Source organism: Stenella coeruleoalba, assembly GCF_951394435.1.
Source record: "Stenella coeruleoalba genome assembly, chromosome: 2".
NCBI classification, from domain to species: Eukaryota; Metazoa; Chordata; class Mammalia; order Artiodactyla; family Delphinidae; genus Stenella; species Stenella coeruleoalba.
The window spans coordinates 48,143,978-48,631,564 of record NC_137147.1 but is presented as its reverse complement, the minus strand read 5'-3'; the positions used below and the strand labels follow the sequence as shown (position 1 = coordinate 48,631,564).

The window sequence follows — 487,587 nt, the reverse complement described above, 5'->3', positions numbered from 1 at the left end:
TCCTATCTTGCTAGTTGTTTGGCATAGGATGTCCAGCACTGTAGCTTGCTGGTCGTTGAGTGAAGCTGGGTGCTGGTGTTGAGACGGAGATCTCTGGGAGATTTTTGCCATTTGATATTATGTGGAGTTGGGAGGTCTCTTGTGGACCAGTTTCCTGAAGTTGGCTCTCCCACCTCAGAGGCACAGCACTGACTCCTGGCTGGAGCACCAAGAGCCTTTCATCCACAGGGCTCAGAATAAAAGGGAGAAAAAGTAGAAAGAAAGAATTAGTAGAAGTAGAAAGAAAGAAGGGAGGGAGGGCGGGAGGGAGCAAGGAAGGAAGGAGGGAAGGAAGGAAGAAAAGAAAGAAGATAAAGTAAAATAAAAGAAAGTAAGATAAAATATAATAAAGTTATTAAAATAAAAAAATAATTTTTAAGAGAGAAAAAAGAAACAAACAAAAAAAACGGCCGTATAGAACCCTAGGACAAATGGTGGAAGCAAAGCTATAGAGACAAAATCTCACACAGAAGCATACACAGACACACTCACAAAAAGAGGAAAAGGGGAAAAAATAAATCTTGCTCCCAAAGTCCACCTCCTTAATTTGGGATGATTCGTTATCTATTCATGTATTCCACAGATGCAGGGTACATCAAGTTGATTGTGGAGCTTTAATCCGCTGCTTCTGAGGCTGCTGGGAGAGATTTCCTTTTCTCTTCTTTGTTCTCACAGCTCCCAGGGCCTCAGGTTTGGATTTGGCCTCGCTCAGACAGGATGGGGTTAAAGGAGCCGCTGATTCGCGAGCTCTGGCTCACTCAGGCGGGGGCGGGGGGGAGGGGCTTGGAGTGCGGGGCGGGCCTGCGGCGGCCGAGGCCAGCATGACGTTGCACCAGCCTGAGGCGCGCCGTGCGTTCTCCCGGGGAAGTTGTCCCTGGATCCCGGGACCCTGGCAGTGGCGGGCTGCACAGGCTCCCGGGAGGGAGGTGTGGAGAGTGACCTGTGCTCGCACACAGGCTTCTTGGTGGCGGCAGCAGCAGCATTAGCGTCTCATGCCCGTCTCTGGGGTCCGCGCTTTTAGCCGCGGCTCGCGCCCATCTCTGGAGCGCCTTTAAGCAGCGCTCTTAATCCCCTCTCCTCGCGCACCAGGCAACAAAGAGGTAAGAAAACGTCTCTTGCCTCTTCGGCAGGTCCAGACTTTTCCCCGGACTCCCTCCTCGCTAGCCGTGGCGCACTAACCCTCTGCAGGCTGTGTTCAGGCCGACAACCCCAGTCCTCTCCCGGCGCTCCGACCGAAGCCCGAGCCTCAACTCCCAGCCCCGCCCGCCCTGGCGGGCGAGCAGACAAGCCTCTCGGGCTGGTGAGTGCCGGTCGGCCTTGATCTTCTGTGCGGGAATCTCTTCGCTTTGCCCTCCGCACCCCTGTTGCTGTGCTCTCCCCCGCGGCTCCGAAGCTTTCCCCCTCCGCCACCCGCAGTCTCCGCCTGCGAAGGGGCTTCTAGTGTGTGGAAATCTTACTTCCTTCACAGCTCCCGCCCACTGGTGCGGGTCCCGTCCCTATTCTTTTGTCTCTGTTTTTTCTTTTTTTTTTGCCCTACCCAGGTACGTGGGGGGGGGGGGGGGTTTCTTGCCTTTTGGGAGGTTTGAAGTCTTCTGCCAGCGTTCAGTAGGTGTTCTGTAGGAGTTGTTCCACGTGTAGACGTTTTCCTGGTGTATCTGTGGGGAGGAAGATGATCTCCGCGTCTCACTCTTCCGCCATCTTCCCGGAAGCCCTGATTACTTTTTTTGATATGATTTTTTTTCTTTTTTTTTTTTTTTGCGGTACGCGGGCCTCTCACTGTTGTGGCCTCTCCCATTGCGGAGCACAGGCTCCGGACGCGCAGGCTCAGCGGCCATGGCTCACGGGCCTAGCCGCTCCGCGGCATGTAGGATCCTCCCGGACCGGGGCACGAACCCGCGTCCCCTGCATCGGCAGGCGGACTGTCAACCACTGCGCCACCAGGGAAGCCCTTGATATGGTTTTTGAGCTCCTTGTCAATGGATGCTTTGACACATCATTGCTGGAGAAGCCAAACGACTCGATAACTTGCAATTAGATACAGCATGTAAAAATTCTTTTGTTATGTTCGGTGTTTATTTATGAGTTCAGATTGTGCAATGGCCGCAAGCTTTAATCCAAGGATACACAAATTGTACAGAACGATGTTACTTATTCTCCCCTTTGCATATGAGCTTATAGAGAAATTATAGTACACAAGGACAGGACAATGTGGTGAGTATGTTTTTTCATTAAATTAAAGGACCATCTTTTATTCTGATATATTCTTCTACTTCTTAATGTTTTTAAAATTAAAAATGCTAAATTAAAAAAAGCCCGAAGTTTAGAGTTGACAATCTCTTGTGAGTATCCTAAATTTGGAGAATTTTATTGGGACACAAAATTTTGAACTCTGAGAACAACTCATCTAGTCTGAGATGAGTAAACTGAAGTTTCTTCACTAGACAGCTCATAAAAGGCAGTAGAAAGTGAGGATTCAGGTGTCCTTACATTAACTCATTTCTTTCTACTTCACGAAGTTTTCTCTGAGTGGGGTTAGTGGAAACCATGCCATGTTATACCACTGCAAACTTAAATGCGCTGTTCGTGTTGTTAAATGGAACCCAAGTCTTTTATCAAAAAGGGCTGTTGGCTTATAGATCTATCAGGTGACTATTACTGTACCATTTAGGCCTGTAGTCTCATTTCTCTCTGTGTCTGTGTTGGAAAGACAGAATCAGCAAGATGAATGATTATCTTTCAAATTTAGTTGCATTAATAACATTTCTGCCTCTTCATATAGGGAGGTGAGATTGAATCTGATGCTTGGTACTAAGGAATAGAAAGACCAGTTAGGTACACTGAGGTTCTGTAACCCTTTTTTTTTTTTTTTAACGTGAAGCATCATTATAAAACTTATAGTAAGAAGAGAAGTGCCCAAGTTAAGTTCATGTGGATCACATTCATGTCTTGGCACTGTGACAGCTTACTGTTTGCTGAATGTATTCATTCTGCAGTGTTTACCACTGACCTTGAGGCAGACCACCAAAGAAAGCTCCAATGGTGCCAGTTATCAGACTTTGTGCAATACAAATTTTATTACAATATTTTCTATACTCTATCTCATGATCCCCATTGATTTACTTTATCTCTAATGTGAGGTATTGTTAAAAACACTTTACTTGTGTGTATTGCTTTAGAGTTTACCAAGAGCTTTCACAAGCTTTATTTCATTTGGCTCTCATAGAAACCTTGATTTTGGGGTAGGTATTATTATTATTATTATTATTTTTACAGATAAGAAAATTGAAACTCTGAGAGGCCAAGAGACCTGCTTGAGATTACACAACTAGTAAGTGCTGCAATTAAGACTCGAACCTAGGATTGCTGACTTTAGTATAGAGTTAAATGCTTCTCAGATTATCTTCTGTAGAACATTAGTCTCACAAAATGTTTCATGAAGAAGATCTTCATGGTGAAATGAGTTTGGGAAAGCCTGTGTATGTTGTTCCTTCTGGATGCTCACAATACATCAGTCCCTGTACCAACAAGAGCTTTGTTCAACCTGATATTTCCCAGATTTATCTGAATATAGAAGCCCTTTTAAAACTAACACACTCTAAGCACCCCAAGGCATTAGTATTCCTTAAAATACACTTTTGGGGGAATATTAGTGTAGTAACTTTTCCTATACCGTACTACCCTAATCTTGTATGGAACTTTTTGTATGGTACCTTATAATTTAAGCTTTCTGCTCTTGTCGAATGCTAGCTTCTATTGATAGCTTCCTATTGATAAACAATAGAATGCTAGCTTCTATTGCTAGCTTCCTATTGATAAACTAAAGCTGAGTTTATTGCTTACTATATATGGTAAGGACAGTCACTACATTGACAGTCTTAGTGGTGTCTTGGATAGAGGCAGGTTATTGAGTTCTTTTGGGATCTGGTTTAAGATGATTGTTTGATTTGAGGGCTTGTTTATGATGGGACATATTAAGGACTAGGGTTTTAAAGCAAATTTTGAAAAGTAAACAGTCATTCAATGCCATCTATTATTCTGAGAAGGGAGTATAAACTTGGCTGAGGGTCAATTGAATAGTCTAGCGTTCAGATAAATGACATTGAAGAAGTTCTTGAACAATGAAGCTATTTGCAACTTCAGCTTCCTGGGCAAGTTTCCTAGAATATAAATGCCATGTGAATGAAGACAGTCGAATAATAAAGTTGTTAATAGTAAGCTGTGTGGGTGCAGATGGGTTCAGTTATCAGTATGGCCCCCTTATTGCCATTCTTTGGCCTGAGCTGAAGGATTCACAACTGGGGATGTGATCTCACGATCTTGACTGCAGAGCTTCACTGCTCTTTGTAGCATCATTATCATGTATCCGGTTTCCTAGATGGTTGTTTCAGCATCCATAAGTGTTAGATTTTTCTGTTCTTTTACTGGATCATTTTTTTAATCATGTGGTGGGATGACAGTTGCATGGTGGCTATAAAACTTGTAGTCACCCATCTGAGCCCCTGTATAACAAATAGCAAGGGAAGGGTTATGACCAAAGTTTATAGAGTTCTAATGCCTGAGCCAAGAGTGCCCAAATTAAACTGGATGAATAGATTTTATTTCCAGTGTAATGAGCCTGCAGTACCAAATATGGGATTATTAGCCAAATTATCCAATTTTGTAATTCCTTTGTTAGTTTACCAGATCTCTTTAGTAGTAATAAAGATGTCATAGAAGTTTGGAAGGATATAAGCTCACCATTTCCCCCTACCTGCCTAGAACAGCACGTGATCCCCCTCAAGACACCAATATTATATCTAATGGGCTCTTATTCCATTTAATTTCCTGAACCTCTCGGATGAGGAGTTCCTTGGTGAAACTTTATAGCCTTGGTGGCTTTGTCTAGCTCCCCTTTGTCTGCGTTTCTCTGAATCATAGCGTGTCAGACTATCCTGAGGGCAGGTATCCCTCTATCAAGGTAACTACCCCCTGTCCATTTTGCAGGTAGTAGATGGTGGGCTTTTGTGTTTAAGATATAGGGGACTTCCCTGGCAGTCCAGTGGTGAAGAGTCCGTGCTTCCACTGCCGGGGGCACAGGTTCGATCCCTGGTCAGGGAACTAAGATCCTGCATGCCGCGAGGGGCAGTCAAACAAACAAACAAAAAAGATGTAATTGTGTTACATATTCAATTTTGTGTTACAAATCTGGTCATTGGTGCCACTCAGTCATCTATTTTTGGTCAAAATACCCCTATGGGTTGTCAAATAGTTTTTTATGATTTGGGGGCCACTTAAGAGTAGTCTGGCTCCAGGTGATGAAGTGTCAAGACCATTAATTAGGCAGATCTAAAGTGAAAGAAATAGTGTGTTTTACCTCTAAAACTGGATAAAGTGAGACAGCTTCCAAATATGCACCATCTATTCCCTAGTTCTCTCCCAAGCTCTGTATCTGTGAAAGCTAGCTCCCACAGAAGGTCCCAAGTATTAGTTTTGGTGGAAAGAAGAGTATTTGTTTTTCACCTAGATGATCATCATCTAGATCTATGATGACAGGGGATTTTAGATTTCTGGCTATACTTGTGTTTGCCATCCAAAAAGTCACCTAATAAAACAGTTGTCAGTTACCCAGAAAATCATCTGATATCATTATAAGGAAGTAGAACCAAGGAAAGCCGGGTGCTCCTCCCAAAGGAAAATGTGTACAATTCCAGCAGTTAGTTCGATTGCATGCTTTAACCAGTTCATGAGTAAATTGTCTGTCCCTGAAGACTAAATCTTTGGTTTTAGGTTGTGCGAGGTTTAGCAGGATTTTGAGGAAAGGCTGCTCATACCTGTTGATGACAAGGCTGGGTGTATTGCATGAGCTCCTTGCAATATTTAGTCATGTCTACTTGCTAGTAGTGTGTGGAGTCTAGGATCCGATGAAATATTCCTAGATGTCTGGACAGGCGTGTTACTTAATCATAAGCCAAGAGCTGATGAAGCCCAGAGGAGTCATTAAAGCCAATGAGAAGATCTTAGACCATAGAACTTTGAGAGACTGAGAGCTTTGCTAAACTGAGTTTCAGAATTCCATTTGCTCTTTCTACTTTTCCTAGAAATTGGAGGCAATATGGATACAGGCATACCCCATTTTATGGTGCTTTGTTTTATTGCTCTTTGCAAATACCATATTTTTTACAAATTGAAGATTTGTGGCAGCCCTGTGTCGAGCAGGTAAATCGGCACCATTTTTCCAACAACATTTGCTCACTTTGTGTCTGAGTCACATTTTGGTAATTCTTGCAATGTTTCAAAGTTTTTCATTATTATATTTGTTATGGTGATCAGTGATCTTTGATATTACTATTGTAATCGTTTTGGGGTGCCACAAACTGTGCCCCGATAAGATTGCAACCTTAATTGATAAATTGTGTGTGTTCTGACTGCTCCATTGACCAGCTGTTCACCCCCATCTCCTTCTCCTTGGGCCTCCCTATCTCCTTAGAAACAGCAATATTGAAATTAGGCCAATTAATAACCCTGCAATGGCTTCTAAGTGTTTCAGTGAGAGAAAGAGTTGCATGTCTCTCACTTCAAATCAAAAGCTAGAAATGAGTAAGCTTAGTGAGGAAGACATGTCGAAGGCCAAGACAGGCTGAAAGCTAAGCCTCTTGTGTCAGTTAGCCAAGTTGTGAAGGAAAAGGAAAAGTTCTTAAAGGAAATTAAAAGTGCTACATGAATGTTAAGAAAGCAAAACAGCCTTATTTGCTGATATGGAGAAAGTTTGAGTGGTCTGGATTGAAAATCAAAACAGCCACAACATTCCCTTAAGCCAAAGCCTAATCCAGAGCAAGGCCCTAACTCTCTTCCATTCTGTGAAGGCTGAGAGAGGTGAGGAAGCTGCAGAAGAAAGTTTGAAGCTAACAGAGGTTGGTCCATAAGGTTTAAGGAAAGAAGCCGTCTCCATAACATAAAAGTTCAAGGAGAAGCAGCAAGTGCTAATGTAGAAGCTGCAGCAAGTTTATCCAGAAGATCTAGCTAAGACCATTAATACAGATGGCTACACTAAACAACAGATTTTCAATGTAAACTAAACAGGCTTATATTAGAAGATGCCATCTAGGATTTTCATAGCTAGAGAGGAAAAGTCATGCCTGGTTTCAAAGCTTCAAAGGACAGGCTGATTCTTGTTAGGGGCTAATGCACCTGGGGACTTTAAGTTGAAGCCAGTGCTCATTTGCCATTCCAAAAACCTGAGGCCCCTTAAGAATTATGCTAAGTTGACTCTGCTTGTGCTCTGTAAGTGCAACAACAAAGCCTGGATGACAGCACATCTGTTTACAACGTGGCTTACTGAATATTTTAAGCCTACTGTTGAGAATGACTATTAGGAAAAAAATTCCTTTCAAAATATCACTGCTTATTGACAATGCATCTGGTCACCCAGGAGCTCTGATGGAATTATACAATGAGATTTATGTTGTTTTCATGCCTGGTAACATCCATTCTGTAGCCCATGGATAAAAGAGTCATTTCGACTTTCAAGGCTCACTATTTAAGAAATACATTTCTTAAGGCTAAAGCTACCATGGATAGTAATTTCTCTCATGGATCTGGACAAAGTAAATTGAAAATCTTCTGGAAAGGATTCATCATTCTAGATGCCATTAAGTGCATATGTGATTCACAGGAAGAGGTCAAAATATCAACCCTCATGGATGAATTTGAGGGGTTCAAGACTTCAGTGGAGGAAGTGACTGCAGATGTGGTGGAAATTGCAAGAGGACTAGAATTAGAAGTGGAGCCTGAAGGTGTGACTGAATTGCTGCAATCTCATGATAAAACTTGAATGGATAAGGAGTTGCTTATGGATGAGCAAAGAAAGTGGTTCCCTGAGAGGGAGTTACTTCTCTTGAAGATGCTGTGAAGATTGTTGAAATGACAACAAAGGATTTAGAAGAGTATATGAACTTAATTGATAAAGCAGTGGCAGGGTTTGAGAGGATTAACTCCAATTTTGAAAAAAGTTCTACTGTGGGTAAAATGCTTATATCAACAGCTTTACATGCTATAGAGAACTCGTTGGTGAAAGGAAGAGTCAGTCGATGTGGCAAACTTCATCTCTGTCTTATTTTAAGAAAAAGCACAGCCACCCCAGTCTTCAGTAACCACCACCCTGATCAGTCAGCAGCCGTCTACATGGAGGCCAGACCCTTCACCAGCAGAAAGATTATGACTCACTGAAGGCTCAGATGATGGTTATCATTTTTTAGCAATAAAACATATTTTTTAAAATAAATATATTTATTTATTTATTGGCTGCGTTGGGTCTTTGTTGCTGCGCGCGGGCTTTCCTTAGTTGCAGACAGCAGGGGCTACTCTTCATTGCGGTGCGCAGGCTTGTCATTGTGGTGGCTTCTCTTGTTGTGGAGCGTGGGCTCTAGAGCGAAGGCTCGGTAGTTGTGGCGCATGGGCTTAGTTGCTCTGCAGCACGTGGGATCTTCCCAGACCAGGGCTCGAACCGTGTCCCCTGCATTGGCAGGCGGACTCTTAACCACTGCACCACTAGGGAAGTCCCCAATATTTTTAAATTAAGGAATGTCCACGGTTTTTCTTTAGATATAATACTGTTGCATATTTACTAGACTAAAATATAATGTAAATATAACTTTTGTATGCACTGGGAAACTGAAAATTTTGTGTGACTCGCTTTATTGCAATATTCATTATTGCAGTGGTCTGGAACTGAACCTGATGTATCTCCAAGGTTTGCCTGTACAAACTTTCTGATTAAGTGGTAGGGCTTTACCTACCACTTATTAAAGCTCTTTAATAACAGTTCCAGAAAAATTGCTGCCCCTGACACTAGAGAGCTAGATTTGAATTCCCCAGGTTGGGGCATGAAATATGGTAGTTTCTCTCCTACTGTAGAGCCAGAGCTTTCTGGCAAGGAAAGACGAGTCTATCCTGAGAATAAGCAGATAATGACCAGGGCATATTTAAAACCCATAGCAGTGTGTACTTGTATGAAATCCATTCGGACATGTTCAAAGAGGACCTGAATGGGGAGCTTCTGTCCATGTTCAACTTTACAGCTTTTCCAGGGTAATGCTGGTGAAATGAAACATGCACCAGCAAATTTAGCAAACTTTCCCTGCTGTGATGAGTAATTTTGTGTCAACCTGACTGAGCTAAGGGCTGCCCAGATCCTGGTAAACATTATTTTTGGGTGCATCTGTGAGGATATTTCTGGAAGAGATTAGCATTTGAATCAGTAGACTGAATGAAGAAGATCCACCCTCACCAATGTGGATGGACAACATCAGATAAGTTGAGGGCCCACATAGAACAGAAAGGCTGAGAAAGGGTAGATTCACTCTCCTCTTACCCTTGGACACCAGAGCTTCTGGTTTTTGGGGCTTTGGACTCGGACTGAATTTTATCACTGGCTTTCCTGTTTGGCCAGCCTGCAGATAGCAGATTGCCGGCCTCTGTGGCCTTCATAACCATGTGAGCCAATTTCTGTAATAAATCTCTTCATATATATATATGTGTGTATACACACACACACACACACACACACACACACATACATATTCTTTCTTTATGTGTATGCTTGATGTTGTCACAGAGGTCCCTTAAACTGTACTCTTTTTTTTTTTGCGGTACGCAGGCCTCTCACTGTTGTGGCCTCTCCCGTTGCGGAGCACAGGCTCCAGACGCGTAGGCTCAGCGGCCATGGCTCACGGGCCCAGCCGCTCCGTGGCATGTGGGATCTTCCTGGACCGGGGCACGAACCCGTGTCCCCTGCATCAGCAGGCAGACTCTCAACCACTGCGCCACCAGGGAAGCCCAACTGTACTCATTTTTAAAATTTGGTTTTCTTTTTGCTGTTCTGACTAGGTGATTTCCATTATTCTATCTTCCAGATCGCTTATGCATTCTGTATCACCTAATCTGTTTATTCTCGCTAGTGTATTTTTCGTTTCAGTTATTGTGTTCTTTAGCTCTGTCTGGTTCTTTTTATATTTTCTAGTTCTTTGTTAAAATTCTCACTGTGTTCATCTATTCTTTCCTCAAGGTCAGTTATCATTCTTATTATGATTGCTTTGAACTCTTTATTAGGGAAATTATGTCTGTTTCATTAGCATTTTCTTCCTTGTTCTTTTGCTTAAAACATGTTCCTCTGCCTTCTCATTTTGCCTAACTTTCTCTGTCTCTATAAAATTAGGTAGAACATTTACATATCCCAGTCTTGATAGCGTGTCCTTGTGTGGGAGCCTCCCTGTGTGGTTGGCATGTCCCCAGCAGCTTTGGTGGGAGAGCTGGATCTGAAGTGAACATGGGCTGCATCTCCCCCCAGGGTGTGCCGGCAACCACAGTCTTCGTGAGGGGGTAGGGCTAGAGCCAGAGCCAGGTGCAAGCTGGGGTTTCTCCTAGGCTCCATGGCCATCACCACCCAATGGGGGAAGGGGGGTGGATCAGAGCCTGAGGGTCTGGAGCCGGAACTCTGAGGGAGTTGTGTTTCTCCCAGGTGTGATATCGGTTTCTGCCTTGGTTAGGGGCATGACTGGTGTCTGAGGGCTTGGGAGTATAGTTCTCTGCTGGTTTCACATTTTCCCCCAGTGTGTGTGCCTTGGTTAGAGGCTGGATTGGGACTGTAGAGGTTGGTACTACACTGCTTAGCTGGTTTCACTCCCTCCCAAGCGTGTGCACTGATGCACATGCTGGCAATGGCTGCCTCTGGTCAGGAGGGTCCCAGGCAGCTTCATTTCATTCAAGTGTACACACTCTCCTTAGCAGCCTCCACCTTAGTGGGAAGCAGCACGGGAGCAAGAAGGGCTGGAACAGGAGCTTGGTGTGGGCTGGAGGATACACCAGGGCAGTCCTGGGAAGCAGGCCAGAGCCCCAGGCAGTTTTTAGTCTGTTGCATCCAGTGTGACTATGAGTAAGCAAGTCTGTGCAGGTGTTCTTCAAAAGTGGAGTCTTGGTTTCTTACAGCCCTCCAGTAAGCCCCAGTCATTTTCAAACTAAATAAGGGGGCTTGTCTTCCTGGTGTCGGACTCCACGGCTGGGGTACCTAATATGTGGCTTGAATCTCTCACCCCCCAGAGAGGATCCCTGAGCCTGTGATCCCTCTTCTTCTGTGTCTCCTACTAGGAGTGTAGGTCCCAACCTGACCACTTCTCCCTTCCTACCAGATGCCATGTAGATCTTTCTTTACAGCCTTGGTTGTAGAAACTGTAGCTAGTCCCCAGGTTGATTTCAGCAAGAGTCACTCTATATGTAGTTGTAGTTTGGAGGTGTTCATGAGGGGAGGTGAGCCCAGCGTCCTCCTACTCTGCCTTCTTGATCTCTCTCCTATAACCATACGTCTTCTATTGATTGTTTCCCTGGAGAACGCTAATATGTGAACCAATGTTGATTCAGTACAGTGGCCAATTTTTCCTTACTGTGGTTAGTAATTTCATGTAAACTTTACAACATTCCATGCTGAGAATGCCAGAAGTGATCTTTATATGATTTGCATCTAGATTTCTCCCAGCACCTCTTTTTGACTCTGGATCTAATTGCTGGCATTCTGTAATAGCCTTTTTGAGTCTCTTTAAAAATTTGGTCTTTTGGGATTTCATGGATGCTAGGATCTTAGCAAGAGATGCCTGTCTCACACACTGATCAGCCAGGATATTTTGTTGAGGGTTAGCCCTTTTGGGGGTGAGTTCTGACCTTTTTAATAACTAGCACCTTAGGAAGTATTAGAGCACTTAAAAAATTCTTTATTTTGCTAACTGATCTTAATTGGATTTCCTGCTGAAACTAAGAATTCTTATTGTATCCAAAGCATTCTAAAATCATGGTCTACCCCCAAAGCATATCTGCTATCAGTTTATATATCAATGCTCTTATCTTTAAGTAACCAGCAAGCCTTGGTGAGTGTAATGAGTTCTGCCATCTAGGCAAATTTTGCCTCTTCCAAGGGGTCATATTCTAGAGGTGAAGTGAGACCTGTTATGGTGTATCTCTCCTAATATTTTTCTGTGTAGGTCTTAAGATATGATCCATCAACAGAGAAGTTTAAGTCTGGATTTTCTAATGAATTAATTTGGAGTATAGGTCGTACACACATAGAGGTTAAACAGTCGGGGGTTTCTCGTTCTCCAGGTAATAGAAGAGTAGCAGCATTTAAAATTTTGTATCAACGAACGAAATATGTGGAAGAGAAAATAATATGATTTCGATTTCATAGGGGGTAAGCCCACTTGCTCAGGAATGTGTATTTTCAGCAAGCAACAAAGATTGTACAGCATAAGATGCATCAAGTTTAAAGGGGACCCTAAAACAAAATCTGCAGAAGCCTTCACTAAGTTAGATGCTGTAGCTCTTGCCCTTACCAGGGCAGTAGGTTTTGCCACTAGGTCAAGAAGAAGATTGTAGTAAGCCTTTGGCCCCCAGTGATGCCCATGAAATTAAGTCAGAACATTAAAAGCTTGTACAGATTACTCCCATACAAATAGGCAAAGAGATATATAGTAACTAGGAATACCTAGAGTGAGACTTTGTTGAAGAGCTCAACTTTGCTGTTGTAGCACAAAGACAGCTTTGGACACTCTGTAAATCAACAAATGGAACTACGTTCCAATAACATAATATTTACAAAACAGGTGGTGATATATGGATCTTTTCTTTTATTGAAGAATATAGTCCCTTAATATTTATTGTGGTTACTGATATATTTGGAGTTCTTTCTACCATCTTATTTTGTGCCTTGATTTTTATATACATATTGTCTCCTTTCTTTTGGATTGACAGAGATTTAACAATTTTTTAAAGAAATTCCATCTTTCTCCTTCATTGAAAATGATACTCTTTTAATTTTTTTGTGGTTCTAACAAGCATGTTTAACTTAACAAATTCAAAATGTAATCACTATTTTTGCCCATCCCTCAATATATATGCTATAATTTAAAATTTTAGTTCTCCATATTTAACCCCACAATTTAGATAGTACTATTTTGTTGCTGTCTTATACAATGTTAATTTCTATTTTCCCATATAGTTTCCATTTATTTTGCTCACCATTGGGTTTTGTGTCATGTACCATGATTTGGGGCCCATTTTACTTCTTGCTGGAGTAGGTCTTCTGAATTTTAGAAGCCAGTTATTAGAATAATTTTTTAAAGGTGATGTCTTTTTTCCTCTGACTGCATATATGATCTGCCTTTTGTTGTTCTGTTGTGTCTAGGTGTGTATCTCTTTATTTAAGATTTTTAGGATTTATCTGAATTCTTGAATCTGAGGATTTGTGCATTTTATCATTTTTGGAAATTTTTCAGCTGTTATGTCTTTAAATATTGACTCATCCCTATATTATCTATTAGCTCCTTCTGACAGTCTTATTAGAGCTATGTTAAACATCCCTCTGTTCTCAATATCTATCAAATTCCCTTTTAAATTTTTTATCTCTTTATTATTCTTTCTTCCATTCTGAATAATTTTTTCAGAACAATCTCCAATAGTAATTCTTCCCTTATTCATGTCTAATCTTCTATTTCATCTCTTCATTGAGTTTCTAAATTCAATTATTATATATTTTAAATTCCTAGGCACTCTGCTTATGAAATCTGCTTGTTATTTTAAATACTATCTTTTAAATATATTCAATATAGTTATTTTCAGTCATTGTGAGTGTGATGTAGTTGTTTGTATTCTGTTGAGTGTCAGTCATGTATGCTAATTTGTTTCCTTCTGTGCCTAAGAATTTTTGATCTTAAGGTCATATTTACTTTATCTGTAAATCCTTGGAGGCCTGGCTTTAAGGTATTTTCCTCTAGGGTTTTCATTTATTTCTGCGAGTCACTTGTGGTGTCTTAAAGTAAATTCTCACCGTGGAGTTTTTCACACGTGAGGGTAGTACAGATTTTGTCTTTGTATGCAGGGCCACCTTGTGGATAGAGACTCCCGGAGAAGACTTTTCCTTTCTCCCAGAGCTAAGGTAAAATAGGCACATTTTCTTACGATGTCTGTGTTTATCTTATGTCTGAAAGAATTACTGGCACATTTCACCTCATCTGACCTGTCATCCTAGGCTTCTTCTCCGGTGCCCCTGTTTTTATAAAGACCAAAAAGCTGGAAATCAAATCTACCAATGGTGGGCAGAAGCTTCAGTGGTAGCTGTTGGGTCTTGCACTTAGCTGTCTCACTGGATTCAAGTTTTTGCTTCATGTTTGGCCTGTGGAGAGTTTCTCCTTAAATGCCCAGCCATATATTTAAAGAGACTTAAAAAACATTTATCTAGACCTTTTAGGTGTCTGTCTTAGGAGTTTTTCTCGAGTTTTCTACTTCACTAAATTGCCTAAGACAGAAGTACTCTCCTATTCTTTTTTGTATTGTGGATTTACACTTAAAACAAAATCTCCTTGCCATCACTTTAGCACTGTTTTGAGAAAATTAAAGATTAACAAAAATGTTTTATTGTGGAAGATCATTTGACTGCTACATTTGGGACCTTATTTATGCTGAAGCATAGGGGTGACTTCACAAACACAGAATTGAGTTTAAATTTATAGGTGAGTCCTGAAATTAAGTGTGATGCTTTTGTTCCTCCCTTTTATCATCAAATATTGTTATTAAATCAGTTGGGTTTGACAGATGAATGTATGTATCTAAGGGTATGTTCCTGCATCATTTCACTCAGTTAGGCTGTGCTAACTGATAGCTTCAAATGATAAATTCTACTCATTTTAGTGAAACTTCAAAATGATACAAAGTAGATATCACAAAGTTATAAATATGACTTTTACTTCTGGATATACTTTCCATTATGTTAGTTCTTTATTAAATTTATAAAGGCCAGAGAATGATGTTTCATGAGGCAGAAGAGAAATTGTAGAGAAAATACTTGAGAGTTATTGTGTTAAGATCTTATTTAGATAAAAATCTGTGTTTTGTAGCAGAGGACAAAATAGTTAATTAACTTGGTAAAGATAAATTTTCTTTTTCCTTGAAGAAAGCTCATTTGTAGTTAGCTTTGTGCCTGAGGTTGGATTGAGTCAGGAACAAATTGTCAATCATTATTGTAAAATGCAAATCTCATTTATTTGGATAGAAATTAATAGAGCAGGGGGTTCTGAACTTGTGATCTGGGCTTCAGAAGGTTTGAGATCCCCTGAAATTATGTAGTTTTGCACATACATTTATATTCATGTATTTTCTTTCGGCCAACCAACCCCCTCCTTGACCCTCACATCCCCTTGGTACATTTGTGCAGTGCAAGCTGTATAACTGTGTGGGGTGGTTAGATTTCCTAAAAGCTTGCATCCCATAGTTTGAGAAATGGAAAAAGATGAATGAAAGCAACATGATTTGATATACTGAGGAAAACTTGTTTCATGGGGATGGGATTTAGAAACTTAAAAGTCATCCTCATCAGGTGTGTTAAATATGGAGCTAACAAGAGTGAACTCTCAGAGTCAAAGGTTATCATTTATTTTTAAAATTAAGGTATAGTTAATTTACAGTGTTGTGTTAGTTTCAAGTCTACAGCAAACTTCCCTGTGTTATACAGTGTGGGTCCTTGTTGTTTACCTATTTTATATATAGTAATGTATATATAAAATAGGTAAACTCCTAATTTTTTTTATTAGGATGCATAACTAATGTATAATACACATGATTTTTTATTCGTTTGTGTGTGTGTTTACCACACCTGGGAGAAGCCATTCATGCCAGGAGAAGTAGCTCTCTTGCAAATCTTCCAAAACCTTGCTGGATTGCTTGACCAGGTTTAAAATATACTATATTTAGTAGCTGACCATTTTCCAGCTGAAATTTCAGACTGGCAAGGAACATGGGTACTGGCTAACCAGAGTCTTAGTTCACAATTCCTATTTTTTCTTCTTAAAGGTAGCTAATACATCTTTTAAAGAAAACAAACTCATGTATTACCATTAATAAAGGAAACACAAGGAGAAAAGAGCAACAAAAGTTTTGTATGCCAAACATAAAATAATGTGATTGTGGTTACCATAAATTGATACGTAGCTGTTTTGTTAAAAATTGTTTCAAGTATCGATAGCCCTGAATTTATTTTTTATTAAAAAGCTGAATGTAAATTTTGCTAAGTTACATTTCTTTTAGTCTCCTCTACCTTTTTTGTTCCTTGTATAAATAAACCAAATATTTCCTATCTGGTATTTCACAAAAGAAATCTCTCCCTTAAAAAAAAATGTAGGGGCTTCCCTGGTGGCGCAGTGGTTAAGAATTCACCTGCCAATGCAGGGGACACGGGTTCCATCCCTGGTCTGGGAAGATCCCACATGCCGCAGAGCAACTAAGCCCGTGCGCCACAACTACTGAAGCCTGTGTGCCACAACTACTGAAGCCCGGGCACCTAGAGCCCGTGCTCCACAACTAGAGAAGCCACTGCAATGAGAAGCCTGCGCACCACAATGAAGAGTAAGCCCTGCTCGCCGCAACTAGAGAAAGCCCACGTGCAGCAATGAAGACCCAACGCAGCCAAAAAAAAAAAAAAAAAAAGTCGCTCTTACATTTCATGTAAACAAGCCAGAAATACATCTTTTTCCTTCCCAGGTCAAAATGTTCTCATTTTTCATATTTGCTGGCTAATAATGGACTTCTTTAAGAGCTCATGTACATAAGAAGTCGTTGAGCAGTGCTGATGAAGTCTTTTGACAGTCTTGTTTTCCATGTGGCAAGAAGAAAACCCATCTTGAGCTGGTTCCTCAGTTGTCTCTCCATAGATGAGGAATGCCCTCTGCTTATTCTGTCACTCTCTCAAAGAGTTATTACTCCTTCAGGGATTACTTCACAATCTACCTCCATCTGGAACAGGTTGTTCATTGCGCAGAATTCTCATTTGCGGACATCTTTATGGCTCTTTTATGTACTTGGTAATATACTCCCACTGATGGATATCTATTTCATATTTGTGTCTGCAACTTACACTTAAAGGCAAGCCTATATCTTTTTCTTAGCTTGTGTCTCCGCCATCCCTTCCTTCACACTCCCTTCCCACCCTGCTCTCCCTGCCCCCCAAAAGCAGAGCCTAGGACAGAGACTGGTGAGCAAGTAATTTGTTTGGACGTGATCCCATTGAGCAAGGGTAAGGAATCAGGGGAATTGAACAGGGAGGGAGGGAAAACTAATACAGTGATACATTATTAAGTTGTCCGTTCCTATGGGTGACTGGTGCTCAGTATTGATGGGATAGTCTTTTAAATGTGTCTCAGAACTGTTTGCCTGGGGAACAAAAGGAGAGAGCATTTATCCATTGGTTTCTGCCTCCTGTTGGCTAAGGCTGGCCATGCAAGTGTAAACTCCAAAAGGTGGGCCCAAAGGATGTACATCGGTGCCTAAGAGGTGTCCGTTAAAATTTCACGAAACTAATAGGCCCCAGCTCAGTTCTGAGCACACGGTATGCGTCTAGTGACTACTTGGTTATATTTCTAAAAATATGGAAATAGCACACATAGCTCATTATTATTCTTATTTCCCCAAATCTGCTAAATGGCAAATAGGCTCTATTTTATTTTATGATGTTTTAAACAAAGTATGGTTCTGCTGATGTTTTCTCTAGTGTCCAACATTCTTCCTACAGAATTTACACACCAATAACTGCAGAGGGATTTAAGCTCAGTAATTATAAAAAGGTATTACACATTTAAAACCCTCAGAAATGTGTCACATTGACATGTTTTCACTTCACAGAAACACTTCTTAATCCTTTAAAAAGCTTTCTAATTTGAAGTAAGTGTAGACTTACAGAAGAGACGTGCAAAAATAATACAGAGAGTTCCCATATGCCCTTCATCAGCTTTCTCCCACGTGTATACTTATTCAACAGAAAAATCAGGAAATTAACATTGACACTCTACTATCAACCAATCTATAAACCTTATTCACATTCAACAGTGTTCCCACTAACGTTGAAAAAATCCTTCTTGTCCCAGATTTAATCCAGGATCACGTATTGCATTTAGTTGTCATGTCTCTGTTATCTCTCTAATATTCTTTGTCTTTCATGACCTTGACACTTTTGGGGAGTACTGATCAGTTATTTTGTAGAATATCCCTTGTTTGGGTTTGTCTGATGATTTCTCATGATTAGACTGAGATGATGCGTTTTTTGGTAAGAATACTGGAGAAGTTATGCTGTGCCCTTCTCAGTGCATCCCATCAGGGGTACGTGATGTCACCATGTCTTATTACTGGTGATGTTCACTTTGATCAGTTGATTAGGATGCTGTATGCCAGGTTTCTCTGCTGTAAGGTGACTATTTTTTCCCTTTGTAATCATTAAGTGTCTTGTAGGGAGATACTTTGAGACTATGCAAAAATCCTGTTTCTCATAATACTTTTGCCTGCTAATTTTACCATCCATGGATGGTTCTTCTATGCAACAGTTATTAGGTATGGTGTTTGCCTAACCCTGATTTTCTATTTCCATCATTCCTTCCACATTTATTAATTGGAATGCTGATTTATTTTATCAGTTTTGTACTCATGGGTATAACCCATCACTATCATTATGTATATTGTTGCTCATATATCAAAATGTGTGTTGTTCCTGCCTTAGCTCCTTCCACTTGGCTCCTGTGTCCTTTCAGCATGCCCCTATCAGTTTTTGAGCATTTGCTTATTTTCTGGCACCAGAAGATGCCAGGTGCATCTTCTGTTTTTCCTGTCCCAGGCTTGGAACCTACCATTTCTCCAAGGAGCTTTGGTTCCATTTATTGGAGAATGGTATTTGGAAACCAAGATCTTGGAGCGAGGTGTGCTCATTGCTTCTAGGCTCTCTCAGAGGATAGAGCTAGGAAATATATGTATGTATATTAACCCATGCACACACACACGTTTAAATATATTTTTATAGCTGTCCATCTGTACAAATATTAAAAACTGAATTCATATCGACACCTCCAATTCCAGTCCAGTACTATAGGATGCATTCCAGCCCCTCACCCCCTCTTCCTTATTTGTAATATCTTTCTTGGATAATGAGAAACCTGGCTCCCATAATCCATAATATATTTACTTGTTTGTTCACAACCAGTATTCACAAATTTACTAAGTAGAGTACAATATTTGTGCACATTTCTTTTTGTCTTTGCTTCTTTTTGTAGTAGATCGTCAAAATACTGCTTCTAAGGATAGCTCTTCCTTTTCCCACCTCTTTCATATGGGTACATTATTAATCTGTAATCCAGTTAAGTTCATTTGCTACTGTTTATTCCATTTTGGGTTCCCCCACCTCCTAGTTTATTGTAATTGTTTATTTATTTTTTGGGTATGTGAAACATTACATTGTTTTAAGTATCAGAGTTATTTAAAACAAAGTACACTCAGAATATTTCCACTCCCTCCCATCACTAGCGTGTTTCTCTTTCCCCATTTTTTTCTGCCCTGTTCCCACTCACTGTAGGTAACCAATCTCATTAATTTAGGGTTTACCCTTTTGGCATTTCATTTGTACAAATGAATATTTGTACAATCATTTGTATACAAATGAATATATATAGAATATTATATATGTGAATATTCAATATATATATTCATATCCCCTTCTGCCTTATATGAAAGGTAGCATACTATAAATACTCTTTCATTTTGCTTTTTAAATTTAATGTGTCCTGGAAAAAAAATCATTCGATATAATTTCACAGAGATCTTTATTCTTTCTTACAGCTGCTTAATACTCCATTGTGTGGATGTATCATAGTTTATCCATAGGAGAATTTAGCCACTCTCCAATGTATGTCACTGAGATAAGTTGCTTCTAATATTTTGCAGTTACACTATTGCAGTGAATAACCTTGTAAATATTCATTTTGTATTGGAGATTTATCTTCAGAGTAGATTCCTAAAAGTGGAATTGCTGGGGCAAAAGTTAAATATATCTGTAGTTTCTGTTAAGTATTGTCCAATTTCCTTCTAGAAGAGTTATACCAATCTTCATTCCCACCAGCAGCGAGTCTTGTCAACAGAATGTATTACCATACTTTATAATTTTTACCAGTCTGATAGATAAAAAATGGTATTTCAGTGTTGTTTTAATTTAATTTCTCTAACTTTTTTTCATACATTTAAGAGTTGTTTTATATTTTTTGGGTGAATTGTCCTTTTTTCCTTGATTTTTAAGAGTTCTTTACATATTAGGGGTATGTCTGTTGCAAATATTTTCTCCCATTTTGTCAGTTGTCTTTCACTTGTGCATATGTTTTGTATTTATTTTTATGTGGTCAGATTATCTTTTCTTTTATTGTCTCTATATTTTAGGTCTTTGTCTCTACACTGAGACTGAAGAGGAATTTACTCATTTTTTTCTAGTACTTGTATAGTTTTATGTTTTGCACTTAGATATCTGACACATTTAGAGTTTATAATTTTGTATGGGATGAAATACAGAGCTAACTTTACCGTTGTTTTTTTTTCTAAATGGCTACCATTTTTCCTGACACCATTAATTAAAAAGCCCATCTTTGCCACAGTGCATTGAGATGTCACATTTATCGTATAATAAATTGCATGGAATCACCTTTAAATGTTCATTTTTGTTCTTTTTGTCCTTTGTCATGGTGTGGCTTGTCTTATGCTGTCTATTCATTGCCTGTGGCCACAAATAGTATTCCAGATTGGTGTTTGTACTTCTGAAAGTATAGTTAATTATTGCAACAATAATCATGAAAGCTAGAGAAATGTACCCTCTGGCTTTGTATTTATAAAACACTGTTACCCAAATTGAACCCAAAGCTATGAGACATTGCTCCTTCTGTCCAAATGTTATCAGTGTCTGTTATATTGTAAAATCATTAGGCTGAAATGAAGCTTTCTCAGATTACTCTCAGTGCTACTCTGGAGCCACTGTCTTGAACCTTGAAGAATGGCCTAATGAGCACTGGCTTTATTAAGATTCGTTGTCTTTGGCTCCTTGACTTGTTTTCTTAATTCAGCTGCTGGTTCTAGGTAGACAAATTGTAATACTGCAATTACTGCCAGAGTACAGTCATTAGAATTACAAGGTCATTTAATTTTTGGGTGCACCTGCATCTGGAGTCCAGAGTTGCCTGGCAACAATGATATCCTTGTTCAAATACAGAAAACCTGGAACAAAGTCCAGACATTGTTCTTCCAGAATGACTTTAACACTGATGTGAGGAATAATGCCATCCTACAGATTCCTCCTGTTTTCAAAATAAACAATGAGCAGTTTGGAGAAATATATTAGTGAAGGCTGATGTAAAATTATATCTTTTCCCCATCTTCTAAGGCCCATCTTGTGTATTTGATTGGTACTGTAGGTCTGGCTTTGCTTACAAAGCACCCCAAATTCTAGGGCTTCAGAGTATGTGGAAAGTGCCAGAAAGCCAGTGGAATTTTCTTGCATTTCTTTGTTTTGTCCTTTTATTTTTTTCTTTTTGCGGCACGCGGGCCTCTCACTGTTGCGGCCTCTCCCGTTGCGGAGCACAGGCTCCGGACGCGCAGGCTCAGCGGCCATGACTCACGGGCCCAGCCGCTCCACGGCATGTGGGATCCTCCCCGGCCAGGGCACGAAGCCGCGTCGCCTGCATCGGCAGGCGGACTCTCAACCACTGCGTCACCAGGGAAGCCCTGTCCTTTTATTTTAATACTGACTTATTTTAAAGTGAAGAAGAAAGGTGCAGTGAAAAATGAAGCCACAGCTTCTAGCAATACAATGATTTTCTTTTTACAGACATGTTATTCAGGACCTTGACCTCCAGAGGGAGCAAGAGGGTTATAGTTAAGTAGTAGTAATTCCTGAAAAAGAGCTCTTCTGTCTCCTTCCCTCCTCTCCCTCCCCTCTCTTCCTCTCTTCTCTTCTGTCTTTCTCTTCCACCCTACATTTTGAAGAATCATGTCCTCTTCACCATTTTCTATTTTCCTGGTTCCTTTTTTGACATTCACCTATGTTTCCCTAAACCCTTGTTAAGCGTATCTGTCTTCTAGTTGTCAGACTTCCATTCCCTGATGGTGGAGGAGATAGATCTCTTACTGTTTCAGAAGAGTGATTCTATGGGAATCCAGATGGAAATGTGTTTCAGCAGGTGGGGCTATTTCTTTGGAAATAGTATTAGTCCTTTCACCGCCATCCTTCCACTCTGCCTCTTCTTATTTAGTTAGAAGGGCCTATGCATTCTTTCCCCCTCGTTCCTATCCAACGGATCCTCCCGGACCGGGGCACGAACCCGTGTCCCCCACATCGGCAGGCGGACTCTGAACCACTGCGCCACCAGGGAAGCCCCATAGGTCCTTTTGAATAGAGAGCTCAGCCTCTGGGTGGCTTCTGCATGAAAAGTTGTCCACCACCAGCTCCTTTTTGAGAAAAAAGTCCGGAAGGAGCGCTTCGTTTCTTGTTCATCTCCTGCTTGCCTAGGGCATTTGCTCCGTGATGATAGGCCCCAAATAAGTATTTGTTTCTTTCTCTGGGATATGAATCTGTACAAAATGGATGACCTAGTTCCAGTGTATACATGCTCGCTCTCCTCTGTGGTTATCGCTAAAATCGAATGGGTTTGTGGTGCCTGCATCTGCACCTTAAATGTTATGCTGCATCTGAGAGCTTGCCTTGAGGTAGGTTTGGACTGGGTCAGGATTTCTGCTTGTCCTGACATGGCATGGCCTACAGAAGCTTCCAGCCCTGGTATAGTCGTGCCTGGACCGAACCGTTCTTTATCCGAGTGTTGAGCTTTAGGTGCCATCTGTATGTTGCTGACACTCAAATTTTTATCATCATCTCTGACCTCCCTTCTGAGTGGCCTGTTCCACATTATCACTTGGATGTCTAATTGGAATTTCAAATTTACTGGGTGCAAAACAGCATCCTTGACTTATCCCACCCCAAACGTGTTTCTTCCCCAGCATTCTCCATTCCAGAGAAATTGACCACCATCTGTCTGTTACTCACGTAGGAGTCATTCTGGGTTTCCCATTTTCTTCACCCCTACCATCTAATCCATCAGCCAATTCTATTAGTTCTCCTGCTGAAATATTTTCTATACCTGCCTACTTTTCTCTCCCTTTCCTGCTCTCTACTCCACTTCCACCAGGTAGCAAGCTATACTTATCTCTCAGCTAGACCATTAAGATAGTGTGCTTCCTAACAATGTAAGGTGTAATGATGGCGACAGTTTTGAAAAATTTAATGTGCTTTTCTCTTTTTCCTGATGATACCCGCTCAGAGAGGAGATAAAAGAATGCAAACTGAAAGAAAGAGTTAAGATTTGGCTTCTGACATTTAAAAGTCGGGTTCTACGGAAAGACAATGGGCTTGAAAGCTAGGCTTTGCAGGGAGAGAAAGGATTTTATAAATGTTTCTAGTTCTCATTTACATAGCAGGGGTCAGGACTGCAAGATGAGATTATAAATTTCTCCCATAACATACAGAATGTTTACACTCTTCACCGTTAATGCTGAGTGATAAGGCTGGAGTTCAGAAGATGGGGCTATGATGATGAAGCTTGCGCTTCTACCCCAAAAAAAAATTTTGGAGAAGGAAGACAGAAGGGAGACAGACAGAGGAAGCAGTTGGTCATTTAGGGATTCTGTTCTTCCCTCAAGGCTGTAGCTCAGAGAGAGGAGGTCTGTTCAGTAGCTGGGGGATACAGAGGACAGAGGGGCTCCTTCCTGGCTTCCAGTCTGGGACCCTGGGAAGAGTCACCTGGAGGGTCCGGGAGGGGACTCCTTGACCAACCTGGAGAGTGACCACATGAAAATAAATCCAGAGATGTGGACAGGGAAGTGAGGGTGTAACTGGTTTCCCCAGTCCTTCCTCTGTTCTCCCAAGGCATGAATGCAGAGTTGAGAGTCAGCAGGGCCAACATGCGGACCTTGAGTCACTCAGAGGGGCCTGTAATGCCAGTGAGAGCTGAGGTGACATGAGTCAGTCAGACACTGAGCTGAGAGGGAGGTCAGACCAAGATGTACAGCGGCTGCAGCCTCAGCCATAGGCCCTAATGACCCCATTGCAGGCCATTGACAAGGGGGGACAAGGGACGTTGCTGGGGAGCCAGAGGACCTTACATGCTTTTGAGGACTCTTCCCCCCAAATCCACAAGGTCATGGATTCTGGAGGGATTCTGTCCCACCATGCGCGGTCCTGAGGACAGGGGTGGTGCCTAAATCTAGAGACTAAGCGTGTCCAACCAAAGAAGCTGAGTCCTATCTAAAAGGAAGTTTATTTATTGTTTTTTTCCTTTTTTAAAAATTGAAGTGTAGTTGATTTACAATGTCGTGGCAGTCTCTGCTGTACAGCAAAGTGACTCAGTTATACACATGTAGACATTCTTTTTTAATATTCTTTTCCATTATGGTTTATCCCAGGAGATTGGATGTAGTTCCCTGTGCTATACAGTAGGACCTTGTTGTTTATCCATTCTAAGTGTAATCGTTTGCGTCCAAACTCCCAATCCATCCCTCTCCCTCCCCTAAAAAGGGGCTTCAAATGATTGTGTTGGTCTAAAGGTTATCCCCCGGCTCCTTTTGCTTTCCTGTCATGGGTAGGAACTGGTGAGCAAGACGAAATCAGCTCAAGACCAAGTGGAAGTCCAATTTCTGTGCACATTTGCGTTCTGGGGTTAGTTGGTTGCAGCCCTGCTATGCTGGTTGCTTCCTATTCCTCTCCTCCCCCCACCACACACACACTGCTCCTGCAGTTCCTACCCCACACAGCAGGTAGAGCAGGCCTTCCAAGTGTGAGAATCGGATCCTAGCTCCCATCCAGACCATCCCAAGGCCTCCTGTTGGGCACAGAATGAAGTACCAGCACCTCAACATGGCGTACAAGGCCCCGCACGATCTGGCCTGGCTTCCTCCCTGCCCTCCTCCTCTACCTTGTCCACTACGCTCCAGCCCCATGGCCCTTCTGTTCCTTGAACAAGCTATGCTCTTCCCTGTCTCAAGCCTTTGCCCTTGCTTTTTGTGCTGATGCCTTCCACTTACCCTTCCACACCCAATTTCCACGCTTCCCAACCGTGTTCTGTGCCCCAGCAGGCTGACTGTGTGAACTGCATCAATGGACATTCTCACCTTCTGGTTTCCTATTGGAATTAGCCAATGGGAAGTACTAGCAGAATATCAGAGAGAGAGAGGAAGGAGATTTTTTTTTTAGGGTATTTATTCCCCCTGCTTCTTCCTGGCTCGGTCCCTGGGGATTGGCTGTATATCTTTACCAAGGGCCATGACTCCTACGGGACCTTCTCTATCCTTTGGCAACCCCTCCTCCCTTTGCCCCTGCAGGCCTCGAGTACTCCTATCTGCCCCCACATTTTTTTTTTTTTTTTTTTGGTGTACGCGGGCCTCTCACTGTTGTGGCCTCCCCCGTTGTGGAGCACAGGCTCCGAATGCGCAGGCTCAGCGGCCATGGCTCACGGGCCCAGCCGCTCCGCGGCATGTGGGATCTTCCCGGACCGGGGCACGAACCCGTGTCCCTTGCATCGGCAGGCAGACTCTCAACCACTGCGCCAGCAGGGAAGCCCCTCTCCCCACTTTTGGTAGCCCTGGGGTATTCCCTCTCTCTTGCTAGTTTCGTTAACGTTCGTTGTCTTCACTTTTGTACAGAGTCACTTTTGGGTGTCTTCTGCTTCCTGACAGACCCCCGGCTGTCACACTGTTCCTTCTGCAGGCTCCCCTCTGGGCTCTCTGCATGCTGGTTTCTTCCTTCCCTTAAATCTCAGCTCAGATCTCACCACCTCAGGGAGGCCTTCCCTGACTACCCACTATCTCATTGCCCACCCCTGCATCCTGCCTCCTGCCTTTCACTCTCTATCACAACATATTTTTAATTTCTTGCATTACAGTGACTATAATCTGATGCTATCTTTTGTTTTATTGTCTCATATTTGTCTCTTCTAACTAGTTTGTAAGCCAGGAACAGAAGGAACATTGTCTGTTTCATGCCCCACTGCGTCCCCAGTGCCTAGAACAGAGCTTGTATGAAGTAGGCAGACAATAAACATTTTTTGAAGAAATGAATGAAAAGCTGATTTTTCTGGTTCCTGAAAAGCCTGGATCTCAGGATGGCATGTATGTCAGGGTGTCATAAGCAGGTCAGGAAGTTGTCTCATTTCCTTAAAATTTTATTGCATAAGGTGCCAGCGGTGCTTCTCAGGTATTATTTGTTAACTAGCTCAACCACCAATAGAAGAAGTAGAAAGGAAGATACATAATAATTACATTTCAAATTTAGCCCTTTTAATGGAAACATGGAAGGGGATCCCTACCATCCTATCTCTCTGTCTCCTTTACCCTAGTTCAGATGTATCTAGTCTCAGCTGGGTAAGGAAGCTGCCTTGTAGTTCTTTCAAATCTTGAGGCCATGGAGTTGGGGGTAGTGCTAAATGAATATCAAAAACTTCTTTCATGCCAGAAAATGGAGAGTGTGCTCTGAGAGGGCTATGTTGGAATGTTCAGGCTGCATAAAAATACCAAGACAAGTGCCAGGCGGTGTAGTTCTTACCATTAGCTGATGGTGCCGAGTCACCGTAGAACTTACACAGCTCTCTGGGCTGCATCCCAGGCCCACTGAGTCATACATTCCAAGAGATGTGTTCAGGAATCTGTACTTTTTAAGTTTTGTAGATGCTTGTGGGACGTAGCCAGGGTAAAAGCCACTTGACTGGCGTAAGAGGATGGGTTCTACTTCGTTCCATAAATTCAAGGAGCTAGTTGTGTGGGTTTTTTTCTAGCCTCTAAGTTTTTTTTTTTTTTATTGGAGTATAGTTTATTTATAATGTTGTGTTAGTTTCAGGTGTACAGCAAAGTGAATCAGTTATACATATACATATATCCATTCTTTGTTAGATTCTTTTCCCATATAGGCCATTACAGAGTACTGAGTAGAGTTCCCTGTGCTATACAGTAGATCCTTATTAGTTATCTATTTTATATATAGTAGTGTGTATATGTCAATCCCAATCTCCCAATTTATCCCTCCCCGCCCCCATAACCGTAAGTTTGTTTTTACATCTGACTCTATTTCTGTTTTGTAAATAAGTTCATTTGTACCATATTTTTTAGATCCCACATATAAGTGATATATGATATTTGTCTTTCTCTGACTTACTTCACTCAGTATGATAATCTCTAGGTCCACCCATGTTGCTGCAAATGGCATTATTTCGTTCTTTTTATGGCTGAGTAATATTCCATTGTATATATGTACCACATCTTCTTTATCCATTCCTCTGTTGATGGACAGTTAGGTTGCTTCCATGTCCTGGCTATTGTAAATAGTGCTGCAAAGAACATTGAGGTGCATGTATCAAAACTACAATGAGGTACCACCTCACACCGGTCAGAATGTCCATCATCAAAAAATCTACAAACAATAAATGCTTGAGATGGTGTGGGGAAAAGGGAACCCTCCTACACTGTTGGTGGGCATGTAAACTGGTAGAGCCACCATAGAGAACAGTATGGAGGTTCCTTAAAAAACTAAAATTAGAGCTACCATATGATCCAGCTAATTGTGTTTTAAATTTCCTGAACAATTAACACAAGGCTGATGGGCCAAACACATTTTGTGTTTGAGTCAATAGATGTTTCCTTTCATGTCTTTGGAATTATTTCTCATAGCAATTGGGGTCTTGAGAACTTGGCGTTTGAAGGCTAATGTTATTTTTAGTTTATAAAGTAAGCAACTGAAAATTGGAGAGGTTAGCAAACTTATTTGATCACAGTGGCATTGAGACCATGTTCCTTCTATCTGTAAGCCTCATTATAACTCAATAGTCCATTGCGTAAAACTATTTTAAAATGAGACACCCATCAGGACCCTATAGAGTCTTCTTTGTTTCCTCTTGACCCTTCCACTATGCCTATACATATTTCCTTAAAAGGCAGGCTCATCAATGAGTTTGGCGTTGCTGGGTGGGCCCTGTCTTCAGATGTCCTCTTCAGTGCTGTCTTTTCTGTTTGTTGCTTATAAAGTAGCAGGCATCTGTGAACCAAACTGCTGTGTTCACTGGTCCATGTCAGCTTCTAGTCCTTATGTGTGCATTCATGTTGTACAAATTTATAGTAATATCACATCTAGAATTCTATGATATATATCTTCTACTTATATCATGAATATTTAAAAAATCAACTTTATTCAGGTATAATTTACACATAATAAACTGTACCCATTTAAGTATAGGTAGTTGAGTTTTGACAGTATGCACCTTGTAACCACTACCACAATCAAGATACCAGATATTTCCTTTACTCCTAAAAAACTCCCTCATACCCTACTACGGTCAATCTCTCCCTCCACTTTTGGCCACAGGCAACCGCTGATCTGCTTTCTGTCACAATAGATTAGTTTTCATTTTCTAGAGTTTCACACAAATGTTATAATACATAGGTATGATTTTGTGTTTCATTTCTTTTACTGAGCATAATGTTTTTAGATGTAATTTATTTCATTTTGCCCTAGTTTTTTTTTCACCTAAGTAAAATTTCTTTTTCACCTAACATCTCTGGTACCACCACCAAAATCCCTGCTCACTTAAACCAGATAACTTAAGCTTGGCATCTGTATTTTCTATCCCTTCTGTCAATATTCATACAACCATATAGACATACAGGGGAGCCTACGTAGTTCAGTCTGTAAAGGTCATCCTCCATGGACACAGAAAAGAACAGCAAAGGGTAGAGAATGGATTTGGAGGGGCAAAGGGAGAATAATCAGCAGAGGTAGGTAGGTATTCTCACTTCACAGATGAGAAAACTGGGAAACTCAGAAGGAACCTACAAATGGTCAATGACAGAGGCCCTCCTGACTCCAAGTCCCACATCTCATTTCCTTCCAAGAGCGTTTTTTTGCTCAATAAAATTATGAAGGTCCCAAGGGCAAGGATATTTAGCACCAGGAGAAAAGATAATGTTAGTGATGATTATGGTGATGACAATGATGATGTTAGTCATGGTGGAGACGATGTTGATGATGGCAATTATGATGATGATGGTGGTAGTAGTGGTGATGATGATATGATGATGATGGTAGTGGTGATGGTGGTGATGATGAAGGTGATGGTGGTGGTGGTGGTGATATGATGATAGTGGTGATGGTGATGGTGGTGTTGTTAATGGTGATGAGGAAGGTGATGGTGGTGGTGGTGATGATGGCGATAATGATAATGGTGATGATGATGATGGTAGTGGTGATGGTGGTGATGATGAAGGTGATGGTGATGGTGGTGATAAGGGTGGTGAGGGAGGTGATGGTGGGTGTGGTCATGATGATGGTGATAATGATAATGGTGATGATGATGATGGTGGTAGTGGTGATGACGGTGATGAGAAAAGTGATGGTGGTGGTGATGACGCTGATAGTGATAATGGTAACAGTGGTACTCTAAACACTGAGATCCAGGGAGGACTAAAGAGAATAGAAAACAACCCAACCTTTCCACAGTGCTTTCACCTATTTTTTCCTCATTTCATCTTATAACAATCCTGTGAGATGTGTATTATTGTCATTCCTATTTTAGATGGGGAACCTGAAGCCAAACTGATTTCTGAACCACTGTCAAGAGAAGCAGGTATTAAGCATTTAGTCCACTCTTTACATTCAGGTGTTTGTGAAAATCAATAAGCAAGTGTTTTAGTGGCATATATTAGGCATTCAACAGATTTAAAAAATACTGCCAATTTTTCCTGCTTAAACCAAATTTCCTTCATGCCGAGTTATTAAGCCTGTTAGAAAGAATGAGTTGATCTATTTAAACTAGGAGAGATTCCTCTTTTGTTGCTGTTGTTGTTATTGTTGTCCTTAGGTGGGGAGATGAAGATGCAGATAAATGTATATGGTAAGTTCCGTTTTCATTAAACGACCATTAAACATACTGCCCTCCGACTTCCAGTTTGGTCTGGACAAGCTGCAGCAGTTTCAGGAAATCAGCAGGTGGGAGGAGCGAGATGTCAGGGGGTTATCCCCCAACCCCTGCCCATCCCCTCCTTGCTTAGCCCTGGTTTGGGCAGCTGGCCACAGTTCCCACTGGGCAGCCCCTCTTCCACAGCCATGAGCCTGACAAGGTCCCTATGTGTCATGATCCTTCATCTGAACCCTTAGGCTTCAGGGTGGTAACCTGCCATCGGCTGTTTCCAGTTGCTGGTTCTTTTATCATTGCCTTAACCCTGCCTGCACTTTTTGTGAAACCACACCATTATTAACTTAATAATGCTCAGCCCCTAACCACCCTGTGACCTGCTTTTTGGTGCTGGGCTGGGAGTTTGCAAATTACACCCTTCTTTGTGGCAACTCCCCGCCCCCCCCATTTCTGCACATGCGCGGTGCGACAGGTATCCTGCAGGGGCCGAGAGACGTGGTCTTCCCCTGGCTTGTTCTTCCTGTTCCAGTCGTCTCACAAAGGCAAGTCCCTCAGGCACCGGGGTCCAGCCTCCTGCTTTTTTCTGACACTCCCAGGAGCGTCCTCATTGTGCCCGCTCTCAGGTGCTGGGTTATAACTACTCCGAGCTCTTTCCCTTGGTTCCCTCGCCCCAGGAGTGCTAGCTGCTATTTTCCAGTTACTTTTCTGTGTTATCTCAGTGAACCCTTTCACGTATTCAGATCTCCAACCTGTTTTTCGTTTTATTGTGGTAAAAAACACATAACATAAAATTTATCGTCTTAAACATTTTTTTTTTTTTTTTTGCGGCACGCGGGCCTCTCACTGCTGTGGCCTCTCCCGTCCGTACGCGCAGGCTCAGCGGCCATGGCTCACGGGCCCAGCCGCTCCGCGGCGTGTGGGACCCTCCCGGACAGGGGCACGAACCCGTGTCCCCTGCATCAGCAGGCAGACTCCCAACCACTGCGCCACCAGGGAAGTCCTCGTTTTAAACATTTTTAAGTGTCCAGTTCATTTGCACTAAGTGTATTCACATTGTTGGGAAACAGATTTACAGACCGTCTTGATCTTTTATTTATTTATTTATTGGAGTAAAATGGCTTTACACTGTTGTGTTAGTTTCCACTGTACAATGAAATGAATCAGCTATATGTATACCTATAGCGCCTCCCTCTTGGACCTCCCTCCCACCCTCCCATCCCACCCATCTAGGTCGTCACAGAGGACCCAGCCGAGCTCCCTGTGCTATACAGCAGGTTCCCACTTGCTATCTGTTTTATACATGGTAATGTATTTATGTCTAACCTTGATCTTTTAAAACTGAAACTCTATCCATTAAACAATAACTCTTCCCTGCTCCCCAAGCCTGCAACTACCATTCCGCCTTCTGTCTGTATGAATCATGTAAAGATCTCTGACTCTTTTAAACATTCTCTTTATCAAAATAATTGGCATGGTTTCTGTTTTGCTGATTGGACTCTGATGTATCTCTGTAAATAGTTCCTTCTTTAAATAATTTTCAATTAAACTCCTTAAATGTGCCCCCTGACTCCTGCTGAGATCCCGACTGATACATTATCTTGGGAGAATAACAATTGTTAAAATAACAGTAAAGATGAAAGCCCTTTTTAAACCAAAAAACACTGTATATTATTACCATTAGTACTAATACTCGTAGTGGTAGTATTTCAAAAGAGGCCTCCCCTGCAGTGTCCCTTGAAGCACCAGCATCCAGAGAAGAAGGATGACAAACACTAGAAAATGACAGTGGCTTCAGAGTTTCGACAGATCCTTTGTGGCTCTAGGCCTGAAGGTCACAATGAAAAACCAAGACAGGAACTCTGTCCCCTTTTGTGAGAGAGGGTGTGGGGAACATAATAGAAGTCTCATATTTATATTCACAAGTTAATGTGGGGAGGAAGCCAAAGTGTCTGTGTCCTTAAGTGATACTGAGGCTCTGGCTCCAATCAAGACAAGGCTCTGATCCCAGATGTCCGTCCCCAGCGATTAAGTGACACTTCAACATCCTGACTTAAAATGAACAATCTGGTTGCTTTTCCAGAGTAGTAAATGACTGGAAAATCCCCAAACACCAGGCAACTCACAAATGCCAGAAAGTCCTTGCAGCCATAGCCCTGGCCAGAGATTTCCCTGCAGGGCAGGGTCTCCCGACCTCTTTAAGAGGAGCCCTCCTTTCTGCATGGGTCATCTGGTAAAATGAGGCTTCAGTGTCTCCCAGGGGCTGGAAAGGGACGAGGAGGCCGGGGTATTGTGGGCAAGTCCAGCGAGGAGAGCCTTGGCTTCCCTGACTAGGGCACCCTGGCTGGCTGTGCATTCTGGTGGATACAGTCATCCCCTGTCAGGAAAGAAGGCCTCAAAACACCAAGTCTGAGGGAGAAGAGTAAGATGTTTCTGCAGCAGCTGTTGATCAAGAAAACCTGGGCAAAAAGGGCAGGCTCTTGCTTTCTTCTGGAACTATTTGACTGGCTTACTCTCTTTGTACTTGGATGGGGTAACTGTGAGGAAAAGCTCATCTATGTGAGGTTTGTGGCTGGATGTTATGGGACACACACATGAGCTACTCCTCCAGTGTCCAGGAGCTCTATAAACCCCAAGAAGTTATTTGTAAAATCGTGTGTGTGTGCATGGGGATCTGGAACAATTTTCTGGGGCCTGTAAATGTCATCTGATTCACAAAAGGGTCAGTGTCACCTCCCTGCCTCTTTCCCCATCCCCAAGTTGAGAACAGCCCTAGATTTTGAATCACTGGAGGGCAGGACCATGACTTTCATCCTTGAATCTCCAACAGCATCCTTCCTGGTATGAGTTGTGCATAGTCTTTTCTTTTGTTTTTTAAAATAAAATACAGGTTTTGTTTGCCTCTGGAAATGTTAGTATTTTGTTTTTCTCTTTTTCCTGTAGTTGTTGTCTATATATAAAATTGGAAAATGTTATTTTTATGAAAAATCTTATAGGCTATTGCAAGCACGCTTTTTTGTTTATTCTTTTTTTAAATTTTTACTTATTTTTTAAATTGAAGTATAGTTGTTAGTTTCAGATGCAGAGCAAAGTGATTCCATTTTTTTTCAGATACGTTTCCCAATTTGTGCATAGTCTTTTAATGAGCATTTACTAAATTGAGCATAGATTAACAGACTTCAACTTATAAGGAATCCACAATAAATCCTTTCCATCCTGAGGTGGGCTTGTGATGGGATATCCTTTCCAGGATCTCAGTAACAGTTTCTTCTGTTTGTGGACTGGCTCTTCCCACAGGAGTCAGCATCAGAGAAGATAAACACTAATGTAGGAGGTTGAGCGCTAGTACTTGTTTCCCCACCAACACTCCATGCTTCCCCCGACCCCCCACTTCATCATCTCAAAAATCATAGTCTCTTCCTGTCTCTACTACTCAATGAAATTTTTATGGGGAATCATGATACAAATGAGAGGAAGGAATTTTATTATAAACTCGATGTCAAGGTACTAGCATTAACAGATGTCATAGGAGTTGGGTAGTTACTTATACTTCCAGGTTATTAGAGAGGAAAAAAAGAGACAAGTTGAGGGAAGAAAAAGAGATGTAGTGAGATACTGTCTTTAAGATCATTGTAAAGTAATGTGACATAGTGTAGGGGAGTAGGGAAGAAAGATAGCTTTGAGGCCCTCGCTATAAGATAGAGCAATGGAAATGAGTCAGAACAGTGAAATGAGTCAGAATAGTGAAAAGACTATATTATTTTTTTAACCATTATCTTCTTCTTGGTTGGAATTATTTTCCTCCTAATTTTAGTTATGACTTCTGGTCTAAGTGAGATGTTAAGAGGATGGGATGGGGTAGGGAGAGGGCACCATATTTCATTATTCTAGAAGGCACATTTCCCACCTTCCAGCATCTCTGGGGATCAGTGGATGGTGTCAGCTGAGCTCAGTGGAGATGCAGTTGTAAATGGTGCTCCAACTTGGACATAGTTGCTCATATTGCCATCAGCTCAGTCGAATTAAGTGCACTCTTCTTACTGCAGGTGTTGAGTTGCCTTTTAAAAGGCCCTCAGGAAGATTACACTATGACTTGGCATTGAAATGAAAAATTATCACGTGTGCAAAAAGGTGTAGAAACAGAGCAACAGGGCTTTGATATTGGTGAAGCAGATATACGTGGTTGGAGGAATGAACACAAGTTCATAGTTTTTGCAAAGCAACATCTAAGTGCTTTCTGGAAGCAAAGAGAGGAAGAACCATCCCTGAAGTAGAAGAAGCTGTTACTGAGATCCACGATAGGGTTGCCATCACAAGCCCAGCTGAGTGACCGGAGAAAATGCCAACACTTCTTGAATTAAAAAAAGTCAAAACAAGGAGAGGTTTGCATAGCTGTGGAGTCTATTGTTAAGGCATTGTGTCCTAGTTGAATGGACAGTGTTTTTTCCTTCACGGTACATAAGGAAAGGTGTGTCTTAGAATCAATGGAAAATGGTATAAGTGCAGGCTTATGATGTTCAGGGAGCCACTATCATTTTACAGAAAAGGAAGACAGACCCAGTGCCTTCTCTGCTGGTGGGCTCACTCTTAGGAGATTGGGCACAGAGTTGGCAGACAGTTGGCCAGGCCTGTGAGAGTAGGAACATGAGTATGCAACCCAAATGACTAACAAACAGGAGATAGAACAATCTCAAGTATAGAGGGGGAAAGAACCAGTCCTCCTCTTAGACACATGAACTTGAGATAGACAAAGGATTAAAAAAAAAAAAAAAGCATAGTTTTTTATTTAAAGAAAATGTTTACAGTTCTGGGATACTTCTTATAAAATAGTGAAAATTAAACCTAAATTCTTGAACAGTATAGTAGTTTCATACCCCACCACAAATATAAAATATTTTAAAGTCAGCTCACCTAGTAAATATTTAATTGTCTTGAAGATTATTATACTTTTAAATTTGCCAAGCGTGATTATTTATAAGCAGATTAAATTTTATATAGTCAATTATTAATGTCCCTAAAATAACAAAATCACTTCAGTTTAATTAAAGGACCAGAAAATTAATGATTGCATATATCTACATTTCTGCCAAATTTCTGTTAACAAACAGAACAGGAATAAAAAGAATACAGACAACTTTTCTCCTTATCCATCCCAACCCATCCCCACCTTGACTTTCCTCACGTGTAGATGAAAAAGCCTAGACATTTCAGGTTCTTAATCCTCCATCATGTTTATGATAGTTCTTAATCTGGGGCTCAAGGATTATAGGATGGGTTCCAGTTAGCCTGTGCACCTCTGAAATTATATGAAAAATCCTGGGTATTATGTGCGTTTTGTTGGTGTTGAGGAGAGGGGTACCGGTTGTCATCAGTTTCTCAAGTGTCCATTTTTTAAAGAACAAAAGAGTCCGTGAACCCCTGGTCAGCATTGTGGGTCAGTTGTGACCTGGCCCTGGGCCCCTCCTGACTATGGGCACTTTGGTGGGAGTTTTGCCTCAGCAGGAGCCTGGGCGAGACCCAGCAGCATCTGAGGGTGACTCCTTAGACAAAAGATACCTGGGAGATGGGCTTTGTGATTCTGTCTTGATTTGGGGATTTGGCTGCCCAGATGTCCCTGCTCTTCCTCAAAATAAACAAAGACAAACTACTGCATTCCTGTGCCATCCAGGTTTAATCTGGCACTTTGAACTGTGTTTTTAAGTGACATAAACCAGGTCCTAATCCTTTCGTTTTCCTCTCCCTCTGGCAGGTCAGAGATACTCTGACTGTGATAAGGATAAGCTTATGGGGACGCTGAAGGGGCAGAGATCCAGGCCACTTGCCAGGAGTGGTGACTTTTATGCTCTAATTTGAAAATGTAAGAAGGCTAGTTTGGATGGATTCTCATTGAGGTCCATGGAATTCCTCTGTCTCCCAGGCCTGGCCTGGATTAAACTGATGCTCAGACTCTGAAAATCCTAGGTTAAGAGGGGACTTGAGAGCTAAGACTGTCCCACACTTAACATCAGGATTTGTTGGAGAGCTTGTTAAAACCACAGATTTCTTGGATTACCCCCAGAGATTCTGATTTAGTAGGTCTAGGGTGGTGTCCTGGAATTGTTATATTTGTTTGTTTTTTAAATAAATATCTCCAAGGGATTTTGAGAAAGGGGCCCTAAAGAGTTTTATTCTTCCAAATGTTGAGAGCTGGGATGAAGATAATGACCTCTGGGCCCTCATACATTCTGTCCTTCTTGAGTTGATTTTGTTGGGTCTTTTGGGTCAGCACTTCTCCCCACCAAGAGAAGGTACCCCTGGAAGGGGACTGAGTGTGGTGTGAAACATCGAGGCTAAATCCATAACCAAGATTTGTCTGTCAGGGGCTGCACTTTTCCCAGCCCTGGATCCCACCAAGGCTGTGCATTGAAGACCGAAGAAGAGAATGTCCCAGGCAGCAGTTTCTGTAGCCTTCTACCTGGGAGGAGGCAGGGGGTATCGTGGAAAAACTCCCATCCCAGAGTACTAAGTCATTCATTCATCTGCTCATTCATTCACTCAACAAACACTTGACTGCTTGCCACATGTGCTAAGCACTGTGTCAGGTGCTGGGATTCAAGGGTGAACAAGACACAGTCTGTGCCTCGGTGGAGTGCTTACTCTAATAGAGTGAAAAACACTAAAAAACGGTTCTGAAGTTTCTATAGGGAAAGGGACAGGGGCTTCAATATGATTTTAAGAGAGAAAGGGAGTGGCATAGAGATTTATGCTGAAGGCGATTTTGTGTTGCAAAATGACTGGTCTCTCATGTTATCGTTTATTTGGGGTAGATGGTAAGGAAAAGCTGATGGGGACTGTCAGGTGGCCCTCTCCCCCAACATAACACTGAGCCACCCCTTGGTGCCAACATCAGAGAGTAAATAAGATGTTATCTGATTTATTTAATCAATCATTCAATCAATCAATTGGTTAGTTAATGACAGTTGCAAGTGCTAAGAAGTATGCAGCATTCTGGGAGTTCTTAAAAGAATGCTTAGTCTGGGATAGGGCTTGAGGGAAAGATTTCTTAAACAGGTAACTTTTAACCTGAGACCAGAAATAAGAGGTAAGGAATGGAATGGAATGGGTGGTGTGTTGGGGCCCGGCCAGAAGGGCTGAAGCTGACGAAACGTGAGGGAAAATATCACAATGAGGTTAGAGGGAAACAGGGTAAGATGCTGCAGGGGCTTATGGAGTTTCTCCTTTCTACCTGTTGGTATGTGATCTTGAGAAAGTTTCCTAATTACTCATCTGTAAAACAGGGGACAGACCCAACCCGGCAAGGCTTCAATAAGGATGAAAACCTGCTTTGTAAAAAGTAGCTTTACAAAAACAAAACGATTATGAGGGTTCGGTATCTGAGAACTCAATTTACTCACTTGAACGTGATAGACTGATTGGGCAGGAGCCCAGATGGGCGCCTCCTTCACTCCAAAAGCCTTTCTGTGTTGGGGCAGGAGGCAAGTGTGCCCTGTCCCCTCAACCCTGGCCCTGACGGTCATGCCTGTTCAGAATCTTCCCTGGGCTCAACCAGAGGTGGCATTTCCTCCAACAGACTGTCTAGCTTCTGGAAGTTGTCCTTATTTCTGGGTGTGCTGTCGCTTCCATTTACTCTTGTGATTTCTCTGACTTAATAAATTCTAGCTCATTCATTTTGTTGATTTTTTAAAAGTAAGTTTGGGTAAAAAACAAGGACCTGCTGTATAGCACAGGGAACTATATTCAATATCTTATAATAAACTATAATGGAAAAGAATCTGAAAAAAGAATGTACATATATATTCTATATATTCAGACATATATATATATCTGAATCACTTTGCTGTACACCTGGAACTAACACAACATTGTAAATTAACTATACTTTAATAAAAAAAATGGTTAAAAACAGTAAGTTTGGGAACAGCACCCTGCGGTTAGACAAGCATGCATTTTTTATAACCCAGTAAATCCATATTAATGGAATCTTTGGACACTGAGGAATCAACATGACATTTGGTGGTGGCATCATGGAACAGGAATGTAGAATTTATTTAAATTGTGTATATCAAGTACCACATGGTACACAAATGGTCAGTGGAAATTTTTTGATGAAATGGGGATCTGTCTGCTCATCACTCTCTCCTCTCTTCATTGTCTGTCTTTTTAAAGGTTGGGTAAATACACACATGCAGAATTTCTAGATTGAACCTGATTAGCTACCCTGAAGATCTTGTCAACTTTAAGAGAGTTTATATAACACCTCTCTTCTCATGAACAGGTGCATCCTCACATAAGTGCTTCTCCTTCTTGATTCCATATGTGTTTATTAAAATTTAGCCAGGAAGGAGATTTCTCTGCCTTAATGATGAAAGAAGCATAGGAAAAAAATCTTTGGGCTAAGCGTCAGGGGCCCTGAGTCCTAATGTTGCCTTAGCCATTTGCTAGCTGTGTGACACTGCATGGGATGGATTTGACAGCAAGTAGCAGAAAACTCTACATGTGGCACCTTACGCAAAGAGAGACTTTTTTTTTTTTACATAACAAGAAGGCTAAAAGGAGGAAGTTACTGGATTGATTCAGCTGCCAGCTGAATGCTGTCTTCCAGGTACCCTGTGTCTTTCCCTTCCACAGTCCTTAGCATGTGGGCCTTTTACCCTCATGCTTGTGGCTTTATTGTCACAAGATGCCCACCCCAGCTCCAGACTATGCAGAATAAACAGGGAAGGATGATACATCCATAGCTGGCTAACATTCCCAAGAAAGCAGATTTCCAAGAAACCCTCCCATTAGATGCCACTGGTTGGAACTGTCAGATAGCTACTCACAGCTGCAAGGGAGACTGGGAAAATATTTAGATGTTTCACCTCGTAAAGTGGAAAGTAGCAAGGGATGAGGGGGCTGGAAATGCCTATAGGATTAGTCAAGGGGCAGCATCTGCCCTGGTGTCCTTGGACAATTTATATTATTTTGGAATCAGTTTCCTCAGCTATAAAATGAGGTGGTTTAACCAGGATCTAGATGGCCTCTGGAGCTCCTTGTAGTTCAAAAGTAGGAATTCTCAAACTTTAATGTGCATACAAATCACCTGGAGATCTTGTTAAAATTCAGGTTCCAGGGGTGGGGCTGCGATGGGGGTAGGGTGCCTGAGAGTCTGCATTTCTAACAGGCTCTCTCTCAGGTGATGGTGATGCTGCTGGACCACACTTTGATTTGCAGGGTTCTATGAGTCCTTAGATATCTATCTCTCTGCTTTCCTCAGTAGACAAGCCAGCTTAAGGCAAAGACCATACAAATTCCTTAAGTTGCCTAGAATGACTTTGAATTCTCAGAACTGTGTATGCACATTCCTCCTGTTTTTTCGGCATTTCTAGGCACAGAAGAAGTATAAGAGCTAGAGTCTCAGTCTTAAGGGAATGTAACTAGTTCGAACAGAGACTAGGACAGAGGAAAGAACTTTTCTAATTGAACTCTCACAACCCTGTGAGGCCAGCCTCATCGCTCTCATCTCACATATGAGGAATCCGAGAATCAGAGACTCAGGGTAAATAACTTTCTTAAGGCTGTGCAGCTGGATTAGATTCTAACCCAGGTCTCTGACTGCGAGGTCCATGTTTTCCATTTCACCATGCTGATTGCTGCAGAGGCCCACGTGTGAGAGACAACAAGGGCAAATACAAGAGAGCCCCCGGCCTAGTGATGATTAGCTTGGTACAAACCTGTCTATGCTGATTAGTCTCCATTTGTCCTTCCAGATCCAATCTCCACCCTCTGCATTCCCTGGGAGACTGACCTCTGCCTGGCCACTGGCCTCCAGTTGGGACTGGCCAGTGGAATCACCCCCAAGAGACTGGAGTGTGGGAGAGATGGAGGTTGAGACATTTATTCATCCCCTTTCCCCATGCTTTGGCAGTTGCTCTTTCTCAACTTTAAAGCCACGACTGGGGTGCCCACTTCTATGCCTCTCACTGGTTCACAGTAAGTACTCTCCTCCCCGTGCCCTCAGGCCTGGGGGAGAACTGCTTCCCCTCTTGATGGTGCTTGAGTGCCTCACTGTCCGTTTGTGTTTCCCTTCACCCTGTGCACCTCCCTGTAAACAGTCCCTTGATTGCCTTTGTGAGGTGCTGCCTGTTTTCTGATGACACCGTGATTCACTGACTCATTTCTCCAAAATTTCCAGATAGTGGTAGATACGGTCACATACTACAGATGGTAACAGGAGATTTGGGAGGCTGCAAAAGGCAGACCTTGGGGAGAAGGTAGGGCTTCACCTGGGTTCTGACAGGTGGGGAGGATTTGCAGAGACAATGGAGACAGAATATTGGAGAAGAGCATCAGGCAAAGGCAAGGATTAAAGGGGCACAGGATCTGCCTGCGTTGGAGGATCAATAGTAAAGTGAGCTGCCTGGGGTGAAACCAGATAAGGGTGGGTTATAGCAATAATGCCAAGCTATGTGTCACTGTGTTCAAAGTGCTTTACTTGAACTCACTCATCTTCAGTGGCCCTGGGGTTAGCCTTGTTTTTAGAGGGGAGGAGGAAATGAGGCACAGAGAGGTTAAGAACTAGTCCCAGGTCACCCAGCTCCAGGATTTGACCCTTGGTGGTCTGGCTGCCAGCCTGCCCTTGGAAGCACCGTGCTGCTGGGGCACAGATACCATTGAGTGTGTTGCAGCAGGGATGAAATCTGAAGGAAGCAGTGTCTAGGAGAGGGGAGCAGGGCGTGCAGGGCAGAAGGTGTTCGGGGAGGGCAGAGGGATCTGCTGGGCTGTCCCCTCCCTGCTCCCGGCAGAGCCTTCAGTTTGGTGTCCTCCCCTCTCTCTTGATGTGTCCGGGAAACTGGCTCTGCGTCACGTGTCGTAGTCAATGGTTTATAGTTTTCATCCTGCCTTTTTCTGGATGTGATGACAGAAGTCGGCTTCTCCTTTTCATGTGCCCCAGGTCAAAATTCCTGTTCCTTTACCTCTGCGGCAGGGAAATGGGAAGGGCCTGGAGGAGGAGGATGCCCCAGGCCTGGCAGAGCCCATGTGGCTGCTTTGTGGGGACTTAGAGGCAGCCCATTAGGTATTAGCATAATTGCTTTTGTTTTTAATCCGCTCGGAAATGAATTTCTTTAGCAGCCAAAATAGCTCCAATTGGCCAGTTTGTTCTCTTTCTAGTTTCCATGTGGAAAAGTAGATTTAACCCGAGTCTAGTTTTCTTTGTCTGTAAAATGGTGGCAATTAATACCCACCTGCCCCGCCTGCTGCATCACGCAAGTGCACGGAAGGGCACATCGCAGAGGCTGCCCCAAGGGTGCAGTTCACAGATATTAGTGGTAAGTTCTCTCTTCTCCTAACCCACCTCCCTCCCTTCCATTTCAATTCATTATGAAACGATAATAAGGGTGTTGGAGTGTAGTCTTTCTCCCTTCCTTCCATCGCCTCCTTCCTTGACACTTCTTATTGGTGAAAACTTTCAAACATACCTAAAAATAAGGAGATAGTGAAATGTACCTTCCTCATCATCTAAATTTAACAATGTTCAATGGCTTGCCACATATGCTTATCTAGTTCATCTTTGCTAAAGTATTTTAAAAACAATCTCAAATGGCATAAACTTCACTTCAAGTATGTCTAAAAATATGCATTTCTAAAAAAAAGAATATTTTCTTGACACAATGCCATTAATACACCTAACAAAATGAACAATAATCCTTTAATAGCAAGTCATATCCAGACTGTATTCAGATATCTCCAATTGTTTTTCTTTTTTTAATTTTTAAAAAAAATTGTTATCTATTTATTTTTGGCTGCGTTGGGTCTTCACTGCTGCACATGGGCTTTCTCTAGTTGCGGCGAGCAGGGACTACTCTTTGTTGCGGTGCGTGGGTTTCTCTGCGGTGGCTTCTCTTGTTGCGGAGCACGGGCTCTAGGCGCGCAGTCTTCAGTAGTTGCAGCACACAGGCTCAGTAGTTGTGGCTCGAAGGCTCTAGAGTACAGGCTCAGTAGTTGTGGCTCGAAGGCTCTAGAGTACAGGCTCAGTAGTTGTGGCACACGGGCTTAGTTGCTCCTCAGCATGTGGGATCTTCCCGGACCAGGGATTGAACCCATGTCCCCTGCATTGGTAGGTGGATTCTTAACCACTGCGCCACCAGGGGAGTCCCTCTCCAATTGTCTTGTTGTAGTTGAATTGATTGAATCAAGGTCCCAACAGGGTGGGGCATATAGGAAAGAGCAACCAGCGACACAGGGCCCTGTTTACAGTTCTGAGAGTTTAGGGATTTCTTCGCCTTTTGCAAAGCATGACTCAGCATTGCCAATAAAGTGCACCCTAATATTTGTGGTTTTGACTGTCTGGAAGCAACTGCAGATGTCCATGGCATTTAGCAATGTCTGTCCAGGCACAAAGGTGAATCCTAGACACTTGCAGGGCTGTCCCTGGAAGGAATGGTCCAGCAAGAGAGTGTGCCCAGCTGGGCGCTGGCACTGGAATTTTTCAGTGATGCTTTTTTGTTCTCTTTTCTGATTCTTTCTTGATTTGGGATTTCACAGATTAGTACAATTGAAAAAAGACTGGAGTCATACATAGAATTATTGATTTTTTTTTTTTTTTTTTTTTTTTGCGGTATATGGGCCTCTCACTGTTGTGGCCTCTCCCATTGCAGAGCACAGGCTCCGGACGCACAGGCTCAGCGGCCATGGCTCATGGGCCCAGCCGCTCCGCGGCATGTGGGATCTTCCCGGACCGGGGCACGAATCCGTGTCCCCTGCATCGGCAGGCGGACTGTCAACCACTGCGCCACCAGGGAAGCCCTGATTTTTTTATTTTGCCAAGTAAGGACATTAAAAATGATCTCCTATCACCATTATTTCATAAAAGGAAGGGCATTTTAGTACTAAAATGGCAGGACTGATATTATCTCAGGATAAAGGGGCATCTTCTCTGGGAAATGATAGCTGGCCACCTGATGTTGAGGTATATATACATATATATGTATATATATATTCCATGGTTCTGGTTTCCTCATTTTGCCATGAACTGGTAAGCATTTTGTCATAGTTTGGTATTTGGGAAACATTCTTCTACTCAAAATTGCTTGGGTAGTAAAAACTTGTGAAGTGATAAAAATGTCATTCTTTTTTGAAAAATAGTCATTGAGTGGGAGACAAAACTTCAGTAAATGTTGAATACAAACTTAGCTTGCTATGTGGGGTAGCACAGGAGAGATGCCACTTTTTTTTTTTTTTTTTTGCGGTACGCAGGCCTCTCACTGTTGTGGCCTCTCCCGTTGCGGAGCACAGGCTCCGGACGCGCAGGCTCAGCGGCCATGGCTCACGGGCCCAGCCGCTCCGCGGCATGTGGGATCTTCCCGGACCGGGGCACGAACCCGTGTCCCCTGCATCGGCAGGTGGACTCTCAACCACTGCGCCACCAGGGAAGCGCCCACACACATTTTGATTGGTACATGCTGGACTTTGATTGCCTTGAACACTCAAGGCCTTTTCCTGCTTCAGGGTAGGGAACACATGGTGTTTCTTTTACTTGGAAAGTCCCCCACAACTTCCCCACTCCCTGCTGTTCCCCCTCTGCACCTGTGCCTCCTGAGGACAGACCCTTGACTCTTCCTCTCAGTAATGAAGAGCCACCATCTAGCATAGTCCCAGGCAGGGAGTGCTTGGTAAAACCTCCGCTGACTGAGTGAATGACTGTTCCAAGTAATATCAAAATTCTTCCCTCCCTATAAAAGTACAGAAAGGAGATGCTGAAAATATTTTAAAAAGTAAAAGAAGGCCGTATTTTTGCTATATCAGCCAAATTGGTATTTGGCCTTGAGGATTCAAGCCAGTATTTATTTTTATAGTTATAATAATGGACCTTTCTGTAAAATAAAGTAAACCACATTTTAAGTGTGTGCTAAGATCAGCTCCATTTCATTGGCATTTCCCAAATTGCCAAGGTTCCTGTAAAACTCCTGTAAATGATGACCCCTCTGTCTTTAATAGGGTGCTAAATCTGTCCATTTCTGAGGGACAGAGACCTATAATATGTACATTTAAAAAAACAAAGTGCCTTACTAGTGTTGCTTATTAAAAAGGCTAAAATCAAATATAGTTAAAATGGCCCATAACTTAGGTTCACACTTTTATTGCAGTTTTAAAAGAGAATACAAAACAGAAGTAGAGTCATGGATGTAGAAAACAAACTTATAGTTACCAGGGAATGAGGAGGGGAAGGGATAAATTGGGAGGCTGGGATTGACATATGCACACTACTGTATATAAAGTAGATAACTAATAAGAACCTGCTGTATAGCACAGGGGACTCTACTCAATACTCTGTAATGGTCTATATGGGAAAAGAATCTAAAAAAAAAGAGTGATATATGTATATGTATAACTGATTCACTTTATTATTCACCTGAAAATAACACAACATTGTAAATCAACTATACTCCAATAAAAATAAAGAGTAGACAACATATTTGTAGAATCATTTTCTAGAATATTTTTCAGTAAATTATATAATTTTCTTTTGTTAATCAGAAATGAGATGTCTTCTGAGAACTGTCATTCCACGTTGGACTTCTCCTTTTCTAATTCCGTTTTAATGCTTTGTCTGAGTGACTCACCTTTAGCACCATATCTTGTTTGCTGATTATTTCTACTTTCCAATTCAGATTTTTACTCTATGCTACTTCAGTCCCTACTTTTATTTTGTGGGTATGGTTTGTCTCTTCAACTATACTATGAGCTTATTGTGCCCCAAATCTCAGGGGCTTTATTTCCTACTCCACCTGCACGTCGAGTGTGGGCCAGCAGGGGGCTTCGGATCATGTGGGTCATGTGTCTCTCAGGGGCCCAGGCTCATGAAAGGCTTCATCTTGACACCTGCTTCCCAGATGAAAACGGCAGTGGGCAGAAAACAGGACGAACCACACTGCTGGCTTTTAAAGCTTCTGCCAGGATACAGGGCATATCACTCCATAAGCGTGTCAGTGGCTAAAGCAAGTCACATGACCATGCCTAACTTCAAAAGGCGTGGGCAAGTGGAACCCTGCTGTGTACCTTGGAAGAGGAGAGTCAGGGACACCAGAGGAATTGCACTAATAAGTCACACTCGCTGCCTGCAGGTTCCTGCTCAGTTCCAGGCTCATGGTGGGAATTCCATCATACATGCTTGACTGAAATTTGGAAACACCTGAAGGAATATATGTGGGTACAGGTAAAGGAGAAGGCAGTTGCTGGTTGAAAATGAAGAAAGTATTGCTTCAGTGTATTTGCTCTCTCCTAGTTTCAACTTCCCTCCTAAAACCTGGAAATAGGAAAAGCCCTGGAGAATATCTCAAAATAAAGGACCCAAGTGAATACCTGTCTTTATGCAGCCAATAGCTGTGCACTGGCGGATGATCTGGTCTTCCTCCTGACCTCGTACATATTTCTGCCAGTGATTTGAAGGACTGCAGATGCTGATGCACAGAAAACACTTGCTGACAAGATGAAGCTGGGAGGGGAGTGAGTGATTTGGGTGAGAGAATTATGATTATGGGCTGCAATAATGGGTTCATTCTAAGGGATCCTTGTGTGATGTTTGGGTCTAAAGACCAATTACATAACTACAGGATGGCAGAGCTTTGAACAACAGTACGTGTGAAAAATCTCCAAGGCGTTTTGTTGACGTGAATCCTACTCTTTTTCAGGAGTGAGATGTGGTGGCCAAATGAGCCAAGAGAATGTCAGTTTGTTGGCATGGAATCCCAATGCCCAGGACAGGGGAGGGGCTCAGGGACTCTGCTCAGGCAGAGTGTGGAGGCTTGAGCTCAGTTTGGAACGTCAGCATCTGAGGGACCTGGACAGATGAACTTGCCCAGAGGAGAGGAATGGGGTCACCAGTGGAGGAGGAACACTCAAGGAGTGGATGGAGGAACTGGGTCAATTTAACCTAGAGAATAGAAGGACTGGACTGGGGAAGTATGGGATGGGAAGTGGCAGTCTTCGAATACTCGGAGGGCTACCAGATAGAAGAGGGAACAAACTTTGTTTTGCTGCAGAAGGCAGAGTAAAGATAGGTTATAGGGCCACTGGTTTGACTCGTGATTGGGAATAGAACCCTGTGAAAGTTAAGTCTCTTGTAGGTTCCGTCCTCGAGGGGATCTTTGGATCCAAAGAGGTGAGTGAACAACTATCCCAGTTTGCCTAAGACTGAGGTTTTCAGTGTTAAAATCAGAAAAATCCCAGGCAACCTGGTTAAAGGGGTCACCCTACCAAAGAGGATCACCCTTAATGTCATCTCAGGTCTCTTTCAACTTAGAGATTTTGTGATTTCTGAGATAGATACTATGTTGATTTTCCCAGAAGAATTTCAGGGAAAGCAATGATTCTTTTTTTTTTTTTTTCTGTATGCGGGCCTCTCACTGTTGTGGCCTCTCCCGTTGCGGAGCACAGGCTCCGGACGCACAGGCTCAGCGGCCATGGCTCACAGGCCCAGCCGCTCCGCGGTATGTGGGATCCTCCCAGACCGTGGCAGGAACCCATGTCCCCTGCATCGGCAGGCGGACTCTCAACCACTGCGCCACCAGGGAAGCCCAAAGCCATGATTCTTATACAGTATTTTTGGTTTCTAATCCCTGCTTAACTTAATCATGTAGGACTTTTGCATGCTCGCTGAACAATTGTCCCACACTTGTGTTTAAGATTTAATCATTGCTGCTAGATTCATGCCCTAAAATTGTATCACATAATCAGGTGAATATTTCCCTGCAAGTTCAAGGTCATTCACTACATAAATGAGCATTTTAGAAACAAAGAGCTGCACCTTTCTTAAGAAATCACAATGGATAATTTCTTGATTGTTTGAATTGCTGTTATTCTTAGAAAAAGCACGAAGGAGGTGAATAGCAGTACAGGAAGTTAAATAGTTGCATCATAATGAAATTTTACTTATATTATGCACAATGAAAGAGCTGTGTGTGTTCAACACATCCATGTAGAAGCTTTATTCTTTTCTTTCAATCAGTTATTGTGTTTGTGATTCTAGAATATAAGCTTGTGAAATCAAATTGCAAGCTTGCAGGTGTATTTATTCTTGGGATTCAATGTTTGTCCCTTCAGGACCAAGACCTCTACCAAGAGGTTTTGTAGTTTTCTCGTGGCAATGCTTCTTGATGATGTACTCCCGGCCCATTCTGTTTAACTTCAATGAAACCATAAGAGATAGTTACCGAGGTCAGCCAACTTTCCTAAGCCTTTTCCCTTTTAACTCACTCGGTAGAGCTCTGTAAATAGAACCCTTTGAGAGGAGAAGAGTAACTGGTGAATGGGCTCTATTTTTGTCTGTTTGGTGATTTATGGAGAAGAGAAGGAGTCCTTTCAAGTTCCTGGCTTTGCACCCAATCCCAAGAATAGAAATCCATGGAGGTGAGAGAATCATGGAAAGACTCTTCGTGTGGCTTAAGGGAAGTGGCAACTGAAAAAAGTTCTGAGTGAGAGGAGAGTAGTGGGAGACCAGCTGCTCAGTGAAACCCCTCCACCACATGCTCCCTCCTGCTTTGGTTTGGCATCCAGTCTTCTGGGAGTTTCCCTTGAGTATGCACCTGACTCTTCTCACTGTCTCTTTAATAGACATCACCCTCTGTTCTTAGACCTGTGCTGTTCATTGTAGGTTTTGGTGGTAGACTTACTACAGGGCCAGGAAAAAAATCTCTCTTGGTACTCAGTTTTTCCTGGATTCACATCCTTGTTTCACACTATTTATGTTGAGGGAAGGTGAATTTCTTCTCACCATTTCCCTGGATTGGGGTGGAGACGACACCTGGTTGTAGAATGGAAACCAACTCCCAAGACTGGTAACCGGGAGTGCGAGAAGTTGAGAAAGAGGATCGAGAAATAATCTGTGGCATAAAAGAATATGAGGGAGAATTCTGAGTGTTCGGTCTGAAAACACAAGATGGTGAGGGTGATGTGGATGAAGTAACTCAGTATCAATGGGTAAGAGAAGTCGAGAAGGATGGTGGTGTGTCTCCTGCGGCGGACCCTTCCGTAGACCCCTTGTGGTGGGCTGTCACTAGCCACCTATTTGTGATCCTAATGTCTCTTGCTGTACTGGATATAGCGGGATCTCAGACTTACTGTGATTGCACTTTTCAAAGAACAGTGTTTTAAATTTACAAAATTATTATGAAACGTAATGGATTGAATTTATACCACCCATTAAGAAATTCTCCTTCACAAATATGCAGCGCATCACGGAGCACAGTTCTCTCCATGCCCAACTGCTTTCCATAGCTGCGGTGTTTTCCTATAGGCTGCCGAGTCAGCATGATGCTTACACGCCACCTGTCCTGTCACCTTTAATCCATCCCATGCCTGAATTGCACTGTCATATTATAAATCCACCCAAGGGTTCTTGTATTATTCAAACTGGTATCAAAGCAGAATTATCCATAGACAGCCAAGCTGTTTTTCCTTTACTCCACTTGCTTTCAAAAAGCTTTATAAAATAATAACATGCATAGTTTACATTTATAAATTTAATTATTCTAGGAGAAACAGTCTCCAGGTTATTGTTTGGCCTGTAACTTTTTCCCTCACAACATCATCAGATGCCTGAAATAAACAGCTAACAGCAGCATGCCCTTTTATTTCCTGTGTGGTTTTGTCTGTGTTTCCTATGTGATTCTCAAGCACTTAAAACAAGTTCATGCTCCATCTGACCTTTTCATTAAACCCACAAAATCACTGCAGGTGGTGTTTTCTCTTGTACACCAAAATTTCAAATGAGATATTAGGTCCAATATCTGAGGTAGTCAACACAACCATGATGCTTCCTTTTTTAAAAAATGCCTGCAGACTGCACAAAGATAGGCCTCTCATCTCATTTGTATTTATCATTACATACAAAGGTTTTACTAGAGACAATAAGGTTTGCTTAACCCTATCTCTTTGGTTCAGAGAATGAATGTGTGTGTGTGTATTTTAACAGAAAGAGAAAAAGTAGCATCGAGAAAAGAAATTTTTCACCAAAATCATTTGGAAGGTAATAAGCTGGTATCATTCCTTAACATAAAGCCAAACTACTCTGATGTGCTATGTTCCTACCACATCCTAGGTTGGCTGTGTTGTAAACCGGGGTTATGGTGTACTGATTCCTCATCACTGTTTGGCCCTTATAGCAAAATCATTCTCCTGATAATTAGCATTCTCTCTATATGTTTGTGGATTACAACTTTAACCCTGAACATATTTCTCTTCAGATGAATTACCTTTTGGTTCACAGAAGAATTTCTTTGGTTATGTATATTAAAATCTGTCCTGCCTTCACTTTTCTTTTTCAGCAGCAAATACTTATTGAGCTTCCTAGTACACATACGAGGCAGTGGGAGGGAGGGGACCCCTGTCTCCAAGGAACTTATCATGTAGTGGGAGAATGCAAAACACATGATTTGTGGTGTGCTCATTAAATTTCCACGTGAGTTCATATATGAATTAGAAGCATGAATATGAGATAATTATTGGATAAAAAGAGGCATTTTTAAACCTCTCAGTGAAATGTTTCTGCTTCCTGTGAACAAGGACAAAAACATATGTTGCTGATTAATAGGCTAAAGGGATGCATGTATTTAGTTAGGCTGAGGTCATATGAAAAGTTAGGTGGTGCATATCCCTTGTACAAACACACGCGTGTGCATGTGTGTGTGCACACACACACTTATTTAGACCAGTGGCTTTCAAACATATTTTATCTCCTAAGTAGTAAAGACTGGCTGAAGGGGGTAGGAGGCAGGAGTCTTACCCATTTACCTCTTTATGCTACTTCCTGTCTACATGCAGTAGCCTCAGAGCTTAAACTAAAAAGCCCTGGTTCGGATTGTTAGATATCCAAATATTTATCTTAAATCATTAAATTACTACAACTGTGATTGATTTACAGAAAGATGGTTCAATACACAGCCTTGAAATAGTCCTACGGGTTGATTGCCATGTTGCTTAAGTAATCTTGTTTCTAATGTATTTGCTTTTCCTCCCTAATTCATACCTTCCACTTCATTCAGCCTATTTGGTCTTTGAATTCTGCTGTCTCTGACGATCGATGTTTTGGGAGACAGCAGTGATGATGCTTTAATCCCTGGATATCTTTCAACATCTATTGTAAACTACTTTAATCTCTTTGATTTTTGGCCCTTTCCCCACCCATCTCTTAAGCTTTTTAAACTTTCACATGGAGTCAAAAATATTTACTGTCAGACATAGGATTCTTTTGTTATTCTTTTCAAATTGCTAGCTGTTCTACAATTTATGAGAAAACTCTAGCAGAGAACTTGGCACAATGGCTAATACTTCAGCCAAATCTGATTGTAAATGGAAAGTTATAGCTACAAGATAAGTAGCTTCAGTGGGACTTGGAAGTGGAGAAGAAAGAGTGGTCCAAATCTGTGAAGGGAGTGAAGGTAGAATTGTCGTATTTTAAATGTATTTCATTGTAAAATACTATTGTGGAAAAGTTGGAATATACAAAGAAGTAGATAAATAAAAAGAGATATAAAAATCATATGTAGTCCTACCACATAAACAACTACTTTCACATTTTGGTTAGTCTTGATGGGGGAGTAGAGGGCATGTGACAGACTAACGTTGTCCAATAAATGTTGACCCTGGTGGAGAAAAGGGTGAGGTGTCTGTGTTAGAAGTTTGAGACTCTGGCCAAATAGATGATCGGGCAATGTGAGGCGAAGCGGGGAAGGACGTTGACCATTGACATTTTAGTTTAGAGGATTCATGGGCTCAAGATGATACAATGAAGGGCAGTGTTAGTGGTGAAGTGGCTGGGGTTTTGAAGGCCAGGGCACTCAACCTGTGCTGAAGGGAGAAGGAGGAATCTGAGCAGAAGAAGCTGATTTGGGAACAGGCTTGGATCCAGGACAGAAGTGTCTCCTCCATGGAACTTCTGTGGCCAAAAATGGGGAGATTCAGATAACTGTAAGGTAAACAATCTTATAAAAAGGCTGATCTTGTTTTTCAGACAGAACAGGCAGCTTTCTTCTCTGGTGACCCAAAGTATGGCCTAGAAGGTGGCAAGATGGTAAACTCATCTGGGGAAAAAAAGAGGACTCCAAGGAATAGTGTCTAAAGTAGGACGTTCAGACTAAAAATTCAGGGAGTTGGAAGAGGGGAGTAACTATAGGGTCCCCATAATTTATCACCCAAATTGGGACACTCTTGAAGACAAATGGGTGCTGCTGTTAATAATTGTACCAGGACAACCAGTGAAATTCAGGGCTGTCACCTTAGGTACCTATTTTGTCAGTTAAGTACCCCAACCATGTACAGTTTATAGCTTTGTTGTAGAAATTGTCTATAACCAAATTGGCTGTTGGACAATACATACCTGATTTATTTTCCTGATAAATAACTGTGCTTAGTTTAGGATCTCATCATTTTTCTTCTGAACTATTAGGAGAACCTCTAAACTGGCTTTCCATTCTCCAAACTGCTATGTAAGCCATTACCAGAGGGATATTTCTAAATCATTAGTCATGTCTTGTTCCACTCTGCTTAAAATTCTATGCTTTGCATGGTCCTTGAGATAAAGTTCAAACTTAGCATGGCATACAGTTCAGTTCATTCAGTCTCTGGTGACGTCCGGAATTCAGGAACCATGTTAGAGACTGGAGCCCTTCCTCTGACCTCTTCTCCCGCCTCATCCCCTCCTGTGTGGGGAGCGATGTTTTCCAGCCTCCGTGCCTTGGTATGAACTGTTCCCTCTGCCTGGCACAGCCTTCCACATGCTTGACCTGTTGTACTTTTTTTTTCCTTTCAAAACTCAGCTTAAGTTTCACTTCTTTGTAGAATTACCTCCTGATTGTTCCCAGACTAGGAGCACTTCCTCTCTGTTCTCCCTCTCCACTCAAATACTTGCCAGCATATATTTTTGTTAGAATTCTGTGGCATTGATTAGTAATAATTTTCTGTCTTCTTTCCCAGGGCTGTATCCTGTTTATGTTTCTTTTTTCCCCCTCTGTATTATATCATCTAGCAAGATAACTCTTCTATATATTTTATTATTTTTTTTAAATGTGAACTTGAACCTATCTCAATATTAATCTCTGAAGGATTCCCTTTGTTATTGACTGAATGTTTGTGACCCTCCAAAATTCATATGTTGAAGCCCCAACCCTCATGTGATGGTGTTTGGAGATGGGGCCTTTGGGAGGTAATCACGATTAGATGAAGCCATAAGGGTTGGGCCTCCATGATGGATTAGTGATTTTATAAGAAGAGATACCGGAGGACTGGTGTCCTCCATGAGCACTCACCAAGGAAAGGCCATGTGAGCATCAGGGAGAAGGTGACTGTCTGCAAGCTGGGGAGAGTCCTCAGCAGAACTCAACCATGCTGGCACCCTGATCTCACTCCTCAGCCTCCAGAACTGTGACAAAATTAATTTCTATTGTTTAAACCACCTGGTCTATGGTATTTTGTTATGGCAACTGAGCAGACTAATACACCTTCAGAGGGAGAATTGCTTGTTTATCATTTTGTTTACCGTCTCGCTGTAGGAAACATTTCTTTTAGATCCATGATAACTCAACATTTAAAAACAATTTTTTTCCTTGATTAAAAAAGTAATATATGCTCAATATGCAAGATTTAGAGCATACACACGTACACACACACATACACACACACAAACACACACCCCACAAAGGAAAAATCACCTAGAATCCAGCACATAGAGAGAATAACTTAATATTTTGGGGTTTCATGAAACTCCTAGAGGAAAGCATAGGAACAAAGTCCCTGACGTGGGTCTTGGTAATGATTTTTAGGGTGTGATACCTAAAGAACAAGCAACAAAAATAAAAAATAAACAGGGGCAACTACCTCAAACTAAAAAGCTTCTGCACAGCAAAAGAAACCATTGACAAAGTGAAAAGACAACCTACAGAATGGAAAATAATATGCAAACCATATATCTGATAAGGGATTTATATCCAAAACATATCAAGAAATCATAAAACTCAATAGCAGAAACCCAAATAATCCAATTAAAAATGGGCAAAGGACCTGAATAGACATTTTTCCAAAAAAGGTACATGAAAGGCCAACAGGTACATGAAAAGATGCTCAATATCACTAGGCATTAGGAAAATGCAAAGTGATACCACACTGAGATATATCTCACATCTGTTAGAATCACCATCATCAAAAAGACGAGAGATAAATGCTGACAAGGATGTGGAGAAAAAGGAAGACTTGTGCACTGCTGGTGGTATTGTAAATTTTTGCAGCCACTATGGAAAACAGTATGGAAGATCCTCAAAAGCTTAAAACTAGAACTACCATATAATTCAGCAATTCCTTCTGAGACTATATCCAAAGGTAACAAAAAGACTAATGTGAAGCGATATCTGCACCCCAATGTTCATTCCATCATTATTTACAATAGCCGAGACATGGAAACAACCTAAGTGTCCATCAATGGATGAAAAAAGAAGTTGTGATACATCTATATCTATATATCTATAATGGAATATTATTAACCAATGAGAAATGAGGAAATCCTACCATTTGCAACAACATGGGTAGAACTTGAAGGCGTTATGCTCAGTAAATTAGGTCAAACACAAATACTGTATGATCTCACATGTGGAATCTAAAACAACAATAGGAATCAAACTCATAGAAAAAAAGGTCAGACTATGGTTACTGGAGGTGAGGGGGTAGGGTTGGGGAGGGGGAATTGGAAGAAGGTGGTCAAAAAGTACAAACTTCCAGTTATAAAATAGATAATAGGGGTGTAATGTACAGCGTGATGCTACAGCTAACACTGCTGTATGATAACGTAGGAAAGCTTTTAAGAGAGTAAATCCCAAGATTCTCATCACAAGGAGAAGTCTTTTCCTTTATTCTTGTTTTCTTTACTTTTTATTGTAGCTAGATGAGAAGATGGGTGTTAGCTGAAGCTACTGTGGTAATCCTTTCACAATATAAGTAAACCAAACCATTGTGCTGCCTGCTTTAAACTTATACAGTGCAGTATATCAATTATTTCTCAGTAAAACTGGAAAAAATGTTGGCATTTGGTTTTCTAACATTACACACAACATATAATATATTATATATGTATACACTCATATGCATATTCCACAAAAATGGGATCATACTCTGTATGATTTTAGAGACCGCTTTTGATACATAGTACACAATTTCCTATAACTAATTATTCTTCTGCAACATTACTTTGGCTACATAATTTTCAGATAAATATGTAACTCAACTTTAGAAATAATTCTTGGTGTATATTCTTCTCAGAAGTGGTTAGAATTTTATTAGTTTACTAGTTTCCCCAATCCAATGGTTATTTTACTCCCACAAAGTTGAGTTTCCTCTGGTTTAAGCCTGGCAATTTCTAGCAAGAGTATTAGGGAGAATCTTAAAAATAATTTGTTCATTCATTGAGTTATACACCACATAGTAGTACTATGTTTGTATTTCTGGAGAAAAATTCAGCAATATTTAGCAAGAATCCTAAAAATACACATGACCTTTGTTCCAGGTATTGTACTTTTAGAAATTTATTGTAAGGTAATAATCGTAGATGTACAGACAAATTTATAATCATTACAGCATAGAGAGTGAAAGAATGGATGTGACATAAACCACCACCAGTGGAGCAATAGTTGAAATAATTGTGGTCCATCCATACAATGGAATAGTTTCCAGCCATTAAAAGCACTGTTTTCAAAGAGTATTTAAGGATATGGCAACTGTTTAGAATAAGTAAAAAAAAAAGTTACCAAATTATGTGTACGATATGTGATCCCAGTTTTGCACAAAACCAAAAGTCTATTCTTAGAAAATAAGACAAAACACCAAAATAGTGATAGAGTTTTCTCTAATACCTGGATTCCTGCTAATTTTTAAGTTTTTCCTTTATCCCTCTCTGAATTATCCAGAGTACCTATGGAAAACATGTATTCCTTTCATAATTAAAAATGTTTTATGTGATTAAAAAACGTTCAGGGTATTTTATTGATTTCTAAGAAGTGGAGCACCTTGTATTAGAATCATTGTTTCATTTTGGTCAAATGAAATGCTTCAAAAACAAATTGAGGACTCACCTTTGTGGGGATACCACAAAGCTTCTGGAGTGCTTTTGATGAAGGGAAGAACACTGAGGAACCAGGGGAGCACTATATATACTAAATATATTACTATATATATTTATATACTATACACTTGTTCTTCAAGATCCAGCTTAAATGTCACTCTCCTGGGAAGTTTTCTCCACACCCTACCCCAGCACCACAAACACAAATCCAGTCTAGCCACTGATCATGCTGTGTTGCAATGATCTTTCTTTTCCTTCCTAGATTGTTCAGGGTACCTGGTCTATAGCACTCAGTAAAACGTTGAATGCATAAATGAATGACTCATCGAATGCCAGTATTACTCAGTCTCTCTCTGAAACCCCAATACCTGAGCAAACCAATAGTCTCTCTCTGAAACCCCAATACCTGAGCAAAGTTGGTATGTTGGACTTGGTGGAGTGATATCAGCTCTGCCCGGGAGAGAAGCAACTCAAGTTAGGATATGGGACGGATGGTGTCATTACAACCTTGATGAATATTTTTCATTCGTTCCCTTTATCGTTGCTCTCCCTAGCTCTTGCATTACCTGTATTAGCCTTCACCTTTCTGAAGTGAGAACTGTTAAGCAGAAAGGAGCCTGCCTGCTCTGTAGGTCAGCTTCCTACATTATCTGGTCCTGAGCCCTGTAGGAGAGCTGATCTGTGTTCACACACTGAACTGTCATTTCCAAATGGGTTGGGGGAGGTTGCTGGGGTCCCTTAAAAGTCTGAGAAAAGAACAGTCATATAGTAAAGACATTGGGGAGAGGGGCTATTGACCAAGGTTTTTTATGTAGCAGCACAAAAAGATGGGAGTAGGGGCTAGGAGTAGGGGCCTTGCTAACAAACAAGGAGCCCTCTAGGGCTCTGGTTGCTCTTCTCATGTGAACAGACAGGAGTCGATGAGCAGAGGGCTGGAGCACAGGACTCTTTCTGTTAACTTCAAATTCCATTCCTATGTTGTAGGACTGATTAATTAATAGGACATGGGTCACATTCTGGCTCCCAATGCCATGCCCACAACTCCTGCTGGAATCAGTGGGAATGTGGGTTTATAGCTGAGGGCAGTTTGGTTTTCTTGGATGACGTGTGTGTGTGTGTGTGCGTGCACGTGTGTATGTGAGAGAGAGAGAGAGAGAGAGAGAGACTGAATATTAGTCTTCAAGAGAAAGGACTAAAAACATCCCTGTGTGTTTGGGGATGGCCCTTTCTTTGCTGTTATGAATGGTTCTACTAATAGAAAGAATTAACAAGTATTCCATCTGTCATAAATTTCATTTAATATATTCATGTCTGAAATAAACTGAGTTCTTGTCCTAATTTGGCTTGCTGACTGTTACTTCTCAGCCCCAGGGAAAGGATCATCCCAAAGGGATCTCTTCCAAATTGGAGAGAAGAGGGTGGAGGTAGAGAAAAATGAAAAGACTGATTCTGCCTTCCAAGGAGTTTAGTTTTTAATGCCACTGCCCTCTAGCCCTGAATTGCTTTGTGGCAAATGGCTCATCTTGGTTTTCTGAAGCATACCACCTCCTGTTAACAAAGGCCATTCAAGGTCACCATGATTGGCCTTCATTTCTCAGAAGTCTTTCCCTCCCCAGCCAGGGCAATTCTCAACCTCTACTTTTGTTTCCTGATAAGGCTGCCTTTCTGCATGGGATTCTGGAAGACTCTTATATTTGATACTCAGTTTACAGATTATTGCCAAGAAGCTATTTACATTGTCCAGACACAGAACTGAATGCTTTTTCTATTTTGTTTAGGAGCTCTTCATGAAGGGTAGCAGGGAATTCAATGTTATGATTTTGCAAAACCAAGCTGACAGTAGATTTGTTATCAGTAAACTTGGGCAATGCAGGGCCTATAAAAGTGGTCCAGGTGAGTTGCCCCATCCCCTCTCAAGGTGAACCTTAGTGCCAAGAACTCACTCTCTTAATTAGTATAACTTGAAAATAAATTTTGTCATTTTATAGGACAAATGTCTACACCTTGTTTTTCTTCTTTAAAATTGTTTTCGATATTTTTGTTTCTTTGCTTTTTCACATTAATTTTAAAATCATATTGTCAAATTCCAATTAAAATTATTTTGGGTTTTGATTGCACTTTTATTGAGTTTATAAATTAATTCGAGAAGAGTTATCCTTTGTAGGATATTAAGTTCTCCTATCATATGATATATTGCTCCATTTATTTGGTCTTCTTTCCTATCGTTCAGGAAAGGTTAATAATTTTCTCCATGAAAGTCTTGTACCTATTATTCCAGTGCATAATTCAGTGCCTGGTACACTGCAGATACTCAATAAATTTTTATTGAATGTATATATTTTTGTTACTATTGTGACTAGAATGAGTTCAACAAATGTTTTTTATATTAATCTCTTATCTAGGAATCTTTCTGAAGCAACTTTTTCAATTCTAATATGGTACATTTTCTTGGATTTTCTATATATATAATATTGATAATATAGTCTGAAAGTCAGAAGTTTGTTTTTTCTTTCCAAGTCTTATGCATTTAGTTTTCTTCATTGACTTATTTTACTTGATATGATCTCCAGGTCAATGTTGACTAGAAATGGTGATGGGGGAATCCGTTTCTTTTGCTGAACTTAATGGGAAATCAATCACCATAATATGTATGATTTTTATAGATGCCCTTTGTCAAATTAGGGAAGTTCCCCTTCTCTTCCTAGTTTTCTAAGTGTTTTTCCTTAATATTGAAATCATGGATGGTTTTCCAATTTTATTAAATGCTTTAAAAATTGCTTGATTAGAAGTGCTGATATTTATAGATAGATAGTATCTATGTTGATTTGTTTTTCATTCTTTAGTATTTGCATATTGGCCACAGATGCAAAATTGGGAGGGAATATAGCATAATGGTTAAGGACGCAGGCTCTGAGGTGAGACTTCTATTTTGAATCCTTGTTTTATCACTTCCTGACTCTCAACTTGGGGAAGTTACTTAAACTGTCTATGTTACCTTATCTCCAAATGGAGTTAACAACAGCACCTACCAAATAGTCTATTTTTTTTGAGGTATTAAATGAAATCATGAGTAAAGCTCTTAGAATAGTTCCCAGTGCTTTATGAACATTCAGTGTATCTCAACTACTATTCTTTTTCCTATTGCTATCATTTCTTAGACTCTACTTGTGCAGTTTTGGTATCAAGATTATAATAGCCCCTACAGGGAGACCAAGAAATTGCTCTTTTATTTTATTTTCCAATATAACTTGCATAAGATTAGAATTTTATGTTTGCTGAAGCTTTCGCAATACTCATTAATAAAAATAGTCATGCCCTGGAAGTTTATATGAATATGTATTTTTGCTATTTAAAAAGTTATAGATATATGCAAACTTTTAATTTCTTTTTGAGTGAATGTTGACAAGTTTGTCTCAAAATTATAAATTTAGCTCTCAAAATTTGGGTTCATAGCATTCACTTCAGTCATTTCTTCAGTCTCTATTTCACTTGAAATGATGATCTCATTTCTACTCCTATCATTGTTTAATTTGTGCCGTCACTTTTTCTTGATCAGTCTTACCAGAAAATCATCTATTTGATTTGCCATTTCAGAAAAAACTTGGTTTTATTATTCTTTTATATTGTTTCTTCCTTTTATTATTATTATAACCATTCATCTACTATCTTTGAGTTTTATCCTTTTTCTAACTTCTTGAATTGAATGCTTAGCTCATCTTAGTTTTAGTATATATAGATATATATATTCAAGGCTATAATTTTTCCTTTTACTGCTGCTTTAGCCACATCCTCAGATGTTGGCATGCTGTGCTGATGATTTCTATTATGAGTTCTTTGTTAACTCACACATTATTTGGAAAAATGTTTTCTTGTCATGTGTAATTGTTCCATTGTTACAAAATTATGTCTTTCTGCTGCATTTTGGGAATTCATGATTCTACATTTCCTTTAGTCAATGTTGATAGTTATAATTATTTGAATCTTCTATGTCTTACCAAAATTTTGATCAAGATAATTTATCACTTTCTGAGAAGGCATACTGAAATCTCCCTCTATGATTTGTCCATTTTTTTTCCTTGTAATTTTGTAGTTTTTTGATGTGTATATTGAGACCATGTTGTTCAGCACAACAGAATCAGGCTCATTCTATCTTCCTGAAAAAACTGTCCTTTTCACTTAGTATGTTTAATATGAGTAAATTCTATTTGCCTTAAATTCTAATTTGTCTGATATTAATAAGGCTCTATAGCTTTCTGGCAGTTACTATTTGCCTGGCATGTCTTTTTTTCATTTGTCCATTATAAATATCATATAGTTGGAATTTTTAAAGTTCCAGTCTGATACTATATTATAAGCAGTAGTTTTAATGGTTTTTACATTTATTACTGATATATTTGGACTTATTTCTTCTATCTAATTTTCTGTTTTTGTGTTACCTTCCATTCTCGTTGCTAGTCTTTTTGTCCTTACATTTGATTTTTCTTTATTTTCCCTCTTCCTTTCCTAGTCTGGAAGTTACACATTTTTTAAAAGACTTTTATTTATTATTATTTTTCAAAGATTTTTTTAGATGTGAACCATTTCTAAAGTCTTTATTGAATTTGTTACAATATTGCTTCTGTTTTATGTTTTGGTGTTTTGGCTGTGAGGCATGTGGGATTCTAGCTTCCCAACTGAGGGTCAAACCTTCACCCCCTGCATTGGAAGGCAAAGTTTTAACCACTGGACCACCAGGGAAGTCCCCTGGAAGTTATACATTTTATTTCTGTTGGTCGTAATCTTTAATTTTTTGTCATCAATACTTGACTAAGCTTAAGGTGAACATTTCCCAAACAATGTGAGAACTTCTACTTTTTTTCCCAATTTTTTTATTGTGGTAAAATACACAGAACATAAATTTGTTATATCAACTATTTTTAAGCCTACAATTAAGTAATATTAAATAGATTCTTAATATTGTGCCATCATCCGTCTCCAGAACTCTTTCATCTTGTAAAACTGAAAATCTGTATCCATTAAACAATAATTCCCCCTTCCCCCTCCCCCCAGCCCCTGGCAACAACCATTCTACTTTCTGCCTCTATGATTTTGACTACTCTAGGTACTCATGTAAGTGGAATCATGCAATGTTTGTCCTTAAGTGGCTGGCTTATTTCACTTAGCATCATGGAAAACTTCCACTTTTTAATTCAGCTCTTCTCCCATATCCATGTTGTTGGCACCTACTATTTTCTTCTACCTTGTTTTTAATTCCTTGTTAGTTATTCATATTATTATTAAGCTTTGTTTATAATCAAGCTTGTTTAGAATTAATACTATATATACTGATATTTCTGTTCATCATTACATCTTGCATCGTATTCCTTTGTTTAGCATTTAGAGAATGGAGACCCAGAGAAGGTGAGGACAGATTCAGCAGGAATGAGAGAGAGCTGTAGGATGAAAAGGAAAGGAGATTTAGGTCAGGAAGAGGACTTTTTCAGCTTGAGACCTTGGCGATGGAGCAGATCTCAGTGCTCAGCACACCAATAATTATTTGTGGATCCTTCATTTCCTAAATACTTGCTATCTGGAGGAAAAGTTAGTCGCTCTGAGCTGCAGCGTAGGAGACTCAGTTCCATTTTTTTCTTCTGAAAAAAGTGGGAACAACCAGGCTTGCAGAACTATTATCCTACATAAAAAAAAAAAAAAGGTACCTATTAGGTGCTCATCAATTTACAAAAATCTCCAAGGGTTGTGTCTAAAATCTTCATAGCCTTTGAACTTTGTCTCTTCAAGTCCTTGCCTCCATTCTCTAGATGCTTCTCGTGTCCTCATTCATCAGTATCCTTTTGGCTTCATTTGCCCCCTGCCCAACCTGGACTCCATCAGAAATTATTTAAACAGGATTTTTGCCAGAACCTTAGAAATGCTCTCTCCCAAGCTATGGCTGGATTGTCAGTCATCAGATCTGGGAAACCCTTACCTTTTCTTCTACCTGTTCCGTAGTAGTGTGGTATCTCTGCTTTTGGGCTGAGGTCTTGGTTTAGGATGCGGAGCAGATATTACAGCCACTCCCTGAGAGCAGCCCAACCTCCCCTCCCCTCAGCCGTGACTTACTTTTTCCTCAGTGAGCCAGCTGCCTTTGGAGAATTCCTCCAGAGTGGTGAGTGTCAGCAGCAGCGCTGTGGCTTGGCTATTGTCAGTGCCAACTGGGGTCACATCTGCTCTCCTTTTCCATAAGACATATTGGCTGACTGGGTGCTTTACCAAACTGCAACAGGCTCTGTGGGTTTCTGTCAGCATTTCTTCTTGCCTCTTGGTCTCAGTTGTTTCTAGGAGGGAGTAGAACTTTGTCACTGAGTCATTGCTGGCTGTGATGCGAGAAGTCAGAACAGCTTTTAACATTTTCCTGTTAATGTGTGACCCCTACTTTACCTGCTGGAGCTCTGAGGGTGTGTTGAGGGAGAAGATTCATAGGAAGGAATTGATTTAATGGGGATGATAGCCTGGGATGGGACATAATTCCTCCCAGCCCAGGCTTTGTGCCCACCTCACAGTAGGGAGGGGTTGGTTCGTGCCACTTTATTGGGACTTGCTTTGGTGTCAACATAAATGAGATAAATGCAGGAAATGCAAAGATGGGATTGCATTCATTCTCGAAAAAGTGCTTATTTGTGACTGGCCTACTTAGAAAAATGGAGTAGAAAAAGAAGGAAAGTTTTGAGGCAGAAAAAAATAAGATAATGGAAGGTAGAAATAGAGGACCACAGTGAAAGGCCAAGCAGATGGGCTGTATCAGCTCTAAAATGTCCCTGGACAGGATTCCTCCTGGCTCTACCCTGGGTTTTCCATTCCTGCTGACATTTCCAAGTCATAAGTCAAGGGAACATACTCGAAGAGCCGTATGACAGTGTTAGAGTGTGCATGTCCGGGAAAGCCTCTAGGTAGAGTAGACTCAAAGGTGCTGGAGGTGGGAGGGCAAGGGTGGAACAGCAGGGCGGGGCATTGGACAGGGTGGCCACTGCCTGTGTAGTCCAAGATCTCTCCTTTTTAAAAGAAATTTTGGGGTTTTGACCTGTGAAGGACAGCCAGGTCAGACAATTCTGCTGAGCCGGGGTGGGAAATTGCAACTTTGTGTTCTCTTAGATTCTAAAAGTCTGTTAGCAGATCTGCAAGGGTAGATTTTTTTTATTCCCATCTTATTGTGCTTTTTAAAAACTTCACAATTAACAAAACCTTCCCCATTCTTCCCCTGGGGGATCAAATCCTTTTTCTCTCATTTGACCCACAATAATCCTGAGTACCATCTAGGTACTTTTCAGGTGAGGAAGCTGTGTATTGCCCCCAATCCTGTCCCAAATGTCAGTTTTTTCCTCAGTTTAGGACCAATCCCTGATCAACTGCTTCACATTTTCAGAGCAGTCGTGGCTTCACTTTTTGCATGTCCTGACATTTGACATGGACATTTATCTAAAGGGCTTTCTCTCTGGAGCCCTTTAAGGGCTATTCTTAATTACTTGATACCCTAGTGTTTGGGTTGTGACTATGTGGCATGCTAATCTCTAGATAGCCATAGTTTTATTTAATTTTTACATCACTATGAAGTAGGTATTATTATTATTATTCTCATTTTATAGAGGACTGAAATAAAATTCAGAACAGTCATGGAAGGGAACCCCAAAGTCATGCAGTTGCAAATGCCCGAGGCAGGATTTGAACCCAAATCTGTCCTACCCCAAACCTAAGTTCCTAACCTGTCTGCTGGGAGCTCTCAATCTGGAGTCAGTGATGCTGTCCTCCCTAAATTCTGTGTAAACTTTGTGTATGTGTTTTTTTTTCTGGGAACAGAGATCATGGCCTATATCAGATTTTCAAAGGGCTGTAGTCCCACAAGTCACTGAACTATTAGAGCTGGTGGATCAGTTAGGATGCTCTTGGCTGCAAACAAAAGAAAACCCACCTCAAACTGGCCATGTGTCAGTTTTCATGCACGGTTTCATTAGGATTCCTGCTCCATTTCTCTGTCACGCTCTTGGCTTTGCCCTCCTTCGTGTGTTGGCTTGGTCCTCTGGCTTCCCTTCCTGGTAGCAAAATGCCTGCAGCAGTTCCGGGTGCAATGCTGTTCACCAGAGGTCCAAAAGGGGAGCGTTTCTCTCCTCTCCACCATCCAACAAAACTTGTGAACTTCACTCTGATTGGACCAACTAAGGTCATGTGCTCCTGTCCCGCCTGATCCCTGGGGCTGGGGGATGTCATGTACTGATTGGCTGAGGCCTGTGTTCCTTTGCATCAGTCCCAGTTGTAAAGAGGATAAGATTACACTGAGTGCCTGAGGCTACTGGGGACACACTCCTGGGGCTGGGGGAAGGGTCATTGTTACCCAGACAACATGGCTGTTTCATAATGGTCCAGGGAGGGGTGAAATGGATAATGAGTTGGCATCCAACAATACCCGATATAGGTAGTATTCTTCTCTTGTTATCTCACAGAAGACCTTAGAACAAACTTCCTAATCCAGTGGGACAAAATGAAAGCAAATTCAGCTTCTAGTAGGAAGCGTTTTGGCATTTCATTGTTCTCTTTGATTTGAGGAGTTTAATATCCTGCCTTTCTCCCATCCCCAATCAGAGTCTATTTAGTGAGACAGGATGCCGCTACCAACTCAGAGATACTTCCTTTTGGTGCACTTCTCATTGCTGCTTCTGAGAAATGCTTCCATACCCTGAGTTACAGATGCCTTTGGCATATTTTCCACTTGTTTAAGAGCATATAGTCTCAGACTCCAAAGGTGGGTGGGAAAGAGGAAGAGTATTTGAAAATGAGAATGTGAAGGAAGACAGCAGTCTTTCTATGAGAAACCAGAGTGATGACAGCATGCGTCTGAAAATATAATTATCCTCTTTTGTTTGCTTGATAGAGTTTTGATAGATAGAATCTTGACAGCTCTGTTATGAAATGTTAAAATGTAATTTAGGTTAAAAATTGTGATTATCTTAAATTATAGTCTGAAGTCATTTTCCAGGCTTTGATCCTTTTATCGTGTGCGACACAGCAGGGGCTACAGGTGCAGCAAATCCAGCTGCTGTGTTTGCATAAAAGAATGAAAGAAATGGTTGATTGGCTCACTGGACACCCCTGGGGTGGGGGGATAGAGGGAGGCACAGAGGGAAACCAGTGGGATTTGACTCCTGCAAGGAAACCCCTGGATGATGCGCATAAATTTAGAGATGAGGGGGCCTTGTGGGTACTTCCATCTATTAGCTAGTAAAGCCCAAGCTTCTTAGAGCAACATTCAGGCTCTTGAGGACATGGCCTTCAGTCACTTTCTCAGCCTCCATGAGATGCATGGTGCAGTGGGGAGAGTGTGGGCTGCAGAGTCAGAGAGTAGACTCTTACCTCTCTCTCTGACTTGCTGAGCAATGCAGGATTTACTATTTAAGATCTCTGAGCTTGTTTCCTCTGTTTACTATGAAAGAGAAAAAGACACACTAACTTTCCCTGTGGCACCAAATTATCCCAACAGCCCTCTGTCCTTACCCAGATATCCCCTCCCTCCCTTATATTCCCCTACTTTTGTTTCCTGAGGTCTCTCCCTCACTTGCCCTCCCATCAAGGAGACTGAACGTTCACTGGGGCAGGGGCCACATGTCTGACCCTCCCTTCTTCACCTCTAGTCCCAGTACAGTGGTTTGTACCTTGGTTCATGGTTAAGTGCTCGGTACAATTTTGGTAAAATGGATGTTCACTAACATTTTTCATTATCCACTTGTCCTTCTTAGAACATGTCAATAAAAATAAATAAAATACTTAAGTGAGTCAGAAGGAGAGTGGGTTGGTTAAGGTGAGGCATGGCTTTGTAGTGTGGGCACTTGAGTCAGGAAGTCCTGGTTAAACTGCTGCCTTTGGGCAAGTGACCATTCTGGACCTCAGTTTTCCTCTGTAAAATGTGCTGATAACAGGACTCACATCATTGGGTTGTTGTGAGAAAAAGCTAAGATAATAAATATAAAATAGACTGGGGAAAGTACATACTTAACATGAAATAATTATTGTTCCCCAGCAAATCAGTTCTGCCAGCTAAGAACTCTACTGTACACTCATGAAATTCAATGAAGTTCTTAAATTCTTTCATGAAACGAAAACAAAAGCAAGGGTGGAGAAAGGCTTCCTCTTCTCTTTGCTCGAGGTGGAGGTCAAGATATGTCTCCATCGGATGTCTCCCTTAGACCATCTGAGCATTACTGGGGTGAGCGGTTGCGGTGACAGCTGTGCCCCATCACACTGCCGCCTGTGTCACCATGTCAGGCAGCCTCTGAAGCATTGTCTCTTTTAACATCCTCAGAAGATACCCATCACGAGGTGTCTTCTAAATCCTGCATCCATGTTCTTTAAATAGAGTCAATAACTGATATTGATTCCACGCTTATTATGTGTCTATTGAATATTTTTACATAGATGAGCTCATTTAATTCTCACAGCAGTCCCCTGAAGTTGTTCCTGTAGTTATCCCAACCTCACAGACCAGGAAACCAAAGCACAGGGCAGTCAGGTAAATTGCCCAAAGTGAGATGATTAGAGGTGATGGAGACAGGATTTGCCCCTAAGCAGTCTCATTGTGGCCCCTGTGCTCTTCACCACTGGCCCTGCTGCCCCTCCACTCATGATATCTGAACCCCAGAAGGCAGGTCCCTCAGGATGGTACCCAGGCCATTGATACCCACCAGGCTGCCCTTCACCCCAGCCTGTGGGTGCTCTTCACCCCAGCTGACTGACTCAGTCTCTGACCCTCTATTGAATGGTGAGCAAAGTTACTGCACCTTTGGACTTTAATGCCAGCAGCTATCATTTCAAAGGGAGAACTGTAATTTAAAAGAGGCTTGGTGAAGTTTAATGAAAGGTGACTCTCCTCATGCTTGAGGTGAGTTGAAAGAGAATTCAACATAAGCCAATCAGCTGCATGCTATGGCCTTGCTTAGGGCCTGCACGAGTCCAGTGTGAAGGTAGATGAAAAGGGCCAAGTGCAAAAATGGGTAGGCACACATTTGTTTCCCTTCCTCCATCAGATGGGGCATCCTTACTCTCAGTCTTCCCAGACACTTTTCCTACTCTACCACCTGCCCCACAGCTCAGAAACCCCGCACACCTGCAGGAAAGCAATAACCAGTTTTTCCAAAACATTGCACATGCGTATGCAAACCCCAGAGTGGAATCAAGCTTTGGAGGAAGAGAGAACAGTTGTGTACCCTACAGAGTTCTCTGTTGGTTTTGCCAACAGAATGAGTGCTAATAATCCCGCAAAAGTTGTGGAAAACCACTTGGCCTCAGGCCTCTGTAAACAACATGCTAAGACACACAGAAGTGTTACTCAGCCAGGGTGCCAGCAGGATCTAGGGGAGCTGAGATGCCTATTACCTGACTTTGCCCTGCCTGCTCAGAAAGTTTCTCTGTTTCCTTGCTTTTGACATGTGGGGCTCTAAATTTGAGAGCTTACTGAGATGTCCACTATGAGAAGCCGGATTCTGTGTAATGCTGCATATGTGATATTCCAGACTTGAAGCCTTTAAAATAAACGGAGGTATAAGTACTGGAAAGGCCAAACGAGGAAAACTATGTGCTGAAGAAAGGCTGCAACAAGAGGTGACAAGTCTTATACAAATTATTCATAAATCCATTCTGATTCATAGCAGGAGCTAGAACCGCCTGTGAGCCCAGAATGGCTGCTGGTTGAGTGAGAGCACTGGTGTGATGATTTGTTTCCTCCAACGAGGGCAGGGCCAATGGACGCCTTCAGGAGGGAGATTGCCGAAGATAAAAATGATCCTCCGGGCTTCCCTGGTGGCGCAGTGGTTGAGAGTCCACCTGCCGATGCAGGGGACACGGGTTCGTGCCCCGGTCCGGGAAGCTCCCACATGCCGCGGAGCGGCTGGTCCCGTGAGCCATGGCCGCTGAGCCTGCGCGTCCGGAGTCTGTGCTCTGCAACGGGAGAGGCCACAGCAGGGAGAGGCCCGCGTACTGCAAAAAAAAAAAAAAAAAAAAAAAAAAAGATCCTTCAAGGCCAAATGCTCTTTTGGCTGAAGGGCTCCGAGATTTGGTGACCAGAGTTGGACTGAAAGCAGGGAGGAGGCTGAGGAAATTCTCAGCCAGAGGCCACCTGCATAGACTTGGGAGGGGTGGTGGGCCCTCGCCCACCTTCGTCCATATGCTGCAGTGTCTCTGGAGAATGAGGTTCCCAGAGTCCAGTTTTCCTCAGAGTAGGGGAAACTGTCTACTTCACAATCACCTAGGCCACTTATTCAAATGCACATTTTAGGTCTCACCCCAGACTCCCTGATTCAGAATCTGTGTCAATGCAGCTGGGGAATTTGCTTTTCTAGAAAATACTCAAGATGACTCTTTGTACTTAAAAGTGTGAAAACCTCTGCTGAAGTCTAATAGGCAAATACTTTCTTGGGCTCTGGCATAATCTAACCTTTTTTTTAATTCAGGGAGGGAAGTGTCTGTTATGGTCCAGGTCGGACATAAATGGGTGAGAATTTGATGCATCTGAGTAGACTTACTGGGTAGTTAGAAAAATGAATTAGTGAACTTGCTTTACCGAGCACTTAGACTAGGTGCTTAACCGTGTGTTTATTGATTTGTTATGTCACCAGTGAGAGACATCCAGGTCCTGTGGCAGTTTCTTGTCCTCAAAAAATTTTCACTCTAGTTGCGAAGTGAAGGTCAGCACTGACAAAACATTTATGAATCCTGTGAAAAAATATATAATTAAGTACTAGATTTCCTGATGTAAAAGTTAAATGTTAGGTGAAAACTGAGGCCTGGTATAGTCAGGGGAAGCTTCGTAGAGGAGATGGGATATAAGCTGGATTGTGAAGAATTGGTAGATTTGGGGTCTGAGAAAGGACAGGAAGTGCCTGGCAAAAGGAACGTAATGTCTGATGGCCAGAAGCAGAAGGGGGTTTGGGAGCGGATCGCACAGTAAGAAGACCTGAGTGAGTTGAGTTGAGGGTTGAGAGGTGTTCTGGAAAGTGTGTAGGATGGGCTGGGTCACCAAGGGCCTTAGAAGCAAGTAGAGGAATACAGATGAGAAAAGGGAAGTACTGAAACCATTGAAGGCTGTTGAGTAGCAGAGATAACACTGTTTTATGGACCCAGCAGGGCCAGGAGATTCCCAAAGCTGGATGCCACTTTCATGCTCATGGGCAAAGTGGTGAGAAGTCAGATACATCAGGGGAGAGTCAGTTTAGAATCTGCATTTGAGTTGGATGCCTAGCGGAGAGGGGGCAACAGAGAGCAGTTCCGGGGCTGCTAGGCCCTGCCTGGTTGGTGAGGGAGAGAGGCACCAAATCAGCCCAAGATGGCTGGAGCCAGATATGGAGTTGAGTCAAGGTCATGTACTGTGGAATCTACAGTGGAGCAGGCCAGGGCTTCACAGGCAGGGCAGGAGGCCAAAGCAGACACTGAAGCTAGCAAGTAAGGAAGGACTTGGCACAGTAGAATCTGTGGAATTAGTCTGATTATCCATGGTGAAATGAGGCTCATGGGATATGTTCTTTGGAAATTCCAACAAAATGTCAGTGTTGTCTTAAAGGGCCAGACCCCGATGCACGGGTGTGGTTGGGGAAAACTCCACCCAACTGTGAGTTATAGTTAGGATTGGTTTTCCTTCGCATGACACACTGGCAGGACCCATCCCTAGTCTGCCCAGAGCTGCAGTGTTAAAGGGCATTGGACTGTAGGTGTGCATGGCTGATTTCTAGGAAAGTCATGACGCCTACTTCTTGGTGATGCTCATCAGCGAGCAAACCTGTACTTGGAGGCAATCCGTGTCATAGAGGCAGAGACTGGTTGAAGAATAAGGGAGATTTCTGATCGTAGCTCAGGGATTGCAAAGATGTTTTTGTCTCCTGTGCCAATAGCACTGGTTTGATGGTGGCTGCGTGGAGTGCTTGGGCTAGTCTGGGTTCCACAGGAAAGACTGTACTGAATGATCAGGGATGTTTGCCATGGGCGTGGGGGGAGGGAGGGAGTGAATGACGGCAGCACTGCTACCTATTGCAGTGTCTGATTTGGTCCCGACCTCCTGATCTCATATGTGAGGATACTGAAGCCATAGATAGGAAGTGTGTGACCCACAGTCACAGAACTCAAGGGTAGAGCTAAAACTGGACGTTAAGTCTCCTGACTCCTGGTCCAGTGTTTTTCCTGTGGATCACACAGCCTTCTTTCCCTCCCCCTTGCCACGGGCTGTCACACTCACTTCTTTCTCCCAGTCCCACCCTTGGCTTCTGTTAGACTTTGCATTAGGAACTTGGCCCACAGAATTGATTTGCACAATGGCTAAACTTGTTTCACATGTGATCAGAACCCTTGGGGAAGAATTCTAGGAAGAGGAATTGCAGATTGATTCAGAATTCCCAAGTGCTGGAAAAGCTAGGGGCTTGGCAAGGGTTGGCTGAGCGGAGGAGCAGGACTAATGAGGAAAGATTTTCTAGGGCAGCAGCAGTGGATTGCCGTCACCATTACACAGCCGAAGATAGAAAACTGAAGTTGGAGGCTGCGAGCTGCTCAAAGTTGGGGGTGGGCACGTGTGGGGAGGAGAGAACCTGATGTTTATGGAACAGCAGCTGCGAGAGGCAACCTGGGGTCTTGAAAAGCACAAGGGCAATGGCTCTGCTGATGTAACGTAGGCACATGGGAGATGTGAGCCAAAAAAGCCAGCTGTGCTTACAGCATTTCAGCCTCACAGCCACCCTGGGCGCGGATATGATTAGCCCAAGTTTTACAGGAATAGGAAGTGAGCTGGGTCTCCCGATGGTTGACTAACTCATGCAGGTCTGCAAGTGGCTGACTGTTATAGATCCCAAATCTCATCTCCTTCTCCTGGAACTGAGAAAGCCTTTCCAGGCACCCCACTCCGCAAGAGAAAGAAAAGGCTTGTCTCCTGCTAATTGCCCTGCTCTTGGCAGGGGAAAACTGTCAGCTTCGAGTCTATGGGACACATAAATCCAATCTTATTCCTAATTCGTAGAGTGGAGGCCAGGTCTGTGTTGTGTTTGTTCTTGAGTTGTGTGTATGTTTTATTGAGGAATTAACGTCAGAGGAAAAGGGTATGTTTGGAACTTTCATACCTGCATCTGTCATTTCTGTTAGTGTCACTCCTCACCTCCCCTACACTGGGTGTTTTTTTTTTTTTTTTTGCTAAAAGAATTAGCGATAAACTATTTGTTTAAAGAGATGTGCATAAACAACAAGGTCCTGCTGTACAGCGCAGAGAACCATATTCAATATCCTATGATAAACCATAATGGAAAAGAATATAAAAGAAAAGAATGTATATATATGTATAACAGAATCACTTTGCTGCACAGCAGAAATTAATACAACATTGTAAATCAACTATACTTCAATAAAAAGTATAATAAAATAAAACAAAGAGACATGCAGCCTGCTAAGTCCAGACTACCCTCAATTGCTTGTGGCATTTTGAGACATAAAATGTTATTATTTGAAGCTGTTCAAAGAGGCTTCCAGCACATGCCCAGGCAAGGCCTCAGGGTGGGCAGAGCTTAGCTCCACCACTGGCTTCACCAGGCTAATAACAGGGTAAATGGCTCCCGTCTCACTACCAGCATCAGAAATTAAACCTGCACTTTTGGAGCCTGGCTGGAAACCACCCTCTCCTTCGCCTGATGGGCAAGAGCTGTGCCCTCAAGGCCCATCTGCAGAGGTAGTGTGGCCACTTATGGGTGTTAAAAGTGAGCTGACTGGTCTAAGCCGTCTGTTGTTGCTGGTGCTGGCAGTGAAGCTGGAACCTAGATGGGGACTTACCCCTATCTCTCATCAGTCTCACAACCACGCTGTGTCAAATTGAACTTAGTCTAATGGTCTTAACAACCACACTATTGGGTGGGGAGGGTCCATCAGTCTCATTTCACAGGCGAGAAAACCAGGGCACAGACCTATTAAGTGTCCTATTCAAGGCTACATGGAAATCCTAACATTTGTTTTTTGCTTTTAAATTTTCTTTTCTTTTCCAGTTTTATTGAGATATAATTGACATATAACATTGCATAAGTTTAAAGTGTACAACGTGATGATTCAATATATGTATACATTGCAAAGCGATCACTACACTGTCTAGTTAACATCCATCCCCTCACATAATTACATTATTTTCCTTGTGATGAGAACTTTTAAGATCTCCTCTCTTAGCAACTTGCAAACATGCAGTACGGTATTGTTAACTATAGTTACCATGCTGTACATTACACCCCCAGGACTTGTTTAGTTTACAGCTGGAATTTTGTACCTTTTGCCCACCTTCCCCCATTTTGCCCACTTCTACCCCTCGCAGCCACCAATCTGTTCTCTGTACCTATGAGTTTGGTTTTTTAGATTCCATATGTAAGTGAGATCAAACAGTATTTGTCTTTGTCTGTCTGACTTATTTCCCTCAAACCCTAACATTTAAAAATAGAAGGTCAGCTTCTCCATATCTATAGAAGTGATTCTTTAAATGAATATAAATGATCAGATATTATTTTAATTACACTGCTCTTTTCTGGGAGGAGATAATTGCCATGCAAGTGAAAACAAAAGAAAAAAATTAAATACTTTTCTGCTTTTTTCTTTTTTTGAGTAGAGAACTAAGTAAAGTCTACCAAATTAACTCAACCAAACGCTATGTCAACAGTTTCTACTGTCTTGCTTTAAAGACTTTGCGAGTGTTACATATTTTCACTTTTAAAAGGCTGAATCCAAAAGTCTTTGCTATTATGATTTTTTGAAGTTTTATATATAATTTTATTAAAAAATAAGTTCACAGTAGAAAACTTGGAAATTGCTATAAAGGCAGAAAACAAACGCTATCCTAAAGTAAAAATTCAGAAATCACTGTTTACATTGCTATATTTTCTTTCAGGCTATTTTTCTAGGCCTAAACATGTTTTGATCTTTGAACAAAATTAAGATTTTGCTCTATACAGTTCAGAGCCCTAGATTCTTCTCACTTCATATTACATCATCCTATTTTGTAACATTAAGATTAAAATACATTATTTTTAATGGCTGCATCATATTTTAACAGTCGTTTTTTGAAACATTTTCTTCACTTGGCTGGGACATCTCTCTCTCTCGGTTATCCTGAGAATCTTCTAAATCTCTTTTGTGGAAGATCTTCATCTCTCCAATTCCTAGCAGTGGGAGGTGCCCCAGAACTCAGTCCTAAGGCCTCAGGCCGCCTCCCTTCCCCAGGTGCATTCACTTGCCAGGTGATCCCATCAAGTACCATGGCCTCAAATATAATCAATCCACTGCCAGCTCCCAAATTCTAGCCTCAAAACTAGACACACGTACAGCTGCCTACTTGCCACCTCCACTTAGATGACTAATGGACACAGTCAACTTAATATGCCTAAAGCTAAACTCCTAATGAACCTGCACCCCAGGTTCCCCATCTCGGCAAATGGCAACCCCATCCCTGAGCTGCTCACGCCATGTCTGAGGTTTTCTCTGACTCTTATATCACACATCCAACCCTTCAGCCAATCCTGCCATCACTAAACTTATCATGGGAATCATTTCACAATGCGTGTAAGTCCAATCATTATGCTGTACACCTTATACAACGCTGTATGTCAATTACATCTCAATGAAACGGGAGGAAAAAAGAAGACCAAAGCTAGAGAAGGGGATAATGTCATACCAAGATGAGGACCAGGCACTAATAAATCACCTAAGGAAAAGCAGTCCTTGTGATGTGGAAAGCTTTAAGAATTCAATCAGATTGCTGTTTTCTTAAAAGTAACCTCGCTCTTTTTTTTTTTTTTTTGCGGTACGCGGGCCTCTCACTGCTGTGGCCTCTCCCGTTGCGGAGCACAGGCTCCGGACGCTCAGGCTCAGCGGCCATGGCTCACGGGCCCAGCCGCTCCGCGGCATGTGGGATCCTCCCGGACCAGGGCACGAACCCGTGTCCCCTGCATCAGCAGGCGGACTCTCAACCACTGCGCCACTAGGGAAGCCCTATCATTATTTCTTGATAATAATAATATTATTTCTTGATACTGGGATTAGTTTTCACACGTATTAGATTTTCCACGTTACACAAGCTCAAACTTGTGGTTTGACTTAATGTGACATAAGTGATTGAGGTAGGCATCTTCTCTTTTAAGTGTAAACCTTTTAGTCTATGTGCATAAAAACAAACAGCAATAGTAAACAGAGTTACTGCTAACATTTTATTTTATTTAAAAAAATTTTTATTGAAATATAGTTGATTTACAATGTTGTGTTAGTTTCAGGTGTACAGTAAAGTGATTCAGTTAGACACATATATAAATATATATATTCTTTTTTTATATTCTCTTCCATTATAGGTTATTACAAGATATTGAGTATATTTCCCTGTGCTATACAGTAGGTCCTTGTTGGTTATCTATTTTATATATAGTAGTGTTTATGTTTTAATCCCAAACTCCTAATTTATCTCTCGTCCCCCTCCCCTTTGGTAACCATAAGTTTATTTTCTATGTCTGTGAGTCTATTTCTGTTTTGTAAATAAGCTCATTTGTATCCTTTTTTTATATTCCACATATAAGTGATATCATATGATATTTGTCTTTCTCTACCTGGCTTACTTCATTTAGTATGGTAATCTCTAGGTCCTTCCATGTTGCTGCAAAAGGCATTATTTCATTCTTTTTTATGGCTAACATTCCATTGTATATATGTACCACATCTTCTTTATCCATTCATCTGTCGATGGACACTTAGGTTGCTTCCATGTTTTGGCTATTGTAAATAGTGCTGCAATGAACATTGGGGTGCCTGTATCTTTTCGAATTATATTTTTCTCCGGATATATACCCAGGAGTATTTTAAACAGTCACAAAAGAAACCATCTGAAAGTAATGCTGAAAGCATTTCAGAAGGTTTGTTTATTTTTTAAAATTTCTGTATCCTCATATATAATCTGGTGAATGCATTTTATTATGAAACCGTGTTATTTTAAAAAATGATTTCTGGATTTCCATAAACACTCTCTTGATTAAAAAAAAAATCCTACCAGTTCTCTAGTCTGCTTTTCAAGTATGTCCAGAATCTGATGAAGGTCACCTCTCATTTCACCTTTGCTGCAGACACCCTGGCCCACACCATCATTCAACCTCTTGGTTGAATGATTTCAATAGCCACCTAATGGGTCTTATCCTGATTCTATCCTGGCCCCATGACAGTTAATACTCGAAAGGATTCTAATCTCACTGCTATTTAAAAGCCGCCATGTTCCATCACTGCCTCTAACCCCACCTCTCTGGCCCTCATCCGCTCTGCTCCAGCTGCACATGCATCTAGCTTGCTCTCCCCTTGGAGCTTTGCTTGGCTGTGTCCTCACCTGCTATGTTTCCCCACAGATAGCTGCCTGTCCTCCCTTGCTTCAAGTATATGTTCAAATACCATTTTATCTGTGAGGCTCTCCCTGGGTAATCTTTATAAAGAGCATTCTCTCTACCCAATACTCTCTCCCCACGCTCTTATTTGTTTTTATTTTTCTCCATATTGCTTTTTCTATGTATTTTGCATATGTATTAGTTTCCTAAGGCTGCTCTAACAAAGTACCACAAACTGGGTGGCTTGAAGAACATACATTTATTCTCTCCCAGTTCTAGAGTCTAGAAGTCTGGCATCAAGGTGTGGGCAGAGTTGGTTCCTTCCGTGGGTCTGAGAAAATATCTGTTCATTGCCTCTGTCCTAGCTTCTGGTGAGGGCTGGCAATCCTTTTGTATTCCATGGTTTATACTCTGGTTTATATTTCCATGGTTTATATTCATGGTTTCAAACTCTGCCTTCATCTTCACATGGCTGTATTCCCTCTGTGTCTCTCACTTCTTCATGTAAAGATGCCATCCTATTGGATTAAGGGCCCACCCTACTGTAGTATGACCTCAATTTAATGTAACTAATTCCATCTGCAATGATCCTGTTTCCAAATAAGGTCACATTCTGAGTTAGGATTTCAACACATCTTTTTTTGGGAACACAATTCAGCCCATAATAACATACAGTGTATTTACTTGTTTATTTGATTGGCACCTGTCTTTACTCACCAAAATGCAAGCTACTTCTGTTCACTAATATGTCCTTCATGCATCAGATGGTATGTGGGACAGAGTAAGAACTCAATAAATATTTTTTAAATGAATGAATGACCATAAATATGACATTTTCTAATCTTTTCTCAACTTGCTAATTAAATAATGTTGTGATGAAAGTTTTTTTTTTTTTTTGTGGTATGCGGGCCTCTCACTCTTGTGGCCTCTCTCTTTGCGGAGCACAGTCTCCGGACGCGCAGGCTCAGCGGCCATGGCTCACAGACCCAGCCACTCCGCGGCATGTGGGATCTTCCTGGACCGGGGCACGAAGCCGCGTCCCCTGCATCGGCAGGCGGACTCTCAACCACTGCGCCACCAGGGAAGCCTGTGATGAAAGTTTTTATGAATAATTTTCATCTGCTTCTTGAATTGTTTCCTTGGGTGTATTTCCAGAGATGGATAAAATCCAATCTGCCATCCCTTATTCCAGTGCTGGTCCATACTGAATTAACGGGAACCCTTATTCATTCAGATATTACTATTATTTTTTAATTTGTGAAGGAAGTTTGAAGGAAAGAATGCCCTGGTTCATTGTGTTAAATGTTTGATAAATAAATTAAGGGTTGAGTCAGAGTTTTAGTGAACAGTAACACCCCCCCCCCCCCCCCCCCCGCCCCTTGCTCTGACAAACTGCTGAGTTTCCCACCCTGGGCCAATCATAAGATCTGCTGATTCTGTGCCTGTGTCTGGGCTGCTGAAGAAAAATCACTAACCACAGAAATTAGTGCCATTACTCATTTACTTTATGTACTCTAATCTCATTCAGGCCCCATGTTGCCTGGTCGTTTTTCTTCATGCCCCTGGTTGTCTCTCTCTCTGATTCTTCACAGTGCTCAGTTCAATTTTCTTCTACCCTCTTCTATATCTTTCTACCCTCTTGAGGACTCTCTTCTTGGCTTGTAGACAGCCATCATCTCCCTGTCCTCACATGGTGGAGAGAGAGAGAGAGCAAGCTCTCTGGTATCTCTCCATATAAGGGCACTAATTTCATCATGAGAGCCCCACCCTCATGACCTCATCTAAGCCTAATTACCTCCCAAGGGCTCCATCCCAAATACAATAACACTGGGGATATGGGCTTCAACATATGAATTTTGTAGAGGACACAATTCAGTCCATAGCACTGACTATCCCTTAATTGATTCTATTTCCCAAGAGTCTATCCTTGGTTCTCCCCTCTTCTCATGCTGTATGTTCTCATGACTTCAGAAAATCTAATGCTGGTTCTCAACTCTGTATCACCATGTTTTTGCTACGTTTTAAGTTATTTATATATCTATATCAATATCTGTATCTATGTATATGTAAATATTTTTCCCCCCACCTAGGAGCTGGTTTACCTTTTCTTTCAAGTTTTTACATTGTTTCATAGTTACAGTTAATGGCTAATGATAAAAATGTTCACTAAACACCTATTACTGGGAATTTAGATTGTTTCTGATTTGGGGGTATTATAAACAATACTATAACATATTTTCAAACATATATTTTTTTCTCTCATGTTATTTTTCCATAGGGTAAATTCTCAAGAGTCAAAGACTTTCAAAAAGTCAGAGAGATTAAATATTTTTATAGTGTTTGATACACATGTCCCTCATTTGAATCACATGGCCCGAAGGAGATATTCATACATTTTTTTTTTTTTTTTTTTTTTTTTGTGGTACGGGGGCCTCTCACTGTTGTGGCCTCTCCCGTTGCGGAGCACAGGCTCCGGACGTGCAGGCTCAGCGGCCATGGCTCAGGGGCCCAGCCGCTCCGCGGCATGTGGGATCTTCCCGGACCAGGGCACGAACCCGTGTCCCCTGCATCGGCAGGCGGACTCTCAACCACTGCGCCACCAGGGAAGCCCCATACATTTTTAAAGACCATTCACCTACACATCCATCTTTTAAGAAAAATGGCCTCCCAACTTTTTGCTATTGTTATAATCATTAACTAGTTCTTGTTCTCTTAGAGAGTGGAGCCTCGTATTAACTGGCTACCACCTACTGGGCCAGATTCAGAAACTGAAAGCCATGCTATATGGGCTTTGTGTGAGGGAACCAATCACCTTTGGGAGATTGGGAGAGATTGTACCCATTAAGTCCCTCCATACCATGCAATGCTATATGGCCCAATCAAATCCCTATTCTAAAAAATATTTATAAATATGAGATGATCAAAGAGAACGTTGAAGGTTGTTGCTTTGTCTAGAGTAATAGTAAGCAAATGGCACTAATTATTAATGAAGCTGCACATTGCAGTTGGCCCTGAGTATCTAGGCTGCTGGTGGATAATGCCCCCCTCTTCCATTTTGCTGAACCTTCCCATGTTTCTCTGCAATAAACTTTTTTGTTTGTTAATAATTGGTGCACAGATCCTCCTTATAACCCTGAAGGACTTGACTAGCAAAGCCAGTACACTACCACTTTACAGAAGGGATGTGCCCCTTGACAATCTCACCAGTGGTAGTGTCTGTGGGTCACCTGGGTCACCACAACTTATCCATTCTGGAGGTTGTCATGAAAACATTTTCTGGGGGGTTCAGTTCAATAATTGTAAAATGGTAGCTTAGGGTTGATTTATTTGATGACTAGTTTGAAAAACTCAGTGTTTAAATGGTCTTAGTTATTGTAAATCAAGTTCACTAATAAAGAATCTGGCCTATGGAAAGTTAATCATTAGCGTCTGTTCTAAACAGTATTCTTCATTTGCTGGGAGTTCATCTAATATTGATCTCAGATTGTTTTAATAATGAAATCACAGAATGGCCATGGACACAAAAGTCCTCAGACTTACAGAATTTGAGGCTCCGCGTTGTCTCCTTGAATCTCTCATTTGATTTCTGTTGTGGCTGGTTGTGTGAGCTGTGGCCAACTGGAATGCTTTCATGTTCCTGTGTAGTATTGACCCCTATGCAGAAGATAGCCTGATGGTGGCTGATGTGAGAACCAAGAAAATAAAGGCCAAGTTGCAACCGGAAGAGAGAGCGGGAAGCCAGAAGTTGAGGCGGCAGGGACAGTAGAAAGCTGAGGATAGGCTGGAATTGAATTCTAACTCCAGTCTGAGAAGACAGCGTGATGAAGCCCAGAGACATTTATGCTGATGCTTCCTCAGAGAGCAAGGGCTCGTCTGAGGTGACAGGAAGACCCCCATTCTCTGGGGATTAAAGAGTCTGATTGTGCTGCAGCCAGGACATGGGAGCTCTTCATACCGTCAGTGATGTTCCTGATAGCACATTTATGTTCTTTTGTATAGAAGGAATTTGGTTGTTCCTGGAGCATTGAATTGAACTGATGAGAAAGAGAGAGAGAGAGAGAGAGGAGGCTGTAACCTCTCTCTGAAATGCATATTTAAAAATTGAGGCATTTGTTTATCTGATTGTCTCCAGTCATAACATTCCATTTAGGAAAGGAAGGGGATCTGTTTTTTGAGTCAGAAATTTTAGTTTAACCATCTCATTTGTTATTCCTCTCACAGTAGAGGAAAGCAAAGTAAGTTGTAAAAATGGAATAATTATATTTCCTATTCTTGGGCAGCACATTTGTTCTTTCTTAATAACATTAGAACAAATTCAGTGAAAACTCTTCGTATGAGTGCAAAAGTTAGCAGCTGTTTATAAAATAAAGACTAGAAGTCTTCATAGTGGGAAAGAGGCTGTACCTATCCACAGATCAGAGAGATACAAACCTAGAGAAAATGATTTTTGAAACTTCTTTAAAGATATTCCTCCAACTTAATCCATAATTATAACATTCCCCACTTATTTTGCTGGTGCTTCATCATTCTGTCCCCTCTAGAGAAGAATCATCTCTTTGATAAAATAACTCTCATTTACCTCCAGTGTTGCTGGGATTCCCACACATAAACCTGCGTAATTAGGGGCCCACAGGACATCTACATTCCTTCCCTGTTTGTCTCTCAAAAACTCTCATTCATTTTCAGTTTCCCTGAAACATCACACATGTTCTTGCCTTCCCTTCATTCTGCTCAGGCCCCAGTGCCCTGCCTCAGGGCAGCACACTTTCTAGAACTTTCCTGAGACATGGCACCTCTGTCAAAATGCCTGTGGCCCGAGTTCTGGTAAACAATGAAAGGCATGTGAGGACTTGTGGGCATAAGAAGAGTTTTGCCTTTGTGCTTTTTGTCAGTGGGAAGCCAAGGAGGCTGGCTCCATTTCAACCTCGAGACTTTCTTTTTATGAAGATAATGATGATCCCAGAGTCATATTATTGGCCTCCCTGCAGGCACTGAGAGGCAGCCAGCCTCATGTGCTCATGTTCCTTTGCCTTTCATTTGAAAATGACATGTCGGGGCACACAGACTTGGTCAAGAAATTTTAAGAGAAGAATTTCTAAATTTAATTAAATAATATTTAATAATAGTACCGTTAGCTCATTGGTACAGTGTATTGCAATGCGCAAAGGCCTTTCACATGTATTATGCCATGTCATACTTGACACATTGGACCTGTCTTCAAGACCACACAACTATTACAGCAAATGTTTTCCTCTCTTTCCATTGGGAAGTGTGACAGAAACTGAATATCTGCCCTTGACTCTTCTGCATTTGCCATCCTATTCTCATGCTTTTCGGTATAGACTAAATCCTTCCTTAATCCAGTGCCCCTTGTACTTCTCCTTTTATAGCCTAGCATTTAAGCTAAAATTAGGATTCAGGGCCATATTCTTGTTAATATCCCTTATAAGAAGGTGTGTTTCTTTTGTGTTAGCAACCTGTGTAGCTCATTCTTAGTCTGGACTTGCAACTAGCAAACTCACAGAATGAAAGCAAAGCACAGGTGGGCTGGCCTACAGGCCATTCTTTCCTCTTCTTTTCTGCAACAGCTTGCATCTCAAACAGTCCCCCAAGAGGATTATTTGATGAAATTTTGGCATATGGAAAATATAAATAGACTTTGTAAAATGGTATGGATGAGCAGAGATTTTTTTGAACTAATATATGAGAGAGAAAATGAACAACATTGAAATGGGAGTTGGATCTATAAACTCAAACTGAAGAACTGCTTTCTTTCTCCACAAAGACTTCAAAATACTAAATGGGCTTTGTGCCAATAGGTCCTCAGTGGGCTATGCTATTGGGAGTCTAGGAAGCAAAATGAAGGACAGAATGTTCAACAAAAAAACCTTCTTATTGACTATAACATACATACAAAAAAGTATGTTGTGTATGTGCATTGCGTATGTGTGTGTGTGCATATTTCCTAGCTCTGCTCATGGAAAAGGCTTAGAAACAATGATCAAACCAGTGGCAATAAGCGTGCTTGAAACTGAGCAGGACCCTGTAGGGCCCTCCTGGGTACAAAAGTCTTTCCCTGCCTCCCATTTCATGTTTTTAGGAAAAAGGCTTTGGCCTCCTAGACCTTACCTGAGTTCTAAAGGGCAGATTCAAACAGTTACTAATTGGGGAAGGGAGGGAATGCAGAAACAAAGGAGGAGCAGACAAGAAACAAAAGTGCAGATGAAGCAGGGTCCTGGTTCCTCCTCGAAGGATATACATAACAATATATCTCTGAGTTCTTCTACAGGAACTAAGATCCCCACCCAGGTGGAGGATGGTAACTTCAGGCTGAGCACAAGATTCCTGGAGCACCGCCCTGTTACCTCACCACCAACCAATCAGAGAAATGTCATGCACCCTGCAGCCCTCCCTCAAAATTTTGCCTATAAAAACTCTTCACTGAAAACCATCAGGGAGTTCAGGCTTTTTGAGCGTGAGCTGCCTGTTCTCCTTGCTTGGCCCTTCAATAAAACTATTTCTGTTCCAACTCTGACATTTCAGTTTGTTTGTCTTCACTGTGCTTTGGGCACATGAACTTGGATTCTATGACTTCCTTAGTGCCCAGATTATAGTCTTGAAATGCCATTTCCCACTAAAGGAATCTAGACAAATTCCAGGTTTGAGGTGGAAAATGTAGGCTATGCACCTGGAACGTCTTGTTATAATCGATAGCAAGGAAGCTATCAAACACCACCAGGGCTATGTCAGAAACACCCTGGAGCCAACTTGAAAAGGCTTCTATTGGCCAAAGGGTGACAATTTAAGCTTTAAAAAGGATAATAATTATAATTACTTGAAGCCCATCAAATAAGTTGAAATCCATGACTTCATAATGATATTTTAAAAAATTGATCTCCTTCAGAGGATGGTAGGGAACCAGTTATTTTTGTGAACATTGGTAGATGAAGGAAAAGAATCATTTATTCTGTTTTTCCTATATGAATGGTATCATGGGGTAACCAAGTAGTAGATGAGGGAAAATGTATATTTATAAAAGTGTTCCAATGGATGGATTAATAAGTAGAAAAGAAATGATAGAATATCACCCTTTTGCAACACCCTTTGGATGAATAGGTCTTGGCATCAAGCACCAACAGCTGCTATCATTGCAAAAAGAGAGACAAGCAGACATACCACATGGCTCTTGGTGAAAGGACAAATCAGCACCTAGAGTCATGCCAAGAGATCAAACCTGAGGTTGACCAAGACTCTGGATTCACCTGCCCATTTGCAGAAAACATAGAAGACAGAGGAGCATGGTGAACTGCCCCGTGAGTATACAATCAGTAAAGTGCCGATGGTGGGAGTTCTACAGGTCAGATACCCAGAGAAGTTGTAAGAAGAAAGAAAGGGATGGAGGAGAGAACCTGTAGAATATAATAGACTGAAAAGACATGTCAAATTTACAAATGGGTGATGCTGTACTGTAGTATACCAGGATGCATACTTAGGTGATAAAACTACAAAGAAACTCAAGTATGATATGATTAGCTTAAAAGAGTAGTGGTTAACCTTGTGAGGAGGAAGACACATTGACCAGGATGGGACACGTGGATGGGCTTTGGGGGTGGCTGGCAAAGTTCTGTTTCTTGACCTGGATGGTGGTTGCTAAGGTGTTCACCTCGTACCAATTCATTAAACTATACATTCACTTTGTGTTGTTTTCTGAATCAGTTTTATTTTATAATGAAAAGGTTGAAAGAAGAAAATAGAGTAGCAATTTTAAAAGTTACATTTCATGAATGCCATAAAGAACATTGACAGTCAAGAGCAGTTTGTGTCAAGAAGCAGTATGATGGAATGATAGAGAGCATGGGCATGGGAGCCACCCCAATAGGGTCCGAATCCCAGCTTGGCCACTTAGAAGCTGGGTAACCCGGGGCAAATTACTCAGCCTCTTTGTGTCTCAGTTTTCTCATCTGTAAAATGGATGTCATTATAGTTTGTAAATCATGAGGTTTAAGTGAGATGATACATGTGAATGTTTAGAATATTGCCAGGCACAGAGTAAGAGCTGCATACGTTAGCTATGCTATTTCTTTTTCTTTTTTTTTTTTTTTTTGCGGTATGCGGGCCTCTCACTGTTGTGGCCTCTCCCGTTGCGCTCCGCACGCGCAGGCTCAGTGGCCATGGCTCACGGGCCCAGCCGCTCCGTGGCACGTGGGATCTTCCCGGACCGGGGCATGAACCCGTGTTCCCTGCATCGGCAGGCAGACTCTCAACCACTGCACCACCAGGGAAGCCCAGCTATGCTATTTCTTAAAACTTTCCTTTCTTTCTTCTTAGTTTTCCTCACATACTGCAACACTATCTCCTTCTCAAAAACCCCTGGTGGCATGGGAGCGGGGACATTGTCCCCTAGCCCTAGTCTGTGCCTCTTTGTCCTTCTATCTTCTGCTCCCCATTCTGTATTTAAAGACCCCCAAGGAGGAACCTAGCAAGGCAGGGAAGGAAAGATCCCACCTGGGCAGAGTCAGAATCTGTTTAATGGTGAGAGAGGAGGGAAAGAGACTTTTCTCATTTGCCCCGGCTCCTCAGTGCCTAGAACAGTATATGACACCACGTAGGCATGTAATAGACATTTGTTGAAAGGATGAGTGAAAGACCTTGCAGAACATGATTTAGAAAGTGCTGTTCAAGTATTTTTTTTTTTCACAAAGAGTCTGAAGTGGTCCATGGCTTTACTTCTGCCTCCCTCCTGCCTTGCTTCTTCCCTGCTGCCCCATTTCGGTATTCACGGCTTTGTATGAGTCTGTTAGTCTAAATGTATCTCTTGGCAAAATGTATATATTGCACTCGTTCTCCCTTTAGAAAGGCACACATTGACCCCAGCCCTATACCTGCTGATCATCTTGCTGCTGCCCCTCAGAGCGCCTTCCTGCCCAGCAGACCTGTTCATCCTGTCCCCTCTCCCTCTGATGTCCTTCCTGTCATTGTTCCCATACTTGGCACCTTCCCATCCTATGGGTACAGTGTAGACGAGTTCATTACGGCAAAGCCTTTCTTGGCTAGCCTCTTACAGGTCAAGGTCTCTGTCCCCTGCCTGTTGAATCTTCCTGTTCTCTTTCAAAGCACTTACCATGTGTTCTATTTGTTGAATACACGGAGGAGCAAATGGCCATTACGACAAATGACTAGATCCAGGTACAGGAATGGAGGTGGGAATGTGAGTTGACCCTCACATTGTCTCTGCCATAACTTTCGTGAAGGTACTAGGACTGTTGAGCTGACTAGTTTCTGGTTCTCAGTGAGTGCTCAGTAAAAACTTTGTGAATGAATGGATACAGTGGATAATAGGTGTAGCCTCAGGCTTGGAGTTGGGCAGGTGGTTCTGCCCGGTGAAGGATCAGAGTCTCATGAGGAGGTAGAGCAAGGAGATGGGGAATCCAGGGCAGGGCTGTTCACAGCCTTAAGGAAACATGCAATTTTACTATAGGGAGGGGGACCACCCCATAACTTTATCAGAGATGGACCGGGAGGCAGGGCTTAGGAACTGGGGCTGAGGCCACAGCCAAGGACTAGGGCCTGGGGTTGGTGAGCAGGAATGCTGGACCTAATGGGTGCCCAGGGGGCAGTCCCTGAGACCTGACTCTGGTAGGCATTTCTGATATTCCTGAGAGTGACTGATGACCAGATTCCATCAGGGGTGTCAGCACGGCCTGCACCTGTCAGGGTGCTGTAGGACTTGGGGTGGCCTGTATTTGCAGACAGAGTAGAGCTTAGAAAGGCTTGATTTTGAACTTCATGTCACTTCATGACTGTGTGACCTTGGGCAAGTTCTTAACTCCTCTGAGACTTGGCTTCATTGTCTATAAAATGAAGATCAAAATACCTACCTTCTGTGGCTGTTTTGAAGATGAAATGGGATAACGTGAAATACCTTGTCCAGTATTGCTCACACCTAGCTGTGGAGAGTTTTAACAAGGCTCGCACACGTGGGCCTGGCTGTTGGAGATTATGACTTAGTAACTCTGGGGTGGGTTCCAAGCGTCTATGGTTTTAGAAGGTTTACAGATGATCACAAAACTCAGGCTGACTTGAGCAGCATTGGATTGCCATAGTAGTAAGGCAACGAGAAATGGTAGCTTCTCTACACACCTCCTCCTTCACTGCCATCACCTCCAATTCTTTTCTATCCTTTTCTCCTTTTTTTTTCTTTGGTATTAGGTGTGGACATGAGTGGACTCAGTCATGGGGTGAGTGCAGAAGCAGAGACATGAAAAACAAGTAAAGGCCGACAGTGTTCCTGTTGGACATTGATTCTAGCAAATGCTGGATGAAAGCTACAAGACTGAGGTCCTGCTGCTAATTAGTCGGCTTTAAATGTCTGGAACAGCGAAGGTGAAGGTATGAAAAATGGTGCTTTCAGTACTTTGTCTGAAGGAAATAAGTCTTATACATGCTTTTCCAGCTTTTCTAGATTTTAAAAAATAACTTTCTGCTAGAGAGCTTTTGTCAAACAAAGCACACCCATTTTAAAATAAAGGTTGTAGAGTGGTTTAATTTACTCGTTCAATGAAAATTTACCGAGTGCCTACTGGGTACGTGACACTGGGCTAAGAATCATGGAGATATGATTTCATTCAATAAATATTTAATGAGCATGGCTCTAGGGTGTTGGGATGTATCAGTGAAAAAAGTAAAAACCAGATAAAAATCCCTACCCTCTTGGAGCTTACATTCTGAGAGGGAGAGAGCGGCAATAAAAAAGTAAACATAGTAAGTAAATTATAAAATGTTAGAATGTAATAAAATGTTAAAGAGTATTTTATATAAGATAGTTAAGGAGATTCATTGAGCAAGTACTTGAAGAAGGAGAAGAAGTTTTACTATGTGGGTATCTGGAGTAAGAACATTTGAAGCAGAAGGACCAGCCAGTGCAAAGGCCCTGAGGCTCCCAGGGGATGTCTGAGGAAGAACAACGAGGCCAGGGTGGTCTCAGTGAAGTGAGAGACGTTAGGTAAAGGGGGATGAGGTCAAAGAGAAAATGGCCAGATTATGTCAGGTCTTGTAGGGCATTTTAGGACTTTGGCATTTATACTGAGTGAGATAGAATGCCACTGGGGGGTCAGGAGCAGAGGGGGCTTGGACTTGTATTAGAACAGGATCACTCTGGCTGCAGCATTGAGAAGAGATTGTAGGAGGGCAGGGCTACAAAAGAGGAGACAGTAAGGAGGCTCCCAGAGGCTTGGACTAAGATGGTGGCAATGGAAATGGTGAGAAGTGGACATATTTTGGAGAAAAATTCAGCAGGATTTCCTGACAGGTTGAAGTGGGTGTAAGAGAAGGAGTGGAACTATTGACTCTACAGTTTTTTGTTTTGTTTTGGTTTAGTTTTTTTGTTTGTTTCTTTGGTTTTGCCTGAGCAGCCAACTGAAAGGATGGAGTTGCTTTCAAGATGGGGCATGGTGGGTAAAGATATTTGGGGAAGGAATACTAAAGTTTTCTTTTGGTCATTGTAGTCTGACTCTCAAGTGGAGATGTCCGGGAGGCACTGATTGACTAAGGGTCTAGATTTAGGAGAAGCACCTGGGATGAAAGGCACATGTGGGTACCCATCAGGGTAGAGATGGTGTGTAAGGCCAGGGACTGCATGAGATCACTGGGTAGTGCAGATGGAGAGCAGGACAAGGGCAAGGCCTAAGCCCCAGGCTCCCCAAGAGGTCTGGAGGAACCCACAAAGGAGTCTGATGAGGAATGTCCGGTGAAGTGAAAGGGAAATCAGGAGAGTGTGGTGCCCTGGAAGCCGCGGGAAGCAAGCATGGAGGGAAGAGGGTGAGAGGATCTGCGCCAGCCTTGCCGGAGGGTCAGGTTAGAGGAGGGCTGAGAAGTGACTGGTGGGTTCAGTAAGGGGGAGGCTCTTGTCACTCTGACAAGAGCAGAGTCTGTGGTGTAGAGGCTGAAAGCCAGTGTGGATGGGTTTAGGAGAGAAGGTGAGGGGAGGAATTGGAGACAGAGTAGAGGGAATGGAAGTAGTCAGTAGCGGAATTGGGGGCAAAAGAATTTTCTCAGTTTGTTTTCGTTTTTTAAATGGGAGTGACTATAGCATTTTTGTGTGACAATGAGAATAACTGAATAAGAAGAGGAGGGATTCTTGGTGCTGGAGAGAGAGGAGTTGGTGGACCCATGTTCTTGAATAGGTGGGAATGGTTGGATCTAGAGTACGGGGGTGGGGGGGTATTAAGTGGATGACTATAATCTGGGCGGGGGAGAAGGCAGGACACACAGGTCCTGATGCCAGAGGGTGGGTAGTGGGGTGAGTCTGTGGATTTCTTTTCCGCTGGCTTCAACTTTCTCAGTGAAATAGGAAGCAAGGCCATATCTGAAAGTGAGGATGGTGGAGAAGCTGTCAGAGGCCCGAGGAGAGTGGATAAGGCATTATTACGTGGTTGTCTAGGAGAGTGGAAAACAGACACGGTTGCCTGACAGCGGCAAGAGCTCACTGATGTTCCTCATCATGAAGCTGAAGTGGGATCACTGAGTTTGGCTGTGAGTTCTCCCCCAGCTGTGTTTAGCTGTTCAGGTGTAGGCAGTTTGCTGGATTTAACCAGGGTTGAGGTTTTGCCAAGTGCAAAAGCTAGAGTGGCCAGGGAGTCATGACCTTGATTGACCAGGTGATTTCAGTGGGCAAAAAAGAGAAGAGGGTGAGGGACAGCAAAAGGTGGCGGGATCAGTGGATCCGTGCTCCCAGTGGCTGAAGGCTTGTTGTCGTTGGGGCATGAGGTGAAGTGAACTGGAGAGCTAGGAGGTAAGGGGTCAGACACCGGGATGGAAGAAAAATGAGAATGTGGATGGTGTGGTCATTGTTCACCACCAAACCTGACTGGACTACACTTTTTATTCTTCCTTAGAGTTAGATATGGCCAGTGACTAGTTCTGGCAAATGAAATGTGAGTGGAAAGGACGTACCCTGTTTCTAGGGCTGGCCCATAAGAAATTCTCTCCTGCTATCCCATATCCTCCCTCTCTTCTGTCTGCCAGCTGGATGCAGAGAATCCAGCAAAAGAACTGTTAGACCTGGGAAAAGGCGACACCTTAAGTCAGAAGGATCCTGGATCCCTGAATCACCATGTGGAAGGCTCTCCACCCAACCCCAGTACAGTGATGTGCCACGAGCCAGGAATAAGCTCAGGCTGTGCTTATTTGATTAGATTTTGTGATATTTATAAAGCATCGATCCCACCCTGGCTACATCAGAGATGCTGAAATTATTGTTCTGGGAGGGTTTGTTCGTCGGAGTGAGTAGCCGAGGGGAGATATCAAACACAATTGTCGGAGGAGAAGCGTTCAAGTGACTAAGAGGACAGGTTGGATGTTCCATCTATGTGTGTGTTGAAATCACCAAGAGAAGGGAGAGAAACAGTGCGGGAGAGAGTGACAGTGAGCCAGAAGCTAAAGTAATCAAATGACGAGAAGGGTCATAGCAACCGGGAGAGGTAGCGAGCGATAGAAGGTGACAGCTTGAGAGAAAGGCTGAGGGTTTTAGCAAGGAAGGAGGGAGAGTGGTATGGAGGCAGTGTTGCGGGGCAAGGAGGACACCCACTCCGCCTCCAGGCCCAGAGATGTCAGAAGAAGGAGGGGAAACATCACCGCTGCCTGCGAGGGGAGCAGTGCCCTCACGAGGGGCCCCAGCTGGAAGGAACATTCAGAGAAGAGGCTGAGGATATAATAGATGTTGCTGAAGAAGGATTGTGAATCCAGAGGGCGCCCTGCACACTGCGGGGTTTGGGGGTGTCTTGTGAGCATCTTGTGATTGGAAGGTGGATACAGCATGAGGGATGTGAGGAGCCTGATGGGAAGTAAAGAATGAGAGAAGTGGGGCGACCTGGGAGCCTGGGCTTCTCGTGGCCAGTGATACAGACAAGGATAGCAAACATGGTACAATTAGTCCTGGGGGACCCAAGGCAGATAGTGGTGGCTCCCTGGGACTCAGTTTTGAGTCCTGTCAGCAGATGCAAGTATGTCTGGAGAAATATGGAATTAGTCCCACTCAAAGTCTGTTCTCCAGCTCACAGGCTCCTTCCTCAGCCCTGAGGATGGGAAGAAACTAGGTCCAGGGGAGTCAGGTCTAATAGATGTGATGAAGATACCACCCCACTTTCAGGACCCTCACATTTATAGAAATAGGTGCCCATGTAATGATGCTTCAGTGGACAAACCAGAGCAGAAAGTTTGTCCATTGAAGCATCATTGAAAAGTTTGCTCTGTGCATATTCAGAAAACAGAGTTAGCGTGCTGTTGACTTTCCCGTGTGTGACTGGGCAGCTGTGCACGAGCCCCACCTGCCCAGGTGAGTCATAACTAATTCCCTAAGCCCTGTTGCTCACTTGGACATTTGAAAGAAATGCAGGACTTGGCCGCCCCCCGGACCAACTGAATCATCATCTGTGTTTGAACCAGAGGCTCAGGTGATTCGTAGGCACAGTCAAATCTAGAAGCACTGTGAACGCATTTCTTGTTATTAGCAGGGACAAAGCAGGTGATTCCAAGAAGAAAAGGCAAGTGTCAGAAGCAGCCCCAGGAAAGATTACATGTTATTCATCAACCTTAAAATCCCAAATTCAGTGCTTTTTTTTCTAGCCCTGGCAGTGTGTTGGATTCATGTGAACTTCATTAAAAAATAAAACAAACAACTTCTAACTTGCATGACTCGGAAAAACATTTCATTGTTTCTTTAGGGAGAAATAGATCAGAACAGACAAAGTTGATTATACAGAATAAGGAAAAAAACAACTCTGAACTTTTAACCTGCTCGCTTGTTGTGCAGAATCTTAGAATCACAGAATTCCAGAATGTAGAGCAGTAGTTCTCCATTGGCTGTATATTAGCATCTCCTTTCAAAAAGCAAAAACCAAACAAACAAAAAACCCCAGTGCTGAGCCCCAACCCCAGGTATTCTGATTTAACTGTTGGGGGTGAGAGCCTGGAGTCTGGGAGTATTTAAGAGCTCTGAGTGATTTAATGGAGCAAGAGTTGAGCCTCACTGGTAGAAATAAAATGCAAGGCATAAATGTAATCTTAAATGATCCAGTAGCCAAATTTAAAAGGTATAAACAAAGTATAGTTAATTTTAGTAATATATCTTACTTAACCCAATGTATCCAAAATAGTACCATTTTAACATGTAATTGATATAAAAAACTAATAATGAGATTTTTTTCGTAGTAAAGCTTCGGAGTCTGGTGTGTATTTTACACTTGGAGCACATCTCAATTCAGATTAGCTGCATTTTAAGAATTTAGTAGACGCCTGTGGCTAATGGCTTTCATGTTGGACAGTGCAGCTTCAAGGAAAGCCAGTAGTGCCCGACTATGAAAGTTAGATTGCCACCTGTGGGAAACAAAATGAGTGCCCATTTAACATAGAAGTGATGGTTCAGGAGACAATGAGGTGTAATTCAATATTATTTCCTGTTTGCCAACAGCTTCTTAAAGATCATTGCAGAAGTGTCTGAGGAGGTAGAATTCAGAAACTTTGCAAAGTTTCTTCCAAAAAGGGAAATGTTGTCTGAGATTTAAGTGATACGGGCTAATCCTCCCGTGATACTATATTAAGGTCCACAAATGAATACTGTGTTGAGTTTCTCAGCACCCTATGATACTGGGAAATACTGAGCTTCCACTGACTTTGATATAGGAAAAAATAAGGATGTAGTCATTGGCTACGTTTTCTTTTTCTCTCCTGGAATCAACCGGTAGTAAGCACAAGCATCTTTTGAGATTTTCATATCTGCATAGCTGAGTCAGTGCTGGAATCCGGGAGGTGGAAGGATAAAATTCTGAGGTTTGGCATTCCTGTCCCAATCTTCCTTCTCTTCTTAGAAAAGAAGCCTCATTCACTGATCTCCCAAACCAGCTGATGAATATAATAAAGATCTTCCTAGATTGGATTCCTAGGATCTGATTTTTACCATGGGTTTTTTGGGGGTTTTTTCCCTAAAGAATTGAGAGAAATCACTTAGCCATCGGCATGTGTTTAACTGTAACCAGGTCATGTAGCTCTTCTGAGCCTGAGGCAAGTAAGAAGAAAGTGTTAGTGACGTGTGCTGAGAACTAGGTTAAACACATTTCTCAGGACAGATCACAGAATAGTTTCCTAATGCTGACAGGGAAGGGTAGAGGCACTCAGGAAGGATGGTCATCCCCCAACCCTCACCTGTCCAAGTACCTCTCTTCATGTTAAGGCTCCTTTACACCAAAACGTCTTTGCTTCCATCAAAGATACTTCCTTCCCAAAGCTGACTAGGGTTTTAAAAAAGAAAACATCAAGATGGACAAAATTGATCTTTGGCCCATCTAGCCCCTCTGTTTTGTGCCCTTCCCTCACCTTTGCCAGTAATACCCCCTTCTCTTCTGAAGACCCTGGAGTGTGTCTCTGCTGTCAAAACCTTCTCAGCAAAGAGTTGTGAACTTATTCACACCATGGAGTAGCCTGTTGACATCAGGTGTACACAATACATAGCTTCTGTCTCTCCCAGTGCTTTATTCCCCGAGTAATAAAGGGACTACCTGAAGAACATCAGGCATTGGCTAGGTGGTTGAGCTTTTTGACAGATGGGTGGAAGATAGAACTAATGGCCCCTGAAGTAGCACTGTGTAGGCAAGAGTGTCTATCTAGAACTCGGGAAAGGGTGAAACTGGAGAGCCCTCAAGGAAGTATGAACCTGCAATAATGATAGGTTGCCACCAGGGGGCACTTCAGGTCCTTGATTGAGTGGCCAAACTATCAGGCTTACCAGAGAGACTAAGGTAATTTTTACTTCTTTAAAAATGTAGAATTTAAATAATATTACCAAAATTAGGTTTAAAAATGATTCATATGAGTAAGTTCTTAAATCATAAGCTAAGAAGAAATTTGCTACCCACCTCACTACCCTTAGGCTGCTTTCATCATTCAGGGAAACTCTGTTTATAGCACCGGATGTCATGACTACAATCCTTCTGACTCACAATGATTTCTTATTCGGGAACCATACTCTTTTATTAGGACAGGGAGAACATTTAAAGGGATTTTCACAATTTCAAAAGCTCAACAGTATTCTGTACCTTTCTCTTTTCCTGTTCTGCTGCTACATGGAATGGAAGGAGCAGCTTTCTGTGTTAAAGTGTGGGGATTATTTTGTAAATGTAACTGTGGAGAACAGTCACATGATTTACTTTTTTAAAGGATGAAGTCATCTTAGCTGATAGCTGCAAGATGTTATAGGAAATTTTCAGGCCAAATTAAAGTCACCCATTGAGAAGAGTCTGACAATTGTTAAGACAAAATGCATGTGACTTAATCTGTTTGAAACCCTCCAGTGGTCCCCTTTGCTTAAAGATGAGGCATAAATGTTGTCTGATGTGAATGAGTGTGGAACACACATAGTGAATTAACTTAAGTGAATGCTGAAAGATAAGGTGAAGACATAAAGAAATCTTAATGTTTGATTCAGGAGGTTGCACTTAATTTGGTAGGTAGTAGGGAGCCATTGAAGGTTTTTGAGGGAGGAGGATGATATTCGTGGAGTATGCTTTAGCTGCAAGGAAAATGGAAAGGGGAAAAAAGCTCAAAAGCTTGGTGAAAGTGGATCCTATAGGACAAGGCAACAGATCAAATGTGGAGACTAAGGAAGAAGGAGGAATTAAAGATGACTCAGATTTTGAGCACAGGAGGATGGTAGCACCCTGAAAGAAGAGAGGCCAAAAGTTGTTGGAGAGAAATGTAATTAACTTGACCTTGAACATGTAGAGTTTGAGGATTAAATTTTAAAAAATGGGTTGAAGCATATGCTCATGTACAGCACTATTCTCATATAATAATAATAATACCATTAATGACACATGGGGCAAGTATTTTAAATGGACTCTCCCAGATAAAGTCTGAGCCCTCATTGTCATGAAATGATCTTTAAGTCCAGGAGAAAGAACCTCTGGGCCGAGGGGGCATAGGTCCTGGGCTTATTCATCAGTTGGGGCCAAGGAGAGAAAGCATGAGAATGTAGCAAAGGACACAGAAGAAGTGATTCAACAGGAGGTCACTCCAAGCAGCACAGCAGCTTGGAGATGATTACTTCGATGTGGTGGACAAAAGCATGGATTTTCAAGTAGGACTGGCTGAGTTCAAGTTTAGCTTCCATAACATAACTAGCAGGGTTATTTTGGCAACTTAACCTCTGGGTGTCTCCATTTCCCCATGTGTATAAACGATGCTGTTAAAATTACCTGCTCATAGGGTTGTTGGGAGGATTGAGATCATGCTTGAAAGCACTAAGAACAATGCCTGGAATACAGCAGTAATTCAAAAGCTGTTAACGGTGCCAAAGGCTATAGAGGACTCCATGCAAATGGGGAGAAGACAAAGACCATTCATTGCCTTTGGCAAAGGGAGGTAAGGAATGACTTTTTTTTAAATTAATTTTTATTGGAGTATAGTTGATTTACAATGTTATGTTAGCTTCTGTACAGCAAAGTGAATCAGTTATACGTATATATATATATATATATATATATATATATATATATATATATATATATATATATATATATCTCCATTCTTTTTTAGATTCTTTTCCCATATAGGTCATTACAGAGGATTGAGTAGAGTTCCCTGTGCTATAGTGTAGGTTCTTATTAGTTATCTATTTTATATACAGTAGTACATTTTGGAGGAAAGTTTTCGTAGAGTGGTGGTGAGGGAGGGCAAAGTTTGTCTTTAGAATGTTAAATTTCAGTTCCAATGTAGAGTAATAGTAATAGCAACAACAATGGGAACAATAACATTCATTTCTTTCAAAGCGGCCTTCTGATGGAATTTGTTATACGTTGAAGAATTGTTTTCAGAATTTCTCATGCACGTGAATTGAGTCTGATAAAAAAGTAACAATATGTAAAAGAGTAGATGTTTAATATTTATAACACTATGTAGTATGTTTGCTTTCCCTCAGAAAAAAATTTAACACTATAATTTACCAAAAGAAAACAATCTAATTATCTTGTCCATTGCTGAATAGCGTATTATCACACCTGGGAACTGCACTGGTGAACATTTTAAAATATTTTCTCAGTGCACAACTTCTAAAACACTGTGTACTCTGATATTATATTTCCTACGATAGTACTTTCCCTAGGACTTAAACTAGGTATAGGGCTTCCCTGGTGGCGCAGTGGTTGAGAGTCCGCCTGCCGATGGCAGGGGACACGGGTTCGTGCCCCGGTCCGGGAAGATCCCACATGCCGCAGAGCGGCTGGGCCCGTGAGCCATGGCCGCTGAGCCTGTGCGTCCGGAGCCTGTGTTCCGCAACGGGAGAGGCCACAACAGTGAGAGGCCCGCGTACCACAAAAAACAAACAAACAAACAAACAAAAATACAAAACAAGGTATAGATCAGTGATCTAATTGCATTTTTTAACAGATGCTTTCTTTTTTGGGAATTCTCCTGAGTCTTTAAATTCTAGTTGACTGTATGTTAGTATCAGAATTTGGTTTCTTGGAGTATGAACATTCACTATTATAGTTTTCGAGACTTGCTTCATTTAGAAAAGGTAAAATTAGAAAAATAATACAATCACATTTAAAAAAATACCAAAAAGTAGTTATACTACAATTCAATAAACCACTGTAAATAATTTGGACTATTTCTTTCAGACTTTTTTTCATATATTTCTTTTTACATAGTTGTGAGTATCCCATATATGCAATGTTGGCCCTGCTCTTTAATATAAAATTATGAATAAGTTTTAGTTGCCTGTATAGTCTCCAGAATCATTGCTTTAATTATTGTATATGAATTTATCAAGTGGGTATACTATAATTTACTTCATTATTCTCCCCTAGCTGGACGTTAGTTTTTTTGTTTCCATTTTTTACTATTAAAAATCATACTATTTAACATATTTAAGGATGTAACTTTTTCATATTTAATATTTTTTTTCCTTTTTCTTGGAAGTTGAACTGTGGATCAAAGGGCATGTGCATTTATATAGCATTTGGTATATACTGCCAAATTATCCCCCAAAGGATACACACATACGTGTGTGTGTGTATGTGTGTGTGTGTGTGTGTAGGTGGGTACATATAACTTTACTGATAGTAAAAGATGCCTTGTTTTAGTTTGTAATTCTGATTGCTTGTAAGTTTGAATGCTTTCCTAACTGTATGCCTTTAATATTATTTACTTGTTCAGTTCTTTTTGTGTTGGCCTAATTTTGGGGGAAGTGATTCCTTTGTTTAAAGTTGAGTTAAGGCAAACGATCACAATAAAATTAGGTTGTTCATTGCTTTCTGATACTCCTTACCCCCAGCCACCAAAATATGGATTGCAATCTAGAGCTGTGCTTTTTATGTAACCACAATATCAATGAGCTTTAACAGGGCTAAATAACGTTTGTACTGAAACAGAATTAGCCACCTGAAATGCTTCCCCACCTCCCCCCCCCCCCAAAAAATGCTTCAGCGGTCCTTAGAAAGAAAGAGATCTTTAAGAAGAAAAGTGTGATATAATATATGAGCAGCTCAACCAACTTACAGAAAACAGTGGGACAATTTAAACACTTTTATGAAAAGTAATCAGGTTTTGACAGACTGATGAAAATCTAAATGCAAGATTCCTTGGCATCTCATTCTACAAAATTGGTTTCTCTTCCTTCCATGAACTGTACTTTTTTTCCATTGAAAAGACAGAGAGGGAGAAAATGGAGGGCATGGGGGATGGAAAATGACAAATGAGTGGGTTCTATGATCTAGTGTTTGCTCCCTGCTACCTTTGACTCATTCATTACGTCCCTCTTGCCCTGGTGTATTAGTCTGTCTGCAAAGAGCAGGAACCAATTCTAGCAAAAAAGCAGGACAGAGGGAGAAGGGAGATTTACTGGCGGTTTAGTGGGGTATCTCATAGACTCCAAGGGGAGGATGCAGCTGGGCCTCAGCAGGAGACTCGGGGGCAGGGGATCTCCAGGAAGGCCTCCTTTCTCCCAATCTCGTCTTAGCTTCTCTCTCAGTGCCATTTTTATTCTTTTACTTATGGTCTTTCAATCATAGATCCAAAATGCCTAGGGAAGGAACTAGTTGGCCAGTCTTAGTAGAGAATGCTAATCATGTCCCAGTCGACTACGGCTCTGAGGGCAGGGACTCCAGAGACATGGCCTTTCCTACTATGACTATTTGGGTGGTGAGTGAGTGGGATGAAGCAGTTCCTAGAAAAGAGGTGCTGGGCAAAAAATTAAATAGCATGTCTGCTATCCCTGCTCCCCTATTTTCCTTTCTGCCAGCAAACTGCAATTTGAGCTTTGCGACTCTAACTTTATTAAAGGGGCTAGCTGGTGGCACTATTTCCAACAGTATATATGTGTACATATGATGTGTAATCTTCTTTCTGTACATTTCTCTCCACATACAAGCAGTGTCTTATAAATGATTTATCTTGTGTGTGTATAGAGAGAGAGAAAGGAATATTTATTTCCTCAATTGTGTCTGTGGGAAATTCCTCGGAAAAAAAGTAATATTGTTTGGTCAAATAAGTTCTAGAAGTACTGAGCTAAACAAAGATAGACTATTTCTCTATTGCATGACTTTTCAGGGTCTTTTATGCACTACATACCTATAGGAGAAAGAGAGAGAGAACATTAGTTTCCTAAACTTATTGAAATATACATATCTGTGTTTGTGTATATATATATATATATATAGATATATAGATATATAGATATATAGATATGTATACAAATAAATTTTTTTTTATTGTGGTACAAGTCGCATAATATAAAACACAGTTTTAACCATATTTAATTGAACAGTTCAGTGGTACTAAGTACATTGACATTGTTGAGCAACTCTCACCATCATCCATCTCCCAAATTGTATATATATATTTTAATTTGAGGAATTCTGTAAATACTTTGCATATTATCTAGAATGCAGTTTGGGAAATGGTGACCTGGGTTCTAAAATAAGCATGAATTTTCCTTTGGAAGAGGGAGAGAACACAGAGTTTTGTGCCAAAGGGATGATAATTTGTTAATATAAAAGCCCAAGGGAAGAGGCAACCGGAGGAAATGAGTACCTTTGGGAGAAAATCAACCAGAGGGGACACCTGGGTTCCAGCCGTTAACATTTTCTGTTGACTTATAAAGACCTCTGGTGAGTTATGAGCTCTGCTTCCCCTAACATAAAACATTAGATTAAAATGTGTCTTTTCTGGGCTTCCCTGGTGGCGCAGTGGTTGAGAGTCCGCCTGCCGATGCACGGGACACGGGTTCGTGCCCCGGTCCGGGAAGATCCCACATGCCGTGGAGCGGCTGGGCCGGTGAGCCATAGCCGCTGAGCCTGCGCGTCCGGAGCCCGTGCTCTGCAAAGGGAGAGGGCACAACAGTGAGAGGCCCACATAAAAAAAAAAGTCTCTTTTCTGGACCACCAACCGTATTTTGCATGGTGTTTGCAATGACTTATGAAATACTCTGCCATGAAATTTAAGCACTCTTTGGAATATGTTTCTGTATAAGCTTAAGATCCCAACAGTGTTCAGAATTAACAATAGGTTTATCTACTCTCTTCAGTTAGAATTGTTGTATCATCATAATTGGTAACTAGATCTTTCAACCTCCTTCTTTCTCTTTCCTTGTTTTTCTTACCTGTGTCAAATTCTTTCCTTCCACATCAAGAGAAGGATCATTTTTCTAGGGGCTACTCTTTTCACAATAAATTCCTGATACAAAAATTGAAACTGTTGTTTCTAACATCCTGTGAGGCCAGCTGACAATGGAGATATAGAACTTTTAGGAATCTTTATCACACCTTAAAAGTTAGTCTAACCACACATACAATCTTTTATCCAACCACTATTTGTCCTGCACTCATTATAGGCCTGGCTTTGTCCTAGAACCTGGGGCTGTAGAAGTGAATAAGACAGATAAAACCCTGCCCTCATGGAGCTTCTGTGTGTGTGTGTGTGTGTGTGTGTGTGTGAAGACAGTACAAAGTAACAAGCAGATAGACAACATGATGTCAAATAGCTGAGTGCTAAGAAGGAAAATAAAACAGGATAAAGGATAAAGAGTGACTGAAGGTGCTATTTGGGATAGGATGGCAGGGAAGGTCTCTTTATTCAGTTAACATCTGAGCGGAGACCTGGACTAAGTGAGGGAGTCAGTCACAAGGCTACATAAGGGAAGAGAGTTCCAGGTATCTGGGAAAGAAGTGCAAAGGTCCTGAGGTGGACACTGCTAAGTGTCTTCCAGGAGCAACAAAGGAGCTACACTGCCTGGAGCCAGGTGACCAAGGGGGAGTTGGTGTGTGTGGGGTGGGGTGGGAGGGGAGGGGGTCTGATCATGAAGAGCCTTGTAGGCCATAGGAATAATTTTTTATTTTATTCTAAGTGTGAGAGGACATAATAACCATTAAACATCAGGAAAAATATCATGTACATTCTTTTATTACTCTTTCTTCCCTCAATCACCGTAGCCAAAAATTTCTTACATGAAAGGGAGAGAAACACATATACTCTCTGGCAAGTACGCTGGGATTAGGGCCACCAGGAAATAGCAGCACTGCAAGTATGAGAGCCACAGTGAATAGGCCCTTTCTAAATGGATGGGCATAGCTGCTGCTTTGGGGTTCAATTTGTTGTCTATAAATATCACTGTTAATACAACCCATTAACTTGGTGACGGGGTGAAGAAAGGCAAATAGCGCCAGGTTGGAACTGCCTAATGATGAGTCAGAACTGCTCTGTTCCTACCTGTATGGCTGAAATGAATGGAGAGCTATTTGTAGGCACAGAGAGGCTCGCTGGCACAAGAGATAAAGAGCATAAGTCAAGTGACACTCAAGACTTACTGGTGTCAGGAGCAGAGAGTTTCTTCTGTACTCTGAGAAATCCAATTAAGATGTAAAGAGATTAGGCCTGAGGAAGTAAACAATTCTCCATCTTCCTTGTAACACACCCATTACCCTGGGTTTCAAGCAGGTTGCTCAGGCCGAACTCCTGGAAACATCTTTTTAATGGCACCTAGACGTGGTGACAGATTCCAGGTGCCACAACCTGATGGTTGGTGCTCGTCAGTTGTTCTGAACTTGGTAGCTTTTAGTTCTAACTCTAGCTTTGCCCCCGAGTCCTATTATTTCTGCCTTCCCCTTGGCCATTTCAGGTGGGGGAAAGAACCTTGTTCCAATTCCAGTTCCACAGCTTGGCCGCCATGTGTCTTGATTAGCAAGTACATAATCTTCCAGGGCCTCAGTTTCCTCAATTATAAAGGAGGGCCAATAACATGTTGTATTAGGATGTAAAGGGCCCGGCAAAGAACTTGGCAATCAGAAAGCACTTGAGAAATGCAGTAGACCTTGGAATGCAGTAAATAGGAATCTGAGCCTCCTAGAACTATTACTTGAAGATTGGTTGACCTTGTGGGTAGTTTTTACGTATTGCTGGTATTTGAAAAATTGAAATTTAGCTATAAAATGTGTACCATCCCTATTCATGCTCCAACTAAATACTCCTTCCCCCCCCCCCATTCTTACAGTCCTGCCCCGTCACAGAAAGGGAGAGGAACCAAGAGCTGTTAAGCCCCTGCTCTGCATGAGGAATTTTACTTATGTTGTCTCATTTGACCCTCACAACAGTGTAGAGTAAGCCTTATTACCCTCATCCAAGAGTGGAGAAAACAAAGCTCTGAAAAACTAAGAATTAAGAAGTTACCAACTGATAAAATACCAGAGATGGAGTTTCAACCTAGATCTGCTTCAATCCCAAACCTGAATTCCTTCCAGGACCCTAGATGGACTCCTGAGAGCACATTACCATTGGCAAATACTCAGTGTTGCACTAGAAGAATCCCCTGTAAACAAAACATGGGGGTATGGAGCCAGGGGTTTTGCCCTTCTGGCCTGGTCTCTGAATCTCATTGGATTCTGTGAATAATTAATGTCCTAGAATTGAGGCCAGTTCTGTTGTTGATGATTGAGTATAAATCTGTTCTTGGGCAACACTGGAGAAAGAGGCTTCTAGCCTGTTTTTTAAATCAACTCCCCTTTCTGTCAATCTGGTCTAGAATCTTGCAGTCCTTATAGATGTACTCATTTTCTGCCTCAGTCCCCTTCATGGGGGAGCCACCACCACTCCTCTAATAGCCAAACCCAGACATCAAGATGATCTTAAATCCCACTCTAGGCGTCTCTTTCATAGAATAAATAGCTTAGTTCTTTTAGATTTCTCATAAGACCTCTTTTCTTGGCCTTTTAATAATTTTCACAACTCTTTTCTGGACACTTTCCAAAATTTCCTCTACTGGCTTAAGTTACTGAGTCCAAAATTGGATATTTAATTCTAATAGAACTGAGAAAAATGAACTAGAGGACCCATCCCATAGTCCTATATGCTCTCCTCCTGCATATATGGTCCATGCTTATGCTGGAGCACTACTGCGTCGTTTTCCTCACTGTGAAGAAATGTCAAGTTTGGAAAAAACAGTAACTCAGGAAGCCAGCGATTTTTAATAGTATCTCATAGAGCTACTTTTATTGCTACAGTAATGGTCAATCCCTATACATACCCTTTTTAATTCTAAGAAGGAACATAAAAATGAGTGATTTTTTTTTTCCACTGGCATCAAGAACTTACAAAGGGTGTCAAACAAATGAACCAATTAAACAAACCTTATTACTATTCCTGGCCCAAGCAGAGCAAAATCCTTAGCTAATAAAAAATTGGGGAGGGACCCATAGGAAATAAGCAAATAAGCTAAGATAAAGACTCTATGACTCTATAGCACAAGTTGTTTTAAAGTTTTTTTTAAAAAGTACCTAGATTTGGGTTTTTAAATTTTTAACTTTTGGGGAATTTAAAAGAGAATTCTTGGAATAAAGAAAGAAGCTGCTTATTACTTTTGAAATATTCTCTCATTTATTTATTTATTTAGGCTGCACTGGGTCTTAGTTGCAGCACCCGGGATCTTTGTTGTGGCATGCAGGATATATATATATTTTTTAATTGTGACATGCGGACCCTTAGTTGTGGCATGCATGTGGGATCTAGTTCCCCAACCAGGGATCAAAGCTGGGCCCCCTGCATTGGGAGTGTGGAGTCTTACCCACTGGACCACCAGGGAAGTTCCTGTCATATATATTTAGCCACAGGGAAACATGCTCATAATTTGATATTTGGAGGTTCAGTATTTGATTTGGTTAATTACTTTGAGAGTTAGTATCATCATTTCATTAACATTTTCTTTCAGTTTGAGGATTAGAAGATCTTTCAAAATTCTTATATGTGATGTTTTTATTGCGTCTTTGATCAGTATTTTTTTTTCCTTTGGAAAGATATTTTCTAGTTTCATGGAGCCAGTGAAAAAACAAATGCTTCCATTTACAGAGATTCGTTATCGACCAAACTGATCAAAATAAGCAGACAGATCTGGCTACAGATCCTGTCTTCTCCACTGACCAGCACTATGACCTTGAGAAGATGACTAAAACTCTCTGTGGCTTAAGGTTTTTTGTGAACATAAATGTACATGGAGTTCTTAATATAGGCCTGGAACGTGTAACAGCTCAAAAAATAATAATGTTCTTCTATTTGTTCAGTTAATTTGAAATCTAATCCAATCCTTCAAGATATTAGTCATCTCACTATTTTAACAATCTTGATAAGAACATAAAATGTCAAATTAACAACCCTTTGAAATCCAGTTGAAATGTTGCGTCTTACAAAATTGAACTATTTTCTTGCTGTTTTCTGACTATACCTGAAAAGTCTTTATTATTTCTTCATGAACCTTTATTGACTTGTGACATTTCCATCTCTTATGACATTTATGTGTGCTTTATGTCTGTATGTGTTTTTTGCTAACCAGCATGCCATGATTTTCACCTATAACATATTCATTCCCCAGTCACATGTGCACCCCTTCCTTCCCTGTGGTTCCAGGATAGTTTTTGTTTGTTTGTTAGTTTGTTAAATAAGAACTTCTATTCTGATTTTATATACCCATAACATTTTTTTTTTCCTCTCAGAGAATTTTTTCCCTGAGAATTTTCCTAAGCCAATTGAAAACTTAGGAAACATTGGTATTACGTTTCTGGCTAATAAAAAATGTAGAAGTGGGCAGCTAACACCAATTTCCCGTTTTTCTCTCCTATGGAAACAAAAATGATCATACTCTGTGGTAAACTGTTTCTTTGGTGGCCAACAATGGACCAGGACTCCTGGTTCTGGACTTGGTCATGGAACTGATCACACTGACTCTGGACTTTGTCATGGAACTGTCCTTGGACAAGGGGACATTAGCAAGTATAATGCAAGTGGAAGCTTGATAGGTGCTTTCATACTGGTCTTGTTTTCTGGAAATACTTGCTCTTGGAACCTAGCTGCCATGTTGTGAAAGAGCCTAAGAAGCCACATGGACAGGCTTCGGGAGGAGAAGAATGAGGCTTCTGGTCATCAGCCCTAGTTAAGGTCCCAGCTGATGGCCAGCACTAACTTGACAGCCTTGTGGGTGAGTCATCTCGGAAGTGGACCATCCAGCCCCAGTTGAGCTGCCCCAGCTGACGCTATATGGAGCAGAGACAAACTGTCCCCACTGGATCCTGACCAAATTACAGAGTTATGGGCAAATAAGTGATTGCTGTTGTTTTAAGCTGCTATGTTTCTGGACGGCTTATATGTGGCAGTAGAAAACCGAATCATACAATCACTCTCATTCCTGACCTTAAATACATAATCAAAAGAAGCTGGCAGCAAATTGACTCAGTGCTGTATTGATGCTTGACAAATGTAAATCTCTCCCACCGAAAGCGTAACTAGAGCTTGAGAACAAGCAGGAGCCCGAGGCTCAGGTGAGCATCAAATGGCACTTTTCCAGTGGGAGCAATAGTTTCATCTCTCCTCTTCCTCCTCCTCATATTTCCGTTTTTCTTTCTTTTTTTTTTTTTTTTTTTTTTTTGCGGTACGTGGGCCTCTCACTGTTGTGGCCTCTCCTGTTGCGGAGCACAGGCTCCGGACGCGCAGGCTCAGCGGCCATGGCTCACGGGCCCAGCCACTCCACGGCATGTGGGATCTTCCCGGACCGGGGCACGAACCCGTGTCCCCTGCACCGGCAGGTGGACTCTCAACCACTGCGCCACCAGGGAAGCCCTCTTTTTTCCTTTTTTGACGCATATTCATGGAACACTGACAGTCAACAAGACACACAAAGCTCCTGCTCTGACAGGGCATGTTTATCCTCCTACCACTTCAGTTCTTTCTCAGGATGTCATCACCTTTGATGGATTGAAGTCTGACTTACTTTCTCACCCCTTACACAGTACTAAATTGTTGACAAATGACCGAGAGATGGCTGGCCAGCAAGTCATTAGCCCATGTTCAAAGACAACGACTGACATGAGTGACAGAAGAATTGAGATCTTACATGTGCTACATTCGTAATTAACAGAGGATTCTCCATACGTAGATCAAGTGAGAATGGAAAAGCTCTGCACTTCCCTTTCCTCAGTGGGTGGTGTCTCTCTCAAGGGTCCCGTGACTCCAGACTTGCCTGTGGAATGCTTCCTGGCACCTCCTCGTTGGAGGGCACGTTTCTCTTCGGTACTCAAGTGTGTGATGCCTCTCCAGAGACTGCCCACGCCTTGCTGTGTGAGAGAGTAGGTGGATTTTCGTAGCTGGGGCAGGCCTGAGGGGTGAAGCAGCTTTTGGCTCCAGCTGGAGAGAAAATAGAATAGGTGGAGGTTCTAGGTTCCTTGTATGCTGAGCCACTGACAAGAGGGCAAGCACTGGAAAACCCTGGAGAGGAAGGAAAGAGTGGAAGAGAGTCTGTTGCACTATACATACTTTATTGACCCCAAAGCAGAGGAATCACCTGTCATTTCCTCAGACAACTGAAGATTAAGATGTTTCCCTTTTTAATCTGTAGGGAGACAGTGCAATGTAATACTTGGAAGAATAGGTAGGCGCTGGGGTCAGACTCCAGGTTCTTAGTTATCCTCCGCTACCGACAAATCCCATGACCTTGGTCAAGTTGTTTAATCTCACTAAACTTCAACTGCCTTAATCTATGAAACAGGGAAAATAATAATACCCATCACATGAGTTGTTGGGAAGAGCAAATGTGCATAGTAAATGTTCAATAAACATTACCTGCTGGTGTTAGCTCCTAGGGCTTTCCTCAAAAACTTAGCATTTTCCTTCCACTGATTGAATATATTCTTAACTCCACAAAGCAGAGAGAATCATTTTAACTATTGTACAGACAAACTTTTTTGGCATCCTGTTTTCTCCTAAGAAACCTTCTAGCTGCAAGTTTAAAATCTTCCAGCTTCAGAAAATTTTTATTTCATCCAAAAATACATACTTTCAAGCCATATCTCATGAATCTTTTTATTTGTAAGCATTTAGATGACCTGTGTAGTCAAGAATCTAAGGGAAAGCATATTCTTCATAACTCATTACAGTATAGAAGCGAGGTTTGTGTGGCAGCTTTGAGTTGTCTCTGGCTGTGGGAAGTTTTTGATCATGCATCCGTTTTGGAAAAGTCCACTCTCCAGGGACCACAAGGATCAATACTATATGGGGAATCTTCAAAGAAGTTCTATGTTAGAATCTTTATTATCAAGCCAGCCAAGGTCATCTATATGCACGCAGGCCAGATTATTGACAGAGCTTGACAATTACTTCCCTTCCCTTCCCTTCCCTTCCCTTCCTTTCCATTCCCTTCCCTTCCCTATTCTCTCTCTCCCCCCTCCCTCCATCATCCTCTCCCTCCCCTCCTTTCTCCCCTCCCCCTGCCTCTTCTCTTCTTCTGCCATCTTCTCCTTCTTCCTTCTCCCCACCTCCTTTCCTCACCCCCTCTCTCGTCATGTTAAGCCTTGCATTATTTTCCTTCTTACATACTTGGGGTTGCTGGCTGTTTGTTTGTTTTTTTAACCTATAGAACAAGTGGCAATGAAAATCATCCATGTAATCTTTAAACTTTATCCTATAAAATGGGAACTTGCCCCCTTCTACACTCCATTCAAACTGTGTTGTAAAGCCTAGGGTGGAACTTTCTGAGTGTGTTCAATCCCCCTTTTCCTTTGGTAATTGAGGCATGGGAAGCTTGCCCTACAAGTCCACACACATGCATTTGAGACCCAGGGACTCAGTAATTAGAAAACTGTGTTTCCATTTTATAACCCCTCTTCATCAGTTACTTCCATGCCCAGTATCCATGCAGTGGGGATTTGCTTGTTAATTTCCTGATCTTGATGTTTTCCAGTTCTCTTACTTCTAGGCATAGGCCTAGCTTGGGTGCCAGATACAGGCAGAGTCAGAATTTCAAGTACTTGTTTTGACCAGAGCTACTTAAAGGGCCCAGACCTTCCTGTTTATTCATCGGTCTGCCGAGCAGTCAACAAGGCACCAGAATCTTTCTGGCTTCCCAGACTTGAGAAGTGTCCTGTTATTAGCAGTGTATCTGAGTCCTGGAATCTGGAAAAGTGCTGTATGCCTTTACTGAACTGGTGAGAAATGGCCAATTAATGGCTCTGGAAGATGAGGAAGTTTATTTTCACAATGGCTTATAACAGTATTTAACAGCAAAATGCCATGGCTCATTTGATGTAAGAAGCATGGTAAAATGGTGGAATTTTCTTTTTACTGTCTAATATTCTATGAATTCCACCCTTGCCTCCCAAGAAAGAACTGTGTCTTATTCCTCCCCATGTGCAGCTCCAGCGCTTAGCACAGTGTCTGCTCAGCAAGAAGGCACAGAGCGAGTGCCGACTGCCTGAATGAATGCATGCTCTGTTCAAAGCTTCATCAATTGTCATCTAATAGATGTAATCATTTTTGTGATTAAGGCTCTTAAGGTGGATGTTGACAGAGAATTTATTGCCAGGGCATATCTCTGGGTAACAGAAGGTCTAACTCATCCAAGCTCTTTCACTCTCCTAGGACCCAGGGTAATGTTGCCCTGGGATGTGGGAATCTGTTTCTTGGATTACAGAAAGTCTGGAGGGGAGGCTCAAATGAAGATTGTTGGAGAGGGGTTGAGGGGTCCACGCCAGAGTCCTAAGATCACTGCTAAAGGTGGCCTAGGAAAATGCTCTTCTTATCAATCATGGTAGCTACTACAAGGATGGGAATTCGGTGGAATAGGAAAAAAAAAAAGTAGAAACTTATGCTAAAGTCCCCAGTGTGACTCTGAAGTTGATCCATAATTGACATCTGTGGAAAGGAAAAGCAAAGAACCAGGAACACCTGGAGAAAAAATGAAGGTGGTTTTCAGCTCCCTGTCCCCCTACTTCCTTTTGTATATTGTCCAGCCAGACCTCTCATCATATAGATGAGGAAACTGAGGATTAGAGTGGCTAAGTGATGTCTCAAAGTTATCTAATCAGCTACAGAGCTGGAACTAAAGTCTGGCTCTCAACTCTCCAGACTGCCCTTGTTTCTGTTAACTTCCCACTCTCTCTCTCCCCCAGTCCCATTCTCAGAGGCCTCCTCTCCTGGTCCCCTCACCATTATCATAACTACAATCTATGGAGAAGTCACCACATCCCAGGCACTGTGCACTTTCCATGTATTTTATTTAGTGCTAAAAACTTTATAAGGTTGGCACAATTATAATCCCCACATCATGGGTGAGCCTGCTGAAGTTGAGAGAGGTTAAGTAGCTTACCTGGGGTTCCATAGCTAGTGCTGATTCCAAAGCTCATGCCCTTAAACACTGTGCCCCAGCATCCCTGCAAGGGGCTTGGCTGAACACAGTCTCCGTTCCTGTGGAATCAACAGGGCTTACTTTTTTTCTGCTATCAATAATTCATGTTTGAGAGTAAATAGCCTGTGTTTTCTAATGCTGCCATAACAAAGTACCACAAAGTAGGTGGCTTAAATCACAGAAATTTATTCTCTCACAATTCTGAAGGCTGGAAATTTGAGATCAGGGTTGGTCAGCAGGGTTGGTTTCTTCTGAGGTCTCTTTTCTTGGCTTGTAGACGGCTATCTTATTCCAGTGTCTTTGCATGGTCTTCCCTCTGTACATGTCTGTGTCCTAATGTCCTCTTGTAAGGACACCAGTCATATTGGATTAGGGCCCACCCTAATGACCTTGTTTTAGCTGAATTACCTCTTTAAAGACCCAGTCTCCAAGTACAGTCCCATTCTGAAGTACTGGGGGTTAGGACTTCAACATATGAATTTTGAGGGGACTTAATTCAGCCCATGACAGCCTGATATGTTGTGTGTCCCTTCCCAGGATATTTTCATCTTGAAGAAAGTCTCTTGGATACAAGAGTGCTTAAGCCCAAAGCAATAACCTGTGGTGGGTATTTCCAGCACCAGACAAATGCAGTTTGCATGTTTAAGGGGAGGTGGTAAGAATACAAGTTTTAACTTCACTTCCCATAATATTGGCCAATCCTGACTCAGAGGTAACTTGAATGTATGAATTCTCAGATCACTTTAAGGGACTTGGGTTATAAGAAAAACAATTTAAACTGGTAGTGCCTGTTCATCAGACCCTCAATTGATACCTTGCATTTCTAATGGTCATTCCTTCTGGAAGAATCTGTAACCCTCAGAATTTAATGTGATTAACAGCAATTTTCAAATTCCAGAGGTGTCTGGAGTGAATTCCCAGGGTCAATGAGCGACACGTCCCCAGAGCCGTTTACTGTCAGCTTGAGCGCTGTCTGCCTGGAGTGCAAATAATCCCCGGCTCCCGGCTGAAGAGGGACCAATGCCCCCTTTTCAGGAAGGCCCTCAATTTCTGTTTATAAGTCCTCTTTTGTCAGAATATCCAGTCTCAGAGAGCCTCCAGTTTCCCTCTGCCTTCTTCCTGTAACGAAGTAAAATCGAGGACAGGATGGGTGGACGGTTCGTGTGACTGGACTTCAATCGCTGCCCACTGGGAGCCCCTGGAATCAGGGGTCAACAGGAAGGAAGTGGTGTGGCTTACAAAGCAGGGACCTCCAGGCTTCTCCTCCTGGGTGATGTAGGGCACATAGTGGCTCTATTGTCCCCAGAAGAACAAGGTGCCAGGCTGCTGTCCTGAGAAGGAGCAGAAGCCTCTCCCCCTCTCTTCTCTTCCTGCACCCTCCCCTCCTCCAGCCACCTTGGCACCTGAACTAGTTGTTCCTGTCAGGCGGGTTGGTGCGTATGGCGTGGTATTTTATTGGACACGTCACACCTGTGTCCAGAAGGCGTCTGTTCAGTGACACCAACGCTGACTGACGTTCCTCTTCCCCTCACTCCCATTTCCTACCACCCCCAAAGTCCTGGCTTTATTTCCTCTTGAAGAGTACCTGGGTTAAGGCTGTTACCTTTAATTTGAACCAATCCATGTGATGGCAAGACATTAAAAATAAAATCCCCATCCTTGGTATCTGATCCCAACCTTTCTGTAACTCAAGTGTGTGACCAGCACGAGTTGCTTGGCCTTGCTGACCCTCATGCGTCTTCCTTCTGTAAAATCATCTCGAAGTTTCCTTATAGCTCTGTCTCTAACAAGAAATGAACCAAAAGCTGTGTGGTTTATCTCCACGCTGAAGGCTCTGGGGACACTGCGGTCCCTTGTCCCCGTTGTTAGGGGCTGCCGGCTGATTCATCCTGCCTCTGGGCACAGTGAACGGGCAGAGGTGCCACTGGCCGTGTGCTCGGATCTGCGTCCCAGACCACCCGCCTGGGACAAGTCTGGGCTTCACCCCAAGTGCTTGTGAGAGCAGGTCAGAGCCTGAGAGATCGGGTGGGTGCAGGACAGGCGAGTCTCCCACATTTGTTTTTGACCCTCAGAACACAACAGATGGACTTAGAATAACTTGGGATGTGTAAGCGAACATTCTTGTCAGGAGGCCAAAGAGGACAGCGCCAAAATCGCTCTGTGCCAAATTGTGCCGAAGGCTGGCGCTTCCCCCTTGGGGGCTGGGAGCTTGAGGGCCTGTGCTCTGCCCCAGGGAGAGGCAGATGAGAAAGCTCCAGCACTTCCTAGTTTTGTTCACAGCTCATAGGCACCTTGGCTGGCAAAGGACCATCCAGTCCTTCCCTCCTCTCTCCCTTTTCTTTTCTCTTTCAAAAAAGCATTCATTTTCTCTTTCCAAAGCCATAACCAAAAATGTTTATTGTTAAATAAGAGGGTGAAACCACAGTGAAAAAGTTTAGTTACTGCTTCACGGAAAATCCTTTTTCCAGAATAGTGATGTGTCTAGCATTTGAACACCCAAGAATCTTTGTTGGATCATCGATAACTTTAATATTCATTATTCAGAAAACCCAGGAAGATAAAGATTTGAATGTTATATATTTTTCCATATACTTGAGAAAGATATTCCCTGGCCTAGATGTTTCTTCTGCATTTATGCTGACACCAATGTACTCCTAGTTTTAAATAACACGAAATATTTGTTCATGGGGTGGAAGGGATTTTTACGTGATTCATAACCACCTGGGTATATAGCAGGAAATGAGATGTTTGGCAGATTTTTTCTTTTTCTTTTTGCCAGTGGCTTCTTTTTTTTCCTGAAGAAATTGAACATGTGTTCTATGGCCTACGACCTGCAAGAGGCCTCATGCTATTTCTCCGTACAGTCTGTGGGCTTGCAGTACACGTTGCCAGGGAGCTCGGCGGCCGCCGAACACAGCTGCCTGCAGTTAATGATCAGGAGCCGCCATCTGTGCTGAGTTCTGTCTCCATGTTTGCCACGCAGACACGGCCAGAGGCCGCGGCGGTGCTCAGGCTCACAAACTAACGTGCTGCTCGTCAGAAAGCTTTCCAGATAGAAGGTCCAGCCTTCAGACTGTTAAAAGTTCAGGTGAGTCATTAGAGTCTCACCTATGGGGAGTCTGTCGGCGAAGTTAGTCAGCCAGATGGCGTAACTCGTTAGCCACTAATGTGGAAGGTGGCAAGCCACAGTTAGCCCCAACAACCTTCTTTCTTATATGTAAATCTAAATTTCTCTTTATAGTTGTGCTGAAGAGGCTATGATGTATTCTTGTAGTTAAGGATAAGCAGTAAAGGCCTATCATGTGTAGAGCTAGAAGGATTTATCCTTCGCTGTGACTGCTTTTAATTTACCCTGGGTGAATTCCCTTCTAGAAGGGGCCCATCTTGGACTGGGAAGGTCTGGCCCTTGGGTTGATGGGTGAGAAGCAGAGAAGGATCTGAGAGATGGCATCTTATCTGCAAGAGAGGCTGGAACATAGATCCAGGCAGGCTGCCCAGTGAGTCGTCCACCCAAAAGACTTGGGCAGATTCTAGGTGGATGACATCAGGACGGAAGCTAAGGCAAAAAAAAAGGGTTTCAAGCAAAGGATGAGGTGCACACATCCTGGGTAGATTTCCTCCATCACAGGGCACAGCTGCAGACCCCTTCTTATACGGTGTCTGTGGCTTATGCTGTAGGCAGGAAGGGAAGTGTTAAGATCAACCAATTCGCTCAGATGCCTCCCCCTCTGACCCCACAAAATCATACGCAGGTTCAGACCTAGGGCTTGAGACAAGGGATGTGAAGTTTTCAGAAATTTTGAAATACAGTCCAAGTATATGTTGTGTGCTAGAAGCCATGATGATGTGTGAGCAAGAAAAACATTTTTTAAAATTAATTAATTAATTATTTGGCTGTGTTGGGTCTTCGTTTCTGTGCGAGGGCTTTCTCTAGTTGCGGCAAGTGGGGGCCACTCTTCATCGCGGTGCACGGGCCTCTCACTATCGCGGCCTCTCTTGTTGCGGAGCACAGGCTCCAGATGCGCAGGCTCAGTAGTTGTGGCTCACGGGCCTAGTTGCTCCGTAGCATGTGGGATCTTCCCAGACCAGGGCTCGAACCCGTGTCCCCTGCCTTGGCAGGCAGATTCTCAACCACTGCGCCACCAGGAAAGCCCAACATCTTCTACATAGTAACCTTTTTTGCCTTTCTTCAAAAGTAGGGGCATAAATATGTTGTACTTTGTAACTTGCTTTGCTAGTAAATTGGTTATATTTGATATATTTAAACGTGGGAAGTTCTGGGAGAAAGTTTGGAAACATTTGGGCATGGTATTTTTTCTAGGATAAAAGAGGGGGAAATGTCTTTAGGAGAAAGTTGTTGTATTTACATTTAGGTATACAACAAGAATTCTGAAGATGAGGATTTTCTCTCAGCTTTAGAACTCATTAGGCACTTATCTTGAAACCAGTCAGTTAAAGCTTTGGTCTCTGTGCTTGCTTATGACATGGAGGTACTGGCACTCATGTTTAAATTATTGGGGATGTCCTGAGATAAGAACATCTAACTGAACCCCTCCACCCATGATGCCCTCCCATGCACACTGAGCTGATGTTCATTTCAGTGCACATGACCCCAAGGTAGAAGTCACCATTTGTAGACAAAGCAGAACTAATTTTCTTTAGTTCTGTTCTTGGTGGTGGAATGCCCTTAGCAACTTATTCAAGAATGATAGATATGCATTAATAGGCAATTTTTCACAGAACATTCTCTCATCATCTGTATATCAAAAACACATTAATGCCATATAATACATAGATGCATAGAAAGAAAAGGACTAACGTTAAAGAATAAAAAATTTAGTAATAGTTGCAAAACAGCAAACAAAAAACCCCCAAAAACAGATTAAAAAATTAATCTCACATTGTCAATTAACATGGCCAATATTTATAAACTGAGCAAGTTGTAAATATATATATTTTCGCATATTTAGCTCACTAGAGGCTCTTAGATTATGAAAAGGGCACTAAAAAAATCTCTCATCACCAGTCTTTTGGAACAAAGAAATAATGATAAACCTAATTTATAAATTTTCTAGATTCAGAAACTTGCATCTTGATATACTAATCATCCTCTTTGAAGACGGCAGGAAACTGGCAGACAGGGAATAAAAGTCTCAACCAGGAACAATGGACCCCATAACCTTCTCACTGGTCTCCAGGTTTTCCTAACTCTAAACCATCCTCCCCATGGCTGCCTAAGAGAGTGCCCCAAACCTAGATCTGCCCACTCCTAGGCTCAAAACACATCAGTGGATTCCCCCGTTACAGAATAAAGCCCAAGCTCCCTGGAATGGTCTCCAAGCCTCTCCCTGGTCTGGGCACAGCCTGATTCTCCAGTTTTGTTTCCCACACATTTGCTCATCCCCAAGCAAAGTGGGCACACCCTCGACTCACAGGAAGCTGCTCACTGCTCCCAGGGCAAGCCCTTTTCCTACACATCGACTATTGCTCATGTGCTTTTGTCCACTGGTGCCCTGGCCCAGCTCTGCTCCTGGAAACCTTACCCTTTCCTCATTCCCTGAGTCAGAATTAACTGCTCCCTCATCTACTTTCCTCAAACATTATAGTAGGGCTTCCCTCTGCTTTGTATTAAAATCCATCTATCCGTGTGCATTTCCCACACTAGTCTGTTGGGCTACTGCTTTGAGGAACTATTTTTTGTTAATCTTTCATTCCTCACAGATACTTGAAAATAATAAGTGCTCAATAAACGTTAAATCTACTACTTTACTGTGGTAGAAGTTAGCCACCATGTGAATGTACTAAATCTTTCCTTACAGGCGTGCAGGTATGCCTGTTATTATTGATCACTAATCTAGATTAAAGTAGAGCTACTAGTCTGATTTAGAAAAGTTATCTGATTATTAGAATCGTATTTCTAAAAAATAACTTCATTACTTTTGAGTACCTGCAGTTATCAGACTTAGGTTGTAAAGTTTCTCCTTGAATGGATCCCGATGAACAGCTAAAAATTATGATGTTATAATAGCCTTAACAGTGTCCACCCGTGCTTCAAATTCAGTCAAATTATTATTATTTTTCATAAGGACAACTGTGGGGTTTTTTTGAAGTATAAGTAATTTACAGTGTTGTGTTAGTTTCTGGTGTACAGCAAAGGGATTCATATATATATATTCTTTTTTAGATTCTTTTCAATTGTAGTTTATTACAAGATATTGAATATAGTTCCCTGTGCTATGAAGTAGGACCTTGTTGGTTATCTGTTTTATAGATAGTAGTTTATATCTGCTAATCCCAAACTCCTAATTTATCCCTCCCCCCCACCTTTCTTCTTTGGTAACTATAAGTTTGTTTTCTATGTCTGTGAGTTTGTTTCTGTTTTGTATATAAGTTCATTTGTATTGTTGTTTTAGATTCCACATATAAGCGATATATGATATTTGTCTTTCTCTGTCTTACTTCACTTAGTATGATAATTTCTAGGTCCATCCATGTTGCTGCAAATGGCAATATTCCACTCTTTTTTATGTCAGTAATATTCCATTATATGTATGTATGTATGTGTGTGTGTGTGTGTGTGTGTATATATATATATATATATATATCACATCTTCTTTATCCATTCATCTGTCAATGGACGTTTAGGTTGCTTCCATGTCTTGGCTATTGTGAATAGTGCTTCTATGAACATTGGGGTGCATGTATCTTTTCAAATTAGAGTTTTCTCTGGATATATGCCCAGTAGTGGAATTGCTGGATCATATGGTAGCTCTATTTTTAGTTTTTTAAGGAACCTCCATACTGTTTTCCATAGCGGCTGTATCAATTTACATTCCCACCAATAGTGTAGGAGGGTTCCTTTTTCTCCACACCCTCTCCAGCATTTATTCTTTGTAGAAATTCAGTCAAATTATTGATACCTAGATGGATGCCTCCAAAGTGTTTATCTATCTAAGAGAACTGTTTTCTTAGAATTTTTATTCCAATCTATTTATATTATTGTTTTGATTCTCACAGAATAAACTTTGGCCTAGCTCTTGTCAAAATTAGTGAAATTGTTGAATTAATTCAGGTAGAAATGAGAGGTTTTATTGTATAATGCAAAATACAGGGGAATAAGAAAGCGAAAACTTTGAATTTGTTATTTTTATGCTTCAAATGTTCAGGGAATAGTGGTTCACTGAGTTAGCAATTATTCCTTGATTACAGATCATTAGTAATTTGAACAGATTTTATCAAGGCTTGCAGTTTTATGCTAGTTTTGGATAATATTGATATATCTGATAAGTAAAATAAAAAATGTGATACTTTGGAGTTATAGTATAAATGACTAGCTATTTTTTTTTAACTTTTTTTTTTGATGTGGACCATTTTTTGTGGGGGGAAGGGTGCTGCATTGGGTCTTCATTGCCGTGCGTGGCTTTCTCTAGTTGTGGCGAGCGGCGGCTACTCTTTGTTGTGGTGCGCAGGCTTCTCATCGCAGTGGCTTCTCCTGTTGTGGAGCACGGGCTTTAGGGTGTGCGGGCTCCGTAGTTGTGGCTCACGGGCTCCAGAGAGCAGGCTCGGTAGTTGTGGCGCACAGGCTTAGTTGCTCCGCGGCATGTGGAATTTTCCGGGATCAGGGCTTGAACCCGTGTCCCCTGCTACTTTTTTGTTTTTTGATGTGGACCATTTTTAAAGTCTTTATTGAACTTGTTACAATATTGCTTCTGTTTTATATTTTGGTTTTTTGGCTGCGAGACTTGTGGGATCTTAGCTCCCTGACCAGGCATGGAACCCTCAACCCCTGCCTTGGAAGGCGAAGTCTTAACCACTGGACAGCCAGGGAAATCCTTAGTTATTTTATTATTTATCTTTTTTCCTTTTAAATTAGTAACCAGAGTTTAGTCATTTGCAGAAGCCAGCTTATATGAAACACATAAAACATATGTCTGTATTTTATAAGTGCTGGCACATATATAACTAATAATAACTAACATTTAATGAATGCTTACTATGTGCCAGGCACTATTCTAAGTATTTCACATTTATTAACTCACTTAATTCTATGGAGTAATTTAATTTCTGTAGAATTTAGGGGACATGATAAAATTATTTTATTTTAGAGATGAAGTAACAGGCACAGAAAAGTTGAGCAATCTGCCTGAAGTCACACAGCTGGTAGGTGGTAGAGCCAGGATACAAAGGTGATGCTGCCTACGGGTAGGGACTGAGTGAAGCACCATGGGAGATAAAACAGAAAACTCAGTCTTTGCTTCAGCCATGCCATGGTCTAATAGAGAAATTAGACATATACCCAAAATTCCAAGGGGTGAACCATACAAAGGACATTAGAGGGATTCAAATAAAGACTGATGGAGGTCAGCAGAGGGATCAGTCGCTGCTGGCTGGGGAGCTGAGGAAGACTGCCTGGAGGAGGTGGCATGTTAGCCATGTTGTCCAGAAGGAAAGGACTTTCACGTGGAGATGATGGTGTGGGGAAGGGAACAAAGAAAGCTGGCCCCATGTCAGAAGAGTCTGATGCAAACCCTGAGACTTCAAAGTGAAACCCTGGGTACATGAGAGTCAGATTTGAAAGGCATGTGGGTCCACACTGTGGAAAGCCTTTATTGCCCACATAAGAAATATGTATGTTTCTAGGGAGGAAATGGGGAGCTATGGGGGATGTCGGAGCAGGGAAGCAACATGCTTAAGTAGTTCTTTAAAAAGAGAACTCTGGCTGCTACTTTCAGGGTGGTTTGAAACACAGAAAGGCCGAAAGCTGGGACAGGTACTGGGAAGCATCACAGCGCTCTGGGAGGAGGTAATGGTGGACCGTGGTGGGTTGGGCATGTAACGGAGGAGTAGGGAGGCACTGCTGCAGAGTAGGGACCCAGGGATCTTGAGACCAAGCTGGGTTTGGTACCGGCATCCTCACTGTCTAGCTGTGTGTCCTTCAGTGACTTCCTCACCTTCTCTGAGATAAACACGGGGATAGTCATCCCCACCTCATGGTGTGGTTATGAGGTCATGTGTGTAGGGCCCCCAGTACTGTGTGTGCACACGGCAGACCCTCATCACGGCACCAAGGAGGGTTGTTGTCATTGCTGTCATTCTTGTTGTTGCTGATACTTGAGGGAAGACAGACCCTCAAAGCTGTCTCTGAGGTCTCAAATGTCTCTGAAAAGAAGGATGGGGTGGCTTCAATAGGAATAAGAAACACGGAAGCTGCAACAAGCTTCAGGAGGGAAAGGAGAGCTCAGCTGAGCAAAGATTGTCCTTTGCTTTAGCTGGAGCTCTGGAAGGTAACTGGACAGACGTTTGGGATCAGGGAGTTACCTATAAAGGGGCAACGCTAACCCTAGTAGGAGGACAAGCTGGGGGTAGATCCCAGCCAGAAGCACAGCTCTGCAGGCCACATGCATGGTCTGTGATCCCAGGTGGGCCACACTTTTTTTTTTTTCAGCCTGAATTGGCATTTTGCTGCAGAGTTAAGAGTCCCATCTCGTTCTGCATAAATCAGTGTGTGTGGAGAGAGAGAATGGGATGGGGTGAACATAACAAGCCTTTTCCCTACGCAGTTGCCTCAAGAGGCTTGGAAGGATGACCTAGGCTGGGGAATGTTGCAAATTCTTCTCTACATCCCCAGAAAGGAAAATGTTAACCAGCCCCTTCCTTGGACATTGTCTACCCCAGGGAACAGCAGAGGGTTAAAGTGAAACCTCTGATGCTGGGAGGCCCCAGGTCCCTGGGAAAAGTCTGGTGGCCCTGGAACTAGGCCTTTGGTGGTGTGACAAGAAGGGCCCTGGACAAGAAGTCAGGAGGACAGAGTTCTGATATTTCTGCTCTGCTCCAAATGGAGGGGTGACCTTGGCCCAGTCATTTACTTCTCTGGGTATCAATTATTTTCCTCTTATAATTTCTAGGTTGGACTAGAATCTTAATAACTAAATCATATAATTCCTTTCAATAATAAAAAGAAAATCATACAATTCCTTCCCATCCCCAACCCTAGTCAATGGTGGCTTACTTAGGAAGTGGTTTCTAAACCAGGGTGAAAAGCCCTAATGTCATTCTTGTATCTCTCTTCATATACTCTGGTAGAAAATTGCCAAATCTGTTCTTGTCCTAATGATTTAATGGTTGATGATGAATTAGAAGGAACTTGCCATTTTAGTACGGAGTACAGAAACTCTGAAATTCTGCAATTATATAGTTAACTCTTTGTTGTTTTCAAATTCTGCTATGCACTACATACATTGGTACATGTTTTTTAGCAATCAGTCAATGGTTATTTAAAGCCCACTATAAGCCTGAAATGACTTTGGGCCCATTTCAAATAAAAAAGAATCAGTCACGGGCTTCCCTGGTGGCGCAGTGGTTGAGAGTCCGCCTGCCGATGCAGGGGACGTGGGTTCATGCCCCAGTCCGGGAAGATCCCACATGCCACGGAGCGGCTGGGCCCGTGAGCCATGGCTGTTGAGCCTATGCGTCCGGAGCCTGTGCTCTGCAACGGGAGAGGCCACAACAGTGAGAGGCCTGCGTACCGAAAAAAATAAATAAATAAATAAAAAATAAAAAAGAATCAGTCACAACACAAAAACTGAAATTTCTAATGCTGCAGGGGATTTTAGAGATGATCTCTTCTCCAACCCCATTCAGGTTACAAATGAGGGAAATGAAGTCCAGGGAAGTTAAATGTCCTGCCTAAGATCACAGAGCAAATTGAAGTCAGGTCCAGGAGCAGAACTCAGTTCAATGAAGTATGACTTAGAGTCATAACTCAGAGGAGGTAAGGCAGAATTCACGCAATGCTTACACAATGGTTGGACAGTGGTTCTCAGACATTAGTGATGCCAGAATCACTGCACTTTCCATGCTTGGAAAGTGCAGCTTCTCAAGCCTCCAACCCAGAGTGTTGATTCAGTAGGACTCAGGTGAGGTCCAAGAAAGGGCATTTAACAAGCTCCCCAGTTCATTTGATAGAGGATCCTCAAGGGCAAGTTTCAAGAAAAATATTGACTTTGGTTGGCATATTATGTCCTTAGTGAAGTTCAAATGGGTCAGTTAGGTCCAACTGATGCCGACCACAGTGGGCCCCAACCACAGACATGGGGCAACATGCCTGTCCCCTGTAACAAGGATGAACTCCGGTGCCAATCAAGGACCCTTGGCATTGGTCAGTACCCTTGTCCTATGGCTTTACAAGCCATAGGTCCAGATCTCAGGCTGATGGGGACATACTTGCTGGCTCTTCCAGACTCTGAGATGGGCTCTCACATTTTCTTAGGTTTATGCCTTGTCAGATTCAAGATGAACACCCAGAAGAGAATGGACCTTTCCACTTATTTATAATGCAGCTTCAGTGGCACTTGGAGTGCCACTGAAGGTAATTAATGGACCCTCAGACTCACTTCTTTGCACATGTGCATCAAGATTACCTGAGTTTTAGGTGAGTGTGTGCACTTTTTTGTTCTTAAAAGTGAGTCTATTTATTAACTGTTTATATTACTTAAATTCTTTGTTGCTGTAACAGAAACCAAGCTTAGGAGACCTAGCTTGAGCAAAAATGAGGAATTAATAATATGGGTGTCTTGGAGAACCACAGCTAGGAATGTTCCTAGGCCTCAGAAAAATACTGGAACCAGTTACCAGGCAATGAAAATGGAAGCAGAAAGCTGATAGTAATCCCTTGCATCTCTTGCCTTGTCAGACTTCTCGGTTTTGTTCACCTCCCTCCATAGCCTGCTAAATATGGTCCACGTGATATTCCATAGCCAAGCCACAGCTTCCCATAATGCTCACCCAGAGAGAACCACTGCGAGCATTTTTTTTTTTTTTGGTGGTACGCGGGCCTCTCACTGTTGTGGCCTCTACCGTTGCGGAGCACAGGCTCCGGACGCGCAGGCTCAGCGGCCATGGCTCACGGGCCCAGCCGCTCCGCGGCATGTGGGATCTTCCCGGACCAGGGCACGAACGCGTGTCCCCTGCATCGGCAGGCGGACTGTCAACCACTGCGCCACCAGGGAAGCCCTGCAGAGTTTTTTTTTTTTTGCGCACTGCGAGCATTTTAGAATACGTCCCTTTAGGGTTTTCTCATGCACAAATGTACACTTTCAAACAAAATTAGGATTGTACATTATATATTCTTCCATAACTGATGTGCTGTACCTATCAATAAATGTACCACAAACATATTTCCATTTCATCATCTATTTTTCTGCATGCTCATTTTTAATAGCTGACTAGTTTTCTACCATATGGGTGTTCAGTAGAGTCTCTCATATCCAACTTGATCAGAGTAACTTAAACCTTTTAACTTACAACATACCCCAGGCCATTTATTTTAGATTAAGAAATATTTACCAATATAGAGAAAAGACTTGGCATCATTAAAGTTTTCTCCCTTCATATTTTACAGTTGTTCACTATCACCTAACTCAACAGCATTATTATTATTTTTTTAGAAATATAAATCTCTCTTTTGTCATTGCATTGATGTACATCTTATTGAATTAAATTACATAATTACAATAAAAGCTATAGCAGTAAAAACAGGTTTGGGGACAAACACAACTGATTCCTGACGAGCATACAGCTCACCTAGTGGGAGTGTAAGTGTGTGGGTTAGCTAACGAGAGCTACCAGCTGTGAACACTCAGCATGCTGGGGCATTAGACAATACGTATATATAAAGAATAGAGAGTGATGGTTAATCCAGGGTGCTTTGTAGATCTTAAAGAATACTACTATACAGGGATTTATTTAACCAATTTCCTATGCTGGGTATCTAAAGGTTCTTTTCTTTCTCACTGTTAAAATATCCACGAAGATAATTCTTTTGGGCACTTTCATAATGATTCCTGGAATTGGAACCACTGGGTAAAATTACATACATTTTAAAGAATTTAAATACACATTTTCAACTTGTTCCCCAAAAGGTTTCCCTGGACTTGATATTTTAAAACACAATTTAAAATAATAAGAGACCTTCCAGCAGGGAGTCTAATGAAGCAACCACCTTCGTTTTTCTGCATGTGGCAGGAATTTAAGTCTGATCCTTTATCCTCAAACAATGACTTCACCTCTTCCAAGATATGGCAGAAAAAAGACCTTCCCTTTGTTTTCTGTGACAATAGCAACAGTTCCCACGAATGAAATTTATTTTTCACCTAGTAATTCAACCCATTTGGTTTTAGGATGTGGCCAGGCAAAATGAGCCAAAAATGCAAGATTAAGGCAACTTGATTTTTAGGCTGTGTATAAAGTTGAGCTTTGGGTTTGGCCGACACAAACGGTTTCCATGGTTTGGGAGTTTTTGTTGTAGCAACAAGTTCCTTGGGCAGCAGTCTGTAAAATGCAATGTGAGGAACATTTTGAACTCGGAGAGTAAAAGGACCAGATCAGGTGGTGTCTTGGACGGGTTCTCTGGAATTCCCATCCTACCCAAGGCCAAAAGGCCAAAAGTAAAACAGTCATCAATTTCTCTGAAGAGTTTTTCCATTGTTTGGAACTTCCCAGTGGGAGCATTCAACTTGCTAATGTCAGCAGGGCTTGAATGGGGGACACTGGCCAAGGTGCATGACTCAGATGATATGAAATCACTATATTACGGCGAATTTGAAGCAACTGCTCTCCTCTGTATTTGGCCTGGCGAGGTGGGTGTCTGAGGGGGCCTGACTTGTTCCTCCCAAGGCTGTTTGTCAGTGGAGATCATGGGTGCGTGAGGCTTGGGGACGGATGATGGAGGGCAGGCTGAAAGGAGGGAGGTTAGAGAAAGTGCTGAAGATGAGGCAGAAACACATGGCCCAGCCAGGTCACCCATCACAAGAGCTGAGCAATGTCAAGAACCAAGGAACTAGGTCAAAATGAGGGCTTTTGAGTAACCAGGAAAGTCGGTGGGCCAGTGGGATGAGGTCTGGGCAAATTCTGCTGAGAGGAGATGGCACTGCCCGTTCAGGGCTTTTCTATAGGTTTGACAGAACCTGGGTGGGTAAATGTGCTCATTTACAAAGGGGGGTTGTGAAAGGGGCCTTGATGGCCTTGAAAAGAATACCTTCAAATGGCATAGGAGAGTTAGGGAATTTTTTAAACTCCAAGTTTCGAAAGAGACGACAGAACAGGAGAGTCAGAGGGACCTATTTCTGGGAAGGCAATCATTCCTCATACCCACAGTTCAGAGGGATGAGAAGGTTCTCTGAATCCCTTTTCAATCTCTTTCCGAATTGCTTGTAAAAGCTTGAAATACCCTAATAGAAGTTCAGTGTTTTGAGGAACATGTAATATCTGAAAGCAGTTTTAAAGTGAAAGATACAAAATAGATAAATAAAACATGTATAAGATAAAATGAATAATGAAAAGTAGTTTATCATTGTCTTTAAAGTCCTTTGCAGGCTCTTCCTTCTCAGAGAAAACTGTTATCCTGATCTTCACGTTGATCATCACCTTGCTTTTGCTTAAGATTTTACCTTTTTATATATATATATATATATATATATATATATATATATAAATTATTTATTTATTTATTTTTTGACTGCATTGGGTCTTAGTTGCAGCATGCGGGCTCCTCGTTGCAGTGTGTGGGCTTCCTTCTAGTTATGGCATGCAGGCTCATTAGTTGTGGCACTTGGGCCCAGCCGCCCCGTGGCATGTGGGATCTTAGTTCCCTGACCAGGGATTGAACCGATGTCCCCTGCATTGCAAGACAGATTCTTAACCACTGGACCACCAGGGAAGTCCCAGATTTTACCTTTTATATTTAAACATATTGTTTGGTTTTACCTATATTTGAACTTTATATACGTGGAATCATACTATGTTCTGCAACTTAAAAAAAAAATCAGTGGTATATCTTGGGATTCATCCATGTTCTTGGTGCGTCTGTAGTTCATTTGTCTCATTGCTATATGTAATTGAATGAGTATGCCACAATTTAAATTTTATTCTGCAATTGATGGAGATCTATATTGTTTCTAGATTTTTGCTATCACTAAACAGTGCTGCTATGAATATTCTTGCATGGGTCTTCTGGTGCATATGTGCAGGAGTTTCTCTAGGTTTATTCCTAGGAGAGAAGATGTAGAATTGTAGGGCTCGTGCATCTTCAAATTTATTAGAAAATATCAAATTATTTTCCAAAGTGGTTGCCCCAATTTAAATTTCCATCAGTGCTGTATTAGTGTGAAAATCGTAACCAATACTTGCTATTTTTCAGAATTTTTAATTTCTTGCTTTTCTGGTAGGCATGAAATGCTATTATAATTGTACCATTCATTTGCAGCTTTCTTACTGCTACTAAGTTGATATTTTCACGTTTATTGATATATTTTCTCTTTTGTAATGTCTGTTCAAGCTTTGGCTATTTTCTTTTTTTATTTGTAGAATCTCTTTATATATTCTGAATATTAAACATTGGTCTGTTGTGTATGGTGCAAATGTCTTCTCCTAGTTGGTGGTTTATCTTTTTACTCTCTTTATTATGTCCTTCAATGTACAAAAGTACTTAATTATCATATGGTTGTTGTTTGCCATGTCTTTCCTTTACGGTTTGTGCTTTTAAGCCTTATTTTAGAAAATGTTTCCTTATCTCATGGTCATAAAGATATTCTATTTTTTTTCCTTCAAATGTTAAAGTGTTGCCATTTTCTCTCTTAAGTCTCTAATTCACCTGGGATTGATTATCACATAAGCTGTGAGGAAGAGATCCAATTTGATCAGTTTTCCTTATGGATAACCAGTTGTTCCAGTACCATTTTAAAAAGAGTTCATCCTTCCTTTACTGTTCTGTCATCTCTCTCTGCCATAAACCACATGTGTGTTCTGTTCCATTTCATCCCTTACTAATACTCTATTGTTTGCGCTGAGGTAGCTGTATAATAATTCTTGACATGCGATTAGGCAAATTTTTCCACTCCCAGCCAATTTTTTACCAAGATACTCCTCACTGCTTTTAGTTCTTTGTACTTCCATATGTATTTTACTCATAGCTTGTATGGTTATATATCTACCCACATACATACAAAAGGGAAAATTAAAAATATATCTCTTGGGATTTTGATTTGCTTTGCATTGTATTTATAGATTTTAGGAGAACTGGCAACTTTACAATACTGAGTTAACCAAGTCATAACATGATCTAATGCTATATTTATTTTTTATCCTTGAAATAACATTTTGTAACTTTCTCTATGAAGGCCTTGCATATTTTTTGCTAGATATATAGCTCTATATACTTTTATCAATATTTTTATTGAAGTATAGTTGATTTACAGTGTTGTGTTAATTTCTGCTATACAGAAAAGTGATTCAGTTGTACATATATATATATATATGTAATTTTTAAAATTTTCTTTTCATTATGGTTTATCATAGGATATTGAATATAATTCTCTGGGCTATATAGTAGGACCTTGTTGTTTATCCATTCTATGTATAAAAGCTTACATCTGCTAACCCTAACCTCCCACTCCATCCCTCCTTCAACCTCCTCCTCTTTGGCAATCACCAGTCTGTTCTCTATGTCCGTGATTCTGTTTCTGTTTCATAGATAGGTTCATTTGTGTCATATTTTAGATTCCACATGTAAGTGATATCATATGGTATTTGTCTTTCTCTTTCTGACTTACATCACTTAGTATGATAATCTCTAGTTTTAAATGGCATTATTTTGTTCTTTTTTATGGCTGAGTAGTATTCCATTGTATATATATGTACCACCTCTTCTTTATCCATTCATTTGTTGATGGACATTTAGGTTATTTCCATGTCTTGGCTATTGTGAATAGTGCTGCTATGAACATAAGGGTGCTTGTATCTTTCTGAATTATAGTTTTGTCTGGATATATGGCCAGGAGTGGGATGGCTGCATCATATGGTAATTCTATTTTTAGTTTTCTGAGGAACCTCCATACTGTTTTCCACAGTGGCTGTATCAACTTACATTCCCAACAGTTTAGGGGGGTTCCCTTTGCGCCACACCTTCTGCAACATTTGTTATTTGTAGACTTTTTAATGGTGGCCATTCTGACTGGTGTGAGGGGTACCTCACTGTAGTTTTGATTTGCATTTCTCTAATAATTTGTGATGTTGAGCGTCTTTTCATGTGCCTATTGGCCATCTATATGTCTTCTTTGGAGAAATGTCTGTTTAGGTCTTCTGTCCTTTTTTTGTTTGGGTTGTTTGTTTTTTTGTTGTTGAGTTGTATGAGCTGTTTGTATATTTTGGAATTAAGCCCTTGTTGGTTGCATCATTTGCAAATATTTTCTCCCATTCTGTAGGCTGTCTTTTCATTTTGTTTATGGTTTCCTTTGCTGTGCAAAAGCTTGTAAGTTTGATTAGGTCCCATTTGTTTATTTTTGTTTTTATTTCTATTGCCTTGGGAGATTGACTTAAGAAAACATTGGTATGATTTATGTCTGAGAATGTTTTGCCTATGATCTCTTCTGGCAGTTTTATGGTGTCATGTCTTCTGTTTAAGTCTTTAAGCCACTTTGAATTTATTTTTGTGTATGTTGAGAGGGTGTGTTCTAACTTCATTGATTTACATGCAGCTGTCCAACTTTCCCAACACCATTTGCTGAAGAGACTGTCTTTTTCCCATTGCATATTCTTGCCTCCTTTGTTGAAGATTGATTGACTTAAGTAGGTGTGTGGGTTTGTTTCTGGGCTCTCTGTTCTTTTCCATTGATCCATATGTCTGTTTTTGTGCCAGTACAACACTGTTTTAATTACTGTAGCTTTGTAGTATTGTCTGAAGTCTGGGAGGGTTACGCCTCCTGCTTTGTTCTTTTTCTTCAGGATTGCTTTGGCAATTCTGAGTCTTTTATGGTTCCATATGAATTTTAGAATTATTTGGTCTACTTCTGTGAAAAATATCATGGGTAGTTTGATAGGGATCACATTAAATCTGTAGATTGCTTTGGGTACTATGGCTATTTTCACAATATTAATTCTTCCAATCCAAGATACAGCTCTGTATTTTTAATGTTATTGTAAAAACAGCATTTTTAAGATCATGCTTCAGAATTCTTTGTTCATATATTATATATCTAAAATTGTGAGCCTGAACATATAGTACATGTGAGAGATGATGTTGATTTGAACTAAGGTGGGAGAGGTGAAGATGGAGGTGGTGAAATTGTGCACATATATTAAATATCAAGTCATCAGGGTTTGTTGATATAGTAATACAGTGTGATATTGATAGCTTCTATATATTTGTGTATACATGGAGAATTTTTTCTAAGAGCTTATATTTTGAAAACTTTATCTTTGGCAATATTTTGTACTTGGGTCAAAAATGATTTCCATCAGAGAAAAATTTCTCTTGCTTTGGCCAAGCTTCTGGGCAGCTACTGACCCCAAAACACTTTAAACCAAGTATTCATGTTGAGGAGTTTTGGATGGCCTAGGTAGCATGAAACCACATGAAATCTGGCTTGTGGTTAAGAATACTTAAGGGCGACTTTTTCTCCTTTCTACCCTCCCCACAGTTTGAGAGAGGTACTTTTCCTTACATTACCCAGGGATGGGGGCTGGATTATTTCTAGTCCACCTCTTAAGTGAATATGTAGCCCTGTGAACCCCAGGTTCAATGGACATGTCTTATTAGGCTCCCCACTGTCTGTGTACTATCTTTCTCCCTGAACCCTTTGCAGCATGAAAACTGAAACTCAGTTTTACTGGGGTTTGGCAAATCCCTGAGAGCAAAAGCCAACCTAACTGCTCTGCTTACACTTGTGGCTTCTTGCTTTAAATTTAGGTTTTTTGGCCTCAGAGGATGCCTTCCTTTCTGGACAGCTCATCAACAAATTTAAAAGATGCTAAAAGACATTTTATCCAGGATTTCTAGTTGTTTCCAAGTGATAGAATTGACTAGGGTCTCTAGCCCACCATGCTGTCAGAAATGATACTGACTTCGCTCCTTTAACTTGAGGCTTTGGTTCTTGTTAAAATGCAAATATCCATGTTTGAGATAGCAAGTTAAAGCAGTGTTTCTCACAGAGTCATCTTAAAACTAATTCCTTAAAAATCATCTGGCATGCTTGTTAAAATGCTGATCATGGGTCACGTTGCAAACTTCCTGATACAAACCTTGGGATAGAAAGAGGAAAATTTTTTATTAAGCGTTTCAGTGGAGAATAACGTGGTTATCTGTTATGCCTTTGTAAAAATTAGTTTCAGGATCCTTTTCTGAAACAAGTTTTCACAATAAAAATGCTTAGGAATATTTGATATCTGTAGGAAAAACCTCTTCCTGATATTGAAATGAAAGAAATTGCTTTTCTCTGTAAGGAGTCCAGCATTCACTGATTCCATTTCCCTGACTGCTCTAGTGGGAGTGCTGCCAGCCATTCTCACCTATACCTATAGGTTATATACTCTCAAAGCCAGTGGTTGACTTGTTTTACTGTATTTTCTTGAGACCATCCAAAGAAATGTGAAAGAGTCTCATTTTTCAGTCACATTTAGAGAGAAACCATGGAGCCTCAGAAAGGTAAAATACCTCCTCCTTCTAGAAAAAGGAAAAAAAAAACCTTTACACTTTCTTATAAAAATATGTTTGAGCATAACTCCAATTATTCTCTTAGGAGAAATTCTTTGTAATGGATTTACTAGGTTGCAAGGTATACCTATTTTAAGACTCCCCATCCCCTAATAAAGATAGCTTTATTATCCTGATTATAAAAAAAAATACTGGAATAAGCTCAATGTTAGATATCTACAGGCACTTCAGAAAGATTTAAGAAGAAATTAAAATTACCTCAACCTGCCACCCAGAGAAAACCATGGCTAAACATATTCATATATTATATATCTTGTTAGATTTTTTTCTTATGCATACAAATATTTTATTTTCAAAAACAGAATAATCCTGTTTATAATCTGATATTTTAAATCAATGTTATATTGTGAATCTCTTCCCATGTCTGTAAATGTGAGTTTTGGAAAATTGCATCATATTTTGTAGGTGTCCTTCACAACATGCTTAGCATCTAGCAGAACACCTGATACTAGCAACAAATACGTACCATGCTTGTAACTCCTCCTGGGCAGTTGACTCCCATCTTTGCAGAAAGGGCAGCCATTAGGCATCCACATTTTATACCATTTGTTCCCTCCTCTCCTCAGTCTTTACCGGTTGGATGGGAGGTCCGTAGAGGCCCCAGAGAATCCACAGGCTGGCCAGGAGGCCTCAGGTGTAGTCTCATAAGCAAAGGATGAGCTAGCTAATGAGATTCCTTTTCTTAAGAATTTAAATTCAGAAATGCTCAGAAGAAGAGACAGCACAGCAGGAGCAGAATGGAAGAGTCATCTTATAGTGCAAGAATGGAGAGGTCATAAAGGACCAAGTTTAGGGCACATTCACCAAAAAGCAGAAACTGTGAGGTGAAGATAAGATATGGAGAGAGAGGAAGCCGGTTGGAAGAGTTCAGGAAGAAGTCAGTGGAGGGTAGCTGAGGCAGTTCACGGTGGAGCACTAGAGCAAAATCTGCATCCTCAGTCTGCGGGTCCCTCCGTTGGGTCACCTCCCACTTAGACTGGGTGTGGCCCACTCCTATAGTGGCTCCTATTGTTTGATTTCTGTTAGATCCCATCTCCCTAGGACTCCAGGTATTCTTACAATCCCATCCACTAATTCATCTACCGGTAGACTGAAGTTTCAGTGAGTTTCTGCTCCCTGAAGGCTAAAGAATATAAATAACAGTTATTTTGATCGTTTAGACACAACAGTTACTTAAGGGAGTGGATTTTTGGTTTTAGGTTTATAGTTTTTTCTATGTGTGCCTGTATGTGTGAATTTTTTGTTTAATTTCTAATTTCATCACTGCATATGCTAAAAGAATGTGCATCCTCAATTTGAAGGTACAATATTTTATTTTATTCATTTATTAAAAAATTTTTTTCCATTAAAAAATTATATTAGAGTATAGCTGATTAACAATGTTCTGTTAGTTTCAGGTGTACAGCAGAGTGATTCAGTTATACATATGCATGTATCTATTCTTTTTCAAATTCTTTTCCCATTTAGGTTATTACAGGGTATTGAGCAGAGTTCCTTGTGCTATACAGTAGGCCCTTGTTGGTTATCTATTTTAAATATAGAGGTATATAGATGTCAGTTCCAAACTTCCAATCTATCCCTCCCCCATCCCCCATTAACCATAAGTTTGTTCTCTAAGTCTGTGAGTCTGTTTCTGTTTTGTAAATAAGTTCGTTTGTATCATTCTTTTTTTAGATTCTGCACATAAGTGATCTCATATGATATTTGTCTTTCTCTGTCTGACTTACTTCACTTAGTATGATAATCTCCAGGTCCATCCATTTTGCTGCAAATGACATTATTTTATTATTTTTTATGGCTGAATAGTATGCCATTGTTTGTATATGTGTGTGTGTGTGTGTGTATGTGTATGTATATATATATATATATATATATATATATATATATATATATACCACATCTTCTCTATCCATTCATCCATCGATGGATATTTAGGTTGCTTCCATGTCTTGGCTATTGTAAACACTGCTTCAATGAACATTGGGGTGCATGTATCTTTCCAAATTATGGTTTTCTCCAGATATATGCCCAGGAGTGGGATTGCTGGATGATATGGTAGCTCTATTTTTAGTTTTTTAAGGAACCCCCGTACTGTTTTCCATAGTGGCTGTACCAATTTACATTCCCACCAACAGTGTAGAAGGGTTCCCTTTCCTCCACACTTTCTTCAGCATTTATTGTTTGTAGACTTTTTGATGATGGCCATTCTGACTGCTGTGAGGTGATATCTCATTGTAGTTTTGATTTGCATTTCTTTAATAATTAGCAATGTTGAGCATCTTTTCATCTGCCTCTTGGCCATCTGTATGTCTTCTTTGGAGAAATGTCTATTTAGGTCTTCTACCTATTTTTTGATTGGGTTGTTTGTGTTTTTGATATTGAGCTGCATGATCTATTTGTAAATTTTGGAGATTAATCCCTTGTCAGTTGCATCGTTTGCAAATATTTTCTCCCATGCTGTGGGTTGTCTTTTCATTTTGTTTATGGTTTCCTTTGCTGTGTAAAAGCTTTTGAGTTTAATTAGGTCCCATTTGTTTATTTTGGTTTTTGTTTCCATTACTCCAGGAGATGGATCCAAAAAGTATTGCTGCAATTTATGTCAAAGAGCATCCTGCCTATATTTTTCTCTGTGGGTTTTATAGTATCTGGTCTTACATTTAGGTCTTTAATCCATTTTGAGTTTATTTTTGTATATGGTGTTAAAGAATGTTCTATTTTCATTTTTTTACATGTAGCTGTCCAGTTTTCCCAGCACCATTTATTGAAGAGACTGTCTTTTCTCCATTGTATATTATTGCCTCCTTTGTCATAGATTAATTGACCATAGGTGTGTGGGTTTATTTCTGGGGTTTCTATCCTGTTCCATTGATCTTTATTTCTGTTTTTGTGCCAGAAAACTATAGTTTTGTGCCAAAACTATACTGTTTTGATTACTGTAGCTTTGTAGTATAGTCTGAAGTCAGGGATCCTGATTCCTCCAGCTCTGCTTTTCTTTCTCAAGATTGCTTTGGCTATTTGGGGTCTTCTGTGTCTCCATACAAATTTTAAGATTTTTTTGTTCTAGTTCTGTGAAAAATGCTATTGGTAATTTGATAGGGATTGCATTGAATCTGTAGATTGCCTTGGGTAGTATAGTCATTTTGACAATACTGATTCTTCTGATCCAAGAACATGGTATCCCTTTCCATCTGTTTGTGTCATCTTTGATTTCTTTCATCAGCATCTTATAGTTTTCTGAGTACAGGCCTTTTGCCCTCTTAGGGAGGTTTATTCCTAGGTATTTTATTCTTTTTGATGTGATGATAAATGGGATTGTTACTTTAATTTCTCTTTCTGATCTTTTATTTTTAGTTTATAGAAATGCAACAGATTTCTTTGTATTTATTTTATATCCTGCAACTTTAAAGGTACAATATTTTAAATTAAGTTCATGAGATGTATTTTTAAAGTACTCTGTCTTTATTTTGGTTTTCTAATCAGTACCTAAAAAGTAGTCTTCACTACTATACTGTTTCTGCCCATCTTTTCTTCTTATATTTCCAGTTGTCACTTTATATAATTTGATGTAGTGTTTCATTTCCTTAAGTGCTTTTTCTATTTAATGTCAGTTGCCTTGATACCTTTTGTCTGATGTTAATATGACCACCTTGCTTTCTTTTTCTGTGTATTTTTTGGTATGTCTTTAGTCATCCTTGTATTTTAACTTTTCCATATCACATTTTTGCATTATTTCTCTTATCAAAAGTATAGAGACCCTGTTGATATTTTTGTTTGGACCTATGTGAATGTCTCTGGAATTAATAGGATGAGTTCAGACACTGTGTAGCCATCCCCAAGCCCATTTGATCTTATTCCTGGGTCCAGAGTTTCCCTTGGTTCTGAGTATGGGTATGGGACTGAGTTCTGGCTAACAGAATATGGTAAAGGTGAAATGCATGATCCCTTTGCTCCTTCTGGAATGCATGGCAATGCCCAAGTCCACCTTGTAAACCACAGGTGAAATGGCAGAGTCTCTATTAATCTGAGTCCCTGAATATCTGCGTGGGGCAGAGCCCCTCTACTGCCAACTGGACTATATGTAAGAGAGAAATAAACTTCTATTATGTAAAGCCACTCAGCTTTTAATATCATAGAAGCTAGTGTGAACTAATGCAAGAAATGGTAAAGAAAGTGGGTGCTACCACAACAACAAAACTAAAACACAGAATACTGTCTTAACAGTTGAGGAGTGGACAATAAGGAAACTGATATTGAAAGCTAGAGGATGGAGACTCACTCGCAATGGCAAAATATTTGGGAAACTTTTTGGCAGTGATACCTTGTAAAGTAGATAAAATGCCTAATGAGCCCATAGTTCTATGGGAAGAAATTGAATAAAAGAATGTTAGTGCTGTATTCTAGCTGAGAGTGGCTACATTTTGCAAGGTTTTAAGAGCAAGAGCTCAAGAAAGAACTGCCTGGCTCAAAAGCAGAAAAGAAAGAAACTAGAGAGAGTCCAGAAATTTGGGGGCTTTTCGAGTAGGAAAAGTTGATGGTCTTTAGAGCCCAAAGGGCAGGAAACTAGTTTGAAAGAAGATTTTGAGGAGTTAAAGCCCTTCAAGACTCAGTCCCAAGGCAAAGAATTCATTAAGGGTGTGGTATTCCCTCCCCAAATAGCCACCATTAAATTGAGAAAAAGTGGAAAGGAGTTGAGTGAGAAAAAAAAATAGATTTGAGAGTTATGTCTAGGAAAGAAATTTGGGTGTGGTTACTGACACACAGAACTTGCTGGAAGCAAGTAAATTAGAATCTATTAAGGGTTTGGAGAGAATTAGATAGCCAAAGAACCATTAGAAACCTCTCTGACTAGAGTGGATGTTGGATGGAAGTGACACGTGCGATCACGATACAGCAGCCAAAGACTGCTTTATAGTGGCCAAAGTGGCCAGTTCCAGTTGAGACTCTCCAGGCAGTTTCTGCTCTGTTTCATAAAGCTGAGGTACAAGAAGCCAAGCTCTGAAGATCGTTTGCCTTTCTGCCCCACCTCCTGCCCACATATCAGAGAGTCCCACAGCACTAGGAAGCAGCCCAGGCCTGCAGGCTTTCTCTTTGCTCTGGCTGCACTCAGCCCCAGGCCTTCTGTGTAGGTCCTATAGAATGCTGCTGATCTGCAACAAGAAAGAGGTTTCAAGGGAGCCAGCCTCATCCATCCTACAGCTATCTTTCACCCCCAGCCAACCTTAGGAGTGTTACTAAGGTTCCCTGAGGCTCCCTTCACTTCTTTCTTTTTCTTTTTAATTTTTAACAGCTTTCTTGAGATCTAATTCACACACTATACAATTCACCCAAAGTATGCAATTCAATGATTTTTAGTATATTCACAGAAAAGTGCAACCATCCCCACTGCAGATTTTAGAACATTTTCATCACCTCAAAAAGAAACATGTACCCTTTGGCTATCACCCCCTATTTCCCTGTCCCTGCTCCGCAGTGTCTAAGCAACCACTAATCTACTTTCTCTCTCTATGGACTTCCTGATTCTGGACTTTCATATGAATGGAATCATTCATGTGAAAGCCAGTATGTGGCTTCTTTCACTTAGCATAATGTTTAAGGTTCATCCATGCTTACTTTAGCATGTATCAATACTTCATTTCTTTTATGGACAAATAATATTCCATCATATGAATATATCACATTTTGTTCATCCATTTGTCTGCTGGTGGGCACTTGGGTTGTTTCCACCTTTTGGCTATTATGAATAATGCTGCCATGAACATTTGGGTACAAGTTCCCTTTGCTTATTTCTGGAAAATTCCTGTTCTTTTCAAGGAGGAAATTTCCACATTACCACTTATGGCTTTCCTTTAATTTGCTTCCCTCTTCAATCCATGAGGAATTCCTGGGGACTCCAGTCAAGATGGTGGAATAGAAGGAGGTGGAGCTCACCTCCTCCCACAAATATATTAGGAATTCCTCGAAGTCCTGGCATATTGATGGTACTCTTTCCTGTTTCCAGGACTGATGTGGGTTTTCCCCTATTTTAATATTCTTTTGATAATTTTAGTCATGATCTGGAAGGAAGGATTTTGCTCACTTTGCTTTTATTTTTGATAAATTTATTTTATTTATTTATTTTTGGCTGCATTGGGTCTTTGTTGCTGAACGTGGACTTTAGTTGCGGCGAGCGGGGGCTACTCTTTGTTGCGGTGTGCGGCCTTCTCATTGCAGTGGCTTCTTGTTGCGGAGTATGGGCTCTAGGCGCCCCGGCTTCAGTAGTTGTGACATGTGGCTCAGTAGTTGTGGCTCACGGGCTCTAGAGTACAGGCTCAGTAGTTGTGGCACACGGGCTTAGTTGCTCTGTGGCATGTGGGATCTTCCCAGACGAGGGCTCGAGCCTGTGTCCCCTGCATTGGCAGGCAGATTCTTAACCACTGCACCACCAGGGAAATCTGCTAGCTTTGCTTTAAGTACCTCTGTTACTGAAGTCTATTCTTGTACCCTTAACAAGAGGATATTGAATATAAGTTAACTGTTTTTTTAATGACTCAGATTCATCACCATAAACCTGAATTATTCACTGAATTAATTAAGGGTCCACTGATATACATAATTCTGTTTATTTCATGAAATGGCCTTAGTTATGGCCATTTATGGCCTTAGTTATGGCCATTTATGGCCTTAGTTATGGCCTTAGTTATTTCATGAAATGGCCATACTTATTATCATCTTGAGAGCAGCAGTGCTAATAATTTATTGAGCACTCAGTATATAGTGAGCCAAGGATGGCAAATGGTAGGTAGAGAATGATATTTATATATTTTAAATCTTATATGCTATAATTAGGACAAAAATTACACCAATATCTATTGAAACTTTTAAAATAAACAAGTACATAGAAAAATGAATAATTACAAATAACGGTAAATTCTCTGAAGGGAATTAACAGGGTGAGGTGAGAGAGGACAAGAGGGAGGAACCTACTCTTTTAGAGTGTTCTGGGAAGAATTAGCCAAGGAGAATTTACCATTTAACCAAGTATTGCAATAAAATTGATTAGTAAGATTTAAAAAAATGTTTTAAAACTGAATCTTTTCATTTAATATCTGGGCAATACTTCGATGATGAAGTGAAGTTAAGCAGGCTGTTTTGCACTTCTGGAGAATAGGTTTTCTCAATGCTGAATTTGGTAGATCCTGACCTCTGGGTAAGCAGGTCTTCCTGCGGTGCAGGTGGTGGTCATTAGCACTGTTCACAAATCTTCCCCTCCACGAACTTGGTGGGATTGTGCTTCCCTGCCGTTTTGAAGTTGGGCGTGGCCACATGATTTGCCTTGACCAATGAAATTTGAGTAGAAGTGATGTGCGTCACTTCTGGGAGGAAGCATTACGAGCACCCAATTCCCGTGGTTCTTTTCCCAGCCCTGGGTGAAGAGGGAAACTTCCTCAGCTTTGCTATCTGAGTGAGGATGGCAAGCAGAGCCCTCTGCCAGCCTGCTTCTGACCTGCCGTGTGAGCAACCTAGAAACCCTTGCTGTGCTAGGCCACTGAGATTCTGGAGTTGTTTAGCTTATTCCAGTTCAGTGCATGAGGTTCAGGATATGGTCACTTTATAAAATCAAGATAAGTCTGCCCTTCCTAGGAGTTGCCTCCTCCCCCATATCCTCAAAAGTTTCCAAGTTCCGGTATTTGTGGGAGCTTCACTGGCTCTTTCCTTACCTGGGTGCACCACGTGGCCGTCACCCTGTGAAGCAGCCTTGCACTGTAGCCCTTCTGGCCTGGAAGTCCACCTGCCATGGAGGGGCTTCTCATCTCTGCGGTAGCTCTTCTTGCATGTGGACCTTGAGTCTCGGCCTCTTTTGATTGGTTGTTTACTAGGACCAGAAGCATTTGCCCTGGAACAGAAACTGAGCTCCTGAGATGGCCTACCCTCCTCTCTTTTCCCTTCAGAGCAACTTACCATCTTCTCCTTTTCACCCTTTAGTGGATACCCCTCCTGGGTGGTTACACTCCGTGTTCCAGACCCTTAGAGGAGACCTCATCCTACTCCATCCTTTCTGAAGATTGTATATAGTTTGTCCCCACCATCTCAGTGAATCAGAGAATGATTCTGGGAATAACCTTTTTTTCTTCTGAATCAGCAGTGAGAGATGGGTGGGTAGGGACGCCTGCCTCACCAGTTTCACCTGTTTATCTAACTTTGTCTTCCCTTTTTGTTCTTACTAACCACTTCTTAGAGTTTAGTAATAAGCTTACTCACATCTGGAGGACCAGGCTGTTACTCTGTGAAAAAATATATCTCACACTCTCCTGTGGCTTGATACAGGAAAATTTAAAAAGTGAAATGCATAATCCTTGAATACAAAATGCTTACAACTTTGTTGGAGAAAGAACTTGTATGTGTGATAATGTGTAAATGAAAGAGTATTACATTTTAGCATTGAGTCTATATCAGTAAATTCTATGTCATATTGTTTAGACAGTTGAACAGTTGGGCAGTAGTAGTTGGTTAGGTGCAAACTGCATAGTGTCAGTTTTATTAATAAGGTAAATAAGCCTTGCTGAGGTGTTGAAGGAAGAAATTGCTGCATTCTCTTTCTCATCCTCTGGGATGTAAAAGAACAATAAAACTACTGATCTCAAAAGAAATAGAGAAATAGAGCATTTTGCTTCACTGGGTGACAGGATCTGTACTGAGACAAACCGCCCTAGTCCACATGTGGGTACAGAGAGACCAAGCACTTTAGTGAAATTGTTTTCTCCAATTTCTGTAAGAACTACTAAGAGCATAGTGAAAGTGAAAAACTAAGAACATAGTGGAAGTTCAGATCCTTGACCTTCATTGTATGGAAATTACAGCCTGTGCATCAGTGGAAAGGCAAAGGCAGCCATTTTTCTTAGCCTCCTAAGAAAATATATTCCAGAAAACATTCTCTCTTCTAAGGATATGTGACTTGCACACCCTCCTCTTCAGGGAGTCGCACAGCATCATGCTGTTGAACTCCTGCTCGTGGCTTTGTTGTTACCAGAAACAGTGTTCCAAAGAGGAATTTCTCTTTCTCATTCTTGCGGATTTAAAAGTTTGCATGTGTTGTGTTGCTCTTTAGCAACAATCAGCAAAGCTTATGGGAAAAGAAAGTGTCTCCAAGAACAGGACAGAAAAGTGTGAGAAAAATAGCTGTCATCACAACTCCTAGCCTTTCGGAGCCATTACTTTGGTTGTAGATTTCTCCAGAGCAACTCCCATCTCTATCCCTGTTCTAGTCACTCATGGGAGAACAAAAGGTCAGCATTTGCTCCGAACACATCATGCATTTTGACTTGGGCAGGACTAGCTTTCATACAAAACAGCTGAAATAGGGAATTCCAGTCCATGTTCTTCTCCGCCAGGGCCATCTGTATCCACTTCAGTCTGGGCAGCATCTGCCCCAGCCCCTTCCTCCTTGTGTTTCCCGAGGCTCCATTTTTGGCTCCGGCTTGTGCCAAGCAGCACCGCCCATGCTTTTGTGCAATGGACATGATTTTGGGTGCACTGGAGGCTGCTACTCGGTCTCATTACCTGTCCCAGCCTTGCTCCCTCTCTGATTATCTTTGCTTTTGAAATCCCTGCGTGAACTCCTGTTATTAGCTCTCTCTCCTCCACCACCTTGATTCTACTTCTCAGTTCACAGGTAGACTTGTGACCTCTGAGGATTCCTAGGACTGGCCTTACACACCCCAAGATCTTTTTGGTCCAGTTTCCATATCTTATGTGCCCAAGTAACTTCAATCCCTCCCCTTAGCCATCCCCTCCAAAGCACTGCTTCCCCTATCACCGCCATGCAGGTGATCTTCTCTTCTGAGCTCGTCCTATGGTTCCAGCGACTGCTTTGATATCTTCTTCCGCGTGCCCATTGGATGCTTATCTACAGTATTTCCCAAACTCACCTTCCCTTTTCTAACTCCCGTGTTCCACCTCAGCATCACCCCTCTTTCAGCCACATAGCTCCTTCTTCCTAGAGGGCATCTCCTCCCCCTGCCCCAGCCCCATTCTAGGAATGGCTCCTCGTCCTCTAGGCTCAGCGTCATGTCACCTGCACAGAGAATGTGCCCCAGACCACCCTGAGCAGAGCTCTCCTCTGGTCATCTCTCTCGTCACCCTGTTAACTTCCATCGTAGCACTTATTACCACTTGTGATTATTTTTTCTTTTATTGTCTGTGATTTGATTTCCTGACTAGATTATAAGCTTCATAGGCAGGACCTAAGTCTGTTCTGTTCAGCACTAAATACTCCGAGAGCAATGCCTGGCACATAGCAAGAGCATAATGATTATGTGGTGGCTGGATGGATGTATCTTCCTGCCCGCCCAGACCCTGAACTTCAGAGGCACATTGACTTTCTCCTCTCCCTTGCTCTCCACATTGAATCTCAAGCTTGTTAACTCTCTTACCAGGCCCTCCTTTCTGGGTTATTATAATAGTCTTATAACTAGTGGTCCATTTTATCTGTTCCCTCTGCTGTCTTTGTTGCTCATTACTACCTGGTGATATTTCTTGAAATATTTGTCATAACCATTACTTTTCATTTTCAAAAATCTTCACTTCTCTTGTACCTTAGCTGACGTTGATGATGTCCCAATTTTCCTTTCCATCACATCTCCTCCCATGCCCTCTATCTAGTCAAGCTGCATCTGAGTTGCACTGTTCACACCTTGTCAACCTGCCTGTGTGCACGTTTCAGTCATCTGTACCCTCCTCCACCTCCCCTTGTCCGTCTATAAGCCCCCACCCCCAGCCAGAGTTAGATCCTGCTCTCTCAGAATTCTCTGAAGATTTTTATCTATGTTCTTTAGATCACTTTCTGCCTTCTACTGTGGTTATTTATGTATACACTGTTTTCCTAAGTGGGTTGCAAACACCTCAACAAAAAGGACTATATATATTTTTTACACTGTATTTACTCGGTGCCTAGAAATTTTGATTTCAACAAATATTTGATGAATAAGTGCACAAGTGATATATAATCTCTAAGGGAGATAAACTACACAAGTAGGTTAAGAGATGCCAGGCACTGTCACATGTGAGAGTGGAACAAACACGATTCCGTAGTTTAGGGCCATCGTAGCTCTCCCCTCAAAGAGGATTCATCTACTGTGGAGACCTTTCTCTTGAGGTCCAAGGCTGCTTCTTCCCTTCCTCTTTGGATCTTGAACTGGCATTGAGGACCCTAGCTCAGAGGCCAGTGTCAGGGATGGAGTCTGAAGGCTGGCTTCATGTCTTCATGTTTCACCCCACTGTCTTGGCTTAGAGCTGACAGAGCAACATTTGGCTGAGATCAAAATTATCACAAGAAAATTAGATCTGCACTAGAATTAGCCTGATGGGAAATGGAACAGGTACCACTTTTTCTTTATCTTCCTTTTCATCTCTCCTTCTCAGAAATTAGGGTCTAATTTCTAAATGATAAAACAGAATTTTATTTCTAATTAGAAAAGTTAAATTGTTGGATTCTGAGACCTGGTTGGTCTTTTTTTTCCTTGAGGTTCAGGATCCTTTATTAGCAGAGCTTATAACAGGGTGGAAAACAAGTATATCTCATGTGCTAGTTCCAGCTGGTTGGTAGAGGCTTCCTGGAGTGCCATTTTTCTCAAACAATTTATCCTCTAGTATCCAAGTGTCATGATTTATTATTAATGTTTGTCATGGGTGCAGTAGGAGGGAGCAGAGCACATATGTTCTCCTATTTGGTCAACATGTGATCACTGAGCCCTTGCTATATGCCAGGCACTTTGCTGATCACTGGAGATAAGGGTACAAAGAGAAAGGACTGATTTAGCTCACAGGCTTGTGAGGAAGGCAGACAAGTAAATTATGCAAGAGTGAAGAGTCTTGAGATAGGAGAAGTACATCGTGCTTTGGGAGGACATGAAGAAGCTTAACCTTATAAAGTGGTATTATTATTATCTCCATTTTATTATGAAAACTAATGTGTCCAGGGTCACACAGCCAATAAGTTGCAGAATTAGAATTTTTACCCAAAACGGTCTTGCTTCAAAGCTCCTGTTCCTGCGTCGTTATTGTGATTTTTCACTCCATATGAGATGTGAGAAGTGGTATATTAGAGTCAGCCTGTGCTCTCTCATGAGAGGTGATTGTATATTTTCAGAAATTTTGCACATTAAAAAATTTTTTTTATTGGAGTACAGTTGATTTACAATGTTGTGTTAGTTTCAGGTATACAGTAAAGAGAAATATTGCATTTTTTTTTTTGGCATGTTTATCTTGAAATCAGTCAGTGTGGGAGCATTTACACTGTAGAAATTGGCCTCCACTACAAATCAAGCTTTTTTCTTCCCCAAAGAGCTGGTGGTTAAACATTTATCAGTGCACCACTGGATGTGCAATACTACCACATTCTTTAAAAATTAACAAAATATAGTTGGATTTTTTATAAAGATCCAGTGGATCTGAACTTTTAGTGGCATAGGAATCATTTGGGAATGTTTGTTAAAAGGGACTTGGGTTCAGTAGGTCTGGACTGAGAGCAGAAATGTACATTTAAAATAAAATCCAAGGTGCTCTGATGCTGTCAGCAATGAGAACACACTCTAGGAAATGCTTAACTTTTCAAGTAAGTATTTCCCTTTTTTTTTAATATATATTAAAGGTGCCAGATGAACTCCCTAGGTCAGTGTTTCCAACTCTGGCTACACATAAGAATCACCTGGGAAGCCAATATAAAATACCAATGCCAGGGTTCCACCCTAGACCCAATTAAATCAGGACCCTAATTGAGGAAATTATGATATGTGCCAAGTTGCATTTCAGAATTGCTATGGACAAGTTCTCTGTGATTCCTGTTGCCCCCCTCCCAACTTTTGAACTTGAGTATCTACCAATAATCATCTATCGCAACGTGATCATTGTATGTTGGATATAATGTGTAGACAACTTGGCTCTTTAGCCAAGAGAGAATCACATCTGATTAGGCTAATCTGTACCTGGACATAATTTAGAAGATGAAATCCTGGATGTCCAATCTGAACCTGTTGCTGTAATAAGATGAAGCTCTTGGAGGTCATGGGAGGGAAGGAGTATATTTAGTATATTCTAGGAGGAATAGAAATAATTAGTGGTTGGAGGATGGACTGTTGTAGATTAAAGATGGCCATGAAGGCTTTGGTACTCCTCCTACTAAGAGGTGGGATCTATTTCCCCTCTCTGTGGGTCTTGCCTGTGACTGCTTTACCAATAGAGAATGGCAGCAGCAACACTAGGCCAGTTATGGGCCTAATCTTGAAAAGGAATGGCAGTTTCCAGCAGTTTCATGAGCCCTGAGCTACCATGGAAGAATTCTGCCATGTAAGAAGACTGTGAGAGACTCCCTGAGGTTACATGGGGAGAGAGACCAGGTGGGCCCAGACTCCCATTTGTTCCCATCAAGGCACCAAGCAATGAGTTAAGCCATCTTGCATCCTCTGAACCAATCCAGCTGCCAGCTAGAAACCAGCCAGTAATCCCACTTAACACCCCATGAAGCAGAAGAATTGGCTGGTTGAGGCTTACTCACATTTCTGTCCTTCAAAATTGTGAGATCTAATAAAATGGCTGTGGTTTTCAGCCACTAAGTTTTGTGGTAGTTTGCTACATAGCACTAGATAACTGGCACTTTCCCCCAGGTGATTCTAACGTGTAGCCTGTCCATTCAGAAATAGTTCCACCTGGGTGACTACAATGATTTATCCCCCTAGCCCCTTATCCACATATTGTCCAACATTTACTTCATTTTCCACCTAAGTAAGTTAGTTTTATGTGGCAAAAAGACATCTCATGCATTTGGGGGAAATAATCCGTAACATTCAATAAAGTGTCATGGATTTATAAAGAGGCCAAACACTGGAATATGAGCCAGGAAACCTTGACTTTATTCCCAGCTTGACATCACTAGCTCTTATGACCTTAGGCAAGTCATATATCTTTTCCTAGTCTTATTTTTGCTGTTTATAAAATGAGGAAGGTAGACTACATTGTCTCGAAGATCCCTTTCACTCGCAGGATTTTTTGACAGTGTAATGACGTGTGGAATAGTAACTGTCAGTGGGGAGAGATTATTTTCACAAGAAACATGCAACTCATCAATCTACTCTTGATCACCACGGACTCAGTCTAGATTTATGCCCACTATCCAGGGGTGAAAAGCTTTGTGTCTACATCCCTAGTACTTCTTCAGGCACTCGTACATACTCGGGCACACCTGAGTAAGTGTGCCCATTTTAAATGCAGAAAGTTCAAGAAGAAAGAAAAAAAATAAAGCACAACATCCATTCTGTCATCCCATGAAATTCTGTAGATGCTTTGTGCTCCATGTGATTATGCCAGGCCAAAGACGCTCTGTACCATGGGCTCTTCCGGTGGAATGAGAGATACAGTAATGAAATTCATGTAAGTCTGGATTTACAATTCGGCAACAAATTCCTCTGAGTCTTCAGAACTTATCTACCTCGCCTTAGTGACATGTTAGAAGCAGAAAGAAAGCATTCTTTGTGTGGAAAGCTGAAATATGCTCTGTCCTAAAACTATAAATATAGTCACTCACTCCTCCAGCTCCAATTAAGCCCTGCTGACCTTTTCCAAAGTGTTCTTTTTTTGGACTCCATTAATGGCAGAGGATCTAACCCATTGCTGCTAACAATACACATTACAGTTGTCTGGAAAGCTGAAAAGTGGTAGCTCCATGCAAATTGGAATCGTTTCTTCAGTTCCTTTACTTTTAAAATTCAGACGTAACCTCATGTGGAAGTTCATGTATTCCTGGTAGTTAAAAGTAAAGTCAAACTTTTTATATACCACAGGGAATCATCAAAAGAACCTGCCCTCCCACCCCCACCTGCCCCAGTAAATCAAACCAAAGGGACTCCCCCGTAAGAATATTTCTCTCATCTATTCCCCTGGACAGAAAGCAGCAGTACAAAACATGAACTGCATGGGTGGCAGTTGCTAGAATGCAACATTGCCATTTGTATTCAAGGGACCTTTTATTCCCAGCTGCATGAGCCAAGCCACAGGACTTGCAAGAATGCTTGGGATGCTTCCTGTGAACTTAGAACATAAAGACTCTGTGGTGTGGCTGTGAAATAGGAACCACTAAAGAGAGAAGAGCTGAAAGGGACTTTTATTATGCTTGTAAGGCCATTGCTGTTCATGTATGGAGTATGTTGTATACGCAGAAGACAGCTCATGTGTGTGTTTATGAGAAGATATATATACATATATATGTACACATATATATGTTATATATAAAATGTCTTTTTTGAGACAGTTGTTTTCAACATCTAACCCAGAGTGTCAGAATGACACTCTGAGTGTCAGAATGCCCACAAGTGGGCACCGAGCCATCATACCTGTGATTGACCAAGTTCAACAGAGGAATTGCAGAATTAAAGGAGCCTGTGTTTTTCTTATTAATGATTAAGCCATGGCCCTTGATAAGAGATTTTCAAAGTTTACAAATAGGAAAATAGTCACTCAAGCTAGAGATTATTCCAAAATATATTCCCTGTTTCACTCAGTATTGAGCAATTTTGGTATGCCAGGGACTCTAATAGAAGTTGTTTTCTATGAAACATTCAAGTTGTTATGCTTCCAGCTCATTCTGTCTCTTTTCAAAGGGCTATGAAAAGGTCACCAGTAATACCACCTGGTACAGAAAGTGACAGGGTTGAAACATGTTCATTTACATCAAAGTCAGATAAACCATCATGCACCGCAAAGGTCTTTGAAATGATTAATGCCAGCATTTATAGCCTCTCTTTCTCAACCAAGGTTGTAGTGAAAAGTGAACTTGGGTTTATAGTTCATGGTCCTTAACTGAAGCATCATAGATTTAGGTGTTTAGAAATATAACTGTAATACAAACAAGACCTTGAATTTCACCTGAAGTCAGGGGTAGACTCTGTTAGCTATTTTCCCCCTTATCTATTTTTTTCCAAATTATAGCTGGATTTATGAGCAGTTTAGGGTAAAGGGGACCTTGAGGATAGATTAATTTTCCTCAGTGTCATCTAACTAAAAAGTAGAGGTCATATGCAAGTAGAAAGTTTTTAGGTGTCAAGCTAGAGTTCTTGGTGAGATTGCTTACGTGGAGAGGAAACCCACTTTGTGAGGGTGCCTGTACGCTATGTGATCTGAATAAGGCTCGTACTGGGTTACTCCCCTCCAGCCCTGGAGACTCTCAGCAAAGTAAGGTATTTCCTTGTTTATTTCGATAAAAGTGCTAAATGAGAACAAAAGCAACAATAACAACAATCTCTTTTGATTTAGAGAATCAAAAGTAGACAAGAAAGGAGCAGAAAGTGTTGAAATTGAAATACAGTAATGGCACTGTTACTTGAATTGCTCAGTTCTTACTGATGCGGCATTGAAAAGAGAGTGGCAGAAATGCTACCTTTGGTGCAGGTTTAGCTTCAATGGCTGAAACTCAGCTTCCTTTCCATCCTGACCACATGCACAGAGACGGTGCCTCAGGTGTGGATTCCCAGACAGTTAAAGGAAACCTGTGATTTATGAGATTTTCTTTTTTTTTCCGAAAAGATTTTAAATGTGATTTATTCAAATGAAACTCAGGAAAATTCCCTTTTCCTTTTGCAAACAGAAAGGTTGAGGAATTCACAGTGATCTGGAACATAAACTCATCAGTCATGAGGTCATTCCCCTGCTTAGACCTTTGCAAATGATGAGTTAAATGATCTTTCCCAGCATGAAACATGAGAACTAAAGCCTGGAACTCAAACTGAAAGACATCCAGTTAACGTTAATTGTTAACTTCATGATTTCCACACCAAACACAGGGCTTACTCTTAAGCATCTCTAAAACCAGTTTTTATTGACACAAGAGATGTAAAAATAACCATAGCCTTGAATACCGATCGTTGAGCCTAGTCAGGGCACCAACTGAACTGCAGAATCAAGGACTCTGGCGGTCTCTAGGAGGACTTGTGTTCTGTCTGTCCAGCGTTCTGGGAGTATGGAGAGTGCCAAGGAATCAGGTAACTCAAAGGTCTCCATGTCTGGTGCTCAACCCAGAGGGCAGGGCCCAGCCCAGCAGCTAGATCTAAAAGTCTTGTGGCCGTTCCTGCTGCTGGCTTTTGCATTCATGAACGGACAAGTCACAAGAAAAAGATATAAAATAGTCTTTATACACATGAAAATGTTCACATTCACTCATAATTAGAGGAATACAATGAAATTAACACTGAGATACCATTTCTCACCTATTTGGTTAGTAAAATTAATAAATTTGACAACATAGTCTATTGATGAAGCTGTGGGGAAATAGGCATTCACATACATTGCTTGTCTGAAATAAAACTGATACAGCCTTTCTAGAGTGAAATTTGGCAATACTTTGCAAAACTACATATGCACTTACTGTTTGACCTGGAAATTCCACTTTTAGAAATCTAACCCCAACTACACCTCCAATGATATGAAAATACATGTGTACAGGGTTGTTCAATGAAGCATCATGTGTAATTGAATAGTATTAGAAACAATCTAAATGCCCATGCATAGGAAAATGATTGAATAAACTACGTCACCCACACATGGAGTACTATGTATCTATAAAAAGGAATCAGTAAAATATCTATGAAATAATAGGAAGTAATTCCAGGATATATTGTTAAGTGAAAAAAGCAAAGTGCAAAGAGTATCTATAGTACTATTCTTAATTTAAGAAAAAAAGGGATATCAAGGATATGTACATATATCTGCTCATTTGTGCGTAAATAATACAGCAACAATAAACCAGAAGGAAATGAGGTTACCTGCAGGAGGTGGATGAAAACAGGGTGGAAAGAATGGGGAATGGGAACATAGTAGTGGAGACAAGGCATGAGCTGCACTTCTCTAAATATACCTTCCTGTACAGCTGTGACTTTTGGACTATAGGACTGTTTCACTTATCCCTCTCCCCCCAGTAATTAATTAAATTCAACCAGGATGTTGGGGGAACCCCAAATAGAACACAATAATAAGAAAAGAACTAACCTATAAAAAAAGAATATATACTATAAAGACAAAAAAACTCACAACTGTTCACAGATATTGTAATCTAGTTGGTAAATTTATTTCTCATGGGGAGTGGTTTAGCAATTCTGAAATGACCTTATGTGTCTACTGGGATTGAACAAATATATAAATACATTGTGAATAATGAGAGCTACGTTTCTCATAGTAGTAGAAAAAAGTTACAAATAAGGAAGGTGGGGAAGCTAGAATGAACCCTGTGGTGTTAGAACAGGAGGTATCAGCATAAACTGATGATTACATGTATATATATATGTACACACAGACATATATACTATATATATATATATATATGGATTATACATGTTTAATATATATACACAGATGAGATAAAGAAGTAAATAGATTGTATATGCACGTGTAATATAGATGCACATGTTTCTAGCTCATATTTCCTACACATGATATCCCAGTAGCAGTGAGCACACTTAGCACCTGAATCTTGGTTTCTAAATACCATTCTTCAAAAAAGGAGTCGGTGTTCCTTGTAGAATTAGTGGACTCCAGGATTAAGTCAGGGAAAATATAAGATGGTGTGGGACATCTTGTGGGAGCAGAAAGTAAGGAAGTACTCAGAAACTGATGGGGACATGTTGAGAGGATACAGAAACCAACTTGAAAGAGTGCTACATGGTAAAGTTTGGATAATTTGAGCAATAAAATAGTGATAGTAATGGATTATACGCCATAGAATAAAATATCTGAGTCCAAATTGATATAAATAAAGGAATGAATAAATGTGGGTGAGAAAAGACCACTGTTCCTCACAACAGGATTCCAATTAAGAAATGTAGAAGAAGTGATGGAAATAAAAATTACTATTAGGCAAACAGTAATAACTGTTGCAGGCAAGAACCATCACTGTGTGCTAAAATTATTGGGTAAAAGTATGATAAGAAATATGGATTATTTGCATAGCTTCAAAGTTTCTTTCCTAAAGATTCCAAAGGGAAAAATAATGTCTTTACAGTGGAAAACCTGACAGACGTCATCATAACCAAATCACCAAGGTTAACATCACCAGTAATGGGACATATGGATATTGTGGACGGACCCCTTGATATGGTACACTGAGATGGGTACAGCATAACCTTTACGGTATGCTTGCAATTATATATTAAAATTATAAGAAATCATCAGACAAACCAAAATTGAGGGACATTCCACAAAAAAGTGGCTAGTACACTTCAAAAGTGTCAAGATGATGGAAAACAAAAAAAGACTTAGGAACTGTCGCAAATTAGAGGAGACTTGGAGGTGACAACCAAATGCAATACATGTGGAATTCTGGATTGGATTCTGAACCAGATCTTCCTTGGATTTTTCCAGTTTTCCCACTGGTCTATAGATTAGTTAGTAGTATTGTATGAATGTTAATTTCCTGGTTTTGATAGTTGTAGTATGGTTATATAAGATGTTAATGTTAGGGAAGTTGGGTAAAAGATCAGGAAACGGAAATATTTTTGCATTTTTTCTTTAAGTCTAAAATTATTTCAAAATAAAAATTTAAAAAGAAATTGCTGGTAAGGAAGAACAAAGGGAGACACAACCATTTTTTGCCTTTTGTTAAACCTTAAGAGGTCAAGTCTTGAATTTTCACAACTGAAAAGAGTACTAACCACCATATAGTCACTCTTACCTTAACATAAATCATATTCAAAAGTATTCATCCTAAGAGAATGCTCTTAAAAAATGACTCTAACAGATCAACTAGTTTTTCCTCACCTGGTGAAACATAGAAATAAGAGATAAACCAGAGACATTTTATACTCGTGTCTCAAAATTTGTGCACGGAAGTCCTATGCTTTACTCCAGGGAGATGCCCTTAGGCTTTATTGAGAGTCCATTCATTCTCGTGTCATATAAAGCTCTATCAAGGCTGTCTCTCTGGTGTTCTAGCTCATAATAGGTGAGTAGGGAGTAGTCCTGTATCAGATCACTACAGAGGCAGATCCATAATAAGAAACCCCAGTAATGTTTTCACCAGATCCTGAGGTGCCTAAAATTTGCAGAGGTGAGATGTGTTAGCCACAGTTGGTTAGGACTGCCTCTTGCCACTCTGATTTCCTGCAGCACACTTCACCTCCTGTCAGACAGCATTGGAGTGGCTGTAGGCATCTTTGAGCTCCAGCTAAGTGAAGTTGATTAGGGTTTACTGGGATATATTTGTATATTTTACAGTCACTTCTGTGTCTTGTTAAATCACTGCTAGCTGACCCAGAGTGGGAGTGTCTTCCAGGAATACTCCCACTGTCCAATTTGGTATCTAATTTTGTATTTGTCATTTTGTATTCTTTTTCTCAGAAAGCTTCTCCTTTCGCCCTGCTCAATAGTATGGGTCTCACGCCCCGAAACATTTGAATCTACCCTTGGCAATGACACTAGTGTTTGAGGGAAGAGCTAGTTAGAGATGTTATAACAAGGAATTAAGTAGAGGAAAACAAAAACCCTATTAATTTAATGTAAACAAAAGATAAAAAAACGTACTGCTCTGGGACTGTTTACTGTGTGGATTAACATCCAACAAACTTAAAAAGATACTAAGGCCATAATTCTGTTGAAGCATATGTGATAATTGATGTTGTAATGATATGGAGTCTTGAAGTAAAACTTAAACTATTGATTATACTATGTTTAAAAAGATGAGAAATATATAATTCATTTAAGGAGTATTTCCTTTTTAAATGTTTAAAATTAAAATGTTAATACTTATGCCTCTAAATTGTTGATAATTCAGAAGACATACCTAAAAACAATTGTTTTTCCAAGGATTTAGATGGCCTGGGCTTCACTGTAATTTTGTTAGGTAAATCTGAAATGGTGGGTTATGATCCTTATTCTAAAAATAAAACAGTGTGTTAGACCAATCAGTTGGATCAGAAATCCCCTAATCATGACCTGAATCTTTCTTGCATGCATTTTTAGCACTTTTCCTGTAGAAGAGTTGCGAGTGAGGTAGGCCATTCTTAGAAAACCCTGGAGAATGAAGACTTTTGCTAAAGATGCTTTGTGGAGACAGATTGGCGTCAAAGAGAGGCTATAGGCCATACAGCCAAACAGACGCAGTCCTGTTAAAAAACAGACAAACAAACAAAATAGGACAAGTACTATAATGATTTCACTTGTATGAAGTACCTAAAATAGCCAAATTCTAAGAGACAGAAAGTAGACCAGTAGTTGCCAGGGTCTGGGGGAAAGAGGGAATGGGAGATACTGGTTAATGGGTACAGAGTTTGAAAAAGTTCTGGAGGTAGATGGTGGTGATGGTTGTGCATCAGTGTGAATATACTTAATGTCTCAGGACTATACACATAAGAAACGTTGACACGGTAAATTTTATGTTGTGTATATTTTACCACAAAAAAAATGTAAAAAAAAAAAGCAGCACAAATTGACTACATACAGTGTTTCAAGCACTGTGCCAAATATTTCTTCACATATTACATATGTTGGATCGAGCCAGTGCAATAGTTCAATAAAGTAGGTATTAATTAGTCCCATTCTCCAGGTGAGAAAACTAAGGCCCAGAAAGGTTAAGTAACTTGGTCAAGGTCAGAGAACAAGTAAGTGATAAGACCAGGACTCAACCCCAGGTAGTAGAGTGCCATATTCTAGAACTTTAAAATTAGATGGACCTAGGTTTGACCACCAGCTCTATACTTGGCATGTAGTAGATATCTAAGAAGTGTTTTAAAGACTACTATCATCATTATTATGTAAACTGTGCATGGGAATTTGGTTTTTTTCTTTGCTAACTTCTACCTGAAACTCCAGTGATGTTTCCCTCCAGTGTAAGTGAGGTGCAAAAGCCACGATAAAGAATCAACGTGGAATCATGCCTGCAATTTAGGCAACATAGTCAAGAGCTGGGTTTTGGTGATAACTCAGATGAAAAGGCAACTTCTCTTCCGTCACTCTTCACCCCTCCATCCCCCCAACTGCCGCAGTGAGTTTATGACTGGAGTCACCTGGATTGGCTCTCTTAGGGCCTTTTGAGCTGGGGCTCAGCCAGGCCTCCGTACATATTTGAGCTGCATTTTGATGACTCAGGTTTACTGTAAAATTCTTTGGGGCCATTTAAAAGGGACCCTCTTGAACCAGAGTTGATTTAAAGCATTCCAGAACAGAAAAGCACAGCAGTAAAGTCAGCTACAGAGTCCCGCCCTATTCTGCTGTCGCCATAGTTGGGGAGACAGCCCCCTCGGATCCCTGAACTGGAGAAAGAGGCTCAACCTGACAAACTGTAGAGTCAGCCAACCTCACCACAGCCAGGAGCTCATCAAACGGCTACCCTTCCTGAAAATTTGCTTCCCTTGGCCAACCCATGAGGATTGCCTCTCATGAGACTAAACCTTAAACTAAAAGCCAGCCATTTTCTCAAATGGCTGCCAGGAAGACTTTTTTTTTTTTCCTGCGGTACGCGGGCCTCTCACTGTTGTGGCCTCTCCCGCTGCGGAGCACAGGCTCCGGACGCACAGGCTCAGCGGCCATGGCTCACGGGCCCAGCCGCTTCGCGGCATGTAGGATCTTCCCGGACTGGGGCACGAACCCGCGTCCCCTGCATCGGCAGGCGGACTCTCAACCACTGCGCCTCCAGGGAAGCCCTGCCAGGAAGACTTTTTAACCCAGTTCTTTCACATTCTAAACCTCATGCTGTAAACCAGTAACCCTCAACTTTTTTTTTTTTTTTTTTCCCCGGTACACGGGCCTCTCACCGCTGTGGCCTCTCCCGTTGCGGAGCGCAGGCTCAGCGGCCATGGCTCACGGGCCCAGCTGCTCCGCGGCATGTGGGATCTTCCCGGACCGGGGCACGAACCCATGTCCCGTGCATCGGCAGGCGGACTCTCAACCACTGCGCCACCAGGGAAGCCCAACCCTCAACTTTTTTTGCATGTTGATTTCCTTCTGATTATTACTTAATCCTGAATGGAGGCTTTTCTAACCAAGCCAGTCATGTAATGAAGAACTATTAAGTTATGGTGGTGGGGAGTAGGCAAGCAACAGCTTCCTTTTAAATGAGTGTTTCAAAAGACTTTCCCATCTAATTCACTGAATCATGAGAACATCCCCAGGGGCAGGTGTCTGCTCAGGGATCCAAATCGCGGGCCACTTCCTTTTTGGAGAACTCTGTATCCTGTCCGAGATCTGTGCAGGTCTGTGTCTGTCCTTCCGTCTTCCCTCACTTAGGTCCCGGTTTCACTCTACTTCACACTCTCTTTCCTCAGAGACTGAGGTTTGGAGTTGTAGCTATCTCCTAGTTTTATTAAAGATGGTGGAGTTTTCCATTTTTCTATTTCCTATTCTTTTAAATTTGTATTTGGCTTTAGTGAAGGGAGTTGATGTGAAATATCTTTAGTATGTGATCTTCACCTGGAGGCTTTGATCTAGTTTTACGTCCTGTGCCATAATACTATGAAAGGTTGAGAGACAGAAAGAGAGAGAGAGAGAGAGAGAGAGAGAGAGAGAGAGAGAGAGAGAGAGGATGAATGTCTAAATATAAGCACTTAGAGCTTTGATACTATCTGCCCCTCCTCCTATATTGAGAATAGAATTAAACTAAAGAGGGAGTATTGAGGTCCTTGCAGAAATACTGAATTTCAGAAAAACATAAAAATCTTAGTTGTGGGAATAATATAATGGTGTAAAATTGCTTTAGAAAATTGCCGTAAATATACAGTGCATTAAATGTGCCCGATAATTATATACTACTTAATGACATAATTAATCTTTTCTATCTCTATGCAGAAACAAGCTCTGTGCTCCATCTGAGCACCTGAAAAATCAAGGTTCCCAAGGCCCTGCCCTGCGGCAGGCTGGCTGTCCTCTGTGTGTGTGTGTGCTCAAAACTTCCCACCATCAGACAGCCCATGAGGTGTCCCGTGGCTCCAGGTGCAAGGGTCATTTTAATCTAGCTTGTTCTGTGAAGCACAGTAAATGCTTCTCATACATTTAGAGAACTTGAAAGCATTTGTGGATGACAGTGACTATAATAATTCTGATATTGGTAGAAAGTGCTTAGTGGCTTCTGCGGGAGGTGACCTAAGTTGGGGATCCCTTTTTCCCTTCAGTGTCTCTCTTGTCCTTTCTTTCCCTCCCCAGTCTCCCCTTCCTCTCCTCTCCCCTCCCCTTCCAGCCTCTTCTTTCTCTTCTCTCCCCTTCCCTCTCCTCTCCTTCCTTTCTTCCCCCTTCTCCGTCTCTCTCTCTCTGATGCACACGTGCTGATACCCCTCTTTTTTCTAAGCCCTATCAAGCGTTTCCATACCTTGAGAGATAATAATTTTACTAACTGTCCATTATAGTGCTAATTAAATTAGACATCCAGAAAGAAGACCAATCTTGAGACTTACACCTAATAGACTAAATGGCCTTGTGAGTTGCTTCTCTCTCTGACGTCACTCCGGCAAACTCCCAGAGAGTCTCTCGCTTTGCTTGCCTCAAGTTTTACTATGTTCTAATTGCTAAATATTTATCTCTTGCCTTCCCCTCCCATCCCAACAAATATTATAAGCTCCCCAGAGCAGGAACTATGCCTTTTAAATTTATACTGTTCTAGTGACTGCTTAAGAAATATTTGTTTACATACTCGATATGTTGACGCTCCCAGGTCACCTAATGTCTATGGCTTGGAACTAAACATTTCTGGTTGGTTCTCCATCCTCTGGGGCAGCCTCCTTCAGGGTAACTATGTGCCAGGCTTCTTGAGTGTAATCATTTTGGCATAAAGCGCATTGAAACTCTATGCTAGAAAGAACAGCAAGAAAACAAACAGAGTAACGCATCAGACAGAGTGCAAAAGAGAAGAATTCAACAGTGCCTGGCCTTACGCCCTGATGTTTCCTGAGCTCTGATTCCTGCTGCAGGAGTCACTGGATGACCCTGGCTTCCCCGTGCTTGATAAGGTCACAAAGGCACCAGAGTGGGATTAGCCCTGTAGGACTTCAGTCTGATGCCCATTGCCCATAAGCTCCTCTCCCTTCTCCCCACCCTTGGCCTAGGAAACACACATTCTACGTACTTCTCTATCTTTCAACCCAGCTCTCCCAATCCCATGTTTCAAAGATATTCAAAAGTCCGAGCAAAGGCTCTTCTTCCTCTGACTTTGTTTTCTCACAGCCAAGATGGCTAAGGAAAACAGCATATCCCAGCAAGAAGTTGAAAAAGTCCAAGACACAGATTTCATATTTCTTCTCCTCAAATCTTTCTATTTATGTTCTCTGGGTGTCAGAATGGATGTGACTCAGCTGTGATACACACCAAAAGATTGGGCAGCATGTAATTCAACCCTCACTCTCTCTCGGCATATGGCAAGGTTTGTGGCTGCCAAAAATGACGCAGACTCTTGCCTCCAAAAACATACGAACAAAAAACCCTGTGTTTCATGAAATCAAAGGCTGCACCTTCACCAGCTTGCACTGCATAGGTAGTCCTTCTGGACCTGATCAGGCCAAAGTTCCAGATGACTTACAGGACCAGTACTTGGTTTTCCTATGTGGGCTTCATACCATACCCTTCTCTCCAAAAGCCTGACCCTCTACAGCCTCTGTCTCCAGCTTTCAAGAGAAAGGGTCCAAAAGATCTGCCCCCGCAAGTCCCTTCGAAGCAGCCTCCCCCTTACAAAATAAACAGGGAAGTGTTTCCTCCGCATCTGCCAGAATCCTAGAGCCTAGCTTATGTCCCACTAGCAGAGAAGTAGCAAAGATGATTGCTTTTGTGGAGCAAACTTCGTGGGTGAATGTTTGGGGTACAGGGGGAGGGAATCCCCTTCAAGTTGTGAGGTCTTTTATTTCTTTCAGGTGTGAGGTTTTGTCTGACAGAATGTTTTGTTTTTTTAAAAAATTTTATTTACATTTAATTTTGGCTGCGTTGGGTCTTCATTGCTGCGCGTGGGCTTTCTCTAGATGAGGAGAGCAGGGGCTACTCCTTGTTGCGGTGCACGGGCTTCTCATTGCAGTGGCTTCTCTCGTTGCTGAGCACGGGCTCTAGGCACGTGGGCTCAGTAGTTGTGGCTCACGGACTCTAGAGTGCAAGCTCCATAGTTGTGGCACACGGGCTTAGTTGCTCCGCGGCATATGGGATCCTCCCGGACCAGGGCTCGAACCCGTGTCCCCTGCATTGGCAGGCGGATTCTTAACCACTGTGCCACCAGGGAAGTCCCTGACAGAATGTTTTTCCTGGTCAGTGCCGGCCCCACCGTCAAGAGATCTAATGATAATTTTGTGAACATCAGACCGTCTTGAGAGTCCCCTTGAGGGCTGCCTGCACCTGGGAGGGCGGAGGCACATGCCCACATTGGCACACCAAGAGTTTGTTTGTGCAGGTTGCCATGAAATGGAATGGGGATTATGCTTCAATTCAGTTTCCCCTCTCCTGTTTTCCCTGGACAGTCTGTCGCAATTCAGTTGTTAGCAATGTATGTGGTCAGTCATTTCGTCCAATGCCAGCCCACGCTTGTGGGGCTGGTGACAAATGGGAGAGAGCAAGGGAACTGGGACTCATGGCCCATCTCTCTTAAGCACTCCAAAGGCCCTTTCTGCCTTGGGTGGTGATGGCGCAGGTCAGGAGGAGAGCCAGCTTCTTCTTGGTCCTGGCAAGGCATTGCTGAGCCCTATTCCCCTTCAGGGTTTCACTCTCCAGATTTCTAAATGGCCTTCTAAAGTGCTGCAGCGAACAGTGCCTGTGCAGCTGCCAGGCTGTGGGGCATCTGTGTGCCTAAGGGCTCTTGGTTGTCAATGTCAGCTTTCAGGGAACCCACAGCCGGGTCCATTCCCACCTAGCCAGGGGTGAAGCAGCTCCTCAGAGATGTTCCTTTTAAGTGGTTTTTTTAAATCCCCCTCCTAATGCAATGTGCTTGAAAACTTCAGAGATGGTATAAGGACCACTGAAATGCCTCAGGAACCTGGAACTGGCTCAACTTTGATTGACTTCTATTTGTTTAATGGACCCAGGAAGAAAGTAAGGATCTGTGGCCACCCAACTGACCATCGAAGCCTCAGAGAATCTCTGCATGGCTTTTGTTCCCCACTGTGAGAAGCTGGACTGTTCTATAAGACAGCAAACGGTCCTTCCTTAGGTCCCAGCCTGAAAGCATCTCTTTGCTTCTGATCTGATCTGTGTATCCCCACAGCAGCCTGATTTGGCTGGGGGATGCAGCTGGGCCCCCATAGAGACCTCAGGCCCACCAGCCTCCTGGATAGTCATGTGCCCACTTCCCAGGTCTGCAGAGAACTCTCCTCCCTCTGCTCTGTTGTCATCAAAGCCAGTAGTTGGGTCTGGGTTGAGGGGTCTGGGTTCTTCCTCTTTTGTGACCTCAAAAATGAGTTTCCCGTGGGCTTTCCTGGTCCATGAGAAGGAGAGTGGGGAAAAAAAGCTGCTGAAACAGAAGTGAGAGTTTTTACAAACAACCAAATCCCCATGATTCTAAAACCATACACTGTTGGTGCTAGAAGGAGCCTTAAAGATCAACTAGCCAAACCATCTGGCTTTGAAGTGGAGGAAAGTGAGACCCGAAAGGATTAAGGGACTTAATAAAATTTTTGATACCTGCTGACTAACACGTTATTAGAGACACTGTCTTGCAGCAACAAATATAACATGGGAAAGGTGAAAAAAGAATATTTTCCCAAAAAACATCATCTCAGGTGCTTTTCGTCTTTGTACTCTCATCAGCCTGCACAGAGAAGGCTCTGGAAATGCTCTGTATTGATATGAAAAAGTACGTACCTGTCAAAGGATTGTCCAGTACTGTGATTTTGCATTTGCCCATAATTAATTTAATCTATATTTATAATGTAGTGATTATTATGCTAGCTAACAATTCTTACATTTACTACATACCAGGTATTTTTAATGTATTGTTTCATTTAATCCACACACCAGCCCTATGTGGTAGGTAACCTCACTACCTCCATTTTAGAGGTATGGGGGCAAATGCATTGAGAGCGTTTGACATTGCCCACCACCACAGAACTGAGAGTAGCGGAGTTCAGATCCAAACTCAGGGTGACCGGTTGCAGAGCCCATCCTGAACTGTGTTGTATCGCAGAAATCAGTTGTGAGTCTAGCACTGTGCTGGGAGCTGTGGAAGACTTTCAGAGATTTGAGTTGAGGCAATAGTAGAGGAAGTGACAATAGAAATGACTGGGATGGTTTTCACAGAGCTCTTGCCTCTAGTTTCCATCTCTGGGGAAATTCACTCTATGAGTGAGGAGGAAGTAGAGACAGGCTTGAAGATTGATAAGAGGCTGCTGCTGCCCAAAGCGAGAATATGAGGGAGCAAAGACTGGAAGTACTATAGCCACAGAGTGTGGCATTGCTTCTCTCTTGTGTGCACAGGTACGTGGAAGTTGGAGCTGCCGGTATGGCTTCTGGGTTTCATATTTCTCTGAGTCTGTAGCACATCCAAAGAAGGATGAGTTGGATGGTCTGGAAATCATGCAGTATGGTTATCACATTACTTATTCTTTCAGAAATAATTTAGTGAGTCTCTACAAGATATCCACTAGTACCCCAGACCCTGAGGGTATTGTCAGTGATCAATAAGCCGTGGTCTTCACCCTCAAGGGAAGGCCCTAAGGAAGGGGATTACATCCCTTGAATGGGATGAGTGGAGGCATCAAATCCTCACAATATTGAGATGGTTATGGAGCATCCTTTTCCTTAAGGAAAAGACTGAGGCTCTTTGCCTGGGAGAAGACAGACATAGGGAGGAAACTATAGTTGATATCTTGGAGAGAAGGGCCGTCACGGGGAAGTAAGCCATGAGCCTGTGGTTCCTGGGAGAGCTTGCACAGAGGGGAGGTGGGCACTGGTCATCGATGTTTTACAGGAAATTCCACACTGGCTGTGAGGAAGTACTGAAAAAGGTTATTGGTTCCTCCAATATTTGATAATAGTCTGTCCTCATACAAGTAGGGAAATGCGATCAGAGATCCAGGACTTACAAGGAAGGTGGGAAGGAATCCTTTGAAGCTTCTAACTCCTTGCATTTCCCATGGTGTGGAGTGGAGAAGTATAAATGAACAGAGGGCCCACAGGAGCTGTAGGGAGCAACAGCAAGGCCACACTGGGGCACGGGGGCGAGGGAGTGGGGGAATTTGTATAACCGTGGGTGACCTCATTAGGTTCAGAATTTTAATAGGTCCCCGGTGTCCCTTGGAAATCACATAGATTGTATTCTAGAAAGGCCTCATCCACCTTGAAGTTCCTGATTAGCTTCCTCATTTTGCTGCCTCTCCTGCTCACAGAAATGACTGTTCTTCTACATAGTCCAATGCCCAAGAATTGGAACACCAGGAAGAAGACATACGGATACCAGAGACTGGATGCAGATACCAGAGACTTTCTATTGTTTTCTATTGCCTGAACATACCAGAACTTCCACATGTACCTCTAGGCCTTTGCTCAGACTTCTCTGTCTGGAGCGCCTCTGTGCAGAGCAGCAAGATACCTATGTGCAGATAGTGCCCTGTGTAAGGGCACCGAGCTGAAGAAACAAGGGGGGGCTGGCATCTCGCTTAGAGCCTACACTCTGGACACCTTGGGTGGAACTGCATTGCCTTAGAAATAGGGCCTTTTCCTCATCGAACAAAGGATGCTATAGCTAGCTGCCCTGCATCCCCACTCCCCCAGCCCTCTAAATCCTGCCCATCTGTCAAGACCCAAATCTAGTTCTCTGCCACTTGCCCCATTCACCATCCCTCAACACAACCATCGTGCAGAATCAATTGTTCCTTCCTTAGCTTTCTCACTGCTCCTTATTTACAACTCAGTTGCAATTCTTATCACTAAATTGTTTTATATGTTTTGAGGGCATATAATGCTAGGTTGACTGTTACATACTACTTGAAGATATTATTCCCCTGTCTTTTCTGGCTTCCAGTATTGTGGAGAGGCTAGCCTCATTCTAATTGCTGTTTCTTCACAGCTAATGTATCTTTTCTCTCTAGATGCTTTTAAGATTATCTGTCCATTTTGGTGTTCATAGTTTCGTTTCGATGGGATTATTTGCAGATTTCCTTTTATTCATTCTTTTTTTAAATTAATTCCTGATGTTTGGAAAATTCTTAGGTATTATCTCTTCGAATATTGCTCCTTCATCATTCCCTCTATAATCTCATTCTAGATTTCCAAATGTATATATGTTAGACATTCTTTTTTTTAATTAATTTTTATTAGAGTATGGTTGCTTTACAATGTTGTGTTAGCCTACATAGCACAACAAAATGAATCAGCCATACAATACAGATATCCCCTCCCTTTTGGACTTCCCCTTTGGACTTTAGGTTACCACAGCACATTAGGTAGAGTTCCCTGTGCTATACAGTATGTTTCCATCAATTGTCTATTTTATATATAGTATCAGTAATGTATATGTTTCAGTCCCAATCTCCCAATTTCTCCCACCCCACCCCTTTCCTCCTTGTTATCCATACATTTGTTCTCTATGTCTGTGTCTCTATTTCTGCTTTGCAGATAAGATCATCTATACCATTTTTCTAGATTCCACATATATGCGTTATTATATGATACTTGCTTTTCTCTTTCTGACTTACTTCACTCTGTATGATACTCTCTAGGTCCATCCATGTCTCTACAAATGACCCAATTTCGTTCCTTTTTGTGGCTGAATAATTAGACATTCTTTCTTTACTCCCCATATGTCTTTAACCATTTAAAAAATATTTCCATTGCTTCATATCCCTGGATTGCATTTGGAATATTTACCTCTGTATTCTAATTCATTAATCTGTACTTAGGTGTTTCCATGCCTAATTCTACACATTAAATCTATAAACTCTTTGAGGTGAGGGGCTACACATATTTCATCTTAGTTGAGTGTCTGGGACATAGCTAGTACTCAATAAGTGTTTGCTGACATGAATTAGTTAGCATATCTGAGGAGTAATTGTTGGCCTGATCTTCCTGTTCAATCCAAGTTATAAACACATGCGAAATACAAATTGGTTATCTGTTGACAAAGCAAGAGGGATGATGGGGGCTCGCTGCTAGTGATAATGGCAGATAGAACTGGTTGGACTGTACTGTTCCATCTGTACAGTCAGAAAGGCAGGTTCGGCCAGGCAGGAGCACGCGGCAGGCTTGCCTACCCACCGTGGCTAAGCCAGGCTCTCTTTTTCAAATAAAACTCCCAGATATCAATCATCCTGCTGACACAGTAAGGTTGGGGCAGGAAATGAGACGTAATGCCAAGTTCCAAACGTAGGGAAAAGCCACTTTTGAATCAGGTTACCTCACCCAGTTTGATGTTGGTTTCATCTTGACATTCTCTCTCACTTAGAAATATATGAAGGAAGGTTACCATCAAGAAAAAGGAGTTCAGGGCTTCCCTGGTGGCGCAGTGGTTGAGAGTCCGCCTGCCAATGCAGGGGACACGGGTTCGTGCCCCGGTCTGGGAAGATCCCACATGCCGTGGAGCGGCTGGACCCGTGAGCCATGGCTGCTGAGCCTGCGTGTCTGGAGCCCCTGCTCCGCAACGGGGGAGGCCACAGCAGTGAGACGCCTGCATACTGCAAAAAAAAAAAAAAAAGAAAAGAAAAGAAAAAGGAGTTCAGTAAGTCTCAGAAGGCTTGTTCAGACTAGTTGTGGTACCTCATCCTAGGCACCAGGTAAATGGGGCAAGGTAGGCAAACAGTGGATATAGTCTACCCTTAGAAATACCTGCTGCTGGTATTAATCAGAGCAGTCCATCTTTTAAGCCTCATTAAAATGAAGATTTGTCCCTGCTGTCTTTACGGAGAAGACGTCTGCCCGTCAATTGCTGTGCCCAGCTGTGTGGCCATGGTCATGGCAGGGTCACAGTCCAGAAAAGATATGCATGACTTCAGAGGGAGTTTCCCGGAGTGTTTTTGGCAAAGGGGGCAGGGTTGGTGGGAAGGGTGAGTCTCTCCCTGTGGCATTCAGTGTCTGGCAGTTGGCCATCCTTCGGTGGGATGTTCTTGGGGAGAAACACGAAAATCAGCATTCAGGGCAGTTCTGCAAAAGGACATGTGGTGTCTGCTGCTGATTTTGGAATTCCACCCAACGAAAAAGGAATCTCAGAATACAGTGAGTTTTCCCTCATGGCGTATGTGGTTATCAGGCTAAGCCACGTCTTCTGTTTGTTAGTGCTGCTATAAAACAGTTTCAAATCCACAAAGAAAGAGCTGGCCCACTGTTTCAGAGCAGGCCATCTGTAATAGAAGGAGGCCCTGTAGTCCCTGATCTGAAATCCTGACTTGGACGTGCTTGGTGGTATCCACAGTGATCCCAAAGAATGTCATCAAATGATCATAATTAGGCTCAGTTGAATTAACTTTATGATTGTTAATAAATATGTACTAAAAAGCAGATAGCAGAGGTGTCTGATAGAGGTGACCATCATAGGATGACGGTCAAAGCCTGGAAACTCAGGACATTGATGGAATTCAATCCCAGTAAAACATAAACCCACAGCTGGATGATTCCCCAGGCCCCACGGGAGCCACCAGTTCTCAGGTCAGTGCAGAGTAACAGATGGCAACACCAGTGGGTCCAATTCTGACTTCCTCCACCTGGAAATCTTCTGCTTTATCTCAGCTGGGGATTTCAGCTCTTCCTGATGGCAGCGATTTCCATCTGGGCCTGTGGTGAAAAATAAACCTCTGAAACATTAAAATTCATAAAGCTATTAGCGGTTAAGATGTATAAAGCTCTAGAGATGTCTTTGTGCACGTGATTGTTGTCTGTTTTGTGTGAAAACGATCACACCTATGGAGAAAATTCAATATACATATAAAATTGAATCTCTCATGCCAAGACCCTGTGACTTATTGTCCCAGAGAGGAGGTAAGAATGAAATGACATAGCGATGGTGAAAGTGCTAGTTGGAAGATGATAATGTCACTAGCATCTTCTTATATAGCTCTCTAGGGAAAGATATGGAAGGAAATTTGAGATAAGGTTCTTTGAGCTTCAAAAATTAAACTAGGAATTATAGTATAATAGGTTTAATATTAGATAGAAATCTAGAAAGACAGAAAACCAGAGCAGAAGTTGTCGGCCAGGGTGGACTTCTTGCTTATCCTAAATGTTCTAGGACCACCAAGGTGGTCTCTGACCATTTCTTTACTCTCTAAGGAAAAGCAACCACCCACCTGCTTTGCACAGCATCTGACAGCTACCTGAAATGAAGCCCAACCAAAAACTTGCTGCAAACGTCTCTTTGAGAACAGAGCAGAGCAGACACGAGGAGCCTGTCCCTGGGGGTAACTGCTCCTTCCAGGGTCCAGGAATGATATAGGCTGAGAGTGAACTGGGAAGATGGTGAGCAAGAGCCCTGTCTACTGAGGTCAGTACCACAGAAAAATCTGAACCTCGTATTTTCAGATACTTAGACTTTCAAGGGATTCCAAAATTTTAGATGAGGTCTCCTGACTTTTAAACATTGGTGTTTAAAAAAAAATCATGTGAGCCAAATAAACCATGACTATGGGCTGGATCTGACCTGCTGGCCATCAGTTTGCGTTCCAAATAGATAAGCTCCACGAATGTCTATTGAGGTCTACCAGTGCCAAGTGTTATCCTAGGTGCCATCTAGGAGTCACCTGTATCTGATCCTGGGAAGTTCACAATCCAGAGGAGAAGAAAGAATGACTGGCAAATCTGAGTGCACTGTAGACAGTGGTCCACAGGGAGTGTGCAGAGGACGGGCAACTAGCGCACCTGTAGAGTGCGCATGTCAGGGAAGGCCACCTGGAGTGATGCCAGAGGAGTTGAGTCTTGAACCTGAGTTGAATGTTGAGTGTTAACCAGGTGAAGAAGGCAGGTGGGGTAAAGAGATAAGGGCATGGCAGGGAAAAGTCACAGCAGGAACTGAGGATGAGCACAGTCTGGACTGTGGAGGCACACAGCTCAGTGAGTGAAGCCAGGTGAGGCTGGGGCTGGAGGGACCAAGGAGGACTTTTCCATATTAACTCGTTTGGGCTTTATCCCAAGGGCAATGGGGAGCCTGTGGAATGTTTTAAGCAGGGCAGAGAAATGGTGAGATTTCCGCGTGAAAAATCTCTCTTCAGCAGCTGCGTGGAGTGTGAATCCAAAGGGGAAGAGACTGGCATCAGAGATATACCTAGGAAGCAAGGGTGGTAAAGCAGGCAAGAGGTAGTAAGGGCATGAACTAGGGGTGGAGAGGAGAGCAGGAATTTGATAACTGCTTAGAAAATTAAGTAGGAAGGACATGGAGATTGAAGAAGGGAAAAAAGGGGACAGAGGCAAAGATGACTCCCAGATTCTAGACGTGATGATGGGTGGGTGGTGGTTAGGGTGACATCCCCGTTTGCCTGGGACTGTCCTATTCAGACTGAGAGTCCCACATGATTGGGAAGCCCCTTAGTCTAGGGAAAATAGGGATGGTTGGTTACTCTAGTGATGGTTCTCCAACTAACAAGAGGAATAGTAGAAGATATTAGTTGGGGAGGTTGGGGAGATAATGAGTTGATTTGGCGCATATTGAATTTGAAGTGCCGCTGGACATTCAGATGAGGATATCCATCAGGCACTTGGAATATGAGTCTGTAGGTCAAGAATGGGAGAATTTTGACTTAGAGAGAGTGGATTTAGGGGCCATTAGCAAAAATAGGGGTTGTTTAGGACCATGAAAATGGGTTAAATCATCCAGGGAGTCTCTGTAGAGTACAAAGGGAAATAGATCTAGAATGACACTCTGGAGAGTAAAACATGGAAACTCCTATGTTTAAGGGGCGTATAGAGAAAGAAGATCCTACAAAGAGACCGAAAAGGAACAGTCAGAGGGGTGTAATGCAACAGACCAAAGATGGAGTCTTGGAAGCAAAGTGAGTAGAGTGTGTCTCAAGGCATGAGCAATCATCAGGGTGAAAGGCAAGATACCCAGTACCATGAGGAGAGAAGACTGTGCCTCAACATTGGTGATCTAAGCTGATACCCTCTTAGTGGTTTGCTGGGTAGAAGCCAGGTTGCTCCTAGGGAGGAATGAATGTGAGTTAAGAAAATGGAGACAGTGACTACAGTCTAACCACTTGAGAAACTTGAGGAAATGGGAACAAGAGAGGTAAAGCAGTAGGCAGAAGACCACGTATAGTCAAGGTGGATTTAGTTTCTTTAAGATGCATTAGAACCGAACAAGCTTATAAACTAAGAGGGGAAAATTGGTAAAAAGAAGAAAATTTAAAATACAATGGCCAAGAGAGATAATTAATGGATCAGGGCCCATGGGGAGATAAAGTGATATGGGATGGACTCAAAGGCACAGAGGAAGTTATTGACCTTAAACAGGGGAGAGTAGAATATGACACACCCCGGGACTATGGGAGAGAGAGCAGGCTAGGGTGATGCTAAAGGAAAGGAGGAATGTCTGCCTGGAACAGGGAAGGCACAAAACAAAGGGTTGTGGTTAATGTGAGTAAGAAGAGTAAAAAGTGAAGAAGTATTGAAGGAAGTAGGGACATGTTGAAGATGTACGTTAGCCACTACTTTTAAGAAGAATGTGTATAAAGATTCAGAATATTTTCAGATAACAGTGGACAAACAATTTTTGGAAAACTTCAGTAAAGAGCTATCCCAGAACTGACTAAATGTACACTATTTGATTGAGAGGATTATCCAATTATTCTCTTTAGAATTAAATCTCTTTCAAAATTATATTTTGAAACCTAATGCCCAGTGTGATCGTATTAGGAGGTGGGGCCTTTGGGAGGTGTTTAGATCATGAGGGTGGACTCCCCATGAATGGGATTAGTGCCTTTGTAGGAAAAGACACCAGAGACCTCCCTTGCCCCTATTGCCATGTGAGGTCACAGCAAAAAGATAGTCGTCTAGGAAGTGGGCCCTCACCAGACACCAAATCTGCTTGAGTTTCCCAGTTTCCAGGACTGCGAGAAATAAATTTCTGTTGTTTACAGGCCACCCAATCTGTGGTATTTTTATTAGAGTAGCAGACAAAGACATACACACACACACAAACACATACTCATGCACACAGACACACACGCACACAAATGCACCTTGTGCAATGTATAAACAATTTACTACTTGGACCCCAAAATAGGGATTAAGTCTCTAAAAGTATTGTTTTCAGACACAGTCAGGCTGAAGAGAAGTTCAGCCTAGGTGGGAGGCCAGTGCATAGGTACAGAAAGGCAAAGTAAAACATAATTTTCCATTTAAACTTGTGTATTTAGTTAGGTTCAGTTTAGAAATCATTGAGGAGCCATTCAAAGCCAGTCTTGGGACACATGCTTTAAGAGGAAATTACCGAAGTCAATGAAGCAGGGCTCTGCTCCTCTCCAGTCTGTGGGTGAAGCCACAGCAGCATGAAGCCAGTCAGTGGGAGCCAGTGCCCCGCCAGCAGCCAGCAGGGTGGTCTCCACGCTGCCCCAGTGACTCATCGTTGCTCACAGCTGGATGCCCCCCCGGCACAGGGTGCCATGGCATTTCATTAGTTCTGCTTATTCTGATCAACGACTAGGAGCCACGTGGATGATGCTTTCCAGGGTATGGGTTTACCTTCTGCTGCTACTTTTGTTTTTCATTTTTAAAATAGGTGTGTTTTTTTTTTTTTTTTTTGCCATAAAAGCAATATATACCCTTCGTAGACCTTGTGGTCAATGCAGAAAAATAGAACTAAGACCAAAATATCCTGTCCGTGTCAAGTACTGTTCACATTTTGGCATATTTCCTTCTCGTCTTTCCATTGTGGTTTTCAGGATGAAGAGGGCTGGGCTCTTTCTTTCTGAGAAAAGCAGCTAATTCCAGGGCAGGAAAATCTTCCTGGCAAAGGCACCAAAGGATCCTGGTTCTAATCGCAGCTTCACCATCATGGGGGTTGTGGTCTTGGCAGCTGCCAACCCTCCTGAGCTGCTCACCAGAGTCGTGAGATGGTGGCGTCGGTTGGCCAACCTCTAGAGCCTGTTCCAGGACACAGATGTCGTGGGCCTGTGATATTCTGACTCCCCAGAAAGGTGTGCGTTTGGACATGAATTCTTCTTGAGCAGCTATAGCCTCCCCCCTGAAATCCGGAGTTTGCTGAAGCTGTGCCTGATTTCAAAGGAAGGCATTGTGAAGTGATGTGACTGCTCTCCTATCCTTTTGTTAAATCCTGGAAATTAAAGAAAAAAACCCAGAACACTGAATGAGGATGCATTTCAATGCAGGGCTTGTATCAGAGAATCTCTAATGACACAAGGTTTATGATCATCCAGTGAACCATGTAAAGCCAGTGGCCTGCCTCATTCTAGCTAACAATTGAACTAAAAAATCAGGCGTTAAATAACTAAATCTGGCCCAGAAGTTCCCAAACTGTATTCTCAGAACAAAGAGGTATTCTCTAGAAAGAGAGAGTGGTTGTCAGGTGAGTTTAGGAAAGATTAGTATAAATCAAACGTAATGGGCTTCTTTATGATTTCTTAGAACTTGAAATATGCTTAAATGCATTGGGACTACCAGGGGGGAGATGGAGTGTGCCCCCTAGCTAACCTGATCATGGAAGTGCTTTGTCAAGGCTCACTAATTCACATCCCAAGAATATTAGTATCCTATAGAACACAGCTTGAGTAATACTGTTCTAGCTCTTTCAACAAGTTCCCAAAGAAGCGCCTTTTTTTTTTTTTTTTATGAGGTATGCAGGCTTCTCACTGTTGTGGCCTCTCCCATTGTGGAGCACAGGCTCCGACGCGCAGGCTCAGCGGCCATGGCTCACGGGCCCAGCCGCTCCGCGGCATGTGGGATCTTCCCGAACCCGTGTCCCCTGCATCGGCAGGCGGACTCTCAACCACTGCGCCACCAGGGAAGCCCAAGAAGTGCCTTTTTAAGGCACCATTATTGATCTTGCAATAATTATATGTGACTGCTCTGGTCATTGTGGTAATATCCTGAGCTGAGTTTTTAAAACCCATAACCTCCTTGATCTTTTATACTATATTTTCTAAACTTTATAAGTTCTTGTGTTTGTAGGACAATTTTTAATTTTCTCAAATGTATATTTATCAACTGAGTGCTAACCTGTGCCTGACACTGTACCAACATTCTTAGGACTGAGTGTTGCCTCTATCCATCTGTATGATCTTGGGCGAGTCATTTAAGGTCTTTAAATAGGGTCAGATGACTTAAGCTGGGGTCCAGGAGCCATGAACAGTGGGCAGGGAATTGCTTCAAGACCTGACAAGATCAGCATTAAGATTCTCAGGATTTGGGGGTGTTAAAGGAAAAGCAAAGGTCTGGGAATCCTGGTTTGCAGGGAGGACGTAAGGCAGAGGTAGAGGAATCTGAGCTCTCCATCAGCTAGTCGGGCCTCTTTCTCAGAGCCACGTCAGTGCAAAGATGTGAAAGGTAAAGTTCAGGATCCGCAATGGCCTTGTCTTCAGGGAGGAGATTAGGGCTCAAAATTCAGGAGAGGTTTTGGGCTTGGGCCTGATCTACCTGTCACTTTCTAGAACAGCAGGAAACAGACTGGTGCAATGGTCAGGCTGTACCTACAGACATGTGAGCTAAGGATTCAAGTAAGGAAGGAGTTCCTTGATTAAAAAAGTCTTTGGAAGCCCTGGATTTGAGGGGGCTCTGAGTGGGTGTTTATTTCAGCATAGCTCATCATCCTATGGGAATATTTATAGAATGCATAAGCCATAAGCTTTTTCTAGATAAGGCCTAGCCTGAAGTAGAATAATGCTGTCATTATCACTATCAATGTGATGCACTTAACAGCAACATCTATATATATTTAAATCAAAAGTGTCTTTGTCAAGTGTTTTGGGATATGGATGGCAGAAAAAGGAGGCTTCCGCGGATAATTAGTAAAAATAAAAATTATTCTTGACTCTCCCTCCACCTCCTCCAGCCACTCTTGCTGTCCTGTTGTCTCCTTCCTGCCCTTGGCCGTGAACTCACCTCCCACTCCTCTAACTCTGGGGAGAAGTGTGTGCTGTTTCCCAGGGACCTTGACTCACTTTCATGGCATTTTTTGCTATTATCCAGACTTTTTGATTGATCATAGCCCCTAATAATCAGACTCTCTGGCTTCGGTTCCTGAATGGCCTCCATCCCTTTCATCCTTCCACCAACGTCGGAAGACCTGTCGTGAGCTAGGCACCGGGTACAAGACGAGCAGGGCAGACACCGTCCCTGCTGCAGGCACGGATCATCTGCCTTCTGTGTCCCCAGGCTCCTTGAGTCATTGGATGTGTCCCAGGTGGGCTGACGCCCTGAACGCTGGCCTCTGCCCTGCCTTGATTCAGCCGGTCTGTCCTGTCTTTCCGTCTTTATTTCACTCCTGACTCTGCCTTGGGCGCCTGCTCCTTCTGTCTCTCCCCACCAGGGTCCTTCCTTTCTCCTCCACTCCTCTTCTCCTCCCTCTGCCTCCCAGCTGCTCTCATCTTAGCCTGTCCTCAGGCTGACTGAATTCTGGAATTCTAGCTCATGCTACTCTCCTGGGTCCCCGCTGGGCCTCTGCTAATCTCACCTGTCCTGCTGCTGTGGACTTGTGGCTGGACCTCATTCCTGGCAGGGAGGGGCTCTGTCTGCTGAAGAGGACGTGCATTATGCTTTCTGTTCCACTCCAGGGAGCAGCACAGTTGCTGACTGGCTTTATCAAAGGAGTCCATTTCCAGAGGGCCCACGACTTCAGATACAAATGCACAGAAAGCTTCACTAATTCCAATTGGTGGGGAAAAAAACCTGAACTGAGGCATTAAAATGCCTCAATTATAAGATATTTGAGATAAACTTTATATATATGTACACATATGTAATTCAAACTTAATAAATGAGACAGTACAAAACACTAGAAATATGGTAGAAATAGAAAACAATCTGGACGTGGGATCTGGGGTTCTGACTTCCTAGGCTCCACTCTGCCTCTAACAAGCTGTGGGATCTGAGGCAAGTCACTTCATTTCTCGGGACTCAAACTCTCCAGTCTCCTCTCCCTGCAATGAAGAGATGCATTCAGACTATGAATAATGTTCCTCCGTTTCATAATAGCAGTTGCTTGTCAAAACTGTAAAAATGAACCAGCTAAATCCCTTTGGAACCCTCTCAAATAGACAAGCGATGGTGCCATGTTTAAGAGTTTTTACTATAATAATAATTGAAAACCTACAGAGGCAATTAAAAAAAAGGCTATAAATCTTCGAGTGTATAATGACTAGGAAGAAACATGACAGAAGGGTGGGTGCTGTGGTTGGCAAACCACGCTGATTTGACAAGCTACAAGTCCCTGTGACGTCAGGTCCTTATATATTCTACTACATTTATTAAAGCACTTTGGGAACCTCCTGTTTTCCATTTGAAGCTAATGACGTGGCAAAGAGTAAAAAAAAAATGTTCTCCACTTTCCACCCTGCAGATAGGCTTCTTGAACATCTATCATTCTTAAATATCACAACTTGATTGTGCTTTATAAGATGCCCTGGTCATACAGTAGGGTCCAGGTGTTAGGAATTGGGCAGGTTATACCGTAGCCCCTCACTATAATTGGACGAAGGCCCTAGTCGGTCGGTAAAACAATATCCCTCATGGGAGCTCTCGATAGGGCAAAATGGCTGATTTATAAAAAGCATGGGGACTTCCCTGGTGGCTCAGTGGTTAAGAATCTGCCTGCCAATGCAGTGGACACAGGTTCAAGCCCTGGTCCGGGAAGATCCCTACATGTCGCGGAGCAACTAAGCCCGTGCGCCACAGCTACTGAGCCTGTGCTCTAGAGCCCACGAGCCACAACTACTGAGCCCATATGCTACAACTACTGAAGCCTGTGCATCTAGAGCCCGTGCTCTGCAACAAGAGAAGCCACTGCAATGAGAAGCCCATGCTCTGGAACAAAGAGTAGCCCCCGCTCGCCACAACTAGAGAAAGCCCACATGCAGCAGCGAAGACCCAACGCAGCCAAAAATAAAAAAAAAAATTTTAATTAAAATAAATAAATAAATTAAAAAGCATGAATGTTTTAACATAGAACAGATGTTTATTAATGTGGAACAAATGGATGAAATCATGAATATTTAGTAAATCATGGACTCGTGTAGCCGAAGAGGACCTTGAGTGTTCGGTCTGGGCTTGCTCTGAGATCTGTTTGGGTTCTGACATGATTGTTTGTTTACTAACCTTTCTAAGGTGCCTTGGAATGAGGGCCAGATAAAGTACATAAAAAGGAGCCTTGCACTTGATGTGAATAACTTGATTCCTTTGTTTCCAAAATTCAGCTGTTCACTCACTCTTTGACCTAAATTGCTTCCTATGTTGTAATTTTCGATAATTTTTGAAGAGTGGAAGAGAGTTGTGTTGATAATATATGAAAGATCAATACCAGTAAGTCACTGTCCTTCTTTGTTGCATGGCCCCTTTCCCATCCCCTCACCCCGACTCTAATCTCTTATCTGTCCAGGGAAATGTTTGCCAAATGACTGATTAGACTTTCCCAGTAAATTGCATTTTCTGGAGATGATCCTGATAGCATTTTCACAGCTTCCATGGAAGGTTCTGAGGTGTATCTTATCTTCAAGCTTTTGGTGTCTTTAGTCTAAACTGCCTGGTATCTCTAGGGTTTTTTACATTCTTTTTAGTGTGTTTTAAATGGACAAGTCCTTTGAAGTTAGGGAGACAGTTCTTCCTTGGTCTTTCTAAACCCAGTCAATACCACAATACTATCTTTCCAAACCATTAGTGATGCAATTCCCGAACCAATTGGATGATTGATTATTTATAATTAGGAAAACTAGAAGATAAAGAATGTGAAAACAAAAGAGAATTGAAGGGAACCTGGACTGTGTTCTAGTCTGCATCCTGATTATTTTGCTTGGACTGGGGTTGGGGTGAGCAAAGGGTGAGTTACATAGGTTCCAGCTGTACGCAGAGTAACCACCTGCCAGTATGGACTTTGAGTCACAAGCCATGATGTACTCTTGGTCTTTTTCTTGAGATGTCTGCAGCTGTTTTAAGCTGCACAGAGGGCTGGTGATGGAAATGAAGAGGTGTGTTACTGAAACACTCAGGATCCCTGGTTCTGAGACCGTGGCTGTGACTTTGTAGCTTGGGCTGCCAGGGAGAATGAGAGCGCTCCCTTGAATTAGCAGGGATGGCAGAGGTCTTCTGGATAAACACCTCATGCCCAGTCCTCCTCCATCATCTTTGCAGGTCACAGAGCATCTGAGGTGCACAAGGCAATGTAGGGAAGTATTGAATGGTGCTAGTTTAAATACTTCCCCCCCTTACAACTTTTTCTTTCCTTTTTTTTTTGTTTTTTCAACTTTTTCTTTTCTAATTTTATTTTTTATTTTTTCAAATTTTTATTGGAATATAGTTGATTTACAATGTTGTGTTAATTTCTGCTGTACAGCAAAGTGAATCAGTTATACATATACATACATCCACTCTTTTTTAGATTCTTTTCCCATGTAGGTTATTACAGAATATTGAGTAAAGTTCCCCGTGCTATACAGTAGGTCCTTATTAATTATCTATTTGATATATAGTAGTGTGTATATGTCAATCCCAATCTCCAAATTTATCCCTCCCCCTCTTTCCCCCCTGATAATCAGAAGGTTGTTTTCTATATCTGTAACTCTTTTCCTGTTTTATAAATAAGTTCATTTGTACCATTTTTTTAGATTCCACATATAGTTTCCCCTCTTACATTGGCACTAATATCTATTTATAACCGAAATCCGTTGGTTTTGCTTTGGTTTTCATTAGCAACAAAGAGCAAACATTACTTTCTCTGATAATCCCTTATCCTCCTCAGTCTTCTGTTATTATTTTTCTGCTTCTCATAATCTCTGAAAGATGACTGTCAGTGATTCTAAAATTCCTTGAGGCCCTGGAATCCAATTCATACAGGCCTGGATTCTTGAGGCCACTTGAAGTGACTAGGCTCTCTCTCACTAGCTCACTAGGCAAGGGCCTGTTTGGAACTGAAATTCCCTCTTTGCACTGTTTGTTTTACCCTCTGCAGGCTGAACGCTGGGCTACCTTGTTGAATAGCACAGAAGTAAAAAAGTCACTGGGCACTTCTGCTTCCTCTCTTCCCTCCATTATCACTATACCAACTTTCCCAAGCAAAGTTCTTTGCTTTTCTCCTTGTTTCAAACATACCTTAAAAAAGCAATTGCTGACTCTAATGTTTGTTACAAGTCTCAGACAGATAATGCTGATCGTTAGCTTTTCTGACACTATTCTAACAAGTTCTTGCTAACAGCATAAAATGGTATCTAGGAATACCTTAGGTAGCTTAAGTACTCTTGTCTTTCTGTTAATACAATTTGACATCCTAACTTTTTCACTCAATGTTATAGCATGAGGATCTCTCCAAGTCATAAGAATTTATTCATATATACAATGTTCACTCATTCCATAAACATTTATTGAGCAGCTACTACGTGCCAGAAACTATCATAAGTGTTGGGGATGCATTGGAGAAAACAACAGAGCCAGGGCTTAGTGTTAGAAGTCGCTAAATAATTACACAGATATTTAATTAATCATAATAGTGCCACAAAGGAAATAAATACATGTGGATCATGAAAGGGAATAGACAGGGGAAATTGACCTAGTCTGGCATGTAGGAGAAGCTTCTCTGGGCAGCATGGAACATAATTTGCTCCACAATTCTCCCATTTGGGGACTTGATGCTGTTTCCAATCTTGGCTATTTTCAATAAACCTGCAATTAACACCTCTCTGCATAAGTGATATTATTTCCTTAGTGTAAATTCATAGACATGTAATTACTGGGTCAAGAATGGGAATATTTTGTGGCTCTTGATACATATGATCAAAAAGCTTTCTAGAAAAAGCAGTGCAGAGTTTTAAAGCTGGTGAAGGATCTTGGACCACCACACATCCAACTAGCTTCATGGAAACAAGGGGTTGATTTCAAGAAATCGGTAAAATTAGTAGTAAGAGAAATGTCCTGAACATGTTCTAAACCAGGACTATTCAAAGTATAGTCCTCCAACTGATGCAGGTCCTGGAGATGTCGATCAGCAGTCTGTGATAAGTACAGAAATTGAGAATTAAACATTTGAAAGCCTTTATGGCAATATGATCAAGTAACTTTATGTTTAAAAATTGGGGTATGTATATCGTCTGTTACTTTTTCATTTAATTTTTTTCTAGTAATTCATTAATTCTTTTAAACGGTAAAATATCTGTTCATGATACATTGGGAGGAAAAAACAAGTCCCTTCCCAAACATAGTTTGCATGAAAGCTAGTGGAATCCCCTTGGTCAAATTTTCTTTAATGGACCCAAAGTCCCCTAATGCTATATAATGATTTTTTTCCCATGGGAAACCAATGGGATCAGCAAATTTGAACAACAAACATGTATACTTAGCCACACAAGATTTGTGTATTCCTTTCCCAGAAAGATAAAGCATACCTTTTGCAACAATTGGGGCATGTATTGTTTAAAGAGTTTCTGTGAGAAATTTCTCTGTCTAGGAATTGCAGTTGCTTGCTGTTTTATTTTTGCTCTTAGAATATAGCAAGGTACTTAACCATTGAACTTGTGTGCATTGAGACAGTGGAGTTATGATTAGATGAATCATGATTAGATGCTGCTACTGCCCGTTATTTCTTCCCAGAGGAAGTAATAAAAGATGTCAAAAAACTTCCCACCTCTGAAACCTTCTGCCAGTTGTGTCCATAGAGTTCAGCTGTGGGTCAAAGGCTGCTTCCTTTGTGTTCACATCACCAATAACAGAGACCAGAACTGTTCAGACGTTTGATATAATGAAGTAATCTCACCAGTCAAGCCCTGAAACCACTGTGGATAATATCTGCATGGCATTTAGCACTGTACTAGATGGAAAAATAAAAGGAACTACAGAATGATTTTTTTTGTTGATTTGTCTTTAAAAATGAAAACTAGACCTAGCTCAGAGAAAGGGCTCATTCATAATATTGGTGACATCTCCAACAGATGAGAAATGTGTTTTCCTAAAAGCTCTGCCTGCCACCAATTTTCTGGTCAGTATAAAAATCAAGTTTTTTGTTTTGTTTGTTTTTTTGCTCATTTTGCATTAAAGGAAATCAAGGTAGTGATGTGTTGAAGACTGTCCACTCTGCTGTCAGACTGCCTGGGTTTACATCCTAGACTCTACATCTTACTAGCTGGTGACCTAGTTTGAATTACTTCCCTCTCAGTGCCTCAGTTTTTTCATTGACATATTGGAGATAATAACAGTAAAGAGCAAATCCATGTAAGGTACCTAACACACAGAGTTCCTGAACACAGTAGACACTCAGCAAATGTTAGCTCTTCTCGTTTTCATGATAAAACTCATCAGAAGAAATTCTGTTAAGACTGGGAGGAAGGAAGGCAGTGAGGGAGGTGAGGAGGGAGGGAGGAGGCAGGAAGGAAAGAAGGAAAGAAAGATCACAAAACAATGGAACTGTCATGGACTTCTTCCCACGGGGTATTGGAGAAGAGCATGGAATTTGGATCCATATGACTTGGGCTTTGGGTCTGGCCCTGCCAATCACCTAGTGTGTAATCCAAACAGTCATGTGACATTACTGAACCTCGGGGTCCTCTTCTCTTCTGTAAATGGAACGGTGTCAGTAATACCTACCTCGTGGGGTTGTTGTGAGTGCAAATGAGCTAATGTATGAGTAGGACCCTTGTGGGAGATAAGAATGATAAGGGTGTGGTTATCTCGCTCAGCGACTCTTCTTTTGGTGGGGATTTTCTTAGGCATGTTCCTGCTTGAACTGGATTATTCCTGAGTTTGGGGCTTTGGGTTGGGGCTTTCCCCTTCTTCTGGGCTTCTGTGCAGCAGTTGTTCATTGAGATCAAATGGGTAGACCCCACCTACCTGGTTCCTGGTAATTGAGAGGTATGGGTTACTTCTGGCTATCAGGGTGTGTGTTTTCTGAATTGCTTCATCAGAACAATATGCCTATAGATGAGGAAAAGCTTAATCTTGGGCCATTCTGCATTTGTTTTATCAGTGTAAACTTCTTTGAAAATGGAATTGGAAATTGACCCATAATTCAAGTCTCTTTACAAAAAATAGAAAGGGTGACTCACAGATGAAGAAACAAGCTGAAAACCCAGAGGCCAAGAGTTCCAATCCCATTTGTGCCATGACTTGTCGAGTGACATTGGGCAAGGAGCTTAATTACTTGGTGGCTTCATTTCCTTGTTCATAATATGTGCCATGACAGTACTAACCTACCTTGCTAGATCGTTATAAAAATACAATTTAATATTTGCCATGTCTGTATATTTCAGCTACACACTGCTTCCAGGACTACCTGGTTCGGGGCAAGTTGGAAACATGAAAACGGCTGCTTTTCCTACTGCATTTCAACCAGATTCACAAGAATATTTTGCTCTTTTCACCATGAATTTTCTTAGTTCCATTCTGTTAGCTGTTTACTAAATAACACTACCCTACTGACTGAAAGCCATGCTGTTTCCACATTAAAAATAAATGCCCCCCACCTCCCAAATAATAAAAATAAATGCTCAGAATGAATCCACAGGAAAGATCCTGGGAAGCTCTAGGGAAACACTGAAACAGGACGTTTCGTTTCGTTGTATTGACAATGCCAGGAACTCTTAAGAATGGCCTTAAATAGGTATTGGGGAGGAGTCCCACTGAGCACGCTGCACATGGACAGGCGTCTGGGCTTCTAACACCTAGCTCTCCACCGGACACGTGGGTGGCCTTCAGGGAGGATGTATTTATTCATTGCCCACAATAACCTTTTGTACTTCAATATTAAAATCATTTTTTCCTTGAGGTTTTAATAGAGAACAATTATACTACTCATATTTATCTCTACTCCAACCAAAACCTCAACTTTAATGACAGTGAAGGAATAAAATATTTGTAAACCCAGCACACTGAGAGAGTAGGAGAAGAGACAACAGCAGACAAGATACATTTTTGGAAGATGGGAAACAGAGGAAGTGGTATCTAGCTTGGAACAGAGAAAGCAGAACATGTGCTGAAAGCCAGCGCATTTGTGCTGGAGAAAGGCTGGAGAATAAGTCAGGTTTTTCTGAAGGCAGGATGGGGGTAGAGCTGCGAGTGGGTTAGCAAAACCTACCCCCCTCCCTTAGCCTGTGCAACTGGCCCTCCCCATCATAGCCAAAGGTAGGGATCCTACCTCAAGAGGTGTAGTCTGAGGGGCTCAGAACTTGGGGGCTTCAGACAGAACCTGGGGTGGTAGTGAGATGTGGAGGGTTCTGTAAACCAGAAGGAAGAGCTGCAGAAGGATCTTACCATCTTATCAAACTTGACCCCAGAATGCTGACAGCCAGGCTCACAAACCCGCGAAGGAAGAGGCTGGGGGATTCCTCTTGGGAAACAGACAAGCCCAAGAGAATTGGTCTGCAGAAAGTGAAATTTAGGAATCCACCAACAAAAAGGCTGGATCCCTGCTAGACCATTCCATGATGAAATCTACCTGTGATGAATCTCATCCCCTGCCACACACACAAAGCTTCCAGTCAACCAAGAACCACTAGAAATTAAAAGAATGACTCAGTATTAAAAAAGAAACCAAAATAAACAGAAAGGAAAAAAAGAAACCTGAAGGAAAGGAAACATATAAGGAACAGATGGAAAATAGGATGGAAAATGTAATTAACGTTCTTAGAAAATTAACACATATTGTCATTTGGTGAAAAAGAAAAAAAATGCTGTTTTAATTTGTTGATCCATCAGAATGGTTGTTTCTGGTTTTGCTTTATGATGTTATAAATTTATTGAACTATGACTGATGAACAATAAGCTGTGCATATTTAAAATGTACAATTTGATTCGTTTGAAATTCATATGCACACATGAAACCGTTGTGACAATCAAGAAAATGTATATTTCTATCAGACCTAAAAGTTTCCTCACACTCCTTTGTAATTCCATTCCTTTCTCTACCCCTATCTCCAGGTAACCATGAGTTTTTTTTCTTTTTTACTGAAACTGTAAGCTGCACTTTCTAGAATTCTAAGTAAATGGAGTCACACAAATACTCTTTTTTGCTCTGTTTTCTTTCACTGTATGTTGCATGTTTCATGTATCAATAGTTTCTTCCTTTTGATTGCTGGGTAATTGTCCATTATATGGATATCCACAACTTGTTTACCCATTCACATGTTGATGGACATTTGGATTGTTTCTAGTTTTGGTCAATTACCAAAAAAAAGTTGCAATGAACACCTTTAAGCCTTTGTGTAGACACTTGTTTTCATTTCTCTTTGGTAAATATCTAAAAATGGAATGGCTGGTTGTTTGTTTGGTATATTTAACTTTCCAAGAAATGATCAAACTGTTTTCCAAAGAGGTTATACCATTTTATGTTCTATCAACAGTGTAGGAGAGTTCCAGTTTTTCTACATCCCCTCCAGCACTAGATATAGTCAGTCTTTTAAATTTTAGTCATTCTAATGGGTATATAAAACTACACTGCAGTTTTAATTTTCTTTTCCTGTTGAATAATGATGTTGAGCATCTTTCCATGTGCTTACTGAGTATTCGAATATCATATTTAGTAGTGTTTGTTCAAATCTTTTATCTGCTTTTAAAAGTAGGCTGTCTTTTGATTTATGACAATTCTTTATATATTTTGGATATGTCTTTTATATGGGTTGTAAATATTTTCTTACATTTGCATATTTTAACTGTTTCTTTTGAAGAGCAGAAACTTTTAATTTTGAAAAAGTTCAGTCTATCAGTTTCTTTCGTGATTTATGCTTTTTGAGTACTAAGAAGACTTTGCCTATTACAAGATCACAAAGGTTTTCTCCTATGTATTTTTGATAATATTTTTACTTTTAGGTCTTACATTTAGGTCTATGATCCAATATTTTGAGTTAGCATTTGTGTATGGTGTGAGATTAGGACTGATACTCATTTTCTTCTATGTCCATATGCAGTTGATCTGGCAGTATTTGTTGAAAAGATTTTTCTTTCCCTATGACTCATCTTGACACTTTTGTCATAAATTAATTGATCATATATGTATAGGTTTATTTCTGGACTCTCTATTCTGTTCATTGATCTATGTGTCTATCTTTTTGCCAGTACAAAACTGTTATTATTACTGTAGCTTTGTAGTACTTCTTAAAATTAAGGAATCTAAATGTTCCAACTTCATTCTTCTTTTTTAAAAATTGCTTTGGTTATTCTAGGTTCTTTGCAAGTCCATGTAAATTTTATAATAGGTTTGTCAATTTCTGCAAAATAGCTTGCTGGGATTTTGATAGGGATTTCATTGAATCTAAAAGTCAATTTGGGGATAATTACTATCATAATAACCATGTTCAATCTTCCAATCCATGAATATCATATAGCTTTCTATTTTAGTTATCTTTAATTGTTGTCAGCAATGATTTATAGTTTTCAGTATCTAGGTCTTAGAAATATTTTGGTAGATTTACTATTTTCTGTTTTGATGCTACTAAAAATTCAATTTTTTGAAAGTTTATTTTTAAATCATTAGCTATCAGTATATAAAAATACAGATGTTTGTATATCAACATTGTATCTGGTGACTTTGCCAAATTCACTTATTGATTCTAATAGGCATTTTGTAGATTTTTCTGGGATTTTCTATGTAAACCATCTTATCAGCTGAAAAGAGGGACAGTTTTACTTCTTTTACAGTTTTTTTTCCTTTTTTTTTTTTTTCTTTTCCTTATTTGGTTTTGGCCTTATTTCTAGAACCTCCAGTACAATGTTGAATAGAAATGGTATATTCTTGCTTTGTTCCCAAATCTTAAGGGGGAACAATTCAGTCTTTTACCATTAACTATGATGTTAGCTGTAGGGTTTTTTTTAGATGATCTTTATCAGTTTGAGGAAATTCCCTACCTCCCAGGTTGTAGTGAGTTTTCTTTGTTCTTTCTTTTGTCATGAATAGGTGTTGAATTTTGCGTATACTTTTTCTGTATCTATTGAAATGGTTTTTCTCCTTTATTCTGCTAATATCATAATAGTGGTGAATTACATTCATTGTTTTTTTTTAATGTTAAACCAACCTTGATTTCTGGGATAAAATCTGCTTGGTCATGATGTAGTATACTTTTTATATACTTCTGGGCTTAATTTGCTAATATTTTGTTGAGAATTTTTTGTCTGTGCATATGAGGGACAGTGGTCTTTAATTCTTTTTCTGTGATTTTTTGGTCAGATTTTGGTATTAGGGTTATTCTGGCTTCATAAAATGAGTTGGGCAATGTTCTCTCTTCCTCTAATTCTGAAAATATTTGTGTAAGATTGGTATTATTTCTTCCATGAATGGTTTGTTGAATTCACCACTAAAATAATCTGCACCTGGAGTTTTATTTTGGGGAAGATTTTTATAACAAATTCAACTTTTATATAGATAAAGGACTATTCAGATGTTCTGTTTCTTTCTCTATCGATTTTGGTAAATTGTATTTTTCAAGAATTTTCATTTAACCTAAGTAGTTGAATTTGTTGGCATTAAGTTTTTCATAGTATTCTTTTTATCCTTAAATGTCTATAGGATCTGTGGTGATAAGCCCCTTTTTTATTCTCATTTTGGTGATTTGCGTTTTCTCTCTCAGTCTAGCTTGGGGTTTATCAATTTTGTTGCTGTATTTAAAAAATGACTTTTTGCTTTAATAATTTTCTGTTTTATTTGTCTATTTTCTAGTCCACTAATTTCTGTCCTTATCTTTATCATTCTCTGGTTTTAAAATTTTTTCTCCTTTTATAATATATGCATTTTAAAGCTATTTTAGCTGAATTCATTTTCATCCAGCTCTAAATATCTCCTAATTTCCCTTGTGATTTTGTCTTTGACTCATGAAATATTTAGGAAGGTGTTTAACTTCTAGATATTTGGGGTTTTCCTAGATATTATATTGTTATTCATTTCTTATTTAATTCCACTGTGGCTAGAAAATACACTCTGCGTATTTCAATCCTTTAAAATGTATTGACCTGTTTTATTGTCCAGTGTATGGCCTATCTTTGTGAAGTTGCTCTGTGCACTTGAAGAGAACACATAGTCTGCAATCGTTGGATGTTGTGTTTCATAAATGTCAATTAGGTGGTGACTGATGGTGTTGTTCACATCTTCTGTGTCTGTGCAGATGTTTTATCTCGTTTTTCTCTGAATTGCATACTGATAGATGCTAAAGTCTCTTCATATAATTGTGGAACCATTTCTTTCCTTAATTCTGTCAATTTTTTTCACGTTTCTCGAGGCTCTGTTATTAAATGCATATACATTTGTGATTGTTGTGTCTTCCTAACGACTCAGTCTTATTATCATTATAAAGTGCTCATTCATTTTTAAAAAACATTCAGAGCTCTTGGAAAATGAATATATGATTACTGAAAATTTAAAATATATATGTTAAAAGAAGATTTGGAAGATAAAGTTGTAGAAACCTTCCAGTAAGTGAAACAACAACAAAGAACACAGCAGTGATGGAAAATGGCAGATAAATAATAAGAACCTGAAAGAATTGCTCTAGAAGATCCAGCATTCAAATAACGAGTTAAAAAAAAAAAAAAAAGTAGAAGTGGAAATTACCCAGGAACCAATATAAGAATGTTCCCCATAAGTGAAGGACACAGTTTACCAGATTCAAAGGGCCCACCTAGGATCCAGCATAGTGTAGGTTGAAGAGCTACACCAAGGCACTTGTGAAGTTTCAGAGTATCTGCGTGTTCTGTGGATCCCTTTCCTTTGCTCAACTGCTGAAGGAATGGTTTTAGCCCTGAGAGAAATACCTGTTCAAGGGGAACAAACAGGAGCTCTCCTTTTCAGTTCCTGGATCTTGTCCTCAGCTCACCTAAGTTAGACTCACAGCTGAAGCAGCCCTGCCAAGAATTCGGTGCAGCCCGGTTCCCCTCACCCAGGTTTTTGGTTTGACTTGAGTCATGTGTATCTTTGAAATGTTCTTAGTACTCAAGCGCTCAGGCGCCAAAACTCTTTGTTCAACCACTTTAGCAAGTTAATCCCCAGATTGTGCTTTAAGTCTGTTACCAAATTCAATTAAGAATAATGTACTGTATGCTTCTGTAGAATATTTGCCCCTACATGTGATAAGACCTAATGGCCACCCCTAGAACACTTATTAGTTGATACCCTTGAGCAATTGGGAAATAATTTTCAAATTAAGTATAATGAGTTAAATCATTTTGGAGGCCATCCAGATGAGAGCACCTAGGCCAACAGTGGAAGTACTGGGAAGAAGCGAGGGCCTGGGATTATGCCCCTGCCAGTCCCAACTCTAGGGTAATTATTCACAACCACAATTTTCTGGAGCCATACCTTTAGGGACAATCAGGACTTGGCCCTGAATGACACTTCTATGTGGCTCTCAGCCACCTACCTCCCAGTTTTACTTTGGTTTGACTTCATACCCTATCTCATTTTAAAAGGCTTCCAGTAAAGGGCAGTCTTTACCCAGCCAGTGGTCAGTTTCTGCTGCAGTTTCCAACTCCAGCCCCATGTGGCCACCATCACTGCTGCTCCTCTACTGCCCCAGCTGACTCTGAACCTCACGGGTCACCTCCAGTGATCACAGCTTCTGACCACCTAGAGTGGTGAGGCCAGTTAGTGAGCACAGCACTTCACACTTCAGAGGGAGTCTGGTTTTTCCTGTTTTACACACCCTCAGTTGAGGAAACTAGAACAGGTTGGAACTAGTACTCACTTCATTTGAAGATGCTATCTGGAGTCACGCCAGCCACCTCCTTGGCTGGTTTTGGACTGATGGCACAGGCTTTTGGCTTCATCTCAGGGAATTTTCTGCTTTCCCAGAGCAATATTCTCTTCCCTTATTCTTTCTCTTGCTCCCAGCCACGCACATCTGAAGTGGAAGCATCTTTGTCTCCCACTCATTACTAAGGACTGATAGTCCTGGTTTGGGGGCTAATTTTAATGCTTTCATTACTTTTTTTTATCCCAGTAAGCCTTAAGATCTTATGCAGTAAAATTTCTCTCATCCTAGAGCTATGCCAGAGTTCTCAAGGGAGTGACACAGGTGAAGGTGTCCCTTGGAACTCTTGTTATTCATTGTAAGTTAACATTTATTCAGCACCTACCATGTGTGAGGCACTGTGCTAAACCTGTCACATGGTCTCATTGAATCTTAACCAAAGCCCTGTGAACTCCCCATTTTACAGATGAGAAAACCCTGGTTTAGAGAATCTAAGAAACTTGCACTCAAGATGCAGAGAAAAAAAGCAGAGATTTGAATACAGGACTCTCTGAATCCAGAACCCATGCTCTTAGTCACTGTACCATTTGTTCTCACTAAGGAAAGACCTAGAATACCACCCACCTCACTGCAAAGAGACACACAGAAGACCACATCCAGGTCTCGATTTTAACAGTGTGGACTGATTTAAATTTCATTTCATTCAAGAAAATGCTTGGGTGCTTATCTGTCAGCATCACTGTGATTAGCACAGTGAGGATAGAGAGAGGAGTTGAGAAATTTCTCTGCCCTTAGAAATTTGAGAGACTAGACATATACACAAGCAGTTAAATACTATGTAATGAAATTTCATTCAGCTTAGATAACAGAGAAGAGGATGGAGTAGTGACAAAGTCAGTAGGAATCTACAATGATAATTTAAGACTGGCAAGGAAGAGTTAAGCCTCAGAATGCTAGGCAGTACATCTGAAATGCAGAAATTCGTGGGTCTAGTGTAGCTGGGGAAGTTTTCATGGAGATGGGTGGGCTTAAACTTACCCTGGAGCCAATGAGATTTTGGTTGGTGGAGAGGAAGAGAGAGGGCATTCCAAGGAAGAGAAAGTATGATCAAAGGCAGGGAAGAGGGAATGAGTGTGGGGGTTTGGGACGGCATCAAGATGGGCCAGACTGGAAAGTATGGAGGATAAATTTGAGAAGCATCTTGAGAGTAATTCTCAAAAGTTTGGAATTAAGTTTGAAGGCAATGGGAGATCACAGAAGGCATTTGGATATAGGAAAGACAGGCCCCCCAAAAAATTCATGCAGAATGTTTTTCTCACAGCATGGGTCATTTCCCCATATCAAATGACTGTGGCTGGAGTCAAGATGTTAACACTGAACTCCAGAATTAGGGTCTGTTTTCCATTCAGCATTAGAGCCACATTCTTCCTGCCCAGATTTTTTCCCTAAACTGAGGGAAAGCCTCATAGGGAAAGTGACAGCTTGCTCACTGACTCAGAATAAAGGATCTAGATGATTTTATTAACAGAGTCATCAGTTATGATCATCTCCATTTCCAGTATGGGGATGTACCTGCCAAGAGAATGACAGTGCTTGTTCAGCTAGCCAGCACAATTCTGGCTTGCTCAGATCCAGAACATGCTCTCCGTCTTAGGCAGGACTAGAGACTCACTGACAGATTCTTATTCTCTGCTTCCCCTTTTCCTAGATTCCAAGCAGACTAGCTATTTTTCATTATTTCCTCCATGAGGAGACTGTACACTTTACTTGGTTATAAATCGATTGACGTTGACAACTTTCAAATCCTAAGAACGTATATGGGTCAACCTGGCTGTTTCTTGGGTATGAGAAATACTTTAATTTTCTTGGTTCTATTGGATGAACAAGCTGTTCTCTGTACTGTAGAGTTGGGAAACCTTGTAATCTCAGAAGTAACTTTTGCTGGGGGCTTTCACCCATTCTAAATCGATAATATTGTCAACTTCAGAGAATGTTCTTACCCCCAGGGTCCGTGAAGGTTGTGACCACTTTGCATCTTGTAGCTTTCTTTGTGTAAATTATGAGCCATTACAGTGCTATTAGCATAAGTAACGATTTCTCTGTCCTTTGTTGTTGTTTTTTGTGATTTATTTTTATTTATTTAAAAATTTTTATTGGAGTATAGTTGATTTACAATGTTGTGTTAGTTTCTGCTGTACAACAAAGTGAATCAGTTGTACATATATGTATATCCACTCTTTTTTAGATTCTTTTCCCATATACGTCATTACAGAGTATTGAGTAGAGTTCCTTGTGCTATACAGCAGGTCCTTATCTCTGTCCTTTGAATCTGTTAAGTGGTCTGAGAAAATCTCTCTGCTTTTCCCTGTGTTGCATTCAAAACCTAATATAGATATGCTATTATGGATTACCTGTGCCATTCTAGCTAGCAATATTAAACATTTTTATTTACAAACTTCTCTGGTCATCATAGGAGGAGACAGGTAATATTTGAGATGTTTCATCCTAAAATACCCATGAAACTGCACAAAAGGATGGATAATAAATGTAAATTTAAGGTGGAGGAAGGCCATATGCTGAAGTCCATAGGGAATGTCTACTAATGCAGTTGTCAGGGGGATGGATTGAGAAGCATATTCTCAAGATTACAAGCTACATGGCTCACAAACTGAACCAGAGAAGCCTAGCTGGTGATGAAAGAGAATAAATAGAAAGCAAATGTTACCTTGCCCCCATCATTTGCTCCCAGCTATTTCAGGGCATTGAAGATACACTGGCCAGAAGAGCAAACAGTCCAACTGGGAAGAAACTGTCTTCTGAACCAGTCAGAGTCATGTCCAGAGTCAAACCTCCCACCTAACCCATCATTTTCTCTCTTTCCACATCCATTCAAAGACTGTGGCTCCCAGACCACAGCCAGGTAGGAGGTAGACGGAGACAAGTAGAGGTGTGTTATGTCCTGGAAGGGCTAGTTGTGTAATAAACAGTACTGCAAGAAGGCAGGGGCAATGCATGCTCAGAGGGCATATGATTTTATGTGTTACCCTCTAAAACAGGACGGCAGTTTCTGTTACCTCTCAGTTTCTCCTACTACTTGGAAATTACAGCAGTTAGAGCAGGAGGGGCCCCAATCTAATGCCCAGAGACCTACCATAGCTAAATATCTGGGAGATCCTGAAAACAGAGGTAGGCACTATGTGAGTCTGTGTGCCCTTCAGCTCTGCTTTGCTTGTGCCCAAGGGGAAAGTGAGGGAATAGGAAGATTCTTCGCTTAATCCTGTCTGCTAGCAAGTGCCAGGCTGGAACATACTTTTCTCTTTTTCAGTATGAAGAGACAGAAAAATGCCCAAAGGGGCCTAAGGAAAGAACACTGCAAGATAAGAGAAAGGAAGCTTTTCTGTTAAAACTTGAGGTGAGGTTATATAGCTGAAAATAAATTTCTGCAGAAAAGCGAAAAGCATTTTAGCAGACATATTTTTGGTAGTCTCAAAAAGATGTGAGAAGGCCTAACCACTATGAGATCGGACGGAGCCAGGGGCCATCTGGAGAAAACAGATTGGGATGAAGGAAGATTTGCCAAGGCTGAAATGAGAAATGAGGGCAAATATGCCAAAAGTTTAATAGAATTAAACACCTGTAGTAAAGAGAGTCAATACAGAGAAGACATAGCAGAAATGAAATCAGTAAAGTGGAAGACAAAATAAAGAAAAGGACCAAGATGAAAATGTTAGAGAGAAGATAGCAAACACAGATCTAATCTGAGAATTACATTTCTTCCCAATGAAGAAATGGATCAAAATGCTGGAAGCAACGGTCAAGCCCATGTCAGAAGAAAACTTTCCTGAGCTGGAGAAGATCTGAGATAAAATTAAAATGGCCAGACCCATACAGAGACTTATCTTTTAAAAGACTTGAGTTTCCAGGTTAAATAAAGACTCTTTCAGGCATTTAGATAGAAATGAACAGGTTACTAATGAAACAAATATCAAGGTGGGCTCAGACTTCTCAACCCTGAAGACTGTTCTAGAAGACAGAATTCTTGTGTCTCAAGAATTCCACATTCACCCAACAGGATGTTTATGTGCAGAGGCTGTGGGAATTCACTTTCAGATTTACAAGGAGGCTGAAAATATACCCCACATGGCCTCCTCTTAAAAAAAAAGTATTTGAATTTGCCATCCGATTGAATTGGTAAATTGATATGAGGACACATACACACAAACGTACAAAATGACTTGCAGAGAGCGTTGGAGACTATTCAAAATAGAAAAGAAATTATAGTTTTGAATATGATTATAAAGCGGTATGCAAAACCTAATACCTACTGTTGACCAACAATTTACTTAGGTCTGATAAAAGAGGAGGAAGGAATATATTCCAAGTCATCCACAGTGAACTGGTGGGTGTTTTTTTTTTGTAATTAGTGAGAAAGATACAAAATGTCATTTTATGAGAAACAATGTTTTCTCTGAGTAGTTTTAGTTTGAAAACTGACTTCTTCAAGAGAATGCTTTTTGCCTGCTTATCTCTAAAACTGCAACTATTATAAGATCAGATGGGCCATGTATCTAGCTTCAGCTGGCAATGAAGGAAATCCTGATAAGCTGAGGCTTTAAGAAATTACATAAAGAGACAAGATATATAAATGATCTTCTTTCTTCTCATCTAACTTTTTTTTTCAAGTGAAGAAAAGTGCTGGCATGAGGAAAAGTGAGTAGTCAGTGGAAACTCAACCAGGATGACTTCGGTAAGATAAGTTTTCTTATTTGATGCATTGGTAAAAAAAAAAAAAAAAAAAAGTCAGTTCATTTGTTGCTTATGAGAGTTTGCTCAGGAATTCATGAATTGCACTTGAGCCAATGTAAGAATTTTGAAATAAAATTTTTTCTCTATGGTTTTGGCTTTCGTTGAAGCTTCGATTTTGAAGTGAGAGGGAAGAGGAATCTCAGGAATCCTTACATGTGGTGCACCCCATAGAGTGGGTGTGGAAATGAGATACTGGAAATTATGCCTACGCTGAATATCAGAAATAATTGTGACTTTTAAAAAATATTGAAGCTTTAGTCTAAGTCATAATCTTTTCCCATCTTTGCTATGCTGTTTATCTTTGCTGAAGTTATGTCTATACCAGTCATAGTTGTTAAAGGAAAAAAAAAGTATTGGAAGAGATTTGGAGAAAATCCATCATACTGTGGTGCAAGTATTTGGGTACTTGGGGAAATCTTGCTGCCACCTTATTTTTAATAAAAACAGGGGATCCAATTCTTGGCCAGGATAGGATTAACAACCTCCCCTTCCCTGTAACCCTCCAAACATTCTAATTAATTTTGTCGTTGATTTCTGACAGCTCACCTATGGTTTCCCATCTTTAATATGTTTTCAAGCGTGTAAAGGATGGATGCAGTAAGCGTAAATTAGAGAGAATCACTTAGGGCCATTTGTAGATTATGAATTGTCCAAAACCATTCATCGCTGTGCTCAAAAGGGTTTGTTTAGCATTTATTTGCACCTTGTGCAAACATGGTGCCACTCTTACAGGGTAGGAGTTTTAGAAGATGTATAACATCAGTATGTACAACCAACCAACCAACAGTACTGATAACTTACAGTGCACGTAGACTCCACTAACTGTGGAAGGCACAGGATAAATATGAATCTTAGTCTCTTCTCTCAACAAAGTGGAAAGCTAGTTAGGGAGATTAGTGTGACACAAATGAAATGATTAGCAAACAATCAGGTGTTAAGCTGAGTTGTACTGTGCTTCTGTTTCTTCATCTGTAAAATTAGAAAAGCTACTTACAATAAAACTACTTATCCCAGTAGGGCCTGGTGCTCAGTAGGGTTAGCCAGTCATTACTGTTATTTAAATTACTATTAATAGCTGGGATGAAGTGAGAGAGAGGCATGGACATATATACACTACCAAACATAAAATAGCTAGCTAGTGGGAAGCAGCCGCATAGCACAGGGAGATCAGCTCGGTGCTTTGTGACCACCTAGAGGGGTGGGATAGGGATGGTGGGAGGGAGACGCAAGAGGGAGGAGATATGGGGATGTATGTATACGTATAGCTGATTCACTTTGTTATACAGCAGAAACTAACACACCATTGTAAAGCAATTATACTCCAATAAAGATGTTAAAAATAATAAATAAATTACTATTAATTTGTAAATGTAATAGGATGTAAGAGAAGAAAGTGATCAGTGTGTGCTGCAGCAGTGGAGAACGTTTAATTCATAACTGAGATTTGAGTTGGGCCTTTGAATGATGTATCAGATTTAGCTAGCTGGTGACCTGAAGCATTGTGGCGGTCATACGCGGTGGGAAAAATAGTTGTAGAGGCATGTGGGTTGCTGCCTCTGCAGTTAGGGTAACAGCCTGACCGGTTCAGTGGGTGTGTATTGGACTTTGCCAGAAAGAAAATTGAATAGATAGGGTGGGGCGAGATTAACAAGTCAGGCAAAGGAGTTCAGGTTTTGATAGGATCAGCAACAGATTGTCTATACTTGAGTGGAAGGAGTATGTTAACAGAGTCTGGTTAGCGGGAGGCAGGGTGGTCAGAGGGAGTGGGTCGCTGAAGTCGGGAAGCCAGGGAGAAGGCTGTTACAACTCCCAGTGAGCTGTAGTCAGGGCTTGGCTGGTGGAATGGACAGAAGTAACAACTGGGGGAAAAACAGCAGAGCAGTGAAAGGACAGTTATGCTTTGAAATCTAGTGCCACATTTTCTGAGACCAATACCAGGATACAAGGTTGACAAATAAATACATGTGTATTCATGGAACAATTGAGGTTGAATAATTGAAGGTGTTGCTGAAAATGAGACTTATGAGGACCAAAGTATATGTCCAGGCAGAGAACAAAGACTAATAATAAATTGGGAAAGAAAATGAAGAGGGAGGTATCTACTCCAATATTCTTTTAGTTTATATCTATTGCGTATCTGTATTTCTGCTGTGTAGAAAACGTTGGCTAGGAAGCAAACATTGGTTTAAAAATCCAGGACTGTAATGATCTATTTCCAAGTGTGTATCTTCCAGGGACCTATTGGAAGACCCCTGCATCATATTTATAAACAGTGACTGTGTCGATTGGGGGTAGTCTGGTGTCCTACCTAGATTCAAATCCTGATTCCACCATGTGTAGCCATATACCTCTGAGTGAGCTATTGGCCCTTTCTATGCTTTAGTTTCCTCATGGGTAAAATGGAATAATAACAGTATCTACCGCATAGTGATACTGTGGGACTTAGGTGAGATGATGCATGCTAAGTGCTCAGAACAGTGCTTGGTGGGTGCCAGATGTCATCTAGGAGGAATTGTAAGAGTTGTGGTGGTCTTGGTGGTGGGTCACGGTGCAGGCAAGGGGAAGTATTTCACTTTACCCCGCTGAATATAAACATCGTAACCATTGTTCAGGCAATGGGTCTCCAACCAATATGCTGAAAGCACAGTTGTCAGACTGTGCTTTCAGACTTTCATTACAGACTGTAATGCCTGTGAAACTACATGTATAAGACTAAAAGTAAAGAGCAAATATTTGGGGGTGGGGGTGATGCATTAAGGCCCAAATCTCAGGGAGTGTCACCTTGGTTCATCATTCATGCAAAGACCATTTAAATAAAACAATACTCTGCAGGCTACATTCTTATAAGTACAGCACTTGAAAGGTAAGAGGGAAAACACTAGGTGCCTACTGTTTGCAAAAGCATAAGGTGTAAAGGACATAGACACTTCCCATGTGTTAATACCATCTGGATTCCAGGTTGAGCTCCCTTAGACCATGTTTCCTCTGATCACTCAAGTTGGCTTTTTTAATAGCTTTTACACCGCAGACAAGTTAAATCCTAGGTCCTGACAAGTGGCCAGCTTACAGTAAGTGTGTACTGTCAAAGGAAGACGACCAGTCACTTGACTGAACACTGGAAAGCGTTGGAGTGTTTTCTGGCACGTGGGCTCCTCCAGACGCTTTCTGGAGTGGGCCATTCAGCCAGTAAGTCAGTAACAGAGATCAGGGCATGTGCAGAACAGGCCCTTTTGTTTTTCCAGGAACTGGCCCCAATTTGTATTATGTTTTCATTTGTTTGTTCAAATCATGCTTATAATCGTGTTTTCCCCTGGGTATACCAGAAGGCAAGCAGTATGGTGATGAGAACCTCCACTCTTGCCATTTTTCGGAAGAGTTGGAAGTTTCAGGGACTGTAGAATGGGGATCATTTCAGTATAGAGAAGAAAAACATGTCTAGCCAAGGATGACCATCTGAATTTGATTAGTGCTTTCCATGTCATAAAGTAGATGCTGCCTCCAATAGAATTATCTGGCTTTACCTACTTTGGGCTCAAATCCACTTGTTCCCTAGAGCTGTTTGCTGACCACCTGAAATGCTGATTGAGGCTTATGTCCTGGCCCGTGGACGGGATGTAGGTCCTCTTTCTGGAGCCAGCCGGAGCACCCAGTGTCACGGAGACTGCAGAAGCCCACACCCATGTCTGGCTGAAGGCCGCATACTACCTCCAGGGCCCATGGAGAGGCTCTTCAATTCATGTTTCTAGAACAAATCTTGAACTGCCACAGAGCAGGCTGAAAGAAGGGCTCTGCCGGTGTTCCCGTGCCCTGTCTTTACCAGGGAGTCAGAACTGTGTCTTTTACTCCATCTCTGCTCATTGCGAATCACTGGAAACCGTCAACTTCAGGAATGCCACAAAAATTCTTACCAAGAGGGAGAATCTGTCTGAAGAACAGAAATAGGCATAATAAGACTATAACTAGGAATGCACTAGGGGCTTGTTACGACCTTGCAGGCTTGCAAGGAGTTTGAATTTTTTTCTACGTACCATGAGAAACCATTAGAGGATTTTAATCAGGGAGGTGACAAAATTTGATTTGAAAATGACAAGCAAATGCTGTTGAAGATTACTCAAAATTTATTTTTTAATCATTTCATTTTTACATGTTTTAGGAAAAAGGAAGGGAATTAAGATTTAATGAGCATCTTTTATGTACTACGTATGGTTTTGGACACTTCCATGTTTTGTGTAATTTTTAGAACAATCCTAGAGATAATTGTTAGTATCTCTATTCATCCTGATGATAAAACTGAGGCTTGGCCAGATTAAGTAATTTGCCCAAGGCCACATGGATAGGGCAAAGCCAAAAATCAATTCCTCATGAAGCGTGTATGCTATTTCCATTATGCCATGTTGTCTTAGCACTGGGATGTTTAGCATGGTGCCTTGAACATAGAAGACGTTCAATAAATCTTTGTTAAAAGCAAATGTTTCCATTTAAAATTTACATCTTTATTTTTAACACCAAATGCCAAAACGATAGCCTAGCATAAAAGGTAAATAAAAACAATAGCATTAGCCCTACTTTAATGAGGATCTGGAAAGTTTTAGGAACTATCTAGAGAAACTCAGGACTTGTGTTTAAATTAGGATCTGCGTCAGGGTTCAGTCATGGGAAACACTATCTCCTTTCTGAAGCAGAAAGAAATTTAACCCAGGAATTTGGTACATTCAGAATTTTTGGTGAGTGAAATCTGACTTCATCAGGACTGTGATTGAAGTTTGAGGAGTCCAGGCACCTGAGTTATCTGAGAAATTTATGGAGAGTGACGTCAGCAAGATGGCGCACTAGGTGGTTTCCCACTTCAGTCCTCCTCACAGAAACAGCAACTAGCAACCATCCATAGACAAGGCACCTTTGTGAAGATCTCAAAATTGTTGGGAAGGCTGGAAGTGGGGGTGCGAGGCTGGGACTCCAGGATGACTCCCAGAACAAATGACTGTCTGACCTGCCAGGGGAAGCTCCCTGTGCCTCCTGTTGCTACAGTCAGGAGGAGCAGGGTGTGACCAGGAGTTCACTGACTGAACTGAACACATCACCTTAGCTGCAGTGAAACAACTGGGAAAGCTCCGCTGCCACCACCAGAACAGCCCCTCAGCAGTCACTCAGCCGGAGCCTGATCCCTGGACCCTGGGACACTGCTAAAGAATAGCTCCTGTCTGCCAATAGCAGCAGTAGAAGCAGCAGGAAAACAGTCCCACCCTCACGTCCATCTTCCAGATCTCCCGCACGTGCATCTATTGGCAGGATTGATTTGCAAACCAAACCCTGGCTCCAGGGAGCCTGGGAAACATAGCTTTTAGCTTTCCAACCTCTGCGTAATAGGAGGCAAGTGGGATGGATAATGGGTACCGAGTTCTCACATTGACGTAGTCTTCCCCTTCCTGCCCAAATGCAGTGTCTGCCACTTGGCAAAGTAGTTGTGAAACTCTTTAGAAATGTAGCCAAGGAGGTAGGATTTGGGTTGACGTTACTCAGAGGTAGCTACCCTCTGAGCGATGAAGGGCTGCCTTCGCAGCTTCCTCTGTGAGAAGCTTCTTGGGCCTGTGTTTGTCCTGTGATACTTCTGTCCTCAAAGAGAAATGAACAGAGGACTTAGATTATGCCCTGAAAGGTCCCCAGAAGAACACAGTGTGATTACAGCTCACGTGATGTCTCCATAGTCTTGCCAAGTATTTAACCAAGCTCACGGCATCTGTGGATGGTAGGGTTTTAAGAAGCCTGAGACGGCAGCTCCTAGAGGGCCCCTCACCAACCAACAGCTTGAGAAGATGGAGGATGCCTTTCCTATGCATCACAGCTCTCTTACATGAGAAGTTTATTTTCAGAGTTGACTGGACATGAGACTTAGATTTGCCAAGGCGGTATGAAAGTCATACCTTACTCCTCAAAAGTCTGAGCTGAGGGTATATGCCCAGTAGTGGGATTGCTGGGTTGTATGGTAGTTCTGTTTTTAGTTTTTTAAGAAACCTCCATACTGTTCTCCATAGCAGCTCTATTTACAATAGCCAGGACATGGAAGCAACCTAAGTGTCTATCGACAGATGAATGGATAAAGAAGATGTGGCACATATATACAATGGAATATTACTCAGCCATAAAAAGAAAAGAAATTGAGTTATTTGTAGTGAGGTGGATAGACCTAGAGTCTGTCATACAGAGTGAAGTAAGTCAGAAAGAGAAAAACAAATACTGTAATACATATATATGAAATCTTAAAAAAAAAAAGGTTCTGAAGAACCTAGGGGCAGGGCAGGAATAAAGACACAGACATAGGGAATGGACTTGAGGACACAGGGAGGGGGAAGGGTAAGCTGGGACGAAGTGAGAGAGTAGCATGGACATATATACACTACCAAATGGAAAATAGATGGCTAGTGGGAAGCAGCCACATAGCACAGGGAGATCAGCTCGGTGCTTTGTGACCACCTAGGGGGGGGGCCTAGGGAGGGTGGGAGGGAGGGAGACACAAGAGGGAGGAGATATGGGGATATATGTATATGTATAGCTGATTCACTTTGTTATACAGCAGAAACTAACACACCATTGTCAAGCAATTATACTCCAATAAAGATGTTAAAAAAAAAAGAAGTTTGAGCTGAGAAATTTGAGAGCATTCCATGCCAGTTGAGGACATAACCCTTCTCCCCGAGTCCTCACACAAAGACCTTGGCTTGACTCTTGGCTTTTAATGTGGAAGTTTTTTAATTACATTCTCGTTGTGTCTTCGGTGGCACTTGCACGATGCTGATCACTTTCCTGGTCTGTCCAGACCTTTGCTTATCTGTAGCCTCAAACATACGATGCTTATTTAATATCGCAAGTGATGATTCCAGTCGTGGGGATGCTAGTCCTTACGTTGAAGATGCCAGTGATTCCCTTCTGTGTTGTTCAACATATACTCAACATATGTTCAACATATCAGCTGAAAATCTCTGACCTTGCAGCCCGAGGAATGATGTAATGCTACATGGTTGACATGGAAAGATGTCAGATGCGGTATTAAGTGAAAACAACAAGGTTCAGAATAGTATGTGTATATACGTATAGTATAAAACCAGATTTGTTTTTGAAACACTGGTGAAACGTTGGTCTGGGACCTGCAGCATCAGCATTACCCAGGAACTTGCTAGAAATGCAGATTCCTAGGCATTGTCCCCTCCACCCCCGGCACCCTGCCATCCTACTGAACTGGAAACTCTGAATGTGGGGCTGGCAGTATGACCTCCAGCTGGTGGAGAACCACAGCTGTAGTGTGTCCTGTCCTGGGATAGTTTGCTACTATGTGTGTCCTAGGGTCTGTATGGGTTTGTAACACTTTTATAATTTGCATATGGTCCCAGTAAATGAATTACTTAAGTTTGTAAAGGATTTTGATTTCACTGTTTCCAGTTCATTGTATTCATATATGTCTTTTCTTTACAAAATTAGTAAAATAAAAAGCCAACAAATTAAATGTGCCAAAAAGTGTTGGCAACTAGAAGAAAAAAATGTTTACACATTAGGCCAAGGCTTTTTAGACTTTGATGTGCACACAGATTGCTTGGGGGCCTTGTTAAAATCCAAGACTGGATTGAGGCCTGAGGTTCTGCATTTGTAACCAGATCCAGCCCAAGGCTGCTGGTCTGTGGATCACATTTTGAATAGCAAACCACTAAAACATTATCCATGGTTATTTCTGGAAGGTAAAATCATGGGAGCTTTTCACTTGGTGCATTTCACCTTTGTGCATTTTTTGAATTTGACTTTTTACAAAGAGCTGTATTCAGAGAGAAGAATAAAGAATTTTAAAATCTTTCACCAGAATTTGCCTTACTTCTACATCTCTCTGCTGTGCAGGCTTAGCCTTTAAAAAACAAAAATTTCCAAGAGTGCTTCAAAAGGAAACCGATTTATCAGCCTTATGCCTCCCCACGCCACCCAGATCATTGTGGCTATAAATGTTAAAAAGCAGTAGTGGTAGATGGTAGAGGGCACTTACAAGAGATTCATATTAGCTGGAGTTTTTCAGTGGCAAGCATCAGAAACCTAACAGAAACAGGCTTAAGGAACTAAAGGAAAAATTTTTTAAGGAGTTCAAAGAAAAATGGTTTCAGTCATGGCTGAATCTAAGTCTTCAAATGACATCCTTAGGAATTGGTCTCTTGCCATCTCTAAGCTCTGCTTTCCTCTGCAGTGGCTTTACCTTCACGCATTCCCTCTTTCCCTAGGATGGCCACCAGAAGCACAAGGCTCTGTTTCATCAGATTAGTGGCCACAGCAAGACAACTCCTCTTCCCAGCAAGTCCCAGAAATGACTCCTGTTGGCACGAACCTATCTCTGAATCTATCAGTGACTCCGATTGGCTGGACTTGGCCATATGAATGTTTCTGAAGAAGGCTGTGGGTGTTACCAACCCCATGCAAATAAGCTGAGAGGAAGGCGTGATTCCCCAGAGGAGAACTGAAGTGTCGATAAAAGAGCAAGGTGGATAGGTGTAAAAGTGAGAGATGATGTTCTATTATTGTGCAGATCTTGCCGCCCAGTCTTCTCATTTTATTTATTTGGAAACCAGGCTAAGTCACACTAGTAAATAGCAGACCCAAGATTTTCCAATTTCTACCTCTTTGCCTTGTCCTCTTTACTGTGTTACCTCCCGTTCTTGGAAACTAGAAATGAATCAAACCTGAAGCCTCTGTAACACTTGCTTATCACTGAAATGTCTTCTTAAACCCTGTATTTCAGATATTAAACTTAAAGGAGCTGTAATTGTACATCGATCGTCTTTGACTCTCCTACATCGACTGCTCAGATTAAGTAAGAAAACCACATTCCTTTTGTTATAGTAATCCTCGCTCCTCCTCTTTTCTTTGGGGAAACAAGTTGAAGCTTGATACAGTGTAGGGGCTGGTCTACTTGGAAAAAGTTTGAGCCCTAACCAGGTGATTCCATGAGTGAGGTGGATGCCCGATGGATGGAGGGGCTCACACCAGCCTCTGATCTTTTTGATCACATTTTATCCCAAGAACTTGATTAATAGTCTAGACTGTGTCCTCCCTTTGGGCGGGCTTGTTGCCCTCCCAATTTTCCCAGCCACAGTGCTATCCCTGTGGACAGGTACAGGCATGAATCAGAAATCTGGAGGCTCGCCCAAAAAGTATGTCTGCTGTTTGTAAAGGGGCAATGTAGTAATTACCTGTGAGTAACGCAGTGGCAGATCTTCCATGAGAAATTAAAGCTGAAAAAGAGGGCTTTCCTTTGCTTGAAGGAAGGGTACTGGGTGAGCGAATCCTTCCCTTGGGAACTGTCTCTTCTCTTTCTCCCAAACTCTACCCCTTTCTCCCCAGACATCCTTTCTTAACCACCCTACTCTGGCACTCAGCAAGCCATGGGAATGAGAAAGAATTGGCTGGAAGTAAACAGTCTGCTTGCTCATAGCAACTGAAAGTTTTCTTCCGATGGTTCTGGTTCCAGGGGAGGTTGCTGAAGATTAAATCCTGAAGTCTGTCCCATTCAGAGAGCAACAGCCTGACTTCTGGTGGCTACAGCATCAGGTAGGAAAAGAATGGTTTTTCTTACCTTTCGTTTTTTGTAAAATATGATTTGAAGGCAAATTTAATGTTAAATGTCAGTATATTGGGCACAGAATCAACAAAGGATTTAAATAATATGATTTCTGTCCATCAACCATCCCAGACTAATGAGAGGATTGGTTCTACTGTCGGAGAACCTGTCCCATGATTTGTGTTTTGGGGAGGGGCTTTCTTGGGTGGTCCAATGTAATAGCTGTTGCAGTCAGTACCAGGAAGAAATTCATGTCTTGATGAATTAGACAGTGTCTGCGTTCTCTGGATTTTCACTTGTGGTGTGCATGTTTACATATGTATGTGTCCCATACTCCAGACACACAATCACCTTTGTTAAGAACACTCACAAAAACACAGATGATGAACTGACCAGAAGACAGGCCCCCTTTGATATATTGTTTTATTCTGAGCTTTTCAAGAGCCCATCAACTGACTTCTTGTAAGATACCACCATGCATTTTTTCAAAAAAGAAGTTATTAGGGGACATAGTGTTAAGTAAGTGTGAGTTACATTCGTATCAGTTACATGCTCACTCTGTGGGTTGCAAAAATGACTTTTATGTATTTTGGGGTCATGCACTTCTGTATGAGGGATATAACTTAGTAAAACTAGATAAGCCACCATAGAGTGAGTATGATGGGCCGTTACAGAGTTTGTCATAACCGGATCCCTAGTGTGGTACAGGTGAAATATGATGCGCACATGATAGAAGGAAGTAATAAAGGGAGTATGGAAAGGAACAAAATGGAGTTCTATGAGAATTTTTAGGTCTGCCTTTTAAAAGGAAACGAAGTTGGAGAGTCAGCAACCAGAGAATCAATTCTCAGAGAAAATATTTGTGAATTGTGTTATTACATCATTTTTAAAATGCCCATATATTGAGGTTTCCTATTGTTTGCCATTGTGTGTGTGTGTGTATGTTTGTGTGTGTGTGTGTGTGTGTGTGTGTGTGTGTGTGTTTGTGAGAGAGAGGAGACACTCTCCTGATACACTGGGTTACTGATCACTGCTGGGCTATTTTTAAATGAACTTCAGTAAACACTGATTCTGCAAACATTAATCAGCTCCTCTGTGTTCTGGGCACTGTCCTAGGCCCTGGACTATATATATATCGTGTTGAATTTCCTATTCAGTAACCTTTACTTACCTCTTATTTGTGTTACCAACGAAAAGACAACCCCAGAGATTTAGTGCAATTACCGTAACGGGGCTCCTAAGGTGGCCTGGTTATCGGAACTACTTGTGTACCGACCTGCTAGAAAAGTATATCTTGTGTTCCAGTCGGAAATGACACCCTGTTGAAAGTAAACAGTACCTTCCTTAAAATCCAGTGCTCTGAGGCTGAGCAGTAGCAGAGCTCTGCTGTATGTTTTGGGTCCTGTTGTGAGTCTCGAGTTCCCAGGGTGAGAATGAGACGCTGGTCCTTGATGGGATGCTTGGCCCCGAGGCACGGGTGGTGCCTTCTCTGCCCTGCTTTCTTCCCCAAACCCTGTGTGAGTGAGGGTGGGGGAGGTAGGTGGGCAGAACCCCTGCCCCTATGGAGGAGTCTTCTCCAGGTGTCTCCCAGGGGACCTTCTTCTTCATTTCACATCACTTGTAAATGGCCCCTGAGCCCTCAGCAAACATGATTGAACCTCCTTGCAGACCAGCCCTGGTCCCTTTGCTGCCCTGAGAATCTGGCTCCTCAGCTGGCCTGTAGCAGACCCAGGAGCAAGGCTGATAGATGCGCACGTTGCCTCATGAGCAGCACACGCCCTTCCTCTTCACTTCTTCCCTACAGCTGCTGCTTCTCGTGGTTGCCGTCAATACTACCCTTCCCCACTCTGGAAAATGTCTGAGTTGGTCACTGATGGTCCCTCAGCTCTGCATGTCTCCCAGTTCTGGTGAGAAATGCTACCCTGGATGACGTGACAAAGCAGAAGGCAAAATCAACAACAACAACAGAATAAAAATAATAATAGCGCCTACTATTTGTGAGTACTGGCTATGTGCCAGGCACTGTGCTGAAAGCTTTGCACACATGATCTCATTTACAACCACCTACGAGGTGGGGGACTACTGGTAATCCCATTATACAGACAAGGAAATTGAGGCTTAGCCATTTACCTGTTGTTGGGAGATTCACATCTAAATGCCTGACTCCAAAGCATTCAGCCACAGCTGTGATGAGAGTGATGATCAAGTTTATAAATGCTTGAACGTTGGCCAAAGAAGACAGCACAGACCTGTGGGGAGGGTGCTGGGGTCGGTGCCCCCTTCTGGCCCCCTTAGCTTCTCTGCTCTTTGGGGATGCCTGTGAAAAGATCTGCCAGAGACCACCAGGGAGACCAAAGGGCTCCTTCTGCCGCCTGTGGCTTCCCCCTGCAAGTGGCCTGTCATACCTCCCTTTGAGGTCTGGCAGCCGACATTTATCTTGGTCTTTGTTTACAAACAAGGGCCATGCATCCTGTTCTTTCTTTGCTATTTGGGGCTGACTTTAATTCTAAAGGAGCATATGTTTTACTTCCACTGTGCTGGTAATTCTGGAGACAGACTCCAGTCTTAAGAGGAGTCTGGGAGTATCCATAACCTGTTCTTTCCCTTTCCTTGACTTTCAGCTAATTTATTCCCCAGACCCTACCTAGAAGATGGAGTTCTCCTTTAGGGGTGGTTTCTGTTTCATCAAGTGCCACTCTTGGTACTGTTGGAAACTCCTCTGAGGAAGAGTTTGTGGTCTCCAGGCTGTTTACCCTTGGGCTCCACAGTTCACAAATCATGCCCTAGGCTTATTTCTGGTGGATACTCTCACATCTTGAACCCCTTTATGTTTTCAACCTATAGGCAAACTGTTCTGCGATATGGATCTTATCTCCCAAGACTAGGGATGTCAGGAAAGGGCTCAGATCAGCCCCTGTACCCAGACCATTGGATGGCCCTTTGGTTAACTTGAGTAGTGTGTCAAGACCCTATCCCCTTTGACTTCTTACAAACTATTTTTATTGTGTGACTTGGCAATGAACTAGTGAAATATCACTTTTTGGAAATTTGACGTTAACTTGCTTGTTTCCAGTTTCAAAGGGTTTTCCTTATTTTTCATTTTATTTGAAGAGAATGAAAGAGTTGGAGATATAAGTTAACAAAAAAGAAGGGGACTAATATTAATTGAGCACCTAATATGTGCTGAGTACTCTACTAGCCTTTGTACATACGATGCAACATTTAACCCCGACAGAACTTTGCAAGGTAGAAAGGACCATTTACAGTTGAAGAAGCTGAGGGTAAGAAAGAGCTAAGGTACTAAGTGTGGTGGGAGCAGAATGCAAAGCCCAGGTTGCTTCCCTCATTCCACACTTCCTCCACCTGGATTATAAACCCCTTCCCAGTGGGCAGGATGGACGCAGACAGTTCATCTCATTTAATCTTTACAGTCCTGGGATTTAGGTATGTGACACTTATTTGGTGACCAAGACTCAGAGAGTGTTGTTTGGGTTACTGCAAAGCAGCTCCTATCAATGCTTAGTAGTTTCCTAGTCAGATGACTTCCGAGGAAATGGTCTTCTCATGAAAAAAATTTAACCCCCAAGATCCTAATCAACAATAATCTATTTGTATCTATTCTGATTTTCTAAACCTTGATCTTAGCAGTGTGTGTTTACTTACATATGCCCTACTTTGTGTTTCTCACATAGTTGTATTTCATAGACACAGGTCAGTGTCAGTGAAATGACATGCTTGTCACTTATGCTGATATAGTTTTCTGTCCTGTTACTCAGACCAATTCCTTGTTATTGAGCATTTGAGATGGTCCAAAGAATACAACTTCACTTTTTCTATTTGTTGATGTTGTTGTTTTTGGAGGGTATGTTCTCCAAAGAAGATATCAGTGAATCAAAAAGTATGACGAATATTTATAACACATAGCTGGATTTGTTATAACAGATTGCTTTCTCACATGTCACCAGCAACAAACACAGGGACTTGTTTCCTTAAAATCCCAGGCTGCCTGCTTTTTATTGAGCTGAATTCATTTATTGTTCTCCTCTGCAAAGATTTGGGGAGTTCTGATCTTTGAGGGTCTATCTTCCCATCACGGAGGCTTCTAACGGAGGACCCTGCTGAGCCAGTTGACTGCTGCAGTTGCCTTCAGTCAGTCATGAAGACCTGAGATGCCATGTTCCATGGCCTGATGAAGTGGGAGAGGGGGATAAACAGGTAAGGGATAAGCTGGAAAGTAAAGAGAAATGGGTAAAACCCATGATAAATGAGTAGGTCAGAGGAGAAATAGAGGATATGTGAAAATTAGCCTCTTTGAGATTCTTGAAATGAAGACTAGGATGTGAAATAGATTTATTCATTCCCTGGTTTATGTTGTAGCCGCCTGAAGGATGGCCCCCTAATGATTCCTGTCTCCTGATATTAGCACCCTGGTGGTCCCTTCCCACATTCCATCAGGTTTGGTCAGTGTGCCCAGTAGCATACAGGAGAAGTAATGATATGTCACTTCTGATATTAAGTTATAAAAGACGTTGTGGCTTCCATTTTATTTTTTATTTTTTTTAGCTGCATTGGGTCTTCGTTGCTGCGCGTGGGCTTTCTCTAGTTGTGGTGAACAGGGGCTACTCTTCGTTGTGGTGCATGGGCTTCTCATTGCGGTGGCTTCTCTTGTTGCAGAGCACAGGCTCTAGGCATGCGGGCTTCAGTAGTTGCAGCACGTGGGCTCAGTAGTTGTGGCTTGCGAGCCCTAGAGCGCAGGCTCAGTAGTTGTGGCACATGGGCTTCATTCCTCCATGGCATGTGGGATCTTCCCAGACCAGGGCTTGAACCCATGTCCCCTGAATTGGCAGGCGGATTCTTAACCGCTGTGCCACCAGGGAAGCCCTGTGGCTTCCATTTTGGCCACTTTCTCCCTCTCCCAGTTCGCTTACTCTGGGGGAAGCCAGCTGCCATGTTATGAGTAGCACTTTGGAGAGGTCCACGTGATGAAAAACATGGTGGTAACAGCATCCCAACCACAGTAGAATCCAAGTCACACCTCTGCCAGAAAACCTGTCCCATCTGTTCACCTCTATTCCCTGTTAGACCATGGATAGATACTAATTATATGTTGCTGTTGAACAAACCACCTCACAATAGTTTATTAATAACAATGGTTTATTATTTCTCACAGTTCTTTGTCTGAGTTGTTCTTACTCTGGGTTTTCCTGGACCTATTCATGTGATTGCAGTAAGCTGCAGATTTAAGATGGTGACACTCTCACGTCTGGGGCCTCAGATAGCACTGGATGGAGCAGCTGGAATGGCCTTTCATTGTGGGCTTTATCACAGTGTGGTGTCCTCAGAGTACCAGGAGGACAAAAATAGAAACCGTAAGGCCTCTCAGGGTCTGGGCTTGGATGTTGCACAATACCACTTCCGCCTCGTTTAACTGGACAAAGAAAGTAAAAAGGCCAGATTCAAAGTGTAGGAGGAATAAGCTCTACCTCTTAATTAAAAGATTTGTAAATAATATGTGGTCATTTTTAATTCATCAACTTCACCCTCTGGCCACAATTATTTCAATTCATCGCCTAGGAGAAATATACACTGCTCTCCCAAGACCCTTGAGGTCTCATCCAGTGACCACATTGGGCTTAAAGTCCATGATCTTGTGATCTGAATCTGGTACAGATATAGATAGGATTTCTCATGTATAGTTCTCGTCAGTTAGAGATTAAGGTTTGCCTTAACAAGTCCTGTTTATTTCCTCTAAATTCTGCTTGTAAACTAAACCATACACCCAACATAAAATGTTGAAACAGGGACGTGGTAACCCCAATAGACATTCCCATTCAAAAATAGAATAATAGAAGGCAAAAGCAGTAATTGGTTCAAAGCAATTCTGAAATCTATCTTTCAGATACAAATCTATCTATTTTTATCTGAAATCTCTTTCAGATAGAAATCTGTTTCTATCTGAAATCTATCTTTCAGATAGATATCTATCTATCTATTTCTATCTGAATCTGAAATCTATCAGATCTATCTATCTATATTATTGGGTTTTCCTACTCAAGCAGGCAAGGTTCCTTGATTAGGGCCTAAGTCTGCTCTAGATTCAACCGTCTGGATTCTTGGCTCCATCCTCTGAGATGTCTTTTCTCTTTTAATATAAATGGCCTATGTTTGCAGCAAAGTAACTTTCTCAACCTGCATACTGACTGTAGAAATCTGGGGCTCTAGAGGTCTCCTATCATTTTAGATGCTTACTCCAATATGATAGAATTCCTTTAAAAATTTATGGATTTTCTGTTCATCTCATTATTGTTCATTTCATAAGACAAAATCTTTTATTTTATTTTATTTTTTAACACCTTAATTGGAGTATAATTGCTTTAAAATGGTGTGTTAGTTTCTGCTGTATAACAAAGTGAATCAGCTATACAAATACATATATCCCCATATCTCCTCCCTCTTGTGTCTCCCTCCCACCCTCCCTATCCCACCCCTCTAGGTGGTCACAAAGCACCGAGCTGATCTCCCTGTGCTATGCAGCTGCTTCCCACTAGCTATTTTACATTTGGTAGTGTATATATGTCCATGCTACTCTCTCACTTAGTCCCAGCTTACCCTTCTCCCTCCCCGGGTCCTCAAGTCCATTCTCTATGTGGTGTCTTTATTCCTGTCTGGCCCCTAGGTTCTTCAGAACCTTTTTTTTTTTTTTTTAGATACCATATATATGTGTTAGCATATGATATTTGTTTTTCTCTTTCTGATTTACTTCACTCTGTATGACAGACTCTAGGTCTATCCACCTCACTACAAAATAACTCAATTTTGTTTCTTTTTATGGCTGAGTAATATTCCATTGTATATATGTGCCACATTTTCCTTATCCATTCATCTGTCGATGGATAGTTAGGTTGCTTCCATGTCCTGGCTGTTGTAAATAGAGCTGCAATGAACATTGTGGTACATGACTCTTTTTGAATTATGGTTTTCTCAGGGTATATGCCCAGCAGTGGGATTGCTGGGTCATACGGTAGTTTTATTTTTAGTTTCTTAAGGAACCTGCATACTGTTCTCCATAGTGGCTGTATCTATTTACATTCCCACCAACAGTGCAAGAGAGTTCCCTTTTCTCCACACCCTCTCGAGCATTTATTGTTTGTAGATTTTTTGAATGATGGCCATTCTGACTGGTGCGAGGTGATACCTCATTGTAGTTTTGATTTGCATTTCTCTAATGATTACTGATGTTTAGCATCCTTTCATGTGTTTCTTGGCCATCTGTATATAGTCTTTGGAGAAATGTCTATTTAGGTCTTCTGCCCATTTTTGGATTGGGTTGTTGTTTTGATATTGAGCTGCATGAGCTGCTTGTAAATTCTCATTTACAAAAATTTTCTCCCATTCTGAGGGTTGTCTTTTCGTCTTGTTTATGGTTTCCTTTGCTGTGCAAAAGCTTTTAAGTTTCATTAGGTCCCATTTGTTTATTTTTGTTTTTATTTCCATTTCTCTAGGAGGTGGGTCAAAAAGGATCCTGCTGTGATTTATGTCATAGAATGTTCTGCCTAGGTTTTCCCCTAAGAGTTTTATAGTATCTGGCCTTACATTTAGGTATTTAATCCATTTTGAGTTTATTTTTGTGTACGGTGTTAGGGAGTGTTGTAATTTCATTCTTTTACATGTAGCTGTCCAGTTTTCCCAGCACCACTTATTGAAGAGGCTGTCTTCTCTCCATTGTATATTCTTGCCTCCTTTATCAAAAATAAGGTGACCATATGTGTGTGGGTTTATCTCTGGGCTTTCTATCCTGTTCTATTGATCTATATTTCTGTTCTTGTGCCAGTACCGTACTGTCTTTACTACTGTAGTTTTGTAGTATACACTGAAGTCAGGGAGCCTGATTCCTCCAGCTCCATTTATCTTTCTCAAGATTGCTTTGGCTATTTGGGGTCTTTGGTGTTTACATGCAGGTTGTGCAATTTTCTTTTTTTTTTTTTTTTTTGCGGTACGTGGGCCTCTCACTGTTGTGGTCTCTCCCATTTTGGAGCACAGGCTCCGGATGCGCAGGCTCAGCGGCCATGGCTCACGGGCCCAGCCGCTCGGCGGCATGTGGGATCTTCCCGGACCAGGACACGAACCTGTGTCCCCTGCATCGGCAGGTGGACTCTCAGCCACTGCACCACCACGGAAGCCCCAGATTGTGCAATTTTTTATTCTAGTTCTGTGGAAAATGCCATGGGTAGTTTGATAGGGATTGCACTGAATCTGTAGATTGCTTTGAGTAGTGTAGTCATTTTCACAATGTTGATTCTTACAATCCAAGAATATGGTGTATCTCTCCATCTCTTTGTATCATCATTAATTTCTTTCAACACTATCTTATAGTTTTCTGCATACAGGTCTTTTGTCTCCTTAGGTAGGTTTATTCCTAGGTGTTTTATTCTTTTTTTGATATGGTAAATGGGTGTGTTTCCTTAATTTCTCTTTCAGATTTTTCATCATTAGTGTATAGGAATGCAAGAGATTTCTGTGCATTAATTTTGTATCCTGCTACTTTACCAAATTCATTGATTAGCTCTAGTAGGTTTCTGGCAGCATCTTTTGGATTCTCTATGTATAGTATCATGTCATCTGCAAACAGTGACAGCTTTACTTCTTCTTTTCCAATTGGATTCCTTTTATTTCTTTTTCTTCTCTGATTGCTGTGGCTAAAACTTCCAGACCTATGTTGAATAATATTGGTGAGAGTGGGCAAACCTGTCTTGTTCCTGATCTTAGAGGAAATGGTTTTTTGTTTTTCACCATTGAGAACGATGTTGGCTAAGAGTTTCTCACATATGGCCTTTATCATGCTGAGGTAAGTTCTCTCTATGCCTACTTTCTGGACGGTTTTTATCATAAATGTTGGTTGAATTTTGTTAAAAGCTTTTTCTCCATCTATTGAGATGATCATATGGTTTATCTCTTTCAATTTGTTAATATGGTGTATTACATTGATTGATTTGCATATATTGAAGAATCCTTGCATTCCTGGGATAAACCCCACTTGGTCATGGTGTATGATACTTTTAATGTGCTGTTGGATTCTGTTTGCTAGTATTTTGTTGAGGATTTTTGCATCTATGTTCATCAGAGATATTGGCCTGTAGTTTTCTTTCTTTGTGACATCTTTGTCTGGTTTTGGTATCAGGGTGATGGTGGCCTTGTAGAATGAGTTTGGGAGTGTTCCTCCCTCTGCTATATTTTGGAAGAGTTTCAGAAGAACAGGTGTTAGCTCTTCTCTAAATGTTTGGTAGAATTCGACTGTGAAGCCATCTGGTCCAGGGCTTTTGTTTTTTGGAAGATTTTTAATTACAGTCTCAATTTCAGGGCTACAATTGGTCTGTTTATATTTTCTATTTCTTCCTGGTTCAGTCTCGGAATGTTATGCTTTTCTAAGAATTTGTCCATTTCTTCCAGGTTGTCCATTTTATTGGCATATTTTCTTGTAGTAGTCTCTCATGATCCTCTGTATTTCTGCAGTGTCAATTGTTACTTCTCCTTTTTCATTTCTAATTCTATTGATTTGCATCTTCTCCCTTTTTTTCTTGATGAGTCTGGTTTATCAATTTTATCTTCTCAAAGAACCAGCTTTTAATTTTATTGATCTTTTCCTTCATTTCTTTTTCATTTATTTCTGATCTGATATTTATGATTTCTTTCCTTCTGCTAACTTTGGGTTGTTTTTGTTCTTCTTTCTCTAGTTGCTTTAGGTGTAAGGTTCGGTTGTTTATTTGAGATGTTTCTTGTTTCTTCAGGTAGGATCGTATTGCTATAAACTTCCCGCTTAGAAGTGCTTTTGCTGCATACCATAGGTTGTGGGTTGTCGTGTTTTCATTGTCATTTGTTTCTAGGTATTTTTTGATTTCCTCCTTGATTTCTTCAGTGATCTCTTGGGTATTTAGTAGTGTATTGTTTAGCCTCCATGTGTTTGTATGTTTTACAGATTTTTTCCTGTAATTGGTATCTAGTCTCATAGCACTGTGGTTGGAAAAGATACTTGATACAATTTCAATTTTCTTAAATTTACCAAGCCTTGATTTGTGACCCAAGATATGATCTATCCTGGAGAATGTTCCATTAGCACTTGAAAAGAAAGTGTATTCTGTTGTTTTTGGATGAAATGTCCTATATATATCAATTAAGCTCATCTTCTCTAATATGTCATTTAAAACTTGTGTTTCCTTATTTATTTTCATTTTGGATGATCTGTCCATTGGTGAAAGTGGGGTGTTAAAGTCAGCTACAATGATTGTGTTACTGTTGATTTCCCCTTTTATGGCTGTTAGCATTTGCCTTATGTACTGAGGTGCTCCTATGTTGGGTGCATAAATATTTACAATTGTTATATCTTCTTCTTGGGTTTAGCCCTTGATCATTATGTAATGTCCTTCTTTGTCTCTTGTAATAGTCTTTATTTTAAAGTCTATTTTGTCTGATATGAGAATTGCTACTCCAGCTTTCTTTTGATTTCCATTTGCGTGGAATATCTTTTTCCGTCACCTCACTTTCAGTCTGTATGTGTCCCTAGGTCTGCAGTGGTTCTCTTGTAGACATCATATATACAGGTCTTGCTTTTGTATCCATTTAGCCACTCTGTGTCTTTTGGTTGGAGAATTTAATCCATTTACATTTAAGGTAGTTATCGATATGTATGTTCCTATTACCATTTTCTTAATTGTTTTGGGTTTGTTACTGTAGGTCTTTTCCTTCTCTTGTGTTTCCTGCCTAGAGAAATTCCTGTAGCATTTGTTGTAAAGCTGGTTTGGTGGTGCTGAATTCTCTTAGCTTTTGCTTGTCTGTAAAGGTGTTAATTTCTCTGTCGAATCTGAATGAGATCATTGCTGGGTAGGGTAATCTTGGTTGTAGGTTTTTCCCTTTCATCATATAAAATATGTCCTGCCAGTCCCTTCTGGCTTGCAGTTTCTGCTGAAAGATCAGCTGTTAACCTTATGGGGATTCCCTTGTATGTTATTTGTTGTTTTTCCCTTGCTGCTTTTAATATTTTTTCTTTGTGTTTAACTTTTGAGAGCTTGATTAATATGTGTCTGGGCATGTTTTTCCTTGGGTTTATCCTCTATGGGTCTCTCTGTGCTTCCTGGACTTGATTGACTATTTCCATTCGCATATTAGGGAAGTTTCCAACTGTAATCTCTTCAAATATTTTCTCTTTCCCTTTCTTTTTCTCTTCTTCTTCTGGGACCTGTATAATTTGAATTTAGTGTGTTTAATGTTGTCCCAAAATTTCTGAGACTGTCCTCAGTTCTTTTCATTCTTCTTCGTTATTCTGCTCTGCAGTGGTTATTTCCACTATTTTATCTTCCACGTCACCTATCCATTCTTCTTCCTCAGTTATTCTGCTATTGATTCCTTCTAGAGAATTTTTAATTTCATTTATGGTGTGGTTCATCATTGTTTTTTTGCTCTTTAGTTATTCTAGGTCCTTGTTAAATGTTTCTTGTATTTTCTGTATTCAATTTCCAAGATTTTGGATCATCTTTACTATCATTACTCTGAATTCTTTTTCAGGTAGACTGCATATTTCCTCTTCATTTGTTTGGTCTGGTGGCTTCTTACCTTGCTTCTTTGTCTGCTGTGTGTTTCTCTGTCTTCTTATTTTGCTTAACTTACTGTGTTTCGGGTCTTTTTTTCGCAGGCTGAAGGTTTGTAGTTCCTGTTGTTTTTGGTGTCTGCTCCCAGTGGCTAAGTTTGGTTCAGTGGGTTGTGTAGGCTTCCTGGTGGAGGGGACTGGTGCCTGTTTTCTGGTGGATGAGGCTGGATCTTGTCTTTCTGGTGGGAAGGACCACATCTGGTGGTGTGTTTTTGGGGGTGTCTGTGACCTTATTATGATTTTAGGCAACCTCTCTGCTAATGGGTGGGGTTGTGTTCCTGTCTTTCTAGTTGTTTGGCATAGAGTATCCAGCATTGTAGCTTGCTCGTTGTTGAGTGGAACTGGGTCTTAGCATTGAGATGGAGATCTCTGGGAGAGCTTTTGCTGTTTGATACTACGTGGAACCAGGAGGTTTCTGGTGGACCAATGTCCTGAACTCAGCTCTCCCACCTCAGAGGCACAGGCCTGACACCCAGCTGGAGCACCAAGACCCTGTCAGCCACACAGCTCAGCAGAAAAGGGAGAAAGAAAGAAAGAAAGAAAAAGGAAGGAAGGAAGGAAGGAAGGGAAAGAAAGGAAAGAAAGGAAAGAAAGAAAGAAAGAAACGGAAAAGAAAGTTATTAAAATAAAAAAAAATTGGAAGTAATATAAAAAAAGAAAGAAAGAAAGAAGAGAGCAGCCAAACCAAAAAACAAATCCACCTATGATAACAACTGCTAAAAACTACACTTAAAAAAAAAAAAAAAAAAGGAAAGACAGAACCCTAGGACAAATAGTAAAAGCAAAGCTATGCAGACAAAATTACACAAAGAAGCATACACAGAGGTTTTCCAGTGCGTCCTGGTGAGATATGATTTCTGAAGGTGCTCCCTCTTGCGTGAGCATCGGAATCACAACTAACTGCTGAACAATCATCAACAGGAAGTCATTGGAACTCACCACAAAAGATACCACACATCCAGAGACAAAGGAGAAGCCTTTGAGATGGTAGGAGGGGTGAAATCACAATAAAATCAAATCCCATAACTCCTGGGTGGGTGACTCACAAATTGGAGAACACTTATACCACAGAAGTTCACCCACTGGAGTGAAGGTTCTGAGCCCCACGTCAGGCTTTCACCTCGGGGTCCAGCTACAGGAGGAGGAATTCCTAGAGAATCAGACTTTGAAGGCTAGCAGGATTTTATTACAGGAGTTTGACAGGACTGGGGGAAACAGAGACTCCACTCTTGGAGGGCACATGCAAAGTAGTGTGCACATCAGGACCCAGGGGAAGGAGCAGTGACCCCATAGGAGACTGAACCAGACCTACCTGCTAGTGTTAGAGGGCCTCCTGCAGAAGTGGGGTGAAGCTGTGTCCCACCGCGAGGACAAGGACAATGGCAGCAGAAGTTCTGAGAAGTACTCCTTGGTGTGAGCCCTCCCAGAGTCCACCATTAGCTCCAACAAAGAGCCGGGTAGGCTCCAGTGTTGGGTCGCCTCAGGGCAAATAACCAACAGAGAGGGAACCCAGCCCTACCCATCAGCAGACAAGCGGATTAAAGTTTTACTGAGTGCTGCTCAACAGAGTAACAGCCAGCGGTACCCACCACCAGTCCCTCCCATCAGGAAACTTGCACAAGCCTCTTAGATAGCCTCAGCCACCAGAGGGCAGACAGCAGAAGCAGGAGGAAATACAGTCCTGCAGCCTGTGGAACAAAAACCACATTCACAGAAAGATAGACAAGATGAAAAGGCAGAGGGCTATGTACCAGATGAAGGAACAAGATAAAACCCCAGAAAAACAACTAAATGAAGTGGAGGTAGGCAACCTTCCAGAAAAAGAATTCAGAATAATGATAGTGAAGATGATCCAGGACCTCGGAAAAAGAATGGAGGCAAAGATCGAGAAGATGCAAGAAATGTTTAACAAAGACCTAGAAGAATTAAAGAACAAACAAACAGAGGTGAACAATACAATAACTGAAATGAAAAATACACTAGAAGGAATCAATAGCAGAATAACTGAGGCAGAAGAACGGATAAGTGACTTGGAAGACAGAACGGTGAATTCACTGCTGTAGAACTGAATAAAGAAAAAGAATGAAAAGAAATGAAGACAGCCTGAGACCTATGGGACAACATTAAACGCACCAACAGTCGCATTATAGGGGTCCCAGTAGGAGAAGAGAAAGAGAAAGGACCCAAGAAAATATTTGAAGAGATTACAGTTGAAAACTTCCCTAACATGGGAAAGGAAATAGCCACCCAAGTCCAGGAAGCACAGAGAGTCCCATACAGGATAAACCCAAGGAGAAACATGCTGAGACACATAGTAATGAAACTGTCAAAAATTAAAGACAAAGAAAAATTATTGAAAGCAGCAAGGGAAAAATGACAAATAACGTACAAGGGAACTCCCATAAGGTTAACAGCTGATTTCTCAGCAGAAACTCTACAAGCCAGAAGGGAGTGGCATGACATATTTAAAGTGATGAAAGGGAAAAACCTGCAGCCAAGATTACTCCAGCCAGCAAGGATCTCATTCAGATTTGACAGAGAAATCAAAAGTTTTACAGAAAAGCAAAAGCTAAGAGAATTCAGCACCACCAACCAGCTCTACAACAAATGCTAAAGGAACTTATCTAAATGGGAAACACAAGAGAAGAAAAAGACCTACAAAAACAAACCCATAACAATTAAGAAAATGGTAATAGGAACATACATATCGATAATTACCTTAAACGTGAATGGATTAAATGCTCCAACTAAAAGACACAGGCTCGCTGAATGGATACAAAAACAAGACCCGTATATATTGCTGTCTACAGCAGAACCACTTCAGATCTAGGACACATACAGACTGAAAGTGAGGGGATGGAAAAAGATATTCCATGCAAATGGAAATCAAAAGAAAGCTGGAGTGGCAATACTCATATCAGACAAAATAGACTTTAAAATAATGTTACAAGAGACAAGGAAGGACACTACATAATGATCAAGGAATCAATCCAACAAGAAGATATAACAATTATAAATATATATGCACCCAACATAGGAGCATCTGAATACATAAGGCAACTGCTAACAGCTATAAAAGAGGATATCGACAGTAAATAATAGTGGGGGACTTTAATAGCTCACTTACACCAATGGACAGATCATCCAAACAGAATACTAATAAGGAAAAATAAGTTTTAAATGACATATTAAACAAGATGGCCTTAATTGATATTTATAGGACATTTCATCCAAAAACAACAGATTACACTTTCTTCTCAAGAGTGCACAGAACATTCTCCAGGATAGATCACATGTTGGGTCACAAATCAAGCCTCAGTAAATGTGAGAAAATAGAAATCATATCAAGCATCTTTTCTGACCACAATGCTATGAGATTAGAAATCAATTACAGGGAAAAAAAACATAACAAACACATGGAGGATAAACAATGCATTACTAAATTACCAACAGATCACTGAAGAAATCAAAGAGGAAAACAAAAAATATCTAGAGACAAATGACAATGAAAACATGATTATACAAAACCTATGGGATGCAGCAAAAGCAGTTCTAAGAGGGAAGTTTATAGGATTCAATCCTACCTCAAGAAACAACAAACATCTCAAACAATCTAACCTTACACCTAAAAGAATTAGAGAAAGAAGAACAAACAAAACCCGAAGTTAGTAGAAGGAAAGAAATCATATAGATCAGAGCAGAAATAAGTGAAATAGAAACAAAGAAAACAATAGCAAAGATCAATAAAACTAAAAGCTGGTTCTTTGAAAAGATAAACAAAATTGATAAACAATTAGCCAGACTCATCAAGAAGAAGAGGGAAAGGACTCAAATCATTAAAATTAGAAATGACAAAGGAGAAGTTACAAGAAACGCCGCAAAAATAGAAAGCATCCTAAAAGACTACTACAAGCAACTCTATGCCATAAAATGGACAACCTGGAGAAAATGGACAAATTCTTAGAAAGGTATAACCTTCCAAGACTGAACCAGGAATAAAGAGAAAATATAAACAGACCAATCACAAGTAATGAACTTGAAACTGTGATTAAAAATCTTCCAACAAGCAAAAGTCCAGGCCAGATGGCTTTACAGGTGAATTCAGTCAAACGTTTAGAGAAGAGCTAACACTCATCCTTTTCAAACTCTTCCAAATAATTGCAGAGGAAGGAACACTCCCAAACTCATTCTATGAGGCCACCATCACCCTGGTACTAAAAGCAGACAAAGATACTACAAAAAAAGAAAATTACAGACCAATATCACTGATGAATATAGATGTAAAAATCATCAACAAAATACTCACAAACAGAATCCAACAACACATTAAAAGGATCATACACCATGATCAAGTGGGATTTATCCCAGAGATGCAAGGATTCTTCAATATACTCAAATCAATCAATGTGACACACCATATTAACTAACTGAAGAATAAAAACCGTATGATCATCTCAATAGATGGAGAAAATGCTTTTGACAAAATTCAACACCGATTTATGATAAAAGTTCTCCAGAAAGTGGGCATAGAGGGAACCTACCTCAACATAATAAAGGCCATATACAAGAAACACACAGCAAACATCATTCTCAGTGGTGAAAAAGTGAAAGCATTTCCTTTAAGATCAGGAGCAAGACAAGGATGTCCACTCTCACCACTATTATTCAACATAGTTTTGGAAGTCCTACCCATGGCAATCAGAGAAGAAGAAGAAATAAAAGGAATACAAATTGGAAAAGAAGAAGTAAAACTGTCACTGTTTGCAGATGACATGATACTATACATAGAGAATCCTAAAGATGCCACCAGAAAACTGCTAGAGCTAATCAATGAATTTGGTAAAGTAGCAGGATACAAAATCAATGCACAGAAATCTTTTTCATTCCTGTACACTAATGAAAAATCTGAAAGAGAAATTAAGGAAACACTCCCATTTACCATTGCAAGAAAAAGAATAAAATACCTAGGAATAAAACTACCTAGGGAGACAAAAGACCTGTATGCAGAAAACTATAAGACACTGATGAAAGAAATTAAAGATGATACCAACAGATGGAGAGGTATACCATGTTCTTGGATTGCAAGAATCAATATTGTGAAAATGACTATACTACCCAAAGCAATCTACAGATTCAATGCAATCCCTGTCAAATTACCAATGGCATTTTTTACAGAACTAGAATAAGAAGTATCAAAATTTGTATGGAGATACAAAAGACCCCGAATAGCCAAAGCAGTCTTGAGGGATAAAAATGGAGCTGGAGGAATCAGACTCCCTGACTTCAGAGTATACTACAAAGGTACACTAATCGAGACAATATGGCACTGGCACAAAAACAGAAATATAGATCAATGGAACAGGATAGAAAGCCCAGAGATAAACCCACATACCTATGGGCAACTAATCTATGACAAAGGAGGCAAGGATATACAATGGAGAAAGACAGTCTCTTCATTAAGTGGTGCTGGGGAAACTGGACAGCTACATGTAAAAGAATGAAATTAGAACACTCCCTAACACCATACATAAAAATAAACTCAAAGTGGATTAGAGACCTAAAGGTAAGACCGTTCACGGTAAAACTCTTAGAGGAAAACATAGGAAGAACACTGTTTGACATCAATCACAGCAAGATCTTTTTTGATCCACCTCCTAGAGTAATGGAAATAAAAACAAACAAATGGGACCTAATGAAACTTAAAAGCTTTTGCACAGCGAAGGAAACCATAAACAAGGTGAAAAGACAACCCTCAGAATGCGAGAAAATATTTGCAAATGAATCATCAGAAAAAGGATTAATCTCCAATATATATAAACAGCTCATGCAGCTCAATATTAAAAAAACAAACAGCCCAATGCAAAAATGGGCAGAAGACCTAAGTAGACATTTCTCCAAAGAAGACATACAAATGGCTAAGAAGCACATGAAAAGCCTCTCAACATCAGTAATCATTAGAGAAATGCAAATCAAAACTACAATGAGGTATCACTTCGCACCAGTCAGAATGGCCATCATTCAAAAAATCTACAAACAATAAATGTTCGAGAGGGTGTGGAGAAAAGGGAACCCTCTTGCACTGTTGGTGGGAATGTAAATTGATACAGCCACTACGGAGAACAGTATGGAGGTTCCTTAAAGAACTAAAAATAGAATTACCATATGACCTAACAATCCCACTACTGGGCATATACCCAGAAAAAAACATAATTCAAAAAGACACATGCACCCCAATGTTCATTGCAGCACTATTTACAATAGCCAGGACATGGAAGTGACCTAAATGCCCATCGACAGATGAATGGAAAAAGAAGATGTGGTACATATATAGAATGGAATATTACTCAGGTATAAAAGGAATGAAATTGGGTCATTTTTAGAGACATGGGTGGACCTAGAGACTGTCATACAGAGTGAAGTAAGTCAGAAAGAGACAAACAAATATCGTGTATTAACACATATATGTGGAACCTAGAAAAATGGTATAGATGAACCGGTTTGCAGGGAAGAAATTGAGACACAGATGCAGAGAACAAATGTATGGACACCAAGGGGGGAAAGTGCCAGGGCGGGGGGTGGTGGTGGTATGATGAATTGGGAGATTGAGATTGACATATATACACTAATATGTATAAAATGGATAATTAATAAGAACCTGCTGTATAAAAAAATAAAGAAAATAAAATTCAAAAGAAAAGAAGCACACACATACGCACTCTCAAAAAGAGAAAAAGGAAAAAATATATTTCTATATATAAAAAAAGGAAGAAAACAACCAAATCAATAAACAAATCTACCAGTGATAGTAAACTCTAAATATAAACCAAGATAACATAAAACCAGAAGGAAGTTAGATGCAGAAAGCATACCCCAAGTCTACAGTTGCTCCCGAAGTCCACCGCCTCAATTTTGGGATGATTCATTGTCTATTCAGGTATTCCACCTATGCAGGGTACATCACGTTGATTGTGGAGATTTAATCCGCTGCTCCTGAGGCTGCTGGGAGAGATTTCTCTTTCTCTCTTTGTTCACACAGCTCCTGGGGTTCAGCTTTGGATTTGGCCCTGCCTCTGCATGTAGGTCATCTGAAGGCGTCTTTGGGGGAGCCTGAGGTCTTCTGCCAGCGTTCAGTAGCTGTTCTGTAGGAGTTGTTCCACATGTAGATGTATTTCTGATGTATTTGTAGGGAGGAAGGTGATCTCCACATCTTACCTCCTCCATCTTGAAGGTCTCTCTATTTATTTTTTATACAGCAGGTTCTTATTAGTCATCGATTTTATACATATTAGTGTATATATGTCAATCGCAATCTCCCATTTCATCCCACCAACAACAACAACCCCCCTCCCACTTTCCCCCCTTGGGGTCCATACATTAGTTCTCTACATCTGTGTCTCTATTTCTGTCTTGCAAACCAGTTCATCCATACCATTTTTCTAGATTCCACATATATGCGTTAATATATGATATTTGTGTTTCTCTTTCTGACTTACTTCACTCTGTATGACAGTCTCTAGATCCATTCAAGTCTCTACAAATTACCCAATTTCGTTCTATTTTATGGCTGAGTAATATTCCATTGTATATATTTACCACATCTTCTTTATCCATTCATCTGTTGATGGGCATTTAGGTTGCTTCCATTATCTGCCTATTGTAAATAGTGCTGCAGTGAACATTGGGGTGCAGGTGTCTTTTTTTTTTTTTTTTAGCAGTATGTGGGCCTCTCACTGTTGTGGCCTCTCCTGTTGCGGAGCACAGGCTCCGGACGCACAGGCTCAGCGGCCATGGCTCACGGGCCTAGCCTCTCTGCAGCATGTGGGATCCTCCCAGACCGGGGCACGAACCCATGTCCCCTGCATCGGCAGGCAGACTCTCAACCACTGTGCCACCATGGAAGCCCACAGGTGTCTTTTTGAATTATGGTTTTCTCTGGGTATATGCCTAGCAGTGGGATTGCTAGGTCATATGGTAATTCTATTTTTAGTTTTTAAGGAACCTCCATACTGTTCTCCATAGTGGTTGTATCAATTTACATTCCCACCAACAGTGCAAGAGGGTTCCCTTTTCTCCCACCCTCTGCAGAATTTGTTGTTCGTAGATTTTCTGATGATGCCCATTCTAACTGGTGTGAGGTGATACCTCATTGTAGTTTTGATTTGCATTTCTCTAATAATTAGTGGTGTTGAGCAGCTTTTCATGTGCCTCTTGGCCATCTGTATGTCTTCTTTGGAAAAATGTCTATTTAGGTCTTCTGCCCATTTTTTGATTGGGTTTTTTTTTTTTTTTTCCCCAGGGTGCAGAAAGTTCTAATCTCATCTAATCACGAGACAAAGAACAAGAAGTAGGAGGGTCTGTTGGGCCTTCTCAGCAGGTTCATACAAAAAAGGAAAGGTATATGTTTGGCCGTGTCACAGGTAGATAGTGGAGTTATCCTTACGTCTTATAGGAGTCGTGGGAAAGAGTCAACAGGAGAGTGTGAACTCTAGAATGCAAGCTCATACCTCTCCAATTCTTTGATCAAAGAATAAAGCTTTCCTTTGCTTATGAACTGAAAAAAACAAACAAAAAAAAAGTGAACAGTGAGTTTTATCTAAGTCGTATGGGGAAGGATGGTTCTTTGGTTCTTTGCAGGAAGCCCTTTCCTGGAACACAAAATGTTGATGGGGGGGTGGGGGATTTCTTAACTGCTGCTCTTTTCCAAGAACATAGGGCTTAGGTGAAGTTCAACACTGTCTCTTTTGTTGAAGATGAATGAATATCCTTTTTTGCTGAACAATTCAGAGGTGAGAATAAACCTCTTGAGGAGGATCAAGCAGGGTCCAAGAAATAATCTCTTAAAATCTCTTTTTGGTACTGTTTCTTCAAAATCAGTTGAACCATTTATGGAGAAGTGATAGAAATGTTCAGTTGTTTTAGAGTCCTGGACATCAGATATCTTAAAAACGGAATGTCTGAAATGAAGATAAGAAGTATTAATGTGAAAGTTTGTACTAAAGTAAATAACCTTAAGAGCTGCACCTGAGAGTAACCTGTCCAATGGATTCTAAGAAGTTGGTGGAACACCACTCACTGAGTTCCTTGAAGTTAAGATGTTGATGCTCTTGTTGATGTGGTCCACAGCCTTGGTTACCTTTCATGTAAGGGCATATGTGACCCAGTATCTTGCCAAGCTTCCTTACTGGCCCAGACAATGGCTTGTCCAGGGAAAAATCCAACCCATGCATGGTCTGCTATGGTGATGAGTCCTTGAGTCCTTCAAGTTTTATATGAAGTGATTGGGCTTTAGCTCATAGGGCTTCTTCTGATCCTGGGATTAAAGGCCAGTGCAGCACACAAAAGGAATCTGGATGGTCAGATTTTAGTTTCTGAACACGGGAAGCACAGAGTTTGGAAAGCTTAGTTTAGAGGGTTGTAGCCAGATATTGAAGGAATCCTGTAAACCAGAGAACAGTCCAGTTTTTCTAAGCATGCTTTGTAAGAATTAGTGCTATAAAGTTAACTGTAGTTCCTTAAAAATGTCTGGTCATGGGCTTCCCTGGTGGCGCAGTGGGTGAGAGTCCGCCTATACATGCAGGGGACACGGGATCGTGCCCAGGTCCGGGAAGATCCCACATGCCGTGGAGCGGCTGGGCCCGTGAGCCACGGCTGCCGAGCCCGCGCGTCCGGAGCCTGTACTCCGCAACGGGAGAGGCCACAACAGTGAGAGGCCCGCGTATGTGCTGCTGATGGAAAGGAGTCTGGAACACAGGTCCACATGTGGGACTTGCTGTTGAATATCTGTGTAAGGTCGGATCTTAACAAAGGGCACCGCAAAACAGAGGAAAGCTTCAAGTGAGCTTTATTAGGGAGCGCTCCCAGGCGAGGTTCCGGTTTTTTTTTTTTTAATATTGAGCTACATGAGCTGTTTATATATTTTGGAGATTAATCCTTTGTTTGTTGATTCGTTTGCAAATATTTTCTCCCATTCTGAGGATTTTCTTTTCATCTTGTTTATAGTTTCCTTCATTGTGCAAAAGCTTTTAAGTTTCATTAGGTCCCATTTTTTTATTTTTGGTTTTATTTCCATTACTCTGGGAGGGGGGTCAAAAAAGATCTTGCTGTGATTTATGTCAAAGAATGTTCTTCCTATGTTTTCTTCTAAGAGTTTTATAGTCTCGCATTACATTTAGATCTTTAATCCATTTTGAGTTTATTTATGTGTATGGTGTTAGGGAGTGTTGTAATTTCATTCTTTTACATGTAGCTGTCCAGTTTTCCCAGCACCACTTATTGAAGAGGCTGTCTTTTCTCCATTGTATATTCTTGCCTCCTTAGCAAAAATAAGGTGACCATATGTGCGTGGATTTATCTCTGGGTTTTCTATCCTGTTCTATTGATCTATATTTCTGTTTTTGTGCCAGTACCATATTGTCTTGATTACTGTAGCTTTGTAGTATAGTCTGAAGTCAGCGCTTATCAGGCGTCTACTAATCTCATTTCTTTGGTGCCATTGGCCAGAGTAAGCACATGACCAAGCGCAGAGTCTATATGGGAGGGAACTACACAAGGGCCTGGGTCCTGGGAGGAATGACTAGTTGAGGAATAACTAGTGTAAATCTCTTATAAGTATCTTATGGATTACATGAGTTGATTTATATATACATAAAGCACTTTTTAGCATAGTACTACTGCTCTGAATCTGCCCGAAGTCCCACAGGTAGATACTGGAATTCGGTTCTGAAGTTGCCTTTACCTTATGTTTGGAAAGATACATCCATGCTTGCTCTAGTCACAGCCTAACAAGGAAGAGGGGTTGAGCAGAGGGGACAGGTTATGTCATGTGTCAGTCATTGTGCAAAAGGCGTCAACTGTGTTATCTCATTTAATCCTCAAAGCAGCCCATTTTACAGACGAAGAAATGAGGCACAGAGAAACTAGTTAATGGCCCAAGGGCCTGGGTCCAGGCAGCCTGGCTCTGAGGGCTGTGCTTGTCATCACCTGTAATCACTGTCCCACAGCTGTGTACACACAGGGACAGCAGGGGAGACAATGAAAGTGAGGGAAAACAAGGACTGGGGTGCAGAAGAAATCAGGGCAGCATTCCAGAGTCTGTGTATATTTTTTTCCAGTGCTTGGCCCTTTGGGTTTTCTGTAGAAACTGTTCTTCTAGAACCCTGACTTTTCTTTGGCAATCAGCTTTCCCATTCGGGGCAGATGTATGGGGAGGGATTTTTTTTTTTCCTAGGTGATCTCACTTGATTCTCATATCTGAACCAAGCTTGTTAAGTTGAAAATCTTCCGATGTGTTGTGAAAATGATGGCTTGGTGGCCCTGAACGCTTGCCAGAGAGCGTGCTGTGTCTCAGAAGACCGTGGCAGGACTCCTGCCATCCCGGGTGGAGAACACACAGGTCCCAACAGAAAATAGTCACTCTGGTTCTCCTGCTTCCATATCAAGATTTATGACACATGAAGGTGCCAAGTTGGCAGGGTGAGAAGAACAGCAGCTCACATTCACAACTGTGTCTCTTAAGATCTGCCCAAATGTGGCTAGAGTTGCACTTTAAAGGGTTTTGGTAGTTACACATTTGGCGGGAAAATTGGGAAATGTTAAAGAAATAAAGTAAGGTGGAGTCACTGTTTTTAGATTAGTTTTTGTTTATGTGAACACAGAAAGGCCTGGGTAATTAATGTGTCTTCAGTTAAAAGAGGAAGAAGATTTATGAAGATAAAGCAACATGGAGGCCATAGAAGATGCTACAGTTACATAGATGGGTGTGAGTCATGCACCTTCAGTGCCCTGAACTTGGAAGCCCATACGTGAGTGATGAAGTGAGCTGTTTTGAGGTTAATTTCTATTGCAGTTATCAACAGACTTAAAAGTGTTGGCTTAAATTAGGAAGCCATTTTGATCTTTGATACTGCAGGGATTTTTGCCATAAATATTTAAAGGAAACTTGCCAGCTTCTCAGGGTGGCCTGTCATTAAGGAAATTGGTGCTCTGGGAGCTTCCCTCTTCCTCCTTCATAGTAGAAATCGTTTCCTCTGCCCAGAAACTCTAACAATTTGGGCTTAGAATCGTGCTATGGACTGAATAAGAGTTTGGAATCTCTCTGTGCCCTGTTCCCTCCTGCCTTGCCTCCTCGCTTGAGGTGTTTATATCATTTTAAATGAACGTCTTCTGGATATTTCCAGCAGGAAACATTCTAGAGCATTAATTATGATTTATCTTGTGTAGTTTCAGAACTTGATAAGAGCTGTTTATTCCCACGTTCTGCATTGTTGGTTCCCTGTGCGAGCACGTGGGATATGTTCTCTGTGCATCACTCTACACCTCAGATGTCTAGTTTATCTAAGAAACCTTTAGTTTTTTGACTTGTAGTTAATTACATGCATATTTGTAACAGGGAAAGCCATGAAGTGATACTTATCGTGGAGCAAAATATTGTTTTTGAGATACATCCTTTCTAGTTAAGTCCTTATTCTTGAAATAATAGAGGCTTTGTTCATTCATTGGTTTTGGTGAGTGAGGTGCGTCCAGTGCAGACTCCTTCCTGATGTGCGTGAAATGATGTACACTGAAGCAGCCGGTGTGGTTGGCGGTTTCTGTCTGATTCCCTGGGCCCAGCCAGAGCTGTGTCACCAGATGCAGTAGGCATCCCTGATTTGATGCAATGGAGAAAGAGGGTTCGAAGGGAGCCAGTGAGAAAAGTAGACAGGATTAAAGGAAAAGAGAGCAATTTCTGGTTGGGTCTGAGTAAGGTTTTCTGGGTCTGGAGACAAGCCGGAATGTCAGCTGCTGAAAAATGAAGCTGAGAGTTGACATTCACTCTCATCTCCATCCCAGCATGCTCTCAAAAGCCCTTTTTGTTTTCCTAGATCAACATTTATTAAGATGCTGAAGAGAACAAAGTAGGCTAAAATGACCCAGATTTGTTTTTACTGTGTTTCTACTTAGACAGCCGCTGCCTGTCCTTTTAATTGAGTTGTTCAAACCATAGCTGGGAAGCCACTCAGCTGATGGCGTGAGACCACACCCCCTGTTCCTTTTCAGGTCCCGGGGCTTAAACCTGGCTCCTGGGAGTAGGTCTCTGGTTGCAAAGCTCTGTCTTAAGGCAAACTGGAGTTATGAACGCTTCCTTCAGAGGCCAACAGTGCCTTTGCATTTCGCATCCTTAGCAGCAGAGCAGAGCCCCCAGCCCAGGGCAGGATTAGATGGGGTGGCTTATTGACATGACAGAGCTCAGAAAGGCTTCTTGTCCCCCAGATCTCTCCCACACCATGAAGGACTCAGTTCTTTGTGTTAAGAAACACCTTTTAAACAAATGCTTACTGTTTGCACCATAAGAGAAATAGCTTATTTTTCCAATTTTTATGTGAATTGGCTACATTTGATCCATTCTTTCTCATAAAAGCTGGGCACCTCTGAGGGGCTCACAAGTTGGGGACCAGGACAAAGGAGTCATATGGATGTCAGGCCTGGATGGGGGTGGAGGGATGTAGGGAAGGGCTCCTGGCTATCACTGTGTGGATGCTGAATGCTGATGATGCCCACATCTGTATCCATAGCCACAGCCCCTCTCCAGGGTCCCAAATCCATATTTACAGTTTCCCTTTGGCTGCATGTATCTAAAGGCCAATGGGCACTTTAAGTGTAGCACGTTCAAAACTGAATCCATCTTTTCTTCCTTTTTGCCCAAACTCATACCTTGTCTTCTGCTCCAATTCTTCCTGAACTTCTCCCCCATTTCCCCTACCCAGTCACTTGTCCTGGAAATTGTATGTCAGCCATTCCCCTGCTCCCTCCCTGGCTGCCCCATCTTCTCTCCAGCTCTCAGCATCTTCACACAGACCACTGCAGCGGCCTTTTTATTGGTTTTCCTGCTTCCGTCACTCTCTCCCACTTTGTTTCCTCCTTCACACCGCTGTCAAAATTAACTTTGTAAGCACAAATTTGATCACTACTCTCCTCTCTAAAACCCTTCCTTTAACTCTGTCATTGCTATAGAATAGTCTAAACTCCACTGTACAGCACACAGAGCCCGTCTCAGCCTGGCCCACCTCCCGGCTACCCTGGAACACAGGCCTTAGTGACTTTGCTTGTGCTCTTTTCTCTGCATGAAATGACCTTTTTCTATCCATCCTGCTGTCACCATTCCATCAAATCTAGCATAATTATCCCCTCCTCCATGAAACTCTGCAGCTCCCCGAGGTCACCCCTCCACCCTGGAGCACTTGAGACGGTGCCACTCCAGTAGCGCTGATGTTCAGCATGGTTGGTGCCCACACACAGGAAGTGCTCTGCTAATGCTTATCATTGAATGAGGGGGATACTGGTGGAGAAAGAGCTCCAAGAGATGACAGAGGGAGGAGAGGAAACACTGAACAGCGAATTAAAACAGCAAATGAGATCTATTATTTACAACCATCAAAATGGAAAAGATGAAAAAGACTCATAATGCTGAGTGTCCAGGGTGAGGGAGGAAAATGGGCAGTTTCATTTGTTCTTGGAAGGATGGAATATTAGTAGAGCTTTGCTTGCTATAGGAAAATTTTGAAAGGATGCATCAATGCCTTTAGAAAGGTGAGAGGATTTGACCCAGCAATTCCACATTGCAGAATTCATCTTAAGAGAATGACCTGACAAGGAATCAGTGATGTTTATGTAAAGACCCTTGTTTCCATCAGCAATAATCTAGTGACAACTGAAATCATCTAACTACAGACAATTGATTAAATATTTAGATCACAGCACGTTTTTATCCTGGGTTATTAGACAGCCATTAAAAATGATAATATATCTCTATACATATGAACGTGGAAGGATAATATTTGTGATATATTGTAGAGTGAAAAAGTTGGTTATAAAAATATATGCACCCTTTAATCTCTCTTCAAAATATTAGCATAAAAATCATGAAGAATGTGTGCTATCATGTCAGCCATGCTTATTCCCAGCTCATGACATTCTTTCCATTTTTCTGTATTTTCTGATATATTTTTTTTTTTTTTTGCGGTACGTGGGCCTCTCACTGTTGTGGCCTCTCCCGTTGCGGAGCACAGGCTCCAGACGCACAGGCTCAGCGGCCATGGCTCACGGGCCCAGCCGCTCCGCGGCACGTGGGATCTTCCCGGACCGGGGCACGAAGCCGTGTCCCCTGCATCGGCAGGCAGACTCTCAACCACTGCGCCACCAGGGAAGCCCTTTTCTGAATTTTTTGAAATGATCAGGAATGAGTTGTACACACACACACACACACACACACAGGCTATTCCATTAGGGGAAAGAGCAGAGAAAGCAGAAAGCAGCAGGCCAGCCCACTTACCTTGACCACCAGTTCCCAGCTTCATCAATAGACTCAGGGCAGCCTGGCTGGTAGACATTTAAGGCAGCAGAGAGGCAAATGTGTCCCATACCTTTTCTGTTAATGTGCAAGCTAGCCAAGAATCCATGTGAGGGTATCTGGAAGATACTGGGGGCGAAATCAGATAGTGGCCATGAATAGTTCATGGCCATAGACCTTTTCCAAATACTACTATAGGGGAAAACAGTTTTTTAAAGTTTCCCCATCAGGAATCCTAGTCTGGCTGAGCTAAAACCTAGCAGGGAATCTGGCCGTAGCCTCAGAAGCTGAGGACCTTGGTCCCCGTCCCCCTCTCCTTTCCCCATCAACTCATATCACAATTCATAGAGTGCCTGCTGACTTGCAGTTCAATTAGAAGTACTCCAGAGTGCGTGTTTGTTGAAAACGCTACACAGGGGAAACTGAAAGGGGTAGGCTGGGCATTGCTGCGGTGACAATGCTGAATGCAGGATCCAGGGAGGGTAGCAGCAACCTTTGCCTCTGGATCATTCCCCAAACCCACATGGCGGCTTGCTCAGACCCCTGGGCCAGGCAGGAAGTCAGGGGACACTATTTGCTTGGTGCCGGAAGACAGGATTGCTCTGCCCTCCGAGCTGCTCTGTGCAGCTTGAAACGGCCTGTGCCCTGGGCCAGCCCATGGGGGCCACCTCATCCTTCACTGCTCCTTCCCTACATTGTGACCACTCAGCCTCCTCCAACTTGGACCCTGGAGCCAGCTTCTCCCATCTCCAGCCCCTCAGCCCATCCATAGCTGTGTCAGTGGCCAGAAGGGCTGGCCAGTGATGGTGTGGGGCGAGCACCCAGCCTGCTCTGTGCATGACCTGTGCTGGCCCTGCCCGGTGCTGTGCTGAGTCCCCCCGCTTCTCCTGCCTCTGTGGTGCTCCTTCCGTGTGGTTGCCCAAACCCATCAATCTGGAGGCACCTGAGGCTGACGCTGGCAGCACTTTAGCCAGATTCTGTCCCCAGAGCAAATTGGGAGCTCTGCCAGCTTCTGAAGAAAATCTGCTTTAGGAACAGGGGAAGAAGCCTCTTTCGTATTTTCTGCTAATCACGTTATTCACATAAGAGAGCTCTGCGTGTTTCCTTCCTTTCCCACAAGTCCTCATCCTCAAGCCGCTGCTTGTCCAGGAGCCTTGAGGAGATGAGCAAAGAAATGAACAGGTGGTGAACGATCATCCAAAATACGAAGGAAAAAGCAAAATAAGTGTTTTTAGAAAAGGTTAGATTTCTCGAAAGGCTAAGGTATTTTACTCAACACATCCTCCCAGAGCAGAATTAAAAAATGATCTAGCCTTGACTGGGAAGTTTATTGCAGCCCATTATAAGCCCTGTCTCCCCCTTCCACAAAACAAATAGGAGTAGTATGAGTTATGTCTTAAAAAGCAAACTGTAATTAAGGTCTCTTGTCTACAAGGTTGATTTCTCTGTGATGTTTCCAAGCTGGTTTGATTTTCTGTGCCTTGTCTTGCCCTTTCACTTTTGGCTTTTCTCTCTCTTCCCATCCTTTTATTTCTACCTTTGGTCTTGCCTGCTTCCTTTCCTTCCCAGTGTTTTCTATTTCAAAAGTGAATAGAGGCCAACAGTGCAAGTATGACTATGAAAGAATGAGACTTTTATGTTTAAAAAAATATTTAAAAAGTCAAACTTAGATGAGGGAACGTCCTTCAGGTAATGAGTTCGGGAAGTTGTGTACTTAATGTCACTGTGTACATTGTTTGAGATGCTTATACAGGTCCTCATCTGGAATTGCCTTTGGGGATGTTTGCAAGGTGCACACACAAAAAAACAATTTCAATACTTTAATTTTGTCCCCTCTTGATTATGTTTCTTCTTCATCAGATTTGACTCTAAATAACAAATTCTAAATTAAAAAAATGAAAAAATAAATTGTTATTCGTGGCCAAGATTTGCTACCAATGACAATACACATACATATGTATATTTTAAATAAGCCCCGAGGACATTCCCAACAGAGATGGTCCAAAATTATTTTGTGAAAATAGAGCAACCTTGGAGTCAGGCATAGCACCCAGAGAGGACATTTTGGAAGAGAGTGTTTCACTCTCTTCCAAATATCAGTTCAGAGACGTTGAGCGTTGTTTAGTTTTCGTCAGCCTTTTTGCTGTGTAGGGAGACTGTTGTGACCTGTGATGTGCGCTCGTATTTATTGCGTGCATTCTGTGATGTACCAGGCTCTGCGCTGAGCATGTTCTGTGCAGCGTCCCATTTAGTTCTTCCAGCAGCCCCATGAGAAAGCTGAGGCTCTCAGAGGCAGGGGACTGACCAAGGTCACACAGCTAGGGAGTAGCAGACCCAGGACTTGGACTTGTTTTGCTGACTCCAGGGCCCAGTTTACCTACTCACCAACCTGAGACAGGTCACTTGTTTCCTTTGTGCTCTCAACACTTCTGGTTGTTTAGAGCCTTAAATAAGACCCTACATGAAAGCACATCATATATTGCTTGGTGTTACATGAGTGTTCATGCCTTTCTTATGTGGCTGTTTCTCCTTAACTCTCAGTATTTCCATTATTTATGTATGTATTTTTCCAGGAACTTATTTCTCTATTTTTTTCCTAGAATGTTATCAGTGACTTCTAAAAGAAATCCCAAGAATATTTTATTTCTACAGATTTTCGCTCTAGACATTTGTAGATGTTTCTCACTTGCCTCATAAAAGAGATCTCTATAGAAATATTTATCACTGACATACTACAAGCAGCATACATTATTTTCTTTGTAAACCTTATAAGAAATCTCAATACATAAACATATTATATCATGTGTTCACTAGCTCCATCAAATATACCTGGTAATTGGTCTCTTCATTCAGAATTTGCAAATCTGCCTTTCCCTCAGGAAGTAAACCCCCATGGCTAACACCTGAAGGGCCCACCTCGGATGCCTTCTTTAGGTTCCTCATTTTCCCGTAGACCTTTATGGTGGCAACATTCTCTCTGACCTTTCCGTATATGTGCCCCTCTCTGTTTGGCTCTTCTTGAGGTTGTGTCTGGATCTTCTCTTTCTTTTGACCTCATGCCTGGCCCACAGCTCAGAATGAACCTGGAGGGCTGCTTGACAAAGACTGTTAACTTAGCTGCTTTATTCACCTGCAACTCTGTCTCAAGTCCCTCTAAGTAGCCCTTCTACTTTCTAACCTGCCCCCGAGTTGGCTACTTCCGGTTACACATATTAAATAAGAACAGAATAGAGGCTGAGATCCATTTTTAGAATCACCAACAATTTTTGGTCTGAACTACAGTTTCTTACTTATAACCTTGGTGGTGGTTTTAGAACCAGCTTTCCAAAAAAGAGGGATTGTGGCTGACTCAGATAAGATAGTATCATACAAGCCAGTGGCCATGAACTAACATGAAGAGGAAGGAACTTCTGATAATATGAATAACAGCTTGATCATAAAAATTCTTCAGTGTTAGATCCTGTATTGGGATAATCCGTTTCAAATTGTGAGGGGATGCTCTCTCACAGGGAAGCATGAATCCTTTTCATAGATTGTAGAACACTACACTTGACCAAACATCAATGCTTATGACAGAGTAAGGTAAGAGATTAGGGAACCCCGTTATATCACTATTTTATTGATAGAAAAACTGAAACAGAAAGAAGCTAAGTTTCTAGGATTAATACAGTAGCTTATTTAATTAAATGATAAATTCAATATACATATTTTATTCTTTTCTTCTACTAATAGTAGAAGAGAGTATAGAAAAGTATATATATACTTTATATATATATATACTTTATATATACAGAGTATACATATATACTCTGTGAAGTATATATGCATAGGTATTGTGTGATCATCTCCACCACCTTAGTGCTCTTCAGTACGAGACTAGAAATGAAGGGCATTGAATATGGGGTTTGCCTCTATGATAAGCTCAGCCATTGAAGTCTAGCCAGGCTGTCCTTCAAGTTTCTCATTTTTAAGGGGTTGACATGGAGCTAGGGGTCGTGGATGGATAATAATTATGCATACGAAGGTGTTGTGGCAATTTAATTAATATTTTTAAGCACTTGGAGATCCTCAGATGAAAGGTGCTAATCCAAAGAAAAATTATCTTATGATCCCACCCATGTTCCTGCTGCAGATTTCTGGTCCAAAGTGAAAGGGGTTAACCTAGAATCTGGGAAGCTCTGCTACCAGAATTATGATGAAAAGCATAGACATGAAGCTTGTCAGCCCTTGTGCAGAGTGATGGTTTATTTTGGTTTGCTGCAATGCTGCAGCAAATCACTGTGTCCTCAGGAGACAGTGTCGTATCATCCATCAAGCCTGCCACTGGGGAATTTTCTGCCTCAGCAGCTCCTTGTCCTTAAAGCTGGCCCGCGCAAGGAAATCACAACCTCCTTCTGATGGTGGGTCTCATGTTTCCTTTTTTTTTCGAGATGGATAAAAACAACTATAGTCTTCAGGATACAGCACAAATTGGTGGGTTCTAGTAGCCATGAAGGAGAGCAACTGAGAGAAAGGACGGGCTTTAAGTCCCCTCTTTTGTCCCGCATTTCTGGAACCCAACTTAGCTCTGATCACGTGATTAGAATGGAAGAAAAGCAAGGCTTAGAGCTCAGCAGTGGGGCAATGGTAGCTGGCCCTGAGGGAGTTCCTCTCCTGCTGCTTCAGCGTCTCCTGGGGTTGACCACATGGCCCTGGCCACTGAGCACCTGGGGGGCCTCCTCCTTCCCAGCACTGGGTGTTGGTGTGCGTAGGAAAAGCGGCTACTCGAAGTTAGATGGGGTGGCTTTCTACCTGCATGCTCTCAAAATGAGGAGTGTCCAATATCAATTCTGCCCAGACAGGCACAGTAAGGTTGGTGGTGCGGTGGAGGTAGGGAGTGGAGCTCTATGCTAGACTTTCCCAAAGTGTCCCTACGGGACCATCTACCTCAGAACCACCTGAAGAGCACCCTCAATCTGGGGGCTTGGGGCTCTGCACTTTCACAGGGTCCCCAGATGTCTTGTACCTGGTACATGGAAGGGGCTCCATATGGGCTATAAGGGCTCTTGGATTGCCTCCCCCATGTGTCTTTCCCTGCTTGTTGAACCCTGGATGCAGCCAATACTGGGCATCAGACTCCCGAACACAGTGTAGCTGGGCAGAGAGAAGGGAATAATTCTCAAAGCTTTCCCCTACTGCAGCACGTTCTTCAAAAGTAATCCCTCTCAACAATCTTTAAGATATTAATAAGAGCAGTTATTAAGACTGTGATGACAAGAAGAGAGAGGAAGCAATAGAGGATGCAAGATAGCTAAAGAAGGTAGTTGTGGGTATTGCTTTTTTTTTTTAACCTGTTTTCTCTCCCATCCACGAACAGCAGAATTTTCACACATCTGAGTTCCTGACCCTCTGGTTCAACCATGGTGGTGTCTCCACCCTCATTCTAGAACCTTGTTGTGACTCTTTTCCTAGAGTGTGCTATAAGATAGAACTAGACCCATACCACACACTCCCCTTCATCCAGCCCCTTCCATCAATGGTCCAGTTCTGATAATGAAGCTCTGCCCCTTGTTCCCAAATTCCCAGGCACTTCACCCCACCCATGTTCCCCAAACCCAGATATTGGCTCTGCCTTCCCTGTATCTGAGTGCTGGTTCTGGAACATTCCTCAGCTCCCCTTCTATCGCTCAGACCTGCCTATCTCTTACTAGTCCCTCCGCCTAGTGGTAGAGACCCATCCTTCACCTTGTGATGCACCACTGCCTAACTGCCTGAACTTCAACATATATGCTGTCAAATTTCTCATGGCTGAGCTCCACCTACCTGTTGGGCCCCCAGTTTTAGAACAATGGGTGCCCCCCTTTGTTGGAACCTTGTACAGAGCTACCCACTCTCCCTGGACAGTATCTTCGTCTGGCAAAACCTCCACTGTCACCCCAGCCTACCTCCCACCCCTTGTCTTGCCCCTTGATCACAAATTTGCTCCTCTTCACTCATGGTCCTCAGTGTCCTGCTCTAGTCAGGGCACCAGCTGCTGGGAATAAGCAGCCAATGGTACAGAGAGATTGCCATCAGGAGACAGAGTAACTGAGCCACTGCTGTTTCCAAGGAGACCCATCCACTGGCTACGTGAATAGCTGTGTTGAGGAAAACCATCAGGGAGGCTGAATTTTTACCATTAAAAAGCATAAAATCTCTTTACCTAGAGCCTAGCCAGCAAAGTTTGAATCCGAAAAAAAAAAAAAAGCCAGTGCTAATACACATAGAATGTGAGAAGCTTTAGAAAAGCAGAGCTTTACGCTCTAGGAGGCTGAGATGCTGCAAAGTAGTTACTATAGTAATTCAGAGGGATTGCAGGCTGGAAGGGGGTGCTTTCTAACCATCTGGCAGGTTGCTGTGCTGATCGCCACTCCCAAACATCAAGACAGGTTGGCTGTAGTCCTTCTTAACTTCATCTCCTAGCCCTGTGCAGCCCTGGGGACAGCAGAGAGTGCCTATACATGGTATATGGGAGAACATGGAATTTTTCCCTCCTGCCAAAGATCTGGCTAAACTTAGCTATTATGTATCTCAAGGCACCCTCTTAAAAAGCAAAATATGTTCCATTTGAGTTGAATAATAGATCCTCCATGTGCAGGGACTGGCTTTTAAGTTAGCTCTTTGCCATCCAGGCAGTTAGACATAGGTCAGGTCCATCTGCCCTGGGGACCAGGGGGAAGGAAGAGTGCAGGTGTGGACTGATAAATGTCCACTGAGGAATACTGCTCCAGAGTAGAAGACATCAGAGACAGGGAGGGGAGCTGGGGCAGTCAGAAGCCAACACACATACAAAATAGCACCTCCAGATGCCTTCGGAAAGGAGCAGAGGGAGGGTGTGTGTGTGTGTGTGTGTGTGCGTGTGTCTTGTTGAGAGTGGGGTAAATGAAGTGAAACACTAACTTCCATTTGTCTATATTTACAACCCTTTAGAGCTTTAGAGCCAGATCATCTTGGGTGTGTAAACAAATTAGAAAGTGCTTGTCCTTCCCTAACTACAGGCAAAATACAGGCAAAATAGACTGAATTTTAGTCTCAGATACTTACGAAAAGCTGTGGGCTTAGAACTCGGTATGTTTATTTTTATGATGGCACTTGGAATAAAATATTCCAAATTTAACATTTAAAAGGGAACAAACAAAGTAACCCATTATGCAAATGGTATTATGGGATGGAGAGTCCCTGGGCAAAGGAAGATGAATGTATTCATAATTGTGTTTTAATCTTCTCCACTGGAAACAGTTCCTTGTCTATTCTAACCTGATTTTGCCAATCTTTGAGTCAAGAGATGGTGACTTTAATCTAGAACTTGGTCTAGATGACTATCAATTGCTTAACTATGAGGGATCTTGTAATTTTACCTCCAAATTGTAATGTCATATATAATTCCCTTTGTCATTACAGAAAGATATCGTTTTAAAAGACTGAATGATGAGCTTTGTAGCATACTTTTAATTATTATTTTTGTTATGAAAAATTTGAAACTGGGAAATAACAGGGAAATTAAGGAAACAATCTGCGATTGATATACTCCTCCCTCTAAGTTATATTTTCCAATGGTTTATTTATAAAAGTTGACCAATCTGGTTTGAGTGTTTCTATACATACAAGGCCATATTTCTCCCCTGAGGAGTTTTCTGGCAGTCAGGCTAAGAGCAGTAATGAGTTTTCCAATCCAGACCAGCTGGAATCAAGGCTCCCAGTACTTTATTCTGTGCAAAGAATGCACCACTTGTCACATAGATATAAAAATTCTTAATGAAGCATTAATAAAGAGAGCTGTTTATCCTTCATAAGCTATTATAGAGGCCAGTAAGAATGTAGAAGTATAGCTGTTTGACAAAGAGGGATGAATTGAATTTTTCTCAGTCATAGCTCTCAACTGTTGGTGGTAATAATAGAATCTCAAATGTTGTTCAATTACCCAGGCCTGATCCTGAACAAAGTTGAGTTTTCCTTCCTTAGGACCCAATTGCAAAGCATACAATTACCCCATTGTCCCTGAGGCAGAGGCAGACACACTGCATCTGCTGTAGAACAATGGTCTGAAATGTAATCCTGCCACAAGATTAACGTCAAGCTACAGTTATTTCAGTGGTGGCCATGTTTGCAAGTGAAGACTGTTCTCCAAGTGTGAGCAGTTCTCCAGTAAGTCCTGGTGTGGTAGCTCACACATAGTACTGCCTCACTTTGTTCCTTGGAGGGTTGAACAGGGGTGATTAGTAGCTCTACAGTCCTTCCTCCCAAGCTCCTGTCTACAGCTATGAAGCCAAAGCAATGAAATTCCTGAATAGATGTGTCTAAGCTAAGAAGTTCCTCCTGGACAAGTATACCATAAAAACAATTAAGGAAATTTCATCTGGCTAAGAGAAAACAATCATCTCAGCATGTTCCAGTTAACTCCTTATGAAGTAGGGTTTGCATAGAAAAAGAATTTGAGGGTTCACAGAGTTATGGCTTCCATGGGGGCTCATCCCCATGGAATTAGGTGAAGCATTCAGTGAAAGCTTTGTTTGACAATTGAGTTTTCTTTAGTACCATGTAGAGTGTAAAGATACACTGAGTGTATCTGGTTATTTAGTTATTTAGTATCATGGTTATTTAGTACCATGTAGAGTGTAAAGATACACTACCATAAAGATACACTGTAGTAAGGATAATTTATCTCATTTCATGGCACAGCAAAGGAATATTATTTTAAAATCAAGGGGAAGAGAGACTGCCATACATGGCACCCCGTCAGTGTGGGGCATGTCCTCCAAAGGCAGCAAAAAAGAGTACTAGAGTTCAGCTACTCCATTTTGCTGCTGCGTAGCTGTGAAATCTTGGGCAGAACACTTACCTTCTCTGAACTTCATTTGTAGCAGTATATAGTCAGGATGAGTGTACTAATGCTACTTGTGGCTATCTCCCAGGGGTGTTAGAAGGATCCAGTGGGAAAATGTATTTGAAACTTTTTTATAAAGTGTACTAAATACTGTTTGTTACAGTGGTAGTAAATCTTTTTATTATTGATCTTACTTCTGATATAATCTAAGAAGAAAATAATTTTCTTGTGACCCTCATCATGTCTGAGGTCTGGTGCATTATCTCCCACTTTGGGAAATCTTAGCCATTAGGAATCAAAACGATACAAGCCTTATTCTGAGTATTAATCGGCTTCCTGACTGGGATGTTGCTGGAGGTTTGGATTATCATATTGCTACCATAGTATCATTTTCCTTTGAGTGGCTATGGCTATTTGGTTATAGCACTCCCATCTTAGAAAATATAGAATACTCAAGCAAGGCAACTCTCTTTGACACTTTGTTGATGCATGCATGCATACAGTCATTCATACATTAACTACATTTGGTAAGTACTATGTGCCAACACCAAGCTCAGGAGAGTGAAAAAGATTTTTGTTCTCAAGATGCTCACTGTTTCATTAACAATAAATTAAAATATTTGATACATGGTACGCTAGACATCTCTTGCTTTTCTAATACCAATGCTGGGGATATGGTACATTGTAACAAATATTTGCTGAAAGAAATGAATAAAACACAGGCTACCAGTTTTCTTAGATGAAAGGACAAACTCACTGAGTTCCAATTTTGAGAGCCAACAGGAGTCTTGAGTTTTCTGAGTCCATATATCAGAGATTTCTCTTCCTGAAATCTAGAACCAAACCCAACTTTTAAGTTACTTTTCCAGTGCAAAAGGAGGTCATTGTGACCCTCTCACTGCAATGAAATGGTGTTTGTACTCACTGCCAACTCATCCTGTGTTGTGAAGAAGATTTTCCTTGGAGACGTATCGGAGAGAGAAAAAAGGAATGAAGGGGTCATTGAGACAGGAACTTCTGGTAGCACAAAATCTGGGGTGAGTCTGGGCTTGATAAACCCAGACTGGTGAGTCTGGGCTTGATAAACCCTGGGGTTCTTGGCCACAGATACATTATCAATAACTGTGAAATAGGCAACATGAATTGCCTTGGCACAGTATTTTAAGAGATATCCCTGCACTCATTAGCAAAGCTTATTTGTAAACAGATGTGCCTACTCTGTCCTAAGGAATGGTATTGTCAAACACTTCTGCTCTTTCAAAGACAGCATTAAGAAAATGAAAAGGCAAACCACAGGATGGGAAAAAATATTCACAATGCGTGTATCTGTCAAAAAATTTTTCTCCAGATACATAAAGAACTTCTATAACTAAATAACAAAAGGACAAACAACCTAATTTAAAAATGGGCAAGAGATTTGAGCAAACTTATCACTGAAGAGATATGTGAATGGCCAAAAAACACATGAAAAAATGTTCAAACTCATTAGTCATCAGAGAAATAAAATTATATGCCACAATGAAATACCACTCTACACCGACTGGAATGGCTAAAATTGGAAAAGATGTGGAGTAACTAGTGCTCTTATACATGACTAATGGGAAGGTAAATTGGTGCGACCACTTTGGAAAAGTTAGGCCGTTTCTAATAAAGTTAATCACATAGTACTCTATTACCCACCAATTCCACTGTTGGGTATGATACTCGATATAATTTAAAATATGTGTCTACACAAATATTTGTACGTGGGTATTCACAGCAGCTTTTTCCTTAACAGGCAAGAACTCGAAACAAGCCAAATACCCACTAAGAGGTAAATGAATATACAAAGTGTGATACAGCCATACAATGGACTTAAACTCAGCGTTTAAAAGGAGTGAACTATTCACCTATGCAACAACATGGATGAATCGCAAAAACATTATGCTGATCAAAAAAATAGATGCAAAACAATATGCATTTCATGATGCCAAAAAATACATATATAATCTACGGTAATGGAAAGCAGGTCAATGGTCATCTGGGGCCGGGGGTGAGGAGGATGGTATTGCAGAGGGATTTGAGGAACTTTTTGAGGTGATGGAAGTGTTCTGTATCTTGACTGTGGAGGTGGTTACACAAATTTACATTTGGTGAAACTGTACAGTAATGTAGGTGCATTTTGTTATACGTAAGTTAGGGTTCCATAAGGTTGTTTTTTAAAACTGACATAATGAAAGGACATACGTAAATGTACTAAAGTAGAACTAACGTTCAAAGTATTTGTATTACATATAATTTGTAGTATTTTTTAACATCTTTATTGGAATATAACTGCTTTACAATGTTGTGTTAGTTTCTGCTGTATAACAAAGTGAATCAGCTATATGTATACATATATCCCCAGATCTCCTCCCTCTTGCGTCTCCCTCCCACCCTCCCTATCCCACCCCTCTAGGTGGTCACAAAGCACCAAGCTGATCTCCTTGTGCTATGTGGCTGCTTCCCACTAGCTATCTATTTTACATTTGGTGGTGTATATAAGTCCATGCCACTCTCTCACTTTGTCCCAGCTTCCCCTCCCCCCACCCCCCATGTCCTCAAGTCCATTCTCTACAACTGCGTCTTTATTCCTGTCTTGCCCCAAGGTTCATCAGAACCTTTTTTTCTTTTTTTTATAGTTTGCATATGTATGCGTTAGCATACGGTACTTTTTTTCTCTTTCTGACTTACTTCACCCTGTATGACAGACTCTGTGTCCATCCACCTCATGACAAATAACTTAATTTCGTTGCTGAGTGATATTCCATTGTATATATGTGCCACATCTTCTTTTTTTTTTAAATAAATAAATAAATTTATTTACTTATTTATTAGCTGCGTTGGGCCTTCGTTGCTGTGCGCGGGCTTTCTCTAGTTGCCGCGAGCGGGGGCTACTCTTCGTGGCGGTGTGCGGGCTTCTCATTGCCGTGGCTTCTCTTTGTTGCGGGGCACAGGCTCTAGGCATGCGGGCTTCAGTAGTTGTGGCACAGAGGCTTAGTTGCTCCACAGCATGTGGGATCTTTCTGGACCAGGGCTCGAACCCGTGTCCCCTGCACTGGCAGGCGGAATCTTAACCACTGCGCCACCAGGGAAGTCCCTGTGCCACATCTTCTTTATCCATTCATCAGGTGATGAACACTTAGGTTGCTTACATGTCCTGGCTATTGTAAATAGTGCTGCAATGAACATTGGGGTGCATGTGTCTTTTTGAATTATGGTTTTCTCTGGGTATATGCCCAGTAGTGGGATTGTTAGGTCATATGGTAATTCTATTTTTAGTTCTTTAAGGAACCTCCATACTGTTCTCCATAGTGGCTATATCAATTTACATTCCCACCAACAGTGCAAGAGGGTTCCGTTTTCTCCACACCCTCTCCAGCATTTATTGTTTGTAGATTTTTTGAATGATGGCCATTCTGACTGGTGCAAGGTGATACCTCATTGTAGTTTTGATTTGCATTTCTCTAATAATTAGTGATGTTGAGCAGGTTTTCATGTGCTTCTTGGCCATCTGTATGTCTTCTTTGGAGAAATGTCTACTTAGGTCTTCTGCCCATTTTTTGATTGGCTTGTTTGTTCTTTTGATATTGAGCGGCATGAGCTGCTTGTAAATTTTGGAAATTAATCCTTTGTCAGTTGCTTCACTAGCAAATATTTTCTCCCATTCTGAGGGTTGTCTTTTCGTCTTGTTTATGGTTTCCTTTACTGTGCAAAAGCTTTGAAGTTTCATTAGGACCCATTTGTTTATTTTGGTTTTTATTTCCATTACTCTAGGAGGTGGATCGAAAAGATCTTGCTGTGATTTATGTAACAGTCCGTTCTGCCTGTGTTTTCCCCTACGAGTTTTATAGTGTCCAATCTTACATTTAGGTCTCTAATCCATTTTGAGTTTATTTTTATGTATGGTGTTAGGGAGTGTTCTAATTTCATTCTTTTACATGTAGCTGTCCAGTTTTCCCAGCACCACTTATTGAAAAGACTGTCTTTCTCCATTGAATATTCTTGCTTCCTTTGTCAAAGATAAGGTGACCATTTGTGCGTGGTTTTATCTCTGGGCTTTCTATCCTGTTCCATTGATCTATATTTCTGTTTTTGTGCCAGTACCATCCTGTCTTGATTACTGTAGCTTTGTAGTATAGTCTGAAGTCCAGGAACCTGATTCCTCCAGCTCCATTTTCCTTTCTCAAGATTGCTTTGGCTATTCAGGGTCTTTTGTGTTTTCATATAAATTTTAAGATTTTTTGTTTTAGTTCTGTAAAAAATACCATTGGAAATTTGATAGGGATTGCATTGAATCTGTAGATTGCTTTGGGTAGTATAGCCATTTTCACAATATTAATTCTTCCAATCCAAGAACATGGTATATCTCTCCATCTGTTTGTATCGTCTTTGATTTCTTTCATCAGTGTCTTATAGTTTTCTGCATAGAGGTCTTTTGTCCCCTTAGGTAGGTTTATTCCTAGGTATTTCATTCTCTTTGTTGCAGTAGTAAATGGGAGAGTTTCCTTAATTTCTCTTTCAGATTTTTCATTGTTAGTCTATAGAAACGCAAGAGACTTCTGTGCATTAACTTTGTATCCTGCTACTTTACCAAATTCATTGATTAGCTCTAGTAGTTTTCTGGTAGCATCTTTAGGATTCTCTATGTATAGTATCATGTCATCTACAGACAGTGAGAGCTTTACTTCTTGTTTTCAGATTTGGATTCCTTTTATTTCTTTTTCTTCTCTGATTGCCGTGGCTAAAACTTCCAAAACCATGTTGAATAATCGTGGTGAGAGTGGGCACCCTTGTCTTGTGCTGATCTTAGAGGAAATGGTTTCAGTTTTCCACCATTGAGAATGATGTTTGCTGTGGGCTTGCCATATATGGCCTTTATTATGTTGAAGTAGGTTCCCTCTATGCCCACTTTCTGGAGAGTATTTATCATAAATTGGTGTTGAATTTTGTCAGAAGCTTTTTCTGCATCTACTGAGATTATCATATGGTTTTATCCTTCAGTTTGTTAATATGGTGTATCACATTGATTGATTTGTGTATACTGAAGAATCCTTGCATTCCTGGGATAAATCCCACTTGATCACGGTATATGATCATTTTAATGTGCTGTTGAATTCTGTTTGCTAGTATTTTATTGACGATTTTTGCATCTATGTTCATCAGTGATATTGACCTGTGGTTTTCTTTTTTTTTCACATCTTTGTCTGGTTTTGGTATAAGGTGATGGTGGCCTCATAGAATGAGTTTGGGAGTGTTCCTCCCTCTGCTATATTTTGGAAGAGTTTGAGAAAGATAGGTGTTAGCTCTTCTCTAAGTGTTTGATAGAATTCACCTGTGAAGCCATCTGGTTCTGGGCTTTTGTTTGTTGGAAAATTTTTAAGCACAGTTTCAGTTTCAGTGCTTGTGATTGGTCTGTTCATATTTTCTATTTCTTCCTGGTTCAGTCTCGGAAGGTTGTACTTTTCTAAGAATTTGTCCATTTCTTCCAGGTTGTCCATTTTGTTGTCATATAGTTTCTTGTAGTAGTCTCTCATGATCCTTTGTATTTCTGTAGTCTCAGTTGTTACTTCTCCTTTTTCATTTCTAATTCTGTTGATTTGAGTCTTCTCCCTTTTTTTCCTGATGATTCTGGCTAATTGTTTATCAATTTTGTTTATCTTTTCAAAGAACCAGCTTTTAGTTTTATTGATCTTTGCTATTGTTTCCTTCATTTCTTTTTCATTTATTTCTGATCTGATCTTTATGTTTTCTTTCCTTCTGCTAACTTTGGTTTTTTTTTGTTTTTGTTTTTCTTTCTCTAATTGCTTTAGGTGTAAGGTTAGGTTGCTTATTTGAGATTTTTCTTGTTTTTTGAAGTAGGACTGTATTGCCATAAACTTGCCTCTTAGAACTGCTTTTGCTGCATCCCATAGGTTTTGGGTCATTGTGTTTTCATTGTCATTTGTTTCTAGGTATTTTCTGATTTCCTCTTTGATTTCTTCAGTGATCTATTGGTTATTTAGTAGCATATTGTTTAGCCTCCATGTGTTTGTATTTTTTAGTTTTTTTCCTCTATTCTCATAGCATTGTGGTCAGAAAAGATACTTGATACGATTTCAATTTTCTTAAATTTACCGAGGTTTGATTTGTGACCCAGGATATGATCTATCCCAAAACAAATGGTAAAAGCAAAACTATGTAGAGAAAATCACACAAAGAAACATACACACAGACACTTACAAAAAGAGAAGAAAAAAGAAAAGTGAGAGAGCAACCAAACCAATAAAGAAACCCACAACTGAAAACAATCACTAAAAACTAAACTAAGATAACCTTAAAACAAAAACCAAGTCAAACACAGATTGCAAACCCGAAGTCCACAGTTGCCCCTGAAGTCCACTGCCTCAATTTTTGGAACATTCATTGTCTATTGAGATATTCCACTGATTCAGGGTTCACCAAGCTGATTGCGGGGATTTAATCCACTACTCCTGAGGCTGCACAGAGAGATTTCCCTTTCTCTTCTTTGTTCGCACAGCTCCTGGGGCTCACCTTTGGTTTTGGCCCCGCCTCTGCATGTAGACCACCCTCGGGTGTCTCTTCCCCGCCCAGACAGGAAGGGGTTAAAGCAGCAGCTGATTAGGGCTCACTTGCTCACTCAGTCCGGGGAGCGGGAGGGATACGGCAGTCACAGTTGGGATGTGCGCGGTGAGCCTGCAGTGGCAGAGGCCAGTGTGAAGTTGCAACAGCCTGAGGCATGCTGTGTATTCTCCTGGGAAAGTTGGCCCTGAATCACAGGACCCTGGCAGTGGCGGGCTGCACAGGCTCCTGGGAGGGTGTGGGAGTGACCTGTGTTTGCACACAGGACCCTTGGTGACAGTGGCAGCAGCGGTCTGTGCCCACCTCCGGGGTTCAATCCTTGCACACCCTGAAACAATGGTCTTTTGCCTCTTTGGCAGGTTCCGACTTTTTCCCGGACTCCCTCCCAGCTGGCTGTGGCGCACTAGCCCCCTTTCAAGCTGTGTTCAGGCAGCCAACCCCAGTCCTCTCCCTGGGATCCGACCTCTGAAGCCCAAGCCTCAGCTCCCAGCCCCCACCTGCCCCAACGAGTGAACAGACTAGCGTCTCAGGCTAGTGAGTGCTGGTTAGCCCTGATTCTCTGTGCGGGAATCTCTCTGCTTTGCACTCTGCACCCCTGTTGCTGTGCTCTCCTCTGTGGCTCCGAAGCTCCCCGCCGTCCCTGCCAGTGAGGGGGCTTCCTAGTGTGTGGAAACTTTTCCTCCTTCACACCTCCCTCCCAGAGGCACTGGTCCCATCCCTATTCCTTTGTCTGTTTTTTTTTTTTCGTTTTTCTTTTGCCCTACCCAGGTTCATGGGGATTTTCTTGCCTTGTTTTCTTGTTCTGAGGTCTTCTGCCAGTGTTCAGTAGAGGTTCTGTAGGAGTTGTTCCACATGTAGATGTATTTTTGATGTATAGTGGGGAGGAAGGTGATCTTCACGTCTTACTTCTCCACCATCTTGAAAGTCCAGTAGTAAGTATTTTTGGTATGGTAGAATGTAAAGAGCTAAAACAAGATTGGAGTACATAATGTAAAAGAAATATTACCATCATATTCTTCCAACAATCATACTGTGATATGTCTCAGGGAATATGAAACACAAGGTACTTGAATCTTCAGGAAACATTTACATATTTATGTCTTTTGTCTTCCAGTAGAGAATGTATAGCCTTAAAAACAAGGACTGACATCATTTTTATTTAAATTCATGGCAGAGAAGCATTGATTTGTTGATACAGGTGGGCAGGTTAAGAAACTTAAGTGCAAAAACCCTAGCTAAGAGGTAGGTCTTAACCTCAACCAAAAGAAGAAGAAGAAGAAGAAATAAAAGAGACTTGCAGGGGCCAAGTGTTTTGAAATAATAAATTTCCAATAAAGAGATGCTGTGATATGACAGATTAGTCTCCCAGGGTCTCCAATTTCAGGGAATTGCTCTGTGTACTTTGTAGACACAGATTTCAGTCTTGACCCCATCTATTCCTTCTCCCTGGAGTACATCTTGGGTCCAAGTCTCACATCTGTTCTGTAGAAGACGCTGAGATTCTGCTCAGACACGAGCCAGTACAAGATAGAGACCCGCGGCCTACCCACCTTTCTCACTGGAATCTTGGCATTGGAAGTGGCATGTGGGGAGCTTAATACGTATTCTGAAATGATCAGGTCTTATTTCATCCCTAAAATTCTGTTTCCCTACTTTTCTTTAACTCACCAAGACAAATTTTTAAAGAGTAGAAGTGATGCTTGTGTACCATAAATGTTTATCTCTGAACAAATCATATTTTTGGTCACAGTTGGTTTAAACCTACTTATTTATGTAGACGTTTTTCTGAGCAGTGTTGAGAACTCACTTAATGTGCAATTGAAAATGTGGTGTATGGAATGAATACCTTTGATTGTAGTAATCATTTTAAATGTACCAGGATTAAAGGTCATTTAAATAACTCATCTGTGGAAATATAAAGTGAAAAGATGACATTCTTAATTTAGTTGTTTCTTAGATTTGTTCTTTAGCAGAATTTTGCAAGTGGCTTAAATATACCTCATACTGATTTATCCAAGACCATTCATCAAATCAAAAATGGGTTCTTATATAAAATGTCTTATTTCTAAATGCCAGAAAATAATCTGGTGTTAACCTAGAAAATTTTAGGTTATGAATGACATGCAAACAATATCATTTTAGTTGCATATTTTATGTGTGGTTATTTCTATGTGAAGACATAAATCTAGAAAGCAGGGACAAGAGTAATATAACAAATGATGGGCAATTTAAACTTAGCCTTTGCAGAACAGACAGGCTTTACATGTTTCAGTTAGCTTTGTTGTTTAGGTGTCTGTCCATCATATTGCTGTTATAAAAGCCTTCAGTACCATGTTTCAGGAGTAGTAGCACCATAATGAGAATGCCTGTTTTTCCCTTCTACTTTTTTAGAAAGGGCTCTAGGAAACGGAACATGAATTTAAAATTCAGTCACAAGTATCTGCATCTTAGCATCATCATAAAATCATGGATTTGACAAATTTGCACAAGTGTACCCCTTTAGGGATTTGGAAGGAGAGTGTTGCATGTCCCTCTGGACTGAAAATACTTCCTATGCCAGAAATTTCCCCAGCAACTAGAACAAATTAGATTTGGCCTGGAGGACTCAGACCAAAAATAAATCCTGCTGTGGGCAAAGTTAAAATATAATAGAAATTGAAAATGCAATACATAATATAAAATTAAGGTACACTATTTCAGCAGCACGTGTACTCAGATTGGAACAAAAAAGGGACGTTAGCATGACACCTGTGCAAAGATGGCATGCAAATTCTTGTATGCTTCTCATTTTATAAAAATGTAAGCTAAAGATGTGATTTGCATAGGATAAAAACCACACAGAAATACAACACAATGTAAACAAGTAATTGTCTCAGGGAATTAGGACTACAGTTTTGAAACCTCTCTGTATTTTAAACATTTTGAAGAGTAGGGGTATATAAATACATAATCAGAAAAAAATAAAATAAGCATTTAGATATAAAATGATGTGTTCATTCAAACTATATGACTACCTGAAGATAAAAGCAGAATTGACCAAAAGTGAATTAATTTTTTTTTTTTTTTTTACTTTAAGCAAACCTAATACCTTAGGGAAATGACTTTCAAGTTATTTTGAGTACTGAAAGCTTTTGTAAATATAAAATGTTATGCTGACGCCCAGCAGATGAAACAGGCAGGAGAGGAACCTCTGGTGGGGTAGGGTAAGAATGGAGGACCAGATGAGCCATCCCTTCAGCATTCCATGGCCCTGGAAAGCACCTGCACAGAACCTGGGGCACTCAGACCTGGAAAACCACTGGCTGTGGCCATGGCTTGTGAACTAGGCGATCAACTCTCAATATAGAACCCACATACTTGATGTCTTTGGCACCTAACACAATGCTCTTGATATGGTTGGTCTTCACTAAATGTTTATTGCGTGGCTGCCCAGCCAGCTTATTTTCATTGGCCATCTGGCCTTTGTGATGTAGAATAGGATGGTGACAACTTCAAGGTCCTACCCAAATTGTTTGCCTTGGAACTGCCCTAGCACCTGATGACTCCTGCATTTAGAGCCTCAAGTCCTGGTCACGAAGTGAACTGCTGAACACATGCACACCTGCAATTTAGGTTCCACCTAAGTGTAAAAGCAGACTTACTAAAGTTGCCTGTATTCAATGTTCGTAGTCTGGAAGTGTGTTACGTGACAATGCTGTTGACGGAATTGTGCACAATAAAATGCATATGGTGGGAGGCAGATGGTTATTACAAAGATGATGTAAATGTGCTTTGCAGATTATTTTGTGCCGGCAAGGTCATGGGTAAAGCCTCCAGAAAGATGCGGAGTTGAGGAAAGAGCTCAGCTGCTTAGACCATGCATGCTTCTTGCCGTTTTAGAGTTGCCTGTTTTTGTATACACACGCGTGCACACAAATTAGCATTTTATGTACTAAAATATACAAATTAACACATGTAGTTTGCCAGCACAGTGTAGTGGTTAAGAGCCTGGATTCTGAATTCAGACTTCTTGAGTTCAAATCTTGCCTCCGCCTCTGACTAAGCATGTCACTTTGGGTAAGTGAGTTTACTTCTCTGTGCCTCAGTTTTTTCTTATATAAATTGTGGATGAAAATATAACTATGTTGTAGACTTAAAATTTAATATATAGCAAGGTCTTAGAATAGTTCCAGACACATAGTAGTCACCCAATAAATGTTACCTATTATCATTTTATCATTATATCATGCTTATATAATGATAAAACTTTGATAAGTGTTTCTTGGCGGAGAAGGTCTGCTGTGGTCCTGGAGAGGTCCTTTACACCCTGTATTGTTCTCTATCATTGGATTTGATGGTCTTCTGTATGGATTACTTTTATTTTTAATTACAGCAGGGGTTATGGTACAGGAAGATTTTTACTTTTTCTTCTTTTATATCCCTCTATTAAAGAACACAAAATCTAGGATGGATAGATCAATAAATACATAGCTAGATAGATAATAGATAAATACAGATTCTTAAAAATACAAATGGAAGAGGAAATGAGCCTTAGGCTTGATTTTAAGAACCTGTCTTTCTTCACATGATGTTACACTTTTCACTGCTTGATTTTTCTTTTCTTTTGTTCTTTTTAATTTTTATTGGAGTATAGTTGCTTTACAATGTTGTGTTAGTTTCTGCTGTATATATGTACCACATCTTCTTTATCCATTCCTCTGTCGATGGACACTTAGGTTGCTTCCATGTCCTGGCTATTGTAATAGTACTTCATTGAACATTGGGGTACATGACTCTTTGAATTATGGTTTTCCCCCGTTATATACCCAGGAGTGGGATTGGTAGGTCATATGGTAGTTCCACATTTAGTTTTCTGAGGAACCTTCATACTGTTCTCTGTAGTGGCTGTACCAATCTACATTCCCACCAACAGTGTAGGAGGGTTCACTTTTCTCCACATCCTCTCCAGCATTTATTTTTTATAGATTTTTTGATGATGGCCATTATGACCAGTGTGAGGTGATACCTCACTGTAGTTTTGACTTGCATTTCTCTAATAATCAGTGATGTTGAACATCTTTTCATGTGTTTGTTGGCCATCTGTATGCCTTCTTTGGAGAAATGTCTATTTAGGTCTTCCACCCATTTATTCACTAGGTTGTTTGTTTTTTCAGTGCAATCCCTATCAAATTGCCAATGGCATTTTTCACAGAATTAGAACAAAAAGTTTTCACAATTTGTATGGAAACAGAAAAGACCCTGAATAGCCAAAGCAATCTTGAGAAAGAAAAACGGACCGGGAGGAATCAGGCTCCCTGACTTCAGACTATACTACAAAGCTACAGTAATCAAGACAGTATGGTACTGGCACAAAAATAGAAATATAGATCAATGGAACAGGATAGAAAGCCAAGAGATAAACCCACGCACCTATGGTCACCTAATCTATGACAAAGGAAGCAAGAAAATACAGTGGGGAAGAAACAGCCTCTTCAATAAGTGATGCAGGGAAAACTGGACAGCTACATGTAAAAGAATGAAATTAGAACACTCCCTAACACTATCCACAAAAATATACTCAAAATGGATTAAAGACCTAAATGTAAGGCCAGACACTATAAAGCTCTTAGAGGAAAACATAGGCAGAACACTCTTTGACATAAATTGCAGCAAGATCTTCTTTGAACCACCTCCTAGAGTAATGAAAATAAAAACAAAAATAAACAAATGGGACCTAATGAAACTTAAAAGCTTTTGCACCGCAAAGGAATCCATAAACAAGACGAAAAGATAACCCTCAGAATGGGAGAAAATATTTGCAAATGAAGCAACCAACAAGGGATTAATCTCCAAAATACACAAAGAGCTCATGCAGCTCAGTATTAAAAGATCACTGCTTGGGCTTCCCTGGTGGCGCAGTGGTTGAGAATCTGCCGGCCAATGCAGGGGACACAGGTTTGATCCCTGGTCTGGGAAGATCCCACATGCCGCGGAGCAACTAGGCCCGTGAGCCACAACTACTGAGCCTGTGCGTCTGGAGCCTGTGCTCCGCAACAAAAGAGGCTGGGATAGTGAGAGGCCCGCGCACCGTGATGAAGAGTTGCCGCAACTAGAGAAAGCCCTCATACAGAAACGAAGACCCAACACAGCCAAAAATAAAAATAAATAAATAAAATAAATTTTTAAAAAAATCACTGCTTCATTTTTAACCCCTAGTACATATCATTCCAGTAGATCTCCCTTCCTTCTGTCTCCTTTTGTGCTCATTGTATCACGATGGCTGACCTATGAGTTTCATTTCATCTTACATTTCTTCTGGAGCAGGGCACACTCTCCCATACCCTTGTTCTAAAGGGAAAGTTGTAAAATAGGAAAGATTTATTATTTTTGTTCCTTTAAAAAGTCACATGCATCACTTGAAAGATTCTCTGTTAGGCTCAGACTCTGCCTTCAGGAAGTTGAGTCTTTTGAAGGAGAAGGATGAGTAAATACAAAAGTGCAAGTAGATGTTATAACCACCATGAAAGGAGTGAGCTCTGCATCCCCCGGGGGACCGAGGAGGGTCAACAAGAAGGCTGAGGAGGAGATGCCTATTCTGAGATGTGAAGGACAGGAGGAGAGAGCTGGGTCTTTTGTCCAAGTATGAGCAGTAAGTCATAACTTGGTCTTTCCTTCTTAACCAGTCCTCCCCCAGGGCTGGCCCTGCTCTTAATAGCAACTGTGCTCTACCGACTGAAATGGACAGTTAAATGATTATCTCTAAACCAGAGAGTCAAGGCCATGTGCCAGAGAATATAGTACTTTGCATTCCAGTGGTGGTTTTCTTTAAAAGGTGGAGCAGTCACTATGCCCCGCTGGTACCCGTCACCCTTATCCCTAAGTGCACAGGACTCCCAATAGCTACCGCTTCTTTATCCAGAGACTTTCTCTGGTGTCTGCAGCCCACTTTGCTACACACTCCAGGCAAGAATTCCTGACCCCCAGGAGCAGTCCCCCTTCAGTAGCTGATAGGAGTTGGGGTATAAACACTCCAGCAACCTTGCCCCTTCCAGGGATGGCTCTGAGGTGTGTGTTTCCCCAGAAACCATCCTGGTTGCCAGCAATGATAGCTGCCTTCCCGTACCTGTCTCGCTTTCCCGTCACCCAGTGATGCTTTCTTCACCTTCCTTCCAAATAAACCGGCGGATAAACCTCAAATCCTTGCCCCAGCATCTGCTTCTGAGGGAACCTGAATGAAGACTCATGAACAAAGCACACTTGCAAACAAACAAAACATCACTTTCAATATTGTCCCTACACTCCTTTACTGTCCATTGGACCCTCTCTTCTCTGTTTGCACGTGTGGCTCTAAATGTCTGATCGTGCGTGCTTGCTCCTCTATCTCTCTCTGTATCGTAAGGGCTTTGAGAATGTACATTAAATCCCTCATCTTTGTATCTCCAGGACTCAATACATGCTTGCTAAGTGGATTTCCTGTGGGCGCTTCCATCCTCCTCCAGGGAGAATGCATCAGCTCAGGATATTTTACAAAACTCCCGAGTCTGGTGCACAGTGTCCTGAAAGAGAAGCAACACTGATAATTTTTCACAGTTAAATTTAACCCCTGCCCGTGAGGAAAGCACATGCATTATGGTGCTTCAACTTCTTGGTCTCTGAAGTGAGGATTAAATAACACTTGCCGTGATTTATTGTCGGGAAAGTGCTTTGAAACTTTAGTGAGAGTCTATAGATTAAAATAGTAGCCACTGTTCCATCATTTAAATAATCTCATTGGCAAAGACCATGCATTAATCATCATAGCTGAGTATTTTTATGTTCACTGAACATCTTTCATCTGAGAACATCACCATGGTTTATAAACATTAACTGAATGTCATCCTCATGACAACACCCAGACTTGTCCTTTACATGAATTGATAAACTGAGACCCGAGATAGTCAAACAGCTTGTTCCAAAACACCCAGAATCCGGGGCAAGAAAGAGGTTACCGCTAGGCGAGTTAGCAATCAAGAGAGAATCCTGTGTACATATTTGGTTGGATGAGACAAATAGATCAGATAGGCGGACCCATAAGGAAAGTAGCACTGTCTTCTTTCTCTGCTCTTCATAGAAGCAATCTGGGATTATTGGTGGAGTCTCAAGAAAAACCTCCACGAATAACAGTTTTCATGAATTATGAAAACTTTACAGAATAGTTGAGTTGCTTTGTGCTGAGCAGCTACTCTCTCTGCATTCCAAAGAAGCCCATTCAAGTGGCTCTATATGTTTTATGCGCCTAACAGTAAAAATAACTGTACCTTCCAGCCAGATAAAGAGGGAAGGCTGTTGTACCTTTATGGAAGACAGATGGGCGAGGCATACATTATAACAGCTTCCATTACAATAAGATATGATCCCTCTGTCTCAGCAGCTGTTCTGCAAACAGAGCAGGGACCTTTCATCAAGGCTGGCACTTGCTGACCAGGAATTGCCAGTTCCTCCTGCTTGTGCCCTGGGATTGGCGGGTGAATTCCCACTTTGGCCAGTGGCTCACCAGCTGAGAGGTGTGAGGGACTCCCTGGCTCACAGACACCATGTTTTCTCTCCCCAGCCAGTCCTCAGTGAGCACCAAAGTCGATAACACCAGGATGTGAGGCACAAAGCAGATTTGCAGCCTGGTTGTACCTGCTGTGTGGTTTTGGGAAAATCACTTCACCTTTCTGTTTTTCAGGTCCTCAGCTATATGATGAGGCATTTAAAATGGAACTGTAATTTTCCATCTGTACCATGAAACCCCTGCATTTTAGGAGATTTTTCGGGAGCCACTGAAAAAGTCCCCAAAGGCAGAGCACCACCGAAAGAACAAAAAAAGTCTTCTTGCTCCCCCTCAGAAAGTTTGAAAACTACCGGTTCTGATATCTGCTTTTCCTAATTTTGAAAACATAAAGGAAGTCATCTGATCTGATATCCTATGGTTCCTTTATATCATAGTAGAATGGAATTGAATCATGTCAGGGCAGAGAGACCTGCCAGCAAAACTGGTCAGTCAGTGGAGGAGCAACCAGGAAGCTTCATCGAGTCAACCCTCCACAGCCACCAGTCCCCAGTTGCCAGGGCTCAACAGAGCTTTCCCAGCAAAGGGTGCTGCTTCCTCCTCTGTCAGCTTCATCGTAAGGGCTCTCTCGTTCCATAGTCCCCACACCTCCTGTTCAGAAACTCACTGTAACCATCACACGCCGGTCTTTCAATAGTCTGCTTTGTGGGATGTGCTGGCAGAAGAGCCGTAGGCCTAGAAACACGGTGTTTTGTGTTTCTTTTTCATGCCTCTTCTCTAAATGAGGAAGAAAAGTAACACTTTATAGTGTCTGAAAACACGTATTAATTATGGTGGTAGACAACTTGGGGTTAATCCTGGCTACTATACTTCCTAGTAGCTTTTTGGCCTTGGGCAAGTTACATAACTTCCCTATGTTTTAGTCTACACGTCTGTAACAAAACAAGGATAATAGTAACAACAATAATAACAGTAACATCTACCTACCATTCAGGATTGTTACGACAGTTAAATGAATTAATATGTATTAATGCATGTAAAGTACTGCCATTTAGTAAGCATTCCAGAAGTGTCTGCTAATTTAAAAAATACAAATGCACATATACATACATAGATCTGTGTTATATCTATCTATCTATATCGCTCGATCGATCGATAGACAAATATAAAAAGGTACCTACTACTCTGTCCAGATACTAGGCCAGGCATTTTATCAACATTGCTCATGTCTGCGTATTTATTATATACCTACTAGCAATCATCTCACCCTTATGGATGAGGATAAAGAACTGAAACTTCTCACTGTTCCTCAAAAAGTTAAACAGTATTACCATAAGATCCAGCAATTCTACTCTTAGGTATATAATCCAAAAGAATTGAAAGCGTGAACTTGAATAGATCTCTGTACATCAGCGTTCATAGAAGCAATATCTATTCACATATTCACAACAGCCAAAAGGTGGGGAAAAACTCAAGTGTCCCTCAACAGTTGACTAGATAAACAAAATGTGGTGGAATCATATTGAGTTATAAAAGGTAATAACTTTTTTTATATGCTACAACATAGATGGGACTTGAAAACATTGCGAATGTATTCAATGTCACAGAATTGTATGCTTACAAATGGTTAAAATGATAAATATTGTATTATGTCTATTTTACCACAGTAAAAAATAGTTAAAAAGAAAGAACTGAAATTTCTCCCCAAGCAAGTAGTAGATATAAAACTGGGGTTTTGTTTCCTATTTCCTAGTCCCAACATCTCACCGCAGATCCTTCCACACTGAGAGACATATGTCTTAAACACCTCATCTGGCAAAGGTACCTGGCAGCCATATCTTAGAATGAAGAACCAACACAACCACTTCTACTCTTCTTTCTAGCTAAAGCACACATTTCCTGTGGTTGGAACAAATGCCCGACCACAAGGATCTAAGAGAGATTTTGCTGCTCACTTTCAACTTTGCGACAAGATGCCCTGGGAGGGCCACCTGGGTACAGGTAACAGTGCCTGCAGTGGTGTCTGGAGTCGCTCCTACTAGGTCATGAAAGCCAACTGTGACATTTTCAGGAATTTTGTGAGGCAGTTGTTAAACACAGCCACTACTAAAAATTAAATTCTATAAACTCACAAATAAATTTTCTTCTAAACAAAGGTCATATATACTCATCACTTCCTACTTATTGTGCTACGTGTCCCTATTATCTACGCTCTGGAGGTTACGTACATCTATTGCATCTGAATGATGGGCGTACTACATAATGATGTGCACTGTGTGTCCCTTCCCAGCTCCCCTTTCAGTAGTGTCACATTGGAAGCTCATGACCAGCCGTGGTGGGGGTATTTACACCACAGAAACTGGCAAATGCTACAAATCAGGATCTGACTTCTTGTTTTGTTGATTAGGTAGAGTTAATAATGGGAAAATATTAATAATACAGATTAAACTTAAAATTGTGTTGTACCTACCACAAAATACCTATTAATTTTTGTAACTTTACAATGTAGAGACCAGGAAGACACCACCCTAACAAAGGGATCAAGGTTAACATCACCAGCAATAAGATATATGTATATTATGTACCCCTTGATGTCCTCAGTCTGACCCAACCTACTTTTCCAGGCATAAGAGCCACCATTTGCATCCTCACCCCCTTTGCCATGGCTAGTCCGCTGGCTCACTGTTGACTGGATCCACTTTTTACTTTCCTGCCTTTTATGCCTGGCCATCACTCCACTCCTGCCTGGAATAACTTCTCCCTTCATCTCTGCTCAGATGAATCCTGCCCCTTTGGCAGGTACAGTGTCCATTCTTTCTTTCTCTTACATGGAACTCTCCATGAAGGTCTCTGCAATCTTCCCTCTTGCAACTCCTGTATTACTTCCTGTATTATTATTTCCTACAGTGCCATTCATTTGGAGATTACATGATATTTTGGATTGTTGGATTGTGTTTGTGTGTGTTTATGTGAAATCCTCCCACATGACTTTAAGCCCCTAATATCAGAGACTAACTGCTTCATATGCTTCTATAAATCATTCCAGAAACTTAGTATGTATTCAGTAAATATTTGTTGGCTGCTTTTAAAAACAAATGGCAGACACCACCACTAAAGTTCTAGATTTTGTTGCTTTCTTCAATGTTAAACTTTAATCTTTAAGCAAATTACTTGCCTCTAGGAACTTTTTACTTCTGAGTCTTTCAGATAGAAGGATCAACATCATTATGCCTTATTTGTATAGAACCTGTCATCCATTGGTTTCAGTACTGAAAACCACTGTCCACCTTCTAACAGTGACAGCAATAAGAAGACAGAGCTCAGCCTTAGGTTATCCCAAAGCCCACTCAACCTCATTTTGTAAATCTTTTGTCACACTGGCCGGCTCTTAGTAGGCCCTCAGTAAATGTTGTAAACATTTAGCCCTTTGAAGTCACTGAAGAATGTTCCCCTAGAACAGCTTGGAAAGTGGTATGTCCTACAAACACTGACTGTGTTGCCTCTTCCATGTTTGCCAGTGCTTGGGTTGCACACCTTTTGCAGCTCTCTTGAGTTTTCCTCGGTGTAACCCAGTGCTGAAGAGAGTGCCATTCAGAGGAATCACAATGCCACACGACCAAAGGCAAGACGCACTTAGGTTTTCGTTGTGCTTCAGGAAGAGTGTGAAGCTGTTCTGGGAAAGGGCAGGTTGGTGGTGTGGGGAACTGCTCTGCTTAAGAGCTTTTGGCAATTACTTAGCAGTGTTTACAGGATTTATTTCTCAAGGTAGTTTGATTTACAGAAAAGTTGCCTTAAAAAAAAAAAAAGCTGGCTAAAACAGGTTCCACATTTCATCTGTATGAGTTGTCCTGAATGGCATAAATTATTTTTCCTGAGGCTATTAGCTCAGAGTCTGAGTAAGACACTGGTATTTTATGGGAGCCGAATGCAGGGAGCTCATGCCTGCCTCTGCCCAGTTTGTCATACCTGCTAATCCCGTCTTTTAAAAAAAGAGCATCCTCTTGAACTCTATCAGTAAAATGTCATGGTCTCAAAATGAGGACATTGCAAGGTCCTTGGGCCCAGGTTTCCTGCTCTTTGCTAGGATGCCATTCATCTCCTCTACACCACGTGCAGAGAGCGTCTCTGGGTCCTGGCTGAGGCCACACCTTGTGTCACGGTACACTGGTCAACTCCCTTCATTTTCAGTGTTCATTGCAGATGTCTTTCTTCAGCGCTGATCCCTTTATCTCTGTCAGTTGCAGTGAGGCCAATAGGAGGAGAACATTATGAGGACCAGCAGATTGCCGCTCCCGGGAGGGCGGGGAGAGAGCTAAATTTGCAGCCTTGGGTTGACTGGTGCTGTGCTGAGGTGAGGCAAATCTGCCAGCTCCTTGCACAACCAAGGAGGCAAGTCAGTGGAGGGTGAGGGCGCACAGAGACCTCACCCCATTCCTGTCTGCCTGCACAGACTTGTTCACACAGTTCAAACGGCTGCAGATCCGTTCATTCCAAAGGCTACTAACTGTTTCTTTTTTCCCTGAACCACTTGCTGAAACCAACTTCCTCCACATAAGCAGCCATTACACATTCAATATCACTGCTAAAGAAAGGGGAGATTTTTCTCCTTCTACCCGCGGCAGTGTGTGATTTAGTCACCAGTACTTCAAGGTCGGTCACCACAGTGCCAGATGATTGGACAATGAGTTGTTTCTTGTGGTGGTTGGATTTTTATTGGAAAAGTACCTAGAGCCTGGCTACAGGGAATTCCTTCCCTGGAGGACCATCTGAGATGCTTGCTTTTTAAAAACCTTCTTTCTACTTTTTCTATTTTGGATACCTGTCAGGTCTATGTAAATATCACCATCTTTCTCTCTCTCTCTCCTCTGCCCAGACAGCAGTCACTTTATTTAGTTTTTCCTTCTATAACATTTTACTTAAAGGGGTTGTCAGTATCACAGTACTTCCCCGGAAACAGGGGATTAAAAATTCTCAGCCTTCCAGAACGGGTGAATACTTGCTTTGTCATGAGAAAAATCAGTATCTGCCACCACAGGAAGCCAGGCAGGGAGCAGCTGGGCAGAGACCTGCACTTCAGCTGAGTAGCAGGGTCACGCGTGTGACCCAAAAGGTTATGCTTTCCTGCTTGTTTTACGAAAAATCGATGAGCCGGGCAGAGGAACAAGAGCCCAGATAAGACAAGAAGCGTGTGCCAGGTACTCTCCGACGGAGAACCCGGCCCTGGGAGCAGCCGGCTGCCGGATGCAGTCCTGCTGACCCGGGGTGAGCCTCACACGGAAGTGAAGATCCTACTTCCGTGAAGAGAAGAGCAGTGGACGGTCCATCCACAGGCAACGGAAACCCAGCCTTTCCCCACCATATGTGAACTGCACCATTTAGATATTCTGGACAGTTCTCTCTTCCAAGGCTCAGGTTGCTGCAAGGACGTTTTGAGCCTGCTCAGTCATCTTTCGGTTGAGGCAGGGAAACTCAGTGCCTCCGCACTTAATATGACCTGAAAAGGTCTAGTATCTCCCCACCTTTCTAACCCCACTTAAAAAATTGAGATATAATTTATAGACATAAAATTCATCCCTTTAAAGTAGAGTGGTTTTTTAGTATATTTGCAGATAGGTGTGACCATTACCACAGTCAATTTTAGAACATTTTCATCACCTCAGAAAGAGAAATAATAATACCTGTGTAATCTGGGTTATACAGATGTGTGACTCTGTCATTGAACTGTATGCTTAAGATCCATGCATTTACCTGTATGTATCTCAATTTTAAAAAGGGGGAAAAGAAAAGATGAAAACCAAAGTTGTAGACTTAGCACTCCTGTTCTTGAATACACCCTCATTTTATTCTAAACAGCCTTTCTTTTTTAAGGTTTCCCATATTTAATCAAATATTTTTTAAGAGTATAAAGAATATGTATGTGTGTGAGTGTGAGTTTTAAGAGTTCTTTGTATATTTTAGAGAACAGACCTTTATCAGGCACATCATTTGCAAATATTTTCTCCCAATCTGTGGTTTGTCCTCTCATTTTCTAGACACTGCCTTTTGCAGAGCAGAAGTTTTTAATTTTAATGAAGTTCAGCTTATCAATTATTTCTTTCATGGAGTATACCTTTGTTGTTATATCTAAAAAGTCATTGCTATACCTAGGAATTTCTCCTATGTTATTTTCCAGGAGTTTTATACTTTTGCATTTACATTTAGCTCTATGATCCATTTTGAGTTAATTTTTGTAAAGAGTGTAAAATCTGTGTCTAGATTCTTTTTTTTTTTTTTTTAGTGTAGACTGTGCCTATTTTTAAATTAGATTGTAGGTATTTTTTATTGTTGAGTTCTAAGAGCATATTTAGATATAAGTCCCTCATCTGATACATGACATGAGAATATTTTCTCCCATTCTGTGAGTTGCCTTTTTACTTTCCTTTGTACTTTGGAACACAAAAGTTTGTAATTTTGATGAAGTCCAATTTATCTATTTTTTCTTTTGTCACTTGTGAATTTGGTGTCATATCTGAGAAACCATTGCCTAATCTAAGGTTAAAAACGTTTACTTCCATGTTTTCTTCTCATAGTTTTACAGTTTTAGCTCTTTGTTTAGGTTGATGATAAGTTTTGAGTTAATTTTTGTATATGGTGTGAGGTAGAGGTCCAACTTCATTCTTTTTCATATGGATATCCAGTTGCTATGGCACAATTTATTGAAAAGACTATCCTTTCATATTAATTGTCCTGGTACCCTTGTCAAAAATCAATTAACCATAAAGGTAAAAGGATTTATTTCTGGATTCACAACTCTGTTTCATTGATCTATGTCTATCTTCATATCAGTATCACACTGCCTTGATTACTGTAGCTTTGTAGTAAGTTTTGAAATTCGAAAGTATGTGTCTCTCAACTTGTTTTCCTTTTCCATTATTTTGGTTATTCTGAGTTCCTTGATTTTCCATATGAATCTTAGGATCAGCTTGTCAATTTCTGCAAACAAATCATCTAGGATATTGGTAGGGATTGTGTTGAATCTGTGGATCAGTTTGGAGAATATTTCCATCTTGATATTAAATCTTCCAATTCATGAACGTGGGATGCCTTTCCATTTACTTGGGTTTTCTTTAATTTTTCAACAATGTTTCCTAGTTTTCAATGTGCAAGTCTTACACTTCTTTTGTTAAATTTAATCTTAAGTATCTTATTCTTTCTGATGTTATTGTAAATGAAATTTTCTTAATTTCATTTTCAGATTGTTCATTGCTAGTGTGTAGAAATTCAACTGACTCTTATACATGGATCTTATATCCTGAAACCTGGCTGAACTCACCTATTAGTTCTAATAGGTCTCTGTTTTGGTAGATCTAGCTCCATTTTGCATTACTCTCCCCCTTATCCTCTGAATTCTACCCTCTCTGATTTTCTTTCTGTTTCTCTAACATGCCAATCTCCCTCATGTCACAGGGCCTTAGCATGTGCTGTTTCCTCTGCCTAGATCTCACCCTTCTCCTGCATACTTCCACATGGTTGACTCATCCTTCAGCTCTGTCTCCTTGAGCTACACCCATCTCCGTCCATATCTGGTCCTTTTATGTAAGTTGTCATAACACTGTATTTTTCCTTGACCAACACAGCTTATGTTCTCATTTGTGTTACACACTAACCAATGTCATTCTTCTCCAACAGACTATAAGCCCCTGTCTGAGTTTTCTCAGTATCTAATTCTCATCACTATGCCTGGCATATAGTGTATGTTAACAACTAAACTACTGTTGAATGAAAAAAATTAATGAGTGGTTAGCATTGGAGAAATATGGCCATCATTAATAACTTTGAGCAGGGTGAAGCGGGGGTGGAGGAACAAATTGAAGGTAGGGCACATGCCATCTGTATAACCAATCTGGCCTCCTTTTGGGGAGTTAAGTCCTGGAATGGAATTTCATTGTCTTTGGAGAGCAGAAGCATTTGAGTATGTAGCTGGTAACATGGATTTTTTTTTTTTTTTTCCTGTTTAACCTCCTTACATGGTGGTGGGAAACCCAGAAAGGGAGACCCAGTCATCTGAGTCATTTGTAGATGAATAACCACAGTCTGACTTCTTATTTGCTTTTTACCTTCCCTGAGGTACAGCTGACTTGTGGGGGGAAGGAGGGGAAGAGGGTTTAAAAGATTCGTCTATTTTTCTTGCCAAGTTAATTCAGTCTAACAAAATAGGGAAATCCCCAACCAGCTGTTCCAGTGACTAGCAAGAAAAATATTTCCTTGGAACACTGCAACAGAAAACACACTTTGTGTGCTGGCGTCCTGAGACAGTGCTCTGGAGCCTTCCAATCACTGCCCACTCTGAGTTTTTCAAGATATCACTGACAATAGTTAGAACATGGTTTTGTTCCTTAGTTGGAATTCTCTTCAAAGTCTGGGTTCAACTGTGGTACTTCAGGTGGAAGCATTAAGGTTAAGGGTAATAGAGAACAGAGGGAAGAGTAGCTAAGTGTCTGAAAAATGAAGCAAAGATGAGGAGGGCTTGCAGCTCTGTCAGTGTGGGATAACCTTCCTGTCCTATTCTTGAAATCCATGTTCCAGTTGTCGGGTGACATGGGAGGAAAATATTTGCATGTAGTGAAAGAAGGTTGGGAAGTAGAGATTTTTCACTTTAGCCTGTATTTTCGATAATCCTTACACATCTGAAATTGGATTTTGTTCTAGGGGTTTTGAGATCTTTTAGCTATAGTGAAACATTACCTCATGAAGCTGCAAGACCATCATGGTAGGGAACACTCTGCTTTGTGTTTTCATCTATGTCATCTGGCACAATGCCTGGCTCAGAGTGTAGGGCTCAGTGAAAATTAGACCATCTTAAATAAGACAATGCAAGCCAAATCAGTTTTGCAAATTAGATAGATTTTACAGTCCAATGAACTAAGCTCCTTTCCTATGTTTTTTATTTCATCCTGATGCTCATACCTCCATTCTGTCTCCTATACCACAGGGTGCAAATATTTAGAATATTTAATTTTAGTTGTTTAGAATAGGTAATTAATTAATTATGGATAAATTCCATAGGTAAATAAATCAGATCATTGTTTTACTGTCAATAAAATAATATTTAAAGGAAAATAATTCAAAAGTGAAAAATACATCTTACTAGCTGTGGTTTTTCAAAGACTTATCAAAGGAAATTTTAAAATCCTAGGCATTTACATTGAAACAAGAATGAAAAAGGTAGTTTGTAAAAGCACAACCTTCAAATGCGTTTATATACTTTCTTAGACGGATACGTTAAGATAAATACCATGTAGAAGCTACCCTCTCTTATCTTCCTTCCTATTTCAGATTACGTCTTTAATAAAAAGAACTAAGTCACAATTTAGAGTCCTTTCTTCTGAACTTTTCCCGTCTCTGTCGCTAATGTAGATGCAAGTGTCTCAGACCAGAGGTTTTTGAATGTTCATGGGCAAGTTTCCAGTTGCTACCCAACAAAATTCCCTGGGACGAAAATGGTGGCAGACTTCCAAATCAGGATGACTTTACTTGAGTTTAACCATTTGCAAACTGTTACATCTCTAAATGGATCAAGCCCTATTGAACTTGGATTTTCTTCCTTAATATCCTCCACTCTCAAAGCTTTACCTATCATTGATATGCTGTTTTGAGTCCATAAGTATTCACTGAGCATCGATTAAGGTACTCTTATAGATTCAAGGGAAAGAATAGTATTCTTTTAGGGCACAAAGCTCCTGTTCTCATGGAGCTTATATCCCGGTAGAGCTTATTATATCCCTGATCTGTTTAAGAGTTTGGGATATAGAGATTGCATTTGATTTTTTTTTCTTTAACATTTGCTGGTTATATGAACTTGAATAGTTACTTAATCATTCTAGGACTCATTTTCTTCATAGTAGAATGGAATAAAGATAGTACAAGTCTCCTAGGGCTGCTCTGAGGATTAAATCAGGATACGGGTTGGGAGGTGGAAGGCAGAGGGAAGTAGAGAGAGAAGACACCCAGTGGTTTTTCAAGGATCTTGGCTCTGTATGGATTTGAGCAGAGATCAAGGAAGGTCCCTTATTAAGACGCAGAAACCTCTGCATGGTTTTAGGCTGTGAGGAAGGAAACAGTAGAAAAAAGTATTGAAGCATGAGAGAGAGGAAAAGGATATCAGGGGCATAGGAGAGATGAGCCTCGATCATGTAACAGGACTGTGATTCCAGATGTCATGGGACATTTTGAGTGCGGAGTCCAAATGCTTATGTAATCAGGCCCTGGAGAAATATCATTTAAAGTTGTTAACTGTTTTCCATCTTAAGAAGTAAGAACTTTGGAAGAGTAGTGTGTGATGTCTCAGGCATTTTCCATGCTAAATTATGTAGTATGAGGCTTTTTATCATGGAAATAATTAAATAACTGGAGAAACAGTATATCAGTGTTTCTCAAAGTATGTTCCCAAGGCCACCTACACCAGATTGCCTGGGTATGTATGAAAACTACCTACACCTAGGCCCCATACCGGGTGCCCCCAAATATAATATCTGGAAGTGGACTTGGAAAACATCATTTTTTATCTTGGTAAAATACACATAACATAAACTTTACCATTGTTACCATTTAAATGTGTAAATTCAGTAACATTTAGTACATTCACTATGTCATGCAACCAGCATCACTATCTATTTCTAAAAGATTTTTATCACCCCAAAAGGAAACCCCACACCCACTAAGCACATCCCCCCAGCTTCTGTCAACCACCGATCTGCTTTCTGTTTTTATGGATTTGACTGTTCTAGATCTTTCCGATAAATGGAATCATACAACATGTGACCTTTTGTGTCTGGCTCCTTTCACTTAGCATGCTTTCGAGTTTCACCCATGTTGTAGAATGTATCAGTGCTTCATTCCTTTTCATGGCTGAATAATGCTCCTTTGTATTATACCACATTTTTTTTTTTATCCAGTCATTAGTTAATAGACATTTGGGTGTTTCCTCCTTTGGCCGTTGTGAGCAGTGTCTCTATGAACATTTGTGTACAAGTTTTTGTTTGAACACTTTTTACAATTCTTTTGGGTATACTCCTAGAAATGGAATTACTGGGTCATGTGGTAACTCTGTGTTAACTTATTAAGGAACTGCCAAGTTATTGCACGCAGTGGTCGCACCATTTTACATTCCTGTTGGCAACATATGCATGTTCTAATTGCTCCACATCCTCAACAGCCCTTGTTATCATTGTTGTTGTTTTTCTTATAGCCATGCTACAGGGTGTGAAGTGGTATTTCCTTGTAGTTTTGACTTGCAGTTCCCTAATGACTAATGATGTTGAGCATCTTTTCATGTATTTGCTGGCCATTCGTATATCTTCTTTTTAGAAAAGTCTATTCAGGTCCTACGCTCATTTTTTTAATTGTGTTGTGTTGTTTGCCTTTTTGTTGTTGAGTTGTAGAAGTTATTTATATTTTCTTTATTTTATTTTATCTTATTTTTTTTGCGGTACGCGGGCCTCTCACTGTTGTGGCCTCTCCCGTTGCTGAGCACAGGCTCCGGACGTGCAGGCTCAGCGGCCATGGCTCACAGGCCCAGCTGCTCCGTGGCATGTGGGATCTTCCCGGACCGGGGCACAAACCCGCATCCCCTGCATCAGCAGGCGGACTCTCAACCACTGCGCCACCAGGGAAGCCCATAAATTTAAGTTTTAGAAATATAATTCTGGCAGCAATGTGAGAGTAGGGACTAGAATGGACAAAAGTCGGTCAGTAAGGTCAGTAAAAGTGGGTATTTTGGCAATGAATCCTTCCCATATCCTTTTATTCAGCCCTTAGAAACGTTCTACAGTGTTTGAAATATTGGTACAAGTTGGGTTTCTTAAACTGTTATTATGGAAAGCTTCAAACATATAAAAACTCTTTCACTAGTAAACAGACTCCATGTGTCCATCAGCACAGATTCAACTTTTATCAACATATGGCCAATTTCTTTTATCTATGCCCTCCACTCACATCTCCCTCCCCAGATATTTTGAGGCAAATTCCAGACACCATATTATTTCATCTATAAATATTTTATTATGTAATTCCAACAGAGAAGAAATGTTTTAAAAATATAATCTCAATGTGATTATCCTACCTAAATAAAGTTAACAATAAATTCTTAATGGTATGAGGTCTTTAAAACTCAACAATTGACCTAAATATTCACATATAAAATTCTATCTTAGTTCCTATAGAGAAATAATACCTTTATTAAGGGATGGAGGTATGATCAAGGTTCCTAAAAACTAGTGCCAGCTAAAAATTGGCACTTGCCATCTGCCGCTACAAGGATTAAATCACAAGCTGCTGCGATCACTGACCCTCAGCACACCCTGAAAGGAGTTCAGCGTGGAGACCAGGAATGTGGCACTCTGTGCTCTGGGAAAAACTGGCAGAACAGACCTTCAGATAGTTAGACGTTTTCAGGAGAAGACTTTATGAGCCCAATTCTTGCATCTCCTCATATCTAGAAAAACACTAAAATCCTTCATGGTGAAAATTGCTCCTTGAGAGTAGCAGTAACCTTCACGAGACTAGCAGCAACCTTCTGTAAAAATATGTGCTTGATTGCCTGTATCCCCTTCACCACAATCACATATATACTGACCTTCCCGCCTGCCTCTCTGAAGCAGTTTGTCAGAGCTCTCTGAAATACTGTCTCCCGGGCTATAGCCCTCATTTTGCCCCAAATAAAACTTAACTCACAGCTCTCACATTGTGCAGTTTTTCAGTCGACACTAAAATGATGCTTCTTAAAATATACACAAAATATATAGCTCCTAGAGCCACATTTAGTTATTAGTTCTTCTATTATGTGTATTTAGTAGGGAAGTTTCTACTTTGTTATAAATTTGCAGTTTGAAAATAAGGTGTATAAATTGAGCTGTGGAGAAATTATCTTTGAGTTTTTTTTTTTACTCAATACTAATTCGTCACATTTGTACAGTGCCTTGAATTTCCAAATTTGGAAATTTCCAAATTTCCAAAGTGCTTTCATGCCTGTTATCTAGTGAACCCTAATAGCTCTGCTGTGCTAAGATGTCAATTTTCTAATATTTATAATTGTTATCAATTTTACTTTGTTGTGGTTTTCAGACTTAGATTGAAATAATAAACAATATATGCAAAATCCTTTACTTGTGAGTCAAGAAAGACTCTGTAGTCAGGCCTGCATGGGTGATGAAAGGGAAGTACTGTGGGTTATATCTTATCAGTTATAATTTACTTAATTTTCCATAGTATGGGAATATTTGGTAGTGATGTACACACATAGACGTACACATACACACACACACAATTACAATGATTTTATATCCATGGTTTTAACTCAGTAGTTTTCATGGGCTCAAAACCCACACATAAATTTCCTGGAAACCTCTTGGAAAGGCTTGTAGTAAGATTAAGAAACATGGCAACACTTGAATTAGGATAGGGTTCAGAGCTGAAACATGCTGATAAATCATCCTTAAGTGGTGCTCCATTCTTTTTTAATCATTTCTTCAATTTTCGTTAACATTCCCAGACATACTAGACGTAGAAAAATTATCTTCAAAACATTCTGTAGCAGAAGAGCTTGGTGACTGTTACTCATAGTGGTTAATACAAATGCCATATTTAATATAAAGTCTTTCCCTTTATCCATAAAATACAGATAACTCAAATGCTCTTTAAATGGTCCCACTAAATATAATTTATCTAAATGCAAAGGATATTTGAAATACTTTCCCATATGCTTTTCTCAGATAGACAGTGAAAACCTGCCCCATGATGAGAAAGGGTTGTAGAGATTGAGTGTGGGCTCTGGAGTAGCACAAACCAGGGTTTACAAACTGCTGGGTTTGGGTAAGTTGCATGGTCTCTGGGATTCTGGTTCCTCCAGTGTTGGACTGGAGTCTGTTATACTAGCTACCAAGGCCTAATTGTTAAGTATGCAAGAATTTTTTAAGCCAATGTTTAAACCATTGGCTGCTTGAAATCAGCCTTGGTGAGAGTATTTATACCACAGAATTGTGGTATAAATTGGCAAACTCTGTAAACCAGGGTTCCCTCCCTAAATTAGGTTCCTGGACCCAATTCTATTGTGTATGTGTTTGTGGGGGGAGGTGGTTTCCCTCATACCAATAAGCAATGCTTGGGACACCAGTTGGGTGTCCTACAATTCAACTTGATTCTGATACTATTTACCGGAGATAGCATCAGATTCCACAGGTTAAGGGTTTAGTCCAAGACTGCCTTCCTTCCTGCCCCACCTACTTCTGACCGACTGACTTAGGGGTTCCCAAGACCCCTTCCTCAGTTTTGATTAATTTGCTAGAGTGGTTCACAGAACCCAGAGAAACACTGTACTTACTGGATTACTGGTTTATTACAAAAGGATATAACTCGGGAACAGCAGGATAGAATTGATGCACAGGGCAAGGTATGTGGGAAGGGGCGCCGAGCTTCCCTGCCCTCTTGGAGTGGGCCATTCTCCCCAGATCCCTTTGTGTTCACCAACTTGGAAGCTCTTTGAACCCAGTCCATTTAGGTGTTTGTGGAGGCTTCATTATATAGCCATGGTTGATTAACTCATTGGCACTGACGTGATTGACTCAACTTCTGGGCTCTCCCCCATCCCCAGAGGTCAGGGGGATGGGACTGAAAGTTCCGACTCTCCAATCAAGTGGCTGGTTCCTCTGCTGACCAGTACTCATCCTTAAGTGATCAAGGAGCATTCCAAAAGTCACCTCATTAACATAACAAAAGACACCTTCATCACTCTCCGCACTTTAGAAATTCCAAGGGTTTTGGGAGCTCTGTGCTAGAAACAAGGACAAAGACCAAATATATATTTCATATCATAAATCAAAATATCACACTCCCCCTCCGCCAGCATTGGTTTGTCAGCACACCACTGCCGCCTAAGTAGGTTTAAGGATAAAAGTAGTTAATGTCAAGCACTTTGCATTGTGTTCCCCATACAGAAAGCACTCAAGAAAGGCTAGCTATTATTATCATCATCATCATCATTCTATTAAAAACAAATGCAACCAACTCTCACTTGTTTACTTATCAAATCGATAAATCATCTATGTTCTTTTTCTCTTGCCCCAATTTGACAATTTCACTAACAGCACACCAGGGACTATGCTGAGACACATTAAAAAAAAAAAAAAGTAGTGAAAACCTAATCAACTCACTGAAGTGCTTATTAGCATCTTAATCCTGACAAAATATTTGATGAGAGAGAAAAAGAAAACGATGAAAGCTGTGAAAAAGTGAAAACAGGGGAATATATCTAAATTCAAAATGTTTGCCCCCCGCTTCTGTCTCCCTTGAGACAGCTCATTGAAATTTCATTATAAGTGACAAGTGACAAAATAATGAACAATTCTTAACACTTGGTAGAAAAATCTGACAATTCTGGATATCTGTAACAAACTATGGAATTCCTGGTCCAGAGCATCTTAAGCCAAAAAGTGAATTATTGGTTCCAGAAGTAAGAATCTGGGGATGGGTCTGTTTTCAAACACAGCTTACTGCAGGGCTCTTACCAACTCATGATGCTGAATTTCTCTGCCTCCTACTGTGTTAGCCCCATTCGCAGTCTCCGTGGGGCATCCCCCGCAGGTCCAGACTCCACCTTTAAAGTAGAAAGATCTTTCCAAAATCATGCCCACCGGGAAAGAGAATACCATTTTTCTTATAGTTCCTGCAAAACTCCTGACATTCACTCTGATTGAACTGTCACATGCCTGATCCAGTTTGAGAGCCCTAACAGACAGTACATAATAGGATGGAGATAATTCACCCTCCAAAAAATTGCAGTGGTATTACACTAGAAACATGAGATGGAGGCAACAAAAAAATGCTAGGCAAGAAAAAACCGATTGTCCACTATAAATCATCTTCACTATAATTGAACAGATATTGACAATAACTCATGTCTACATGTAGAGCCTGAGTACACTTCTTGACAATAACCTTCTCAGGCTGGGTTTCAGCCTTGAGTACTTCTGATGCCATTAAAGACTTTAGTTGTAAAGAAGCATAAATAGAGGTAGTATATCCATAGGGAACTGATTTTGAAAAACCCAGGTGAAAGAGTGTTCAAAAGCAAATGCTAGTAAAAATTTTTATAACACCGCCTGTCAGGCAGATTTCAAATTGACAGTTCAGATAATAGGTGACTCTTCCTAGTATGCTCTTGGTGCCTTCCTTGTTAACTAAGAACTAGAGCCCCTCTGTTCTTAGAGGTCTGGGAAACAGTAACATAGCAAAAACTGAGAGACGTAAAAACTTTGGGTGTTCCGTAATGGAAACAAACCTGTTGGCTTGTAGAAATCCCACAGAGTGTTTGGCTGTCAATTAGTTTTAGAATTTCATTCCAGGAAAGTAAGTTGTAACTCTAATGTTATGGAGAAGTTTAAATATTTACACCAGAAAAAAAAAAGAGGGAGAGAGAGAAAAAAAAAAAACACAAAACCCTCTACCCTCAGAGAGTATCCATAGTTACATAGAGTTGTAACTCCAGAGACTTACATAGTTCTAGTATTTAAGGTAATGTATGGGGCTCTGCATCATGGTCTCTCCTGGGAAGCTGATGCTTCTGTTTCTCTTGGCTGAAAGTTTGTTCAGCCTGCACCCGGTGGCATCCTGATTCCTAACCTTTTCTTGAAACCACAGTCCATAATGCATGAGTCACAGAGGTTAAAATGCAGCCTTTTCTGGTTTATATCATATGCACATTCTGTAATAGTCTTGAAGTGACATTCCATGAGTCATATCCCAGCCTGATGTGCCCTAACAAATTGCATCTTCTGGCAATGGACATTGAGAACCCCCCAGTGCTTATTAGTATGGAGTGATTTAAGTAAACCATTTTTCTATCCTCTGAGAACTTTCTTTCGTATGGTGTCATGCTCGTATGAGATTTGTTTTTAATCACTGTGGTGCTCACCTTTATCCTCACCATTAAATTAGAAAAAATTTTTAATTGAAGTATAGTTGATTTATAATGTGTTAGTTTCAGGTATATAGCAAAGTGATTCAGTTTTATACATATACATATATATATATTCTTTTTCAGATTCTTTTCCCTTGTAGGTTATTACAAAATATCGAGTATACTTCTCTGTGTCCCCTGTGCTATATAGTAGGTCCTTGTTGGTTATCTATTTTATATATGTATATAAAAATCCCAAACTCCTAAGTGATCCCTCTCCCCCTTTCCCCTTTGGTAACCATAAGTTTGTTTCCTGTTTCTGTGGGTCTATTTCTGTTTTGTATATAAGTTCATTTTTATCATTTTTTTTAGATCTACATATAGGCGGTATCAATATGATATTTGTCTTTCTCTGTCTGGCTTACTTCACTGCGTGTGATAATCTCTAGGTCCATCCATGTTGCTGCAGATGGCATTATTTCATTCCTTTTTATGGCTGAGTATATTCCATATATATATATACACACACAGATACGTATACGTGTATGCATTCACCATTAAATATGATGTAATCATCTTGTGACAGTGCCAAGGAAACACCAAACCTAAGAAGAGTTTATTTTACCAAAAAGAGGCACATCTGTAAGCATTTTGGAGTGTGGGCATATTTCCCAAAGATTTTGAGTTTAGATTGCACTCTGTGTGGCCCTGAAAAAATATATCTTGGGTCTTTTGTAATTAAACTAGAAACTGTGTACCGATCCAGCTTTGTAAACAGTATCATGTAGTATTCATTTGGAAATACACAGAATGTTAATGAGGTGTTGCTGTGAAATCATCTTTTACTAAAAAATAAAATGTGTGCCCAACATCAAATGGTGAAGATCATTACCAATTTCTTTTCTCCTAGGAAAGAATGACACCCAAAGATTTCTGGATCTTAGAAAGAAAGGAATTCTCATTATTTGCAAAAGTAGCATTAAGGCAGTGCAACTGTGGCACCAAAGGACAAGTGCCACTTAAAAACATGGGAAAATTAAAAAGTGGCGTTGCCAGAAAATAAATGGGAGTCTTCATGATTGCTAAGCCCTATAAGTAATGTAAACATATCTGGCATCTGTCCCCATTTTTTTCCTGGGACCTTTTAAATGGAAGATCCCTAATTCATTCTTAACCCCCCAGAAGCTGTTAGGTACCCTGTGGCTTGTAGCCATCAGAATTAATTGCAGGTGCCTCTGTGGGTCTGCACTACAAGGCAAACGTGATCGTGATGGATTCCTAACACAACCTGCAGGCTTAGTGTAATTAGCTCCGGATCCCCTCCCCCTTGTTCTGAAGTGCTTCTAATTCTCAGTGGATTTCTGAAGCCACAGTTTGCCTTTCTTGAGAGAAAATTGAAGAAGCTCTATGAAATAGAAAAAAAAATCAACTGAACTCTTAATTTTTGGAAGGGAAATTGTGTGGGAAAGATAGGGGTTATATAATAAGTCAAAGCCTAAACCGTTTCTGTAAAGATGTTTCCCTGAAGCAGGATAAGAAAAGTGAACTTGGTGGCGGGGTATTTACCCCTGAATTTATGAAGATTGACTCTTTCTGGTGTTCAAAAGTCCAGACTTCAATGTCATCTCGATGTACTATAAAACCTTGGCTTTCAAAGTGTGGTCCAAGGACTGGCAACATCAGCATTACCTGGGAGGTAATTAGAAATGGGGAATCTCGCTGCCCAGCTCTGAATCAGAATCTGCAGTTTAACAAGAACCCCAGGTGATTTGTATTGACATTAATATCTGAGAACCACTGATGTATTTATGCTTGTGATATTTAATCATTTAAAGAGCTGTGTGTAGGAGGTGCTTATATTCCAGGTATGGTTGCCAAGTAAACCCAGATGAAAGTGGGTGCTCTGAAGGCAGGGGCCATGTCCTCATGGTCTTTGGATTCCCAGCACATAGTTCAGTGTATGACATGTTGAGGTGGATGGTTGGTTGAATGGATGGGCTAGTGGATGGATGGAAGGATGGATGAATGGATAGAGAATGGATGAACGGACGGATAGATGGAAAGATGGATGGATGAAAACCATAATACCCATCCTCAGTCTTGAGTATAAAATCAAGTCAAAGCAGAATTTGGCTTTTGTTATTACTTAATAATGGCTTGCTTAATATTATGATCATAGTATAGTATAACATGTCTGGCCAAAAAAGTCTTCTTTTAGGGACTAGACAGTTCTAGGCCTCTATTAACCTAGGGAGCCAGGTTTGGAAGGGTGTCTTCCAGAAAAGAAGAACATTGTCTCTTCCCTGAACTCATCTGACACTCTGCATCTGTGCCCTCTTTTGCTATGTTCCTTTTCACTGGCTATGCCCTATCTCCACAGCTAGAGTATAAACCTTTTAGAGACAAGGACCATGCCCTCAACGTTGACCCCCTGCACCCAGCACATGCCCGCTGACCTGAACCTGGTGCTGCTAATGAGGGGAGCCATATGATAACACGAAGGCATTCACTCAAAGAGGAACAATCTGTGTCTGCTCTTTCTTTCCTGAAATTCACCTGTTCACTGGTACCATTTCCTTTGGAAGTAGGAATAATGTTCTGTTAAATTGGTTCATTTTTTTTCTTGCAAAACATTGTTGGAAATTAGAGCCAGCAAAATGATAGAAGTAGTGAGTGGCTCCTGCTTCCCTGACATCGGAGGAAAATGGCATTTGTGCCTGTGTGTCGACGCTGCCCTCAGGACAGTGTCTGAGCAGCATTGCCAGTGCTGGCCTCAGCAAAGAGCAGCTGAGGAGGGGGCAATCCCATGACTCCAGCTCAGATGGATTCCTGAGACAGTGCTTCATGATGAGGAGGGTGCAGCAGGGCAGTAGAGTGAATGGAAAAAGCACTGGTCATGAAATCAGAAAGCCTGGGTTTGAATTTCAACTCTCCCACTTACTACTGGTATGACTTTGGGCAGTTTTCATAATGTTTATGAAAGTGCACGGTAAAATGGCCTGGCAGGCAGGCTGTGTTCACCAAATGCTAGTTCCCTCCACTGCTCTGAGCCTCAGTTTCCTCACTGTGATGCATATTGCAATCTTTAGTACTGAGCACATTGAACGTGCATAATGGATGCTTTGAATTCCTTCCCAGTTGGCTGGTTTCACCCTCACTATCTGGCACCCCTGTGCTGGACCTCCTTGGAGTCACGTGTTTTATTGGATGACTTCCATTTGTCCCTCACTGAAATGGTCTGAAATCATGGTCTATCTATCAAGCAGACTTTCTTTTAACACCTACAGTAGTTTCTGCCCACCCTTGACCACTGTTACATCTCTGGTGTACCCTGGCAACTGTATCTAGATCCAGAACTTGCCTTCTCCCAAGTAAGAAACTTGTCCCATTGGCCAGTGCTAACTGACCTGTAGACAGATATCAGCACCAGAAGGCTTTATTCTTGGGATACTTCTTCTCCAAACTTCAATACTTTTGGCACTCTTGAAACACATATAATTTTTATAAATAATTTTCTTTAAAAATAACTCAAAGCCGTATATAAGTTCATTATAGAAGAAAAATTTTTAAAAATACAGATCATCAAAAGGAAGCAAAAGACCAATCGCAATTCTATCACACACAGAGGATCATTACTGGCACCTTGGTGATACTGAATAGACTTTGAAATATTTATATAAATGAACATATACTGTAATATACAAATAAACCTACTTTATATAAATAAATTCATAAATAAATTCATATAATATAAAATATATTAACATATATCATGTAAATATATGTTAATGTACTTTGAGTATATATGTATATACTTGCTCCATTTGCCACTAACCATTCTATAAAAACTATCAGAAACCACTCACACACATATATGATCTTTTTTCATTACTATTTACTTAAAATATTTTTTTAATTTTATAAAATTTTTAAAGTTTGCTTTTAATTTACAGTTATTACAAAATATTGGCTATATTTCCCATGTTGTACACTAATACATCCTTGAGCCTATCTAAACCCAGTAGTTTGTACCTCCCACTCCCCGACCTCTGTATTTACCCTTCCTGCCTCTCCCTACTGGTAACCATTAGTTTGTTCTCTATTGTCTGTGAATCTGCTTCTTGTCATATTCACTAGTTTGTTATATTTTTCAGATTCCACATATAAGTGATATCATACAGTATTTCTTTCTCTGTATAAGTGATATCATACAGTATTTCTGTCTGACTTATTTCACTTAGCATAGTGCCTTCCAAGTCCGTCCATGGTGCTGCAAATGGCAAAATTTCATTCATTTTTGTGGCTGAGTAGTATTCCATTGTGTATGTGGACACCACATCTTCTTTATCCATTCATCTGTTGATGGACACTTAGGTTGCTTCCATATCTTGGCAATAGTAAATAATGCTACTACGAACATTGGGGTACATGTATCTCTTCCAGTTAGTGTTTTTGTTTTTTTCAGATATATACCCAGGAATGGAATTGCTGGGTCATATGGTAGATCTATTTTTAGTTTTTTGAGGAACCTCCATACTGTTTTCCACAGTGGCTGCACAGATTTACATTTCCACCAACAGTGTACAAAGATTCCCTTTTCTCCACACCCTCGCCAGCACATTTATTTGTGTTCTTTTTGATGATTGCCATTCTGATAGATGTGAGGTGCTATCTCATTGTGGTTTTGATTTGCATTTCCCTAATGATTAGCGATGTTGAGCATGGTTTCATGTGCCTATTGGCCTTATGCATTTCCTCTTTGGAAAAATTTCTATTCAATTCTTCTGCCCATTTTTCAATGAGTTGTTTGGGGGTTTTTTTGAAGTTGAATTGTATGAGCTGTATATATATGTTGGATATTAACCCCGTTATCAGTCATATCATTTGCAAATATTTTCTCCCATTCAGTAGGCTGTCTTTTCATTTTGATTTCCTTTGCTGTACAAAACTTTTAAGTTTCCTTAGGTCCCATTTGTTTATTTTTGCTTTTATTTCCTTTACTTTAGAAGACAGATACAAGAAAACATTGCTGCGATTTATCTCAAAGAGTACACACACATGCTCTTAATGTACTTGGGATTTCATGACCTGCTCTTTTTTCACTTGATTATCACTCATGGTGCTATTGAATATAAATTATAGCTTAAACAAGTCAGTGCCTAGACCATTGCTTAGCCCACAGAACTGCACGATAAATATATATGGGATAAATGAGCAAACATATCCTAGTGTATTTTTAGTGTAAATTTTGAGTTTTCTATGTTGGAGTTCCTTTAAGTGGGGTAAATTTGTTGATAAGTTGTCAAGAAAAGTTTTACATGAAAGAAAAATCCTCATTCACTAAGGTGGACCACCAATAAAGGTGGGTCTTTACTAGCATGAATTGGTAGACCCCTGTCTATTGTAACGGTTCATCCCAGAACTGAACACAGATTTAGAATGGGTATCCTATTTGGACTAGCTCTGCACCATAAATCTAAGGACTATTTTGTCGAAATTTGGAGGTTTTAAGTGCAGTGTTTTCAGGGATTGGGCAGTTACAAGGGTGACGAATGTTACTTGGATCCCCTGCCGATAGGCACAAACCCTGATGCCCCTAGGGATCAGGCAGGGATTTTACACAAGGATTGGACTGGACATGATGCAGATGTAAACCCATAATAGACCCTCTGCCGAAATGGAGTGTCCACTCACTTCCAGAGGGCAGCCACTGCTGAACCCCACTCAGGTACTGATGGGGGACCCAGGGGTGCCAGAGCTTCTGATTTTTTCAAAAGGAGCCAAAAATTTGAATATTTATGTGAAGTTCCTAATTCTGAAATAATGGCAACTCATTTAGTTTACATTTATTTTTTAAACTACTTTATTGAGATATGACTGACATACAAAAAGCTGTACAAAATATATACAGCTTGATGAGTTTGGAAATAATACGTTTCCATGAAATGATCACTATGACCTGTGCCATAAACATATCCAAACCTCCTAAATTTTCCTCCCATCCTTTTAATTTATTGTTGTTGTTGTTATTATTATTATTTATAGTAAACCACTTAACATACACAAGTCAAACAATATCTACCTGGGAACTTTAAGCCTTAGAATTAGGCTAGGGAGCTGTTTAAATTATCAGAAAGACCTCAGATATTTGAATGCCAGGTGTAAGACTGCTTTAAAAGACTGGCTGTACCTGCCAACAGCAAGGGGTGCATCATGTCATTCTTGTAAACCAGACCTAGATTCTCAGTGGCTCTTGCAGGAAGTCATAGCAGATGGAAGGAATCCATAGACACCAGTTCTGCTAGACAATTACTGTTGGTAGTGAGAGTCCAAGTAGAGGAGACTGCCAACATTTTTTACCTGGCTCAGTGAATTGGCAAGTAGATCAGAGAGAGGTCTTAATATATTGTGAAAAAGCTCTTCTCATTTCAGAAAAGGTCCCTGGCACTACATCATAAAGACCCTCTGATTTACCTTCTCTAGGAGGTCTCCTAGAGTTAAAAGTCTATATACAGCATTTCGAAAAGGAAGCAAATGTCAAAAACAGATAAATTGCAGCCAAGTGATGGGAAATGCCATTTCGGGTAATAGCCTTAATAGCGTTTGCACAATGGTCATTCAAATATATTCTTTCCTATAAATGCCCTTAACTCCACAGGATGGAGACATGGCTTTAATCAGACTGGTTCTTAGATCAGGTTATGTCAAGATACAAGCAGGGTATTATGTGCTGCCTTATCAACATGGGAAAGGAATCCAGAACACTTTCTTTCACAGCTAAAATGTTTTACGAAGGAAATGGATAGTTAGTTATCTTTATTATCAGCATCTGCAAGTATTGGAGTTGATTGAAGAATGGAGGTTGACACAGTCACTGTCCTGGAAACTTTGAATTTAATTTCAAGGGACAAAGGGTCACCAATCCACAACTACAAGAAAACAGGCACAAGAAAGGTGCACCCCAAGTAAAGTGATACTCAATGGAGTGGCCACTTTGGGGGCAGTGAGTACACCTGACTCCTCTCCCAGTCCTGAAGTGGCAGGGTTACTGTCTAGCCTATTGCGGTTCAAGCCTGATCAGGTGGCCACTTCATGCACCATAGTCCTTGGCTCGTTGGTGAGGCCAGGTCAGAATTAGGCTGATCCCACCAGACTGGGGAAACCTCAGGAACTGACCTTTCCGACATGCAAGAGATGCTAGGAGTTACTCCATAGGAAATGTGCCTGAATGAGCACTCCTGTGGATCTTCCAGAACCACACCAAATACATGCTGAATGAGGCAGGAAGGGTTGCCTTCCCTTAGGTATTCTCTAAACTGAGCCCTAGTTAGGGTCTGTAGTGTATTCCTTCTGACCTAGACCATTCCTAAACCAACCCCTTGAAGACCTCAGGAACTTAGGGAGTCCCAGATAATTTTGTCCTGTACTGGGGGAGGTGGGGCTGATTTTTAGTTTACTATTGGACACTTTGTTTTAGAAATGATGGATCTGATGATTGAATTTCGTTTTCCTTCATTTTGTGACATCCCTCCATCTGTCTGTTCTTTCAGTATACTTTTAGCAATTGACTACAATGTTCCAGGCACTGTGCTAGGTGACAGGGATAGAAAAAGTAACCCAGGCACATGCAATTCCTGTCCTTTTCGTGCTTACAGTCTAGTGGAGGAGACATGTTAAATACTCCCACAGGTGGTGAATAATTATAATCAGGATAAATGCTATGCATCCAACACTTCTTTTTCATCTCTCTTTCATATCCTCTCAGTCCCACATCTTATTCAACCATTGTTGTGGCAACACATTCCAGACAGCCTTTGACTAACTTCACAGAGGTATAATTTGACAGTGTGTGTCCTCAGCCAATGGCCACTTCTTGCTTCTTGCCCTACAGCTTCTCTAATGCTAAAGTGTGAGAACCTGCTCAGAGCTCACAATTATCCAGCCTAGGGTGGGGGTAAGTTAATACCCATGGGGACACCTTTAATCAGTGGGAGACTAAGGCTAATAAATTAATGCCTTCCCTTTTTATTCCATGGATGGGCAGTTCTGAGATGTTTTTCATAAATCTCCTGAAAATGTTCCAGCAGTGTCAAGTATCAGTTGCCCAGAGCAGTGGCTGAATCAGTAGTAATTTATGCTTGTACTGGCTTTTCTCCCTCCCTAGTTCATTCCCCTAGTCCCTCATTTCTGCTTTCTAAGATCAGTCTCCAATTAAACTACCTTCATATAAGCCTTTCTCAGGCTCTGCTTGCAAGGTTAAGACATGCTATGAAGAAGAATGACTCTGAGAGTATGTCTGTGTGTGTGTGTGTGTGTGTGTGTGTGTGTGTGTTTGTGTGTGTGAACCTAACTTAATCTGGATTATAAGGGAATATAATAATGCTTTCCCTGCTCTATTACTACACATTTTTGGTTACCTACCCAATAGTCATCTTCTTCCCTGCTAATAGAATGTTGATTTTATTCAGATATCTCCCGTCCCCACCACCACCACCCAGGGAAGCTCAGAGATATACTCTATTTGGTCTAAACCAATTATGATAATCCCATTTAAATTACCAATGATTGATCTAGAGGTAAACATGTGACCCATTTTGTGCTTTTGAGACATAAGAAGGCTGCTGGGCATTCTAGAAGATTTTTTCTCATACTCCAAAGGTAAGAAGTAGACTCTCTCTGTATCTAGATATGATACCTAGACCAGTGTCATGAGGGTATCTAGCTTAAGGACAAGGACCAAGATAGCATGGCAGAAAGTTCAGAAGATCTTGGATCTTTGATGACATTATTGGATCACTGAATTTGCTAACAATTTCCTTATTGTTTTAGCCATATATTTTAAACTGAGTTTTCTGTTAGTGAAAAGATTACCTTACCTAGGGGTTGGATGCCTGATGCTGCTGCCAAAAGCATCAGAACTGGAACACCTACCTAATGGTAGAAGAATGGATCATATTTTCTCTAGGGATACCTACTGACCACTTCTAAGAGATACAAAAATTTCTGGAGGACACCATTTTCCTGGTGGCTCTTTCTAATGCCACTTTGGCCCTTGAAGGAGCTGCTATTAATGAATAGCTAAGAGAAGAAAAGGAGTGAGGTTTTCCAGGAGGAAAAGGGGCAGGCTGTGAACTTAGAGAGTAGGAAAGGAGAGGTAGGACTACAAGAAGATCGAATGGCACCCGTTAATAACCCATTAGCAGCAAGCACACCTAGTGGCCAGATGTTGGTTTCTAAGACCATTCTCCAATAAAAGGAACCAGGGATCCTTAGAGAAATTAGTAGTTCTAGAATGGGGATAAAAATATACAAGATGAACCTAGGTATCTTAAGAAAGTGCTAAAATAAATAAAATAAAACAAAATAAAAAACTTACAATGGTTAGAGTAGGTCAAAAGAACAAAGGAGCCAATTAAAAGAGTTCCCAATGACCAAGGCTGGGACAATTTGACAACAAAATAAATAAAGTAGTATTTAAATTATAACGCAAAATATAAAATTAATATCCATGAATACATACTGATACAAATATATGATTGAATAAATAAATAAGTAGGAGAGGAGAAACAATTTCCCATGCTGAAAAATTCTATGCATTTTATGTAAATACTCCAGCCTCAAGGAGGTGCATAATTCCCCACTCCTTAAGTGGGAGCTCTGCATAGTGACTTCTTTCCAAAGAGTACAGTATGAAAAGAGGGGAAAAGAATAACTTTACCATGGAGAAGCCTTACAAACACTGCCTCAGCCAAGTGATCAAGATCAACATCAACAGTGTTGTCTTGATACTATGTATCCTTGATATGATGCGATGAAAATGGCGCTACGTTTATGGTGTTCTTCCCCAAAACCCATGACCACAGTCTAATCATGAGAAAAACATCAGACAAAGCCCAAAAAAGGGGCATTCTAAAAAATGACTGTCAAGGTCATTAGAAACCAGGAAAGTCTAAGAAACTGCCACAGCTAAGAGGAGCCTAAAGAGACAGGACAACTAAATGTAATGTGACCTCTAGGACGAGATCCTGGAACAGATTAAGTAAAAAATTAAGGAAATCTGAATAAAGTATGGACTTCAGTTAATAATAATGTATCAATATTGGTTCTTTAATTATGATCAATATACCATACTAATGGAAGAGATTAACAATAGGGGAAACTGGGCATAGCACATATGGGAATATTATTTTCACAAATTTTCTGTAAATCTAAAACTATCCTAAAAAATAAAATTTACTTAAAAAATAGCTCCCTGGACTGCACTAGCAAATACTGGTGCTTAATAGTCCACGTACTGTGGGCTCTTCTTTCCAGTGCAAGATTTCTCAAGTAACTTTCTTGGTTAAAAGGGCAGTAATGTGAAAACTTAGGCATAATTTTACTTAAGGGCTACCAGATGGCTGTCATCTGGCAAAGGCATATCCTCTTGACTTTCTAGTTGAATACATGACCTTTAGATGCATGTAGGGGAGCATTTAACCTCCAAGGAAGAGTGCTACTTATTATGCCTATTTAAATAATGTGATAAGTTTAACAGTTTCAAGTGATAAGTTAGTGCACGTCATAAATATACAACTCAGATAGTTTATAGCAAATTTAAAGCAAATTTTATGTTCTATTATTCATTCACCAAACAATGATTGCCTACTATATGCCAGGCAATATGAATTTATATAAATATATAATTATAAGTATATAGTATATTTATATATATAGTATATTTATATATATTGTATCTAATATATTATGTATATATAAGTATATACATATATATATATTTATATATATATAGTATATAATATATTTATATATATTGGGTTGGCCCAAAAGTTCATTCGATTTTTTCTGTAAGATGGCTCTAGTAGCACTTAGTTGTCTTTAACTTAATTCAAAACAGTTCTTTTAGATTGTATTGTGAGAGCTGTCATATTAGTGTGCATTTAAAAACAAACTTATCAAAGTTGGTGAATTTTTGTGTAGCCATTTTAATACTGAAGATGGAAGAAAAACAATATTTTTAGCTTATTATGCTTTATCATTTCAAGAGAGGTAAAAACGCAACTGAAATGCAAAAAAAGATTTGTGCAGTGTATGGAGAAGGTGCTGTGACTGATTGAACATGTCACAAGTGGTTTGCGAAGTTTTGTGCTGGAGGTTTCTCGCTAGATGATGCTCCACGGTTGGGTAGACCAGTTGAAGTTGATAGCGATCAAATCGAGACATTAATTGAGAACAATCAGTGTTATACCACGCGGGAGATAGCTGACATACTCAAAATACCCAAATCAAGTGTTGAAAGTCATTTGCACCAGCTTGGTTATGTTCATCGCTTTGATGTTTGGGTTCCACAGAAATTAAGCGAAAAAACCTTCTTGACTGTATTTCTGCATGTGATTCTCTACTTAAAGGTAACAAAAGTGTTCTGTTTTTAAAACAAATTGTGACGGCTGATGAAAAGTGGATACTGTACAACAAGGTGGAATGGGAAGAGATCGTGGGGCAAGCAAAATGAACAACGATCAACCATACAGAAGGCCGGTCTTCAGCAAAAGAAGGTGATGTTGTGAGTATGGTGGGATTGGAAGGGAGTCCTCTGTTATGAGTTCCTTCCAGAAAACCAAACGATTAATTCCAACGAGTACCACTCCCAATTAGACCAACTGAAAGCAGCACTCAACGAAAAGCATCCAGAATTAGTCAACAGAAAACACATGATCTTCCATCAGGATAACACAAGACCACATGTCTCTTTGATGACCAGGCAAAAACCGTCACAGCTTGGCTGGGAAGTTCTGATTCATCCGCCGCATTCACCAGACATTGCACTTTCGGATTTCCATTTATTTCAGTCTTTACAAAATTCTCTTAATGGAAAAAATTTCCATTCCCTGGAAGACTGTAAAAGGAACCTGGAACAGTTCTTTGCTCAAAAAGATAAAAAGTTTTGGGAAGATGGAATTATGAAGTTGCCTGAAAAATGGCAGAAGGTAGTGGAACAAAAGGGTGAATACGTAGTTCAATGAAGTTCTTGGTGAGAATGAAAAATGTGTCTTTTATTTTTATGTAAAAACCAAAGGAACTTTTTGGCCAACCCAATACATACATAAACAAATATTTATTTAATTATTATAGTGTATAATTATATATTATTATATTTATTTTATTATATGTAAATATATAAACATATAAATATGTATATAAATCATATGACTGATTCTTACAACTAGGTCATGTAGAAATTGCCTCTGGAACTGATTAATTCCAAGCTCTTATAAATTTGGAGCTTTACTTAGATACTGATATGGTCTGCCCCTGGTTAGAAAGGCAGTTGATAAATAATAGCGATATATTAAAGAAGAGATAATACTGTTGAAGTTGCTGATTACTTAACCACATGCTGAGTTCGGTTTACTTCCTATGGAAGGTCCAAAATTCTTTGGATGACTTGTTGGAAGGTTGGAACAAGACATATGCAAAGACACTTTATAATCATCCCCTGCCTTCTGATATAGACGTTTGTACCTGCCTCAGCTACTCATAAGCTCCTTCCAAGCTGGGACTAAACATTATCCGCTTTTGTATCTCCCATGTAACTACCAAAGGGTCTTGCATATGGTAGATGTTTCATTCATTTTGGTGAATGAATTAAACAGTGTTTACCTCTGCTGCTCCTGTAACTTAGCAGGAGACATGATGGGAAATCACAGCAAACTCGGAATATACCACTTCTCACTCACAAACATCAATGGTAAAATTTAGAAAGCGTTTGTTTGCTTGGCGTAACAGATTGATGTATCTTAAAGCACTGTACATTATGTCTTTTAATGTCCTTTGTTCATTTTTCATATCAATCACTGAATACTTAGAAGGTATTTCTTTTTCTTAACAAGTGTCAAAACATTTCATAGCAGCAGTTTACTTTGCAGAATTTTACGTCATGAATAGGTGACCTTAATGATCGGAGTCAAACCTGAAGTGCTGAAATTTGCTCTGTGGTGATATTTGCTTAATTGCTTTACCAGATGGAGGCTCAGTCAAGCTTGTCTTTCTCAGCAACTCTAATTTTTGATTCTATTATGCAATTAGACCAAGTCCTTGGTGGGCAAGACTTCTGTTCCAAAGGAGAGTTAGTTCCTAAGTAACACAAGGAACTAAGTTTTCCCAGGTCATAATTCATCCTAGTTGTTATGAGAATTAATGTGCATCTTGTATGTAGCATAGTAATGCCTTATTTATAATTGGAGAATGAGGTCGCTCCCTAGTTCCATCCTCAGTTGCCCTTTCTCCTTCTCTACGCGCTTCACTGTACTCACATGGCTTCAAATGAAACTTCTACACAAGTGGTTCCCGAATCCAAATCTAGATCTCTGACCTTTATTCTAAACTCCAAATGCTTACATTTCCAGATTCTCACATGTTGCTTTTAGAGAGACCGTATTATTGTCTCTTGGAACCTAGTGTGATGCCTTACATGCTGTAAGGAAAGTAATAAATAAGCAAATGAATAAATGAATATATAATAGGGAGAACCAAAGCTGACTTTCTCATCCACTAAAAAGTTCAGCCATTTAAAATTGGAAACCTTCAATAATTCCACGCCCTTTTCAGCAAAATATACTAAAAATAATTTAACCTTTTTTTTAAACTTAGAGATCACCATTATGAATATCAGTTGCTGTAACATACAGGAACACTTAGCCCTTAGGCGTTATTAATCATTTGAGAGAATTTGCTCCTTCTCTAAGTGAATCCTTCTGTCTGCTAATCATATTCTTCACTGTTAGGATGTCAGCCATCATCTCTTGCTGCTGCCTGTATCTGTGCCCCCAGCATCCATCCCCCACTCCTTGACCCCCTACTGCACCTCTCCTTGCCAAATTTTATGATTTAAACTGCTATAAGAAACCCAATAGCTAAGTTTTTAGACATTTCTAAAACAAAACTAAACAAGCTCGAAGTAAGGCCCCAAGGAGTTATTTTATTAGAACAGTGTGTGGATTTGTTTAAGTCAGTTTTGTGCACTCTGCAGCCTTTTTTCCCTCCCCATGTCTTAGCTTAGCTGTGTTCCAGATAAACGAGGTTGATAGATAAGAAGCAGTTGCATATAAATATGGCACAGCAAGTAGTATTTGATTTGGTTTGGGACCTACTCTCTGATCCTAGAGCAGATGCCAACCCTCACTCAGAAGAGAAATAAGATCAGTAAATTCCCCAAGAAAATATGATTTATTCCTTCCTTTCCTGTTTAAAGGTTATGATTTTTGCCTTCTTCTGTAAGACTTCAACAGTAATTTTTTTCAGCGTGTCTCCAAGTGTGGTCCTTGGACCAACTGCATCAGAAACACTCAGATTGCATGTTATTGTGCCGATTCTTAGTCCCAGCCAATCCATTCAGAATCATTTGGTAGTGGGTTCCAAGTTTTGTTTTCTTAAAAAAACCAAATACAGAGAACAAAACAAATTCCCCTGGTGATTGATTCTCAGGCATACTAGAGTTTACATGCCAAGCTCTCATCTCCTCTGCAGGCTTCACAGTTCTCCCCCGCCAACCTTCCTCCTACCTCTGAGCTTTCTTTTCCTGTTTCATACATTTTGCTTGTCCATTTTATCTTGAATTTTCTGCTCTCCACTTTCAGTACCCTCAAGTATCTTCCTTTGAACATCCTCTATCTTCTTAATTAATCTCTCTCTAATCAAGAATAAACGAGGTAACCATTTTCTTTTTTTTTAAATTTATTTATTTAATTTATTTATTTTTGGCTGTGTTGGGTCTTCGTTGCTGCGTGCGGGCTTTCTCTAGTTGCGCTGAGCGGGGGCTACTCTTCGTTGTGGTGCACGGGCTTCTCATTGCGGTGGCTTCTCTTGTTGCGGAGCACGGGCTCTAGGAGCGCTGGGAGCACTGGGCTCAGTAGTTGTGGGTCATGGGCTCTAGAGCACAGGCTCAGTAGCTGTGGTGCATGGGCTTAGTTGTTCTGCAGCATGTGGGATCTTCCCGGACCCATGTCCCCTGCATTGGTAGGTGGATTCTTAACCACTGTGACACCAGGGAAGCCTGAGGTAACCATTTTCTTTCTGCACGTGGAATTCCTGCCATCTGCTTGACCACTTTCCTGAGCCTGCATGTGTAAATGGGTTACACGAAGTGTTGGAAACACCTTTTCTGGAAGTTTTTAATAAGTGAGTTGAAGCACATTCTTGTTCAAAGGTAGAAAGAACCAGGCTTATCTATAGTCTTTTCATTGTAAATAATAATTTATTGTATTTCTGTCCTCTCCCCTTTATGACATTTCTGCTAATCTTTTGTCTTTATGTTTTGAAGTTCTTTTTGTCTTAGGACTATGTTTTATAATTCTTTTGTATCTCACATTATAGTGGACACTAGCAATCTGCAATACACTTATTGGGGTAAATATGTGTTGATCTGTATTTTGCATCATGGTTTTCTATACCCTAATCTAAGTCTGAGAAAGCAGACTCACCTATTACAATGAAATGGGCATAACCCAACACAAAACCAAGTGTAATTCTGTACTTATTTAAATAGTCTCTGATAAGAAACTCTTAAAACTTTCATATCAATGTCCTACATATTTGTATGGTAAACTACATACTGAATGGAATGGTAATAGAGATGTAGTAATATCCATAGAGGCAGGGAGCAGTGTGTTAGAAGCAGCATGGGAGAGAGTTTCAACCCTGATGGGCTTGGTATAATGGCCAAGTGGGCAGGTGATCTCTGATGAGTCCTACTGCTTCACCTTGATCCCTCTTTTGTTTAAGTATCTGGAGTCCTCCAAAAGGGGTCCTTACAATATCGTACCCTGACCTGTCCTCCTGTGAACTTCTTCAAACTCCAAATACTCTTGGTCCCTCCATAATAAAACCTTCCAATCCATCAGGTTGGTATTAGGGAGAAAGCAATCTGATGTTTGCACTTTAAAAAACAAAGTTTACTGAATAGAATTTTGCCTTGTTGGCATCTGTGAAGGTCATATTCTTAAGCCCCTTTCTCTACCATCAGAAGACTACAGGTCGGCAACTTGCCATTCCACTTAGAAATGTCACAGTTTGGGGGAAGATTGAGCTAAATTCTGGGTACAGAATATTTTCCCTCTGAATCTAGATAATTCTTTTCAGATGAAGTCCTTCTGTAAGAGCCGTTTATACCAGCTGCCTTCCAAGAGTGAGTCAGGAGGACGCAGATGAATCTAGCTAGCCATGCATGTCTATAGAGGAAAGAAATTAATGTGACTGTAATTCCTTTATATAAATGACAGCATCAATTTCTCAGGCTATCAATATGGCCTTTCTGTTTTAGCCTCTAACCCTAACCCTGTTACAAAGAAGGCATGTTTAATCATTGAGGGCTAGACTATGAAATTAAGTGAAAACAAACAATTCAATTTGAAGGTCCCTTCAACATTGGAAGGGACCTCCTTTGTACTAGAGCCTGCTGTGGCCCAGAGCTAGGAATGTGTTGTAAACCACCAGTGCTTAGAGAGCAGGAAAAAAAAATTACCTTCTGTAGACACAGAGTCAGAAGCTATGAATCATGCATTTAAGTAACAGAGCTGTAGGAAAATAGCAGCAGACTTGTAAGGAAAGATAATGTTGAATTTGACAATAGGCTTAGGTGGTTTTTGAATGACTTCAACCTAACATTGACCTGATGAGCTTCAGAAAAATAGTCTTGAACCAAAGAGCACTAACTTCCCAGGAGGGAAGGTTTCCGTGTTAATGGATATGCCAACGTCATTTAGTGAAAATGCAGGTCAAAGGCTTCTGAATGATGCCTATAGTCCTTTGAGGCTGTTTTAATTGAGCTTTTCAGTATCATGATTCATTGAAGTAAGAAGAAACCAGCATAGACTCATTTTTAACCTTATCCCACTTGAAAAAAAATTAATAATATATTCAGTTCATCTTTCCTGGGAAATCTGATCTTGTAGAAAGATCCTGGTGTTAAACCATTTTATAAAACTATGTTTCAAGCATTGCCAATTCACTTTACTTTCCTATTCTGTAGAATTTGACCACAATCAAAGATTTCCACTTTGGTCTATTTTATTGGCTGGGCTCCAAGTTTGGTACCAATTGCTCCTTCAATTTCAAGATGAGCTGACAATTTGAGAAGCATAGACCACTGCAAAGTAAATATCCATCACTCACCTCCACCTCTCTATCCTGCCCCATCCTGACATCCGTAGGCTCCATGATCTAAAAATGAATATCTTGCTTTCTTGATCAGAATGTAGGTATTAACCAGGGATTGCCTAGATCTGGGAACTAATGGAAATAGGTCAGGAGATTGGATCTAGATCTCAGCCAGGTGGACAGACACATCTGTGTCCAGGAGTCATGCATAATGCCATTTATCAAAGAGTGGAAGATGGCAGGAGCATTCAGGCCACATGGCACCCTGGAATCTTCAAGCTGGTCCAGGTATATATACTCTGGGACATAATTTCATGAAACCTCTGGTGCCAAAGTAGTTCAGAATAAGAAGGAGTGTAAGTTAATTGTGCACGGTGACTGCGTGAGACACCTGAAGTGTTAGCCTAGATGAAGCTTATCCATTTTACTTTTCAGAAAAGATCATCCAAATCATTCTCTCTCTTTCTGTCTCTCTCCAAACTAAGTGCAATTTCTGTGCAGTGGCTAAATCATACTGGGTTGGGAAAATATACTACAAAGAAGATTGGAGTCAGTACAGACTTTCTTCCAGCATAAGATTTTATAACCTGAATTGGATTAAACATGGCGGATTAATTAAGAAACACAATTTGCATTATAGTGACTATGGATTGTTCTACTTACTATTGCTGCATCACAAACAACCCCAGAACTTGGTGGCATACAACCATTTATTGCACTCTTGGATTCTGTGGGTTAGGAATTCATATAAGACATAGTAAAGATAGTGTGTCTCTTTGCACAATGTCTGAGACCTCAGCTAGGGAGACTCAAGAGCTGGGAGGGATTCAATGACTGTGGGCTGAAATGATCCTGAGGCTTCTTTCTGACATGTCTGGTGGTTGATGTTGACTGTGGACTGGGAGCTCAGTAGGGCTGCTGACCAAAGTGCCAACAAATAGCCCCTCCAGCATGACAGTCTCACAATAGCCAGACTTCTGACATGGTGGCGAGCTCCTACCAGAGTGACAGGAGGAAGCTGCATGGCCTTTTCTGATGTAGCATTATACAGCATCTATTCCACAGTCATGGGATGATTGCTTACAGCCTAGACTCAAGGGGTAGAGTCAAAGACCTCACCTCTCAATGTGTCAAAGAAATTTAGATATGTTTTAAAGTTACTTAATTCCTATAAATCATAACTATCAAGAACTAGAGTCATAGTAGGAAAAAAAGCTATAGTGGTTGCAATACAACTTTGATCAAAAATGTATCTCAGTAACGATAGGTGATAAGGAAGATTAAGGTGAGGAAAGTTTATGAAATGGTCTATGATAATACTGATGGCCACTGGAAATGCTTGATAAATCAAGCTTGCGAAAGTCCAGGCTTGTTCACCGATATTAAGATTTTATAACTATACACTTAGAGATATAGTATTTTAAAGCAGCTCTATTTTCAGAATTCCCACAAGATAAAATAACTTACAATTGCAAGTTATAAACTTTCTAGGTTCTAATCACCTTTATCTCTTGAAAACCATTGTTTTATAACCGATTTTTAAACTTTTTTTTTTGTTTTTTCTTTTGCGGTACGCGGGCCTCTCACTGTTGTGGCCTCTGCCGTTGCGGAGCACAGGCTCCGGACACGCAGGCTCAGCGGCCATGGCTCACCGGCCCAGTCGCTCCGCGGCATGTGGGATCTTCCCTGTCCGGGGCATGAACCCGTGTTCCCTGCATCAGCAGGCGGACTCTCAACCACTGTGCCACCAGGGAAGCCCCCGATTTTTAAACTTTTGATTGCGGAAAATTTCTTCTTGGAATGCACCTGTGTACTGATTGCATTATTATAGCTCTGTTGACTATTTGTACTACATACTCCATATTACCTCACACTCTACAGAAAGGCCCTCGTTTCTCTACAAGTCTTATTTGGTCATGTTCAAGGTTTACACTCTATTTTATTAAGTATCTCTCTATACCATACTCATATCTGCCATCACTTTTAAACATTTAAATTCCTAAGCCGGGATAGTCTTCTCATCAGAGCAAGAGAAAATGCATTTGTATTGGTGTCTTTGATCTTTGAGGCAATACATGAGTCCAGTTTGTCTCAGGTCCTCAGTTTCCTCTCTACAATAATGAATTTGGGAAGAAACTGGCATAACCTTGTTTTAGACAAAAATCTCTTTCTTATGGTTTTCAAATGATGAGATGAAAAAGAAATTGGCCCCTTGGTGAAGAGAGGAGGTAAAACGGGGTGACCTGCAGGGACCCCTGTAGATGAAGTGGGGTCTCAGGAGAGCTGATGGAGGACAAGTCTGACAGAGAGATTATGGACTGCAGCAGCTCAGAATAATAGGCGGTTTAAAGGATATAATTAACAACCTTCCTCTGAAGGGCAGAACAACAGCCTTAGAAAGAGAGGTCAAGGGCCCTTTTTGAGGGGCAGGACAGGAATAAAGACACAGATGTAGAGAATGGACTTGAGGACACAGGCCGGGGGGGGAAGGGTAAGCTGGGATGAAGTGAGAGAGTGGCATGGACATATATACACTACCAAATGTAAAATCGATAGCTAGTGGGAAGCAGCCACATAGCACAGGGAGATAGATCAGCTCGGTGCTTTGTGACCACCTAGAGGGGTGAGACAGGGAGGATGGGAGGGAGACACAAGAGGGAGGAATATGGGGATATATGTATAAGTATAGCTGATTCACTTTGTTGTAAAGCAGAAACTAACACACCATTGTAAAGCAATTATACTCCAATAAAGATGTTAAAAAAAAAAAGGCCCCAGGGCACCAACCTTCTTCCAAGCATAAGGGAAAGCAAATGTTTAAGTAAGCAGTTCACCTCCTAGTTACAGAGTGACTTCACTTACATGTAGGAGTTTGCTAAAATCAGGTACCGAGGCACTTACAGAAACAAGTTTTTCAACAGCTGTGATATTTTCCAAAGTAAGAATATAGGAAAAAATATGTGTGTATGTCCCCTCTCTGTGTGTTTGTAGAGAATAAGAAGCACAGGGAAATTATCTTTCGTAGGAAGAATAATCGCAGACCTGTTCTTGTCACTGAACTTCCAGTGGTATACTCCCCAGCTTGGATTCATTCCTTTTGTAAAGTCAGTAAAAGTTTTGAGTGAAAGCTTCCATGGAAAGGCATTTATAATTCAAAAGTCATCATTCATTCAAAACCCAGACCTTGCTCTGGCTCCTTGGACAGCACTGCCTTGGGACCTCCTCCCTTTGTTCTGCTCTGCATGCAGAGAGGAGAGGTGCAGCCAAGGAAGATGAAAATTTCTGACACTAATGCCTGGCAGGACAAGTCTGGCAACTTCCAGAACAATGCAAATTAAATGGCCAAATTACTCACTTTTCCCAAACTGAAATGACTTCTTCACCAGAGGTGTTTATACTTGAGGTAAACTTGCCAAACACCACTGTAACCCAGTGGGGGGCAGCTGTAGTTGAGCTATATTAAGTTTCCAGGTGCCGCTGGAACAGTATTAGAATTAGCCCACCAGGTTCAGTAATGGATGGTGTGAGGTGAGGGATACTCTTGTAGGCTTCCTGCTCAAGGGAATTTTGAGGTTTATTTTGAAATACTTAGAAAGAAACAGCACTTACTGTTTTTTGTCTTCAGAAATGGACAGTTTTTCTTGATGGTGGTTAAGGATCATGGTGGGATGGTTGTCCTTGTTTTGTTTGGGTGAATCACCAAGAACCAGAGAATGTCATGGTGGGAAGGCACCCTGAGGACTTAGGCCAACCCCATGTGTTAACAGTGAAGGGAGAGAAGCCTTGGGGAGCAGTAGCAGCTCTGGAATTAACAAGACCTTAGATGGAAGTCATGAGTAAGGCACATGTTAGTATTATGTCTTACATGACTAATTTTTCTGTGTCATATTCTCTTTTATGATAGACTTTTTTTAAATAAGCAAAATCTTAGCTTATATTTAAACAATAGCTAGGAAAAATCAACTTTTCAGTTGACCTCAGTTACTGCTAAAGTTTAGTTTCTGAGTTTTAGTCCCATGTATGAACAATTACATGTGATCATCAAATGATGGAAGCATTGTTGAGTTCTAGTTGGTTGAATTTACTTGTCTTCTAGTTGGTCTGAAAATCACTCATTCCTGAGTTATAACAGCTGTTGCTGTGAGGCAAGCATATGTGGATTTTATATTTTTCACTGGTTCTGAGTTTTAATTTATTCTAAATTATTATTTGGAGTCTACAATTGAAATGCTCCCAAATACACTGTATTCTTTTAAAATGTAGCTGAAAATATATGACATTTATACAATGATTGATAAAGCTTATTTACATGAATTACAAGGAAATAATGTATGATGCTTACGTACATTTGTGTGTCAGGGAAGGTGAATGTTCATTTTTCTTTAGCCTATATTCTTCAAACTAAGGGTCAAAGCGTTGACTAATTTGTTTAGTGTGGTTTGTTTTGTTTGTTTTTGAAGGAATAAACATTTTATTTAAGATACTTTTTATACAAAAACAAATATAATTTTGAAGATGGACTATTTTAAACTTTATCATACATTAAAAACTACCAAAAATATTAATAGCAAAAACTTTAAGCACTTTTCTAAAACTACTGCAATTACATGGTTATACACACGTACACCTTTTTCTCTATTTACAATAAACGACTGTCTAATAGACAAGTCAGATTCCATCAGATTTTCTTATAAAACCAGTCTTATAGCAAGAGCAAGTAACTTGTCTGGAGCATGTGTAGTTTAAGAAGACAGAGTAAGAGGAAGCATGTCTATTGCTGAGTTACTCTTCCTTTCACCACAGTCACCAAGTTTGTTTTCTGGATACCAACATTAGTTAATTGAAGCAACAATGTTTAGTGTGTTTTGATCAATAGTTTTAAAAAGAAAAACAGAGGGCTTCCTTGGTGGCGCAGTGGTTGAGAGTCCGCCTACCGATGCAGGGGACGTGGGTTCGTGCCCCGGTCCGGGAGGATCCCACATGCCGCGGAGCGGCTGGGCCCATGAGCCATGGCCGCTGAGCCTGCACATCCGGAGCCTGTGCTCCACAATGGGAGAGGCCACAACAGTGAGAGGCAAAAAAAAAAAGAGAAACAGAATAGGTTGGGATGACATGAAACATAACAAAACAGAAAATACCAGAATGCATGTAGTAGAGGTGAATACTGTTACATGTAACTAATTTTAGTCTCATGTGTAGATATGAAAGTGTTATTATGGATCACAGTGTAAAATTTATGTCTTTCTGAGGGTCACAATAAAAATTTTTTAAATTCTCTTTGACAGCGGTTTGTTCCTGGTCTGGACAGTGTGGTATTTGCCAAATCGGCTTTATCATCAAGTCTATGCTTATTGGATAAGCAATAGAGCTTGAAGAATATGCCCAGAAATCCAGATATTTTATTCTCACATTTTAAACCAACAGCTGTGGATACTTCTGGGAAGAACTGCTTGGAGACTCCTGGCACTATCCCATTCCTAGTCTCAGTTTCCTCCAACCTCCATGTCCCACATCACCTTTCAAACCAAACTCGGAGCAACTAGTTCTCTACTTGGGCCTCTCAAGGAGAAAGAAGCCTGCCAGATAGGGAAGGGCTTTGCCCAGCCTGTTACAACTCCTTGGTGATTTGCCTAAGGTTTAAAAAAGGAGAGGGGAAATGGAGGAGGAGCAGAAGAGTACACCAGAATAATTCCAGATGGATCCAAAGATTTCAACATAAAAGATGAAACCATAAATGTGCTGGAAGAAAATATGAATAGTGTCTTTATGTAAAAATTATTGAAGTGTAAAAAGAATGGTGCTCCACCCAAAACCAAAACAATAAAAAGAAAGCATAAAAGAAAAAGTCAGTAATTTCAACTACTCAAAAATAAAATTTTCTATTTTATTAAGTGAACGTTAAAACAATGTTAAAATTAAAAAACAAACTATGAAAAATGTTTACTACACATTATGAAGTAAAGGGGCTAATTTCTGCAATACGTAAGGAACTCCTGTAAATAGAAAGGAAAGAAACAATAATCTGATATAAAAATGAACAAATACATGTGAATTAAAGGTCTTTTAAATATGCCATATTCACTTATAGGAAAATGCAAGTTAAAATGGGATAGACATTATCATGTTTATCAGTTATCAGGTTGACTGGCAAAGATTAAAAACTCAGTAACACTATCTTGATTAAGGTGTAAGGAAAGGGATACTCATTTGTAGTGGGTGTACAAACTGACACAACCCCTATGGAAGGTAATTTAACAGTATCTATAAAGATTAAAAATATACATATAATGTGACCCAGAAATTCCATTTTTAGGAATTTGTCAGATAGATATGCTCACACACAATCAAAAGACATATATCCAATACTATTGTAGAATTGTTTGTTGCCAAAAACAGAAAAAAAAGGAAACAACCTTAATTCCCATCAGAAAGAAACTGGCTGAATAAATTATTGTATATATCCATTTACACTGGATTACAAATACAGTCATCAGACAGCTCTAGAGTACTAATGTATTAGAACAGTCACCGAGGTATGCTAAATGAGAAAAGTAAGCTATAAACTCTTTGTATAGTGTGCTAGAGTATGCTACCATTTGTAGAAGCAAAAGGGAGGGGCTCTTTATTCATACATGCTGTGTATGCTTAGAACATCTGGAAGAGCATACAACTAGGGAATATTCATTGGCTCTAATGAAAAGTAAGTGGTCACTGGTAGGCTTAAGTAGCCATAATTTACTGTGCACTCCATATCCTTTTGTAACTTTTGAATTTCGTACAATGTGAATGGATCACCTAATGAAAAGTTATTTGATTTTAGTTAAGAGAAAATGGCCAAAAGAAAAGAGTATGAGGGAGAAGCATATAGAAAAGTACATGAGTTGTACCTCTAGTTTGTACTTCTAGTTTGGAATTTTCCAAACTAGAATTTGTAGTTTGGAAATTCTAGTTTGCAAATTCAAAATTCACTTCCAAATTGGAATTTAGTCACTAAACATGCAAAGATTTTCATTTTGGTGTTGTGTTAGCTGCCTGGGTGGCAGGTTCATGAAGCCATTTTAACAACTCAAGTCCTCCTCCCATTGTAGAGGGAAGCTCAGCTTCCCCACATCCAAGGATTTGGGGGGGGGGGGGAAACATTTCTACTATGCACTTCTTGCTCTATTTCCCCGTTTCACTTGCATAGTTTATCCTATAATTTTGTGTCTTCCTGCCCTTTGCCAACTCAAATGTGTAACACAGCCTGTTATTTATTTTTATTTCTCCCTCAGAGTCTCACACAAAAAGTAATTGGTTGCAGGAGAAAGTTACCTCCTAGCATGTCACAATAGATGGCCAACATTAGATATCAAATTGCCCTGGTTTTGAAAGTTTGGGGGAATTTCTTAGAAACCTATTTTCCTCTAATATGCAGATTCCTACCTTGTCTCAGACCCTTTGTAACTCAGAGCCTTCCTGGCACCCTTTCTTTACTGACACTCCCTAGAACCTTAGGATGGCTGCTCCTCTATCATAGAGGGCAATCCATTTTTGTTTCTCCTGCCTTGTGGAATTCTGCCAGCAGCTTAAAAAAAATATCTTTCCCCAACCACATTACACTAGAAATAGGGGGAAAAAGTCTAAATGTCCAATTATAGTGAATTGGTTAAGTAAATTATTGTATGCAAATACAATGGAGAATTCTACAGTCATTACAAATTATCTGAAGTTCCATATTTACTGAAGTAGACAAATGTTTATAACATATTAAGTGAAATAAGGAGTTTACAGACAAGCACATATATGCATATGTGTGTGTATACCTATACAGTACATATATATGTATGATACAATATGTATATATGTGTGTGTACAGTATATATGTGTATATAGTATGCATATGATATGCATATGTAATATGTATATTCATGTATGTGTATGAATATTTACAATCCCATTTTTTAAATTATTATATTTTATTGAAGTATAGTTGATGTACAATATTATATGTTACAGGTGTACAATATAGTGGTTTATAATTTTTAAAGATTATACCTCATTTACAGTTATTATAAACTATTGGGTATATTCCCTGTGTTGTACAATATAACCTTGTAGCTTATTTTATACATAATAGTTTGTACCTCTTAATTTCCTACCCCTATAGTGCCTCTCCCCCTTCCCATTTTTTACAATCTCATTTTTTAAACTGTACATAATATACATTTTTATATTTGCTGGAAGTATATATATCAAAATGTTAACTGAATAACTCTGGTTGGTAGACATTTGGAGGATTTATTTACATTTATATTATAACTGAATATATTTATGTTTTGAAATATTATAATCCATTACTTTTGGGAAAAAGAGAGTAAAAGGAAAGGTCTATGGGGCCAGGTAGGGTAGCACTGCCAAAAGTTGCCCAGGACCTGTAAGGGACTGACTGCTGCTCTAAGTAATAGGCTGATACAGCTACAAGTAGCTGCCCTTGCCTCTGGGCTTTTATTTAACAATAATAATAAAAAAACCGCTCCCCTTTCATTCTCTCTTCCCCCAACACAATTTTACAATAGAATCTCCCTCTGTGCTCTAAGACAAGGTAAACTTTGAATAGAAAAAAAAGTACAGAATGCAGAATTTCCTTTCCTTTTTCTTACAACAGTGAGCAACTCAAATACTTTGTGCAATGTTTTCTACAACTTTTCCATTTTAAGGGGTGTTACAAATTGGCCCCTCTTCTCTTCCAATGTCCACAAAGATGGTGAAATCTCATCCTCTAGGCCAGCAAGAAGAGATCAGAACTAAAAAGAGAATGAAGACTTCTTAGGGGATTATGAACAGAGATGATAAGGTATTTAATGACCAGAAAGCCCTGGGAATCTACCAGTGGCCTATAGGACCAAACAGAAGGGAAACCGGATGTGGAAAACCAGAGTAGTCTTCCTGGTGGCTGCAAGCTGAATAGCAGCCTGGCCCTGGCCTGCACACTGACCAGGCTGGACAGAAATGTCCAGAGTCAAAGTGCTGCAGGTCAATCCTGAAGTCAGAACCAATTGGTCTCCCTTTATTCCAGGCACCTCATGTGAAAACTTGGCATGTTTCATCTTTAGGGAACTTAGAGATGATTTAATATGGTTTCCTCATTTGAAGAACCAAAACTAGCAGAGGTTAATGGATCTGCCTGAGTTCACAGAGCTGATTAATAGAAGGGCCTAGGCAAAGCCCATTGGGCTAAATAAATACATTTGGGATGGCCGAATGAACAAATGAATGACTATTCCAATACTAGCATGAAACTCATTCCAAATCTAACATGCTGGGCATTCAGATGATCCATACATTTTCTCAGTCATACAATAAGGAATTGATTGCTCACGATAAATATTCATAGAGGTGTGCCTCATTTTATAGGACGTACAGGGCTACTTTACAGGTAGATTTGACTAGATTTCAAATATATAAGAACAGCTCTTTTAAAATAAAATAGGTTAATTTTCTGAAAGATAGAATACTCCAATTTATCTGCTATATTAAATTTTCATACCTAAAATTGGCTTCGCATGGGTCTTCCTACACTAAGTGAACTGAAAGAGTTAATGGAGTACCCGTCCTTCCTGTGCAAACACAGCCTGGCTGCCCCACTGTAGAATGTGAATTCTGAGTGGTGATTACCAATGCACTTGCAGAAGCAAAGCTCAACTCTTTGCCTGTGTTGTCCATGATATCTTCCTCTGTAGACTGAGCATAATATTTTATAAGGTACCCTTCTGTGTGTAAGTTGCTTTCCCCTGCAAGGCTGAGAGGGCAGGATCACTTGCTGTTTTGATGGAATTAGTTGGAGTGAAGCATCTGGCACAGTCTCCCCCACTTACCACGCAGGAGGCCCTGTCGATGTGCAGCAGGGTTCTCAAGCTCAGATGCCAACAGGGGCCAAGTAGGTGATACACATGAGCAAAGCAGGTTCAGTGGGAGAAGCAATAGGGATCGGTACGGGCAGTGGAGACTTGGACAGCTAGTGCCCCATGTAATGGGGGTGGGTTTTACTCAGCTCTAGTTCACTGTTACCATGTAGAAATGTAGGCTGGGTTTTGGTAGACTCTCCAATTTTTTTAAGGGGAAATAGAAATTACACATTTTAATGTAAAACCTTCCAACTTGTTAATGTTGGCAGCTAGTTCAAATTTGTATTAAAACACTGCAAATGTTGGTAGAACAAAAAAGTCCTTTGGCCCATTGGTTACCAGTTTGAGACTTCCAGACTCCTACAGTGATATTTAGTGAGTGGTATTAAATTGTGTAAACTTGTACATTTATTTTATAAATAAAACACAGAGAAAGACCACCCATGTTTTTATAGAAATCATATGCATCCTTTAATCTTTACCTTATTCACTTCTTTCCTAAAGCTCTCCCCAGCTCTCTGACATCATACATCTGTGCTGTCTGCACTGCACAGTTCATGCTTAACTCTGTGCATTCTTTCATCGTTTCTGATTTCACATGTGCAGACTTCATTCTTGCATTTAGACTTCATTGTAAACACTTCCAGGGCAAGAATCATATCTAATACTTCTTTTATGCCAACGTCAAAGCTCAATAAATGTTTGTAGTTGATACTTTTTTCAATAAGGGAAAAAGAGAATAGTCTTTGTTGACACACAAGTACATAGTTATACTAGAAACGAGCTTAGTGTCTTGAAGTTCCTGAATTTCTAGCCTAGGCAGACTAACAAGTTCAAGTCTGTGGGCACCTTGCCCTGCTGAGCTGAGAAGCAGTGGCTTGCCCTAAATTTTTAAGAAGAAAGCACTTGGCAAAATAGCTATGAGTTCATCATTTCTCTTCTAGAATAACAATATTGTAGGATGTGTTTAGTTCCATGGAGGTGACATGGTCCTTTAAAAGTATGACTCTGAGTGTGAAATTTTCTGAGCCAAATCTTATCTGTAGGAAACCTTCTCTCAATTTAGGCATTCAGAGAATGGTAGGCTCAGTTAAAGAAGGTCAGACTTACGTTTTGCATTCACAAGTCAGAGCTCTCTGGGCCGTTTTAGAGCGATTTGGAGGAGCAGAGGCACGATCTATAATCAGCCTTAATCCAGAAATGGGTGCGGCAGGGGAAGAAGTGGAGCTAGCATTGAAGCTCTAGAAATGACTGGCAGCTACCTTGGTACCCACATGGAAGTGAGGCTGTGGTGGCTGAGAAATGGCATAAACCTCAAGTAACTTTTTTTTTTTTTTTTTGCGGTGCACGGGCCTCTCACTGTTGTGGCCTCTCCCGTTGCGGAGCACGGGCTCCGGACGCGCAGGCTCAGTGGCCGTGGCTCACGGGCCCAGCCGCTCCGCGGCATGTGGGATCTTCCCGGACCGGGGCACGAACCCGCGTCCCCTGCATCGGCAGGCGGACTCTCAACCACTGCGCCACCAGGGAAGTCCTCAAGTAACTTTTTGAAGTGTCCTGGACATTAAAGTTATCTCTACATTACCAAGAGCAGGCTACAAAGCCACAACACCTGGACATGTGCGCCAGGGGGCCGATAAATGTGTCTGGGAATGGGCCTAGCATTTGGGTTGAATTGGCCAACACTGCTTGAAAGGGAAGAAACTGGAAGAGGTCTGGATCCTCTATGGATCCCTAAGTCCCCTGAGCTTGTTATGATGGGCAATACAAAGGTGGAGGTGAAGAGACCAGCTCTGATGGGAACTGACTCCCTGGCCAAAGAAAAACATTATATTCGCTCCCTTACTTGTAAATACTGATAAAATACTGAGAAGTACTGATAAAAGTGCTTTTACTGGAAAAGCCCTGTCTGCACACTCCTTATGCTCACAAACACCACACACCTGTGCCTCTCAGACACTTCTTTACAGTTCTTATTATTTCTCCCTATTATTTGGTAATCTAAAAAAAGAAAGAAATCATCAAATAAATAGATCACATTATTACATTAGGAAGCAGACTTTGGAGTGCAAAAAAAAATGTAATGCTTTGGTTACTAAAATGAGTGCCTTCACTTAGACAAACGATACTTGGGCCAAAATAAACATTAATTAACGTTGTTCAGAATGTTTAGTTGTAACTCTGATATTGTCACCTTCTGTTCGATAAAATTTATTGCTAAATCATGAAATCTCCTTTTGTACTAGTCACTATGTCGATCCAGTTGCATCTTCTTCATCTGCAAATTTGAGTTGCTAATAAAAAGTGAGGTAGAAAATACAAGTCATATATCCTTGGGATAATTGTGTTTACTCTGTCCAAAGTGAATATTAATTATAACGATAGAGTAATTTACATTTCCTCTCTTGATTGCCTCTTTCTCTCAACAGCCTTTCCATCCATTTCTTTTCTCATGAAGCTTCTTCTGGTTGGAAATTTACCAAATTTCACCAGGTAAGAAGTACTAAGTGTGAACCTGTAAACCTTGTTTCAAAAGAACCCAAGTTTAGGAAATCCAAAGATGGTGTCAGCTTTGGACAAATATCTAGAAAACAAAGTGGGAAAGATCCATCAGGATTCCCAATCATTTTGGAGCAGTGGTTCTGAAAGTGTGGTCTCCAGACCAACAACATCACCGTCTCCTGGGGAACTTGTTAGAAGTGCAGACTCTCAGGCCCTTTCTTATGCTTTAACAAACCTTCTAGGTGATTCTGATGCACCTATAAGTTTGAGAACCACTGTCTGAGATAGGTGTCATGGACCAAAGGTACAGAAAATGTCTCCTCTGGATTGATGGGATTTGATGGATTTGATATCTCTTCTTCCTTCCTTTTCTCCATTGCCTTTTCCTCCTTTCTGCAGGTTTATCCATTCCTCATTTAGCAAGCCAAAGTTGGCTCTGCAAAATCATACTTTCATTACAAACACACTGTTTTTATGACAACTTAAATGCTAGTATGAGACTCCATCAAACTAAGTATTCAGTAGAAGTTATCAACTAATTAACTGATTTAAATCCTTGTTTAGCTTTGAGAAGGAAAGCTTCTGAAAGTCACAGAAGACAGAGTTATAAAAGGGTGCCCATTTTCTAAGGTGGTTGCCTTTTATACCTGGTATCCATAGGACATTCTTTTTACAAGGAAAGTTAATATTTTTATGTGGGCTGAAGGTGTTGAATTGTTACAGCTGGAGTCGTTTGCAAAGGATTGTGTTGTCCAGAAGGAGCTCATGTTCTCGTGCAGTGTTCAGAATATGTTTGAGGTCTGTACATTATCCATTATCTCCAATTCCAGTAGCCAGTCTAGATAGCTGCCCAGCAGCTATTTCATGTCCAACCTTACTATAATTTGGTGTAACCCTGGGGATATTTATGAATTATCTGCTAAATCTAAAAAAATGTGAAGGAGGATGCTGTCATTCTGAAATCATTGCTAAAGGCTGCCCGCATAATGCCTTTGCTTAAGATACCCTTCATTTGCAAAGATACACATGGTTTCTTCTCTATAGCATGTAATTTCTTCGGCAATTCAGCAGAGTCTCTAAGACTCAGTTTCCTTATTTGTAAAGTGGAGATAATAATCCAATTACTTGTTAGTATTGTTGTAAGAAATAATGAAGATAATTCAGGAGCACTTAGCACACAGCGCCTGACAATAAATCTCAGCCATGATTAAGGATAATTTTATTCATAGAATTGTAAGTTCAAAAATGTCACATCAGACCTCATCCCATTAAAAACAAGCACATAGGGAAGAGATCAACTGTCTCTCCCTTGCATGACTCTACCACAACTACATTGCATTTTACGTGGAGATTTGTTGCTGTTGTTTTCAGCTCCCTGTTTTCTGTTCTCCTAGTTCCTTGGCCAGTGCTGGGACTCTAGCATGGGGGCAGGGAGAATTAGGAACACGATTAAGTGTAGAAATCCATCGTCCATACCCCACCTGTAGGACTAGGAGAGCACAGAATAGTGGCTGCTATTAGCTCTTCTAATACCCACCAGCCCTTTGGAGCAAAATCCAAAAGTCTAGCTGGATGACCCATGTATATGCATCAGAAAATCAAAGGACCTGAAGAGGACCTTGAAAAGTGATTTACCTCCCTAACCTCCGTTTAACATACAAAGCAAAGGATGCATCCAATTTTTATAGATTTCAGGAGAAGGGAATTTCCCTAACCTTTCATTAAATGCTAATATAGATAGATAAAAGTTATATATAATTATGAAATCTCATTTTGGCATAAGTTTAAATATTTCTTAGAATATGCTAGAAAGACCCAGTTCCATCTATGACAAATTACCCCTTAGATGGCTTTGGCGAGAGAAGGGATGCAGAGATAGGAGAGGAGATTCTCGGAAGCGAGGTATGTTAAACATTAGTATTACGTGAACGTCCAGTAAACAAGAGATTTCTGAGATTGAATTAGTGACCTTTGGCGAGAGAAAGGATGCAGAGATAGGAGAGGAGATTCTCGGAAGTGAGGTATGTTAAACATTAGTATTACGTGAACGTCCAGTAAACAAGAGATTTCTGAGTTTGAATTAGTGACCTTTGGCGAGAGAAGGGATGCAGAGATAGGAGAGGAGATTCTCGGAAGAGAGGTATCTAAAACATTAGTATTACGTGAACGTCCAGTAAACAAGAGATTTGTGAATTTGAATTAGTGACATGGAGAAATGAGAAACATCTGGAATCTGTACTTATTTTGCTGGTCAGAAACACAGTTTTGAGGTCCTTTGTTGAATTGTTGACTTTGTAAAGACTTATTAAAAACAAATGTCTAAGGTGACTGCGAAGAGAACGTAGTTGAATTCGGAACACAAAGTCCTTAAAGGGAACGCCTCCATTTCGAAGAGTTTTTACTTGCCATCAACTAAAGCTTAATGCTGTCTCCTCAAATGAATCCTTTTGTTCCATTTCAACACACACTTGAAGAGTCAAAGGCTTACAGACACATTTGAAATTTAATAGTACATTTTTGGAGAGAGAAAGGGGACTCGTTTTCTTCATATTCTTCAGTTATTTTATATGATTCTTCCATAGCCACCCCCTTCCTCCCCCATACAAATAAATATCTAAGAAAAGGGGATTACCTAGATGCTGGCCCTTACTTTTATTATGGACACAGCTGAGGTTTACAAATGAGGTTGTCTCCCTCTTTGGTTTCTGAGGAAGATTAGTTCTAGCCAAGGCAGACCGGGGAGTACAGCAAGGGCTTATTGGTTAAACCCCACTATGTTCTCAGATGATGCTCTCATGTGCCCTTGTTGGGGCCATAACTAGTCACTCACTAGAAGGAAAGCAGGTGTTCCAGGCCAATGAGGTGATCTCGTGTTGGAATTCTGAGGGGACCACCTCTCCGAATTATTTCCTGCCGATGCCCTGCCATGGCTTTTATCACCCCTTCTGCCTGTACGAGGCAAGGGAGAAGGAGGGAGGGAGGAATGGTGAAAAGGGACAGAGGAAATGTCTTGAGGTGTATATTCCAGGAATACTCACCTCCCTCATCAATTTGCTACTCTCCTCATGTACTTTTCAAAAAAGGAGATGTTGTGAAGAACCAGATCTCAGGGAGGCCGCAGAACGGAATTGTACACTTGGCATAACAAGCTGTGCTAATGAAATTCTGGTGTCGTACTGAATTCCCAGGATGGTGCTACTAAGCCAGCCTTGCGCTGGTCGTTGTATTCAAGTTACGGTAATAAAGGCGGTCCCCATGTCTCCTATTTTTTTATACTCAAGGTATTAAATTCAGGAGTGTGGATGCCCTTACTTTACAGGAGGCAAGGTGGAGGGCAGATGACCACTTGCCAAGACCATCATCCTCATAAAAGAAGCAGAGGGACACCATTTGAGGATCAGACCACAGGTCTGGCCGTTTCTCTAGCCAAGTAGCCTGACCCTAAAATGACAACTAGGGACAGTTGTTGGGGGGGGGGGAGGGAGAGGGGAGATAAGGTTGCTTTCTATGAGGCATTCCCAGAATCCCACAATATTTAGCTATCGTTAACTTCATATCCTCGTCAACCTTTTTTTTTTTCTAATCGGAACATCTCTTTGGATAACAAGTTTCCATAGAATTACTAGCCACTGTGTGACTTCATGATTTTTTTCACTTATGCAGAACTACCTTTACTAATCTTTGGGGAAGGTCCGTGCTGTGCTCACCCTGCCTTACTCTTTATGGTTTTGTAAACATCAGTCCTTTCTGCTTTCAGCCTTCATTTTTTCAGACTGAAAGGTGTCATAAGTCCTCCCTCACCACAGGTCCTATCTAGTTCCCTCTTCTGGACATGCCCTGGAGTTTATTGCCCGAAGTATTCCAAGCATAGAACAGAGTATATGCGAAAATAGAATATAAATATTCACAGAGCCTTTAAAATACCCCAGAAAAAGAGATCTAAAAATCTCTCTTTTTAGATTTATATGCATTTTTTATTACTAAAATAAAATGTAAACCTGTTGCTTTTATGTAAGGCCAATTGGATTTTTTTCATCATGGTCCAGAGCATATAAAAATAACTCTTTTATGGAGAGGTGATACCCCATTGGTCACCCTGAATGGCTACCAGGAACAGGCTTATTAGTTCTACTTTATTGCTGAGAATGGCTTACATTTTAATTTTAAGATTCAATTTATTATTTACATTTTAAAATACAGCTTACATTTTAATTTTAGGATCCAGAGACAGTCTAAAGTAAAAATTTGGAGGAAAAGAATTAAGGTGGATTAGTGATTCTACCTTATCTAACGGGATGATTTTTTAAAAGACAGGCTGTACTATAAAGGTGACCTTGTCTGCACTCCTAGGGCATCAGAGTTTTTGCATCAGCTCGCGGTGGTGGTGGAGGCACGTGGCTTTCACTTTCTCCCAAGGTGCTCCCCTGTGGAGGGCAGTGGGATTTCCCTTCTGGGGCCTCCAGGAGTGAGGGCTGTAGGAAAGTGTCCTCCATGGACTTGTGGGATGCCTACCAAACTGTTTCCTTGTTCACCAGATTTACAGAACTTAGAGATTTTACAGAACTTTCGGTCATAAAATATTTTCTTTGTGAAACCCTCAGAGATTTGCTTTCCCTCTTCACCACAATGGCAGGAATGCAGAGCTTTCCCATGATTTTTTAATGGGATTCAGCTGCCCAAACTGCAGTGCCTTCAGCTATGTCTCTGCCTCATTTTTCATTTGCAGATGCCAGGAACTAACACTCCCTCTCTCTCTGTCTCTCTCTGTCTCTCTCTCTCTCTGTGTCACACCCAGCAAAAGCTCATGGACATGAGCTGCATCTTTATGAACATGGACCAATCAGTAGGTATTCCCAAATGGAGCAAATGTCACCTTATTTCAGGCAGCTTCTGGTCTGGTCCCACATTCTATAAGAAAGTAGATGTCCCTCGGAGACACCTGTCAGCACCAGGCAGCTGGCAGCGAGTGGGTGTGGCCATGAGCCAGAGCAAGTCCAGCTTGAGCCCTGTGGTCAGCAGTGAGGAGAAGAGCGGCCCACAGACTGGAGACCAAGGGGAGTCAGAACAAGCCAAGGGTCTGAGCAAGCCTGGCATCCAAGACTGAGGAGAATGGTCCATAGGAAGAGTATCAGGGTCTGCAGGAACCAGAGGGACAAGGCATAAGGAAGCACAAAGCAAGCTTATGTGCCAACATTGATGACAGCATTCTAATCACTTCCTGCTTCAGGATTTCTCCTCCTTCTTGTAGTGCAGACAGCAAACCCAGTATAGGTGGGAACAGGAACTGGGATGGGGAGAACAGGCACAAGGTGTTGAATGTATCTCTTAGTGACATCATGACAACACAGAGAAAGAAGACGTCTTTAAAAGCACAATATGGGGCTTCCCTGGTGGCGCAGTGGTTGAGAGTCCGCCTGCCGATGTGGGGGACGCGGGTTCGTGCCCCGGTCCGGGAAGATCCCACATGCCGCGGAGCGGCTGGGCCCGTGAGCCATGGCCGCTGAGCCTGCGCGTCCGGAGCCTGTGCTCCACGACGGGAGAGGCCACAACAGTGAGAGGCCCGCGTACCGCAAAAAAAAAAAAAAAAAAAAAGTTCAATGTGATCTTTGCTATAGGGGAGGTATATTCAAAGTGCTGTTGGGGTATAGAAGAGGGAGCAACTCAACTAATTGTATGGAAAGTTGCAGAAGAGGTAACGTGAGTTGGTACTTCAAGGATGAATCGAAGTTTGTTGAAGTGAGTACGATGCAGTAGTTCAGTACAGGAGCTGTGGGTCTACCCTGACTGGTTCAGATCCTGACTCTGCCACTTCCCAGCTACATAACTTGGCTTATGGACTTACCTTTTGATGCCTCAGTTTCCTCACCTCTACAATAGGTATGATACTAATAGAGCCTACCTCAAGGGTTATCATGAGCAGAAATGAGGTAAGGCACGGGGAGCCCTCCGAGCAAATTCTGTCATATGATTAGTCACTCAAAGAGTAATAGCCATTATTGTTGTTATTATTGTTCTTTACTAAGTGAACAAGCAGGAGAGAGATTCCTGGAGCTCTTAGAATTTACAAGATTCATTATCATTCATGATCATTATTATTATTAATAAGAATAAAGCTAAAATTTAAATGCCATGCCCTAGACACTTTATATATGTAGCTTGACTTAATTCTTGTGATAATCCTGAGAATCAAAAAGTTTACACTGAAATATCAATAGCACCATAAAGAATATGAAATGAAAAATAAGTTCATAAAGGGTGGGTGAAAGAGAATTACATAAGGAGGGATATTAATAACCTAACATAAGGAGGCAAAAGTCAAAGGGATTTCAGAATGGTGGCTTTAAGCCAAGTGAGGTCCCTGGTATGAGTTTGTTTTCATTTTTGCTTTGTAATTTTCATTGTTTCTTTGTATGTTCATTGCCTCTAAGCAAGGAGTACCCTTTACAATTTGCTTCACTTCTCACCACTCATCTCATGCCCAGCCCTGAGAACATTTGTGACATGCTAACAAGAATCTAGAACTTGAGTTGGGCAGTTGCTCACATTCGTTGAACGATGTTTTCATGCCAGGCTCTGTGCTAGGTGCTTACAGACACATGATCTATATAACATCCTAAATGAGGTATTATTGTCCCCAGTCTTTGGGTGAAGAAACGCGTCAAAGAGAGATTAAGCCTTTAAAGAAGGACAGGATCAGAGGCAATAAAGCAGGAAAGTGCATGACTTGCTCTGAGACCTGTTCTGCTGGAAAGGAGGGTCCATATAGGGGAGTAGTATGAGTTTAGGTGGAAGTGGTTGGATGACCTTGAATACCACGCTTAGGAATTTGAATGTGACTACAGGAAGCTAATAAATGATAGGTTTCCTTTTCTTCTCTACTGCTTTATGAAAACTCACCTACAACAAATATATAGGCTACCACAGGGTTCACTCTGAAGTGGGAGGGGTGCCAAGAAGTCCTGAAGATGTTCGTTTCTCTTTGCAAAATGCCCCACTATACGCAGGGACAGTACTTCACCTCTCATGCCAACAGAAGGGAGGAGGGACCTTCCAGTAGATATTCTCAGTTGAGTTTTCTTCATATATTTATATCATTTTAAAAAAATGACGACCCAGCTTCCCTCCCTGGGTTCCAATCCTTGAGATCTGATGTTTAAGCCGTACACTGCAGAGTGCCCTCAAAATCAAGAACACATTCCTTAACCTTTGGTTCCAAGAAGTTCTTCATGAGGTTGCTCCTGATTACCTCTCCACCCTCAACTCCCTCCACTCCCATGATGTATCCCAACCATACTGATCCTACTAAGACAGATTTTCTGCAAAAAAAAAAAAATCTTCATCATGCCACACACCACCCCCTGATCTCCATAATGCTTTGCACTTTGGGGTATGACTTCTCACCAGAAATGTGTTTTTTGTCTACTTTAGACCGTAAGCTCCCTGACGGTAGAGGTCCTTGTTCTCTACTGATTCCTGCATCTGACATCCAAGCACATAGTCAATGCTCAACAGCAGTTTGTCAATGAATGAGTAAATGATTAAATGAAGAAGTGTTCTAATCCCCTGGTCCTTACTCACTGTGGGACTCTGGTCTTCAGCTTGTTAGTGGGTTTTCCTTCTCTAATTGTCTACCTGTCCCTAGACCGCACCACCAGCTTGGTCACTGATTTCCACGTCACTCTCTCAGTCTAATGTATTCCCCACTCCATTCACAATCTGACACATGCACACACTCACCACCACCAAAAACAACAACAAAACTTGTCTTCTGTCTCCTTTCTGGTCGTCTCCCTTTGCCAAAACCCATTGTTACCTGTCAGAGTTCTGTTACCCATGAACTGTTCCTTGGTCTCACAGATCCCATTTCCCTCTTAAATCCAATGATTACGTTTCAGTGGACTCGACTAGAAAAAAGATACAGGGAAGGGAACCCTAACAATATCTTTTTTTGTTTTTAATTTTATATTTTATTTTTGACTGTGTTGGGTCTTCGTTGCTGTTCACAGGCCTTCTCTAGTTGCGGCAAGCTAATAGGGTGCTCTTCCTTGCGGTGCATGGGCTTCTCATCGCGGTGGCTTCTGTTGTTGCAGAGTATGGGCTCTAGGTGCATGGGCTTCCGTAGTTGTGGCATGCGGGCTCAGTAGTTGTGGCGCACAGGCTTAGTTGCTCCGTGGCATGTGGGATCTTCCCAGACCAGGGATGGAACCCATGTCTGCTGCACTGGCAGGCGGATTCTTAACCACTGCACCACCAGGAAGTCCCCCTAACAGCATCCTGATGTTTTGGCATAGTTGTTGGCAGCTCCTGGAGTAAAGGGGATGTGTGTGCTTATTATTATTATTATTTTAATGCATAGTTAATTTGAGTTCTGTTTTATTTATTTATTCATTTATTTTTGGCTGCGTTGGGTCTGTTGTTGCTGCGCACGGGCTTTCTCTAGTTGCGGTGAGCGGGGGCTACTCTTTGTTGTGGTTCGCGGCCTTCTCGTTGCGGTGGCTTCTCTTGTTGCGGAGCACGGGCTCTAGGCACTCGGGCTTCAGTAGTTGTGGCTCACAGGCTCTAGAGCACAGGTTCAGTAGTTGTGGCACAGGGGCTTAGTTGCTCCGTGGCATGTGGGATCTTCCCGGACCAGGGATCGAACCGTGTCCCCTACATTGGCAGGTGGATTCTTAACCACTGCGCCACCAGGAAAGTCCGGGATGTGTGTGCTTATAGTATGTGTGCGTGTTTGTGATATAAGGACCCACAGCTGGGAATGGTCTGGCTAAGTCTTATGGAATGAATAGCCTGGGAAAAATGTGGATACATCTGCCTGCCCATTGGAAAGCGGCAGGCCCTAGATGGGCAGTCCCAGCTGTCGGGGCTCAGGAGTTCTGCCCAGCAGACCAAACCTGATAGTCTAGTGCTAGTAATAATAATGTTAACAGCCTCATTGCTATCACCTATGTGCGTTCCCTGTGTTCCAATCACTGTGCTAAGTTCTTTACATAGGTTTGATCAACTATTTCTCACATCAACCTAATAAGTTGGGAGCTCTTATTACTCCTATTTTGTAGGTAACGAAGCTGAGGTACAGAGAAGCTAAGTAGCCTGCAAAGGATCACACAGTAAATGATAGAGCCAGGATTTGAGCCCAAACATTCCAACATCGGAACTCCACTCAGTATGGAATCGTTCAAAGCAGGTGCCCCATGATCACTGAGAGTTAGTATGTGGAAGCAACACACGCATACACACAGACACAATTTGTTTTTACAATATAACTCTCACAGCTGGGGAAAACGGAAGGCTCGTTAGGTCTTAAAGAATATGAATGAGTAAAGAGAAAGGATAGTTAAAAGTATCTCTCAACAGGCTGTACTTCTCAGCATGTTTATAAATTTGTAAATGCATTCCATTATACATATAGGGAGAACCATGGAGCACAGGGCTGCCACACATGGTCCTGCATGCGGAAGGTGTTCCCTGGAATTGTTCAGTGCACACACTGATCAGCTTTACATGGTGAGCCCCCAGTGCCCATAAATTAATATAGGGGCCAAATGGAAGCCTATTATGGGGCTTGAGCTAGTGTGGACTTAAAAAACGAAATAAAAGAAAATGTGGAAATGATAAACCGACTGTCACAGGACCATGAAAAGCAGATGTCTATCCCAGTGTGGCTGCAGAGTCTCTCTGCCACCACGCCTTCCCATTCAGCTGCTATACCAGTGTACCACTTAACCTGCCACTGTGTCCCACACACATCCTTCCGTACTGCCCAGGCCGCATAAATGTTTCTCCTTCCTCCTCAACCTCTCCCCCATCTTTACTTACTACCCTCTTCTTCAAGACCTAGACATGCACCCATCCATCATTCACGTATTCATTCAACAAACATTTTTGGAGCACCTACCATATACCCTAGGTCCTCAAGTAGATGCAGAGTGACAAAGATGAGTATGGCATCCTCACTGTCAAGCTGCTCCCAGTTTAGAGGGGGAATTAAACAAATAAAGCAAATTCTCTCCAGGAAGTTTTATAATCATTCTCTCTCTTTTTTTTTCCCCCAGCTAGAGGAATTCTCATGTTTTGGAAGCATTTATTGTGCATATCCTTATGGATTAAGTAACAATTTGAAACACTTAAAGCAAAACAAATACATTGTAGAGAAACAGAGAAAATATTGTGAAAGCTGTAAATAAGTAGTTTATATGTCTGCATCTCTTCTGGGTTCATTTTGTAAGGAGGCAATAAAATGCTAAGTTAAAGCTCAATTTGGTTTTCTCCAGATACTTGCCAAATTTTTGACATCACATGCTACTGTGTTTCCAGGCTTCAGGAAGTCAGTTGAGCAAAAGAAAATTATGCTCCATTCTAGCCTGCAAATGATTCCTATTTTTTCATGAAATGTGTGAGGCTTGAACTAGACAGCTATACATAGTGTGAAAATAATTTCATCCCCAAAGACATAAAGTAACAAATTATCTATGGAACCACAGCAAGCAAAAGACTTTTTAAAAAAATCCTCTGCTATGAATATGAAATCCCAGCTGGCCATGCATGTTCCATTTGAGACGAGAAGGCTTATCTAATAGACTGTAAGCTCCTTTAGAGGAGCTGTGTCTTATTTATTTGTCTAGCCCAAGCATTCAGCTTAGGGCTAAGTAAGTGTCTGCGAATATGTTATACTACTGATCAAAGTGGAAGTCTGTGTCAAAGTGGAAGTCTCTGATGTCTTGTCAGACTCCCTAATATTCTGGAGAAAGTGGCATTAGAGTTTTTTCTGTTTGGGTTTTTTTTTTTTGCAGGGGTGGGGTTGGTGAGCAAAAAGGGAATTGTTTTGGTTTATTTTTTTCAATTGAAGTATAGTTGATTTACAATGTTGTGTTAGTTTCAGGTGTATAGTAGAATGATTCTTTTTCTGATTCTTTTCTATTATTGGTTATTACAAGATATTGAATATAGTTCCCTGTGCTATATAGTAGGACCTTGTTGTTTATTTTATATATAGTAATATGTATCTGTTAATCCCAAACTCCTAATTTTCCTGCCTACTGCTTTCCCCTTTATAAGTTTTCTATGACTGTGAGTCTATTTCTGTTTTGTAAATAAGTTCATTTGTATCATTTTTTTAGATTCCACATATAAGTGATATCATATGATATTTGTCTTTCTCTGTCTGACTTACTTCACTTAGTATGATAATCTCTAGGTCCATCCATGTTGCTGCAAATGGCATTATCTCATTCTTTTTATGGCTGAGTAGTATTCCATTATGTGTGTGTGTGTGTGTGTGTGTGTGTGTGTGTGTGTATACACGCACACATACCACATCTTCATTCAATGTCAATGTCAATGTTTTATTTTTGAGCTATGTCATATTCCAGTGGAGACCAGGATGAAATCAATGACCTTGTCTATCAGGATAGTTTAGATATTGACCCACTGATCATCCCATTTGATGAGTAGGGCCATTGAATGATCTTATCTTCCCTGTGATCAGCACTCAAAATAATTGCATTCCCAACTGTAGTACACGTATTACCTTAAAGTTTTGCTGTACTTTCAACTCAGGAATTGTAACCAACCCCTTCTGTGGCTCTGGACCTCACATCTCTTCTAAAGGCTGTGCAAAAGCTACAAGCCTTCTCACCACCCTGTACTACTGCAGCGCTATGCCCTGGTCTGGATTCCCTGTGAGATCCATGTAAAAACAGGAAGTGGCTTCTGAAGCCGTGCTTGGTCGGAATAACACAATATATATGTCATCTCACCTTCAACAGAATGTAATCTGTAATGTCACAACCCTCTTCCTGTCCAACTTGGCATTGGCATTTTGTTTGACTTGGTGGCGAGAAATATAAAAACACTTTGGGAAATTTTCCTTGCAGAGCGCTTGTTAAGGGAGCTTGGTTGCTTACGGGAAATTCATCCTGCTTAGCATGTGTGAAATGCCCTTCAGTCCATTAGTGAGAAGGTTCAAGGCAAAATAAACACATTTCATTTTGACCATATTTAGAACTCACAATAAAAAGGAGTAAAAAGATAAGCTGATGGAATAAGGAAATTTTTATCTCTATATTCCACACATATTTTTCACTTTCTCCCCTTTCCTGTAATAACTTTTTAACATAATGGCACTCATATACATTTTTAGAGGATTTTCATTTTATTATGTATTGAATTACGTAGTACCAGTAAATCCATAGAAATTCTCATCCCCAGCTCTTACAATCTGGCTATAAAGATTCAGAAAGAAACCGAGACATTAAGGAGAAGCCAGGGGCTACAGCTGCAAGGTCTTATATTTGTTTATGTCATAAACGTCTTCATTTGCCAAACCAAAATTGTTTAAAATTGTGGTATATCATGTTGGTCCTCGCTGACTGCCTTCAAGTGTGTGTTTGGAAGAGCATCGTATGGTGGCCATGCTCTGAGTTCCTTTCTCCACACAGGCACCAAATCCTCTGAATTCTACCCTGTCCTCCACCAGGGCAGGTGGGGACTGCCGCATCATCTCTATGCCAATGTTCTTCTAATGACGTAGTGACAAAGGGGCCCTTATTCATCTGAAACAGACTCCTCAATTTTAAACGTAGGCATTCGGTGGTAAAAGGAAGGCATTTTTTTTAAAAAAAAGAAATGTTTTGTTAAAGATGTATATCACATACTCAAGAGTTGTCGTTTTCTAGTTCCTGCTTATACATTATTTCTGTTTTCCTATTTTTTGGTCCATCACATGGAATAAATGTGGTTTTTCTTCCTGAAGAGTTGAAGAAATACACTGTCCATTCTGAGAGTCATGGTTAGATGCCTCCTACAAGCCAACTCTTCCTAAAAGTAAAAAATATAGGGCTTCCCTGGTGGCGCAGTGGTTGAGAGTCCGCCTGCCGATGCAGGGGACACGGGTTCGTGCCCCGGTCCGGGAAGATCCCACATGCTGCGGAGCGTCTGGGCCCGTGAGCCATGGCCGCTGAGCCTGTGCGTCCGGAGCCTGTGCTCCACAATGGGAGAGACCACAACAGTGAGAGGCCCGCGTGCCGCAAAAATAAAAAAAAAAAAACCATAAATATAGGGCTAATATTGGATTGATTTTTGTTCTCCTCTTGTTTTTCCTGATCCTCCTGCAAAACAGTTACAGTAAGATAGAAACTAAGGAAACTGGCACGCGGTACATGAAAGACGTCAGGTGTATTTGGGCTTATTCCTCCAGAATTATATAAAACTGACCTTCATACCTGCTTCTCCTTCCTGTTAAGGCTGGATGGTAACTCATGCATTTTTTCAGTCATTTACTTAATTTATACATTCATTCAAAGTTCTAAATGAGAACCAATTGTTAGAACATGAAAAAAATAGAAAATAGTGATGATCCTTGCTATTTCCTTGGGGAGACGATATCTACATGCATGAAACAATTTAATTCTAAGATTTATTTAAAGTGTGTGAAATTTACTTGTAAAAATAATAATAGATGACATTTATATAGTGTTTACTATGTGCCTGAAACTCTTTGTGTTTTTTATATATTAATATGTATATTAATCCTCACAACAATCTTGCCAAGTTGCTTCTATAATGATCCCATTTTACATGTGGTGAAACTGAGGCATAGAGATGTTGACTAACTAGCAGCTAGTAAGTAGCAGAGCCAGGATCTGAATCCAGGTAATCTGGCTCCAGAGTCCGGGCTCTTTGGCCACTGCCTATCATTGCACATACATTTTTTTTTTTTTGAAATAGGAACGACTCATTATTTAATCATTTTTCTGAATCATCCGCAGAGAGGCGTTGATTATATTTAAAAATTCAACCTAAAGGATGTATAAATATACATCATGTTAGTCATGAATTTTTAGTTTTTAAGCTTCTAGATAACACTTTTCACATTTTATTGTGATTAACATTTGTGGAAAAAGAAGTAAGGTACAAGATGCTAGGCTCTATATAAAACTTATATAAATCAAGCCATCAGAATTTTACTTATTTCTTTTTGCCTCTGTTTTTATAGTCTGTGACTGTTAAGAGTACATATAAATCACGTTTTTATTTAGGGGGAACCGTGCACATACATTTTATGTAGAATGAAAATGTTGTAGCCAGAGGTCACTCAGGGAAACTCTCAGTGGAAGAAGATATGGTGCTTGAGCAGAACCTTAGTGACGGTGTAAGGTTTAGGCTATGAAGAAGGTAGAATTGGACTTTCTGGGAAGCAAGAACAGCAGGAAGAAAAGCTGGGATTTGGAAATGATTATAGCCTGATAGGAGGAATGACTGTCTTGCACAATGGTGTGAGAAAACTTTTATAGGGAGCCTTGAGCACCAGGCTGAAAAGTTCAAACAAAAATCCACAAACAAGTATAAAAGCAAAGAATTGACTCATTCGTGCATTCATATGATTACAGCACTGGAAGGGACCTTGGTGAGCATCCATTCCAACTCCTCCTTTTATCATTGTAGAATCTGAAGATCCAGAGGTCACTCGCAGTGTCACTTACCTAGTGGTAGAGCTAGAACAGAGCACAGCTGTCCCGACTCCTCGTTTAACGTCATTTCCAATGTTTCAGGCCACTGTGGGAAGTTCACGGGGCAGAGGCATTTGGTTCAACTCAGAAGGAAGAGAAAGAGGCAGGGTGACCTGTGAGGCAGTATTGCAAAATTCAGGTGAAGCACAAGAGGCTCAGTGGAGATGGGAAACTTTTTGAGAAAGGATTGAGGGAATTTGATTGGGTATCACTAATAAAGGGATGGAAAGTGCCAAGGTGCCTCCACATTGGCATAACTTTGAAAGAAATAAAGAAATTGGACAGAGATGTCTCTTGGGCATAGAGATCATCAGTTTAGATTTAGCACGTGTGAGAGCAAGGGGACCTATTATACCCAGTCCATGTGGGATCTTCTGTAACGTGATGATCAGATTCCAAGGCCGTCTGCAATTTCTCCATTAAGCACTTGCCACCGTCATTACCATGTGAGCAAGTCCTTGCCAAGACTGTGAGATGACATTGAACTCAGTCTTGCTCCTATTTGGTGGTTTCTTCTACTGCCAATCAGCCTCCTGTGTGTTCACTTGCCCCAGAGGCTGAACAGCAGAGTGGTAAATAGGGTCAGCTCTAAATACAGATGGCCTGTGTTTGAATTCTACTCTACAACTCTTTCCTTGTGTGATTTGGGCAAATTGCTTCACTTCTTGGTGACTCAGTTTCCTCATCCCTAAAATGACACTGTAATCAGTACTTGCCTCCTAGCAATGTGAATTATTAAATGAATTAATACATGTAAAGCACTTAGAATAGAACTCAACATGTGGCAAACACTCAGTAAACAGTAGCTCTGATAGTGGCTATTCCGTGATTCATCTCTGCTCCATTACAGTCTCGGAGGGTTTTTTTTCTCTACAATAGCCTGGAGGGCTGGAGTTCTGCCTTCCCACCTGGTACCTCATTCTCTGTGGCTGCTGTTGTAACCTTAGCATGTTTCATTCATCCCAGGCATCGCCCTCTGCTTCTCCAACAAAGGTCACCCTAGGCCCCCTGCATTCTTACCACATCTAAGTCCCCCATCCAATAAACCATGTTTTCCCCTCACACAGATACAACTCAAGTTTGTTCCCAGAAGGGGGCGAGGGGTGACAAGGACCCCTTTCTCCATTTTCATGCAATCTCACAACATAAAATTGTGATTAGGCCCATCCAGCTTTTACCAAAGATCTCTCAGATTAAGCAGATCACGCTGTTCTGGAGTTCATCTAGCTAAAGGTTCAAAAGTAAATTCTCTGTTTCTGAAGCAGGACTGAGAAGGAACTAACCTAGGGGCAGGAAGGGAATAAAGACGCAGACCTAGTAGAGAATGGACTTCAGGACACGGGAAGGGGGAAGGGGAAGCTGGGACGAAGTGAGAGAGTGGCATGGACGTATATACACTACCACATGGAAAACCGATAGCTAGTGGGAAACAGCCATATAGCACAGGGAGATCAGCTCGGTGCTTTGTGTCCACCTAGAGGTGTGGGATAGGGAGGGTGGGAGGGAGACGCAAGAGGGAGGAGATATGGAGATATATGTATATGTATAGCTGATTCACTTTGTTATAAAGCAGAAACTAACACACCATTGTAAAGCAATTATATGCCAATAAAGATGTTTAATAAATAAATACATAAAAAATAAAGCAATTTTTTTGTTGAAAAGAAAAAAGCAAAGAGAGAGGCTGCTGGACTGAGATTCAAATCCAGGCTTACTAGCTGTGTGACTTTGGATCATATAGTACCTCTGACTCTTGGTTTCCTCACTTATGAAAATAGGACTATTAATACCTATTTTGCTTCTTCTAAGGATTAAAAGTTATAAACTTTTGGAAAGTGCAGTACCTGGCACATAGTAAATGCTCAATCAACTCTGGCTCTTGATACTATTATTATTATTATTATTACTGCCATGACTTCATCATCCCCCAATTATGAGTATACCCAATGTTTGAAAATATAAAGATTTTTCAACAAAGTGAGATCTTGTTTTTGACTTTCATAACTCAACCAAGTTGTTCCTGGTGATGACAGGCAATGTCCAACATTAGAAGGCGTCAGAGTAAAGTGGCAGCAGAACCAGAATCTCTTTGCTTTGATTTCATCTTGAATGTTGGCTCTTTAGGCTGGAGGTGCCAATGGCAGGGCCACCAGCCAAGAATTTCAGGCTTCTCTGTGAGGCCAGAGAATTTCAATGCCATGGGGTGCTGAGCTAGTACAGAAAGAGCTGTTTGAGGAGACTCATCGCTACTATGAGGTCTCAAGTCAATATGGTGATACTACAGCCTACCTTATTTTTCCATGGTCTTTATAAAGATATCATAGGCCACATAGTAGTTGTAGGCATTTCTGAGAGCTCCCTGAGGTACATGAATAAGCTAGACATGAAAATTTAAAGCCTTTTGGTTTCCTCTGCCACTGAATTTTAAAAGTAGAGTGAGATGACCTCTCTAGAAATACAGATGATGTGACAGTGACACCCCCAAATCCCTCGGGGGCCCTGTGCAAATGATACCTGTCCCTGTTCATGAAGATAAACTTGAGGGTCCTTCTAACCAATTTGAACTGCAGTGGCATTCTTATCCCTCCTCTGTGCAGTCAACAGAAAAAGGCAAAGTTCAGGTTTGCAGCAAAATGGAAATTAACTCCCCTGGTCCCCGCTAGTCAGGGGCTGTTTGGGTTAGAATTCTAGTGCTCTATTTTTCATGCAGGGTATCTTTCTTTTTTACTATGTTCTCTGGCATTTTTACTGTCTATATTACTCTGTTCTCATCTAATTTGATCTTAAACATTTTAAAAGATGAAGTTGCATTAGATCCTCACAAAACTAAGCACAGGGAGAAGTTTAAAATAAAGATGTTCTACAGGTCTCTACTTGGTTATGTAACAAAAATTATAAATTATAAATACAGGGGGCAGAAAAGCTGCCCTCTGATGAAATCTTTTCTAAGATCTGCAGGAATAGGACCCAAACAGGGATTCTAGTTCTCGCATTCCCTTTTAAGTCAAATTTTAGTGGAGAGCCTTAGATCTTCTAAAGCTACTACTGCCCCAGCCTGCCCCCCATCCCCACGCTCTGATTTGCCATGTCTGTGCCTGTCACAGCTCTCACTTGAAAGGGTTCTGACCAAGCTAAGCTGTAAGGAACTAAGTGGAAGGGTGTAGAGAAGCTCACAGACTCTACCGAAAAGCCAGAGAACCAGACTCAGAACCCAGGTAGGGAACAAAGGAAGCTCACAGCCCAACTCTCATGTCACATAAACAGCTTGGCTCAGTCACCACCATCACCACTAGGGACTACACACCGTGGCTGGTACTATTCACTGAACAGAAGGAACCCTAAACTTCCCAGGCTTCTCTGTGCCATTCACTCCAGTATCGAAGCGCCCAGTGGGAACACCCAGTTGGCTTCCCACCAGATACACAGTGGTGATGTCCCCAAACACAGGAAAGGGATTCAGATGATGGGCAGCCGAAAAATGATGTTCACTTTCCCTTCCATCTTCCTCTGCCTGCTCCCATTCTACCTTAACTTTAGTAAGGTAAACTTTTTTTTCAAAAAATCTTTTTTTCATCTTTATAGCATTATGATTCCCATTTCACAGACGGGAAAACCAAGCATCTTAATTAGAACTGCCATAACAAAATGCCATAAACTGGGTGGCTTAAACAAGGAGCACTTATTTCTCACAGTTTTGGAGGCTGGCAAGTCCAAGATCAAGGTGCCAGAAGATCCAGTGTCTAGTGAGAACCCACTTCCTGGTTTATAGATGACCCCCTTCTTGCTGTATCCTCACAAGGCAGAGAGAGCTCTGGCCTCTTTATCTTCTTAAAAGGGGCTCCATTCTCAGGACCTCATCTAAACCTAATTACCTCCCAAGGGACTCACCTCCAAATACCATCACATTGGTGATTAGTGCTTCATGTATGTTTTTTTGTTTGTTTGGGCTTTTAGGGGGACACAAACATTCAGTTCCCAGTACCAAGCCTCAGAGAGGTTAAGTGACTGTAGAAGTTCATAGAACAGTATTTATCACTTCTAGATTTTTGTTCCATGTTTGGGTTTTAAAACACTACTACCCATTTTGTTTTGTCTTTTGTATTTTTGTCTTGTTGGTTTAAAAACTGTTTTTTGTTTTTGTTTTGCCAGTGGAACCTCTTTAAATTTTTCTAGCGAAACTTACAAGAAATCTCAATTTCTAAGGCAGAGAAAAGCAGAGCTGCTTGGGTTGAAGTATAAAGGAGAACAGAAGACCATCTGCTGAGACTCACAATCCTAGTTTCAAACACACAAAGCACCACAGAGGTTGGAAAACTGCTGTTGCTTCTCTCAGTGAGAGAGGTCAGTCATTCCTAGTCCATTTCCTGTCACTGCCCCTCTAGCCCCGGACTCAGGGACAGGAAATAGCTCTGAGTTTAAATAGAGAAGTAACTGTTCATACCCAAATTTGTCCATGGCTGCGGTCCAGCATTTCTCAAAACATGTTCCATAGAACTCTTGTTCGTCGGGATATTAATAAATAATAACTGAGAAAAATAAAAACGTTTTGTCAATGTTGAATCTCTCACCTTAGCTAAAATGTATTGAAAACAATAAAAAATTTAAAATGTTTCTTACCTATGAGGAAGGACTCTCAGACAGTATTGTGACACTCCAAAGAAGAGGTACAGTGTCTAGAATTTTCCAAATATTTGACCAGAAACCTATTTTTTTGAATTGCATTTCTTAGGGCCAGTCTCTGGAAATTTTTTGACTCAGTTTTATCTTTTAATGCCTACTAAACATTTGGCTATTTTTGGAAGCAGGATGAGTTGGTTCTTACCCAGCCATTTGTCTTATAAGAATTCTTGTAATGTTTGTAAATCCCAGAGGAATTGCTAAATTCACTCAGGAAAGGTAGACACCTATTTGATCCCTTATGTCTGAAGGAACGGGTTTAGGTATCAGCATTTCTCTGTCAGGTAAGGGTATAGACAGTAGCTCAGAAACACTCAGAAAAATCTTAGACCTGGATACTCTCAAGACAGTAACAACCGTTATTACAATTTGCTAATTAACAGAGGTCTGTAAAGTGCAATTATGAAAGGCAGTGAGGTGAAGGGAAATTTGCTTTCAGGTTCAGTGTTTTTAAATCCTGGTGATTATTTATCCCTCAGAGGAAATGGAGGTGTCTCCAAAGGTCTGATTCAAATGCAAGAAGGAACCAAAATTCTGGAAAAGCAATGATTTAGCCCGGTGGAAGGCATTGAGCTGCCCAGGGCAATCTATTCCAGGTGGATGTCTGTGACTTATCTTTTTACTTCCTTGAAGTCAAATGTGTAACCTGATTTGTAAATGTCTACAGTCCCCTATGCCTTTTGCTTCAGATGAAGCTTGCTCAGCCCGGAATCTTATCCCTTCCTCAACCACATCTTTATCTCACCAATTCATTTCTTACCTTAGATAAATTGCCTACCTAATGTGAGCCTCAGGGTTTTGTTTTTAGTATAAAATTGGAATAAACCTAACTGCTCTGTCAGCTGTCAATTCTGAGGTTGTGTTGAGAATCAGTCATGTTGATCAGGACCAAGACTAGCCTATACTACACCTCTGTGCTAATTAGAAGGCATCCCCTCTGGAAGTAAGGCAGCCTGCTGGCTCAGGCTTGGCTAGTGGCGTAGGCTAGATTTCAGCCCCATGCTGTACAACCTGCCCAATTGTACATCTTTTATCCATAAATGCCAAAGAATTATGTAAACTGAAAAGTGCTTTCATTGGACAGTGTTATAGAGCAGTCAGGGGCAAGACCACAAGGATCTGGGTTCATTGCTGGCTCTGCCACAAAAGCTGTGTGACCTGGGCAAACTCAGTGACCTCTCTGAGCTCCAGTGTCCTCATGTATAAGAATGGGGATGACAGCATCTCAGATTTGAAGATTAAGTGAGATCATGCTTGAAAATTACCCAGAATATAGTAAGCACTCAATAAATGCTATTACTATTATTATTATTTAAAGCATAGAAAAATGGACTTTTAGACATTACTGTCATTTTTATTCTAACATAGATCCTACATTCTAGACAAATTAATCTTCTTCTCTATGTAACAATGTACATTGACCAATCTGCACCTCTCCCTACGCTGATTCTTACTGGAAGCAAGTCACTCTGTGAATCCATGGCTCTCCTTTCACCATTCCCTTGGTATTTTCCCAATCACATATATTATTCTACAGTATTGTTAGAGACTAGTTAATATCTCATGATATAATGCTAAATTTTAAAAAGCAAGGTACAAAGTTGTATATTCATGACCTCAATTTTATTTTAAAAAATTTAAAAAATATGTACCCAGGCAGTCCATTCTTTACACAAGCTTAATATACATGAATTTCAGTTACCGTGGGTTGGTTAAATAACAACAGTCTCTCAGCAACCCAGTTCAGATTTCAGTTACTTCAGCATATTATCTGTGAGGAATTGCATAAAGTGTAACTTCACGGCTAGCAATTTAGTCCACAAATCACTGTGTAAATGATGCATATATTTCAAGATCAGAAACCAATCATATCAATTCTTTCCAAGTCTGTCCATCACTGGCCACTGCACATCTGTTACTCAGTTCACGTACAGACAGCAAAGTGTGTGGTTGTGTTGCTTCCTTATCTCCCAATGATAGACTTACATGGCATTTTTTAAAAGTGAAAAATTGAAGAGGAAACTGGTTAAAAATGATGCAAGTGCAGCACAGAAATGAAAAGTGGTAACAGTGGATAAAACTTCTATCAGTGTAACTGGAGTTATAGAAGAAATGTTTAACCACGGGATGTTGACACTGATGCTGTTTAAGAGACTGTAGATATGGCCCCAGCCAGAGGAACTTAGGGAAGGTGAAACTGACAGAAGTGTACAAGAGGGAGAAAAGGATGGAAATGTCCCAGAGGAAGTGATGCTGGCAAAAAAAACCCCCAAAAACCCGATAACAAAACTTTACACTAAAGGAATTCTAAGAGATATTTCACATTATTGACAGTGCAAAGGATAAAATGTTGGAAGCTGATCTAAACTAGAAAAGAGTATGACCATTTGCCAAGGTATAGAAAAAATGACAGCTCTATATCATAACTTACACAATGAAAGATAGACAGCCACTACTCAAACTGCTTTTGCAAAGAAATAAAACACTTTAATTCTGTGTTTCTAATATTTTAAATTACAGAGTACTAAATACAGATTTTACTATTTCTATTTCCCTGTACATTTATAACCAACAGTAAGAGAGTTTTAATGTTTTGACAAAAAATGCTAAAGGTCAGAGAACACTTGAGTTTTCTCCATTGATTATGAAAATGACCTTGCATGGTTTCAATTTGCATGGTCACTGTTACAGTCATATACTATCATGCAAAGTGACAATTGCCTGTACTTATATCTCCATAGAAAATAATGACTAGATGAAAGTGCACCAAAAAGTAAACGTTGGTATTAGAACTATAACTGATTTTAACTTTCTTCTCTGAAATTTTCAGTATTTTCCAATTGTTCTAAAATTAGCACAGATTACTTTTATAATCAGAGAAGAAATTATTAACAAAAAAATTGGTTTAAAATTCAGCTCCATTGGGAGTATAAGGCACCCTTGATTGGCCCTCTCTGCCCTTGGCTCAGGGCCGTTTGATCAAAATATAAGGTGCCTTGCTGCTGATTAATTCTATAAAGGCATTTGGGTTATTGTCTATGATATTTTTAATGATCTCAATAAAATAGACATTTCCTGTGTATATAGGTGTTACCTTCCTATTCCCTGGAGCCCTGAACAGTGTTCTGAATACCTAATAGGTGCTCAATAATATTTCTAACCCATCTCTCAAAAACCTGCCAGCAATTGCTGGGGGAAAATTACCCCAAAAGCAGCAAGGAACACATTAGATGATATTTAAATACATGTTAAGAAATTTCATATAAAAGTCTCTAGGGGGGCTTCCCTGGTGGCGCAGTGGTTGAGAGTCTGCCTGCCAATGCAGGGGACACGGGTTCGTGCCCTGGTCTGGGAAGATCCTACATGCCGCGGAGCGGCTGGGCCTGTGAGCCATGGCCGCTGAGCCTGCGCGTCCAGAGCTTGTGCTCCGCAACGGGAGAGGCCACAACAGTTGGAGGCCCGCGTACCAAAAAAAAAAAAAAAAGTCTCAAGGTGTTCTGCTCATATAATTAAAAATTAAATTTTTCTTCAAGCAACATAATAGTTGAGAATCTAGAGGACTCTAAGTCATGATGGTTCCAGTTTTGGTTTCCATAGTAACTTTAATTCAGCCTGAGTCTTGACACATTTCTTCGGATTACAGCAAATGGGGTTAAGTTTTTAATCTATGTATGCATAGAAAAGCAAAGTTATGATTGTTGTGGAAACCAGAATTTCTATTTCTTAAATATTGTTCATTAAAAACTCACAAACTATCACACAAATAATTTTTTTAAACGTATGTCCTTTGTTTATATATGAAGTGCAATGGAAGACAAAATTTGTGTCTTCCTGGTCACAGTACCTGACTTTTTTTTTTTTTTTTTGAGATTTCACTCTCCAAGTTAGTTCAGGCTCAGGCATAAGAGCTGAGGGATGTAGACAGAGGTGGCAGGTATATAATGCCATTTCTGTCACTCAGGTTACACAGTGCATATTGTAGTTTCTACCTAAAACACCTTTTCGTCTCCCATAGATAAACTGTATTTCACCGCATTGCCCTCAACTTAGTGGGACATCACTGAGGCCTGTGTCACTACACCGCCCCCTCCAGAAGGAGGTGAATTGGGCAGAGGAGAGCAGCCAGAGGGGCTCTAACGTGTTGCCAGCAAATCACTCCAGATTTTCCCTTTTGACAAAGAGGTTTTTGTAGTATAACCTCTAACCCCAGGCAAAGAAACTCCGTCTTCCGTATGAGACTGTATCATTCACCTTTTCCTAAAGAATGTGAACAAGTGAAAGCACAGACAAATTCTAATTTCAAACTATATCTAGAATTTTTAGCTTTCCTCACCCCCAGCCTTTTTAATAAACACCCGTCTCCTCCCAGGTTTACTGAATTTTACCTGTCACAATTTGGAAATAAATGACTGTTTGTAGAGTTGTGTCTGTACCAGCTGACAGTTGGCTGCTGCACATAAATTCCAGTGCCTCTCAAGGCTCTTTCTTCAGGTCCCTGCCCTCAGTCTTGGGTGGCAGCACACAAATGTACCAGACAGGGGGAACTCCTGCTTTCCAATGGCAAATCCAGTTGATTCTGTCTGCCCTGCCAGAGCTTGTGGGTTTCATTCCCAAAGACAATAATCTAGGTTAACCAGGACTCCCACTGCTGGATACCAGGACACTTGTTTGATATTTTAAGTACAAAACTGAAGATGGCAATTTGAAATGTGTTGAACATACATTTATGAAGCCCACCTCTCCACCTCTGCGAAATTTCCATTCCTTCTTCCCAGGAATAGAATCCCCATACTCTCTGAACTGAAGAGACGGCCAAAGAGCTTGGCATTCACAGGTGTACTTTTGGGGACAGAAAAACAGGGTGTGTGAAGTGGAAATAACAGACTACATGATTGATGGAGCCTAGATGAACTCAGGGCATTTCTTGTACCTCTTCCAGAGACTTAATAAGAACAGGAAGTGAGCACACACTGTAACCCTCTTCCTCAGCAGGAACCCAACTCCCCATTACAGCTGGATATGGGAACTAGGGTGGGGAAGGTCCCTGCTATTTAGAGGTGGCAGGACTTGGGTCAGAGCTGGTAAGCAAAAGCAAAGTTAACGGCTTTGAATTTTCATTCCTTCCATTGGAGAAGTTGCCGTCAGATTAACTGCTAGAACTTGTATGGAAGAGATAGGTGAGTGATACCCCATTGGGTTAACTCTGGATACTCCAGCCTCAACAGAAGAGGGAGTCTGGAACTGTGCCAGAAATGGAAAGAGGGAGTATGCGGGTGTTCTTGCAGTCTTAGTATCCCCATCCCCATTATATCCCTGGAGCCTATGTGGACCAGTGAACCAAGCTTCTTTGAATAGATGGACTAGATAGACGCTTATAAAATATGATTTTGAGAGTTTCTGAAAGACCTAAATTGCCAAAGCTATATCAGTCCCCTCACTCTGAGGGCCTGAAATTTTACCTTTTAGAGTTCCAGTTTTAGGCTCAGGAATTATTGCCAGAAGATCCTTTTGAACTCAGATTTGTTCCCTAGGAACATAATGTATATTATTAGCCCCCATTTCTCCAGAGTAGTTTATAAAACACCTGCACTTTCCCTTAACAGAGACTGGAGAAAAAGGGACTCTGGAATAATGGAACAGGAGACTGGTAAATTTTGATTGTATCAGAAAGAATGAGAAGAAAACCTGCTTCCAGAGTGAACATAAGTATGGAAGTATATTTAACAGTGTGAAGATTTGCCCCTGGAGTGAAGTGTCAGAAAGAAAAATAATGTTTAGAGAGGAGAGCAAAGGTTGAACCCTGACAACATCAAATCCAGTTCTATCTGCCAAATCAAAGAAGGCTGTTGTTTGATCCTGCTGTTTTATGGAAAAGGCAACTGATCAGAATGAATTGAAGATAATACTTGTTACCTGTTGTCTTTTTTATAATAGCCTTTCTGACAAGTGTGAGGTGATATCTCATTGTGGTTTTGATTTGCATTTCCCTGATGATTAGTGCTGTTGAGCATCCTTTCATGTACGTTTTGGCCATCTCTGTGTCCTCTTGGGGAAAATGTCTGTTCAGATCTTCTGCCCATTTTTTAATTGGGTTGTTTGTTTTTCTGATGTTGAGTTGTATTAGTTTTTTGTATTATTTTGGATATTAACCCCTTATCGGATATATCCTTTGCAAATATCTTCTCCCATTCTGTATGTGGCCTTTTCATTTTCTGATAGTTTCCTTCCCTGTGCAAAAGCTTTTTGGTTTAATGTAGTCCCATTTGTTTACTTTTGCTTTCGTTTTCCTTGCCTGAGGAGACACATCCAAAAAAAATATTACTAAGACTGATGTCAAAGAGTGTACTGCCTATGTTTTCTTCTAGAATTTTTGAGGTCACAGTTCTTACATATAAGTCTTTAATCCATTTTGAATTTATTTTTGTGCATGGTGTGAGAGAGTAGTCCAGTTTTATTCTTTTGCATATAGCTGTCCAGTTTTCCCAGCACCATTTATTGAAGAGACTGTCTTTTCCCCATTCTGTATTTTTAACTCCTTTGTCATAGATTAATTGCCCACATAAATATGGGTTCATTTCTGGGCTCTCTATTCTGTTCCATTGATCTATGTGCCTGTTTTTGTGCCAGTACCATACAGTTTTGATGACTGTAGCTTTGTAGTATAGTTTGAAATCAGGGTGTGTGGTATCTCCAGCTTTGTTCTTCTTTCTCAATATTGTTTTAGCTATCTGGGGTCTTTTGTGTTTCCATACAGATTTTCGAATTATTTGTTCTAGTTCTATTAAAAAATCCCATCAGTATTTTGATAGAGATTGCACTGAATCTGTAGATTGCCTTGGGTAGTATGGCTATTTTAACAATATTAATTCTTCTAGTCCATGAACATGGTATATCTTTCCATCTATGTTGTCTTTAATTTCTTTCATCAGCGTCTTGTAATTTTCCAAGTACAGGTCTTTACCTCCTTCAATTTATCCCGAGTTATTTTATTCTTTTTTATGTGAATTATAAGTGGGGTTACTTTCTTTTTTCTCTTTCTAACAGTTCATTGTTAATGTATAGAAATGCAGCAGATTTCTGTATATTAATTTTGTGTCCTGCAACTTTACTGAATTCACTGATGAGTTTTAGCAGTTTTTTGATGGTGTCTTTAGGATTTTCTATGTGTAGTATCATGTCACCCACAAACAGTGACAGTTTTACTTCTTTCTTTCCAATTAGGATTCCTTTTATTTATTTTTCTTATTTGATGTGGCTAGGACTTCCAATATTATGTTGACTAAAAGTGGCAAGAGTGAACATCCTTGTCTTGTTCCTGATCTTAGAGGAAATGCTTTTAGCTTTTCACCATTGAGTATGATGTTAGCTGTGAGCGTGTCATATATGACTTTTATTATGTTGAGGTATGTTCCCTCTACACCCACTTTATTGAGAGTTTTTATCATGAATGGATGTTGAATTTTGTCAAAAGCTTTTTCAGCAACTTTTGAGATGATGATGTGATTTTTATTCTTCAGTTTGTTAATATGGTATAACACATTGATTAATTTTGAGACATTGAACCATCTTGCATCCCTGGGATAAATTCCACTTGATCATGGTGTATGATTCTTTTAATGTATTGTTGGATTCAGTTTGCAGTTATTTTGTTGGGGATTTTTGTATCTATGTTTATCAATAATTTTCTTTTTTGTGTGGTATCTTTGTTTGGTTTTAGTTCCAGAGTGATGCTGGCCTCAAATAAGGAGTTCAGAAACATTCCTTCCTCTGTAATTTTTGGAATAGTTTGATAAGAGTAGGTGTTAACTCTTCTCTAAATTTTTGGTAGAATTCACCTGTGAAGCCATCTGGTCCTGGACTTTTGTTTATTGGGAGTTTTTACGTTACTGATTCAATTTCATTACAGGTAATTTGTCTATTCGTATTTTCTGGCTTTTCCTGGTTCAGTCTCAGGAGATTGTACATTTCTAGGAACATTATATTAATTAATGGTATTTGGATGTGAATGAAATACAAGTTCCCAATCTTGAGTTTACAGGGTTTTTTAGACTTTGCAGGGTTTTGTTTATATTTTGGTTTGATTCATACTTGTGAAAAATGTTTTACTTCTACTAGTGTTGAAATCATAGCCACCTACTGTTTTCTGTAACTATGAAATATTATGTCTTGTTGCTTGCAGAACTAATGTTCTTACTGATTTTCCCTCCTCACCCTTTTGATTAAAAAGCAGCAACAGCAGGAGACAAGGCATTGGACTGAGAGTTGCCCATTATTTTTATGTCTTCTCTTGTCACAGTAATTCTCAACCCAGACTTCACATCAGACTGAACTATGCAGCTTTTTCAAATTGTGGTATTTCCAGGGGGAGAGCCTGACTGGTGTGTGTGTGTCTGTGTGTGAGAGAGAGAGAGTGTGTGTGTGTGTGTGTGTGTGTATGTGTGCACGTATGTTTTAAATTCCACAGGGAATCTGATGCACAGCCAGAGTCAAGAACTCTCACTTTATTGACGTCAGTGAATATTTGCAAACTGTTTAAGTCTGGGGTTGGGAGTTGATTTAAACCTCTATTTTAAACTGATACTTACAATGTTAAGATCCTGCCAAATGATCAGATCAAAATATTTTGTGTGTGCTCCTCTCTCTGCCTGGTTGTTTCTCCTGCTGCTTACACGAAAGTTGGAAATCTAAACTCCTTTATAGGTTACCCCTGTGGCTGAAGGTATAAAGTGTCAAGAATGACTTTTTAAATGTACTACTTTATACAAGGGAGGAATTGTTTTGCACCCTGAGGGTGGTGGCCTGAGCTGTGGCTGAGCCCCAAGCCTCACGGTTAAGCAGTGATGCTTCTGTGGCCTGTGAACGTAGCTCGCTGTGTGGACACATTGGTAGATGAGAGAGTCGCCTGGAGCGGAGCCCCACTGCCCTGGTTCAAAAGTTCATGGGCCCAGAAAGGGCGGTGGTGGAGTAGAGGCCAGACAGAAACGCTTTCTTTCACACAAGGGAATGCAGAGAAGCAATGTGACTCCTGGTTCGTCTGGGCAGACAGTGCCCTGCATGTATACACGGGGGTCCTCAGATTTCTTGCTCTGTCGGTTCAGGTTTATACACTATACAAATGCTTTCCCCTTCAGGAAAAATTGCATAGCATTTGACAGACGTTGTAAATATTCCTCTTGTGAGTATGCATTTAATATATCCAGTGAGACTAATTGCAATATGTAAAAGAGGGCATTGTTTCATGAAGTAACATAATGTATAGTGTACATATTCATTCAGCCATTTTCTCTGATATGTGATAAATACTGCAACAGGAATGAGCTCAAGACATAAGCTACGAAATGTGCGAGCACAGAGATAAGTCAGATATGCATCAGATCTTAGAGTGCTTACCTTATGATTTTAAAGATAAAGGGTGCTTATAAAGGGCAGAACATGGCACATGGCACACAGCACAGTTACAGTTCTTTGCTGTTTCAGAATAAGGAGACTGACCCTAGCTGAAGGCAGTCAGGAGAGGCTGTTTGGAGGAGATAGCCCTGGACCATGAGGGTTAGGTGGGATTTAGACAATACCTGGCTTGGGGGAGTGGCAGCTGGGCAGATTTCCAGGCAGGAGACAGAAGATCTAGGGCACATACAGCAAATTTGGCCAGAATGTGTAAAGAGGCACCTCTGACACCTTCTAGAAGGCCTTCTTGGGTAAGTTACTGAACCTCTCTGTGCCCAGTTTCTTCATCTGTAAGATGGGGATGATAATAGCACCTCCTTCATGAGGCTAGGTGAGAAACAAATGAGTTAATATATGGAAAATACTTGGAACATTCCTTGGTACACAGTGTTCTATAAATGTTATAGAGTTAAAATGTTAGATCTGAGTTATTATTAACGAGAGGGGTAAAGAGATTTCAAGACCTTGTAATGTAAGGCCTTGTAAATGTAAGGTCTTCTAATTCTAAGGACCCAGCACACAAACCCGCTAAGAGTTTTGAGTGGCCTCCTGAGGGAGGAGGCCAGCTTCCCAAGGCTACTGCACCACTAAACCTGGTGACAATTTGGGAGAACAGTGTGGGAAGAGACAGAGACCTGGGAACAGGGAAGGCTCTGAAAACAGAGGGCTGCTGCACCTAACTTTTGCTGTTAATATTAATATGGAGTTGAAAGAAAAGGAAAGAAGCCCTGTTAGGTCATAGCCTTCCCTCTCAGTGGAAAATTCCCTATTTTAATTTCCTTTGGCTCTTCTTTTGTGTCTTCTTTGGCAAATAAAGGATTTTTTTAAAAAGGAGAGTGAGAGGAAAACAGCTTTGCTGCAGAGAGAAGAAAAAATACAAGAAAAACAACCAAACCAAAACGAAAAAACAAAACAAACAGAAATCATCATTATAATCTGTACTCACGGACACAGAAAGTGGCCCCAAGAGCCAAACATCTATCCACCCCCTTCACATCCATGGCAGAAGCCCACGAAGAGTAACTGAGGCAGGTTGCTGGGTGCAGGGTGGGAGGCTCTCTCCCCTCCCTCACTTGCTGTCCCTTGTTGTTGTAGCTCATTGCCTTTCCAAGGCAAGCATGGGCTTCCTCAGTCACTCTTTGGCCTTTTTACTCCAAGCTTGGGAGTCAGGTTTTAAATGATATATGATCTCCCAGGTAAAATTCTCTATGTTAAATGCTGAAAGAAACGCCCCTGAGACCCTCCTACTTCACTGGGCATGGTTCCCTTTGGAGTCTGGCCTCCACTCTGCATGACTGCCAGGTCCTCAGGCTTCAGGGAGGGAGTTGGGAGTTCTGGTCTCCATTTCAGCTCCCGTGGCCAACCTGATCTCCGTCACACAGATTCCCGACTATTCTCACCTGAAAAATAAAGCTGTCAGAAGACTTGAAAGCCCCAATCTGAAACCCCCTACATTTTATAAATACAAGGTGACATTGTTACCGTTCTAATTTTCATTACAGCACTCTCATTTTTTTTCCAGAAAAGGTATAAACAAGAAGACAATTTGTTTTGTATTTTTTTCACTTTCTTACCTCAAGCTCTCCTTTAAATTGCCAAAGGGAATGAGTTACTTGAACAGAGACAGAGTTATTATGGTGGATAGCAAAATAAGATATGCTAAGGCTCAGGGGCTTAATTTTTTGCTTCATTCAGTAACATATTTCAAAAGAGCACCAGTGATTGGAACATAATTTATTTATCAACAGGGTTCTAGATTACTCCCTTGTAGTTGACTCTGAAATCCATCTGACTCTTGCCGAGTGCTATAACCAAGGTGAGAAAGGCTAGAAACAGACCTGGCATTACGATTACCAAAGGGAGAAGAGTTCACCATGGGTATTTATCCACACTGGAATTTGGCAACCAAACTCTGAGTCTTTCTTCCCAGCTCCTGACACATCCATTTGTAAAGCAGGTTAATAATAGCATCATACCTACATCTCCACAGTTACAGCTAAATAACAGTTTCCATGATAAGCCTTTATTTTCCTGCAATTTAGAATTTAAGACAGCAATTTTATCTACAATATCTAAGCCCAGAATTTATTTTTGGCTTTCTCAAAGAAAGTTGTACCCATTTAACTCTGCCTGGCATGAGGGAAAAATTTTTTTAAAAGTACAGAGTTTAGGGCTTCCCTGGTGGCGCAGTGGTTGAGAGTCCGCCTGCCAATGAGGGGACATGGGTTTGTGCCCCGGTCCAGGAAGATCCCACATGCCGCGGAGCGGCCGGGCCCGTGAGCCATGGCCACTGAGCCTGCACGTCCGAGCCTGTGCCCCACAGCGGGAGAGGCCACAACAATGAGAGGCCCACGTACAGCAAAAAAAAAAAAAAAAAAAAAAGTACAGAGTTTAATTAGCTAGGCAATTTGCATGTCTCTAAACCTTCAAACCCTGGCCATTGCCAGAGGCAGGGAGCCAGATGAAGTGGAACCACGGTCAGATACAGGAAGGCAATGTCAAGGGTTTGCAGTGACCCCAGTTGCTAATAGCCTGTGTTAGTAATACGCCTATCATTTTAATGACCTATTAGCACTTGTCATTGAAGTGAAAATTGGGTGATTTTTTTAAAAAAGGGTATTTGGGCAATTTTTAGAACATAGAGGGAAGGTGTATTTTTTTGCCCTTTGCTTTCAGAAGCAGTCTGACACCCAGATGTTGACCTTCAAGCTGCCTCTCCTAGCCCTGGGGCTTCTCCTGGCATTTCCTGGGCGGACCCCGCCTCAGCCTTCCCGGAACTGGGGTAGAGCTGAATTCCAGCTTGTGGCCGGCGTTGAAGTTGGGCAGATGGCAGGCAAACATCGCTGCAAAGGGAAACCGCTGGTGTAGAGCACCTCGGTCCAAGCTTGGTTTTGTTCCTCAAGGCCACCTTTTTGCTCCCCCTTTCTGTGATACCTCTGAGGAGGCTTTCACTGCCTTGGAGTTTAGAATGTGTCTTTCAGGAAGGAAGGTTCTTGTGACTACCTTCCTCCGCCTCTTTGGTAAGAGGAGACCTTTGCAGGAGTTGTTTTCACATCAACACCTGTTGCCCTGTTTCCCGTTGCTTGTCCAATGGTTGCCTTAGAGTTAGTGGTGAAACTCCCTGGCCCAGTCACTAAAGCACTTGTGAAGGCATTTTGTTCAGCCCTTCACACATCTCTGGCTGTTTAAGAAAAGGCTCAAGAACTGCCTCCAGCCTTGTTTTGCTGCCTAATACAATAGCACAGGTAAAACCATAAAGCAGGGACTCTAACTGGATAAAAGCCTTGGGCCCCTGAGGATGTCGTGAAGCCATTAGCCACAAAAGGCAAAGGGTAAGGCCCTATATCTGCCAGTATACAGAGCATACAGAGAAATGTCCCCAAATGCCTGGGCTTGATACCACTGGGCAGTTTTTAATAGTCTCCATCAGAGCTTAGCCATTGAATTTATTCATCAGCTCTTGACAGTTAATAGCCTCTGATTTGACTTTTTAATTTTCTTTGTCCGGCTTCCCCAATAACAGTTGACCCTTGAACAATGGGGAGGGGTGGTACAGGGGTGCCAACCCTTAGAGTCAGCCCTCCACATCCACGTGCCACATTCACGGTTTCTCCATATTCACAGTTCCATCCTCGGATTCAACCAACTGTGGGTTGTGTAGGACTGTACTATTTACTATGGAAAATAATCTGCGTGTAAGTGGACCCTCGCAGTTCAAACCTGTGCTCCTCAAGGGTCCTCTGTAGATACTAAGTACCCAGTAGACTCATCATCTTAGCCTTCTTGGTCAGCCTCATAACACCAAAATCAACTTCCTGAATAAAGAACTGGATATCCTGCTACTCAAAAATGTCTTCCCTGACATCCAGTTACCTACATCTGTATGTTTTCTTTCAAATGAAAATTCCCAGGGGGAGGATTGGTCCCTGCCAATCACTTCTTAATGTGAACTACTTCGGTCAGATAATCAGATGCTCCCAGAAAGAGAATCGAGGAAAATGGAAGTAATTTTTAAACCTGTGGGACTCAGGGAGAAGGTGGCCAGCCTATAAAGGAAGGACTTTGGGGCAACCAGATGTGTGTGTGTGTGTGTGTGTGTGTGTGTGTGTGTGTGTGTGTGTGAGAGAGAGAGAGAGAGAGAGAGAGAGAGAGAGAGAGAGACAGAGAGAGGGAGGGATTGAGAGAGAGAATGGATACCCAGGAGAAGGAAGGGTTGGAAAGAGAATTCTCATTGATTCTGTAACTTGGTCTGTGGCTCTGGTGATGTGCGCCAAGCCTGAATGGGTGATTTGGAGCAAGGGTGGGCAAACTTCTACCTGTCACCTGTTTTTGTATGGCTCACAGATCAAGGGTTGTTTTTACATTTTTAAATAATTTTTTAAAATCAAAAGAAGAATACTATTTTATGACGCATGCAAATCATACAAAGTTCCAATTTCAGTGTCTATACATAATTTGGTTGACACACAGCCACACTGATTCATTTATGTGTGGTCTGTGACTGCTTTTGTGCAGTAACGCAGAGCTGACCAGTTACAACAGACAGACTGTATGGCCTACAAAGCTAAGCTAGTTACTACCCGCCCCTTTACACGCAAAGGCTGCCAGCTCTTGATTTAGATAAAGTTTTCTGCTTGGTTCCTTTTTAGCATTAACGTTTTTGGGTGGCAGCCTTTTATCGCTCGTAAAGTGAGCAAACAATATTTCTTCCTTTTCATGGCTAACCATTTGGTATTGGTTTAAGTATGGTACATCTACGCAATTGAAAGTTCTAGAATCATTTATTGGCATAGAACTATGTGTCCAACCTTAACTCTTTGTACAGCATAATCCATAAAAAAGGTTCCAATCAAAAATACCTTCAAACATCCATACCAAAATTTAGACATGTTATATCCAAGTGGTGGGATTACAAGTGATTTGTTTCCTTCTTTTTGCTTCTCTGTATTTCCTACACGATTTTCAGTGAACAAATATTACTTTTATAAAGAAGAAAAATATGTAATGAAAAACTCTTTGCCCTCTGATGGATAGAAAAATAGAATAGGATATTAATACATTAGGTATTTTTCATCCTTCCCTAAGGGAAAAAAATTGAGTTTTCCTGGGAGATATTGAAGCAAGGGCCTTGGCATCAAACGCCCACTGGGGTTCAGAAACCAAGTCTGTGTGTCACTAGTTCTGTAATCTGGAGTGAACTGCTCACTCTCTCTGAGCCTCGGTTTTTCTCTAGTGTAGAAAAAAAATCCTCTTGGGGCTTTTTCAAGCATTAAATAAGACAATGCTTTCAAAGCAAGTAACAACTCGTGTAGTGACAGGCACATCAGCATTAAAAAGCTGCCAGTTTTGGGGCTTCCCTGGTGGCGCCGTGGTTGAGAGTCCGCCTGCCAATGCAGGGGACACGGGTTCACGCCCTGGTCTGGGAGGATCCCACATGCCGCGGAGCGGCTGGACCCGTGAGCCATGGCCGCTGAGCCTGCGCGACCGGAGCCTGTGCAAGCTGCCAGTTTCCAGCATACTTTATGGAGAATATTTGCTATAAAGATGTCCTGCCTTTTGCAGCAGTGTCTTTGTGACAAGTCCCTAAAGTGAGATGTGTGGATCAAGTAGCAGGGGAAGGGGAGGCGTGGGCAGGAGGGCAGCAAGGGCACAAGAATGCCAGCTCTCCTGAGGACGAGGGAAATGGAGTGTTCAGAAGAACCGTTGGTTGTTTTTTTCCTTTGGTTAGGAAGCTTCCATTACAACCTGCAGCAGTCGGGAACAGCTAGATTGCTGCAGGGAGGGAGAGTGGGCGTGGGCAGAATGTGTGCATGTGTGTGACGGAGTGGGTCTTGGAGGAAAATTGTTCCAACGGTTCACAGTTGAGCTCGACGGTTTGGAGTGTCTGTTAGGAGGAAAGTGCCAGGCATTCCGAGATGCAAAAAACACAACTCCAGAGGAAGCTACAGTCCGTCATGGTGGGTTGAGAGAGGGGACTCTGGGGAGAGATTTTGGGCACTTGATCACTTGTGCGTCTACCACATTTTCTAGTTCAAGTAAATAGCATTCCAAGGAGTGCTTGCACACTCAAGGCTTAGCAAGAATGAAGATTATGACAACAGTATTCTTACAATTACCTTGTTTTGAGGAAATGATTGGGCCAGGAATAAAAAAAAGTCACTAAAAACATCTAAAGATAAGTTAGGGGTCTAGATGCCAAGAGCTTAAGAGAATGGGAAAAGGTGAAGAGAAGATTCTAGGTAGGGCCCATTGTACTTCAGCAAACATCAAGGAGCAACCCTTGGGTGGGATAACACCAAATGTGAACTCTTCAGTGTGCCATGTTCTTCTCATCCTCTTTGTCCTTCTTGTTTTCCAGGGAATACTGAACTTTTCCCAGGAAAAGCTCACTTTCCACCTTACTCTCTCCCAGGCCCTCTCCATAGCCATACATTCCCAGCCTCCTAGACTGGCGCTTACTGTTAACACTGGCATGTGAATCTCGGTCCTTGACATTCTGTCCTCGAAGCGTCAATGGCCTACGTGAGCTGCAATCTCAAGATACCTGGGGGTAAAACAAAGCAAAACCTGTCAAAAACACAACCATTTTTTCATAAAGTTCACTCTGTCTCTCCCTGTCCTGCCTTGCCACTCATATAGTGCATTGCGCAGTCATTATTTTTTCTATGCTGTATACTTCTCTGCAGGTTTTTTTTTAACATATAAATGCGTTATGTTATTTATTCTAATTTTAGGATGGGTCAGGCAGGCCTTTGCTACATCAAAGAGACATAAATCATTCTCTCTTAATGTGTTCATGCCTGAAGTATTTAGAGCTTGTATAATTATATTGCTCATGTCTTACTCCAAAAGATGTACGTTCTTCTTAAATATATATTCTCTCTCTGCATCTCTTGAGGATGCAGAGAGAGAATATATATATCATGTTGTAAAAGGCACCCCAGTGAGGTGTCGTACCCCCATCTGCAGGAAAGGCACCCAGTAGACCAAGCCTATGTAGGATTTATTTATGTTATACAGGATCTGGGAGAAGGCTCTTTCTATCAGCTGGGCCCCCTCTGTGATTGGAGGTGGTATGTGGACCTTGCAAGCATTGGTAATGTAATGTAAGTTATATTATATATCCGGAAACCTGTTGAAAAGGAAGGTACCTAGAGTCACAAAATAGTTTGTTCATCTGTAAAGGGGATTAAGGTGGGCCTGTCAGAAGGAGCTAGACCCTCTGAGTCCCGGAACTTGTGTCCTTCCCACTGCTGAAGCTGGATAATCTGAACCACTCCATGGTGACTATAAATTACCCAGTTTCCACACCTTTGTCTCCAGAGGGTCAGAGAAAGTGGTGTCTTCATTGAATATTGACAATATAGCCTGAAGCGTGATGGGTCAGTTTCCAGAGGCTAGGGCAAGTGTGTTCCCTCCAGGGTAAGGTAAAGACTCTCCTGGGCCACATCCTTGAATCACAGCGGGATACCTGGAAGTCCTCTGCAGAGGAATCAAGACTGTGTTATGAGGTCTGCAATACCTTGCAACATCTCCTTGGGCTTCTGGCTCCAGGAAAGAAAGATCCTCGATTCCACACACATACTCACGCTCACACATACACACACGGACTCACACACATTCAGTAATACACACACATAAACATTCACAAATACGCAATGCACCCACACACACTCACACATATACACAGTCACCCATACAAACACACACATAAACACTCAGATGCACACGTATGCAGACACCAGCTGGGTACTGTGCAGACCCTCTCCATAGAACTCTCTCTAACCCACAGCCCTCACCCACCACCTCTGCCCTCGTGACACACTGACCTTGAGCTAGTGTCCAAGTGACCCTGGCTCTCCTGGGCTCACTCCGTGAATTATCCCTATCCCGGTAGCTCTAGGGTTGAGTCTCTGAAACCAATGCTGAAGGCTGAAGACAGGGAAACCCAGGAGAGCAGAGGAAGGCAGTGCCTTTCCTTCCTTCATCTATAAAAATGTTGGCCCTGATGATCTCTTCCATCTCTCTGGCTCAGGACACACTCTACAACTATCAATGTCCAGTAGGCACCTTGTGGTAGGAGGTGTATTATGCATCCGGTTTAAAATTGAGTGGGGCAACTGAGGCACTTCTCATGACGATCAAAGAAGGAATTGGCAGTGTCACTGAAGCACCGGTTCTAATCCTGACTGACAAAGAGACAACAGGGGTCATCTCTCACTTTCTTTTTCTCTTTTGTAAACCTACCTATCTTTACTTATTTTTCTATTTTTCATTACTCGATAATACATGATTATCATAGTATTGTGAAAACTTCCAGAAATACGAGTTAAGCCAACATCTGTCTGGCATCTGGCCCCCTCCTGTAAGACAGCCTGTGTTAGCGGGCAGCGTATGGTCATCCAGACCGTAGAATGTCTGGTGGAGTTTTTTCCTGACACAAATGGTACCCACTGCATAAATTGTCTTATAACTTGCCTTTCCCCCCCTTTAATTATATGTCTTAAAGGTCTTTTTATTAAGTGATTTTTTTTTATCAAACAAGTCAATAAACTTCAAGGGGTGGGAGCTTTCCCCATGTCTGCCAAGTGCCACGCTGTGCTTGCGGTTCTGTCTGAAATTCCCGATCCTGGGCTACTGCCTTTTCCCATCTGATGGTTACAACACTCGCTTTGCAGTGTCTCTGGGCTCCTGCCTGTCTGCTGTGGCCACGTGAAGGAAGCAGAGTCGTCTTACTGTAATTATTTGAGGTTCTGGGCAGTTTTCTGTGCATCAAATCCAGTAACACAAAACAGAAGAAAACCATTATGCCCCAAACCCAGCTATTTACTCCCTCCCACACATTGTTTTCTGGGAAAGGGAGACTGCAGTCATCTGGGAAAAGGATCGGCCGCCATCCTCAGCGAGGTCGGAGAGCCGTGATACACAGCGAGCACTCTGGGCTCCCAGGAGGGCCAACCCCTGGCAGATGGGACCTTTTTCCAGGAACACTAGCCCAGTATTAGAGCCACGCAGATGTGATCAGACTTCCCCCCCCCCTCCCCGCCCAGATCCTGTTTCCATCACTTACTAGCTCTAGAACCTTGGGTTAGATACTTATCTGTACATCTCATCCTTATCATCTAGAAAATGGATGTAGTAAAAATTACAGGGGGTTTCGTGAAGTGTAAGTGAGGGAATGCATGAAAAGTCCTTAACACAGGGTATGGCATGTAGTAATTCCTCACAAAATATCGCCTGCTGGCTGAGCTCTCCCCTCCCCTTCCTTCTCTTCCAGATCTTCTCAGTGGTTCCATCCACTTGCGTCTGCCCAGCTCAACACCCTTTCCCGGTTCAGGTAAGCTCACAATAGCTAGAAACCTGCCTGCTGCCCCAGCCTGGCCCTTCCCCTGGGGGGGGGGGTGCCGCCTGGGATCTGCGTCACTCAGCTTTTCCAAAACCCACAGAGCTAGTTACTACAGAGCCTCGCTCAACCCTGAGCCCAGCTACAGCTTGTCTTCACTCCCTCACGCGTTCATCGTTCATTCTTTCAGTACACGTGTGCATTAGCACCTACTCTGTGCCAGGCACTGTGAGAGGTGACAGAGGTAGAAAAAGACACAGTCCCAGCTCTGAAGGAAGCCCAGTCTATTGGGGGTTAGAGGCCAATCAACTGGCCATTACAGTGTGGGGTGACAAATCCGTGCTCTGGTGGGAAGGTGTGTCCAGGCTGCTTCAAGGAGGGACATGCACACCAGGCTTGGGTGCCTTCTCCAATTTTTGACAGTTTCTCTAACTCTCCCTTCCAAATCTCCTACTGAAGTTTTTTATATCATCAATTACATTTTAAATTTCCAAGTCTCCTTCCTTGTCCTGATTATTCTTTTTTCATAGTAGTTCTTAAAAAGTGAGTAGGAGTCAGCCAGAAATGTGTATTTGGACCAGGACAGATTCTAACAACCTGAGCAGGAAACCTGGTTATGAATATCCCAATCTCCCAAGGTCAGGGTCTCTGTAAGATCCAGGGAGACAAGGAACCAAGCTGATAAATGCAGTCATTCATTCCTTCATGCATTCAATCCAGTGAATTCGTTGCATCGATGTTATTGTTGTCTGGCGTTGCAGGTTATGGTTTGGGTGGTGCGGGTGTGGTCTGTGCTTTCAAGAGTTCACTGTTGAGTGGAAGAAACTAGCATGTGAAGAGTTATAACACCAAGGGGGTAAGCAACCACGTTCATCAGTATATGGATTGATTAGGAAGCCATTGAGGAAGAGACTGGGCTGGGGCAGCTGGCGGGGTGCCCACAGCAGAAGAGACGATTTTATTGTTGGGTCTTAAAGGATAAGAAGTAATTCACCAGGCAGAGAAGGGACCGAGGAAGTAGCAAAGGGGGAATGGCATTCCTGGCAGAGAGAAAGGCATGTATTAAATCAAGAGGTATTAAAGGGCTTATGGCCCTTGAGACTGGTGAGAAGTTCTCTGACCAGAACCCGGTGTTCACTGAGTCGGGGAGGATGGATGGGGAGAGGACACGGTGAGTCTGAACTGTGCAAAGTCTCGCCTGTCATGTTCAGGGGCTTTTTTTTCTTTCTTTTTTTTTTTTTTGTGGTTCTTAAACACTTATCATGGACCCTTTTGAAAATATGATGAAAATTACAGGCCTTCTCACCCCCCAAAATGCACATACACATAAAGTTTCAGGGCTTAAAGGATCTGAAACCCATTCCCATTCCTCAACTAAGGCAGCGGGGAAGCCCCTGACAATTTTAAGCAGGAATGTCCTGTTCAGATATAGGATTGAGTTCTGGCTCTTCCATTTCCAGCTGTGTGTAGTGGCAGCAGCCTTGCAGCTCACCACGGGTTGCAGTGGCAATTGAGGTGGGCGGTTCTGTGCAAGCTTGGACATGTCCTCACGTTGGCAGTTGCGGCTCTGGGGACCCATACAAAGCCTCAGTCCCAGGGCAGCTCCCGACCTAGAGGCCTAGGGGAGAGGGGTATCCATGCATAAATGCCCCAACTTCCTTTTTTCCAGGTCACCGTCCTTCCAATCACTTTCTTTCTTCCAGAAAATTCCAAACTATCTCATAAGCTGATGATTTGATAAACCTATCCCATTCTCTTTTTATACCTTTTTTTTTTTAAACAAAGTCTTTAACGTATTGTGATTATCAGGAGGAAAAAGAAGTGCTTGTACTCAGTTGACAATGACTAATGAGACATCTGTTTAAAAATTTTTGTACTAAGAGTAAAAAGTTTAAAATTTAAGCCTTTAAAATACATGTTTAAATTTAAAACAAATATCAAATAGGGATTAAACATTGAAATAAATTAGAACCAGAATGGCTAAAATCCCTAAAACTGGGATTAAAGATGAAAACATTTAAAAATCACTTTTCATTGACCAAGTATAATGCCATGTGCTCAGAGTTCCACTACAACATTCTGTACAAAAGGCAAAATATTCGGAGTATGTGCTATGGTCCTAGGTTATGTAAAAAGGGAAATAGTGCTGAGTCCTAGTTTTGAAAAAGTGCATCCTCCTCCTGGTCCCAGTGTTCGAGATGGTTCAACACTGCAGGACTAGGAGGCCAAGGGCTTACAAGTTAACACAGGTGTTTGTTTTTTAAGTGGTCAAGTCATTGAAAAGAAAACTGAGGAAAATGATTCATGGCTGTGACCTTGACTTCTATCAACCTTTGGTTGTGGCATTGTGTAGAGAGAATTGGAGTCCCCGAATCCTCTGCTTGCCTAAATACAGACATATAGGAGAAACTGGATTTGGGGCGTGAAGGTAGGAGAAGGTGCCGGGACAAATAAGATTATTAAGAAGAAATCGAGTAGTCTTTCTACTGCTTCTTGTCTCTGTGGTATAGGAAACTCACTTTTTGTGGTCTCTGAGCAGGATATCCAGAGTCTGTCATGGCCAGGAATCTCTTGGGAGAGGGGCAAAAAGCGAGAAGGAGGATAGGGAGGGGCGGAAAGGAAAACACAAATGGGAAATTTTAAGAACTTTTAAAATTTAAATTTTCTTAAAAGCTTTGTGAGGTCTTATTTTGTTTCCATTGTTGTTGTTCTCTTTTGTTTTGTTTTGTCTAGTTTTACCAGAATTTCCCATAGAAATGGATAGAATGACCTGTAAAAAGAACTCCAGCACTAGGGAGAGAGGACTGCTTAAACATCTCATCAATTTATGGTCGGTTTCAGTGCCTTCTTCTGTGGCTTTCCAGGATATTGGAATCACCAGGGAGGCATTAAAAAAGATGGATGCTTGGGTCTGTCTCCTAGCAATTCTGATTTAGTCATGAGTGTGACCTGGACCTCAGGATTTTGAAGATCTTTCCAAGTGATTCTAAAGTGCAACCAAGGTTGCGAACTACTGTTTTTAGTTACTATCTCTCATATATTACGTGAACACAAATCACCTGGGTTTCTAGTTAAAATGCAGATTTGAATTCAGTAGGTCTGGAGTAGGGCTCAAGAGTCTGCTTTGCTAACAAGCTCCCAGGTGATGCAGATGCTGCTGGTCTGAGGCCAAGACTTTGAGAAACAATGGACTAGAGATCTCTGAGGTCCTTTTGAGGTATTATTCTACCAAGATGTGGATTTCATGCTTTTATATATCACTCAGTTAGGACTCAAACAAGTCTGAGCATTATGGTATAAGTAGTTGATGGACTACTATGCAGCCATGGAAAGTTATGCTTATGAAGATTATATACTAATAATGGAGGAATGTTTATGTCATAATGGAAAATGAAAACATGATGGCAGATTAAAATGTTATATGCTCACAAATATGTCAGACAGAAAAAGTGCATCATTGTCATAATGTGGTTCTTCCCACTAAAACATTCTATTTCTCTGTGTAAAATACCATCTTCATGTCTGTTGAATAACTCAGGGAGCACCTCAAATTGTAAGTAGTCATATGAGACAGGGGAAAGATGGCAAGTACCAGGACAAATTCTTGAGTAATCTCACCAGGTAACTAGCTAGCTATGTGACCTTAGACACATTGCTTAAATGCAGTGGGGCCTCATTTTTCCCTTTTGTAAAATGGGTATTAATAGAAATGCCTACTTCATGGAACATCATAAAGATGAAATGAGATAGCAGGCACTCAGTAAGTGATGACTCATATCTAAGCATCTTGATTTGCTCATCAGGGAATGAGAGAGTAGACTAGAAGATTTCTAAGGTTCCTCAAACTCTAACTTGTGGGGCTGGAGAGCTTTACTTTTGGAAGATTTATAGAAACAAGATTACTTGGAATTGCTCTGGATGTCAAATAAGTTCTTACAGTTCTTAGCACTGTACTAGGCAGCAAGGACAAAAAGTGAATAACTAAGAGGAGCTCACAGTCAAACAATTCAATACAGTATGATATGTGCCGTAATGGAGACATATACAAAGTGCTTTGAGCGTCTCAAAGTGGATGTAGTAGAGATGGTGATAACGTGGGTCTTGAAAGGCAAGGGGAGGAAAAGGCATTCAGGCAGAGGAAAGCACATGTTCAAAGGCTTGGAGACATGAAAGAAGATTGTGTGTCTGGCGTGGCTGGAGCGTATATGGGTGGGGTGGGGGGTTGGGAAATAAGGATGAAATCTGGATTGAGACAGTTTATGGAGCACCTTTTTGGCTACAGTGAGGACTTTATGACATACTCTTTGAACTAGGGAGTAATATAATCAGATTTGTGATTTTAAAATAAACTCTAACAGTGGTGAGGAAGATGATCTTGAAAAAGGGAGGCAGGTGGGAGGTTATGACAATAATCCAGGCAGGGGTAACAGAGAAACACAAAAGGGTGTATTAGAAAGATTGATAGGCCTTAATGATTGTTTGCATGTGCTGGCTTGGGCAGGAAATGAGAAGAGGAATTCAAAGATGCCTGTGACCCATATAGAAAATCAGGAGGGCAAGGTTGGTGTGAGAAGTGCTACTATGGATACATTAGATGGAGAATCCACGAAGACAGTGCAGATTCGTGGATATGTGTGCCTCTAAGACTGGAAGCAGAGGGGTTACAGGATCTGTGTGCCAGTGGTGAAGTGATGGGTGCGTCAATGTTTGTCTCTGGAAACACCAGCAGTGTTAGGGGTTTCCAAGGCAACCTGTCTCTAATGTGGACCAAGGACAGCCTTACCAGCATCACAGCCCCCTGGTGCTCTGTCAAGGCTCTGTCAAGGCCCACTGAGACAGAATCTGCAGGATGAGAGATGAGCATTTACATCTCAGCAAGTCTCTCTTTGCTCTAAGAAAAATAGCCCTTTAAATACTGATGAAAGCTATGGACACAGTACCATCCAACAGAAATATAATGTGAGCTAAGTAGGTAGTCTTGGTTTTTCTAGTAACCAGGTTTAAAAAAATAAAAAGAATCAGGTAAGATTAAGTTTAATAATATTTTTATTTAGTCAAATACATGCAAATATTATCATTTCAACATTAATCAGTAAAATAATTATTAATGAGATAGTTTGCATTTTTTTTATCACTCTAAGTCTTCAAGATCCAGTAGGGGTTTTAACACAGTACACTACAATTGAGGCTATAATATATCAGGCACTCAGTAGCCATGTAGTAATGGCTACTGCACTAGACTGTGTATTTACAAATACCTCCCACTCCCCTGCTTTGGAAAAAAATACATACACACAGAATTTTTCTAGAATTTCTAAGAATGCTCCTAGCTCCTGAAGCATATCCATGTTTGGTTAAGAACTCTTGTTTTTCAGGTCTTTGGGTTTTTTGAGACTGATTCTGAAAATAGATGGCTTTCTTCGATATTGTGAGGTTAATTTTAAATGTTCTAGTCATGTAGAATATAAAGTACAGTACAGTGCAGAGTGATAAGAATTCATTCTTGCACATAAAAGAAAGGATTAAACAAAGCTTATTATTTTAAAATTCTGCAGTGGACTGTCTACTCTAAAAGTTGGATTTTTACATTCTCACAGGACATACTATGGGTTGCAGACTTGATTTATTAATTCTGTGGATATTGTTTCTAGGCTGGACAGAAACAAAGAGTTAAATGCAACACTTTCTAGGTGAATCATTTTAAACACACTTTTTAATTCAGTGAATTTAAAAAATTGGTTTAGGTGGTTTCCTTTCCCCTCACCGTGGTTATAGACATATTGCAGAGAAATGGCCTGAGACGTCACTCCTTTTCCAAACTCCCATGTGTAGTCGCTTTAAAGCAGCACCATTATAATGGAGACTTCTTTCTGAGTCTCAGGCAGAAGTATTTTTAGAGAAAGCATCATGCTGTATTTGAAAGAATGACCCTTCCTGTAATTGGCCTGTTGGGATGTTTGGGTTGTGGTCTCACATAATTACAGACCCGTGCCAGGGGTCTGAGGGCCATCAGCATATTTCCAAGGCCTCTAAATCAAGGTTATTTGGTTAATTGCTCACAGGTGTTTTCCTGTGCTCATGAATACACACAGTCTATGAATTTTACAAAACTTGGCAGAAGGAAGGGCCGTGTGGCCAAGGAGTTTCTTAGATTTACTCAGCTAATTAATCAGGCAGGGTAGGGATTTGGCTATTCTCTTGAGGGAGCTAAGCGTTTGGAGTATGACTGAGAAGTAACCTGTATTTTTGAAGGAGAGTTTAAGAGGAAAACAAAAGGAAGCAGAAACACTTCAGTAAGCTGCTGCCGGTGAGAGCTCAGAGTGGTGGCGTAGCCTATTCCGGCTGCTTTGCAGAGCTGCATCAGCTCTGCCTCTGCAAAGAAATGGTGCTGGATTCTAAAATAAAGTGACTGTGTCAGGGTATGAATTTTAATTTCTAAAACTGTGTCTAAAGTACAAGCCACACTGTTTATTCTTCTTTCTTCTGATTTCTCATGATCATTATTGTTTGGGCAATGGCCTTGGAAAGTGTGGAAATTCTGAGGAGAGGATTCCTATACTGGATTTGTTTAGAAATTCATCCTAAACAAGTGAATATGACATTATTCTGTAGCATGCTGTGAAGTCCAGAAGAATGTCTCAATAATTGCCCTAGGTCATTTCTATGATAGTTATTCATGGGAAAAAAGCATGGGGGCCTGGTTAAATGAAATTCACCTACAGTCAGTTAGACCACATCATTCTGCCCAAGAAGCTAGATAGCAAATTGTTTTGCAATTCATTTCAACAAGCGTAGGTGAATCCCTACAAAAAGACAGGAGGAAGAGTCCAGCTAAGAAACCTTGGTATTCAGGAAGAATATTACCAGCATACAAAGAACTACGTGGAGAGTAGATAGGCATGAGGCTGGAAACAGAGAGATGACAAGCTCCATGGATACCTTTTCAAAGATGAGGGGGACTTAATCTTGCTTATAATCTAAAAGAAAAGATCCAGTAGAGGGGAAGAGATTAGAGATACAAGCAGGTCCTGGAAGATCTTGGAAGATATGGGTATAAAGGACATAGTTTTTCCTGAAATAGAGGGATGACTCAACCAGTAAGACCAGAGGGCAGGACAACAGGGTTGTGGCACATGTAGAAAAGCTTGTGAGCAGATAGGAATTTGAGATGTTGGTGTTTACTGCCTCACATTTTCTGATGAAGTTGGAAAGTTCTCTGCTTTAAGGCAATGGTTCTAATCCTTAGCGGTACACTGGAATCATCTGGGGAGCTTTAAAAATAAACCAAAACTGATGCTTGGATCCACTGCCAGAGAATCTGATATAATTGGCCTGAGATGCAGCCTAGGCCCTGGGATTTTTAAAAAGTCCTGGGGTGATTTTAATGGGTTGCCACAGTTGAGAACTCCCAGCTCAGACTAGAGTAAGGGGGCTGAGGAAAGTAGTGAAGAGGTCTAGAACAGCTGCTGAGGTCTGGAAAAGGGAGCTGAGGAGAAGCAAAATAATTGTGAGGCAATCTTAAAGCCAGGTGAGTCTTAAGATCATACCTGTATAAGAGCCCCAGTCCACACACGGGCTGATTTCTTCCCCCAGCGGCAGTGTTATGTCAGCCAAGGAGGCTATCTGCGGGACTGGTCCCGAGGTGGGCTTTACACAGGCTCCAGGGAACAGAGGCATGAGAAAGGGGTCAGGTCATTTCCTGCAGTTTAGGCTGGGCTTCGAAGAAATCGAGGCAGGAAGCAGCCCAGCCCAATGCCACCATAATCCTATATTTCTACTAGTGGGAGTTCTTCTCAGCAGGAATTTAGACCAAAAAAACCAACAAGTAAACAACCCCACTGGGAAAAGCCAGGGAACCGGACACTCCAGCACTTACATAACTAATTGCTGAATAATCTAGAGGTGAGTGTACACGCTTACTATAAATACGTGTGCCACTGCATGTCAGGAACTCATTTCATGCCCATCCCTATTTGAAAATCACCTCTCATGCCCATGAAATAAAAAACCAGGATGTGGGTGATGGTGCGTATGGCTCTGCCATTTGTCATAGAAGGCTTGTCCCAGATCACAGGAGGGCTGTCTACTAGCCCCCATTTTCCCCCTGGGGACGGGCAGCATTGCTCTCGCTAAGGCAGTGACCTATTATTGAACCATTTTGCATGTGCACAGTGAGTCATTGTTCTGGCAGAATTCCCCGCTCTCCACACACATTTTTACCCACCTTTGGAATGTGGGAACACTGACTATGTATATAATAGCCTGGCAGAAAAGTGGCTCTGTCAGAGATTTTCCTACTGAACAGCAGGAGGGGAAGCCAGGAACAGGAGAAGGGAAGGGAAGAGGGAGTGTAGGGAGAGCAGTGGCAGGGGACATAGAGAGAAAGAGAAATTTCAAGATGAACCAGAAATCATGCTATCATGTAGAAGAGTGAAATTAGAACACTTCCTAACACCATACACAAAAATAAACTCAAAATGGATTAAAGACCTAATGGATTAAGACTGGACACTATAAAACTCTTAGATGAAAACATAGGCAGAACAGTCTATGACATAAATCACAGCAAGACCTTTTTTGATCCACCTCCTAGAGTAATGGAAATAAAAACAAAAATAAACAAATGGGACCTAATGAAACTTAAAAGCTTTTACACAGAAAAGGAAACCATAAACAAGACAAAAAGACAACCCTCAGAATGGGAGAAGATATTTGCAAATGAAGCAACTGACAAAGGATTAATCTTCAAAATATACAAGCAGCTCATGCAGCTCAATATCAAAAAAACAAACAACCCAATCCAAAAATGGGCAGAAAACCTAAATAGACATTTCTCCAAAGAAGATATACAGATTGCCAACAACACATGAAAAGATGCTCAACATCACTAATCATTAGAGAAATCCAAATCAAAACCACAGTGAGGTATCACCTCACACCAGTCCGAATGGCCATCATCAAAAAATCTACAAACACTAAATGCTGGAGAGGGTGTGGAGAAAAGGGAGCCCTCTTGCACTGTTGGTGGGAATGTAAATTGATACAGCCACTATGGAGAACAGTATTTAAGTATTTAAGGAACAGAGATTCCTTAAAAAACTAAAATTAGAACTACCATATGACCCAGCAACCCCACTACTGGGCATATACCCTGAGAAAACCATAATTCAAAAAGAGACATGTACCACAATATTCATTGCAGCACTATTTACAATAGCCAGGACATGGAAGCAACCTATGTCCATCGACAGATGAACGGATAAAGAAGATGTGGCACATATATATACAATGGAATATTACTCAGCCATAAAAAGAAATTGAGTTGTTTGTGGTGAGGTGGATGGACCTAGGGTCTGTCATACAGAGTGAAGTAAGTCAGAAAGAGAAAAAGAATACCGTATGCTAACGCATATATGTGGAATCTTAAAAAAAAAAACAACAACATGGTTCTGATGAACCTAGGGGCAGGACAGGAATAAAGATGCAGACATAGAGAATGGACTTGAGGACACAGGGAGGGGGAAGGGTAAGCTGGGGCAAAGTGAGATAGTAGCAATAACATATATACACTACCACATGCAAAATCAATAGCTAGTGGGAAGCAGCCACATAGCACAGGGAGATCAGCTCAGTGCTTTGTGACCACCTAGAGGGGTGGGATAGGGAGGGTGGGAGGGAGACACAAGAGGGAGGGGATATGGGGATATATGTATACATATAGCTGATTCACTTTGTTATACAGCAGAAGCTAGCACAACATTGTAAAGCAATTGTACTCCAATAAAGATGTTGAAAAAAAAAGAAAAGAAAAGAAATCATGCTACCTGCAGTATTCCTCACTAATGAGAACCCTGACTGAGTAGAGCTCAATGTCAGTGAGAAAACCAACATGAATACGTATGTAAAAAACATTTAACATGATGAACATATATATATGTTTAAGACCCTGAGCAAGTTACCTAACCTCCATTTTCTCAAATAAAAGAGATATTACCTACCTCACAGGGTTGTTATAGGGATTAAATGAGTTAATATTATTGGAGCACTCCTGGAACATCATAAGACAACAATAAATGGTAATCATTGCTGTTGTTAATATGTTTTTTCTATGTATTAGGCAGCTCTGAACTTGAGGACGTTAAGTCACCTTTCCTAACTTATTTTTCTTTTTGAAACCTGTTTTTTACTATCTGTAAAAGGGGGATAAAATCATCTGGTCAATAGGTCATAAATGTAAGGGAATTAGAATACTCATGCACCTTAAAGTAAAATAAAACATGCAGTGTACAAATGCATTATAATGACGATCTGTTTATTCACAAATAGTTATTGAACATTTATTATATGCCTGCACTGAGCCAGGACATGCATGGTGTCTGCCCACATAGGGCTTAAAGTCTGCAGGAGAAGCTAGACATTATATATGATAGAATAATATAATATAGTATATGTTATATTATAATATGTATTATATCATAAAAATTTACAATTGTGGTGAGGGTTCTGAAAGAGAAGAACCAGTTGTTATGTTTGAGCATTACAATGGGAACTATGTTGGTCTGGGTACAAACCTTTGCTGAGGATTGATGTTGAGTTAAGACCTGCCTGATAAAGAAAGTAGAGATGGGGGTGGCGGTGGAGGGGAGGAGGAGGAAATGTTCCAGATCAGTTTACACACCAAAAGAAGAGTAAAGGCAGTTAGGGTTTTGGGAGCCAAGGGAAAAGTGGCAAGAGATCTAGACCTGCATTAAGGAATCTGGAACAAAAGCACAACTTGCTCCTGTTTACTTCTCTAAAAGGTCACCCTGGTTGTTGTGAGCAGAACAGATTGGAGAGATGCAAAGGTGGAAGAAGAGAGACCAGGTGGAAGGCAAAGAAATGATGGTGGCCTGGGAAGACTGGAGTAGATGGAGATGAGAAGCAAATTAGGCAGAGTTGAAATATATTGTGGAAGTGAAATTGGCAGGACTTGGTGATGGATTGAATGTGAAGGGTGAGAGGGCTGAGAGGTGCCGAGAATGGCTCCCAGGTTTCTAGCCTGAGGTGTTGGGTAGATGGTGCAGCCACCCATGGAAATGAGGAAGTCTGTCTGGAGGAACAGATTCGGTGGGGAAGATGATTAGTACTTGTGATTTGTTTTCAAAATCATTTCATTGAAATGCAAATTATTGTAATCCATTGCGATCAGTAAAGAATTATAATACAATTATGATGTATATTTTATGAAAAACTGACAAAGTTTCATCTGCTATATATATATAGTTATAATAGTAAGGAAATCTGGATGATTCTTGGACTCCCTATGTTTAAGGAACCTCAAGTAATTGGTTGTGAGGCAAAAAATATGATCAGTCATCTGGTGGTTTAGTACCCCCTTGACCATTATTCTGGCATCATTTAAACTTAAAGATTACAGCTCTGTGCACAAAACAGAAATTTCTCATGACAGGAAGTTCTGTACTAAAACTTCCTGGTCTTGATTATCTATACAATGAAGAGTCTTCTCGTATTTATATTAGAAGATGAATATTCATAGTATCTATACGAAAGCTGGGCAACATAAAGGAGCCCTTATCTTTCATATGTACACAGGAGGCCAGGGCTCAACAAGTGACCGACTGATACAGTATCCCTTCCACAAGCTGTGACTGTGAGTGACTGTTTATTAAATCGCACAGTTGAGCTTTGAGGTACAAGGAGGAAAAGGAGGAGAAAGAAGAGAAAAGAAAGAGAAGAATAAGGAGGACAAGGAGGGAAGGGGGAGGGAGAGAAAGGAGAAAGAAAAAATAAGAGAAAATCTTGACTTTCACTTGAATCTGTTGCCAATACATAAAGAAAAAATACCATTTGGAAGAGTTATCATAAACATAACAAGAAAGATTTCTTTCCAAATACGCCATAAAACAAACCTCCCTACCATCACTACCTTCCCTAACTACTCTTAAAGCACCAGAGACAGATGGGGAGTCAGAGAATATTCCAGACTCAGAGCATAAAGGTTTATAGCTAATGCACAGTTTATGACTGGAGCCTAGGACACAGATCAGTCCAGATGTCTGGAGAGTTCATACTTTCCAACAGCTGGTCCCCGTACCTACCAAAATTACATCAGCAACTTGGTATACTTTTCAGAAAGTCTGAAATATCTCATCAGCTGGATTCCACATGCTTTCTTTAGGGATATAACATTACTCCATGAAAACAAGTGAAAAGAAAGATGAACTTGAGAAAAATAGTCAAGGCCTTTGCTTGTGACAACTGTATTTAATTTGCCCCAGAAGACAAACAGATATTTCCCCTGTAGTCAATAGTGTCACCCATGCCCTTTGCACTTTCGGTGGTGACTGGTAAATAGCGACGTGATTGGGCAGGTTAATTCACCTTTATGAGCCCCACGTCGCTCATTGTAAAGCAAAGTGCCTGAACTAAATGGTCTCCATGAGGTTTCTTCCAGGTCTTCCTTCGACTTTGACTTGCCTCCCTGGGAACACTGTGTTTAAACCCCATGGGAATTGGCTTAACTTGCTCTGTGGAGGTCATCCAAACCTGATTTCCACTCAGCTTGTCCTGTGACTTCTACTTTTAAGTTGGCCTGGGAACTTCTCCTCTAAAATTTACAACTGGATGAAATAAATCCATCAAGGGCGGCTAATTAGCATGAATATAGTTGCCAGCACTAACTTATGAAGGAAGTTCTGTGAGGATAAAGGGAAATGATTCACCCCAGACACAAGAAAAGTTCCACTGATTTGGCACACGGTTGGGGATTGGGTGCCAGGACATAGGGTAGAGGGGTAATTACTAGGTCTTTTTCCCTGAGAAAGGCAGGATTCCAAAGTGGAAAGGGATAAAAGAGGCCCTGTGTCCCTGTATTTAGGATGAAGTTAGACTTCACCAGTCAGACATTGGCCTGTGCCCATGAAGGCAGGGCTTCTGCAGCCAGCAGCTGAGAGACATCATCTTCGCTTCTAGGGAAATCACCTTCCCAGGAAGCCTTGCCCACACCACCAGCCTTTCTCTAGCTGGATTTCTCCAGCTTGCTGAGCAGTAACTGTCCAGCCCCAGCAAGATCTGGCAAGACACGGTGAGACACAGACCCAGGCCATGGCCACTGTCACTCCCATCGGCCTCAGCAATTTTCCAAGGGCTCCCACTGAACATGAGTGACCACAGCTGCTATGGGCCAACGTCTGCAAGCCGTGCCCCAGACATATTGTTGGTTGCAAGCTGGCACCAGCCTTAGAGAGCTGGGCCGTGCACCCACACTTGTCCTCAAGTTCTGACTTTCCCAGAGAGAGTTCCCAAGCAGGAAGTAGTAAATTCAGGGAGAAGCAGGATCCGGGCCAGCTGACTTGCCAGTTTGCTGAATAGAATCAACTTTGCTGCAGTGGGGCTTTCACATCGCCACATTCCAGCACTGTAGTATAATTACTTTAAACACAAAGTGGCATCTAACCATGCCACTGTTTATGTGTCCAAATCATCACTCAGAGGAAACGTTTTGATGTTACCTCGACATTGCATGTGACTTTGGCAGGGAAAATAAGCCTGGTTATTTGCGCTTGACGTCTGACTCCAAGGCTCTGAAGTGGTGTGTTGGATCTGGTAGCCTGCCCACAACGGAGCTGTGTTGTCGTTCTCACTGGTCCAGCCTGCAAACCAGCTTCACATGGGGGCAGAGATTTGCTGCCTTGCTTGTCTTTCTCTAATAGTGATGAACTGACACAGTGTGACCCACCAAGGCCAAGCTATTGCCGGGATAACGCTTCCTTAACTCCACCAGCACATTCAGATGCAGTGTTTCACCCAAAGGATAGGCACCGACCTATGTTTTTAACTAGGCCTGAATGTCCTGCTGCTCCACCCTGTAGGCTGTTCAAGAAGGTGGGTGGATCTTCATGAAAGCGTAACAGAGAGAACTAAAGCTACTGGATTAGATGGTGTTACTTACAGATTCTTGGATGTCTAAAATAAAAGAGGCCTTACACACCTCTGACAAATTTTTTAAAGTGTGAATTTATATAATATCAAAACGATGACTCTTAAGAAGATAGAAAAACACAAAACAGGAACCTTCCTTGCAACGCACAATAAGTAGGTCCATGTGATTAAGACCTTAAGACTGGGAAACTGGGATTCTACCAGACCTACTTGGGGCAGAAAGGCAATGAAGATGCTAAAGTCAGAACTGAAAGCTCCTACCTGGGACCAGCTTGTGTGGTCACAGAGGTGCCCAACATAAATAGGGTGACCATACACTTTACAAGGCAAACCAGGACTGTTTTTTCAGAATGAAAAGGAAATTATTAAAATTTAAACCTGGACCCATATCTTACGTCACTCACAAAAATTAACTTAAAGGCTTAAATGTAAGATCTGAAACCATGGAACTCCTGGAAGAAAACACTGGAACGAAGCTCTTGGACATGGGTCTTGGCAAGGATTTTTTGGATTTGACACCTGAAGCCCAAGCAACAAAATAAAAAATAAACAAGGGGGCTACATCAAACTAAACAGCTTCTGCATAGCCATCAACAAAATGAAAAGACAACCTAAAAATGCAAAAAAAATATTTGCAAACCATATATCTGATAAGGGGTTAATATCCAAAGCATACAAAGAACTCAAAACCCCAAATAACCCAATTTAAAAATAGGGAAAGGACCTGAATAAACATTTCTCCAAAGAAGATCTATGAAAAGTCAACAGGTGCATGAAAAGGTGCTCAACACCACTAGTCATCAGGGAAATGCAAATTAAAGCCACAATGAGATATTACCTCACATCTGTTAGAACGGCCATCATCAAACAGACAAGATATACAAGTGCTGGTGTGGATGTGGAGAAAAGGAAACCCTTGTGCACTGTTGTAAATTGTGCACAATTTACATTGTACAAGGTGCACAATGTAAATTGGTGTAGCCACTATGGAAAACAGCATGGAGGATCCTCAAAAAATTAAAAACAGAACTACCATATATGATTCAGTAATTCTCCTTCTGGGGATATATCTAAAGGTAACAAAAACACTAACTCAAAAAGATATCTGCACCCCTATGTTCATAGTAGCATTATTTACAATAGCCAAGACATAGAAACAACCTAGATGTTCATCGATGTATGAATGGATAAAGAAGTTGTGGTGTATATATATATACAATGGAATGTTATTCGGCTACAAAAATTGAAGAAATCCTAATATTTGCGACAACGTGGAAGGACCTCGAAGGCATTATGTTAAGTGAAATAAGTTAGAGAAAGACAAATACTGTATGATCTCACTTATATGTGGAACCTGAAAACAACAACAACAAATCAAACTCAGAGAAAAAGAGATCAGCCTTGTGGTCATGGGGAGGGGGAATTGGAGGCAGGTGGTCAAAAGATACAAAGTTCCAGTTATAAGATGAACAAGTTCTAAGAACTGTAATGTGCAACATGATGACTACAGCTAACACTGCTGCCTGTTATATAGAAAAGTTGTTATAAGAAGATACTAAGAGTTCTCATCACAAGGAGACGTATTTTTTTTTCCTTGATGGTTTTCTTCCTCCTTTTCTCTTTATTGTAGCTAGAAGAGAAGATGGATGTTAGCTGAACCTATTGTGGTAATTATTTCACAATTTATGTAAATCAAACCATCACGCTGTAAGCCTTAAACTTATACAGCCATGTATGCCAATTATTTCTCAATAAAACTGGAAAAAAATGTAAACAAGAATAACAGGCATAACCTGGGACTTTCTGGCAAACCAGGACGTACATCCAAGTCATTCTCCAGCAGCCTTTTTCAGTGGTACTGCATCTGGGTGAACCATGAGACCAATGAAGCATAAGCTTTGAGTCCCTCACTTGCATTGGTCCCTGTGAGTGCTGGGAGTGGACCGAGCCTGTAGTGTTGCAGGTGTGAAGGGAAAGCCAGAAACAATCTGGAAGCATCTCTATGGAAGCAATGCTGGTAACTCCCCTAAAGATACTTTAGGAAACGTCCCAGATCTCCAAGGCTTTGGTTACCTGTTATGATTTCTTTCCTAAGTCATTATTCACTTCTGTACTTAATTTTGCATAATACATAATTTTTTTCTTCAAGAGTATCCCCCTTTCCACCCCTTCACCTCCACCCAAGTTATTTAAGCCTCAGGTTTCATACTTTGTGCTTCGGTGGGGCAGTCTGGGGAGAGAAGTAGGGATCAACATCATCCCACAGGGTGCAAACAGGCTATTTCTTACCCTCACCATGTTTATACTAATGAAATTAGGATAAAATGATCATTAAGGGCAGCTCAAGAGAAGAAAATCAACCTCCCAGCTGGAGCTGAGGGCCATAGCTGATAGCAAAGGGGTAGCAGTAGTCTTGACTCCTAATCCTTAGTTATAGGAAGAAATACAGAAGAAAATGATTTATCGTATATTTGTGAGCTTCAAGTCTTTTTTATAGTCCCCATTAGTAGAGTTATTTCCCGCCCTAGAGCTTCACTCAGAGTCAGTCCCTGACCCAGCTTCTGCTGCTGCCCAACCCCCAGCTCACATAAGCTCTGTTCCTGTTCCAGGGTATTTGCTCCTATTCACAGTACCCTAAAGATTCATCCCAAACCGAGCTTTGGGAGTCCTTCAATCTAATTCTTTCTCTGCACTGACTTATTTTGTGGCTCTGCCATTTTTCATAAGATTCTCAGTTTTCTTGGATGTGCAATGAAAGTAAATAATGCCAGCATCTCCTTGAAAAAAATAGATCAAAATTTAAAATCAGCTGACCTCTATGTGTTAAAGCAACACCTTACGTGCATGGAGTATGAGAAAAGAATAGGTGATTGTTAAAACAACACAAAAATGATCTTGATGGACTTCCTGATCATACTTCAGGAAATGAAGTGAGATACTCTTGTTTTATCACCAGCTGGATACATTGCAGAATCTTTGCCCCAAGGAGTTCAGCATTTTGAACCAGTCTGCCCTCATGTTTCCTGACTGCCAATCAAGGAAACGTCCTTTTGGGCTCCTGAATTCCACAGATCCAAACACTCAAATTGATTAGATTGTGAAAACTAGAGGCTGGCTGGTGACTCTGAAAGCTATAATTCTGCAAACCTCTTAGCCCTCTTCCAGCTCTGTCATCTTTCATATTTTTGCAAAGGTCATGCACATTTTCTCATGCCTCTGGACATGCTGTTTTTCCAGTTAGAACGCCTCTTTACAACTTCTCCATCTGGGCCACTCCTCCTTCCTTCAGAGTTTCCCTAGCTATCACAGTTTCCAGGAAGATTTCCTGAGCACTGCTGCCCTCCGCCCATCACCATTAGCACCTAGCTCCTGATCACATCATAGGGCTCTACACTGCATTTATTATCTGTCTACTCCACTGCACTAGGAGCAATCTGGGTGCAAGGACTGTGTTTACTATAGTTGTAGTAGACAGTCAGTAAATGTTGAATAGATGAGCAAATGAATGAAAGCAAGAAGGTATTGTAGATCATTAATAAGGCATGAGCTGTGACTTAGTGGCTCTGGAAATAGATTCAAAGAATTGCCTATGAACCTTATTTTGATGTTTCCCAACTTAAGAGACTGTAGCCCTTTTGGGGAACACCGTATGGGCAAAATATTCACAGATTAGGATAAAAGAAAATTTCAATGGTCTGGGAGAATTTGAGTGATATATAAAAGGGTAACTTGGACTCTCTTTCCTGGCTTTGAATATTGTTGGCCTCCTAAAAGCAAGATGGATTTGTAGGGTGAGTGTGTATGGTGTATTATCCCACGATGGAATATATGTCTCTCCCATTGCTCTGTATTTTTAAAACAGCCTCTGCTAGGCACAGCTTAGCCAGTGAATGCGAGCAGAGTCCGAAGCTGCTTCTGTCCAGCCTCAAGAGCCCCGAGGGATGTTTTTCACTTGCCCTTCTAAACTGCAGCACTGAGATAGCTAAACATCAGCACCAAATATTTTATGCTCAGCAAGTTAGTAAAATGAATTTTTAAGGTCCAGATTAGAGCCAAGGGAGCTTGGGAAAATTTGTCTGGAAGCCTAACTTGCTTTGTTAAAACTCACTCACAGAATTGCTCACCCCAATCTTGCACAAATTAAAAACTGTGTAATTATACACATTGGAAAGTGTTCAAGTTGTCCAGGTAGTAGGAAAATCGTAATGACAATAATTACATTGTATCTAGAAACTATGCTTGAAGACTATAAAGACAGTTAAAGCTGTTTCTCCTGTTTCACTAAAAGATTCCAACATTGTTTGTAATTTTACAACCACGTCATTTACTGCCCACCATGTCTCCAGCATAGTATGAGCTGTGAAATAGGTATAGGGATACGGAAGTGAAGCAGGGCAGTTTGGGGGCACTTTCATTACCAAAATCAGTACTTGAAACACTTGGTATCATACCTCCAACAATCTGCATAATTAGAATGGGATGAATTTGTCTGTGTTGGGAGAGGTGGTGATATATTTTTCCCCATTCAGCAGAAACTAATTCAGAAGAAGTTCAGTAATTTCTACTGTTGCATTTTCAGAGAAGAAATGACTGAAACTGAAAACAGAACCCAGAAATTCTGATTTCTAAACCCATATTTGTCCCATGACCTTTCTGGGATTCCCCATACTTTTTTTTTTTTTTCCCCTGAATGATGGCAAAAAATAGACAAAGCTCTACCCATGACAGGAAGCAGTACCTGGATAACTATTCCCTGGACCTGGACTGGAACGTAACTTCTTTAGTGTCATAATGAACTGCCGTAGGATAAATCACTATAGCGTTTGAGTCTTTTTGCTCCCTAGCACAAGCCCCATCACACCAACCAGGTAGGTGTCCTCACTGTTCTGGGATTCGGCATGCTCATTCCTGGTTCCAAGGATGCTCTTCCCTCTCTTCTCTGCTCATCCAAACTGTGTCTTCTATCAGGTTCAGCGAGGCCTCACGTCATTTGAGGAGGCTCCCCACTATTCTCATCAGCTCATAACTGGGCCCCTGTCTAAACTCCGCTAGCACTTACTGTCTGAATCATTCTTCATAGAACTTCATTCTCTTCTCCTCTCTTTACTGAATTGTGAGCTTCTGGAGAACAAAGTCCATGTCTTACTTTGGAGGATTCTCATTTCCTACACTTGTTAGGCATTAAATAGGCAACTTATAAATGGTTGTTCAAGCAGCCCCCAAAATCATCTAATCCTTAGTGGTACTCCAAGGCTTGAGGAAGAATGAGAAAGCATGATGGAAAGCACATGAATTTCGAGTCAGACAGAATTTTTTAATCTCCCTCGGTTCTGTTTTTTTCTTTTTTTCCCCTGTAAACAGGAATAAGAAGACCTAACTTGCCAAGTTGTCAGGATTAGAAATACTGTGAAATGCCAAGTACAGTGCCTTCTATATAGTAGGCTGTCAATAAATGGAAGCTGTTATTGGTTATATACCAAGACCTGGAAAATAATGATTCTATTTTATATTCGTTTGCCAAACAGATGGAAGAGTTTTGAGATTTCTCTTGTCGAGGGAAAATAAAAATTATTGAGTAATATTGTTTGAACTCATGATCAGAGAAATCTGTAGGGAAAATGGAAAAGGTTGCAGCATGTTACAGGCTGTGTGAATATTTTTTTTACTTATCAGCATCAGGTTCAGAACTGGGGTTTTCTGCAGTGAATATAGCAGGAGTCACATCTTCACAATGAAAGGTTTTAAAGCCTATTCCTCTGCAAATCATTCACTCTGTTCTCAGGATTTGTCAGTCTTCTCTGCTACTCTTGCCTGATGTCAGATTAAGAAGATAAACAATTCTGAAACACACCAAAGGGAGATTTTCAAGGAATTTGAGATGCAATGATTTACCTTTAGTCAAGTGACTAGTTTTAATTACTTAAAATATGTGCATATAGCCACCGTGTGATAATGTTCTTGACCCATAATCTCCTGTCTTCTCCTCAGTGGAACGGATGCCAAAATGTTTGCATTGAATGTAAACCAAAGTTGCTACTTAATTAGTCCTAATGACCTGGTAACCTGAACACAAATGGTCCTTTTTAGGTGAGTACCCTAAAAGAAGAGAGTCCTGTTCAGGAGAGTCTTACAACCTGGTGAACAATTTATAAAACACTGAAGAGGAGGCCCACGTGGCTCAAGGACAGAAATCTATAGAAACCGACTAGATGCCTATTCTTGAGGGAGTCATATGTCCTTGGCCCCTTGTGGCGTCTCCATTTGTAAAAATGAGGGTGACAATTTTTACAAGATATTATCATGAGGTCTACTTAGATGTATAATGTAGTGACTGAGGACTCTGGCTTTGGGGTCGGAAAGACCTGGACTTGAATCCTGGTTGTACTACCTCTCAACGGCCACTTAGAGCAGAGAACCTCTTTATGTCTTACTTTCCTCATTTGTAAACTTGGGGTAATTATTGTTCCTATCTCATAGGGTCATTATGAAGATTAAATAAGATGCGTAGAACATCACAATAACTCAATAATTATTAGCTGTTATTTGCAGAGTACTCTAAGCTTCTTATGGAAAAAAAAAGCCATATAATTCAAAATCCAGACTCTTCAATCGGCAGATAGGTTTGGGAGGGCATTTTTAATTTTAAGTAGATTTAAATAGGCTTCCACTTTAAATAAGTACTGTATGCCAAATTATCTCATATTTTCTGTGTGAAATTCACACAATTTCTGATTTCTTTTATATACCTGTAGAGGTTTTTTATATGCCTGATTATTTTTCATAGGCCTGTAGAATTACAACCATCAAGACTAGGAGTGCATCACTTTCATCTGCGTAACACTGCTCCCTCGTGATCATTTTCCTGTGAAATACTGGAACTGGATGAAGTAAAAGGGAGAATTATTAAATTATCAAGTCCTGAACTAGTCAAACTTCACTATTTTTTGAGATTCTCACCCACATTCACTTCTTCAGTAATGTAAATTGCAAATTAATAATCTTAGCTTCTTAGGTATATGTTTGTGGATGAGACCTAGAAAGGAGTTTGATAAGTAACTGAAAAATAATAATTGGAAGATAGGGTTTTCCTTGGTTTGGACTGTTACATACAGGGGTTAAGACAGTTCAGAGGATCTAGCCAGATAGGACACCCTGGTGCACAGATGACCGAGGGACTAATAGATGAAGAAGCACAGCTCAGAGGAAGTTGGAAATCGAAAAGCAGGAGTGGGATAGGGTGGGGCAAAGAGAGACTGCTGGCCAAGATAGGAAGTGGCAGGATGCGCGTATTGGGTGCTGGTTTGCAAAAGGTCAGGCCATGCAGGTGTGTGCCGCCACCTCCGTTCCTGACATCAATGTACAGAAGTAATTCCAGGCTGCTTATCTGCCCTCTGCACCTTCTCTTCTGCGGCTGACATCACCCAATCCTGCTTCCCTCCTCTGCTCACAGCTTACCCAGTTGGGAAGTTGGAGCACTGGGGTTGTTTACTGTTAGAATCAGAGAATAATGAATATGTGAGCTGAAAGACAGATGTGTCCCTATTTCTAAGAATACACCCTGATTATCATATTCGCCACAACCTCTGAATGTTACTTTTGATAAGGAGATCATTTCATGAATTGCATAACAATAAGCATTCTTTTTAAACAGCTTTATTGAAGTATAATTGATATATCATCTATTTTAAATGTACAATGTAATGACTTTTTAATAAATTCAGAGAGTTGTGTAATCATCACCACAATCCAGTTTGAGAACATTTCCAACATCCCCAAAAGATCTCTTATGCTTGTTTTCAATTAATCCTTATTTCCACCCCAACACTAGGTGACCACCAAATATGTCCCTATATATTTCCCTTTTCTAGACATGTGCACGAAAGCATCCAGTATGTCCTTTGCACCTGGTTTCTTTCACTTAGTGTAATGTTTTTGAGTGTTATCCTTGTTTGTAGCAAGCTTCAGTAGTTTGTTTCTTTTTAGTGCTGAATAGTATTCCATTGTCCATGCACAATTGATAGACATTTGAATTGTTTCCAATCTTTTGCTATTATAAATAATGCTGCTATGAACATTCATATATATGTCTTCGTGTAAATATATGTTTTCATTTCTCTTGGGTTGATTCCTAAGAGCAAAATTACTGGTGAGGTTTAACTTCTTAAGAAACTGCCAAATGATTTTTCAAAGTGAAAAATACATTTTACATTCCCACCAGCAATGTAAGAGGGTTCCAGTTTCTCCACATCCTTGTCAACACTTACTATTTTCTGTCTTTTTAATTATACCCATTCAATAGGATCATAAGCATCCTAAAATGACCAGAGGTCATTTACCAACTTGAAACAGGCCCTCTGATGTCTGTACAAACATAAAAGGAATGCTTATTTGCTATTTCTTGTTTTGGCCAAACAAGTAGAATAAGTTCAGACGCATACACACACACCTAGCACTTTATGTGGGCAGGGGTGGAGGCTCAGCACTGACTATCTTCTCCCCCGGGCCAGTGGGCCAGCTGCTGCTCCAACTCCTCCTCTGCTCCAGCAAATTGAAGCAGGTCCCTTTAGGATAATCCTCTCATAGCCCATGGTGTTATTTCAAAGAAAACAAGCAAACAAACAAATTCAGGGAAGTAATTTATTCTTTATTTTCTTCCCCAAATGGTGAGATTGGGTGATAAATAATGCAAGCAGAGGAGAAGAAGAGAAAGCAGAGAACCCAACATTTGTCAACTGCCCCAACACTGGAAATGAGATAAGCATTTTCATATTTTTCACATCATGAAATTTTCATAATCTTTGATATAATTTTATGATCACTATTTCATGGGTGAAGAAGTGAAAGCTCAGAGAGGTGAGGTAGATTGTGTAAGGTCACACAGCGAGTAAAGCTGGGATTCAAGCCCAGGTCAAGTAGTTTCGAGCCAATTTTATTTCAGTATGCCAACTGAGAAGAAATAAATAAGGGAGGAAAATTCTCAGAAACAGGGAGAAAAAAGGTCATGTAAATGTTAACTAGTGAGGAAACATAACAGTGAGATTTACAATGGTCTAAATTATACAGCCAACAATTAGCTTGTGGTGCAGGGCTTCTATTATTTCCACACTTTGGTGCCTATGCATATACAAAGTTCAAACCCTGGGGACTAGGAATCAAACTCGAAGCTTCAGGGAGGAGTGGTATTCCTGCTTATTCGATTTTCTCCCAGCTGAAAAAAGATTGTTCATTCTGAGCACTTGCCCAGGTAGTGCAGAGAAAAACCACAGAGACATTTTTACCACCCAGGGTGAGAAACTGAGAAGTCCCAGAATTAACCTGGTACATTTTTTGACTAACAGTTCTGCTTCCCTCGGGTAAGCGGAACCTTTGCTGATGTCATCACCACCCACCATCACCTGGCATCCCTGAGAGGTGGCGGTCATAGCAGTAGAGAAATAGGGTGGAGCATTTAGAAGAGGTTACTTGGAGGAGCTGTCTCAAAGAAACACATTTACAGATTCCACAGTGGAGGCCTCCTTAATCTCTGTCTTTAGGAATATTTGATTTACGTGTCTCTTACTCCATTTTTTTCCATAAATGTTTATATGGTCATCATGAAAGAAAAAGTGGTAACTCATCTTTAGGATGCCTAGTTTCAGGGGAAATAGCACTGCCTTCTTTAGTTCTTCTAGTCCTTAGAGCATCAAGTTAGGGGTTGTTCATGCTTAGGTTGGGAATGTGGTAAGAGGGACAGGGGACGAGAGATGAGAATATGAGTAATATTCTGTGAAATTACGTTTGCTCTAACAACCAACACAAACTCTAGTATTCGGGGACAATTTGGATTTTTGCCAATTAAGTCTTCAAATTTTAGGGCTTTAAATTAAATCCTGACTCTGGCAGCAAACTTGTTACTCAGCTCATATTACATACTTAATAGCTCTTATTTTTGAATGGGAATAAAAATACCAGTTTACACCACAGGATCTCAGAGTGAGGGGAAAAACTAGCAAAAGTGATTACAAGGTACTTTGCCAGAACCAATGTTTATTGGTGTACCTAATAAAAGTGGTAATAATAGTACAATAGATCAATGCACTTTCCGAACTACGTTCTAAAACATGTTAACAGGTGATCTGTGGTGGGGAAAAAAACCCCAACTCCATAATCAAATATATTTGGGAAACACGGAGTGAAATTTGTGTAACACCAAAAAGACTTTAATATATTAAATGTGCATTACCAGCTTTCAAGAGGAGGATGCTACAGGGGGATTTTCTGAGCTGCTTGAAAAGAGAAACTTTTAATCACAGAAACATTTCGTGAAACATTTTGGGGAAAGATGACACAGAAAATTTGCAATTGCTTTAGGAGTATATTTTCTTGTCCTACCCAAAGGTCACATATCCAGGCAACTCTCCGTTTCACCCATCTTCTGTCTGATATCTCCAACCAGGACCCAGATTGGTAAACCCATAGAGCATAGAAAGATGTTGAAAGAGGAATGATATCTATGACCCTTTCTAAATCTGAATTATCTTCTAAAAGCCTAGAGAGCCAGCCTGATTGAGACACTGATTAATGGTGGTCTCATGTGAAAAGGGAATTCTTCATTAAAAACAAAAACTAACAAACAAACAAACAACACTAACTTGTGTAATAATAACTACATGCAGTGCATGGAACTTGTTTGGACCTGGATTCTAACAAACAAACTATAAGAAGATGTTTTGGGGATAAGTGGAAAGTTTGGAGGCTAAGGAATTATTATTAGCTGTGTAACCAGATAACTGTATCTGGTTTTCTAAGGACATACACTCAAGTGTTTAGTGTGAAATATCATGATGTTTAGGATTTGCTTTAAAATAATTCAGGGAATTCCCTGGCAGTCCAGTGGCTAGGACTCTGCGCGTTCACTGCCGAGGGGCTTGGTTTCAATCCCTGGCAGGGAACAAAGATCCTGCAAGCTATGTGGGGCAGCCAAAAAACAAACAAAATTTCAAAACATAGAGGAAGCAAATATGGCAAAATATTAATAACTGTTCAATCTAAATAATGGGATATATGGGGATTTTTTTTGACAATAGTTTTCTGTCAGTTTGAATTTTTTGATGACAGTGTTTTTTTAAATGAAGATTTATCAGTTCCAGATCTACTAAATCAAACTCTCTGAAGATTGGGCCTGAAAGTCTGCTGTTGTTTCCCTCCTCCTCTCTCTCACTCTCTTTTTTTAAATCATATGTAGTATCAGGGTTTTTTAGGAAAGCTGAGTTGCTAGCTTCCTCCAGACTGTTATAGCCTTTGCACGTTGCCCCATCCTTCACAGCCCAGTACTTGGCAGTGATGTAGGTGTGTAAGGTAGTTGGAATATAGGAGAAAGCCTATCACCCAGATATATAGGGTGAGGCTACAGATGCTAACTGAAACCTCAACCATCTCATTAAACAAGTTTAACATGACTTGTTTTTACTGATTAGTTTTGGTGTTTACTGTTTGTAATATGAACACAGTGGCACATCTTTGAATTAAAAATAAAAAAGTGAATAATTATTTGCCATAATTAGAAGGTAACCATAAAGTTATAATAAAAAAGTATTGTATTTTACAAATACAACATTTTAAAGCAAACAGTATAAATAATAACCCTAATCAATTTCTAACACGTTTACCTAAAAATAATTTCCTTAGAGAGAATGGCCACTATGAGTGGTCAGCATAATAAAGTTATATATTATACTTCACGTGCTAAATGACTGTCAACCTTCAGAGGTGACATTTTGATGTATCTTTTAAAAGAACACAGCGATGAACACAGAAATTCAGTACCTGCAGAATCCATGCTATTAAACCATATCAGCTGTACTTTCAAAAAGCCATATTGTCGTACTTTCTAAATGTTATGGTAGAAGGTTTACATAACGGGCCTGAGTGTCATGCTGTGGTGCATACGGTCTGCAGAAAGTAGTCACCAGCATAATTAGCCATGTTCTAAGCCATCACATCCATTGAATATGGGTTTGTGAGCTGTGTTCATTTTTCTAAAATATTACATTGAAATGGACTCATAACTGTTCTTTTTAAATGCTTTCTGTTACCATCTAAAATCATGTGGCATACCACAAGGAGTACCCTTAATACACCTTGGGAAACATCAACCTAATTTAAGAGCAGCAAGATTATATCAGATCCTTTGCTAATAGGAAAGAAAGGGGAGAATGATTCCTAAAGGGGAAGAAGTTACGTCGTAATTATATTTGTATGACCTGTAGCTAGCACAGTGCCTAAAACATAACAGGCATGCAATACATGTCTGAGTAAATTAATGAGTGCTCATCATGTCTCCGAATTATCTCTAGCCCCTACTCTCAAAACCAATTATTTGTCAAGGTAAAGGCTTTTAATCAGAGCTCTTAGCCCATGAAAATTAAATTGCTGAGCCTGGCCCCTTTGTAGGAAATGTAAAACTCATGAAATTCAAGTACTCTTGGGAAATTCAAACAGATTTTCATTTACCAATGTATATAATCGAGGCAAAAATAAATTTAGATAAATTTATTTAAATAATGGATATTAGCTTTTGACATTTCCTAAAACACTGGAAAAGGAAATGGAAAATCCTATCTCACGGATTTGGAGGCAGTTTAGTGTAACTGAAAGAATGCAGACAAAAAGCCCAGGCTCAAATCCTGGCTCTGCTACTAGTTAGCAATGTATAACCTGGTAAAGTCACGTAATCTCTCTGAGCTTCAGTATTCTCATTTATAACATGAAAAGGTGAGATTAAACTATCTATAAGTTTCCTTCCAGCTCTAAAATTCTATTTTCCGATTCTTCTCCCAGAGACTCCTGAGCAGTGCTTGGTATGAAGCTTCAGGTCTTTTCCAGTACTAAGTAGGCAGAGCATGGCATGGTCCAGTGTATGGACCCAGAGCCATTCTGAATTACTTGAGCCCAGGTACTGGCAAACAAAATCATTGGCATATAAGTAAAGGCTCTCAGGTTTTCAATTTTCAAACAAATAAATTCAGAAAACAATTTAAAATGCTCTCATTTCCTTTAATATTTTAAATTTTATCACAAGGCAGTACATTTAGCTGTTAAGGACTACTCTCGGCAATCAGATTGTTTAGGACTGAATCCTAACTTTAGAACTTAGACAAGGATAGATGTGCTACCTAACCTTACCTAATCTTATTTTGGTAGTCATTTCGCAATATATACGTGTATCAAATCATCACACTGTACACCTTAAACTTACACAATGTTATATGTCCATTATATCTCAAAGCTGGGGAGAAAAGATCTTAGGACAAGGGTCTTCTCCCATGACTCAATTACCTCATCTTTTTTAAGTGATTACAAAGAGAAAAACAATGCTATCTACTTCACAGGTTTGTGGGAGGCATAAGAATTAAATGAAAAACAATACTTGCAAAGCACTTAGGAGAATGCCTGACATGTAGTAATCACTCAGTAAAGCAGCTACCATTGGTCTTTTCCAAATATCCTTTATCTAGGAAACAACTGTTTTTTCCTACTAAAGAACACAATAAAAGAGTTCATTTGGTGTGTACCTACCCCTTTGCTCTGAGCTACTTACATTTACATCTGCAGAATAAGTGAGGAAGGCAGGCAGGGATCATAGCCTGTCTGCTCCTGGTCACTCCTACCCTAGAGTTCTGTTCCACTCTGCAACCAACTAAATCACTTTAGTCAAGTCATCAAATTTGCCTAAAGTTAACCATCTGTCTAGCTGTGTGCTATTGGCCCATTCTGGGCAGCTCTACAGAAGTTGCCATGTGAAATGCTGACTTGCGTTGAAAATGATGGTTCAGGAAGTCCCTGTCCTGTTTTGCAAGGCCCATGAGATAATGCCTGTGGTTTAAATGCTGCAAAATGCTGTTCAAAATGCTGTCACTTATTATACGTAAGGTCTAATTTGAAGATAAAATCTAAAGGGAAAAGGCCAGAATGTGGGATGTGACCTCTGGAAGGTCTCTCATTATTACAGGGGACTGTGCTCATGTCCCATGGGTCCTGGAGTGGTTGTTTCTCTGTCCTGATTTGGCACAATGAGAGGGATGGCCTGAGGGGGAAGAGGAGAGACCCTGTTCCCCAAGAGGGCTGGGGATGAAAAGATGGAGACACCATAGGGAAGAAAAGGCCATATTCATTTTGAACTATTTCCTCACATTCATAAACATTTTAAGTAAACAGTAATTGTATTTTACAATTAAAAAAATAAATGTTTGTTTTTCTTTAAAATTACTGACAGGAAATTTATATGAATATGTCTCCTATTTAAGGGAAAGAATGAACATTTGAATTCACAACCATTAAATCAAAATCCTTTGAAATCTGGTTTTACTCTACAACTGACGTGCCCCCATTTCGTATGTTAATGAATGATGTTAAATGTATGTGTCATTTCTTTATTTTAGAAACATATTTTTGCAATTTTTTTTTTTGGAAGCATAATGCATAAGAGTGATACCACTGGCTGGAAATAGTTGCTGGGGGAAAAAACTGACATCAAGCAAATGGCATGTAATCAGCCAGAACAGTACAATTAGCAATAACATTTTGCCCAACCGCACACACTTGCAGTGCCCGGTATCTAAAAACAAGCTTCAAGGGAATGGAGAACAGGGAAAACATTCTTTCCTTGTTAATTAGCATAAGTCACAAAGCTAGAGGGATTTTAGTTTGAAGTAGGAATTACAAGTAATGGGGGCAATATCAAAAACTGAGGCTAAAGATTAAATTCACAAGACAAGTTGATATCTTTATATCTTTGGGAAGGTAATCCATAAATCCATCTAAAACCATTTAAAAAAATCATTCCAATTTAACTCATCTCTCCCCAAATCTCTCAAAAGGTTTTAATGCCTGGCTTTTCCTGAAACTCAAGGACTTTTAGTTCTCCAAGTTGGCGAAGAGTAATGGGGAAATCTCTGATTTAAGAAATGGAACGTTTGCCAAATTCTTTCCGTGGGTTTGGAGTGAGATAGGATAGCATGGTGCCCGATCCTTATCCTCCACATCAGTGGGGACAGTAATTCGGTCCCTACCACCCCATTCAGACTGGGAGCCTCCAGCTGTGGGTGGTTCTGCATTGTTCGCATTCCTCCTAGAGACTGTCGGGGCAGGGCTGACGGTCACTCTGGGAGCCACAGCTGACAGAGGAGGCTCCTGTCGCGCGTGCTACATTTTACAGCTCGGCTCTAGCAATGATAAACAAAACCATAGGAACGAAAGGCAAAGGTGATTCCAGGGACTGCCATCAGTTCCCTACATGGACCCTGCACTGTCCAACTCTCTCCTTTATGTTGTGTGTGTGGCTCAGATGAAGTAACTGGAAACCCGAAGGGGAAAAGCCAGGCTGCAGATAGAATGCAGAGACAATGGCAACTTACCTGAGAGCTTTGTCATTCTTCCTTCAGTTTATCAGTTTAAAACCCGGACAAACTTAAGCTGTTAGGGTGGAAGGGGTGCCATCAGGCACTGCCCTATTGACACCTTCTTGTCAAATGATATATAATTCTTTATAAATTCATTTAGTTCTTTATAATTATTTAAAAATAGATCTGTCCACTGGCAACAGGGCTGAGAATTTTGTCCCCAGCCCTTCCTGTCTCAAATCTGGGTTTGCACACCTTTGAGTGGGCACAGATCTTGGGTATTTCTCAAAGTTTTCTGATACCATAGCTTGCTGTCTGAAAAATCAAACACTTTGCTAAAAAGTGGACACTCTAGTGTCAGGTTTTAAAAATTGTATTGAATGCAGATGCAAAATGTGACTTTTCCATTTTGCTTTAAAAAAATTATTTACAAACTCTAATACTAAGGGGCATTTTGTATTTGGGTATGTTGTCTGTGCCCTGGTTTCCTTATTTGTGAAGTAGGAATTGTGATGGTACCTATCTCAGGGGGTGACTGCTATGATTAAATGAGATAATAAATTTAAAACCCTTGCCACAGTACCTGCAACACAGTAAATAATAAACCATCAACTGTCATTTTATTTTATTCCTGGAAACCACTCTTTTGAAGTCACTCGTCATTCATAGAACAAAACAGTATCTATCCATGCAGGCTTGCACTTATCCATGAGGTGTCGGTCACCTTCCAAAGCCCTGGGGCTTCCCTGGTGGCGCAGTGGTTGAGAGTCCGCCTGCCGATGCAGGGGATACGGGTTCGTGCCCCGGTCCGGGAAGATCCCACATGCAGCGGAGCGGCTGGGCCCGTGAGCCATGGCCGCTGAGCCTGCGCGTCCGGAGCCTGTTCTCTGCCACGGGAGAGGCCACAACAGTGAGAGGCCCGCGTACTGCAAAAAAAAAAAACAACAAAAAAAAACAAAGCCCTGAGTGGGCCAGTGCAGTGGGCATGAAATATATAGATGTTTATCAGGCAGCATTAAAAGAGCAAAGCTATGAAATGGGAAGAAATAAAAACTGGGATGCTTATATATTCTGTTCAGTCTATATTCTCAGAGCTGCCCTGCAGCATATTTACAGAAATGTTAGTTAAGACTCTGATTCATTTACATGCTATTAGATTCATGTGGAAGTTTCTGGGGACTTAATGTTATTGTGATGTTTCCGGAGATGCGTTATTTATGTTATTCACATTATTCACTAAGACTGGTAGTCTCTATTGCTTTATCTTTAGTTGAATGACTTTGTAAAAATTAATAAACAGAAACCTCAGTTGAACTAGAGTTGGGTTAAAATGCCCTACAACGATAGCAGAGCCCAAAAGGAAGAAGAAAGACTTCCTCTTCTTGCCTGGCGAGAGCTCAGCCAATGAGAGACTCAGCCAATGAAAAGCCACTATACTTTGAACTCTCACTTGCTCCAATGGACTCTGTTTACTATAAACCTCCCAACTTCCTTTTCCCCTTTATGAAAGAGATCTCCTCTCCCTGTTGTGTGGGACTTGCAAGTGACTCACCATGGGTGCAGACCCCGAATGGCAATGTTTTGCTGGTCCTGAGTAAGCCCATTTTTGCTGGAGAAATAATTGGCAGTCTATTTGTTTAAGGTCAGCAGCTTCCTATTGACCAAACTAATGATCACAGTTTTAGTTACTCCAGTCACATCACAGAAAATTAAAAATAGGCAACGCTTTGTGAATTTGAATTGGATGCACTGACATCAATGTCCTTATTGTGATAAAAAGATTACTAACACATCTTAACACATTACCTCCCCACCAACACACATTTTTATTCATTGGATAAAATGAATTGGTGGAGTAACAGGACCTAAAGTATTTTGGGGCTTTCAAATGAAACATTTCAAAAGTATCTTTAATCTGGCCTCTTCATTTAAATCTTACTTTAGCATCGGTATTAACAGAGCAACTGGTCACAAATGAGTGTCAGAACCATCTGGAGAGTTTGTTACTTTTTTTTGAGATTCCCAGCCCTGTCACTAGTTCTTAAATGGTTCTGATACACTTATGGGTTTGGAAACCACTATTTAAAATAAATCAGCTAATAAGTCTAAGTGGAAATTGGGCGATATTTGTAAAAGGTACTTACTGATGTCTTTTTAAAGCTATTTTTCTTGGGTTTTGCTTTCATGAGAATTTGAATATACTTGAGTACATACATATATATTCTTTATTTTAAAATGCTAGTGATATGAAGAATAATGTAAGGAAACATAGAGATAAGGAAGTGGCTGTAGTCAATATGATTTATGCAATTTTTTTTTGTTTTGTTTTTGTTTTTTTTTTGCGGTACGCAGGCCTCTCACTGTTGTGGCCTCTCCCGTTACGGAGCACAGGCTCCGGACGCGCAGGCTCAGCGGCCATGGCTCACGGGCCCAGCTGCTCCACGGCATGTGGGATCTTCCCAGACCGGGGCACGAACCCGTATCCCCTGCATCGGCAGGCGGACTCTCAACCACTGCACCACCAGGGAAGCCCCTATGCAAATAATTTTTGATAGCCCTAATAATCCTTTCAAAGTTCATTTCTATGTAGTATTTGTCAATAGCTATTTGTTCAAAACAATTTTTAATATTTAATCTATTAAGTGCATTTCTATCACACTATTTTAAAATAAAATTTAGCAAATTATTTAAGTAATTACAATTATTCATTGTGAGAACTAATAACTAGTCAGGTCTGGTTAAATTATAAAGTTTATACTTTATTAATATAACTTTTCCTTAAGACTAATTTTAGTTCAGTAAGTTGATTCTTCACTGAAGTGAAAAGCTTTAGTGTTTCCAACTTTTTTCTTCTCTGACATCACTATCATTTAATATGAATTGAGATAAATCTTGCCATAACTCGGCTGACAAAGAGGATGTGTTCTACCACCTTAGAAATTTTATAGCCAGAGATAGAAATTATGCTAATGCAAACAATGCTTTCGTCAGATAAAAAGATTATCCTATTTTCTTTCCCTCTCAAAAATCACTGTATACTTAATAAAGGTGATACAGGAAGACATAAAATGTGTATCAAGTCTTGGGGCTGAGAAAGAGATCCAGGTAAAGTTAGAAGAGTAGATGGAGAAACCGAGCCTAAATACCTCACTCTGTTGGTCCCAAATGATCCCTCACCTCCACTCTTTTCAACAGACCTTCAGTAGGCTCAGCCAGCATCCCTAGATGGGAACCTCCCCTCATCCCAACTCACAGGGCACCTAAATGTACCAGTCAAGTTCACCCTTTAGATCAGCGGTTCTCAACTAGGGGCAATAATGCTTTATCATGAGGTACCCTACACTGTAGGATGTTTAGCAGCATCCCTAGCCTCTACCCACTAGATACCAGTAGTATCACCCATCTCACCATGCATCCCCCACCGCACTGTGACAACTAAACATGTCTCCAGACACTGCCAAATATTTCTGGAGGGGCAAAAGTCACATACTGATTGAGAACCACCAGATTAGAAGTGGCAAAATAGGGGGTTGAAAAGTGCCTTATATCAAAAATATATATCTCCCCCCTTAAAAATGCTGAACTTCCTGTAATAAGACCTTGTATCTTTCTTCCCACAATCGCAGAATACAAGGCTTAAACTTGTACCTATTCTTGTATAGGTATCAGTCTGAGGTTAACTTTGTGGGAATACTTTCAGCTAAAATGCAACTAGTCAGTCAATAATGACAAAAGGTTGGACTTCCCTGGCAGTCCAGTAGTTAAGACTCTGCATTTTCCACCGCAGGGGGCACAGGTTCCATCCCTGGTCAGGGAACTAAGATCCCACATGCCATGCGGTACAGCCACAGAAATACATACATACATACATAACGTACATACATACATACAAAAGGTTGGTTTTCAGAACCTTCCCAGGTCTGCTCAGATCACCTCAAGTGGATCACTTTTCAGAAGGAGGACTAAGAACAAACTTCTAAACCTTGATGACTTTACCTGGAATTGTTCATCTGCCTGTCTAACACATACGTGCTGCCTTGTCAGGATTGGTGCCAGATGTAGTGTGAAATATACAGCGACTTCAACATTCTGTAGGTGGAAAGAAGGGTCTAGAAGAGGGTCAGATATTGGATATTTAAGAGGGAGAGTGGATAATTGAAATTTAACTACAGGATGGGAGACTAGGTGTCGTTTACCTCTGTGTCCCCAACACCTGGTACGCAATAGGTACTTAATAAGAATTTGCTAAGTGAATAAACGAATGATGGAGAAGGCCCTCAAGCAGCTGGGGGGACTTGAGATACAGAGCTTTGGTAGGAGGAAATTGACTGAGAAGAGTCAGGAGAGAATGGCCTAAGAGGAAGATAATGGAAGCTTGGAAGTGGAGAGGACTAAAGCCCAAGTGAGAAGATGCCTGATCAACTCTGCACCAGAAGTAAGGCAATTTAGGGAGAAAGCATGAGCTTGGAGTCAGATTTCCTGAGTTCAGATCCTGGCACAACCACTTGTTTTCTTTAAGATCTTGGGCATCTGTAAACCAGGGATAATGACAGTTCCTCCGTCAAAAGGCTGTCATGAGGATTCAATGAGGTAATACTTATAAACCTCTTAGACCAATGACCAGCCAAGGGTCAAGCTAGATCGACTCTTGAGAGAAGGATGAGGGACTTAAGAGCCATAAAAATCTGAATGATCACTCTGATGAAAGGAAAAGGAAGCCAACCAGGAATGAGTAAAAAGTTGACCAAACATCTGTGAGCACTCCACTGACACAACTGTTGTCTTGGTGATGTGACTGACATTTATTTGATTTTCCTTAATCTCCTCAGTGACTTTAAAGCAAAACGCAAGAACACTGATGATTGAGTTGACCTGAATTTGGGGATTGTTAAGAAAGCTGCATTAGAAGGTCAAAGAGATATGGGACGTTGAGACTAAGGGGAGGATATATTCAAAATGGTAAGCCCAGGCATTAAACTCAAAGGTTAAGAAGGGAAGCCCCAAACAGCTAATAAACTGAAGGAACTGGGAGGTGGGTGCGGGTTGGTGACTGAAAGTCTCAAGGTCAAACAACGGCTCTGGTGGGAGAGGTGGAAGGGCAGGATGTGGTGGACAAAGCAGTTTCCAGTGTTCAGAGATGGAGCAGCTCCAGATGACCCAAGGTCCAGTTAAACTTCACATGGAGGTGGGGGAATCCAGAAAGGAATGGAAGCAAGGCCACTTCGTTTCCTCTTGATCAACTCAAACCACTGTGTTCCCAAGGGTATCTCATCAAAATGTTTTGTTGGCAAGGAATTCAATAATTGATTAACTGCTCTAGTAAAATCCCTCTAACGTTCTTCTTGCTATCTCAAAAGGCTGTAGGTGAGTAGTTAAAGGCAGGGGGAAGGCTCACACAGAAATAAAGTACACATCCAGGAATATCAGTAGAGACAGAACATTGATAATTATACCATATGTTTATACTTTAAATATAAACATTAGGTAAACTGGCTGATGTATGATGTCCCATTCAAATCAACCAAAAGTCTTCTTAAGGGATTGATTCTTTCTCATCATTACCTGGGATATCTGTCCAAGAACCATCTCAGCAAATGTTAATCCTCTCCCATTCTCATCTCAGTGCCTTCTCTCTTTTCTCCACCTCACTCTCAAAGCAGCCGTGTGCGCTTGTGTGTGTGCGCGTGCACGCACACACGCACACACACACACACACACACACACACACATAAATACATACCCTCCCTATGCATAGTTTATGGGATTCAGTCATTTAACAAATATGTACCAGACACTGTTCTAGATGCTGGGGCCACAGCAGTCAGAGAGGTTAGATCTGTGCTTACATGAAGCTTATATGCTAAATGGAGAGATAGTTGACAAACAAGTGAACATATTCATAAATAAGTTCAGATTGTGAAAATGCTACCAAAAAAATAAGTGATGTGATAATAAAATATTTTATATTCATTTGTATATTAAGTCTGTACATATATAAAATTATCATGTAGTAGGTATATATCCCCATTATTTAAGAAATTGGGGTGAAAGTGACAAAAATTATGATCCAATGTAGAACTATAGGCAGAAGAGAAAGTCATTAATTTGCTGATTCTGTTTTTCTGCTCAAGAAATCACATAGAATATTTGGCTTAATGCCATATGAATCACAAATACTTTATTAAAAGTTTTTAACAGAAAGCAAGTTTAAGAAAGCCTCTTCCCCCCCAACCCCAAATGGTTTTACCTTCAAAGCAAGATCTAGTGCAGAGTGCTACCAACCAGCACTTATTCTCCTGGCCTGTCAAAACTAAACTTCAGGGTCTGAGGTCCTTTGAGAACAATCTCAAATCCGTGATTCCCAATTCCAACTCCATAGTCTAATTACCAGTGTCCCTTCTTCAAAGAACTAGAGCATAAGAATTCTGTTTAGGCTAACAGAATGATATATTAGACTCCCCTTGAAAAAGAAAAATGGAACCACTGCTTTGCCTGCAGAAGAATTTCTTAAGATTTTTTTGGCATTAGATTCCACAGGCAAGCCAAAAAAGAGTGAATGTAGGTTTTGTTTCTAAACTAGGATCAGGTGAAAGGGAAACATCAATCTAATGTGCGTGTTCACAAATACTTTTTCCCTTTTATCCTACCAGTTAATAATAACCAGCACGCCAGGACCTTGTGTTATAACCAAAATCCCAACCACTGCAGATGGGTAGGGCTGTCTCTTGGAGGCCCCACCAACAGAGTCCTTTAGCCTCAGTGGATCTCCTGTGAAATGCCAGAGCAAGCACATCTTATTTGCACTTTTATCCATCATTCTTTTTTAAGCAACTAAAATCAAGTTTAAGAGCATGTTTGTTATGCCTACAGTCTACTCAAGGTAACCAAATTAAAACAGACTGAACAGATTTTAAACCTTCTTCATAAATGGACTTTCCCTCAAGAAAGCCAGAAGCCAGGCTGTAAGTCTGTATTCGTTTGGGAAGATGGACGTCCATACCTCCCCCGTTCTAGTTCAGTGTGTTTCATGTGTCTCAGGCACAAATCGATAAGATGGCATTTAAATATGGAAGAGAATTTCAGTGACATCTGTACTGTTATCATTTGTGTTTCAAAGTGACACCACCTAGAATACTACCCCAGATAAAGATCATCAGAGTGTGCCCGAGGCATAACTCAAGAGTAACCAGTCTGTCACCAGAGTCCTACTTCTTATCCTTTCTCATCTGTCTCCCCCAATGGGGAGTCGAGGGCGTTGCCTTCCATCTCTGGGGGGTAGGAATGTTTTCTTTCAGCTTTTCGGAGAGTAATCAAGGAATCGGAACTGAAAAACTGCTCTGGGACCTTAAAGGCCCATTATAGAAACACACAGGCGGCATACATCAGCAGGTTTTATACTGTAGGCAGTCTACCCCATGTCTTGTCCCTTCTACTAGACAGTTTTTGGTATGAGGGCCCTTCTACCTGTCCTCAGTCTTCTCTAGAATGTGAAGCCCATGCATAAGGCAGCAGTGCTCTTTTCACACTTAATTCCAAGATCTCAGTGCAGTTCTCTGTGCTGGGCTCTCCTACCTTGTGTAGCTAATACCTCCGCTGTACCACTTCGAACGGCCTCTCCTCAGGAGTAAAGGGCCTGGCCTGCCCGTCCCCGGTCTTCTGGAAACTTTTGTCTGGAGTATTTAAGAATTCAAGTCCTCAAGGAATTGGAATGTGGTGTCTGTGGTGAAACTAAAACCATAACAGAATAGAAAGAAGTTCTTCAAATATACCTCCTGTAAACTTTTACATACTGTATTAAAACCAGACTTTGTCCCAGGATAATCAAGTGAACCTATTTAAAAATAGTGTCTCAAAATTTGATGTCCAAGAGAACAGAATTTAATGAATGCAGATGTTTTTCAAGTTTGTATCTCTAAATTGGGTAAAGGTAAATCTTCCTGAATTAGAGGTACATAATATTAATCCCAATGCTGTGCTGTCTCTGCAAGATACAATTGACCCTTGAACAACCGAGGGGTGTGGGGTGGGATTTAGGAGAACCAGCCCTCTGTGCAAAGATCCAAGTATATAGTTGGCCCTCCACGTATACACATATACCCTCAGTTCCTCCATGTGTGTGGTTTCTCTGTATCTGCAGTTCCATATCTGCAGATTCAACCAATAGCGGATCCTGTAGTACTGTAGTATTAACTATTGAAAACAAATCCACATTTAAGTGGATCTGTGCAGTTCGAACTTGTGCTCTTCAGGGGTCAAATGTAATTTTTTCTAGTCCTGGTTAGGGATTCCTGGTACATAATAATGAGACAGCTGGATTAAATGACTGTTAATCAATTCTCCTGCCTTTCCTTGAGAATTAAAATATCTTTTGGTGTTTTTATTTTACAGAACACAATTTATATACTAGCTGAGAATAATAAAAAGGGCACTTTGAGTTTTAGTCAGTGAAAACCAGGACTATATCACTGCACTATTTGTTTCCACAAGTGATTCTTTTTTTCTTTCAAAGTGATATACATTAGCTAAAGGGACATTTAAGACCTTAGAGTAGGACTTACTTAAATTTATTTTGCTTTAAAATGCATTTTGTTTTGCTTTTTCAATGAACTTCAGTAATTACCAAAAAGAAAAAGGAACCTAATTTCTTTATTATGACCTTCAGCCAGAATGATGAACAGTATTTAATTTAGGGAAAGTATTCTTTAAAAGCTAATATGTCAAATTACTGGCTTCTCCCTTTGACTAGAATTTATATTTCAGCATTAAAACATACGGTAAGTCCCAAATTCCCTTGAATTATGTATAAAAGATGAAAAATAACTAAGCTTTTTTCTTCTAACATACTGAACTCATCTTAATTCTTAACGTACTATTCTGCTGTTTGGAAAATATCAATACTTACAAAGGAATGTAAATTATAGCAGTTCACATCTCTTAGTTTTCTATATAACTGTGTTTCTTCCATGAAAGTGTGTAACTATCACCCACCAAAGCTTAAGCCTCTTCAATTCCAAAATGAGGCTATGGCCACTGTCCTTTAAAACCATGTCTCCGTGCACCTGCTCATTCTGTGCTCTCTTCCTAAGATACCCTAACCCATGGTTCCCACATGTGTCTCCACTTAGAATAATCTGGGAATTTTGAAAACACTCCCAAGCCCAGGTCACATCCCAGGCCAATTAAATCACATGCCTGGTACACAGGCATCAGGAGTGCTTTTTAAAGTCCCCAGGTGGTTGCAATATGCTGCCAAGTTTCAGAACCGCCCCCTCAGCCAACTTGTTCCCAAACTGTCCTTCATCCTTCCCATCTCAGTTGACAGGGTATGTCTGAAGCCCTCCCTGAAGGTTCTAGGCCTTCCCATTACTCCTCCTGCATATCTCTACCACAGCAAGTAGTAAAAAGTATATTGTATCTGTTTACCTGCTCACCTGTTCCCTCAAACTACTCCAAGAGTCTATGTTTAGGTCTGAATCCCAGAGTCTCACCCTGTGCTTAGTGTAAGGGCGTACTCAATAAATAAATTCATGGAACGAATAACTTCTTCCTAATAAAAGTAAAGCAAAAACATACAGTTATGTTAATATTTATATGCTATGGAGAAAGTATTAGTTTAAGATGTGTTTTAGGATAATGTTTCACTTGATGGGCAATGTCTCATATTTAGGAAAACATCTCATCATACCAATGAAAATAAATCTATAACTCAACATCAAAAAGAATCATAAAATATAACTTTGATTACCTACAAAACTTCATTCTTTATTGTAATAAGCACAGAAAAATGTTTCCTGTGATAAGAAACATCTAAAACAACCCATCCTTTCTTAGTTCCATTTCCATCTTGAGTGGATTATGCGTTGTTTTCCAAAGCAATCCTTTCCGAATTTTATGATGTTTCAGGGGTTTATAAAACTGATTTTTAAGAGTTTTAAAGTACTTAGTTGGGACTTCCCTGGAGGTCCAGTGGTTAAGACTCCGTGCTTCCAACGCAGCGGGCAGGGGTTCAATCCCTAGTCCAGGAACTGAGATCCCACATGCCATGTGGCGCGGTCAAAATAAATAAATAAATAAATAAAGTACTTAGTTTACAAAGTGTATCATGTTAAGAGTCTATGTTTATCATGGTATTCATGCTGTTAACATGATCATTATGATTAAAAAACTTCATACAGTAAGTTTTGCTATAATCAAGTTCTAGACAATAAACCCAAGCTTAAACGCATGTTTTAAAAAAGGGGTTTATATTTTTTATTTTTTTGCCTTATATATCCTGAGAGGTTTATTGATTTCTTTCTGTTTTCAATGTAATTGTAGCTTCTTTTTATTAGTAGGAGTGATAATATGATTTTTTTATTGTGGTAAAAGATATATAACATAAAAGTTACCATTTTTCCAGGTTTGTTGAGATATAATTGACATATAACATTTTATTTGTTTCAGGTATACAGCATGAAGGTTTGATATACTTATAGATGGTGAAATGATTACCACAATATAAGTTAACATCTATCACCTCATATAGTTACAAATTCTGTGTGTGCATGCGTGTTAACTTTCAAGATCTACCCTCTAAGCAACTTTCAAATATACAATACGTTGTTTTAAACTTTAGTCACCATGCTGTATGTTACATCCCCGGTACTTATTTACCTTATAGCTGAAAGTCTGTACCTTTTGAACACCTTCATCCATTTTGACCACTCCCACTTACCCCTTCCTCTGGCAACTGACCAATCTGTCCTCTATATCTATGAGTTTGGGATTTTTTTAGAGTCCACATATAAGTGATATCATATTTAAAATATTTTGCTCCTTGGGTTACCTATTCATTTCATATTGCAGCAATGTTTTACAATCTTACAATAACAATATGTTATTCTTTATCTGCTAGATTTTTATGCATGAAGCCTGAAAAAAAATCTGATTTAGGAACTGTTTTCCAAGACAGTATTAAATTCCTCACTTGTCTCACATCAAATTAATTTAAGACCTTAACAACTACTGTTCAATATGCACTTATTCTGAATGCATATTAAAGACAAAAATGAGAGAAAAAGTATAATCCTCCACTTTTTAAATGCCAACATTGTAATCAACTACTAAACAAAAATTTAAATTTAGTCTGTTAATTAAATACACATAATTTAAAAGGCAGTCATTGGAACATGGTTCTTGTCCTCCTTCCCGTAATGGGAGTCATGACTTTAAATCATGAGTGCAATAGGCTTAGAAACTGTTCTGCTTTATCTGAAATGAGCTCCGAATGTATTTTCAATTGTGGAAAGACAAAAAGATTACCGTTCCTAATATTCAGTTCTAATGTCATGGTTCCCAAGATGTAAAAGCTGTGAATAAGATAACTATTCCAAGGAACCTTCAGCTGTGAACACAAAACGGAATTTCTTTTGCCATGCAAACAAGGCACACAGGCATACTTTCAACCAATAACAGCTAGCTTTATACATTTATGTTTGGATCAAAAGAGCAGGGCAATTTTAAAGCTGGCTTCTGTTAGCATCAGTCTGATCTGGGGTGGTGTCCTTTCTTAGGTCCTCTGCTTCCTTGTCTCCTTGTCACATCCAGACCCACCCCATTGCTCCTTTAGTGAGGGGCCCTGTGGGGCGTTACTGCCGCCCCTGGCCAGGGCTCACCGGATCAGCAGGCAACAGAACACCTAGGAGGGTATAAGCCCGGGGGGCTAGGGGTGGGAGGGTTGGAGCTCTGTGGGTCGCGGGCCTGGGGGCCAGGTGGAGGCTGGTTCTCTCTTCGTCTCCAGTCCCCAGAAGCTGGTCCAGTTGGCGCAGGCTGACTGGAGAAGCGTAACTCACCCTTCCCTAGAACCAACAACTAAAAGTGGCAAAGAAATCTCCATCTCCTGTCCTGAGTCTTAGTGCCATAAAAAATATCTTCCACTGGCCCTTCGCATCACGCGCTGACCCTCGGCTACCATCGAGAGCGGGCAAATATAATTTCTGAGAGGTCACTGGCACTAAAACCACAGCGGATAGAGAGGCCTTGTCTACCTGAAGACGTGGAGAGGCAGAGTTAGCGGGGGAGGCTTGGCTTCCTCGGCGGCGCCCCCTCCATCCAACATAAAACCCGCGAAAGAGCGGCGTCCTGAGTAGTGGGTGGGCAGGTGGGTTCGAGACAGGAGGACGGGAGGGAGCAAGGAATCACAAAGCCTCCTCCGCTGGGGCCGCCTCCTCTCTCAGTGGCCTCCCCACAATCGCTCCGAATTAATAAGACGAAGATCAGACCAAATTGCCGCCCCCGGCCAGCCCAACTGGGATCCGGAGGGAGCGATCCCGGGAGCGGGGGTCCGCGCGTCGGAAGGGGCCATTAGGCCAGAAGGGGGGTAGATGACAGTGTCCCCTCGCGCCTCCGTCTCCGTCACGCGGGAAAAGGCCTAGATCGCCGCGGTCCTAACACAGAATCCGTCTGCGGCTCGCCTCCCTCCCTAACCCCGGAAGCGTGGCGCCCTCGGCTTTCTCCCGCCCCTGACTCGCGGCACCCCTCCGCAGGACGCTTGGTTGGGCCCGGGGCGGGGCCTGCAGGCGCTCCACGTGCTCCTGCAAGCTCCGCTCCCGCGGCTCTGCCACCGCCCCCACCACCTCTGGGTCGACGGGGGTGGAGTTTCAGGGGGGCGGGGCGGGAGGCGTGGGCGAGGGGCGGGGCGGACGCGGAGCGCTCGTCCGGCTGCCCAGGCCAAGGGGCTGAGAGCAGTGGGGCAGGCGTGGCGGCCGCAGGAAGGCACTGAGAGCTGACGGGAGTCCGACGCCTGGTGCTGCGAGCTTTCTCTGAGGTAAGACCAGGAACCCGGCTCCCCAGGACGGCCCCCGAGCCCGGCCACCGCGCCCCGGCCGCTCACTGTGCCCCTTGCCGGCCGGGTGGCGGTGGCTGGACGGGACTTCAGGAGGGCTTCTGGAAGTCGCGAGCCCCAGCCCAGGCGGTGTCCCCTTCTCTGCGTCTTTCTTCGCCTTCCCGTCGCTGCCTCGGCTCTGGGCGTCGGGCACCGGGCTGGAAGGTCGCTTTTCCGCGAGTCGGAGCTCGCCCACGCCGGGAAGGGAGGACGGGGCCCCGGGGCAGCTGAGCCGGGCGGCGGGGGAGGAGCGGAGCTCCGGGGCCGCGTCTGCGGCGAGGGCGGGAGGCCGGCCGGGGCTGCGGGCTGCGCCCCCGGGCACGGTGCGCGCGCTCGGCTTCCCGGTGGTCGCCGGCGCCCTGGGCTGGGGGCGCCTGCCCTTCGCGCCCTGTCTCTGTGACCCGGCGGCGGCGCCAGCCCCCGAGCCCCGAATTCCTGGGTGCCGCCTGTTGTGCGCGCGCCGGCCCGGGCAGCCCGACTGCGGGAGGGGACCTGAGGCGCGAGGTCTGCCTCATCGTCCCTTAGCCGGGGGAGCCGGAGACTGAGCTCGGGCTCGGCGACGCCGGAAGGGGGCCTTGGTGGGATGCGAGTGGGGGGCGCGGCCTGCAGAATTTGGGTTCCTGGAGGAGCTGTCGGAGCGCAGGCCCGGCCCGGGGCAGAGGAGACCCCCAGCTGCTGATCGGGGAGGGCCAGGACCTGTCAGGGATGGACAGCTGGGAGCCACCGGGTGAGGTCTACAGGGATTATAGCAGCACCTCCAGTCCCGGGACAGCATAACCTAATGGTGAGGGCGTTTTCTTGAAGGCAGGAAAAAATGGAAAGCTGTCAAAATAAAGCCCATTTTAAAGTTGAAATGAAAGTTGGAGGATTTTCAGGCCGTGCAGTTGTGTAGCTAGTGTCCAAAGAAATATTAGCTCCTTGACACCCTTTTCGTTTGGATTTCTTAGCAAAAATATGTTTTGCCAGTATTTCCCTTAGGAGTTGTGCATTGCCCGCAGTGGGGAAGGAAAACTTAAGCAAGCGTTCTCGGGTTGCTTTTAACTTGCCTGTGCTCTCCAGCCTTTTTGAGTGTGCAGAAAAAGTATCTCGCTGGATTTCTCATGTAGGATTCCGGCTCTTCTTCTCTGGGGCCCGTCGATGTTTGTTTATTGGTTTTATAAGCATCTATTTAAATTTAGTCCTTGAACGAAATACTCCCCGTTGCCACAGGGTGTAGTTTAGGGATTAGAGAATACTGTTGGATAAAACTGCTAGTGGCTTCATTTTGCAAGAATGTAAGTCATTTCCTTTCTGTGATTTCAGGGAGTTGATATTTCACAGCATCACAACTTTGTGGGGAAAATTTTCCGTAATACATCTGTCATTAAAAAGGCTTTTGACTTTTGGATTTCTCTTCTTAGAGCAGAGCATAAATTTAGGCTCAGCAGTGTTAAAGTATCAGAAGTTTTTCAGAATCTACAGCATTCTGAAACTATTGTAGAAGGTAATTTTGACAAGCACCAAGACCTGCAAACTGCCTGCAGGATAGAGAGTGGGGGAGGGGAGAAGACCAGAAGAGAGAGGCAGGAAAACAGATGCCTGGGCTGTTGTCCTTTGTCGTATAAAACTTCTAGCACTTAATCATTTTTCCTTGGGTGTGGTTTTGAGAAATAAAAGTATTATGTTAAAAATGAAAATACTCCACAGTATGAGACAGCTGACATTTGAATGCTCTTTCAGTGTGTTTGTAAACATATTGGATTTACATTTCATATTAAAATGGACTTCTGGGATTATTAGATGAGAAGGGTCCCCCAGGGGATATCTAGTATCAAGTTATCTGCAGGATATCTTTTCCAGAAAGCAGACTGCCTGTAATATGAACTAATTCCCCCCCCATCCCCCTTTGAATTGCTTGTAAGAGTGCCTGAGATCTGACACTGATGGACCACAGTAATCAGCAGTTCTTGCAGGGCCCCAAACATTTTAAGGGACAGGAAATCTTTCTCTGTTTCTACCCCCTCCTTTTTGGTGGGGCAACAGGGGTAAGCTACCAGCTTCAAACACATAATTTGAACTTGCAGATTTAAGATGCTCCTGGCTCTACAGGAAAACTGAATGGGCCAGGATGAAGACGGCTGCTTTTGAAAGGGAAATGTCAATGTGCTAGGTAATAATTTTTAGCTACAAGTTCTTTAGAAACTCATTCAGCTGGTCTAGTTGAATTGAGCCGGGGGGGGGGATGGGTTGTAGAGCTTTTCTGATTTCTGAACTTTGTTTCCACTTTTAACTACACTTAACAAAGCTTTTGGCTTTCAGAACTTATGACATAATAGACCATGTAGCCTTTTACTGTAGATGCTTGAAATGAAAGTTTCAAACAGAATTGTTTTTGACTGAGCTGTCAAGTTCAGAGTTTAGTGTAAATGAGTCCTGTCTCACAACTAACTTTTTTGATAAAGGAATTCTTTGTAGTTTTCAACTTGAATGTTGCAGATTTTGATTTCTGAGTCTGTGGGTTTTTTTTTAAAAAAAACTAAAACCTGCAAACAATTATTTTAATACATGAAAGCCGGTACCAAGAAAAGATTAATTCAGTCCAGATGTAAAAATGTATGTGAATTTTAGATTTGGATGATCTCAACCAGTTTTCCCTTTTGTTGATGAGGCTGCCTGGATCCCAGATGGCATTCACAAATTATCCCTTAGGTGGTTTTCTGAGTTCAGAACTAAATTTCACCAGCCTTCTCTGAAGTCATTTTAATATTTTTTCAAGTTTTCTGAAGGATAGAAAGCTTTCTGCATTTATAGAGAGATGGATTTTTCATACTACTCATTAATACTAACCTTTTAAATGCCCTGGTTTGGTAGGTGAAGCCTATGGGGAAACTGGAGGTATTCAGTATTGTGTATTCTTCTTCTTCTTTTTTTTTAATTAAGAGGTACAAAACTCCAGTTATAAGAATTGTGTATCCTTATGGGCAAAGCATAGAAGATTTGGTTTTTGTTTATGCAATTCCAACTTTCTTCTTTTAAAGAAAAAAGTTTTAAATGTGTTTACAGTCTTCAGTAGAATCCTGTTGTAACAGTTTGTGGTCTCTGATATAGCAATTGTATGATGAGCCTCTACCATTCATTCTCAACAAGAAACAGCAAACACAACTAATAAGAAGACTCCAGTATTTTTTTAGCTTGTACTCCCAACACCAGAGTTATAAAGGATGTGTGTTATATATTTAAAATTATAATTTTTTAGGAAGTCTTTGTATGATTATATAATTATACATTTTGGGTGTTTGAGTACATTGTGATTGTATATAAAACAATCCAGTGTAGGAGGGGGGGAAGGAAAGATTTAGTGAAGGAATTTATGAGTGGTGAAATTTTAGTTAAAATGTATCTTTCCTGAAACCCAAACAGGAAAAATGGTATTGTTGGTCTCTGTAGTTAAACTTTGATATAGGGAGTAGTTGCAAGGGCTATTTGAATTGCACATTCCTCTGAGGAAGAGGCTTTGGGGGCCTATAAAAATAAGTAGAAACAAGTTAAAGGGATAATTTGAGAGGAAGGAAGAAGTAGAATACTGGGCATTGAACTGCAAGGAGAATCTAAACTTAGAAGGATGAGTATTGAGAACAAGGCTGAAGTAGGGAAAGCTTTCTATTTAAAAGTAAATTAAAGAAGAAGATCTTTTTAGCTGAGAAAAAGGATTAGAATTAAGGTGCCCTATAAGGTCTGTATACAACATGAAATAGTGCTACGGAGTGATATTTATGCTGGAAACCTTGCCTGCATTTGTGTTGAATCACTAGTTTGGTGTTAAATATTGCATTCAGGGGCTGGATGCTTATTACCGTCCTCTGCTCCCCCTTGCCCCCTTATACCCCCACCCCACTTCCCATTTCATAGGCTGGAAACATTTTTTGTCTAAGTTCTAATGATACGAGAAATATTAAATTAGTCCTCCAGCATTTGGGAGAACTGCTGATGCCCATCCGCCATGCTGTGGGACCAGAGGGACTCTACAGCAGTATTGGCTGAAGTTATCATAAAGTTTTGAGTGAAAACATGCAATCTGTGTTTCCAGTTACCTTATATGATTTAGTGGTGTAATTACTTCTGATGCAACTTTGTGTATATCACTTTTCATATGTATCAAATGGAGCAGTCATGCAGTATACCGTATTGATCAAAGAGGGATCCTAGAACATTGGGGAGGGGAAAGAAATCACTGATCTGACAGCTGGTATAACGTAAGGAGGAAAGTGTGGTGCCGAAACATTCACAGATGAACCAGACACAGAGCAAAGGAGAAGGCAGTGTTTCCTGGAGCTTCCTTGGAGTTGTCTGTAGCACAGCGTTTTCTGGAATGCCTTTCCCCACCTATGTGGCCTTACCTAGCAGAGTTTAATCTATACAGCAAGAATCTAGGTAGAGATTTGGTCATTAACCAAGTCATTTCATTAATGTGGTAATTGGGATAATTCTGATCAAAAGTATCTATTTTGAGCCTCCATATTCCAATTAGATTATCCTGGGATATTTTCAGATGTTTTCTAACAACTGCCTTTGTACATATATGTTATAGAACTTTGAGCAGAAATGTTTTACTGGTATATGAAGATAGAGGGAAAAGCAATATGTTATACTACCTTATAGCCACAGTTTCATGTGAGGGAGGAAATCATTATAAAAATCAAGGAGATTCTGGATGAAGATTTTAGGAAATTAACGTCATTTCTCACTTAGCTTCTCAGGTGGTTCTTTGTCTGATTCACATTAAACGAAATGTAATTAATTTTCTCCCTACAGGTAGCAGTACTTATGCTGTCCAGTTTTAGTAGATGGCTTTTGTTTGGAGGGAGTGGGTGTCCCTGTGGCTTTATTTCTTTGAACTTGTTCCTGAATAATTACATACAACCAGAAAAATGCAGAGATCAGAAGTATACAGCACAAAGTGATCATATCTAGGCACTCAGCATCCAAATCAAGAAACAGAACCTTACCAGGCACACACCCCGCCCCAGCTCCAAGTTTCTTGCAGTCATAATCCCTGCCCCAAGGATGACCACTATTCTGACTTTTATTGCCGTAGGATAGTTTTAACCTGTTTGGGGGTTGCATTTATTTATTTATTTTACTTATTTATTTTTGGCTGTGTTGGGTCTTAGTTACTGCACACGGGCTTTCTCTAGTTGCGGTGAGCGGGGGCTATTCTTCATTGTGGTTCGTGGGCTTCTCATTGCAGTGGCTTCTCTTGTTGCAGAACACAGGCTCTAGGTGTGCGGGCTCAGTAGTTGTGGCACGTGGGCTTCAGTAGTTTTGGCTCGCGGGCTCTAGAGCGCAGGGTCAGTAGTTGTGGCACACGGGCTTAGTTGCTCCGCGGCATGTGGGATTTTCCCGGACCAGGGCTCAAACCCGTGTCCCCTGAATTGGCAGGTGGATTCTTAACCACTACACCACCAGGGAAGCCCCTCTTGGGCTGCATTTGAATGCAATCAAGTATAAGTTCTTTTTCGTGTCTTTTTTAACTCAACGTGGTGTCATGTCCAAATTGATTCAGGTAGCAGTACTTGTTTTTTCTTTTATTTCTGTGAATAAATATACCTAGTTTATTCATTCTGTTGATAGACATTTGGGTAGTGTGGGGCTTGACCTTTTGATGGCTCAAGAAAAATCAAGCAGTTTGGAATTGAAAGAAGAGTAATCTTCAGGTTAAAAGAAAAAAATACATCAGAAACGTTAGAGAAAAAAATACAATATCACACAAAAATAAAGGCTGAACTCAGTCCACAGAATCCGTGTTTCAGGGACACATTTAGGAATATACCAACTGGATCTTGCCGGATTTCACTTGAGAATTGAGAAGAGGGAAAGGACCTTAGGTGACAGCTAGCCCCTTCTTTTTTTTTTTTTTTTTTTTTTTGCGGTACGCGGGCCTCTCACTGTTGTGGCCTCTCCCGTTGCGGAGCACAGGCTCCGGACGCACAGGCTCAGCGGTCATGGCTCACGGGCCCAGCCGCTCCACGGCACGTAGGATCCTCCCAGACCGGGGCACGAACCCGTGTCCCCTGCATCGGCAGGCGGACTCTCAACCACTGTGCCACCAGGGAAGCCCAGCCCCTTCATTTTTTAAAGGTGAGGGGACTAAAGATCCAAAAGACTGAGTGACTCAGAGTCTCACAGCTAATGACAGTGCCGAGAGTAGAAGCTGCTTCTGACTTCCAGTCTGGTCTAGACTAGTGCCATCTGAGGGCTGAAACTCAGCTCACTACTCTGTTGTCCAAGCAGTGAGTCCACTGGCCTGGAGCATGGGGTGCCCTTTCCTGATCCACACAAAGATATCCTATGGCTCGGTTCAGATAGAAGACCTGCCCAGAGAAAATGGAGCTGTGGCCCAGTGAGGCAGAATTATACTTCCTCAAGGCTGCTCTGCCTCTGCCCCCAGTACAGAGCCCTTGGAATTTCTGTTTAACCCCTTTCTCCTTCTCTCCTCTCTCCAGTGAGACTTTGGGTTATAAGCGCCAAGTAGGTGATATCTTGAGGTCCCTCCTGGCTCATTGTTTTATTCATCCATAAACAATCTAGGATTGACCCCAATTTCAAAGGACTGCTCTCTAAATATTTTCAGAATGGTTTATTCTTAAGAATAAGAATATATATAAATATATATTTTTTGCCTCTTCCTGACATTATGTCACCCCCTTTCTATACACTTTTCTCCTCCATTCTGCCCCCCCCCACCCCCTTTAAGTTATCTTTTCTTAAATATCCCTGGAAACATCCAGTTTCTGGTCTCTGTCTACCAAAAACAACAGTGAAATTCTGATGCTGAAATCTGTGGCACTTATTGTAATAAGTGCTCCGCTCCCAGGAAGCACTTATTGTAATAAAACATAGGATTATGAGAAATCTGATAGGTAAAACAAAGTGCTTGTGAAGGAAGTCTGTTGGTATAGATATTTTCTTTCATGTTTCCCTAAAGAGAAAAAGGACATTTTCGTGGTTCAAGAAAAGACTCAGAATTTCAACTTAGGCTCATTAGGAAGGTGAAAAAAAGGTAAAACAAATAAAAGAGAGCAAAACCTGAAGCTTCATAAATGGGTAGTAAATAACATATCCTGCTCAAATGAGATACAGCTTATAACAGCAAAATTTTAGCATGTATAATCTTAGCAAATAAGAGATAAGTAAGAGATACCTGGGGGAAGAGTGCTCACCATAGGGCCTGACAAATTGCTCACTGAAATTACTACAGAAAAGAGTAATAAGTTTTGAAGACAAAATGGAAGAAAGGCAGTAAAATATAAACGTTAAGAACAAGATTTTTGAGATTAGTTCTCTGGGGTCCAAATCTAGGCTCCACTGTTTTCTAGTGTGTAACCTGGGGGAAGTTACTTAACTCTCTGAACCTCTTTTTCCTCATCTGTAAAATGAAGATAATAATAGCAACTATCTCATAGGGTTGTTTTGATTAAGTGAAATAGCACATGTAAAGCAAGTGCCATGGTGTGACACATAGTAAACAGTCAAGAAAAGTTGGCTTTTATTACTTAAGACAAAAAGAAATGATGTATACAAAGATTTCTAGCCCTTGGAAATCCCTAAGCTTTTGTTTACAAGTAGTTGTTCACAAGATTTTATTTTGTATTTTGATCGCATTAAGTAGGCAACAAATTATAGTATTTCTAAGTTACAGATATTGGGCAATCTATACTGCTGCACTAAGAATAGCTGGCATGTCCCACTGATCACTAATTGAGTTATTTTTCCTAATTCTCCTATTTCCAGCAGTCTCATTCCCGCAGCTTCTGCCTGCTTGCTAATTATTTCTTTCCAGCTGCCAAAAAGTAAATTTACAGATTAAAAAAATTCTCTTTGTGATGAATAATGTTGTACAAAGTAGTTTTAAACTTAGAGTACCAGTGGCCCATGTCTTTTTCTCTTGTACTCTGCAGATTTCATGTGAGACCTTTTTAAGAAAGCCACTATTATTGGGATAAAGCAATTGTTTATTCCTCCCAACCCCACGCACCACCATTGGCACAGTTTATAAAATGTGGGCCAGACCCCTTTACGATTTTCTGTTAGGCCCAAAACTTAAGATTTTTAAACCATTCATTCAAAGAAAATTAATAGTCTGAAAGTTTCAAAGGAGTTTTTAAGAAAAACAAACTTAAGCACATTAGAAAGACACATTTACATCTAAATAGCATAATTACAAATCCAGTCAAAATAGGCACAGGATGTTCCAGAATAATCATGGGTGTCATTCTGCTCTGTTCATTAAAAGGGGGGCCTACCCCAGATAACCCTGTGCCCTGGTAGGTGTTGTATAATATCTTAAACTTAATAAACTTAATACTTTAAAAATGTTCACCAGGTCCCTCAAAAAACAGGTTTTGCTTCTGTATGAAGTATCCAGGACTGTGTTGAATACTTACTGCAAGTCCTGCCAAAGCGTTTCTTGTCTTGGTGGGGGAACAAAATATATGTGTTTAGAGAGGTATTAGATATTTCCCAGTAAGTGCTAAGTGGACTCCTGGAGCAGAACCAATGATGCCCAAAGGTAGGATGGCCCTAGCTTCCCTGGGGCTGCTGGATTTGGGTTGGGTCAGGAGGTCAGGCTGGGATCTTTGTATTCCTCAAGTACAAAGGACCTTTTCTAGGAGCAACAGACATGTTCAGGATTTGGTAAAAGTCTCAAATATTAAAAGAAAATTATGAAATTGAAACTATTAAATGTTTAATTAAATTCATTCATTCATTCAACATAATACATGCCTACTGTGTGCTAGACACTGTTCTAGGCCCCGTAGCTACGTCAGTGAACAAAATAAAGAAAATAATCCGGCCTTCATGGAGCTTATATCCTATTAGGAGACAAACACTAAACATAACAAAGCTATAGTATTTTAGAATGTAGTGTGTTTGGAAAAAGAAAAAGCAGAGCAAGGTAAGGGACATTAGGAGCGCTGGAGGAGGGAAGCAGGGCCTTTGGCAATTTCAAATAATATGGTCAAGGTAGGACTCATTGAGAAGATGACATGAGGGAAGAAGTTGGCCATACAGAGACACCTGGGGGAAGAGTGTTCCAGCAGAGGGACCAGTGAAGGCCTTGGGCAGAAGTGTGCTTGGTCTGTCCCAGGACCAGTGAGAAGGCCACAAAGTAGCAGTAGATGAAGTTATAGAGGTTTGGGGAGCTTATCACGTAGTGTCTGCCTGGTGGACCATTTTAAGAACTTTGGCTTTTACTCTGAGTGAAATGGGGAGTCACTGGAGAGTTTTGAGCCTAAGAGTAAGGTGATTTGACTTGCATTTTAATAGAATCACTGGCGGCTGTGTTGAGATTGAAAAATGGAGTAGGGTGGTCCCGGGAAGCAGGGATACAAGTTAGTCGCTGTTGGCAATAATCCAGTTGAGAGATGCCAGTAGCAGTGGAGGAGGTGGTGAGAAATGACCGAGGTTTATTTTATAGGTCGAACCAATAAGATTTCCTGATTTGAGGAGTATGAGAAATAGCGATCAGAGGAAGGATAACACCAAGGCTTTTTGCATAATTATGGAGTTGCCATGAACTGAGATGGGGATCTGATGGAGGAGCTGGTTTGGGAAAGATAACCAAGCGCCATTTTGGACATGTTATATTCAACTTCCAAGTGGAGAAGTTGAGCAGCTTGTTGGATTTAGGAATCTGGAGTTTAAGGAAGACGTCCAGGCTACAGATAGAAATTTGGAAGTCGCCGGCAGGCTTTGGATGAAATCATATAGGGAATGTCTGTAGACAGGGAAAGCAGTCCATGGACCAAGCCTTGGGTCATATCCATATTTATAGTTTGTGGAAAAGAGAAGTCTCATAAGAATGTATCTTAAGCCAAAGGAATTATGCACATATTTCTGACATAGTGGACCTAATTGTTTCCATTCCCTAAGTAACAGTGTTATTATTAGTAGATATTAATTCTACTGACCCACACCATGGGAAGAAGGAACTATGAGTTACTTTTTCTGTGATGAGGGGCTTGGGCTGAGCCTGAGGCACTTCAGGCTCTAGAGAGTGAGTTGATAAGGAGGAACCAGTAGAGAAGACTGAGGAGCAGTCAGGGGACAGGAGGGAAATTAAAAGCATATACCTGAAATCCAGTAAGGAAAGCATCTCAGGGAGGAGAGAGTGATTCAGTGGTGTCGTGTCAAGTCAAGTAGCTTGAAGACTGAGAGTTGCTCATTAGATTTAACAACCTTGAGGTCACTGGTGACCTTGACAAGAGCTGTATTAGTGGCAAGGTGGGGGACAAAAACCTGGCTGGAGTGGGCTCAAGAATGAAAAGCTTCCGAAAGATAATTCTTATTTTTAGTTCAGTTTCTTATACTATTCAATATTCTATGTGAGTACATTTTAATATGTCTGATAAAATGTGGGGTGGGACTTCAGAATGCTGGGGGCCATGAGGGTCTACAACAGGGATGGGGAGCCTTTGCGTTTCCCACTAGTAGAGTGTATGGTAGGATTGTTTTGTTTTGTTTCTAGTGACGACATGTTCTTTAATTCAACCCATTAATCATTTCATATGAAAAGGATAAAACAGAGCCCCAGTGAGACATGTGTTTTGAGTTGGCTTCTTTTTCAGCAACACTGATAGGTTTGAGCTGACCAGTCTATATACATCATGGTACTCCACCAGCCTGAAAACCTTCATTCATGGAGTGGATGGCTCAGGTTAGGGGTTCCCAGGGGCCAGAGCAAACTGAGTAATAGAAGCTTTGCTTGTTTAATATTTCTTTTATGCTTTGATGACTTTCATTGTGAATATTATTTCAAGGCATGTGATTAAGCAATTTTCATAGTTCTGTATTTTATATCATAATTATGCACTAAGAATTTTCTGGTCTGGGAATTACCTTTGAATTATAATTATAACTTTCTGTAATACTATCATCAGAAAGAATCAACAGGTCTCTGATACTAGTTATCTTTTCTTTCTCTAAGCTTATTAAAATGCTAAAACATAGGCCTTTAATGCTTAAATATTGCTTTTGGGTAGTTAAAAGCTTATAGTGATAGGTAGAATTAAAACATTGTTACATATATTTGAGTGCTGCTTGGTAATGAAAGTACTGTATAGTAATAGTCTTTAGAAAGTTGCTGATTATGGGAAAATGCTGGAAAGGGTAAGGACTTTTCATTTGTAGTGGATTATGGCACATGTTTTTTGAGAAGTGGAGATCCAGTGATTATATGTGTGTTTCTAGTGGGTTGTGGTATACACATATAATGTCAGCATTCTCTGAGGTACTGTTCTGTCAACACTGTTTTATTAGTATCAGTTTGAATGTTGTTCCAGCTGAAACTTATAAGTCACTCTACAGTTAATTAAACGAATGAAATTGGCCTGTAACAGTGAAATGCTTAACACAAGGCCAATGTGAAATAATTTGGCAGTGCTGAGTGTTTTACATGGTTAAATACTGGAGCGTGCAGAGGTATAAAACTAAGCAAATTATGAAATAAATGCTAAGTCTCTTAAGTCATTGACTACAGGATGAACTCCAGATCTCTTAGCGTGGAGTTCGACGTGCCAAAGCAGAGTTGCAAGCCTGTGGCGCACCAGCAAGATTGGCTACAGACATGTTTTGGTTTTAACACAGTGTTGAAAACATCTATTTTCCAGCATTTAAAAATTGAGAAACTTTAAATTAAAAAAAAGTGAATTTTACACATTTTCTTAAAAAACTAGAAGGCATGGCAATGATCTGTTGGGGCAACATAGCAGCTTCCCTTTTTATACGGGTGTGTGCTCAGCAATCCCCCGTTGTCCCCAACAGAGATCCTCTTGCTTCCAACATTGAGACCAAGTGTCTGTTGACATTTTTCATCCTGCAGGCTTCACTCCGATGTTAACTGTCCCTGTAGGCATGTGAGTTTGCTGTCCTCCTGTTGTAAATACTTATTTTCCAGTGTCATCTCGAAGCTCCTTAAGTCTAGCCAAATTGTTCTGCCCTTTGTCCCGTCAAACACATACACAGTTAGTCTGGGTCATGCTTCCTCTACCCCTTCCACTGAACTGAGCTGTTTATTGCCTATACCACTTGATGGAAACAGAGCACATGCTACATTGTATAAGTCATCCTTTTATATATATTTTCTAGCTTCTCAACTGTATTAGAATTTTCTTGAGGGCAACAACTATATCTTAGAATTTACTAGTGCCTATCAAATTTATTTTAGATTTAATAGATTAACTATTGTTTAGATTTAGCTTCCAGTGTATGGTAATATATGATTATTATGATGCTGTAAAAAGATTAGAAAGTATCAAAATCTTGTATAAAGTCTGCTTCCTCAAATAGGACTTTAATTTACTATGTCCATTCCTTTGTAGCTTTGTAATCACATTTATGTAATCTAATTGAGTATTAATTCACTAAACACCTCATTTATTGCCAATTCTCTGATTCTGTTAGGTAGATGAATGAAGTTTCCAAATTACATTACATTATATTACAACATACCATTTTATTTATTTCAGATATGCTTCTTTCTAATGGCTATTATTGTTTTACATGGCTTATTTTCTCATTCATTTGACAAATAGTGTGTACACTATACGGAAGGCCCTGGAGATGTGTGAACTTGACAAGCATGATGGTACCTGCTCTTCAGAAACTTTTAGCTGGAAAGGCAGATATTAAATAATTGAGTATATAATTGTTCAATTTTGATAAGTATTAAGTAGGGCGTGTTCTGAGACCTTATAACAGAGCACTCTGGTCTGGGGGCAGGGGCTGCAGTATGGCGTACAACACGACTGAATTCTAAACTCCTTGACTTTCTCATAATTCCATAGCAGTTTGTAAAATATTCTGAAGGTAAAAATTTAACCTTAGAAACAAATAAATTAAGGGGTAATTTATGTAACAAAATAAGAGCTTAAAAAAAAAAACTTTTCCAAAGAATTTACCATTGGCTGTAGACATTGCATTAATGATAAAAATTATAATTTATAGCCCTATAGTCTTTGTTTAATACTTGAGTTGAACTCTGTTTAAGTAAACAAAAGGAAAAAGGGAAATTGAGCTAGAAATTTCTGATCTGGCTAACTTGCAAAACAACTTTTGTTTTATGAAAGTAATTATTTCAAAGGCATTTGTAGTAAGAACTTTTCTTATGACTTTCAAAAATAGGATATAAAAAGTAAACTGATTTATTCCTTCAAGAGTAACCAGGGTATTGTACCTTAATTTTATACTTCTAAGCCCATGACTGAGAAAAATTAATAGTTTATCAGTCTGATCTTGGAGTGAGGTAATGTGGTGTCGTGGAAAACCTCAGCAGTAAAGTTAGTGACAAGTGTGAGCCAAAAAATAGAGTGGAATTTTGTGTGGTTGCATATATTTTATCACAACAGTCAGACATGCTTTAAGTGTTTTTTCCTAAGGAAAATAGAATTTTATACTTAACCCATCTAAATATAGTGGTAAAGTTAATTTTTTGCATGGTTTATTGTCACACTGAAACAAAGGTCAGCCGCAGTGGTGCCACTTCTGAAATCTTTGTTAAGAAACTCATGTCACTTGCTAATTATAAAAGGAGGTTCAGAAAAATCGCCATACTTAAGGAAGGTTTAGTGCAAATAAACCCAAGATTTTTAAATGTGATCTTAAGGAAATGCAAGGAAATCAGATCAGGGCATAGTTTTTTAAGAAATGTCAAGTGTCATGTACAATTTAAAATAAATTCCAAATAAATCTGTTTAAAATCTTTTTAACTTCAAATATTCATTAACTGAGCCCACATTCATTTTAAATCTGTAGAAAGGATGTTGAACTGATAATTTGTCATTTACTACATTATTTGCCGTTACTGGTGCCTGGAGAAATGTAAAGATAAATTTTTGTAAATGTCAGTTGTCGAATAAAACCTAGCAGGAAAAGCTAATGGAAGTTATTTTATTCATAACATAGAACGAAACTTCCTTTATTTATTTTTTATTTTATTTATTTATTTTTGGTTGTGCTAGGTCTTAATTGCGGCTTGCGGGCTCCTTAGCTGTGGTATGCGAACTCTTAGTTGTGGCATGCATGTGGGATCGAGTTCCCTGATCAGGGATTGAACCTGCGTCCCTTGCATTGGAAGGCAGATTCTTAACCACTGTACCACCAGGGAAGTCCCAGAACAAAACTTCCTTTAATAATTGACTTATGGATTCTTGAACTAGACTCATGTTTCTGACCAATACATTTTCAGGAAATTTGTAATCAGTATATTATAGATAGAGGAGTTAAATTAATGCATTTTAATGTATAATCTGTTTTCTACTGAGAAGACTTTGAAATATATGCTCAATTGGCAAGGGGATGGGAAAGGATATAAAATTTTATTTGGGGGCTTGGGTAGGCTGGTTAGTGGTCATCTGAATTCCATTTTCTAGTGCTTTGAATCCTGACCAGACATGTTGTAGTGGGACTCCTGTTTGTGTATCTTTTTCTGGTATGATGTTATTTTCTGCATTACTAAGGTTAGTCACATCTTCCATGTAGGCAGTAAGCTGTTTGAGGACAGACAAGATGCTGCATTTCTCCCTCTCCTGAATTCTTCCATAACTCCTAGAAAAGTCCTGGCTCTTGACTTAAGCCCAACAGGATTACAGCTTTATTCTTTCTGATCTCTATAAGGTGAGAGAACCATCATGTAGATTTGAACCTTCAGCAAGTCAGGGAGGCATTTGACACATTAATAAAAGTAACAGAGGGCTTCCCTGGTGGCGCAGTGGTTGAGAGTCCTCCTGCCGATGCAGGGGACACGGGTTCGTGCCCCGGTCCGGGAAGATCCCACATGCCGCGGAGCGGCTGGGCCCGTGAGCCATGGCTGCTGAGCCTGCGCGTCCGGAGCCTGTGCTCCGCAACGGGAGAGGCCACAGCAGTGAGAGGCCCGCGTACCACAAAAAAAAAAAAAAAGTAACAGAAATGTGTTTATGAAAACCCATATGCCTATTTCCCAAGTCTGACATATAAGTAAAATATAACTCTTCCCGTAACAGTCATGTGTATTCAAATTTAATGTTGGCATTCAAAAATATACATTGTGTTGCTTAAATTTTCAAAAGCCTGTGAAAATACAAATTTTGTTTCTTAAACTTTCAAAAGAGCATAAGATTGGGTTTTTAACATTAACAATAGAATGCAGTGATAGAAATTATCTGTGATTTCTCGATGCAGAAAAACAAGGTCTCTTTTGAAATGCCTTAATTTGGGGTTTCTTCCTGGCCCGCGAAAGAACAGGGATTCTTGTTTCCTCATGCCATAAGTTTTCTGTGAGCATACGGAAGGTAGAGTGTACACAGATTTCCTCTGCTTTTCTGGGGTTGGCCAAGGCATAAGTTTAATCCATTGAAAATGTCCACTTGACCATTCCTGCAGTTTTTTCTCCTTGGCTTGACAGATGGTGGTGTCCACTCATGTTGTGGTGATCTAGTTGTCCATGAGGAGGTAATCTTAACTTGACATGGACCTCTGACCATTTGGGTTGATATGCTTGGCCCTGTGGCCTAGGAATGAGATGATAATGGATGTCATATTTTATTATTAGAGGGTTTATATTGGTCTTACCTTTCTTTCAGATTAGGGACAAAAAACACAAAATGTTGGGATTATTTAATATAAAACTTTTGTGTTGCTGGGCCACCCATCTTCTCTGTTGTTGCCTTGACTTCCTTGGAAATAGGAGTTTTAGCTTCCCCTGACCTCTAGTTCTTCATCCCTCTTCTATGTTCTGTTCCTGCTTCATCTGTCCACCTGTGTGTTCTCTATTCTTACAGAAAACAAAATCTCTGCATATGGTATGTTTTATATTGGGATAATGAGAAATTAACTAAAATCATGTATAGAGAGTCCACCCCTTTCTAGTTTATTTTACTCTGTGTGTGTGTGTGTGTGTGTGTGTGTGTGTGTGTGTGTTTCCTCCTGAGTATATTAATAAAGTTACTTTGTGAGTACTTGTATGAATTTAAACCTTCCACAAGCCAGGGGGAACAGTTTGACCCATAAAGCAAACTTAAAAATGTATTTATGAAAGCCAAGTATGTACCTTCCAAGTCTGACATATGAGTAAAATATGAATAAAAGTAACATGTAGTTAAATTTAATGTAGAATTGAAAAATATTTTGTTTAAATTTTCAAAAACTATAAATAAAGATTGAATTTTGAAGATTACCAATAGATTGTAGCTATAAAATAGAACATTTTCCTCAAAGAAATTGAGATGTCATTGATGAGGTTCCTATGGTAATTAAAAAAATAATATTATATATTTTAAATGTTTGATTATGAGAATAATTATATATAATCATAAGAATAATTACAAATGGTGTTTTTTCAATTCTCTGAGATGCTAAAATGTAAAATAAAATAGATTTTCATAAATGTTTATGCACCTTAATTAGTGAGATTTTTCTGCCTAAATGTAGATAGAAATAGAACCATACAGTATGATTAAGAATTCTGACTACCATTATAGTTTGGTATTATAATAAATTACAGTTCAGAAGTTAAATTATATCTGATATTTGAGTGAGGCCATGGATCTTAAAGAATTATTAGCAACTGGAATATACTACTAAGATGAAATAATGTATTTGAAAGTGCTTTGTAAATGATATACTGTATAGACACACCTCGAAGTCTTAATCACAGTTATCTGGATAGTCATTTACTACTGATACTGTAGGAGAAAGAAGAGTGTAGAAATTATCATAGTGTACCTGGGCCAGCCTACAGCAGGGTGTTTAACCTAGACTGTAGGTCATGAGAGAGAGACTCTAATTCTAAAATCAAACACAAATGTCCTGTATGTGTGCATGGACACATTTGTAGGGCAAGGATGCATACTATTTATCAGATTATATAAGAACCATGATTCATATACTGTATGGTATTTTTTACTTAAACATTAAAGGAAGGTGGGAATTCCCTGGCGATCCAGTGGTTAGGACTCAGCGCTTTCACTCCCAGGGTTCGATCCCTGGTCAGGGAACTGTGATCCCGGAAGCAGCGCAGCATGGCCAAAAAAAAAAAAATTAATGGAAGGTAAGCATTTATTTCCTTTAACCAGATTTTCTAGCATCATAATAATATATATCTGTAGGACATTTTTTATTTTACTGATAAATGGAACCTTTACTTGGTTACTTTATTTGGTCCTCAAAGTAATAGTCTCTCCATTTTACAGATAAGGAGGTTAAATGACTTGTATGATTTGACACCTTTACCTGTTTCAATTTGTGACAAAACCAGAACATGACACTCTTCTTCTAACTCTGGGACCTGTGCTGGTTTCTTGCCACCTCAGTCACAATTGCCCTGTTGATAAAACATTTCTAGAGTGTTTGTAAAATATGGTGCAACATTTTGATTTCTTTTTTCTTTTTTTTTTTAACTACCTATTTAAGTAAATTTAGTTTCTGCCAGATACTAAACGTGTGGCCCTTAATTAGCTTACATTGATTTTGCCATAGAGAATTTTTGTGTCATTCTGAACTAGATAGGATAATCTTTTCAAACATTCTACTTCCCATAATAATGCATTTAACTTGGCACAAAATTCCAGATCATTGGATTTTGTCTGAAGAAAACAAGATATGCATAAAATTTCACACTATCAATCCTTTTGTTACCTTGAAAAAATCTCTATTAATTTGTAGTGTTGGTTAGTAAAGAGAAATTTTTTTTTTTTTTACTATTTTGTCCGATGGTTATTTGATGTGTTCACTCTTTTTTTTTAAATTTAATTTTATTTTTTATACAGCAGGTTCTTATTAGTTATCCATTTTATACATATTAGTGTATACATGTCAATCCCAATCTCCCAAGTGATCCCATCACCACCACCACCCCGCCGCCCCCCTCGCCCCACCGCTTTCCCCCCTTGGTGTCCATACATTTCTTCGCTACATCCGTGTCTCTGTTTCTGCCCTGCAAACCGGTTCATCTGTACCATTTTTCTAGGTTGCACATATATGCGTTAATATATGATATTTGTTTTTCTCTTTCTGACTTACTTCACTCTGTATGACAGTCTCTAGATCCATCCACATTTCTACAAATGACCCAGTTTCGTTCCTTTTTATGGCTGAGTAATATTCCATTGTATATATGTACCACATCTTCTTTATCCATTCGTCTGTCAAGGGGGACTTAAGTTGCTTCCATGCCCTGGCTGTTGTAAATAGTGCTGCAGTGAACATTGGGGTGCATGTGTCTTTTTGAATTACGGTTTTCTCTGGGTATATGCCCAGTAGTGGGATTGCTGGGTCATATGGTAATTCTATTTTTAGTTTTTTAAGGAACCTCCATACTGTTCTCCATAGTGGCTGTATCAGTTTACATTCCCACCAACAGTGCAAGAGGGTTCCCTTTTCTCCACACCCTCTCCAGCATTTCTTGTTTGTAGATTTTCTGATGATGCCCATTCTAACTGGTGTGAGGTGATACCTCATTGTAGTTTTGATTTGCATTTCTCTAATAATTAGTGATGTTGAGCAGCTTTTCATGTGCTTCTTGGCCATCTGTATGTCTTCTTTGGAGAAATGTCTGTTTAAGTCTTCTGCCCATTTTTGGATTGAGTTGTTTGTTTTTTAAATTTTGAGCTGCATGAACTGTTTATATATTTTGGAGATTCATCCTTTGTCCGTTGATTCGTTTGCAAATATTTTCTCCCATTCTGAGGGTTGTCTTGTTTGTAGTTTCCTTTGCTTTGCAAAAGTTTTTAAGTTTCATTAGGTCCCATTTGTTTATTTTTGTTTTTATTTCCATTACTCTAGGAGGTGGATCAAAAAAGATCTTGATTTATGTCGAAGAGTGTTCTTCCTATGTTTTCCTCTAAGAGTTTTATAGTGTCCAGTCTTACATTTAGGTCTGTAATTCATTTTGAGTTTATTTTTGTGTATGGTGATAGGGAGTGTTCTAATTTCATTCTTTTACATATAGCTGTCCAGTTTTCCCAGCACTGCTTATTGAAGAGACTGTCTTTTCTCCATTGTATATCCTGCCTCCTTTGTCATAGATTAGTTGACCATGGGTGTGTGGGTTTATCTCTGGACTTTCTATTGTGTTGCATTGATCTGTATATCTGTTTGTGTGCCAGTACCATACTGTCTTGATTACTGTAGCTTTGTAGTATAGTCTGAAGTCAGGGAGTCTGATTCCTCCAGCTCCGTTTTTTTTCCCCCAAGACTGCTTTGGCTATTCGGGGTCTTTTGTGTCTCCATACAGATTAAAGATTTTTTTGTTCTAGTTCTGTAAAAAATGCCATTGGTAATTTGATAGGGATTGCATTGAATCTGTAGATTGCTTTGGGTAGTATAGTCATTTTCACAGTATTGATTCTTCTAATCCAAGAACATGGTATATCTCTCCAACTGTTTGTATCGTCTTTAATTTCTTTCATCAGTGTCTTATAGTTTTCTGCATACAGGTCTTTTGTCTCCCTAGGTAGGTTTATTCCTAGGTATTTTATTCTTTTTCTTGCAATGGTAAATGGGAGTGTTTCCTTAATTTCTCTTTCACATTTTTCATCATTGGTGTATAAGAATGCGAGATATTTCTGTGCATTAATTTTGTATCCTGCAGCTTTACCAGATTCATTGATTAGCTTTAGTAGTTTTCTGGTGGCATCTTTAGGATTCTCTATGTATAGTATTATGTCATCTGCAAACAGTGACAGTTTTACTTCTTCTTTTCCAATTTGTGTTCCTTTTACTTCTTTTTCTTCTCTGATTGCCGTGGCTAGGACTTCCAAAACTATGTTGAATAATAGTAGTGAGGGTGGACATCCTTGTTTTGTTCCTGATCTTAGAGGAAATGCTTTCAGTTTTTCACCATTGAGAATTACGTTTGCTGTAGGTTGGTCGTATATGGCCTTTATAATGTTGAGGTAGGTTCCCTCTATGCCCACTCTCTGGAGAGTTTTATCATAAATGTGTGTTGAATTTTGTCAAGAGCTTTTTCTGCATCTATTGAGATGATCATATGGTTTTTATACCTCAGTTTGTTAATATGGTATATCACTTTGATTGATTTGCATATATTGAAGAACCCTTGCATCCCTGGGATAAATCCCACTTGATCATGGTATATGATCCTTTTAATGTGTTGTTGGATTCTGTTTGCTAGTATTTTGTTGAAGATTTTTGCTTCTATATTCATCAGTGATATTGGTCTGTAATTTTCTTTTTTTGTAGTATCTTTGTCTGGTTTTGGTATCAGGGTGTTGGTGACCTCATAGAATGAGTTTGGGAGTGTTCCTTCCTCTGCAGTTTTTTGGAAGAGTTTGAGAAGGATGGGTGTTAGCTCTTTTCTAAATGTTTGATAGAATTCACCTGTGAAGCCATCTGGTCCTGGACTTTTGTTTGTTGGAAGATTTTTTTTTTTTTTTTGCGGTACGCGGGCCTCTCACTGTTGTGGCCTCTCCCATCGTGGAGCACAGGCTCCAGACGCGCAGGCTCAGTGGCCATGGCTCACAGGCCTAGCCGCTCTGCGGCATGTGGGATCTTCCTGGACCGGGGCATGAACCCGTGTCCCCTGCATCGGCAGGCGGACTGTCAACCACTGCGCCACCAGGGAAGCCCTGTTGGAAGATTTTTAATCACAGTTTCAATTTCATTACTTGTGATTGGTCTGTTCATATTTTCTATTTCTTCCTGGTTCAGCCTCGGAAGGTTATACTTTTCTAAGAATGTGTCCATTTCTCCCAGGTTGTCCATGTTATTGGCATAGAGTTGCTTGTAGTAGTCTCTTAGGATGCTTTGTATTTCTGCGGTGTCTGTTGTAAGTTCTCTTTCATCTCTAATTTTATTGATTTGAGTCCTCTCCCTCTTTTTTTGTTGAGTCTGGCTAATGGTTTATCAATTCTGTTTATCTTCTCAAAGAACCAGCTTTTAGTTTTATTGATCTTTGCTATTGTTTTCTTTGTTTCTATTTCATTTATTTCTGCTCTGATCTTTATGATTTGTTTCCTTTTGCTAACTTTGGGTTTTGTTTGTTCTTCTTTCTCTAGTTCCTTTAGGTGTAAGTTTAGATTGTTTATTTGAGATTTTTCTTGTTTCTTGAGGTAGGCTTGTATTGCTATAAACTTGTCTCTTAGAACTGCTTTTGCTGCATTCCATGGGTTTTGGATCGTCGTGTTTTCGTTGTCATTTGTCCCTAGGTACTTTTTGATTTCCTCTTTGATTTCTTCAGTGATCTCTTGGTTATTTAGTATCATATTGTTTAGCCTCCATATGTTTATGTTGTTTACGGTTTTTTCCCTGTAATTGTTTTCTAATCTCATAGCATTGTGGTCAGAAAAGATGCCTGATATGATTTCAGTTTTCTTAAATTTACTGAGGCTTGATTTGTGACCCGAAATGTGATCTATCCTGAAGAATGTTCTGTGCGCACTTGAGAAGAAAGCGTAATGTGCTGCTTTTGGATGGAATGTCCTGTAAATATCAATTAAATCTATCTGGTCTATTGTGTCATTTAAAGCTTGTGTTTCCTTATTAATTTTCTGTTTGGATGATCTGTCCATTGGTGTAAGTGAGTTGTTACAGTCCCCCACTATTTTTGTGTTACTGTCAGTTTCCCCTTTTGTAGCTGTTAGCAGTTGCCTTATGTATTGAGGTGCTCCTATGTTGGGTGCATATATATTTATAATTTTTATATCTTCTTCTTGGATTGATCCCTTGGCCATTATGTCGTGTTCTTCCTTGTCTCTTGTAACATTCTTTATTTTAAAGTCTATTTTATCTGATATGAGTATTGTTACTCCAGCTTTCTTCTGATTTCTATTTGCATGGAATATCTTTTTCTATACCTTCACTTTCAGTCTGTATGTGTCCCTAGGTCTGAAGTGGGTCTCTTGTAGACAGCATCTATATGGGTCTTGTTTTTGTATCCATTCAGCAAGCATGTGTCTTTTGGTTGGAGCATTTAATCCATTCACGTTTAAGGTAATTATCAATATGTTCCTATTACCATTTTCTTAATTGTTTTGGGTTTGTTTTTGTAGGTCCCTTTCTTCTCTTGTGTTTCCCACTTAGAGAAGTTCCTTTAGCATTTGTTGTAGAGCTGGTTGGTGGTGCTGAATTCTCTTAGCTTTTGCTTGTCTGTAAAGCTTTTGATTTCTTCATCAAATCTGAATGAGATCCTTGCCGGGTAGAGTAATCTTGGTTGTAGCTTCTTCCCTTTCATTACTTTAAATATGTCATGACAGTCCCTTCTGGCTTGTAGAGTTTCTGCTGAGAAATCAGTTGTTAACCTTATGGGAGTTCCCTTGTATGTTATTTGTCATTTTTCCCTTTTTGCTTTCAATAATTTTTCTTTGTTTTTAATTTTTGTCAATTTGAATACTATGTGTCTCAGCGTGTTTCTCCTTGGGTTTATCCTGCCTGGGACTCTCTGTGCTTCCTGGACTTGGGTGGCTATTTTCTTTCCCATGTTAGGGAAGTTTTCGACTATAATCTCTTCAAATACTTTCTCAACTCCTTTCTCTCTCTCTTCTCCTTCTGGGACCCCTATAATGTGAATGTTGCTGCATTTAATGTTGTTCCATAGGTCTCTTAGGCTGACTTCAGTTCTTTTCATTCTTTTTTCTTTATTCAGTACTGCAACAGTGAATTCCACCATTCTGTCTTCCAGGTCACTTATCCATTCTTCTGCCTCAGTTATTCTGCTATTGATTCCTTCTAGTGTATTTTTCATTTCAGTTATTGTATTGTTCATCTCTGTTTGTTCTTTAATTCTTCAAGGTGTTTGTTCTTTAATTCTTCTAGGTCTTTGTTAAACATTTCTTGCATCTTCTCGATCTTTGCCTCCATTCTTTTTCCGAGGTCCTGGCTCATCTTCACTATCATTATTCTGAAATCTTTTTCTGGAAGGTTGCCTATGTCCGCTTCATTTAGTTGTTTTTCTGGGGTTTTATCTTGTTCCTTCATCTGGTACATAACCCTCTTCCTTTTCATCTTGTCTTTCTGTGAACGTCGTTTTTTTTTTTTTTTTTTTTTTTTGCGGTACGCCAGCCTCTCACTGTTGTGGCCTCTCCTGTTGTGGAGCTCAGGCTCCGGACGCACAGGCTCAGCGGCCATGGCTCACGGGCCCAGCCGCTCTGCAGCATGTGGGATCTCCCCGGACCTGGGCACGAACGTGTGTCCCCTGCATCAGCAGGCGGACTCTCAACCACTGTGCCACCAGGGAAGCCCTGAACGTCATTTTTGATCCACAGGCTCTAGGATTCTAGTTCTTCTTGCTTCTGCTGTCTGCCCTGTGGTGGATGAGGCTATCTGAGAGGCTTGTTCAAGTTGCCTGATTGGAGGGACTGGGGGTGGGTAGAGCTGGCTGTTTGTTGCTCTGGTGGGCAGAGGTCAGTAAAACTTTAATCCCCTTGTCTGCTGATGGGTGGGGCTGGGTTCCCTCCCTGATGGTTGTTTGGCCTGAGGCTACCCAACACTGGAGCCGACTGGAGCTCTTTGGTGGGACTAATGGCAGACTCTGGGAGGGCTGACGCCAAGGAGTACTTCGTAGAACTTCTGCTGCCAGTGTCCTTGTCCTCATGGTGAGACAGAGCCACCCCCAACCTGTGCAGGAGACCCTCCAACACTAGCAGGTACGTCTGGTTCAGTCTCCTAAGGGGTCACTGCTCCTTCCCTTGGGTTCCGATGCACACACTACTTTGTGTGTGCCCTCCAAGAGTGGAGTCTCTTTTTCCCCAGTCCTGTCAAAGTCCTGCAGTCAAATCCCGCTTCCCTTCAAAGTCTGATTCTCTAGGAATTCTTCCTCATGTTACCGGACCCCTAGGTTGTGAAGCCTGATGTGGGCCTCAGAACTTTCACTCCAGTGGGTGGACTCCTGTGGTATAATTGTTCTCCAGTTTGTGAGTCATGCACCCACCAGTTATGGGATTTGATCTTATTGTGATTGTGCCCCTCCTGCCATCTCATTGCAGCTTCTCCTTTGTCTTTGGATGTGGGGTATCTTTTTTGGTGAGTTCCAGTGTCTTCCTGTTGATGATTGTTCAGCAGTTAGTTGTGATTCCAGTGCTCTCGCAGGAGGAAGTGAGGGCACATCCTTCTACTCTGCCATCTTGAACCTGTTCTAGTAAAGGGAAATTAAAGATTTTTTGAAATGATTGCACATCATATATTTAAAGGTGAGACATCGGTTGCCTGATTTCTCTTTAGAACTTCGTAATTTTTAAATTGCAATAAAGAACACTGAAGCTTGAATAAAATAGTGCTAATGTTTTATGGAAGTGCATCTACCATATGCTCTCCTGCAGGAAGTTTTACTTACATGTGGACTTTGGAGAAGAAACCTAATTTAGCATGAGAACATCTGCAGTTCATTCTTTCATTCAACAATCATTTATGTGCCAAGCAGTTTGCTAGAAATTCAGTGATGAACAGTGCATGGACCTGTCCTCTAGAAGTTAGAGCCTGGTTGATGAGAGGAGACAGACAAACAAATGAACAGTTATACCATGTGACAAGTGAAATACTACCTATTAAAAACTCTGCTATTGCAATTTTTAACAAGAAATTTTCTTCTGTCTCTCCAGAATTCTTGCTGGATGGTAACCTTTGATAAACATAAAAGGCCAACCTTTGTTTTTACTTAGTATCCTTTAAAATTATAGTCTATTTCCAAATCACCGTGACTTCCTACATTTTAATTCTAAGGTCTGGTTTAAACTTTTTGAAGCCATGGATTTAGCCAGTTTATCTAATGTATTGTTTCACTTTTGTTTATGTTCTGTGTCATGCAGTGAAGGGTTTGAGGTGATGTATTACTAACATGTAAGGCACTTTAATGAACGTGTAGATTCATTAAAATTTTTTTAAATCAGCATTTTTTAATGATATGAATTACATACAATAAGAATAAACTTCACAAATTTTAAGTAGATAATTTGATGACTTTTGACAAATGTATATAATCATGTTACTAGTGTCACAATCAAGATAAAGATCATTTTTGTCTTGCCAAAAAGTTTTTTACAGCCACCTTTTAGCCTCTCCCCCACCACCACTTCCTCTCTTCTCTGCCCTTCCCCCTTACCTCCCCATCCCTGACAACTACTCATCTTTAGTTTTGCCTTTTATATAATTTCATATAAATGGAATCATATGGCATCTAGTTTTTTCTGCCTTGCCTTTATATCTGACTTCTTTCACTTAGCAAAATGCTTTTCGGATTCATCCATTTTGTTGCATGTATCAGTAGTTCCTTTTTATTGTTGGGTATTATTCAGTTGTTACAATACGTTTATTCATCTGTTATTAATGGATATTTGGATTGTTTTCAGTTTGGACCTGTTATGAATGAAGTTACTATGAACATTCATGTGTAAGTCTTTCGTGACTATCTTTTCATTTCTCTAGGGCAAATATCTAAGAATGAGATACCTGAGTTGCATGGTAAATGAATTTAATTTTATGAGAAATTGTCAGACTGTTTTCCAAGGTGACTGTATCATTTAACATTCCCACCAGCGGTGTCTAAGAGTTCTAGTTGCTCCAAATTCTCAGCAAGACTTGGTATTCAGTCTTTTTAATTTTAACCATTCTTGTGAGTGTGTAGTGGTATCTCACTATGGTTTTTGTTTACACTTTCCTAATGACTAATAATGTGGAGTATCATTTCAAATGCTCATTTGCCCTTTGTATATCTTCTTTGGAGAAGTGACTATTTAAATCTTTCAGCCATATTTTTAAGAGAGTTGTCTTCTGTTAGTTATAAGAGCTACTTATGTATTCTGGATTTAAGTTTTTAATCAGAGAAGTATTTTAAAAATAGTTTTCTCAGTCTGAGGGTCGCCTTATCATTTTTACGTTTTATAGTTTTAGCTTTTACATTTGGATCTGTGATCCTTTCAAAGTAATTTTTATATATGCGTTGAGGTCGTTTTTTTCCTTAAGGATATCTAATTATTCCAGCACCACTTATTGAGAGTTCACTCTCTCATTGAATTGCCTTGGCGCCTTTGTCAAAAATCAAATGACTTTTTATGTATGGCTCAATTTCTGGACTATCTGTCCTATTCCATTGATCTATTTGTCTGTCTGTAGGCCAATATTATACTGTTTTGATTACTATTCGTATGCCTTATAATAAGGCTGACAGTCAGCTAGTAAGTCCTCCAACTTTGAATGTGAGTAGTGAGAGCGGACATCCTTGCCTTGTTTCCAATATTAGGGGAAAACCATTCAGTCTTTCACCATTAAGTGTAATATTAGCTGTAGACTTTTCATAAACTGTCATGACTTTCTACACTCTTGGAGCAAATAATTTCCACATTGTAGACAGATTAATTCGATTGGAAGATGTTTTCAAAAGACTCTTTAGAGGGAATTTCAGGATTTTATCTCCTGAATTCCCTGAGACTTTCACTGAAGTTGCAAAGCCAGTAGATAACTTACAACTTTCCAAATCTTATATCTGAAAAATAATTCTCATCCAGCTTTCCATAGAAAGCCCATGACTAGGACCAACACCATGTTTTCTTAATTCACTCTTCCAAATGAGAAAGTCATGAAGGGAAAGAGGCACTTCTCTCCTAATGACTTTTTGAACACTTGAATAGTTTTGCCTCTGGATCTAAGATGAGATGATTCCAAGGCAATTGTTGGCAAAATATAGCCTGTTTTTGGTAGGGTTAAGGGAGTAAAATGGCAGTGATGCACTACTGGTTTTACACAACTGTCTCGTCAGGAGTGATGGCTGAGACCTTGGAATAGGCTGCTCATCTGGTTTCTCCAGGACAAAAGTCTGTAGGTCAGCCTCAGAACTAGTTGCCATTCCAGCATGATTAGAGCCATATAAAAAACTCAGTCCTGAGCAGAGGTAGGGTGGTTTCTGTTTTTTGTTTGTTTGACTGGTTTGCTTGTTTGTTTTTAACTCTAACCTTCAGGGCTGAGCTATGGTTCCATTTTTCATGGAGGATTAACCATGTTAGTGTAGGGCAAGGTGTAATTCTGGTCTCCTTCCTCCACACCCTTTAAAAACCATACTTGAAGTCTTTCTCACAGCATTAGAGGATGATTACTGTAAGAAGGAATGCTCTCTTTTGGCAATGTGCAGGGGGAATGCACAGCACAGAACCAGAAAATCCAATGAACAGGTAGGTCAAATGGGCTATTTAGTGACTTACTATTGGGTTTTGTTGACTTCACACACCAAGGAGCCCAGAGGTTCACTGTTAAGTGGCTTTTATATCTATTCCCTTTGAAATATGTGGGTAATAATTGAGTAGACCTTGGTTTTTATCTTATTTCAAAACCCTAGTTGAGAAGAGTTCCAGAAATAAGGCCTGTGTATTGGTATATGGGAAATAGAATGTTAGTACATAGGTAAGTACCACTAGAAAATCTCAGATTTCATACTTGATAGAACTGGCAAATTCATGGTAGTTGTCTTCCAGAAGCTAAGGGGATTAAACACTGGATGGCAGGTAGAGGAGAGCCAGCTTCTGATTGACGATTCCCTTGGGAAAAACCTAAGGCCGCAGCCCTGGCTCCCAGTGAAGTTCCCCATAGCAATCTTAACAGTCTTGGATTCATGTTTCTCCAGAATGACACAAGCCACTTCTCTCTCCTTAGAGTAGATTGGCTAATGATTTGATGATGCCCCAGAGGAATGGGGGGTGGTGGTGGTGGAAGTGGGTGGCGAGATGTTTTTAAAGTTTAGATTGTTAGTGTCTGGTTAATGGTAACTGAAAGCTTTGTTAGGAATGAGTGTCTTTTACTGTGTTGGAGATGTATCCCTGCATGACAATAGCAATGGTAAATATTTTGTAAAGCTATAATAAAGAAGTCATACATATATCTAAAAAAGACAAAAACTAATTCAAAAAGATACATGCACCCCAATGTTCATAGCAGCACTATTTACAATAGCCAAGCCATGGAAACAACCTATAAGAATCCATTGACAGATGAATGGATAAAGAAGATGTAGTATACACACACACAATGGAATATTACTCAGCCATAAAAAAGAATGAGATAATGCCTTTTCCAGCAACATGGATGGACCTAGAGATTATTATACTAAGTGAAGTAAGTCAGACAGAGAAAGACAAATATCATATAATATCAATTATATGTGGAATCTAAAAAATATGGTACAAATAACTTATTTACAAAACAGAAACAGATTCACAGACATAGAAAACGAAACCATGGTTACCGAAGGGGAAAGGGGAGGGATAAATTAGGAGTTTGGGATTAATAGATACACACTACTATATATAAAATAGATAAACAACAAGGATTTACTATATAGCAATGGGAAGTATATTCAATATCTTATAATAACCTATACTGGAAAAGAATATATATATAAAAATAACTGAATCGCTTTGCTGTACACCTGCAACTATCACAAAATGGTAAATCAACTATACGTACTTCAGTTTAAAAAAAAGAAGCCATATATAAAACAAACATTTATCATTTCCCTTAAGGATTTTTCAAACTGTAAATCAGAGTTTTAAGGAGGGTTTTTAATGATTAAAATAATCATTGTTTTTCTCTTTTTAAATTGATATTTTCAGATGCCTTTTATATTTATGTGATAGTTTTGTTTCTAACTTACATATTCACAACAAAACCCCTAAAGGAATGTTAAATAAGACTTTTGTAGCACTATAAAGCCGTGTTAGAATGTCCAGAGGAATCTTTTACTTGAAAGTCTGTAGATTGTGCTTTTGATCTTTTACTGTAGAGGGTGCCTGGCCCTGTGAGTCTCACTTCACACCATTCTGCACGTTTGACACATGCACAGTATGTGTGCGTGTGTGAGGGTGTGTCCAGGTAATGCTGCTCATTTGGGTGTGTCCGGTTAAAACAATTTCAGCCCATAATTTTTATGTCTAAGTGTAAAAATTGGATTCTTAGCATTTCAAAGTCTTTTTCTGGCTTCATAAACTTTTTTTTTTTACATATAATTCTACAACTATTAGGATAAAAGGCAGGTTTTACTAGCATTTGGGTATGTTTACTTTAGTGAATCATTTTAACATGTTTCTTAACTTTCTATTTAAATATATGAAATATGAACTTTGCAAAGAGACTAGTTTAAACTAAATTGTTTTCTACCCATGGGAGTTTTTGAATAGAACTTAGAGAAGAAAAATTCTGGAAGGAAAACACACCAGCTGCCTAAAACTACCTGGTATCATCTTGGCCCAGTCATTCTAAGTGTCAGTTTCTTAACCTGTAAAATTAAGGGTTTGGACTGAACCATCTTGAATATCTGATTCAGTGGTAAGGTTTTCATTTGATTGTACTTTATTGCATTACCTTTTCACTTAGTAGTAGATAGAAACCCATGCATAATCCACTGTCGACTTAAAGGAAAACACACTACATGAGAGTTGTGAGTTTAAGTTTTATTCAGTTAAGTTTTATTCTCACTGGGGACTATATATAACCCAGGAAACAGCCACTCAGTAGCTCTGAGTTAACTGCTCTGAAGAGGTAGGTGAGGAGCCAGTATGTATATGAATTTTGGGGCTAGGAAATACAGATAGTCCAGCATACATCTTGGTAAAAGATTACTACAATCACAAAGAACAGATATCACAAGTTAATGATTCTAGTGCTTTTCTATGTATGGGAAGATGCAAGAAGCTGGGTCTTTGAAATTCTTCCTGAGATTTGCATCTAACTATCTAGGAGCTTGTTTATCTAAAGCACGGAATGCCTCATCCTGTTTTTTCATCCTGAATTCCTTTCAAGATGCATTGTTGGTTAGTGACTACGTGGGTTTTGACTTAACCCTTGTATAACTGGTTGTTACATATCTTTTTAAAGTTTAATCAGTGGTATGTGATTATTCACAGCATTTTAACATCAGTACCTCCGACTTTAACTTTTCTAAATTGCGAAATACACACATAGAAGAGTGTTTATAATGTCTATGTGCATTTTAAACAGTAATAGTTATAAAAGAACACCATTGTATTTACCACGAAGCTTAAGAAAAAGACTATTTCTGTAGCACCTTTGAAGTCCCTGACCCTTTCCTGAAGACATTCCCTACCTCAGCCTCTCCCACCCCTCAGTACCACTATTACAATTTTGAGGTTAATTTTTCATTTGCCTTTCTTTATAGTCTCACCGCATATGTATGTATCCCTAAATGAATCATTGTTTGGTTGCCCGTTTTTGAACTTGCTATTCATAGAAAAGAATCATAGCATATATAGTCTTCTGCAACTTGGCTTTTTTTGTTCAACACTGTTTTTGAGATTCATACTTGTTAATGTGTAGCTGTAGTTCATTAATGTTCGGTGCTGAATTGTGTTAATGTACCGTACTTTATTTACCTATTCTACTGCCAGTGGACTTTTGCATTTCCAGTTTGTATGTTTATTTCATTCTTGTTATTAAGAACCATTTCATGACATGTAAAATCCTTTTTCAGTGTTATAAGAAAGCTAGCAGCTTCTCAAATGCTTAATTCAATCTTTAAAGAGCTCCATATACTACCACAAGATAATGAGAATTTCACAGCAAAATTATTATCTAGAAAGCTGCAGTTCTGTGTCAGAGGGAATTGAATGCATCTACCATGAATGAAGAAATCAGAGATTTCATTGTGGAAATTAGAAGCAGATGCTTCTAAGTTGGAGGATTTTCCCTGAGAACAGCACTTTTTGTTGGCAGTGTCATGCTAGAAATTCATCTTGGTTGAAAGGAATTTTTGCCCTAGTTGCTAAACCGATATGACTTTTGAATACAGATGGCTATGAAAAAATGAAGTTTCAGTGGTTTAAAATTTATGAATTTTTACCATTGCCTTTGTTCTTCTTGTTGGTTGCTTATCTAGCATCTGCCTTCATCTCCCAACTTCCCATGTTTTTGTTTTGATGTCCATGTACTTCAGGGGAAGTTGATCCCATCTCTAGCTCTGGAGGTGGGCCCTGGGAGGCTTCAGCTAATCTAACTATTCCATGCCCCTGCCCAGTGATAGGGGGCTTGTAGCCTAAGACATCCAGTCAGAGTATCAGTACTCTTGTTTGCCTCTACATTCTGGTTGATTTGGCTACTCTGAGAGATGCCGGCCCTGAAGTGGAGCGATTCCAAGGTGCCAGGAAGAAACTAGGTCCTGGATGACATGTTTAACTACTACATCAAACCAGCCACAAGCTTACCCGTCCTACTTCTAGGCTTCCAGTTACTTTAATTTTTATAAATTCCCCTTATATCATTTAACTAGTTTAACTATCAGTAGTTAACACTTATATAGTGTCTACCATATGCCTTATAACTCCCTTTAAAGTAGATACAGTTATTATTTCCATTCTAAAGATATGGAAGCTGAGATATAGCAAGGTGAAGGGACTTGTCCAAGGTCATACAGCTAGTAAATAGTCAAAGAGTCCAACCCAGGCAGTGTGGCTTCAGAGTCCAAGTTCAATTTGGATATCTTGGGTACTTGCAACTTAGTGCATCCCAACCAATGTATCTTTATATATGTTTGCTTAACCTGATACACATGGAGAAAGTTGGCTTAACCTGATACACATGGAGACTTTCCTAAAAACTGTACTTTGTTGACAGTATTGACATTATGTTTGTCCACTAAATTTAAAGACAAGAAAAAAGGTGCCCTCTTTCACCTATAATTAACATACAGAAAATATTCAGGAAGCTGTGACCAATACTGACTCCCATTGCTGGGGTGAGGGGAGTGCTTCTTAAAGAACCTAATTTTAATCTTAATTGCTAGGGAATTCATTCACATTTCTGGTGACTTTCTAAATAATTTAGTCAACATACCTTACTGGGTGCCTGTTACAGACCCAGTACTACTCCAGGCATTAGAAACACAGAGATGCTGCCAGAGCCTATCCTTGAGGAGGTTCCGGTGCTATCTGGGGAGACAGACTTGCTAACAAGTACAAAGGTGATAAAAGTGCAACTTTTTTCCTCAGCTGCCTACTGATGTGGAGACGTGCTTCACAGACCAGTGTCTTGAGTTTTCCAGAGAGAATGAATATTCTTTGCTTTTGTTCTTTTGGAGGTGGGTGGAATAATAGGCAAGGGAGGATATTATAGGCAGAGGAAACACCATGGTCAAAAGCATGGAAATATGAGAGCAAAACTTGTTCAGGGAACCATAAGGAAAAGAATTTCAGTAATATAAAACGTGACTTGGAGAATGGCCACACTGAGGAAGGAGGGGACCTGATGGTGAAAATTTGCTGTGCCTCACAGTTCAGATGCGATCCTGTGGAGGTGCTGTGGCCCTGAAGAATGTGAGCTGGTGTGTGATATGCAAGATCGGATGTACAGTTTAATGAGGTCACCCTGACAGCATTGCGGGGGTGGTAGATTTAAAGAATGAGACAAGACAGAACATTTAGAAATCCAAGTGAGAACACAGTGAGGAGGTATGGCAGGAGAGAAAGCCACTAGAATGATAGACTAGACAGAAGGAAGGGTTTTTTTTTTCCTTACTAAGGTTATTTTTTAAATGTATATATAGCAACTAAATCTATCCCAACCTTTCAGCCATTGAGGATCACTTGTTATCCTTCTCTCCCACCTTCCTTGGCTTTAGATTTGGAAAAATTGTCTATCAAGATAAATTTAAGTCATTTAAGTCATTTGTTTTCACTTTTTTAATCTGACAGGTGAAACTAATTGTGCTATGAAAAGAAGCACTTAAAAATGATATTGAAGTTACTTAAGTGAATGCGCTTTTAACTTCCCTTGAGATATCACCATGGGTACATATGCCAATTTTATTAGACTTTTTGAAATATTTAAAATAACTCTGAAGATTCCCATTACTTCTTTTATGAACTCCAGGAGGGAAGCCACTGTAATTGTTGATTAAAAGAATTATGCTTATAACTGTTCTGTTTAGGGAGAGTATACCAGAATGGTGCTTTGCAGAAATATGTTTTTAATCTCAAGTGGTGGTTTTATTTCCCCAGGTATCACTGTTATCATTACCCTTTGCTTTGCCTCTATAATTGAGTGAATAAAGTGAGTATGGTCATAGAAAATAATGTCAAAGAAGGGGAAAATTCAAAGGTCTGGCAGTCAGAATACCACAGTGTGCAAAACCATTGCCAGAGCTAGAGGAGGTGATTGGTTGCATTAACTTAGAACACAACTTTGAAAAAAACGACCCACTGTATGATGTCTTGATGAGCCAGAAGCCTCTCAGGGTACTGAAGAAAGTGCCTTAAGATGCAGGGGAGCTCTAAGTCCTGATGTCATCCATCTGGCCTTTGCTGGGGCAGGGGGGTGGGCAGGCCTCTCTCCTGCCTCCCCTCTCGGGGCCTTAACTGTGTTGCTTTACACCCTTGCAGTTCTTCCTTCTTCTCCCAACCGCATACAAGTCATTCCTTTCCCTCCATGAAATTGGCCTGAATGCTGCACTCTGCTCAGGTCTCAGTCTTTTCTCAGATCCCACAACCATTATGTTACCGTGCAGTTTAGCATTTAACTTAAAATACAATTGTATTACTTTCTACTGTTAATTTCAGCTCTTCAGAGAGATTATAAGGTCTCTAAGGGCCAGAATTTAGAAATGGTATGAGAGACAAAAAGTAGTAAACTTTAACAGTGTTATAGGACTCAAATGCCAGTTGGCTTATGATTGTTCATGGACTAACAGACTACTTGCAATCTTTTTCTTTCTTTTTTTCTCCCTACCTCTTAGATTTAGAGGCTTTCTTTACTTCTTTATTCCTGCAAGTTCTGTTCTAAAAACATACAGTGAAACAGGGTAATTTTTGGCTGTAGTGGGTATTTGTGATTTGGGGGGAATGTACTCAGTAAATGGTGGGGTTTTTTTTTGCAGTACGCGGGCTTCTCACTGTTGTGGCCTCTCCCGTTGTGGAGCACAGGCTCCAGACACGCAGGCTCAGCGGCCGTGGCTCACAGGCCCAGCCGCTCCGCGGCATGTGGGATCTTCCCGGACCGGGGCACGAACCCGTGTGCCCTGCATCGGCAGGCAGACTCTCAACCACTGCGCCACCAGGGAAGCCCGGTGTTTTTTATTATTGATGTTATTTTTGACATAAAATAGTTTACTAATCCATTGCTGTTGTTAGACTATTTAGATTTTTTTTTCCAGTTTTTACTCTGATGGATAATGGTTCCTTAAGTACCTTTGATCAAAAGTGTGGTGCTCTGTTTGAATTATTTCCTTCTTATACATTTCCCAAGGTTGGCTTACTGGGTCGAAAGGTATGAACATTTTTATGCTTCCTACTAGAGTCATGTTGGTCACAGTGATTTACAGTGCTAACTACAGCTTATGAGTACATCCATTTCACTCATTTTTCTCCTTATTGCAATACAAAGCTTCCTTGCCTTTGTCTATAGCCAAGGACTAGCCATATAATTTTATTCATTAGAGTATGATAAGCATTACTTGGCACCAGTTCAAGTCCACTTTAATTGGAAGGTTCTTTTCCATTCCCAGCCTCAAGGTGCAGCAAATCTCATTGGTTAAATACAAAAATGAAATAATTTATTAGCTACTAACAGGAGGAAAATACTATGTCTTGCAAAACTCAAGATATGATTAATGACAGAATAGATAGATTAGAACCAACACATATTACCAAAAAGCAATTCCTCCACTTGCTTTCCATGATAGGAAGTCAGTAACATTACCTAGTAGTAAATGAGTAACCCAATTAATAATCTTCCCAACAATTCCGTTTCAGAGGTGAAAAAAATGGACACAAGGAAGTGAAGAGACTTGTCCAAGGGGCATCCAAGTGGCAGGTGTCAGAGCTGGCATCCAAATCGGAGCAGTCAGGCTACATACAGAGTCCAAGCTTAAGCAGCACATTATATTGCCTTTTTCCTGACTTAAACTTTCCATTGATTCAATAGCTACATTTCACGTGTAGTTATCACTTGTATTATATGTACATATTTACATACATATGCTATTTATGTAAAAAGATATATGTATACTTACATATTTAAAATAACTACATATATTTACATACCTGCAAACTTCTCATACAATAACTATATATTATAGTATTTACCACTTGTATTATATGTACATATTTATATACATATGCTATTTATGTAAAAATATATACGTATACTTACATATTTAAAATAAATACATATATTTACATATGTGCAAACTTTTCATACAATAACTATATATTATAATAACTGCATTTCAAGTGACATACACAGCCACTTACATAGTGTGTATAATGTTACAGTCAGGTTATAGTCCATACTAGATTGCATGTGGTAATTAACTTAATGATTTTCCCCTTACCAACTTTTGCAAAATTGCTACAACTATGCTATAAACTGACCAATTCCGAAATTATATATCAACGATGCTTTCTAGCTATTTTGTTTGCAGAAAAAGCATTTTTTTGCAGCTACTGTAATTTATTATAAGTGGAAAACATAATAAAAGCATATTCAGCACAATTCTGTAAAAACACATAGTGGTCTTTAATAAGAGAGGATTATTCACCCATAAATTAGTATTCCAGATAAGATATTCTCTTGTTGCTGAAAATTACTGTTATGAATTAATTGCCCTGTATACTTTGTTTGCCTTGAATGAATTTATGCATTATACCCATAAATCACTTGCTGTATGTAATGATCTTAGAGAATGATGGTATCTGACCAGCAACTCAACCACCTAAATTTTTCATCTACTCAGATTTTTTTCCTGCCTCTCAGGTCTTCTCTGCTAATGGTGAATATTCACCATAGAGAATATTCTCCTTTGTTTTAGAATCGAGAAAAACTTTAAAACTTAGGGCAGTGTTTTTTTCAAGTAAATATTGATGTGGGTAGCCAGTGATAGTAGGCATTCAGTGAATTAATGAATGAATGTATCAAGCAGTATATTAGCTTGTTTGGATGGGCTGTATTCAAAAAGACTCATTCAGTTGCAAGTGGCAGAATTAGCTGAAGAGAACGAATAATTTATTCACTCACATATGGAAATTCCTAGGGGTAGTTTCTGGCTTCAGACACAGCTGGTTGTAGCAGCTCAAATGATGTAACGAGGATGCTTTCTGAGCTTCTCTTTCATCTGTGATGTCTTCCTTCTTCAGGAAAGTTCTTACCATGTAAAGATGATTGCCAGCAGCTCCAGGCTCATATCATTCTCACAAATAGCAATCCAAAGAGAGGAGCAGCCCTCTCCATTTGTATACTTTTTTATGGAGGAATTCTGGCCTTGAGTTATATGTTCTTCCTTTAGACCAAGCACTGTGACTGAAGATGACGTACCCAGTTTGGCCAGCCTTGAGTCACATCCCTACCCTTCCAGAGTAGAGTGTACACTGTGATTGATAGCTCCACTGGAAATATCTGGGATGGGAGAGGGACACTCCCCAGTGGAGAGATGGTACCAAGCAGATGAAAACAGATGTTTTTTTACATTCCATCCTTTAGTCAACAAGCACACACATTTGAACCTATACACTCATACATACTTTCTCTTTTTCAATACATAAAATTTCAGAGGAATTACCACCTTATATAATACAGCTGTCCCATTTACAACCAACAGTAGACTTAACTTCCCCACCCCAAATAGACATCCCAAAGTTTAGCCCTGATGCTGCCGCTGGCTCTAAGCTCTAGATCTCTAGGTGATACGTGTTTTTGTCAATCAGTTGTAGATCTTCTCATGAGCTGGCAACTCATGATGGTTATTTTAATGAGCATCCCCCCAACAACCTGATATCTAGTACTTTATGTCCATTGTCTCATTTAATCTGACCAATAATCCTAGTAGGCCAGTAGTACGTATTTTACAGATGAAGAGTCAGGCTCACAGATTAGGTTCCTTGCCCGAGTTCATACAGCTCTTATTGTAGAATCTAGGTAGGATTCAGGTTTGTCTGATTGGGGAGGTTAAGTCTGTCTTCTTAATCAGTATTCTGTCCATATTGTCTCTAAACGTCTGATGTTCAACCGTATGGGAGGTGATCTTCAGCTTTTCAGTCCCTCCTTTATCTACTAGAACAATGGTTAGAGGTGGGAAAGAGACAGCAACAAAAGAGTCTGATGTTCTTTCCAGAGGGTTTGGCTCCAGATAGCTGATAGATGTCAGCTACTTTCTTTTTTAGATAAAACAGTAACTGCAAAAGAGTCCATAAAATGTACAATTTACTTACTCTTTTTTTTTAAAAAAAATTTATTTATTTTTTATTTTTGGCCGTGTTGGGTGTTAGTTGCTGCGTGTGGGCTTTCTCTAGTTGCGGCGAGTGGGGGGCCACTCTTTGTTGCGGTGTGCAGGATTATCAGTGTCGTGGCTTCTCTTGTTACGGAGCACGGGCTCTAGGTGTACAGGATTCAGTAGTTGTGGCACGCAGGCTCAGTAGTTGTGGCTCACGGGCTCTAGAGTGCAAGCTCAGTAGTTGTGATGCACAGGCTTAGTTGCTCCGCGGCATGTGGGATTTTCCTGGGCCAGGGATCGAACCCGTGTCCCCTGCATTGGCAGGCGGATTTTTAACCACTGTGCCACCAGGGAAGCCCTACTTACTCATAAAATTATATGAGGAAAATAATTCTGTGGATCCAAAATGACCCTTGTAAGCAAATGACTCGTACTTAAGAAAGAAAATATTCTCGTAATACAGAGAGCATACAGACAAATTGAAAATCAGGTATCATTTGTTTCCAGGTCAGTTTTTATATTTCTAGATACTGGGATCAAAATATAGGACTCGGGCTTCCCTGGTGGCACAGTGGTTGAGAGTCCACCTGCCGATGCAGGGGACACGGGTTCATGCCCCGGTCCGGGAAGATCACACATGCCGCGGAGCGGCTGGGTCCGTGAGCCGTGGCCGCTGAGCCTGCGTGTCCGGAGCCTGTGCTCCGCAACGGGAGAGGCCACAACAGTGAGAGGCCCGCGTACCGGAAAAAAAAAATAATAATAATAATAGGACTCGCCAGCAACAAGTACCTGGTAATAATGAAAGTCTACTTACATGAGAAGCTTGGCAATATACTCCATTAAAAATTGAAGTTTCGGGCTTCCCTGGTGACGCAGTGGTTGAGAGTCCGCCTGCCGATGCAGGGGACACGGGTTCGTGCCCCGTTCCGGGAGGATCCCACGTGCCGCGGAGCGGCTGGGTCCGTGAGCCATGGCCACTGAGCCTGCGTGTCCGGAGCCTGTGCTCTGCAACGGGAGAGGCCGCAACAGTGAGAAGCCCGCGTATGGCAAAAAAAATAAAAATAAAAAAAAAATTAAATTGAAGTTTCAAGAAGGCTAAACTTCAAAGTGGTTCTGAAGCTAGAGGCCATTAGACATTCAAGACGTTGAAAAATTTGACTTCAAGGTTCAATCCAGATTTCTGAGTTTGGAACTTAGTTGCTGACCTTTAGTTGGAAAATGTTTATTTGGTAAGAATTATACTACTACTTAAAAAATAGCAGGATGGTAAAAGTAGCCCATAGTGACTCAGTAAGGAAACTTTCTCTCAACAATTGGTTCTCAACAATGGGTGATTTTGCCCACAAGTTGACATTTGGCAATGTCTGGTGATATTTTGTGTTGCCACAACTGGGGGGTGGGGGGATTCTCCCTACATTTAGTGAGTAGAGACTAGAGATGCTGCTGAACATCCTGTAATGCACAGGACAGCCCCTCACTACAATGAGTATTTGGCCCCATAATGTCAATAGTGCCAAGGTTAAGAAACCCTGCTGTATAATCTTCCTTGTCCAAAGACATGTGTGTAGTAAGCCATACAACCCACTTTTAATGAGCATGTACTATATGCCTGCCATTGGAGATTAAAAATACACACACACACTCTCACACACACATACACACATAGCTAGTGACCCTGCTCTAAGAAGATCTGAATAGAGGAGATAGACAAGAAGAATAACAACTACAAGTTACTGAGTCATCCATGAGGCAGAACTTTGACGGAGTATGAACTAGTCCAGGGTCAGCTCAGGTTCAAGAGAAGGAGAAACAGATCTCGCCTCTCCATGGGAAGCATGGCAAAGAGTTTTCAGTTTTCTTTGATATACCATAAGTATAACCATCAGCACTTGGCACATAGTAAGTAAATGTTAGCTATCATTATTGCTATTATTTTACCTTTTCTGAAGAGTAAGTGAGCTTTGGCATTTACTGTCCCTCTACTTGGAAAGCTCTTCCCTGGGATGGATGGATGAATGAAAGGAAATAAGGAAGGAAAGGAGGAAGGGAGGGAGGGTATAAATTACATCCCTCTCTTAGTTCTGGTATCTGCTAAAACATCAACTTGTCAGAGATGCTTCCCCGGGTTACTGTGTATGACATAGCAGTCCACACTACCACATTATCTTCATCAACTCTCTCACCTACTCTGGGTTTATTTTTCTTCATAGTACATGTCACCATCTACGCTATATTGTCTGTCTCCATTAGAGTGGAATATTTGTTTTGTTCATTGCTGTGTACTCAGCACTCACAACAACACGTGACACATAGTAGGTGTTTAATGCATGTATGCTGAATGAATGAATGAATAAGTGAACAACAGCAAGCCAACTAATTTTACCAAAGGCATTTTGGTATCACTTTTAGGATACCATTCATTAAAAGACCATGTCCTTTTTTTCCAAAATGATCTTAGCTACAGTATTCATATACCTAATGCTGTCATCTGTTATGTCTTTTCATAAGAAATGCCCATTGGAGTCTGTGTGCTCTTGGCAAGCAGGGACAACGTCATCATCTTAAGCACCTTGGCCCTGTTATATCCCTAACTAGATGGTGAATTCATGAGTATAGGGGCACATTTTCTATTGCTTTTGTGTTCTGCTTTTCACCAAGTAAATACTACAGTGCTGTGTGTATAACTTGAGTTTCATTAATGTGTAGTGATTAAATTAAAAGATAGGGCTGTCTGCAATCCAGTTTTTCAAGATAATGTTTGCCTTAGTTTTGTTAGGTAATAGAGATACCTTATTGACTGTGTAAATATGCCTATTAGACTTGCTTGCATTATAGTACTTTTCTTATCAAATTAACCACCTGTTCACTTTTTTTAGGGCGACAGTCTCAGAATTGAGAATCCTCCTTTGCCTGCATTCAAAGTGAGACTATACATATTGTATGGGTAGGAAGTTTCTGGTGACCTAGGGTTTTTTTAAATAAACTTTTTAACTTTAGAATACGTTTAGATATACAGGAGTTACAAAGATAGCACAGAGTTCCTCTGTAGCCCACAGGTACCCACTTTCCTCTTACATGTTAACCTCTTACATGAGTGTGGAACATTTGTAATGAACCAGCATTGATACATTATAATGAACTAAAGCCCATACTTTTATTCCAGGGTGACCCAGTTTTAAAGCCTACATCCAATAATTTCTAAAAAATGAAAATCAATATTGAATGTCCATACTAGGTGGTAGCTTCCTGATTCTTAAAAGAAATGAAGTAACTTTGTAACGAATGGGGCTTGTCAGAAAGTAAGGAATTTACAATAATGTGGGTTTAAAATTCAAGTGGGGAAATCTTATAGCTTAACATTATATTTGTAAGTTGGGTGTTTGTAAAGATGGCAGGATGGGGTTTGATCAGTATCTAAGCTGTTTTGTTGTTGTCTGGGAAATATGGTACTATAACATGGTTTGTTCTTCATAAATAATCTATCCCAAGATGGTTGAACAGACAAGGGCTGCCCTGGAGTAGGAAATGTGCCCTCCTGGGACTGAGTTGGGATTTAGCTTAGGATACAGAATAAGTAGCCAATGGCTCAGAGGCTAAATTCTATGATTAAAATTAGTTTAAATTTAGTGGAATTCTTTCCCCCAGGACTCTCCAACTTAAGATTAAATCTTATACCGAAGCACATTAGAGATATGGGTATTTTGCTATTTCAGTGGAACCTTTTAATCAGCTTTAATGCAGGCCTGGGTAAAGTAAAATCTTAATACTATCTCTCTTTCAGGGCTTTTCTAGTTTGCTATCCTCAAAGCAGAAAAAGGAGCAATGAAGCAGCACCGCTTCTTAAAGACTCTGCTTTTATAAAATTTTCTTCAATAATCCTCTTCTAGTCTTTTTTTTTAATACTGCACTATCTGAACCATAAACAAACTAGTAAATAAAAATCATATCCATGAAATTTTAAAATTATTTTAATGAGGCTCTGGAAACATCCCAAAAATCAGAAGATATTTTTCCCTAGTTTATTTTTTAAATTCTAGAAATTACGTCAGTAGAATTATCCCCCTTTAATTAGTTTAATTAGAAATGGAAAATTATATGAGTAACTCAATTTGAAGTATAGATTTGAATAATTATACTGAGATTAATATCATTTAAGGGTTTGAATTTAAACAAGTTACATTTAATCATAGCTTATAATTTCTTGAAAAGATTTTAATGTCAGAGAGGAGGCCTAAATTTTGGAATGTATCAATTCATAGGGAAAAATTTTGCCATGAAATATAATATTTGACAATGAAATTGTTTCAGAACTGTATTTCTCAGGTGGTATGCCTGAGAATATTATTCTACAGGACCTTAATAGATTTTTCTTGTGGGGAAATATTCTGTGCCCAAGTAAGTTTGAGAATTATTAAGTTAAATTTAAGAAATTGCCCGTAGGACTTCTCAGAGCCTTCAGTGCTTTCTGAATTGCTAAGAGAGGTTATACAGGATATCCTGTTTCCTCACCTAGTTACATTTTTTAGGAGAACATTCTGAGTACACAAATTTGACCTGATTTAGGAATTCATACCTTTGAAAATGTTGAGGACTTTTTTTTTTAGTTATAGTGATGATGTGTGCTATATTTCACATAGTTGCTTATCCCTAATTCTGTACCTCAAGATATTTTCCCAGTATCTTCTATGAAGGTGTTATATCCACCCCTCTGCTCAGCAACTTCTTTCTTTTAGCTAAAGTGTTGTTTCCATATGTGACTGCATATCAGAAATACTTGGGGAGCTTTTTTAAAAGATTAAGATTCCTGGGCGCTGACCCTGGAGATTATGAGTCAGTAGCAATGTCACTGTGCTCAGGATTCTGTATTTATTACAAACACCTAGGTGATTCTGATGCAGCCGACACTGGTCCTCCAATTGGTGCGTTGGAACTGTTAAACTAAAAGTGTGCGTTCTGCAGATTGACGATTGGATTTGGAGTGCAGTTAGTTTGTGGTCATAGAACACGTGGGCTGACCATCCCATACTGGAGAGAACTATAGCACTGACCTCTGGTGACCCTGTAGGGTGATGTACTGGCTGCAACCTAATGTGAAACAATTGCTATTATGCTTTAAGAGAAGCAGAATACTCCTAAGGGACTTTTGGTCACCTTCCTAATAAGGAAATACTTACTGTATATGTTTTTACTTAGTTTGAGTAGCTCCCTTGTGGATGGTATTTCATTCATACTTTAAAAAGAAATACTAGTTTATATTTACTCATGGTGCCATGTAAGATATATTCTGTCCCATCTTCCTGCTGATAACAGATGGAAATTGAACCTTAAGCAAATAAGACTCATGTATGCTTTGATTTATGTCAGCGGTGATAATAGCTCTTCTATTAAAACTGTATGGTTATACTTTCTGCCTGGAAATTCCTACATATCCTACAAATGTAGCTGGAAAGGAACAATATAAATAATTACTAATGGTTTGACAGACAAATAGTCTTAACATACCTTGGTTGAATAGTGTTATATTAGCAATAATATATGAAACACTAGACACATTCATTAAATATAGAAAATATCCACCATTGTTTTAAAATTATTCTTCAAGGTCTTGCCAATGCAATGAGACATGAAACAGAAATAAAAGTGTGATTATTGAAAATTGGAGATAAAGTCTTCATTACTTGCAAACAAAATTCTATACACTGAAAATCTGAGAGAAGTTAAAAAATAAAATGACATGGGTTAATAAACTGATTACATATGAGAGGTATCCAAAATCCATGGTATACAAATATAGTTTATACAGTCATGTTATTTCTATGTATTAACTGGTTGGTGAAATAACATATAGAAAAATTAAGTTTGCATTGTCAGGTTAGAGAATCAGAAGAGAGAGCAGCACCATAAAAACTCAGGAAGAAAAAAGTTGTAAAGAGGGCTTAACAACCTCAGTAAGTGTTGTACATAGAGAGATCAATCAAAATGAATCCTGTGGATTCTCTTGATGGTCTAGAGATCACTGGCTTCCTGTAGCAAAGCCATGCTGGTGAAGAGAAGGAAGTGGAAGCCAGACCTCAGTGGCTGAAGAAGGAATATAATGTAAGAGCCAGGACATTTATTTGAGTTTGATTGTAATGGAAGAAAAAAAGAAAGAGATTGATAATTTTGTTGTTGTTGCAATTTTGTCATTTTGTTTGTTTATTCCAGAACCCTTCATTTTCTCCCATGTGAGACTGGAAACTTCTCAAAGGCAGGCTTCTGCTTCTGTGAGCCCTGTAGTACACAGTACTGCCTTAAATGTAGAGGGTTTATGTTTAATTCATGACTGAATGAAAGTTTATTTTTTAATAGTTATTTTATTTATTTTCCTTATTTTTTTTTTTTTGGTTGCGTTGGGTCTTAGTTGCAGCGCATGGGATCTTCACTGAGACAGTTGGGGTCTTTCATTATGGCGCTCAGCCTTCTCTCTAGTTGTGTCCTGCGGGTTTTCTCTCTCTAGCTCTGGCATGCCGGCTCCAGGGTACGTGGGCTCTGTAGTTGAGGCACGCCGGCTCCAGGGCGCGTGGGCTCTGTAGTTTGCAGTACGCGGGCTCTCTCATTGAGGTGTGTGAGCTCAGTAGTTGTGGCACTTAGTTGCCCTGCGGCATATGAGACCTTAGTTTCCTTAGTTTGGGACCTTGATTTCCTGACCAGGAATCGAACCTGCATCCCCTGCGTTGGAAGGCGGATTCTTTACCACTGGACCCCCAGGGAAGTCACTGAAAGTTTTAAAACACTTGATAGCGGGCAAAGCACAGAGTACGTTTCTGTGCATTCTCATTGATTAAGCGAGGGAGCCCTCACTGTGAGACGTGCTGTACCTGTGCCAACGAGACCAGTCGTGCTGCTGCTCCTCTCCTCGTCTCTCTCCTCCTCTCTCTCCTCACCAACCTTACCGCCTTTATTCACAGCCTCCTTTTGGGCTTTTTTTTACAGCTATGAAACCCACGTAGTCGAACGTCGTGATGCTTCTTCTGTAGGGCGTGTGATGAGGAGCAGAGTTTGGCTTTGGAGTGCTCGGAACCAGAGGAATTGCCGAGGACTCGGAGCCCAGCCCTGATCACTAGAGAGCCCACAACACAATGAACAAATTGAACTTCCATAACAACAGAGTCATGCAAGACCGCCGGAGTGTGTGTATTTTCCTTCCCAACGATGAATCTCTGAACATCATCATAAATGTGAGTAGATCCCACTTTAGAAATGTCTAAATGATGATGTTCCCACCAGTGACCACATTCAAATTATGACTTGGCTAAGGATGAAATCATTACAGAATGAGACCATTAATAATGTGGGAGAATTGGGGTATTAAAGTGGTCTACACAGGTATAAACTTTGAATTATGGCTTAAGTTTAGCTGCTTTCAGCATTCTCCTGTCTGGTAAAAATAAGAGAATTTTGGTTATTATATTATAGAAACATGAACACTTTGCTATTTTTAAACCTTTATTGAAATACAATTTTTATGGATATCTGAGTTTGCTTTTTAAATAATTTTGAGTTGTCACCTACACACGTGAAATGGCAATACATAATTGCTAGCTTTTTAACACGCGCTTGATCATTGTTTTAATAGTAACCTGTAGCCTAAGTCTAGGCAATTTCAAGAATAGGCTGTGTATTTGAGTACTAAACTGTTGCTTATGGTTCATGAGTCAGAGTTAACTCTTTCAGTTAACCTGGACATTGAGGAATATGATACTTTTTTGTATTTTTTACTTTTAAAGTTGGCTTATAATTTACTTACAGTGAAGTATAGGAATCTTCAGTGAGCAGCTCAGTGAATTTTTACAAGTGTATACATCCATGTAACCATCATCCAGCTTGAGATATAGTAGATTTCTAGTACCCCAGAAAGATCTTTTGTGATCCCTCCTAGTCAGTAATCTCCACCCTAGGGTAATGACTATTCCCACCTCTATCACCATGGAGTAATTTTCTTGTTTCTGAACTTCATGCAGCTAAAATTATGTGATATGCTCACTTTTATATCTGGGTATATTTTTTGTACTCAACATTTGGCCTGTGAAAGTCATCCATTCTATCACATGTGACAGTAATTCCGTTTTCATTATTGTATAATATTTCATTGTATGAATATGTCCAGTTTCTTTTCCAACTATTATTGATGGATATTGGGTTATTTTAAGTTTGGGGCTGTTACAAATGAAACTATTTGGAACATTTTATGTATATGCACATATGTATACATTTCTGAGCTTATACCCGACAGTGGATTGTGAATCATGAAGTACACATATGTTTAGCTTTGGTAGAGACTGCCGAACAGTTTTATGTAACCACAATCATGCCTAGCATTTTTCAACCCCTCTCCCTATTATCAACTTTCATATTCTTTCACTGATTGTATTCTGATGGAATTAAGGGAAAAATTGCCTTAGTGCAAGCCTTGAATTAGTTTTCTTTGCTATATGCAACTATATTTTTAACCCAATTGCTGTATAAAAGAATATTTCTAAATGTTATAATGAAGCTATATGACATTTAAATAGCTCCATTAAAAGTTTAAATAGGAAAAGGTTCTGCTTATTACCATAATTATTTGGGTTTTATTCTGTCAGTCACCACAGTTTCTTCACAGATTTACTAATGTAACCTTGTTTTTGCTCACAGGAATTGTCTGAGCATCAAACCTGCCTGTTGAATGAACTTTATCAATCCGTTAGGCAGAATTTCCTTTGATTAGCTACATTTCTACTCAGGGTACCTGAAGTTGTTTTGGTTTTGTGAAGTGATAGGCTGTTATTTTTGGCAACATTATCATTCTTTGTCAGTATGGGCACTGTCAGAATATATCAAAATGTAATTTACATGTATACATGAATATGCTATTTGAGTTCTTTTATACAGTTATATAAAAAGATCAATTAAAATTTTTAAATATACATAAATATAAGCATAAGCACTTAAGAAACTTCTCTCCATTCCACTTCTTCGGTCTTTTCATCTGGTGGAATGTGTATACATGTGTTTATGTGTGTGTATGCTCATATACAGGATATGGGGCAAAACCTTACTGATCTCAGGTAAGTTAGAAGGAAGACTAATCTGACTTCATGAGGAATACTAGGAGCTGACTATAATTTTCTAAGAAATTAATTTGTACTAAAATCTTAGCTGAGGAAGATAATTACAGAGAACAGACTGGCAGATAGCCAGTCCATTCGTTCCTGTAGATCAGTGATTTTACAACTTGATGTCCATCAGAATTACCTGGAGAGCTTGTTAAATACCCAAACTATTGGACTCCACTCCTTGGAGATGCTGATTTAGTAAGTCTAGGGTAGGATGGGGGATGTAGGTGGAAATCTGTACTTCACAATTTACTCTGCAACCTTGGGCAAGTTAGTTTTTTGGCTTCGGTTTCCTCTTCTATAAAGTGGAGATAATCTTACTCTCCTCACAGGGACATTGTGAGGATAGAAAGACATAACATGAATAAATGCTTATTACAGTGCGTGGTACCTGGGAATTGCTCAGTGAATGAGCACTTAATAGAGTAGCACTTGTTTTCATTTCTTTGAGCTGTGGTCTCACTGTTAATGAAACTCAGCTGTGGAGTCTGACTCCCACGTAGACCTGTTCTTATTCCAGGGTCCATAGACGGCCCTGCCATGTCCCGACTCCTCATTAGCAAGCAAGCTGTTGGACCAAAGGACGGGGAGGAGGAACTGGGTTAAGTAGTATGGAGTTCCCTCCTCGCTAGAAAGCCAACTCAGGGCTGCCAAAGGCCTGTCGTGTTCTACAAAGTGTTATTTTTGTCTTTGGAAAATAGCAGCTGATATTTGTAGAGTTGTGGTAGAACAAATTAACTGTAACAAAACTATTTCATTAATGGTCTCATTTTTTAAATCATTTCTAAACTTTTTTTTAAACAAAGAAAGTTTGTTCCCTGACAAATGTAGTTGATAGAATGTTGCCTTTCTGCATGTGGGGTAAATTTAGTGTTTTGGTCATTTTTAATTCTCCATGAGTTGAACTAATAGGGACTGTTCTAAATGATTTTAATCATCAGGTAATAAATATGGGAACTTGGAAATTTTTGGAAATCAAATGATGGTAAATGTAGGAGCCACAAAATTTTTGAGTGATATAAATTATGGGTAAGAGGTTACACCTCTTCACTGAGAAGAGAGTGAACAGTTCTTTTTCTGGAGCGTATTTTAAACATTCTTGCTCAATATCAAACCATTGACATTGAGAATCAAATGCTGTTTTTATTAGAAAGTTCCATATAGAGTATATTTTTAGATAATGCTTTCATTCTTATTCTTAATACCTCATACTCTATGGCACTTTTTAATGTTCCCATTGCTCCTGAAGATTAAAGAACTTGAAAAATTTCACAGTCAGCTAAAATGTAGCCTTAAAGACTCATAATATGCAAATGCAAAAAACTCAAGCTTGTTTTCACAGCAGGTAAGACTTCACAGCCACAACCTTACTTAATTACAGTTTTTAAACAAGAACATTGTTATTTCCTTAATAGTTGTTAAAGAGCTTTATCAGTTAGGCTCCAAATACTTGATTTAAACTAGCGGAACAATAATAATTATATAAGGTGTGGGGGGGAAATGCACAGCATTATTTGAACAGCAGTTACACAAAGTTACAACATAGTTCATTTTGCATACACCGTGTGGTTTGGAATTTTTCTTTTAACGTTTTATCACGTTTTACCCAGAGTGCTTTGTATATGACATTTTATTTTATTTTTTTATTATATTTTTAAAATTTATTTATTTTTGGCTGTGTTGGGTCTTCGTTGCTGTGTGCGGGCTTTTTCTAGTTCGAGCGGGGGCTATTCTTCATTGTGGTGAGCGGGCTTCTCATTGCGGTGGCTTCTCTTGTTGTGGAGCACGGGCTCTAGGCACGCAGGCTTCAGTAGTTGTGGCACGTGGGCTCAGTAGTTGTGGCTCACGGCCTCTAGAGCGCAGGCTCAGTAGTTGTGGCACACGGGCTTAGTTGCTCTGCGGCATGTGGGATCTTCCCAGACCAGGGCTCAAACCCATGTCCTCTGCATTGGCAGGCCGATTCTTAAGCACTGCGCCACCAGGAAAGTCCCATGGCATTTTAAAATACAGTCAAATCTAAAGATTAAAGAAGTCCTAGACTATATGACATCTGAAGTCTCAAATTTGTAGTATCTAATTCAATTTTATTTAACATTAGACACTTTCTCCATTACTTTATCATTTTCTTTATTTAAGCTTATTTGTAAAGTGGAAACACAGTAATATAGAACTCAAATCCAAAGTCTTTTTAGTGAACGAAGATGATACTGATTTCCTGTTGGCAAATGTATTCCCCCAGTGGTGTTGGTGGATGCGTATTGATACATTTTCCCTAAATTCTTACGTGGCACATTACTAAATGATCTGCTCAGTGGGTCAGAGAGTCGTCTGTAGTCATGGAACAGAAGGAAGGTGAGGAGTCCACAGGAAAATCAGATCCCTAGCTTTTGTTCATCAGACATTTACTGAGTGCCTGCTGTATATCCTGAATATAAAATAAGACACTGTCCCAGCTTCACTGAGTTCCTGTAACTTCTAAAACAGCCTAAGTGGTACTCTCTGGCCTTACATAAATACTTTTTGCACTTTCTAGTGGATAAGGTGCTTCAGATTATTTGCCATTTAACAGTGAATGTGGAAAAGAGCTGTAAACCTATTTTTCTTACTCCAGTTGACATTGTCAACATTTTGAATTGTTTGGCTTTCAATTGTCAAGAGATCTCAACATGTTTTTATTTTCTGAGTCTGAGTTACATATTAAGGTATGATAAGAAGTCATTAATTCAGAGTTAACTAATTTAGAATTTGTAATCGTTAAAACTGTAACTGTCGTCATTGTTGAAGAAAGAAGTTGCAAGTTAATATTACAAATACGAGGGGAAATGCCACACAATATATGTACCTACACTGATAAACTGTCATGTTGCACATATTTTATTAATATGCATATACAAAAATATTGTAATACAAAATGAGCAAAGGTGTGAGTTGCTGCCTCTGCCACTACTAGTTACATGACTGCAAGCTGCCTGGCTTTTCTTTTCTACTTCTATCAGATGAAGAAATTGACCCACGTGGTCTCTTAGTGTCAATCCCAATACTAATAAGCTTTAGTGGTTCTGAATTCAACAAGGCAGACTCATTAGAATTATTGTCTCCCAAAACACCTCATTAAACATTTGAAAAGTCATTAGAACTGTATCTTTTAAAGACTGTTATCGTTCAACATGTGACTTTTCAGAATAACTTAACCCCAGAGTTCCAAATTAATATGGTTTTATTATGTTTGAATTATACTAGGACTCAGAAAAAGAACCTGGTTTAGGTACTTACAAGATGTGTCAATTATTAAAGTAAATAAAAGCTAGGTATTCACTCATTGTGCAGTATGTGAGCATTTTGTTTAGACCATCAAGAGGAAAACTTCCTTTGTAAAGATACTTGCCAAATTAATAATTTTGATAATCTGATTAGGCTATTTGGGGTTCCTTCTGAAATACATATTTATCATGCACCACAGCTATAGAGTAAGGCCTTATCCATGTATCCTAAGATTTATGAGTCTTGTACAAGATTGCAGTGGTACTTTATTACCAGGTTGTAGAAATTTGGATTGTGATCATTATTATTGAAACACAGCTGCAGATTAAAGTGATTTCCATAAACCAACTGTCATTTTGCTAGTGTCAGCTTGTCCCTTCAAGGCATGTATTTAAGATGCATTACGTTGCCTGATTGTGGCTCACTGTCTGGACTTCGCTGAATTGTTATCTTAAATGTGTGTTTGTTTTTGTCTTTTTTCCTATAGGTTAAAATTCTGTGTCACCAGTTGCTGGTCCAGGTGTGTGACCTACTCAGGCTAAAGGACTGTCACCTCTTTGGACTCAGTGTTATACAAAGTAAGTCTCAATCCCATCTCTGATGGAGTTAGCCAACTGTCCCTGAGGAAATGACATTTTATAGCTGTAACTTAAATTGAGCATATTGTTATGTAATTATGATTGTCAAAATACCCATAAACTGATCATGATTTTTAATCTAGTACTCATATTTTAATATGAGTACTGTTCTGTATTTCTTACAAGTTTAGAATTTTAGGTCATGAATTTATTATGGTTTGAACTTAAAAATTTGTTCCTCTTTAGGAGTCTGGGTTTTATGTGTTTGCTCTTTTATGTTTTAATGAACTAAGATTGATTTTTGTTTCTTTGCACTCAGGGAGCAGCTGGCGCTAGTAGGAAATTGGATGTTTTTGTAATTTAATTTGTTTTATAATTTTTAACATTAAAAGACATTTAGACATAATAAAACTGACTTTCCTCTATTCAGCTTCTCTTGCTGTTGAATATATAGTATAACAAAGTGATCTATTAATTTACTCTTATTTTCTGTTTTTCCTTCCTTGCCCCTTCTCTTTTTTCCAGTCAGAACACATGACTTAGAGAAATGGGATCAGTTTCTTCTGTATACTTTATGTGGAGAAGATTTTCAAGCAAAGGGCTCCATATAAGCTTTCTCTGCCAATAACACCTTAGTTAGAGTTAAGTTCCCAGGGTTTAAGTGCAGCCATTCCTTAAAGCGTTCTTCTTTCAAATCATATTTTAACATTTCTCTAAGTTAGTCTTCTAGATGCCAAAAACCTTTCAAATCTTTGCTCAGTTTTCCAAGGAGACCTTTTTTTGTGAAATTTATCTATATTTTATATTTGGATATGAATTATTTTATACTATTGGAATTGGTTTCAATTTAAAGGCTTATGATATCTTGAGAATCTGGTTAGTACCATAAAGTGCTTAGGTTTACCGTGTTGGAAAGTATATCATGATCAACTGATCAACAAGTTCAGCTCCAAAATGTGAGTGAGCAGTTTTCAGTTGTCTAAAAAGACAGCTCTGGAGAGGCCAGAGAGCATGGAGCAGGAAGTGAGGAACCAGCCATTTGCTCTTCAGCTTCTTCCTGTGGTAGTGAAAGCAGTAAAAACACAGATGCTCAGCTTTATCCTTGTATTAGTACACACCTCAGTCATTCTTTCAAGGAAGGGTCTGGGGGTATAAGATGCCCTACAGATTCTAAGTAACCTTACTTTTATTTTGTACTCAGAGTTAATTCTTACTACAGCTACAGCCAGACTGTTGATCTTTGTTGTTGAACAAGTCAATCTCATAAAACCAGTTTACAGCTTCCTTAGGTTTCAGAATAAGAGTTTTTCAGATGTCCTTTTTGGTATATGTGCTGCCGAAGCGAGCACTCAGATGTCCTTTTTAAAAGAGAGATTGCAGGATGGCAAAAAAACATTGGAACAGGAATCAGATGACCTGGTTCTGATTTTGGTTCTACCACTAGCTAGCCATGTGGCTTTAGACATATCCCTTGCCTTCTCTCCATTTCAGCTTTCTCTCAGGTCTAATGGAAATCACTGTTCCACCTGTTTTCAGGATTGATGTGTGCTTGAGAATTCCTGAAGTACAAAGCTCTGGTCAAACTGTCAGATGGTAGAGACACAGTGATAGTTTAAAAAAATATGTATGTGCCATTATGGTGAACAGTCTGTTCTATTCATTATGTTGCTTCTTCAGACAGGAACTCAAGCCAAACACAAATCAGATTCAACAGTAAGGTTGTCTGATCTTGTCCATTTCATGTTTAATTGGCAACATAAGAGAGATGGGAGATAGTTTTAGTTGACGTGATAAGTGGATTTTAGTAGCGTCCTCTTGGTTTGGGGACCTCTTCCTTACCCGTTTCGTCCAAACTGGTTGACTTAATATGCCATTCATAGACAAAAAGTAGCTTTACCCTTCCTGTTCTCTTATGATGCTTTTCCAGTCAAACTCCAACATTCAGTCATGAGTGACAGTGTGGTCAAGTGTGTTATCCTTGAAGCAGTCAAAGAGACACACTTCTCTTCCAGAATGAGTACATTTGTATCCAGGGCTTTCCAAGAGCATGCCCCCATAGTGATGGTTAGAGGAAAAAGAAGGAGTTTTTTTTAAAAAGATTGAAAACTGTACAAGATAGGAAGGCTTTTCATATGAAATATCTCTCTCTTTAAAAGAGTCCATTTGGGAAATCAGAAAATTTTTACATTTTTTACCAGCTTGTTTTCACATGTTTAGATCATTTTTATATGGGTTTTTTAGCAGTCTTATTTTCTGTTCATCTTAAGGACATCATTCCCTTGAAGAAATATTTTGGCATTCATTCTTGTTTTGCATAAGATTCTTCTCCTCTTCCCACAAGGTCAATCCCAAAGGCAGTGCGAGTAATGCTTTATCATTTCTTCATGCTGTTTTATGTGGAGGAGACAGAGAAGGAATAGTCTAAAAGACTTCTCTTCACAAAGCACATGGGTCTTAAAGACCATTCTTCACAAAACACATGGGTCAGGCTCCTCACTTGGAAATGGGTTGGTTCTCATCAGTGTTTTCTAATTTCTTACGTAACAATTAAGGCGGTGTTTCTGCCCTGTTTCATTACTTTGCACTTATGAGATGAGTCCTCTGTGAGCCAAACAAGAGCATGTTTTTCTAAAACCGAGTAACACCCACAGTGTTGGAAGTTAAACTGTAAGTTATAACGACCCCAGAAACTAAGTAAAAGTAAGAGTTGGAATCTAATACTTCTTCTAAATGTTAACATATTTTTAACGAGACATGTTCTGTATTGCAAAAGCAAAATAATTCATAAAGCTTGTCGTTAATGTCTATCCCACAGAACCTTTTATCTTTTAATATCCTGTTGAGTTTTCTTGGTAATATGTGAATTCAGAGTACATTCACAAATCTGGAGGCTTTTTTGAAAAACCCATTTCTTTTCTTTTGAAAAAATCTATCCTTTATCACCTTGTCTCCTTTTTTTTTAATGTGCAGATAATGAACATGTGTATATGGAGTTGTCACAAAAGCTTTATAAGTATTGTCCAAAAGAATGGAAGAAAGAGGCCAGCAAGGTACGACAATACGAAGTCACTTGGGTGAGATTACATTTATGAGCAAAATTCTTTTGATTTTTTAAAAGGTTTATTTTAATTATTATACATTAGAAAAATATCTTAACACTTTATACAGTAAATATTGGGAAAGCGAAATGAATTATAAGTTCTAAAATATCACATTAGTGAAGTATTAATAGCTTATAGCATGTAGCAATAGATTTTGAATATCTGCTAAAATAATATTGGATAATAACCTTTTAGTAATCTTGGGATAATATTTTGAAATGAAAAGCATGGAAAAAGTATTTATTCCTGTTCTTTGGCCACGTTAGTTGTCAAAACTGATAGTCTAGAAATTATTAGTCATTTTAAAATCCAATTTTACTATCCTTACATTTGATATTTTGTTACTTTATTGAACCAGTGCCTTCCATTTGCATAGGGGAGCATTCACTGGGAATTTACCTAGTGTTTTCAAGATCACCCCCTCGAAAATCAGTAATAATCCCCAGTGTCTAATCCTCAATCCTCCAATTTGTATTTAAGAATTCTTGGAGTAAACTGGAAGGCTACTTCAAAGCCAACTACAAAGTAAGGAACCTGAAGGTCTAAATAAACAAACAGCATGTTAGCATTTGGTATGTGGAATGTCAGACGAACAGAACATTGTAATGAGGAGCAAATGGTCACCACAGGGGACAGAGCTGAGAGAGGAGCTGGATCTCAGCTAGAAATTTCCACTGGCATTTATTTTTATCTTCCCGTATGTTGTCATTGGCATTACAGTGAATGAGTATCAGATATAGTTATAAAACTTCCCGTTTTCACATAAACTTGGTATCCATCTAGGACAACTGAGACAACTGTCTACCCGCTGCAAGCCCCTACTCATTAGAAGTAGATCAAACCTTTTAGTGTTTAAAAAGTTACTTGTAAATAATGGTATTTGTTGTTTTTGAAACCCACTTTTGAAGTAACTAAAAACAGCCTGATTTTTACGCATGTCTTTGTTTAGGGTATTGACCAGTTTGGACCCCCTATGATCATCCACTTCCGTGTGCAGTACTATGTGGAAAATGGCCGATTGATCAGGTATGAGGACAGGGAGAAATTCCGAACCGTTATTTTTCTACAGTACTCATCCTCTAACATATCAGATAAAGTACTTGTGTTTATTGTTTGTCTCCACCTGCTAGAATATAAAAGAGCAGGGATTAAAAAAAAATTTTTTTTTACGCACGCATGTATCTTCAGTCCCTAAAACAGAGGTACAGTAGACACTCAATAAACATTTGTTGAATGAATGAGTGATAATGTTAGACTATCAGTGAAAATGTTAACAATCTCATCAGCTCACATTTTCTCTACTCCACATTTTCAATAACAAATCAGTCACCAAAAAGATAAGAAAGAACTAGCACTCGTGTAAAGTGGAAAGTTGGTTAATGGATTATATTCTTTTCTGGTGGTGGTGTGAGGAGTGGAACAGCAGCAGGAACTCATTCCTATAAAAATGCATGGGTGTTTATATAGCCTGGTTTTCTTTTCACTTTTGGGGTCTTGCTTCTGTTCTTGGCAGTAGCTTTAAAGCTAAGATTACGCCCAGTGGAGGTATCCTGTGAGAATCTTAGATGCAGTTTGGCAAGGGCAGGTAATTGATTCTTTTTCTGGAGGCAGGTGCATGAATAATACTGTGCTCATGATACAGACTCAGAATTCCCCAGTTTAGAAGCTCAGTTTATTATTTATATAGGAGGATTCAGTGCTGGAAGACTTTCAGAGGTGATTTTGTTGGCTGATAGAAAATACTAGAAATGTGAACTCTGTGTTTTACTTATTTATTTTTAAATTTTGAGAAACCCCACGTAAAAGGGACAAAGATACATGTGGCTAATGAGTTGTATCTGAGATTTGCTCTTAATATTTATGTTACTGCCACATGCAAATTAAAAAGTAAAAAATATTAGCCCGTAAAGAATGTTTTTAAAGCAGAGAAACTTTTCTAGTTATTCTCAGTTTATATAAAACTTTTTCTAAGTTTACTTAATTGGAATGGAATGTGCTGGAAAGAAGGAAAATATATTATTTAGCCACTAATTAGCCCCCTGGGACTAATGAATGTTTAATTGATCTCCATGCTTCTGCCCTTTTCCCCAGTGATGAGCTAGTCCAATCATTGTGTACTCAACATTATAAAAAGAAGTGCTCTGAAAAGTCATAAGGGAAAAAAAAATTACATAAATGCTTTATTTTTAAATTTTAAACTTTTCATTTTTAAACACAGTCTTGGTTAAAGTAAACCCGTATGTTTTTATTATCATCAACTAATGAGCTATTAATCTCAGGTGAACATTCAACCTAAAGTAATAGGGAGACAAATACTCATTAAATACATACACACACACACATTTTTTTCTTGCATTTTTACTTTGATCACAGAGGCGTCCTGTTTGCCTGTGACATTTTTTGGAGCTTGACCATATTTTTCCCCAATCAGCACTTCTTACTCAGTGTATTTAATGGGGACTGTATTTATTTCTGACCTCAATGGATTGTAATGAGTGCACTATTCGTATTTCCATTTGTGACGACTATCATGATTCTTACAACATGTGCCTATAAAATCACACCCATAAAGTAACAGCCACTTAATTAAAAAAAAAAGATTTAAGGAGAGTTTTCACCTTATTCATTCTTAGAGGGAAAAAAAGACTATTCATAGTTAGGCAAATTCTTTTCTAGTAGGGCATATAAACAGAAATATTTTGAAAAGGGCCTTAGTGTATTTGTAATGTGCTCAGATGAAAATCAAAACAAAAAAGGACAGCATAACATTCAAGCCAGGATTGTCTCCTCAGATTTGTCCTTATTTGTGTCATGTGTGCAGCATTATTGTAGCAAAATTATTTTAATACAGACAACAGATGCCTAGGCTTCTAATACTTGTTCAATGTAGTATATCCCACATTGGAGTGGAATGATTCAGATCTGTTTTCCATTCTCTGAATGAATCAAATGCTATTGCCATAGGAAGTGTTATTTTTGCAGTCTGGGTAATCTGACTTGGGGTCCTGACACCCTGCGAACTTGGTGAAGCAGCAGTTAGGCAGCAATCCGGTATTAGCTACAACCTCCCCCTTTTCAGTGAGTGAGGAGGGAGGGGGGAGGAGGGAGCAGGAACAGAAGAGCTCTTGTCACCAGATGGATAGCAGGATTGGGGTTGTTTACATGCCTTTAGATTGTTCCATCAAAATGTGAGTTCTGTTTTATTTTCCTAGTGACAGAGCAGCAAGATACTATTATTACTGGCACCTGAGAAAACAAGTTCTTCATTCCCAGTGTGTGCTCCGAGAGGAGGCCTACTTCCTGCTGGCAGCCTTCGCTCTGCAGGCTGATCTTGGGAACTTCAAAAGGAATAAGCACTATGGAAAATACTTTGAGCCCGAAGCTTACTTCCCATCTTGGGTAGGCACTGTTTTCAAATTCTGAAGTGTTTTCTCTAGCACATTTCTAGTTCATTGTGTGGGTAGTCATGCTGCTACAAGAACTGGGAACCCAGATGTTTGATGGCCAGTACACCCTCCATGACGCGCAGATACACATTTCATACTTGAGAGCGTGGCACCTACAGTCTCTCGATGGACTCAATCTGCTTATGGGTTATGAGGAAGAGGATTGCTATCCATCGTAAAGATGGTGGAACTTGGTATTTGCCAGCCTTCTTTTGGCATTTACATGGCCTTGACCGTCTTATGTCCTCTTAATTCAAGCAGCATTTTTTCCCTTCGAAGGGAGAAACACATTACTCTTTAAAAGGTGAGATCATTCACAGCTTCTCCTGTGTTGAGGAAACAAATATAAGTAAACTGCTTGATCTGACCGCCATCTCCTTCACTCTCAAAAGAGGAGCAACCCCCTTATTTCAGCAAGAAAACTTAGGTTATTTGAGCACTGACGGTCTCAGAGGTCCTTTCTCCATCCCCACCCTGTTGATATCGCTTCCCATTCTTCCTCTAGGTCTCTGCCGAGACATCTCTCTCTCCCGTATCTTCAGCCTCTACCCCAACTAACTCTTCTTAAGTCAGGACATACTTTGTTTGCTTCACACCTCCCCATCCTCAGGGAAGAAAGGAGGGAGGGAAAGAAGACCTACCAATCTCTCCTTCCCTTCTCAGTAAAGCTTCTTGAAAAAGTGACGATGTATATTTGATTTTTTAGCTTCTTTACTTCGACGTGTAATCCTCAACCCACATCCATCTGCCTTCTTTCCTCACCACCCCCTCCACTCATGGTGCTGTCCTTAAAGCCAGCAGTGACCTTTAAATTGCCAAATCCGGTGGACACTTTTCACTTCTTTTCCTGAATTTCTCTGCTGCATTTGACACTTAGTCACTCACATCCCAGGAGATCTCCTCCAAATTAATGCTTTTTACAACCACCTATGTACTGGCACCTCCTGAATCTGTTTCTCTCCCCTATGTCTGTAAGACAGCTGTTTACCCATAGGCACCTCACACTCAGAATGTCCCAAGTCAAATTCATCTTCTTCACACCTCAATTCTCTGCGTTCCTACCCCTGTGTTCCTAACCTCAGCCAGTGGCACTGCCATCCACCCGATCACCTAGAAACTTGAGTCACTCGGGGCTCTTTCTTATCACCCTTCTTTCTCCCTGCCCCACCCAGTCAACGAGAACATCCTCTAACATAAACCCTTGATTCCGCATCACCCAGCTTAAGAAATAAGATTCGCTTGTATTTTTGTTGCTCTTAACTTCCTAAACATTACCACGTGTCCTCCCCGTAGTGGTTCTTCATGTTTCCCAGGCTTCAGCTCTCATCAGCACTCCTGCAGTTGTCCCTGCTTCAGGCTTTACTCACAGCTTGCAGAGGAGTTGTTTTTGCTTCTGATTTAAACCTTCATCTTCGGAGTGAAGCCCAGGCTCCCAAGCATGACCTAGGAACTTCCCAGCATGGGTCCCTGCCAGCCTTTCCAGCTTCCTTTCTGGTTGTCCTGCACCTTGTGTGTTGTGTTCTAGCAACACCCAGCAATTCCTGTGGTGTTTCTCACATTGGGCCTTTCTGTCTGCAGCTCCTTTAGCTGGTGAGGCCCACTCCCTGTTTCACCTGGCTACTCCTGCTCATCAGCTCAGGTGTGGTTCCCTGGGCAGACTGTCTAGGGGCCCAGTGCCCCTCCTCTGGGCTCAATAAGACCCTGAACATAAGTATTTGATTTTCAAATTCTCTGTTTGTCTCTTGCACCCAGTGATCTAAGTATTTCTTAGCATATTCTAAAGGACAGGCATAAACTTAACCTTTTCTGTTTCTTCAGCATTTCACATCACGGTGCTCAATATAAGTTTTTGTTCACTGGCTGACAGTGCTTCAGTTGTTCAAGAAAACCCACAAAAGATGTCAGGCTATTACATAGCAATGTCTGTTGGGCCAAAGTTAACCTGTATTTACATTCCCTTAGTTATCATCAGGTACTCAGTGACCCTTGGTCTTTAAAGCAGAGCTTCCCATTAGTGTGCCATGGCACCCAGGGTGCTGAGATACCAGCTTCCTCAACCCTTGCGATCACCAAAATCATCTACTTCATTGCCCTTACAGATATTATTTTCTAGGGGTTCTTTGACCTGAAAAAGGTTGACAAGTACTGATTTAGGTGATCTCCATGTAAAAGGAACCTAGAAAGAAAAATCTGTAACTTGAGTTCTCAGCAAAACTTGATTATTGGCCAATAATAACTCATCATGTTTAATTCTCCTTAAAATATTCATAGGAAGAAACAAAACATCAGTAACTATAAAAACAATAATAAAACTAAAAATTCTCTAATTTTCAAATCCTGGTCATTTTAAGCACTAAAATGCTTTTTGTTCACTTTGCATAATTCTTTCCATATTTTATAATCTTCGTGAAATCAGCTAAGACTTTTATCAACACCTTTCTTTGAACCTGCAGCTTCTGGATACTATATATTTTTGATATCTAAAAGCTTTGACTACTGTCTGTTGAAAACTGAAGTTGCAGTGAATTGTAATGAATATTTGAGTGAAACTGTTTTCTCATAAGCATTTGAGTAGAGTGTTCATATCAGCCTCTTATGCAAAAACCAGAAATGTTTCTGAGAATTCCTCGCAGTCCCCTGCTTTCTTCGGATTAACATTTAGAACCTCCCACTCTGTGGCTGTAATTTTAGAAGAGTTAAGTAGAATCCGGACCCTGAAGATGTGCTGACAGTGGCTGCATTTCATGGTACCAATAATTCTGCAAGTATAAGCAGTGAGGTGGACAAAATTGTGCAAGTTTGCATGGTTTTTCTTTGTTGGTGATTTTAAAGCCAAGAGAACATATTTTTCCCATTTCTTGTGATTTTTCTTCTTAGATATGGAGTACTACAGCTAAATTGACTCTGTAGCTTCTAGTATTAGCTGATTCAGCCAGGTCACATAACAGATGATCAAAAAAGAATAAGCGTGGGAATTTTCTAATGGAAATCAGCCAATTTACATGGCCTGTTTTCGGTTCTCATCATTTGGGAGATGAGGGTAGTATTTGCATCCCTCCAACAAATGTTGCATTGCGCTCCCATTGTATTCCAACAGGTTGTTTCCAAGAGAGGGAAGGACTACATCCTGAAGCACATTCCAAACATGCACAAAGATCAGTTCGCACTGACAGCTTCTGAGGCTCATCTTAAATATATCAAAGAGGCCGTCCGACTGGATGATGTTGCCGTTCACTACTACAGATTGTATAAGGTACAAAACTGCAGTAGGTCTGCAGCCATACCTCCTTGATCAGGAGACGTTTTTATTTAAAGTTGTCCTTTTAATTTTTTTTAATGGGCTTTTAAAAGAATTTCATTTCAACCGTTGTTTGTCATCATTGGTCAGTCTTGGAGTCAATGATGCTTTTCCTCAGTCCTGGGAGCAGAATGGAGTCTTTTTAATGGTCCTAGTATTGAGATAACAAGTGGCTGTAAATTGTGCATCTGGCTTTTCAGCGATTATGAAATAGTTATTTTTCTCCTTCCCAAATCCGCATTTCTGCCTTGAGGAGTAACATTTGCAACTTGTTCGATCAGTAATTTTTAATACTCCTTGAAGTGAAGCCGTACCTGCATGTATCCATTAGTAATAAGAACATCGCCACAATAGCTAATGTTTATGGAGTATTGTGTTTATGGGGCCACTTTATATTTATCCTCTTTTAAAAATCCTCATAACTATAAGATAGGACTGTAATCTTCATTTTACAGACCAGGATACACACCAAAGATCACAAAACTAGTAAGAGCCAGGATTCAACCCAGGTCTACTTGACAAGAGCCTGTGTGCTTAAACCACTGACTCTGTGCTGTCACTCTAAAGTTTGATACTGCCTTTCTCCTGTGTCCTTGTGTTTTGTGTTCTTGTGTCTCTAGCCTCATTTTTCCATCCTGGGTCAGAGGTCACAGACCCAAATAATAACTGGGGTGGGCTCTGCAGGGAATCACTGGCAATATGTTCTGTCTTCTCTCCTGCTTCTCCTTCCCACTCCTCTCCCTATTTCACAAGTATCACTTCCATGGCAAGAACCCTTGAATTCCCATTTAAGTATTCAAAGGTATATTTATTCTCCAACCAAATAGGATGAAGTGGTTCAGAGTGTGATCTGTTGGGCCTACCTTTCTGGGATTAAATCCCAGCTTCACCCCTTACTGTGTAACCTTAGGCATGTTACTTAGCCTCTCTGTGCTTTAGTTTCCCCATAGATAAATGGGGATGGTAACAAAGCCAATAAACTCTGAGGTTTATTGAAGACTAAAGGAATTAGTGGGTGAAAAGTGTTTAAAAACAGTACCTAGCACGTGTTAGGCATGAAATTAAACGTGTTGCCTTTACCATTATTATTGTTATTATTAGGTTTGTTATCTCTCCTACATCCTTTGTGGTAAGATTAACGTAACTAGACAATTGGAGACTAGACCGTAGTTTGGATATATTGCTGGGTAATTTTCCTGGCTGGTTCAAAAGACTTAAAAAGAGAGCAAAGGATGTTATTTTTTCTCTTTCATGCTCAAGAGATGCATTGTTAATGCCCTGTCATTTTTCAAAGGCATAGAGTTCCACAAGATCTCTTCAGCTAAATTCCTGGAAGACTGAGTTCTTTTTTTTCTTTTAAGGGAGTTCATTGTGACACCTCAATTTATCTGAGAAAATGCAAATAAATGACATTTTTTGACAATAAATTTATATTTTTAAATCTATTAGAAGTATGAATGATATATCAGAAAGACTGTGGCTTTATAAACCCTCCATCAGCATTCACTCTTGCTGGGATCCTAGGCAACTGTTGCTACAATCCTGGGCATCTGTTAAGTGGAAATGATCCTATACATATCACAGGTTGGGAAGATTCAACAAGATGGTGAATCTGAAATAACCAGATGGAGTGCCTGGCACATTAGTGAATGCTCAGTAAATATTGGTTGCTTTTTATTTTGTAGGGAAGCTTTGGTATTTTAAAGAATCCTATTAAGTTCCTATTAGGAATCCTTTAGTGAAGTAGATATCTCCAGTTTATCTTTCATGTAAAAATTAATTTTTCAATTTGCTTAAAGTGCACTACTTTTATGTGTCATAGAAAATCCTTCTGGTCTGCTTAAAACAAGATAACTAATACTAGTGAACTGAATGAGGTGGGGAAGTAGATATGTTTTCCTTATAGGCAGAATTTTCATTCTTTAAAGAAATCACGTGGCCGCCATTAAAACTGCTTCATTTAAGTCCTGTTAATAAAATGGAGACAGAAGACAGGAAACTTAAAACAACAAGAACAACAACAAAAACCTCTGTGCCTCTTTCCCAGTAATATGCACCTCATACACGCACTACCAGCATTTTTATGAGCACAATCTTATTTCAGGAAGCAATCAGAACAGCCTTGAAAGGGAAATTGGCCTAAGCTCATAGTGATGGATTTGTTTCTCCTGTTAAACCTGTACTGTGTGTGCCTTTCTTGATGTAAAGAGTATTAATGGGAAAAAAAAAGCCCCAATAGTGAAAATAGGCTGTGGCTTCTCTTTACTATGCCAGGTAAGGATGCATTTTCTAAAAATATTCCTTTCCCTGATCATGCAAAAACTGGCAGTAAATGTAATAAAGATCTGCATGTACTCATTTATTGTTTTTATTGAGAAATCTCATAATGAAAATATTTTAGTTACTCAGCAATTTTGTTTTCTAGTTTGAACTTTATACCTTATATCCACTTGTTACAGATGAGCACTTAGAAGATGTGGCCAAGTTCAGAATACATTCTTAATTGTACAGTTTTTTCCCTTATACTTGTTGTAGTTTTTTTTTTTTTATGGTTTAGCTGGTAGAATGTATATCATATTGGCAAGTGATAATTGAACTTCTTAAACATAAGTATTTTCTTTCAAGACTAACTGAATGTAAAGCTTTTATAACTTTATTAGATATCTTCATGAAAGGGCATTAACTATTCAGGCTTGCCTCTGACTTTGTTTTCAGAGTTGGGAGATTTAACCAGTTTTAAACATATAAAGTCTAGTACATCTCAGAATATAACTATGACTTTATATTCAAGATTCTAACTTCTGAAAAAAGATTAAGCATAAGAGAGAAGATTAAAGAAATGATGTAAAAGCAGCAAAATAGTCTTACTGGAGTTCTCAGTAACACAAATATTTAGAATATTGTCAGATATGAAAGTGTATATAATATAGTAAAAACACTAAAACTTTGAAATCGCAGGGATTTAGAAAGTAGAAAATACCATTACTGATTTAATATGTGCCCATGATTTTCTTAAATCTTATAGAAAACAAGGAATGCAGAAAGACAAGCAAAGTTATTTTAAGTCAAAAGCTTTCTAATCCTGAAATTTATCTTTGGTTCTTTTCTTTGGTGCTGAATTGTTCATTATAGAAGAAAAATATACTTTTTCATACAATTTTATTCCTATAGGATAAAAGGGAAATTGAAGCTTCTCTGACCCTTGGATTGACCATGCGGGGAATACAGATTTTTCAGGTTAGTTAATGAGAAATAAAGTGTCAAATGGCATCCACTATGTCTTACTCTGGCAGTGTGCCTGCCTGGTCCTGTGATAGGTTCACTGGTCCATTTCCAGCCATTGATTGGTCATTACTTCCTATTTGTCTAGCACAGATGTAGATAAGGTGGGATAGTCGAAGTGAAGCAGTCTGATCCTTGACACTAATAAGTCCTCTAGAACAGAAAACAACAAACCAAAGATTGGCCACAGTTCATCACTCACAGATCATTAATATCCAGACATTTTTCTTTGTGTGTCATTAATTTTTAATATTCTTTTTTATCATCTGGTGCATCTATAACTGTGGAAAGAAAAATGACTTTTTAATACAGTGACTGACCAGACATTTCAATTTCCGTTACAATTTTTTGATAAAACCTGTCCCTTGAGTAAGTAGTTACCATCATCCTTTTACAAGTGGGATGGTTTTATGCTACAGCCATAAACAAGGGAGAGAGATGCCTCCCTCTGTGAGACCTGGGAGAATATAAGGATGCCTTATCTTCGATATAGGCAAAATATCCAGTTATGAAAGTCTGAGTGCCTTATCTCATCTCTTGAATGCCTGAGTCTTCTGGACTTTTTATTTAAATTTAGGGATAGGCCAGAAGGGAAAAGATTGCCTTAAAAGGGCAGGTTAACACAGTCACTCAGGAACCAAAAGCGACAGAATTGTATCACTCCTCTTTTAATTACTGTCTGCATATCTCCAAAGAGAGTTGGGGACCTCTTTCAGATGTTAATTACTGTATTTTAGTTTTCTGGGAAAGAAGTTAGAGCTATTTTAGAATATCTGTCAGTTTCCTCAGTAGCTCTCTGTGCATTACTTGTAAGAGTTATAAGTAACTCTTATAATTCTTTCCACAGAATTTAGATGAAGAGAAACAATTACTTTATGATTTCCCTTGGACCAATGTTGGAAAGTTGGTGTTTGTGGTGAGTTTAAAATAACTGACTTAAAATACTCAGTTTTTTGCTTTTGTGGACTTGTATTGTTTTTTGTTTTGTTTTTTTAAACAAAATATTGTTTTAGGCACAAAACTTGATATTTTCTCAAAATTGAAGATGAAAATAGTTAGCTGTCTTACATTCTTATGCATGTGCTATAATTATAATCCTTGCCACTTTTCAGTAGTGAACCTAAAACACAGAGTCTTATAGCAAAAGAAATTACTAATTTTAATTTGTGTATATGGTCCCCACCACTCTACCCTAAGTTATTCTAGTTTCAGAAGAAATGTGATGGGGAAAAGTTCAAGATGAATTCATCAAACAGAATTGTTTTTAAAAATGTACAGCAGAGGGATTAGAAAACAGAAAGCTGTAATCAGAGGGTAAATTACTCTTAGCATGGGGGTTGGCCATTTCTTGTGGAAGTTAACTTCTCTTGAGCAAAGAATAAAGAGTGATATAAAAAGATGTTTCTATTAATATCTGTCTGTTGAAACTCATCATTATAAAGAAAGGACTGCAATTCTTAACAGGAAAAGTACTTTTACTTTTAGATTATTGAGAATGATACACTTTCTTTTGTTGGAGCAAATTCTTGATTTTTCCCAGCTGTTTCACTGTTTTGTCAGCTGTATCCATTTGGGCGAGGGTTCAAAGAATTACAGTTAATTATATGTATTTCTAGTGGTCGTTAAAATTCATAATTTCGCTTTGTTCAGAAATTATTGGAAAAAATACACAAAGAAAGGAGGAAGATAAGGATTAGGACACATGTGCTTCTTTCTTTCCATCAGGAAGATGGCCTATATAAATAAAGGGCTCTGTTGCCAGATAGCATTTGGGCACTGACTCCACACTGCCCTGGGAGTTAAAAGACCTGTTTCTGACTTTACATTGGGCACAGTCCAATCTGATTTCACTTCACTCATACATTAAATGGGGCCTGACCTGCCTCCTACTCACTGGCTCTTTCTCGTTCAAGCTCTTTGGGAAAGGAGTGGAGCTATTTATAAATGAGCAAATTATTACCCCACTTGCCCCCTTCATGTCCCCAATTAAGAAGTAATAAAATACATTTATAGAAATTGAATTCCTTAAGGGTCCTGCACCCAGTGGTTCCTGAATCTAGTTGTGCATCACTCGCATCTGAGGAGCTTATTTAGATTTCTGGGCCTCATCATCCTCACCTAAGAGATTTTTGATTCAGTTGGTCTGGGGTGGAGACCAGGAATCTATTTTGGCAAACTTCCCAGATGATTCTTCTTGCAGCCAGCCCAGCCCTGCCTGGTTGTGTGACCCTGGGCAAATCACTTAACACCTCTGTGCCTTGGTTTCTTCATTCCAAAATGGGGATAATTGACTGTCCCCGCCCCCCACCCCATAGACTTGTGAGGATTAAGTGAGTTAATACATGCTTAGTGCTCATTAAGTGTAAGTTATAAGCATTCTAGCATTGACATCCAATGTTGGTTCCTTTTAAAATGGGAAGTCGAGAGGTAAATTCCATCCATGTCTGAGTTACACAAACCCATATTGCTTTGCACTGACTTTAAGTGTGTAGTTAGAATATGCCTCCCTCTTTGTTTTATCTCTCCTCTCCAGCTGAGAATCACTGTGCCTGGAATATTCCTTTCTGTAGTCCTGCTGCCCTATTCATTGTCAGGAAAGTTAAAGGAGTTAGTAACATTCCATAACTGTAAGGAACTTTTCCAAACCCTTGCCCTCAACTTAGAACTTTATGTGAATGATCCCAAACCTAGTGAATGAGATTCCTCTACTGACAGAAAGATACTTACGCTACTTCCATCTCTTATTTCTCCTTCCTGTCTCATCCCTCTAACTGTCCTTCCGGCTTCCAGCTCCCTCTTTTATCCAACTAGAGAGTTTTTCATTTTTTCTAAACCCTAAATAGATATCCTTTATTGTTCACTATCATAACTCCTTTATTTCCTTCCCAGAATTTATCATAAGCTGCAATTATTTTATGTGTTTATTTACCATCTCTCCCACCAGAATGTAGTGACATAGGGGTAGGGACTTTGTCCTCTGCACTGTTATTTTCTCAGGGCCTAGCAAAGTGTTTGGTACATTGTAAGTGTTCAACAGATATTTGAATGCATTACGCTTCTAGAATTTGTTGTCTTGTTTACTGAGTTAGGGTGTTGGGATTACATTTAAGGATGCTTTTGTGATGGGCCCTTCTCTTCTCCATTATGTAAATGGCCTGGCCAGCCAGAGAAACCAAAGATGGAACCAGAAGACCCTGGCTAGGCACTTCCCTGAATTTTTGGTAATCCTCTGTCCTGTGACGTTTTTGAAAGGGAAAACAGTCATTTATCCTCCGGGAATTTTGGATGGAGCTTTATACATTTATTTCTGAGTCTGTAGTTTTCCTTACTGACTAGAAAATGAAGGGGAGCTTGGCACATCGGATACTTTTCTTCCTGATCTGATTCATGCCTTCCCCCCACAGGGGAAGAAGTTTGAGATTTTGCCAGATGGCTTGCCCTCAGCCAGGAAGCTCATCTACTACACAGGGTGCCCCATGCGCTCCAGACACCTTCTGCAGCTCCTGAGTAACAGCCACCGCCTCTACATGAACCTGCAGCCTGTCCTGCGCCACATCCGGAAGCTGGAGGAAAACGAAGGTCCTGCAGGGTCTCGGGCGGGAAGCAGATGGTGCTTTTGCCACCCAGGGCCCCGTACCCTACAGCTGCCAAGAACTGGGGCTTTAGTCTTGTGAAGAGTGGGACCTGGGGACCGGCGTCTCCAGATCCCCAGCAGCATTCCTGTTTCATCTCAGCACTGTCCCAGAAGGCCCACAGTGCTAGTCAGCATATCCGAGATTATCCCTGCCATTTAGCTACCTTCGAGAACAGTCTCTGTAAGGTTTCCCCACACTTGGCTTGAGAATTCTTGCAGAAAGCCACCACATGAAGGTGCAGGCCAGGGTTTCTGTGCATATCAGCTTTTATCTGCATCTCAGAGCTTTGTTTATACACTGATCCACCTTGGTGCTGTTATCCACAGGCTATCTGGAATTCCTTCCAGTGTGATTATTCCTTAGGTTAGAGTGACAATAAAGGTGGGTCACAGAATGTCTCCAGCCTCTTGTTGACTGCTAGGAGGCCCCGTGTCTGGCTGAGCAAGAAAGACAAACAAAGGAGAGAGAAGTTTACAATTGAGGATCTTGTCAGCCAGTCCTGTGGGAGCTTTGCTGAGACACAGAATAGAGCAGTGCCTTTGGGGCTTCAGAGTTCCAGGCCCTGAAAGTGGGGTCAAGTCATGGTGAAGAGAGGAAGACGGGGATGGGGGCTTCTAGCAGCAGACTTCAACTTCACAGTATTAACCTAATGGTTAACTTTTTATCTCCTGTGGTTACCCTGTTTGGCACACTCCAGCTTCTAATCCCCCAAAATGCTACTTTGCATATTTGGTTTTTTAATGTCTTCGACTTTTTTGCAAACTCATTTTGTAGTAATTCTTGGTAATTCGATTGGATTCTATTTGGGGTATTTGCATGAATATTAGGATGCAGATTCATATTTTAGGTCCATATCGGAAACAGATTTCGTCCTCTCAGACCTCACTTTTCTTAAAGAAGTGAGACAAGTCCCTGTCCTCTTTTTTTTCCTAATTGGGGTATAGTTGCTTAACAATGTTGTGTTAGTTTCTGCTGTACAGCGAAGTGAATCAGCTATGTGTATACACATATCCCCTCTTTTGGATTTCCCGTTTAGGTCACCACAGAGCATTGAGTAGAGTTCCCTGTGCTATACAGCAGGTTCTCATTAGTTATCTGTTTTATACATATTCGTGTATATATGTCAATCCTAATCTCCCAGTTCATCCCACCCCCCTTTTCCCCCCCTTGGGGTCCATATGTTTCTCTACATCTGTGTCTCTATTTGTGCCTTGCAGACAGGTTCATCTGTACCATTTTCTCTCTTAACAAACAAAAACCTTATAGAGGTTTGCATCTGATTGATTTCTCTCAAAAGCTGTCTGTCAATTTAAATGAGACCCAGTTTGGAGAAGCCATTGTAATTTAAGTAGCAGTTGGAATGTGAATCATTTTCCACTGTCTGCCACCAAACTGCATCTGTCTTCAGAGAGAATTGGTCTCACTGTCAAGTGTATTGGCTTCCCCTGCTGCTAGACTGCCAGTTCTTTCCCATGATGACTCATCAGTATAATAAATGCATATATCTCTCTGACGTTGATATGAAGATTAGGAATTTAAACAGGACAGAAGCGCCAAGGAAGCTTGTGAGAATAGGTAACTTAGGTTCAGAGCCCATCATTTTGCCAAGTTGGCTTCATTCCTAAATGGCCAACTTGGCACCTTGTGAAATTCACTTATTCCTGCAGCTCTCTGCCAGCAGCATTTTAGTAAATTCTTGTTTAGGTGACCTTAACGGGAGCCCCTTAGAGCTTGAAAGAATTAACGGACGTCGCCTACAGATTCTAAAGCAAAATTACATAGAATGTCAAGTTAAGAGGGGAGGGCTTTGTCTGTTATCAAGCATAGCACCAAGTGCATTTGGGAGCTTATGTGAGTAGGGGCAGTGAGGGAATGATAAAGGTGCAGATTGGATCTTTTACGTGGATACATATAGATAGATTTTGCGGGGATGGCTTTTTTTCCTTTACATCTTTAGTTTTCTCTGCTTAGAAATCCCTCCAGATCTGAAGAAAACCTGAAACAGTTTCTTTGGACTTACCTTGGCCTGAATCCATTTATCTCACCCACACTTAAGGACGCCATCATTTTAAACAAAAAAAGCTATTAACATTAGCCAAAAATCACAGCATGAAAAGAATCTATATTTTTCTTAATTAAATTTCATCTAGAGTCACCTTGTCTGAAACACTATTTTCTCATTTTATAGTAAAAATGATCACAAGAATCTTACGGTATTTAGAACAGATGGATAAAAAATGCTTTCTGTCTTTAAAAATTTTTTTCACCTCAACTTTATTCAATAGCTAGGGCTTATTCTTAGGTCTGTGTCAAGAGGGCACATTGACTGCATTATATTACAAAATAACATATGAAAAACTTGGTGGTCTGTGGGCTTTTACAGTAGAGGGAATAAATAGAACACTGACACATTGATGATTTGCCCTGTTGACACCAGTGATTACTAGGGGGTGAGAGGTTGCATTTTGCATCTCTTAGAATAAATTTCAGAATTATTTCAGCGTTTCCCTCATTTTGTAACCGATTGGTATGAAGCTTCTTAAATGTTTGCAGAGGGTCTAAGAGATAAAGCACGATGACAGGAATAGAAGCCAGCACATGGAACACCAAGGCTGCGCTGACACATTGACAGGAAGTAATTCATGCTAGGCTCCTATTAGATAGAAAACAAGTTGGCAAAGTGCTTGTCTTCTAGTGACTATGCTTGTGAGTATAGAATAACTGTAGGTGATTCCAGATCTACAAGAAATTTGGGAGTAAAAGGGCTATTTGTAAAGAGACAGAAAAGCTTTTAAATTATTAGATCCACAATTCTCAATTGTCTTAGAACTCGAACACCATATAGGACTTTTTATTTTTACTTTTTCTCTTCACTTTCCACCCTTCCAAGGGCAACATGGCTATTGTATTGAAACTACAGTGAACAGAAAGTATGAGAATTTTTCAAACCCCTTTAGTTCTTCATCTTCATCTTAACTCCTGTTGCCTTCAGAAAATAGGAATCATTAGAACCCAGTCTAACCCTAAAAAATGGGCTGTAGATGGATGTACTTTTGTTGCAGTGATGTGTGTGTTAGGCTCTGATGTCTGGTTCCAGTCTGCCTCTGTGTGGCTACACACACTCACCTTTGTGTGTTTCAGCTCGATTCCTTAGAATTGACATGAAAGGGCTGAAGCCCAGAAATGTACACACAGCCTTCTCCAAGCATTTTTTCCATTTTGCATCCTGGAATGCATATTTTCTCTTCCTGCTGATGTTCATTCCCTCTCTGGGGAAGTCTGTGGTGATTATACTTCAGAGCTGGATTCAAACATCAAGAGTGCAAGTATTTTTACTTAACCAAGACACAATACAATTAAATCCATTAACAGGCCCTTGAGAACCCAATTAGTCTAGTAGTCAGCAGTTTCTGAAATAATATCAATTTAACATTCCCCAAATGCACTCTCCATTTTTAACATTGTTCTAATGTGTTATTTCTCATCAGTATTAAAGATACAAGACAGTTTAACTATTTCTTGGTTTTAAATTTCTGACTTGAAGCACAAAAATAGTATGTTTGTATCAGTTGTACACCTGTAGCTCAGTTGTAACTTTGTGCCTTTATGTAATGGTTAGTTTAGCATTCGATAAAAGGGACTTTCCAATATTGTGTCTTTGCTATGTTAAAGAGGTGTACTGACATGTTAAATCAAAGAACAGTTTTATCAATCAGAGGCTACATGAGTATAAATTATCAAACCAGTAGTGATTACTCTGTGTTCTTAATAGATGGTAAAACCTCACTGATTCAGCCTAAATGGAGAAAAGCAATCTTCATCCATGAAAATCTAAATTCTAGAATTTTTTGAAAGGAATTCTCAGAAGAATAATTTTATTTTAAATTGTCTTCAACAGCTAGAGCTAAGCTAACAATGGCCCAAATTGAACAGATGAACAAATCAAATGAAAGGCAATTAGCATAAGTAGATTTATTGAACTGTTTCTGTAGCAGTTCTTTTGAAATTATCTGTGGGGAAGGACCAGATTTTTAAAAACTTCTAATCCACTGTGGACCGATACTTTTGCAAAGCTCAAAATCACATTCGTGGATGTCCTGGCAATGTCAGATCACTCTAAAAGTTTCTAAATGTTTATTCTCAATTCCTGAACTTATTCCACTGTTGACCAATAACAGTTTGCAGACAAGAAGTGATCTGCCATCTTACACTTTGAGTAGCATTCTTCTATGGTGTTTGAAGCTTTAAAACTCTTTGAGTAGTTAAATACTCGCCTCATATCTATGGTACTGGTTTTTGTTCATTTTGCAGTCTTCTTAAATTGAGCTCCTATCAGAATTATGAGCACTTTCCACTCACTCACTTCTGAATGTGAAATTGTACTTGTTCTTGGCTCGACCCCCGCTCATCAGCTGTTCCTTCTGCCTTGGTTGAATATAATGACGAGCTGTCTTCCTCACCACACAGAGAAGAAGCAGTACCGGGAATCTTACATCAGCGACAACCTGGACCTCGACATGGACCAGCTGGAGAAGCGGTCCCGGGCCAGCGGGAGCAGCGCGGGCAGCATGAAGCATAAGCGCCTGTCCCGTCACTCCACCGCCAGCCACAGCAGCTCTCACACCTCGGGCATCGAGGCTGACACCAAGGTCCGGGACGCGGGCCCCGAAGATGCCTACCCCGGCAGCGCCATCCACCGCAAGCTGAAAACCTGCAGCTCCATGACCAGCCACGGCAGCTCCCACACCTCCGGGGTGGAGAGTGGCGGCAAGGACCGGCTGGAGGAGGATTTGCAGGACGATGGTAACCTGCCCCCCAGGCCCTCCGAGCTAACAGTGCTGACCTGTCGTCTGGGATGCTCTGCTTTTTCTCTTCCAGTTTTTTCACATTATTGTTTCTGTAGAATTGATGTAGTAATAGAGAAGAAAGAAACAGCATTTGGCTGCTTAAACCTGTGTTAAGGCATAAGATACGATCAGACCTATAGCCTGTATCAGCCAAACTTAGTACTTGTGTGCATCTTTTTTATTTTTCTGTTTCAAATAATTGCTGTAGCATTCAGGTTTGGGGAAAAGATACACTGATTCCATTAAGGGAAACTGCAGAACATACATGTGCTTACTATAGAATTCACGTGGATATCAAATCAAGTTGCTAAATGCTCTGAGAGAAGGCAGCCATGGGTGATGGGGAGCTTCATGCACTACTCATTCTGTCCTTGTTGACAGTCAAATCATGGCATTAGCAGACTTGTAGGTAACACAGCAGTCCTGTGGAGAAGAGAAGCAGCATCTAGTTGAGAGTTGTCGCTAGAGTTTCCTGTTGTGGAGTCTCATTAGCAGATTTATTTTTAAATATGAATAATTAAATAACCTCCCTCAAGGTGTGGCTATGAATTACAGTGGCCATTTCCCCTTAGGTCACTAAATGTCTTTTCTTTCTTTGTCAGAAATAGAGATGTTGGTTGACGACCCCAGGGACCTGGAGAGGATGAATGAAGAGTCCCTGGAAGTCAGCCCAGACATGTGCATCTACATCACAGAGGACATGCTCCTGTCTCGGAAGCTGAATGGACACTCTGGTGAGCTCCCTCGGGAAGGTCCTCTCCTTAGCTAGTGGGTTCAGAGGATACTTAATAATGTAAGAAACCTAGGTAAGAAAAACAGTACAAATTGTTTAGATAGTACGATCTCAAATTATAAAAATGTTTACATGTATGTGACAAAATATACATAAAATATTAATAGCCTTTTCTCTGGATGATGGGGTTATGGATGTTTTTATTTTCTTCTTTGCATCATCCCAGTTTGCCAAAATCTCTACAATTTGAGCCCATTGTTTTAAAAACATGGAGCTAAGATTGAGTAGTGACGTAGTGTACTGCTCTGTCCTTCATTCTTGTGGAAGTTTGGCAGGAGTCTGTTCAGTGTTCTGAGCACCAGGCTTGATACTGAGTTTTCTAGTGCTGGTTCTGGGTTTTGGAGCAAATTATTTATAGGCAGAAAAGGGCACATTTACAAGGAAATTCAAAAGGAACCATACCCAGTGCCAACCAGTGCACTAGTCCACATCTTCTTCCTATGAAGATTGACTCAAAAGTTTAAGGCTTTTTAGAAGGTAAGGAGCTTTCTAGAGAACGATCTTCTACTCAAGCACTTTGTACCAACCCCCAAAACATGAGTGTCATCTGAGAATAATTTAAACTGTCTACATGTAAACCAAGAATGTACATATATCATTTTTTAATTGAACTAATCATCAAACAATACATTCTAGACACTGAATTATTATGAGACCCTTCTAAAGAGATAGAATACAAAAAGTCATTTCTGTAGGTTACTAGCAGTGGCTGAATAACAATCACATTACTTACTCAAGGTTCTTTTTTTATCAGGTAGAAATGTACTTAAGCCATTTAGCCTTAGGGCTCTGGGGCCTGACCTATTCACTTGCTCCATCTGTTTGCAAGAAAAATATGAGTGGTTTTTACTTACATCTCCAGTTCGCATTGACAATTTTACCTTCTGAAACATTTTTCCTGGGTGCTTTTTTCCCATGCCACAGTCACTTAGGGAAGTGTCAGCCCCTGGATTTCTGTTTCTGAATTATCAGGTTCCCCGAGCACTGGGGTGATGAGGAGCTCTGTTGACCTCAGAGCCCCAGAACTGACTTCTCACCGTGGCCTCCCATTTTGGTGTCTCACCGGTGGCATCTGCTGCAGGAGGCCTGTGCCACGGTGTTCCCGCTGGCCAAGAGGAGCCTCCGGAACACAGTGTGTTCCATATGCTGGTCCTGGACCTAGCCCTTTGTGGGCGTTTGCTCTTTAGTCAGATGGGTGCTAGGCTCAGGGCCATTTATAAGAGGTGCAGACAGACACAAGGACACACAGACACTGGCCAGGACACACAGCTCCTTAACTTACCTGAACCCAGTTCCCACCCAGATCTGTGTGACTCCAGAGGAGGCCCGAGCCCTGCACTTACCCACTGCTTGTCTAAGTAGAGCCAGACCTAGAGGCTGTGTCCAGGTTAAATTCAAAGTCAGTGTTGTGTGGAGAGTGGGGGGAGCTTTAGGAGATACAGTAAAGAGATTGCTTTGCACCTTCAGCCTTTGTGTTCATTCCTAACTGCATCACAAATAGCTTAATTAAAAGTTTATTTTAGGAAATGCAGTTTCTAACCTCCGTCCTGTGCTCTAACCCCACATGTATCCCACTCCTCCTATTCACTGCAGCACAAGGAGAGAATGTGATCCCCCCTGGTCATCTGCCACCAAAGGGCCACAGTGAGATGTGTGGGCAGTGGTTAATAGTTGCCCTTTCCTTCTTGGTAGCAGTATATGTCAGATGAGTGGCAAGAGGGATGAATAATTTGAAGTCTTCACTCGTTTTCCTCTGCGTTTCACTTTAGGGTTGATTGTGAAAGAAATTGGTTCTTCCACCTCCAGCTCCTCAGAGACGGTGGTCAAACTTCGAGGCCAGAGTACTGATTCTCTCCCACAGGTATGGAAGGGATTGAAATTTTAAATCAGCAGCTGAAGGTATAGAAAATTTTAAATAGGAACTTACATTTATAATTACATAAATGAGCAGAAATTTAAAACCTTAATGAAATGATTCCTAGTAGATACATACATTCTAGTTTTAGTCTGAATTTATGTCCATTTATTTTCTAGTTCTGTTTATCTTTGAGTTGGGTTTTTATTTGGATGAACTATGTACTTTGTTTCATACTTTATGTGGGTGGGAAGCCTCTAGTCTTCAGGCTTCAGGTTAATTCTGGTGTGTGTATGTGTGTGTGTGTTGATCTCAACAACTGGGAGAGTAATTTTCTCATCAGGTGTGTTGCGGTAGAAATGTTTCCACACTCTAATTATTCCATTCAGATTGAATCAAACTATGCTAAGCTAGAGCATTTGATAACCCATGATCACTGGTTAAACTATTAAACTATCAGAAGATATAGATAAATTAAAATACACCATTGCAGCGTTTAGATATAATCTACTGCTGATATTCACCTCTGTCTCCAGGGAAGCACTTGGGTGCTCTGTCTCTTTTGTTTTTTTCCTTCTACGTGTGTTCCTCTTTTCTTTCTTTCTCTTGCATTCTGGCAATCTTTGCCTCCTATATTTTTCTCTCTTTCTTCCCTTTTTTCTCATTTGTCCTTTTTTTCTTTTCCATTTAAGTAACCATAAGGTGAACGTGACATTTTATTAAATATTCTTCTGGAAACTCCAATGAGTGATATTTATTGCAGCACATGTAGCATGATGATTAGGACTACAAGCTATAGGGTCAAACTAACTGGGTTTGCACCCCAGCCCTGCCAGTCAGCGTTAGCTCTTACTGTACATGAACGTTTGTGGGGCACAGCGAAGGATCAGCTTCCACATCTACCAGATGGGAAGAGCATTCATGTGCCTGCCTTGATGCTTTGTGGCGATGACCTGATGAATTCTATGTGAAATTTCGGTGGAGCCTCAGAAGACGTCAATACAAGGATCGTCATCTTCAGGAGGCTCTCGGACATGACCCTTCCAAGAAAATGTTGTTGAGCTCAGGCTCTGTTCTTTCTTCCTGTTACTTTTTCCTCCAGCAAAAATGATATCTTATTCTAACAAGGCTGGCCTTTGTGGTTTCAGCCGCAAAAGTAGATTAGAACTATAATGCCTCTTTTCATTAAGTAACCATTAAGGATCTTCCATTCATGTAATTATTGGAACCATTTTTTAACCTACTTATATTTTCAGCTGGAACCACCTCTTGGGATAATGAGTTCTAAAAGTCTGCTACCTGCTGTGTGGAGCATTTGTCAGAGTGTGACCTCTTGCAGTGTTCGGGAGCCCACCTCTTTATCCTGGGGCCGTCTCCCAACATTTGCTATACCAAGAGCACTTCGTGTTATTTTTCTACCCAAGAATTGTGGCTTTTGAAAAAATAGTTTTTTAAACTGTGTTTCTTGAGTAATAATTGGTTTGTTTTCCCATTTCTTATTAAAAGAATAACAGACCTCAGCATGAGAGTGTTGCCGTGCTGAATTGCCATATCCTCATGGAAAAACCGAGAAACAGTATCTTTACCTCTGCAACCTGATTTTAAGATAACTGCTTGATTTCTGAGATGCTAGAGACAGTTCGATTCACATTGCACTGACTTCCCTGTGCCTTGGGTTATTCATCTGTAGAGGGGGGAGAATAATAGCACCTGGCTCACAGACTGATGGGAAGATTAAATGAATTCTAGGGTCTAGCACACAATAAGGGCTCAGTAAATGCTAGCTGCTATTATTTGGTGGTGGTGGTAGTGACGTTTTGCTCCACAGGGCCTCAGGGCCCACAAACCACAGACTGGAAACTACTTCCTAACATATAAGGATTCCTTAACCTTTTATGATTTTGCAGCTTCTCTCTGTACAAGGCAAATAGTGCTAAACTTTCACTTTAGTCTATGCTCTTAAAGTTGTTTCAACCTTCTCTTGTCTTGTAGACTATATGTCGAAAGCCAAAGACCTCCACCGATCGACATAGCTTGAGCCTCGATGACATCAGACTGTATCAGAAAGACTTTTTGCGCATTGCGGGGCTGTGTCAGGACACTGCTCAGAGTTATACCTTTGGGTGTGGCCATGAACTAGATGAGGAAGGCCTCTATTGCAGCAGCTGCTTGGCTCAGCAGTGTGTCAACATCCAAGATGCTTTTCCAGTCAAAAGAACCAGCAAATACTTTTCTCTGGATCTCACCCACGATGAAGTTCCAGAGTTTGTTGTATAAAGGACGTCTATGTGCAGCTGTACAGACAGCCTGCTGTTCGATAGAGGCTGTGAAAGCCATGGGTTCTTTCTTTACCTATTACTGTGCCATATTTTCTTCACCCCAGACATAGCTCTTTCTTTATAATATTTGCGACAGAAATAAAAGCTGAGGGACAGTTGCACTTTAAGTATTACACAGAAGTAAAAGGACTGCAGAGAATGTACACAAGACAAGTGCCCAGAAGTTCACTGATCCTTTGGAAGGAAATGTGCTTTACTGGTTACCAAGCCTTCAGAATATCCAACTGTGGTGTGTTTGTTCATTGTTTTGTTTCCCAGTTCAGTTACGTGTAACAACACTTTTTTTTTTTTATCATGTGAAAGGTGTTGTTGGGTTCCTTTGTTTGCTTGTACATTTTTTTACCACTCCGTCATGAAATGCCGGTGGTTGGAGGGAAGAGAGAGAGAAGAGGCTCTCATTTTTTAGTAGAGAGACCGTCACCTACTCAGAGCCATTGCCACCCCACTGGGGCTGTACCAAAGTGAACACGAACGAAGCAGTCAAAATCCAGCACGCCAAAGATGCCTGCACCAGAAGGGCAGCCGAGGGCCAAGAAGATGTGAGTCAAGCAATAACCAAAAGACCATGCATGCCGTGATGCCTTGTGACTCCTTCACACCTGGTCAGTGCCACGTCATCCTCCTGCTCTTCCAGAAAGCTCTAGGACTCAGCTGAGCCCCTTGTCCAAGTAACGGATCAGTTGTGTTCATGCCATAATGAATTTTGTGGAGTTTCCAAAACCAGTTTCTGTTAAAACTATGGAAATGTCTTAAAATATGTCTGTACTTGGTGGATTTTTTTTATTTTTAAATCAAGAGCAAAGTATGGTCATGCTGGTTTCTGCTTAACCAAAATACCCTAACTATACGTACATGTTATACATATGTAAATATATGAGACTGTGTGTGTTTATATGTATTTAAAGCTTACTAACTTTTCATTTTGGCTCCCATGACTATCTCATATACATGGTCTTTCTTGTTTGGTACAGAGGATATGTCATCAAATGAATGATGCCTACAGACAATCAGTTGATAGATACAGAGTTAAGAACGACTGTTTTCTCATGTGTCTTTTGCCATAGTTCTCAACCCTGGTTGCATCATAGAATTATCTGGGGAGCTTTAAAAAAATAACAATGTCTGGGTCCCACCTTGGATGAATTAAATCAGTCTCTTGCGGTGAGACCCAGGTGGAATTGCCTTTTCTTTTAAAGTTTCCAGATGGAGCTAGTATGTAACAGGATTGAAAACCACCGATCCAGAGGATATCTTTTTCATGAATTTTGAAGTATACAGAAAATGTTAGTGTTTGAGAAAGAACCATTTTTAAGACAGTTACTGCCACTGCTGTTAGGATATATAATGAAACCAAGTCAGGAGATTGAACTTAGTAACCTTTAGATGTACAGTAACAGTGTTGCTCACACTTCAGGAAAGTACTTTAGCACAATGTCTTTCTATGAGATGTTTTTAATGATTTCATATTTTACAACATTTGTTTACCATATTTTGATATACCATTTTTTCTATCTACCAGGTTTTATTAAAAAAAACTATATTATTTTCTAAAGAAACAGTCATATTTTTATACAAAATTAAGTTTTCAGGTAACAAAGAAATAGACTTAGGGTACGGCAGCACCTGCAGTGTTCCCCATGGATGGGAGTCAGTATTATAAACACATGGAGAACGAGAACAAACTCCACCTGTACTGTCCCTAGCGTGCCCCCGCCGTGGACGTGACAGGGCAGTGTGTACACACAAGCCTGGTCAAATTGGCTTAACTTGACACTTTAAAAGGAAAAAAACTCTATGACACTCTCTAGTCATGAAATGATTTTGCTTTTATGAAATGTTTGAAAGAACCAAAGTTTCAGGTATCAGAATGTATAAAAGTATCTCAGTCTTTGTATAAAAAGATGAAAGTATGAAAGGATCATCTAATGACTATTTTACTTATGTCATTAAATAATCCACCATTTCTTACAGATGCTTAAGAGACAAATCCTGATGAAGTTTGACTCTAAAGAGCCCAGCTCATAATGTGGTACATTTCCTTAGCTCCTAGTGTTTCTTGTTTAAACATTAAGAAAAAATATATTTAATTAAGTACATAGTGCTTTATACTTTATTTTCTCTCTACTTCAAACAGAATCAGGTCTTTAGGGTTTTTCCAGCATCGTTGGTGGTTTTGCACACCCTCTTTCTAATTGCATTTATGAATAGTCTTGTGGGTTTTCAAAAATGAAACATGCTAAGGACATTTTTGCTTTTTGATCCACTGTTTGCAGCAGAATTATATATATGTATGTGAAAATCCATTTTGAATATCTACATTTTTGTATTTGGAAATTGTTTTAAAAATAAAAAAGGAGAAGTATAAAGCTGTTATTTATTCTGCATTTGTTAATATCCATTGCTAGTCAGTATACCAATTTGGTATATATTGCCCCTATACATCTACATTTGTATTTGCAACAATGAACTTTATATCTACATAAACTGTAAATAATCCTTTCTGTGAAAGGATCATCATATCAAGGTGATACCAAAAGTGTGTGAAAAAAAAAACTGCATTATTTTGTAATTATTCTTATAGGAATTTCATGGTAAGATTAGCAGTCAATAAAGTTACTTTTTATTTGTCTTTAAAGTGCCTTTTTTAAATTGAGTTCTCAGTTATGCAAGAGTGAGTGTTCTCTTTTTGTTCTTCTTTCCTATAATAGAGCACATTAAAGGACAACCTGGTAGAATTCTGAGCAAAATGGCCCTTGTGGAGATGATGCTAATAGCCGATGCTGAGCCCTGCCATGTGCCACATCCCGCTCCACGTGTGTTAGAAGCTCATGTGTTAACTCATTGAATCCTTGTATTCCTATAAGGCAGGTACTATTATTCTTCTCAAGTTAGGGATGAAGGAACCAAGGCTCCAAGAGGCTCCGTCTGAGAGGGTGTGGCAGTCAGCCACTATTCAGTCCCAAAGTGTGGGGCTGAAAGGACTCTCCTTAAAATATAATAATATTTTAATAATAATAAAATAGCTACTTTAACTTTTACCCATTCAACAGACATTATTGGAATATTGGTTCTAATTTCAGAATAATGAGTGATTGCACTTAAAAGCATGCATTCACAAGACCAAATGTGAGAGCAACATGACATAAAGTATAGAGCCCTGCTCCTAAAGGAGAATCCATTGTCTTGTCTTTGCTCCAGCTTTCTCGGCTGTAAAACAGTAATAATTCAAAGGACTGTTGGGGATTAAATAAGGTAATGGGTATAATATGCCCCTGATGACTAGGGTGGGAGAGAAGAGGGTTCTCAAGTCTTCTAACAAACATTTAACTTTTATAGAATTGAGTCATTTGGTCATTTGGAAGCATAAGGTACAAAGCAGAAGCTTTCTAGCAAGGTGTTGTCCATGAATTTTGCAGAGTATCTGGTAAGTTATGTCAGTTGGAGGCAAGGGGAGGAAATATATGGGCACCTACTATGTGTCTGGTACCATACAAGTCACGGCTAATCCTCACAGCCCTTCAAGGTGTCATCACCCTCATTTTGCAGCTGAGGAAGCAGTTCAATTTGCCCAAGATCCTGTCACTAGTAAGTGATAGAGCAGAGTTTTCAACATAAATTCGTCTCCAAAGACTTTGCTTTTTCTACTACATACACCACGTTACCCAGTGTTCTCAGAGAAAGCTCAGTATCTAGTAGGAAAGACAAACTTACAATTTTGATACTGTGGTAAATGGAGTTTATTTGTTCACTGTTTTTTTTGGAGCACCCGCTATCTGCCAGACACAAGGCGTAATCAGATGTTGCTTTGACATAGGCAGTGAAGACCTAGGAGCTGGGAGTGGGAGGTGGCAAGATCAGAGAAGCTTTTATTCAGAAGAGCCTTGAATGGGGACTTCTGGCAGGATGGGTGAGGTACAAGCTGTCCAGGCAGGGGCTTAGAAGCTGGGGACAACAGTGCTCATTCAGGACTTGCGAGGGACCCTTTGGTTCAAGTAATGATCCCCCAGCCTACTCACGAGAGGCTTTGGATGCCCAGGTGAAGACACTGAGTGTCTGGACAGCAGGGAGCCATTGAAGAGGGTTATAAGAAGAAAGATGTGTTTGGAGTTTGAGAGAAATAATGGGAACAGTGCAGGTAGGGGTGGGGAGGGAGCAGCAAGACTAGAGAGATGACGATTTGAACTAAGGATGTGGCAGCAGGGAGGCAAAGGAAAAGATGCAAAAGCTACGTAGGAAGCAGGAATAGTAGGATTGTCTCACAGACATACACACACACAACGTGGTCACCTCCAAAGCTAAAAACTGGAGAAATAGGGAATTTTGCCATACTTGGCAATAATCTTGAGAGAACTAAAGAGTTCATTACTGCTTTATATTATGAATTAAAATATACTCTGCATGAATACTTTGAAAATTGGCACAATGGCTTCAACTACTCTAGTCTCCAGCAGTGGTTCTCAACCCTGGCTGCACATTAGAATGATAGAGAACAATGCCTGGGGCCCAGACCAGAGCTGCTGATCTATTTTGTCTGCGGTGGGCATGGTGCCAGTAAAAGTTTTGCAAGTGATGCTTATGTGCATCAGGGTTATAACCTAGTAGTCATTAGGTGAGCCCAAGCAATATGGACCAACCAGTAATCTGCTCCTGAACTAGAGTGATCCACACGTGGGATGGGTTGGGTCTCCAGAGTGTCCAGGTGTGTTGCATTTTGTGAGAGTGGCATTGTTTTCTTTTCGCCAACATAACTGTCAGAGAGTGAGGCACTGAACTCACTGTTTCAGAAAGTCTGAATGCACCCACATACTAGAGATCTGGGTGTTACATAAATATGACCAAGTCTGGCTAAGTATGAGGGTGGCGGTTATGTGAGTACCAGTAAAATATTTTAAAATCTCCTCCCTGTCGCTGTTTGATTTGCCTCATCATTTCTCTGATGCTTTATACAAGTTGATCCCCACACAGAGGTGTAATGAAAATAGTAAGCTAAATTCCACCCAACCCTTTGATTCTTAAGACATACATTTTGTCTTAATGGAGGAGCCTGAGCTCTGAAAAGTCCTGCTTAGATGCTACGAGCCATTGTAGGTGATGGAGTCATATACTCTCAAGAGATTAATGGAAGGTCTATTAACATGGCACTGGTATAATTAACCAACTCATTACTTAGGATGGGTGTTTACCCATCTGGTGTCAACCGTAGTCAGTTAAGGTCTCTTCAATTTATTACTGTCATTATGGCAAGAGGTAGATTTCTGCCAGCTTAGGAAGGAATTATGTTGCAAGTTTGCTCCCAAATTGGTTGTTTAATATTTAGAATACACATCCCAAACTTCCCTAACTAGCCCACAAATGCCTGTTTATCCCAGAGAGATTATTAGAGATGATTTTTTTTTCTGTGCATTAGTAATTATCTATCAAAGAAGAGGCCCAGTGTATAAATAAGGTAAGTGGAGTGACCCCACAAACACATGGAGATGATAGCGCCCCCCAGAAGACCAATAGTTCAGTCTTCAGGTTCTTCTCAGAGTACATTCCTACCCAGCTATATGTAAACGTGGAAACAAAGCTTCAGGCAAACCATGCCAAAATGAAGCAAATCTAAGCCAGTTTCTACCTTGGGGTTCCATGAAGGGTGCTTCTAGTGTTTTCACATGCACACCCCAGGCCCTAGTTCAGAGCTGCTCAACCCTGGTCTGCCATCATGAAAGAGCTGGAATGAAGCCAACACCTAAGGTCAAGTCAGAGGCCCTCTCCTTCTGATCTACAGGGATGGGAGGAAGTGGATCGGTGTAAGAGCTTCCCGGCAAAGCAGAAGCCCCGGGGTCTTAGATTCTATCCCTGATTTGCTACAGGGTATAAATAAGGTGCTATAAGAGAGAATATAAGGAGCCTATACTGGGGCCTTTAAATGCAACATCAATATAAATGTGGAAGACCATAAAATCCACTGGAGACATTAAAAGAAGGCCTAAATAAATATACCATGTTCCTAAAAGGAAAGACTCAATATGTGTCAATTTTTCCCATCAATTCCAATCAAAATCCCAAATGAAACATTTTAACCATGAGGGGGTAATCAGAACCAGTTTTACCCTCTCACCTTAAACAGCTAAAAACCCAAAAATATGCATGAAAATGTTTTTTATACATTCAACAACAGCTAATGCAGTAGTGTTAAGCCCCAAAAGGAGAGAAATAGATGAACCTTATCACTGCCCCAGCTTACTGCCTGGAGAGCATTTCCAGGCCAAAAGGAGGGGAGAGTGGTCTCCCTGAGAAGGCAGAGTGGAGAATTTGGGGATGCCAAGGTAACTAGAGTTCAAGGGACAGAGTACCAGAGAAGAGAGAGCTGCACAGAGCAGGGGGCGGGGAGAAGGAGAGAGCATTCTCTGGAGATCTGCAGAAGGTTCCCCTCAAGTTTTCAGCTGAGCACTTAATCAGCATGTACATCTGAGGAAAGCACCTAGGACTGGGAAGAGAACCACGAGAAAGGGGCAAAACCATCCCCGGAGCTTACATAGGGTCAGAAATAGTTTGTGTTCCCACCAGTGAGAGTGAAAAAACCTTGTGATACATGGGGCATCTCGTAAAGTACTCAGAAGGGTATTTTCCAAGACTAAAGGTTGTTCTGGTCCTGCCTAACAAAGTGTAAAAAGTAAGCCTTTTTCAATTTTGAAAGAAAAGTATTGTCAAGTTAGAATTCTGTACCCAGCAAAAGTCTCTTTCAAAAACGAAGATGAAATTAAAATTTTTTCAGGCTTACAGAAGCTGAAAGAATTCAACACCAGCAGATCTGCACAAGAAATGTTAACAGAAGTCTTTCAGGCACTGAAGAGCCCCAGAAATGGTAAGTATATGGTTAAATATAAAACACAATTTTTTTTCATATTTTAGATCTAAAAAAATAATTGAAAATAATTGCTAATTGAAAATTTTAAAAATAATTGACCATTTAAGGCAAAATTAAAAACAATGTGTTATGGGGTTTATAACATGTAAAAGGTAAATTGTATGACCACAATAGCGAAAAGACCAGGAAAGAAGAATGAAAGTATACTGTTGTAAGTTTCTTATACTATATTTGAAGTGGTATAATATTATTTAAAGATGGATTATGATAGCCTAAAGGCATATCCTATAAACTCTAAAGCAACCACCAAAATAAAAGCATGAAAGATAAAATAGAATAATAAAAATTACTAAACCCAAAAGAAGGCAGACAAATAGGAAAAAAGGGACAAAGAAGTACTAGGACAAGTAAAAAACAAATAGAAAACTGGTACTTTTAAACCCAACCATATCAACAATCAATTAAATGTGAAATTCACCCAAAGACATTTACAAGGAATAGTGAAGAATTTTTTGAAATAATAGACCCAGCAAGAACATATTTACTTTTCTAGCTGCAAAACACACTATAGAAGTCCTGTTATTGATAATGCTGATGCAAGGATTGGCAACTTTTTTCTGTAAAGAGCCAAATAAATACTTTAGGCTTTGTGGGCCATATGGCCTGTGTTGCAACTTCTCAACTCTGCCATTGTAGTGTGAAAGCAGCCACGGACAGTATGTAAACAAATGAGCATGGCTGAGTTCCAGTAAAACTTTATTTACAAAACAGGCAGCAGGCTGCATTTAGCCCACAGGCTGTGGTTTGCCAGTCCTGATCTAGAACAGTGTAATAGACAAAGAGGTCAGAAGTGGACCAACATATAAAAAAGAACATAGTATATGAAATAGGTGGCATTTCAAATCATAGGGGGAAGAGTGGATTATTCAGCAGTTAGTGCAAGAAAAATTAGCTTGTTTCTTTTGAAAAATAAAATTAGAATCAACTTTGTATCATTCACAAAAATAAGTTAATTAAAGAGCTAAACATTTAAAAATTTAACTATAAAAGTAGAGGGCAGTGAAGAAAAATGTATTTATAAACTTGGGGTGGGGGGAAGCATTTCCTAAAGTAAACACTATAGTCACAAGTCACAAAAAAAAAGTTGATAAATTTGAGTACAAAAATTTTTTTAAACTTTCCTGTATACTGTCTAAAAGTAGATGTCACCTAAAGGTAGGAGACACACAGGGAGAAAATATCTTCAACTTTTAAAACAAACAAATAATTGGTATCTATAGTATATAAGAGCTTCTGTAAATCAATAAGAAAAATACAAACAACACAGTAGAAATATGGGAGAAAATATTATTGGGCAATTCACAGAAGGAGAAATTTTAAAAAACAGCTAATAAATACATGAAAAGCTGTTCAACTTCACCAGTAACAAAGTAAACCAACATTAATATACCATTAAGATTTTTTTTTTTTTGCCTATTGGCAAATTGGCCAACCAAATCGGCAAAAAATAAAACAATTGATAATATCCAGTGTTTGTACAACTGTGAAGAAATAGATTCTTTCATAATTTTTTACAGGAGTATAAACTAGCATTATAGGACAATTTTGAATAAAACTGACTTACAACCCAGCCATTTATTTCTAGATGCTTATCCTACAGAAATAAAAACATATTTTAAAATAAGACTTGAGTATTGATTTGAAAAGAGAAACATGTAATATGATCTAAATGTCAAGTAAATACTGGCACAGTCTTATTTTGGCATAGTATGCAGCAGGTTAAAATAATAAGTAGTTTAGATGTACAGACATTAAAAGATCTTCAGCATGTGCTGTTAAGTACGAAAACAAAGGCACAATGCAGCACATTAGTGTAGCACAAAAAAAACAAGGTATGTAATTATATGTGTATGTTTAAACGTAAGTAAGTGCATGAAAAATGACCTTGAAGGACATCTAACAAACTAAACTATGGGTAACTCTGAAGAGGAGAGTGATTAAAGGCAAAGTAGGAAAGGGGACTTACCTTCTTTTGTTTGTTTTAAGTCCATATTCTTCTTAGAAAAGACAAACAGAGATATCGCAGGGAGTAAAAACAATACTTTGGAAAAAACAACCTATTGTTAATATTCTCAGAGAGATAGAAAATAGTGAACTCAGACAATTGGAGAAAACTGCTATATGGATAGAGATGTAGAGAATTACAAGAGCTCTTCAAAATATGATAGCCAAAATAAATGTTCTAGTGGGGAAGTTGGAAGATAAAGTAAATTTCTCAGAATACAGAATGAAAACAGCAATGGTAGATGTTAACATACATGCATACGTACCAATAGATAGCTTATGTACATACATGAAATGAAGGTAAAATCTTACAAGAAAAATTTTCAGAACTGAAAGATATGCATTTCCAAACTGGAAAAAATGCAAAGAATGCCCATAAAATAAGTAATAAAGACCAATCCAGGAACATATCATCATAACATTTTAAAGACTAGGGATAAAGAAAAGATCCTAAAAGCATCCATATATTCCCTCCCTAACCCCTGGTTGAGTTTTTTTTAAGACTTTATTTGGGGAGTGGGGAGTTTTAGGTTAACAGAAAAATTACGGGGAAGGTACCGAGATTTCCCATATACCCTCTGCCCCCACACATTATAGATTTTTTAAGAAAAAGGATGGAAAGAAAGATGGATGGAAGGAAGGAAGGGAGGGAGGGAGAAAGGGGGAAGGAGAGAACAAGAGAGAGAGAAAAAGAAAATAGTCATATATAAGAATCAGGGCACAGAATGGAATTAGTGTTTTCAACAGTAACACAGGAAACTGGAAGACAATGAACAATACTTTAAAAATTGAGGGAAATGTTTTTCAACCTAGAATTGTAGAATAAATTAATCAAGTATGAAAGTACAATAGAGACATTAAAGTCTTCTAAAGATTATCTCCCCTATCTTCATACTCAGAAAGCTACTGAAGGATGTGCTCCCACAGGATGGGGGAGTGAGTCAATTAAGAGGAAGATAGATGTGAGATCCAGGAAACATGGGACCCAGCACAGGAGAGAAGCAAAGGGAAGGCATAAGTTGTCAGCCATACAGCAGACTCAGGGAGCAACCAGTCCATGTAGAAACAGGAAAATGGAGGGTTCTAGGAGAGGTGTCTCCAGAGGGAAAATAAAACTGACGGCTCACTCAATGTATTTGACCAAGTAGAACAGGATATTGAGAGGGGCTTCATAGTTCTGTGAGGAATGTGGGAAAATTTGATACACATATAGAATAACTGAGCAAATAAAAAGAGGAAATTAACTCTGAGAAAAAAATATTGAAGAAAAATATATCATCATAATATTCTACAACTGGCTTAACAATTAACACTTGCATAAGCATAAAGTAAACATTGTATAATATTGATTTAACCAAAAATGTGACATAACTATTGGGAGGAGAGGGAGATTCTTGGTGGGGTGGTGGGACAGAGTGAATGTGTGTAAAAGTGCTTTCTCCTATCTTCCATGATAGGAAGTTGACAGATAATATTCCAAATTGGAAAAGCAGCATACATGTATTATAAGAATGTTACTTAGAAATATGAAGGTAAATATTTTTCTTCTAAAACCACCTCAAGAGTTGAAAGTATTAGCATTTAGGGAGCGAAGGAGGGGCTATTTATTTATTTATTTTTTAGGGAGGTTGCAATTTTTTATTTATTGTTTATTTATGGCTGTGCTGGGTCTTCGTTTCTGTGCAAGGGCTTTCTCTAGTTGTGGCAAGCGGGGGCCACTCTTCATCGCGGTGCGCGGGCCTCTCACTATCGTGGCCTCGCTTGTTGCGGAGCACAGGCTCCAGACGCGCAGGCTCAGTAATTGTGGCTCATGGGCCTAGTTGCTCTGCTGCATGTGGGATCCTCCCAGACCAGGGTTCGAACCCGTGTCCCCTGCATTGGCTATTTTTTGTTAGAGGCTTTATAGTACATTGGACTGTCAAATTATGTAAATGTATTACTTTAAAATTCCTTTTTAATTCTTTTTTTTTTTTTTTTTTTTTTTTTTTTTTGCGGTACGCAGGCCTCTCACTGTTGTGGCCTCTCCCGTTGCAGAGCACAGGCTCCGGACGTGCAGGGTCAGAGGCCATGGCTCACGGGCCCAGCCGCTCTGCGGCATGTGGGATCTTCCCGGACCGGGGCACGAACCCGCGTCCCCTGCATCGGCAGGTGGACTCTCAACCACTGCGCCACCAGGGAAGCCCTCCTTTTTCATTCTTTTTAAGGAGATAAAACTAATTTCAGTCACTAGCATAGAACCCTGGGTTCCCAGAGACCCTAAAGAGTACAGGACTGGCAAATGGACACCAGTGGGGTGGAGGTCAATCTTTGTTTGAGGACTGGGCTGTAAGTTTGTCTTGAATGAACAGAGACCTGGGTGCCAAGCCCAGGAGGCAGAATGGGAGAGGGGACCGTTGTTCTCAGACACGGGCTCTTCCTGACAAAGCATGCAGGCTATTCTGGGAGGTGTTGAGATGTAAATGAAAATGGCTTGGGGGAGTCACATGGGAGCTGTTTGTAGTGAAGGCACCAGAAGGCTGGTGGTTCTCCCTTCCTCCCTGCAGACTGGGAGGCGTGGGGTTGATGCCCAGTGAAAGTGATCTGGCTCCCATTTCCTTAGTGAGAACAGGCAGCAGATGGGTGTCTGGTAACCCAAAGCCTCTACTGAAGAGGCCCAAGTCAGTTGCTCCCCCTGGCCGGGGGCTGGGGCTGACTCAGGTTTCAGCCACAGGCCCCTGGGGGCTAATGTCCGAAAGCGGGGCAGAAGATTGAACCTGAGGCCTGGTTTTGAGGGAGGCGGGGAGACACAGAGGATATCAGGATGGGAGGAGAGCTAATGAGGAGACTGTTGATCCATCTGTTCCCTAGTTCAAGGGCTCATGAACCTCAGTGATACTCAGAAAGACTCAAAGAGGTATTTTTGAAAGATAGATATATTTCCAGGCCTCACATCACACCTGCTCATCAGAACCTCCAGGGGTAAGGCCCAGGATTTTGATGCACACATGCATTCTTCTTACCACCCCTGGGAGCCCACGTGCAAGCTGGTTCCAGACCACTCCTGCCCGTGACTCCAAGGCAGTCCTCGCTCTATTTGAGCTGTTTCTCTTCTTTCTCCTTTACTAGCTGTTCAGATGCAAAAGAAACTCTCCGAAACCCAGGGGGGCGGCGGGGGGGGCGGGAATCTGCTTTTTGCAGGGGTTTGACAGCATCTGTCAGTTATGAATTTGTGCTATAGGAGAAGCAGGTGCTTCCTGGGAGGCGCAGGAGCAAAGCTCTCCTTTAGACTGTCGCCATTTTTATTCCCATCATTCATCTTCAGTGAGAACCTCTGAAAGGCAACTGAGAGGTTCAGAGACAAATATTTCTTTCCCCTTTGATAGCCTCCAAGGTCTGAGTAGTGCTCGGCACCAAGAGGGGGAAACAAAGATGGTACAGGAATGGGCTAAATTCAGTTCTGGAAGATGTGAGCTCTGCGTTTGGAACCCGTGTCTTCTCACCCAGATCACACAGTCCTGGAATAATATGAGGAGAACACTGAGAGCAAAGAGCCCCAAATGGGAATGGTGGCTGGATTTATTGTTTTATCTGAGCCACCAGATGCTGTGTTCAGGCTCTTGATGGTTTCCCCATTGGATTCTAGTTGTTTGTGGTCACAAAGCCCTCCCCATCAAGGCCATCCTAATCCAAAATCTAAAATAGATTTTCTATGATGAAGATAAATGGTAAATGTAGAAATTCAGGGTCAGCTGAACCTTATCTTTATAAACTGCACCAAGTTATAAACTTCTTGAGGGTGGAAACCACGTCTTTCTTGCTCACAACTGCAGCCTGAGGGACCAGCATCACCTGGCATAGAAAAGGTGCTTGATAAATACCAAGTTCAGCAATTGAGTGGAAGGCCTGCAGCCACGGGCCAGGGTGCAAGGTGGGCTTGGCAGAACCACATGAAAGTCCTCTCCACCTGGAAAGGTCTTCCTCTGGTCTTTCTCTTCATTCCAACCTCAGCTCCATGACCCCTCCTCAGAAATGGTCCCTGAACACCCTATCTGAAGTTGACCTTTCCATTACATCTCTACCCCTTGTCCCTATTTAGTTCTCTAATAACAAATGTCACGATCTCCAGCTCTCAGATTTCCTAACTCGTTTATTATTCTTATTTGATTACATGCTTCCTACACCAGAATATCAGCACGGCTGAACTCTCCACCCACAGCACCTGGAACAGGTTCTTGGCCCAGTAGGCAGGCACTCCATGAATTCGAGTCGAATGAACAAAGCAGCATTAGATTATGAGAACAAGAGAGACACTTTCCTCAGTTCTACGACACACGTTTTATTGATTCTGGACCTGCGCTGCATCTTACAACCGATGTACGTATGTGATGTTGCCGTTTACTCCCATCCTCCCTGAAAAGCTGTTAGCACATCAGGGTGCTCATGTTATAAACCGTGTCTTAGCATCAATGAAGGACACCAAGCATTATCCTGAGCTCTCTAGCTTAGCTGCCTCTAAATCCAGGATGCTTTTGCTGAGCAATGAGGAGTAGGGAGGCACATCAAAGGGCATAAAATAAGGAAACCAGTGTCGAGAAATAGCTGGAAGGAATGCAGAGCAGAAAGGGCATCGGGAGAGGGCAGGGTGGGCTGGCAGTGGTGTTCCTCAGGTGCTGGGCAGTATGAACTGTCCTCCCTCTCCTGCCGCCTTCATCCCACCTTGGGTGTTTATTAATGTGCCAGGAGTAGCTGTGTCGCCTCAGGTGTGCCAGAGACCATACATGTGATGGCCTACAGCACTGGGGTGGCTGGGCACGTGGGCAGTCCTCTGCCTGCTGGAGTCCTGGGCATGGCACAAAGGTGAAGGCTCCACTTAGGGACTTCTTGGGTTGGAACAACGGCTTCAAGCACCCTGACAAAGTGTGGTTCTGCAGCGTCTGTTTCAGAACCAATCAAAGAGTTTGCATAATAGGCAGATGCTCGGGAGGCAACCCCTCCACCCCAGAATGGGCCTCCAGAAGCAGCCCCCGGAATCCGCTTTTTCATAAGCTCCCCCCGACCCTCCCACCGCCCCCCACCCCCCAACATGATTCTTTAGGCGAGTGGTTCTCAAACTTAACAAATGCAAATGAGGGAATGATCTGATTCACCTGGGGACCTATCCCAACTCCAGGCAGCTTCGATTACAAATGGTAACGGAATCTCACAGGCCACTGCTGGATGCGCTCTGGTGAGCTCCTAGGCGGGCAGGCAGGGCAGGGCCTGGGGGGAACTGAACGGAGCTCGGCTCTGGGGTGTTCGCTGTCTGCTCCTGGCTGCAGCCTGACCCCTGGTGGTCAGAGCGAGGGGTTTGGTAGGAGGGACCCGGAGCATTTGGCTATTTGCAATGCCAGGAAAAGTTATAACAAACTCCACCTCTGCTTGCAAGTGGGATTGCCAAGACTGGGATGATTTGAGGAGGGGTGATGCCAGGTTATGGATTTTCTAAATTCCTTGTTTTGCCTCTATCGTTGACTCGTCTTGTCAGTGTCCCTCCCCAGACATCTCTAGGCGGCATTTTAGCTGCATTTCTGCATCTCCGTGGAGGGAGGAGAGGGGGAGAAAGACAAGAAGTTGGGTGTTTTCACAGTACGTTCTTCTTTTTAAGGTTGGGGGCGTGGCCAAGGTTAGCAAACTGACAACCAGACACAGGTGTGCCTGTGGCTGCTATTAAGTGGGCCGCTGCCTTTTCCTCATTAGCCCAGGTCCCACTCTGCCTCTCACCTGGCCGGCGCACCTGAACCCACTGAGGATGGAGCGAGACGGCAAAATGGCTGCACCGCTGCGGCAGCCCTTCCTCTGTCCCTCGGGGTCTAGGAGTGGCTCACTCAGCGTCCAGACACTGATCCCGTCAACTTGCTGAAGCTCAGGCCCAGGATGCAAGTGGTCATAAAAAGAGGTAATTTAAAGAAGTCTCTCCAGTGATATATTGCTCTCTCCTTTTCCTTTTTAATTCTTGGGCATTTATAACCAACAGAAAGAGATCACCTGACTTTAGTGATGAATAATAACGTGCTTTGCGTTTCCAGAACGGAAATATAGAGCCCAAATCAGGGAGCTATGATTCTTTCGGCCAGTGACCGCAAAGCAAGATGAGTTAGTGTAACAAGGGGAGCAAACGCAGAGAGGAGAAATTTCGACCGAGAGGGTCAGTGGAAGGGAAGTGGCCTGAGAGGCAGTACCCTGAGCTGCTGTGGGGTTGACCACGTGCAGTCCAGTTATTCAGGTGTTTAATACACATGACTGAGAGCCCTCCATGGGGAAAGCACTGAGCTGGATGCTAGGAAGACAGAAAAACGTAAGACATCTGGCTCCTACCCTCAAGTTATTTTCAGTCTTGCAGAAGGCAGTGGAAAGACGCATAAGCCAAAACTGATCAAACTATTTGGACTATGAATTTATCTGGCATGTTTAGCTCTTTGATTCACTACGTGATCATCATTGCTGTCACTCTCATTCACCGAGCGCATAGAATTTTATTTAATTCTCACCATAATCCTACCCGTATTTATTATTATCCCCATTTTATAAATGAGGAAACTGAGTCCTTAGATTAGATAACGTGCCCAAGGTCAAATAGCTGGAAACTGTGGGAGCTGGCATCAGCCTGACTCCAGAACTCGTTGTCACCCAGCAGGTGACAGGCCTCCAGGCCTCCACCTCTAATCGTGTTTCTGCTGCTCTCTTGCTAGAGTCCACTTCTCACATCTCACTTACACTTATCTCTCCACACTCACCCACCCTAACATCCTTTCCTCCCATCTCCAAGGATAAGGCATGCAGCCATAGGAGCTCATTCATCACTCTACCCCTTCTCCTCCAGCCCTTAGGACTCTGTCCACTCACCTCCTTTCTCCTGCACCCTTAATTCATCATCTCTGCTCGTTCCTTCCCCTCAACCCATGAACGTGTCAAAGGCTCTCCTTCACTAAACAAACCCACAAACAAATAAAACACACCACAACAAAAGCTTCTTATATCATACACCTATTAGAACAGCTCAAATAAAAAATAGTGACAATACCAAACGCTGGTGAGAATATGGAAAAACTGGATCTCTTGTAAATTGCTGTTGGAAGTGCAAAATGGTACAGTCTTCTGGAAAATAGTTTGGTAGTTTCTTAGAAAATGAAACATATGCTTACCAGGTGATATAGCAGTTGCATTCCTAGGCATATATGCCAGAGAAATGTGAACTCATGTCACAAAAATGTCTACATGATGTTCATTGAAGCTTTATTTCTAATAGCTCCAAACTGGAAACAACCCTAATGTGTTTAGGGAGTGAATGGCTAAACTAACTGTGGTATATCCATATGATGGAATATTCCTCAGTAATAAAGAGAAACAAGCTCTTGATACTTCCAGCAATGCTGATGTCGTGGGGAAAAAACTGAATGAAAAAAAGCCAGGCTTAAATGTTACACACTATATGGTACCATTTGTATAACGTTTTCAAAATGACAGAATTATAGGGATGGTGAACAGATGCATGTCGCCAAGGGTTGGGGCATGAGGGAGCTCTTTCTGGTGATGGAACAGTTCTGCATTTAACTGTGGTGGTGGTTACACAAATCCATGCAGATGATAAAGTTGTGTAGAACTATTCATACACACACGTATGAGTTCATGCATAAACTGTTGAAATTTGAATAAGGTCTGTAGCCTGTAACAATGTCAATGTCCTGGCTTTGAAAATATATACTACAGAAATGTAAGACGTTACTACTGGGGGAAGCTGGATGATGGATACATGGGACCTCTCTGTACTGTTTTTGCAACTTTCTTTAAATCTACAAAAACTTTTTAGAAGTATACGTACTTAAAAAACAAACAAACAAAATCCCAAAGCTTCCTTTACCCTATATCCAGTTCAGCCCTGCTGGGTACCCAGCCCATGGGCCATCACCCCATCTCTCTCCTCCTCTTCTCACCCAGGACCATCCAGAAGGTAACCTGCCCTCACCATCTCCACATCCTCCCCTTCCATTCATTCCCCAGTCCCCTGCCATGTGACTTCTGCAACCTCCCCATTGCCAGATACTGGGGAGAGTTTGCAGTCTGTATGGGCCTTTCTGCTGCTTCTGAAACCATTGTATCCTCCCTCCTTGGGGGCGGGGGGTGGTCTCTAATCATTTGGTGTCTATGGCAGTGCACTTTTCTGCTCATCCTTACGCCTCTCTGACCAATATCCCTTCTCTGTCTCCTTTGTGGACTTCTCTTTCCAATAGTTGTCTTCTGCTCCTTATCCCTTAAATATTGATGTTAAGGGATTGACACTGACCCACTCCTTGACCCGCTGCTTTTCTTCCTCTTCACTCTATTCCAGAACAATCTCATCCACTCTCTTGGTTTTAACTGCGCTTACCTGTTGCTGTCTCCCAAATCAGTATCGCTAGCCTAGGCCCTCCCTCAAGCTTTGGCTACGTCTATCCACCAGCCTGCGGTCATCTCACCCAAATGTCCTCTGAGCACTTCAGAATCAATGTGCACGAAACCTTTATCACCTTGCTTCTAGATCAACTCTTCCTCCTATAAGCTAGAAACTTAGGAATCACCCTTGATCACACACGTTCAGTTGGTTGATGGGGTCCTCTTGAGTGGGCCTAAATGCTCACCTCTATACCTTTTACCACCGTCCTGGTTCAGGGCACCATAATCTCCTGCCTAAATTACTGCCATGGCATCTGAACTGGTGTCCCTCCACACAGGGAAATCCTTCCTAAATCTGTCCTCCACCTTAAGGGTGGAGAAATCTATTTAAAATATGAACCGCCTTCATCAAACTCTGTAGTGGTTCAGTCCATCACTTAGAGGCAGAACCCCAGCCTTTTAACATGGCACACAGGCCCCTCTATCTAGCAACTGCCTATGGCAGCGGCTGTTTTTCAATGCATTTCACTCTCCAGCATGACAGGACTGCCTGTGGGTGTTGCTTGTGCTTTGCTGTGCCTTCCTCCCGCCCGTCAGGCAGTGCTGTCCAAGGAGAGTGTCTATCGTCATCCCAGCCCCACTCCTCCACCCATCTAGACTTAGCTACTCCTGCTCGGTCTTTGGGAACCATCTCTCACCTACCCTCTCCACCCCTCCTGTTTACATTGCAGTTATTTGTCTATGTGCCTATAGCACGTTTCCTCAAAATGTAATAGGAGGGATGATGATACCAGATTTAAGTTCAGGTCTTTGAATTACTTTAAGCAATCAAAATACTCTCTTGCTTGCTAAGTGAGATGTATGAGCTACTGAGGAGGTAGGACAATGCTTTAGGTTCCATACATGCCTCTCACAAGCTGTGAGAGGAGGAAGAACGTGGAAAGAAGATGATCGCCCTACCAGCAGAGGGCGACATACAGCCGTGGCTTGGAGGATAGGAGGGACCACTGCAGCCCGGGCCAGATGTATCCAAGGTGAGCTGGAGATTAAAATCGGCTCCCATAACCCTGTATCGGCATAACAACGACAGTGCACAATGTCTGAAGTGAAAGGTATGCAGCAGCAGAGAACATGGGGGCAAATGTGAAAAACATGCCCTTGTCATTATGGGAAAAGAAATAAGAAACACACTTGCATCTTCGTATGAGTAGAAGAGGAATCCAGGATTTTTAAAGTCTAGTCAAGGCTCAAATAGACCCTCGATCAAGGATGGAGACCCCAAGTATAGCCCATTTTGGGGTTATGAGCTCGACAAGAATATGGACAAAAAGGGAGGTGACAAGACCAAGTACAGACACCAAGAAGGCAAGTCCTTCAGCTTCTAAGCAACCCTCCTGGGTCTCCCACTGCAGTCTCCCCTTCTCCCATCATCTTTCATGCCTTATCAGAACTCCTTTCATACTCTTTGGTTTGTCCTTACTATTTTAAGGGTGAGGGAGGCAACTTTTTAAAATGAATGCATTTTCATCTGATTTGAAATATGCCTGGTTTCAGACTTCCACTGCTTTGCTAGCCTTTCTCTTCTGAAAGAAGAGAGTTGTGTGCCATCTTGTGGTGGAGGGCTGCCACAGCAACATTAATGCACCCACAGCATCCTGCCCAGTCCGGCACCGGGGTTACCAGATGTACGGCTCTGGAAAGGGTTCTGGGTCAGGGCCCATAGCAGTCAGAGAATGTACCTGTGGAGAGACGCTGAGGGCTGAGCTGGTCGTGAATCGCATTGGAGTAGGGTCCAAAGAGATTTTTCCTGATCGCCCAACCAATATGATTTTATCTTTTGGTGCCATTTTCCCTAATTGATAAATGAATTCTGATCCATTATGGTGTTCTTGCACAGTGGCAAGAACCCAGGCTGAGCTAAGTCCCCTGGTGTCTAATCGCCCCCCATCACAGACCAGCCAGGCGAGCTAGCAACAGAGAATGGTGAAAGGGGAATGGAATGAGGGCCAGGAACTTCCTACTCAAGCGCTACCACAATCCAATGTGTTACCCTGGGGAAACTGTTGGACTGAGCACCTCCCCTGTGCCAAGTGCTGCCGAGGTGCTTTTCCTACTTCTTCCTCATGGTCATCCTGTGGGATAGTGGGTCTACACGTGAGGAAAGTGAGGCTTAGCAAGAGGGAGTCACAGACCCACGGAGTGATGAGTCAGGTGTGACTCCAAAGCATATGGTCTTTACATTTTAAATGTATTTTCTTTTTATAATTTTTGTTATGTGAATGTGAGGCAGGGTTGGAGGGTCACACGTAGGCCCGATAGCTTGAACATATTGTGTCCCTTGATAACAGGGCAAGCCCAGTTCCCACCTGAGTGTTTGACAAAGCTACAGATGCTGGGCTGTTACTTTTTAATCCCCCACGTATTCTCACTTCTCCCCATCTGACTTTGTTTCTAAAGGCGTTTTGAGAGATTGAGCCACCTTAGCTTCAAAAAGCATATCCTTTGATTACTGAAGATAAAAGATACGACCTCAAGAGAGAACACTGTCTGCGGGATTAATAAGAAAATGAAGTCTTCTACGGAGAAGGCAAGACGCTCTCCCTGCCTGATGTACTTACTGCTTCTCTAAGGGCTGTCACTACAGGGTCTCACCTGATACAACTCCCTGTGGTTGCGAGGGGCTTGTTGTTAGAGTCTCCATTTGACCCCTGAGGGAATTGGGGTTCAGAGAGATTAAGAAATGTGTTTGATACTATACATAAAATAGATAAATAACAAGGACCTACTGTATAGCACAGGGAACTATAATCAATATTCTATAATCTATAATGGAAAAAAATCTGAAAAAGAATGTATATATGTATAACTGAATCACTTTGCTATACGTCTGAAACTAACCAGTTCATTCTTTTTTATTGTTGAAGAATAGTCCCTTATATGGATATACCACAATCTATTTATTCCCTTGGTGATGGAAATTTGGATTATTTCTATTTGGGGGCTATTATGAATAAAGCCACTGAGAACATTGACGTGCCAGTCCTTGTAGTGGACATAGGCTTTCATTTCTTTTAGGTAAATACCCAGAAATGGAATATCTGGGTTCTGTGATAGGTGTATGTTTAAGTTTTTAAGAAGCAGGGAAACTGTTTCCCAGAGCGGTTGTACATTTTTACAGATCAGTAGCATATGAGAGTTCCAGTTTCTCCACATCCTTGACAACACTTGGTATGGTCGGTCTCTCCCATTTTATACATTCTGATAAGTATGTAGTAATAGCTCATTGTGGTTTTAACTTGCGTTTCCTTGATGACTAATGATGATAAATATCTTTTCATGTGCTTACTAGCCATTCATATATCTTCTTTAGTGAGGTGTCTATTCAAATCTTTTGCCCATTTTAAAAATTGGATTGTTTGTCTCTCAAGTGTCACAGCCCTTTGTTTCCTAATGCTCATATTTTGAAAACCACTGTTTTTTTTTTTTTTTCTAGTGTTTTGGTTGCTTTAGGCAGGAATTGTAAAGCAAGTCTCTGTTATTTCATCTTGACTGGAAATGACAGACTAACTAACCAAGGTCTTTGACCCCCAAAGCTGTGCTCTTTCCTTAAGAAGCCTGATGTAAGAGAGAGTGGGTAAAATCTCACCTTTAAAAAAAAGATTTCATGAAAAATTGTTTCAATAAATGATTAAAACCCTGTCCCTCACTCCCTGTTGTGTGGTTCCTATACATCAAAGTTTAAATTCCCAAGTTTTGATTCTCATACATTAAATCTATTACTTTGGTTCAGTTCTTTATTATGGAAAGTCACAAAAATTAATCTCATGCCAAGTTTACTCATTTGGAGGTGATGGAAAAGGTACTGTTTCCTCTGTAGTTCTGATATTTCATTGATTTCCTAATATAGAGGACATTAGCCATTTAGTGTGAGAAGTACAAATTTTTCTGATAAATCTTATCTTGTCTGCAAACAGAAAGTAGAATCCAGGACTGTGGGATATTGGTGGCTCTAAACAGAAATACTAATGATTTATCATATATACTTAGCTTCACTTCATTAAATTTTTGGAAATGAATGTGTTGGGAAAGCTAATCTAATGTCATCCATTAAATAAGAAAACTGGAAATTAGATCATTAAAGTGAATGTGGCTGGTGCCAAGGCGAACACAATGAAAAATGCTTTATTACTCTTCCTTATTTCAAAGCAGCCCTTTAATTAAGATTTCTTCCACCAGCAAAACTAATTTCACAAGTTTGTACAGCCAGCATATTTCCATTTACACTTCCCGAAAGTGGTCCTTTTGCATTATAGGGATTTTTTTTCTTACTTTTTAAAAAATAAATTTATTTATTTGGCTGCATTGGGTCTTTGTTGCTGCGTGCTGGCAGCAACTCTTCGTTGCAGTGCACGGGCTTCTCATTGCGGTGGCTTCTCTTGTTGCAGAGCATGGGTTCTAGGTGCACGGGCTTCAGTAGTTGTGGCACGTGGGCTCAGTAGTTGTGGCTCATAGGCTCTAGAGCACAGGCTCTGTAGTTGTGGCTCACGGGCTTAGTTGCTCCGCTGCATGTGGGATCTTCCCAGACCAGGGCTCGAACCTGTGTCCTCTGCATTGTCAGGTGGATTCTTAACCACTGTGCCACCAGGGAAGTCCCCATTATAGGGATTTTTTTAAAAAACATCTTTATTGGAGTATAATTGCTTTGCAATGGTGTGTTAGTTTCTGCTGTATAACAAAGTAAATCAGCTATACATATACATATATCCCCATATCTCCTCTCTCTTGTGTCTCCCTCCCACCCTCCCTATCCCACCCCTCTATGTGGTCACAAAGCACTGAGCTGATCTCCCTGTGCTATGTGGCTGCTTCCCACTAGCTACCTATTTTACATTTGGTACTATATATAAGTCCATGCCACTCTCACTTCATCCCGGCTTACCTTGCCCCTAGGTTCTTCATAACCTTTTTTTTTTCTTTTTTTAGATTCCATATATATATGTTAGCACACAGTATTTGTTTTTCTCTTTCTGACTTACTTCACTCTGTATGACAGACTCTAGGTCCGTCCACCTCACTACAAATAACTCAATTTTGTTTCTTTTTATGGCTGAGTAATATTCCATTGTATATATGTGCCACATCTTCTTTATCCATTCATCTGTTGATGGACACTTAGGTTGCTTCCATGTCCTGGCTGTTGTAAATAGAGCTGCAATGAACATTATGGTACATGACTCTTTTTGAATTATGGTTTTCTCAGGATATATGCCCAGTAGTGGGCTTGCTGGGTCGTATGGTAGTTCTTTTTTAGGTTTTTGTTTGTTTAATTATTTATTTATTTATTTTTGGCTGTGTTGGGTCTTTGTTTCTGTGTGAGGGCTTTCTCCAGTTGCAGCAAGCGGGGGCCTCTCACTATCGTGGCCTCTCGTTGCGGAGCACAGGCTCCAGATGCGCAGGCTCAGTAGTTGTGGCTCATGGGCCTAGTTGCTCTGCTGCATGTGGGATCTTCTCAGACCAGGGCTCGAACCCATGTCCCCTGCATTGGCAGGCAGATTCTCAACCACTGCGCCACCAGGGAAGCCCCTATTTTTAGTTTTTTAAGGAACCTCCATACTGTTCTCCACAGTGGCTGTATCAATTTACATTCCCACCAACACTGCAAGAGGTTTCCCTTTTCTCCACACCCTCTCCAGCAGTTACTGTTTGTAGATTTTTTGATGATGGCCATTCTGACTGGTGTGAGGTGATACGTCATTGTAGTTTGGATTTGGATTTCTCTATTGATTAGTGATGTTGAGCATTCTTTCATGCGTTTGTTGGCAATCTGTATTATCTTCTTTGGAGAAATGTCTATTTAGGTCTCATTATAGTGATTTTATGTTTATTATCCAGGAAGGAAACGAGACCTAAAGGCAAGGGAGACAGCTCAGCATGGTGGGATGACAGTCGTCCTGTTCAGCTCGGGCAGACATAGTGAATGGTAACATTTTCAGTTCCTTAGACCCAACTTAGTATTATCTATTTTTCACATCAACAGCAACTCTAAGAAATATTGTTGGCAGTATCAGGCTGGCTCTGGATTTCATCCCTCCTTGAATGTGTTGATGAAAGTAGAAACCTGAGTACCAGTAACATTTCCAGTTGCTGGCTTCTGTGAAGATGGGGCAGCCGAAATTCGATAACTGTTCAGAATATTAATTTAAGCTTCAACCTGACAGCCAATGATCACTAGAACATATAGTACTGACCCAGCTGCTCAGCTTTCCTAGAAATGACTTGATTACACAGTTAGAACAGCTGCTGGAGCTAACCAAAGACACAGTGGGAAAAAAAACAGTTAAAGGAAAAATAAGGCAGGATTAATTTGTGGTCTAACTCATTAAGACCTCCTGCTGTCATCCTTTGCCAAGCCACTAAGCCTTCACTTTTTAGAAAATGATCACATGCCTCCAGCTACTGTTATTAGTTTCCATGATTTTGCAGAAATCATAACACCAACCCCCAGGAATCATTAAAAGCTCTGGAGCATGTAATTTGTTCAAAGTGGGAAAAGCCTTCCCAAGGAGCCCAGGGATGGTCCACAGGGCTTTGGCCCTTCTCTGGTGGTGGTAAACCACTTGTACAAGTGGCTACACATGCCCAGCGAACTGGTCACATTTCTGCCATCCTCCCCTCCCCCTTCTTCTTTTCTCATCTTCTTTCTTCTCTGCTCTTTCATCTTTCCTTCTCCTTTTCCTTGTCACCCTCTGGATGCTGGAGTACGGTTGAAGGTGAGGCGTCAGGGACATAGCCAGATCTGAAGCTACTGACAACGCACTTGAGTCATCTGTATCCATCACTCATTTAATCCTTACAAGAACCTTAAGAGGAGGCATATCTCCCCATTACATAGGTAGAGGAATTGTGGCTTAAAGAGGTCATGTCTGGCTTCCCTGGTGGCGCAGTGGTTGAGAGTCCGCCTGCCGATGCAGGGGACATGGATTCGTGCCCCGGTCTGGGAAGATCCCACATGCCGCGGAGCGGCTGGGCCCGTGAGCCATGGCCGCTGAGCCTGCGCATCCGGAGCCTGTGCTCCGCAATGGGAGAGGCCACAACGGTGAGAGGCCCACATACCGCAAGAAAAAAAAAAAAGAGAGATTATGTCATTTCTTTAAAACCATTAAACTCGTGATTATGCAATTTCTCTCTGTTTCAAAACCTCTCTTCTCTGCTCTGTTCTGTGATGCTGAGGCTGGGACTCTGCAAATCACATTTCTGCTTTGTCTGTGGCTCTTTCTTGGCATGTGAGGACAGTCTAAGGCTAGACAAGGAAGAAGGGACTTTCTTCTCCCTGCTTGCTTCCTGGTACTGTCAGCATCACCCCAGTAATGGTTTTTCACCTCAGCAGCAGTAATTTTCCACATTCCTAGAACCAGCCCCTCAGAAATACCAACATCAGTTAACTGGCACCCCCTTCCCAGAGGTCTGGGTTCCAGTTATAAAGGCCTCTACTCCGAGCTTCTGGGCTCTAATAACCTTATCCTCTTCTCTTTGTGCCACTAGCCTTGGGGATGGGAACTGCTTCCTAAAGTTACTATCTTTCTGGTGCCCCAATATCTCCTTTTACCTTTTCGGGTCTTTGACATCCTTTTAACCAATTCCCACTATTAAGTTCTTTTCTGTTAAAATTATTGGTTTGGTTTCTGACTACTACACATAGGAGCAATAAGATTCAGAAACAAGTATGTCTGACTCCAAATGCAGGCCCTTGATTTTTGTTCTGTGCTATTCCCCTCCATGTCCACCCCCATTTGCAAGCTGGTGACAAAGATTCTTTGCTTGACCAAACTTTATTCAAGCTCCTGAAACTTCTCCTAGGCCATCAGTGCGCTCTCTAGTTTTACCAAGAACCCTGCTAAGTTAGTTTAACCAGATTCCTCTACTCCCCTTGATATCTGATCACCCTGGATATCTGATCAGTTCAGTGATGTCCCACCAAGTGATGTCTGATCACCCTGGCTTGCTTTCAGAAAGAATCCTGTTAGGTCAGTTTAGCCAGAACCCCCTTTATCCCTAATGCTTCCTCTTAGGGATAATTTTCCATCCACTGACCCCCTGCTTCCTGCTCCTTGGCTACAAATCCCATTTGCCTTGAGCCCAGTCTCTCTCTCCCACTGTAAAATCCCATTGCCATGGTCCCTGTACCCTCATGATGGTCCTGAATAAAGTCTACCTTACCATCTTTTTTTTTTTTTTGCGGTACACGGGCCTCTCACTGTTGTGGCCTCTCCCATTGCGGAGCACAGGCTCCGGACGCGCGGGCTCAGCGGCCATGGCTCACGGGCCCAGCCGCTCCGCGGCATGTGGGATCTTCCCGGACCGGGGCACGAACCCGTGTTCCCTGCATCGGCAGGCAGACTCCCAACCACTGCGCCACCAGGGAAGCCCTACCTTACCATCTTTAACAAGTGTCATTAAATATTATTTTCGTTAACATGGACACTCGAAAATCAGTTTGAATCAAGTGTAACTAGGAACTCAAGTTACAGTCTTTCGGTACATTTTTTGGGGAAAGTCCTAAACATTACTGTGTTGATTATTGAAGATTCCACTCACTGTTAAGCGGTTTGGAAAGCACCTTTCCTACCATAAGTGAATATGATAGCCTCAGCTAAGTAAGATGGAGCGCTGATTAATATGTTCCTAAAAAGATCACAGAATTGACACATTGCAAGTCATAGCAAAATGGGAATTTACCAGCTCTGAGTTTTGACTGGAAATCTCATTTCTATAAAAGCAGAACGTATGATATATTTTTGACCTTGTCTTGGTGATAATTGCATTTTGCAGAGGAAGAGGAAGAAACAGAAAGAACTTTCCTCCTAGATTTAATTCTGACCTCCCAGGAAGAACTGGTTATTGAAGCAGGAATACAGGAACCTAGAGGACTGGGAATCAGGGAGTGTCTTTCACATGGGGGATTAAAATGCCCAAGAAAAGCAATTCTGGAGAGGCTCTGACATGAATCCTAAATGTCAGTATGCAGCTCTCAGAAGCTCAGAGGAAAGTGTAGTCTAGTCCCATAGCCAGACAATCAGAAAGAGAAATCTGTATAAGAGGGTGACAGGATCTCAAAAATAAAATTCTAAGGATGTAAGAGTGTGGCTCTTGATGAGGAGTGAAAGGGATTGGCCTCCAAAAACACCAGTGTGCCTGCACAGGGAGCAGTTTGATGAGCTTAACATATCAAAGGGCAAAAGATGGAAGAAGTGTACAGCTGACGATGTGTCAATGCCTCTTTGTTTCAGGTACTGTCTAGAGAGGAGCAACCCAAGTCCCTGCCTTCCATATACTTACACTTCTGGGGAGGAAGTGTAATAAATAAACAATAAACCTGTAAATATATAAAGGATGACAGGTAAGTACAATAATGTTATATGTGTGCACTAAAACTATTGAAATTGACAATATTCTACCGTTTTTGACCTACAAGAAGGGCAGTTTCATATAGTGCCATCTGCAGTACTGTTGGGAGGGTGAGATTCTACATAAGGTTGTGAGAAAAGGCCTCTCAGAGAAGCTGACATATGAGTAGAAACCAGGACACAGTGAGGGAACGAGCCATGTAAAAACCGTGGGAAGAGTGTTCCAGAAAGTTATAAGGGAAAACCAAGTTACAAGATTTTGAGGTTATAAGGGAAGTTATAAGGGAAAAGCAAGTTACAAGATTTTGAGGGATGCTGGGTCTGTGTCAGGAACATCCAGAGGCCCAGTGTGGATCCAATAGAGGTGTGGAGGCAAAGAACAGTAAGAGGTAAGATGTCAGAGGCAGCCAGAGACAGAGACGATTCACATAGGGTCTTACATGACCTACAGGTCATGACAAAGATTTTGAATTGTATTCTGGGAATAAAATGAGAAGCCCTTAGAAGTATGAGAGCAGAGGTGGTATGATCTGGATATTATTTTTTAAAGATCCATCTTGGGAACCCTACGGAGATTAGCCTACAGAGGGGCAAGCATGGAAGCAGAGTGACCAGTTAGAAGGCCATTGCAGGAATCCAGGAAGGAGCCGATGGCCACAGGGAAAGGTTGTGAGCGGTGAAGGTGGCGAGAAGGGGAAGTGGTAGGCTTTAGGATGTATTTTGAAAGTAAAAGTGGCAGGATTTGCAGATTGAATTTGACCTAACAGTTGAGAGTGAAAGATTACAACAAGACTTTTGGCCTGAGTGACTGGATAAAAGATGGAACCATTTACTGAACTAGAAAAGAAAGAAGGTGAATATTTACTTGGGTGGAAAAAGTAAAGAGTTTGGTTTTAGGTATGTTCAAAGCAACATTGTTCTCAGACAACCAATCTGAGATGCTATATAGGCAGTTAGATAAACAAATTTAGAGTTTTGGGGAAAGGGCAAGACTGGAGATATATATCTGGAAGTTATTAGCCTACAGATTTATTTAATGCATGGGCCTGGTAGAAATCACCTAGGGAATGAATGTAAATGGACCGGAGAAGAGGTCTAAGAGTGCCAGGGGACCCCAACCATTTAGAGGCTGTGAATAAGGGGATCCCTCACAGAAGCCACAGTCCTATTTGGAAGAAGGTCTTATCAGAAGGTATAGGGAAGCTAGAGAAACATCCACAGGAGAATCCTTAGGCTGTAACTGTTCAAAGAAACACGAGGGCTCGACTCCAAAGAACCGCTCCCTCCAGTGAGATAAACCACTGTGCCACCTGCACCTCTCCCCAACCCCAAGTGACAAAAGTCAGTTCTACACACCAAACATAAGCAAGTCTGTCAGCCCATATATTTCAGGTATAAAAAACCCTTTTGCCATTCCCATGGGCACAACAATTATAACTAACAAATACTCATCAAAATGCAGGTCACCTTCTGGAAGTTTTTCAGAAAGCAGCTTCCTGCCTAGGGTGTAAAAGGTCTGGGTACAAGGAAACCCAGTGGGCAAATTCCCAGACAAGTATTGGCAAAAATACTAAAAGACAAATGATTAAATTAATTAGAAAACTAAACGGGGAGAAATAGGAGAATTCAACTAGATTGTCAAAGATGAAGTAAATTGCAAATAAAGAGCCATTCCGGGCAGTGCTGTTTGGAGACCACCTCTAGAAAACTGTTATAAACCCATAGAAAAGCCCTCTGGGAGAGACCAGATCTCTGTCACCCAGGGCAATTAAGTCACCAGGACTTGCCCCTCTGGCTACAGAGCTGGGTAGGGGAATCTGTCTGCCCATCCCAACCTCCCTCAGATACCCAGAAGAATAAGAGACCCCCAGCAAGAGAGGGCCCAGTTAGGTACACCAATCAAAACTGCTTCTTGACTCAGGGTGCTTCCACCAGTTGCAAATTAATGTTTCCATTCTAAATATCTATGTAGATAGATCGACAGACAGACAAATGCTGGTCTTGGGGTCATGGGATGTGTACAAAAGCTATTCAGAGTTCATAGATTTAAAATACAAATAAAATACAGTGTTTACCTTGTGCATTACTGGTGGGAATGTAAAATGTTTAGCCCCTGTGGAAAACACCATGGCAGTTCCTCAAAAAAATTAAACATAGTATTACCATAGGATTCAGCAATTCCACTTCCGGGATTCTTTTCACTTCTCTCAAAAGAAATGAAAGCGGGGATTCAAACAGATATTTGTACATCCATGTGCATAGCAACATTATTCACAATAGCCAAAAGGTAGAGGCAATCTAAATGTCCATCAACAGATGAATGGATTAAAAAATGTGGTATATACATCCAATGGAATATTAGCTTAAAAAAGGAAGGAAATTCTGACACACGCTACAACAGGGCTGAAACTTGAAGACATTACGCTCAGTGAATTAAGCCAGCTACAAAAGGACAAATACTGTATGATTCCACTTATATGAGGTACATAGAGTAGTCAAACACAGAGAGACAGAAGTAGAATAGAATGGTGGGAGAAGGAGGTATTAGGGAGTCACTGTTTAATGGGAAAAGAGTTTTAGTTTAGGAAGATGAAAAAATTCTGGAGATGGATGGTGGTAATGGTCGCACAGCAGTGTGAATGTACTTAATGTCACTGAGTAGTACACTTAAAAATGGTTAAAATGGTAAAAACAAAATTACAGTAGTCAAAGAGTATAAAGTTAAAAAAATGAATAGCAAAGGTGTCTCAAAAGAATTACTAAAATTGTTTAGTTGGAAACAAAAATCCCATTGTTACTATTAAAGAAGACATCTTTTAAAAATATGTAGGGGTGTGTGTGTGTAAAAGTTGGCGTGTGTGTGTTGACAATTTTTGTGTGCATTGCCTTTAAGATTCTATTTCTTCTCTTTGTGTATGTGAAAGCTATAAATTCATCAGTGAAAAATTACAGATCTCAGTATGGTTCTGAAAGCTAGGGGACAGGTGTGCTGGAGGAATAGCACTGGACTTTAAATAATTAAGCCAAAATGATTGTGTTAATTAACTTACATCCTTATCATTAATTGTTCCCCTGACTTTTGGGGAATGAATAGTTTTTGTCTCAAAAGCAGGCTTTAGTGACCTAACGGTGTGAAAAGCAATCAGAGATAATGAGACAAGGAAATTTAAACGGAAACATGCCAGCAATTCTTAGTTTAATTGAAAGTTTTTATGATTTTTGGCCTGAACTCAGTGCTTTTTCCTGATGGGCTATAATGTGGGCAGGGGAAGAGTAACAGTTTGTTTCTCTTTTTTATTTTTGTGTGTGTGTGTGTTTTTTGTTTGTTTCTCTTTTTTAATGAATGTATTCACTAAGTAATTTTGAAGCTTTTATTGACTTAAAAATTAAAAGTCAGTAAAAACAAATATTCTAACAATTTAAAAATCTGTCATATTTCAGTTGAGAGATTTTCTTTTCTTTCTTTTTAAGCTGAGATGTAATTGACATGTAACATTGTATTAGTTTAAGACAGACAAGTTTAACATCCATCGCCACACACAGTTACAACTTGTGTTTTTCTTGTGATGAGGACTTTTAAGATCTACTTCCTTAGCAACTTTCAAATACAATTCAGTGTTTTTAACTATACTCACCATGTTTGTACTTTATTTCCCAGAAGTTATTTGTCTTTTTTTTTTGCGGTACGCGGGCCTCTCACTGTTGTGGCCTCTCCTGTTGCACAGCACAGGCTCTGGACGCGCAGGCTCAGTGGCCACGGCTCACGGGCACAACCGCTCCGCAGCACGTGGGATCCTCCCGGACCGGGGCACGAACCCGTGTCCTCTGCATCGGCAGGCGGACTCTCAACCACTGTGCCACCAGGGAAGCCCAAGTTATTTGTCTTTTAACTGGAGATTTGTACCTTTTGACCCCTTTCATCTATTTCTCCTCCCTACCCCACACCTCTAGCTCTACTAATCTGTTCTATGAGTCTATCATTCTATGTAAGCTTTCTGAGTTAGAAAGTAGCCTTGTATTCTGTAATCTTGTACGCACTCACTAAAAAATCTTTATATACATTTTTATCACATTTCAAATTAATATGTCTGCCAAAAAGAAAACCTTGTGAGCAGGATTTGCTTTGCCTAGTAGGTCATACTTCCACATTTTAAGTTTCTGAAGAAAAAAAGAAGTCCTTTATCTTATATCTTTAGTGCCCTAACAACTGATCATTAAAATAAAATACACCTCATTAAAAAAAAAAAAAAAAGGAACCAAGGGTGAATTAGTACAGGCTCAAAAATAAAATGAAAGAATGTTACCCTAAAAATTCAGATGTTATAAAGACTCCCTAGGGGTCAGAGCAGGAAGAAAGAGGAAGTCTTTCTACAGCAAGGAAAATAAAAAAGAATGAGGGAGAAAACGCCGTAAGATTTTTAAAATAAAAGATAGGGAATTGACGTCTTACAAAAGATGATATCTAAGTGGCCAAGCGCTATATGAAAAAATGTCCAGTTGCATTCATCATAAGGAAAATACAAATCGAAACCATGTGGCAATACCACGATAACCCCACCATGATGGCTAAAAAGAAAAAGATGGAAAATATCAAATGTTGGTGATAATAGGGAGCAAATGGAACTCTTTGACACTAATGAGGGGTGTGTAAGTTGGCACAACTGCTTTGGAAACCTGTTTGGCATTATATACTGAAGTGAAGCATATGCTTATTTATGATGCAGAAATTCCACTCGTAGGAGCCAACAGCAATGCATACATGTGTTACACATGTTCACCAAAAGACGTTTACAAAAATGTTTATAACAACAGCCAAAAAAATGTTTATAACAGCACTATTTGAAGTAGCCCCCAAGTGGAAACTGCACATATGTTCAGCAGTGGGACGGATAGTGTGGTATATTCGTACAGCACCGAGAGTGAGGGATCTATCAGCTAACAAGCAACAATGTGAATGAATTCACGAATATAATGTTGGGTGGCAGAAACCAGACACAAAGGAGTACATCCTGTATGATTGCATTTATTGAAACTATAAAAATTGGTAAAACTTATCTATGCTGTTAGAAGTTACTAGACTCTTGCTTGGGGGTGTGGGGTAGAGACTGAAAGGGAATGCAAGGGGATTTCTGGTTGTTAGTCATGGTCTCAGTCTAGGTGCTAGCTGCATAGATGTAATCAGGTTTTTAAAGTTCATCGAATTACACACTTATGTGCACTCTCCTGTATGTATAGTATATTTCAAAAAATGTTTGAAAAATAAGGAGGGAATGAAAAAATAGCACTATTAACAGGAAAATATAAAAATGGGTTCCATAACGGGGCTCTTCTTGTCATTCTAGGGCTGCCAGCCCTAACGATTACCGTGGTGCTCCGGGAGGGTGGGCAGTAGAGGTTGGGTTTTGTTTTCCTTTTCTGAGCTGATGCTACTCTTGGATAGTACCAACCAGTAGATCATAGACTCTGCACTGTTTGGATTTAATTTCTGGACATCTCAACTGAAGGTCAAGAAGGAAGGATGAAAGAAGGAAAAAGAAAAGCATGACCACCACACTTTCCCATGAAGTTTCCACTATGTATTCTGTTTGTAAATCATATTAGTCACCCTAAAACCTAAAATGAAGCCATCAGCACTGTAATTCAAATATAGGATTTGGTGTGATACCGTGTAACATAAAATGTCAAATTTGATAGGAATATATACAAATCATGTATATGTACATATAAGTATATACAAAAGGGTTGGAAAGTTACCTATGTATGTAACAAAATATTAGAAAAACAAAAGGAAGGAACAAGGGCAGGTACACTGAAAGCATCAACATGAGCTAATGCTCTAGGCAAAGTTTCTCAGCCTCAACGCTATTGACATTTGGAGCCAGATAATTCTCTGTGGAGGTGGCTGTTCTCTGTATTGGAGGAGATTTGGCAGCATCCCCGGCCTCGTTTCATTAGACGCCAGTAGTAAACACCCCCAGCGCCAGTCAAGTCATGATGAGTAAAAATGTCCCTGGATAAAAGCCTCCTGGGGGACAAATTCACCCACATTGAGAACCATGCTCTATGGTATGTTGCTGTTTTGGTGCTGTCACTCCTGCAGCCAAAGTCGAAGTCACATCCAGAGTGCAGCATTGACTCCACCTTCTGACCCATCTCATTTTTTTCCACTAAAAGGAGCCAGAGTTCCTTGGAGGATGTTGGAACCTGTCTAAGAAGGAAAGCAAGATAGGCTGAAAACACTTTGAAACTATCAGAAAGCAAGAATACTTTTGGAAAGCTCTAGATTAGTGTTTGAAAAGAAAAAGAAGAGGATTCCCACTGTTAAGGTAGAAAAAAACTAAACAAATTTATAATAATAGTTAATAGTAATAATTGTAGTGGCAGAGTCAGCTGGAATAAGTTACGTCTGTCAAAAGCATTATGATACAAAAATGGGCAGGTAATATAAAGTGTATATAAGGAAGTTTGTGGTATACACGGGTTTCCAATATTGTTACCACCCTCCAAAAACTGTTTACTAATCCATTTAAACTGGTAAAACTTCTGCTCTAGTTTTAGACAATATCTATTATACCAGCCACAAATGGTAAATAGAAATAGGAAGGAAACCATTTTTAGGATTGCTTATACAAATCTTCCAATTTTAGAGTTCGTGAGTCTTAAGTGGGGGATTACTAGGATTTATGTTGACCATTCAGAATAGAAGTGAAGTTCTGAGGTCAAAAACAGCTGTAGCCACTTTGCTGCCATGAAGGGAATGGGCATGATGATAAAGAAAAAGCCCAAACGTGTGAAAAACCAAGACTGAGAGTTTGAGTCTCTGGATCTTACTGTACCTGAAGCCAGGGCTAAATTTGGACTATTTAGTTATACACAGCGATTCTCTCCAAGTTTTCTTTTTAAAATTTAAGCCAGTATGCAAAGGGTTTTTGACCACTTGCAACATAAATGGTCCTAACAAATACAATATGTTTAGAAAATTTTTAGAATGATACGCACAAAACATGAAACTCAACAATACAGTTGCCTCTATGGAGAATCACTGGGAGTCTAAGTTAGGAAAGAAAGACCTACTTTCCATTGTCTATATAAATGAACTGTTTTTATTTTTTGTTTGCTTTTTACTTTTTCAATTGGAAAAAAATGGTTGCTAAAATTTTTAATAAACATGTCTTAAATCTGTGGTTTCCTAACTTAAGGCTAGTTGCATCCAAATCACCTCCAGGAACTAGTTACAATCATAGGTTCTCCTTTGGAAAATCTGATTCAGTAGGTCTGGGATAAGACCCAAGAACCTACACCTTTTAAATTTCTCCAGCTGATTGTGAAATCCAGCCACCTTAGGGCATCATTCTAGTGTGTGGTTCTCAGCCCTGGCTGAACATTGGAATAAGCTGGGAGAACTTCCAAAAGTACCAATGCATGAGTCCTGCCCCAGAAGAATCACACAAGACTCTCTGGGGATGGTACCTTATAATGCTCCCTAAGCTATAATTTTTTTAATTGGATAATACCAACTGCTAGAGAAGGCATAGAGCAGCTGGAACTCTCATACAGTGCTGGTAGGAATATAAATTAATATAGCCATCTTGGAAAATGTTGGACAGTATCTACTAAAGCTAAATATATACTTTCCTTATGACCCAGCAATTCCACGCTTAGGTATGTGCCCAAGAGAATTTGGCACCAAAAGACATGTACAAGGTTATTCACAGAAGCTTTTCTCATAATAGGCAAAAACTGGAAGCAATCCAAGTGTCTGTCAATAGTTGAATGAATTTCCAGAGTCAAGACACAAGAAACACTTAAATTTTTTTAGTTTTTTTTTTTTTTTTAAGTATACTTGACTTACAGTGTTGTGTTAGCTTCTGGTGTACAGCAAAGTGATTCAGGTATGGATATAGATATTCTTTTTCATATTCTTTTCCATTACGGTTTATTACAGGATATTTAATATAGTTCCCTGTGCTATACAATAGGACCTTGTTGTTTATCCATTCTATATACAATAATTTGCATCTGCTAGTCCCAAACTCCCGATCCAACCCTCTACCAACCCCCTTCCCCCTTGGCAACCACAAGTCTGTTCTCTCTGTCTGTGAGTCTGTTTCTGTTCCATAGATAAATCCATTTGTGTCATAGTTTAGATTCCACATATAAGCGATATCATGTGGTGTTTGTCTTTCTCTTTCTAACTTACTTCGTTTAGTATGATAATCTCTGGGTCCTTCCATGTAGTGGCAAATGGCATTCTTTAATTGTTTTTTATGGCTGAGTAATATTCTATTGTATATATATACCACATCTTCTTTATCCATTCATCTGTCTATGGACATTTAGGTTGTTTCCATGTCTTGGCTATTGTAAATTGTGCTGCTATGAACATAGGGGTACGTGTATCTTTTCGAATTATAGTTTTCTCTAGATATATGCCCAGGAGTGGGATTGCTGGATCATCTGGCAACTCTATTTTTAGTTTTTTGAGGAAGCTCCATACTGTTCTTCATAGTGGCTACACCAATTTACATTCTCACCAATAGTGTAAGAGGGCTCCCTTTTCTCCACACCTTCTCCAGCATTTGTTATTTGTACTCTTTAATGATGGCCATTCTGACCTGTGTGAGGTGGCACCTCATTGTAGTTTTGATTTGCATTTCTCTAACAATTTGTGACGTTGAGCATCTTTTCATTTGCCTATTGGCCATCTGTATGTGTTCTTTGGAGAAATGTCTATCTAGGTCTTATGCCCAATTTTTGATGGGGTTGTTTGTTTTTTGGGTTTTTTTTTTTGTTGTTGTTATTGAGTTGTATGAGCTGTCTGTATATTTTGGAAATTAAACCCTTGTCGGCCTCATCATTTCCAAATATCTTCTCCCAGTCCATAGGTTGTCTTTTTGTCTTGTTTATGGTTTCCTTTGCTGTGCAAAAGCTTTATAAGTTTGATTAGGTCCCATTTGTTTATTTTTGCTTTTATTTCTATTGCCTTGATAGACTGACCTAAGAAAACATTGGTATGATTTATGTCAGAGAATGTTTTGCCTCTGTTCTCTTCTAGGAGTTTTATGGTATCATGTTTTATATTTAAGTAAGAAAGACTTAATTTAATTTTATTTTTTTATTGTTATTTTTAAAAAATATTTATTTATTTAGTTATTCATTTATTTATTTATTTTTGGCTGCGTTGGGTCTTCGTTGCTGCATGCAGGCTTTCTCTAGTTGCGGCGAGCAGGGGCTACTCTTCGTTGTGGTGCACAGGCTTCTCATTATGGTGGCTTCTCTTGCTGTAGAGCATGGGTTCTAGGTGTGTGGGCTTCAGTAGTTGTGGCATGTGGGCTCAATAGCTGTGACTCACGGCTCTAGTGCGCAGGCTCAGTAGTTGTGGCGCATGGGCTTAGTAGCTCTGCAGCATGTGGGATCTTCCCGGACCAGGGCTCAAACCCGTATCCCCTACATTGGCAGGTGGATTCTTAACCACTGTGCCACCAAGGAAGTCCCGAAGGGCTTAATTTTAAATAAATGTTTAATTTATATGTATTATATATAGCAAATACATTGTACAAAATCAAGAGCTACAAAGAGTTGTATGTAGACAGTGAATTTCTGTCTCTTTCTTGCCCTGTAATCACTCAGTTTCCCTTCCCAGAGAAACTGTTAAATTTTTTCCAGAGATATTCCATTCATGTATAAACAGATCCATTAGCTTTACCCTGAAAAGAAGTCAAGCAGTAGAATAAACTGTGATATATTCATATATTAGAACACTAAACAGCATATATAATATACATACAACATATAAGTATACATACCATTGATGAATCACATAGACATTATATTCAGTAAAAAAAAAAAGTGCATAAGAATGTATATTGCATGATCTTATTTATATGAAGTTTGAGATTGGGCAAAATTTGTCCATGGTGATAGAAGTCAGGAGAGCGATTACCCCGAGGGAGGCTTCTAGGGTGCTAGAAATGTTCTATATCCTATCTGATGGTGTACACAGGTAGGTGCCCTTGTAAAAATTCATTAAGCGTTCCACTTAAGATTAGTACACTTCATGGAACATATGTCATATCTCAACAAAAAGTAAAAATAAAAACAAACAGAAAAAAAAATAATGACTCTAATGTACAGCCAGGATTGAAAACCACTGTTTTGTAGCCTCCACCCTCAAAACAGCATTTAACAAATAGGTCACACTCTGCTTTGTTGATGGTATTTACCTTGTACCTCTTATTTCTCTGAAATCCTTTCAATTGACCCCAGTGAAACTTGCCTTCTCATGTATTAATCCCCACTGGCCTGGGGGTTAGTGGGAAGGAGTGAATTAAATGCTGTAAATATCCAACTACTTCTCTAAACTTCTATTTTGAATTATAAGAATTTCTTATACAGTGCTACCACTGGAAGAGATAGCTGAAAACCAAAATTTATCTGGATATTTTCCTCTCCTGTGATTATTTTCTAAACTGCAATATGGATGATGAGTTTCCTTTTAAATATTGTACAGTGAAGAGGTTTCTTAGCATCATTGGCTGAAAGTGCAATTGATCTTAAAATATCTGTTTCTGCCTTCAAATTATGCTCACAGCTATCTGACTAGGATGCAAATTTCATTCATAGCATTACAGCCCCAGCTCCGGCTCATTATTGATAAAGTGCTGTATTTCAGGAGGGAACCAGCACGGTGCTGTTGTTCCATGCCCAAGGCTGACCAAGGCTTTTCTCTCTGATGCCAGTATCTGACATGAAAACAAGTGGTCACATTTTACCTTCAAATGGAATATGCCGTTCCAGTTCCTGGAATGAACAGAAATCTTGTTCAAGATCGGGATTATGAAATTCTTAAAGCTTCCACTATTTAAGGTTGGAATCCTTTTTTCAAGTAGTGGGCTTATCACACACCCTAGAATATACCCTTTCCTTATTTCAGCAATACTTATAGCAGCTATTCTGCTTAAAGCACTGTGGTCAGAATACAAAGCAAGTAAGGCCCAGCCTTAACCCTCATGGGGTTCATCAGGGTCGTGTGACATGTGCAAAAGTAAACACACTATGGTACAGACTAGGCACGGGTTAAAACACAAAAATAGTCGTTCAGACAAAGTGCCCCGAGGGTTCAGATGTGGCTGGATCACTTCAGATTAGGGGGAAATGACCAGAAGCCCCTCTTGCCAGTCTCTGTCTCATGGTACATCTAAACAAAGAGCAGTCAGAGGGCAAAAGTAGCTGAAAAGCCATTGCAAGCCCTATGCAACCTCTTGAAAAATGTCAAAGAGAATACACGAGGTTGACTAGAGTAAATCCTGTGTCCCCTCCATTTCTATTTCCCACACTCTCTGACTCTAAGAGCCAAGCAAGCAAAAGGATGGAGAGTGAGAGAGGCCGTGCCAACACTGTGCTAATTACTCTTGTCCTATAGCAGATGGCTTATGTCATCCTCTACCATGAGACTGACATTATTTCACCTCCTTCTCCTCTGCCCATCAAAACAATTAAAAAAAATACTAATAACCAGCACTTGGATGATACTAATGATATGGTTAGTCTCAGTATTTTATCTTCATTTAATTTTCACAACAACTCTGTGAGGTAGATGTAACTCATGTCCATTTTACAGGTGAAGAAACCAAAACACAGAGGAGGCAAGTAGCTTAGCCAGATTCACACGGCTGGTACATGGGAAAGGCAGACCCTGAATCCGGACTCTGAGTTCATGCTCTTCAACCTCTAGATTAATAATCTAGAGATTGAAGGGCATGGTGCTGCTCCTTGAGAAAGTCTCCCATGACCACAGGAGCTCACACTTACAATCCATATTCAGTTGGTCTCAAAGTATTTCTTTATGTTAATCTCTTGCCTTAAACCAAAGCAATCCTGAGCAGGAAGAACAAAGCTGGAGGCATCCTATGCCCTGGTTTCAAAACATACAACAAAGCTATAGTAATCAAAACAGTATGGTACAGGCATAACAGCAGATATTTAGACCCCTGAAACAGAATAGGGAGCACAGAAATAAATCCATGCATATACAGTTGACTGATTTTTGACAAAGGTGCCAAGAATACACAATTGGGAAAGGATGATCTTTTCAACAAATGGTGTTGGGAAAACTGGATATCCACATAGAGAAGAATGAAACTATACCCTTATCTTACACCATATGCAAAAGTCAACTCAAAATGGATTAAAGACCTAAACACAAGACCTAAAACTACTAGGAGAAAACATAGGGAAAAAGCTTCTTGACATTGGTCTGGCCAGTTATTTTTTTGGATATTATCCCAAAAGCAAAGGCAACAAAAGCAAAAATAGACAAATAGGAGTGCATCAAACTAAAAGGCTTCTACACAGCAAAGGAAATAATCAACAGAATGAAGAGAAAACCTACAAAATGGGAGAAAATATTTGCAAACTGTACCTGCTGAGGAGTTAATATCCAAAATATACAAGGAACTCAACTCAAAGCAAGGAAATAGATAACCTGATTTAAAAATGGTTAAACGACCTGGATAGACATTTCTCAAAAGAAGACATGCAAATGGACAACAGGTACATGAAAACTACTCAACATAGCTAATCAACAGGGATATGCAAATTAAAATTATGAGATGTCACCATACACATGTTAGGATAGCTATTATCAACAAGGCAAAAGATAAGTATTGAGGATGTTGAGAAAAGGAAACCTTTGTGCACTGTTGGTAGGAATGTACATTTGTACAGCCATTATGGAAAACAGTATGGAGGTTCCTCAAAAAGTTAAAAATAGAACTGCCATAGATTCAGCAATTTTACTTCTGGATATATATCCAAAGGAAATGAAATCAGTATTTTGAAGAGATATCTGCACTTCCATTTCATTGCAGCATTATTCAGTATGCCGAGATATGGGAACAACCTACGTAACTATCAACGGAAGAATGGATAAAGAAAATGCTGTGTGTGTATATATATATATATATATATATATGCTCTAATATTATTCAGCCTTTAAAAAGAAGGAGCACTTGGGGCTTCCTTGGTGGCGCAGTGGTTGAGAGTCCACCTGCCGATCCAGGGGACACGGGTTCGTGCCCCGGTCTGGGAGGATCCCATATGCCGTGGAGCGGCTGGGCCTGTGAGCCATGGCCGCTGAGCCTACGCGTCCGGAGCCTGTGCTCCGCAACGGGCGAGGCCACAACAGTGAGAGGCCTGTGTACCACAAAAAAAAAAAAAAAAAAAAAGAAGGAACACTTGTCATTTGTGACAACATGGATGAACCTGGTGGACATTATGCTAAGTGAAATAGGCCAGACACAGAAAGACAAATACTGTATGATGTCTCTTATATGTAGAATCTAAAGAAGTCAAACTCTTAGAAGCAGAGTAGAATGGTGGTTTCCAGGGACTGAGGGATGGAGAATATGGGGAAATGTTGGTCAAAGGATAGAAAGTTTCAGATATGCAGGATGAAAGAGTTATAGAAAGCTAATGTACTGCATCACGACTATAGTTAACAATAGTGTATTGTATACTGGAAATTTGCTGAGAGTAGATTTTAATCATTATTACCAAAAAAAAAAAAAAGTAACTATGAAATGATGGATATGCCAATTAGCTTGATTGTAGTAAACATTTCAAAAGGTATACATATGTCAAAACATCATGTTGTAGACCTTAAATACATATACAATTTTTCATTTGTTAATTATGTTTCTATAAAGCTGGAAAGAAATACGAGTAACATGCATATGTTATCATTCATGTGTGTGCATGCCATCTCCACTTCTACATTATAAGCTGTTGAGGACAGCCTATGATTTCCAGGGCTCATTAGAAATCCAATATTGTCAGGGTGCCTAACCAGAGTTATGGACTCAATAAACATCTAATTCTCTTTTCCTGTATCCCACCCCTCCCAGTGCCTAGCACAGTGCTATGTCCATACTTGACGCTTCAAAAAGATAGCTTGAAGACCATAAGCATGCAAAAT

General features: G+C 40.7%; 1 protein-coding gene across 16 annotated transcripts; it reads left to right on the top strand.

Moving 5' to 3' along the window:
* Positions 1–864: 864 nt before the first annotated feature.
* Positions 865–447,742, top strand: FRMD6 (FERM domain containing 6). Of its 16 annotated transcripts, XM_079913667.1 has the most exons (23): positions 865–1,139; positions 29,508–29,558; positions 29,793–29,825; positions 38,010–38,118; positions 39,593–39,815; positions 84,504–84,683; positions 191,298–191,570; positions 191,813–191,884; positions 192,542–192,621; positions 327,924–327,983; positions 414,307–414,551; positions 420,217–420,307; positions 423,278–423,381; positions 424,358–424,434; positions 426,621–426,807; positions 429,952–430,107; positions 433,324–433,389; positions 434,282–434,350; positions 436,839–437,013; positions 441,537–441,872; positions 442,519–442,650; positions 444,479–444,570; positions 446,557–447,742. In XM_079913667.1, the coding sequence occupies exons 11-23, from the start codon at positions 414,453–414,455 to the stop codon at positions 446,839–446,841; spliced, it is 1,869 nt and encodes a 622-aa protein (XP_079769793.1). In that variant the 5' UTR covers positions 865–1,139; positions 29,508–29,558; positions 29,793–29,825; positions 38,010–38,118; positions 39,593–39,815; positions 84,504–84,683; positions 191,298–191,570; positions 191,813–191,884; positions 192,542–192,621; positions 327,924–327,983; positions 414,307–414,452; the 3' UTR covers positions 446,842–447,742. The 16 variants fall into 16 exon arrangements, with proteins under 16 accessions (XP_079769793.1, XP_079769791.1, XP_079769792.1 ...); XM_079913665.1 differs by lacking the exons at positions 29,508–29,558; positions 38,010–38,118 and adding an exon at positions 3,313–3,367; XM_079913666.1 differs by lacking the exons at positions 29,793–29,825; positions 38,010–38,118 and adding an exon at positions 3,313–3,367.
* Positions 447,743–487,587: the final 39,845 nt, after the last annotated feature.

Coding starts and splice junctions, on each gene's coding strand:
- FRMD6 (XM_079913661.1), top strand. CDS start 414,453: ATGAACAAATTGAACTTCCATAACAACAGAGTCATGCAAGACCGCCGG. Junction 423,382..424,357: donor GACAATACGAAGTCACTTGG/GTGAGATTACAT, acceptor GTCTTTGTTTAG/GGTATTGACCAGTTTGGACC. Junction 426,808..429,951: donor AAGCTTACTTCCCATCTTGG/GTAGGCACTGTT, acceptor GTATTCCAACAG/GTTGTTTCCAAGAGAGGGAA.